At 39.6% G+C, this 576716-nt stretch overlaps 7 protein-coding genes and 1 non-coding gene across 13 annotated transcripts; 3 read left to right on the forward strand and 5 right to left on the reverse strand.

The window, feature by feature from the left end:
- Positions 1 to 43339: 43339 nt before the first annotated feature.
- Positions 43340 to 153010, forward strand: CEP85L (centrosomal protein 85 like). Its single transcript, XM_063310693.1, has 13 exons — positions 43340 to 43698; positions 68870 to 69031; positions 97451 to 98241; positions 125035 to 125156; positions 134804 to 134921; positions 135830 to 136009; positions 137981 to 138133; positions 139812 to 139966; positions 141834 to 141951; positions 142849 to 142899; positions 149569 to 149676; positions 151015 to 151228; positions 152190 to 153010. The coding sequence occupies exons 1-13, from the start codon at positions 43647 to 43649 to the stop codon at positions 152348 to 152350; spliced, it is 2385 nt and encodes a 794-aa protein (XP_063166763.1). The 5' UTR covers positions 43340 to 43646; the 3' UTR covers positions 152351 to 153010.
- On the reverse strand, positions 105847 to 112137 carry PLN (phospholamban). Its single transcript, XM_063310681.1, has 2 exons — positions 112027 to 112137; positions 105847 to 107200 (listed from the first exon to the last, which is right to left on the reverse strand). Exon 2 carries the CDS (start codon positions 107081 to 107083, stop codon positions 106925 to 106927), a length of 159 nt encoding a protein of 52 aa, XP_063166751.1. The 5' UTR covers positions 107084 to 107200; positions 112027 to 112137; the 3' UTR covers positions 105847 to 106924.
- A 28011-nt stretch (positions 153011 to 181021) lies between the features above and the next one.
- SLC35F1 (solute carrier family 35 member F1) lies at positions 181022 to 435949 on the reverse strand. Its single transcript, XM_063310704.1, has 8 exons — positions 435436 to 435949; positions 315996 to 316171; positions 233379 to 233506; positions 209409 to 209568; positions 208745 to 208901; positions 202099 to 202151; positions 198952 to 199106; positions 181022 to 183197 (listed from the first exon to the last, which is right to left on the reverse strand). The coding sequence occupies exons 1-8, from the start codon at positions 435594 to 435596 to the stop codon at positions 182973 to 182975; spliced, it is 1215 nt and encodes a 404-aa protein (XP_063166774.1). The 5' UTR covers positions 435597 to 435949; the 3' UTR covers positions 181022 to 182972.
- Positions 387141 to 387244, forward strand: LOC134488670 (U6 spliceosomal RNA). Its single transcript, XR_010066992.1, has one exon. It is a non-coding gene; the product is annotated as a U6 spliceosomal RNA (small nuclear RNA).
- Positions 435950 to 458812: 22863 nt separating the features above from the next.
- Positions 458813 to 476470, reverse strand: NUS1 (NUS1 dehydrodolichyl diphosphate synthase subunit). 3 transcript variants are annotated; one of them, XM_063310724.1, is made up of 6 exons: positions 475875 to 476142; positions 475193 to 475269; positions 465430 to 465552; positions 464828 to 464980; positions 462671 to 462770; positions 458813 to 461192 (listed from the first exon to the last, which is right to left on the reverse strand). In XM_063310724.1, exons 1-6 carry the CDS (start codon positions 476024 to 476026, stop codon positions 461102 to 461104), a joined length of 696 nt encoding a protein of 231 aa, XP_063166794.1. In that variant the 5' UTR covers positions 476027 to 476142; the 3' UTR covers positions 458813 to 461101. The 3 variants fall into 3 exon arrangements, with proteins under 3 accessions (XP_063166794.1, XP_063166786.1, XP_063166801.1); XM_063310716.1 differs by lacking the exon at positions 475193 to 475269 and having other exon boundaries at positions 475875 to 476466; XM_063310731.1 differs by lacking the exons at positions 462671 to 462770; positions 475193 to 475269 and having other exon boundaries at positions 475875 to 476470.
- Positions 476471 to 477237: 767 nt separating this feature from the next.
- On the reverse strand, positions 477238 to 482138 carry LOC134488435 (nephrocan-like). The gene is made up of 3 exons (XM_063290866.1): positions 481960 to 482138; positions 478780 to 479681; positions 477238 to 477728 (listed from the first exon to the last, which is right to left on the reverse strand). Exons 1-3 carry the CDS (start codon positions 482128 to 482130, stop codon positions 477281 to 477283), a joined length of 1521 nt encoding a protein of 506 aa, XP_063146936.1. The 5' UTR covers positions 482131 to 482138; the 3' UTR covers positions 477238 to 477280.
- A 19170-nt stretch (positions 482139 to 501308) lies between these two features.
- GOPC (golgi associated PDZ and coiled-coil motif containing) lies at positions 501309 to 540994 on the forward strand. 3 transcript variants are annotated; one of them, XR_010068460.1, is made up of 9 exons: positions 501312 to 501793; positions 508302 to 508466; positions 512913 to 513088; positions 515267 to 515432; positions 515754 to 515849; positions 516194 to 516358; positions 518939 to 519119; positions 519747 to 519958; positions 540511 to 540994. XR_010068460.1 is itself a non-coding variant. In XM_063310934.1 (8 exons), the coding sequence occupies exons 1-8, from the start codon at positions 501476 to 501478 to the stop codon at positions 540531 to 540533; spliced, it is 1290 nt and encodes a 429-aa protein (XP_063167004.1). In that variant the 5' UTR covers positions 501309 to 501475; the 3' UTR covers positions 540534 to 540994. The 3 variants fall into 3 exon arrangements, 2 of the variants coding, with proteins under 2 accessions (XP_063167004.1, XP_063166992.1); XM_063310934.1 differs by lacking the exon at positions 519747 to 519958 and having other exon boundaries at positions 501309 to 501793; XM_063310922.1 differs by lacking the exon at positions 540511 to 540994 and having other exon boundaries at positions 519747 to 522142.
- On the reverse strand, positions 533319 to 571849 carry DCBLD1 (discoidin, CUB and LCCL domain containing 1). 2 transcript variants are annotated; one of them, XM_063310911.1, is made up of 15 exons: positions 571580 to 571849; positions 558647 to 558859; positions 553172 to 553306; positions 552314 to 552365; positions 551020 to 551089; positions 549053 to 549186; positions 548261 to 548301; positions 547555 to 547770; positions 546551 to 546672; positions 543310 to 543457; positions 543110 to 543226; positions 542293 to 542383; positions 539296 to 539345; positions 538217 to 538336; positions 533319 to 534704 (listed from the first exon to the last, which is right to left on the reverse strand). In XM_063310911.1, the coding sequence occupies exons 1-15, from the start codon at positions 571653 to 571655 to the stop codon at positions 534205 to 534207; spliced, it is 2085 nt and encodes a 694-aa protein (XP_063166981.1). In that variant the 5' UTR covers positions 571656 to 571849; the 3' UTR covers positions 533319 to 534204. The 2 variants fall into 2 exon arrangements, with proteins under 2 accessions (XP_063166981.1, XP_063166973.1); XM_063310903.1 differs by having other exon boundaries at positions 551020 to 551092; positions 571580 to 571848.
- Positions 571850 to 576716: the final 4867 nt, after the last annotated feature.

Consider the following 576716-nt stretch of genomic DNA (forward strand, 5'->3'; position numbering starts at 1 on the left):
TCTGAGTTTACTTTGACAGTGAGGGGGGATTAATAGAGGGTGAGGTTGCCGATTCTGGTGATGGGACAAGCAGACAGTGAATCCTTAGATTCGTGTTTCTCAACCTTAGCAGCTTGGAGATGTGTGGACTTCAACTCCCAGAATTCTGGAAGCTGAAGTCCACACATCTTCAAGCTGCCAAGGTCGAGAAACGCTGCTTAGGTTATATGTTGCATCTTAAATATTCAGTGTGCTGAAAATACACCGGGGGGGGGGGGTGCCTTCCTGCTTTCCTCCTCCTTGCAACTGAATGACATGCCTGATTCAGTGGCATCTCTCATACAATTCAAACTTTATTAATGATGCCGAACACCAATTCTGAATTTTCTTTCACATCTGCCTCGTTCACATGCCTCGTTTCTCAGCTATTGATTTTCATTTTGCTATATAACGTAAATACATATCATAAAAGAGAAAACTGGACACAAGCCATTGAACAGTTTATTGACCTTCCTTCCTTTTGGATCAATAAGCTACAACTGGAGCAAAATTAAGTATCAAGGAACCTCATTATGAGCAATTAATGGCTCAGTGGCTTCTCCCCACTTACAGGTGTTGCTTTATGGTGGTGCTTCCACTAAGAATTCTGTCCACTTTGGCTGGAATGTAGGGCACCTCCTAAAAAGTGGGGCATGTCAATCATTCTCCATATAAAATGACACTACTTTTGTGCTTGAATTCGGGAGTATAGCATTGCCCTGATATTTCCCTGCATTTCTCTAGAGCTAACATGTTATTTTGCAGCAAGATAATAGCCTGCATTTGTGGAGAGTGACACGCTCCCAATGAATTGTGCAGTGTCATAGGTGTGTACCAAACTGCTTATTCTGGATCAACGTGCTTTATCTGAAAGTTATTATCCAGATGCAGTGCTTATGTCTGTGATTCTTTTTTTTTTAAGGTTGTTTATAAAAAAGCCATGGGATTAGAAAAGAAGAAAGGAGTAACAGATGAAGGAGATTGTTGCACAAAGCAGAGAAGCGTTGAAAGGATTGTCTTTTGGTTGGTTTTTGAGTCACAGTACTCCATCCTGGATACCTCAAGGTCTTCTGCCATATAACAACTCAAAAAAACTAAAACTTGTGAAGGATTGGGTTAAGTCATGGTAGGCAAATAATAACTAGGGCAACTACAGTAGGTATCTCAGACCTCACTAGTTCTTCAGCAATTATCTTACCAATGGAAGTTCTCATGGCCTCTGTGTCACATAGCCACAAATGGCCAACGTATATTGATAGCCTTTACGAGTCTTAAGAAGTGGTCCACTATATCTAAGGCAATCTTCTAGAAAGGTACTGAGATTAGAGGAACTCTAACCATAGGTGCCATATCTTGGGGTTCCTTTCTTTTACCCAGCTGTCATTTACAATATGACTGGCACTACTGGCTGGTCTCTTTAGCTTTTCCTGGCTAATTAAATCAGTCAAGGAGTTGATACAGAGATCTATCCCTGCCTAAATGACCAGCCAAAGGATTTTCATGAACTAATTGCAAGACTGGTTTCCTATATCTGTGGGGAGTAGACATACTATACAGTATAAGAACTTGTCTACGATTTCAAGTCCTGGAGAAGGCCTATCCATGTGCTTACTAAGAGTCAGCACTGACTTGATGGCATATAATCGATCAGTCAATAAGTTCTGTTCTCCCAATCCCTACATTCTTCTTTCACTGCTTCTCTGCTTTCTTTTAATGAGGGATCTTTTTGTTCCTTCCCTTTGTTTAAGCCGCAAGGAAGGGTTAGGGCCTCTCTCTCTCACACCCACACCCCCATTCATACTCTTTCTGCTCTCCTCCTAAATGGTGTCCCCTTCTCTGTCTGTCTCCTTTGTTTCCTGTATGAACCCGACCCTGCTTAGCTTTTCAAGATCAACCACGGTCAACTAGATGCTGCCACCTAGCTGGGTTTATATTCAGAAAGTTATTACAAGTTAAGCTAATGAGAGTAACATCCTTTTCCAAATAATGTCCTCGTAACAAACATCTTCATCTAATGAAATGTAGCTCTTTACAGATTCATTCCACAATCCATCCTGCAAGAATATTTTCCACAATTTTCTATTCAAATATGTATGTTTATCTACCGGTGCAGGCATGGGAAGGAACAAAAGTCTTCTAGTAGGTAGTTTTGCCATAGGTTCAGTTACTTCTTAATTTTAATCGCTGTTTGTCTTTTTAAAAAGTCAAATGCCACCCAATGAAGCCTCTAAGGCAAAATTATGTTCTTATAATTTAGTACTGATGAATTTGAAGAATCAGCCAAGCTTTTATATGGCAGTTTATCTGGCACTATGTGCAGTCTATGTCTGCTTTAAGTACAGTTGGCAGGAATTCAGAAGAATTTTCACCGTGCGTAGGATAGATTATAGGACAGAGCTCCATCTGTGCTAGCTGTGGGCCAGGTCCAACTCAGTCCCCCATAGATCATAATAGAAAATAACAATTTGGAAGGAATGGGACGCTGACATTTCCAGCATTTGTACATATTCCTGTTTTTTCCTGCCTCAGTAGTGAAGTCATCATGCTTCAGTTCCCAAAGCTAGCACCCTTGGCTGAGGTAAGTAAATCCAGCAATTCCAATGGGTTTAGGCCTGCTTAATTCTTCATAAGAAAGGGTTCTGCAATTGCACTCTATATACAGCATTACTTCAGCAGTCACCTAATGTACAAGGATGATCTGGGAATGATATTGGCAAAATAAGCATCCATTTTTTAAAAAGCTATGATGACCATCTGTTGTCCAAATGATCACTTATTTTTAATTCCCGGAAATACAAGGAGAAGGACTTATATTTTGCTGGTTTGCTATTGGAAAGTGTGCATACAGTATATGTTATACATAATAAAAATTTTATTGGTTCTTTACCTTAGGTATGCAAACTGGAAAACTGATAAGTATTCCATAATCTAGAATTAATTTGTGACATATTTCATATAAAAGTTGCATATAGTACAGAATCCTATTAAAACCATTGCTTTATCTTGCAAATCTCTCAATCATTTTCCAGAACTGTAGGTTGTAGATCTGTTGCTTATTGTTGCTTATTATTTAATTCAATCATTACATAGTTAGATTTGTGGCTGTCCTGAAAAGGCATTTAATACGGTTTTTCATCAAGTGTTTTACAGCACTTTAGATTTTATACTTTAGAATGCATTCTTATATGTTTACTCAAAGGCACGTTTGGGTGTGTCCAAGGGGAGATTGATCCTTGGAAGGATATTTAGGAGTGCAGCCTCAATAAATTTGTCCTGTGTAGGTTTGAGTGGGATATTATTCAGAATGTCAACGGCCCAAGCATCCACAATTCATCTGACACTTTTATGTGCATGTTTCTTCCTGCTTTGGGAGAGAAGACTACTTATTGGGGTTTCTAGTAACAAAGAAGTGTGAAATGGTATCACTCCATACTGAATCCAAAGTGACTGTGATACAGCTATTTCTGAGATGGAATTTTATCTTACCATTCACTTTCCTCCTTTCCTCCTAAAAGGCCACGTCTGACATTTAGCTAACTATTGTCTGTTTCCACACCTGTGAATGAATGAATATTATCAGCTAAGAAGAATGCTGCTTGGAAACATCTTGTCTATTAACATTGGGGAATTGCTAAGCAACTGGAATTACAACAGATGCCATACTTTAATCCAGAACAGGGCAATTTTCAGGCTTGCAAATCATTTTTGTTCGTTTAGTAGAATCCTGCATGTTGCCAGCTGCAACCAGATGGAAATGCTGGCAGCCTAGAAGGCAGAGCCTTAGGTGCTGTGCCCCAGACATTGTACACCTGCATACTACACTGGGATGATACAAAAAGATCAAATTGCTCCCAGATCAATCCATTGAGGTCAGTTTGCCTTCCATCAAACGTTGTTTTAAGCTTCTGAGTAAATCTCCAAATAAGAAACAAGACACATTTTGTCTTCTGCTGTTCAGATGGTGCTTCAGTTACAGCTTCCCATTTATCCTTTATCATGTGGTACACCATAATATATGTAAGGAACTTTTGATGTTTAGCTCTCAGGACATGAGGCTAGAGAAGATCCAAATGAAGATTTGATAGTATAAGACAGGGATTTTTAATTGATGAACCATCTTCATGGTAACGGTCTGGTCCATAATTTCACTTTGGTAGGTGTAGGTTTTGTAAACACAAAATCCCATGTTCAACTACTGCTGCCTCCTAGAGAAGGAGTTTCATAAAGGAGAGCTGAACTTAAGATCCTGGAGATCTTCTTTCTTCACAATATAATGTTATTGGCCTAAATATACCAATGGTTTAGTTTCTGTTCCCTTTCCCATCCCAGTATTAGCTTCCACCTGGCTAGAAAACACATACAAACACACACACACACACACACAGAAGGTTATAAATAATAAATGCAGGGGTTTTTCTCTTCCAATGCAGCTTTCAGATAAGAAAGAAAATAAACTGTTGTGCTTATCACCTGGTATACATATACTTTTCACACGTAGCTTACATCATTCTGAATAATCTCATTAACAGTACTGATTTTCACTGAACTATAGGCATACCTTTACATAAAGAGCCTCTATTTAATGTGTTAATTTACATTTTCTATGTAATGTGCAAATAAAGCAGAAATGGTGATGGGGTAATTCAGCAGGTTAGTGCTTATTTGCTCCTGCAAACTACAGTTAAAATGTGCATTCTTGCTTAAACTTTGCATTAAAAAAACCACAATTTCCTGTCATCTAAAGATGTTCCAGAGGAAGTTATTGAATACATGTTGCCTTTATTTGAAGGTTGAAGTTTTTCTTCTCACTTTATTCTGTTACATTCCTTTCAAAATGCTTTGTAGCATTCTTTAGAGCAAACCAACCTATGCATCCTATGAATGAATGAATGAATGAATAAATAAATAAATGGAAATGTGTTATACATATAATTTATATTTGTAAGATATCCCTTTTTCCAAATATATGATTAAGATTCTACAGTTGTATTTGGTTCAGGAAATTGCTTGCTTTAGTAGGTCTGAAAATGGGGAAGCAACTTTTCAAATATTGGCTTTAAAATGTTAAGATGCTGAGGAAACAAATGAGGAAACCTAGTCCTTTGCTACATAAGGAAAAAGGCTGGTAGTCTGCACATACATGATATTATGCATCAAACTATTTCAGATTGGTTAGAATCATGTTTCTTAATATAAAATCAGAAAACCCTACCAAGAGGGAGGCAACTGGGCTAGAGTCTCCTCTGTAATCTTCTACTTGCAGGAGCAATTGATATGTGGGAGGATTACACAATGGCAACCACACCTCCCATGTTTCTTTAAGGCAAAAGCATCAAATGCCATCAAATTGAGGACTGCATCAGGCTTTGTGAACCTGTCATGGGCTGCAGTCAAAAGGAGGTGGGCCAGGATATCATCTGGAGCAGCTTCAGGGGAAAACTGAAAGGATAAAAAAATGTCTTAAGCAAAGAGAAGTGCTTAATGATTCTGTTTGCCCTTAAACTCAGCCCCTGATTCAAAAACAATGAAAAAAAATAACCAAATGGCCCCACCCACAGTGGAGGACTCAGGGCTCCTGAAAGAGAGGCTGTGGCCAATGGGCTAGCATTTTTGCATCTTTATCTTATGAATATAGCCCACTCTACCATTTTGAGATTTTACAACCTAATTCTGCTGCAGACGTAGCCCTGGCATCAATAATTTCTTCAAAAGTTGAAGAACTATGTGTTAAAAATGGTGCCTAAGAATGATTTATGTCTTTCTCCACTGATGAGTGTAAAACTCTTCTAATGTTTGTATTTAAACCAGTCCATTTAATACAAAGAATATTATTTGTACCTTTTGTTTAATGGCAGTGGCTTCCTGGCTTTGAAACAGGAAATGGGGTGGAGAGGAAAAACGGCAGACGGCCTGCCTGACCTGTTCAGATAACCCATCCTCATACATTGAATTATGGTGCTCTTCAGGAGAGGCTCTGTCGATAGAAATCCACTTAGAGGCAGATCTCATAGCCTCTACAGTTCAATTTCACAAATGCACTTACACTGCAATTATTTTTCAGAACCAGAAGGAAGAGAAGCAAAAATGTACAATCTTTTTCCAGTCTGAGGAAATATTGTGGAAAAAACAAGGATCACTATGTAGTTGTTTCCATGGGCAACATGGAGAATGAGCCAAACAAGAGTGAGATATTAAAGCTGTTTATACTGGCTTTAGGAACCACGCAAGGTCCTAAGAAGAACTGACTGCTCCACGTTCTCTAATGTGTGTGCCTGCTTGATAGGTGCTAGAGTTGATACTATCTGTCTAGGTCAGTGTTTGGATAACAATATCGGGGATAGCTTTGACGGTGTGGTCAGTGAGCTAGAGCCAGACATCCTGAAGAGTGAGGTTGAGTGGGCCTTAAGAAGCATTGCTAATAACAAGGCAGCAGGAGACGACAGCATCCCAGCTGAACTGTTCAAAATCTTGCAAGATGATGCTGTCAAGGTAATGCATGCTATATGCCAGCAAATTTGGAAAACACAAGAATGGCCATCAGATTGGAAAAAATCAACTTATATCCCCATACCAAAAAAGGGGAACACTAAAGAATGTTCAAACTATCGAACAGTGGCACTCATTTCACATGCCAGTAAGGTAATGCTCAAGATCCTGCAAGGTAGACTTCAGCAGTTCATGGAGCGAGAATTGCCAGATGTACAAGCTGGGTTTAGAAAAGGCAGAGGAACTAGGGACCAAATTGCCAATATCCGCTGGATAATGGAAAAAGCCAGGGAGTTTCAGAAAAACATCTATTTCTGTTTTATTGACTATTCTAAAGCCTTTGACTGTGTGGACCATAACAAATTGTGGCAAGTTCTTAGTGGTATGGGGATACCAAGTCATCTTGTATGCCTCCTGAAGAATCTGTATAATGACCAAGTAGCAACAGTAAGAACAGACCACGGAACAATGGACTGGTTTAAGATTGGGAAAGGAGTATGGCAGGGCTGTATACTCTCACCCTACCTATTCAACTTATATGCAGAACACATCATGCGACAAGCTGGGCTTGAGGAATCCAAGGCTGGAGTTAAAATCTCTGGAAGAAACATTAAGAATCTCAGATATGCAGATGATACCACTTTGATGGCTGAAAGCGAAGAGGAACTGAGGAGCCTTATGATGAAGGTGAAAGAAGAAAGTGCAAAAGCTGGTTTGCAGCTAAATCTCAAAAAAACCAAGATTATGGCAACCAGCTTGATTGATAACTGGCAAATAGAGGGAGAAAATGTAGAAGCAGTGAAAGACTTTGTATTCCTAGGTGCAAAGATTACTGCAGATGCTGACTGCAGTCAGGAAATCAGAAGACGCTTAATCCTTGGGAGAAGAGCAATGACAAATCTCGATAAAATAGTCAAGAGCAGAGACATCACACTGACAACAAAGGCCCTCATAGTTAAAGCAATGGTGTTCCCTGTAGTAACATATGGCTGTGAGAGCTGGACCATAAGGAAGGCTGAGCGAAGGAAGATCGATGCTTTTGAACCGTGGTGTTGGAGGAAAATTCTGAGAGTGCCTTGGACTGCAAGAAGATCAAACCAGTCCATCCTCCAGGAAATAAAGCCAGACTGCTCACTTGAGGGAATGATATTAAAGGCCAAACTGAAATACTTTGGCCACATAATGAGAAGACAGGACACCCTGGAGAAGATGCTGATGCTAGGGAGAGTGGAAGGCAAAAGGAAGAGGGGCCGACCAAGGGCAAGATGGATGGATGATATTCTAGAGGTGACGGACTTGTCCCTGGGGGAGCTGGGGGTGTTGACGACCGACAGGAAGCTCTGTCGTGGGCTGGTCCATGAAGTCACGAAGAGTCGGAAGCGACTAAACGAATAAACAACAAAAAAGGTCAGTGTTTCTCAACCTTGGCAACTTGAAGACGTGTGGACTTCAACGCCCAGAATTCCCCAGCCAGCCATGGTTGGTCCACACATCTTTAAGTTGCCAAGGTTGAGAAACATTGCTCTAGGTAACTTAAGGCTACCAGATGTGGGCTGCATAAATAAGGATGACCACTGGATGGCAAGAAAGATAGTCATAAAACACTGCTGCCATCTAGTAGGCATCTGGATTTTTGCAGCCTAGATCTGCTATCCCTAGGTTACTCCAACACAAAGGTGAATAGCCACCACTTGTCCCAGTCAGCAAAACTTGCTTTGTTAAAAGATTGTGCTTTGATTATTGCTTAAGGCAGAGGGCCAAATGAGGCTGTCCTGAATGTATAGGGGGTGTTGTTGGGCGTGTATAGGGGGTGATGGGTAAAATGATTGATCAGCTCCTTGACTTTGCTGCCATCTCTCTTCAATATGCTACCAGCTGGTATGAAAAGCACCCACCAAGCATGGCACTGCAGCAGGAACAGGAGGAGTTTGGCTCAAGATAACGTCCATCATTTCTAGACTCTTTCCTATGGATTTCCTCCTACACACATTTCTGCATAACTCAAGCCAAATTTGATGGGGGAGGGGCGGGTAGAAAAAACTACAGATCAGAGTTTTGAAGGGAGCTGAATCACACCCAGCCCTTTTAAGCATTTTCTTTCTTTAGACAGGAAATAAATGCCAACTTCCAGATTTCAGTCTGCTCTGTTCAGGAGGCAGCAGGGATATTGGTCCTTTTACTTCACTACTCTGCTATCTCAGCCTGTTACACTCGTTCACTGACACTGTTAGCCTCTCTCAAGCTCTGGCAAGCAGTTTTCATTACACACTGTGGTGTCCAGCTCTTTAGGGAAACAGTCTCTGAATGGCAGCAGAAGAGGCTGGCTGAGAACGGGAGGGAAGGGAGCAGGACTGAAATAGCCAAAAAAAAAACACCAGTCCTCTGATTCCACCCACTCCTGGGCACCTTATTTCACCTCTGATGCAATGGGTCACAAAGTGCATCAAATTTCACACATCTTGAGGCTGTCATTGGATACCGTCAGCTTAAGGGGTAAAATACTACTTTTACACTGAAGGGTGTTGTGCTGGCAAGGCAAGCTAAGACACCTAGAATGTGATTTTGGAAGAAAAACTACTTTTTCTACTACTACTACTAATAATACTACTAATAGTATTAAAATACTACTACTAAAATACTAATAATAATAATAATAATAAATTGTCCAAACAGAAAAGACTAATAATGTCTGAAGTATAAAAATATTCAACTAGCAATTAGTTGCTAGGACCAGAATGCCCTATTTATATTTTTAAAAAATCTTTATTTGTTTTGCTTTTTAATTTTTTTTAAAATCCTTTAAGCATGTGTGTGTGTGTATTGTATATATGTGTGTGTGTATATGTATCTTTTATATCTTTTGCTTGCATGTTTTACTTAACCAATAAAAAAATAAGTTAAAAAAATACCCAAATATTTCAATAGATTTTTAGATTACTTCCTTTTCAACAAGAAATTATATTTTAGAAATGACTTCATTGCATATATGTGGTTGGAGATGCAGTGAAATTAATGCATTATTTAAATGTATTGTTCTATTTTGATAAGAAGCAATTCTATGTATTAACTCAGCTTTGAGATCTAATATTTTCAGGTGTTTATATTCTCTATCAAATGGGGGCTGACTTCAGACAAAGAAAATGGACTTACAATCAAAAGACTTACTTCTCAGCATCAGAAATGCAAACATATGGCTCCAACTATTCAGAGTTTTGCAGAACTGATTAATATAGATCAATCTTGGATGAGTATAATAAATCATGGCTTTAATTTATTGATATGTGTATGTCTCTAAAGATATGTCTTAAAGGTTTTTATTTCTTTTTTTTAGCACCCCCCCTTTCATAATTTTTGATATAAGCCTATTATCATTCATGGGCTGGGGACAAAATAAATGTATTATTAGGGGGGCAATGCAAAAAAAAAAAAAACAAGACATAAGCAGGACGTATTTTCACTGTGGTTAAGTGAAATGGAGAAAAACCCTATGATGTGGTTTGATCTTCATAAATGGCTTTTTTAAAAAAAATTGTATGGCATAACAGTTTAGTGTACAGGAATGCCATATGGGAAATTACCATGAAATTCCAACATTATAATTTTCTTTTCAAGAGAACAATCTTTCATAGTTTTTGAATGTGGTGCAGGGTAGAAACTCAAATTCTGGGAAGTCTATATGAGGGCTTAAATACTCCATAATATAATGGCAAACGTACCTCAGTTGGAAGTGCTTTCCATTCTGAAATTAAAAATACAGCCTCTGGTAATACACTGATGCAGTTCAGTAAGCTGTAAAGCAAAATATTCTTTGTCATTGAACTGGAAATGTAACCTTGATCACAAGTTTAAGAACATTAACTGTACTTCAGAAGTAGCTTTTTATAATGGACTGGTAGTTGAAAAAGAACATTTCCAATCATCAATGACTTTTAGAAATATGGGGTTGGATTGGAGGGTCTAAATGTAATCCTTCTCAGCCAAGTGAGCTTTCCTATCCTTTCTCTCCTGCGCAGCCTCCTGTGGCCCTTCTAGCTGGTCTTGATGTTCTGCTGAACCCCTAGAGGAGAGACACCTTTGGGGGGCTCAATGTACTTTCAGTGAAAGGTTTGGCCTTTCAGAGAGTAGCTGCCACTGAACATGGGTCATATAAACACACAATCCCCACATGTATGTATACATATACTGTATGACCTCCACACTTGTGTTCATACACATATGGACACCAAATCATAATCACACAATCTCTCCCCTTTGCTCAAACACATACACAAACACTTTCAGACATGTACACTTCCCGTTTCTATAAATACATGGACACACACACACACTCTCTTCTCTTTCTCTCACCCATAGATATTGATACACATTTATGTAGTTGCATATTAAGAAATCCCGTCCTCCAACATCCATAGAGAACCCTATTGTATTGCAACTAGTGCAGAGGAGAAGGTAACATATGTGTGAGGTTCATGTATCTGTGTATGCTTATGCCTACTGGCAGGTGTGCCTTTCAAGGCCTGGTCTGGCACTGGATATTTATTTTTATTTATTTATCATATTTTTATCACCCCCCCACATGGAGGACCCTGGGCGGTTCACAGTAAAAACAATTTAAAATTCAATAAAATTATAAATAATACTAGTAATCAATAAATGTAAAATATAATAAAATCCAAGTAAGGGCAGATCTAATTCAGCCCATAAGGGGTAAGACCGGTTCCGGCAGAACTAGGGAACTAACCAGCCCCAAGAATGGCTCTTCCTCTCCCCACTCCAAGCATGGTTACAAAACCAGGTCTTCAACTGTTTTCTGAAGTCTATGAGAGAGGAGGCTGACCTCACTTCTGGGGGAACGATGTTCCAAAGGGCAGGAGCTGCTGCAGAGAAGACCCGCCTCCTGGACCCCGCCAGATGGAACTCTTTTACAGACGGGGTCCATAGCATGCCCTCTCTGCACGATCGGGTGGGACGGGTAGATGTAACGGGGATGAGACGGTCCCTCAGGTACCCTGGTCCCATGCCATGTAGGGCTTTAAAGGTGATAACCAACACCTTGAATTGGACCCGGAAGCAAACTGGTACCCAGTGCAGCTAGCGGACCAAAGGAGTTAAATGTGCTGATCTCAACGCACCTAAAATCACCCGCACAGCCACATTTTAGATCAGCTGTAGCTTTTGGATACTCTTCAAGGGTAGCCCCATGTAGAGTGCATTACAGTAATCTATATGGGAGATGACCAGGGCATGAGTTCGAAGGGCCTCTCGCTCCAGGAAGGGGTGTAACCGGCGCACAACACAAAGTTGTGCAAAGGCCCTTCTGGTCACGGCTGCCACCTGCTCTTCAAGCAGGAGTCGTGAGTCCAGGAGGATCCCCAAGTTATGCACCGGGTCCGGATATGCCTTCAGTCCCAACTGGCTGGCTATCCTTGCTCTACCTGGTTGTCGTGGGATGGAAACTGGGAAGCAACATTGGCAAGGATTATTGGAAATAATTTTGCAACCTCATTTTGAGTTACGGAGTTATGAGTGAGAGGAGGGGCAAAAAAGACGAACCCGGGACCACCCTTCTGTTATTTCAACCAGTTTCTTTTGTCACATATAAATCTACAGACAATATACATAGCCCCCAAATTTCAATTTTCTATGGATTACACATTCATCAGCCTGATAATTATGATGTGCATTAGTGTTCAGGCTATATATTCAGACTGTATAATTTCAGAGACCTTTTACAAACAATAGTTTCCTTAAACATGGATCTGTAGTAATCACATGTGAGGCACAGGATGCAATTTAAAGTTCAAAAGTGATGTTCAAGTGCTTGTGTGTAGGACCTTCCTGAATTCTCCAGCAGCTGATGTCTCCTCCATAATTTAGGAAGCTGCTAATTGAGGAGAAAAAGAGTGGGGGGAGCCATTTTGCATCATAAGAAGTTTGGTTTTATAGTCAAATTACATGTATGCAGAAATTCATGTTTTGATTATCATACTGCTTGAGGAGAATAGCTTTAAAGCACCACACAGTAGAAGACAGGCTTCTCTGTGGACTTTCTGAGCAACAACTGGATTTGGGGTGGTAGGAAGCTGTTTGGAAAAAAGAAAATAAACAATTATTCCAGGGAAGCTGGAATTACGTTATACAATTTTTAAAAGATGGCTATATCATTCCCAAGGTACAGTTCATCCCACACTTAAGCATGCTGAAATCCCAGTGATGTTGAGTATAATTCAACACAGAATTTCACCTTCTTAAAAGAAAGCTTTTTGGAACAGGACAATTCTTTTGAGTTTAAAAGTGTCCGGTGGTGGTGATAGTGGGGAACTCATTACTTGTAATAGAGTTTTTAAAAAGGCAACCTTTAATATTACTAACTTACATTTCTCATACTTCCCTTAGAAAAAGCTCTAATTGAATGATGAAATTGTATTTTTGCTGCACTATGAAAATTAAGCTTATGAAATGTAAAAAAGCAGCATTATAAGTCATAAGCCCATTTATTCTATAGACTAGGCAGGACTGAATCATTGCATTATCAGCCACGTAAAGAAAAGAGTATTATCATTTTGATACAAGAACTTGTTATATTATAATCTAAGTCTCTTATCAACATTTCCTAAAACTTAACAATGTGATGACTCATTACTCAACTGGCAGGGCTCCTGCGGAGCGTTTGGTTGGAGAAGGAGGTCGTACAAAGAGTGCTTCCATATATGTCAGCCTGGTACAATGTACTGTATGACCCACTGAGCCAAATACAGCACACAACCAAATACTGTGGCTTACCCAGAAGTGTTTGTTTGGAGGCCCCAAATGGCAATAACAAGGGGTTGTTAAGGACCTGACAGGCCACAATAAATAATTGGTTGTCTGTATTTAGCTTGGTGGGTCAGGAGGGCTGGCTTGTCTTCATTCTTGATTCATGCTGCCTGCATTAGTAATGATCAACACTGATTCTACTGAGTTTCTTTGCTGAACATACAGAATAAGGTTATCTTTCTATGTCAGTCGTCCACAGTGCCAACATCTGCATGTGTAGCATTCATGCTACTCCAGGATCAGCTTTTTGCCCCTACATTCCTATGATACCTTTTGGCAGCTGAGCCAATTAATTTTTTGCTTAGCTGCAAGTGTACTTTGAAGCAGTTGTAAAGCTAGTTTGGTTTTTGAGATGCTGCATCTCAGAGAGCTTGGGGGCACACTGTTTCCATTACGGGAATGGGCATCTGGCATCTTTTCTGCCAGCTGTTTGTCTGTGGCTCTATCAACAGATATTTCAATGGGAAAGGTATTTTGATGGCTTTTCAACTTCCCCTCCACAGGGCCAGCTGGATTTTTTTTCCAGAGAGCTACACAAATAGATGCAATGTAAACTAAGGACATACGTTGGCGGTGGGAAAATCGTTTATTTCCCTTTTGCACGTAGTGCGGTGGGATGAAGTTTTATCTTCTTGCAAAACCTGTGTCAGCTCAGAGTGGCATAATGATTTTTACTCATTCTCAGTGTTTCTGAGTCAGCAGAGATGAAGATCATTGCAGAGCAACTTCAAACTGCTTTAGAAAGTTTGGGGAGGGAAACAGGAGCAATACAGAAGAAACTTCTGCAGAATAAAGAAGTGACAGCAGCCTCTTTTTTTTTTAAACTAACATCCTCCATTCCCTTCCTCATGCAGCAGTTGCCCTGTCCTCAGTGACTGGCCTGCTCTGGACCCCTGAACTCCACATACCCAGAGAAAGATCTGAGGGAATAGCACTGGAAATCAATGGCAGAGCCAGCAACCACCTGGCTATTAGCAATAGGGCTGGCAGGAACTGGCCTGCTGTTTCCATCACGTTTTAGTCATTCTAAACTTCTAAAGAATACCAAGATCCAGTTTACTTTGGGAGAATATGGAACTTTGCCACTAAGACAATGAATTCTGACACTATGTATACTCAACTGCATTTTCAAAACTGCATTTTTAAAACATTTGCCAGACAGTGAACCACAAGATACTGTATTCACAGCCCTAGGGACAGCATATTTATCATCATCATGGTTGCTATCATCATTCTTGCTAGAAAACTTTGTTAATTTGATTTGGTTATAAAAATAACATAGAGATTATATTCAGAAGAAATAAATGCAAAGTAGGAATAAAGGCTGTTACCTTTAACAAGGGATTTCAGCAAATGAAACTTTGTCTCACTTTTCTATGATGAGCTGTATGTGCTGAAAGTCACTTCTCATTATGATTATGAATATCCAAGTCAGGTATCCCTTTCTATCTAGCTGAAGTTCAGGATTTGGGAGCAAGGATTGTTGGGCAGGTATTTTAACATATTGTTTCTAATATTTTAAGAGGTTTTTCAGGACTATACTCTTGCAAAGTGGGCTTTGGGTACAGTGCTGGAATATTGATCTCATCACAACATAAGCAGCAAAAAGTCTGCATGCTTCATAGGGCATAATCAAATAAAAGGCATATCGGCCAAGCTAGGAAGCCTTGAAAATACTTTTGAAAATACCTTCCAACCCAGAAATTCAGCTATGAATGTCACTTTGGTTATAAGTGCAATTAAGGAGAAGGATCTTAACTACTCGTCTAAAGTCTCATGTAGAAAAAAGCTGAGATTATGCCTGAGGGAATGCCACCCAACTTCTTTAGATTTAGTCAATCTGTATATTAACAGATGGGTATACCATCGGAAGATGAGACCCCCAGGTCGGAAGATGGTCAAAATGCTACTGGGGAGGAACAGAGCAAAGTGGATGTGGTTATTGGTGAGATGTCAAGATTAAAGATAGACATTCTGGGTGTCAGTGAACTGAAATGGACTGGAATGGGCCACTTCACATCAAATGACCACCAGATCTACTACTGTGGACAAGAGGACCACAGAAGAAATGGAGTAGCCTTCATAATTAATAGTAAAGTGGCTAAAGCAGTGCTTGGATACAATCCAAAAAATGATAGAATGATCTCAATTCGAATTCAGGGCAAGCCATCTAACATCACAGTGATCCAAATATACGCCCCAACCACAGATGCTGAAGAAGCTGAAGTAGAGCAGTTCTATGAGGATCTGCAGCACCTACTGAACAACACACCTAAAAGAGATGTTATTTTCATCACGGGAGACTGGAATGCTAAGGTGGGCAGTCAAATGACACCTGGAATTACAGGTAAGCATGGCCTGGGAGAACAAAACGAAGCAGGACACAGGCTGATAGAATTTTGCCAAGACAACTCACTCTGCATAACAAACACTCTCTTCCAACAACCTAAGAGACGGCTTTATACATGGACTTCACCAGATGGACAACACCGAAATCAGATTGACTACATCCTTTGCAGCCAAAGGTGGCGGACATCTATACAGTCGGTAAAAACAAGACCTGGAGCTGACTGTAGTTCAGATCACGAACTTCTTCTTGCACAATTTAGGATCAGACTAAAGAGATTAGGGAAGACCCACAGATCAGCTAGATATGAGCTCACTAATATTCCTAAGGAATATGCAGTGGAGGTGAAGAATAGATTTAAGGGACTGGACTTAGTAGATAGGGTCCCGGAAGACCTCTGGACAGAAGTTCGCAACATTGTTCAGGAGGCGGCAACAAAATACATCCCAAAGAAAGAGAAAACCAAGAAGGCAAAATGGCTGTCTGCTGAGACACTAGAAGTAGCCCAAGAAAGAAGGAAAGCAAAAGGCAACAGTGAAAGGGGGAGATATGCCCAATTAAAGGCAAAATTCCAGAGGTTAGCCAGAAGAGATAAGGAATTATTTTTAAGCAAGCAATGCACAGAAGTGGAAGAAGACAATAGAATAGGAAGGACAAGAGACCTCTTCCAGAAAATTAGAAACATTGGAGGTAAATTCCAGGCCAAAATGGGTATGATCAAAAACAAAGATGGCAAGAACCTAACAGAAGAAGAAGAGATCAAGAAAAGGTGGCAAGAATATACGGAAGACCTGTATAGGAAGGATAACAATATCGGGGATAGCTTTGACGAGGTGGTCAGTGAGCTAGAGCCAGACATCCTGAAGAGTGAGGTTGAATGGGCCTAAAGAAGCATTGCTAATAACAAGGCAGCAGGAGATGACGGCACCCCAGCTGAACTGTTCAAAATCTTGCAAGATGATGCTGTCAAGGTAATGCATGCTATATGCCAGCAAATTTGGAAAACACAAGAATGGCCATCAGACTGGAAAAAATCAACTTATATCCCCATACCAAAAAAGGGAAACACTAAAGAATGTTCAAACTATCGAACAGTGGCACTCATTTCACATGCCAGTAAGGTAATGCTCAAGATCCTGCAAGGTAGACTTCAGCAATTCATGGAGCGAGAATTGCCAGATGTACAAGCTGGGTTTAGAAAAGGCAGAAGAACTACAGACCAAATTGCCAATATCCGCTGGATAATGGAAAAAGCCAGGGAGTTTCAGAAAAACATCTATTTCTGTTTTATTGATTATTCTAAAGCCTTTGACTGTGTGGACCATAACAAATTGTGGCAAGTTCTTAGCAGTACGGGGATACCAAGTCATCTTGTATGCCTCCTGAAGACTCTGTATAACGATCAAGTAGCAACAGTAAGAACAGACCACAGAACAACGGACTGGTTTAAGATTGGGAAAGGAGTACGGCAGGGCTGTATACTCTCACCCTACCTATTCAACTTGTACGCAGAACACATCATGCGACATGCTGGGCTTGAGGAATCCAAGGCTGGAGTTAAAATCGCTGGAGAAACATTAACAATCTCAGATATGCAGATGATGCCACTTTGATGGCTGAAAGCAAAGAGGAACTGAGGAGCCTTATGATGAAGGTGAAAGAAGAAAGTGCAAAAGCTGGTTTGCAGCTAAACCTCAAAAAAACCAAGATTATGGCAACCAGCTTGATTGATAACTGGCAAATAGAGGGAGAAAATGTAGAAGCAGTGAAAGACTTTGTATTTCTAGGTGCGAAGATTACTGCAGATGCTGACTGCAGTCAGGAAATCAGAAGACGCTTAATCCTTGGGAGAAGAGCAATGACAAATCTCGATAAAATAGTCAAGAGCAGAGACATCACACTGACAACTAAGGTCTGCATAGTTAAAGCAATGGTGTTCCCCGTAGTAACATATGGCTGCGAGAGCTGGACCATAAGGAAGGCTGAGAGAAGGAAGATTGATGCTTTTGAACTGTGGTGTTGGAGGAAAATTCTGAGAGTGCCTTGGACTGCAAGAAGATCAAACCAGTCCATCCTCCAGGAAATAAAGCCAGACCGCTCACTTGAGGGAATGATATTAAAGGCAAAACTGAAATACTTTGGCCACATAATGAGAAGACAGGACACCCTGGAGAAGATGCTGATGCTGGGGAGAGTGGAGGGCAAAAGGAAGAGGGGCCGACCAAGGGCAAGGTGGATGGATGATATTCTAGAGGTGACAGACTCATCCCTGGGGGAGCTGGGGGTGTTGACGACCGACAGGAAGCTCTGTCGTGGGCTGGTCCATGAAGTCATGAAGAGTCGGAAGCGACTAAATGAATAAACAACAACATATTAGCAGTTGACTGGCAAAAGTTTTATTTTTAACTGGAGTCTTCCATTCCCGTTGAAACTTAACTGCATTATATATAGACAATAATATGATACAAAAAAACTGTTATAAGCACCGTATCAGTACTACTAAAATATACAGATAGATTTCACTAATACTTCTCAGCATTTTGCCACCATCAGAATTATTCTACATCTACTAGCCTAGGGTTAGCCCCTGGTATTGCCCTCCATCACATATATATTGCAAAGTGCCTTGACATTATGATGTAAGTCAGCAGACATTTTAATGAATAAGCAAAATATTTTCTAGCTGCCTAAGGTTTATGCACCTTTCAACTGGAGGCTGGAATGGGGGAGAAGCTGGAGGTAATCCTGATACTCTGCAATTTGTCTGGAAGACTAGGAGGGGCCTCTCTTGGCTCTCTCCTGAGAGTGAGTGTGCTACAACTTTATTTTTATCTTCTCGTGCACCACATTACAAACATAAATACAAGGAGGTGGAAGGGGGAAAATTCCACCTTGAGCATCTCTTCCTATAAGCTCACTATAATTGGAAAGTTGTTTACTATCTTCTAGTCCTACTTATATTTCTTGGGTGTTGATTTTCAGTAGAAGCCAAGTGGAATAATACTGTCTTTTGAAAGCACACGTTACCGAACATACCGTGCGTGGATGCAATCCTGAACAGGGTACAATGTGAGCTCCTCTCCATGAAAAAAAAAAAGAGGGGGATGGAAGGGCAGAGACCCTTTCCCTGCCTTGTCTCATTTTCAAGTGATCACCCGATCCATCCTGGAATGTTAGTAAAATGATCCCCACAATATCTAGTCTCAGTGTGTGTTGCAGAAAAGACTTTGAACCTGGTGGAACATATTTTTCAAGGCTGCCTTGAAATGATGTGACCTATGTCCAGATTATTTAATAACCCTGAATCTCTCCCTTATAGTATTGCTATGCTTGGCTACCTTAACTCCTGGCACAGTTACACGAAATCATATAACAAATACAGTACAAAATCTATTATTAAAAAGCCAGGACTAATCCTTCCTGAAAAGCATTTTGAGAATATAAACAAAAAGTGCATAAAATGATAGGATAAGGATGTGCCTCTACCAACTGTTTGTGACACTCCTCTTAGCCAATATTTATGAATGCTTGGGGGCAGATACCAATGGTGTCCTGCCTTACCAGCTTCATTCCTAACAGTCGACACAAGAGGGAATAGCTCTCTCACATTGACAGCTGATTAAAGTGGCATCATTGTATAATATAATACACTTTCTTAAAGGAAGTATATTATAGATATAATGTATCTACTGTATAATATCTATAATATAGTTATAATATATCTATATCTAAATAAGGTAATATTCTTATCTAGCCATGCCATGAAAACATTGTGGAAGCTTCTGCAGAATTCAAGTCCAGGTTCCTGATAGTTCAACCAAGATTACAGGGGGGTGGAAAGAGACAACGGAAAAAAAAAATAGTAATAGAAACAGCCTCTGAATAAGCAACCCCATAAAGTTAGTGGAATATACAAGAGGTGAAAGGAGGATTGCGGCAGCTGAGTCTGCACTGACCTGTAAGAGAGTACATAGAGCATTGACCTGGCATGTTGTCCATCTGTAGCTTCTCTGTATGGGATCAGAATTCTGGCTTTTATACCAAGAAAGGTACAAATATCAGGGTCAAGGGCTTAATGCTATGATTCTCCTTCTGATTCCTTTTCACTCAGCTAATAGCCTCTTATTGGTCACTTAAGCAGAGCTCATGAGAGTGGGGGGGAGAGAGGACACATGTTTTTCCTCTCTTGTAATTCAAGTGCCTGTACAATGGATTTCTCTCTTTCATCTTTTACTCAGTACTCCATTTCATTCTCACACTGGGAGATGATTCTATACAGGTCTACTCAGAAATGAGATCTATTGAGTGGTAAGCATATATAGATATCTAGGCTGCCTAACTAAAACATATTTAAATGTTTATATATATTTAAATCAATGTGCAAATATCATGTAATATGGTTTATTTGATCTCCAATTCAATGATTGGAAAACCTGAGCTGTCAGACTAATTGAGAAATGTCTTGATTCACTTTGGGGCCCAAATCCAAGTTTTGTTAGAAATTGAAATATTTGTAACTCCCATTGATTACTATTAACTAATTTTCCATTGCCACATATTCTTCAATTTTAGCCTCCCTATCCTGTATTATTGGCAAGGTTTCTCTTTTTCAGTGTTGTGCCAGATTGATTCTTGCTGCTGTGCATCTATCTTAATAAATCATGATGCTTTTCATTTATATTCTCTTGGATCATACCTTATAGAAATACTTGAGGTTTTCATTCAAATTTTATTTTCAGAATTTTCTGAATGTCTTCATGTATTTCTTTCCAGTACCTTTGAGTCTTTTTGCATAAACACCACATATAATGAAATGTTCGTTCTTTGTTGCAGCATTTTCAACATGTATTGTTGTGCAGTATGATTTATCCATCCTGGCAATCACTGATGGACTTATGTACCATCTGTAGAACATCTGTAGAAGTGTGCCAGGTTTTAGATATTCTATGTAGGTACTTTTAAATTGAGATTTAAAAAAAAAGAAGAAAGTGCAATAGATGTGTGAAATCCAATGTACAGCTAAGCTTTCACCCAGATATGTTCACTCTGATAAAAGTCTTCAAGGTGCAAAAGGTGTTTTATATACAAGAGGACTAAGAATTCTTTAAGCATCCCTGACATTGTTACCTAGTGGATATTATTGATTTCTACATACATGTTTATTACAGCCCTAAGGCCAGATACAATCAAAATATATAATAGTAACAATCATATACTTCAGCAAAGGATTGTTAACTTGTCGTGGTGCTGGAGCTTGAGCACCTCAATGATGCCATGAGCTAAACCGTGAAGGGCCACCCAAGACGGGAAGGTCATGACAGAGAGGTCAGACTAAATGCGATCCCTGGGGAAGGTAATGGCAACCCACCCCAGTATTCTTGCCATGAAAACTAAATGGATCAATTCTGAGAGTGCCTTGGACTGCAAGAAGATCAAACCAGTCCATCCTCCAGGAAATCAAGCCAGACTGCTCACTTGAGGGAATGATATTAAAGGCAAAACTGAAATACTTTGGCCACATAATGAGAAGACAGGACACCCTGGAGAAGATGCTGATGCTAGGGAGAGTGGAAGGCAAAAGGAAGAGGGGCCGACCAAAGGCAAGATGGATGGATGATATTCTAGAGGTGACGGACTCGTCCCTGAGGAAGCTGGGGGTGTCGACGACCGACAGGAAGCTCTGGCGTGGGCTGGTCCATGAAGTCACGAAGAGTCGGAAGCGACTAAACGAATAAACAACAACAACAATCATATATATACACACAAACATATATAACAAAAAAAAACAATAAAACAATTAGTATGATACAATCTAAAATTAATTAAGAGTAAAAATACTAAAATAAATCAAAATAAAATACTGTGTTAAGAAATTCTAAACCTAAGTAATGGTGCGGCGTATTGTGCAGATGGTAGCACAAAACTGGGCAACCTGAGTGGATATTTTGGGTCCTTGTCCGAAAGAAGTAGCATTAAATAGAAATGACACTCCCTGCCTGGAAATTTCCTCAATACCAGATATATAAGGATCTGTCTAGAGTCCTTATTTATTTTGTTTTATTTTTATCCCACCTTTATTATTTTTTATAAATAACTCAAACCAGCGATCATACCCAACACTCCTTCCTCCTCCTATTTTCCCCACAACAACCCTGTGATGTGGGTTGGGCTGAGAGAGAGTGACTGGCCCAAGGTCACCCAACCGGCTTTCATGCTTGAGGTGGGACTAGAACACTCAGTCTCCTGGTTTCTAGCCCAGCACCTTAACCACTAGACCAAACTGGGAACAGTATAATAACATTTGGCTTAGGGTTTCTATTGAGCCATCACCACATGGACGTAACTGAAGGTGCATAGAAGTACCCTTAAAACGTCCAAAAAGGACTGCTGAGGGCAGTGCGTCCAGCCTGGCTAAGGTGAAAGCTTTATGAAATTTCAAAATTGTAATGGATGATAAATAAGAAGCTGGAACAAACCCTTTTGGAAGAAAATGACGAATATTGGGGTGTAGCACCTTACTTAAATTTATCTGGAGATCTATATCTCAGATTCGTTGTTGAAGGCGGTTCTAGCATTATCAAATCCTAATGAGCACAGACTTTCCATAGAGAAGCCCAGCAACTGAATTTTATCTAAGGATTTTTTTAACTATGATGATTTAAAATGATCTCTAAATACTAACAGGGCTAAACCTATAGGAAACAGAATTAACTTTAGCCAGAAGGTAAGAAGGAACCATGCTCTGGCATCCAATGAAACTATACATATTTCTACAATATGGCTCTAACAAATTTATTCTGAATGGTTTCAGTAATATTAAGCTTTGCGAGGGAACAAATCTGAGAAGCTGAGAGACTACCTTAGCTTGAAAGACCTTGAAAGCTGCAGGAATATAATGGGCCCCTTTTGAATGGTAGAATCTTAGCTGATGGGGTGCGCTGTGCGACATTTGCCTGGTAAAGAAAATGAGCGCTCCAGAGTAAGGAAGAATGGAACTGCACTCCAAGGTATTTACAGATGCGCACCTGTTCAATTGGAGTCCCATTTATTTGCCATTTTTGAATCTTATGATGATATCGGGCAAAAACTAAGACTTTAGTTTTCTGATAATTTATTGAAAGTTTTTGATCTGTGCAGAATAAAGCTAGTGCCCTAAGTGCTTTTAACTACTTGTGAAGTAGACATAATGATTATATCATCGGCGTACAGTAGTGCTGGAATTGCACCATCAGCCAAAATAGGTGGATGGTGGGCTGAAACAGCAAGCACTTGAATTATTGGATTTAGATACAAGTTGAAAAGTAATGGAGCTAATATGCAACCTTGTCTTACACCTCTATAAGTTGGGACTGCTTTAGATAAATGTCCCCAGGGGGTGCATGTAATTTTCAGGGAGGTGTTTGAATAAAACGACTAAATAAGAGCTAACAGCCTTTTGTCAATCATGGAATGTCTCAAACTATCCTGCAGTCTCTCCCTTGGTATTAGATCGAAAGCTGACTTAAAATCAACAAAGGTTGCAAAAAGAGAACCATATGTGGGGGGGGGGGTAGAATATTTTTCTCCCAAATGGTGAAGAACCAAACAATGATCTAGTGTTGAATTCTCTAATTTCTTAAGAACAGCATATTACTTTTCCAAAATATATGATTAAGATATTTAAGAGCTTAATAAATTTGTTGTTTATTCGTTTGTCGCTTCCGACTCTTCGTGACTTCATGGACCAGCCCACGCCAGAGCTTCCTGTCGGTCGTCAACACCCCCAGCTTCCTCAGGGACGAGTCCGTCACCTCTAGAATATCATCCATCCATCTTGCCCTTGGTTGGCCCCTCTTCCTTTTGCCCTCCACTCTCCCCAGCATCAGCATCTTCTCCAGGGTGTCCTGTCTTCTCATTATGTGGCCAAAGTATTTCAGTTTGGCCTTTAATATCATTCCCTCAAGTGAGCAGTCTGGCTTTATTTCCTGGAGGATGGACTGGTTGGATCTTCTGGCAGTCCAAGGCACTCTCAGAATTTTCCTCCAACACCACAGTTCCAAAGCATCGATCTTCCTTCTCTCAGCCTTCCTTATGGTCCAGCTCTCGCAGCCATATGTTACTACGGGGAACACCATTGCTTTAACTATGCGGACCTTTGTTGTCAGTGTGATGTCTCTGCTCTTGACTATTTTATCGAGATTTGTCATTGCTCTTCTCCCAAGGATTAAGCGCCTTCTGATTTCCTGACTGCAGTCAGCATCTGCAGTAATCTTCGCACCTAGAAATACAAAGTCTTTCACTGCTTCTACATTTTCTCCCTCTATTTGCCAGTTATCAATCAAGCTGGTTGCCATAATCTTGGTTTTTTTGAGGTTTAGCTGCAAGCCAGCTTTTGCACTTTCTTCTTTCACCTTCATCATAAGGCTCCTCAGTTCCTCTTCGCTTTCAGCCATTGAAGTGGTATCATCTGCATATCTGAGATTGTTAATGTTTCTTCCAGCGATTTTAACTCCAGCCTTGGATTCCTCAAGCCCAGCATGTCGCATGATGTGTTCTGCGTACAAGTTGAATAGGTAGGGTGAGAGTATACAGCCCTGCCGTACTTCTTTCCCAATCTTAAACCAGTCCGTTGTTCCGTGGTCTGTTCTTACTGTTGCTACTTGGTCGTTATACAGAGTCTTCAGGAGGCATACAAGATGACTTGGTATCCCCATACCACTAAGAACTTGCCACAATTTGTTATGGTCCACACAGTCAAAGGCTTTAGAATAGTCAATAAAACAGAAATAGATGATTTTCTGAAACTCCCTGGCTTTTTCCATTATCCAGCGGATAATAAATTAAGTGCATACATATATGTAACAACTCTTAGTACTTTATGCTATTACACTTCCTGCTGATGTGAAGTTCTAGGCTGCAGAGTTTAGAGCAATAGAGATTTATGGGGGGATATAAGTTTACTTCCAAGAATATATTTTAAGAACAGAAAATGATGTAGGAAGGTGATTTTGTAAAGCATTAGGCAGTATTAATTCTGCCTAATGCTTTACAGAGGAGAAGATGGCAGCTTTACCTACTATATTTGTTTGTCTCTTGCTTTCAAAACTTTTTTCTTTCTGTCTCACTTGCCCTTGGCTGGCAGTGTGTTCCAGCCTTCAGTCATCAAGAGTTCGGGGGGAAGTATACGTGTGCATGTGTGCATGCGTGTGTCTATATCTATATATCTTACATTTATAGGTTTCTGTAAGCACATAGTCCTTGTGATGTTTATGCTTTAAGCATATTCAACATATCAATGCTAGAACACCTGCCGTAGTCTAAGCCTATTACAGTATTTCACAAATAAATCCATTTTTTAAGAAAATCAGCACACAGTTCAATTTTTTAAATAAAATATTCATCAACATTAGAATATCTATAATATTTTTCCACTGAATAATTGAGAGAAGTGATTTGTACATGATTCTGGTTTGTAAAACTAATCTGGCATCATGATTTTTTTTTTTTTTAGGAAGCCACTGCTACTTTTCCAGGGATTTGATATACAGGTGGACTTTTGCAATGATTCATCCTTCCTCAGCAAAAATGGCAGATCAAGCAACTGGTGGGAAATGGAAGCCTGAAACTCAATTCTAGGTGTTGCATACAGAAAGTCTTATATTTAACTTTTGACATATTTGCCTTTAAGAAAGAATAAACATCCGATAGTAAAAACCAGCTTTTGCCTAAGGTCCCAGGGACACAGCCAGCCACAACTTAATTGTAGCACTGAAGAGGATGTTCAGTCATTTTGTCAAAGATCTGTTTCCTGATTAGCTTACAAAACAAATCAAATACTTAAGTCAACTGTTGATACCCAAAATGTGGTTTCTACCCATAACTGATTCTTCTTGTTCTATCAAGCTTTAGTTTTATAACTTGTATATAAGGGGGCATAGACGTTTCAAATCAGGATTTCAAAAAAACCCATGGTTGCTATATGCTTCAAGTATTCCTTCATATAAAACCTGAGCTTGGTTAAAGAAAGTGATACAAAACTGATAGGAAATGCTGGTATTAGTTTGTAGTAAATAGAACCTTTGGTGTTTCTGGGTTGCTGTACAAAGCAAAGGAAAGAGTCAGTGGAGAAAACCATGATGCTTGAATAAGAACTAAAAACAATTGAAAACAAGGCTGCTACAAGTCAAAATAGCTAGATCCCATCACTGAAAGCACTGAAGCCAATTTAGTGGCCCGCCAGAACCACTGAAATGGAGCAGAGCTTACAACACAGCTGAGAAGCTGCACAAAAAATTATCTTAGATAGCTTCAATGAGCATGTCAGGGAAACACAGGTTATTAATCTTGCACACTCAGCCCTCCCAAGCATAAAGAATCACACGCTTAGACAGATTAGGTTAAGATAAGTAAAAGAATTTCTTACTGAGTTTATTGTTGCTTCTGTTACATCCATCTTGGTGGAAAAGATGAAGTTCCTTTGTTCTTCTTTCCTTTCTAAATAGTTTTGCCCTAAACTCTCAGCCCTACAGCTGCCAAGAGCTGCATGGAAGAAAGGGGAATTCCAGGCCCACCACATTGTGCCCAGAATGGAGGAGAGCAGCACACATCCCTGTGCTTGCTTCTGGTGGAGAAGGAGGAAGAGAGAGAGAGGAAGTGAGAGTGGCAACAAACAGCTTCCTCAGAGTTGCATTGTGGGACAACTCAATTTACATGCTAATTCGCATACTGATGAGGCATGCTGGATTTGCCAGGACTTCCAACAAGCACAAGCAGGAGGCGCAAGGTCTTGGAGAAGCCATTACTGACAGATGGTCCTGCTAAAATGATATCTATCAGGTCATGGACAGTGGGAAAGGACTGAACACTCTCTACAAAGGACAAGTCAAATAACTATGGGAAATGGATGGGTGTGGAAAAATACCCAAACCTGAAGGAACAAATAATACCAAATTTTGACAAAGATAGTGAGCAGTAGCATTGGATTCTTAGATGTGAATTCTGATCTCCAATTTGAAATGTCTGTACTCCTTTACATATGATGGTACAAAACTCGAGCTTGATGGAACAAAATGATACAAAACTAATACAAAAATTAGGCATACATTTTGGGTGGAAACCATTTTTTTGGGGGTGCAAAAGTTAATACAGATTTTTAAAAAATGGAGAACAATGTTGCCTTGCTACTTTAACAGACCCTGGATTAAAAATCCCACTTTCCAATCTCTGTTTACATTTGAACCCTCTGCACAGACATGCAGCGTTTCACATATAAATATCTACCCCCTTCAAATACAGAAATAGACTTGGAGTCATTGGATAGCATTTGAGTAGGCCCAGATAACTGAAAACAGTCCTATCCATTTTTTCTATAGGAAGATCACCCTACGTACTTCCAGCTACTCCTGTATCTGAACCACTTCAGCCAAGGCCTGTGTGTAATACATTAATTACACAGATATAGAGGGCAGTTGTGTTCAGAGCTAAAATAGGTGAGAATAACAGCTATGTTCACTGCAGGTCTCCCTTTCTAAGTCTTCAACACATAATAGATGATGACCCTCTTTCGTTTCTAATAAATAAATGATATGCATATTGGCTGAGATTTGATGTTTCAGGCATTATGGTCTAGAGAGACTTCCTGCAGCTGAGCTGTAAATGTCTGGAAATGAGCTTATAATGCACTCAGTGGCAGTCAGATCATGGAGTAGAGTAAGTAAAGTAGGTGCTATTACAATAACAATACCCCAAAGAAAACCTCTAGTCTACTTCACAGCTGCTTTCTATTGTTCCGTATTTTACAACCTGAAAATAATTACATGGAAAGAAGATCAAACATATAATATCTATTGGATGAGGGCAAAAGCAGAGGCAAGGGGAAATGGGTCAATCAGAGTCCTTCTATTTTATACATTGTTCCTCCAGTTTCTGAGAAACACATGCTGCAGCCAATGATGAGTGTCAGCTGTCATCTTTCAGCAGATTTGAACCTGTTTATTATGTCCAAAATAAGTCTTTTTTTTCCTCTAAAGGAAAAAAAATTACAACCCCAAGGAAAAACTGCAGAGCTCTGACAAATCAAGAAGCATTGTTGAAAGCAAAAAACAGTTGAGTTTTCAATAAACTATAGTGAAAAATCCTGCAAGCTAGTTGTTAAAACATCTTTCCGATTCCCACTGTATATATGGGGCTTCAACAGCAAAAATTGATATAGTTTACTTATGTCTCTTGATTCAGGGCTTCAATCTGCAATATACTCTTAACAGAAAATGAGAACTGTACTATGTTTTGACTAGCCTCTTGTCCTGGAACAGGTATAGATTATGTTACATCCAATCATATTTAAAAATAGCTCTATTGAATAAAGGCACAAGTTAATCAAGATCAAATTAACTCTCATTAATTTCACTGAGTCTATTCTAATTAAGGCAAAGTCTAGATCCAATCTGTTTCTATTTATTCATGGAGACATGTATATCTTGCCTTTCTAGCTTGTAAGAATCACTCGAGGTAGGATTTTATTTTTTTTTACGTGTAAGCCACCTGGAGTTGGGTGGGATTTAAATTATGTAAATAAATTTAAATGCTGCAATATCATAAAAGCAAGAATGTATGATAATCAGCCAAGGTGACCAAGTTGGTTATTAATATGTAAACATAATCTGCCATACATGATACCAGAGCCATAAAGGAGGTCAATTGCTCTTACCAACCAAGGCATCACATTTATTTGTTTATTTATTAAATTTAGAAGCTGCCCAACTCAAGAATGACTCTAGGCAGCTTACATTTAAAATAGAAAAACAGTACAAATAAAGAAGCTAAACGTCTGGACAAACTGCACATTAAACATCCTACCCCGAGGCTTGGGGGAATAGCCAGGTCTTTAAAGACTTCCAGAACATTATCAGGATGGGAATTAAATGGATCTCTTTGGGGGGGGGGATATCATTCCATGGCAATATTTGGGGGCAACCATGGAGAAGACCCACTCTATTGTCTCACCAAACATCGTTCCTACTCTTGGAGGGCCAAAGAGGTCTAGTCCTTTTGAACCTGCATAATAGGCAGGACAAGTTTTTATGATCATTTTGTAAAATTACATTATGCTGTTTTATAGCATTTAAAATATATTGAAAGTTATATTTGTTATCTGTATATTCCCTCCATTGTTTTCTATTATTCTTTAATAAAGACAAATGAATAGAGGGAAAAAAAAGGCTGATTGGAAGGACATATTCCGAATTGTTTAGGTTTTAATGGCAATCACCAAACCAAATTGGTCTCGGAACAGGTAACTAAGGCATTTCCTACAGAATTTGGTTTAATATGATCCCACAGATGAATATTCAAAAATATTTTTTCAGCTATGTTCTAGATAAAGTTAAGTATCTGACGATTTGTTAAAGGGAGCCCCATGTGGAATACATGGTCATATGGTAATTCAATCTGGGTGTGACTAAACCATGTTACAAATTTAACACCCTCAGGAATGGAACAGAAGACTCATCAGCCTTAGCTAGTTAGTAGACATCTGGATGTGAAGGGCCTCTCTAGATTGCAATCTGATTCTTTAACGAAGCATTATTCCATCCAGAACAGGCTGAGTACATTTCTGGAGTAAGGGCTCTTCCACTCAACTGTTAATGTGCATTTCTATGAGTCATCAGAAAAATATCCTAGCATAATTTGTGCTGCCTCATGGCTGAGCTCTAATCTGCCTTAGTAGTGAGGCTTGCAAAAGTGTTCTGTCCTTACAACTTTCCTACAAGACAGTTTAAAGGTGGTGATTAGTGGGAGAGAGAGAGATAGTTTAAAGAGACAGTTTAAAGGTGGTGATTAATCCATGGCTTCATTTCCCCTCCAGCTGGCAAACAAAGTGTTACTATTCTCTCTTTTTCAAAGGTGGTAGGAAAGAACTGGGTGAACTTAGCATGAGTAACAGGTTGCCTGAATGGGCAGTGGAGACAGGTCTTCTGGAAGTAGACTTCTGTCCCAAAATAGTTAGGCTGGCAGGTCAATGGATAGAGAAACAGAATGGGTAAAGTGGGAGGGAACTTTCCCTCCTGATTCTCCTGATGCTTCCTTTGCCCACTAACCTGTTAGCCAGGCTATTTTTGACACAGATTTACATATCTTGTCATATGGGCTATAAGGGGAGAGAATTCTTGCCAATCCCAACTCCCAAATATCTCATATTTATTAGTGCTGCAAGGGAATAGCACTGATGGCAGCAAGTGGCCATGGCCACCAGCACATGAAAGTATCCTATGGAGTATGCAAGATGGGCTTTGGAGAAAGCAAAAATGACAGTAACTCCCCACCTTCCTATCACAATGTAGCCCTATCTGTCATCAGCTAAATGCTTTCACAAGACCATAGACAGTGTTGATCTAAGATAGCATACCCCTCATTCCAACTACAGAGAATAACTACATTAGACTGAGATTATCTTTCTGACCCGGGGAGTAGGCTAGATAGGTTGGGGGAGGGGGGAACCAGATCAGGAGATCAATGAATGGTCCCTGACAATGGGCATTTCAGAAAGCTCCTCTACTTTTCACAGCATCAGATCCCCAGCCAAACAGAATATCAAATCCAGCATGTGCTGTGCTGCATGTTTATGCCAGATATCAAATGGGATCCATGGTTATTGTAGCAGACACGATATCCTGACCCACTTCTGACTGGACAGCTTTAGTATGAACACTGAGATCCCCCAAGGAAAGAAGTCTAGGGTAGTCCATTGCCATGCCAGAGATCATCCCACCTAGATCAGAAAGAGAGCCTATTGTGCAGAGGGGTATACTGTAGAGTAAAAGCATTCTTGCACTGTTTCAGCTTCTCAAATGCAGTAGCAAACATTCAGAATTGGCACACTGTCATTCTGCTTACTGAGATGAAGTTTCTGTAAACTCTAGACACACACGCACACGCACCAGCCCTAGGCTGCTGTATCCCAGAGTAGCGGACAGAACTAGAAGTGACTGACTCCTCTCTTAGCCAGGTCTCTGCAATACATGCCAGGTCAGCACTTTCAGCATTACACCAGGGATAATAGATGTTTTATTGGCAATTGACCTGGCATTAAAAAGCAAGGACATTTAGGTTGCAGATATGTCCTATCAAAAAGTAAAAAAAAAAAAAGGACATCTTGTTGAGAACTTCTAATGAAAAAATCCAGTGGGATATATAGCCTACAAATCAAATCAAATTTTAAAAATGTTCCCAGAAGGTTGCCATAAAACAACACAAAGTTGCCTTGCAATTTTATTTCATGACCTATATGGTCCATTCTCATGTCATCCTTCAGTTCACTGTTGCAACTTTTGAAATATAAAGTCATTTGTACAAATTTAGAAGCGTATACTCTGTCTTAATGAACATTCTCCTCAGGTTAGACGTCAACACTGCATCATAAACTAGAGGATTTATCATTCCTATGCTGGTACATCATGTGCTCTTCTTCTTCCAAAGAAAACAAGGTATTCTTTTTTCTGGCAAGCAGAAAGTGCAATACTCAGAGCAGTCATGCGGTCCTGATATGTATTCGTGCTTAGAAGTAAGGTGTCACTGAGACCTTGTATCTAACTAAACCTACCTTAAATTGAATTGTAATTGAAACAGCTTGAATTGGTACAATCCAACAATTATCAGTCACAATTACAACAAGCAATGTCATAGGTTTTAGTTGTATCCCGTTGCATTTATTGCTGCATTATCAATAATGTATTTATTGTTTCTAAGATTGCAATACGTTTGGACTGCAGCTGCAGTTCTAGATAACAGTGCAGCAAATATACTGAAATCTTTACTGATAACTAAGAATCTCCATATCTATTTCTGTTTCATAAATTTCTTAAGAGTCACTTTGGTTCTGAATTTTAATGCTTACTGAATATTCTATAAATATTTTTTCTTATTTTGAGCATTTACTAGAAGTATCTTAGACTATGAGTGTCTTTCCAAACTATGACTATCACATACTGCAGTAAAGCAAAAATAAACCAACTGTGGCCCATCTATATTTATAGGAAAACAAATATGCAGTTGTTAGTATGCAAGATTCAGAATTTTTTTCTCTAGGCTATACTTTGTTATAAGGATGCATGTCACATTTTTGCAGCATTCAGGCTCAATTTTTATATAAAAGCAAAAGGATTCTGGCACTGTTAACAAATGTACTGTATAACAAAGGCTTTGTAGGTGTAGGTGTCTCGATGCTAGGAAAGAAACTATTGCTCTGGATAATTGAGAAAGCCAAAGAATACCCAAAAGAAGTTAGTATGTGCTTCAATCATTACAGAAAGGCCTTTGATTGTGTGATCATGTCACGCTGTGCAATGTGCTCAGAAAAATGGGAGCTGTAGAACATCTCATTGTCCTCATGTGAAATCTATTCACAGGTCTGAAGACCACAGTGCAAATAGAATATGGTGGAACAGCATGGCTCCTGGTTGGCAAAGGAGTGAGACAAAGCTGTATACTCTCCCTTATTTATTCAGTGTATATGCTGAGTATATACTGAGGGCAGGCAGATTGGAAGATGAGTATGGTCTTAAAATTGGAGGAAGAAACACCAATAACCTGTGCTATGCTGATGATACTACTCTAAAAGCCAAAAATGCAAAGGATCTTTAAAGTTTAGTAGCCAAGAAAACAAAACAAAATACTGCAAAAGACCAGTTACAAAGGCACTGCAAATAGTATTTCAGTAAAAGAAATGTCTGAAAGATATGAAAAATACAGCAATATGGGAACTACACAGATTGGAATACTCAGTTAATAGTATAACAATGTCAAGACTATTTTGGCAAAATACCAATCATCGAACATATCAACCCAGATTTATCACTGAAGCCACATACGACCAGGCTCAAATTATACTTTGGATAAATTATGTTAAGACCTAGTTCTCTAGAGAAGTCTATAATACTAGGAAAGATAAAAGGAAAGAGGAGGATGACCAGGTGGATGCACTCAATTATACCGGCAATGATGCACCATTAGAAGTCCTGAAGAACCAGGTTGGTAGCAGATTGTCACAGAGAAAATCTATCTGTGTGATTGTTAAGAGTCAACCCCAACTTGGTGGCACATAATCAATATTCAAACCTTAACATTTCCAGAATCAAGGTTTATAGATAGAATTTTCTTGAGCTTCGGAATTTCTGCCAGTTCATACTTATTAATTATATTTATTTATATTTTGTTCTGTAAAAAAAAATTAACAGCTGTAGCTTTATCTTTAGGAACAAATGACATATTGAGCATTCTTGTGCTCACTTTCTTATACTTTAAAAATTAGAAGTATTTATTGATTGTTTAAATTAGAAACCACAGCTCTCATCTATAGTTGTTTATTCATTTAGTCGCTTCCGACTCTTCGTGACTTCATGGACCAGCCCACGCCAGAGCTTCCTGTCGGTCATCAACACCCCCACCTTCCCAGGGACGAGTCTGTCACCTCTAGAATATCATCCATCCACCTTGCCCTTGGTCGGCCCCTCTTCCTTTTGCCCTCCACTCTCCCTAGCATCAGCATCTTCTCCAGGGTGTCCTGTCTTCTCATTGTGTGGCCAAAGTATTTCAGTTTGGCCTTTAATATCATTCCCTCAAGTGAGCAGTCTGGCTTTATTTCCTGGAGGATGGACTGGTTTGATCTTCTTGCAGTCCAAGGCACTCTCAGAATTTTCCTCCAACACCACTGTTCAAAAGCATCAATCTTCCTTCTCTCAGCCTTCCTTATGGTCCAGCTCTCGCAGCCATATGTTACTATGGGGAACACCATTGCTTTAACTATGCGGACCTTTGTTGTCAGTGTGATGTCTCTGCTCTTAACTACTTTATTGAGATTTGTCATTGCCCTTCTCCCAAGGATTAAGTGTCTTCTGATTTCCTGACTGCAGTCAGCATCTGCAGTAATCTTCGCACCTAGAAATACAAAGTCTTTCACTGCTTCTACATTTTCTCCCTCTATTTGCCAGTTATCAATCAAGCTGGTTGCCATAATCTTGGTTTTTTTGAGGTTTAGCTGCAAGCCAGCTTTTGCACTTTCTTCTTTCACCTTCATCATAAGGCTCCTCAGTTCCTCTTCGTTTTCAGCCATCAAAGTGGTATCATCTGCATATCTGAGATTCTTAATGTTTCTTCCAGCGATTTTAACTCCAGCCTTGGATCCCTCAAGCCCAGCATGTTGCATGATGTGTTCTGTGTACAAGTTGAATAGGTAGGGTGAGAGTATACAGCCCTGCCGTTCTCCTTTCCCAATCTTAAACCAGTCCGTTGTTCTGTGGTCTGTTCTTACTGTTGCTACTTGGTCGTTATACAGAGTCTTCAGGAGGCAGACAAGATGACTTGGTATCCCCATACCACTAAGAACTTGCCACAATTTGTTATGGTCCACACAGTCAAAGGCTTTAGAATAGTCAATAAAACAGAAATAGATGTTTTTCTGAAACTCCCTGGCTTTTTCCATTATCCAGTGGATATTGGCAATTTGGTCTCTAGTTCCTCTGCCTTTTCTAAACCCAGCTTGTACATCTGGCAATTCTTGCTCCATGAATTGCTGAAGTCTACCTTGCAGGATCTTGAGCATTACCTTACTGGCATGTGAAATGAGTGCCACTGTTCGATAGTTTGAACATTCTTTAGTGTTTCCCTTTTTTGGTATGGGGATATAAGTTGATTTTTTCCAATCTGATGGCCATTCTTGTGTTTTCCAAATTTCCTGGCATATAGCATGCATTACCTTGACAGCATCATCTTGCACGATTTTGAACAGTTTAGCTGGGATGCTGTCGTCTCCTGCTGCCTTGTTATTAGCAATGCTTCTTAAGGCCCACTCAACCTCACTCTTCAGGATGTCTGGCTCTAGCTCACTGACCACACCGTCAAAGCTATCCCCGATATTGTTATCCTTCCTATACAGGTCTTCCATATATTCTTGCCACCTTTTCTTGATCTCTTCTTCTTCTGTTAGGTCCTTGCCATCTTTGTTTTTGATCATACCCATTTTGGCCTGGAATTTACCTCTGATGTTTCTAATTTTCTGGAAGAGGTCTCTTGTCCTTCCTATTCTATTGTCTTCTTCCACTTCCACGCACTTATTACACTTAAGTAAAAGATAGTCATAATCTCATTTTTAAGTTTGTTGAATAAATCATAGTAGCCTGGTTGAAACTGCTGGGTTCACACATTACATTAAGCCAAAAACTGAAAAACCATATTATTATTATTGGAATGTATGACTCTGCCACTGTTTTGAACATCAGAGAAAGAACCTCTCTTAGAAATAATTAGAACTGGAGTCTGTGAGGCACTTTTGCACATCCTGCCTCTAGACTTCCATTTTGTAAGCATCTTGTTGGCCACTGACAGAGCAGAATCCTAGGCTAGATAAGCCTTTGGTCCAATCAACAAAGTCTGACACTCTTAAGATAGCTTCCTATATATCTAACACATGAAATTGAGCAAAAGCCAGATACAAAAGTCGTATTAGAAGTGTTTCATTCAAATGTAATATATCATATGGAGCATATAGAGTAGATATGGAAAAGCAAATGAGAAAGGCTAGATATGAACCATATAACTCCTCCTCCTAATGTTATTTCACAATTGGAAAGTTGCTGACCGAGCCAAAGACTTCACAGAATTCTCCTTCACGCTATCAAATGAGAAAATTTCACCTAGTAAATTATGAAGTCTATCCACTTCCACATCCCTGAAATAATCAGATCGTATCCGACAAGTTTATTTAAAATGAGGAAGGCAAGATTCCTGCTAAATCACTCTAGACCAATATTTAAACCTAGATATTTGCTAAAAATTATCTTCTGGTGCTGTACCTGATAGTGCCAATCCTCTTTTCCAACTATTGAGGCCTACCTGGCCCTGCTAGTTACCTTTTTCTATTCCTTGGCATCATGACCGTAAGAGGGTGGTGGGCACTGGAGGCAGGGCAAGCAACTCCCTTGTCAGACTTGGGAGGCATGGCATTTAGAGCTAACATTGGTCTCCAAGGAATCCTGCCTTTATTCCTATTTTTTTAAAAATACATTCTATACTCAATATTTGTATATGTTAAAGAGATCTATCTACAACAGTGTTTCTTAGCATGGTCTGAGGACCCTGGGATCCCCCAAGACCCTCTCAGGGGTCTGCAAAATCAAAATTATTTACCAGATATTGAAGATATTTGCAAAAATATAAAACAATGTCACTTTTCTCATTATTATTTTTTACTCGTTAAAAAACAGGTTCTTTCATGAAATATATTTTATTTCTGTTAATATCTAATGGGTTTAATGTTATTTTTACATGATTTAGTAAATGAATATTCTATGTATGCATCAATTTTAATTTTTAATATGGTAAATATTGATAAATATAACACATACAAACAAAAGCTCTTTTGGAGTCCTCCATAATTTTTTTAAAAGTGGGAAGTTTTCCTGAGAGCAAAAAGTTTAAGAAACACTGATCTACAACAAATGAGGTTTTCCCAGGTAAACTATCTAACTGTATGGGAGCTGGTACAGGGGTTAAAATGCAAAGTTACACATTGTAAATATTTTTTTAATCAGGATTTTCTTTTTTAGGGGGGAAGGGGTTACTCTAATACTGTATATGTGTCATGTTCGCCGTTTCAATGTCTTTGATACATCGTAACGTTTCGCATGTCATTAATTGGATGCGTGTTTCATCTCTCTGGGGAGGATGGGAACAGTTATCTTTTAGCTTTGCTTTGGAATGTATTTGTCTTATCTACTGCGCTCAAGGTTACTTTCCCAGGCTAGCAACTCTGACGATTGCTAGCACCTGTGCCGGGCGGGGCTGTTACGAGGGAGGCGGGATACGTTTGCACCAAGGGTTTAAGTTTGTATTTGGCGCGCTTTTGCTCATTCTCAGCTTTCTTTGTACTTGTCTTTAGTTCTCTAATAAATCAGATTTCATTTAGCAGCCTCTTGTGAGTCTGAGTATTTGGGGCTAGGGCAATCATTACATAAAGCTGAGAATCTAAGATCCTAACCCCGCTGGCCCCTGTCCAGGACAGACAAGTGTCTAACCCTGTGAGGGAGAGAGCCCGCGATGACCGAACCCGACATCATGATGATGGAAGAAGGGGAACCGGACTCGACCGTGAGGCAGTCCGGCCGACCGTCCCAAGGTGGGGAGCTATCAGCCATACGGGAAGAGGCGAGCTCCGAGTCGGAGAGTGAAGCCGGGGGGCTGAAAACGGCCCCGGAGACCACCGTGAATTCTCCGGGCGAGCTGCTCACCTGGGGTGAGACCCAAGGAGATGGCACCGTAGCGGGGGGCCCATCCTGGAGGCAGAGATACCCATTATCCCCCAACGTGGTGCAGGTGCAGCCAACGGAGGGCTCACCCACTCCGGATCGGATCCGAGTACTGGAGTCCAAAATGGATTCGTTAGAGGCTATACTGAAACAGCTGAGCTTGGATGTGACCTCGTTGCGAGAGGTCCGGGAAGAATCAAGCCAGAGGCAATCAACCCCTTCTTCCCAGGGGCGGTCCCCGGAACGGCGACGGGTGGTGCGGAGGCGCGAAGGGGACCAGTCGGTCCAGATGGAAATCGCAGCATCGCCAGGACGATCGCCCCGGGGCCCCGTGCCGCCCCGAGCCAGGGAAGCACCAGCCGCGGCAGCACCAGTGGTGGGGCGCAGTCCGGCGGGAGGCGGCATGCGAGACTTCCCTGTCAAGTTCGATGGGGACCCGACCAAACTCTCGTTCTTCCTGACGAATGCGAAAACTTACATGGAAGAATGGGGGGCGTTTTTCCAATCGGAGAAGGCAAGGATCATCACCATTGCCACCAAACTGAAGGGGAGGGCGGCAGACTGGTATGTCCAGATGTGCCAGTCGGAAGCGCCTGAACTGGAAAGTTTCGATGAGTTCCTCTGGGCGTTGAAACAACACTTCGAGGACCCCTTAGCAAAGGAGAGAGCAAAGCGAGCCCTGAAGGAACTCAAGCAGGGGTTCAGATCGGTCGCAGATTATGCTTTGGAGTTTAAAGCGCTAGCTGGGAAGGTGGATGACTGGTCCCAAGCAACCATTATCGAGCTCTTTAAGGATGGCTTGAATACAGAGGTGCTGCGCTGGTCCCTGGGGAGGGACGACCCATATACGCTGTACGAATGGATCCTGCTGGCGGGGAGGGCTGAACATGCCCAGGAGATCTTTGCCCAGCGGAAGACCGCCAAGTCGGGGCGGGAGGTGAAACCCGGCCGCCCAGTGAGCACCGGGGGGAAACCGGGACAACGACCCTGGGACGAGGAGCGGGAGAAGCGGTACGCCAAAGGCTTGTGCTTGAGATGTGGTAAGGAGGGGCATCGAGTAGCAGCATGCCCGAAGGCAAAGGGGGAGGAACGGCCCGGCAAATCGTCGGCGAAGTCCCCTGCACTGCCGAGGAAGCAGAAAGCCGCGGTGGCTGAAGCCGAGGGAGACGATGTGATGTTCTACGACGTTGAAGGGGAGACCGAAATCCTGCAGCCGGCGGGAAACGCCAGCCACCTGCTCTAAAGGGTGCCGCTGGGCAGGTGGTAGAGGAAGGGCGCGAGCCTCCATCGGTGAGTGGCAGTTACCGCATTCTCACGGTGAAATTGAAATTGGGCTCCCAATCCAAGACTGTAGAAGTATGGGCCATGATTGATTCGGGGTGTTCCCGGTGTCTTATGCACCCCGACGTAGTAGCGGCTTTGGAGCTACCCATTTTCCCTTTACAGCGACCCATCGCTTTTACTCAACTGGATGGGTCCATGGCAGGGGGCAAACCGGTCACCCATTTTACGGGGCACGTAGCCTTGCAACTGGGCAGCCACCAGGAAGGGTTGTCTTTTGTCGTGGCTCCTGTGGGGGGACCCTTGGTGGTGTTGGGGGTCCCCTGGTTGGTGCAGCAAAACCCCCACATAAACTGGGTTTACCGAACTATCACGTTTAGGGATGGGTTCTATCAAGCGGCCGAGGGGAAGGGTGCCCCAGAGGAGATGGTGGGGGTTGCGGCAGCTGCGACTCCGCCTTACCCGGCCCCTCCTCTGGAAGGCTTGCCGGCCGAGTACAGGATGTTTGCTGATGTATTCGGTGAAAAGGAAGCCGACCAGTTGCCCCCCCATCGAAAGACGGACTGTGCCATAGAACTGCTGCCCAACACCCAATTGCCCAAGCCAAAGATTTATTCCATGACACAGAAGGAACTGACTCTGTTGAGAGACTTTGTGGACAAAAATCTGGCGCGCGGATTCATTGAGCCGGCGAATTCACCGGTGGGGGCGCCGGTGCTTTTTCGCCCAAAAAAGGATGGGACATTGAGACTTTGTACCGATTTCCGCGGATTAAATGCCGTCTCAATTTCCAACAAATATCCCTTGCCATTGATCAAGGACATGTTGTCACATCTGGCCAAGGGAAAGATCTTCTCTAAGCTTGATTTAAGAGAAGCCTACTATCGTGTACGAATCAAGGAGGGGGATGAGTGGAAAACTGCATTCAATTGCCCGTTGGGAGCTTTCCAGTATAAGGTGTTACCATTCGGTTTGGCTGGGGCCCCTGGGGTATTTATGCAATTAATCAATGAGGTACTGCATGAACATCTGTTTAAAGGGGTATTGGTGTATTTGGATGATGTATTGATTTGTACTGAAACCATGAAAGAGCATGTGGCTCTGGTAAGGAAGGTATTGTGTAAACTCAGATCAGCTGAATTGTATGCCAAACTGTCTAAATGTGCCTTTCATCAGACCCGAATTGACTACTTGGGGTATAGAATTTCAGATAAAGGCATAGAAATGGACCCGGCCAAGGTGCAGGCTATCGTGGACTGGGAGAGTCCCCGCACTCGCAGGCAACTGCAAAGTTTCCTGGGGTTCAGCAACTACTACAGATTGTTCATAAGGGGGTTCGCCGAGATTGCCTTGCCACTAACTGAACTGCTTCGAACAAAAGGGGTGGGAGATACTCGGAGAGTCAAGAATCCCGGGGCGCTGTTGCGCTGGACGCCTGCTTGTCAAACGGCGTTTGAGCGGCTGAAAGCAGCTTTTGTCAAAGAGCCCATTTTACAGCATCCTGATCCCTCAAAGCCTTTTGTAGTACAGGCAGATGCCTCCGATTATTCCATTGGGGTATTGCTGATGCAACAAGACGGGACAGGATGCCTCAAGCCCTGTGCCTACTTATCCCGCAAATTCTCCGAAACTGAGAGACGTTGGCATGTCTGGGAAAAGGAGGCGTTTGCAGTAAAAGCCGCGTTGGAAGCTTGGCGGCATCTGTTAGAGGGGGCAAATCATCCCTTTGAAGTATGGACTGATCATAAAAACTTGGAGGCGCTTAGTGCCCCTCGAAAACTGAGCCCCAAACAGGTCCGTTGGGCTCAATTTTTCAATCGATTCAATTTTCAATTGAAATTTATTCCGGGGAAAAAGAACTTTTTGGCTGATGCGTTGTCAAGGCAACCTCAGGACGCTGGGGCAGCGCCAGAAGTGGTTAGCACCCTATGGACGGCGCCCCAATTGGGCATGCAGGCTGTGACGCGAAGCCAAACGCGCGCGCAGCAGCCTCCCACCACGGACGCTGCCCAACCAAGCACTTTGTCAATTCCCTCCCAGTTGCAACAAAAGTTTCTGAAAGAACTGAAAACGGATACTTGGTTGCTGGCAAATAAAGACAGTGTTACTTTTGACAGAGGCTTCGCTTGGAAATCTAACCGCCTCTATGTTCCTGAAAGCCTCAGAAAATATGTGTTACTACGTTCACACGATGACAAGCTCGCCGGTCACTTTGGGTTTGTAAAAACCTTGCACCTGGTTCGGAGGCAGTTTTGGTGGCCCACATTGCGTAAAGATGTCAAAGACTACATTGCCTCCTGCACTGTTTGTGCAATGTCTAAACGCAAGGTGGGTAAGCCCCAAGGGCTTCTACAGCCGGTGGCCGCCCCTTCTTCCCCTTGGGAAGAAATCTCCATGGACTTCATTGTAGATCTACCAGCCAGCCAGCGCAAAACGGTCATTTGGGTGGTCAAAGATTATTTCTCTAAACAAGCTCATTTCATCCCTTGCGTGTCCATTCCGTCAGCACGTCAATTGGCTCGCCTGTTTCTTGTACACGTGTACAGGCTACACGGATGTCCCTCCCGCTTAATTTCGGATAGGGGCACACAATTTACCTCGCAATTTTGGCGGGCGTTCCTCAAACTCTTAGGCACGAAGCAAGCCCTCTCCACGGCTTGGCATCCTCAGACGGACGGGGCCACTGAGGCTCTTAATTCTACTCTGGAGCAGTACCTTCGAGCTTTTGTGAATTATCAGCAGGACAATTGGGTGGACCTCCTACCGTTTGCTGAAGTGGCTTACAACAATGCAGTGCATCAAAGCACTGGCCAAACCCCATTTCGGGTAGCCCAGGGTAAAGACTTTGTACCTATCCCTGATCTACCGCTACCTCCTGCAGGATCAGCCACTCCAGATGATTGGACAACGCAACTGGCTGACTCCTGGCCAATGATTCAACAAGCATTAGCTGATGCACAAGCGGATTATAAACTGTATGCTGATCGAAAGCGGGCCCCCCAGCCTGCATTCCAAGTCGGGGACTCGGTGTACCTTTCCACTAAGTTTCTCAAGTCCTCACAACCTTCAAAGAAACTTGCGCCTAAATTTGTGGGTCCTTTCCCGATTACCGCTCAGATTAACCCTGTGACTTTTAAACTTGACTTGCCTCATAACCTCAAACGCTTACACCCTGTTTTTCATTGCAGTTTGCTCAAACCGACTATTCCTTCTGACCGCTGGCATCGCCAACCGCCACCTCCAACCCCCATCATGATTGACGGTCAACAACACTTTGAAGTTAAAGAAATTTTGGATTCTAGACGCCTTCGCAATACTTTACAATATTTAGTTCGTTGGAAACACTTCCCTCACCCAGAGTGGGTTGCTGCACCAGATGTGGCTTCCCCTATTCTGGTAGCACGTTTTCACTCTGCTTATCCCACTAAGCCGGGTCCCTAGGTGTATTTTTAGGGGGGCGGTATGTCATGTTCGCCGTTTCAATGTCTTTGATACATCGTAACGTTTCGCATGTCATTAATTGGATGCGTGTTTCATCTCTCTGGGGAGGATGGGAACAGTTATCTTTTAGCTTTGCTTTGGAATGTATTTGTCTTATCTACTGCGCTCAAGGTTACTTTCCCAGGCTAGCAACTCTGACGATTGCTAGCACCTGTGCCGGGCGGGGCTGTTACGAGGGAGGCGGGATACGTTTGCACCAAGGGTTTAAGTTTGTATTTGGCGCGCTTTTGCTCATTCTCAGCTTTCTTTGTACTTGTCTTTAGTTCTCTAATAAATCAGATTTCATTTAGCAGCCTCTTGTGAGTCTGAGTATTTGGGGCTAGGGCAATCATTACAATATGTCAAATACAAAAGTTTAAGAAGTTTGCCAACCTTTTTGAGGGAGGAAAATGTACCTATGACTCTGTATGCATTTTATGGGCAAATAGCAGACCACACTTGTATCTGGGCAGATTCCATTAAAATCTAGGACATATACACATCATTCTTTTTGAGACTGATATATATTTCGGTATTTGGTTAAACTTGGTCTCTTTGAGGTGTATAGCTGTGAGACAAAAATAAACACAAGAGGAAACGACCCATATTAGTTCTGCTTTTTTCATGTCATTCTGGCGGATGTTACCACATAAATCTTATGTGGAAACTTTTTTAAGTGGGAAGCCATTGGTGGCCCAGTTTTTATCATTTTCACTCGAATTTCAACAACATTGATTCTATCTGGAACCACATCCTTTGAGAGTATCAGGCAGATAGGGTACTTGGAGGAATCTAACTGAATGAAATACTGTAGTATATTATCCCCCCACCTTCTGGGGGGGGTTGTTCTAACATGATTAAACTTGCCTAACTAAATAACTGGGAATCGGTTTGGTCTAGTGGTTAAGGCAATGGGCTAGAAACCAGGCTGAGCTCTAGTTCCACCTTAGGTATGAAAGCAGGCTAGGTGACCTTGGGCCAGTCACTCTCTCTCAGCCCTAGGAAAGAGGCAATGGCAAACCACTTCTGAAATCTTGCCAAGAAAACTGCAGGGACTAGGTCCAGGCAGTCGCTGAGTATCAGACACCATTGAATGGCAACCCCGCCAACCCCTAAATAATTAGCATTTTACAAGGCTCCCTTAACACACAAAAAGCATCCACAGAGGCTCCTTGTCTCAGTAGCAGTCCATTATTTATAAATTGTTCATGTGGTGGAGAGTTATTACCAAAAGTCTCCCTAGCAATTGTTTGTTTTTAAGGAAGAGGCGCTAACGCGCATATTTCAGTGTTTTTCTCTCCCCAATGCTGGAATGGGACAAATGGCTTTGGGCCACTCTGCACGTGGTCAGAGGCGCTTTCGGTCTGTTTTCTTCTCCAAGTCAGGATTCCAAGCGGGCCCTAATACTTTGCAACAGCACCCCTCCTTTTCTTCCCTCGTTTCTCTAGTTACCCCCATGCCGCTCGCGGGCAGAGGCAGTGTGCAGAGCTTGCCACGCCGCCCCCTCTCTGCGCATCCCGCTCTCTGTCTCGGTCTCAGCTCCCTCTCCTTCCTCTTCAGAGGAGCAGCAGCATCTGCTGAGTTCCCGCCTCTGTCCCCGCCCGGCACGAAGCAGCAGGAGGCGGAGGAAGAGAAAAGCAGAGAAGCGTCGCTGCAGTGAGGGCAGCGGCAGCGAAATAAAGGGAGTCTTGTCCTTGCCGCTGCTGCAGCTGCTGCTGCTGCAGCCGCCCCGGAGCAAGCAACCATGGCCGCAGCTTGCCTCAGGCCGAAGGCGGGCTGCAAAGCGCGAAAGGCAGCTACGGCCGCAGGAGGAGCAAACGCCCAGCAGTGACCGACCTCCTTCTCCCTCGTCCAGGCCGCGTCCTCCGGCGTCGCGCGGGGGGCCGCTCCGCCTCGCCGTCGCCCCTCGGTTTCCCCTCGGCAGCGGAGGCGGTACCAGCACCATGTGGGGGAGGCTCCTTTCCGAGATCGGGCAAAACGGGGACTACCGAATAGGTATGGCGAGGGAAACGGGCCAATTTATGCGTGGCACGGCAGGGCAGGTCATGGCATCTCTGCGGGCGGCAGTTTGTCCCGCTCGGTGCCTGGCCGCCGTTGCGCGTGGTGGTGGGGCAAACGTGGGAGCGCAACCCTGAACTGGGTTTGGGAAGAGGACTCGCCTCACTGTCGGCCACTCCGGATACTGGGCTGCTCGCTCGCTCTCTCGCTCCCGCTGCCCCCGTTTTGACCATGTCCCTCCTTAGACTGCCTCGCTGGTTCCTTCCCGTGTTTTCCAGGACGTTGAAAGGGGTTCGTTAACGCACGCCGCCATCTGTCTTGGGAATTTGGAGAAGGAGCGGGGCGAAGTGAGAGTTGTTGCCGGGAGAGACGCGTAGGCACACGGTCGATGCAACGAATCTGCGCGGCCGTGCGGATTGCAGCCAGCCCGGGTGGGGAGGAAGGAAGGAAGGGAGGGACGGACGGAGGGGAGCCATTGACGCTGTAAAGCAGTACAAGTCGTTCGGGGCTATATTTAGAGTTTTCTCCACAATCCTCTTCAAATCTGGGACTGGGGAGCAGGGGTTGGTTTGAGAAATGACAGCCACCACCAAACACCAGCCTCCTCCTAAAATTCTCTGCTTTCTTTTCGGAAGCTCCGAAGCTGAGTTTGGGGCCAAGGGAGGGTTTGGCACATGGCTGACGTTAAAAGGAATAAATGAAGTATGCTTCACTCCTGGTGCTTAGCTTCCATACAGTACAGAGATGCGCGTCCCTGCTTCTAGGAAGTAGGACTAACTCGGGAGTGGGACTTTATTTTGAAGCCCCCTGTTCTTAAACAAGAATGCATCCCTGCTCTGGGACTTCAGAGTGATACCCCTCATGAGGTAATACAGTTGTAGCGTTTGGACAGATACTCGGTATGTTCTGCCCAGTTCACACATCAGTATCTCAGTTAACAAAATAGACAAGTAATCTGTCTCATTAAACCACCCAAGATAGCATTGTGCTGAATATTGCACTGATTATAAAAAAAAAGCTTTGTTTTCACTGTGAGGCCCTAAATTTATACTGATATGGAACAGTTAGTTTGCACTGCCTGGGAACAAGCTGTACTTTGCTGCATAGCTTTTAGAATGAATTACCATTCTTTGGTAATTCTTTTGGTATGAATTACTGTTCTGTTCTGTTCTGTACTTTTTAGGAATAGAATGTGTTGCTTGAAACTGTCAGCTGTTCTAGAGAACAGTTATTAAACCTCATACCGATTTAAATGTTTACTATCCCCATTTATTTTCTCATATCTTAATTGATAAGCAGAGTCCCTTACGCTGCAACAATTGAATTTGTTTTATTTAGGGATGTACTAATTTACATTTGGGTTACAAAAGAATCACAATCCTAAAAATGAAATGCAAAATTTGCATTTGTATGCAACAGTATATTTAAATAACCCTTTAGGCTGCTTTCCTTGTCAGTTCACCAGAGCAGCTGTTCTCCACTGGTAGTTCATGTGTCATAGCTGGGACTCAGAAGTAGTCTAGATGGAAACCATAGTAAATCGTTAGAAGTGTAATCAAATCTTTTACTGTAAACGTGTATTGGTAAATATTGGGAAAAGTGGGCTCTTGCCACTATAATGGTGGAACCCAATACCTTTGACAGAGCGATTGAGGCACTTAACATAAAAAAGGTTGAAAACTGCTGCACTAGGATATATTGTTGTACCTATTTTAGCCTTTGGGTCAAGGACATCGTGATTTTCTGTATCAAGAAACAGTTGGGTACAAATGCCATACTTCCCTATGTAATTCTGTGTATTACCTCATTCTAAAGTGAAAAACATATGCTTTTTAGGATTCATTATAATTTCTCTGCACTACGCAAGCCTCCCCAAGTCAACCTGACCCCATCTACTTGAAGAACTCTATTCATTTGACCTTTACCAGGCCCCATTGTTATTGGATGGACTCTGAAGATTCACCTATTCACCTTGGCCTTTAATTGAGTTAGGAATGTATTTTTGCATATAATATATCTGATTTCATTTTTATTTGATTTCTTATAATTGTTTGAATATATTTTTGTGAATTTAATGTTCTTCACAAATTTGAAAAGGTTTACTTAGGAACGTGGCTTACAAATTTTTCAAAAAAATAATATTCATAAGTAAATAAATAATTTGCCAGGTATAGTAGTTTTAAAATAATTGATTTCTTGTGGTTTATGTCACTTAATACTACGTTTATACTATAGGGAAAAATTACACATTAAAGGAAAGTCTGTTAGTGTTTTGCATTTTAGAAATGTTGGATCCAAATATATTGATTGAAAACAGGAAAACCAAAGCCACAGCATATAGCACAAAAACATAGGACTTTAGCATCTGTGATCAACTTGCTGTTCTTCAAATCTAGTCATGTCTGACAATTGGCAACATGTTGAGAGAATCAAGTGTATAGACTAGATAATAATACAGTACTATGTTATAAATATTTTAATGATGTTCACATTTTATGTAGTTTTAATGAGACATAGTTATAGGAAATTAAAGATTAGATCAAGTATAATAGTTATTATTCCTCTACAAAATAGGTTATTAAAAATGCATAGGTGTTATAAAAATGCACAGCTTCTCCCAGTATTATATTACTTCAACATTGCTTGTCTGTCAATTTTACTTAAAAATACTGAAATGAGAAATAAAATATTGATTGAAATTAATAATGATAGTGGAAAATTAACAGAAAGTAATGTTTTTACTGTAAAAGCTAGAAATGTGTGTGCTGTAGTATTCAGTTTTATATTTGCTAAAATCTATACTATCCATGTAGGCAATAATTCTGTTTGCTGAGATATTAAGAAGCCACTTGCTGAGTGTATCATTACTGACTATTTGGGGTTACTCTTTGATTGGTGCAAATTACTGTTTTGTTACAGTGCTTCAACCAATCAGATTAGTTTAACTATGATGGCATAATGATTCTTACCAGTGGGAATTCTTTACATTATTCTGTGATTCAGAAACATTTTTGAGAACCAAAGACTGTAAAAAGTACTTAAAGAAAAATGTTATGTATTATTATTAATTAAATTTAGTATGGCCACCCACTCCAAAGCCTGTTAAAATGTTGACCATACCTAAACAGAAATGTCATTCCTAATTGTTTTAATTATTCTGTTTGGAGATTGCTTAATTGGTAGTCTTGATTCAACAAATGATGATCTGCCTAAGCACAGATTCTACTTGCAGGCTGTTGATTGAAATAAAAGTATTTATGAAGTGCTGTCTTCTCCAGGAGAAGTATTTATAGAGAGCATTGATCCTCTGCTCATTGTGTTTGTTAAAGGTCTTTATAACTGACTTGCTCTGGTAATCTAGGCAGAGGTATATATTATCCAAATATTAAAAAGTCATGAGGTATGGTAGCATACTTTTCTGAATTTCTACTTTGGCTAAATTTTTCATTGGGATCCTATATTACTTTTGAAGAAAATTTCTGAACTCTTGTGGAAGAGATAGTCGTGAAGAGTGATTGATAATTTGCTCCTTCTGGGCCTGAATAGTCAATTTTTATTTCATTATATTTTACATCTCACTGTTCAGAGATGTCACTTGTGTGACCATCCTCCATGAAGAAATGTGAATTGGCTGTATGAAGCATTACACAATTCATTCCAGATTCAGATGATTTTTTTTTCACATGATAAAAAAAGTGTTGAACAAAATTCCCATGTCTCTTTTCAAGATGAAATTGCTTTTGTTGCTTTCCTAGCATTTGAAATTTTCAGAATATATTCCTTTTACCCAACTAAACATGCAGTGCTGATATGGTTACTGACTAGTGTGAGGTGCATGACTATCAGGTTACTTATGACATCAGTAGCCATGAATGACACAACCGCTCTCTGCTTGTGCTATTTTAAAAATCCTTAATTATTTCTTTTCTCTAGAAGCCAAAGACTCCTACTCTGTGCTATTTGAGTACAGAGAAGGAATATAACAGATAACATGTAGCTTGTAAATAACATGATTGTTTTTAATGAGGCTATTTTTGCATTTGATTTGCCATATACTAATTTAAACTTCTTGGTTAATATTACAGTCCCAATAGAGACTGAAATAGTTTTCAGGAAAGTATGCATACAATGAGGCTTGTTTCAGAATGGGCAGATTTCATATGGTGGAGAACTATGTTTATTGGCATATGTTTTATTCCACATAATGTGGCTTAACGGCATTTTCCAAAATATGAATAATACAATGTTTTTAATCTGAAGTAGTTTATTAAAAAGCCTTTAACTTGAATGAGGAGAAACATGATAACCCATGAAAAAGCTTGCTGCATAACTTAAGCATGGGAAAGAATAGAAAATAATGAACACATACGTTTGTGGGGGGAAATGTATGCATGTAATTAATTTATTTAAAATATTTCTAACCTGCCTTATTAGGAAAAGCACTTCCAGTAATATACTACCATTGATTTTTGATACATTATATGCCATCCAGTTGGTGTCGATTGTTAGTGAGCGCATAGATTTTCTCCACACAATCTATCCCTTACTTGGTCCTTCAGGTCTTCCAATGGTGCACTTAGCTCCACTTAACTGAGTCTATTCACCTTAATGCTGGTCATCCACCTCTTCTCTTTCCTTCCACCTTTCTGAGCACAAGGGCCTTCTCTAGAGAGCTGGGTCTTTGCATAAGGTGTCCGAAATATAATTTGAGCCTGGTCATTTGTGCCTGAAATGAGAAATACAGTACTGTACCGTAAACAGTGAAATTATTTTTGTCATCCTTCATAGTTTTCATAATTCAGATCTTCTGCAGAAATTATAAATTTGCTATCCATTCCTGTAGTGAAGGCAATGCACTTTTTACCATCCAAGTAATGAGGTATTTGAGTTAGTCATTGTTCATAGAAGGCAATATATATGATTGATTTTAAAAGGCTTCCTTTTGCGGGGGGGGGGGGGAAGAAGAAAGAAAACAGTTTGGTAATCTTCCTGTGAGCCGGTCTGCCATAATATATGGAAGAATTGGGATGAGGGACATGCCTTTTTTCCAACATGCAAAGTGCTATGGTTTTAAGTACAGCTGCTAGCCATCAATAGATATCCTTGGTACAAAATTTCCCAGAAATGTTATCATTTTTGTCAGTCACTGTTTCCTACTGAAATAATAAGCTTGAGTCTTTTAACTTAATAATATGTAGTAAGTGCTGGTTCTTGAACAATAACATTTTTAATACATCTTAACAACAGGTAGTTTGTAATGAAAGTGACAACCTCACTGACAATGTCATAATGTAAATTTCAATAGTATGGTGAGTTCACAATCTATTATGAGCTTTGTGGGGTTTCATGCATTGGATGACTATTTAAAACATAAAACTGCTGAATATGTACTTTATAGATGAAGATACCTGGATAGTAAAACTATAGCCCTCTTTCTTTTTGGGGGGTGGAATGGGTGGGGGGATGAGGATACCATGCAGATAAGAATGCAGTGGGGATGCTGGCTTGTAAGAATGCTGGTGTGTCCTTGCAAGAACAGAAATTAATGGTATGTTTTTGATGCTTGCTTTATAGTAGAACTGGTATTGTTAGAGCACGTAGTATTAGATTTAGATTACAGTGCAGCAGGGGAGTGCACAAAATATGTCTAGTTTTGAACCTGTTCTGCTAAACTGTTTCAGATTTGCCACAGTTTGGCAGAAACAAAACCTGGAACGTGGGTGCAAAATTGCATAATGTACAAGCAAAGAAGAAAGTAAACCTCAAAACAGATAGTCTAACACGGAACATAATCTTTCTAAGGACTGATCAAAAAGGAGGGAACAAGAAATCAGCTCATATTTAACAAATGTTAATGTTCAGTTGTGATTTCCATTACTTTTTTCATCTTCATTTACCTTCAGTAAGGAGAAGTTGAAGAGATATCCAAGGTCACTATTTTTCCAACATTTGGATATAAGAATTAAATAAAACAGAGATTATAAACAACAAAACAACAAATCTTGTAAAGTGTTGTAAAATAAAAACAGTATTGTTATGAATCAGTAATGAATGAAAGGTCCATTCATTATGCAGTGTTGAATAACAAAGACTGCAGTCTTCTCAGTTACATGTTGCAGTCATGATTTGGCCCTGGGAGCTAGTATTAGCTTCAAATCCTAACAGATTGGACATGATTTAAGTAGCTTATTTGTTAAACACAATCTATATCATTCAAAATGCTTCTCCTTTGTATCCTTTCTGTGAATGCTAGCAAGCCAGTTTAAGCTGATGAGAAATACCTTTTAATTGCTTGGGAATCCATTTATTTGTTTGTGTAGGGGAGCAGATGTCTTATAGCCATTGTTGAAGAAAAAACCATTTGTTACTGGTAGTCTATAATAGGAGGAGGGCTGCTTCTGCACTTGTGTCTAGTGTCAACTGTTCAGTCTTCCACATAACTTTAGAATCCTATCTTTGGTTTGTAACCTGAGGTTCAGGAGTCAAACATGTACGAGCTTACATTTTCATTCCAGTGGTGTCCTTTACTCCAAACGATGCTCATAAAAGCTTCAATAGCACTTTTGGCACTTTTATAAAAGGCTAATATTCTGTGTTCAACCAACTCCTAATTTTTTCTGGCAACCTTTTCTTCTTTAGTAGAGGAGCTTAAATTCCGTGATTTCCTTCCACATAATTGCATATAGGCTTTTAATACTTGTGTATTTTCACAAGCTGTCTTTCCAGTTTGTTGTCTCCTTTTATGGAGGATTGATTTGTAGATTTAAAAATGACTGTAATAACAGTGAAAACTGTATTTCAGATGGTACTGATTTGGTGTGAAGTAATGTACTAGAATTTATTGGTTCTTGGAAGTGGACTATCACTGACTTTGACATCAGTATAATTCCATGGATCAAATAGCACAGAATTAAAGGTAGCCCCAGAATGGTCGTATTGGCTGTATTAAGTCAGCAAAAACTTTTGGTCCCATTTTAGATTGGGACTGAAAGAAATTCAGAAAAAGACCTTAAACTGTTTTGCTTGTTCTAAGTGATTTTCATATCCTGACTGATTTATCCTCTTGGTTCTTTTAACAGTAATGAAAATAGTCTGCAAGTCCATATTTTTTAGACATTTGCAGTATATTTTTCCAATTCAAAAAAATAATACTTGTTTATGAGGGAAATTTATATATTAGGGGAAAGTATGCAGAGAAACGCTCCAGTGGAAAATGCTTTCCAAAAGTGTGGCTGCAACTGGAAAAAGCATATAAAGTGTACATTTGGAGAGAAAATTTTATAACAATGAATATATATTTTCATGTTAGATGACTTTGTAAATTGATTAGAAATGGCTGAAACTTAGAAAATAAGAAATTAAGTGAAACTGAAATGAAATGGACAGATTTGATTAACATATATATATATATTGCCATGTCTGTAAATATATACTGTCGTTTTGGAAGGATATTCACTTCTTGTTCAATTACTCTCAAACTAATTTTTTTGCTTAGTTTGAGGACTCAGTAATGATTGCTGTATAGTAAATTGTGTTGCCAGAACTGGTTTGACTTTTCCATTTAAAAGTCAAGCTAAGAAAAACACAAATGATTAGCTTTTGTGAATAATAGTTATGTTATTCATGTAACTCTTTGGTTGAATGTTGCAAAAAGTACTGAAATGAGAACATTTCTTTTTTAAAATTGTTGTGTTTTAAGCCAATAGAAAACATTATTCACGTTTGTAGCAAACAAGAGATTATCACATTTTAATGTTATTTTTGTTTCAGAACCCTGGAGTTTGGGGTTCAGTTCCCTGTTAAGTCTATGGCTGAGCATGGTGGCCCTAAGAGAATCACTATCTTGCAGCTTCAGGTTCCCAGTTGTAAAATGGGAGTAATAGTGACTGTTCTTCAGAAGGTATCAGAAGACTGTAGTAATGAAGGTATTTGAATTTGTTGTCTGTTTTAAGCTAAGATAGATTATATGTAGTGTAATAAAAATATGTTCCTTATAGGCAACAGTGATAACAGCACTCTTCCTCATTGTAGCATTCTTATAATGTATAGATCTGCAGTTTATTTCATACCAAGCAGTCATGGAGATTGGCTGGGCTGGGTAGGTATTATGGAGGTAAATTTTCTATATCTCCAAATAGTCTTCGTTAGTACCCTTTTTTGTTCTAAATTAAGGTTTTTCAAACCTAAGGTCACAAAACATCACACATTTTTTTCTTTTGTGGAACACACATGACTTCAAAAAGGAATTTTGAAGTGAAACTTAAAAATTATTTTATAAGTTATTTTATAAGTTATAAAACAAAGGATGTATGAGCTTGCATATAATGGCATGTTTCAGGTTTGAAGTGAAATTTGTTAAACAATATAACCTTTAGCCTACTTCAGTATTTCTTTTTGAATGATTATAGATCTTCATAGGATCTTGCAATTTCATCTGTCAAGTGACCTTCAATAAATAATAATATAGGATCAGTGTAATGTTCATTCTATTTCAGTACTGTGATTTGATTGTTTTGAGTCCAGAAAATCTACTTTCATGCAAATGGTGTTGCAAGAAAAAGTAGTAAGATCTTCAGGTTTTTGAAGGTGTTCATGAAACAATACCAGATTGTTTGGGGAATACTGATATTCTGTGGGACACAATTTAAGATTGCCAAGCATAAGTTGATTTACTTATAAAATTGATTTACATTTAATATATTAAACTGATTTAATATATTGATTTACATTTAATGTATTAAAATTTTAAAGTATAGATATGTAAATTTAAAACAGAGCTCTATGGATGATTTTGTCACAAAATATCAGTTAAGTAAGAATTAAATTATAAATTATAAGATGTAGTTAAAACAGATTCTACTCAACCCCCAAACAACCAGATGAAAGACTATCCTTCAGGAAAAGCATACACTTCAAAAGCAGAAACTCAAAATGAAAAGGCATTTTCAGATATCATATAAAACAACACAAAAGAAGTACCTCTTCTCTCATAGTGCTCTTTATCCCAAGCTTCATATTTTTGCTTACTTGATAGCAGTGAACATTTCAAAAGGAAATGAAGGGCTCCAGCCACCTGTCATTTTAACATCCCTAGGCCCCCGTATGGGATGAGATCCAGAAGCAGTCTGGGAAGCAAAAGAACATGCTTGAGTTCAGTCTTTGCTGTGTATTATGCCCCAAACAATTTTGTAGAAACAAGTTAAAATAAGGGAAAGGAACCTGACAGGAACTACAGGAGGTATCCATTGATATGTGCTTATAAAATCTATGATATGAACAGATGTGAGAAAGACTTTATGCTATAGTTGTTTCTTTAAGAAAAATTGTTTATTGTTTATTATTTAAGGCTAGTTTATTGGTAACCTAATTAGCAAAAAATGCCATTTCCTCATAAAATTTTGGAAGAGCCATCTTAACAGAATCAGTTCTAGTATTGTATTGTTATTAACTTGAAGTGAAATTAAACTCTTGGGGAAATTGTTAGATTAGAAAGGTATACTGGAATTGCACATGTTGCTCTGTCCCCAAGGCTATGGATTTGAAGTCAGTAGATGCATAAGTGAAAATTGGATGTGCATATCAGATTGGGCTGTGCAGGACTTTGGATTTGTTTGGGGATTAGTTTGTTAGGTATGCCTGGGAAGATGTTTGGCACAATTCTTATCAAATGGTTACAAGAGATGACAACATTTGGGAAGCGCAGTGTGATTTTATCCCATGCAGGGTATGCATAGATCAGATTTTTCTTCAGCAAATCACTGAGAAGTCGATGAAAGTTAGTAAGAAAGTATATTTGTTGATTTAGAGAAAGGGTATGATAAAATGAATAGACCTGAATTATGGAATGTTTTGGATGAGTATAGAGATGACAATTGGTTGTGAATTTGGTAAGTGTGGTATATGATGAAAATAAAGCATGGATGGGAATGGAATACTTAACCAATGGTTAGCATTGAGCCTGAAGTAAAACAAGGGTGTGTGATGTTTTCTTGTTTGTTTATATAGAGATAGATAGGTACATACATACATACATACATACATACATACATACATACTGGAAAAAATCTTCCAATAGATTTCAGTAACTGGGGGTATTCCAAGTTGACTTGTATAAACATGAGCAACAGATGCCACAATTATTCTAGTTCCAGGAGTAAAAGTCAGAAGCAAATGAGGCATTGTAGTTCTGCCCTATCCCCCTCCCCACTTTAAAGTGCTGTACATGTTTCCACCTATCCCAATGTTATTGATGATGGGTTGCAAAATAAAATAAATGAGAGCCCAAATCACACTGATAGCATTATAATATCCATGAAGATCTTAGTTCTTCAGTTTGATACTGATGAGCCAGAGATTTTTTTGCACACATTGAGGCACCTGTACATATAATCTTACGATACCTGGGCCTGGATTGGCTCCAACTCTGCACCTGGAAATAATTGTTGGTACTATCAATAAGAGGTGATTTATATGTGTTTTGCATAGATAAGGTGGTTTTATGAATGGATACATTCTTTGCACTTCCAGGGATCACAAGAAATCATGTTGCCTAATTTCTATCCAAATCTGTTTCAGTCTGGGGAATGTTATCTGACACAAGCTGGTCATACTTTGGTTGCTTAAAATTAGATGTATTAGAGACCAGATACCCAAGCAGCCCATTTGTGTTTTATAAGCCAGAAGACAAGAACAAGTGCTCTAATGCTTTACTATTAGCCACTGGGTAAGGGAATGTATTGCATTGGCATACACGGTTAGCAAAAAACAAATCCATAAACAAATGCATCTATTCAGTAAGGGGAACTGCTATAGAACGGTTTAGGAGTGGGAATTCCATGTATGAACATTTACATTGCAGCTACATGGTCCAGTCCTTCCACATACATGAGCCCCTGCATTTAATTGCAGTGCTGCAGAGAGTGCTGTATCAAATTCCTAAGCATGCCAGAAGAGGTATTTTTGTTTAACTGTTAAATTTGCTTTGTTAAAATGTATTTGCTTCATTGATTTGATGCCCGAGAACAAACGGATTTAGTATGATGAAGCCTCTGGATACCAGAGGCCCACTCAACAAAAGGGGAGATAGTTCTTTATTGAGTAAGATGAAGAAGAAAACATTGGCATAAGCCTTTAACTTTGTGGTGATATGGAATTTGCAATGTTTTAGTTAATAAAGGAGAGCCAGTCTGGTGTAGTGGTTAAGGCATTGGGCTAGAAACTGGGAGATTGTGAGTTCTAGTCCCACCTTAGGCACAAAGCCAGCTGGATGACCTTGGGCCAGTCACTCTCTCTCAGCCCTAGGAAGAAGGCAATGGCAAACCACTTCCGAAAAACCTTTCCAAGAAAACTGCAGGGACTTGTCCAGGCAGTCTCCAAGAATTGGACATGATTGAACTGGTTAAAAAAAAAGTTAATAAAGAATATATTGTTCAGCCATGAAACATGGCTGAAAAGGGGGTTTCCCTCCTGGGGAACAAAAAGGAAATTTATTGGTCCTGCCTTTTCACCAGAAGAAATCAACACTACAGTATGAGGTCCATGGTCTAATGACAAGAAGTATACAGATAGTCTTTAATGACAGAAATTGGGACCAGCAACTTTGTTGCTAAGTGATGCAGTCATAAAGTGCAACATCATGTGACTGTGCTGATATACAACAGCAGTTCTTACAGTTCCAGTTGCTGTCATTAAGCAAAACCTGCACAGTCATTAGGCGCGATGTCACATGATCACCATTTGAGACCTCCTGCCAGCTTCCCCACTGACTTTGCTTGTTGAGAGCTGGCAGTGAAGGTTGCAAATGGTGACCTCAGGATGCTGCGACCGTCCTAATTGCGAGCTTGTTCGACTACCAGTGGTTGATACTGGCCAAATAAATCTGGCAGGAATTCTAAATTAGCTAAAAGATTGCCCATGCTAATTTCTACCTTTATTTTTCTTCCCAAGCTCCATATTTCTGTGAATTAGAAGGCTCATATAATTTGATATTTTAGTAAATAATGGGGAGTGTGCAAAGTAGTCTTTAGTAAGTGGAAAACTGTATGTGTGCTATCATGATTGGCTAATATGATGATGAGAAAAAGGCTACTAGTTATATTCTAAGAATATAACTCAATTCTTTGAGGTCTCCTTGGCAACGGGATCCTCTTTCAATTCATACTACAAATTTGATTTCTGCTGGAAATGATGTATCTTAGATGTAGTAGTTGTTTAAATTTGAACTACATTTCCTACATTTCCATGAACGGAGTTCATGTCATCAGAAGGACGGACTTATTGTGAAGGGACACCTCAAATACCTCCCATCGCTGTTTTTATGTCTATACCAGCAAGATAATAGTCTTACTGTAATAGAGGGGTGTATAAATTCACCCTCTCTTGGTTTAACTTTTCTTTCATGATTAAACTAATGGGTTGCATGAAGATGATATAATAATTTACCTCTAATGTCAGTTTAATTCCCTATTTTCTAATGTATACATTACTGCACAGTGTAATAGCTGCTGGAAAATGGCTTCTTCCTGTTCCAGCTCCTTAATAATACATGAAAGGTTAGGTCATATGCATTTGTCCTGGTCTTGTTACTTTAGTGTGAATTTTGGCAATAATGTGGTGCAGAAATAATAATGAAAAAGAAGAGGCATTCTCTCTCTTTCTGTAAAAATATATAAACTACAAAAAATGTTCAAGGAAGGTAAGAGTAATAAATGTAAAACCATAACAGCCCACCAAAGCCAAGTTAAAAACTAGAGATGCGCAGCTATTTGGATCCAAGTTGGAAAAGGGCTTCAGAGGGGATGTGGTCGCTCTTGCTGCGCCTCTTGGAGTGTCGTAAAGAAACCACTTTTTCCTAGGCTTGAACAGTAGCTGGTGTCATCTCAGAAAAATATGTGAGTTAAAAAGGTATTAGGAGGTGGTGTCAGGTTGCAGTGACCTTATGTAGCCTGTCAGTGCCTTGTAACCCAAATGCATGTTTTCCTTGGACCTTGCAGCTAATGGCCAAGCCCAGGTAAACGTGCAGCTGATTTAAGGAGGTGCTGACGAGAGAAATGAGTGCATCTGTGTCCCCTGTGAAGCATCTTTTCCATTTTGGACATGAATAGCTGCACATCGCTCTCAAAATCTTTACTAAAACATAATTAAAACACAGTAATAAAACAAGCATCGCCCACCATTTCATACAGTTTATTATATATCAAAGAAACTTACCTTGCCATAGCTCTATTTCTTATTGAAGCAGTGCTGATGTAAAACGCTGTGGGTTGATAGCTAGGCCTCCATGCAGTTAGAGCTGTCTCAAGCCTCTGGATATTCAACAATTAAGCAACCTGCTTCCTTCTTTAGATTTCTAGGTGGAAACCTCTTGCTGTAACTGTAAGGTATGTCATGTTGGGTATATTAAATATGTGTCGTGATGGGTATATTATAAAGCTACCAGCAAACATATGATCGTTAAAAAAACATTTAAAATGATAGTCCATCTCTTATACAACTAACAACACTGAGTTTCAAAGTAGTTGTAGGTTTTGGTAGCATGCGTCTTATCACCTGGTTATGTGCTAAGAACTCTCCGTCTTTGCTTTATTGTATACAGAATCTTTTTGCATTCAGGCCTGACCTTTTGCTCTACATTCTGTTGGTTTTATACAGGATGCTTAGTGTTATTACACACTCTGTTTTTTAAAGTACAGGTAATCCTCATTTAATGACAGTAATTGAGCCCAGAATTTCCATTGCTAAGCAATGTGGTTGTAAAGTGAGATGGCATCGCTTAGCAACAGCAATCCTGGCAATTCTCCTTGCTGTCTTTAAGTGAATTTTACCAGTCGTTAGCCTGAGCACCCACCCCAATCCAAGCAATTCTGGGTTTGGTCCCTCCCAGCCCTGAACACTGCCTTCAACTCCCCCCACCCACCTATCTCCCCCTCATCTCTGCCTATTTGGAAACCCTGCACCCTGCCTTGTGGGTGGCAAGCAGACCCGGAACTGTGCGACTCTGGGGCTGCAGTCAGCTCTAGCCGACCTGCGCAAAGAGCCAGCCCAACTCAGCCCAGCCACGTGAAGAGCCAGCCCAGCCAAGCCCAGCCACCATAGCAAGCTCCGGCCTCCCCAGCCTGCATTCGTTCATCCAGCTGCCTCCTCTCCCAGTTCCCTGCACCGATCTTTTGACTTTTTCACCCAGCCACCGTGGGCAAAGCAGAAGCGCCTGGCTTCCTTTGCTGAGTCCTTTTTGGACCCAGCTTCTTCAGTGAATGTTTCCTCCATGTGGCTCCCTTTGAAGTACTGTCTTCCAAAGCTTACACTGTCTTCTCAGAGCCTTTGGAGAGCTTCATGCAATTCGGCTGGGCTGGCTCTTCGCACCACTGGGCTAGGGAGGCTGGAGCTGGCTGCAGCCCCAGAGCCGTGCTGTTCCAGGTCTGCTTGCCACCCTGCAAGGCAGGGCTTCCAAAAGGGTAGAGATGGGCGGGAGATAGGTGGGTGGGGGAGTTGCAGTTGCAAGTGCAGGCGGGCTGCCAAGCACCTGAATTTTGATCACGTGACTCTGGGGGTGCTGCAACAGTCATAATTTCAGGCACAGGTCGTATGTCCCATTTTTTCAGCGCCGTCGTAATTTCGAATGGTTACTGAATGAATGGTTGTTAAGTGAAGACTACCTGTATTAGATAGTTGCTGTAAGGCAGCGGTTCCCAACCTTTTTGGCACCAGAGACCGGTTTCGTGGAAGACAATTTTTTCACGGACAGGGAGGGGGACGGTTTTGGGATAATTCAAGAGCTTCCTCTTTTTCCTGACCTTTTATTCTTTTTTCTTCGCGCTGTTTGGAGATAGCAGCCAATGGGCTTGCTTTCTCTGAGACGAGGCGGAGCTCAGGCAGTGATGCGAGCAGTGCGGAGAGGCTGTAAATACTCAGGCTGCAAATCCGCTCACTCGCCCACTGCTCACCTCCTGCTGTGCGGCCCAGTTCCTAACAGGCCACGGATCGGTACCAGTCCGCAGCCCAGGGGTTGGGGACCCCTGCTGTAAGGCATAACAGTAAAAAAAAACATTCTATGCAGAATGCAGGTAGTCCTCAGGTTGCAATGGCAATCGGGATGAGAATTTCGGTCGCTAAGCAATGTGGTTGTAAAGCGCGACATCACATGACTGCATTGCTTAGCGATGGCAATCCCCATTGCCATTGTTAAGTGAGGACCTCATGTGACCGTGACATGGGAAGAGGCAGGAAGCCAGAAGTGCTTGCTTATGCTTACGCCTCTGAAACCACATCCCAGGCAAGCGGGTTGGTGAGAGTTGTGGATGGGTGCCACGGGTGGATGCTACAGACTACAGGCAGGTATTATGGGCAGGTGCTGCGGGTGGGCGCTACAGAGTGCCAGTGGGCAGGCAGACACTATGGATTATGAGATTCCCCTGCTCCTTAGGAGAAAAAGCAGTGGGAGTGACTTGCAACCTCCTTCTGGCTTCCCTCTTTGACTTTGCTTCTGGGAAGCTGGCGGGGAAGGTCGCAAATGGTGATCATGTGATCGCTGGATGCTGCAGCTGTCTTAATTGTGAGCTAGTTGCCAAGTGCCCGAATCTCAGTCTTTGAGGGGATGCTGTGACAGCTGCAACTTCTAGGATCAGTCGTACTTTTGCCCCGTCGTAACTTTGAGCAGTTGCTGAATGAGTGGTTGTGACCTGAGGACTATCCGTAGTTATAGTGTTGCTCTAGGGCTACAAATCTGGTCTGCAGAAATCCAGAGGATCACTAGATGGCAGCAGAAAACGTAAGAAAAACTTAATTCTTGTCATATATTTCTTGTCTTGATTTTTTACAGGCTAGACCTGGTAACCTGTTCTGGAAACAGCTTGGGAAAAAGCAAGTTTATTGTGACGATGAAATTAGAAGGCCTTTTGCTCCTGAATGAAAAATGGGCTATGGTTTTTGGACTCTCTGTCCAAGATTCTCTCTTAAGCTACATTGATTTATTATTTAATAATAATTAAAAGAATTTCCCACATGCAATAATCAAATGATTGATTGATTGATTGATAATCAAATAATAAAAAAACTGGGGTGAAGAGTGCAGTATTTAGGAAGCTGGAGAGGTGAGCCATCATAGCAAGAATGAACTAGTGAATTGCTTTTACGAGCCAAAGTAGAAATAAGAAACATCTGTAGCTCAGATTTCTGTTTCTATTACGTATTAATGGATTGAGAATAAGAAGAGACGAAACAACTACTAGTGCTACATAATTCTGCTCTGAAACTGCACACTATGTTAATAGCAGAAGTGATTATGCAAATGTGATTCTTAGGCAAATAACATTTAATTTATATAAATTGCTGAGTTTGTATAATTTGTTATGTTCTATTTATTGTGTTTGCAAAGGCATTTTTCCCCCTTGGCATTTGTAATGTTATATTGAATATGTTGAATATTGCAAGGAAAATTGCTTTTATCATAAACGTTTATGATAAAACGATAGATTACTTTCATTCTACTAAAGCAAGTAAATGGTTAACTGGATACTTCCTTATAAGGGAGGTTGAGCAGAAAGTTAAGAGAACTTGGGGAGAGGTGTATGAGGAGAGAAGCGGTTGAGAGAGTAAAAGGAGAGAAAAATACTGAAAGAAAAGAGACACTAGTGGCTCTGATGAAGAAGTAAACTGCCATTCTGTAAATAAGCATGGAGTTCTGTGGCCCGGCTCTAGAAAGAAGCAAATAATAGCAATTGCTTATACAGTGTAATTGTTAAATAGTTTTGTTTATAGTCACATGGTTCTCTCATACAGAATATAGTAAGATACGCACATCCTCTTGCTTAGAATTATGCTATCAGGAAAAGAGCTGCTAAGAGAAGGTAACATCACTATAAAAACTCTTTAATGTTTATCATTTTGGGGTGACGTCAGTGAGATCCTAAATTATGTTTATTCTCAAATAAACCTATCCTACTTCAGACAAAATTTCCATCCTTTTTCTGATTACTACAACCTTCCTACAGACTTATTAAATACATATTTTTGTATTCTACTGTTCCCAAAATGACAATATAGAGGATTAGAAACTTGAGATTTAGGGTAAACAGGATAAAGAGAATTTGGGGACTATACAAATTGGAAAAGATTCCAAAGTCCCTGCTTAAAATGATGGGGTGAACAACATATATAGACCTTGAGAGCTTAGTAGTTGGTATAGATCAGCCTTTCTCAACATTTTGACCCTAGAGGAACACTTGATATCCTTTTCAGGCCTCAGGGAACCCCTGCACATTTAGGCTCAAATACAGGCCAAAGTTACCGAATTACTATATTTGTTTTATGTGTAGGCCTCTGTATATGCATTTACAGTGTTCTTAAACTAAAAATAAAGAATGAAACTTACCTTTTTAATGTGAAGTTGCCTGAATTTGAAATAATTTTTTAAATAAATGGTGATCTCCCAGGGAACCCCTAGAGACCTCTTGCGGAACCTAGGGTGCCCCGGAACCCCGGTTGAGAAACCTTGGGCAAGATTGTTTTCTAAAAAATCATTCCATAGCACTCAAAACATGAGTGTTTCAGTATGCTACAGCAGATTGTTTATAGAGAGTCTTTCTAGTGCCTTTCTATTTATACATTAAATGTTCTAGGGCTGTAGTTAGTAAGTTGTACTTGCACACATAAATAATTGGACTACTAAGCACATGTACTGAGTGAAAAGATCAAAGAGAAGCTTGTGTCTGTTGCCTTCTCTTCTTTTTCTTCTGCATGTCAACTCAAAACTGCTTGGCTTGCAGAACACCATCTCTTCTTTGACCAGTGCTTTTTTTCATTTTGCTTCTGTTTTTTTTTTTTTTTTCACTGAAGAACATGAAGCTTGTGTGGAATGCAGTTTAAATTATTTTTGTATATTGTGTACAGTATACTGGGAATATTGCCTAGCAGTAAAGGTTATTACATTATATAAAAAAGTGAAGGGTATAAGTCAGGGTATATAAGGGTATATAAGCCTTATCACGAAGCCTGAAAAAAGAAGTCTCCTTTAATGAATGGCAAAAGTATTCTGCTCACATGTGGTCCAAAGCATTTTTTCCAAATCATTTCCAAAGCATGCACAAACCTATAAGGGGAAATTAGAGAAATGGATTTAGAAGTACAGTAAAATATACATTGGTACATTTGTTTAATATAAGTTGGATAGAAAATTACTTAAAAGTTCTCTGTTAATGGGGTTATTTTTTAAGTCATCGTTTCTACTATAATTATATGTAGCTGAAGCCTGGCTTCCTCTCTCTCCAGCATCTAATGATTATTTTTGTAGGAGAAATGGGAATTTATGGAATGTTTGCCTCAGTGAATATTAGGTAATATAGTAATATACTTTTTCTATTTTGTCTGTGCATGTCGGGGAAAATGTATGTGTTACCAGACAGGACCGGCATAAATTAAATTCCACACATAGGATAATGAATGTTGGATTTTTAGAAGATCCTAAATTAAATATATCAGAATTACAGTTTTAATGTAATTTTAAATTACATTTTAAATATATCAGAATTTTAATTTTCTTAGAGTTTTAGAAAACCTTATTTTAAACAAATGAATATGTGAATAAGGCTATCTTCTTAAAATTCAGCATGGGAAGAAGTTGAATTAGGAGAAATCTAACATTCATTATCCTATGTGTGTTCAAAATATTATATGGATTTTAAGTTATAGCATCCAGTGGGAATCTGGCCAATTCAAGCCATAGCACAGTTTGCTTTATTAGTTCCCAGTATTATTAATTTGTTTACTATATTTTAAAACTGCAGCTCTAAGATACAATATTCAAATTGCTGTTCAGTCATTCAGTTACTTCCTACTTTTCATGATCCAATGGGCATCTTTTCACCAGGATTCTCTGCCAGTAACTACTTCTTTGAGTTTTTATAAACTCATGTTTGTGTCATCAGGCGATAAACCTAGCTACCTTGTCTTTTGTCAGCCTCTTTTTAAATTGCCTTTGATTATTTCAAGCATCATGAACTTCTCCAGTGGCTCTCGCCTTCAAATTATGTGTCCAAAATATTTAAGCTTTAGTTTTACTGTCATAGCTTCCAGGAAGTAGTGTGGCTTTACTTCATATATTATTGAATGATTTGTTGTTTTGTGGTCCAAGGTATTCTTAACAATCTAACAAATTTATACAAATGAATAATTGTCTCCAACATCACAAATCAAAGACATCTATTTTTTCCTCATTTAGACAATCCAAGTTTCATGGTCATATGTTACAGTGAAAAAACCATAACAATATATATTTTTATTGTTCCTATGACATCTCTGTGCTTTAATATTTGTAAGTTACATTAATTTCTACACCCTCATCCTTCTTTTAAATATAATTTTTATTAAATAAACTTTTTACTAAGAAGATAAACAAGAAAAAAATATTACAAAGTAAGAAAGAAAAAGAAGTGTTAAAAACAATAAAAAGTGAGGAAAAAGGAACAAAATTACTTAAAGAAGCAACTTTCAATCTTCTTTACAGCAGACATACTTAATACCATTTCCCCCTGTTCAAAATTACATAAAGTAGTTCCCTTCTCCCCATATACAGCCCTTTTTAATTGGTAAATCCAGGAATCACCAGTTCATTTTTATCCATTTTCAGCAAAAAGTAAAGGGTTTCCAGTCTTTTATAAAAGTTGTACTTGCTCCCTCTCTAATCAAGCAAGTCAACTTAGGCATTATTGCAAGCTCTACCATCTTCATGGTCCATTCTTCCATTGTGGGTATTTCTGTATTCTTCTATCTTTGTGCATATAATAATCTCTATACCCTCATCCTTGTGAATTTTTGAACTTAGGAAAATAAAGTTTGTTACTGCTTCAAGAATTGGATTGGTATTGCCTGTTGACATACCAAATTTTGTTTTGCTTTGTTTTGTTTTGAGCAACAGACAGGCTTTGCACTCTCATCTTTCACCTTCAGCAAGGAATTTCTTAAGTCTTCCTCATTTCCAGCCATAAGAATAGTATCATCATTATATTTGAGGTGACTAATGTTTCTCTAAGTAATTTTAATTCCAATTTCTATTTCTTCCAGTCTACCATTTCTCATGATATATTCTGTGCTTTTTTTTTTTTTCGTCCTTTCAAATCCGTGTTGACTCCTGACAACTGCCTAGACAAGTCCCTGCAGTCTTCTTGGCAAGATTTTGGAAGTGGTTTGCCATTGCCTTCTTCCTAGGGCTGAGAGAGAATGACTGGCCCAAAGTCACCCAGCTGGCTTCATGCCCAAGACAGGACTAGAACTCAGGTCTCCCAGTTTCTAGCCTGGGGCCTTAACCACTTCATCAAACTGGTGCACTCTGAATAGAAGTTAAATGAGAGAACAGTATACAGTGTGATTGGATGCCCCCACCTCTTTTGATGCTGACTTGTACATCTGGCAGTTATTATTCCATGTATTGTTAAAGTCTGGATTGCAAATATTGAACATTTTCTTAACCGGCACGAGGGATAAGTGCAGTTGTTCAGTAATTTGAGCATTCTTTAGCATTGTCCTTTTTTGGTATTAAAATAAGAATTGTTCTTTTCCAGGCCCGTAATCACTGCTTTCCATACCTGCTAACAAATTATAAGTAGTGCTGTAACTATCACCCTGAAAAGTTTTAGAGTTTGGCTGGTGTTTTTAACAGAGCTCCTGTAGCTCTGTTGTCAGCTGTAAGTTCTAGAGCCCACTTAACTTTCCAGTGATCAAACCTTTTAAACTTTTTTTCCCATTAGATCTTTGCCTTCTTTGCCTTTGATCATCTCCGCCTTTACATAAAAGTTTGCCTTGAATTCTGTAAGTTTCCTAAATAAATCTCTTTTCCTTCCATTTGACTGTTACCTTCAGTTTCTTTGCATTGCTTATTGAGATGTAACTCCTTGTTTCATAATCTTCTCCAGAAGTGATTCTTCAGTGAATCATATTTAGATTCCTCTGCCTCTGTTGCCTTTCGTTTCCTGCTGCATCAGCAGACAGCCATTTCACCTTCTGCTGCTCTTTGCATTTTGGGATATTTTTGTTTGCTTCACCCTAATGATGTCATGAACTTTAATCCTGAGTTCCTCTGCTACTCTAGTTATCCAACCTGATCCATTAAATCTATTCTTCACCGTAACTACATAATCATATGGAGTACTGCTGAGATTGTACCTTGTTGGTCTGATGATTTTGTTTTGCTTAGTATAAATTGAAATTTTGCAAAAAGAAGTTTGTGAATTGAGCTTCAATCAGCATCAGGTCTTATTTTTGCTGATTATAAAGAATTTCATCATTGTTTGGAGAATATATAGTCAGTTTGATTTTGGTCCATCTGGTGATGTCCACATGCAGTTTTCATTTAGATTGTTGGAAGAAGGTATTTGCCATAAAGTTTGAATTTTCTTGGCAGAAGTCTTATTAGTTTGTTTCCTGCTTTCCAAGGCCAACTTTTCCATTATTCAACATACACAACTTTACTTTCAAGTTAAGCATTTCAGTCTCTTGTAATTTATATGTTCTTGGGGGTTTTTTGTGGAGGGGAGGGTATTTTGTCAACAAAGTGTTACAAATTGCATAAAATGTTCAATTTCTGTTTTCTCTGCTTCTATGACTGGAGAATAGACATCATAATATTGACTGACCTAACTTTGACACCCTCTTGTTAATAATGATGGCTACTCCATTTTTTAAATGATTTTCTTCTCTGCAGTAAAATATCTGAACTCCTCTGATATGAAACTCATTCCAATCTGTTTTAGTTTACTTATTCATGGAATAATCAGTGTTTAATCTTGACATTTCTGCTGTGATAACATAAAGTTTCCTTGGTTGATGGTTATGACTTTCCATGTATCAATGATATACATATATTTGTACTTTCCTTTTTTTCTCTGGGGCACATCAGGAACTAGACATCCTTTTGACTTTAATCCAGCCACATTGTTGGCACCAGTGCTCTTCGAACTTGTAGCTATTTGGATATCTTCCAATATGGGGGGCTCATCTTCCAATATCATGCTTACATTTCCCTAGTTGTGAATGTCCATTTGCTTTTCTTATCAGAAACCCAGAGTTGGCCTGCTTCTTCTTTTTGCAGTGAATCATATTTCGTCTGATTCCTTACCTATGATCTGCCTTTCATGGGTGACCCTTCTGGGAACATATACTCTCAGTTATGTAGCTCATAGTGCCACTGAGATCTGAAAGCCTGTTTACCAGTAGAAGGCAGAATTGCAGATAAAGTTTTACTAAAGTCAGTACTCCCTAAACTGTCTGCAAAAATAATATGGATGCCCCAAATTTGCCTCCTTCAGGACATCATTACTGAAAAAGCCCTTTCATTATGTGAGGGAAATTTGATAATGGTCCCTTGTGGAGATCTTAGTGTCCTAATAGGAAAATATGAGAAGGGACACTTCTTCAGGTTACATGACTGCAAGCTATTTAGGGTTTATAGAGTAATACTACTTCGAGTTAGACCTTGAAAAATGTCCTGGCCACCAGTGCATATAGCAAAGCACTGATATATGATTGTATCAGATGATACAGTCGGCTCTGCTTTGAACTAATTGAAGTTTCTGAATCATTTTCAAAGGAAGCCCCACATGCAATCTATTGTAATAATCCAGCTGGGAAATTACTGAAGCATGAAAAAGTGTTGCAAGGATACCTCTGGGCAGATATGGTTGTAGCAGATACAGTAACCTCAGCCCCTAAAGCACATTCCAAGGCAAAGTGGCCCCTTGGATCTCTAGTGAGGGTGATAGATCCAGGAGTACTGTAGGCTGTGTACTAATCATTTTAGGTGCAGTGCAGCTTCCCCTAAAATAGAGTCAATATCATTTAACTCAGAAGATCACACAGAGACACCACACAGTATATTTGCTTTTAAGTCTCAGTTTATTAGTCCTCAACCAGTTTATTCACCTTTTCAGGTACCTCTAAAATATAAACCACAAGTATTAAAGGTATCCGCAAGATCTGATGCTGTCATCAAAATGATGAAAGTAGCATTGTGTTACTGCATAAAAGCTCTCCTCCTTTCATAATGTGTGCTGTATCACAACACTTGTACAAAAAGGGTGGAGCTTATGGTATAATTCTGCTTTCATTATTTGCCATGCCCCCCAGCCCCCCATGTAGACACCTCTAACTAAAAATAAGATATATTGTTGAGATATTGTTTAGTATCATCTGCATATGTGGGACCCTTCAGTTCAAAAATACAGTAGTTTTGTGCAGATATTTAAAAAGCCGAAGGTAATAATATTAGTAATGCCGTAGCATAACAGCCAAGGGTGAGGAATAATCCGGCAGTACGACTTTCTGGAATCAACCATCCATATAGGAGCAGAATCACTAATACAGTCCTCCTACGTTATAACTTAAAAGGATGTCATTATCAAAAGCCATTGAGAGGTTGTACTTCCCCATCTCTTGGTAGAGGTTATTCAAGAGGATGACCAAGGCATTTTCTTTTTCAAAGCCAACCTCAAACTGGATTGAAATAGATCTAGAAAATAGTTTCATCTAAGCATGCCTGTCATTAGTGTGAAATGCTCTCCTGTTCATCTCTCCTTGTAATTTATATTCTGTCTACTTCATCTGTTCTAACTGGCAAAATGGAAGAAGGAACAGAAGGATTACATAGGGGTCCTGGCAGGAAATTGAGGTCATGCTTGTGCATTGTTTGCACAACAGCTTTATTCAGTATAGTCACTTTTACATCCATTGGTATGTGATTTGTAAAGTCCACTGTTTAAAGTTTGCATTTGTGGGAGAGGTGCTTTAAGGACCTGAGAATAAGAATGTTACATGTCAATGCACACTGTTGGTTTCTACAATTCTCTCTTTAGGTCTGAGTAGCATTGTCTTTTAACCATGAAGACTCGTAGCAGGACACAGAATTTCCTCTACTGTACTTGGCAAAGACAAGGCAAGTAGGGTAGTGAGTTTTGCAGCAGCATGATGGATATGTGTACAGATGGAAGACAGGACAATTTGGGGAAAAAGTTACAGTTCTCTCCTTTCTGTAGTGCCAGAAATAAAGATGAAAGGGAATGAAACAACTGGTGGTAGTATGAAGGATAGAAAGTAGAATATTAAAAGAGATTGTGGCTGAGTAGCCAGAACACAAAGTGTAAGTGCCTTGGGGTCTTACAACAGACAGCTCCTGGAATTACCTATCAAAAGGTGTTCCTCAGTTGTTTTTCTCCCTTCCTTAACTTTTTATTTGTGTGTGTGTGTGTGTGTGTGGTAAGAAAAGGGGGTAAGAAGCAGCAGTGGAAAAATAGGAAATAATTACAAATAAAAGGCAGCATTTTTCAAATCTTAGCAACTGTGTAATTGAATGAGGCAGAATGACTGTACAAAAGAAATATAGTTTCTGTTTGGCTTTGTTTAGCTATAAAGTTATGTTTGTATAACTGTGAACAGCATAATGCAGCTTTCCTCATTAGCTAATTGTTTCATAGTTATTCTTTTTCAAGTTTTTTTTTTAATCTGATATACTTTGGACTTACTGGAATGGTGAAATATGTCTTATTTGTAATAAATGGTGCCAGAGCTCGTAGAATCTGTATTTTTTTCCTAGCCACCATATTTTTCGTGCTGTATGCTGTCATGATAGATTGTTTATGTCTGTATGATTGTGAAATTCTTCCATTAAATATAATAGTTGATGAAATTTGCTTTAGGGTCAGAGATCTTCTGTGATTAATATAAATGGAAATCTTCTGCAGGGAAATGTATTGGGATTTGATACATGAATACCATATACATTAAAAATACTTATCCATCATTTCAGCAAATAAATTTCAGGCAGAATCAAACTTCTATAAAGCTGAGTCAAGTTTTATGTGTCCAAACTTAAGATTTCCTGCTTACCTCCCAGATGCTGTTAAAGAAAATTTAAATTTTGTATAATCTAAATCCCTAGCAAATTAAAGTTGAACAGAAGTAAGAAAAAACATAATAATTGGTTAATGCTGATGATCTTATTCCAAGCTACAAGAGATTTTTTATTTATATTAACTGAAGTTCACGTTTGTTTATATGAAGTACACCACAGAATTATTTCCTAGAGTTCTTGCTTCTAATTTTATACATGAGTAATTTCTACATAACTGAGTTTATATTTAACTCATGTTAAGCTAATTTTGTATTTAAACACTTTTTTTTTATGCAGGCCCAGAATGTTCTTCATCAGGATGGTTATCGGGTACTGATTCTCTGTGGCAAGCCACAGCAGGTCCACCCAGCCGTCAAAGTATCCATATCAGAAGACACAGCATAGCTTCTGACAGTGGGGACACAGGCATTGGAACTTCCTGTTCTGATAGTGTGGAAGGTCAGTAGATATGCTTAAACCAAAGGACATCTTATAGAAAATGAAGAAAAGTGTTGTTTGAATAATTGAAAAGCTGAGAAAGATACAGATAATTAAGGTGACCTGTTAAAGGAATAAGAAATGCAATATGATCTTAAGGATGATTTTCTCAGGAATTAAAACCATTGTTCCTTTTTTAATTTAAGTGTAACTGTAATACTGTATCCATGCTTTTTATTTTCCTTCTATTTTAAAAAAGTAAATATAAAAATCTTAATTTGAGAAAAAAATTATATAGTTACAGTAGAATGCACATAGTTTATCATTTTTTTACATGTTCTCCTAATCAAAGAAGCAGGAGGGATAAAATAAGTAGTTTTTTTTTTTCCTGGTGTTACCTTTAAAACAATCTAAGGAAATATATCAGTTTAATATTTATAAGTTTTCTACAAACATAATGTAGTATATCATGACTAACAATTTTAATGGTGTAAATTTATTTAAGTTTCTAAAGGAGTGCTGCTGAAAATACAGTTATTGGAGTAATTAAAAATCAAATTAACTAACAGAAATCATTGGTAAATAAAAGAGGAAACAAATGTCTTGTGAATGGTATAAAATGCATTTGATTTAATCAAAGCATATGAATTCTTGTTCCATATACAAAGGAATAGAAAGACTCTAATATATTTATAATATGCTACTTATTCTGTTTAATGAAGTTTCAGGAGAAAAATGGTGATACGTTTTATAAAACTCTTATTAACAAATTGAGAAAGGTAAACTGTATATGAATATTCAGTGAAGATGGGAAATCAGTCAGATGTAATGAATCAGTTTTAGTTTAGGGTTAAGAAACAAACTGTAAAACATGTTTAGGCTTCATTCCTGGAGGTTTTTAATAGAAAACCAATTGTGCAGTTGTAACATAGGTACTGAGTATTTCCTGGCATCTGGGCCTTGGTTTTACCAGTTATCGCATCATTAGGGAGTCACTTTTTAAATTAATTTGCAGTAAGCAAATTAATTATTTGCTGACTGCTGTGTTGAATAACTGATGAAGTGGTGTAATGAGAATGTGGCCATGCAGACTGCTCATGTATAGTTAATCTTGTTCCTCGGTTTTGGTATGGCCTTCTGGAAAACAGTGAAGACAGAATTGTTGCAAAACACCTTTGGTGGCTGATGCTTATCTTAATAGAGAGGTTTCATGAATTTTTAGTTACGGCTATTTTTGAGTTGTTGGAAGAATGCTTTTTTTCCCACTCTCCCCCACCTTTTATAAGGATGTTTTATTGTTTTGTAATGTTGTATCATATATTGTTTTAATGTATCATTTTGCTATATATTTTATTGCTTTTATTATAAACTGCCTTAAGATATTTTGGCATAGAAAACTATATATAAATGTTGCATGTAGCATGGGCATGATGGTAACCTAGTTTACACCTGCTCTAGTTTAATACTCTCCATGGTTTTAAGGAAGAATTGAGGGAGGTGAAGTGGGTTAAGAGATGCCTGGGGTACCACTGGAGGTCAATGAAGAACAAACTCGACTGAACACAGGTTAAAGCTGCTATTAAGGCCCATCTTGTGGCAGTAAGGGCAGGGAAGTGCTAATACTTCACCCTTACTGTATTCATGGAGAGCTGCCTGGAGGCCCTGTTTAGGGTGACCAGAGCCCTCTTGGGTAGAGGAGAGTCAGAGGTACGCCTAAAGGGCCACACAGAAGATTTTGCAGAGCATTTGGCAGACAAAATAGCTCAGATTCATTCCCAGTTAGACGCCACCCTTGGTCCAGGTCATGTGAAGGTGCCTGGGATGCAGTTTAGCCATGTTATATGGGAGGAGTTTGAATCTATTGGCCCTGAGGAAGTGGACAGTGTCCTCATGAGTGTGAGCTTGGCCATCTGCTTATTAGAATCATGCCCCTCCTGGGTGGCGAAGGCTTCCTGGGAGATGATGTGTGCTTGGGTTTTGGCAGTGGTAAATTCTTCTTTGAGAGAGGGGGTGGTTCTTTCTGCCCCATAAGAGCCATTGGTCCACCCCTTCCTCAAGAAGCCATTGCTAGACCCAGTCATACTGGACCTCTTTCAGCTGGGTTTCAGGCCTGGGTATGGGACTTTAAAAAGTATTGGTTGTGCTTTTAGATGATCTCTGGCAAGAGCAGGAAGGGGGTAGTGCATCCATCCTTACTCTACTTGTCCTCTCGGTGGCTTTTACATTCTGGACCAGTGGCAGGGGTTGGGAGTGGGTGGCACTGTATTGTACTGGTTCTTTTCCTTGCTTCACAGCCAGTTCCAGTTGATGTTGATCAGGAGCAAGAGGTCCTGCCCTTAGTCCCTGCATTGTGGGGTACCAGTGTTTGGTACTTTCTCCACTCCTGTTTAACATCTATGGGAAGCCACTGGGTGAGGTAATCTGTAGAGATGGAGTGAGGTGTCATTGGTATGCTGATGATACCCAGCTGTCTATCTCTGCCCCTGCTGAAGTAAGCGATGCTGTTGACCTTCTGTCTTGGGGCATGGAGGCTGTGGGGTTCAACCCTTTGAAGTAGTCCAGATAGGAAACCATTAGTTTACCTTTATTGTAAGGTTACAGTAACAGAATCTTGCAAGACTGAGAGCACTTCACTCCCTCCTCTGCCTTTACTTTCCAGAGAAGTAGGGAGGTTCCCTTCTGAGATGTTTTCTCCACCCCCATCCCTCTTTTGGACTCGAATTTCTCTTATCAGACCATTGTCTAGGCTGTGGCTCTTCCTCCTGTCTCCCAATACTGAAAAACATTAAGGCTGCTAGTATAGATGGTACAATTTGAAGACTAATTAAACCGTAGGTGTGATTTGCTTATGAAGTGGTTTGCAGAATATTTAATGTATATGTGAAGATTACATCTGTGTCTTATGATTACAAAAATGTCATTGTTGTACCCATGTACAGAGGGAAAGATAGCATGAGTAATGCAAAAACTGCAGGCTATTAGTTTCATCAGTGTGCCTTGGAAGGTATTTGGCTATATTCTTAACGATAGGATACAAGAGATGAGTAAAGTTTGGGAAGCACAGTGCAGATTTATACAGCAGGCAGTGTGCAGATCAAACTTTGTTCATTAATAAATCACCTAGAAATAGATGAATGTGAAAAAGTACAGTTGTTTATGTAGAGAAAATGTATGATAAAGCAAATAGGATTGAATTATTGAATGTTTTGCATGAATATGATATTGAAGGCTGGTTGCTGAATGCAATGAGAGGGATATATTATGGAAATAAAGCATGCATACGAATAAATGAACTGTTCAATTAATCTTCAGCACTGAGTAGGGAATATGACAAGGAAGTTTGATGTCCCGTCGGCTGTTTAATATATTAATATATGTTGGGTAGGGATATGAATGTGTGCTTTTGTATGCAGATAAAACTGTGTTGCTGGCTGGGAATCTGAAAGATTTCCAACAAACTTTAGACTGCATGTTGCAACAAGAAGTATGGAAATTAATTATATGAAATATAAGTAAATTTATATTATTATATTATGTCTTAGTACACAAAAAACCAGGGTAGCAGGGTTTGATAGGAAAAATACAAAGTTAAACACAAATTATGAAAACAAGTACAGGCAGTTCTCTTTAGCAACTGCTTCATTTAGTAACCGTTCACAGTTGCAACAGTGATGACAAAATAACTTTACAACCAATCCTCCCATTTATGACCTTCGCAGGTCTGTAAAGCAAAGGAAAGCTGAAGTAAGATCATAAGCACAGTCGTGGTTTCACTTAGCAGCTGCTTCACTTAATAACCAAGTTGCTGTCCCAGTTGTGGTTGCTAAACGAGGACTGCCTGTAGATGAATTTTGGCATCTTTATAGATTTATTAAGGATGGAAGAGTGAGAGAAATTTTAAGATATGCAAATGCTGGTAGGAAAGTAGTGATTAGTACTCAGTCTGTTGTGAAGAATGAATATTTGGCAAATGAAGCAAACATGGCTGTGTAAAAATAAGCTTCCACATAAGCTTTCCATTTTGATGTATGGAAAGAAGAGTTGATGCATAAAAGCAAGTTGTGTGTAGTGAAAATGTTGTACATAAGAAGTGTGTATAGTAAATAAGAGAAAAAATAATGAATGGGTGATGAATGAATATGGATTGAATACAAAAGTGAGTAACCAATGTAAAGAAGCACTTTGAGGTGGTTCAGTCAGACAGAGAGAATAAATACATAACACAAAATCAATATCAAAGAAAGTGCAAATGTGTTGAAGGGGAAGAGCAAAAAAGTAGTTTGGATGGAATGAATGAGAGCCTGAAAAAAAGAGAGGGGAGATTTTTTTTTTCCTATATTGTTTCTATTTAATTTATCTTGGGCTATGGTTAGGGTTAAGGTTAGCTGTCCAGAGTTATTTGAGATTGGGTAGGATTATAAATACTACAAATAAATGACAATACTGTAACATACTGATCATTAAAAATACTAAAACCATGGAAACCATAGTGTGTTGCAATTAATTATCACAATATATGCCTTTATAGTCCTTTTTATTTTTCACAATTTCTTGTAAGCATGTGTATAAATGATAGAGTAAGGACTGTGCTATCTTTAAGTATGCTTTTATAGGCTTTCATACAAAATAGTAAAAATAATAATGTAGATTAGAAAATAGAAGTCAGGGATAGAATAAGTTGTCTCCCAGAACCACAGTTCACTTTTTCAGTGCTATACACTCTCTAACCAAAGGATTGGTTATCAGCAGTAACGTTCCCCTATGGTTTTTATAGATTGCAGTTAGCCTCATCAGGCTTATATATCACCTTCTTATACCTCTATACCACCTTTTTCTTTACTGGGCATGATTTTATTAAACATTCATGAATAAAAAACACACGATTAGAAACCATTCTTCATGGTATTTATAAATCTCTGATAAGCCTGCAATTTGAAGATTTAAATGTCATCCCCTTCTAATGGATATTTACTCTTTTTTATTATTGGTTCCATTTATATCCTAGCTTTTTTCCAGGAGTTTAGGCTGACAACAATTAAAGCTGTAAATTCAATTTTAAAAAGACTACAAATAATTACCAAAAAATTCAGTAAGAATTCTTCTGAGCTGTTGAGATGACAATAAAAATTAAAATTTTTACACTTCTTTGGATTGGATTGCCTTCTTAAAGAGGAAGACATTAATAATCAGTCTAAGTTTTTTTTTTTTAATTTGTTCAGTTGTGTCTGATTCTCAGAGACTACCTGGATACGTCCCTGCAGTTTTCTTGGCAAGGTTTTTCAAAAGTGGTTTGCCCTTGCCTCCTTCCCAGTGACTGGCCCAGGGTCACCCAGCTGGCTTTGTGCCTAAGGCAGGACTAGAACTCACGGTCTCCTGGTTTCTAGCCTGATGCCTTCACCACTACACCAAAGTGGCTCTCAGTTTAAGATTATCATAGGTCTACTTCGGCGGGCAGGTAACGGCGTTCCGTTTAGTCATGCCGGCCACATGACCACGGAACTGTCTACGGACAAACGCCGGCACTTCGGCTTTGAAACGGAGATGAGCACCGCCCCCTAGAGTCGGACACGACTGGACTTAATGTCAAGGGAAACCTTTACCTTTACTAATTGGAGAATAGTGTATAAGATTAGTGCTTGATCGTCTGTCTCCTTAAAGGTTTTGTGGCAGTTCAGCATGAGAAAATGATAGCTATAACATGGGGGCTATATTAAATCTTACTTCCTAACATTTTGCATAGTTATAGTGTCTTTCAAATGGCGTGGGAAGAGTACAATATTGTTTCTCCTTCCTCCTGCTTGTAGCCTGATTTTAACAAGTTTTAATCTGTTTTATGGTTGTTGCCCATCTCAAAAGGTAACTTCAGGATGTTCTTTGTGTTTCTTGATTACATTTGCCAAACAGTAAATACCTATTTTAGTATCTTTTTTCCTATACAAACTGATTATTGCCAAGTCTTTTTTCCCCCTTTTTTTGTAGACCTGCATTTCTTCAGTGTTTCTAGAAAAAATGCTAAGTATCATAATAACTTTCAAAAGATAAGCAATTGATAGGCAAATATGAAAAATACCTCAGCTAAACCTGTTGCTTGAGATTTTTTTTTTCAAAAATATTCTTTTGTTTGAAAATAAAGTGAAGTGCAAAACAGTGTATTTATTTATGTTCTATCCCACCTTTATTATTTTTATAAATAACTCAAGGTGGTGAACATACCTAATACTCGTTACTCCTCCTGTTTTCCTCACAACAGCAACCCTGTGAGGTGAGTTGGGCTGAGAGAGAGGGACTGGCCCAAGGTCACCCAGCTGGCTTTGTGCCTAAGGCGGGACTAGAACTCACAGTCTCCTGGTTTCTAGCCTGTTGCCTTAACCACTAGACCAAACTGGCTCTTAAATATAATATGTTGAAAATACCTTAGGCCTTAAAATTCAGGGGCACAATGCGATGAAAGAGGCGAAAGAGGTAGCTGTAGAGTGGTTATGCATTGCTTTTCTTTGGAAGTGAATAACGGTTATTCTTGTGCTCAGTGGCTGCTTCATTTTATTTGTTTTCTTTTCCTCTTATATCTGAACTGCAGGCCTAAACTGCAGGTTATCGTTCATCGGAGGAAACAAGTGTTCAGCTGAACCCAGTTCAATTCGTTTAAAAGAAATAATTGTGGATGGAAGACAGAAGGTTAAAAAAAGCCTTATTACTTTTGAAAGAGAGGAAGAAGACATAATATTTATTCAGCTCCATTGATTTTTATGGGAAGAATATGAACTAATATTGTTATATGCCCCACTTCTTTGAATGGTATAACATTCCATGAGCAATGCTTCAGGGTTTAGTAAGGGGTTTTCTGGTTGAAAAATAGAGAATTATGGTACACTTTATTTATTTACTAGATGTATGTTCTGCCTTTTCTCTGACAGCTCAAGATGTTGTAGATGAGGATCTCTTTGAGTGTGTAAGGCAGCATATAAGGATTGGGGTTTGTGGACATGGTTTTGACTGCAGGGCAGGTTCTCCCCAAAGTTTTTGGATTGCAGAATGCCCCGTGGTTTTATTCTACCCCTATATTTTTCAATATTTATATGAAGCTGTTGGGTGAGATTATCAGGAGATGCAGGGCATAGTGCCATCTTTACTGGTTGACACACAGAGCTTCTCTTTCCCTTCTTTGATAGATGTGTAGGCCACCATAGTCAACTCCCGCTTGGACCAAATTGTAGTGTGGATGCAGCATATACATTAAAACTGAATCCAGACAAGCCTGAGATTCTGGTTCTTAGTGATAACTCTTTCTGGCTGGCAGGGTACTGCTCCACCTTTTTGAATGAGATTGTAGTTCTCTGAAAGAGTATTTTCATAGTTTGGGGTACCTCACAATCCTGCAACATCCCTGAGTGCTCAGGTGAGTGAGCAGTGGGTGATGAGTGCCAACTTACAGTTACGCTTGATTAATCAGCTTCACCCATTCCTGGATAAGGCTGACCTGGCTTCCATGATCCATGTGCTGGTTACCTCTCACATAGATTATTGTAATGCACTTTATATGGATATGCCTTTGAAGGAAACCTGGAAATTGTAACAGGTCCAGAATGCTGAGTCTAGGCTTCTGTCTGGTATCACTCCTGAGGAGTGTGTATCACCTATCCTGTTTCAATTGTACCAGCTTCATATTACTTTCCAAGCTAGATTGAGACTGCTTGCATTAACATATAAATCCTTTGGCATTAGGTCCCACCTCCTTATAGGAATACCTTCACGATTACATCACCAACCTGAAGATCCATTCATCCTCCATGGATCTCTTACAAGTGCTGCTTAGAAAGGGGGCCTAGCAACCTCTAGTGGCAGGACCTTCTTGCTTGCAGAACCGCTATTGTGATATTCCTTCACCCTAAGGAATGCAGACTTTACTCTCAGAGGCTGATTTTAAGAGAAGCCTGAAGATTTATTAGTATAGTAAGCATTCTCCTTTTAATCTTAGCACTTTTATGATTTTGTATGATAGTTGATTTGGATTTTATGTATTATTTATTTATTTTGTATGCTGCCCGATGCCCAATGATGTATGCTTTTATTTCTATTATTTATTGTTTTATTATTTGATTTGATACTGCTTTAACTGATGTTAACTGATGTTTAACTCTGTAGTGTCTGAATTTAGAAATTAAGCAGAAGATTGTGTGAGTGTAGCTTTGAAATAATTAACAACAATGTTCTGTAAGTGGGCATTTAAGAATTAATTGTAACATACCTATCTACTTGTTTTGTCCTTATCATTTTATATGCAAAGGTAGATGGTTTGTAGTTTCACCATGTTTCATACATGCAAAAAAATGTGGGTTTAGTCCTACCCATTTCAGCTAAGGACTCCCTGCAGAGTTTTTGAAGATAATTGGGTTGGATTCAGAATTGGGCGCAACAGAAGTTTTGGACGTTATGTCCCTTTGAATGCAGATAGGCTTTTCGCCTCATTCTCCCTCCCCCTTATAGATCCTTTGAATACAGAAATATGTCTGAAAAGTTGGGGGACTTGCAGAAGAAGTAGAGGAGGCAATGCTAGGAGCCTAAAAGCAACAGTAACAACAACAACAACAAAACCCTCACTTTTTCCCAGCCGGAAATCTGTGCTTGGATCCCAATTGCTTCTGTGAATAAAAGAAGGAGTCCTTCTTAGAGGTCTAGTCTTGTTCCAAACCATTGCCTCTCAGCCTCAGTTTCTCTGTCAAAATGTGGGAAATTGGCAAACTTTGATGGGGATTAGTTGAAAACAATAAGGACTATGGGTCACTTTGAAAACCAGGAAATACAATTGTGGAAAACATTATTTTCTCAAGATAGCTGTAGCTTCAGGGGTTCACAAAATGATTGTTCCAGGAATGTAGGTACAAACTCTCTACTCAAAACTAAGTTGGTATCTTTAAAGAATACACTGAATACAAATAATTAGCAATATTAGTAATATGCAGTTGGAGGCACTGTGTGCTCTAACTAAGGCAGTATATTTGAGTGATAATAAAGTGGTATTTAATGCTAGAAAGGCAGAGGAAAGATAAGAGAGGAAAAATAGATAAGAGAGGAAAAATGTAGACCATCTTTCAACATGGTGGAATTCCATGGAGAAAAGCAAAAAGCTTTCGCCCAGATTTTTTTTTCCTTCTAACGAATGCACTTAGTGGAGGGAGCAACTGTCTTGGCAGCATGTTGTATTGATTTCTAAGTTGGAGACTGAAAGGCTCTAAGATTCTGTAACAGAACACTGTAATTAGTTGGAAAGTGAACTGGCTGTAAATCAAAAATGGCTTTGTAGACCAACCTGCTCATTTTATATTGAACTGGAGTTAAATATGCCTCTTATTCTTCTATTGATTTTTTAACTATTGCTAAGGAACCAAGCATTAAAAGGAATTATGTGAATATCAACTTGTCGAATTTAAATATAAGACATATTTTTCCAATATATAAGAAGAGAAGGGTTATTATATGACTTTAGTAGTTGACTAATGAAATACTGTGATTTTGAGAAGCATATATATTAGAAGTGACATCTAACTATTTGTGCCTACTGGAAAGATTTCTCTTTTTAAATCTAAATTTAAAATACGGATATAAATATGTTTGTTCTCCATATTTTTAAAGCATAGACATTTATCCCCGGTCCTCCTCTTCTCATAAAAAAGGCTCTGGAATTCGAGTCAAATTCAGCTAGCATTAAATTTCTTGAGCCACGTTTGGTGCAAAGATTGTTGGTTCAGTTCTCTCACTGAAATCTATGTAGTTCAAAGTGCTTAATAAGTTGGGATTTCACTTTTGCACACATGACTGATAATGTAAAATTATAATAGCTGTTCTGTAAATTGCTTATTGTAAAAGAGGAGAAAAGAAAGATGCAATAAACAATATGGAAGTCTTTAAAATAAAGGGATCTAAAAATTTGAAGTCTTTTTAAATATAGCAAAACATTTGACTGTCACTCTCATTACATGTACTTTTAGAAGCTCAGTGCCGCATGAGAAGAGGCAACGGGATTACTTGAAAGCTGTAAATATATACATATACATAGTCCCTGAAAGCGTAGAGCAGGGTTTCTCAGCCAGGGTCTGTGGAACCCTGGGGTTCCCTGCGAGATCACGATTTAGTTAAAAGATTATTTCAGATTCAGGCAACTTCACATTAAAGAGGTAAGTTTCTTTCTTTATTTTTAGTTTAAGAACACTGTTGATCATATATACAGGCCTACACAGGAAACAAATATAATAATTTTGTAACTTCTGGCCTATATTTGAGCTTGAATGTGCAGGGGTTCCCCGAGGCCTGAAAAATATTTCAAAGGTTCCTCCAGGGTCAAAAGGTTGAGAAAGGCTGGAGTAGAGATTGGCCCTGAAGCTGTAGTAATCTACCTACACACGATAGATGATCATACCATGCTACACTAATGAAATTATAGAAAGCACAGCAATTGCTGATAACATTCATTGTTTAAAAAGCAATGTGGATGCAGATTGTTTGTTGAGAAACATATGGACAGAATAGTGCCTGCATATTTTGCTGTGTATTGTGTATTCTGTAAGAGAATTCTTTGAAAAATTAAAGTTGTGAGTCCAAGGATTATGGTTCATGGGGAAGGGATTTTCCCTTTCGGCTTTCTCCTAGGAGATATACATTACTATGAGCGGTCACAAAATTCTGCAACTCTCACTAGGCTTAATGTCTCAAATTGGTTCTCTTCCAGAGTTACTACCTATCAGACATAAGAAGGATGGAACAGGTGCTGGAGTTCCCCATTCTACTGCACTCCTGTATTTTTCACAGTCTGCTTTTAATTCTCCCTCTCAGTATTTCAGCAGTTAATGTGCAGTTCAGTTCTCCCCAAGCTTATGCTTAGAGATAAAGAACTGGGCTGCCCATATGGATGTTGACTAATATGATTTACAGCTGGAAAATTTTAGGAGTCTTAAGTGAAACAATGTGCACGTTCAGAAATTCTACCAAGTATCCGAAACCATTGTCAGAGGTAGGAAATAAGATGTGGAAGTTTTAATACCTGGATCTAGTTACCAGATGGAATGATAGAATGTTTGTTTATTGAATTTATTTGTTGCCATACAGTCTCCTGGCAGCTTACAAAAAAAAAAAAATCCTACATTCAAATTACAGCATAGATATGATATAAACAAACAAACAAAGTTCAAAACAAAAACATCTGAAATGATGATGCTAAAATGTACAGTACAACTAAGCAAACCAATCAATAACTTCAATATTTCTATATTCAACATTTCTACTGTAGCAGAAATAATTACTGTATCAACCTCACAGTAATAACACAGGGTGACCCCAAGTTCTAGAATCTCTTACACTCATAAAATACCTTTAATTTCAAATCATACTCAAGTATCTGACTGTTTAGCACATTGGGCAATTACATTCCTGCAGTAATGTTACTTCCCTCTAGATTATAAGATCTGTCCCAATAATTCCTTTATTTATGTTTGCAAACATAATGTTAGAACACTAAATATCAACTTGCATACTGAACAGATATTTTACTATACACAATTACAACATCTCCATCCAGTCTAACAGAATAAAATTAATGTCATAGTTCTTCAGAGCTGCTTTCCCCAGGTATAATAAAGGCTTCCAGTCCTTTGTATAACAGATTGGTGCTCGGTGTTCACACTGAAGATGTAGAACTACCTTGCTTAGAACTTCTGAATTTCTTAACAATTCATTAGGAAATCAATAGTGCTTTAGGACATTACAGAATTCCTTGGGTGTGAATAAATATACTTGGTAAGTTTAAAATAAGCTTAAAGTAAATAGGAATCCTACTGTCATACTGTGTGATCACTTTTAGGTGAATGGAAATGAATAGCAAAAATTGTTATTATTTGTTTTATTTCATTGCAAACTGAATCTTATACCTCAAAACTGGATGTATGAATTAATATTTTAAAAAATCTGATTGTGTTGGAGTAGTACATCACCTTTGTAGGAAAGCCCTAGATCAGATGGGTCTCTTGTTTCAAGGGTCAGATGAGGCAAGAACCAATATCTAAACAAGAGATGTAGTCCCATCTCATCTCATCTCATCCCATCAAACCCCACTCCCGTACCTCATTTTCTAGTATCAGTCAAGACTAGCATTCTGAAAACATTTTGGAACCTAGACTAGAGGAGGTCAGCAAAAAGCTTGTTCTTGCAAGGTACAGGTAAAGTCCTGTCTATTTTAAGTTCCATAAGCTTACCTATTACCTAATGAAGGAAAATAGGCATGTTTTTCTGCCAATTTCTACCTATTAAGCTGGGCACCTACCACACTGTAGACTGAAAGATTTCAACTAAATGCAAAGCAGTGTGTTTTTTATAAGATGTAGTTATTCTTTTAAAAGGTTTGATATTTTTGTTGTTGTGTTAGTGCTTCTAAATGGCTTGCTTAAGGCAATCACCCTTTATCAAGTAGGTAGAATATTCTGTCTCTTCCCCACAAATGACTCTATTATATTGTAAGTTACATACTTTACAGAGCTTAATCTTTTGAAAAAGAAACATGGTTTACCAGTTACCTTATATAACAAGTTCATTATGTAATTAAATGTTCTGGCAAATTATCTCTGATTGTCCCTAGATTATATCCACACCCTCTCACTGAACTATATATATAAAAATTGGGATGTTTAATGCTTTAACAACATCCATTTAGCAGTCTAGTATAGTTTAAATGGAAATTGGATTAATGTATTTATATAACAGGATTGGCAAAACCTACTATTGTTTGTTTTTTGTCCTCTGCATTAAAGTGTATAAATGGTTAGAACTTCAGTGATTGTATATTGTATATGTTTGTAAAGTTAAGATAAACATGATGGTTTCAGTATTTTATGAAGATGCTGGTGGTGTGTTCCTTTGCTGAACTCCTCACCAGCATGTAGTTGCAAATTATTTCCAGTATAAATTGTTACTCCTCATTTTCATTGGTCTAACTAGGAAACTAGGAGAAGCCCTAGACTAGATCTGGATATTTTCACATGGTATTACCCTTTGTTGTTTAAAGAGCACATGAAAATATTACTCTTATTTTGAGAAATGTTACTCAGTAACAGTCCAATGTCCTTCCAATACATGTCTTAAAAATCAAGTTATGAATCTGCAGTCTGTGAGTATGCGTTGCAGCTACTTGCCAAAATTAAGCATATTTTCTTCAGTTATCCTAAGGATTAAAAAAAATGTTATGAAGTATTCAACTAGCATACCTGTTTTGCTGTGCTCGGTTGTTCTACTACATCATCTGAAACATTTAGTGACAGAACATGTCTTACAGCTTATATGTGCATGACCTGATAAACTTTCCAAACTTCCACAAATCTAGTTTACTTTTCAATGGGAGCATGCGTTCAGACTTAGATAAAGTGCACACATGTATATATTTGTGTCTGTAACATTATAATGTAATGCCATATACAATGTTATTCCTTTTATTTGCATTTCTATCAGTAGTTTGCTTTAAAATCTTGCTGTTGGTTTTAGTTTATCAGGATATTTATTTTGTTGTTGTTGTGCAAAAGCGTTATATACTTGAATGATGATATGAAACAGTTTTTCCCCAGGATTCTGAAAAATCACCAGTCTTTTGTGGTGTGCAAGAATGTATATGCACGTACATGCCCTGGGTGTCATGTTTCAGCCTAGCAATTTTGCTGAGGCTGGATTTGCTGCTACAGTTAGATGACACAAAAAACATTAGAAGCTGCACTGTGCAAAATAGCTTCTTTTGGGGGGGTGGGGGAGGAGAATGACTTTAAATAATTAAAAACTCTAAATCATTCCAGTTTACTGAATTGGATATGGAGGAGACTTTAATGAATGGTCCACAAAGTTAATTACTGTAGTCAGATATGATAACGTTTAATACTTTAAATGTTCTTAGATTCTGAATTATTTTCATATTCATATATTTATGTTACTATGAATTAAAAATGGTTTTAGAGAGTGCCTGTTCTCAAAGAAGAAATAAATCATTGATGGAATCCAAAATACAATTATTAGGCAGTGAGCACCATTGGACTTCAAGATGTCATTTTTAGAATATTTTCTGTTTAGGAACATTTCACTAAGAACTTTGTTGTTGTTTATTCATTCAGTCGCTTCCGACTCTTCGTGACTTCATGGACCAGCCCACGCCAGAGCTTCCTGTCGGTCGTCAACACCCCCAGCTCCCCCAGGGACGAGTCCGTCACCTCTAGAATATCATCCATCCACCTTGCCCTTGGTCGGCCCCTCTTCCTTTTGCCCTCCACTCTTCCTAGCATCAGCATCTTCTCCAGGGTGTCCTGTCTTCTCATTGTGTGGCCAAAGTATTTCAGTTTTGCCTTGAATATCATTCCCTCAAGTGAGCAGTCTGGCTTTATTTCCTGGAGGATGGACTGGTCTGATCTTCTTGCAGTCCAAGGCACTCTCAGAATTTTCCTCCAACACCACAGTTCAAAAGCATCGATCTTCCTTCTCTCAGCCTTCCTTATGGTCCAGCTCTCGCAGCCATATGTTACTACGGGGAACACCATTGCTTTAACTATGCAGATCTTAGTTGTCAGTGTGATGTCTCTGCTCTTAACTATTTTATCGAGATTTGTCATTGCTCTTCTCCCAAGGATTAAGCGTCTTCTGATTTCCTGACTGCAGTCAGCATCTGCAGTAATCTTCGCACCTAGAAATACAAAGTCTTTCACTGCTTCTACATTTTCTCCCTCTATTTGCCAGTTATCGATCAAGCTGGTTGCCATAATCTTGGTTTTTTTGAGGTTTAGCTGCAAGCCAGCGTTTGCACTTTCTTCTTTCACCTTCATCATAAGGCTCCTCAGTTCCTCTTTGCTTTCAGCCATCAAAGTGGTATCATCTGCATATCTGAGATTGTTAATGTTTCTTCCAGAGATTTTAACTCCAGCCTTGGATTCCTCAAGCCCAGCATGTCGCATGATGTGTTCTGCATACAAGTTGAATAGGTAGGGTGAGAGTATACAGCCCTGCCATTCTCCTTTCCCAATCTTAAACCAGTCCGTTGTCTAAGAACTATTTTTCCCAATTTTTAAATAAGCATTAGAAGTGAAACTTGCTGATTTCTTTTTATTTTTCAGTAGCATAAAAGTTGCATGCTATAATAATACACTCAATAGATGGATGAGTATTATAATTTGATACTCATTATTTAATGGTTTGATAACAAATAGGAAAAAATGACAGTGGCATTCTTGGAATCAACATAGTCGCCTGCATTTTCCCTATTTCAATGAGTAATGATCCATTTTATAATAGATCATTCACTCTAGTTACTTCTTTTTATTTTTTCCAACCCAATGAAATGTTGGAAATAAATTATTTAAAGGGGCTCATAACTCTGCCTATTTGTCCATCCATCAGCAGGATCACTTGCTGTTGGGGGTGGGGGAGAAGGCAGCAAAAGAAAGTGTGTTCAAAAATGGGTTGGATTAGGGACAATGAAGGGAAAAAAATCCTTCAACATGCCCCTTTTCAAGAGGCAGCTGGGCAGTTGCTCAGAATGTTGCCAACTCCTTCATTCTTAGCCCCCCTCCCTCTTGGTCACATGATCCAGAGCAAAGCTGTTTTTAAGAATTTAAAAAAAAATTCCATGAGTCATGTTGTTTGTACTTTCCCTACCTTGCTTGGATGAAGTGTGATTCAATGATGATCAAAATATGCTTTTCATCTAGACTTTTATTCAATTTAAAATGAATCTCAGCACATGGTACTGTTAAATGTTAAGGATTTGGCCTAAGAGAAGCTGCTTAAAATTCACTGTCACAAATTGCAAGAAGGCTAAGCCAAAATGTGGTTTGCTTGGATGTTTTGCTTAGTGAGATGTGAATAAGAGGCAGTGAATAAAGCCTGATTTGTTTTAGGCCAATCAACCAGTTTGAATCCATGATTTGTTGTTAATTTACAGCTTGGAACTATGGTTATTCTTCTTTGTGAATGGAGACACGTAGTTTCATTCTGTTTTTTCTGTCTTATTTCTGATGCTTCAGATTATTTTACAGAGTGTCAAACAAGTTATGATCACACAGATCTTGAATATTGTCCTTGTCTGTAAAACTGATGGAGAAAGAATTACTTTTTTAGATTAGACGTACGGAACAGGCTTATTTCCATAAATGCAACTTGTAACAAAAATGTGACAGGGTTCTTGCTGCTCACTTCGTTTCTACTTTCAGCAAATGGTAGAGCATTTGCTTTGCCTACGAGCAGCAACTAACCCAGCACCTTCGCCACTGGCTAGTGACTTTCCAAGGTTTCAGCTAAAGAGTTTCCAGCAGCACCAGGAAATACTCAGTGGTCTGACTCAGAAGAATGTAAGTCTTAAATGTTGTATTAATCTTCTCATGACTCTTTAGTCATTTAAAATTTAAATTCATAATCACTAGTTGATTAGTGTACCCTGCTACAGTCTTTTCTTAATTGTAATCCCATATCTGTTTTTCCTTGGATTAAGTTCCATTTGTGGGATTTATTTTTGAGCAGGCAACTATAGGATTGTGTTGCTCAGGAAATTAACACTTTTTAACTACAAGTAGTGCCTGTAAATATATCTGAACTTATAAGTCTGGGGCAACAGTCTTCTATAATAATATATATAAATAGTGGGATACTAGTGTAGCATTTTGCTTCACAGATGATTTTTATCCACAGCACATGACTATACTCTCAATTATCACATATATTTTCAAATCAAGAAATCTATTATAACAATGTGGAAAATTTGAGAATTTTCAGAGGGGCTAGCAGAAAGAACATTTAAGCATTTTTTCTATGAAATTAATCACAAGAAAAAAATACATTCATGGTTTTGATCCATAGAGGCACCCCTCCTGAAAGTTGAGAGACCTTTTACATGGTAGTAATAATAGATATTTCTTCTCATTGAAGAGTCTTTACTTGATCTTTTGATAACCCCTCAAAAGCCCTTTCAGCCCCTAGACCACAGTCCATATCATTCATGACATTCCCTGACCTTCAGGAGAAGCTTTGTGGAGGTTACTCAGGTGGAGAAGGGTTCAGGCAAGTTATCTTTAGTGTATTTTCTTCCTGCTGAGCTCTCTTAAATCCAGGTCAGCTGGTATCCAACTTCTAACAATTAATGCATCAGCAGGTGACAGAATCTACCCAACATTGACTGATCTCAAATCATATAAGCAAGGGTAATCCTGCTTAGCATTTGGATGGGAGACCACCAATAAAGTTTAGGGCTGAAAAAATACCTTGCAAGTAGGATATAGCAAATCTCTTCTATAGTGTTACCAAATAACATAGCATGGATGTATCCATGGAGTTGATTTCAGCTTGAGAATTACTACCTTTAATTGTTAATACTGTAGTAAAAAAAAATGGATTTGGCCTGTCTATTTTCTTTTAATTCTAGGGTAGGCATTCCTTTTTGGCCTCAGGGCTTTTAAGCCTTGCACACTGAGGTGGATACTGATGTGATAATACTGCTGGGAGGGAGCTGAAATTTTCAGCATAGAGTTGGGCTTTTTTTAAAATTGGAATAAATTTGAAAGTTGAAATGGATGCCTTAAGTCTTAGAGAAACATAAGATACCCAGTTGGATTTTTTATCCCAACTTGGGGCACAGGGGGGAAACATGCCCTATAGTTTTTCAAGTGACTGGTTTTTGTTTTTGTTTTAAAAAGATTAAAACCTCTCAACTGCTCACTGCAAAAAAATATCCCAAACAAACCCACAAAACTACAGATCAAAAACCATGTCCCTGCCTAATTTGAAGGTCTATAGAAAACAAAATGGGGTACAGGAAAGGTTTGTCAATGTCCTGTCTAGAGTACGTGCTGAGAAATGGATACAGTATTCCAAGTGGGGCTTGACCAAAGCAGAATACAGTTCAGTAGGATAATTATTTCCTACCGTGTGGACTCTGCTTGTGGTAATTACATCTCAAAATAGCATTTGTCTTCTTAGCAGCTGCCTTACACAGTTGGCTCATGTTCAGTTTGCAATCTACTACAACACCCAGATCTTTATACAGTTTGTGTAATCTGCAAACGGTGTAATCATTCCCTTAGCCCCTTTATGCAGATCATTAAAAATGTTGAACTGCTGAGGGCCTAGGACGTAGCCGTGTGTCCTAGTGTGTGTACATACTGTGTCCATAGTGCTCTCTAGTTTGATGTGGAGTTAACTTATGAATACTGTGGGAGTAGTCCTACCGACAGTTTTGAATCCACCTAAGATTTGCACAATCTATTCTATCCCATATTTTATTTATTTGTTTGTTTGTTTGTTTATTAAATTTTGCCACTGCCATCTCCCCCCATAGGGCGGTTTACAACCAGGATAAAACATTAAAATACCATAAATAAGTATAAATACAAATACAATATTAAAAATAAATACAGTATAAAATCCAGATGACGATGCTAGTTGGAATATCACTCACATATGTCTCAGGTGCCATTTAGGGTGCCAACCATCTCCAGGGGTGATTACTCCCCCTCCCACCCCAAGCGAGGTGGCAGAACCAGGTTTTTAGTTGTTTTCAGAAGGCCACAAGAGGTGGAATCTGTCTTATCTCTGGGGGATGAAAACAGACAGAAAGCCGGGTACAAGGTCTCCCAGCAGCTCCCTCCCAACCGGAACGCGTGTCAGCACCATGGCATGTGAAACGTTACGATGTACATTAAACATTGCAACGGCGAACATGACAGAAGGATATTCCAAAGGGCGGGAGCCACTGCAGAGAAGGCATCCTGGACCCTGCCAGATGGAATTCTCTTACAGACAGGGTCCTTAACATGCCCTCTCTGCATGACTGGGTGGGATGGGTTGATGTGACGGGGATGAGACGGTCCCTCAGGTACCCTGGTCCCATGCCATGTAGGGCTTTAAAGGTAATAGCCAACACCTTGAATTGGACCCGGAAGCAAACTGGTACCCAGTGCAGCTCGCTATTGGCTGTTTTACCATTTGATTAATGAAGATATCATGAGAATCTTCACTGAATGTCCATAGCATTTCCCCAGTCTAGTAAGTTACTAACTCTATTTTTAAAAAGATACAAAATTAGCCTGGCATGACTTGTTCGTGACAAATCCATAGTGGTTCTTAATAATTATTACATTCCTAACCAGATATTCACAAATACGTTGTTTAATTATTTAAACAACAAGGACCTTGCCACTATAGACAACAGATTAGCAGGTCTGTAATTTCTAGAGCCCTTCTTCTTCCCTAAAATTAGAGATACTTGCTCTCTTCCAGTCTTCTAGGACATTCAGCTGTTATCCAGGAGTTTCCAAAGATTACGGTTAGTGGTTGTGTAACCACATCCTCTAAGTCTTTCAAAATTCTAGGGTATAATTCATTTGGTCCTGGAGATTTCAGTTCCTTTAAGTTAGCTAAGGGTAGCCAGAATAGAAACCATATTGCTGTACCACTTCAACAAACTTTGGCAATGACGTTATATATACTGTATGTATTATGTATGTATGTGTATGTGTGTACTGTACATACACACACTCAGGTATATATACACATACAGTGTGTGTGTGTTTGTGTGTGTGTGTATTACAGCTATCAAGGTAAGCTGTAATATCAGCATGTAGAAAAATATTATATTCAGTATCAATTGCCACCTCACCTTTAATATCTTGAGACTGTCTAACTGAAAAAGCCAATGGTTTGAGAACTAAATTGAAAATTAAAGGAGGCAAGGTATATCTTTGTTGGATGCCTCTATCCATCCATCCATCCTCTTGTGTCTTTTTTGATACATTGTAACCTTTAACTGGGCAAAACAGGGCATCGTTGGACAACAGTTTTTTAACCAAGTTACCTCAAATGAGTTAACTTACAGAATGCATCCAAAATCCGGGACCTATGACTCCTGTAGAATAGAAATTTGGCAAATTTTATAAAACATTTTATGACATAAAAATTACCATAAAACATTTTATGACATAATACAAAATGTCATAAAACATTTCCTGTGGTCAGCTCCTGATGTTTGACTGTGCTATACAGTTCATCACTGGCTATTTTCAAGGCAGATAGATCTCTCCCTGAATTTTCCAGTGAAGTCAGTACATTAGAAGCTCTGCCATTATTGAAGGCATTGAGGAATCTGGTATGGAAATATCTCTGAAATGATGACCCAACGGGTTACTGTCTAGTGTGATTTTAATGGTTGACTTATGTATTTAAGAATTTGAATTAAGAACTTTTAATATCACCTTCCTGGATTTTAGATTTTAGATTTATATTTTTATTGAAGAGGTACTGTTTTTATTGTATTTTAATCTGTATTTAGTTTTAGTTTTATTGTAAACCACCCAAAGTCCCTCTTTTGAGGGAGATGGGCAATGACAAAATTTGAAATATAACTAAATAACTAAATAAAATAATTTAAAGGGTTAAGAGACAAATCCATTGGTGATAACTCTAGCCACAGGATGAAGATACCAAGTTATATTCCAGTGAACAGAAAATAATGGAAACACATATTTTCTTAAAATAGATATTATAAATTCCATCTGAACAGTTTTAAATGCCTTTTGGAATCCAATGAAATTAGAACAGTTGATTCCAATTTATCTGCAGCTATGTCCATAATGTCAACCAGCAGGTGGAAACTGCAGTTGGAACAAATCAGGATATCAGATGTGATATCTAGGTTTGTTAATTAACCATGATTTCTACAAACAATTTCCTATACTGAGATGGTGTAAGAACTGCTGTTTTGTTACACATTCTTGCATTTATAAAAGAAGATGGAGGGAGAAAATGAACATGTGAGCCTAGCACTTACTGTAATTTGTATACGTAACCATATTTCTTACCAGAAAATTTTGCCTCTGAACTTCATATTGAAAAAAACTTTCCATTATACATCCTTGGGGTGGCTTCTTTAGAATAGTTATGGTTTTTAAAATTTTTATTTTATTTATACAAAGTAGGTAATACTGCTTTTCAACCACGACATCTCCAAATTTAATTTAGAGAGATTTTACAAAAATCAGTAGGATGACAGTTCCACCCACCAAAGTTACATTTGAAAAGACATGACATACAAGAAAAAAGGATTGAGGGGGGCATCAAGTGCCTCTTCCGTTTTTTTAAGAAGCATCTGGGAGAACCCCATCAGGTTTGATAAGTAATAGATTTCCACCAGCTGACTAGTATGGATGAACAAAATACCTGTTTGCCTCTAACTGGAGGCAGTGGAAATAATCCTGCTTGTCTTCCTTCTGTTTACTCTGAAGCTTATTGGAAGCTATTGTAGATGCATTGTTTTAATAGGCTTGCTTGGGTATGTGTAAGTAAGTGAAAATGTCCAACACTAATTTACACAGTAGCTTTTCTGAAATAATTTCTCTTTAATCTGTCAGGACTGGTTAGCTGTAATTTTCTTTCAATGAATTGGGAAATTCTGCAGTAATTCATGTCATTAATAACTTCGTAACTGTATTTTTTTCTGTAACAGTAGTACATTAGCAGAGCCAGAATAGCTGTTTTGAAGTAAAATATAGTACAGTATGAGAATAATACAGGGCAAATTCATTTTAAATTGTTTGGAGGAACATTGGCAAACGGATGAGCAGGTATCATTGAATATAATTGAAAATAAAATACTTGTTTAACTTTGACCTTCATTTCAGGTGATCAAGCATTTTTATTATATATGGGTTTTTTTTTGTTAAATTAGAAGCTGTAGTAAGTGGGAAAAAAATCAAGGATAAAACTGAATGAACCCGTGCTGCTTGCCAATCTGAATTCCACATTGCTCACAAGCCAGCCACAGGGCCCATAGTCTTGGATTAATTATGATTTATAACAAGAGAAAAGGTCAGGATGAGAATGTGTCAGGAAACTTAACAGTGAGATAGACTGTGTAGATTTGAACAGAGAGCATCTTATGTTGATTGAAAAAGGGCCACTCCAAGTCAGTTTTTCATTTAGTTTGGAAATCAAAGCTGGAAAAAAAACCTTGCTGTATTGGTCATGGTGATTATTATCAGTTCTCTTTCCTGTAAGCTACTTTGGTTTAAATAGTTCTTGTAGATAAATCACAGTATTGACATAATTACATTTTGCATTTAAAATAATTGTTATCAAAACCCAGTTGTGGGAGTTGTGGTTAGTATTTATTGTTGCTAAAAGTGTATCCCCTGTATCATCCATTGATACATACTGAGCTGTAAAAAATTTTATAGCTACATGTTCTTTTCTGAAGTTTTATAGGCTATGTGATTGTTGCATAGCAGGAAAAAAGAATATGTGTGCTTTTACATATAATAAACATTTGGTACTGCTTGTTATGAAATATGTTGATGGACTTCTATAATCTTTACATACCCCAAAATATGGTAGGTTCTACCCCAGTAAGTTTCTGATCAGTCCCAGGGTATACTTTTAGGCTATGGGAATATTTTTAAAAGAACTGGTATAGAAGAATATGTAAATCATATTGTTCCAATGATCTGCTAAGTAACATTTTGCACATTGGTGTATTACATTTCCTGCCTCAGTATATCAAATTTACTGTATACTTCCTGTCTTAAAAGGCAGAACATCCTGTTCTGCCTTTTAAGTCTTGATAATGCAATATTTAAACTACTTAGCTACCAAAAATCATTCTAATTTCTTTAAATGTTTTAGTGAGAAATCATGTTTTGAATACATAAGCTGTAGACAGTATACGACTTCTATATTATTATCATATTATTGCATACTATAAAATCCATAGCTACAAGTTCGGATTCTCTTTAAAAAAAGGGTTTCATCAAAGAAATTATGATTTCTACTGTATTGAAAGTGAAAATCATAATTTATTTGATCAGGTGAATGGTTTTTTAATATGGCAGTGAGCTTATACAAAAAAGAAGTGTTTCTAGGTAGCCTGTTCAGGTTCCTGTTTTCTGTTTAACTGTGGTTAATCTGCAGTCATATGCACTGTATTGACGTATATACAGTACAGATCCCTGCAGTGCTATAGGCAGAAATAAGAGATTAGAAGATCTAGCTTCAAATCTTGGATGAACTCTCTAGAAGGATAAATGAGGTATCTCAAATAATACAAACAGTAACGCTGTATTTCCAGGATTGTTCTTGCAAGATCTTTTAGTAAATATACAGCTGTAACAATAGTTGTGATTTTATTTGAGCTGTTCCTGTTACATTTTTCTTAAAGTCCATTTATTATTTATTTAATCCTCTTGGGTAAGTCTTGAATTGGTCTATAATTGAAACACAGTGATGATAGCTACTGATTTTAGAGTCGGGTGGAGAAATCAATTGACAATAGTCTTTTAATGGTTCTGTTTTAGTTTAATGGAAATAATGTCTTCCTAGTCCTGGAGTGCTGTAGCCTTCATTGTTGGGCGTCATGCTAGCATCTGGCTTGGGTCTGTTGAAAACAGAAAGGTGAACTTGATGGGGCTGTGGGGTGATCTGGTAAGGCAGCTTTTATGCAAATAGCCAGTTTAACCAATTGAGTAGGTTGGGAGCAAACTGCATCTGTCTTGTCATTGTACTTGCAGTACTATGGCAACCTCTGTTGTGTAAGTCTCTCTTTTTTAGCCAGGAACACAGCACAGCAGTTGCATCTTAATGCAATTGAACCTATTGTTGGCTAGTTCAGAGAAAAAGAAGACCTAGTTACATTTCCTCAATAGAGTTTTATAGTAGAACATTAAGATATTGAATGTGGCTGGTGGTTAGTAAAATACAGTACAGTACTATGGTTTTGAGTCCAGACAGTAATGACGTGAATGAGGAGGAGAGGATTGGCCTGAAGAACTTGTTTGTAAGCCCCCCCACCCCCCACTGCCTTTGTAGCCTCATCCAGAAGAAAAATCCATAACACTTTAAACATTCTAGTGACATTTCTTTCAGGTACTTAACCAATTGCTTAAAAAGAACATGGTATTTTATTATGTTAATTCTTTAGTAAGCAACTTAATGGTTATAAGGAAACTCAGCATTAATAGTCTTATTCCCTACTCCCAAAGTTTGTTACAAAGCCATTACTCTACAGTGAAATAAAATTCTGTAACTAAAGATTTATTTTAAATAGAAGTAAAACCACAGAGGTGTAAATAAGTCATGTGGTTGATAAACAGCTCCTTGAATAGAAAAACTTTCAGTATGTTTTTGTCAGTGTTGTTCAGTTATGGTGAAAACAGCCATTGTACACATTAATTATAGATTTAAAAAATGGTAACTGGACACCTGAACAGTGCAAATGACTTGACAAAATTTATATGTGTTCCAGTAGACATCGTATGACTACTGGTGTTTGCTATACAGTAGGAAACCATTATCTTTGTTTAATTAGATTAATTTCTGCTTTTCACTCTATTATTTGGTGGAACCAGCAATCAGTACCGACTTCAAAATGTGGCTGAATGCTGTGCAGAACCCACGAGAGCACAATCTGCCTTTTCACTGAGTCACAGTTGAAGAAGAAATGATTGAAGGCAGAAAAGGCAGGGAGGGGGGAGTGAGTTTGTATTCAGAGTGAACCTACAGTTCCTCTAACAAGATGCAGAGGAAACTGAATGCGGTTGCCGTATTTTCTGTAGTGCTGATGTTAAGCGTTGGTAAAATCCTTGAGCTTGATTCCTAGGGGCTTCGCAAGTCCACATAGTTTTCTTCATGATAGTATGGAAAGTTTGCCACTTGATGTTCTGAGATATTTTTTGTCTTCCTTATGTAGCCACAACTCTGGTATTCCCTGGTGGTCTCCCATCCAAGTACTAACCCTTCTAAGTCCAGACAAAGTCAGGCCAAGTACTACCATCTGCTGAGACTGAACAGGTTTATTGCCACTTAATCCTGTTACACAGTTACCTGAGTATAAGCCCCAGTGAATTTACAGCTGATTAAATGTTCATATATTGGACTTTTAATCTTCTGTTTTCTATAATACTTTTAATCTTCTATAATACTTTTAATCTACTTTTAATCTTCTGTTTTCTATAATACAACTGTGATGGGAATGATGGTTCCAATATATTATTCAAGTTTAAAATGCTCAGATTAGATGAGCAGGGAAGTATTAAATATTGCCTTTTCTTCCAGTGAGTGGTATTTTAAATTACAGGTAGTCCTCGCTTAAGGACCATTCGTTCAGCAACCATTCTGAGTTACCACAACATTGACTGAGTGTTAGCTATGGCTTGTCCTCAAAGTTATGGCTGTTGCAGTGCTCCTGCAGTCACGTGATAAAACTTAGGGTGCTTGGCAGCCCGCCCACATTTATGACCGGCAGGTGCACTTCAACTCCCCCCACTCGCCTATCTCCCTCCTCCCTCTGCACTTTTGGCTGCCCTGCACTCTGCTGCTGCCTACCCCGCCACTCTCCACTGCCCTCTGCTGACTTTGCTGTCTTCTTCCTCCTGCTGCTGACAAAGCACGCCCGGCCGAGGCAGCTGCTGGCCCTTTGCAAGGCCTCCCTGATCACAGTTTGCAATCTTCCCTGCTGGCTTCCCACAAGCAAAATCGATGAAACCAGCAGGAAGTCAGAAGTCTCAGTCACATGAGGTCCTTGCTTAATGACCTGCAGTGATTTACTTAACAACGATAACTGGGGACTGCCAGAGCTGCTGTTGCTAACTGGTGCGGTCATATGATGTTGTGCTTTACAACAACATCGCTTAGCGATGGAAATTCCTAATTACCGTTGTTAAGTGAGGGCTACCAGTACTCTGTAACTTCCCCTCAAAAAGAGTTGTTGGAAAGGATTACATCTTGCTAGGGTTAAGGCTGTTCTAAATCTGAGAACTGTTTTTTGACTTAAATATTTAGCAGGCTTGAAAGAAGGTGACCAACTACCCAAGAACGGGTCTTTTGTAGTGGCAGCCAGACCCGATTGGTCTTCCAAATTCTTCGTGCACTGTTTAAGGACTGCCGCATATGCTCATATCCCATTATCAGGATTGGGTTGGGTGAGAAAACAGTCACATTTCAGTTTCCTACCCTAAGAAGAAGCAGTGTCATCAATTAAAATCGGTGGTGTGAGGCCCATGGGGAAAAAAAGAAAGCATCTTTACCCAGTAGGAAAGGATGCATGTCCAAATATGAGTTTAAATTTTGGTTGTTGCCAGCCTCATGGTACAACACCGTGTTAGGAACCCATCATTTATATTCAGGATCTTCAGAAGTATTTAACACTGAGGTACTGTAACATTTAAATTTATTTATATACAATAGTTGAATTAGTTCAAGTATTTTATCATTAATGATGTCTTTGGCTACATTAGTTAATAGATATATCCATGAAGTGTCATATGTAATGTAATTCAAGCCTGATTTCTGCAGATCCCTACCTGTCACTTCTCCATGACTTCCAAGGATTTCTGTGGCTGATTCTTTACCTGGAGAGATTAATAGGATTAAATAGATTTTTGTACCTGTTACTTGAATTCTGCAAACAGTTAAAGTTCTGGAGAAATCAAAGTAGCATGAAAGAAAGTTTAAGTTGTTTCTCCACTTCAGGAAAACCACAGATGTGATAATAAGAATAGATAATAAGACTTTTAACAAGCCTCCCGTGTAACAGCAACGTGAGCAGCATGGGGGGAGGTTGAGCTATGTGACGTAGGAGATTCTAATGCCAGGATTAGCTGCTTATTTTTGCATCTCTGCAGGCTTTGATGCAAAGCAGCAGTTGCTGGGCATGGGAGAGCTGCCACTCAGATTCCAGTAACCTCTGCCTCACCTATGTTAATTTTAACTTGCTTATTTGTCTAGGAACATTGGCACATTGGGATTTTCTGTAAGCCTACTGATATTTCAGATTGAGAATGGAGCCAGAATGAGAGAATGAGACACTTGTAATGCTATTGCAATGTATTGTGTTTTTCCAAGTATAGTCTTTGATTTGGCCTCCTGTTTTATAGGAACACAACAGGACCTTTTCATACCTCCTTTCTTCTGCAGCCTCCTCTTCCCCAGAGAGGCCTCTTTCTGAGAGTTGGGAAACTCACGTCATGTTGTGGGGATTGTTGCAACAAAGGGGCATACTTGGAAGCATCCTTCCCTTTTTGGCTCCAAGTCATTGCCTGTCTATTTGAACATTTCTAATGATGATACTAGTGAAAGGATGCCTTTAATTTTTGCATATCATAAACAGAGGAAAAATAGCATTTACGTATCACCTCGTACTTACGTTCTACTCAGTCATGTGCAACTTCCTATTTGGCAGCTTAAAATTACTTTTGGAAGATAGCTTTAACTACAGAAAAACAATAGCATTCTTTTAAAGTTTTTTTACCTTCTCAGTATAGAATTCCATAAACAAACAAACAAACAAAAAGAAATAATTGATGCTGTTTCTAATTTCTGGCATCTTACCACACAGTTGACCTCCATAGTTTGGGTGTATAATTGTTTTTCTTTCCCACAAATCTCTGCCACAAATTCTGTTAAGCCTCAGTCTTGTACACATCTGTCAACTGTAAGATCTGCTAAAATTAAATGGATTTCTTATAATGAATTAAGTATGGGTTAAACTTTATAGATGTGTAGATTGTACTGAATAATTTTTCATCTTTCTGAGTTTGTAATTACTTTTAAAGAAAAGAAACAAAAGCATTCTCCAGAAATTGAAGAAGAAGAAGTAAAAGGGTTAGGTTCAGTAAAATAATAATAATAATAATAATAATAATAATAATAATAATAATAAAATAGCAGTTCTCATAGGCCATGTTCATACAAAATGAACAAAAGTTGTAATACAGAGAATCTAATGAACAACAATGCTAATACAGAGAATCTATTTGCTTCAGCTCAGCTTTTTCTGCAAGGAGGATCAGAGAACTGTACTATGTATTACTAATACTATAAAAAACTTAGCATTTTGTGTGTGTGTGTGTGTGTGTGTGTATTTGCTTAGCAAGTCAAATTCTTTGTTAGTTACAAATCCTGATTTCAAACTGTGGCTTGTTAGCAGAGAAAGAAGCTTTCTGTGGTAAGCTTTTGATTGGTATAACTCCCTGTAGGAGGAGCCCATTCAAAATTCATATACAACAGTGTATATCAGCATGATTGCTTGCTAGTAATAATCTAGAATTCATAACAGTTGTTGCCAAATGTCCATATGTACCTTTGTAGAAAGAAGTGTCTTAACATATGGATACACTTAAAAGCCATGGTGATGTCAGGATGATGTTCCATGATGCAAATGACTTGAATAAATTACCTGCATCATTTTGTTTCATATGCAAAAGAACACTTAAATGTTATTTGAGTCATTTGTGCCATGTTATGATACATGCAACATCTGTTGCCTCAACATCTGTGGATGCCCGTGGATACACTGAATGTATGTTTTAAATAATTTCAACTTATTTCTTTATGTGTTATTCCCAGTAATACTGGCTATTTTATAAGAACTCACATGATGAAAATCTTTCTTCCCAGATCATTCCACATCAAGTGGTACTTCCACGTTTAAGCCCAGCCGCTCGTTGGTCTCAATTCCCACTGCCCATGTAATGCCGTCTAACGCCAACACTTCGCTTTCAAAGCATAGGGATCCTCTCAAGTCTGACCCTTCAAAGTGGAGCACAAACCTTTTGAGATCCACTCAAAGCAGGCATCAGGGCATGCTGGACAGCATTCTTGATATGAAAGATTTGAGGCCTGTAAGGAAGTGGTCATCATTGTCTAAACTCAGCACGCCTGTCAGTTGTAACCAGGATGGGGTTGTTTATTCAGCAGAATGCAGGGCCAACTTGGATACAAATGGAAGAGACAAGACTGTTTCACCACAATTAAGAACAAGTGGGTCAAGTTGCTTGTACAATAGTATGGAACTATTAAAGGCTGAGGACAGAGAAAATGGGAAGAAAAAGAATTCTACCTTGAACTGCAAATACAAATTTGAAAGTTGCAGCAAAGAAGATTGGGGGGTTCCTGATTCCTCAAACAGGAAACATGCCTTAGACATGACCTATAGTGCCTTACCTGAAAGCAAGCCTGCTCCATTAAACTCTGACATTTTTCATCAAGAATATATAACTTTGGAACCACAGGCTGCAGTCCCATCCCAGGTTTCCATTAAATCTTCTGAGAGGACTCAGAGGTGGCTTACAGAACAATTTCATACAAATCCTCCAGAATCCAAGCCTTCTGAGGAGTCATACAGCCTATCCCCTTGGCAGTTACAGCAACTTGAAGAACTTAGAACAGGAAGTGAACATCCTTTGCAGGTAAGAATCAAACTTCAGTGTTTGCTGCCACCAAGTGGATAGCAAGAAAATAATCTCAGACCTGATTCTATTCAATGAATAAGCTTGTATCTACTGTTCTGTTTTATTGTAAAGGTTTTAACTGAAATGAATTGAGATAGCAATTGCTATAAAATGGTGCTAACAGATTTCGCTTGATTCATCTTTCTTTCTACAAATGTAAATACTGTTGGAAGGAACATTAAAAATGGATATGTAGCTTGGGTAGGCATCCATGGAGGGGCAGTGATGACATGTGCATGACTATATTATCACACAAATGCTGCAACTTACATACTTGACCAAAAGCAAGATTCTCCTAGCATTTCATTTAACAAGATTTATTGTAAGGAAATGGAATAAAGTTACAGAAGCCTCAGCAACTGGGCCGCTTTCACTTTAGAACCTACTTGTTAAGGCAGAGACTTCCTACGTTTTTTTTTTAATGCTAACAGCCTATTTGTGAAGCAGCGAGAAGTGTGTTCATTTCCCTGATAACTGATAACAGGTAGCCAGTCTGAATCTCTCTCAGACTCTGAACATACCATTACAGGTCACTTTATATCTGATGGCCACATATGGCCGTACAGAGGGAGGGGGCAAACACCCATGGGTTGTAGACACTCTTTAAAACAGCAGCGTATTTTCTTCAGATGCCTGTAAAATGATGGGCTTCTTCAAGGAATATCAGAGGGGCATGTGTAAGATCAGGAAACTTGTTTGAAACTTTTGTGTTTGTGTGTATGTGTGTGTCTTCAAGCCATTGTTGACTCTTGCCAACTGCCTGGACTAATCCCTGCAGTTTTCTTGGCAAGGTTTTTCGGAAGTGGATTGCCTTTGCCCGCTTCCTAGGGCTGAGAGAGAATGACTAGCCCAAGGTCATCCAGCCGGCTTTCATGCCTAAGGCGGGACTAGAACTCACAGTCTCCCAGTTTCTAGTCTGGTGCCTTAACCACTATACCAAACTAGCTCTCTTGAAGCATACCAAGTCCTATTTTTGTATTTGTTTGTTTGTTTATTGCTGCAATTTAAATGCTGCTCAGTTCCAAAAAGGTTCTGAGGGTTTTCACTGTTTTTGTAAAGTGTGAATCTGTTTCAGGTGACCAGCTGCAGAGAAACACATCCATCTTCTCCCATTCACCTATATATTTAGCTCAGCTTGAGAATTGCAAGCACTGGCTAGAGATCCGGACTTTTTGTGGCTAGAGATCACTTATTCAGCTAGTGCACCTCAGTCACCCTGTGGTTCCATATTGCACACTAATATAGCACGATGCTGGTAGTTAAGATAACATCCTTAATTTGGTGTAAAGCTCTGGGTAATTCAAAAGGAGTCAGTGTTCCTTTGCAGTTCAGGTTAGTTGAAAAACAAAATATCTGTGTAATGGACTGCTTCTTAACTTAGGTCCTTGATTCACTTCATTCCAGTCAGCCAAAGCTCTTCAGGGTGATTTTAGGGCTTACTGTGACAGATAATATGAACATCATGGTTAGTTTCAGTTGTGCACTGAACTTCTGTGGTTTCTGCAAGGGGAAATTAGAAGCTACGCTTCCTATTTTGCAGCAGAAGCTGTAAAGGGGAGAGAGAAAAGACACCAATCTAGAGGCTATGGCAGTGTTTCTTCCTACCAGTAAGAAAGGAGTACCTACATTTATGTAGCATATGCATGATCTAATAATTTATTAAGTAATTAGCATTTATCAACTTTATTCATTTAGCATATAGCACCTACATTATTTAATAATAATTACTACAACCCTATAAGGTAGGCTGTTTTCTTTCTCCATATGGTGGAGGGCTAAGGATGAAGGGAAGTAGTGTTGTGGCTAAAGTCATTTAGTGAGTTTATAGTAGAAGCAGAATTAGAAGTAAAGTCTTAGCTGCTTCTTAGTCATGTGACTGTAACAGTTGACCACAGAACAGATTTGTCAGATATGTCATAATTAGGGACAATATTTGTGTAACAGTTTCATTTAAAATTGCCAATGTGATACAGAACAGTAATAAATGATATGAGAGTAATGGTAATTGTAATAACATCCAGGTTTTATGTACACATAGTCCTTGGATTACGACCACTTGTTGAGCGATAGTTCAAAGTTATGACGGTGCTGGATGCAGGGGACTTATGACCAGTCCTCAAAGTTGCAGCTGTCACAGCATCCCTGCAGTCATGTCATTGCTGTTCGGGTGCTTGGCAACCAGCTCGCTATTATAATGGTTGCAGTGTCCCACGGTCACACAATCATCATTTGTGACCTTTCCTGCCAGCTTCCCACAAGCAAAGCCAATGGGGAAGCTGGCAGGAGGGCTCAGCTCACTCCGGCAAGTAGTATTGCTCCTACTGCTTTTTCTCCCAAGCAGCCTATGGGCAGCATGGAAATCTCATACTCTGTAGTACCTGCCTGCCTGTATTCTGTAGTGCCACCCACGGCACCTGCCCGCACTCCATAGCACCCGCCCATGGCACCCACCCACCTGCCTGCACTCTGTAGCCCATAGTTCTCACCTGCCCATCCGTAGTTCTTGCCCACTAGCCTGCTTGCCTGGGACGCAGTTTCAGCACCTCTTCCCATGTCAAAGTCACGTGAGGTCCTCACTTAAGGACCTGCAGTCCTTGCTTAACGATGGCAACAGGGACTGCCAGGGTTGGTGTCGCTAAGTGATGCAATCATGTGATGTTGCACTTTATGACCACATTGCTTAGTGACAGAAATTCTGGTCCCAATTGCTGCTTGGGATTATCCATACTGCTAGAAACTTTCAGACTAATTCCTATTCATTTACTCACTCCACATGCCTTTCATGCCAGATGAGAGGAATCAAAAAGAAAATTAGAACATATGTCTCTAAGATTTTTTATTTGTTGATTTTTGGTGTGATAATGCATATGCACAATTATAATTTCAAGCAGACTTCAGAAACTAAGATTGCACAATTTCTTTGTAAGCAGAATATTCCACTTTGCCATTTTCTTAGCTTTCTATCTACGTTTCACACAGAAATGAAGCACTTAGTGAACTTATACTCTAGATGTGTTATGTATGCTTTCATTGGATATATGAGGTGAATTTGAGAGACAACTCCCCCCCCTCATGTCTTGTGGGGCTTTCTGTTGTAACATAAAAGAGATAGGCAGGCTTGGAGGTAACTTAAATTAACTATGGGAAGGTTAATATGCTTTTAATGAAAAGGGTCTTCTATGGTTTGATAAAAATGTTATTACAATAATATTCTAATCTATAATGCTCTATTATAACACATTATAATAGAATATAAATGCCCTCTTTTAATATTAAGAATAGTTAGCAGTGTAATCTTATATATGGTTATTCATAAGTAAGTCCCATTGTGCTCATTTTATTCTCTTGCATGGGTCATCAAATACTGGGAAATTTACTTTGAATAAGTGTTTATTTGTCTTTATGTATTTTCTTCTATGTCTTTATGTATTTTTTTCAACTTCCTCTCAATGGCTATTTGCCCTCATCCCCAATATAAAAGTCACAGGTGATTCCATGTTCACATTCCATCATTTTCTTCCTGTTGATAATTTCATGTTTGTTTTTCCTTTTTTCTACTTTACATTTCAGATTGTGCTGTTGATCTGATCTGTTCCATTGTAAAAATAGCATTTTTCATTTCTCTAATACAGTGAAAGCTTCCCCGATCTGCAGGGTGTTAGGTTTGGGCTTTTCTGTCTTGTTCATTTTGTTGTTTATATTCATATAGCTTGAAGGTTCAAGTTACCATGATGGCACAAATGGAGACTTTAAAAAACCTCACATGAGCTTCACAAGGATGAACATAAGTACAAGAACCAAGAAAATAAGCAGAAAATTGAGTAACAGGTTGAGGCCTCTATTTGCAGCAAGATCCATCGTGGCAAACCTTGCGCTTGTTTTGCTTGCAGTAGAAATCTTGATTGCTGTTTCAGGCAGGTTCAGCTTCAGTCACAATGAGTTAGAGTTGACATATGTGTACTTGCAGTACTCCTGTGTGAGCATTTCTTGACTCCTTTATGAGCATTTATTGTCCAACACCTAAGAGAAAATGATTAGTGAGCAGCAGCTAATGTGAGTACCACAGTGATAACCCTTCCCCAAACTCACTTTGAAGAAAATACAGGCAGTGATTTAACAAGCAATAATTTACCATATTGGTATTATCTTTTCATGCCAAGTGAGAAAGAAAACTTATCAAACAGATGTCATAGTTTAATAAATTGTATTTAATATTGATTAGCTGCTTCAAGATACAGCAGTACTCTCAGCATTGTTAATTATCCTATCTTGTTCTAAATACTGTTAACATTGTTTATAAAAGAATTTAACATAGAAAGGTAGTTTATATTATTAAACCACTAATTAAATGACTGATTTCTTAGACATACTTGTTCAGTGCTGTGTGCTTGGATTTACTCTTCAAGGCACATTTTCCATTATAATCAGCTACCTGCATGTTCTTTTCCATACTTGCCTCACCCCTCTTTTCTGATTTGCAGGCCATTAAGGGGCTGTTACTACCTTCATCTTTAAAATGAATTTGACTAAAGACTCAGTGAGTTAAATCCAGTCTTCTCTCAAGCTCCAGGCTGAAGAGTGAGATGGACCATTAGGTACTCGGGGCATAAGATCTTAGAAGCTTTAGAAAGGGAGATATGGAAAAGGTTGGATTACTCTCTGCCAAAAGAAAGATCAGCTTCTTGTCTGGGAAATTGGATGAGTCATTTTGGCTACATTTAACTGCAGTGCAAAGGATACCTAAGATATTCCCCTTCAAAATGAGTCCAAGCTTCCCTTACAGCTCCAGAGTGAAAGTTTGAAGGTAGCTTCTGCTTCCCCCCACTCCTCACTGTAAAAAAATATGGAGCTGGAGGCAGTTGCTTCTGAACTCCTGCAAAGACACAACTGAAAATCAAGGATTAAGAATTCTGTTGCAGATTACAATTCTGTTTGGATTTATGAGAAGATTTCTAATTTCCATGACTTCCATGATAATGATCTCATTTTTCTGCTATGTTATGAAAGCTTTGCATATACTTGGAGTATAAAGACAAGATGCTTTATAGTATTGCTTTCTGTATAGCAGCTTTTCATTTTTAAAATTGTATGCTTTTTAAATGTTCCATTGATGGCCTTTGAACATCATTTGGAACAATTACATTAAGAGATTTGAAATTAGCCAAGAATGTACCATAGGCAAAATCATATATGGAAAAAGAATGGCATTTGGTCAACCATTACATATTTGTGAATGTGATGTGTTGCAGCTGAGCACTGTTTATGGAGACTTCAGTAGTAAGGAAAGGTTGCAGCGAGGCTATTAATTGCAGAAAGATAGAAAACTACTGAAACACCAATAATGGAGGAATGGATTATGAAGATGGTGGAGTATGCAAAAATGGCTAAATTAACTTGTTTGATTAAGAAGGGAACTACAACTACTTTTATAAAAGACTGGAAATCCTTTCTGGACCTTCTTTCTGGATAAAAATGAATTGCTGATTTCAGGATTTATTGATTAAAAAGGTTTGTTTATGGGACGAAGGGAACTATGGTATGCAATATGGGAGTGTGGAGATGGTAATTGCTATGTTTGTAACTGCTGCAAAAAGATCAGAAGTCGCTTCTTTCAATATCTTTTTTTTCTCTCTTTTTTGTTACTCTTTACTTTTTCTTTTACCCTTTTATAATCTGTTGCTTTTTTCCTATTTCTTCTATCTTTCTGTAGTTTTTTAAACTTTTGTAATATCTTCTTTTAATAAAATAATTAATAAAAAGTAGTAAGGAAGGATTGCTAGGTAATTATCTGGCTATACATCTTCAAATTTTTGCTACCCAGAAGCAAGTACAAAGTACTGAAACTAGATATATGGGGAGTGGAATTTTGAAATTCAGTCTTAAAATTGAAACAGTTGGGCATTGGGAATAAAATGAATTTGTTTTCTACATTAATAGTATCATGGAATTCAGGGCAAGATATAGGGAACGTGCAGCTTTTGTTAGAATGATGGAAGTGAAATTGCACCACAAACTCTGCCCACTATTCACATCAGTCTGACCTTTCCTTGCTGCCCATTCCAAATGCTGCCTCCAGTGGATTTCCTATTTAGGTACTTCCCAACTACCGGAAACCACCTGTGTCTTGAAACCAGTATTTGATATCCAATAGTTATATTGTTCATTATGTAGTTATTTGTTATTTTATATAAATGGAGCCCTGTTCAGCATGCAGAAGCCAAAATTGGACAGGTGAGAGAAGGTCCTGAAATAGGCAATAATGATCTGAAAACAGCTTGTCTCAGTAATCTAAAACGTAATCAAATATTAAGGAAAAAGTTAGATTCCTCCTTTTCTTTTCAGTTCCTTTCAAATAACCTTATAGTTCCAATTCAAACAGGGAAACAAATTTTCCACAGTAATGAGGACTACAGAACTTTCGCTATAATTCTGTAGAGTCAGTGAATTAAATCACTTATTAAACTTTATTTCCAGTGAGTGACAGAACTAACCTTGCTTTAGATTTAATTTTGGCATGCTTTAATATATGGTAAAATAACCTTTAGTGTTGCACAAAAATGACTAAAGTTTATTTTAATTTTAATATATTCAGCAGTCAAAATTAAAATAAATAAATCAGAATATATTGCTAAACAGTTAGCCTTCATTTTATTTTAGGAACAGTTTGAAACGGGTTGTTTCTCAGTAGGGAAAATAAATTCATACGTGACATAATTATGATGTGAAGAGTACATTCTCAATGTGTGGAATTACTCTAATAATGTAATAAATCATTAGACATTTTTGCTTCTTACCGCCTCAGTTATAGTGATATCACATACAGTACATATACAGTTAAAGTGACAGCCTGTACACTTCATAGAAGTGATAAGAAGGACCATTCTATGATAGAGGCTTCACACGACCAAGACCATAGGTAAAACCTGTACATATCAGACATGTAGAATATAATTTAAGAATTTCAGTTTTGTGCATTCAGCAGGACAAGTGATAGCTATAATTGGAATAAGAATGAGCACAGTAGACTGGTACACCTGTAGAATCATGAATGGCTTAATTGTTAAGGGAGTGAGCTTCTTATCACATGTTCCCTAGTCCCATTTCCTTCCACTCTTTAGCACAGTTTACTGCAACTGGTTTTAATCATTACCTTCGTCTTAGCTATAATCATCTTAAAACTAATTTGAAATCAGAATTTGAAAATAGTTTTAAAGCATTTATTAATAGTAGACCAATACTACTAAACTATAGTTTTAGCAATAGGTGAGATCCATACCTTGGATTATCTTTTATTTGTTTAAAGCCGGTAAGGAGATACGCAGGAGACCACAAAATTGAAACTTTGTTTAGAGTCCTTAGTTCACTCGGTTTGTTAAGAACTTTGTGTATCCACTGTGTGTGAATTCTTCTCTATCAAACTTTTCTTTTAAAATATTAATATTACGATTATTTGGCTTCTCTGTAGGTAGCAACAAATACATTTTTATTGAATTGTCCAGATGCCAGTTTTAGAGAAGAAATTAAAGGACATGACCAAAATGCACACAACATATCACAGTCAAGTATTATAAAGTATAAATATTTATTTTGATTAACTAGATTTCAGTGAAATGCAAGACATTTTTATCCATAGTTTCACTTAATGTTGTATTTGGGAAAAGTATTGAAATCAAATTTAATCCTTGGCTTTTTTTTAGCTGTGCAAAAATGCTATTTGTTATATGCAATCAGACAATAGGTAAGCTTCTAATGCAACCAATCAAAGCTGTTGTACAGATACTCTTTTTTACTGTGATGGATTCTTTGTGGAACAAAAACATGAAAGAACTCTGTATCTAGACCTCCTGCTAAATTATGTGAATGAAGAACAACTGCATAATGAAAGGATCACCTGGGGGACTCCACTAGTGCTACAGGAGAGAGTGTATTCAATATTTATAAATATATCAAATGTCTAAAGGTATATTTATACTTGGCTGCGGTCCTTATCAGAATTCTTGTTTTTGCTGCTTCTGACTATAAGTCTATTGAAATACTTGTATTTCAGTAGAACAAGGCAGTAAATATGCTTTATTATCTTTTTTCAAAGCTTGTATCATGAATATGTGGGAAAAAAGTTAATGAAAGCTTCAGTTAACAATCCAAGTAGCCCGAGGTACATGTATTTCCTAGAATATGTAACAATTTAATTGTGCTTTTAATAGTAGTGCATTCAGCCCATTCTTTATTCAGATGTGAAAGTAAACACAGCTGATTAGCAGTAATAAATAAATAAATAACTTCGAACCAAAAGTTCAAGGCTGCTAATTAAGATTTTATAGGTGGACATTTTACACATCATAACGCAAGTAATTATAGAACTAATCATCAGCATCCACAGAAGACTTCCTTTAAAAATAAAGCAGGCAAATTAGCTCATGCATAGCCTTGTGACAGTAGTTTTCAAATCACTGTTCAGTACAGGTGCTTTTAACGGTTACAATGAGTAAGAGTGGAGATGGTGAGAAATTATTTAGACAAGTGCTGCACTTTCTTGCATGGATTTCCTTCTGCTGGATGTTTCATGTTTGGTTCCTTTCTCCTTCTGGTGTCCATTTCCCATTGCATAATGTAGTGAAGATCAATCAAGAAAAGCTGGACTTCAGAGAAGCATCACAATGATGCATATAAGCAGCAGACATATTAAGATAAGACAGAAGTTTACAAAAAGGTCCTGAAGCCTTTGCCGTGTTTGTGGATGCACCTCAATAGTTGAGGCTCTCCTCAGAGCAGAGCGAGTTATGTACTGGACCTTCTCCATGACAACAGGAAAGCAGAAATTTAAGAAAGAGTGGATTTTTAAGAAGCAGAGACTTTCAGGGACAGTACAATGTGCTTAATATCTTCTGTTTGAGAAGTTTTAAAAATCTTTGTGGAGCTGGGAAAAGTAGGAAAGTGAAGTGTTAGAATTACAGCAAACAGTGGTTTAATCAGCAAGTGCAGATTATTTCAAGGTGACAGTATGCAACACATTTTACAGTGAAAACAAGTCTTAATAAAAAACAAAACATGTAGCAACTCTACACCATTATTCTAAACGTCACAATATGATACGGAAAAAAACAGATTGCAGTAGGTATATCTACGTGCCTTCATTGTGTAGTGTATATTCCTAATAAGATAAATTGGGTATCCATAACTGTATACAGAACCTGTGTACAATTTTAGTATTCCTGGCTAAAACTCCTAAGATGTTCTGGTGTGTAAAATAACCTGAGTAGGAAAGCAGTCTTGAGAGACAGTAGATGTTTGACACTTCAGTTGTGATTTGTGGCTCACTAAGCTGAGTTCAGTCCACCAACCATGTATGGTGACTCAGAGGGCTCATTAAGCCTTCTGTATTTGATGCCTGCAAAAACAGAAAGGTTGTTAAGCACCTGACAATCCAAAAAACATAGTTGGTGGGCTGTGTTCAGTTTGGATCATAATTTTTGCTGGAACGGTTTGTATAAATATGCTTCACAATCCCTGCTTGTCTATCCATTATTTTCGGCTCTGTTTGATTGGAGAGATGAAGGGCAATAGTCTATTAGCCATCAAAAATATTTGCCTGACACTATGTCCAGTTTCTTTTTTTGGCTTACGTTTGTCAGGGGTTGATACTGTAATAACAAAACTGTATTCTCAAGGGACTCGGTAAAAATGGTATCACTCTTCTAGCCAAATATGGGCACAGTTATACTAAAATGTTTATCCTGTTCCAAGCAGACTATCATGAATTAATTACTTACAATTAAGCACATTTGTTAAGCATAACTTAACACTTCACAGATATATCTCATAAATAGGCGATAGAAATATTTATTTTATTGATAGGCTGAGTAAAAGCATAAATAACATTCTGCTGAATTTCACATTGTAGTAACATTTATTTTATGGAATTTTCCATGCTGTTTGGAAGGATCAGCACTTGGTGATATAATTCTGTTTCTGACAGTTAGCAACTGCTGTTTCAATATTTTAAAAATTGGGAAAGAATAAAATAATTAACTGTTAATCCTTACAAATTAGCCCTTAATTTTCAGCAATATATGATAAAGTCAAATGACATTATCTTGATAATACTGTTACTTTGTTTATAAGTATTACTTAGACTCTGGAAGCATCTTAGAGTTGTTCTTTATTTTATATCTGATTCCTAATATCAGAACTGTTAAGGCCTTTGAAGGAAATGAGAATCCTTTGCAAATTTTTATAGCAGTTGGGACTGTGATTCAGTTTTTGTTCTGAAAAGGTTACTATTTGAAATTAGTAGGAGTAGTATTCAGAATATGGAGCTCTATTTTCTTGTGCCTAAAGAATGAATTCTTGTAATAATGTTGTAGTGGTGCTTTTTTGTGTTTTACCAGTATTTACATTTGAATATTTGTTTTTCCATCTTATTTGGAGTACCATGATAATTGAATCCCTCAAATCAATTTAATTGAAACTATAATTACACTAGTATTAGGGTGTCCCTGTGTAGAAAAGCTATATTGAAAGATGGCCAAGTACTTTATTTTATTTTAATAGATAAATCAATTAAACAAAAGGGAAATTCATTCACATTATACTTTGTTTTCTCATGTTCCATGTAATGCAGGTTCCAGTTGACAAAATTCAGTAGAAATGCTAGGTAGTAGCTTTCTATTTCGTTTATGTTGTTCTGTTTAAATATCCAATTGGCATAACTAGCATACAATCCTTTTAATTTTTTTAAATGATTTTTACTCTCTTAACAGTTAGCTATAGACTTACTCAGTTATATTAAGTAAAAGGCGCATTCTCTCTCTCTCTCTCTCTCTCATTATTCCTATGAAATAGGGATAATTATATTTTACAATGGTTTTTCCTAGTGTAAGGCTGCTTTAGGGCGAACATGTTAAAATGTCTGTTTTCATCCTGTTATCAGGGGCTGCTTTCAATGACGTTTCCATCCCTGCCTGTTTCTCCTCAGACGCAGTCATTTCCAATGCGGCACAGGAGTGGGACTGCATAGTTTTCCCAAGAATTTTATTCAGCAGTTGTTAAAAACACATAGTGGTTGGGGTGCGGGGGTGGGGTTAGACTTCCCAAAAGGAGGTTAGTCTACATGCTAAACATGGGGACAAAATACCCCATAATGATATTGGACTGCATGCGGATATTTACAGTGAGATAACACAACAGAAATTAACTTGTGGAAGAAAAACTAGAAATGTGAATCCATCCAGAAACATAGTATGAAGGATCTTAAAAAAAACAAAAAACTGTGTTCTGATTATAAGCTGATGCCTGATATCCATGTCAGTAGCAATACATTAAAAAATAGAATAAAATGATAATGAATAAGATTAGTTTCTTTGATTTATGTATTGCATAGTGAAAGGCCAGCTGGGTGTGTTTCTCCCATAATGGAATGCTCTGAAAGCTTACTTAACGCTGTTTTTGAGGACCCAGAGGATGGTCTTTTAATTCTCCTGGGATTTTTTGACTTCCTGATTTAAATGTATCCGTTTAATGTTATTGTTTCAGTGTTGTTTAGATTTTATGCTGCATTTTAAATTTATGTATTTTGTAATTTATGTTTTGAGCTGCCCGTAGAACTGATGTAGAGGTGGAGTAACCTTATTTGTTTGTTTGTTTGTTTGTTTATGGCAGGTTTAGATGGAAACTGTCTTGACTTTTGTTGTTGCTTTACAGTCAAAAACTCTTTTACAATGTGAGTTGTATTGTTGTGAGAATTGTTTTTCCATTAGAGGTCATGAGTCTCCTGCTGATTTTCCCTCTGAAAGGTCATGCAAGAGAAAACAGATTGTTGCTGATGGGGAGTCCAATAATTACATTTCTCAGCCCTATTTTGCCAAAAGCCCTTTGTTGGTTCCCCAGTTAAAACTATCAGTTCCTTCCTTCCACATTGCATAATTTAATTGGAACTTTGACAGGTGCAAATTATTAATTTCATACAAGTAGCCAGGTTTCCTTTATGATCTCAGTTACACCAGTTGGGAGTCTAAATTATTACGTGGTCAGTGATGGATCTGAAGGAAAATTTGTCTTCCTCTTTGAGCTTAATGGAAGGCAGAGATTAGATCAAGGAATAGTAAAGTAGAAGAAAATGAAAGCTGAATAAAATAGAAATGTCATGAATGTATTTTAGAAAATATTGCAGTGTACTGTTAATTAAGGGTAGAAAATAACAGTTTGACAAAATAAGGAGTAACTTGATAAGAGATAAATAATAGGAAGATGCCCAAAAAACTGAGGGAATGAAGACTGGACATAATAAGTGGGTCAAAAAGTTGAAAAGAAGCAGTAAGTGAAAAGAAATACTAATGCTGAATGTTAGAGAAAATGTTAGGTTACTGAAAAGTGCATAACTTGTATCATGAAACTCTGCCTCCATTGTAATCCAAGAATCACACTGATAAATGTTTTCTCAAAAGAAAAATGGAATGACCCCTGCTGATATATTATTCAGGTGTGTATGTGTGTGTGTGTTTTAAAGAGGAGGGTTAGGGCTAGGCATGTTAAGTTTTAAGATCTAAAAAATGTTGATTATACAAGATTTGTAAATTTCAGGAACCTATTTGGTTCCTGAAACTGAATTTGTATTTGATTCTCCATAAATCAGCTTCTAAAATTTGCCAACATTAAGGTTGCATTCTATGTAATCACACAAGAGTAAATCTCACAGAATAGAGTGGAATTTTATTCCAGGTGTAAGCATTCTTAGAATTGCACTGTTAATTAATAATATACCAAATGAATAGTAGTGCAAATAAGCTTTTTATATTAAATCCGGATATTTAAGAATGTTTCCTACTTAAATGTATTTTGGTTTTGCTATTTTAGGAGGCTTGACCTCTCTTTTTTTTTTTTTTTTGGCATTTCTGTTCATATTTATAATTCAGTCTCTGATGTTAATTCAGGATTTAATAGATGATAACGGGATAATTATTCAAAATGTAGTTATCTGGAATCTATTTGACTACTATCCTGCACAAGATTAGAGTCTAAATTCAAGATATCTAGAACAGGAATTAAGTAGTTTAGTCTAAAAGTGCAGGATCAGAACTGTTGGCTAGGATCCAAGAACTGGAAAAGAACTACTAGATCTGCTTGCCCAACAACTCTCTGGGCATCAGATCCCGCACTGTATCCCAAAAAATAATATTAAAATTGAAGGGATTTTCAAAGCCGGTTTGGCTGTACTCTCTGTGGACTTCTCTAATTTACTTTTTGGTCCAATATTTCTTTAACGTATATGGTTCATTTGCTTGGCAGCAGTAAAAATACGCATACACAAAATACACATTGTTGACACCAGAACTGAAATATGGATACTACAAATGATACTTTTAAAGAAAAACTGGTCATATATCTAACAAAAAATAAACTAGAGAGGAGAGGAATGCTAAATGCCTCTAGATCTTTCCTGCAGAAAAAGCTGAAATATTATTTGATGTCTTTACTTTGTTCCACTTCACCTCCCCATTTCCTTATTCTCTCTTTTTCTTTCTTTCTCTCACTCCCTCTCTCCCTCTTTCTCTTTAACACGCATACAAAATGCTTGATATCTCTGCTTCTTTCATAAAACAAAAATAAATGCAGAGGGTAGCTTATATCTGACTTCTGTATCAAATTATAATTTTCAATAAAGTTATAGACTTTTTTTGTTAATGGAAGCAGGATAATTAATTTGAACATCAAAAGTCCTATTATAATAAAAGTAGAGTCCCTTACCTTAATGACCGGTGATTACTGAATTATATGACGATGTGCTGTGGGAAACTAAAAGACGCTATCTGTCATTGGATTTATGGGAACAACTGAAGTTCACTGAAGGAAAAAAATAACAAAAGTTTCATAGGCTGGGCTCATGATGTCATTCAGGAATTTAACTCCAGTGATTGGTTATACAACAGATTGCAAGAACAGACATACTGGAGAGCTAGCCTTGTTTAGGGCAAGGATGTTTAGTATTTGTTCTCACAGGGAAAAAAAGAGTGAAAATGAAATTGCATGTCCATAATACAAGAAATCCAAAGAAACAAATGATAGCTCAGTTAATAATATTTAGACAGTGCCTGTTCATTCCCTTCCATTCAATTGAATGATGCAAGGTAATGCACACATACATACACTACTAGGTGTAAAAAACCCCATGAAATTGCATGTATGGTTTTATATATACTTAGGGATAACATACTTGAGCTGCAGAAAACTGGATGACCTTGAGATGACAACATAGAGGTACCCAAAACACCAACTTTTAGTGGTCATCCAGGTTTTTGCAACCCAAATGTGATAGCCCAACACAAGCTAATATTCAAGATCAGTTTTTCAGTTTACAGATCAGTGTACCACAGATAACTTGAAATGAAACTCCCAGCTGTTCTTAAAATGAAGCAGAGTGTTGAAGGAAAGTTTATAGTGTTCATTTTAAAATATTTTAGATATTCTAGTACTGCTTTACAATCAGGAGACCCTCAAGTCTACGGAAAGGGCATTTGCTGTTTTTTTGGTGGGGGAAGGGCATTGCAGTCTGGTATTGTGTGCTTAAATTAGCATTTGGATTTATAGTCCAGATAATTTTGACATTGAATGAACAGGCAGTCTTGTTACTATGTATACTTCTTACATAAAACAGCTCAAGAGATTCATATTATTGGGTGAATTTGCAACATTGGCAGCAAAATAAGATATATGGCTTTACTTGACAGGTGATTTTGGCCTGTCTTTTAGCTGAGATGAGCATTTCAGGGTGATATAAGTGGCAGTCTTTTAAGTAGCAGTAATTGTTCCAGGTCATTGTTGGAGGTACACAGGCTTTTAAGAGAATGGCATTTGCCCTTTCAAAAAGCATCTTAAGATAGATTAGGTATCCTTTTGTTTATCATACATGGCATTGATATTTCACTAATGCTAGCCAAGCTATTGGAAAAGGTGTCCTGTGTTTCATCTAGTATATTTGGTTTATACATACTATTTTAAAATATGAATGGCTAGTACTCTGTGCATAAATTTTATTAAAATTTTTATTTAAGTGAGAAAAGAATACTGTGAACTTAAATAAATATCACCCCAAATTAGTTTTGTGTGTGTTGTTTGTTTGAAGTTGAGAGCTTCCAGTAAATATTAATGGGGGCAGTGTATTAGGAAAGGAATAATATATTTAGAATACTATGATCCACAAAATATTAAGTGATAATACATTTGTTAGTCTTTAAGGTTCACAAGATTTCAGTTGTATTTTTTGCAAAATGCAACTAAACTTGGCATCTCCTTTGGAAATCAACAAATAAGCAGTTCTTCTGTGTATTTTTGAATATTTGACTATCTACACTAGATTAAGTCAGTCTTCCCAATACTGAAGATGCTGCTTAAGAATTTTGGAAGTTACACTCCCAACTCATCTGGAGGGCTTCAGCTTTGGGAAGGTTAGAGGGTAGCTGTATTGGGTATGTCAGATTCTGTTACAAATGAGTTGGATATATGCTGTTATGTTGCACATTTCACCTTCTTACCTCTTGGCATCAGTACACTGGAAATCTTGGGTTTGACTTAATGTAATTTACTATGCCTGTCCTTGTTGGTTAATTTTCTTCTGACCAATGAACCTTAAATTCTGTTAATTCCAGTAGGAAACACTTTCCTATACTGTAGATTCAGGTCTTTCTTTTCAGATCTTCTAACATCCCAATTGTCCTTTTGGCCCTTCTGATCTCTTAGGAATACCAGTTTTGGGTTTTTTCCCCAAGTGTTATGTTTGAAAAATGACAGTTCTGAAGGGTGTGGTACCCATGTCATGATTTGGACCTCATGGCCTTTGATTCAGTCACCCAACTCCAAAATCTGTTTTCTATCTCCTTTCCTGCCAATAGCAAGAAAGCAAATCACTCCCTTGGGATCTTGGAGTCCCTTTGTACTTTTGCTTAGAACCCCTAATATGCAAACTATGCATGCATGACATGTTGTTTCCCATTTTTACATGTCCAAAATCCCATTTGGATTTAAAGGATATCATGGTTTAATAGGCACAGTTTCAATTCTATTAATCCATTAGAGGATTTACTACTGTATACAACTGCTCAGCTCCTTTTCTCTCAAATCTCTTTTCTTATGTTTAGCTTCCTTATTCACAGGATGTCTTCCCACTCAACTTTATAGCACTTCTTCCCTTTATTTCACCAATTCTTAGTTTTTTATGGGACATTTTAATCCCACCTGTGTACAAGTTTTCTATTCCTGTTTACAGTACACCTTGTAAAACATGGGTGCTTTGTTCCTTATAGATCTGGAATATTTGTTAATAATCTGTAATACCAATTGCTTAGCCAGTCTCTTCAGGACTTGTGTCACAAAATCATGTATAATGTTATCTTTTCTGCAGACAGAAATCATTAAATCAAGTAAAGTAAATCTGACCCATTCCTTCTTGAATTTAATATTTGCAAATTTTAGGCAAGCTTGTGCTTGTGTGTGCAGAATATTTGTGGAGGAAGAAAAAAGACTTTGAAATGACCTTTGCAGTTAAACAGGTACAGAAAATTCCTGAGAAATGTTAGAAAATTATGAAAATCCTGAATGATTTGGACTATTAGCAAACTTAAAAACAGCACATTTGGTGTTTTGTTTTTTAATTTTCTTCAAGGGACAAAAATATGCAGCTGCTGCTTACATGACCTTAAATGGAAATAATCTGGGCTTTCTCCAGAGGGATTAAGAATCTACCATCAGAGCATATTTCTTCTTATTTTTTTTTAGATCTGATAGAAAATTATCTGGAATAACATTTAGGGAAGAAGACTTTTATATCTTCTAGTAGAATCATATTTCTTTTACAAACAACACCATTACCTATGTATTTGATACCTTTGTTGTCATTTTACATTCACTATATATTGAAGTACACTGTGTGCAGGTATATACATATTTCAGACATCTCACAATGTATGTTCAGAAGATTGAAATTTAAAAAAATGTCATGATCTTGGCAGTGCACACTGGCATTATTTACTGATTCAGAATGTTGCTTCTTGTACATGGTTGTACATCTAGGAACTGCTATACACAATAGAATAGCAAAAATGTTAAACTATATTTCTAGTATCACTACTTATAGAGACATATGTGTCTATAAAAAACGTACAGCTTTTCATGCAGATTTAATCGCTGGGATCTTGATTTTATAAGATTACGAATAGTTGTCTTGAACATCTTCTGAGACAATGGAAGTCAGTTTTGTATATTCAGATTTGCTGTGATGTTAGTCACATACAATACAGTAGGAAAGATGTTCTTGACATTAATGAATGCAGAAAGAGTAATCTGTGTATTCTCATAAACTAAAAATTGACCTAAAGATGAACTACTGGGAATAATCATTTTTCAAAAGACAGTGGTAATTTTAAAGCTTTACTTGCAACTGGACTTTTAGATACACAAGTGTTATTTAATTCTGTGCCATTTTCTTTGCCCTCTTGATGACACCCATGTGTTAAAATTGGTTTTTCTTTTTTTAAAAAGAATTTTTTTTTTTTAGAAAAAGGAAAGTATTCACTGGGAACACAACCAAAATGCTTGTTTGAATAATACCAAATAAGACCAAATTTAGAATGTTAACATAGAGCATGAGAATGCTATTAATTCTTCCTTGAATGTTCCTTCACTTCTGTACTCTTGACCAGGTTTGAAGAAATATGAATATTGTGTTTGAATGCCATATTTGAATGTGCACAATCTTTTATTTATTGGGTTACAATTTGGTACCTTCACCCAGTGGCTAAAGTTATTGCAAATAGAATTGTCTGTCAACCTATCAAATTATACTGTGGCACTTGAAAAGAATGACTCTTCCTTGGTATGCAGTTTCGTTCTTGAACTATTGGTTCTTCTTCCATTAGATAGTCTCAATATATTAAAGATGTCATGGCATTCAACACTGAATAACAATTATTCATACATGCTGATGATTGGATGGCTATCCTTGGTAATTATACAATGTCATCACAAAATCTTATTGAAGTCATAAAGCAATATGGTTTATCCTCTGGTTATAGTGACAGAAATTTAATTTGCTGCCTTTGGTATCTACTTTATCTATAGTTCATTGTAAGTGATTGGGATTTACAATTTTACAGACTCAGTAAAATACTGGATTTTATATCTTGAAATATATCATAGTATGCTGAATTAAATATATCCAAATGTATAGATGCAGTTTCAGTAGATATAACTCGATGGTGAAAATTCTCATTAAATCTTTGAGGCAAAATTAATGTTAACAAAATTAATATTACCATGAGATTAATGTATATTCTAAGAGGGATCCAATGTTGATTCCTATTAGACACTTAACAAAGGGTTAATGAGAAAGTTTTTTTGGCATGCTAAAGCCCCTCGAATGTGTTTTGCCAAATTGGAGACACCTTACAATGATGGCAGTTTCCACTTATCAAATTTTCTACCACATAATTGAGCTGTTATTTTAACATTTTATGGGGGTGATATTTTTTTTATGATTTTCCTCTTTGGGCCTATTTAGAGAATAAATGTGTAAACCACTGAAATCTTGGCAAGTTTTAGGGTCCACATGTAGTAAACAGTGATCTTTGAAAGCTGCCAAGCATATTTCATCATTAATATATAAGTAATTGCATTTTGATCCCAAATTACATGGGAAACTGACACAGTGGAAGAACCTAAATTTGAAAATGGTGGGAATGGTAATTTACTGGTTGCTTAGGCTAAATATGGAGTCAGCACTTTAAATCAGCTGATTTATAATGATTGGTCTAAAGACTTTGAGAGATTGCATGTGAATATGACTTACCTACAATATTCACTTGGCAATATATACAGTTGAACCATATATAGCTTAAGTAGTATGGACCAGATGTGCTAGCAGACTCTCAGGCGCCTACAGTTTTAGGATCCTTAAGAGATGCAGTGCTTAAATGGAAACTAATAGTTCAATTTTATGAGGAATTAAAAGAATAATGAAAGTTAGTATTTGATTATATATCTGAATTGTGAAATGAAGAATTGGAATATCTAATTTTGGAGATTCAGTGGGCCAGGGATTAAGAATACATCTCTTATGATTTAAAAATCAAATTAGTTTATCAGAAAATATTTCATGTTTATTTGGCCCATCAAAGGATGTTTAAAAATGGCTGAATGTTAGATTTTTTTTAATGCTGATGTAAGAAATTTGAAGGTCCTTTAACTTATAGGAACTTGTCTTATGCAGCTATAGCATTGTTTTGATTTCAAACCACTACATATGTCAGTACAATTTTGGGAAGACATATTATAGATAAGGCTCAATAATTTTATATTGTTATGTATTATTATTACAGTAACTGAATTTTTTCCTATTAATTTATTTTAGTCATGTTTTTGTTAGTTTTCTTTTTTGTTAGTTTTTGTTAATCTCTTTTAATCATAGAAATATATCTAGATTTCCTTTCTTCACTGTATAACCAGGATTAAATATTAAGAATAATATGGGGTACTTGGTCATCATATTGGGTAAACTAACTCCATTTTAATTTGTAATTGGCACATTACAAATATATTATTGTAAATTAAATTGTAAAATAAAATTAAAATTCTCTTTGTTTATAAGTTCCCAAATTATCTTTGGAGTTTTAAAATGTATGTGTCATTGAAAAGCATCATAAGAACATGGTATGAATTTTTTTTTGTCTTGCATGTCATGATTTAATGCATCATGATCTACTTCTCTCTTATTAAAGTTATTATACTTTATTTCTGGCTGCCAGCATCTCAGTGTGCAGATCATAGTTTAGATGCTTGACCATGCAGAACACCCATATGCAGAAAATATAAAGTAACTTGTAATTGTTCTCAGAATTAGAAAACATTAACATTAATTAGAGTAAATTCATCATGTATTTGATAATTACAAATGTAAATCCACCTTACTCAAGAATTTTACAGTTTTACCATTTTAGCAGTAACACTAGTACTTTGCCCTTTTGGTCAATTTAGAAGGCTTCTTGAAAGAAAGCTCAAGTAAAAGCAAGTAAGATTTTTACAATGTGAATTCTTCCTTTGTCTTGTGTAGCATTTTGCATCAGAAAATGTTACATATCTGGCAAAAAGATGTGCTAAGAGTCTTGTAACTTTGGAACTGTGTTGAGTGTTTTCCTGATAAACTGTTCCAGGAAACAGTGAGATTAGTTGTGTTCTTTGACATGTTTTGAGTGCTGGATGAACACAGAGGCAAAGACATATGAAGGAGAGATAAAAGGCTGTAATGCCAATTGAGGTACTGTTTAATAACAAAGAATTCTGTGGCTGGATTATTTCCATTTTAACAACAATTATTGACTAGAGGCCAGAGGCCATTTGTTGCTTTAGTTATGATTTTTCAGATGTGTTTTATACAGGAGGACATTCCAGCTTTGAACAACTTACTGGAATTTACTGTAATGTTTAAGAATAATCACTTTCAAATCTTAGCTGTTCATTCTAGGCATCATACATTCTGATTAATTAGCATGCACAGTCTAGAGTTTACTATTAGCTTTTCTGAACTTGTGTCCAGAGAAAATTTAAAATATGAGCCGTGGCAGCATTTTGGGTGCTGCATATGCCAAAGGAATACTGAGTAGGAGAGGGACCAATATCCTCACAGAGAGATGTTACTGTGCAGAGTGATAGCAAGGAACAGTGAAAAGATCCAATGTGGCTTGTGTAAGAGAGGATATAGGACTCAGCGTCTCTAAGGACCTTTCCTGGGCATCACCTGTAAAGCCCTTCATGACATACAGCCTGGTTATCTGTGTGACTGTCTGTCTGCAGTAGTTTCTGCCCGCCTGATATGGTCAGGCAGAGTGGGTGCACTCCAGGTCCCTTCAACCAAATGTTGTCATCTTGTGGAACCCAGGAAGCGTACTTCTCGGTTGCAGCCCTGCCCTCTGAAATAGCATTCCTGCAGAGATATGCGTGGTGCCCAGTCTCTTAGGGTTCTGGAAGGTCCTTTAAGACCTGGCTCTGTTTCCAGGGCTGGAGTCAGTCTTTTTGTTGGGGCCCTGATGTGTCTTTGACTGTTATGGGTGCTTTTTTGTTCAAGCTGCTATGTTTTGTTATGTTTTTAATAGTTCTAATTATGTATTTTGATATGTTGTAAGCCACCCAGAGTCTTTTGGAGTGGGTGACCATAATAAATTTAAATCATCATCATCGTCATTGTCATCATCATCATCCCTGAGCTGTAACATTGTGAAGTGCAGCTTATTCACTGGTTAATTGCAGTCCCAGGGAGATGAAAATAAGTCATGAACTCATTAAACATAACTGTGTGCTCATGGCACAGTTGGGTTGGTTTCAATGATTTTGGTGGATGACCTAAGTCTCTTCCCTTGAAACAGTGATTCAGTTAATGCATGGTATTGTGCACAGCTTAATCCTATTTATTGACAAGTGATTCTGTGCATTAATTTAATAATGCATAGGAGTACAGGAGTAAATTCATTTGTTCAGTTTATATCCTGCCTTTCCTCCCAGAGTTCAAGGAAGTATACTAGACTCTGGCCTCCATTTTCTTCGCTCTCAATAATCCCATGGGTATGTCTCAAAGTGAAAATACTCAGTGAAATCAATATTATATTATTCTCCTTTTATTATAAATGCACATTTTGGCAGTATAACAGCATATTTAGGAATGAATGTTAATTACCATCCTGTATTATTTGGTAGCTTACTTTTATTCACTTTATCTTTTGTTTACTACCTTTCTTCTCTCCTTTTGCTTTAAAACATACATTGTCTGCTTATTTATAGGAAAACATTCACACATTAAAGCCAAAAAGGTGGATTTTCATGAGTTTATATTCCTGTCTAGAAATAAAGCACATGGGAGAATAGCAGTGCAGTCGACTTCTTTTAGAAGATGCATGGATAGGATGTCCATACTTGCTCTTGAAGGTTCTTGGAGCTAAATATATACATATTTTCTTATATTCACAATTATCTTCCCATGTATTTTTATTCATGGGCACAAATTCCACTCATTATTTATCACTTAGAATTTCTATAAAGGTAATAGGTAGGGTTTCCTCAGATGGCCTTTATCAAGCTGCTGACTTTTGAAAGTCAAGTGTCCTATCAAGAACCCTTGTAGTGTCAAGTGGCAGAGGTCAATTTTCTGGAATGGAGCCAAATGGTTAACTCCTTTACCTTTTTCTCACTATACATTTTCATTTTTCTTAATGGACTAATTGCATTTTCAGCAAGTATAGATTCTGTCAGAAGTTGGCTGCTTTTCTAGATGATAGCTATCACAGTAAGATAGCTCCTTACCCTTGTGAATGGCTTATTTTTCTACCTGTTGTGGAGTTGACCTCTTCATAAGAATCTGTTTATTTAAGTTGGCTTTAGTATTCAGTTAAGTTTTCCTGGCTATTCAAGATTGATTGATTAATGCAGCAACTCCTTCAAACTCCTTCCAAAGTGGAAGCAGTCTTCACCTTTAGTTAACCCATCTACTGAAACTTTGCATGCAACCTTTGGAAAAACTAACCATTTAATTTTTTCTGTAGCTTGGAATGCTTCATTTAATAGTTAATTTAATAGAGCCAGTTTGGTATAGTGATTAAGGTGCTGGCCTGGAAATGAGGAGACTGTGTTCTAGGCCCCCCCTTAGTCATGAAAGCCGGCTGGGTGACTTTGAGCCATACATTCTCTGTTAGCCCAACTCACCTCACAGGGTTGTTGTTGTGGGGAAAATAGGCAGGAGTATTAGGTATGTTCACCACCTTGAGTTGACCAAAATATATAAAAAAGATGGGATTAATAATAATTTCAAGAGGCAGCTTTACTTGGAACAGCTTACATCCTGCAACGATACCTTTAATATTATTAAACAACATCTGTCTATCCTAGGTCCTTGGGAAGGACTCGGTAAGTGGACAAAAATGCCAAATCCAGTCTAAACCTCTGGCTGACTGTGCGACCAATCATAATAATAATATGCAATAGGTAGTAGCACCTAATTGACCTTGGCTGATTTTACAAAAGCTAAGCAGGGTCGGGTCTTTTTACACTTGAGTGGGAGATCACTAGGAAATCCCAGGACTATAGGCTAGAGTAGAAAGTTGAAAAAAATACCAGAAGAAGCCAGAGATAAAACACTCCCATATTGTTACCAAGAAAGCTACATGGACGTATCTATTAAATAATAAAGAGTCAAGCTTGACTCAAGAGTTTTAATAATAATAATAATAATAATAATAATAATAATAATAATAATAATAATAATTTGGCTTAGGACTAATGTTACCATACTTTCTACTTCAGGATTTTTAAAAAAATTAATAGAGCTCTTTAAGAGCTTCAAAGAAGGTGAAAGATTGTAATGATCTTTAGTGAATTTCACTGTAAAGAGAAGATAATATAAACACTTATTAAAACAAGTGTTTCTATACTTAGGAGAGACCTTCTGTTATCTCTGGAAAATTCCAGACACACTTGCTCTGAACGTCATCTGAAGTGCCACCTAGAAGTGTTGTCCATAACATTGGCCAGAATATAAGTGGAAACTTTCTGAAAATGTGTGACTAACTTTAGTGTAGGTTTTCACAGAATTACTTCCTTTGCTAATGATATGTATTATATTCATGTTCTGTCTTAAGATTTTGTAACTGGTTAATATGTATGTAGAATGAACTCTTCTTTGCAAACATTTCTCTCAGTGAAATGTGTTGACTTTAAAAGTGCTATACAAGGAAAAGAGATGAATTAGAACATTACAAATAAGGCAGAATAATGTATTTCTCATGTCAGATATTATTATAGTGGTTCTTAAAGGGAAGCATAACTTGTAAAAATTTGTTAACCAGAGAGGAAAAGCAGGTAAAATAGCTCATTTAAGCTCCATGAATTATTTTCAGTGTTCAGTCTGTCTCTAAAATTGCTAAACGAATCTGCACTAAATTTATTACTCAGAAGCTGAGGATAACATAGTTGACTGCTATGTGATTTGGCACTGAATTCAGAATATAAGGTTTCTGTATTCCTCTTAGGTTGTCATCTGTGTTGATCAGGTCTTCTGTGACATTATAGTAGGCATAGGTACTGTCTGGAATATTGTAAAGTACATATAACCAGAGCCCAGTTGTCTTTTTTGAAGGAAAAAGCTATAGATCACTTGCACATAAAAAGATATGTATGCTTTGTACTAAAAAATAATTTCCAAATACAAAATCTAACAGTTGAGACTTTAGGAGACTCTAAACACACAAAGTGCTTTAGTTTGAGCAGCGTACACATATTGCATGTTATAAATATTATATTTTTTGGTGTTTAAATTATTCCTTTATTCCATTAAAACGTAGAAGTCAAAACCAAGCTCACTTTTATGTAAACTTCACAAGTGTATAGAGCATACTATCAGGTATATATTTGAAGTAAAACATATGTGCTTCTTACAAAATAATTTATTGTTGTACTAGGCTTCAGAAGCAGTTCAGATATAGTTTTCAAACAGCTTATTTTTCATCTATTGGATTCCCCCAAGTTAATTACTGATTAATTAAATTGATTTATTGAGCCTTTCAGGATGCTATCTTTAGAAGTATCAGATAACCTGTCTCTTAGTTACACAATATTTTCTCTGCTTCAAAACTTGCTGTGAGAATTCAGTACCGTGTACCGTACAGAAAGTTCATTTGTTCTGAATAGATCAAGGAAGGTACATTTATGGCACTAGTAATATAGTGTTCTGTAAGCTGCTTAGATTCACCTGACTGAAGCAGCATTTCCTTTAATAAATAAATAAATAATTTACGGGTTGGATTTAAGTAGAAAAACCGCTAAGACCGACCACTTAGAAGGAAATGGCAATTAAACAAATAAATGAGCATATAATGATACATTAATAATAACACAGTGTCTTGGATTTCTCAATTCTAGTATCCATATATTTTAAGTAATATATAATATATATCCTGCATATGATTTATATGCTGCAAAAAGTCAAAAACCCATGGGGTACTTTAAGATAGGAACTATTATTATAGGAGTGCAAATGTTCTAGAAAACATTCTTCTTGTTGCAGAACAGTATTTCTCCCAGGCATACTTTTTTTTTTTGCCTGCCGTTTTCTTAGCAACATTTTTGGAAGTGGCTTGCCGCTGCCTTCTTCCTAGGGCTGAGAGAGAGAGTGGTCCAAAGTCACTCAGCTGGCCTCATGCTCAAGGCAGGAATAGACTCACTATCTCCCAGCTTCTAGCCCAGTGCTTTTAACCACTACACCAAACAGGCTCTCATACATGCCTAGGTAAAGGTAAAGGTTTCCCTTGACATTAAGTCCAGTCGTGTCCGACTCTAGGGGGCCGTGCTCATCTCTGTTTCAGAGCCGAAGAGCCTGCGTTTGTCCGTAGACACTTCCATGGTCATGTGGCTGGCATGACTAAATGGAATGCTATTACCTGCCTGCCGAAGCGGTACCTATTAATCTACTCACATTTGCATGTTTTCGAACTGCTAGGTTGGCAGGAGCTGGGACTAGCAACGGGAGCTCACCCCCTCATGCGGATTTGAACCGCCAACCTTCCAATCGGCAAGCTCAGCAGCTCAGCGGTTTAACCTACAGCGCCACCGCGTCCCTGTTCACCATACGTGCCTACTGAGCTGAAAATATCTGTTCTAAAATGCCATATTGATATTCAGAAGTTTCATAGAAGAAAATTGTAGGATAGGAATTGGCCATTCACATCATCTGGTACAGTCCCCTGCTCAGTAGAAAAAGACTTTTTCTAGTCAAGCTCAATTAGTGGTTACACGGGCACATCTAGGTTTTTTTTTTTTACAACAGTACAAAGCTGGTTTACCACTGCCTGCCTCTGGAAGTTTTTCAACTTCCCAGTCTAGCCTACCATCCTGGGATATATTGATCTGCCTTGCATGCACTAAACTCTCCAACTCTTTTTAGCTTTTTTTGAGATCTGGCTAGTTTGTGCAACCACTCATGAGCCCTTATGAAAGACATTGTAATACAAAAATTAAAGAATAATGTTTTCATTTATATAGTTTTACTACCTACAGCCTTCATTGAAATGTTGCACAATACAAACTGTCAGTGGCACAGCTTCTCAATGTGAGATATTCATGCCTCCAAAACATAAATGAATGAATTCCATAATTATGCAAAAGCAGAAAATAGAAAGCTGGGTGTTAACCCTTCAGTTAAGTTTCATTTCCATAAAAATGTAAAGCAAGAAAACACTAGAAAGAAACACTGTAGATTAAAACTTCTATAAACTGTGAAACAGTTTTCAGGTATATCCTGAAGAAAGAAGAAAAGATGGATTTTTTTATAGTTTCCAAAATATATTCATTAAGTATATTTCTCCTGGCTAAACACTTTGATAAATGTTATAAATGTATAGAGAGCCAGCTTGGTGTAGTAGTTAAGGCACCAGGCTAGAAACCGGGAGACCATGAGTTCTAGTCCCGCCTTAGGCACAAAGCCATCTAGGTGACCTTGGGCCAGTCACTCTCTCTCAGCCCTAGGAAGGAAGCAGTGGCAAACCACTTCTGAAAAACCTTGTCAAGAAAACTGCAGGGACTTTTCCAAGCAGACTCCAAGAATTGGACACGATTGAACGGTTAAAATGTATGTATGTATGTATGTATGTATAAACATGAGAGGATAGTAGATTTTCCTCATTTTATGATTTTTAATGTTATTTTTTCTTTATGCATATTTTTGTGCAGGTTCTGAGTGGATCATATCATCAGAGCTATCCAGCTACAAACTTTCAGGACTACAGTAATTGGGAGTCCCTGATGAAAATTAAAGAGGGGTTGTTAAGGCAAAAAGAAATTGTGATTGATCGGTAAGTAAATCTCCTGTAGCCTCAGTTTGCTTCAGATTTGCCTTGTAAAGCAGGCAATAATCTCAAAGAATGATTTCCAAAAAGAATGGAGATGTGCTCTGAAAAATATGAGAGGCAAGTAGAAGATGACAGAAGTTAAGTGAAAACATGCAAATAACAGATTAGAGCTTCTGTATCCTTAAGAAAGTATTAATATTACAATGATTGTGGAAAGAGTTAAAAATAAAGTAGCTAGTAACATAATATAATTGGATAAATTTTTGATGCAGAGTACAGTTCTGAATAAATATATCTGATCTTACCTTGCCCAGTAAAGTCAACTCTGACAGGGTCTTCACCAAAGCTTTTTCAATTTCTGCTGTGAGTGCCTTCATCAAAAAAGATACAGATGTAGAAATGATGCAGAAAATATTAATGCATGTTCACATAAGACAAGAATAAAATATTTGCAGATGTTTGGTTTAAAAATTGACAGTATTGGGAATGTGGCAAAACAAAAGTTCATAAAATAATGGTGTAGAGGTGGTGAATACAAGGAAGTACTATCCTCAAAACTCTTTATCTTGTCATCTTTGGGTAATGGCCATGAGAGCTGTTTTAGGTAATGGAAACACATTCAGAGTTTCTGGTGTGTAATTCTGTAGCTATATGTAGCAATATAGTGCTATTTGTATATTATCTTGTGCATGTGCTGTTACAGGATAATGCTGGTTAATTGATCTCTGGTGACCTTTGTCAAAGCATAACAAAGCTCTGTGTTCAACTATGTTATGTATGCAAAATGTAATATTAACGTTAAACAAAATGTGATTAAAAATTAAATAATACTGTGGAATTGCTCCATTTCAGCTTAAGCCACCCATGTGTTGCAAAGTGCTGTTCCTGAAGATTTATGTACAGCATTTGATGCAGTATGGTTGCTACATCCATATTACATCAGATATGGGGCCCTGTCTAGTGTTTTCTTGCTTTACATTTTTATGGGACCAGCAATCTTACTTTTGGTTTACATAGGGGTTCTTTGCTTTCCAGCTCTTGACACTTATATGGAGAAAAGTGCATACTAAAAACAAATGCATATGATTAAGTATGTTAAAAATATAACATCTATACCGAAATGGTCATGGTAAAGGTATAGTCTTATATAAGTTTTGGGCTCTGACTGACATTTCCTTGAAACAACTAGATAACCACTTGGTCCATGTGGAGATATAAATTCTCACAATAAATGGTCACATGGATTGTTTGAAAGACAAAAGGATTTCTCTAAAGGATGAGTAGAATCATTAAGAAAAGTTGAGTAATACTTATAGACAGTTTCATTCCAGGAACAATTTAATTGAAATTTTAGTTTATAGTGCATCAGGATTAGATGAATGTAATAAAGATGTGCAGACATTAAAATGTTCCTGCTCCCTTCTGCCTGATTACCATATGATTTAGTTTTGCTTCATTTTTTACCTTGCCTGGTTATTTTCATTATTTAGCAATTATTAAACACTACATTTTAACACTAGAGGGAGTAGTATCTGCTTATATGATTTTGCATAGTTATTACATTTGTGCCTTGACTTGGCTCTGTTGACTATTACCTACACTATGAAACTACTGCTTTATAATACTTTTAAATTGTTTTGACCTTGATAGGCCATGGCATACTACACATTTCTACTGAAGTGTTCAAGCTAATACTGGCACTGTTTATTAGCAAGGATTACCTAGAATGGTAGTGTGAATAAATGCCAAATGCTAAGCATATGACATAAGTCCCTGAAAATAATAGCATACTCATCAGCATTTGCTGTGTTCCCTACTAAACAGCTTAGTGGTGTTCAAAAGGCTTTTTAAGCAAAAGTAAACGGAAAGGTTAAGATTTGGAGGAATAGCAGTCATTCCACAAGATATTTGAAATCCTGAAGCAACTGATGAATCTTGATTGATCATCATTAATAGAAATATGGTTAACTCATTTTTTAATCCGTTCAATCGTATCCGATTCTCAGAGACTGTCTGGACAAGTCCCTACAGTTTTCTTGGCAAGAATTTTCAGAAATGGTTTGCCCTTGCCTCCTTCCTAGGATTGAGAGAGAGTGACTGGCTCACGGTCAACCAGTTGGCTTTGTGCCTCAGGCAGGACTAGAACTCAATGATCTTCTGGTTTCTAGCCTGTTGCCTTAACCACTACACCAAACTGGCTGTCAACTCATTATTAGTCTGTTGATTAATTACAGTTGGTTTTTTTTGTTCCTTGTACAGTTGTATTTGCTTTGATTTGTTCAGTGGCAGCATAAAGCCAGATTGATATGGGTGATAATTGGTCTGTCGCTTGATGCATAATTGAGTCATACCAAAGAATTAATACTTAAATTTAATACCATTGAATTGTACCTCAGGATTCGTCCTAGAAAGCCTAGTGTTCATGGGTATCCAGTTGCCTCATACTCTATTGAATTGCATGCTGTTTGGATACACTTTTAAATATTCAGAAACTTAAATATAATTTTGCATAGTTGAGCAGTTCTTGCTCTTTTATATCCTTGCCTTTTTTTTAAAATACTGCCTAAGATATACTAGGGATACATTCCGACATTGGTTATAGGGTCCCCCTTGTCCTTTCTAAAAGCCATCTAACAAGCAGCTAATATAATTCCTTAGGATACTACTAAGCTACGCCCTTTTGGAAGGAATGTTACTGCTAATCAGATTTAGTTCCAATTCCAAGTTCTAATGCCAAGTTCTAATGCTATAATGGAGAGGAAATGCTCTCTATTAGTGCTATATAGCTATTCATTTTATAAGCCTCTATCAGGCTTGTAGAAACAATGTTCCAACACTTTGCAAACTTATGCACACTTACTTAAAAGTATTCCTCCTTTAATAGAATAAAAATACTGCTGAAGAAATTTGGGGGATGAGATTATTATCTTCTTTTGAGTTCTGGGATATGCTTTTCACAGCAGAGAATTAAAACCATGCATCATTATTAGCCAACAGTGATAACTTAACAGTGGGACAACATCTGACAGCATAACAGATCCTCTCCCCTTCTTGAAGACCCCTGTGACATGTTAACTGTGCACCAGAGGACTGGCATGGATTGAAAGAGAGGAAGGGAAAGTTCCATTGCATAAGTGGAAGTCCACTCACACATAGTTGGATTTCATCCATTACTCTAAATCTGGTGTCACCAGAGATTGCTATCAATGAAATGTATATATGCTGTTCTTAATTTGAGGAGACAGAAGATTAATATCCAGAATAAATTAAAATGTTTTCTGTTCTTATCTTATGCTTGGTCAAATATGATAAGAATTTTGCTAAGGCGAGAGATCCAGTTTGGTATAGCAGTTAAGGCATCAGGACAGAAACCAGGAGACCGTGAGTTCTAGTCCTGCCTTAGGCAGAAAGCCAGCTGGGTGACCTTGGGCCAGTCACACTCTCTCAGCTCTAGGAACCTGGCAAGGGCAAACCACTTCTGAAATTGCCAAGAAAACTGCAGAGCAAACCGCTTGCAGTTGCCAAGAAAACTGTAGGGACTCGTTCAGGCAGTTGCCAGGAGTCAACAATTACTTGAAGGCACCCCCCCCCCCCAAAAGGAGGTGCAATTTAAATATGTCAATTACTTTTCTTGTTTAAATATTTAGCTGGTATTTGTTTACCTATGTTATACCATAGCACTAACAGTTTTGCATACTAAATTATATAAAATATATCTGAATACAATTAAAATTGGGTTTAGAATAACTGAGTTGGTTACTACACTTTGAAAGAAAAAGATAATGCAGGCCTGGAATCAAATAGAGTAGCTGAAAATATTATTCAACCTAAACTAATTGTTTAGTTGTCTGGCTGTACAGTATAGAGAGAAATTAGTTCTTATTGTATAATAAATTCTAACAACCTTGGCTTCTATCAAAATCAGAGTGCACCCCCCCCCCAAAAAAAAGGGGTGGTGGAATTGGAATGGTTTCTCTGTTAGTCTAAAATGTTACTTTCAGATTTAATGTAAATGTTAAAATATGCCCTACAGGTTATATATATATCTACCCAACAATATATGCCATACTGTTTTATCCTGTTGTATACACATTATTCTACATTTGAAAGCTGCACATAAAATAAGGAACCCTCCCCCCGCTCCATATTTCAAGTTTGTCCTTATTCAGATTACACCTGTTGAATGAGAAGTGGAATTCATGCAATTTCAATCAGCATTTCTGAGTAAATATTATGTATGTGAAGATTAAATCTATAACTGAATAGCTATTGCCAATTAGCACCTACTGCATGTATCTGCCCCCACCCTCCAAATAAATTATATGCAGTACATGTGAAAATGTATGTAGAGGAGAAAAGAAAGTAGGACCTTGGAACTGGATTTTGAAATAACTAATTTCAGTGTCTGTTAAAAACATTTAGAAGAAATTAGGTAAAAATTTAGTCAGCATAATTTCGTTATAAATAAGGGAGGAAAGGAGGGAGAACAAAGAGGACACCATGCTCCAATAAAACAGAGGAGGAGTTGTACAAAGAAAATAAGTGTCATCATGAGATATTTTCCAGGCTTCTCAAAGGAAGTTTTATACCTCTCCAGTAAGATAAAGTTTCATGTGTGGGGAAAAAAACTGGAAGTGATAAAAAAGAGCAACCTATAATGAAGCATAGAATGCAATATCAGCTGTACAGCCATCAGTATATTATACATGTGTGTGTACACACACACAGCCATTAATCTTCACGTAACACAATTCTCTCTACACAGTATTCCAAGTAGCCATAGGTACATTAGCTCACTTCTGTTTATGGAATGCTTGTTGCTGTAAACAGAGAACTTTGCATATCATCACTGCTACATCAGCCTAATTATGTAATGGGAAAAATAGCATGTTACTCTGATTTTTATTGTAAGGTTACTATAGATTGATATTATAAAATTAGTTTATTAATCTTTAAAAATTGATGTTTGTTTTTATTCAAAAAACAAGGGACATTTAGAGAAAAGATGTGAGAAGAATGAGCAGCTCATAATTCAGTCACGAAATATGCTCAGTATAAGAGATCAGTATGGACAAATTGACAGCTGTCTATACAGGCCTAATAAATTTCCTTCCAGTTGTGGCTGCCTTGATAATAAAACAGTGTGTTGATGTATGGCATATATATATATATATATATATATAAAATCAGGAAACATATATCTGTAACATACAAAAGTAGTTCTTTAATGGAGAAATTCTACTATTTGCATGATAAAACTGCCAAGAGTTGTACTGACTGGCAGGATACAAATGCAATCAATCAATCAATCAACAAACAAACAAACAGACCTTCATAATAATATCCATGAATTAAGAAACAATCCTCTCTCCTTTAGGAAGGTGGTAGAGAGATTATGAGATACATTGGTTGGAGAATACAGTGGATTATTGTCCATGGATGGAGTGCTCCAGGATGAGGGAAAGATCTTGGAATCGTATTTGATTGCAGACTGAGTATGTCAGTAATATTATGTGGCTGCCAATGCAGTTCTAGGGTTCATAAACTGAAGTATAGTTTCCAGATCACAGGAACATTGACTACCAAGAGGTACCATGTGACCGGTTTCATACATTGGGGACTTTTAAGACATAGATAGCTAGATATCGTTTTATTGGATTCAAACCCTCTACCCGGTATTGAACTTACAGACTTTCGCATACAGTGCATTAGCTTTAGGAGCTATCCAGTTCATGTAATTTACATGGAGGCCATGTAAAACCCTGTACATGGGGGCATGACATAAGGTAATACCTATACCTCTCTTCTCTGAGAGCTTAAGGGAAGGTGGATTGTATATACCATTTTGATAGGAAATCACAGGAAGTAATAGGTTCACTATTACTGTGCATTGCAGACCTCATCTCAAATATCACTGGCATCTCATATTAAGAAGGATTCAAATAACATGGAACATATTCAGAGAAGAGCATTTAGGATAACCAAGGGACTAAAAAAAAGAATTTAAAGGAACGGAATATTTAATCACGAGAAGAAAAGTCTGGGCATAATAGTATTCTTTAAATATCTGAAATATGCCACACTGAAGAACAAGACTATTGCTTCATAGTGTAGGACATGAAATAATAGGTTGGAGTTACAGGAAGATAGATTCTCATTGATTGTTAGAAAAGGCTTCCTAATACTCAGAACAATTTGGCAGTGGAACTAGTGGGCTGTTTGTTCACTAAATAGGTCCAACAGAAGCTGGATAGCCATCTGTCATGGATGCTTTATTTGAATTCTTGCCCCAAGATGGGAGTTGGTCTCAATGGCTTAAACGCCCTCTTCCAACTCTATGATTATATGATTCTGGATGCTTTGCGAGGAAAGATCCTCAGATTCTAGGACACCTCTCCCCAGACATTACCTCCAGGAAGTCCTGCAATCACTACCTCTGGAGCTATCTGTGTTAGTTTCTTCCAATTGGATTCAGTGAAAAGGATATAGATTGTTTAAAAAGGTATAAAAGAAGCTGACATGAAGTGATTTGGTGATTCTTTGGAAGTAACCAAGGCATTCTATACTTCTTTACTGGGCAAAAATGTACTGAATCTCTCTACTTCTCTTTGGTAGTTACAGAGATCTGTTATTGCTTCTGTTTCTATCCTCTAAAGAAAGAAGACAGGTAGGCTGCCCTAATATTTGGTGTGTAAGAATGCACAATTAATCAACATCCAATATTTACAGCAGTCTGTCATATGGGTTCAGCTTACTTTATCCTTGAAAACAAATAGTTGTGCTTTATCAACAGTAATTAATATTTTACTCTGTGAGAGGTACAGCTTACTTTGCAAAATGTGATCAAACGAGGAGGGGCTTTCAGAAAGGGGGAAATTAGAAGTAACCCTGGAAGGAATAAGGGAACCAAGCAATTAACCAACAGCTTAACGAAAGGGCATAACTGCTTTAAAAAAGAACCCACGATTGGCTTTGAGAGCAAACAATTTCATTTCGGTATGTGAATTCAGATCCCTCCATAGCAGAAACTTGAGAAGATTTAACAAGCTAGATTTAACAATCTAAAAGATGCTGGTATTATTTCCAGACTGGCACTGTTATTTTATTTCAGTTGTCACTAGATTTCTGGGATCATAGTGCAAAGTGTATGGTGCATTTTTTTTAAAGCAAAGCCTTATCAACATGCATTTACACAGTGGATTACTAGTAACAGCTGTTGAGGTACCAAAGGATTATAGCCGCCATACAACGTTATCAGCAATGAAATGTACAAGTCATGAGACTTTTATTGTCAGACAGCTCCAGAGACCTAGAGGATTATATGCAGAATTGAGGTTATTTCTGCAGTTTGTTTTGATATGCTTTTTGAATAGCCATCATCTTTTACAACATTTTCTTTTTAAAGCTCAAACCATGAAAATTAAAGTTGTCTTAGATAATTGCTTAAAAATGAAATAAAGCATTAACATTGTTCCATTTTTTTAGGCTTGAGTATAAATTCTAACTACATGGGAGAAAGGGCAATCAGCACTTGTTTACTTCCATATATAATTTAATTGAAGTCATTCCTAGTAAGACATTCATCTGCTTTTGCTGTGATCCCACAGCCAGCAGGAAATCATGCCACCCTAAATCTTGCTGCCACCACAGTGCCCCCTAAGTTGGAATAGGTCTGTGCTGCTCTGCTGTCCAAACAGCTTGAATAAACAACATTCTAAGGCTGTAACTGGTGTTTGTGCTTTCTTTGGCTGAAATTCCAGCTCTGCCCAGACCCCGGGCATACCGGTTGGAGGAGGCCTTTCAGTACATGAAAAGCTTCCTCCAGTTGGCATGCAGAACACTGGGTACTCCATGCAATGCATTTTTGCCTTATTGTACCATCAACTGATTGAACTTAAAAAAAATTGAAAAACTCAATCAGCAGGTGAACTCTTCAACCTAATGACCACTGGGTAGCAGTAGAATTTGTTTAAATCTCTTGGCTGCCTTCTAGTAGCTGTCTGGATTTCTGCAGTAGAGATGCATCCAGTAGATGAACGCTGATGAAAAGAAACAGTTTGAGAAAGGTGGCTCACTTGGGGTGGGGGATGTAATATGAGGAGAGGAAGCAAGGAGCCAAGACTTCCCTGAGGCAAGCAGCAACTGGGAAAGGAATTCCCAACCATACAGGATATAGAAGTACAAGACTGAGTGCTTTGAATTACCCTTTCAGTTATATGCATTAAGTCAAGCTCAGACTGGTCAATTTTAAGGCCAGTGGACCAACCCATTTGAAAAAGAAAAAAGACACTGGCTTCAGCATCCAGTCACCTTTGCAGCCAAAGGAAGACTGATGGACGAGTGAAGTCAAGGAGCATACTAAAGAGGTCCCACAGGAAACCAGCAGAACCAGTTGCAGCCATACTTCATGCTGTTTCCCTGATATATACCAAAAGACTCTACATTCTCTGCGCATAGTACCTTGAGGCAAGATGTATCATCTCAAGCCACCCTTAGTGTCTCAACTATGGAAGGACAATGTGATACAGTTAGAAGCATGCAAGCATGTGCTTGGAAAATAGGTGGTGGACCATCTTCATGCCAGGGCAGGGAGGCTATGTGGAATGCTACATAGGACATTTTGAAGAGACAGTAAAAGCTGGCTACTATATATCCTCTGTTTATTCAGTATCTGCTCCAGAAAGCATTTTGCAAGAGAAAAATTGTGCAACGTAAAAGATGAAATTAATCCTTTTATTGCTAAAGCAGATTTCATTTAGTACTTTCCAATAAGCAAAAACTGGGGGTAATAACTTTTAAGTAATGTTAATGTACTAGCTTACTACTAAATAATTTTAGTAGGGTCATATAACTTCCCTTCTTACTTTCATGATATTTTCATTAAAACTAGCATTTAAAAATGTTTCTCCTGACAATGTTAAATGTTTTGTATGCCTCATTGATAAAAACAATGATGCTGCAGGTTTTTATTTTTTATTTATTTTTGCTTTTGGTAAAATATAGTCAGCAGAAATAAATGAATGTAAAAGAAAAATAAATGAATTCCAAGCTACAGTATGAAATATCAAAAGGTTATTATCTTGGTATGAAAATCCATGGGAATTGGAATGCACTTATGAACCCAAATATATAAGTAAGGTAATAATATATTGTTATAGCACAACTAAAACATATAAAAGTTAAATTTTACACATCACTTGCATAATCAGATTCCTGGAGATGGGAAATGCATATATATTACTCATTATTCAATGTATGTTGGAGAAACGTTTTCTGTTTTAACTGAGATGATCTATAATTCCACATCTCCCATTTAGAACCCTGTTTGCATGAGGGACCTTTCCCCATTCAGTTCTATGAAGGAAGAATCCTTTTTATTTTTTTCAGTGCAGAAAGAGCTGTGAATCCACTCTAATGAATCAGAAGGTTTTCACAGGCATGAGAGTTTCATATGCTCAACAAAAATCAAAGGGACAGGAAAAAAAACACTGATCACACCATTAATGTTAATTCACACAGTCAGTACAAATTCCAAAATTATGTCTGAGATAATAAAATGCTAAGTCCCTCTCAAATGGATGAGGGGATGAAAACTGAAGTTGAAAATAAGACTCAAGTGTCTTGTCTTCTTCCTTTCTTATAATTCCCAGGCAAAACCAGCAAATTAACCTTCTATATCAGAAAATAAGAGAGAATGAACTGCGAGCTCAACAAGCAAGATTAGGGCACATTGTGAATTGTGAAGAATCATACATGAATAGTTTCCAGGTAAGACACGGTTCTTGATCTGTATTTGTTACTACTAGTCCAATGAAAATCCTAAATAATTCAATATCCTTAAGGACAAGTTTATGTTAGCATTATAATGAAACATGCCACTTTCCAGATTTTGAAGTATGAAAGGAATCTGATGCATAGTGTGAAGAAGCACTCTTGTATTTGAGTATCATTTGAAATCAGTTCAATGTATCTATTATGACTTCCTTACACTGATTTCAAAATTGGCACATATTGCATTTAAATGCTTCAAGTTTAAACATCTAAAAAAAAAAAGACAGTTTTGTTATACATATCAGTAAAAATTATTTATAGTTGTATCATTAGGGGTCTGAGTAGCAGTATTACTTCAGAATGTAGACTTTTGATCTTATAGTTGATTTTCCCTCATTCTTCTCAGATATGCTTTTATTTATATTTTGAGATAGATAGATAGATAGATAGATAGATAGATAGATAGATAGAGAGAGAGAGATAGATAGATAGATAGATAGATAGATAGATAGATAGATACTGTATATATACATATTTATGAAATTTTTGACATGGGAAAATTTTGTCATGAAATCTCTCATTTATAGTATAACTTGATACACATCCAATGGGGCTGTGGTGATGCCTTTCCTAAATGAATAAATATGTATCCCAAACAAGTTTCTCCACAAACCAGGTTATGCAGATGAATGTACAAGACCCAGTGTATAAAAATGCGATTAAACTTTTCCTGGCTATACCTTTCAGCCTTTAGAGTGGAGATTCAAATTTTAAGCTCAGTTATAATAATTCTGTGTTTTGAAAATTCTGTATATTGAAAAGCCCTCCTCCAGCTATGTGTAGTTAACAACAGCATCTTCAAGGAATCCTTTTTTCATCTTTTTCTTGTTCTTTTCTTAAACCAGCCTCAGTATGAGAAAACATCAATGCAGGCTCAATTTGCAGAGAGATCTTTGGCCCAGTGTGAGAGGGAGCAGGTAGAACGAAAGCTTGAATCAGTACAAAATAAGGAGCTACAACTCAGTGAGTTTTTGAAAGAAATAGTAAACAAATCCAATGAAGATAAAAAGAAAATGGAAGAGAAGGTGAGTCTCATATTGATTTTACTAAATCATGTGATCACTGTAATGCTAGCATACGTTGCTCAGTCGTAAATGCTGCATTGAAGGCTGCAGATTTATTCATTGGATCTTTTGATGACTCATTAGAATGATTTTCCCATTTCACATAACTGAGAGAAGATTGCTTTATAGTGCCCTACATCCAGATAAAGATAACTGAATATTAGTTTTATTGAAATCAGTTGAACAGCTGTGACAAGTCCCAATGATTTACATGAGGACTAAACTGAAATTACTAGTCTAGATCCAACTGATTATGTTGTAGGAGAGAGGTTATGCTTCATGTGATGCCCTGGTGTGCATAGTTAATTCAGTTTCACCATTCTTTTTTCCATCCTTTATTAAAGTTGCCCTCAGATTTTGTTTTGTTTCAGATTAAAGTCACCAGAGAAAGAAGTACACTTATATCAGCCCTGAAAAGAACCAATTCAGCAGGAACTACAATTTATGTATGCTTCAAAACTATGTGTCAAAATTCTGTACAGTTCAGTACAGTGTGAAAATGAAGCATATATTTGCTAAGTGATTCTTCTAATTATGAAAAGGGATTAAAAATATGCAAAGTAGTATTGTTCAACCCCATGAATTAAGTTGCGCAGCCTATTCCCTTTAGCATTAAACAGTTTTGTGTTTGTATTGATTTGTTTCAGGATGTGTGTGTGTGTGTGTGTGAGAGAGAGAATTTTTCAGTGCAGTTAAAAGATAAAAGTAAGAAAAGCTTTGTTGCATTTTTGATGCTGTTGTGAGCTATACAGTCACTTTGGTGAGATGGACAGCTATACAAATTGAATAAATAAATTTTATAAATGGCCTTTGAGAAAACCCATCAGATTATTCCACTGGCTTGCTGATCACTCCTGTTAGCAGGAAACTTGGGTATTCTGTTTTTGGTCTCTTTGCTTTTTTTAATGCCACCTAATATCTACTAGTTTTTATCATTGTCAAAACACACTAGTACAAGTGGTGTGTAATGGTTTATTTTTAATGTGATTAGTGAATTTAACAAACACAAACACTAAAACAAGCTAGTATCATGAGTGTTAACAGATACTAAACACAAATATCTTTTGTTTATGTGAAAAAAATATTTTGTAGTTACTCAAAATGAAATGAATGCATCATTCCAAAAACCATTAAGCACTTGAACTATTTTGTGCAGTTTCTTTTAGAGGTAGTCTTCAAATTACAACCATTCATTTAGCGACTGTTTGAAGTTACAGTGGTGCTGGGAAAAGTGGCTTAGGATCAGTCCTCACACTTACAACCATTGCAGCATTCCCCACAGTCATGTGATCAAAATTCGGGCACTTGGCAACTGGCATGTATTTACCACGGTTGCAGCGTCTTGGGAATCACATGATTGCCATTTGTGACCTTCCCAGCTGGCTTCCAACAAACGAAATCAATGGGGAACCGTGTGATTCGCTTAATGGCCGCCACAAAAAATGTCATAAAATTGGGTGTGGTCACATAATGCATTGCTGAATGACTGCACTGCTTAATGACAAATTTTCCAGTTCCTATTGTCATAAGTCAAGGACTACCTGTACATTTTAGACATGGTGTACCAGCAGGGAAAAAAATTATGCTACTTTGGAGAAGTTTTTTTTTTTTTCCCCTGTTAAAGCAAGTAATCTCAGCAAGCAGAATTTAATTCCTCTCCAAAGTGCTGGTGTTAATAAAGCAAAACATAGTTCAGGATAGACATGTGTTTAAATCCTATAGAAATGTTTAATTATGGAAATAGTAATCAAAAGCACTTAGTATTTGAAAAAATAAATATTATATTACCATCTGTTTATTTTTTCATTAACATTATTTTTATTAAAATATAATGCTGAAAGATGGTGATTGAGCTTGAAGAATGAATCAACCTATTCTCAGGAAGCTTTCTTACTTCACATTAGATAACATCTAATCTTACCTTTTTTCTAGCTCAAAACCCGAGACAGGTACATAAGTAGCCTAAAAAAGAAATGCCAGAAAGAATTGGAGCAAAATAAAGAGAAACAAAGGAGAATTGAAACACTTGAAAAATACCTGGCTGATTTGCCAACACTGGATGATGTTGAGAGTCAAAGTAAAGAGGTAATCAATGTGTTGCATTGCTTGGAAAGCAGCTTACCTAGAAGTTTTGCTGAATGCATATGATACATGTTAGTGTTTCATACCTACACGCAGTGTACTCTATACAGTTTCCACACTTTTAACAGAACATCCCTTTAACAATCAATTGTGTTCAGAGTTGTTGAAGACACAGAGACAGACATAGATCCAACAGTTTCCCTGTACTAGTGGAATAGACCCACTCTTGGAGCATCAATTCCTGCAGCCCCCCAGATCTGTTTTCCAGGTGTTATTTGAGAGATTTTACAGAAGGAAGAAAGAGAAGAGAAAATCCTGATGCACAAATAGAAATTGCTTGTGTAAAGTTTTCGTTTAGCCTGTATAATTTTAAATTCACAGTTAAATCAGTGTGTGTGTGCATGTGTGTTTAAGGAAGAAATAATTATGAAAAACATTGATAGTAATCTCCAATTTGATAATAATTCAATTGTTGCTATACATATATTATTTTTAACATCTTGGACCCATACCTAAGAAAATTAATAGTTGGGGGGGTATCATAATTGTAGAATCAATTTTTTAGAAAAGCCCAACGTATTCTATCAGTGTAATACAAAAGACATTATAAAAATAGTTAAAAATGAGACTTTCCCCTACCCTAAAAATGTAACGATCTTTTAAATTTGATACAGATATAATGCCTCAAAGATGATTATATCAGAGACAATAGCAAACTTGAACATTTGTATTTTTGCTGTTTAATAATAGTACAGAGTCCAGACAAATTTTTTGTTGGATCTTTTGGATCTGTAGATGCCTCACAAAAGAAGAAATAAAAAAGAATCATCTTGGATGATTAGAAACTTCAAAAAAATTCTGAACATAGAAAAGCTTGTTGAAAAATATATTATGCTTTGTATTTGATGTATTATTTTTTTTATAGAATAATAAGACTAGTCAGTTGAGACAGAACTGGATAAAAAGGGAGGCCTAAGTTCCTGAAAAAAATTATGCCAAAATGCATCAAACATGTTGCATTTACCAAATTAATTTTTAAAAGGGTTTTATATTCTTAGCACATTTGTACAACATTTTTATCATAGCAAATCTCCTACAAAGAAAGCTTAAATGTGAACGATCTCTCTATCGCTATCTCTATCTCTATTTTTTTTTTTTTTTACATAATCTGCCTTGAAAGGCAAGGAAACATTTTTCTAACTCAAGTGTAGACCTACACAATGCTAACTGAGTGCAATACTGGAAGTTGTGTGCATTATCCCTTGAAATCTTTCTAATTTGTAAATACGATGATTTCTGGAGAATGTGAAAAGTTACTGCATGGCCATGCTCCCTTTACTTTGATAGCCTCTGCAAACCATCTCCTTTTGTTTTGCATTTCTCTTTCGAATTGTCCCAAGATAACAGATGTTATTGTTGCAGGTCAATGGAATTTTTTTTCCCACCTTCCAAGTCCCTGCAGTTTTCTTGGCAACCTTTTTTGGGAAGTGGTTTGCCATTGGCTTCTTCCTAGGGCTGAGAGAGAGTGAATGGCCCAAAGTCACCCAGCTGGCTTCATCCCTAAGGCAGGACTAGAACTCATGATCTCCCAGTTTCTAGCCTGGTGCCCTTAAGCACTATACCACGCTGGCTCTCGTGGAAAGCATAGCTCTGCATAATAAAAGCTTCCTCTGTTTTATAGCTACAGGTTCTTGAGGAAAAGAATAAGCAACTGAAAGCTACCATGGTTAAGCTAGAAAAAGAATTGGAGGAATCCAAGACGCAATGTAAAGAAAAAGAATTGCAGCTTGTGTGCCAGAAGAAGAAAGAAAAAGAGTTGATAATTGCAGTGCAAAGGTATGGGTAATATAGTTGGTCACCGTCTGGCAGTGTTGCTGCGTACAAGGTATTTCCATCTAGCGGCATGCTGATCCAATTCTAGTGCAGTTGGTGGAAATAAACTTTGCTCTAGTGTGAACTGCTTTGCTATCTTATACAGAAGGCAGGGAAGCCACATATTGCAGAAGGAACTCAATGTGTATTCTTTACTGCAATGCATTATTGTGCTTTTAGGGAAGAAGGTGTAGAAAATGTCTGTTAAATGAATTATTTAATTGATTAGTTAAATGGATTATTCATGATTGTCTGATGGTTTAGAGAAGCTTTCTCCAACCTAGTGTCCTTTAAATGTTTTGTAATGCATCCTCCAGCAATGACAGGAGACGTGGCTATCTGATGCTAATTTTCCAGCTTTGTTTAACTGGCAGAACTTCAGCATTGCACACATAGTGGCTTAACAGTCATGAACAGATCCGTCCTGCAGGAGTTGGTAAATTTTCACCCATAAATGAAAGGCATCAAACCCAGGAAGGAGCACTGTTCCCAACCTTCTTCCATATGGAATAGGGGCTGCTTTTCTCTATGCAGAACATGATTGGAAGATTATTCCTTGTTTTGAATAAAGCAAAGCAGTCCTTTGTTTATGGATAAAGACTCAACTTCTCTGTGTGCAGAAAAAGTACTGTCTTTCTCTCTGGACAAGAAAGAGATTGTTCCCTTCCTCTGCACAGTGAAATGGGGTCATTTTCCATGCAGAGAAAAACTAAGAGTGGTAAGCTTCCTGGAAAAGATTGTAAAAGGGTGAAGAGTTTTTTCCACTGAGCAAGGCTTCAGGGGGCAGGTTTCTCCTCTACGGAGTTCCACCCACTTCCATTATCTAGTCTGCTGATGATGCTGGACGGATAGTCTGGCTCTTTGGCAGGATGAATTTATTTACTTCTGCCTAACATCTTCCAAATTAGCAGGAAATATTAGGAAATGCCTGCAAAATGCCAAGCAACCAGTCAAGAATTTCTTCTAACTTTCCTTCTGTACATAAACTCTGCAGTTAATAAAGTTTGCCTGGAAAGTTGTATGATTGTGCTGCTTTTTACTGAGTGTAGCTAACAAGATCCAAAGGATTAGCAATTTTAACTTGTGGCAACAAAACTAACATAATGTGTGGCATCTTTAAAGGCTAAAGGAGCTTTTGTGAACTGGCAGGTTGGTATCATTTAGGTGTAATTTGGAAACAGTTGCAGGTGGATTTTAAAATAAGGCAATTGGAATCCCTTGTTTCATAGCAGTGTTTTTTTGAAAAATGTTAAAGAAGTTAAAAGAAAAATTGATAATTCTTCAGTAAAGATAGTAACAAAAAGTCATCTTAGTATTTTATTTTGAATACCCTAAAGCATGTGCCACTTAAGTTCATGACCCTGTGTTCCTGAAAGATAGATGCAACAAACAGTTTGTTCAGATGATGAAAGGTTAGATATTTAGGGACAGTTAGCCAAATCTCTGAGTGCATTGTTTCCATCTTACATCTGGTACCTCTTATGTTTGTGAGAGTATAATCCACCATGCTGGCTTTGTGTTCTCCTGAAAGTCTATACATATTTGAAGCAGAGTCTTGTTTCTATATTTAAACCACAATTTTCATTGTCATAATATTTTTATCTTTGAAAGATGATGATAAGTAAAAGTAAGACTCTTACCTGCTCCGGAACATTTGTATGTCATGGAGTGTACATGGACAAGTCTTTTCTGGGACATAATGTTTAACCAATGTGGGAACCAAGCTATTTTTCAGTGTGAGTTATCCAAGTAATTTTTCTTGTCTTTGAATGGAAACATTTGCCCTGACTTGCCTGCTTGTTTGTTTTGCTTACCTAAATGCAAACTACAGCTTGCAACAGAAAGTAGAAAAATGCCTGGAAGATGGTGTCCGCCTTCCTATGTTGGACACAAAACAACTTCAGAATGAAAATGAATGCCTCAAAGAAAAAAATGAGAAGGCTAATAAGGTCAGTACATTAAAATGGTCATATAGTTGACTACCAAGTGGATTCAGCTTTGACCCATATTTCTCTCATATTAGTTTTTCCTCTGTGTTGCCATTAATAAGAAAAGAAGTGCCATCAAGTGCCTTTACCCAGGATAACTATACACCCAGACAGGAAAACAGGTTGAGAGTGGAGGCAAATCTATGCAAGCCTCCGATTGCTGACTCGCTGCTGTTAGCATCTGTGTGTTTATATAATATTGAATGGAACCTCTTTTATTCCAGCATTACTATCTAAAGATTTATAGATATATTTTCCTAAGAACTTAAGGGTACCCCACTAGGATCAAGCCAGGCCCCATCCTCAGCCAGCATTCCCTCTATTGATAACATTGCCCATGGGTTCCTACTCTTTGTTTTCTGGTTTTAACTGTTAGCAGTTCATAAAGGATAGATCCTTTTTTCCCAGGACCACTAAGTTTACTCAAAAGCCTTTGAAGAGGGATTTTGTCAAAGGCTTCTTGAAAGTCAAGAATATAGTGGCAACAAAGTAATCAACATGCCTATTGGTATTCAGAAGCTCCAGAAGGTTGGACACCTTTGTGGAGTCCATGCTGATTTTATTCAGCAAGGTTCTTTAGTTGTTTTTCTCTGATTATCATTTCTACCAATTTTCCAGGTACATATTAATCTGACTAGATCTCCCCCGGGTCCCTTTTTAAAGACTAGTATCACCTTCATTCCATCCTCTGGTAAATGCCCTTCAGAATAGTAACACCTCTAAGCTCCCCATCTGTCCCTCTGTGTTGCTGATTCCAAACCTGATGCTGAAATATCTTTTAGAAGTATATATCCTTCAAAAGGATAGAGGAGACCAGAAATACAAATAAGAATATTATTACCTTCTCTTCCTCAACAGGTCATAGACAATCAACAAAATCAGTTCACTGAGATGACTTTAGAGATACAGGTAAAGCAATGTGATTTTCACAGGTTTCATGTTTATGTTCTGCATCACAAGAAAGCATTCTCATCATAAAAGGAAGCTGCGAATGCACTCCATAAACCAGCATTACTTTAGTTAGTGATACTTGAATAATAATTTATAATACTGCAGTCATGTAGCTTTCTGCTTTATTCATAACCTGCTTTGAAGTATCTAGAACTGAAAGTCTGAAGATAAATCATACAAAGGAATAAATGCTATAACCCGGGAGTTGGTCTAAACATAGCCAGCTTGAATAGAAGAGGGAAAGCCTATCCTTACAGACCGGTTATTTCAGCAGGGCTGAATGTGTCAGTGAAGGGAGGCTGGAATTTCTTGACTAATGTGTGCAGGCATCTTTCTGCTGATTTATGGCTAGCTAACTTGCCTAGAATGGCCTGTGATCCTGGGGATAGAGTTTTTGCTGAAAGAGGTCAAGGAGGTAGTTGCCAGTCTCACCCTGTTCATTTTCAGTGGTAGAAACTCCCACATAAAGGTATAAGAAATACAATTATAACTGATGCCTTAACAATACATCTTTGCTGGTATTTCTGCATTAGCTTTCCCATCATTTTCTCATTACATTTTCATGCCTTTAACTTGCTCTGTACAAAAATGTATGTTAGTTTAAAAACAGAGCAAGAAAAGAAAAGCACAATTGTTGTTCAAAGAATTTACTTTAGCAGAGATCTTTGGGTATATTCACAAATCTCCTCAACAAGAAAAAGAACTCTGATCACAAAGTATTTTTGTCTGGCAAAAAGGGTTTGTGAGAACTAATCATTTTTGAATGTGAGAAACTGTTCAGTTGTTAGAGAATTGGACTACTTAGCTTATTAACAGTGGCCATATATTACATAAAATGAAAAATGGCCACAACGTATCTAGTATCAGTGAAATTTTTCTAACTGATCAGCTGTACATGCATAGAATTGTCATGCAGGAGCATCAGGAATTTATGAAGATGGTATTGAAACTCAAGACAGTTACGCAAATGCAACACACAAAGTATTGCTCTTCTGCCAATAAAGCCTGAGTGTTGGTTGACATGTTGATAATAGATAAAATATAGACTTCTAGACGTTTTAGGTGACTTATTTTGCTAAGATTTTATACAGTCTGTGTATGATTCTAGCTCAACATGTCATAATTTATTTACCAGGGAATTAGCTTAACATGAGCTAATAACTCTTCCCTCATCTAACTACTTCTTCCTATATACCAATTTTGTACTTCCATTGTAATTTCTTTAAATGTTAGTTCCATATTATGTTTTAACAGAATTGTGATTGGATTTCAGTTTGGTAAAAGGATCTAAGTTTATGATTAGATCCTTCTTTCAGGTTACTATACTAACATTAAACTGCAGTTAACTTTAAACACCAGTTAGCTTTAGGTTAACTGGAAACTGCAGTTGAAGAAACCACAACATGGTGCTGAAATTCACTCGCAGCAGAAACATATGAATCCAGTGTTTATTTTTGGTGTAAGGATAAGTATCCATGAAGAATAAGATCAGCTGAACATAAATGAGTCTAGAGCATTTTTCAGATTGGTTATTACTGAGATATGTGGACTTACTCACAGAATTCCCAGCCAGCGTGGTCATTACTGATCATTTTGGGGTTGATGTCCACAGGGCTTTGGCATCTAGAGACTGCCAAGGTTGAGGATGGGTGACTCAGAGTAAATAGAGCAAGTGGACGTTTGAAACAGAAGTAAAGCATGGTCCTGGAACACCAGTAGAAATAGGCAGGGGTATGCTAGTAACACTAGGAACTAGACTTCATATCCAGCTGCAGACATAGCAGGAGGGAAGGAAGGAAGGACCTCGTGAAAAGAACTAATTAAGAAAAAGAAACATTCTTCAAGGAAGTGACAATTTCTATAGGAGTAAATATGTTTCATTTTTCTTTCCCTCTTTCCTTTTTGAGAAGTGTTGAAAGCTGGACTGTTGAGATTCCCATAGTACAAACTCTGCCTTGTTGCAGGGTACTATGCAGGGATGGGAAGAAGTGTTGGCAGTACTTGACAATCCTTGTGCAATCCAGGCTATTTGTTGTTCAGCTATGAGGGAATGATAAGCAATTAATTCATACATAGTAAAGGGGAGAGGAACAGGGGTGGATGCCAAATTTGATGCTTTCAAGGCCAGAAAAGACCTTTGATATGAAATGAGCTGTAGGCCTGGCAGTTGGGCTTCTGTCCCAGAGTATCTCAGAGTGTGAGGCTTTATCAAGTCTTTAATAAAGGAAGACAAAACATTAAAGCATTCCTTTGGGCTAGTCATGATTACATAAAATGGGTACTGGTTATGATTTGTTAAAAAATAGTATGTCTGGAACAGATTTTGTTGAACAGCAGTTTTAGTTGTAGTGCAGTAGAATTCTATTTTAAATTCCTAGTCATTTTTCAACTAATTTTATCCCTTCCCAGAAGTACAGTCTAAACAGATGATCTTTACCCCAAGTCCAGCAGTCTTATTCTTCAGAGATGATCAGTAATGCACTAGACGTACAGGGAAGGGGGTGAGCTCTGTTCTTCTATCAGAAGAAAAACAGGCAAGGCTGTTGCAAAGTTGTATTAGGGCAACATGCCAAGAGTAGAGGAATTTAGTCCTCTTTTGTTCACAGTACAGATGGACTTTCTTATCTACAGTTCTGTGTACCTACAGTTGATAAATAAAATGGATAAACCTTCTTTCCCTATGGCCAGTTCCAGTTGCTGACAGGTGGGGAGAGGTCCAGCCCAAAGTTCCTTTATGTTCTCGCCTCTCCTGTTTTAACATCTACATGGAACTGCTAGCTGAGGTCGTCCATCAACATGGCATCAGGTATCATCAGTATGCTGATGACACTCAGTGTATATCTTGACCTCTGGTCAACCAAGTGATGCCATTAAGGTCATGTCTCAATGACTGGAGTGGTTTCAGGTCTGGATGGAAACGAACAGGCTTTTAAACTCAACCCTGACAAGACCGACTAGATATGGGTACTGATTCTTCCAGTGCTGGCAATTTTCCATATTTGGCTCTGAGTGGAGTTACACTTCCCTTTACAGAACTGGTGCGCAATTTGGGAATCCTCCTGAACTCAGCATTCCTGCTGAAAAAGCAGGTGGCAGCTGTTATCAGAACGTCCTTTAAACAGATCCATCTGTTGCACCAGTTGCACCCTTTCCAGGACCGGAAGTCCCTTCTCAAGGTCGCTCATGTGTTGATTATTGCAGTGCACTCCATATGGGACTGCCCTTACAGACCACTCAGAAGCTAAAGCTGGGTCAGAATACATCTGCATGAGCAGTTATGAGTATGCCTATGTAACAACTCTGTTACACGAGCTGAACTGGCTACTAGTGAGTTTCCACATGCAATTCAGGGTTCTGGTTATCACTTATAAAGGTCTTTGTGGCACAGGGCCTGTCTGTCTGAGAGAGAGTCTGGCTCTTGTAGTGTTTGTCCAACCCGTTCACACAGTTGGCATACTTTGGGTCCTATCAATTAAACTGTGTGATTTGATGGGGCTTAGGAAGCGTGCCTTCTCTGTTATGGTGCCTGGAATAGCATCCTACTAGAAGATTGGACTGCCCCTAACCTGCAAGTCTTTGAACAATCTCTGAAAACCTGATTTTTGTCCTGAAGCTCTGGGATAGGTCTGGCCATCTGATATGCAGTGTCTGTTTCAATTAGAGCATGTCTGCTCTCCATCTTGAATTTGTTTAGGATAAGATGGGATGAATAAAAGTCTGGAAAGACTTTTAAGATTGGGGTAGGCCAGGTTAAGAAAAAGACACTGCGGGGATTCCAGGTACAGGTAGTCCTTGATTTATGCCCACAATAGGGACCGGAAAATTCATTGTTTAGTGGTGCAGTCGTTAAGCGAGGCATCACTTGACTGCACCCAATTTTACATTTTTAGTAGCGGTCGTTAAGTGAATCACATGGTTCCCCATAGATTCTGCTTGTCGGAAGCCAGCTGGGAAGGTTGCAAATAGCGGTCACATGACCCCAGGATGCTGCAACCATCGTAAATACATGCTGGTTGCCAAGCACCCAAATTTTGATCACATGACCGTGGGGATGCTGCAACAGTCATAAGTGCAAGGACTGGTTGTAAGTCACTTTTCTCAGCACTGTCGTAACTTTGAACAGTCACTAAATAAATGGTCATAAGTCAAGGACTACCTGTATGATACTTTATTGTTGTAAGGTGTAAGAGAATCTTGAAAGTCTGTCCAAGTTTTGAAGCATTGTCTCTATTTTTAATCTATACACTGCCCGGAATCAGTGTTGAGTTGGGCAAACTTATAAATGTAAATAAATAAATAAAGTCGATTACTCAGTGCAGAATTTATCTGTGGTAAACAGTTTTGTATATCTGCGATTGTTGGTTGCATGGTTCTGATCCGTCTGCCCCACATTAATTCACCAGTGACCTGCAGGGTTCTGACCTTATATGGTCATCTTCCTGCATGCTACCTTCTCCATAGGAAAAATGAGAGCTCTGCTGAGAGAAGTAGCAAATGTTCACACAAAATATTGCTCTTTTTTTATAAGAATTTTATTAAGTTTCAAGCAAAGATAAAAGCTACAAAAGAACAAAGAACTACCAAGAAAAAAAAGAAAAAAGAAGTGTAGAAACACAAAAGATTTTTTTTTTCAAAATTACAAAAAGAGGTGACTTCCAACTTTTAACAGCAAGGATATACAAGTTTTCCATAATCAATCCCTTACTCTATACTAAACCAAAACCACATTATTTCTGTAAATCATTCCATTGGCACATTATAAAAATCGCTAAATACAGTTGCTCCCTCCCCTTATATTAAAAGATATATATATATATATATATATATATATATATATATATATATAATACACACACACACACACCTCCTAATCAACTTCCCCCCCCAAAGATAACATTTATTTAATTATTTCCTTCTTACTACTACTCTATACATTCCTGTCTACTATAATAAAGATCAAACTAAAAAAAATATAAATAGCCTGCCATTGTACTTGATAATACAACAATTTTAATAATCTTAATCATATTAAACCCAAAACCAGACATTTATTTTTTTATTATACCATAATAATCTTAATCCAGATCGTTAAAGATAAACGAAATCAGCCAAACCCTAAAAGCAATCCAGATAAATATTCTTAAACCCTTATCCCACTACAATATAAACCAGAGCATTTACATATCCCCACAATGCGCACAGAGCTTTTTTCTTAAAAAAATCAAACAGCCCAACTGGCCCCTTCAAAAACTCTGACTTCTCTTCAGGAGACCTCCCATACACAATAACCCCTTCTTTTCCATGGAGTTCCACCAGAAGATGAATTTCACTTTACAGCTTGCAACTCGCTCTCTCCCTTAACATTCTCCAACTTGACTGTCCAATCTTCATCCAGCATTTCAACAGAAGTCCCGATCTCACTCTTAGAAGAGACATTTCTATCGTTGTTAAATTCCTCAGTTTCATTCACGACATCCCCAACCAGATGACACGTTTTAGACATATTTTCCACAGTGTCCTGAATGCCTTGCATAAAAACTTGACAGGAATCAGAAAGAATCTGTTTAAAATCTCAGTGGAAGTCAGAGAAAGTCTGTTTAAAATCCTCCATGTCTGAATCTTTGCTTACAGTGTAGTCATTCTCCAACTGTTGACCAAGGAATATGTATCTCCTCCCTCCGGTCCTTGATAACCTGAAAATGATAGATCAAAACTTAGGTGATCTGGTAATCTTGAGATAGCTGCAGAGATACTGGTTCTTGTTTCTTCAAATTCTAAAGCAAGTACTGTTTTCCCCTGATCAGTACTTCAGATATCCTGGGTATAGCTCAGTCCATCATCTAGTAACAGCTGCTATTCTATCAGCAGCTGCTTAGAGATTAAAAGAAGTTTTATAATGGCCCTATGTGTGTTTTTAAACGATTCTGAAAATTCTACTCTTCAGAAAGACTTTAGCAAAGCATGTAGCCTTCAGTTCACTGAAATATCAGGACTATTGGATTCTTTTTTTCCACCTTTTTTGCATTGAAGGCTAGACAAAGAATTAAATCAAAATCACTGAAGTGCCAGTTGTCTAGTGCGGCCAGCTTCCCCATCATGTCAAGCATTTCATTGGACTGACTCATAATTACTTGGCAATAGCAAATTTAAATACTGTTTGAGTCTTTTTATTGCTTTCTCTGTGTTTTTTTTCCTGAATGTTTTTGATAGCTATAATGAAATTACATAAAATGTTAGATTTTGGTGGGCAAGGTAAAGGCATCAGCAGGCCCAAAGAAGTGCCGTGTTAGTTGGCAGATACTCTAAAATGTATCATGGTGAAGTTGCTGAGTTCTGCTTTTTCCTTCAAGAAGGAGAATCTAAGAAGGGAGATTGATCTCCTTGTTTGATGGTGAGGTTCACTGCTGAGCAAAGGCTGAACCTGAATGCTCCCCATTCCTGCAGTAGAGCTGTTATGGGGAAGAGAGAGACATAAGGGGATTTTTCATTTATATATTAGTACACAGGGGCTCTGAGTACTTTCACTATCAATCATAAATCAACAAGGAAAATACAGTGCTGAAAATTTTAGAATTACTGATTTATTTATATAACATAGGTAAAGGTAATTTTCCCATTTCCCCCCAGTCTATGCAAGAAAAGCTTTTGCAAGGAAAACTGACAATTCAGAAACAAAAAAATGAACTTGAAGAAAAGGAAAAGAGTATACAGCAGTTAAAGGAGGTACTTCTTGAAGTAAGTTTCTGAGATCATCCTTTGAATCAAATTTACCAGTCTGCCTTCTTTTTCATACATTGTGAGTGAATTGTGAAAGAATTTCCCAACTCGCAAGTGCCAGTGCTTTTTCAGAAACATAAGTACTAGACAGGAACCAGAGACACTGATGAACATCTTACTGTAACTGGAATGTCTCTGATGGACCAATAGCTAGTGGTGACAGATTGATTTGCTGTCTGAAACAAACAAAACCCTGCCTGGTTTCAGTCCTTACATTTTCAGTCAGAAGAGGTGACTGGACAGCATTATCACTAATTATCAGTTAGTCATTAACTTGACGGTATAGGAGCTTCTCTTGCTCATAATAAAATGCTGAATATTGGAACTTATATTGTGCAGCAGGACTTTTTTTTGTGTATAGACTAGGAACTAAAGAACTACACTGCTAAGCATGCATACTCAAAGAGGCTTTTGTTTTCAGGATCCTAAACTGTAGGCAATTCTTTTTTTAACCTCTCTTCTCCAATATGGATGCGAAAAGGGAGGCATGTTTTGCTTTGTGCAGAAAGAGAAGGATGTACAGGTAGTCCTCTTAATGACAGTAATTGGGACCAGCAACTCCATCACTAAGCAACATGGTCATAAAGCGTGATGTCATGTGACTGTGCTGACTTACAACAGCATTTGTGGCAGTTGCCGTTGTTAAGCAAATCCCATGCAGTTGTTAGGTGCTATGTCACATGATTGCCATTTGCAACCTCCTGCTGGCTTCCCTATTGACTTTGCTTGTTGGAAGCTGGCAGTGAAGGTGCAAATGGTGATTGTGTGACTGCAGGATGCTGCAACCATTGTAATTGTAAGCCAGTTGCCAAGCGCCTGGATTGCAATCACGTGACAGGGGATGCTGCAACGGCTGCGACTACAAGGACCAATCGTAAGTCTCCTCGTTCAATGCCATCATAACTTTGAACAGTCACTGAACAAGTGATCATTAAATAAGGACTACCTGTATTTTGTTTATCTGTATAAGATAACAAAAATATGTTGATACTGTGTTAGATCATCAGCCAAATATAGTTTGTTTTCTGACACTATGCCTCATATGTGACAATCTGGACATTTGTTCTATCAAAACATATTGTAACGTGAACATGTAATGTCCACCGCTCTGGCCTTCTGTTTCCTCACAGCTTTCATATCAGCATCTGGTTCGTGCCCTTGAATGCAGAGTTCCCTCAGAATAAAATATAAACAAATCAATTTTCAGATGCCTATTTTCAATTAGAATTTTTCTGTAAATAAAGCAAGTGAATAAAATAATTTTTCTTCTTTTATTTTCATCTTGTTTTAACGAAGAACCAAAGATTTATGGAAGAAAATGCAAGTTTGAGAGAACAGATTCATCAGATGGAGCAGTCCAGACAACCAGTGGCTGAAAAGTTACCTGTGGCAGATCAGTTATTCATGGAGATGTCTCACTGTCTGTTTGACTTGAAAGCACTTTGCAGTATTCTTACTCACAGAGCTCAGGGCAAGGAACCTAACCTGTCCTTGCTGCTCGGAATCCAATGTAAGTGATGCAGACGGGGATGTCTACTGTACCTTTTGGCACTGCGAAAGGAAAATCTAGGGATGTTAGTGAGAGAGGAATGGGTGGCTCCAGATTGATGTACATTTCCCAGTTAGGTAAAATACTAACAAATACATGTCTTAAGTCATCTGAAATTGGAAGACAAGGTATGTATGTGGAATGCTCATTTTCTATAATTGCAATTCAAAACTGTTCAGTTATGTTTGAGAATTAAATATAAAAATAGTGCTAATTTTGTGACATTGGGCTCCCTGCAGCTTTTTCACAGCATAAGTTGTATGATCTTTGTGGTCTCCAAGCAGTCATCCAGTAAGTTCCATCTGCATCTGTGGGAACCCTTTAGAACGTAGCACTTTTAGTGAAGTCACGCTGAAAATTGGTTCTTTGAAACAGGCAGCATGTAGTGCCACTGCTAGATTTTTGCCTCAGAGTATCATGCTCTCGTTTTAGCTATTTTAAAAAGCCTAAGGAGCAAGAAGTTCTAGTATTTTCATTTGAGTGAGTAGAACTCCCCAAATTTCCCCAAAGTAGACTTTATTAGGGTCCCATTTCTTTATGCCATTTCGGTCACATGTTCTGGTGACTGCCTGAACTGGGTTTTATTGTCAACTTTTCTTCAAGTTAACTTCTAATTCTGACAGAAAGGAAAACAACCCCCCCCCAAAAGAGTACTCTTTGATTGAAATGGCTTTCCTAAGAACTCAGCCTTCTATCTATATTGTTTTTAGTAGGTGGAAAACAATACAAAAACAAAAAGTTGACTCTCTTCTCTACAATATATTTTTCTTTAAAGCTATCGTAAGAAGACACGTTTTGTCAAGAAAGTGAAACATTCACATAATTTTTCTGTAAAACATCAACATAAATGCTAGCTCAGTTATAATTGGTTGCTTTGAACTGGTGACTTATTTAACTTCTAGCCCTGGTTCTTCTTCAACAGCAATGAACTTTTCGTCTGAGGATGAGAAGCACCACAGTGCAGAAACTCTCTCAAAGAAGCTCTCAGAGATTTGTCAGTTACGGAAAGATATTGATGAACTGAGGACTATAATTTCAGACTGCTATGCTCAGGATATGGGAGAAAATTGCATTACACAGTGATGACAGGCTTGGCCTCACAGTAACAACTAAGTTATTAAATGCTGCTCTGGTTTTAGTTCCTCGTGTTTCTGTTGAAAACAATACTGGAAAGCAAATTCTGTGCCAGATGAAAAGGTTTCATACATTTGTGCATAGTTCATTACATGCTGCAAGAAAAATCCAATTTCTTCAAAACTACTGAATGTAGGTCAAAGCTGTGAATAATGTGTTTCTTTTGAAAATGGTTTTTATTTCCTTTGTTATGCCTATAAAGAAAATACAATGTTTTTGGAGTAAAAATGGAATTCCAGAAGAGGGCACCATAATGGCGGTTCAGCAAGCTTTAGGGTAGAAGATCAGGACTGAGAATCTTCATGACAAATGTAGGTGGATTTGCTTGGCTATTTGCAGGTATTAGAACTGTGGATGAAGACACAGAAGAGGCATAGCAAAGTTTTTTTGGATGCAGGCAGCACCGATGGTTTGGGGCACACTAGGTAAAGATTATACGCTCCTTAAAGGTTGTCTTCCCAGTTTGGTAATGATTGTTTCATTCTGCAGTTCTTGTGTAATACAAAAGGCGAAAAAAGATGAAAAAAACATTCACATTTCAGAAAAGGAAGGGATTCAAACTTAGAATTTAGTCATCAACTATTAACCTCTCTTGCATTAATTAGCTTGAAAAAATTGGTTTTGATAAAAGATTTTTAAAAATCAAAAACAGTAAGTCGACATCTTCTTAATAAATAAATATTTACTCTTTGTTTCAAATTTGGCAGTTTCTTCTGAATGTGAATGTTTGAATTCCAGACAGAAAAATAAAAAGCCTTAACGAAACCTGATTTCTTCTGGCGATCTGAAACAGCAGATCTTGATGAATAATTATAATATATTTGCTCCGAAATTAGGTCACAATTGGCATAAAAACCTTATGTGAAAACAGTTCTTGACTATTCAGGCAAATAAGCTTAAATTCCTCTTACTGTGAGAAGAAGATTGGGATGAAATCAGCAGTGTTAAAATGCCTGAATTAAAGGTATGCCACTTGGTAATCCAGGTTTATGTATTTTTCTGTGTTAAGAGTTTATACACCATTTTTGTCAAGCCAAGCCTGATGCTACTTTTTTCTGACAATCTACTCTGAAAAAAATGAAACACCTTCTTTGAAAAAAGAAGAGGCTGAGTAAGATACATGATGCTCATAGGTAGTTATAGATGCCATAATGTTCATAACTTTAGTCTTGCCAAAAGTTGCTGCTTAAAGAGCAAGAACATACATTAAATGGATTACCATTTTCAATTTCTTACATTAGTATTTTTCCTTAAGCAATTTTTAAACATTGATTTTAGACTGATTTTTTCACATTTTGTGTGAGTTACATTTAAATTTTATTTGTATATGAGGCAGTTTTAAAAAAGTTGACCTTTTCAAAGCTATATTTATTTAAATAAGAGTTTATTCCTACTCTGTGCTGGCTACTATCTGTGGAAATTTATTTTGATATTGAACTTAACTATTGCTCAGTGGTTTAAATGCACATTTGTAAATATTACATAGAAGCAGCTAGTAAGGGTAAAGATCCTTAAACCTGCTGACTGAGGCCTGAATTTAAAATACTAAGGTTACAATCCCAAAAGAATTACTAAGAAATAAAATTGAGCTGTACTTAATCTTACAATGGTAACTTTAAATTCGTATCTATGCAGATGAAGGGGTGATCAAAAATAATTAGCTGATTCACTTTCTGAACAATGAACAACTGAGAGCAAAACTGACTTTCTTACTATTCTGTGCTGTTAAGAAGCACAAGTGTCATTTTATGATTCTAAATGTTTCCATTTCATATTCTACTTGACCTTGTATCTTGCAAATAATTTGGAACGGCAGCATTATTTTACTGTTAAGAAAGAATCTTCCACAGATTTAAGATAAAAGCAGTTTGTGGAAGTAGATTTTTGACATAATTGTCAAGAAATTTCATTTTTACATTGGTTGCACATAACCGATTTTAATTCACTAGTTAGCTGAATTGTTTCGCTTTCCTTTAACAACCCATCGGATTTGGCTACATTATAACATCATGGTGTTATATCTCCACTTTTACTCTGAATAGACAATCATTCAGTACTCAAGGAAGAGCTAATTTTTGAGAGATTATCCCAGATACCTGATACTTTTGATCCTTGCCCAGACATTTGTTTAACCTCTGTAGCTTAACAGTTTCAAATATATTCGTACCGTATACGTGTTTTATGAACTTTTTAAAATAATGCTTTTTTAAAAAAAATAGTTTTGACAAATTATTTTACAATCCTTATTTTTAAAAGTCAATATTTTTGTTCTAGAAATAAGAATTGTGTCATAAGAAATGCCTCCTAATATGCTGTAAAGCAATGTTTTTCATATTTGGCAACTTCAAGACGTGTGGACTTCAACTCCCAGCATGCTGACTGGGGAAATCTGGGAGTTGAAGTCCGCACATCTTAAAGCTGCCAAGTTTGAAAAACACTGCTGTAGAGGATACAATATATAAAATTAATACATCAACAAAAATAATGAGGTAATTTGTTTAACAAAGGTAATATAATTATTTCATTTTAATGTGCATGTATGTATTCTTGTGAATACATAGATACAACTTCACTGGGCAATTTATTAAAAATAAAGCCAATACTCTACAGCACTTTTGGAGACTTGCTTTAGTGCTCATCCCATCTTTCCACTCATATCCAGTGAAAATATGAAGGTGTAGCATGCCTTCCAGCTGCATTTCTATTGTCAACAACCCTCAGTGGCTGCCATTCATTGGTTGAATAGAGGAGACTCCGATGAGTACTCGCTGACAAGGATCCCCAGTGTTTTAGAGAAGGCCTGTGGCTGTACATCTGCGTGGCCTTGTTTACAGTACCAGCAAACACATAGTGTTGGGAATTATGACCAGTAGCTATGACCCTATTTTCCTTTCACACATTCATGGAACAACTACAAAAGGTGGTGGTTTCTGACATTTTGGCCTATAGAACAGAAAACTGGCCAGTAAGAAGAGTATGCAGTGAATCACAAATCTGTCTAAGCATTTGAGGGATACTGCTGAGGGAAAGCATTTGTTCCTGCTTTAAGCAAGGGGGGACCTAGACTCATCCTCAGATGCTAGATAACAGGGAGAAGGTATCTGCAGCTGCTCATATGTAGGCTATCTAAAATATAGAGATTTGGTTCTCCAATGAAGGCTCTATGCACTGGTAGTTAATTTTATGTATCTTAGTGAAGTGAAATCAGTCAAAGATGGTAGCCAAAGACTGAAAAGCAGAAGGACAAAATTAAATGAGCCATAAATGCACAGTATTATTTTATTAGTAATAGCAGTTTTGGTAGCTGAAGAACTTACCAGTTTACAATAGCTATTCAGTAGTTTGAGTTCTGCATAAGATGTGCATGAATTTTTTCAGTGAATATGTGTATGGCCCCATTCAACACATTTTATGAAAAGTGGTTAACAATAATAGCTTTTTAGAAAAAATGATTTACAATGGCATTACTTACTAAGTTGATTTAGTCATGACAACCTTTTCCCACAGATACAGGAGATAATCCCAAAGGGCTGAAAAAGTATTACTAAAAACAAAACATAGATATGTTTGTCAGCAAAGATGAAGGCAAAAAATTACGTATTTCATATTTTGAGGCTGCATTTCTATAGTTGTGTAGATGGCATTCCACAGTAACTACTATAATTCAAGAATGTATCTCAAAAAGGAACTGAGAAAGTTGCTTTCATACAGGTTTAATGCTGTTATTTATATGCCATTTATATGTACAGTGTTCAAATTTCGTACTGTAGTATAAATTTGATTTTTTTTATTTATTTATTTTTTCCAAGCAGGGCAGTGATCCTATTTGGACATTTACTTAGCTCTGACAGTAATCCCCAAATCAATAATACTTCCTCATTATATAAGGGTAGAGTTAGTGTTAAATACTCAAGTTTTTGAAATGTAGGTTATGAGCACAGTAGATAAGTTTTAGTAGGTTTGCTATAATCAGTCACCACGGATAGAGATATTTTTTAAAAAGTAATATAAATGAACCAAAATTATTTTTATCTCTTTGATTACTCTGTGAACTTGTTTTTTTAATTTATTCTCCTCCCACCCCCTTAGGAAAAATGGTGGAAGATTATTTCTTGCTAGATTCCAGAGTGAGAATGAAAGGATGAAACATAAATGCAAAGTAAGGTGTACATCAGTTTCAACCTGCCTAAAATTTAAACAGGGGCTAAGTTCAGCTAGTCCCAAAATTCGTTATTCAGTAATGCTTCTGTAAATCCATGTGTGTTTAAAAGTAACTCCAAGCATAAAAGAGATCTGACACCATATTCTGGATTTGTTTAGTGTTTCAAAAAAAAAATTGAAGGCAAAGTTACTACTTTGTAAAAAGACAATGGACATTCAAAATTAGTTGAATCAATCAATAAATCAATAGTCATTACAGTATTATTTCCATCTTTTTGTAACTCTGTGCCTTTTTGTTTATGGCTTAAACAGTAACCTTTTTAAAAGCTATGAAAGTATCAAGATTTGCACTTTGTTTCCTCTGATTTTGAGACTTTAGCTTGTAAATGTGTGAGAAATACTTTTGAAAATAGAAATATTTTTTAAAGGTTGTAGGTCAACTTTGAAAACTTAATCTGATCTGTATTTACCAGCTATACTCTATATGGTAGAGAATATGCAGGAAATTCAGTCAGAATGTCCTCCTTTTGTATATATTAGGTATATCATTGTTAATCAGTGGCAAAGGCAAGGGGAAAGGGGGCCCTCCTTCAAGGCACAGCACAATTAAACTGGATCAGTTTTCTAATGCTGGTAGTTTTTCAATGCTGGGTTCAGTTTTGAGCCACTCAGAATACCTCATGTGTACATAGAGTTGTCATGACTTAAATCAAAATGCATTCAGCATTGTTGCTGTTTTTTAATTTTTATTTTTAAAGAGTCGCTGGCTGGCTCGTGTCTTTAGACCTGACATTCTTGCCTATCCTCTTTTTGTAACTTTTTTTAAAGTAGCATTTACAGCTAGAGTTTTGAATGCCAAAGTTCTATTTATTAAATGATAAAAATTTCATTGTTGATTACTAGTATTTTTCCACTCAGTCTGTTTGTTTGATGTTTGAATTTGTATCTGCAGAACAAAAATAAATTTTGTTACAAAAGCTAGATATTTTCTTCATCGTTTGTAATTTTAAATATTATGGTGTCATTGGGGTAAATGTTGTACATGACCTTTGCTCTCTGAAAGCACAAAAGAATATTGTCAAAGAATGGACATGAAATCTAAAATCAAATGCAGTCAGGTGGTTTATTATTATTATTATTGCTGCTGCTGCTCACTTGAAGTTATCCATTGGTGGCAAGAAATACTGTGACCTCTGTGAATTGGACCATGGGATCAAAATAGATTCATGTTGCCTTTGCCTCATTAGAGAATGCTGTGGCTACTTTGCAGCAAAGTCTTCTGGAAAATACAATTTCCCAAATAAAACTAGCTAGGAAAGATATAAGGAAACTTCCCATGCACTCCCTCAGCATTGGAGCATATTATGGAGACAGCGCTTGTCTATAATTTTGGTGGAACCAGGATGGGGGTGCTGCATCCGTCCTAATGCTCCTTGATCTCTCAGCAGCTTTTGACACTGTTGACCGCAGTATCCTTTTGAACCAGCTACAGGGGTTAGGAGTGGGAGGCACTGGGCTCCAGTGGTTCACCTCCTTCCTCAGTGGTAGTTTCCAGTTGGTGTTGATAGGAGAGGAGAGATCGTGCCCAGAGCCCCTCATATGTGCCACTGGGTTAAACAGTCTCCCTACTCCTGTTTAACATCTACATGAAATCATTGGGTGAGGTCTTCTGTCAGTTCAGGGTTTAGTATCATCAGTACGTTGATACCCAACTGTACATCTCAACCCTGGGCTGCGTGTGTGAAACTCAATGTACTAATCCAAAGTCTGGAGGCTGTTTCAGTCTGGATGGGGAGGAACAAGCTTTGGCTCAATCCTGACAGAACTGATTGGCTATGGCTTCCCCCCACCCTCCCAGGTCAGGGACATTTTCATTGTTTTGAATGGGATTGCACTTCCCCATTTAAACTGGTGCATAACTTGGGGACCTTCCTGGGCTCGCAGCTACTTTTCTATGAGGGCCTTTACTCAGGTTCATCATGCATGCCAGTTGTGCTGTTCCTCAATCAGGAGGCCCTTCAGACGGTTACTCATGCCCTAGTCACCTTGTGACTAGACTATTTCAATGTGTTCTACATGGGGCTGCCCTTGAAGATCATCAGGAAGCTATGGCTGGTCCAAAATGCAGCAGCACGGGCAGTAACAGGCATTATGCTCATGTGTCATCGTTGCTACACTGCCCATTTCAAATGTATGACTCTGGACAACTCACAGCAATTAAAATTACACAAACAAAACAAATATAAAAACAATATAAAAAGCCCTACAACAACAGCTTTATACATATCTAGGTTTTACTGCTTCTGGAGGCCCAAAAAGATGCTTCTGCAGAAAAAACATAGCATCTCCATCCAATACTGATTTACTTTAGTAACTTATTTTAGTTACTTGGGACCAGATTATTAGAATGTCTCTCATAGAGGCTGAATTGCTAGTCTGTATGAAAAATAAATGAATCAAGTGTGTCATTGGCAAATATGGCAAGAATCTCCACAACGAAAGAGTAAAAGAGAAAACTGCCAGTTAAGTTAGATCTATTACTGAGTGCTGTGGATTCCTTCAACTCTTGACACTCCCAAACATATTTTTGTGTGCAATCCCTGTGTCTCATTGGCCAAGTTTAGATTAGATTAAATAGTTTAAACAGTTTAGTACAGAGTTGTGGCTATAGGGCTACAGTTTTCAATTCAGTGGATTAAATATGCCAGCTTCAATTCTTGATTGTAGCCTGTTTGCGTATTTTAAAAACATCTTAATTGCTTCTCTATTAAAATTGCTTAAAGAAGTTTATAGTTCTGAATGACTCATGGCAACAAAATCAAGAATTAGAACTAGTTTGGTCTAGTGGTTAAGGCTCCAGGCTAGAAACCAGGAGACTGTGAGTTCTAGTCCTGCTTGAAGCACAAAAGCCGGCTGGGTGACCTTGGGCCAGTCACTCTCTCTCAACCCAACTCACCTCACAGGGTTGTTGTGGGGAAAATAGGAGGAGGTATGTTCCCCGCCTTGAGTTATTTGTAAAAATAATAAAGGTGGGATAAAATAAATAAAATAAATCACAAGCTTGGAGAGGAAACCTATCCCCCTGAAAAATTTAAAACTCCATTTTTAAAAAACAGCCATTGAAAATTAAAATATCATCTCCTAGATTTTGAAGGAAGGATTCCAAATTTACAGCACCATGGTGAAAAGGTGTGTCCCTAATATCTTCCTATCAAGATAACGTCTCTCTTTAAAAGGAAAAGTGAAGTGGAAAGCTTTCATGAAATCTGTGTTGCTTTTTCCAAGACTTTTTACACCCTGCCACCTCTGCAATTCTTCTGAAAATATTTCTTGCTTTCACCTAATATTAACTGATTTTTTTTTCAGAATGAGAGAGTCATCTGAGAATAGAATAGATTAATCTCTACCTCTGCCAGTCATAACTTAAAAAGGATGGTTTTGGTTTTGAGTGCCATATTTAAATGTCCTTTGAGTGTCATATTTAAGAGTATAGCAAGAGGGAGTTAAGTTTAACTTTGACAGTAAGTTTGGTGCAGCACAAAAAAACCTTTTGACAGGGCATAAGGTTTTTTTGTGCTGCACCAAACTTACTGTCAAAGTAATGGGAAATGCTTAACTTCTAATGACCAAGCCAGACAGGACATTTAATACAGGTTTGCATTCTGCTTGCCAGCTTTTAAAAGATAGCTAGCAATCACTGATTAATAATGATAAAAGCTGCCACAGATGAGAGAGAATTTCAATCTTTTCCACCCTTGCTCTGGTTCTGATTAAAATAGCTTCTGCTTGCATTGATAAGTAAGGCTTCAATAGATTACCTCTTGATGCAAGTAACAGCTTCAGAAGAATTGGGGGTGGGGGGCAGGGTGTTGAAGTTATAACTATTATCAATCTTTCCAGCTGTAGGACTGATCAAGGTCCATGTTTTATATGAGAACATGAAAGGTAGACATGTTCAATTTCCTGTCTAGTTTGAACTGTGAAGCCACTGGTTCAAGGTTGCCAGAATTATGAATTCAACCTTGAGTGAACCATTGCTCAGCTTCAGCCAATAATATTGACTTGAGGAGTGCTGACATAATGTAGGTGAAGCACTTGGTATATTGTGCAAATGCAGAATAATGCTGAAAAGGTAGCATTCAGCACTGACCAAGAGCCAATATATCAGAAAGAGGAGAAATCTGATGCAGCGTTGCAGTTGGGCTTCTTCAAGTGGGGTTCTGCTTGCAAGCTTGTAATGGACCACTTGCACTTGTCAAATGACAAAAGTTGAATTGTGACTAAAGCTGTCCTTGATCAATTTGCTGATCCAAGCATACTAAAATCTTCAAACTAATGAAGATGCAGCTCGCTCCACTGTAAGCCCAGACTTACATATGAAGGCCAGAGAAAGTTGGAGGAGGCTAACCCCCCCCCCCCTGTTTCTGTTCAACAATAAGTTCATCCAGAAGATGTCACTAAAATATAAGCTTAATTAATACTACTGCAATGAAATTTGTTGTGAAGGAATTTTAGAGTGTGTCTGGGTATATAAAAGTGAGAAGAGAACATGAAATATGTTGCACTATTTATGTAAAAACCTATTTAGAGTTAGCCCGGCAGAATTGCAGTATATTATTAATTAAATTGTTTAGGTAGGGAAAGACTGCCTGCTCTCCATGGTTGGACATATTAAAAATTTAGGACAAAGGGAATTGACACTCTGAAAGATTGAGGATACAAAATCACATTCCCACTGAAATTGATAATGAGGTCCAAGTGATAGCTTTTAAGAGATTTAAAGACTAGCCTGAGAAGTATATGTTTGAAATAACTGCCAGAGTCCAAATCATTCCTTCTTCCTCAATGCACTGCTGTGCACACACAAGAAAAGTTCATTTCTGGATGTTCCCTCTCCTCGTCAAATTCCCAGTGCATAGACCAAGGTTTCTCAACCAGGGTTCCGTGGCATCCTAGGGTTCTGCAAGAGGTCACTAGGGTTCCCTGGGAGATCACAATTTATTTAAAAAATTATTTCGAATTCAGGCAACTTTGCATTAAAGAGGTACGTTTCATTATTTATTTTTAGTTTAAGAACACTGTAAATGCATGTATACGGGCCTACACATGAAACACAATAAATACAATAGTTCTGTAACTTCTGGCCTATACTTGAGCCTGAATGTGCAGGGGTTCCCCAAGGCCTGAAAAATATTTTAGGGTTGAGAAAGGCTGGCATAAACAGTTCCTCCACATGTCAGGATCTGACCAATGAGTTCCTCTACATGAAGCATGGGAGGCTGTTTGAATAACAGTCAGTAGAGATGTTTGAATGGTTGAAGTTGAATGGACAGAGGTATATGAACATTTCTGATCTCTACCTCACTTTAAAAATGTACCTTTCTCTGCTTCATTCCACAAAACATTCTGTCATTTAAAGTACGAGAAGTGCTAAATTTTATCATGTTACCACTCCAGTCCGAAATGCCTCCAGTCACAAATCTGCAAGTTTTATAGAAATGTGTCTGACAGAAGAAGTATTAATTCTCCACACCTGTTCTCTGCTGTTCACACCTCATTTATTGAGTATAACTTCATTTCTGAACCAAATTAACTCACTGTTACTGATATTCTTGTTTTATTGCACTACAGGCTGAAGATTACATTTTCTGCTTAAACTGAGAACACAGCTCCTCCTGGTTGCATATTCATTTCATCATTAGCACTTTTTAATAATTCTTAAATATTCTCTGAAAGAATAAAAATATCAGCAAATTCTTATAGAACGCTACATTTGTGTTCATATTATGTATATACAGTAGATTAAAACTGACACACTGTGATCTGTGAGCCCTCTCCCCTCCATGGTGACAGCGTTGTGGTAATATCACAGAAAAATCAATGATAGTCTAATTAATAACTATTGACCATCAGTGGAACAGCTGCTTTCATTTACTTTCACCAAATGTAAACAATCCATCTCCTATGAAAGTTCACACTGTGAAACATTCCTCAAAGCACCACCAACTCTTCACTAAATGGCTCGAGGCAGTATATGCATCTGTTTTCCTTATTCCTAAAATGTGCTATCATTGCAATAATACTAAATCCAATTCTCTGGAATGACAAAGAACAAGCCAAAGTTTTCTGTATGACAGTCCTTTGGATACATACTTGGAGTGTAGATTTTATTGCTCCTTAAACTTACATTCTCATGGCTATACGTGCTCAGTTCCCACACTTCTCGTAGGACTTCATTTTCAGTCCTCTGATCATTGTTGGTCCCTTCCTTTGATTTTTTTTCCAATTATCTGAATCTTTAAAGCCTGATGACTGGGAGCAGGCACCATAGCCACAATAGTCAAGCTCTGAACTGAGCAGTACAGGTACATAATATTCCAACTATTTCCCACGATGTGAGAACCTATAGCTGTGCTAAAATTGCATTATTAACCTTCTACAACCTTTCTGAATTTTATTTGTCTTGTTGAACTGTTACCTAATTGTATGTCCTCTCCAAACCTAATAAGCATTTTCCCAACCACCTTTTCCAAGTCTGGGTACTGCTGTAGAACCCTTAGATACATCATTGTTAATTAGTGTCTGATCAGCTTCATAGAGATTAAAAGAAGAGGGAAAAAAACCTTCAGATTTTAGCTTCAAATAGAAGTACAGGAGTTAAAAACACCTTCTGAGTAAGAGGCACAGCATGGTCCATCACTGTGGCTTATGTGATAGTTTTTCAGAAAAATTTATTTCCATTTCACATAATGATAAGGCAAATAGTAACATGCCCTTATATGATATCAATTCCATAATGCTGCTTAAACAACAGAACCCCAACTATGAATTCCATTGACCACCACCTGTGACCCCAACAGCCTCTCTGAACCTTTTGCTAACATGAGGAAAGATCTACAGGTATGAAAGTCTGTTACTTAAACTGTCTCTGCATAAAACAAATATTGATCGGAAGCACCTCTGCCATCAATGTGGCCCGGCACTGGGCTAGAGTTATATAAATGTTATATTTTTATTAAATGTTTTTAACTTTTTAACTTTTAATTAATACTTTCACCCTTTCTATTTCCTGCACTTCTGACACAAAACGAGACGAGATAAGCCACGATGCCATGTTTTTTGTTGAAGTCCACACATCTTCAAGCTGCCAAAGTTGAGAAACACTGGTATAGAGATTGATATTGTTGTAGGTCACCGGCCTTTTAGTTTAAAAGCTTCTTGTTTTATTTTATGAAGTTATAATTGTGGTTTGAGTCTATATATAAATGGCCCTTCGTTATAAGTGCATGATAGTATTACTAAATACCACTACTAACTCTGTCAGCTATTTTTTAAAACAGTCTTTTCAAGGATGGTGTACCCCAGTCCACTTCTTACTCAGAGATATGCTGAGCCCAAATCCAAATGCCCCCTTTATCTCAAATGAAAGAAGTGCTCATAAGGCCAAGGGTGTTCAGCTTTGCTTTCCATCCCACCGATGAGTCCCCATAAGCTGTTGCAGAGACCCAGCGCTGGGATGGGCATACACAATGTAGGAAGAGAGGCCTATTCCATCAAAGACTTCTTACTCTTACACATCCCTCTTGCCGGATCAGAGCAAACAAGCATAGTGAGTATCTGTAGGGAAAAAATGAAAGAGGAAAAAAATCTGAAAAAAACTGTCCTACAATCATTCAGCAGAAAGGAAGGGGAGAAAAATGACCTGGATAATCAAAAAAAGTAGAATCTTTGTACAATAAAACCAGCATAGTTTCTTCAACCCTGCATTGTCTTGTTAAAAATAAATGAGGACATAAAGCTTCATTAGACAATTCTTTGAATCACATTTATTAAAAGGGCACCACAGATAAGAGTCAGGGATGATTAATTAAAGCTATAGTGCATAAGACTGTAACATCAGTTCATCATACATCATTTGCATGGATTCTAGTTGGATTAGATGTATTTACCTTCTTTTCATTTTTCTATACTAGAGCAGGATCCTTCTCAAGTTCATCACTTTGCCAAACAGATTCTGCCAAATAAGAATGAACTGAAACCACCAACGTTCAAATTCTCACCTGCATAACTTGGCAAGCTGGTATTAGAAAAATCTGAACCATTTCTACAGCATATGCATTTTCAGGGCTTCCAAACAGGTGGTTTACAACATGTGAGAACATGTCTATGAAGCCCCTTTCTTTCAATCAGAAAAGCAGATGCATCTTTTTTTTTTTACAGGATCACGAGGCTGCTTCATAAGCTTCTCTGTGTGCCTGTGCATGTGCAGCCTTTGTTTCACTGAGCAAAATTCCATGACTGACCTGCTCTCTGTGCACAAGGCCCCTCACTGATTTACAGCCATGTAGAATCAGGCTCTAGATTACAGGGACAGCCTCTGTACCCGGAGATGTCTTCCTTCCTCAGCCAGTCTCTAGTCCAATGTTTTTCAACCTTGGCAACTTTAAGATGTGTGGATACTGGCTGGGGAATTCTGGGAGTTGAAGTCCATACATCTTAAAGTTGCCAAAGCTGAAAAACACTGCTGTAGTGTATGAACAGTAGGAAGCAAAGCAATGGTAACACTGCCATGGAGATCCCATTCCTTTTCTCTACTTAAGGCTTCTGCCCAAAAAAACCTTACATCTATCTTGGAAGGCATTACAGGTAGTCCTTGCTTACTGACTGCCTCATTTAGCAACTGTTTGAAGTTACAACAGTGTAAAAAAACAAAAACAGCTTCGTGACCAATCCTTGCATTTACAACAATCGCAGCATCCTATGGTCACATGATTGCCATTTTCATGCTTCCCAGCATGCTTGCAACAAGCAGAGTTAATGGAGAATGTGGAAGTAAAATTATAAGTTGCAGTCACGTGATGTTTCACTTAACAACCATGGTGATTCTATAAACAACTGAATGGGAAGTGATGTAAGTCTGTTGTGGTCATGTGACCATGGTGTTTCGTGATGGAGTTGCTGGTCCCAGTTGTGGTTGCTAAGCAAGGACTACCTGTACATTTATTCCTGTTATCATAAAGCTATCATTTGCCAGCTAGTTTCCAGAATATGACTCTCTCTTTCATAATAAAACAGAAATCCAGACAGGCCAGCTTTTAGTTAACATTTCAGTGATGCTGCTATATTTGAATAGCAATCATAGATAGATTTCTTCACTTGTACTTCTATCAGCTGCTGTAACAATATTATTATCTTTTACATCTTAGCCCAAACTCTATTTTCAAACAAAGATGGGTCCAGAAAACTCCTACATAACAAAATTAATTAGTTTTTAACCAGTTGTAATAAATCAAATTTAAAATTCAGCATCATGTTTAAGAGTTTTCAGGGCAATTATTTAACAATGTCATTTCAAGTGGCCCTTGTTATTCATTTGACCAAGAAAAAGGTCTGAGTAATATTTAAGTCTGTCTGAATTTCTGCTAAAAGTAGTAATCGCTATGGGACAACCCTTTATTCTATTCACAAGCTTCTTAAGAGATGAATGTTGTGGTTGAATAATCTCAGATTTAAAAAAAAACTACTTTGCATGGCATTTTACATTTTTATTGAAGGGCCTGTGCTAATAAGCTCAATTTTAAGAAAATGGAGCACAATGCACAGTCTTAGCCAGATATGTAATCCAGAGGGAACAAAGACCATTTCTGATGTAAATCGATTTCCTTAAACAATCAAATGTTCTTTTGTTGAAGTTCTATGAATGCAATCATAACTTCTCACAACAGATTGACAGAAATAAATGCTTTCTCAGTATGCACTTGTACAAAATATTTTCGCAAGAGGAAAAATATTTTTTAGAAAAGAAGACGGAATTATATAGCTTGCAAAAAAGATAAATCTTTTGGTCATGCTGAATTTACTTGATAAGTAAAATAAGTTCAATGAATTCCATCGAAGTGGTGTTACAATAGATACTAATGTTACCTGTATGACCCACTGTTAGGTGACTGCTCTTAAACGATAACATTCAGACAATGGATTACGGTGAGATCAGAAATCTATTTACTTCCCAGATTTTGATGCCAAAAATAGAATTGGGTTGGGATATTTTAGATATAATCTTAATGGGATCATTTATTGACCAAAGAAAATTGTCTACAATCTGTTCAATGAATAAAAGTCTTACAGTGATAGGAACTTATTAGTAAGACTAGTACTTGGTAGGGTAGCAATGAAGGCTTGGAAAAGATATTCAGATACCATGATGTGTCTATACATATAAAGTTCAGAATCATGTAGGCAATTATTTTTCCTTGTAACATTCTATGGAACCAAAAGTTGGATTTTGAAGAAGCAGGATAGCAGAATATTGATACTTTTGAACTTCAGAGTTGGAGAAGGCTTCTGAGAATGCCATGGATAGCCAATAAAACAAACAAATGGATCATATAAGAAATCAATTCAGCGTTCTCACTCAAGGTACAAATGACCAAGTTCAAATTATCCAGTTTGGACACATTAAGCAAAAGCCCAGCACCTTTGAGAGATCCATAGTGCTAGAAAAAGCAAGGGAAAGAGAAGAAAAAGATTATCAGCAGCAAGGTGGATGGACTTGATTACAGCATGTTGGCAGAGTGCTAGAAAGCATTTGGCCCAGGAGAGATCAGAAAAGTCACACACCAGGCATTTTTATAAAAATAAATTTATTTACAGAAAGCACAAAAACATATTCACAGGCTTCTGCATTCTCACAGGCTGAGAGCTGCTTACTCTCTACAAGTCTAAAGAGAAAGAACAAACTAAGTAACAATCAAACTGCCCTCGCTTCAGGCTATACAACTATTAACACCTGAAAAGAGGATAATTGAATTCAACCTCTTCACTTGGCCAAAATGTTTAGTTACCATAGTAACCTTAATCTGTAGCAGAAAACAATATACCAAACACAGCAATGGTGCACTACTGGAAGACATGAAGGGCCAGGTTGAGGGCAGATCATTCTGGAGAAAGTCTGTCTGTATAGTCATGAAGAGTTGACACTGACCTCATGGCACATAATCAAATCATGGTCAGGCTGGAAAAGACATAAAAATAAGATACTTCTATTTAGGGCCTTGTTGAAATATATGCAGATAAAAACTATATGCCAGTTTTCAAGCAGTCACTGAAAACTGCTATTATGTGATAGCAGTCCTTAAAGTCTAAACCATGGTGAGAGCTAGCCGTGTGGACACATCCTTCTGGTTAACTTTCAGAAGGGAGTTCCTGCTGAATGTCTGTTATTTGCAAAACAGGTGTTCATTTTTATGTTAGCACTTTGCTCCTACCAGCAATTTATAATCCTCCAACAGCAAAGAGTCTGTGAGTCAGTCCCCAGAAATAATAAATATTTGAGCAAATCAAAAGGCTTGATCTATGCATTTTTAACTATAATTTTACTATTTAAAAAGAGATAAAAGAATACCCAAGGTATGATATACTATGACATTCAACTGATTAACTAATGTTCTCAACATTTCAGAAAAAACATAAACAAAGAAAACAAGTGCAAAGTAGGGCAGTTTATAGACTGTTGAGATGTAAGCAAGGTTCTGTTCTGGATCTTATAGCTACAGTTGTAATTGAAATTATTCAACCCCCATTGCAAATCAGGTTGATTGTCAAAATGTACAGACTTTCAGCTGTTTGCAATGAACAAATCAAACAAAAGCAATCAAAATAGCTCAACACAACGAATGCTTCAAGTGGTGTCCCCAAAGTCAACTGAAAATGCAACTTATAATGACTTCTCCAGTCTCAAAATTATTCAACCCCTGAATAGCATCCATCACAACAGCACCTGATGCAACTAATCAAGGGGCTTCATTAGTTGCACCAGGTGTACTTGAGCTGGAACACATGAAATACCGGAACTGGCTAGGGGTTTGTTGAGTGTCACATTTGACTGCATGTTAGAAATACCGTATGGCTAAATATGGCAATGAGGGTTGAATAATTTTGATTACAACTGTATGGTATATTATAGTTAGATGGGACATTATTGGCTGATTAACCAACCTTCTCCAAACCAATGTTTTCCAGATGAATTGGAGCTAAAGCTCTAGATTCTATTTATTTATTTATTGTTATTGATAATTTTACATACAATAAAAGTCAAATCTAAACAAAAAGATAGAAAAGAAAGAAGAAAAGAAGAAAAAGGTGCAAGAAAAGAAGAAAAGAAACTAAAGCTATGAAACATAATGACTTCCGACCTTCTCTTCAACAGAGAATTATAATATTATAATCCTCCCTCCCTCTTAGATGTTATACAAATCCCTTCAACATTTCACTTAGTCCACATCTTTTTTCAATCCTCAAACCCATAAATCATCAATTCTTTTTTCTTCTTTCAGCAAAAAGTCCATATAAGGTTTCCAGTCTTCCAAAAAAGTTTTGTTTTTTCTCTGACCAAACAGGTCAGCTTTGCCATCTCAAAAAGTTCTGACATTTTCACAATCCATTCCATTTCTCCACTGTGGGAATTTCATTATTCTTCCACTGTTGAGCATACAATAGTCTTGCTGCAGTTACCATATACAAAATCAGTCTGCCATGAGTCTTTCTTATTTCATTGTCCATAAGCCCCAATTTAAAAAGTCGCTGTTTCTTCACAATATTTATCTTTAAAATCCTTTGCATCATCATGTGAATTTGTATCCAAAATTTCTTAGCTTTCTCATGTCCACCATGCATGGTAAAATGTGATACCAGTTACCCACATTATCTCCCAAGTGTCAATTTGAGTATTATATCCAAAATTAATAGCCCATTTTGGCATGCAGTATTTCACTTGTTCATCTTCCTAAAGCTCTAGATTCCTGGTCATCTAATAGTTTTTGATTCATTTGATTCATTACCACTGAATGTGGAAAACCATAATTGTGCTGCAGGGGCATTTTGCAAGATGATCATACTTATCACTGTGAGAACGGCCAATATCACTTTTGGCTTCCAGCTAATCATGAAGGGCAGCCCCTCATAAAGGCCACTGCTGTGATCTAATATTGAGAGAAAGCAAACACACAGTAGAGTTATCATGTCTGAATTGCAGTCAAAGGTCAAAGCTATTTCCTCAGAGTGAGTCCAGTATGGCAAGGTAGACTTTCACATTTTTAGAGAGAATTTGAACAATGGCATTCTCATAATTCTGGCAGTAGCTGGACCTGGTGCACATTTATATAGTAAAAATCCCATCTAATAGGAAATTCAAACTATGCACAGTGCACTTGGTACAATTACTATATTGTGAACAAAGTGAAAATGCTTCTAGATTGTAGAAGAAAAGCATCTTTCTTCCTTGAAAGCTTTTCTGTAGCCTACTTAACTGAATGCTGAACATTGGGGAAAGGGCAATTAATCAGAATTCCACTAGCCTTGACATCATTACGTTGTCACCCTATTTTTGCAAGTTCTTTTTCCTTCTCCCGGTTTTTTAATTAATATAGACAAACTTCAGCAGCCTCTGAGACATAAAACAGATATTGAATCCATCAGGTTATCCATGACCTATTTCAGCTCCTAAGAATCTATTTAATGCCAAAAGCTACATGAGTGAATTAAAACAAATATTCAGTGTGCAACTGTTTTGGACTATGCTATCATCTTCCCTTCCTTTAATAATTTCATTTAGAAAAGTAGCAATTTTAAGAGCCAACTAATTTGATTCCTAGTTAGTGTGGGGTTCTTTTAGCTGTGATGGGACATACAATAGGTTGGATGAAAACTTTACACAATTTTTTTATTATTGCATTTCATACCTTCCCCAGTACAAGTCATGTGTCCTGGCTGGAGAGAGTTAACTTCACTTTCCCAGTTACAATGAACTGGCCTAGTCAGTAACCAGCTCCTTGGCCTTTGGCTTACTCAGCCCTTTTCTGCCTCTTGAGTTCTCACAGGTCCAAGTAGCACATAGTCCTTGCTTCCCTCCAGAGTTACTTGTGCAGCCTCTGCTTGGTTGCTCCTTAAGTTACATCAAGCTGCAGGACAGAGTTGCTGCCAAGCTCCAGGCCAAGCTCAAAGCTAAGCTCTAAGCCAGGTGATTACTGAGTGTCAAGCTGAGTTCCCAAGTCAAGCTCCAGGAAGGATTTGAGCAGAGTTATGGTCACTTACCATGGCTTTTGGACCTGGCAGATGGATGTCAGCCCTGTTTATTACCTCCTGCTGCTAAAGGTGGCATCCAGGCTTCCCTTCTTCTCTTATCTTCCTCATTGCCCCTCCCCACTTGGTTAGCTTTGTCTTTTCTAAGCTGAGTGTATGGTTGGGGCAAGGTGGGCTAGCCTGGCTAGCTAGGGATATTGGCATGTCCTCGAAAAGGCCAGGAGGGGCTAAACCAGCCAGCTGTGGATGCTGAGTGGCAAATCAACTGGCTGGGAACACTAGTGTGGATACTGGTGAGGTGGGTCTGTGCCAGTCAATAATAACACTCATGCCCCTTTTGGGTGGGGGTGTCAGGATACATATTAGAATGAGTCAATTCATCAGACCTTTCAAGTTGGGTTAGTCATGAGGCACACTAAAAGAACAATGCATAAGCCAACTTGGTTGCCTCAGCTAGAGCTGAGATGTCACCATTTCTTGGATGAAACAATGTCTCTTTGCATGCCTGTTTACAAGCTAGAGTTCATACATGCTTCCTAAGATAAGAGACACATCTCTGAAGCTCTTAGTGATAAATGTGCTCATCTGGTTAAGAACTATATACATAGTGGTATGAGATTACATTTAAAAGCTAAAGGTTTAGGATTTAGGGACGGATATGTGGTATCCAAGTATTGATATTAATTCTTTGTGTTATCTCAATATTTTATTTTTGGGGTATATATTTCATCCTCATTAAATTCTGCCTGAAGAAGTAAAACTTTGTTTTTTCTTTCAAGTGAACTCTGTTTGCTGAACATTCTGTAGTGTGGGTAGTGAGTACCTCCATACTGAAGCCAGTAGTGACCCAGCTCATCAGATGCCATGGTAAGCTTCTCAAGCGAAGTAAGTTGCCTTGCTGTGAGGCAAAATCATGAATACCTGTGCCTTAAGGGAACACTATCAACCCCCTTTGAGGGTTGTATTCTTGACCCTTGTCCCCTGAACAGAGAAATAAGCTGAACTTGGATTCAGGGATTTGGGGGGCTGTTTCTCCGTGGCAGTAGCTGCACCAGGCGTGCAAATTCAGCACTGCTTCTTCCAAGTGCAAAGAGGCACTTTGAGTCATGGTCCTCTTTTCCTTGCAGTTTGTTGTCAAAATACTTGTTATTCTTACTCCACACTAGGTTGATTCTCAGCCTTGTAAACTTTCAGGTGCATTGTTCTACGAAGCAAACATGTATTACTGGATAATGACCATGACAGCTCAATCAGACATTTTCCAAGTGCGGTATTTTACTCCAGTCAAAAGTGTATGAAAAGTGGGAAAGCAACATAGCTGTTAGAATACCATGAACTTATTTCTGAAAAATAACATGTCATGTGGAGCTAGCTGCTCTGAAGGATAAGCTTTCTCCTTATGATATAATTATGAGCTGGATTATGTAGCTGATTAATGTATGTGCATTTAGGAGGGGATGTTCTGTCTTTGGAGATAAGATTACCCTTAATCTTATCCCAAGTGGTGTTTTATTTCACAATATACCATGCCTTGCCCCCTCCCCCACCACACCAAAAAAAAGGCTACTGAGGGGAACCATCAGCTTTCAGGGCACAATAGATATTCAGTACCTTAACTGCATCACTCATATTGGAGAAGTGGACTACTAAAAGGCCATCAGCCAAAAGAGAGCACCCATATGAGTGACCCACTGTGTTAGCTGGAGCATACTTTACTATTTTTATGATTTCTTCCATCTGAAACAGCAGCAGTGGTGGCAATTCCATGTGAGAGGGAAATAGTACCCATAGCATATATGGGAGAGATTGCCCCTGTGTGTGTCTGCATAGATTCATCTACATGTAACCCAGGGGGTTGCAGTAAAGTTGGGGAAAGGAGTGAAGCTGTGCAAACCATTAGGAGGCTGCTTCAGGATGCAAGGAAATAACTTGGAGGTTAGGAATCTCAGTGCTTGCAGAATGTAGGAAAGATGCCTTGGATGAAAAGGTAAACAAGGGGGAAAAGGATGAGATCAGGGCCTTCTTAGTGGGCAAAATGAAGCCTGAAAAGAAAACTGAACTGGGGACCTTCTGAAGGGAGAGGGAGTGTCTCCCAAAGAGATGAGAGGAAGAAATGAAATTAGAGCCTGGAAAAGGTACACAAGGTGTGGATTTGTGGGATGCAACAACAGATCTAGAGCAGGAACTGCCAAAGGAGTCTGCTCAACTTAGACAGCCTTAAATCAATCCTAGAAAAAATGGCTAGGAAGAAGAAACAAAGCAAACCAAGGAGATAAAAACAAGTCAAACTTTTAAAGGGAGATAGACAAATTACTCAAGAGTAAAGGAAGAAAGAGACAAAGCTTTAAACTGTAAGAAAGATTAGGCTGTTAAAGAAGAAAAAGAGAAGGAAGAGCTGAAGCTTTCTAGCTAAATAGGGAGTGACAGAAAGAGATACAGGAAGAACATGCAAGGCTTTTCTCCTTGCATGTTCAACCCTTGAAACCTGGGTTGAAAAGAGGTAGGCTGGATGGTAAGTTCCATGCTTACATGGCATCAACCCAATATGTCAGCAAGAGAGAGGACCAAGGCCAAAAAAACAAGGACCACTCAGATCTGGAAGTTGGGGGGATGGATTGGGTTTGGCAGAGCCGAAGAACCAAAAAGGAGTTGACTGCATCTGGAGGAGCAAGCCAGGATAAGGTCCAAGACAGCGCAAGTTGCCAGAAGAGATACTTTTTTTGCAAGGCAGCTGTAGCTGCATTCTTATCAAAGGAAGAGTCAGGTTCTGTAGTGTATGTACTAGAGTATGTTGCTTGGGTATGTACTATACAAGAGGAAATGTCCTGTTCCTATAAAGAACCTGTTGGTATGGGTGAAGCAGATGCTGAACAAGCCTCCTGACACTGAGATTCCAGCCCACTGAGTTCAAAAGTTACTGTTAATCTTGTGTCTGTGTAAATCCACTTGTAGACCTGGATGGTTATTGTTTTAATGCAAGAAGTAATGTAGAACTATTATTTGTTGTTGTGGGGAAAATAGGAGGAGGAAGGAGTAAATAATAAAGGCAGGATAAAAATAAAATAAATAAATTTTACTTTGGCTCCATGCAAACAATAAAATTGTTTGTCTATTCATAACAAGCAGTTGATCTTGGATCTTATTGAATCTAGGGACACAGGAATGTCCCTTAGAGCCCCTGCTGGTTAGAGAATTAGCAGCGCTGCGGGTTAAACCGCTGAGCTGCTGGGTTTGCCGATCAGAAGGTTGGCAGTTCGAATCCGCATGATGGGGTGAGCTCCCGTTGCTAGTCCCAGCTCCTGCCAACCTAGCAGTTCGAAAACATGCAAATGTGAGTAGATTAATAGGTACCACTTTGGCGGGCAGGTAACAGCATTCCGTTTCATCATGCCGGCCACATGACCATGGAAGTGTCTATGGACAAACGCCACCTCTTCGGCTTTGAAATGGAGATGAGCACCGCCCCCTAGAGTTGGACACGACTGGACTTAATGTCAAGGGAAACCTTTACCTTTACCTTGGCTGAAGAACTTTGAACAGGAGGTGGATGAAAACTGACAGGGACCTGAGTGGGAGTTTCCTGTGAGATAATTTCTCCAACTAAGCACTAGCTACTGTGGAAAAAACAGGGATAACCAAAATGAGCTATAGGCATGTCCATGAAACTGGTTATTGGAGGGAGTGAAATGCTATGGTCTCTTCAGCAATGTTATACCAAGAGTCTCAAATCCATTTGGCAGAGTTCAACAAAACACATTTATTTATAGAAATCTATGTGAAAGGAAAAAATAAATTTCAACTGTAATAAATTCACCCGGCAATGGACATGTATGAAATACAGTAGTGATAAAAATAGTTGTAACTATAAAATAGCTTGATTGAAAGTATGGTCCTTAGCTTTTGTTCTCTGGCAGTTGAAGTATACTCCAGCTAGTTGACTGGTACAAATAGGACCATACCAGCTTAGTGCTGGGAAAGGAATTTGTATCGGCATTACACTATCCAGTGGCCCAAATCTCCTTTTCAATTCAATGGAAACTTTTAATGATGTGGCTTAGTAAGGCATGAACACAGAGACTTGCAGATCATTGAATCATATACCCCAAGATTCAGATTGTTCATGTCAGACCCCCACAAATTAGAAATACTACTGAAATTAAGGGGACTTTTCATACTGTAGTTCAAAATGTTGTGTGTTCTCTTTTCAGTGATGGACAAATATCAACTTATTTATTTATTTATTTATGGTAGAACAATTCTGAGGCATTATATCACTTCCATATGCAAACTAATGTTGCTAGCTAGATTTGATGGTGTAAAGCTAACACAGCTGATTTAAGATTTTTTTCTACTTTTCCAGACTTTGGGAACACTCATTGCATCTTTACGAGGGAGATATTTTTGTAGGCTCTGCATAGATCTTGGGCAAAAACAACTGTTTCATATGCCATTGAAATATAGGAGGGATGGAACCAACCACACATTGTCTGGTTTGTGTGATTAATATGGGTTCCATTGCTTTGACTGGGTCTGCTCTAAGCATGACTAAATCTAGATCCAACTTCATGGGCATATTAAATATCCATCTATCTGCCTGTCCATCTATTGTGAAGCCTCTTTCAAGTCATACTTGATTCCTGGTGACTATATTTCTTTTTTCTCTTCCATGACAAAAAAAAAAAAGACTACCATCTCATTAATAAATTGGAACAGGTAAGAGAAAGGAGCATAATGCAAGTACAAGTGAATAAACTTCTACACATTGGTTGAACAAATGTAATTCAACTAACTGGATGTTGTCTTTTTTTGCTTCGTTCTCAAATAAATGTAATGAAATACAGTTGATTCGTCCTTTGTCTTCTCCCTAATAAAGACACTATACTACTGGAAAGCGTTCTTGTTCATTTTGGACTATCCGGTGCCTGGCATTGCCTTTTTCCACAATATCCCTGTACATTTCCCAAAGCATTCAGTGAAGCTTGGGGGGCCCTCCCCAGAGAAACTGGGGAGAGTTGAAATAGATGGAGGTGACTGTAAAAACAGAGTTATGTCTTTTCTTAAGACTTTCTATTAATATCCTCCCACCATTGGATACAACCTAATGTTTGTATCTCTTTTTCATGACACCTGCTTTTCAGTTTCAATTTCCATAATTTTATGGGGGATTGGAACAGAAAAATTGTGTCTCTGCAAAGGTCAGCCAAAAAGATAGACATATTTATTGATTTTTTTTTAATCCATTCAATCATGTCCAATTCTCAGAGATGGTCTGGACAAGTCAGTTTTCTTGGCAAGATTCCAGGAGTGGGTTTGCCATTGTCTGCTTCCTGAGAGGGCTGAGAAGGAGTGGCCCAAGGTCCCCCAGCTGGCTTTGTGCCTAAAGCAGGACTAGAACTCGCGGTCTCCTAGTTTCTAGCTTGGTGCCTTAATCACTACACCAAACTGGCTCTGGGTATTTCTATGTTTAGTCTGGCAATACATTCCAGTAACTCCCAGGTACAAAGGACAAGAGGATATTAATGATGTTACAAAGATATTTTTTAAGTGTAAGGAAGGTTCAGAAAGAATCAAATGACACAAAATAATCAGGTGTCCATAATGATCACGAATGTATGCTGCTTCTGGGTTAATATAATATGGAATCTTGGTCCCCTAAGAGTCTAACAAATGTGACAAATGTCTGGGCTATCTAAAAAAGTGTAAAGGAGAAAAACTATGACCTTGTACATTGTAAACATCTGTCCACAGAGACAAATGGACTTGGGATGGAGAATGTTCACTTGATTTTGATTCAGAACAAAAACAATCTTGGCTTATATAAAGGATTATCTTTTCTTTTATTTGAAAACATTATACAGGCATTACATTGCCACAGCCAGTCCATGTTGGAGCATGCAAATATCAAAACAGAAGATAATTTGTTCTCAGTGAATATTGTGGACATTCCTTGTTTTTGGTTCTTACTTCCATTTGTAAGTGTCAAAATTAGTGTGCTTTATTATGGCATTTAACAATTAAAATCCTACCCATGGGGTAAAATTTATATTTATACCTAGCTTGAGAATACTAATGTCATTTTAAAAAAGAGAAAATACAACACACTGGTTGAAATGTTAATGGCACAAGTTAGCAATATCTAAAACTATGTACGGAAGCATCTTCATCTGACACAGTGATGCAAAATGTCAATTGCTTGGTCTACCTTGGTTGCTGACTGTATTCTTGACTTCTAAAGTTGAAGATAAACCAAATTGTTGCTACAGTTTCCATTTAATTGCTGAACTGTATCAGCACTGACAGGACAGCTGAATACATTTTTCCCCTCTTGGAAAACCATCCATTTTCCTGTGAAGTCAATGGTTAAATTGATAGCGTAGCTACTTGCTGAACCCAAAGATCTTTGCTGATGCCCCCCACAGTTCTTAGAATGGCAAGAAATCAGCTGTTCAGACAAAGTAACTCTCTCAGATGGAGCTCACTTTTCATTATGAATCTATCAACTTATATTGGCATTTCATTTTAGGCAGTAGATATGTTCAACGACAATCATCAATTGCCTACCACTCTGCATCACACAAGGCTCAGAGTAAACATTATTAGGGTTCAATGGAGCAATAATGATTTAATATAAGGCAGCCTCCACTGTTAAACATTCCAGCCTTTCACCTCCCTTCTCTACCCCTCCTTGCCCCATGCAAAAGAATACTTTGAAATTTGGGGGTGGGGGGCAGGGGAATGGCGAAGCTGTCAATGGTGGCATTCCAGCCTTTGAAAGATTGCAACTTGCAATGCTCTGTTTCAGTAAGAACAATTCTCAGTGAACTGAGAGATGCCTCCCATCCAGGTTGCTTCTACTGAGACTAATCTACAAATTAGTATCATAAGAATGAGCTATTTTTTAAAAGAGAACCTACAGCAACATTTGGCTTACAAAATAAATACTATAAATAAAAGTCCTCAAAAGCTATGAAAGACGAATGCTTAAGCAAGAAAATAAAGACATAAGTTCTTCAAGAAGTCATGAAGATCGAGCATGGGACCACAGACTCAGAGAAAGGTATTTAATTGGTATAAAAGGTAGCAAAAAGGACTGGGAGATGGCAATGCCCATCAGCTGATTTCTGATTTTTAAAACCTGAGAAAACAGTTAAGGCCCCTGAACACACTTAAACCCTGTTCTTAGATACATCCAAGCATATTCAGAATTAAAGCCTACATTTATCAAGAGAGACTTGATACAAGGAGTTAAGCCAATATTTAAGCATCAATGAAGTATTATATCAGTGATATTTAAGCAGTGCCTGGAACTCGTGTAGACCCTCAGGAGTGATATTTGCTCTAAATATAGAAATGATCACCTGGCAGTAACATTCTGATTCTAACCCCGCCCCAAATGGTAGTTTTGCACAATTGTTTTGCAGTTGAGATTTCTAATTCTACTCCTTACCTCAGCACAGCAGTATATTTCACCCAATAGATGAAAGACTGTTGCAAAAACTAATACAGAATCTTTGTCACAGAATAATTTACAAAATAGTCTCAATAATTTGATTTTTTCCCCTTATATGCAAAATTAAGCAGAAAAAAAGGCCACTTTATAGCACTGGTTATGTAAAAGGCTATTGCTTCCACCCAGTTACCTCAGAATGACCCAGCCTGGCAACTCCCAGATATATTGGGACTGTACCTCCCAGAATCCCCAACTAAATTGTTCAAACCCTGGGGCTTCTAGTTGCATATCTGGAGAACAGCTGGTTGAGAAAGGCTGTCAAGAGAGTTCACTGCTGGATTCGTCTTTGTGCAGAAAACCAGTGGGAGCCGTGTGAATTATAAACTAGTGAATTGGGGTGAGCAAACTTACTTCTAGGTGTTTTGAACAGTTCCCATGATCTCTTGCCATTGGTCATGATAGCTATGGGGAGGTGGTGCTAGAGCATGTTAGGTTGCTGTCTGAGGGCATTAGATTGTGGATTGTGTAAAATGTTCGACATGCATATTGTTCTGCACATGGAACAGCTTAATTCAGGTGGTTAATGCCTGGACCATGTATTTCAAATGTTTTGGTTTGTGTACAGAACAGAATAGGGCAGTTTTATTCTGGATATGGACTGAAACATGGGTCCTCTGGGCAGAATTGATTGGGGAGCCTAAAAATGGGAAAAAGCCAAGGCAGAAGGATTTTTCTGGCACCGGCATATGCAAACATCAGAGGTAGCTGGAAAAGAAGGAAAAGGGAAAGCACTGGGAAGATTGAGATGAGGGCGGGACATTAGTTGTGGGCTGAAGGGAGATAGGAAAGAGAAGCAGGGTGCTGTGGTCTGGCCCATAGGCCACATGAAAGAGCATGGGAGAGAGAAGGCAACATGCACCAGTCTTGTGCTCTTTGCCCTGTGAAAAATCACTCTGAGATTCCTTTGGATTTTGTTTGGTCTGAAAGACAGAACAACCAAATGTTCCAGATTTTTTCTTTCTTTTGAACCAATGCTGATCCAAAATGGTTCAGCAGAACTTCTGGAGCACAATTATTTGAGTTTTCAGGTAGTACACACCTAGTTCTGTACTACCAAGATTATACACAATGGAACTCCAAAACGGAATAATGCATATTTCCCTCCCCATTTCTCTGTGAATGTGTGAGAGCATAGTCACATGATGGTGCCATAACATGCACCTCTCACAGGAATTATGACTAATATGAAGACCAATTTTTAAAATAATGGACTTCATTAATATACATTTCATACATGACAATGCAGTAGCTCACCTTAACTGCACTGCAAACTGTAAGTTTCTGTACTAGGAACATGAGAGAGAGGTTCCTTGGCAAACTAAGCTCATTCAGGAAACATCCAGTACCTCTATATAGCCTCATCTCTTTGCTCTCATCCTCCTGAGGTAGGTAAAATAGTATTTTTATAAAGCTGGGCATGTTTCAAATATTGTTAGGAAAAAGTGCTCCAGACCTCTTGCAAACACAATAGCTCTTTGCTATTTATTAAAACAAACATATGTTTTCTCAGGCTTCTGTGTTAGCCTAAAAAAAGATCCTGCTGCTTTAATGAATCAAATAATTAAATTAGTGCATCTATATTGTGATGCTTAAAACAGATGTATCTTTTTTTCAGGCTCCCTCAGAAACCTGAAGCCAGCCAGCCAAGTTTGCTCTAATGAAGAGCAGAGAGGAGCAGTATTCATACCATAGAGGATCCAAAGTACTTGTTCTGATTCATTTTTGAAATGTGCACAGCCCTAGTATTTTTGTGATCAACTGTGTAGAAACAGTAAGTTTTAAATGAAGTTATTTGATTCTTCCATTCTAATAACACATCTTGAAAAACTTTCCTATCACTGAAACAACAGCTATCTTGATTTTTTTTTCAAGAACTAGAGGCTCTAGAGAAATCAAGGATCTTTTTGGTTTTAGTTCAGCTTCAAGGCACACAAATCAAAGTAGTATATTCATTCTAATGTTAAAAGATGATTCCAGTATTGCCTATGACACTATGAACATCTAAATATTATGCCTCTTTTTCTTTGTAAGAACTGTAGCCATTATCAAGCCCAAGCCCCTAGTTATGAAAACTGAATCCCATTTAAGTGAGTCCAGTTCTGTGGTATGTGGAAAGTGGAGGTATCTTGAGAACTGTTGTGTCACCAACTTCTTTCAGATTACATTTCTGTAATCTGTAATCATTTCTTACATTTCTGAGTACATAATTATAAAAGAATGGATTTGCCCAATATTCTTGAGGGAAACAGCTGCTGCTGGGTTACTAAATTAATTTTGTAGACAGAAGAACCATCAGTTCTGTGCTTTTCCTAACCCAGTGATAAAGAGGAAATGAGGCTATATTTTAATTAACCAGTTTGATTGAGCATAATGCACGAGTCACTGAGCAGTGACAAACAAAGGAATTTGGTTATGAAAAGGAATGTGCAATCCCTACTAGGACACTAAGGATCTAAGCAGCCATTGCCTCTGGAACCATGAATGGATTACTTTCCTTCCCTCGACTACATCACCTAGTACAATTTATCATTTGAACCCTAGTGAATCCCACTGTCTGTACAGTAGTTGCCAACGCAACCAGAAGGGGGAACTGTGTGTGTGTGTGTATGTAAAAGAGAGAGACAGGTGCAGTCACAATGTCAATCTTGGTGGCAAGTATAATAGAGCTCCAATTCCGGAAATAATAAATTATTATTGTTTGAAAGCAGAAATGAACAATGGACAAAGATTCAGAAGGAATATCAATCATGTAAATCCCCCCCAAAAAAATATGGATTAAAGCATAAAGACTCTGAACATACTGAGTTAAGACACTGAAAGTGGAAAGTTAATTTCCTTGTCAGCAAATGGCAAACCTCAGCTGCCCGCAGTATTACAGTACTGTAAAAAATATTTAAAAGGTCACTGTTTGACTACTATAACTATTATGCACATATTTTTAAAAAAGGTTAAAAAGTTTCTTTTCAACCTATTCCTAGAATAGAGATGAGTATCGGTAGCTGTCCATCCATGGCTTCCCAGAACTTCTTCAGAGCTATCTTCCCCAACCTCGGCCCTTTGAGAGGCATTGGAGTGGAACCAGGAGGCCTCAGGGGGACCAGGTTAAGAAAGGCTTCAGAAAATAGGCAATCAGGTAGCTAAGGTAGCTGAATGAACACAATGGCACTAGGGTATAGATTCTGTGTACCTCAACTGGACAAAAGTTGATAGTGTCTATGTACATATGGCCCTACTTTGCTTTTCCCTTGTTGCATTAAGTGCTGATTACCAACAGTGATAGTTTTCTTGCTTCCTATATTTATAATCCCTTTCCACTAGCAGTTGGTGATCACATCCCCATTCATCCTGAAAACACTCAGAGGTGTTCAAGTTTTCACTCAAACACACTAATCAGGCCCTATTGAAAGCCTGCGTCTTTCTCTCCCACTTCTCCAAACCAAAAGAGGAGGTAAGGAGCAGCAGTGGCAGACATTTTTTCAGATGCACAAAATCATATCCTTTCTTGTTGGCTACCTGGAACTTGAATACAAATTTGGCATTAATGTTCCAGAAATTATTTGTCACTGAGGAAGAGTACTCATTCATGGCAGGAATTGGTATGCAGAGTGAATTTTTCTGGCAGGGATTTGGGGACTTGTAGTCAAATCCCAGATCCCCAGTTGGAATCTACCCATTGATTGGAGCATTTGACACTGTCCTGTAGTCCTTTTCCCCAGGTAAAGGTGGGTGTGGGGGGGTTGTTTTTTGTTTTGCCTTGGAAAGAGGGAAGCAAAAGGACTGGTGGGAGCTCTAGGGGCTGAAAAGAACTGAAGATAACCCATCCACAGTCAACTGTTTGAATTCTCATCTGGTATTCAATTCTCATCTCATCTCTTTCCCATCAGCATCACCTGCATTTGAGTTCTTTTTCAAGCCCATCTAGACAAAACTGCACAAAAATATTTCTCAGTATTTTCTGAATGAAAAATGCATGAGTGTAACAGTGGAAAATAATCTACCAGTGTCACTTTGCCTGCTTGGTCAGGAAAATATATATCTTAATGAAGAATTATCTTTCAGAGTTCATCCTATCTGTTAAATATGGTGTACCAAAACAGTCAATCTTTGGGCAAAAGACACTATGAACCAACATTTTAAAAACCATCTCCTAAATCCTTTATGTCTTAGCATCTTGTGACTTGAATGGCATTTCTGCTAAAAATCAGAGCAATTTTAAGTCATCTTAATTCTGTTCAGAGACTTTAATACTGTACTGTTGGTTCAGTATTCCATATGGAAAAGGTTAACAAAGTGACATTGGGAGATACTTGTCCACCAGTTTCCTTGTGATCTCCACCCTCACCCCCCAATCTACTGAGTCTTCTGCATTTCTACAGCAAATTGCAGAAAAGTCTCAGGGTATATTGTAGGGTGGATTTTCAGTTCAGATATGGCACTGGCCAAACCTGTTTGCCTCATCCTTTATAAACTGAGTGTGCCCTCTACTACATACATATTGGTTCCATTCCAATGGAAGTTTGGAGGTAGGCAACCTGTCCTTCAGGAAAGTTCCCCTACCATTTCAGAACTTCTCCTTAAGAAAACCTTAATGAGATTGTCAGATTGAAAAGCACTGCTCTAAGTAAAGGACTGTAAGTTACAGCTCCTAGTCAAGCATTCTTGGAAAGATTTTAATGGTGGTGGTGGTGGTTTTTAACAAGCCTCCCCTATTTGCTACCTTGCAGCTGACTGGAGTAACTGCATCCGGAAAATACCTTTCTCTATGAATGAGACAGAGATAATGGTGATACAAACTCCACCAACAGTGGCAAGGGCCTGAGTTTAGGCAACACGGATGTGAGATTCTTCTTCCGTTTCCTGGCCAAGGCTGGTGTATGTTACTGAAGGTTCTAGCTGCCCAGTGGCTGGCAAGTCTACAACAGGTCCTGAAGGATTTCGGAACTGCTTGTACACCCGTGGGTCTTGGGCAGTGTATGTGGATGTAGAGAAGTACAGCAACAGGCCAATGAGGATTGTGAAGAATGATAGTAGATAAAGTCCTGAAAACTAAATGGAAAGAAGAATAAAATTAGTCAGAAGCACAAATGCAAGAAATCTTTCCTCTATAAAGTTGTTCTGTACCAAATCAAATTAAATTAAAATTCAGTGCCAAAAATAAGTTACTTAAATCAACTGTGTGATTATTTTGTAACAATAAGAGAGCTGGAGTAAGTTAATTAGTTTTTACTGCTTTCAGCCAACAATTACCATTTTCTAAGAAACAAATGTTATGTTCTCAGATAAAACCTTCAGAATTTCAGTTGCAGAAATAAAAATCCATTGGCTAAAACACAAAAGAATCAGAAGAATCACATCATGTTTATGAAAAGATGGTTAGAGTTTCTTGATAAGGAAGTGTTTCAGGTAACTTGAGAGCCAATCATGAAGAGACAGAAAAAAATAAACTCAGCCCAGTTTGATTTTTGTGTATGGGTATGAATAGGTATAATAGAGGCTTTGTAAATTTCTATCAAGAGTGTCTACATAGTGGTGAAACTCTCCACAGTAACATTTACTGTAAACATCCCTAAACACAGTGTAAGGGGGGTTTTTTGAGCTGCAAATAGCAATCAACTATGTCTTTCAAAGTTGTATATTATTTTTTAATGTAGTGCTATAAAAGCTCTACATGCATACATGTAGTGTGTGTGTGTGTGTGTCTTGTCTCATCCATGTATGGTTTATTCCAGTAGCCCACTTTATCATCAGCTTGTCCTGGTGAGAACCTTGTTACTCTGGGCTATGTCTGAGCCAGCATGATTCTCTTAGTTCATGTCATGTTTGAGGTAGGCAGGTGACGCGTTATGGGGTCTTTGCCCAAGGTCTCCTACTGGTAAGTTAGGTACCAGACGGGATTTGAACTCCTGTCTCCCACATCAAAGGGCAGCGCTCTAACCACCACACTATCCAGCTGCTCCTATACACATCCACCCACTCACCCACACCCCTACAGACATACATATAGAGCTGCAAAGAAAATAATGTGTTGCTACCTCCAAGAACAACTAATTAAATATTATAAATGTCAAGATTAAAATGAAAATCAACAGCCTCAAGCTAACAAAGTGGTATTACGGTGTCCACATTGAAAGAAGAAATGAAACTGTTCCAAATTAAGGAGAAATGAGCCTCAGAGTCTCTGAATAATTAAGGCATGACTAAGTGAATAATTCTAAGTATGCAGTTTTCTTGAGAACATATAAATTGCCTTCAAAGGTTCATTTGAGTCAACTTGCCCTTAGAAATGGACAGTAGTCCACCACAAACCTAGTTTTCACTGTGAAAATCAAAATATTATATACTGATTAACTAACACATTTGAAAAAAATGGTAAACCTGCTCAGCAAAAGAAGACCTTTTGAGAAACAATGCAGACTTGGTTTTGGAGAAACTATCTGCCAATGATAGAAAATTACGATGTTCAGACTATTTCATGGAGTCATTGCATATTAACACAAATACAGCTACCTGGAGTTTATCTTTCATTGTTTGATACAGCCACAGGACTTTATGCAAAGCATCAAAACATGTAGACACACACACACGCATCCGCTAGGTTGACAGATGGTTAAATTATCTTAAAATGCACACATCTGCACGCACAAACATCCACTCACACACATCCACATATGCAACACAAGAACCAGCAGAAAGCTCTGCGGACATCTGCACCTGCTGAAGTTTTCAGCAGTTAGACTGTAACTATCTCACTTCAGAAGAGAAGAAACCCTACAGAGGAAAGTTCAAAGCGTGACAGAGAAAGGCTGTCTAGCGGGCAGGCCAGTTATTGTTTTCCTCTTGCAACATCTCACTTTCCCTTCTTGTGGCATCTCACCAGAGACAGCAAAGTAAGCCCAAACATGATACTGCCACCACGTTTCACACATGGGATAAGTTTCTTATGCTGGAACACACAGTTTGCCTTTTGCCGGACATAACAGTTTTCATTCAAGCCAGAAAGTTCTATTTTGGTCTCATCTGTCCACAGAACATTCTTCCAATAGCCTTCTGGCTTATTCACGTGGTCTTTCACAAGCTGTAGATGGGCAGCAATGTTCTTTTTGGAGAGTAGTGGCTTTCTCCTTGCAACCCTGCCATGCCCACCATTGTTGTTCAGTGTTCTCCTGATGGTGGTCTTACGAACCCTGACATTCACCAATGCAAGAGAGGCCTCTAGATCCTTAGGCATTACCCTGGGGTTCTTTGAGACCTCCTCGAGTATCACACACCTTGCTCTTGGTGTGATCTTAGTTAGTCAACCACTCCTGGGGAGGGTAACAACGGTGTTGAATTACCTCCATTTGTACACAATCTGCCTGACAGTGGACTGGTGGAATCCAAACTCTTTGAAAATAGTTCCGTAACCTTTTCCAGCCTGGTGAGGATCAACAACTGTTTTTCAGAGGTCCTCAGAAATCTCCTTTGTTCAAGCCAGGACACACTTCCACATACCTGTGTTGTGAAGATCAGACTTTGATAGTGAATACCCAGAATTCTGTTCTTGAAATAAGGCAGGACCTCCCACACTCACACCTGATTATCATCCCATTGATTGAAATACCTGACTCTAACATCCCCTTCAAACGAACTGCTAATCCTAGAGGTTCACGTACTTTTGCTGCACACAATATGTAGCTTTGGATTATTTTCCTCAGTAAATAAATGAACAAGTATCTAGCTCTAGGACTTGTGTGGAGATCACATCTTAGGTCACATTTATGCAGAAATACTGAAAATTCAAAAGGGTTCACAAACTTTTAAGCAGCACTGTAGTTTACTGCCAGCTTCTGTGTGAATTCTGACATTTTGGTCCTCAAAGAATTGATGTCCCTCTTGCTGTCAGGCTTCCAGAAACTCAGCACAGAAAATGCACCAATATTTTCCTTGAGGTTCAGATGGAAACAGTGCCTTTATAAAATGGTTTTGATGTAAGATCTGTAGCTCACCTTGGAAACCACAGAATTTAAATATAACAGATTGCCTTCCTAATGTTTATATATTTTACTTGGTTGGCAAGGGCTTGTGAGTTCATTTGACAGGTTTATTCAGTGGTGATACTTCTATGTAGATTCAAAGCCAAAGGGATGCAGATTTGTGATGTGACAAGTTTGGACTTGATTAAAAGGAAAACTATTTCCCCTGTAGATTGTCTTGAATATTTTGTATTGTTTTTAAATGTTGTAAGCTGCCCAGAGTCGCTATTGTGATATGGGCGGCCATATAAATCAAATATTTTTTTTTAAAAACGTACATAATGCTAATTCCCTGGATCTATATTTTGATCATGCTTTAGTTCTGCAATAAACAAGCTGCTATTTCCAGAACTTTGCACACTTCTGCATGATGAGATTTTCCTTAAGCACCCATAGTTCAACATCACAAAATCCTGTGTGTGTTCAATTTACTTATATGTAATGCACATCTGTACATGTAAATGAGCATACTTTACAACTTGGTGTAAATGAGCAATACACACAAAACTTATACATGCTCCAATTGTGTACATCAGCCCACGTGAATGGAGTTTTACTTTCTTGGATCTTTTAAAGAAATCAGTAGCAATTCAGGGGGTAAGTGTTAATGTAAAGAGACTTTCTTCTCTTTTTAGTTAGGATGTATTGTTAATTAATGTTAATGGCCTCCACATCCAAGAGGATCTGAGATTACATTTAAGCCATTACAGGTAGTCCTCATTTAACCACCACAACTGGGACCAGCGACTTGGTTGTTAAGCAAAGTGTTGCTAAGTGAAACCGCAACTGTACTTACGATCCTACTTCAGCTTTCCTTTGCTTTACAGACCTGCGAAGGTTGTAAATGCAAGGGTTGGTCACAAAGTTACTTTTTCATCACCATCATAACTATGAACAGTCACTAAATGAGGATTTCCTGTATCTTGTTCAAACTGGTGGGTCACTTCGGATTTGAAGGGGCAAAGATGCTCTGGAGAGTGTGTGAGCGAGCAAACATATAACACCTCTTGGTAACTCTTTGAATCAAACATATTTTTCTGGGGTCATGCTGTAGCTGGGGACAGCAGACATGCAACTCCAGGAAACGATGCAGCTGCTTTAAGGAGTTTCTGACAGGAGCTAAGTGGCCATCCCTGAAGTGTTTCTTCCCCTTCAGAACTGAGGCACTGCAAAGCTTTACAGACTTGGTTTCTGACTGAACAATAGTACAGTCAAGTTCCCTCCTGTGTGGGAGCTGATTTATAGCACTCATCCTGGCTTGCGAGCATTGATTTAAAAGAGAGTCTACCACCACGCTTGTGGGTAGTTAGTAGATAATTGGCCATGCAGGAATACGCTAAAGGGGGGAAAAGGAAGAGAATTAACATTGATTTTATAATTGTGTTCCCTGAGGCTAAAATATTGAATTATTGAATCCTATAGTCACCCACTACTGTCCCAGGCTTTAGACAGCCCTGACCTAAAGAAAGTCAATGCTAATAATTATGAGTCTTTTTTTGTTTGTTTGTGTTTATTGATACTGGGACTGGCGACTCAGAAACGTGTCAAAATAAAGCCTTTCTCCCTCCCCGCGTAGTGTTTTTCTAATATTCCCCTTGTATTCCCTGTATCCACATGCAGAGTTGGCAGGTGCCTGCGTTTGCCTTGGCTTGTGGGTGTTCAATTTTAATAAAGTGTCAGCTGCTGGTAGTAATGAGTGCTGCATTGCTATCTTTGAGGCTGGTGGGGCTCACCATCAGGAGTACAGTAAATGATTCAGCCTGGGCCTTCGGCTTATTCCTTCCCTGTTTTGTTTCACCACAGGCACGTATAGTTGAGCTATCCAGGGATTCTGCTCTTTCTCTCCCCCGTACACATGGGGCTCATTCCCCTTCAGAGGGGGTCAAACGGTTCACAGCTGCAGCTTATTAACTTCCACCTGAGTGTAAAAGTCCCCCAGGAGGAAAGCAGCATGGAGAGCTTTGTCCAAGAGCTTGCTTGCCTCTGCTGTTGCTTTCCATCCAATCTTTTAATTGTAGATGCTGCTCATACCAGCCAATGTCCGCTTTTTATTTTGTTCTTGAGCAGACACTGAAGACAGTAATGAATACTCACACACCCACAAGCTATATAATACGCATAAGGATACATCGTACCATACAAAGGGAAAGAAGCTATGTCTTTGTGGGTGCCTATTTCCATCTCTCTCATCATCTCTATTGTTCCCTCTGTTGTAATCCCTCAAATAAGCTCTGAGTAGCCGGGAGGTTCTAGAACAGGAAGGAAGATGGTGCCAGAGGTCTCAAAGATTGGGATGAATAAAGGGAATGCCAGATCTCGTGCGCTGTTTGCTGTATGGTGCGACCAATTCCACTCAGGGTATGTCTTGTTGGGAAAAGCAAACCGGCTTCATATTATGTCTTTTTCCTTTCTTGAAAAAACATCCTTTTTCTTCCCCAAATCAATAGAACTCAGAGCAGGTCATCTTTAGCATTTGGCACTGATAAGGCTAAAATTCATTTAATTTTAAAACCATTCTTTAGCCATAGAAACCATAAAGGTTTAGGCATGACATGAGGTTGGCTTGAACGTTTCTTTTTCATTTTAAAGGCTGGGTGATGTGGTTTAAAGTCCTAAATTGTATTAACAACAATTAATACCATTGCATATTCCAATATTTCTGGGTTTAAAAACGGGATGAAGAATCCATTACCTTTTACTAGGGCTGATGAGCTCAAGAGGCTATTTCACATTGCTAAATGGTCAGGTCATTAATTTTAGCTACTTGAGTATGTGAAAATGCCATGGGGTCACAGGAGAGAGAGGGGGAAAGAAAGAGAACGAACGTCTGTTGGACAGTGGCTGTAGGCAGGCAGCTAGTCAGGCAGAGAAATTTCAGATGGTTTCCACATCTCATTGGCCATTAAAATCACTAACAGTCCAAAGGAAGCCTTTCCTAATCTTGCGACCTCTATAGCCCAAGTTGGCTGTGCTGGCCAGGAAATAAGGCTGTGCAGCACTACAAAGGGAAAGGTGTTTTGGACTGTGTGGGGCCCACCTTAGCACCTGTTGGATGCAATGTGAGCCTCCCTGCAAACTCTGAAGCACCTATTTGCCCTCAAGATCAAAAGTGCAGCACAGCCTTTCAAGCTATTTATCAGCACCAGGTTAGGGAAAGCTGTTTTAGGCATCAGAAAGATATCAATTTTCCTAGGTTTTAATCTCAGCCATATTCACAATATATTGTCATATTTAAAAAGGAGACGGGTTCTTTTTGGTTTTGAATTTGCTATATTTTAGATTTATGGAGTGAGGGTTTTTTTTTTAGATTGGTTCAATTGTGTCCAAGTCTTGGAAACTGCCTAGACAAGTCCCTGCAATTTTCTTGGCAAGATTTTTGGAAGTGGTTTGCCATTGCCTTCTTTCTAGGGTTGTGAGGGTGTGACTGGCCCAGGGTCACCCAGTTGGCTTTGTGCCTAAAGCAGGACTAGAATTCACAGTCTCCCGGTTTCTAGCCTGATGCCTTAAACACTACACCACTCTGCCTCTGTCTGGAGTGAGTATGTGATTTAAAAGTAGTTTGATAACAAAGATAACAAGGAAGTAACTGTATTCATATTATACATTCATATCTCACTAAATAATGGCAAATAAATGGCTTGAATAATGTAATAAATATTATCTGCAATATCTCAACATGACAAGTCTCCCCCCACCCCCATTGAATTGCCATTAACTCTGTTAAGCCTTCTGCATGGTGTAAGGGCTTTTTTTCCAATTTGTTACAATGCTAATTTTTGTGGCTGTTATAAGAAGGCTAGTACCGTGGAAATCACTATGTCTCCATGATATGGCAAATAACAGGACAAGGTCTTTATACCACAATACTCATGTTTCTTTAATTGCTCTTAGTACTTATTTTCCAAACTGCAGAAACAACAGAATCTTGCTATTTACAGCTGTAGGAATCTGTCTCCAGATGCATGGTAATCTCCTGTTATATGAAAACAGAATCCTCAAGCAATTTTCCCTGTTACCAGTTTTGTGAACCATTGAATGCATTCTCATTTATTAATCCATATTATCTTATCCTGCCTTCTATTTTCCTTGCTTTCTCAGGGCCAGTAATTTTATTCATTGTGGCACTCTAAAACGTAACTCTATGAATCTGGGATGGATTCCCAAATGCCATACCACAGACAGCATGGGTGGGTATCAAATTCAGTTATCTGTTTGCTGCTTCTCATTTACAAAACTGACTCTTGATGATTCCTTCACTTCCAGCTGGGAAATACAATAATTTGGCCTCCCAGCCTGAGCTAAAGGAACATCTTCAGTTATCATTTCTGAAAACATTTTATTAATGAGTTAAATAAATTTCCACTATCTTGAATGCTAATAATTCTAAAAAGTGAGCAACAGCAATAATCAAAGAAGAAACAGGGATGTATCCAAGATGGTTCTGCCTTAGTAGAAAGGCTTCTGCTTGTGCAGATAAAAAAATGAATACATCCTCGAGTTGAGTGACTGCCTTCTGCTAGTTTTCTTGGTGGTGTTATGAACTGGTTTGGCATCATATTCTTCCAGGATGTTTTCTGGACTTCTTGGCAGGATGCTCAAAATTCACCAGTCTTCCCTATCCACAACTCCTCTCCAGACCGTCTCCCTCCTCTCTATTGTAGAGAGTTGACCTTCAGAAGCAGATTTTCCAATCAAGAGGAGAGTACAAGTGGATCGGGGGACTGATGAAAATGGAACATTCTGAGGTGCTTTTCAATTAATTAATAAGCTAAACCAGTGCTTCTGAACCTTGGCAATTTAAAAAGGTGTGGACTTCAGCTCCCAGAATTCCCCAGTCAGCATGGGGAATGAGCTAAACATTCCCAGATCTTTCAGTCATTCCTTACAAGGCTTTGTTTCCAGACCTTTCACCAACTTCACCAACTGGTAGTCCTCTTCTGAGAGGTAGTCCTCACCTGTCATTGTCTTTTTTGAACTTTGGTACCCAGAACTGGAAACAATATTCCAAAGGGAGTCTGTCCACAGAAGAGTTGAATGGATCAATTACTTCCCATGATCTGGACTCTGTGCTCCTCTTAATGAATGACTACTTTATTAAAGCAAAAGTCTTATTCAAGCTTGGGAAGATCACCATGAAAGAATTCTGTAAGATAAGAAAGCTCACCATACAGTATGTTATCTTGGATCATATGTGTTGAGTTCTATCATGTGGAGGGAATGTAATAGAGCCCTGCTAGATGCAGCTTAGCTTGGATCCTCCATACAAAGCCACAACAACATAGAATTGACCAAATGGGGGGACCAGAGTTTCTATAAGATTGAAGAGAGAAAAGCAAACACCTTGGAGATTTATTTTAAAATGTATTCATTTATCCTTCCCTCTGATGACAATTAGTCCTTTCTGTAAAAGGTAAGAGAGAAAAACTGATCTTTCAGACAGCAGCGACCAACAACTTGCTGCACTGTATACCTAAGGAGTTTTGTAATTCAGAGGTAGAGACCTGTTTTCTATACCAGATCCAGTTTAGTCCTTGACACTGACAGTTCAAAGAGTGAAATAGCAGGAGATGCAAAACACTTCTGAGATCTTGAAACGGGGCTGCCAATCACAGCAGACAGTACTGGGCTATATGGAGCAATAGTCTAACTCTGTATAAGACTAATTGCTTTGTTTCCTTTGCCTGGTATTTCTTATTTTTCTCTTCAATGATCTGTTTGCACAAAATCCAATGAAAGCATTTGTCTAAATGTACATGAGCACTGAACAAAGGCCTTGAAAATAAAACTCCTAAAAGTGCCTGAACTGCATTTTTTTCATTCTCTGGGGCATCTTTCTCATGTTTTTCTACATCAGAGAAAAAAATTGCAACTGCAGCTGTTTCATAAATTATCTATTGATTACCAAAAGTAAAGTCTATGTTACAGACAATGATAAATCTCTATGATTTATGCATGCAATGCTGCAGTGTCAAAAAGCAGAATCCACTGACATTGTTAATTCATGCTTATCTTTTCCTGTGAAGAAAAGAACAACACAATTTATCTGAAAAAACAGCTTGGAGGCAACATAGCAGACAATTATACCATTAGTATATACTACCTACATAAAATTCATATAATAATTTAAATAAAAACAAAAATATAAAGTTGTATCTATATCTAAAAATACATAGAGGGATGGGCAATCATTTTTGTGGCCTCCAAGGACCATGGAAAGAGTGGTCCTTAAGCAGTCATGTCACCATAGGAAGGGAGGACCAACATGTCCTCACTGTTTTGGAAGCTGAAATATGAATAAGCTGCACTAAGCTTAGTTTAACCTACTTCTATTAGCCTTTGAGAAAATGAGACAAGTTGCACCATCACCCAGCACAGTAATCTTGGGTGGTTGAAAAGGTCAAAAAGTATAGAGATGGTATAAAGAATGTAGGATTCCATTCTTGCTCTACCGTTATTCAGTTTTTCCTATGTACCTGAAGATCTTCATCAAAATCACCAGAAGATCTGAGTGAATGACATCTACTCATGCAAAAATAGCTGTCAGACCAGATTAGCCATATTAGTATAGGGAAAGATTCACAAGGATCAAGTTATTAATTCACTAAGGGAATTCAGGCATACACAGCTTCAGTCCATTAGGAGGGTAGATGGGGTCTGTTAAGAGAGAAACTAAGCAACATTCACCATCCATGTAATTTTTCTAGAAAATTAATATTTCTGAAATTTCTTAAGCATTAACAATTAGAAATGAAAAACGAAATGCTTGAGATGAATACTTCCTTTCTTGCATTCAATGGCAGCCTAATGATACAGTGCAGTTTTGACTAAATACGGCAATTATAAATTATTCTACAATTCACAGGTTCATGATTTATGAATAGTAAATTGAAATCCGCTGACATTTTACCCACCACCTTTTGGAGTTTTTAGATTACTACACTGTCTTCAAAATGATATTGTATGACAGCTTTAGCTGCTGTTTCACAAAGCAAAGCTATTTTAAAAAGGACTCTGCTGAAAAATCCATCAAATGTCCTTGTCTTGAAAATTATTTTCTTCAACACTTAATTGGATCCTTGGAAGTCTGATTGATTCTCTATTATTTTGACGATTAAAAGCATTCAAAACTTTGTTTGCATTTATACTTAAACATGTGTATATGCAGCACTGCTTCATAGACATGATGAATAGTGTGGCAAATATGATTCAAAACTATGCGGTAAATGTTATCTTGAAAATATTTTGAAGTTGTAAGGGCAAGAAAGATCTAGAAAATAAGTTAATGTGAATAGTCACATGCCTGATCCTCTCACGGATGAATTCCATGTAATTTTGGCAACAAATCCAAAGCTGCTTCAGATATTCTACTGTATATTATTGAATGGACTTGGCCTCTAGACAAACATTAATCGTAACATGCATAGGAAGAATAGGCGGTATCTGACTCTTGTACTGTTGTTGAATTTTGCATCACGGTCTGGTTTCTCATGGTGTCTAGAGCGAAAGCTCTTGCATGGGTTCTATCCTAGTTGAACACCAGTTAGTCAAAAGCATCAGCCCAGCCATTCCACAACTCTTTATTGTCTGAGCAAAGGTCAAAATGGCAGCTGCTTTCATTCCATGTATGAAAGATGATTATAGCAATCATTGAACCTCACTCCAGCAGTGGTGACCCAAGATTTCCACATGTAACACCTTTGTTGCGTGAGCTGCACTGGGTCCCAGTTTGCTTCCGGGTCCAATTCAAGGTGTTGGTCATCACTTTTAAAGCTCTACATGGCATGGGGCCAGGATATCTGAGGGACCGTCTCACCCCTATTGACCCGCCCCATCTGGTCATGCAGGGAGGGCATGTTACGGACCCCATCCATAAAAGAATTCCATCTAACGGGGTCTCGGAAGCGTCCCTTCTCTGCTGTAGCTCCCGCCCTTTGGAACATCCTTCCCCCAGAGGTCAGACAGGCCCCCTCACTCCTGGACTTTCGCAAAAGATTAAAGACCTGGTTTTGTCAGCGGGCTTGGAATGGGAGGGGGAATAATTACACCTGGGGATGGCTAGTATCGTAAAGTGATTCTGAGGGCCTATTACACTCAAGGACTGATTAAGGTCTTTTCGCCATGTAGATTTTATTGTATTTGTATTTTTACTGTATTTTGTATTGTAATGGTTTGAATTTTAATCCTGTTTTATTGTAAGCCGTCCAGAGTCCCCCTGTAGGGGAGAGATGGGCGGTGAATAAATTTATAAAATAAATAAATAAAATAAATAAATGTCGTGCTCTGCACCTGAAGTTGCCAAGCTATTAAGAAGTACAGGGCAGGCTGCATAGAGGAAAGCACTGGCCTTCAGCCTCTTATTACTGCTTTCCATCTTTTGCCTCAGGCAAATGCCACTGTTTGCCCAGTGCTTGTTATGTTTGTTAGAACAACCAACATAGAAAATAATAAGACAAACCCAGTAGGCAGATAGGTTTTACTGGTACCTTGCAGATTACATTGGGAGTAGAAAGCCACTCTCATGCACCCATAGCTGGTTGCTTTTATCTACTCATTACTTTTTACTCACAGGTAATACATTACAATGCCTAATAGCACTGTCTTCATATAACCATGTGAATGAAAGCCAAACTACACATATGATACTATTTCTCTACTATCTTGAACAGCATCTTGCAATTCCTACTGTTATGGTCTACTCTGAAACCTTTGAGTCAGAGGCTGAAGGGCCTGACCCAACAAGCTATCACCTAGGGAGCTGGCAGAGACTCAATCAGCCAAACAAATGAATGAGGCAGACCAGGGAGACAATGAGCAGGCAGTTTTAGATTCTGGCAGAGCACCAAGACCCAGGATGCGCCAGCAACTTTGAAGGACAGAGCAACTATGAGCTGCTTGGTTACAGAGGAAGCAAGGACAAGGTCCCTGATTGAGTTGTACTTACAGCTGGGGCTACTTAGGAACAGCTGCTACAACCTTGCTCACCTTTGGAAACAACCCTACAACATTGGGCCCATGTTCCTGTATCCTTGCTCTGCTCTTGGACTGTGTTCTTTATGACTTGGGGCAGCTTGTGGAACTGTAGCCTGACACAGACCATTCTTTTTCTCTGCCATTGCCTTGCCTCATCTTCCTGGAGCTGTATGCCATTGGCTGCCTACTTCTATCCCTGCATCTTGTCTCTTATATCTACAACTCCAGGCTGGACTTTGTGGACTTTTAGCTCTGGATCCTTGAAGTCTTGGTTTCAACCTACATTGGCACTGCCAGCACTATGCTCTGGCTGCCAGACAAGAAACCAGGCATTCTACCTGCCTTCTTAGTCATCTGAATTACAATTCCATCTTCTCTCCTCATTGAAAGAAAGGAAGAATGATCAAACTAGAGGGTTTGCAATTAAAATAACTGACTTTTGCCTGAACTAGAAGTTCTGCATAATAACACTAGAGAGACCATTTTAATTGGATAAGAAAGGCAGACATCATGAAAGCAGGTTGTGATAGTAGGTGTGGAATGAAGTATGAGATGTGAGAGACCGTGGGAGAAACAGAAGGAAGTACTTCTACCAGATCTGAGCTGCAAAGATCTGGGCAAGCACAAAATGAAAGCAAGGTATGAGTGTGCTCCCTATCTCTTTGTTGCCATCTAGTGGTCATCAAGATTTGGGGGTGGACCACTACAGGGAAGTTCATTAGTACCTCCTATATCAGTGTTTCTCAACCGTGGCAAATTGAAGATGTGTGGACTTCAACTCCCAGAGGAAGGCTGGCTGAGGAACTCTGGGAGTTGAAGTTCACACATCTTCAGTTTGCCATGGTTGAGAAACACTGTCCTATATGGTCCAGAAAAACAATGAAGGTGTAAGCTTAAGAAAGCATATTCTAACTCTTTCAGTTCTCAGGGACAGGAAAAGGCTCTGAACTATCTAGATTATCATTCTTCAGGGAAACCCTGAAAAGTGGCAAAGAATGACTCTTTAGGACTTCTGTACTAGGAGTGTAATACTTAACTACTTCCGATGAAGTATGAATTCTGCTTTGGTAAGAGTATTTCTGATGGTAGTGTGAACAAAAACCATGAATAAACTGCTAGATGATATTATCTGTTGTGGCTTTGCTATGTGAAAAAAGATTAATAGACTGTGCTTGGCCATTGTAAATGTGCTAGCAAGATCAATTACTAATTATTGAGAGTTATCGTTACATGCAATTTTATAAGACCAAATTCATTCTGAGTTTTTTTTTAAAGGGAATTTACTTTCTTAATGCATAACTCCTAAGTCATTATAGTTTAATAAAAATACGAATGCAATTCCCCACGTTATAAATAACCTACTCAATAATTCATGAGTCGTAATGCCATATTTCTCACTTCTTTGCATTCATCATCTCTGCACCACCATAGCCTATGGCACTAATAAGTGCAGGGCACATCATTAATCTTGAAAAGTTCAGCTCTAATGGTAAGTTAAAATGATTCAATCCCTCTGAACACTAAAATGCTTTTCCAGTTAGTTGCCAAAGCTCAATAAAGGTAGTTCCCTACATTTTCTTTGATTTACATGTTCTTTGCTATAGGTCAAATGAGAGAGACAGCAAAGCCCAGCAGCTCCTTGAAAGCATTATCACATTTTGGAAGGAATATTAAAATGCTGAGATTCTAATTAAGCATAAAGCCACTTGCTTCCCCCTGGAGAGAGGCTTTTGTCCATTGGTCAATGATTACAAAAGGAAAGGGATGATGCAGCTGAGGAGAAAAGCAGCTGGGCTGAAACCAGTGCAGGTGGAAAACATGCAGAGTAAATCATCCTCAGCATGATAATTAACACAAGCACTTTAATATTAATGCTTTATGCCTACAGTGATCAGGGATATTTTTACTCCTTGTATAAGAACAAAGTTAGGGATTAGACCACCACAGGAAACTGAAGGCATCTGCTAGTTACAAGTTGAAAATATCATGTTAAGTTACTCGCAATCCACAACATCTGGGTTATTCAATTCAAAATTGGAACTCTGTTTTGTCCAGCTGTGGAAATCTCAAAGTGCCCTTATACAACATAATGGCTTCTTTTCCTTGGCTATACATAAGAGTTAATCTGAACAAGCAGGATGTTTAAACATTGAATTTGAAAACCTGGCTTATGTTGATCATATTTTGATGTTATATTTGATCTTACGTTAATCAGAATCATCAGGATAATTTCCCATGTTTCCATGCTCTTTGCTTGCTCTCACACCGGTAGAGTTTATACATCATGATAAGCCACAATCCAACAATTCTTGAGTTTCCACAAACAACCATATTGGTGCACCTTGCTTGACCCTCTGGGTTGAGTGCTCCTTCCAGGATGAGTGATACACAAATCAGAGAATCTGCTTTCCTGGTATATTCATCATGACCTGAAAACCACCATTTTTATTTGTATCCTTTTAACAAACCAGTCAGAAGTCCTTATTTGTTCTTGCTTATGTCAAGAGTGTGTTCTTGTTTTTGTTACAGTGCAGTAATCTTGGTTTGTAAATCAAAATGAAGATGTGCAACCCTGCAGCAGCTTATTTAGTTAAATTATTTATTTTCTAGAGTTGGCAAGTTCTTTAGACATTTCTTTACGTATGCAAATTTTTTTTTTAAATTAGAAAATGAGAGAAACTTGTGAGATGTTAGAAACTCACATTTCAAACTGTATGGTATTTTAATATGCCTGGGACACCATTTAGAAGCCCTGTGAGTTATATGGAGTCCTGTGAACATTGCAGTATCAACCCTTAACTTATTTGTCTCCTACCTTTCAACACAGCATATGCAGTATCCTCTCCAATTTTTCCCTCGCGATAACAAAACCATGAATTAGAATGTGCTGAGAAATAGCAACCAGCCCCAAATAATCCTTTGAGCTTTTCTGCAATGCAGCCTTTTAATCAGTCTTTGCAATCCTAGTCTAAACTTCTAGCCATTATATAGCACTAATGTCTGCTGATACACACTGTAAGGCAAGATCCCTTGGAAAATCTAGCTTATAGTAGCATGCAAACATGGCTGGCTCTCCAATTTTATACATAATAAATCATATGTAATTCCAGAATTCTGAATTTCATAATTTTCAGTGGAAATGTTGTATGATTTTATTGATGCATTAAGAAGTTTCATTAAAGATACAGCTGTTTTAAAGAGGTAGTGCACTTACTTGCATTCTGCAGCACCTCTTTGAACCCATTCAGTTGTCATCTGCTAAATCTGGCAATGAAATGTTACTTGTGGCAGTATCCCACTCCTTATTCTAACCATGATTAGTTAAAATAATTTACATGACCAATTCTTCAAGGAAAAAGATACTTCAGCCATGAGGAAAACTGGCATTGAAATAAACATTAAAAAAAATGGAAAAAGGTATTACAATTGTGGGTGTATTTCTGTTTGGTCAAAATTGTTATTTTTGCCTTTAAAATGAAAGATTGGAAATATTTAGCCCAGGACTATTTTTGCCCCTAGATTCTCATTTAGGAGTCTTGGGATTATGTAAGACTTCTCAGAAGCTCCCTCTAGCAGTTGCACAGAGCTTGCACAGCTGTGGGTAACAACTCAACTCTGACAAGAGGGCAGGGAACACTGGCAAAAGAATCAACAGGTAGAAGAGGAATGCTGTATGGTGGCTGTCTCAGCACCATTCAGAACAAACAAGTTGGACTGAAAACCATGTGAACTTTGAAGATGCTATCACTGTTAATGCAATATCAAACTGTTAGTAAGACAGTGGCCGATTACTCAAACAGTCAGATCAGTCCACTTACCTTGTAGTAGAAGAGAAAGAATCCACAGAAAAGGCTGTACAAATCTGCTGTAAGAAGGGAGAGGTTGACTGCTGTAGCGCTCGTCTTCTTAATGACCACAGGCATGAAGCTATAGAGGCCAAACATGCAGGCACTAAAGCCAACATACAGTAATCCTGTAGGTAGGTAGGAAGGAAGAAAGATAAATGATAACCAGTCAGTACTGTCTTGCACACCCTTTCCTAAAGGCAACTTTTCTGCTGAGAGAAAGAAACCTTTGAAGATTTCTAACTACCTAAGGTGTGTGAGGTGGGAGGGAAGATGGCCTTATCTATTTGTGACCTGAGGCAGCAATGTCAGGCAAGACATAATCCAGGAAAAAATAAATTTTACCTTCACATATGTACTTGCAGGGATAGAATAAAAAAGGTGAGATGGTCTAGTGGCAATGCAGAAGACCTTTGTTTTTTAAGGAGTTTAAGAGACATCTTTTAATTTCTCCTTCATATTAAGAAGATTAGAGTTCATCCTGAGCTATGTTTAACCTGCTTGTTTTTCACTCTTGCTCGAAGAGAGTGGGGGGAATCTTCTCACAGTTGTGGGAAGACCTCAAGATTGTTTAGGGTAACACTGGCTTATCAGTATAGTTCCCAGACATTCCAGGCTTTTATTAGTTCACATGATAAGCAGATGCACTGTCTAGTCAAGGCTAGGTCCTGTAGTCTCGGTACCATGGAAACAGGGTCATGAGGTTTTAGTTCCAGACTTTGATAAAAAACCTTAAGATTGCCTCTTGAGGTTTGAGCTTGGGCACACACCTAGCGCTGGGTGCTGTGCAAGTTGGCGTGGGGTCTCTCTGCTGTCATTTACTGGGGCTCCTGATGGCTGAAGGGAGATTGGTTATCATCTGGCTTGGTATGCTTTCTTGTGTTTCTGTTTAATCTGCCTGCCACAGTTACACAATAAAGCTTGAAGTCTCCTTACTTACTGGTGTGATCATTGTCTCTGGATCTAAAAGAACCAATTGTCTGGGCACCTGATCACTGCCTGGACACTTGGCAAAACAGATGGTGGCCATGACTAAAGTCCTGGGGTGAGGTTTTAACTGCATGGCACAGTTCCCATCCCACTGACTTTTCTGACAACCACCACCCCATGCTCCAGCAGATGCTCCTGTGTATTTGGCTATGAAGAACTGCTGACTTGAAAACTTACAAGAATGTCATTCTTGGCCCTTGGTTTGATAGCTTTAACCTTCCAGTTTTTGCAATCACTGTCCGCAGTTCTAACACTCTGTCCTCATCCTCCCTAACTTGTATATTCTTGAAATCAGCAAATACGCAACTGTATTTGTACAATGTTGCAACAAGAATGATAACAGTAAAGTAATAATATATACTAGATTCACACAAATAGCAGTATTTCCAATTTTAGAAATAAATGCAAACAACAGAAATCCAGAAGCAATGCAATACAATTATATGCAAGAATTAGCAACAAAACAGAGATCTATGAGAGGCAACGTCTCCCAACTCCTCTAGACGGTATCTGTATAACTAGGCAAATTCCCAATGACTAGGCAAATTCCCCATTCCTTCACTCTGTGATTTATCTCACAATCTCATATCATTTTTCCTGAAGACTTCTCAAGAACAAATATATTATAAATTTACTAAGGCAATATAATTACTTTCAGTAACTTGGACACCTTTTTTCCTCAAGAACTACTTTCCTTTTAGTTTAGGCATTAAGCTACTGGTGGGACTGATGGATGCTATTCAAGCCCAGTCTGGAAAGCGTTAAAATGCAGTCATTCATTTTCCAGCAAGCAGTACATATTCAGCACTTACGGTACCCTGGGGAGTGGAGTGGGCGTGGGGAGATAAACTCCCGCTTCTCACAATACTCCATTACTTCTTAGCTTCAAAGAAAGCCATTGAGCTATTGCAAAGGTGAGACTGGATTGTTTGCGATGGAAAAAGGTGAGAGGCTAGCAAAGCTGAGTAGAGAAGGTTGTTTCTTATGGAATTCTGAGTCTAAGGCCAAGGGAGGACATCTTGGCAAACTAGATGCAAAGCCCTCACGGGCCAGAAATTGATCTGTTGCCTGTGCATCACCCGCTCTTTAGGGTATAAACAGCAAATGTGTAGCCTTCTTCCTCTTGCTGGTAGAAGCAAGAAAAATTTACCAAACATTGTCTGGATTCAGATATCATACTAAGTAATGACCTGCTTGCAGCTGAATCCTGTTCTCTGCAATGGGAAAATTATTTACTCCCTGCAATGCCCCCTCTCCACATTTTTTTCCAATTCTTGTACCGGGTGTAAAAGATTATCTTTAAAAAATCTCAAGGGGTGGTGGTGGGGAGAAACAGAAGTCACTTTATTTTGTATGAGGTAGCCCAGTAGGGAGTTGTTCTCTGTCTACTCTTCATTTTATTTTATATTTTCTTGTTTTAACTTAAAAGCACACCCTGGACTATTCTTTTAATCAAGAAAGAGAAAGAATGACCGGCAGACAGACCCCATCTAGCTAACTCTTGGAATGTAAGGCAAGCTCTCCCTTGCCCATCCCACTAATAAATGTGAAAAAAGCCACATTCCTTTCAATTTCTGTTTGCTTTGCTTCACATTTGCCCCTTCTTCATAAGCAAGGTGAATTAAATGGGAGTGGACCACTTAACCATTACTTGTTGAACAAAGCAATGAAGTTAAACTATAAACTATGGTTTATAATCAACCACAGCTGGCTTATATATTACACAAAGCTATTACTGCTTTCCACAGTAATGTGCAAATCCAAAAATATTTCATTGTTCTCTGATGGGAATACAAATTTAACTAGTTGCCCTTTGCCCAGCTCAAGGCAAAAACCTCTCAGTCATGTGATTTCCACATGACATTAAACCATAAACTATGGTTTATGCTGGGTTCATACAACATGCTAAGCAAGCGTGCTTGATGAATCCACCCAGTATTTGCCAACTTTTCAACTTATGCTTAATTCATTATAGGCTGCAAAAAAGTTAAGTTCCCAACATGTTGTTCTCAGGCCTATATGGAGCTCAACAAGGATGTTATTACCACTATCTTTTCAGCAATGCCTATAATCTCAAACATAATTTATTTTCTGAACAATAACCAATTGTAAAGCAACTTCCAGTCTTACCTATTTGCCAATCCCAGGGAACTTTTAACAATTCTTTGTGTTCCATTATGGCACTGGGGAGAAAATGAAGGAATTATTTGATAAGGGAAATTCAAATTATTTCCAATTATTTCCACAAAGTATACTGTTAAAGTACAGGAAATCTCATGCACATGTTAATTACTATCATATTTATCCAACCAACGCTCACTTTCTCTCTGTGCTTGAAATGTAAATAGAGTAATGAGAGCTACTAACACACAGTTCAGAGCTGTGTAAGGGCAGGAGTAGCCTTCCCAGTGAGTGAGGAGAGTAATGTAGAAGGAAACTTTTTTCCTCACCTGAACTTCCTAGACACTACAACAAAACAATGTATAGTTATAATAGTATATTAGCAATTGTAATAACAGTAGCAGCAAAGCCTCTGCAATATTACATTATTGCCCAAGTTAAGTGTCTGTTTCCATATTAAATCCTATCAGTTTTTCTGACTGTCTCAGTCTGGTTTCCCTAGAGGGGGAGAATGGAAAGAAACAGATACACACCGCATAGAATAAAGCATTACATTAATATTGTTACTGGCAACAAATAGATTATAATTTTGTCTTGACGTTGGGAAGAAAGTACCAAAAAAGAGATTAAAGTAAACGGACTGAAATCCTCTGTATTACTGAAAAAGTCAATCTCTCTCATATAGGTTATGCAGGGAAAGAAGAAGAGAATGCATGCACATAATTTGTTATGATATGTAGAAGTGTCTAGGCGCAGTGTCCAGATAGGGTTCAGTTTGATTCTAACCCCCTTGGAAATGGGGAGAATTAGAGCAGCAGCTAATTTAACAACACAATTCAGTAACGGCTTGTAGATTGTGACCACTATCTTCCTTCTCAATCCAACATCTGAAGCTATACTTGAACTTCCATCTTAAAAAAAAAACCTCCCAAGACTATGGGATGTTTACGCTAGGACAAATTCCAAAGCTGCTTCTACACATGGATTTAGAGGCACAGCAGGTCCAACAGCCATATGTGAAGAACCCCTTTTTAAAAATTAGCCTCACCACTAGAGGAACAAATGTTCTTTCCCTTTATGTAACCTCACAATTTAGGGCCCATGGGAGAAGGGGAGGGAAGGAAGAAGTCTCCGTCCTGAACAGAAGTTCTCTCATATAATATTGTACAACGCCCATAATGTTGGTGATTTTTTTCTTTTTACTGTCTAATTTGATACCCGTTTATAGTCATTTTAACTTCATGTCATCATATTTAACATCATGAAAAAACACATGGGCAGCTCACATTATTCCTTTTAGGTTGTGAAGACCAATATTTGCCTTACCACAGTCCAGGCCACACACAAGATCAAAGTATCATCAGACCCATGTGAATCCATAGTTTGTAGAAGTGGGGTAAGGGTGGAGAAATAAAATATAGAAATCCCAAACAGGAACTTTATGGAACAGGATCAGATCAACTGTCTGGAATAGAAAGATTCCTACACAGGCACCTCACAAACAGATTTCAACAATGGCAGATTTCAGTTATACTTTGTGTTGTTTTTGATCAGAAAGGCATGACTGGAATCTAGTAATTAATCAACATCATTCTTCTGTTGGTTGACTTAGGCTGAGATTCCTGGTCTTCACCCTGTAGTTTTTAACCAAACGTTTATTGGTTGTTTTGATATATATCCTACATGTTTGCCACTAGGCACTCAAGAAAGCTACAAAATAATTTAAATACAATTCATACTAAATAAAGTAGTGAAAATTAGTATGAATGTATCTTACTATAAAAGGCTTGGGCGAAGGAGTAAGTGGAGCTCAATCCAACACCTGAAGGAAAATGTGGTTTCAGTCCTGCTGACACGTTTTACCAATGCTTGTTTTCTTTTTCTAGGCTTTTATTTTGTGTTTTTTTTTTCCAAAAAACTTTTCTGTGGTTTTAGTATGTTTCTACCACTGTTTTTTAAACGGAATCATATTTTTTTGTTGTTGTTTATTCATTTAGTCGCTTCCAACTCTTCGTGACTTCATGGACCAGCCCACGCCAGAGCTTCCTGTCGGTCGTCAACACTCCCAGCTCCCCCAGGGATGAGTCCGTCACCTCTAGAATATCATCCATCCACCTTGCCCTTGGTCGGCCCCTCTTCCTTTTGCCCTCCACTCTCCCTAGCATCAGCATCTTCTCCAGGGTGTCCTGTCTTCTCATTATGTGGCCAAAGTATTTCAGTTTGGCCTTTCATATCATTCCCTCAAGTGAGCAGTCTGGCTTTATTTCCTGGAGGATGGACTGGTTTGATCTTCTTGCAGTCCAAGGCACTCTCAGAATTTTCCTCCAACACCACAGTTCCAAAGCATCGATCTTCCTTCTCTCAGCCTTCTTTATGGTCCAGCTCTCGCAGCCATATGTTACTACTGGGAACACCATTGCTTTAACTATGCGGACCTTTGTTGTCAGTGTGATGTCTCTGCTCTGAACTATTTTATCGAGATTTGTCATTGCTCTTCTCCCAAGGATTAAGCGCCTTCTGATTTCCTGACTGCAGTCAGCATCTGCAGTAATCTTTGCAGCTAGAAATACAAAGTCTTTCACTGCTTCTACATTTTCTCCCTCTATTTGCCAGTTATCAATCAAGCTGCCATAATCTTGGTTTTTTTGAGGTTTAGCTGCAAGCCAGCTTTTGCACTTTCTTCTTTCACCATCATAAGGCTCCTCAGTTCCTCTTCGCTTTCAGCCATCAAAATGGTATCATCAGCATATCTGAGATTGTTAATGTTTCTTCCAGTGATTTTAACTCCAGCCTTGGATTCCTTAAGCCCAGCATGTCACATGATGTGTTCTGCATACAAGTTGAATAGGTAGGGTGAGAGTATACAGCCCTGCCACACTCCTTTTCCAATCTTAAACCAGTCCGTTGTTCCATGGTCTGTTCTTACTGTTGCTACTTGGTCATTATACAGAGTCTTCAGGAGGCATACAAGATGACTTGGTATCCCCATACCGCTAAGAACTTGCCACAATTTGTTATGGTCTACACAGTCAAAGGCTTTAGAATAGTCAATAAAACAGAAATAGATGTTTTTCTGAAACTCCCTGGCTTTTTCCATTATCCAGCGGATATTGGCAATTTGGTCCCTAGTTCCTCTGCCTTTTCTAAACCCAGCTTGTACATCTGGCAATTCTCGCTCCATGAATTGCTGAAGTCTACCTTGCAGGATCTTGAGCATTACCTTACTGGCATGTGAAATGAGTGCCACTGTTTGAACATTCTTTAGTGTTTCCCTTTTTTGGTATGGGGATAGAAGTTGATTTTTTCCAGTCTGATGGCCATTCTTGTGTTTTCCAAATTTGCTGGCATATAGCATGCATTACCTTGACAGCATCATCTCGCAAGATTTTGAATAGTTCAGCTGGGATGCCGTCATCTCCTGCTGCCTTGTTATTAGCAATGCTTCTTAAGGCCCATTCAACCTCACTCTTCAGGATGTCTGGCTCTAGCTCACTGACCACACCGTCAAAGCTATCCCCAATATTGTTATCCTTCCTATACAGGTCTTCTGTATATTCTTGCCACCTTTTCTTGATCTCTTCTTCTTCTGTTAGGTCCTTGCCATCTTTGTTTTTGATCGTACCCATTTTGGCCTGGAATTTACCTCCGATGTTTCTAATTTTCTGGAAGAGGTCTCTTGTCCTTCCTATTCTATTGTCTTCTTCCACTTCCGCGCATTGCTTGCTTAAAAATAATTCCTTATCTCTTCTGGCTAACCTCTGGAATTTTGCATTTAATTGGGCATATCTCCCCCTTTCACTGTTGCCTTTTGCTTTCCTTCTTTCTTGGGCTACTTCTAGTGTCTCAGCAGACAGCCATTTTGCCTTCTTGGTTTTCTCTTTCTTTGGGATGTATTTTGTTGCCGCCTCCTGAACAATGTTGCGAACTTCTGTCCAGAGTTCTTCCGGGACCCTATCTACTAAGTCCAGTTCCTTAAATCGATTCTTCACCTCCACTGCATATTCCTTAGGAATATTAGCTCATATCTAGCTGATCTGTTGGTCTTCCCTAATCTCTTCAGTCTGATCCTAAATTGTGCAAGAAGAAGTTCGTGATCTGAACTACAGTCAGCTCCAGGTCTTGTTTTTACCGACTGTATAGATGTCTGCCACCTTTGGCTACAAAGGATGTAGTCAATCTGATTTCGGTGTTGTCCATCTGGTGAAGTCCATGTATAAAGCCGTCTCTTAGGTTGTTGGAAGAGAGTGTTTGTGATGCAGAGTGAGTTGTCTTGGCAAAATTCTATCAGCCTATGTCCTGCTTCGTTTTGTTCTCCCAGGCCATGCTTACCTGTAATTCCAGGTGTCATTTGACTGCCCACCTTAGCATTCCAGTCTCCCGTGATGAAAATAACGTCTCTTTTAGGCGCGTTGTCCAGTAGGTGCTGCAGATCCTCATAGAACTGCTCTACTTCAGCTTCTTCAGCATCTGTGGTTGGGGCGTATATTTGGATCACTGTGATGTTAGATGGCTTGCCCTGAATTCGAATTGAGATCATTCTATTGTTTTTTGGATTGTATCCAAGCACTGCTTTAGCCACTTGACTATTAATTATGAAGGCTACTCCATTTCTTCTGTGGTCTTCTTGTCCACAGTAGTAGATCTGGTGGTCATTTGATGTGAAGTGGCCCATTCCAGTCCATTTCAGTTCACTGACACCCAAAATGTCTATCTTTTATCTTGGCATCTCACCAATAACTACATCCACTTTGCCCTGGCTCATAGATCTTACATTCCAAGTTCCAGTGGTGTGTTGATCCTTAGAACATTGGATTCGCCATTCACCACCAGCACCATCGGCCGCTAGCCGTCATTTCGGCTTTGAGCTAGCTGTGTCATCACGTCTGAGGCTAGTTGAACTCATCCTCTGTTCCTCCCCAGTAGCATTTTGACCATCTTCCGACCTGGGGGTCTCATCTTCCGATGGTATACTGACATATCTCTGGTTGTACTGATCCATTTAGGTTTCACGGCAAGAATACTAGGGTGGGTTGCCATTACCTTCCCCAGGGATCGCGTTTAGTCTGACCTCTCTGTCATGACTTTCCCGTCTTGGGTGGCCCTTCACAGTTTAGCTCATGGCATCATTGAGGTGGTCAAGCTCCAGCACCATGACAAGGTAACGATCCTTTGCTGAAGGAATCATATTTATAGCCATTAAATATCCTGAATCTGTGCTATAGTTTTGGATCTACAACTAAATTTGTTTTAAAAACCCAGCATGTACACAGCATGTACATCTACTAAATCAGAGAGTAGGAGGGTGATTGAGCTGCTCCCTAAGTTTGTGTAAGGTGAAAGAACATTCAGTGATGTGCCAGGCGCTTCTAAACTATACAGCTCACCCTACCTTTCATTCATGTTCCTCATGTGTTTCATTTTATATTACGTATTATTTTAAAATTGTAAGCCACCTTTTTGGAGTTGCGTGGCCTTGAAATTTAATCAGTCAATCAATCATCCATGTTACTTTTCCCCCACATGCTTGAATCAGAGGTTCAGGATGAAAGCATTTACTTTCGAAGCTAGCTGTTTCCAAGAGTTGGTCCTTATTTTGCTTTTGACAATCATTGGCATGGTTTCCCTTTCTTCTGACAAGGAGAACATAGCCTGTGGATGCCCTTGTGGGCCTGCATGCACACAGTTGCTTACTAGACTCAAGGAGGTGTTGAAGACAATGGATCTGAGACATGGCAGAAATCCATTAAGTTGAAATATTAATACTGGTTAAGGTGAGATAGAGAGAAACCCAGATAATAGAGTCACTTCAGGCAAAAAGACTGTCCTGATTTAAAAGAGAAAAGAACTAGTGCTGCAAATATGCTGCACAGATTAAAAAACAAGATCCTCTTTGGAAGCCCCATAGATTTCTATTACTGAGAAGATCCCAAGTACTCTTTAAAAATCACTAAAATCATTGTAGCATATTAGATAATTATTTGGTTATCTTTTATTTTTAAGGACAAAACCAGCTGTTATGTGATTGCCTATATATTTTCTACTGGTACAGATGAGAAACAGGGACAAGACTGCACGGTGTGTGTTTGTGTGTTCGTGTAACAGGCTCCAGGGTCTAGCCTCTCCTTTTCCTCCCGAGGCTGTTTCTTTCCCTTTTATTTTTTAAAGACACCAGAAACATCATTGCACATATTGAGAGCTAGTGTGATATGGTGGTTAGAATGCTGAACTATGAATGAAGAGCGTTAGGTTTAAATCTCTACTTAGCCATAAAATTTATTAGGTGACCCCTTTTAGCTTAGTCTAGCTCTCAGGGCCCTGAAAAGATAAAAGGGAAGCACCTACTCTGAACCTTTTAGGGCAATAAAAATGAAGGAAATCTAATGTCTCTTTTGGCCATCTGTTTTTATGTGACCCATTCAGTAATTCCTTGACTGATATAACATTTAAAAACTTCTTTTCTATTAGCAAACAGGTATTTTATTTTGAATGATAGAATGAGAAAGCAAGATGGAGGGATTGGACCAGATGATCTGACCATTCAAGTTCAGTAATGTATAGGAAGACACACAGGAACGAATGGAATGTGAGAGAAGATGCCTATGGATCTTCCTCTTTTTGACATAATAGTATTGAGCAGATGCCTCTCTTTACTTACAGCTGAATTCCACTGAAGAAGGAACCAAAGAGTCCAATCATCCCTAGGAACTCCACCCTACTCAGATTCCGTACGATGTACTCCTCGCAGACATTGGAGATGCCATAGAGAGTGGCCCCACCTAGTACTAGAAGATCACCTATAAGTTTATTTTCCCCTAGGAGCAAAAGGATTATAAAAAGATATATCATAATTTGCTATTAGAAGCTCTACTTCATTAATTCAGAAATGCTCACTGATGAGTTTTATACCAAGGAGTTCTGGCTACCATGTCTGGTTCCTCCTCTCTGAAGGCAAAGGTATTAAATCTATGCATATGGAAGTTACCATACTCACAGATCCATGCCATATTGAGATATCATTCCATGCTTATTATGAAATGAACTCTGGCTCACAAAATATGGGGCAAAGATTCTACGGCCCTCCACAGGATGTTTGGAACTCCAGATACCCACAAGATTCCCACAGCAGTCTCAGCCAGCATGCACAGTAGTGAGAGGTGCTGGAAAAAGTAGTTCAGCAAGATCCCAAGAGCCACTTCTGAGACCCTAGGAAATCCATTATTTTCTCCAGCTACCTTGTTTCCATATGCAGAAATTTTCTGGGCACCGAGTAACAACAACAACAACAACAATAACGTTTTCTTCCAGTTTGCAAAACTCACCTGCTCCTTGCTGCCTTCCAACAAGAACATCTGCTCCTGCCATGCAGCCCATACCCAGAATACAGACCACAATACCGATGAAGTGCACTGCTTTATATCGTACCAGGAGGAAGAACCAAGAAAGTAAGATCACAACTGGAATCACAAAACAATCTAGGAGCTGTAGGGGAGAAAAAAAACAGTAAGAAAAGAAAGCTTCCTGAAAGGAGCTTTTGAATAGAGGATAGTCACACAAACCTGTAATACAGAAAGGGTCTGATTGAAATGGTTATTTCAGACATATCTGGGAAATGAGTTGGGAGCAAAACTAAAGACAGTTCCCTTGAAAACCCAGCACAAGAGGAATGCATGATTTTTCTTGGACCAAATAATGTTTTTAAAACTAGTTCTCCCAGGAAATTAAGCATCTATAGATGGGATGAATCCACTTTCTGGGGAGATGCTTTGTATTCAGAACGTCTCTTAGCTAGTATTATCACTATTAACAAGATCCAAACGGTTTCAGTCATTAAGCCATTGATAATTCCCATGATTAGTGTTTCTCCTCCTCCTCTGAAAATACAATGCACAGAAATTATCTGTGCAAATACAGCGTATTGCTACTATAAGCTTGAGCGTTTAAACAAGAACTGTATGTGTTGAGGTGTGTACATTTACAGACACAGATGTGTGCACACACACATACACTCATACAGTTAGAAGTATGAGAGTTAAAATGAAAACTGGAATTGAAGAGCTTAAGGGCACATTTGCCCGCTATAAGAAAACAGCATCACATAAATCATTGGATCTAAAGATTTCTGGGAGTTGTTTCATTTAATTGAGACCAGTTCACAATATATGCATTCAGGTGGAAGAAAAATGTCTGAATTTCCCCTTCCAACGTAAGATCATCAGAAAGTATTCCCAATAGATTCTAGGAGTCAAGCTGGTCTGCAAGATATTTGGGTGCCTAATGCCTGCCTCTGCTGAAAAAGATTGAAAAAGAGACAAAGCCAAGAGAAGGCAAAATAAAAAAAAATCCACCACAGTAGCTATGAATTAATGAAAATAAAGTTAGAAGGGAAAAAAAAAGGCCTCATTTGTTTTTTTTGTTTTGTTCCTATAAAAGGCCTGGGTTACTTACAAAGATACAGTGAAACAAAGATTCATAAAAACAATATAAAACATTACAAGTTGCCTCCTAAATTGTAAGAAGGAGGAAGCTTGTTTTCACTCCAAAGACAATACATTCCAAAGATTTTTTTAAAAGGATGAACAACATAATACATACTTTACACATGAATCCCTAAACTTTGAAAAAAATTAATTGCTACTGATCAGTGTTTGCCCTTCTGGAGACCAAGAAGACCAGAAGGGTTGATCAACCCTTCTGTCAAAGATCAACTTGCTGTACAATCCAGGGCATACCATGTGAAGTCCAAGAGACTGGTCCTTTTTTTTCTTCTTTTTAATTAACAGAACAGAGAAAGAGAAGGCAAGTTATATCAAGTACTTTCCACCATATGTCACAGTCTCTCCATCTCCTTAACTGCTAAATTTAATATCATTAAAATAAAAATGATACAAATAACTTACAGAGTGGTATCAAAATAAAAGACAACAGACAGACATGTAGGCAATATGCCACCCCCAAAACAAAACAAAAACAGGCAAAAGAAATATGCCAAAGCACGTACATGCTCACACATTTCTTCTCCAACCCTCTCACCCAGGCTTCATGTACAAACAAGCAATAAGCAATACCATTCCAGAAGTTCATACCAGACCCTCTTCAACCCCAAACAGGCAGCTTTCCCATCTTCAAACACCATAGGCAGAACACCCACATATTCAACAGCTAGCAAATTACCTCCCCCAAATTCCTGTCCAATACACAAAATACCATCCCAGAAATATCCCCATCCATCCATCCATCCATCCATCCATCCATCCATCCATCCATCCATCCATCATCTATCTCTATCTTACTCTCTCTATCTCTCTATCATCTATCATCTATCTTCCTCCTGACTTCCCCAGCCTCTCAGACTGGTGCAGGATTCTTTTTCCCTTTCCTTTTCTCTCTCCCCCCACCAACCCTCTTTGTGACAGTGCCTGTTAATTAATGAAAGGAAAGGGAAAAGATACGTGTTTTTGAACTAAGAGAAAAAAGAAGGATGAAATAGAGGTGAATGAATGAAGGTGGTCTCATCTTTTGGACTATAGTTCATGAATACCCAGAAGGAGGGGAATGTGTAGGTTTATTTATGAATGAAAGGGCTAAATATATCAGGGAGTATGAACTGGTGTCATCTAAGTTGTTGTACAGGCATCTGAAAATAGGATTCATCAGATGGTGAAAGTTGCCTGTTATGCTCCAGTTAATGGTGATAATAGAACTAGAGATGAGGTTTGGGGAACATTCTGAAAATTATTCTGTTAAGTGACATGATTGACTGGGTGAAAATGAAATGAGAGAGGACAGAAAAAGTGATTGGGCAATTCATAGACCCAAGAATGAATGAGAAAGGTATCGGCTTAGAAAAATATCTTTATTTCAATTATATGGTTGAATCAATGGTTAAGCCTAAGACTATTCATACAGTACATACATGTAGCAAAGCTATGAATATAAATCTAAAAGCATTATTGATTCAATTGTTTATGATGAAAGACTTGAGAGAAGCAGTGAAGGATACAAGGGTGGTGAGTGGTTCTGAATGTGGGATGTTCCAGATTTGATAACATTAGAGTGCTTCTTGGGAAAAATAGAAAGAGAAGAGAAAGCAGAATAACTGAAGGAAGAGAAAATACAAGACCTATATAAAAAGTGTTAGTAGGTATATTAATTTTCCAAAAGAATGAATGGAAAGTTGAGATGAGGAAATAGGTTCTGGAAGCTGGTTGGAACAGAGTGAAAGAAGCATGTTACAAAATATCACAAAACCGTATGGAGTTATGCCAGTGGAGAGACTGCAAAAGGATATTGGGTGGAAAGTGAAATGAAAGAGGCAGTGGGTAAGAAAAATGCATATAAGATAATGATTGCTACAAAAAGAAATGAGGAGAGAAATACTGGTGTATATTGTGTAATTTGTATATAGAGAAAAAGATAGTTACAAAGAATGTAGCCACCAGAGAACAAGGAAGGGTTAAGATTAAAAAGGGGCAGAGATAGGATGCAGATGTAACCAGAGAAATGTTAAAATATGGATGTGGTTTATTTATGGAGCTGCTTATGTGTGACTTGATTAACATGTGTGAAAACTGCATCGGTGCATGATGATTGGAAGAATGTTGTTATTGTTCCCCTTTTTTAATTTATTTATTAGCTTTATAACTTGACTTTAGTTCAGGAGCTCAAGGAGGTATAGAACACTCTCTCTTTATATTTTTCCCTACAACCACCCTGGAAGGTAGGTTGGGTTGAGAGAGAGAGTGATTGGTCCAAAGCCACCCAAGGCATGTCTATGGTAGAGCATGAACTTGAGCCTGGCTCTCCCTGCTCCACACACATACACAATCCAACACTGAGAAATGTGTGAACATTAAAAAGAAAAGTCATTCTATGTGTGTTGATTTGAAAAGAGCATATGATAAGTGAATAGGTTTGAATTATGGATGATTTTGTGTGAATATAGAGTTGGTTGCTGCTAAGAGTGGTCAATGATGGAAGGAAAGATTGTGTAAGTTTTGGGAATGCTGAGAGAATGGCTCAGTTTCAACACTGAGCAGAGAGTAAAACAAAGAAGGGTGATGTTTCCTTAGTTGCTTAGTGTATTTATGGATAACATACAGTAGAAAGAATGTGATGGCATTAACAGTGTGTTGGGGATGTGACTGTACATGCCATTTTTGTATGCAGGTGGTGCTCTGTTGTTGGTTGGGAAACTTAATGTTGTTTGGTGGATGCTAGATTATATGATGCAACGGATCATACAGATCTGACAATCAAGGCATCAAAGAGCAGGATAGTTGTGATGATGCTGTTGATGTAAATGTGAGGGCGAAGTAGACAACTGCGTTCGTTGCAGAGACTGGTTCCCATGTTAGCATCATTGTCCTGTTGTTTCTTGTTGCTTTTCAGAATGTTTCTGTTGGATGGTTGTCTGTATTCAAATATGGGTCTGCACCCAGTGCCTGAGAAAGGGCAGTGTCATTGTCCAGTAGCTGATTAAAAATTCATTTAAAAGGCTTGTGTTGTGAGCTACAGTATAGGTGACAACCAGTGATGTTTTGTTTTTGTAATCTGGTTTTTAAATAGTCCATCCTGGGAATAGACATGCCTCTACTGATAATGTTTATCCTGAAAGTGAATGATGGGTATGTACTGTATGCATCTCTGTTCACATCCTTTATGTTTTCTCTGCTTCACTGACAGGCTGATAGACCCAAACCTGAAGCATAGTAAGTCACAAGAGCAGTGGAGAAGGAAACTGGAACTAGAATCTCCAAATGATCCCCTTCTTTCCTTCTCCTTCTTCTCTTTCTGTTAGTCACTTGGAGATGTTACAGTAGCAGATCATGCATTAAACTGTTTGTTTGTTTGTTTTTCAAATTTTGTCATTGCCCATCTCTGCCAGTTTCCCTTCTTCTCTCCCATGGCATGTTACTTCTCCTGGTCTGGACCTCTTATGGAAGCAATCAACAACTAGAGATGCAAAGAATCTGGGATTTTATTGGGACATGATTTGCTGCAGGACAAACATTGGCTAAAGGTGCTAGACTAGAAGCTGGGAGACCATGAGTTCTAATACTGCCAGGCACGAAAGCCAATTAGTAGTCACTCTCTTTCAGCCCTAGGAAGAAGGTACTAGACAGCCATTTCTGAAAAATGTTACCAGGAAAACTGGACAGACCTCTTCCTATAGTCATCCAATGGACTCCAAGGGGCCATAACAACAACAGCAAATGAATATTTGAAAAATGGAATCAACCCAGCAAACTCAGAATAATTGTCAGGTATAATAGATCTGCATTGATTATCTCCATATAATACTTCTTTTATCTCTATAAAAACGTTATGATGCTTTTATTGGAAAAGATCTTTCCAATAAAATTGGAATTATCCATTCTTCCTTGGAAGAATGGATAATTAAATTGTTGGAATATGTCTCAATGTCTAGAATAACTTAATATTTTAAAAAATATTAAAACTGATGTAGAATTTAATTCTAATGGAAACCATTCTTGGACTGCAGTCTTATACATGGAATTACGCCACATCCAAAATTTGAGTTTTAGGGTTCATATCTTAATCTGATGTATAATTTGCAGTATCGATTTAATGTATTGTTTACTATTTACAGTCTTTTAAATTATTTGAACTGTGTTAGCCAAGCATTTTTAGATTGAAGCTCTAGAGGGACATGTGGGTTTTGATTAGAAAATGGATCTAAAATATCTTATAATATCATAAACTTCTAATGATGCATTGCAATATATTGGCTTTATGATATTTCAGAACTGTTGTTTATTCATCCATATTTCTCTACTTATACCTGCTTCTTCTATTTGTATCATTTATTTCTTATATTCTTTCAAAATATATAATGATTAAATGGAAAATAAAAGTAAAAATAAAATAAAAACATTATGGCTGCTTTCAATCTTATTAGCAGCATCCACATCCAGTTATTTAATAGAACCAAAGCGTTATTTAGTGGTCTGGCAGTTCTAGTTGCTATCCCTTGTGGGTCCTTTCCATGGATATTTTTCTGAATGCAGATTAACTGTTGCCCAAGTAGGACTATTTAGCTCCTCTGAATAATGTACCTACATAGTCTCATGGGGAAGCTTTCACTCCTCCCTAGGGCAATCCAGTGTTATTTGTATTTTTAGAAAAGAGGGTGGGGCCCTTGTCTGCTCTTGGAAACTCAACATGAGAACAACTGCAAGATTTATCCCTCCCATCTCAACATTTGGAGAAAGTGTGAGGTTCAATCTCACTTTTCATATTATCATAGTTACAAGGAAAACTGAAACATAAATATTTTATTGTTGTTAATATTATTATGCTCTATCTTTTTCTTGACATTTCTAGTTGAGCTTGGAAGAAAAACTGAAACATAAATATGTTGTTGTTGATGATATTATGCTCTATCTTTTTCTTGAAATTTCAAGTTTCTTTCTCTTCAAATCCCTAGTTGAGTTTATAAGTGAAACTATTATTCAGAACTCCATATTTCTCCCCACAAGAGGTCAGTGGTGTCAACTGCTTAAACTCTCAGGTAGTACCACTTTCTTGTCTGGAAGAATAATAGTATGTCGAGCTACCATCTCATCCTTATGCCTTATAAATTCAGCAATACGTATCTGCGCAGACTTTTTCTGTGTCTGTGGTTCCCTTTCCCTGTATAAAACAGGACAGGGAAAAGGAAGGCAGAGCAAGGGACAGGAAGCATGGGGAGACTAAGATGCACACAACACCAAGTAAAGGAATGAATGACAATGGGAACAAAGAGAATAGTGAAAACAACCTGAAGGAAACTTATTTTACAACAAGAGTTTAGATCAGTGTTTCTCAACCTTGGCCACTTTAAGACATGTGGACTTCAACTCCCAGAATTCCCTAGCCAGCCAGTCCACACATCTTAAAAGTTACCAAGGTTGAGAAACAGTGGTTTAATTTGTAATCTGAGATGAGTAAAATTTTAAATTCATGAGTTTGTGTGTGCTTTAATAAGAAAGGATAGAAATAATTTGAATTTTTAAAATGAATGTGTGAGAAAACTAAACTGGCATATTTATTTACCTAGGACATTGAATAATTAACTCTTGAGAATCTAGGTTTGAATCCCTATGTGTCTAACAAGTAATGTTGGCATCTGTTTTCTACTGACAAAATTCCCATCATTTACTACAGAAGAGGTCGATACAGCATGATTCTCTTGTGCATCTAGATAAGAAACATATTCAGATTGTATTTTTATGAGAAATTACCCAAAATTGCACTAAAAGGGAAAGAACTCAAGATTGTAAACATATGAAAGACAGATTGGTCAACCTCTGATCAGGGGTCCTGCCTACTCTACCAAAAACACCTAATTCACTATTGCATAGCAGGCTCATTGTTTTGATCTGGGAAATCAAAAGCAAGTATGGGAAATTTCAATTCCAGCTTGTCTTCTTCCTAAGCAGAAAGAAAAAGAGGCCACCTGAGCCTGTTCTGAAATCTAGTGCAGACAATGATGGAAACCAACCCTACCCCATGACTGTGCAAGCAGTCAACATTGAAGACAACACTGTCTATTCCTCAAAGCAACACAGGATAGAGGATAAACCCATCATAAGAAAAGAATTAAGTCTTGTGTGCCTAGAGCCTGTTTTCGGACTCAGTGGATGTTACTCAAGCTTGGGGAATGTCCACGCAATACCATACTTCTGTATTGACAGTGTTAGACACATAGGGATTCAAACCTAGATTTGGAGGGATGCTGCTTTCCATTCACAAATTAATTTATACACAGCACTGATGGGGATTAATGCTATGGTATCCTGAAATCATGGCACAAAGGGACAACCAATATTGACTCACATAGTTGTTAATGACATTCACAAGAATTGGGATCTGTTTTCAAGAATTTTAAAATAAAAAATAAAAATGGGTATATAATGTCAGGTCTGGTTGGCATTAGAATTAAAAAATGCTGGTTATAGCGTTTTATAACACAGCAGGGCAAAAATGAGCTGAGACATTTGTCAAGTATTGATTGGGAGAAAAGCCAAACATACAGGCTACCATTTTTTTCCCCAAGCAGCTTCATAAAGGGCATAAATATGTGAAGAAATTAACTTTCCTGGGACTGCTGAAAGGTTATTTCAGTGCATCAGTTGGAATGAAGAATCCACACATTCACTTTGAAAAAACTGTCATTTAAAACTCAGCCCACTGGCAATGGTAGAACATGCCCAGTAAATGCTGCTCAGTACAACGCATAAGAAAATCTAACTGAAAAAAAGCAATGCATAATGCATGACATTTTAAAAAGAAATCCAGTGACGAGGAATACAGAATACATAATGTAGAATGCAGACATCTACTTAATACCAAGAAACTGAAAAGCCAGAAAATGGTTCATATACACAGTAGGAAGAAAGATCTGAATATCTTGTGAGATATGTGTGGGAGAAAGAATTTTGTCCAAGTGAAAAGCAAGATTTCTAACCATACGTAAAGCACATCTCTTGAGTTACTCCCACTGAATGTTGTTTGAATCCACCCAACAGCAGTAGAAATAAATTTGGAAATAGCACACAGGCATGTGGAAAATAGCAAGCATATGCAAAAGCTTATTCCTGGAATATCAGAGAACTGACTAATTAAAATGTAGTGCAGCATCTAGTTTATACGTTCTTCCATCTCTCTTAGAAGCCACTAAAATGTCGATGTATACTTAAGCAGCTATTTTCTCTGAAGTATATGAGAACACACCAAATCTCCAACAGTCTACCGGATTGGAGGACAGATGTTCCCGGAGTTTTTAATTTCATAGCGCTTGCTTACCGGTTGGATTATGACATTTCTGTCTTAATCCTAAAAAGTAGATGAAGACAGATTATATATATAATTTGTAAGAACAACAAAAGGTCACTAAATAGTATGTATGGAAAAAGCTGGATATAACAATAGCTTCCTTTCCTGCTCATAAGGCAATTAATTGGTGCTATGGGCCTCTGTTGGTGGACAGGAGGGGCATGAAATGCTGGAAGTTTACCATGCCATTTCCTTTTTCTCCTGCACACCTGAGTTAGCTAGCTGGGGAATTCTGGGAGCTGAAGTCCACACATCTTAAAGTTGCCAAGGTTGAGAAACACTGACTTAGGCATTGCTATTTCTGTTTCTGAGAGATTCCAGCTGAGATTGTGAATGGACTGACGCTCATATCACCAAATGTTTCTCTCTCTAAAGAAAAGACCTTCTACACCATATGGAAGTGTAAAAGGAAAAGAGAAGACTAGATTCATTTTTCTGACATATACATTTATCTGTCGATCTTCGGGACAGACAACCAAACAGGTAAACAATTTATTTATTTATTTATTTATCACATTTTACCACCGTCCATCTCCCCCCAAAAGGAGGGACTCTAGGTAGTTTACAATAAACACAAAGTATAAAATTCAATACAATTATAAATAACATAAATATAAATTTAAATAGACAATAAACATAAAATGTGATAAAATCCAGATGGCTAGAGATTCTGTATCATTCCATGAGTATAAAGGGCCATTCTAGGGGGCTAGCCATCCCCAGGAATGGCTGTAACAGGTAAACGATTGCCTCTCTTCTGAAATGGTACAAACCAGATATGAATTACATTTCAGGGAAAATTAGGATTCATATATGCTACCTTTTGGACAGTAGATATTTGGAATTTAAGAGTATATCATGGAAACTGTGGGTCGCTTTGATGAGGGGGGGTGCTTGCCCAATTCTAAAATGACTGGTCACAAAATTAAAAGGGGAGGGGGGACAGGCAAAGAAGGAAGGAAGATATCTATGGATATATTGGAGGACCAATGTATCTGTTTTTTTCATATTTCTATACCCAAAATACGTTCCCATATTTGCTCTGCTATATCTTAGTATAAATCTTCTGCTTTAAAGGATTTCTAAAACATAATATTTTCTAAGGATTGGTTGGGAAATTATTCAGATACCTTCTGGAAAAAATTGGATCAGTGGCAGGACATGATTTTAGACAGCAAAACAAGGCATCTCACTGGGATAAGATGCTTTATACTTATTGTTGCCCATGTAACAAGAGATTAAGGTGGTAAAGTAGAATTAATATTTTAGAATTGTCATAATAGAGAGAAAACTATTTTGGTGTGACCTGGGAATTTACCCTAACTAATATCAAAAGTCAAATCTGCTTTTAATGATCCTATTGAGAGCAGTCATAGTGATTTTAACTGCTTTTATAAAACCAAAGTACTTTTTATTGTTAGCCAAGTTGAATGACCTGTGGGGAGAAAGATACTATATAAACTATATAAATAAATAAAGACAGCACTGTTTAAAAAGTTTCTCCCTTGGCTGTTAAATCAATTCGTCTTTCTGACTTTTGGTCCCTGACAGTAAATGAAATAAATAAAAGTCATCATTCAACCGAGTCATAAACAATCCTGACAAATCTTTTGAGTCTGCAAGTGTGGAAAGACATTTAAATAAAAAGAATAAAAAGTGAGTAACACTGAAGTCCAACAGTCCTTAGAAGTGTATCCCAAGGGCTATAGAAATACCCAGTTTTCCCTCTCAAAGAAAGAGCAATGTCCTCTGATCTCAGTGGAGAAAATGCAGTACAGGGGTCCCCTTGAACCACTTTCCCTTGTCAGCCTTCAAGGGTTATGATCTGCTTTGTGAACCCAGAGAATCCTAAGCTTTGACTAGAGAATGCAACAGGAGGAGTTATGGATCCAGTCCCTGATACTCTTCCCGTTGTGGATTTATCTATGATGCTGATATAGTTAATTATTTCATTCACATTGGTTCAATGGGACAAAGTTTCTTATAAAACAGATGAGGACAACATTTGGTGGCTGAGGGTAACACTTTTGTATGTGTGTGTGAAGGTGAGGGTATCAGGGAGGAGAAGATGATGCAATGCAGGTGGGAACATTTTACAAACATGTGAATAGAGCCAGGAATGCCTTTTTAAATGATATAAAGCTTACTTTAGGGCTTACCCTACCATTTTTATGTGTATCCCACATTCAGAACAACAGAAACAATGGTTCTTCCTTTTGACAGTTGTGGTCAGAATCAACAAAAGAAAGGTTTGTAGGCCTCAAGTTGCTGAACCCCTTTCCCTGGCAAAAAACGTAGAAAACAGGGTAGGAAAGGAAAAGTTGACCGTTTTCTTACCCTTAATGGGCAGAAATCTGGAGATACTCTAAGCCAAACTGTTTTGGAAAAACAGGATTTTAACTCTATCACTGGATGAGGGTTGAATTCACAGACATCAAAAGGTTTCAGGCAATCTCAGAAAGGCTCAACAAACCCAATGGGATTTAACACATTATAATTGACAATTGACAAGGTAGTTATTAGCTGTTTCTGATGTAATCTGCATCTGCATAACCAACCTATCTTCCCCTCCTTTTCTTCCCTTCCCTCACCGCAATTTAAATCTTACATCAGTCTACCAATTTGATGCATCTGATGCAGTGAGCTGAGCCTCACAAAAGTTTGTGTCTTTAAAAAAAAAAGTTAGCTGGAAATAGTGCTAACAGACCTCCTCCTGATTTTTTTCACAAATCATGGAAGTAGAATAATAATTTTATTTATTTATTTATTTAGTTATCAAATTTTTATCACCGCCCATCTCCCCCCATAAGGAGAGACTCTGGGTGGTTTACAACAAAACAAAATTTAAAATTCAATGTATAACTGCAATGAATATAAATATATAAATATAAATAGACAATAAAATATAATATGTATAAAATCCCAATGGCTAAGGTTGTATCTCAGTCTGTGAGTATAAAAGGCCCTTCTAGGGTGCTACCCAACCCCACGAATGACTATTCCCCTTCCTGCTCCATGGCTGATGACAAAACCAGGTTTTTAGTTCCTTATGAAAGTTCAGGAGCGAGGGGGCTTGTCTCACCTTTGGGGAAAGGATGTTCCAAAGGGTGGGAGCTACTGCAGAGAAGGCTCACTTCCAAGACCCCACCAGATGGAACTCTTTTACAGGTGGGGTCTGTAACATGCCCTCTCTGCATGACCGGGTGGGACGGGCTGATGTGATGGGGATGAGACGGTCCCTCAGGTAAACTGGCCCCATGCCATGTAGGGCTTTAAAGGTGATGACCAACACCTTGAATTGGACCCAGAAGCAAACTGGGAGCCAGTGCAGCTTGCATAGCAAAGGTGTTACATGTGCCGACCTTGGGGCACCTAAAATTGCCCGCACGGCTGCATTCTGGACTAGTTGTAGCTTCTGAATATTCTTCAAGGGTAGCCCCATGTAAAGCACATTACAGTAGTCTATATGAGAGATGACCAGGGCATGAGTGACCTTTCGAAGGGCCTCTCAGTCCAGGAAAGGACATAACTGGCACACAACCCAAAGTTGAGCAAAGGCCCTCCTGGCCACGACTGCCACCTGCTCTTTGAGCAGGAGTCGTGAGTCCAGGAGGACCCCCAGATTACGTACTGGGTCTGTCTGGGGCAGTGCGACCCCATCCAAGACCAAAGATGACAATTTCCTGGATACCAAGGAGCCATTAATCCACAGCTACTCCATCTTACCAGGGTTCAGCTGAAGCCTGTTGTTCCCCATCCAGGCCCCCACAGCCCACAGGCACCTGGAGAGGGTGGCCACGGCATCACTTACTTCACCTGGGATGGAGATATATAATTGAGTATCATCAGTGTACTGATGATACCTCATCCCGTGGTAATGGATGATCTCACCCAGCGGTTTCATGTAGATGTTAAAAAGGAGCGGAGAGAGTACTGAGCCCTGCGGCACACCACAAAGTAGGGGCTGCGGGCCAGATCTTTTGCTCCCTATCAACACAAATTGGGACCAGCCTTGGAGGAAGCAGGTAAACCAGCACAGAACTACACTGCCCACCCCCACGCCCTGAGCTGCCCCAAAAGGATACCATGGTTGATGGTATTGAAAGCCACTGAGAGGTCAAGAAGAACGAGGATGGATGCACTGCCTCCATCCTGCTCCCACCAGAGATCATCCATAAGTGCAACCATAACTGGGCCTGAAACCTGACTGAAAGGGATCCAGATAATCCGCTTCATCCAGGATCCTCTGGAGTAGCAATGCCACCATTTTCTCAACCACCCTCCCCAGAAAGGGGAGGTGGAAGACTGGACGAAAGTTGTCCAGGGTAGTAGGGTCCAGTGATGGTTTCTTGAGGAGGAGGCACACACTTAAAGGCCACCAGAAATGTCCCCTCTCTCAGAGATGTGTTTACCATTGTCTGGACCTAACCACATATCACCTCCCGGGCTGCCTTCACCAGCCAGGAGGGACATGGATCTAATTGACAGGTGGTGGCATTTACAGTCCGAGGATCCTGTCCACTTCCTTGGGCCCAACAGGATCAAACTGTTACCAGATAACTGGGTAAGTACATTCCCTGGGCATCTCCACCAACCCTGTCTCATGCTTGGAGTCCAATGTGGACTGGATCCGAGTGATTTTATCTTGCAGATGCCCAGAAAACTCCTCAGCACAGCCCTGTAGGTGGATTTCCAACCCCCCCTTTCCCCAAAAGGGATTGGGTGATCTTAAACAGGGTTGCTGGGTGGCATTCCATGGATGCAATAAGAATGGAAAAATATTGGCGTTTTGCCACTTTTACCGCCACAAGGTAGGCCTTAACAGCAGCTCTAGCTTGTGTTCAGTTGGATTTGGTCTTTGTCTTCCTCCAGTGGCGCTCCAGACGTCTCTTAATTCTCTTCAAAACCCTCAGCTCCTCCATAAACCATGGGGAGTGTTGGGTTTGATGGGTTAAGAGATGCCACACAGGCATGATCCTGTCCAATTATAATTCTTTAAAAAAATTAATTTTAAAATATTAAAATAATTCTTTAAAAATAGTTAATTTTTACATTAATTCTGTTAATATGCAAAATGAAAAAAAGAAAAATACAACTAAGAAAAAAGAAAAAATAATACAAAACATACTGTACATAATGTACAAAAAAGGGGAAAAAAAGATACACATTAATATACAAAAAAGAAAAAAATACATATACATAGTGTCATGTTCATCGTTCCAATGGTTTGCATACATCGTAACGTTTCGCATGTCATGTTTCTGATCCGTGTCTATCATCTGCGGGGTGGGGAATTTCAGCCCTGCCAGGGTGTTATCTCTGTCCTGCCCTGAAGGAATGTGTGTTTGGGTTATGACATGTATTCAAGGTTGCTTTCCCAGGCCGATGTGTGACGCGTGCCAACACCCGGGAGGGGGTGGTTGCAATGCTGGGGTGAGGGGCGGGATCGGGTTAGAGGCGAGGGTTTTTAGTTTGTATTTGGCGCGCTTTTGCTTATTCTCAGCTTTCTTCATATATGCATACTATCCTTTCAATAAATCAGTTTTATTCACTAACCCTGGTGAGACTGAGTCTGTTGGGATAAGGCAATCATTACACATAGAAACTTATGTAATACATAGGAAAATCTTGAAATGCCTTAAAGATATTAATATGAGAAACTGTTTAAGTACATATAATAATCTTAAAGTGATATTCATTTTTATAACATTTTTCTTTCTCCAGAACCTTAATTCAAAATTCTAACTATTTACTCATATCAACATTAATCTGAGATAAACTTTTCAAAATATTTACAACTAGAAACTAGGATATTTTATATGAGATAATTATTCAAAGAAATTTACAAAAAAATCAAAACCAGCTCTAAACTCAATATTTATAGATTTCAATAGCTGCATTCAGATTAATATTTTAAAAAATCCATGTTTAATTGAAATCCCCTCCAAAAAGTTCCATTACACCACATTGTTCAATATCATTTTTTTTCTGATTTTTTTTTTCTGAATCTACATCTTAAATTACTATTTTAATTTAATAATACCACAGGCTTGTTGCCCTTTTATAAAACCAGTTTGCACAGCATTTTGGCATCAACATATAATAAAGAAATAGTTTGCATGATCAGGAGAAACTCTACCAACTCTCAAAACAATTAGATCTGGAAAAGATATTTTTAAAAACATAGTTATAAATCTCCAACAAATTAGGAGCATATCAAGAAAATACATCTTACATCACTCAACAGACAGGTATAAGAACTGGACATTTTCCTGTTTTCATAGATTTAATAGTATATCCTGAAGAGATAATGGTACAGTTAGATAAAAGGTTTGGTCATGTATTATCTTCAGAAGAGATATATTATTTTAAAAATTATTAATTCCTTCCTAACTTTTGACTCATGAAGAATGTGTGTGTTTCACACAAACAGAAACACAGATTCAAAGTCCTAGGCATCCTTTATAGTAGACAGGATATTACTTCGTTGTTGCTGCTGTATTTGAGAAGACAATAATTTATCAGGTCTTTCCCCCCACTCACAGTATCTGATCGGAAGGTCGGCGGTTCGAAACCGCATGGCGGGGTGAGCTCCCGTTGCTCGTCCCAGCTCCTGCTCACCTAGCAGTTCGAAAACATGCAAATGTGAGTAGATCAATAGGTACCGCTTTGGCGGGAAGGTAACGGCGTTCCGTGTCGTCATGCTGGCCACATGACCCGGAAGTGTCTATGACAACGCTGGCTCTAAGGCTTAGAAACGAAGATGAGCACCGCCCCCTAGAGTCGGACATGACTGGACTTTACGTCAAGGGAAACCTTTACCTTTACTTTTAAGATCCAATTTAACAGACATAACCATTTTATATAATTGAATATTCACTCAAATGTTTCCGAATGTTCTGGACTTCCAGTGGGAACAATGGCAGCTTGAGCTGGTTTTTTCCACTGTCTGTGGACTGACCTGTCAGAGTGGCTTTTTTCTTGGGCTCAGGCAGGCTTCCTTGGAGCCCAGAAGTGTTGTCCAGATGGAGGAGAACCCCAGGAATCACCCCATGTGTTCTCCAGATGGCTGGTCGCAGCGTTTTGCAATCAACTGGTAAGTGACCAGCTGGGTGGTGGGGCAGTCATCTTCTTCCCAAGCCACTCTGAAGCCAAAATGGATCCTAAAGCTGCCCATCCCATTTCTATAGCACTAAGGGGTTTTTGTTTGAATTTTATCAAAGAGAGGCTTTCTACAACAAAGAAATGCGGAATCTCTTGGTGACTCTCATTATTTTTGAAAATTATTAACTTGGTAATTTGGCTTTTTATATATAATTTGTTAAATTGAGATTTAAAGAATTTTGGGGTTTTTTATTGCTTTTTTATTAAAGTGATTTTCGAGGAATATAAAACTTTCTCCTCTTCTTTGAATCTGCGGACTGGAGTTCTGATCTGTTTGCTTTCACTTTCTCATGGGAATGCTGTTTGTTTTTACTTTTCATTTTCCTGATTGGTCACACTGGAGATAAAAAGGCTGGAGAGAGTGTTCAGTTACAGTGTTAATGACTTTACCTTCCTGAGGCATCAGAGGGCGCCATAATCTATCTTACTGTTAAGAAATATGGAGGACATTAATTTGATATTTAAAGATCTCTACAATGCTGTTCTTCAAGTCTTAGAGCATTTCTCAGAATTTGTGGAGTCCAAATTTGTCACAAGAATCAAGAGAAACTGGTAAGGCTGAAGACTACCTTAAGAGTAAAGTGGTTTCTCCAGAGAAAAAGATGAGAATTGGTGACTTACGTTTAAATAGTCAAAGGAAAATTGAGTTGTGGAAAGCTGAAGATAAGAAGGCAGTGTTGCCACCACACCATGATCAAGAAAGGGAATTAAACTCCAGAGGCTGGAAGATTTTGGACAAATATTTGGGCTTTTTAAAGCAGGTTGTAGAATTTGAAATTGACAAGAAGAAAGCTCTGTACATAATAGGGAGACATGTAAATGCCTTGGTTTACTCTGAAGTGGGATAATTGTCTAAATGTGTTTATCAGGATGGTTTCTTCAAGGTTGGGATGAATAGTTATGCTGTTCTGAGAATTCCTACATTTTTGGTAAATGGCTAGGTTATTGCTTAAATGTGGTTATCAGGATGGTTTTTTAAGGGTTTAGATAAATGCTTATGCTGTTTGGATAATTCTTATATTTTTGGTTCATGTTAGTTTAGTTGGCAGACAGGAGCAAACTATAGCGAAGAAGGCCAGTGTTTGTTACTGTATGAGGTTCCAAATTATGATTGAAGGGTTTTATGTGTTTTTCTTTAACTGGGTGGGTAACTTTGTTTTAGAAGGGAATGTAACGATGAGAATTGAAATGCTTTATAGAGATAATGTTTACTGTAATACGAATTGGAGTAAGGGATTGATATTGATTGTTGTAGAAAGTCGGAAGTCACTTTGTAGTAGTTTGTTTTGTGTTTTTTCACACCTTTTTAGTTCTGTTTCTTTTTCTTTGTAGGCGTCTTCATTTCAGTCTTTTTAGTTTTTATGTATATTTTTAAAATGCTTTAATAAAGTTTTCCAAAAAAATGTTCCCTAACATTCTTTCTCACATGTTTTTGTTTAGGTATTTTTTATTATTTTTTCCCATGAATTATATGCAGTAATATAATCACAAATATGTACTTAAAAAGCATTCCAAACAACTATTAAGTTTGTAGTGTATTTATTGAACAAATGATTCTTTAAAATCTTGTTTCATCTGTTCTATAAAAACACCATCCTTTAATAGAATTATTTAAGTACAAAGTTGAAACAACAGAATGACTTTTCTTATAATAATTGATCAAGTTACTGGAGCACAATTGGATGTTACAGTAGGCCCTATCTACTCAACTAAGGCTCAAGATACTAATAAATTAAGCCGGCATGTAAAGTTGAAAAAAAAGTATTATTCTTGCTGTTAGGGATTTAAGAGTCATCATTTGGCCCTAAATTAAACTCCAACATATAATCCTGTAGCATTTTACATGCATGAGAATTAAATTTAGCTGGAACAGCACTACAATCTATCTAAAGAACTGAAACATGATTAAAATGTCCAGTCATAATTATCTGATCAGCAGTCCAACTAAAAAGAAGTTTTACTTATGTAAAACATCTGGATGGTCTTTCCCACAAGGTAGTCTCTGAAACTGTAATGACTTTGTCTGAAAAGGTAAAGCTCCATATGATTTTGGAGAGATGGTTCTTTGGGTATGTTAGAAATAAAAGGAAAGCCAAAGAGAGTGTAGGCCCATTGCAAGGAGAAAAGTGATAAAATGGTAAGGGCCAATGATGAGAGGGTAGAACTTCTTAACTCCTATTTTTCATCTGTCCCTCAGAAGGCAAAGGACATCCTAACTGGTCACAGTTAAGCCACTGGGGGAAGGAGAGAAATGCAGCTTAAGCAGACAAGGAGAGGGTAAGAGAGAACTTTGTTAATTTAAATGAATTCAAGTCTCCAGGGCCAGATGGATTAATGAAGGAATTAGAAACCAGGAATACTTTCTCTCCCCTTCCCCTCCCCCCTCAAAAGTTTAATCCTCTTTTGTTTTGCTGCCAAATTAGCATTATTGAGTAGCTTGCCCTTGTAAACTGTTCATGGAAGCAAATCTAGAAAAATGATCATCTTTGTATTCCATTCCAATGAGCCTGCTTGCTAAGATAAATACAAGATACGAACCAGTACTCTAGATCTTAAAAATCTCATAATTGAATTGAACTGAAAATGGTTTCTGAACAAAACTGAAATGGAATATATGATTAATGTCCAACTTCTATTCCAGTTGCAATGGGGAAAATTACATGTATACATTTCTTCATAAAGTCTGCTATACACTGTTCTTGCTCAGTTGTAAGCAAGTCATAATTTCTCCAAAATAGACCCTACAGACAGATTTCTTGCTTCATGAGAATAAATCCCTCAGGTTTTTAACTCTGCCACTTTCTGATCTAAAGAAAAACAAATCTGTGCTTCATCTCCAAAATTATCTATCTTACCTCATCTACTGCAGTTTTTATCTGTGTAAATTCAGTCCTTCTATAAGACTGCAAATCATGGGAAATAGTTTTTAGAGTACAAGCAACTGTACATAACTTTCTGTGTTATTTTCTTTGCTACTACTTGGTATGAGTCAAGAATAAATTTAGTTTTGCCTCTTTTTCAGTTCCCTCTCAGATGGGGGACTGATCCTTGTTTTCTCTGTCTTCTCAAATCTGAACCCATAATTTATCACCACAGAGCAGTAATTTAAACAAAGAAAAACAAACGGAGTTTTCCATTTACCAATTAAATAATAAAGCCATCAAAAGATGGGGAGATATCTCATTACTGGCAGAAGATTATGTTTGTAAATTCAGCATGTTTCCATGCCGACTAGATTATTCTTCTCATCTCTTTATTTTGTTTCAAAACCAAAATATCTTAAATTTTGTTTATATCACTACTTTTTTGAGAATATGGAGCTTTAAAACAGGGATGTAATATAGATGAAGGCACTCAGTAAATTTTCCATTGTAATTATCTGGAGACAGACATATAGATTTCTCATTGGCATGAAACTAGGAAAGTAATTCATGAGCTGAAGGGAAATGTAGGTTAGTGACCATATGTACACTCAACAGAGAATTATAATCAACTACCACTCCCTCTGAGTGGTATAAAGTGGTATAAGCATAAAGCTATAACTCCTGTGTTTGTGAAATTTGAAATTGACAAACATGTAAAGTGTAAAGTTTTTTTAAATTGTATTTAATCATTTCATTTTTTCCCCATTTTTAACATTTATTCTCTTCAAGTAGCTTGATGCTGTCCACTTAAGATTTGGGCTGGGCTGGGGGGAACAGAGAGATTAAAATATTTATATTCTGCCTTTTTTCTTAGAACTTCAAGGTAGGTTATATGAAAAATAATCGCATATTTCTGAAAACCCAAATGATTAAAACCATTGGGTTCAATATAAAACATTAAATGTCAAAATACTAAAATACTAAAACAGTAACGGAACATAACAAAGTATTTAAAAGAAAAACAATAACCCAGAGACAGATTTTTAAAAGCAAGTTAAAATCTCATACTAAATGCTTTTTTAAAGAGAAACATTTCTTCCAAATTTACTTCATCATTAGTGAAGTAGGAACCTCCTTAGTTCCAATTAACTCTGGGGTGATGGGACATATAAGTGTGCCTGTAGAGGTTATTTCAATAGCATTCTCTTGTTTGGGATAGCTACCTTCATGAGCTGAAGGGAAATGTAAGTTAGTGACATGTACATTTAGCTATATTCTAAGCCATTCTGGACTTTAACATTCACAGTCATGTTGAACTATACTCATAAATAGGAAGCAGAATAGCCATTTGAAGAACAGGCCCAGAATAGCATTATTCTATTGCAGCCTGGACCACAAGTAGTTTCAACATAGTCTTCAAAGGCTGTCCAATTTAAACAACATTGTCATAATCCAATGTGATATTAATAAGGTATTTGTTACATTGCTAGACTTTCATTGATCATTTCCAATGAATATAGATGGCACATCATTATCAGCTGGGCAAATAATTCTTAGCAAGCATCCAAGATTAATGCCAGGTTTTAGAAGTTATCTAAATTATGAACTTATGTCTTCAAGGTAAGTAATATACCACTGCACACAGCTTCAATTCCTACTTCAGCCTTACTGAGGATACTTCTTTCTTGACTGGATTAAATTTCAGTTTGTTATGACCCAACTAATTCAACACCCAGGCAATGATTTAGACAACCTCCCTTGAATTGAATGGAGAGATGTAGTTGAATATTATCTCATATTTGTTACACTAAAATCTCAGACCTCAAGTGATATTTAACACATAGATGTTAAACATCATGGAAAAGAAGAAATAGAATTCTGAAGAACACCGTCATCTAAAGACTAAATTAAGTCTCTCAGCACCACTTTCCAAAAAAAATTATTCCTAAAAAATTAAGTCCCCATCCCCTCAATTGCATCCCCATAACTTGGTTTAGAAGGGCACCATCGTTAAGAGCTATTAATCAGGTCCAACAGAATCAATAGAGAAAAGTTCTCCCTATCGAATTCTTGGATAAGTTCATTTATTGAGGCAGCCAAAGCCATCAAGGTCTCAAAACCAGGTCTAAAGCCAGACTGAAACATATCTAGATTATCCTTTCCTTTAAGGATAAAAGCAACCCAACCTACTTAGAGTGGAGAAGTCATCACACATACCAGTACCCAGTCCAAATTAAAATATTAGAGATGATTCAGAAATTCATCAGGATGAGAGAACTAAGAAAGGGTACTTTTTCCAATAATAATCTCACCACAGAATCTCACCTTCCCAAATGAAGCAATTACCTACTAGACAAAGGTAAATTGTACAGTATATGTAGTTGAGTTCTTTCTGCATGCTTGGGCTTGTACATGCTTGGGCTGTATAAACTGAAACACCACAATATTATTCTTTGCAGCATCTGATTTAAAATAATATATCCACAAAGCATCCTTAGAGTTTATTACATATCCTTTAGAAGGCTTAGAGCTGTTTCAAATGAAAAACAAAAAAGTGCATGGCATTCCATCACATTTATTTCAACAATTATTGGCTTCTGCAATCAGACTGGTTTGGATGACTGGGTCAAACAATAAGGAAATGCACAGCCACTAGAATGCTACAACATGTGTGAAAGATTAAAATGAGAAAAAGAGTGAAATGTTTCTTGAAAGGACTGCAAACTTAACATATTTGTACAGTATTCAAGTTTTGCATCATGAAGCAGATACTTTAAGTGATAAAGGATATATAAGGTAAATCTAATTATCCACTGAAATGGTTCATGTATCCCTTATTATTATAATATTGCCCATGACTTTTCAAGTAATCATTAGTTGTTAACAGTTAAAATATATAGCAAGTGCAATGCATTTATTCATTTCACAGATCTAGCTGCCTATTCATACACGCAGGGAAATTTTCTCTGTATGAAAGTGTACTCCAATGCATGATCTTACAGAAAATTAATGTGCTAGACATAGGACTGTTTCTGCAACCAAACAGCTATTGCCATCTCTACATAAAATTATGTTTTTACATGAAGGTCTATATTTCTACTTATAAGGATGAAACTTATATTTCTTAATACTTGTAAGGATGACAAGGAGAGCCTTGTGTGGCTCAGAGTGGTAGGTGGCAGTATTGCAACCAAAACTCTCCCCACGACCCAGGTTCAATCCCAGCGGAAGCTGGATTCTCGGGTAGCCGGCTCAGGTCGATTCAGCCTTCCATCCTTCCAAAGTTAGTAAAAGGACTCCCCAGCTTGCTGGGGAAGGTGATAACCGGGGAAGGCAATGGCAAACCACCCCGCTATAATCTGCCAAGAAAACATCATGAAAGCAGCGTCCCCCCAAAAGGTCAGACGTGACTCGGTGCTTGCACAGGGGACTTCACCTTTTTTTTTTTTCAAGGATGAAAAGATGGCATGAACGAAAATGGCCCAATTTGCAAATGTGGGATAACCATTTAGACCACTTCTTTAGAGAAACTACACCATTATTTTTTAAAAAATTGCACAAAAAGGCAACTTTCCAATTAAAGTGGAACTTTTCTCTACTGCTCATCACTGTATTCTGGGATGAGGTAAGCGATGGCATCACCTGCACAGTTTTGGGATATGAGAACATCAGACAGTCTCAGAGACTTCATTTGACCACCAGCAAAAGAAATCTCCATTCTCACATATATTTTGAACCTAGGAAAGGGAGCGGAACACTAGACCTGACCTCTAATAGAGGCATGGCAAGAAAGGTGCTCCAATTGCAATCATCTGCACACCTATCTGTGAGTAAGTCCCATTCAACACAGTGGGACATATTTCTGAATAAACTTCATAGAATTCCACCAAAGAGGAAAGGCAGAGTCCATGTGACCACAAATTTTGGCTTATCTACCAAAGCCAGCTAAAATTTGTGGACCTTTGGTAACATTATCACATGGAGTGCATAAGACTGGTTTGGTTGATTGAGTTGAACAAACAAACAAGAATACACAGGTACATACCTACAGCATGCTTAAACCTTTAGGTTTAAGATGAGAAAAATAATTATGAAACCATCAGAACTATGATTTAATACTCCTTGGCACCAAGACCCAATACTACAATGCAAAAGGAAGAAAATGGTTGAAGGGTGATGTGTATTGGGTAAAACTCATCACACAAAGGCTTCCTTTGATGTATGCCACCCAAGCAGTTCTGCCAGAAGGGACCTGTGAGTTTAGGCTCGTTAGAGAAAATTGATAATTTCATCATCTGAAGGCTTTATCACAGTGATGGAGTATCTTATTTTACAGTTTCTGGCTTGTAAGATACTTATCCATCTGTTTCCTTGCTGTATAACTTCTTACTAGTTGTCATGCGTATGAAGTCTTTGATTTCTGAAGAATAGTATCTACCACGAATTTAGCTTCCAGTACTGACTCTTAGTTCTACATGGAATTGGATATGGGGGATGAGATAGTAGCCTGCTTTTCACATTTCTTAACATGTTTTTAATCCTTGTATAGAAGGGTGAAGATGCTTAATCCTTGGGAGAAGAGCAATGACAAATCTCGATAAAATAGTCAAGAGCAGAGACATCACACTGACAACAAAGGTCCGCATAGTTAAAGCAATGATGTTCCCCATAGTGACATATGGCTGCAAGAGCTGGACCATAAGGAAGGCTCAGAGAAGGAAGATAGATGCTTTTGAACTGTGGTGTTGGAGGAAAATCCTGAGAGTGCCTTGGACTGCAAGAAGATCAAACCAGTCCATGCTCCAGGAAATAAAGCCAGACTGCTCACTTGAGGGAATGATATGAAAGGCCAAACTGAAATACTTTGGCCACATAATGAGAAGACAGGACACCCTGGAGAAGATGTTGATGCTAGGGAGAGTGGAGAGCAAAAGGAAGAGGGGCCGACCAAGGGCAAGGTGGATGGATGATATTCTAGAGGTGACGGACTCGTCCCTGGGGGAGGTGGGGGTGTTGACGACCGACAGGAAGCTCTGGCGTGGGCTGGTCCATGAAGTCACGAAGAATCGGAAGCGACTAAACGAATAAACAACAACAACATAGAAGGGTGAACAGGATTATTACTGCTTATCTCTTTAACTTATTTGAAGCTCCTAGCTTCATCTTTGCCAGCATAATGAGCAAAGGTGAGAATGGGCTTTATGTGCCCACAGCCCTATATCTGTAATTATCATATTTATGCGTAGCATGCCTTGCATAAATGTAAGACCCGTTCTCTCTTTTGAATCAACATATGGAGGAAATAGGATGGCAGTTTCAGGAAGGAAAGTATGGATCTATTACTGTGAAGTTCAATCCACCTTCCTTTGATATTCTAATTAAATGAGCGGAGAGGAAAGAAAATAAACTAGTAGAAAATCTTACCTGTACACTAGTAAAAGTGGTATACTGATAAGCTTTAACTACCAGGTAATTCGCTTCTATATCTATTATTCCAAGGATCATGTACTTCCACCATCTTCGTTTCAAGATTGCCAATAAATTTTCTTCACCTGCATTGGAACAGGGAGGAATGGGGAAGAGATTTTTTTTAAAAAAAATCAGAATTATATGAATAGCAATATCCTCCAAGAAAATGCTACAGAATTTCCTATGAAGTATCACCAATGATATGGGGATATGCTAGTTCTTTCATATACATGTAAATATAATAGGTTAAGCCTAAAACATCTCTTTTCTTATACAGTCTTCCAGCTGGAATAGTGATGAAATGGATGCATGTCCAAATGTGGTGGAAAATTAAGCTGTGAGGGAGGCAACAGATACTGTTCTTCCCTCTTCCACCTCTAATACTTTTTTTTTAAAGAAACTTTATTAAATTTCAAAGTATAACATATAAATAAAGAAACTGAAGAAAGAAATGAAAATAACAAACTTAAAAGTGCAGAAAAAGAGACATAGAAAAAAGAGTGACTTCCAATCATCTTCAGTCCAGATAAAAACATAAAACTACATTAACCTCTTACTCTATTTTTAACTAAGGTACATATTATTTCTATATTCTTATACATTTCTAATCATCAAGTCCTAAAATCAAAACATTTTTTTCAGTTTCAAACAAAAAAAGCAAAAACCATCCGAAAGTATTTTCCAAGTAGAAACAAAGTTTTGCAAATTATTTTCTTTAATCAATGTAGTCAGTTTCACCATCTCTGCCAATTCCATTAATTTCACCATCCAATCTTCCACAGTAGGAATTTGTAAGTCCTTCCACCTTTGTGCATACAGAAGTCTTGCTGCTGTTATCATATATAAAAACAAAATCCCAAATTTTCTTTCAAACTGTTTATCCATCAAGCCTAAAAGAAAAACTTTTGGCTTGAATTGTACATTCACCTTAAGAATCCTTTGAATTAAGGTACATATTTGATCCTAACAGTTTCTTACAAGTCCACCAAAGATGGTAAAAAGTACCTTTGCCTTGAGAACATTTCCAAGATGTATTTGACATTCCCTTATACATCTTCAACAGTTTATCAGGAGTTAAGTGCCAATGATGCATCATCTTATTAGAATTCTCCTTCAAGTTATAATTCAATGTGAATTTCAGGTCTTTGCTCCACATGTTTTCCCACTGATCTAGTATGATATTGTATCCAAAATTCTTTGCCCATTTAATCATACAAGCTTTAACACAATCATCTTCCATACTCGTTTTCAATAAAAGTTTGTACATCTTAGCAATAACATGCTCATCATTAGTACCCAGATCCAAACTGAGTTTTCTCGTTTACAAAATTATAAATCTTCCTGTCAATTGCACATACTGTAAGTAAACCAATGGCCCTCCTCCACCTCTAATTCTATGCCCTTCAAATGGACAATTGGATTGCCTTCTCCAGCCTCCATGTGCTTTGCCCTACTTCATAAATATAAATTATTTCTGGGTCCCGACTTGTATGAATTCACTTGCCTGCAAGCAACAATGGCCCTGTACAACAAAACCCTATTGGCATAATATTGAGAATTTGAGATTTTCCATGACAAATAATAAAAAGTGGCAAATCTGAGAAAGACAGAAAGAGAGAGATAAAAACAACAGGTTTGTTTTCTATTTCTCCATCCATTCACTATTGCTCTACACTTTGTGCTAGAATGAAGTAGTAGGATTAGTCAATGCACAGACATTCCATGCTTATCATAATTGGGGAGGAAATCAGTCCATCATATGCTTGATTTGATTTCCACTTATGGGTGTGGGAAGAGATGCTATATGAATACATTTTGAATATAAGTAGGCTTTGTGGATCTGGAGGTGGGAAAGAACAAGAAGCCATGCCTACGTGCACTGATTCATTTCCAATTATTATTTGCATAGAGGCAGATTTGAAAGTCAGCCAATCTTTGTTTTTAAGGTTGAGTTTCAGCCATTACTTCATTTTTCTTAGAATGCATTTTCAGGTATTGGCAACCACCACTATGACTAATGTCCTCAGTCTGTAATTGCCATTTTGAGTATATCTATCATTCTTATGGGTAAAATACCTGGTCTAATTTTAGATTTGTTTGCTTGCTTCCCTCTTTACCTCTCTGTTTTTTCCCCCACCTTGCCTGACAGATTCTGAAGAATTTGAAAATGTTTACACTTATTTGTTAAGGGTATTATCTAACCATGGATTTTGGATTCTTTTCTTTCTTATGTAGAAGATCTAAGATGCAACTGCATAATAACTTTACCCAGACATCAGAATAAAGGAAAAGAGATGATGATATCATAATGTTTCTATTGTTGACACATTTTAAGGGCCTGATGCTATGTTTCCTCATGTGAAATTTTTGGGGCTTGCTTAGAAAAAGGTTATGCGCACAGACTGAAGATAATCTTTGCATGTGTGCATAATTGGCAGCTCAGCTTTCTCAAGAATCCATTTCATGTAAAGCTGGAAATATTGGCCAGTGCCATTGAGAAAGCATCCTGTCAATCATCCGACCCTCTATTTCTACTTTCTAAGATTGACTGAACAAGGGCAACCGATTAAATTCACTGCTTCCCAGTGGTTAAATAGCCTTATGACATCCACTTAAAAATAATGAATTTGCATCCAACTTTTGGTATTAAGCTTCCTACTTGTTTTACTGATTTATTTATCTGGCAGGAATTCATCAGAGTTGCAATACATGCAATAAATTATTGCTACAAATGAAATTCTTAATCTGCATTGGCTTTCTTCTTAGGAAATGTGAATTAAATGCAATAATTAAGAATGATGCTTATTAGTTGTCATCTCTTCAGGTACACACCCTGAATTGTCCATATTTTTAAGGCAGCCTGTATTACAGATGGGTAACAAAGCTAATGATTGGTGATGATAAGGTTGTGGTGAATCCTGAATTATAGGTTTGGGGGACTCAGGTGTGTGTATCTTAAAAATGTGTAGTAAGTTTTAGGTCAGTGTAACTGTCTCTTAGAAGCCAGGACTTGCCCTTCACAATTTTCATTATATATTGCATTTTATTTTCAAGAATTATAAGCCACTCTAACCCTTATTTATATATTTAAAAAGAATATAAAAGGGAAAAAGAAAACAATAGAAAGAGAGGGGGAAACCCCCCCAAAAAACAAAAGGTTAAAAAAACAAACAATGTTTCTTATATATGTGTATGCATGTATACAATTTTACACAAGCATTGCCATAAATGTATAGGCCACCCCTGTAACAAAAACACCCTGATTTTTTGCCCTTTTACAGCTTGGTTTGTTGGAAGCAAATGTATGATTCAAGGGCCATTTGTTCACTTTTTTTTTCCATTAACTAATATATCTAAACATGCTTCCATTAGCAGTGTAAGGGTTCCATCCTGATTATATCCTGGCCTTCTAACTATATTGAGATTTAGAAATTTAAAAAAAATTGCCCTTATTAGGAAGAAGAAGAGAAATAACAGCAGCTACACCATGGATTATGCACTTCATCTAGACAGAACTCTGTGGATAATTTGAGAATTGATATTGGATAAGCCACTCCATTTTTCTACATCCCGATATACTTCCTTTAAGCTTTATATTCTAAATGAGAATGGCCATAAAAATGCTTTTTCTTTGCATAGTGATATATGTAGTAGATTCAAAATATACGATCAGGCATTTTATGTTGATTTGAGAATACAAAGGCTAATCCTAGGCTTGGCTGCCCAGCAATAAATCAATCTGTGTTAAGTAGAGCATATGTAGAGCTTCAAGAGGGAGCAGCCTTTTAAAAACAAAGTAATTTCAAAATATATCCTCAAGAGTTATTATGTTAAGTACCCAAATACATGGTTGCAATACATACACCTGTTGGAAGCGCATATCTAATGGCACTGATTGTTCAGCGCCTAGTGACCTACTGACAACAAAGGGACTGTGGGATGCAGATAAAGAGTTAAGGATTTATTTGGTGTCTCCTCTCTGATAACAATCTGAGGTCCTTTACTTCTGCCTTATTTCCCAGCTATGCACGCACAGAGAACATGCTCTCGGACTCTCCTCTGGTAGGATGCCTATCCCTATAATATGTTTTATGAGAATAATTCTCCTGTCTGTTATAAAACCTCTGCACCAATTACTGCTCAGGGCAAATTCCCAGTCTCAGGATTGTTCACCTACACACCCAGAATATTCTAATCTCCAACAAAAACATGCCTGAGATTTGACCCACAATATTTTAGATTCAATGCCCATCTTCTTTTTTTGCAGGAGGAGAGACGCTTAAGGGCAGATTAACATGCAGTTTAATTAATGTAATGAACATGTAATATTTACACATAGCTTTGAATCAAACCAGGTTGACCTGAAACTCTGTTTTCAGAGGACTGGATCGAAGCTTATACTCAGTGAAATTCCAAAGCACTGGGAAAAGGGATGGGATGATATTTTTCTCCAATTTCTCCTTCCGCACGGAGTCCCCATGATCTGCCAGAGAACTGATCCCTTGATTCCCCAGTACCTCAGATATATATTTATTTGGTCAATGACCAGCAAAATTTAAAAGAAAAAAAAGTACAATCAAGAAATACAATAATAAACTACAAACTAACAAAATATATCACATAATGATACAGCATTCACTCTGCCATTACTTTATTAATACATTTGTTACCTTATGGGGTGAGCCTAAAACATTAGAAATTATACGGTAAGAAATTATAAAATGAAAGTAAAAATATATATCTCCTGACAATTTATCAATTAACAAAGTTCAAATTTAAAAGTACTTTTTAAAATAGGGAGTTATTTCTTTGTCTGGATTTGTCTTACTTTCACTGCAGCAACACAGAATTTGGTAACTGTACACACAATGTAAGGTTTTAAATCCTGAAGTAGATAGTTCACGTAAAAATTATCTGGATACCCAGGGAGTTTTTCTATTGGGGGCAAAATGTAAATTGACCTGATATCCCTATAAAATTTACAGTGTAGCAGTAAAATGGTTTCTACTTCCTCTTTACCGCATGGGCGGATACGCTCAGCTATGGGGACTTCGTTGTATCTGCCTTGGAGTAGTGCAGATGGGAGAATATTGAATTTGGCTTTAAAGAATGCGATTCTCAACTTAGGAAATGTTAAATTTAGGAGTTATCTTGCTGGATTTCCCAGTACAGTGGCTACAGAGTTATGTGAGAACTGGAGAACAGCACCCTCCTCTTTGTTCTTTCAACAGATAATAAACTAAAGAAAACTTTTTGTTACAAAAGAGGGAATCTTGATCTAAGTGCATTGTGTAAAAATTGGGAGGAGGAAGAGGAGGAGGAAGGGTTCACATTCCTTGTAGTATTAATCTTTTAGTTATTTGTTTACTTTTAAAATTCAAAACAGTAAGATGAAGAAGGCAAATAAAAACATAAATATTCTGCACAGCCACAACACTGACATTTCCTAACTGAAAAGATAGATTAACAACTATGTTAAAAATGCAATTCAAGGAAGCAGAAATGGATTAATCCACTAATACATTATAGAGAAGTAGAGAATACTATTGGGATCTGTATTACTTTAAATGAAATTTGTCAATGGTCTGAATTCCATTATAGGTTGGGTCCAAAGCCAAAAATGGCTAGGTTATGGGTATTTTTGCTTAGCAAGTCATGAGGAGGAACATTTGCATCCAGACATTCTCTATCCGTAACTTGGGTAAGGTTTGCCTCCTTCGCTTTACTGGAGGGTAAGAAAGACAGATTTTTATCAGTAACCTGGAGTGGAACTACTGATGGAATGCAGAGTTTGGAAGACTGACTTGTGAAGCCTGAAGACCTTCATGTGGCCATGAGAATAGATGTTCTCATTACATGTTTTCATATTTGTCTTGCCACTTGGGATATCAGATTGATATTAGTTTTCACTAGTGTACCAGTTGTGGAGTCTCCCAGACCAGGAGGCTATGACAGTCATCCGTGACCTTACCTTTCTGCATTTAAATTACTGCAATTACATAGGGCAATTCAGAATTGTTCACTAGTTTAGAAGCAGCCGAAACACTCCGGAATAGCTTGCCCAGTAAGGACTGTTAAGATGCTATTTAAGTTGAGATGGCTGCACCTCAGAGAGGGTATGATTAGTTGAAGTTTGGTGTTCTGGTCTGACCTATTTTTATTGTTTTTGTAGTTTTATTTTTTGAATGTAAGCTGAAGTAGGTGGCATCCAGATGTATGCAAATAAATCTTGGCTACAATGGATGTAACTTTGGGAGTTTACATATGATAGGGATGCAAAGACAGGCTCTTCGTTTTAGAAATACCCTAGTTTTTTAAAAAAATAAAAATAAGGATAATTGTGAAGTGTTTATCATTCCAAAATGGTCTGAACCAGAAGTGTGATACTAAGTTATAAACAAGGGGATCTCCAGCCACAGACAGTGAAAAGGAGGATGAGATCTTGGTGGTGCTGAAAAAGAGACAACCTGTTTATCTTGGTTTCTCTTTCCTGCTGTTCCTCTGGAATTGAGTTAGTCAAGAGAGACAAGAGTGATTCATGCTATCAGGTAGCAGTGCTTGAGCCTGCCTGCTCTTGGTCTTTCCCAAGCACCCTCCCACTCAGCATTCCTTACACAGACTGAGATGCACCCTTTGCAGCAGCTGTCATGGTTCCTTCAACTCTGTAGATGCTAGCAGGCAGCTATGAGGACATTCTTCATTGGCACTCCCTCTGCATGGTTTTGCCATCCTCCATGTTCACATTCTAATTTTATCAAACTTTTTTTAAAAAAACAAGGAGCTCTGATAATACCTCCCCCACCCCTCAGTTTATCACCAGGTTTCTGCAAACACTTCTGACACACTTTTCGATTAAAATTTCCAACCATCTGCCAATTTTACAGCTGGTTTATATGGAGGCAATCCAATTAAAGAGCCAGGAAAAGTTTTTACTGCTGTGGTGCCACATCTGTTGTAGGTTCTCTTTTGAAGCAGAGGCATTGTTCTGACATTGTGGAAGTTAATTCTGCTTCCTTAAAAATTAAAAGCCAGCATAATGGAGTACAGGCTAAAATTATGACATTAGTACATAAAATAAGAAAATGCATTGGTTAAGGAAAATCTCAGAGTCTCAGGACACAGTAGGGGGAAATTTGTCTCTCAGTGAGGGAGTTGGAAGGAAAGCAGAGTATTCTAAAATTTCAAACTGCCTTTAGCCCTGTGGGGACAATAATACACATAAGCCAAAGAACTCAGCAGAAAATTTGGACTGCTGGAGTGAGAATTCTCCTATGTGGGGAGATGATCTGGGAGGTATAAAAGTTTTGCTACATAAGTACCTGGAAGGAGGTATGGGAAACTACAGGATGAACAATTGATGTTGAAGAAGTTTGCAACAATTATAATCAAGCAGCTCCAAACTATTGTGACATATAGTAGCAATTCTTGCAAAAAGGCTAGAAAATGTATACTAACACACACACAAAAATAATCCTCAACATTCACAATTTATTGATAAATTAGTATAAAGTTCAGCTTAGGATATGGGATTACAGTAAGTGAAAACATACTTTGGTCTTATGTACAAACGTTAACATTTTATAAAGATTGCTTATAATCTTAGCAGCTCAGCCAAGACTGTTCTTCACAAAAGATTTCAGCCTGATGTTCAGGTTGTATGTTCATCACTGTTGTCAGTCACATCTTCCCTTTCAGAAGACTTAGGATATAATTGTACCATGTTAAACATAGTGGAGGAAAGTTAAGTATTACCAACATCCTAGACAAGAACAGCTTTTTGTCTGTATTTCATTGACAACTCTTTGCATCGCTGCTGAATGCCTAAAGTCAACAGAAGGCACTGGCTACATTCACACAGAGTAATAAAGCCTATTGCATGTTGCATTGAATTAATCAGAAACTGAAAGCTTAGTGCAATCCAGGATGTTAGCTTCTCATTTTCTTTACAGCTCAGAAAAGAATACTGTAGGATAAAAACTAGGGAGTTACAATCCATACTGCCTAATTCAGATGACACACTAAACTTAATTTAACAGTTTCATTAGTGAGAGTAAATTGATTATTTGCATCAATATGTAGTTCATTCACAATAAACAAGGTTTCTCCAGAATCCAGATTTATGGTCTATGAAACTAGGCATCACTGTTGTTTTGGAGAGCAATTACAACAAAATCTTGGATTAATGAGATTAGAATTAAAAGCTTTTAAGTCCATTTTCACCCAGCTTCTAATGTTAATAGCCTTTAACCAACTTCCTTTCCCTCTTCCAATTTCCAGTATTGTTGGCAGCTTCAGGGAAAGTTCTTTAGAAACAGAAGCTGATGAAAACTATAATGTTAATGGGCCATGTCAATTCTTTGTAATATTAAGGCTATCCAGGGTAAAGTGCTATGGGCTTTTCCCCTCCATGTTTCTGTCAAGAGCCAGAAGTATTTCCTTTCATCATCAGCACTTGATGAAAAGACCAGAAAGATTTCTTGAAGAATCCTCCAACACTTTTGCTTTAACAGAATTGTTATTACTGGCTACATTTTCCAAACTTAGTTCATACCTTTCTGATGTTATCCAACATCAAACCATACCAAATAATTTAGAGTTAGAAATGAATCTACAATTGTGACATTTACCTGCTGCAACTGCATAGATAGAAGCAAAGCAACAGTGGGAATGGAAGAAATGGAATCAGTTATATATTCATCTGACATTTACATTTTTTGCTGCGGTAGCTCTGCCTTTCCCTTTTTCTTTCTTCACCTGCCCTTTTGAAATTAAGTACATTCATCTGATGTAGTGATGTGTAGAAAGCACAAAATGCACATTATGCCTTATTCAGACTCATCCTGTTCACAAAACAAAAGAAGTGAATGCTGCTACTGTAGATTCTACAGAACAATAGCAGCAGCAGCAACAGTAACAACAACAACACAACTTGCTATGGTAAGTGTGAAGGCTGTGAAATATGGGTTTAGCCATCCTTTTGGCAAACTAACCTCTTGCTCATTGTCAGGTATAAATACGCATCAATACAGGCCCTATTTCTGTCTTGATGCAAAACAGTTTTCTAAAACCATAATCAGAACGAAAGATTTTGTTTTGTTTGGGGCTTGGACCAAAAAAAAAAAACATTTGCTGATTGCTAAGATCCTTTTTTCTGGTTAGCCCAGGACTAAAGCTATTGTCCTTCTTTATGCAAACTGCGGTTTTGTTCTTCAAAATATTTGTTGTTCTCATTAGGTAAAAAAACGATAATGGAAAGCTTGGTCAGGCTTGCTTAAGACTTGGATGAGGACTTCCAGGGAATACTTTGGCTGTAGGCTAGAGTGGGAAGTCAACAGATATCTCAGAAGGCGGAAGTGGCAGACTATTTTTGTCTGGAATTGGGCTTATGAGTGCCCTCCCTGTGGAGGCATATCTGATGTCCACACCAAAGTCCTCTTGCAAAGATGTTTCTATTTTCATTGTCAACTTGATAGGGCCTACTTTACATTGAAAAGTGGATTTTCTATGTATTATAGAAGCTGGGAAATTCTGGGAGTTGAAGTCCACACATCTTAAAGTTGCCAAATTTGAGAAACACTGTTTTATAGCTTTCTGGTGTCATTTATTAACTCTACTGTACTGCTTTCATTTTTTTGTTTTTATTGTTCTTCCCTTTTTTAATGATCATTAATAAATGTTAATGGTTTTAATAAACTGGTGCTCTGCCTGGAGAACTTTAGCTATTAGATTGTTTAGAAGTTTAATATATAAATAAAACAGGAGGACAGCTTGCTGCAGAGGTGCCATTACTACTATTTCTGTTTTAAAATAGCTGTAATGTTGGAAACTTCGGCAAAGGATCGTTACCTTGTCGTGGTGCTGGAGCTTGAGCACCTCAATGATGCCATGAGCTAAACCGTGAAGGGCCACCCAAGACAGGAAGGTCATGACAGAGAGGTCAGACTAAATGCGATCCCTGGGGAAGGTAATGGCAACCCACCCCAGTATTCTTGCCGTGAAAACTAAATGGATCAGTACAACCGGAGATATGTCAGTATACCATCGGAAGATGAGACCCCCAGGTTGGAAGATGGTCAAAATGCTACTGGGGAGGAACAGAGGATGAGCTCAACTAGCCCCAGACGTGATGACGCAGCTAGCTCAAAGCCGAAAGGACGGCTAGCGGCCGACGGTGCTGGTGGTGAACGGCGAATCCAATGTTCTAAGGATCAACACACCATTGGAACCTGGAATGTAAGATCTATGAGCCAGGGCAAAGTGGATGTGGTTATTGGTGAGATGTCAAGATAAAAGATAGACATTTTGGGTGTCAGTGAACTGAAATGGTCTGGAATGGGCCACTTCACATCAAATGACCACCAGATCTACTACTGTGGACAAGAAGACCACAGAAGAAATGGAGTAGCCTTCATAATTAATAGTCAAGTGGCTAAAGCAGTGCTTGGATACAATCCAAAAAACAATAGAATGATCTCAATTCGAATTCAGGGCAAGCCATCTAACATCACAGTGATCCAAATATACGCCCCAACCACAGATGCTGAAGAAGCTGAAGTAGAGCAGTTCTATGAGGATCTGCAGCACCTACTGGACGACACGCCTAAAAGAGATGTTATTTTCATCACGGGAGACTGGAATGCTAAGGTGGGCAGTCAAATGACACCTGGAATTACAGGTAAGCATGGCCTGGGAGAACAAAACGAAGCAGGCACAGGCTGATAGAATTTTGCCAAGACAACTCAATGTGCATAACAAACACCCTCTTCCAGCAACCTAAGAGACGGCTTTATACATGGACTTCACCAGATGGACAACACCAAAATCAGATTGATTACATCCTTTGCAGCCAAAGGTGGCGGACATCTATACAGTCGGTAAAAACAAGACCTGGAGCTGACTGTAGTTCCGATCACGAACTTCTTCTTGCACAATTTAGGATCAGACTAAAGAGATTAGGGAAGACCCACAGATCAGCTAGATATGAGCTCACTAATATTCCTAAGGAATATGCAGTGGAGGTGAAGAATCGATTTAAGGGACTGGACTTAGTAGATAGGGTCCCGGAAGAACTATGGACAGAAGTCCGCAACATTGTTCAGGAGGCGGCAACAAAATACATCCCAAAGAAAGAGAAAACCAAGAAGGCAAAATGGCTCTCTGCTGAGACACCAGAAGTAGCCCAAGAAAGAAGGAAAGCAAAAGGCAACAGTGATAGGGGGAGATATGGCCAATTAAATGCAAAATTCCAGAGGTTAGCCAGAAGAGATAAGGAATTATTTTTAAGCAAGCAATGCATGGAAGTGGAATAAGACAATAGAATAGGAAGGACAAGAGACCTCTTCCAGAAAATTAGAAACATCAGAGGTAAATTCCAGGCCAAAATGGGTATGATCAAAAACAAAGATGGCAAGGACCTAACAGAAGAACAAGAGATCAAGAAAAGGTGGCAAGAATATACAGAAGACCTGTATAGGAAGGATAAGAATATCAGGGATAGCTTTGATGGTGTGGTCAGTGAGCTAGAGCCAGACATCCTGAAGAGTGAGGTTGAATGGGCCTTAAGAAGCATTGCTAATAACAAGGCAGCAGGAGACGACGGCATCCCAGCTGAACTATTCAAAATCTTGCGAGATGATGCGGTCAAGGTAATGCATGCTATATGCCAGCAAATTTGGAAAACACAAGAATGGCCATCAGATTGGAAAAAATCAACTTATATCCCCATACCAAAAAAGGGAAACACTAAAGAATGTTCAAACTATTGAACAGTGGCACTCATTTCACATGCCAGTAAGGTAATGCTCAAGATCCTGCAAGGTAGACTTCAGCAATTCATGGAGCGAGAATTGCCAGATGTACAAGCTGGCTTTAGAAAAGGCAGAGGAACTAGGGACCAAATTGCCAATATCCGCTGGATAATGGAAAAGGCCAGGGAGTTTCAGAAAAACATCTATTTCTGTTTTATTTATTCTAAAGCCTTTGACTGTGTGTACCATAACAAATTGTGGCAAGTTCTTAGTGGTATGGGGATATCAAGTCATCTTGTCTGCCTCCTGAAGAATCTGTATAACGACCAAGCAGCAACAGTAAGAACAGACCACGGAACAACGGACTGGTTTAAGATTGGGAAAGGAGTACAGCAGGGCTGTATCCTCTCACCCTACCTATTCAACTTGTACGCAGAACACATCATGCGACATGCTGTGCTTGAGGAATCCAAGGCTGGAGTTAAAATCACTGGAAGAAACATTAACAATCTCAGATATGCAGATGATGCCACTTTGATGGCTGAAAGCGAAGAGGAACTGAGGAGCCTTATGATGAAGGTGAAAGAAGAAAGTGCAAAAGCTGGCTTGCAGCTAAACCTCAAAAAAACCAAGATTATGGCAACCAGCTTGATTGATAACTGGCAAATAGAGGGAGAAAATGTAGAAGCAGTGAAAGACTTTGTATTTCTAGGTGCAAAGATTACTGCAGATGCTGACTGCAGTCAGGAAATCAGAAGACGCTTAATCCTTGGGAGAAGAACAATGACCAATCTCGATAAAATAGTTAAGAGCAGAGACATCACACTGACAACAAAAGTCCGCATAGTTAAAGCAATGGTGTTCCCCATAGTAACATATGGCTGCGAGAGCTGGGCCATAAGGAAGGCTGAGAGAAGGAAGATCGATGCTTTGGAACCGTGGTGTTGGAGGAAAATTCTGAGAGTGCCTTGGACTGCAAGAAGATCAAACCAGTCCATCCTCCAGGAAATAAAGCCAGACTGCTCACTTGAGGGAGTGATATTAAAGGCAAAACTGAAATACTTTGGCCACACAATGAGAAGACAGGACACCCTGGAGAAGATGCTGATGCTAGGGAGAGTGGAGGGCAAAAGGAAGAGGGGCCGACCAAGGGCAAGGTGGATGGACGATATTCTAGAGGTGACGGACTCGTCCCTGGGGGAGCTGGGGGTGTTGACGACCGACAGGAAGCTCTGGCGTGGGCTGGTCCATGAAGTCACGAAGAGTCGGAAGTGACTAAATGAATAAACAACAACAATGTTGGAAAAACAGCACAGTGGCATTTCTGCAACAAGGCACTTTTCACAATAGCTCTAACATGGCTGTAGGTTGCACAGTGGAATCTTATGCATGTGGGTGGGGTGGGGAGAGAAGCAATGGCAGACTTGAGTTCAGAGGTTGGGAGCCTGAAGGAGGCAGAAGGTTGGCCCACCCCACTTATATAAGCAGGAAAATCAACATAGACAGGTTTTGTATTAAGACTGTAAAATTGATCAGAAGGTGAGTAGAAGGATTAAACCGGTGTCATCATCAAATCCCAGAATAATTTGGATTATTCTCTCAAGAGCATTCTTTGCTTGCTGAGTCTGTTCAGCTATGGAGTCCATGGTGCTTTCTGAGCTTGGTTGTTCAGAGAGCACCAAGGACTCCACAGTTCAACCCTGAGCTACATATATTCTCTTCTACTGTTCAGCTATTTCTGCTCTGCTTGGATCTCTTCCTCTTTAGAATCCCCTTCCAAAGTTTTTCACTGAGATTGTCCCCTCTGTGCCTTTGGATATTAGTGTGTGGTTGGCTACAGACTTCAGCTCAACAAATGGGATCATTATTTGCTTTCAAGGAACATTTCAGGAAAACTGAGAGTCTGCTGGACTGAAGGAAAGGACTGAAAATCACCTCATTTACCACACTGTAATGAGGATGGTATTTTTCCTTCTTCCCCAATCATGTAAGAGGTACATGACTAAAATGCAGATTACAATATGGCCGAGCCAGAGAAGGCTAGAGGCCAAATGGCAACATTCCAGAGTTGCACAGAGGGTAACAAGCAGTTTAGTGTAATCCACTCAGAAGCACTAGCCATCCTATAAGGTCCAGGGGGTGTTGGCAATCTTCACCTTCCTCAGATCATCAGTATGATCAATGTACAATGAGCTTCAGCTCACGTTAAGCCTGCTTAAGAACATTCATTCAATTAAAGGAACTTAGCCATAAATTTATGAGTGATGAAATCCTCACTGTTACACAAGCACAGAAAACATAGCACGAATCCCTCTTTGGTCACTGTTATACAGTGCCTTTATAATCACCCAGTTGGTACAGACTATTTTCATCTGTTCAGCAAACCAAATTATCCACCCATTCGAACAATCAATCATGTGTTTTGAAATGCTCAGTATGTATTAATTCACATTCATGATTAAGATGCACAGCAGGCTTCTATGCTTGAACTCAAGGGATGCCTTTGCCTGCATATCTGCTTTTAGCATGATGAAAGCCCATAATTAATTCAGGGCTTACAACAGTTCTTAGCATGAGGGACAGGCCAAAAATACACTTTGCGTTAAGGAGAAGCAGATTTTTGCAAGCAGACTCATCAGTGATGAAACCAAATTGTAGTGATTGCCTATTCTGACATACTCAGCCTCACAAGCAGGTTCTTAATGAAAACTGATTTATTGAAAGAATAGTGTGCAAATACAAAGAAAGCTGAGAATGACCAAAAGCGCGCCAAATACAAACTAAAAACCCTTGCTTCAAACCCGATCCCGCCCCTCGCCCCACCATAGCAACCACCCCCTCCCAGGTGTTGGTAACCGTTGCACATTGGCCTGGGAACGTAACCTTGAACAGATGCAATAACCCAAACATACATTCCTCAGTAACAGTAAGGAGATTACAGCCCGGCACGGCTGAAATTCTCCTCCCAGCAAATGACAGACACAGATCAGGAAATTGACATGCGAAACGTTACGATGTACCCAGACCATTGGAACGATGAACATGACATACCGCCCCCCTTAAACAAACTAAACTAAGGAGCAGGCTTAGCAGGATAGGCAGTATGAAAACGGGCAATTAAAAGAGGGGAGTGAACATCGCAGGCAGCAACCCACTCAGGATGAGGGAAATGTTTCCAACGGACAAGGTATTGCAGGGTAGAACGGAGTCGTCGAGAATCAAGAATCTCCTTGACTTCAAAGTGTTGCTGACCATCAATCATAATGGGTGCAGGAGGTGAAGGCTGTGGGTGCCAGCAATCCGATTGGTGGAAAGGCTTGAGCAGGCTGCAATGAAAAACGGGGTGCAAATGTTTCAGATTATGAGGCAAATCTAACTTAAATGTAACAGGATTAATTTGGCCCACAATAGGGAAGGGACCGACGAACTTGGGTGCCAACTTTTTAGAGGGTTGAGGGGATTTGATAAACTTGGTGGAGAGATAGACTTTATCCCCGACTTTGAAAGTTGGCTGTGGTGCCCGCTTGGTATCTGCGTGGCGTTTGTAAGCAGCCTGGGCATCTGTCAGAGCCTGTTGGATTTTGGGCCAGGAGTCCCCCAACCGTGCTGCCCAATCCATAGGGGACAAGGGAGGAGACGTTGGTTGAGGCAGCTCAGGAATGGGAACAAAATCTCGGCCAAATACGGTACGGAAAGGGACTTGCCTGGTGCTTTGATGCACTGCGTTGTTGTAGGCGACTTCAGCAAAGGGCAGGAGATCTACCCAATTGTCTTGCTGATAATTAACAAAAGCACGCAAATATTGCTCCAGTGTGGAATTAAGTGCCTCTGTAGATCCGTCAGTCTCAGGATGCGATGCAGTGGACAATGCTTGTTTAGTGCCCACCAATTTCATAAAAGCCCGCCAAAACTGGGAAGTAAATTGTGTGCCTCTGTCAGTCACCAAACGGGCGGGGCTCCCGTGGAGTCTGTACACGTGTACAAGGAAGAGGCGGGCCAGTTGTTGAGCGGAGGGAATAGAAGTGCATGGAATGAAATGGGCTTGTTTTGAGAAATAGTCTTTTACAACCCAAATCACAGTCTTCCTCTGACTCGGAGGTAAATCCACAATAAAGTCCATAGAAATTTCCTCCCAGGGGTGAGAGGGACTGGCCATGGGTTGCAATAACCCTTGGGGCTTGCCAACCTTCCTTTTGGACCTGGCGCACACCGGGCAGGTAGCAATGTAGTTTTTGACATCACGCCTTAGCGTGGGCCACCAGAACTGGCGCCGAACCAAGTGGAGGGTTTTTACAAACCCAAAGTGACCAGCCACTTTATCATCATGGGAACGGAGCAAAATGTCCTTGCGCAAATCGTCAGGGACATAGAGACGGTCGTGCTTCCAAGCAAAGCCCCGGTCAAAAGCAACATTGTTCATATTCGCTTGCAACCAAGTGTCAGATTTCAATTTGGAGAGAAACTGTTGTTGCAAGTTAGAGGGAATTGGCAGACTTCCTGCATGGGGTGAAAGTGAAACGTCGGGCTGCTGTGCACGAGTCTGGCTGTGAGTTACAGCTGCCATACCCAATTAGGGTTCAGTCCACAATGTGCCCACCACGTCAGGAACAGAGCTTGAATCCTGGGGCAAGCGGAAAAGGGCATCAGCTAGAAAGTTTTTCTTTCCCGGAATAAACTTTAACTTGAAATCAAAACGGCTGAAGAATTGAGCCCATCTAATTTGCTTTGGGCTGAGCTTCCGAGGCGCGCTGAGTGCTTCAAGGTTCTTGTGATCAGTCCAAACCTCGAAAGGGTAGGTAGCCCCCTCCAGCAAGTGGCGCCAAGTGTCTAAAGCAGCTTTAACTGCAAAAGCCTCTTTTTCCCAAACGTGTCACCGCCTTTCTGTTTCAGAAAATTTACGGGATAGGTTAAGCACAGGGCTTTAGACACCCCGACTCATCTGCCTGCAGCAGGAGTGCTCCAATGGAAAAGTCAGAGGCATTCACTTGAACCACAAAAGGCTTGGTTGGATCGGGATGTTGCAGAATGGGTTCAGCAGTGAATAATTGTTTAAGTTTGTCAAAAGCCACCTGGCATGCAGGCGTCCATTTAAGCAACGCCCCGGGGTTCTTTACCCTTCGGGTATCACCTAACCCTTTTGTTTTGAGTAATTCAGTAAGAGGCAATGCTATCTTGGTGAACCCCTGGATAAACTGCCGATAATAGTTAGTGAACCCCAGGAAACTTTGGAGATGCCTACACGTACGTGGCCGCTCCCATTCCAGGATGGCTTGAACCTTAGCTGGATCCATCTCAATACCCTTGTCAGAAATTCTGTAACCCAGATAGTCAATTTGAGACTTATGAAATGCACATTTAGATAGTTTAGCATACAGTTCAGCCTTTCTCAGCTTGCTGAGCTCTTGCCTCACCAGTTTTTCATGTTCCTCCATTGTTTCAGTATAAATCAACACATCATCCAAATACACTAGGACCCCTTTGAACAAATGGTCATGCAAGACCTCATTGATCAGTTGCATAAAGACCCCAGGTGCTCCCGCCAACCCAAAAGGTAACACTTTATACTGGAAAGAGCCCAGAGGGCAATTGAAAGCAGTTTTCCATTCATCCCCCTCCCGTATGCGAATGTGGAAATATGCCTCCCTCAGATCTAACTTGGAGAATATTTTCCCCTTCGCCAGATGTGCTAACATGTCTTTGATTAACGGTAAGGGATATTTATTCAATATTGATACTGCATTTAATCCACGGAAATCTGTACATAGCCGCAAAGTTCCATCTTTCTTTGGTCTGAAGAGAACAGGAGCACCTACCGGGGAATTGGCTGGTTCAATAAAACCCCTAGCCAGATTTTTGTCGACAAACTCTCATAGCATTGCCAGTTTCTTCTGGGTCATGGCATAAATTTTTGGCTTGGGCAATTGTGCATTAGGGATAAACTCTATGGCACAGTCAGTTTTGTGGTGCGGCGGCAGCTGATCCGCCTCCTTTTCGCCAAACACATCTGCAAAGTCCTGGTATTGTTCCGGCAGCCCGTCTAGCGGACCGGTGAGGAAATGCGGAGTTGCTGCTGCCACCCTCCCCTCAGCGCCATTGTCCACGTCATCCTCCTCAGGGGCTTTGTAGAACCCATCTGCAAAAGTCACTGTCCTGTGCACCCAATTTATCTGTGGGTTCTGTTGGATGAACCAAGGCATCCCCAAAATGATGAACGGACCCCCCACAGGCGCTACCACAAAAGGCAGTTTCTCCCAGTGGCTGCCCATTTGCAATGCCACCATCCCTGTGGAGTGAGTCACCGGTTTCCCCCCCCCCCCCGCCATAGATTCATCCAATTGGGTAAAGATCATGGGCTGTTTCAAAGGGAACATGGGTAGCTCTAACTCAGCCACCATGTCAGGATGCATTAAACACCGCGAGCACCCCGAATCGACCATTGCCCACACTTCAACAGTTCGTGTACGGGATCCTAATTTCACCTTCACTGTCAGTGTAGGGAAGTTTCCACTCACTGAAGCGTGGTCGCGCCCTTCCTCTACCACCTGCCCAGCAGCGCCTCTTAGAGCAGGTGGCTGGCGTTTCCCGCCGGCTGGGACAGCTCGAGCTCCCCTTCATCCCCATAGAAAGGGACGTTTTCAGCCTCGGTTTCAGCCATCGCTGCCTTCATCTTCCTGGGCACGGAGGGGGATTTCCCTGACGACTTTGCCGGATGCTCCTCGGTCTTCCTCTGTGGGCATGCCGCGGCTCGGTGCCCCTCCTTCCCACATCGGAGGCATTGCCCTTTTGCAAACCAGCTCTCCTTCTCCTCCTGCCAGGCCGTACATCCCGCTCTGCCAGTGGTGCCCAGTGGCTTGGCCATCCTCATCATGGCCATTTGCTTGGGGCCCTTCCTGCTTTGTGCGAACTTAGCCTGGGCTTGCTCGACATTCCCTGCTAGTTGAATCCAGTCATATAGGGTGATCGGATCTGCCCTTCCTAACGCCCATCTCAGTAACTCGGGTCTCAGTCCGTCTTTGAACATTTCTATTAGAGTAGTTGGCGACCAATTGTCGACCTTTGCAGCTAGGGCTTGGAATTCTAGGGCATAATCGGCCACGGACTTTGATCCTTGGATCAGTTCCCTCAAAGCCACCTTAGCTTTCTCCTTTGCTAATGGGTCAGCAAAATGCATTTTTAGCGCCCACAGAAAGTCTCAGAAATCATCCAACCCCATGGCGTCCATCTCGGTTAATTGGACAAACCAATCAGCTGCCCTCCCCTCCAGTTTAGTAGCTACAGCGTTTATCTTTGCCCTTTCTGAAGGAAAAAGCCTCCCAAACTCTTCCATATAACTTTTTGCATTAGTCAGGAAGAATGACAGCTTCGTGGGATCCCCATCAAACTTGACAGTAAAATCCCTATACCTGGCCCCTTGTGGGCTGCTCTTCCTCTCCTTCTGCCCCTCTCTCCTCCTGGGCTCTGGAGACTTTTCTTCTCAAGGGGGGGGGGGAATTCGTAACCCCGACTTTGGGACTTCTCTTCCGATCTCTGCTTCGTCCCCTCCCTCTGTCCTCAGCCCGCCGCGGGGGCGATGGAGACGCCCGCCGGGGACTGCGTGGTGGTGATGCCCCCCAGTACCTCCTCCGGTCTTTCTTCCTCACACTCGGGGGGGGGAGAGGGAGAAACAGATGGGGACGACCGTCTGTAGTGATGTTCCCTTCTTCCTCTGTCCAGGCTGCCCCTCGCAAATGACATCCTCGCCATCATGTCTTCTAAAGACTTTACCCGGGCTTCCAATCTCTGTGATTTCTCAGTGGCCTCGGAGACGTCCGACCCACTCTTCTCCATTATGGTCACATTTGGGGACAGTGGATACCTTGGCTTCACAGGTGCCTGGAGCGTTCCAGACAGGGTTCCCTCTGCCTTCCTGACCACCTTGGACTTTACCGCTTTCGCAGTAGCTGAGCTGGAGTCCGAAGTCTCCGACATTTCCTCCGATTCCGGAGTGAGGGTCCTTTCCCTTCTTTGTCCCATGGAATCCGTTTCCCCCACGCTGGAATCCTCACTCTCTCCCGAGCGGGAAGTAGGTTGTCATCACTAACTTTGTTTCCTCACAGTAATACTGGAAGGATGTTAGCGGTAAGACTTTTAAGATTCTCAGCTTTATGTAGTGATTGCCTATTCTGACATACTCAGCCTCACAAGCAGGTTCTTAATGAAAACTGATTTATTGAAAGAATAGTGTGCAAATACAAAGAAAGCTGAGAATGACCAAAAGCATGCCAAATACAAACTAAAAACCCTTGCTTCAAACCCGATCCCGCCCCTCGCCCCACCATAGCAACCACCCCCTCCCAGGTGTTGGTAACCATTGCACATTGGCCTGGGAACGTAACCTTGAACAGATGCAATAACCCAAACATACATTCCTCAGTAACAGTTAGGAGATTACAGCCCGGCACGGCTGAAATTCTCCTCCCAGCAAATGACAGACACGGATCAGGAAATTGACATGCAAAACGTTACGATGTACCCAGACCATTGGAACGATGAACATGACACAAATGAAAACAAGGTAGAGGTAGACAACCGGCTGAGCCTAATCTCCTGCTTGCTTACAGTTGGAGCAACCAGAAAAAAAAGTGTGTGTGGGGGAGAAATCCAAACTTGGAAACATTGTAAAAAAGATAGAAATCCACATTGATTTATTCTGCCAATTTTACTAACAAATAGTACCTAATGGCCATGTTGTAATGTTAAATAGTTGACTGGCTGGCTGAGAGAGAGTTACCAAATAACCTCAGAGCTGAGAAATCACATGTAAAGTCAGGCTCAGTCCTGGATAAGAAAATCCAGTTTGCTAGGGGTGATAAATCTTCCTTGCAATGTGAGAACTGGTGGTACTAAAGAAGAATGTAAAATACTGTCCAGGAACCAGTTGATAACCTTCTACAGGAAAACAGGATACTGTTGAAGGAAAACAAAACAAAAAATCATTGGCAGATATTTGGTCCACGAAAGAAAAATGAGAAATGTCTTCTTTCTAGCATGCCACTTGCTGGCTTCATCATTGTGATGGACAAATCTATTAATGTATGGTCAATGCTATTCCTTTTTAAAAAGTCCTCTTAAAATTTAAATGTTAATTTTTTCTCAAAATACAAATTTAAACATCTTTTCTGATATAATTAATCTACTGAATATAGTACTATATTCTAAATATAGTACTAAAATTAGTGGATTTCTATAAAAATCTGTAACCAATCTTGAACCATCCTTTCTGTATGGTTCAGCAAAGTAATGCTGAAGCACCTAGACCTACTTGTAGTTTTTAACCTAAATATATACCCTAAAATACATACCCTGAGAAAGATTAGCTGATGTTACTCAACCCCTTCCTACAGCTGAAATATGTGCAGTGTTAGGACTTTGATTACTGTAGACTCCTTGGTGCTCTCCGAGCTTGTTTGCTTGCAGACATTTCATTACCCAACCAGGTAACCTCATCAGTGCCAGCGAGTGTGGGGTTTGCTCCCTGTTTATATACAGTAGCTTGACCTGCCAGTGTTGGAGGGGGTGTGGTCTTCTCCTTGGTAGTTCCTTGATTAGGGTATTGTTCTCTGCTTGTTTATCTAGTGTTAATTCCTACTTATCTGAGTGCTGGTGGCTGGAGAGGATGTGTTCTGGTCTTTTTTGTTTCCTTCTTAGCTTTTTTTTATTCTCTCTTTTGGTGTGTAAATGTGGTTTATCTCAATGTGTCTATTGATGGCTGATTTGTCTGAATGCCAATCTTCCAGGAATTCCCTAGCTTTTTTTGGATTTAGCTTGGTCTAAGATGCTCACAGTTTCCCAGTTGAAACTATAGTTGAGTCTGTCCATGTGTTGTGAGATTAAGGGGGTTTCATCGTGTCTTCTGACTGCTAGTTGGTGTTCATGCATGTGCTCCACTAATCTTCTACCTGTCCTACATAGTGGCTGTTACAGTCCTTACACTGTACATTGTAGATGACTCCTGTTTTTTCTTCTTGGGCTACTGGGTCTTTTGGTTTACTTAAGATGCCCAGATCATTGCAATGTTAGTTCTGCCACCTGTGATTTGGATCCTTAACCTTCCTGACTGGTGACAGTTTCCAGGGAGGTAACAGGAGGCTGGGTCAGGATGGAGATTAATGCATCCTTTATAAAGAGACTGATGCCATCTGTGTTGATGAGGCAGTGGTGTGCCCTTTCCTGAAGAAGCCACACTTGACCCAACAATAATGGACAACTATTGTCAAGTCCATAACATTCCCCTTTGGGGAAGATTGTTAAGAAAGTGGTTGGCCTATAATTGCAAACAGTGTAAGAGGAAACATATTACCTTGACTGTTTTCAGTCAAGTTTCAGTCCTGGGTACCAAGACCACATGACCTTTGATGAGGCCAGAATGGTTGAAGTGCCATTGACTGGGTCTTGCTGGACCTCTTAGCAGATTTTGATACCATCAATCATGATATCCTACTGGACTACCTGTTCCTGAAAAGGAAGTTCTAGCCAGTGGTTTTGGAGTGCGAGAGACAGCAAAGTCATGCCCTAGGGTCCTCTGTTATGGGTTGCCACAGGAATCAACATTCTCATCCTTCATATTTAATATCTATATGAAACCACTAGGAGAAATTTTCAGCATGGAGTCAGGATTATCAGTATGTGGATGATGCTCAATTATATACAGTATAGTTTATTGATGATGTATAACAACTAAATTATAAAATCAAAATAATAATCCAACAATAGCGAATGATACAAACATTATAGATGACAGTGATTAAAATTGAATAGAAAAAATCCAAATATTAATATAGATCTGGCTCAATTCTAACGTATTATTAAATCTAGACCATATAGAAACATATTTCTCCATTTCTAATTGTTTGCTATTTAAAGACGTTTCAAAACTCGATAAAGAATAAATAAATAAAAATCTGCCCTAGGAATGTGTGATATTCAAGAGACTAGAAAGTTCCTGTTCTGTAGTATAAATTCAAACTCACACCCCAACCCCTCACAACATAACTTTATCAGAAGGAAAGAAAATCTCTATTGCTCTGGCTGCTGCCATTCAAAACTCTCTCTGGGTTAACTTTGAAAATAGGTTTGGTTTAGACTTGGATTTTACTGTGATGAGAGTGATTGAAAGTGAATAATACAACTAGAGATATAAGAAATGCTCAGAGCTGTGCCTGATTGGTAAAGGCTTAGGCCTCCTACTGTGCAACAAATTACATTTTGAGCACCATCATATCAGTTTGTTTCAGTTTTCATCAGGAAATTGCAGAACTTCCCATTTCTAATCACTCCTATCTTCTTGATGGCATGAGAACAAAGGAAATTAATGGTTTTATCAAACATCAGCAAAGAAAGGAAAAGAAATCCCTATCATCTGTACAACTGGTTGTGTGTGTGTGTGTATGGCGGGGCGGGGGGCGGGGGGGACAGCTAACTAAACTGATTATCCTGCAGCCTTTTACTCTCCTTCATAGAAACATGGTAAAAAGCTGTGGCTGGCAGTGGCAGCTGTGGCTGGCATTATATGTGTAGAATGTATAATGTATAATGATGATATAAGACAGGTGCAGAATTCCTAAAAATTATTGAAAGCAGTAGATATGACCTTAGAGGATGCATGCATTAAAAAAAAGGTAACTATGGCCTATTTATCCTTGGACATGTTCTCCCCTGCCTCTCTGCATCCCATTGATCCAGCTAGACATATCTTGGTTTGCCCACATTCACTGAAGGCAGAGAATACTGGCAAAAAAAAAAAGGATTGGAAATGGCTGCTGTTAAATCAAACTGCATACATCTTAATTGATCTGGGTTGTTCCAATGCTTCTACTCATATGCAGAAATGGCCTTTTTCCCCCCAAAAGTATTTGGATTGAAGCAGTCTCATTCAAAAATTCAGTTCCTACATCCAAATGGAATCAAAGGGATTTTCTGGGTCAAATTAGCAGTTCAGATTCAATTTTTTGTCTGATTTCCACAGGGCTACCTTATGGTCTCTAACAGTATGATATTAAGCTATAGTTTTTCCTCCACCCCAATGGTTTCTCTGGAATTTCCACTGGTTTTCAGCCATGATGGTGAATGAATTCTGATTCTGAAACTGCAGAGACCTTGTGTGAAAAGCTGTTCTTAGACATACCAGCAACAGTGGCAAGGAATCACGACAAAGGACTAATTTGGAAACACCCTTGGTCAGTTCCAAAACCAGCAAAAATTCTACTGAATTCTCTTCCCCAGATAAAAATGTATCTCCAAATCTTTCTCATTATTCCAGCTTTTTTCCATAAACAGTAAGCCTCTGTTGCCTAGCAACTGGTGTCATTTTTTCAGGGACTATAAATAACTTTTCATGTGAATTCTTGTCTGAATCTCTTGTTTTTGTTATTAAAAGTTTTAACAACTATCTTCTTTTCTCATATGCACATTTCTTTGAAGATCCAAGAGAGGCTCATTATATGCCACTTTCTTAACTTTGATTTATTTCCTGCATTGCTGACACTTCAGAAAACCTACAGAAAAAATAAAGAGCAGCAAATCCAGTAGCAGTTTGCTGCTGTCATCATCACCATTGCCATTATCTCTTCTGAAGAATACTTAACAAATGCTGATAATTTTAGAGGCAAGTCAATCTTTAACCCAAAGAATAAGAATTGTCCGAATATGCTGTAACATATTTGTTATTATCATCATTAACTTGTCCTGATCTGGATATAGGGATTGATTGGGAGTGTGCTGGGTGCAAACTAAACAGGAAAGTACCCAGAGTAATTTTCCAATGAGGAGGGGTATGGAGCTGATTATTTTGTTGAGTTTTTGATTTTTGGGAGGATTTAAGGGTAGTAATGGGAGCAAGAAGCCGCTCAGAGACAATGCAACACATATTTCCACCTATTCAAAGCTTGATGGATGGCACATTAATTTTGTAGGGCAATACAGCACACACACAGTTTAAGTCCATATCACTCTCTTAAGAACCCAAGGCAAGGTTTTAACTGAGAACCACAATTAGGGCATTTATAAAAGGGGTCCTCCTTTAAGCACACTCAAAGACTAAGAGAAGGAGAGGACAAAGAGACACTTACTATGAATACAGCCAATTTGGGTCTAAATGTGGTGTGCAGAGTTTGTCCATCACAGCAATCTTACTATACACCTAAATGGAGATTCTTTTGCTACAGTTAGAACCATCCCCTCTTGGGGTTGTGGGTATTTTACTTTTTTTCCCCTTGAAGTGCAATATTGTTCCTAACTATTGATGCTGTCAAGGCAATGCATGCTATATGCCAGCAAATTTGGAAAACACAAGAATGGCCATCAGACTGGAAAAAATCAACTTATATCCCCATACCAAAAAAGGGAAACACTAAAGAATGTTCAAACTATCGAACAGTGGCACTCATTTCACATGCCAGTAAGGTAATGCTCAAGATCCTGCAAGGTAGACTTCAGCAGTTCATGGAGCGAGAATTGCCAGATGTACAAGCTGGGTTTAGAAAAGGCAGAGGAACTAGAGACCAAATTGCCAATATCCGCTGGATAATGGAAAAAGCCAGGGAGTTTCAGAAAAACATCTATTTCTGTTTTATTGACTATTCTAAAGCCTTTGACTGTGTGAACCATAACAAATTGTGGCAAGTTCTTAGCAGTATGGGGATACCAAGTCATCTTGTATGCCTCCTGAAGAATCTGTATAACGACCAAGTAGCAACAGTAAGAACAGACCACGGAACAACAGACTGGTTTAAGATTGGGAAAGGAGTACGGCAGGGCTGTATCCTCTCACCCTACCTATTCAACTTGTACGCAGAACACATCATGCGACAAGCTGGCCTTGAGGAATCCAAGGCTGGAGTTAAAATCTCTGCAAGAAACATTAACAATCTCAGATATGCAGATGATACCACTTTGATGGCTGAAAGCGAAGAGGAACTGAGGAGCCTTATGATGAAGGTGAAAGAAGAAAGTGCAAAAGCTGGTTTGCAGCTAAACCTCAAAAAAACCAAGATTATGGCAACCAGCTTGATTGATAACTGGCAAATAGAGGGAGAAAATGTAGAAGCAGTGAAAGACTTTGTATTCCTAGGTGCAAAGATTACTGCAGATGCTGACTGCAGTCAGGAAATCAGAAGACGCTTAATCCTTGGAAGAAGAGCAATGAAAAATCTCGATAAAATAGTTAAGAGCAGAGACATCACACTGACAACAAAGGTCCGCATAGTTAAAGCAATGGTGTTCCCCGTAGTAACATATGGCTGCGAGAGCTGGACCATGAGGAAGGCTGAGCGAAGGAAGATCGATGCTTTGGAACTGTGGTGTTGGAGGAAAATTCTGAGAGTGCCTTGGACTGCCAGAAGATCAAACCAGTCCATCCTCCAGGAAATAAAGCCAGACTGCTCACTTGAGGGAATGATATTAAAGGCAAAACTGAAATACTTTGGCCACATAATGAGAAGACAGGACACCCTGGAGAAGATGCTGATGCTAGGGAGAGTGGAAGGCAAAAGGAAGAGGGGCCGACCAAGAGCAAGGTGGATGGATGATATTCTAGAGGTGACGGAATCGTCCCTGAGGGAGCTGGGGGTGTTGACGACCGACAGGAAGCTCTGGCGTGGGCTGGTCCATGAAGTCACGAAGAGTCGGAAGCGACTAAACGAATAAACAACAACATTATGTTCCTGACCATCTCTGTCTGGGCTCAGAGATCAAGCAGGGCCAAGTCTATAAGCACTTAGCTGGCAGATCTCCAGCGAAGACCAAACCTTCTGAGAAGCAGTGACAAACCAATTCCATATTGCCACCAGAAAACTAAATGGATGTATTCATGAAGTCACTAATCAAGCTCAGTTTGAAGAAGGCTTTATCTTTTTATATTTTCCCATGGGAATGAATGACAGAAATTCCATTATAAAATCGAAGAGGCGCACCTGGGATAACATGGATCCCTAGTGGCCCCTAACAACTTGGGAAAGGTTGAGATTGCAACTGCATCCATCATAGAGCTTAACAGGAGTCATAGAGGACTACACAAGGCCATACTATTGGGTAGAGGTAAGGAATGAAATGCCAAATCGTTAGCTACTTAATTTGTTATTACTTCACTTTTACTGTTGTAAATAGGAAGAATTGCTTGCAGGATATTAGCCTCAGGTAGCAAAATAATTTAGCCGGCCTTGAGTCCTAGGCAACCCAGAAAGATGTTCTAAAGTACCAGATCCTAGCTCTCAGGATCTCTGACTATTGCCCAGGCAGTTTATAAAAGCTCCAGTCCTATCTGTCTGGAGGGTACCTATTTGCCCGCCCTAGACAGTGTGAGAGTATCCTAGGCAGTGACTTTGCAAAAGAGTGTGGGGTAGATGTCCAAGTGACACACTGAGATTCAACTCAAATATATAGCACCTCAGTTTAAAAATAAATAAATCAGCAGCTATATATGTGCTGCACAATAGCAAAGGTTGTCTATACAATCTACAAGCACAAAATGGAATACAGAAATGGAGATACATAACCCCCCCATATATTGTGTATGCATGTATTTGTGTGTGTGTATATATATATACTGTATATACACACACATACACATACACACATAGTAAAGGTAAAGGTTTCCCTTGACATAAAGTCCAGTCGAATCCGACTCTAGGGGGCGGTGCTCATCTCCGTTTCTAAGCCTTGGAGCCGGCGTTGTCATAGACACTTCCGGGTCATGTGGCCAGCATGACGACTCGGAACGCCGTTACCTTCCCGCCGAAGCGGTACCTATTGATCTACTCACATTTGCATGTTTTCGAACTGCTAGGTGAGCAGGAGCTGGGATTAACAACGGGAGCTCACCCCGCCACGCGGTTTCGAACCGCCGACCTTCCGATCGACAGCTCAGCGGTTTAACCCACAGTGCCACCGCGTCCCTCGCCATACACACATACACCATATCTATTTATATCTATATATAACTCCCTCATCCTGAGTGGGTTTCTGCTCACGATGTTCGCTCACCCGACCTGGTTGATCGTTTTCACTCTGCTTATCCGGACAAGCCGGCTCCTTAGCAATTTTTAGGGGGGCGATATGTCATGTTCACCGTTTCAATGTGTTGTTAACATCGTAACGTTTCACATGTCAAACCGTTCTTCCGTGTCTTACATGCTTGACCGTTTGCTGGTATTTTCCATTATTGCTGTACTCCTTATTTTGCTCCTTTGGAATGTATGTTTGGGTTTGCAACTCTGTTCAAGGTTGCTTTCCCAGGCAGATGTAACGGTTGCTAGCACCTGGGAGGGGGTGGTTGCTAACGAGTGCTCGGGGCGGGACTGGGGTGGAGGCAAGGCTATTAAGTTTGTATTTGGTGTGCTTTTGCTCATTCTCAGCTTTCTCTGTATTTGCATACTATTCCTTTAATAAATCTTTAAGCCCGGGCTTGTGAGACTGAGTATTTGGGATTAGGCAACCATTACAATATGTCTGATATTCTAGAGGTGACGGACTCGTCCCTGGGGGAGCTGGGGGTGTTGATGACCGATAGGAAGCTCTGGCGTGGGCTGGTCCATGAAGTCACGAAGAGTCGGAAGCAACTAAACGAATAAACAACAACACTATATATATATATATGTGTGTGTGTGTGTGTGTATGCATGTGCGTGTATTTCGGAGGGTTTTTTGTGTATCTGTCTCTATTTCTGTATTTCATTTTGTGCTTGTAGATTGTATAGACTACACACACACACAAATAAATAAAATGAAAATAAAATCCAAAGCAGAATAAGTATTAGATCTGAGGGAGGTGTGAACACATTATATTACAAGGAGGAAGCAATCAGACTTTTCTCACTGTGTCTGAAGCTTTTTTATGCTGGGTTTTTAAAGGTTTGTTTCACCCCCCACCCCACCCAAAGACCAGCTTCTGTACAATATCTAGCTTTTACCAGGCACCCTAGTCCTATTTCCCAAAGCCCACAGGCCCAGGACCCATTGTTCTCACAGACAGCAAACCTTCTGTTGCTTTCCTAGCATCTGCTCACTTCTGAAAGCTTTAAGCCTCCGGCTCTGGGGAAGGGCTGCTCACCCAAGTTTAGTGCTGTTTCTTGTCTGAATGACAGAGTGGGGGGAGGTGCCCTGCTGCTCCTGTCCTTTCATTTGGAAAATGGAGCACTTGTAAAGCTGCCAACCTGTCAGTAAGAAGAATGCCTGTCTTTTGCCCCTTACTTGGCCAAATCTGGACATGGAAACATCTTTACCATTGTGTTGTTCCTTAAAGAACATGTGGCTCCATTCAGGGCAAGTTGGGGTGGGGGGAACGGGAGCAACAATGATGGAAAAGCAAAAAGGAAGGAGTTGATGTGGCTTTGAAGAGAACTAAGCTTGACATGGAGGTTCCCACTCTACTTTTTCTCCCTGCGTATTCACAATTCATGCTTCTGGGTGACCAAAGGACAGAGAGCAGTACACTTAGTCACTCAAAGACACTCTTATGTGAATAGTTTCATTACTGGAACTTTTAATACACTGTAGAACTCAGAAAAAGTGGAAGGCACCTACTCTTTGAATAATGTACAATTGCATGAAAGATTGTAGATTGTAGGATGAGCTTGTAGATTCTGCCTTGGTCCAGCTGATGGTTGTTGAAAGTAGACAGAACAACCATCACACCCTGAGAGGTTAATAGAGTCCAAGTATTTCTTCTGGCTCATTGTAATCCTAATAAGTCAATCACCTTTTGGGGACTTATTAACAGCTTCACAGGAAAAAAAGGTAGTACTTAATCAACTGGAAGGGTGTCAAACTTCTGCACATGCCATATTCACTATTTTATTTTGAATCAATCACCTGCACATAAATAGTAAGCTCGTATTCTAATTTCCAGAATAATGCTTGTTTAACTTTGTTGCAGGAAGAGGTTGTGTCAGCTTCTGTACTTTAGTAAAGCATTCAGTTTGACAGAGATGTACAGTACATTTTTGCAAACAACTGTAAATAGATACTACACCAAATTCTTCTAAGTGCAGAGATTCTCAGGGACAGTGCAAGTCAATTTTAGTCCTCATGGAGTGCATACTGTAAAAGATAAGAAATTCCTTATAACATAGGAAACAGGATTGTTGCTTTTCAAACACAAAATTCAAAATCAACTAAGGGCAGATCTTATCAAGGTGGGGAAGTCAGTAGCAAAACTTTGGAGGATGGGAGAATTAACCCTGTTGATTGACATCCTACAAAGTGACATGGAAGAAGTGGTACATTGTGTACCCCAACTGCATCATTGTCCATGACTAAATCAAGCAAAGAGAATCTCAATAACTAAGCATACTAACAACATGCCTCTATTTCCTGTCACCAGGCACAGACTCAAAAACTGGCTAATTACTGGGAAGGTTAAGTGAGTCAGGTCAACCCTAAGAGAAATAGCTGGGACTAGCTCATATCTCCCTTTTTAGCCAGTCTGGTTTTTGTTATGCACATCAGGTTGATCTACTTTTCCGAATAAGGCTGAAAATAAATTCATCTTAGCATTCAGTGGCAACACCTTATCACATGGAAAGAATCCAGTAAGGTTACTAATACTTATCTGGCTTGAAAGATAAACTGGAATGTCAAAAATATCCTCATTTATTGCCATTTCACTTTCATTCTGCTGATGATTATATCACAATATCTATGCTGGCATAATGTCTACACTCTCCCCAAAGTGCTTTGTGCTGCTGATAATAATGATGATAAGTAGGAGTCGTAGTAATGGAAGTAGTCATTTTCGTTAATTCCTCAAATTTCCTTGGGATGTCCTGGCCTTGTGTCCAGAGTCATCTCACCGTGCTTTCAGAGTCTGTTCTTCTCCTTGCGGAATGACAGCTTGTCAGGAAAATAAATTAATCCTTGAAGGAAAGCTGACTGCCATGAGTATTTTTTTTCTTCTTCAAAATGCTGCTCCCTTTGATAATTTATTTCCTTAGTGAGGTTCCATGACAAGCAGCTACTTGTGCAGCAATTACATGTCTTGTTTATTGGCACAGAAAGCTTTTGGGGAAGGCTGTTTGCCAAGAAAGAGAGAACCGTACCACTACACTTTGGATGCAGTTGCAAATGACAAATCATCTTATTGTCCTGTAGAGCAATTGAATTATCCCAAATTAACATCCATTTACAGAGCAGCTAAACAAAACTTAATGAATAAAAATTAAATTAATGAGATGAATATGTATGTGAATATTAATATTCTCCTTCCTAGATCACTGGGCACCTTGGCCTCTGTTTGCTGTTGATGAAGGCCAAGTCTGTAGTAGTATTACCACATCCATCCATGGTCTGTTGGTGGATATGAATGTGGACTTGGCATGCATTATTAAAACTTGGTTGGATCAAGACTGGGATGTAGCTGACTGAGGTTTGCCATCATGGAATTCAGCTGCTGCAGCAGCTCTGATGCCAAGGGCGAGGAAGGGTGTGGCAGTGTGGGTTTTTTTTTTGTGATACTTTAACATGGGGTAGCACAACTTTAACACTCTCTCCTATTTTGTTTAACATTTACATGAGGTTGCTAGGAGAGGTCATTCATCAAATCAGTATGAGTTATCCTCAGTATGCAGATGATACTCAGTTATATATCACTATTTCAGGCCAGGGAAGAGATGCAGTAGAGATTTTTATTTGGTATCTTGAGGCTCTGAGGAATTGGACAGGAAAAAAAAGTTAGATTCAGTCCTTCCAAGGTAGGGGCTATTCATAGGTAAACTATCTGTCTCTTTCCCAGGCCCTGTATTAACTCAGAATGGGGTCATACTTCCTCTGAAGGAGAAGGTCCATCTTAAGGGTTCTCCTGGACTTATAGTTCCTGCTTGAGCAGTGGATGGAAGTCATGGCCAGGCCACCTTTTTCTCAGCTTCAGCTACCAGTGGCAATCCTTCTGGGGACTAGAAAGCCCCCACCATGAAGCTAGCCAACTTTAATACACACTATATAGGGCTGCATTTGAAGATTATCTGGAAACTGCTGTTAGTTCAGAATGTAGTGCTCAGGTGTTAATGGAACTAAGCCGCTTCAGCAGAGTAATACCTTCTGTATGATTCAGTTGCTGCACTAGCTGCCAGTATATTTCTGGCTTAAGTTCAAAGTGTTGGTTTTAACCTATAAAACCCTTCATGGTTCACCTCCCATGCACCTTCAGGACTCTCTTTTCTGACTAGAAGCTGCCCATTTATGACGTCTTCCCATGAGAGGTTTTTCGGGTCCCCACCACACAAGAATTCAAAGGGACAGACATCTGAAAGCATTCCTTGCTGGTGATGCCCCAACATCATGAAAGAGTTTCCCTCCTGAGGTTCATTTGCACCCCCTCCCCCAATTTCTTGGCCTTGCAGAAAGCTGTGAAAACAGTTCTCTTTTGAGACACATTTGGGCACTAGTGGTGGCCTCAGACTACCTTTTTGGTTTGTTTGTTTTTTTGCTGTTGAATTTATTTTCTTTTGGCAGGGTTTTTATGTTATATTATCTTTGTTTTATGAAGAATAGGGTGACGGGTCAAGTTTTTATGATAGCTATATATTTTGTTTGTTCTTACAAACTGTCTTGAGTGATCTGTTGTTTATTGTCTAAAAATGGACAGTAAACAAACAAGTAATTGAGACACACTTTTTATCAGTGACTCTTAGTACTAAACCAAAAGGGTTAATTATTCCATCTGAATTAACGAGATTTTAAGAATTTAACCTTTGAGTTTAATCTGATCCCTATTCTACCACATGAGACGTTGGTGAAACCGAAAGTAGCTTCGAACTTTCCTTCTCCTGCTTCTTTTTGTATGAAAGTAATTGTACTGAAGTAATAGCATGATTCATTCATGGAATCAGTTGCTCTCAGACAAATGATTCAAAGAGCTAAGTACTTCAACAAGCCTCTGCATTTAAGCAGGGGCATTTCTTCTTTATATGGACTGCTACATAAGAGGAGCATGCTCCAATCTGGGTCAGTAGGTAAGGGAATTATTAAGCAAGTGCAAAAGAGCTTTTGATTAAAGTGTGCAGGAAAAAAAAGATAAAGATGCTGTCACTGGTAGGTACATGGACACATCTGCTCAATTTTCTCAACAATAGTACAGAAGTGGGTTGCCAAGGTATGTTTACTTTTCCCAAGAAGTGTTTTTGCTATCCAATGTAGCTTACAGTCCTCAGATTCCAGGACTAATCCTATCTTTAAGGGGTGGGATGTAAAAAAGGAGGAAAAAAACATCCTCAACCCCACCCCGTCCAAACACCTCCATAAAGACTGGGCATACTCACTTGATTGCTGAAAAGGCTGATTGGAATGGTAAAAGAAAGAAAGAAAGAGAAGGGAAGAGGGAAAACAACAACAACCCAGAATCGGAAGCCACTTCTATAAAGATAACACATAACACATACTAAAAGAGCTGGAATACATCAGAGGTGTTATTTTCATGCAGTCTGCACTGGAATCATGTAGTCTTAATACAGCCACACTAGGGATAAATCCAGTGGAATAAATTGAGAAGATCCTTGTGTACAACTATTGGAAAGCAAGAGGACTGAAAATTTCAATTTATTCCACATTAGTTCACCAGGAAAGGGACCTCCTTGTCATGGTCACAGCACACTGTCTCATAGTGGGAGTCAAATGCTTTTACAGACACGGTTCCTCCACTCAGGAATCTGTTATTGCCTAAACTCTTATTAAAGACTGTTGTGTATCAACACCATATCTCCTTCCCTCATTACAGCTCAGGGTTTCTGTTCCTTATCCAATGCCAACAATCTTATTGAACCGTGCACACTGAAGACTATGGGAGAGTTATAAAAGTCTGAATATGTAGAGAAGGTGGAGGACCCTTCATTTTGTACAGGTGTCCTATAGTTTGTGGAACCACGATTCCATAATAGTTACCAAGCAGGCTTCCTGAATCTGATGCCCTTCAGAATTGATCAATGCAAATCTAGGCAACTGCTCACATCCCATGACTATGTCTCAATAACGCAAGAACAAATTAGCTTAAATGCACACAAGTGTCTTATAAATAACACTTTTGCTTTCTATGAAGCATCTATATTTGCTTGTATCCTCATAAATTGCCTCATTAACACTGGGAAAAACCATGCATGCTAGTACTGAGCTATCTACATTTAGTTCTGCTTAATTAATTTAGGTATTTTTCAAACAGTGATGGCACTAAGAAGCAGAGGATTGGAATAACTGAAAAAGAAGTAGAAAAATAGAAGAATCTGAACAACCAGTTGAAGTAAACAGCACTGAAGGAGTCTGACTGAGATGTTACATGATAGGTGTAAATTTTAATAAGCAAATAGCAGAATAGCTTACATGGCAAATTACAGCAAGGAAAGGCAAGAAAAAGCTGCAAGGTAGCATATGCTTTGATTGAGAGGGCCTGAGAGTGTTCCTATACTGCCAGAAAGCAAAATCTATTCCCTCACCAGAGTAACATTCTTCCTATTTTCTTAAGTGACAAGTTGTCTTGAAAAAATAGCATGCACAGTGGGATAGTGAACACTCTGTTACTTCAATTTCATTTTTCAAAGTGAACCAAATTAATGTTCCTAATTTCCTACAGACACATTGATCTAAAGCTGCAGGGATGCATAACGCTCTGTACAGCTTCTTTCTGAGGGTAAGAGTCAAGTGGAATATTCCAGGTCACAATAAAACATCACCACCCGACCACATGCATCTCCTTGAGATAGTTTTACTTGAGAAGGAGTGAAATAGCCAAGCAATCAAAAAATGCTGCTATTATTACTGGGTACTTTCAACCCTTTCTACACCAGTGATCATCCTAGAAAAGCTGAATGCCATCTGGAAAGCTTTGAGCTGCTGGCACATGCTTTTTGCACTCTAAAATACAAAGTCCCTGTGGGCTGTAAATGTTAGTCCCATGGGGATTATATAGCCGTGAAACAGATATTAAGGCTAGATTGATTGATTGATTGATTGATTGAATTTATGTGGTTGCCCAACTGGGACACTGAGTCTCTGAGTAGTGTACAGTAGATCAAAACCAAAACAAAATAAACAAGTTAAGTTAAAAATACAATATGTTAATAGGCAACCAAGAACTCAAACTCGTTCCCTTTCCAGAGGGGAAAACTCCAGTCCCCCCAGTTTCAAAGTCCAAGGAAAAAGACACATTTTTACTGCCTCTCTGAAGGCCAACAGCATCAGGACCATTAGTATCTGGATGGGGAGTGGGAAGAGATCGTTCCAGCTATCTGAGTTCTGTGGAGCTTTCTTGCCACATGCATATGTCCTAACAACCAGGAAACACACTGAGACAATGAACTGATCTCTAATATTTATTGCTAGTACTTAACAGGAATCCTAACAAACTGAAGAAGCGTGGGGAAAACCCAGACATATAACCCCCAAGGGTTAAGGCGGTCCCGATCTGTGTCTCTTTGAATGGCTGAACAATTCCTCAGTGCTACGCATGCGCTTGACAGTCTGGGTGGGAGCCCCCTGCTCGCCATCCTTACTCATGACATCACCCTCCCCTCCAGATTCACATTCCATTTCAGCCCCCTCCCCTCCAGAATCTTGATAAGATGTGCTGTCTGCTTCTAAAGTCCCATGGGAACTGGGCAAGGAAGGCAAGTCTTCAAAGGACAACTCCTCCAAGGACGAAGCAGTGCTGCCCTCCCAATCCGATAACGCCTCCGGGCCAGGTGGCTGCTGCTGGAAAACATCTAGAGAGTTAGCAGGGTCAGCCCCCCTCCCCCCTGGGAAATGCAAGCCCGAGGTTGAGGGCTGTGGTTCCCCCACCTCCTCTGTAACTGGAGTCGAGGCTTCAGGCGGGGGCGGGGGGAAATACACACTCACAAACTCCTCAGCTTGGGCTTCTTCGGCCTGCTCAGGCGAAAGAGGAATCTCGGGTAAAATGCGAGGCTTGGGTTTGTGAGGGAAAAGCTGATGGAATCGATGAACCAGTGCTGGAGCATGTACATCTCTGGCATTCTCCCACGTGCGCTCCTCCTCAGGATACCCTTTCCAGTGTATGAAATATTGGATGCCCCTTCCCCTCCTCCTAGAGTCCAGAATTTCCTCCACTTCGTACTCTTCCTCTCCCTCCACAATTACTGGAGGTGGGGGGGGGGGGTAGTTGCGATCGCAAGTTACTTGGGGGAGTGTCTTTGGAATAGCAAGCCTCTGTGAAACACTGGATGGACCTTCATGGATGGTGGGAGCTGTAAACGATAAGCTACTGGATTTATCTGCTGCACCACAGTGAAAGGGCCGACAAACTTAGGAGTCCAATTTCTTGGAGGGTCTGATAGAGATCAAAAACTTGGTAGAGAGCCACACTTTGTCTCCTACTGCAATCGCTGGCCCCTCCTGCCTGTGAGCATCTGCCGCTCTCTTATAAGCACTCTTTGCCCTGTTCAGCTGCTCCTTTAACAACTCCTGTGCGGCTTGTTGCTCTTTAAGAAAATCAGCTGTGGCTGGAACAGCTCCCTGCTGGGAGGAGGTGGGCAACACCTGAGGGTTAACCCCGTAGAGCGCTTGGAACAGAGACATCTGGGTAGATGACTGCACAGAGTTGTTATAAGTAAATTCTGCCATGGGCAGCAGGGCTGGCCAATTGTCTTGCCGATAAGTGGTGTAACACCTGAGATACTGCTGTAACCACTGGCTAATTTTTTCGGCTTGCCCATTACTGGCAGGATGATGCGCTGATGACAGGTGGATCTGGACCCCTAATGACTGGAAAAGGGCCCTCCAGAACCTGGAAGTGAACTGTGGGCCTCTGTCACTCACCAAGTGATTCACCATGCCTCTATACCTAAAAACGTGGTCTATGAACAACTGTGCTGTGGCTGGTGCCGATGGGAGGCCCTTGCAAGGAATAAAATGTGCCATCTTTGTGAAAAGGTCTACCACCACCAGTATGGAAGTCAGGCCCTGGACCGGGGGTAAATCAGTGATGAAATCCATGGAGATCGTATCCCAAGGCCTACTGGGGGTGGGTAGGGGTTGCAAGAGTCCTGTGGGCTTCCCTGGGAGAGGCTTGGCTTGTCTGCAGGTGTGACAAGAAGCAACGTACCCCTTAATGTCTGCAACCATCTTAGGCCACCAGTAGTCTCTCAGAGCTCTATGGAGAGTTTTGAAAACGCCTCCATGGCCTGCTGTTTGGTGGTCATGACACAGTCTCAGTACTTCTTCCCTCAATGAAGGGGGAATATACAATCGCCCACTATGCCAGAGGATTCCTGCCTCCACATTGAATGGGGAGGCAGTGTCTTGCGGGGCCCTCTGGAGGTCATCCATCCTGGCCCTGGCATACGGGTCCTGTTGCTGCTGAGCTCTGGCTCTTGAAAATAGGTCCTCTGCTGTGACGTACCTGACTCCATTACTGCACAGCTGGATTGCACGTCTCTCACGTAGCCTCAGAATGCTGTATATTCCCTTATAAGGGCATGACTTGTATTTCCCTATTCTCTTTGTACTCACTCCCCCGCCCTGATAGAACTGCTGAATAAAAGGAGGTGGGGGCGTGGCCCAGGAGGCAGTACCAGCAACCTCCTGAGATGTAGCGTCACTCGCCACAAAAGAATCCTGTGCCTACCGTTGTTTTTTCGACCTCACCCTTGCGAGGGAATCGTTGGCTCATTCCCCCCCAGGGAATCCCATAGACCGAAGGGCGAAGGGCTGGTCGCGTGACGCGACAACTGGGGGCTCGTCCGGGATCCCTTCGGTCTCACGGTGTGATCTCTGTCTAGAGGTGCACTGCCTTCACTCTCGTTACTACGCACCTGGCAAAGGCTCTGCAATCGTAAGTAATGGGCTCCCCACTCTCCAAAGTTTCGTCAGTTCATAGGGACGAACTTTATGATTTAGTGAAGAAGGCTAACTCTTGTCAAAAGGCTAACGGTACGACCATCTTTCCCATTTCAAAAAAATCGGTGACTCAACTCCTACTGTACATGGACAGACACTGCCCTGTCTATCCTTCAGAGGGGTCGCTCAAAGCATCCACTTGGGAAAGGATAGGAAAATATTTTCATGATACCCCACGAGCACCCGTGCCTATTCTGACTGCCTGGAAGGCTGTTATGGCGGCCATCAACACTCTTTACCCTCCCCCGTCTTCCCCGGAAACTTGCCCTTCTCCTCCCGGCCCAAAAACCCCACCCCCTCTTGCCGCCCATCTCGATGCTGCCTCACCACCACCCCCTCCATACCCAGCCGTTCCTCCTCCCCCTTCAGCTCCAACCCCCGACTCCCCTCAACACCACCCCCTAGGAGGCGCCATCACTGAACTCCTCTCCTCCCCCCTCTCATTGGAAATGGAGAGTCCCTCTGCCTTTCCCATGACCATCGGCCTAGGGGCGGCGGGAGGAAATTTGTATAACAATATTGAACTTAAGGTTTTGAAACAAATCAAAGATGCTGTAACCACCTACGGCTTGCACTCTCCTTTTACTAGGGGAGTTTTAGACTCTTTAGTTACTGCTAACACTGTTATGTTATTGTATGATTGGAAAATGCTTTTTTCTATGCTTATGACCCCGGCGCAATACGTTGTGTGGCAATCTGAATACGACAAAGGGGTGGAAGTAGAAATTAGAAGAGGTCTTCCCGCAGGGGTGACCGCAAATCAATTATTAGGAAAGGGACAATTCGCAACCTTAGTCCAGCAACAGAACTCCCCCCGTCGTTGTTTTGCTATTATTCACATGTGCGCCATGAATGCTCTCAAAAGAGTGGATGATTCCGACTCTCAATCCACCCAAACATTTTTGAAAATAATGCAAGAACCAAATGAACCATATGCTTCTTTCATAAGTCGCCTTCAGATTGCTTTAGACCGACAAATTGATAATGCCACGGCTAAACATGAGCTGCTAATGAAACTTGCTTTCTCTAACGCTAATCATGACTGCCAGACCATTCTGCAACCCGCAGTCAATCAACCGGGTGTAAAGCTTGCAGACTTCCTGCAACTCTGCAGAATCGTTGGTACCACCTCTCACAAAGTGAGCGCTCTCGCTGCCGCCATTACCACCTCGCTGCCTTCTACTAACCCCTCCCCTCAGCTCCATTCCCCGGAAGCCCTCGCAATCACTCGTCATGGAAATTGCTTCAATTGTGGGAAGCCGGGCCACTTTAAGAATCAATGCCGTGCACCAGGGGGAGGTGGGGCGCCCCCTTCCACTCAAAGGGGGCCGCCCCCCCCCTCCAAACCTAAAACTCCTTGTCCCAGGTGCCGCAAAGGCTATCATTGGGCCTCGCAATGTCGCAATAACTCCTCCCCTCACCAGCCTTCGGAAAACTAGATCGGGGGTTGTCAGCTAACCCCGCCCCAAAGGCTGAATTACCCATCACCAGCTTCCCTGTGGAGTTGGCAGAGGATCTTTTGTATGACGATCCGGGGGCTGTCCTTTCCCTTCCTCTTGTTGTCACGCTGCATAAACCCCTCCCTCCTCTTACCCCTGCTTTGCTTATTCCCAACTCCTCGCTTACGCTTGAGGGAATGGTTGCTGCTCCCTATTTGTATGATTCGTCAGATTTGACACAAATTGCTCTGGCAGGAGTGGGAGATAGGTGCTTTTCCTTAAATAAAGGAACAATTGTCGCCACGCTCATACTTCTCCCTTCTCCTGATATGCCATCATTGTTTGCCTTGCAGCAACCAGTCCAAACCTCTAAACCCACCCTCCTTGTCACACTAAATGGTCGCTCTTTCGAAGGCTTGATTGACACCGGCGCCGACGTCTCTGTCATTCGTTCCGCTGAATGGCCCTCCTCCTGGCCTATCGCCGAAGCCTCCTCGGTGCAAGGAGTAGGCGGAGCACAGGCCGCTAAGGTCAGCTCTCATTGGCTTTCTGCTGTGACTGCTCATTCTCATATTACAGCGTATCTAAAGCCTTATATCTTGCCTTTGCACTGTAACCTATGGGGCCGTGACTTGCTTTCACAGTTCCACGCTTTTATTCAACTTCCCTAATGGCTTTACAGGACCCTTTAGGGTCTCTCTCTCTCTCTCTCAAAACCTCTGTGCCGGTATGGGTTGATCAATGGCCACTCACCAAAGAGAAACTGGACGCCTTACATATCTTGGTCCAACAGCAGTTAATTGAAGGCCATATCGAAACCTCCACCAGCCCATACAATACTCCGGTATTTGTCATCAAAAAGAAGTCTGGCAAATGGCGCCTCCTACAGGATCTTAGGGCTATCAACACCATCCTTCAGCCCATGGGACCTTTGCAGTGTGGACTTCCCAACCCCAACTTGATTCCGGAAGGACACGACCTTATTGTAATAGACCTCAAGGATTGTTTTTTTTCCATACCTTTGGCACAAAAGGACAGAATTATTTTCGCATTTACGGTACCGGAACTTAACAATTCAAAGCCTACTGCTCGGTACCAGTGGAAGGTCCTCCCACAAGGCATGTTGAACTCACCCACAATGTGCCAATTTTTTGTCGATAAAGCATTGCAACCCTATAGATCCCAATTTCCGCATTTTCTTGTGTATCATTATATGGATGACATTTTAGTCGCTGCTGAGGGCCCGAAAGGGACAGTTCAAAAAACTTTTCCTATTCTTTTAGCCACCCTAGCAACGGCAGGGTTGCACGTTGCACCAGAAAAGGTCCAGTCTCGTTATCCAATGCAATATCTAGGCCACAAAGTTTTAGCCTCCACAGCTGCCCCACTTCTACCTATGCTCACGCTTCCCCAGCCGACCACCTTGGTCCAATTACAACAATGTCTGGGGGTCATTAACTGGGCCCGCGCATACCTTGCTTTAACTACACCCATGTTATCACCTTTATTCCAAGCGTTAGTGGGTTTGACAAACCCAGCTGACAAGGTATACCTTACAGAACAACAATTGCACGCCCTACAACAGGTCAATGCCGTCCTTACGACCCAATGGGTGGACCGTGCGCTCACTGACAAACTACCCTCTCTTGCCATTCTTTCGACACATCAATTATTAACTGCCATCATTGTCCAAACGTCTGATAACAAACATCTACATATTTTAGAATGGCTACACTTGCCACACACACCTAAGACATCCATCCTCACCAGAGCAGCACAAATGGCCTCTCTTGTTGAGAAAGGCCGGAAGAGGATTAGAGCCCTAATGGGACTGGATGTTTCCACCCTGTACATTCCCCTTAAGGTTACTCAATGGGAACCCCTCCTACAAAACTCCACTGCACTGCAGGATGCCTTGGAGGACTGGTGTGGCCAGGTGTCATGCCATCTTCCCCCTGATCCTCGATTGCAACTGCTGCGAACAGTACCCTTCACACTAACCTCGCCGTTCGTTCAGCAGCCACTCAAGGAAGCCCTCACTGTTTTTACAGACGGCTCCAAAACCATAGGGGCTTGTACATGGCAAAATAATTGCAAATGGCATAAACGCCTAACAGGCCCACAAGCATCTGCCCAACAGGCTGAGTTAGCCGCCTTTTTGCTAGCCTTGTCTCTTTTCCCAGAACAGCCTTTGAATGTTATATTAGATAGTATGTATGTCACTCAAATGGCTGTGGCCATGTTTGATGCATATATTTCCCCTGTTACCCCCCCCTCTCTCATGACGCTTTTTTTGCAGCTTCAAACTCTCCTGAAGGACAGAACATCCCCTTTGTTTGTAGCGCATATTAGAAGCCACCAACAGCTACCCGGTTTCCTGTCCGAAGGCAACCACATGGCAGATGAGGCTTGCAAAATTATGGCCTCTTCCCCTCTTCCTCCGCCGCTTTCAGCAGGGGACAGCCATGCTTATTTCCACCAAAATAAAAAAGCATTGGTGCGCCAATTTGGCATTACATATCAAGAAGCTACCGCCATTCTTCAACAATGTCCAACCTGCAGTTTGCAGGCAAAGTGCATCCCTGAGGGAGTTAATCCCAGGGGTATCCAAGCTTGTGACACATGGCAGATGGATGTCACTCATTATCCCTCTTTTGCACCTTGGAAGTATATCCATGTATCTGTGGATACTTATTCGGGATTCATCCTGGCAACTTTGCAAAGAGGAGAAGCCACGAAAAACGTAATCAATCATTGTATTCGCACTTTCGTCACATCGGGATGTCCCAAAACTTTGAAAACTGACAATGGCCCCGCTTACGTCAGCACTCCCTTTGCTGAGTTTTGCCGTAAGTGGTCCATTACTCACAGATTCGGTATACCATTCAACAGCCAAGGTCAGGCTATTGTGGAAAGGGCTAACCAGACCCTAAAGAATGCCCTTGATCGGCAAACGGGGAAAAAGGCCTTAGGCCCCCCAAGCCTCCCGATGTTACAAAATATCCTTAATCTCACCTTGTTTACCTTGAATTTCCTTAATCTTACCGGTACCCCCCCTGCTACGGCTGCATCTCGACACTTTTCTAAGCCAGTAGTTCCCTCTTCCCGTCCCCTTGTTTATTTTAGGCAACTGCCCAGCCCTGAGTGGAAAGGCCCTGCGCAACTCGTCACCTGGGGAAAAGGCTACGCTGCTGTGCAACTACCTGATCGAGTGCTCTGGGTTCCTGCTCGCTGCATCCGGCCATATCATGGGCAGCCTCCTGACAAGCACCTTCTTGACCCTCCTTCTCTGTTATCTCTCTTCCATCTCTGCTCCCCTCACAACGAACCCTAAAACAACCTCTCTCATTCGAACCCATCGTTTACGCTACCCTGCCACCATTGGCCGCAGCTCAGCATCCAACGCCATGGAATGTCTTCAACGCTCTCCCATCAAAAGAAAAGGCACCTTCTGGCGCTGGTTTCGCAACAACACTCTTCTCCAAGATGGCGATTCCTACTCCATCACTTATCACTTTCGCCAAACTACCCTTGCTATCACCAACGTACAGTTGACCGATCTAGGACAATATCACTGTGAAATAACAAAATTAATTAAGGGGTTCGCCACCTCATCTCGCCTTACGCTCACCTTATTTTTACTCTCCCTTCCTGAGCCCGCCCGTTGGCAGGGACGACGCCTACTGGCATTTGACGCCCAGGGATCGCATCGCCCTTACAATATCACCTGGACAATCCGCGATGCCTTGGGACAGATCCTGAATACCTCCTTTTGTTATAGCCCAATTGTATCTTGTTTCCCTAACCTGTATTTTGACTTTTCAGAAATGCTTTTAGGAGTGACAGCCTACAGGAGGGTGGACGGCACCCCGCCCAGCCACTCCATCGTTAAAAGGTATCCCCTGTATGTGTGCCCAGGACATGACACCCGCCCTGACCACGTGCACGACTGCGGAGGCATAGCAGATTACTTTTGCAAGTCTTGGTCCTGCGTTTCCACCGGCCACATCTCCTGGACCCCTCCGTATAAGACTGATTACATCACTCTCACTCGGTTGAGAGAGGACATTGGGTGCACCACGACCAATCAGGGTTGGAATAAATGTAATCCGGTTATTGTACAATTCACTGCTGCAGGAAAAGCTCAGGGGAATGCCTGGGACTCAGGTATAAAATGGGGAGGTCGTATATATGCCGGATGGCCCGGGTTTCATTATGGCAACATATTCTACATTCAACGACAGGTCACTCTCCCTCAGTCCCCACCTGTTGGGCCCAATGCCGACGACATTCACTCCACCTTTCTTAAACCCCTCACCAAACAAAAAAAACCCCTTGTCTCCCTTCTTAACTCCTCCTTTTCCCTTGTTCACACCGCTTCTAACACATCTCGATGTTGGCTTTGCTTGTCTTCCTCCCCACCATTCTATGAAGCAGTCGGTTCTCCTGACCCTATCCGAAACTCTACCTCAGCCGCCTCCTGCCGCTGGCAAAACACCACGTTGACTATCACCTCTATAATAGGGCAGGGCTGCTGCCTTGGCCGTGTTCCTGCTAACTATACTCAATATTGCCTTAATTCTTCTCATGATCACTGTGCCCTCTATCTTCCAAAAAATCGCTTGAACATCAACGGTCACACCGGCCATGGTGGCTACGGTGTACTCTACACTACCTCTGGTAATATCTCTGCCCGATTGACAGGGCAATACTTTATCCCTGGGAACAACTCTGTTTGGGCATGTTCTTCTGGCCTCACCGCATGTGTATATGGTGATACCTTGTTACGAACTAACGCCTTTTGTATTCAGGTGCTCCTACTCCCCAAGATTTCTATCTATTCCCCTGACGAACTTCTCTCCATTTTAGAGCCCCCTCATTATCCCCTCAAGGCTAAGCGCGAAGTAGTGACTGCTGTAACTTTATCAGTCCTACTGGGCTTAGGTGCGGCCGGAGCCGCCACCGGTGTGTCAGCCCTTGTTGTCAATGATCAGAACCTGCGTCACCTTAGCGTTATCATTGACACTGACCTTCGCGCCATCGAACAATCTATTGTGGCGCTACAAGATTCCCTTACCTCTCTATCCGAAGTGGTTTTGCAAAATCGTAGGGGTCTCGACCTTCTGTTCCTCAAACAAGGGGGTCTGTGTGTTGCTCTAAAGGAAGACTGCTGTTTTTATGCCGACAACTCAGGAGTAGTATTGGACTCTATGAAAGAGCTCAATTCCCGTTTAAAAACAAGGGAATTGGAGCGCCAACAATCCATGTCATGGTATCAAAATATGTTTAGCATTTCTCCATGGCTAACCACACTGTTGTCCGCCTTGTTGGGGCCCCTCCTGTTATTAATTCTCGCATGCACCATAGGCCCCTGTGTGCTGGGTCGTGTTCTCCGCTTCTTAAAGCAGAGACTTCATATATTGGACTCAGAGGTATCCGAGACAAAGCTTGCTGTTCAACACCTGGTCACTGCTGTAGGTATGGAGAAATCACCACTCTTGGGATGGTCCTCTGATAGTGAATCGGAAATGGACAAGGACCCCCAGTCACACTACCCCCCGAGAGAGGACGCTGGGATGGGTCTCCTTGGACTGAAGAGTCCCTGGCTCCCCGACTCAGACCCTCTGGGGGAGGACAAAATTAAATAAAAAAGGTGGAATTGTGACGTACCTGACTCCATTACTGCACAGCTGGATTGCACGTCTCTCACGTAGCCTCAGAATGCTGTATATTCCCTTATAAGGGCATGACTTGTATTTCCCTATTCTCTTTGTACTCACTCCCCCGCCCTGATAGAACTGCTGAATAAAAGGAGGTGGGGGCGTGGCCCAGGAGGCAGTACCAGCAACCTCCTGAGATGTAGCGTCACTCGCCACAAAAGAATCCTGTGCCTACCGTTGTTTTTTCGACCTCACCCTTGCGAGGGAATCGTTGGCTCATTCCCCCCCAGGGAATCCCATAGACCGAAGGGCGAAGGGCTGGTCGCGTGACGCGACACTCTGCTTGTCTGCCTGCTGCTAAAATCTCTGTTTGGCTCCCCCTCATTGGCTGATCAAAGTTGTGAGGTTGTAATATAGCAGCCTGTACTTCCTGGTGAGTGGGGGGTTTTGCCTGAAAGGATCGAGACAGGGCATCTACCAAGCAGTTTTGCACCCCGGGCACATAAGAAATAACAAAATTGAAACGGGAGAAAAACTGGCTCCATCTGATCTGGCGTGGGGTGAGGGATCTGGTGTTCTGTAGAAGCTGTAAATTCTTGTGATCGGTGCAAACTTTCACAGGAAAGGTCGCCCCTTCTAGCCAGTGCCTCCACTCTTGGAATGCTGCTTTAATTGCCAGCAACTCTCTGTTAAAAACATCATAGTTCCTCTCTGCTGGTGAGAGTAGGCGTGAAAAAAAGGCACAAGGAAGCAATGTATTCTCTGCCTTGTTTGTATATTGCAATAACACTGCCCCAATGGCAACATCTGAAGCATCTGAGTACATTATGAATGGCTTCGTGGGGTCAGGGTGCCTTAAGAGCGGTTGGGAAGCAAAAAGCTGCTTCAATTCCTGGAACGCTGCTTGCTCCCTCTCCCCCCATATGAATTTTGAGCCTTTCTTCAAGAGCTGTGTAAATGGTCTGGTACGGTCACTGTAATTTTTTATGAAACGGCGATAAAAATTGGAGAATCCTAACCATCTTTGTATATCTTTAACATTTCGGGGAGGTGGCCAAGAGAGAATTGCCTGGACCTTAGCAGGATCCATGGATATGCCTTCTGTGGATACTATATAGCCCAGGAAATGTACTTCAGTTAAATCAAAGGCACACTTCTCTAGCTTGGCGAACAGCCTGTTCTCTCTCAGTCTTTGCAAAACATTACGTACATGGGTTACGTGAGTTGTGGCATCCTCAGAGAAAATTAATATGTCATCTAGATAAACGACCATATACTTATCTAGTAAATCAGCAAAAACGTGATTCATAAATCTGGAAAATATGGCTCCTGCGTTAGACAAGCCAAAGGGCATAACAAGGTACTCAAATTTTCCAAACCTGGTGTCGAAGGCAGTCAGGTATTCATGCCCCTCTTTCACCCGGATCAGATTGTACGCACTCCTGAGATCCAACCTGGTAAAAATGCGTGCCTTCTGTAAGCGATCTAGCAGATCCGAGATTAAGGGCAGAGGATAGGATTCTCTTCTTGTTTGTTTATTTAAAAAACTGAAGTCGTGGACCACTCTCATGGGTGTCTGCTGGGTTGCAGGTGCCAACGGGTCAGGCTTCTTTGGTACGAAGAAGGTAGGAGCAGACGCTGGGGACGTAGATGGTCGGATGAAACCCTTTTGGAGATTGGAGTCCAAGTAATCCTTTAAGGTGGCTAATTCCTTGGGGGACATGGGATATTGTTTCCTTGCTGGAATCTTGGCTCCTGGTATCAACTCAATGGTGCAGTCACAGTCCCTATGGGGGGGTAGTGCTGTGGCCTCTTGTTCGCTGAAAACGTCTGCAAAATCTGCATACTTGGCTGGCAAGTGGACTCCCCCTGCTACTGTGACTGCGTTGGTTGCTGGAGAGCGTGGAGCGGCTTGAATCTTGTGGTGCTGGCATTCCTTAGCTGGGAAGGAGATTGCTCCTGTAGTCCAGTTCATCAACGGGTTGTGGATCCTCAGCCAAGGCGTGCCTAGGGTTACCGGCACATTTAGCGATGCAGTAACATAAAGCTGGATCCACTCAGTGTGGTCTCCCACTGTCAGTTGCACCAGTTCTGTGAGCCTTCTAATCGGCCCTGCTTTGAGTGGCTGGCCGTCAATGGTCTCCACTTCTATGGGGCATGGTAATTCTCTGGTCGGGATGTTGCAGTCTTGTATGGTCTGCGCATCAATAAAATTAGTTGAAGCTCCAGAATCCACGAGGGCCTCTAGCTTGACCTGGTGCTCTGGGTTGTCATGGATTATTACTGGTAAGTAGTAAAAGGCTTGCCTGGAATCTTCGGAATGAGCCCTCCTTAATTGATTTATGGTCTCCCTGCTGAGCTCTGTGGAGGGAGACCGCTGGAGTTTCCCTGGTTGGGAGTAGAGGCGGAGCTGGTCCCTGTTTCAGCTGCTTGCCTTGGGGCTCTTACTGGAGCTGTTTGGCCTCTCGCTGGGCAAGCTCTCACCATGTGCCCCTGGGCTCCGCAGTAGAAACACAGGGCTCTCTCTCTCCTTCTCTGCCTCTCAGTCTCGGAAATCAGTCTCCTGCTTGCCCCAATCTGCATTGGCTCCTCTTGTGCTGAGAGGATGCTACAGAGAGAGCTGGAAATCCTGAAAACGCTCTGAGGGTCTTGCTTCTCCCCGGCTGCATCTGCCTAAGCTCCTCTAGCCTGGCATCTATGACCACCGATAACTGATATAGGGCTTCTAACGTAGCTGGTGTTCCCTGGCGCACCAATTCATTCTTAATTTCCTCATCCAGCCCCTGTTTGAATTGGTCTTTTAATGCACTCTTATTCCAGTCCAGATCTCCTGCTAACAACTTGAAATCAGCAATGTAGAGTCCCACCCTCTTGTTACCTTGCTTGAGCCTCCGAATTTCCCGGCTGGCCGTGGCTTCTCTGATGGGGTTGTCAAAGTGTGCTCGGAACCCTGTCAAAAAGTTCTGGTAGTCGTTGAGAATCGGGTCGTTGTTCTCCACCATGGGAATAGCCCATTTGGCAGCTGGTCCCTTCAGCAGGCCTAGGATGAAAGTGACTCTGGTTCTGTCTGTGGGAAACTCTGCGGGTCTGCTATCGAAGAACATAGTACACTGTGTGAGAAAGATTCTCAGCTGTCCTGCTTCTCCTCCAAATTTCTCTGGTAGACTGCCCTGGGATCTCAACATTACTGGTGGAGCTGCTGCTGCTGCTGCTGCTGGTGCCGGTTGTGGGTTATTCGGAGCTGGTTGTTGTAACTGCTGTAGCATGGCAGCTTGTAATGTGTTGATCTGGAGATCTACTTGTTGCTGGTGTTGTTGTAGGGCTGCTGCTAATTGTTGGATGGCAAGCTGCATTTCTTGGTTTTCTGAAGACATTTCTAAACGTATCTCCTTAATTGCTTGTTCCTCCCTCTTTCGATGGGAGTAGGAGTTTGTTAGGATTGATGTCCTAACAACCAGGAAACACACTGAGACAATGAACTGGTCTCTAATATTTATTGCTAGTACTTAACAGGAATCCTAACAAACTGAAGAAGCATGGGGAAAACCCAGACATATAACCCCCAAGGGTTAAGGCGGTCCTGATCTGTGTCTCTTTGAATGGCTGAACAATTCCTCAGTGCTACGCATGCGCTTGACAGTCTGGATGGGAGCCCCCTGCTCGCCATCCTTACTCATGACAGCATACTTCTGAACTGCAAAACATTTGACATTTAATTGGCATCAGATTTATATTAGCAGAATTATTTCTTACATCTCCAGCCTTGAAAAGGACAGGAATAGAAGCCTCAACAAATTCAATACTGGGGCACGTTCAAGTATCATTGGAAACAAAGCAGCAACTCCTTGGCTTTATTAAAGGTAAAGGTAAAGGTTTCCCTTGACATTAAGTCCAGTCGTGTCCGACTCTAGGGGGCAGTGCTCATCTCCGTTTCAAAGCCGAAGAGCCAGTGTTTGTCCAAAGACACTTCCATGGTCATGTGGCCAGCATGACCACATGGAACGCCATTACCTGCCCGCCGAAGCGGTACCTATTAATCTACTCACATTTGCATGTTTTCAAACTGCTAGGTTTGGCAGGAACTGGGACTAGCAACGGGAGTTCACCCCGTCATGCGGATTCGAACCGCCGACCTTCCGACCTTCCGATCGGCAAGTTCAGCAGCTCAGCGGTTTAACCCGCAGTGCCACCGCATCCCGCGGGCTTTATTACAGGGGCAAAAACAGAATGCTGGTATATATCAAGGCAAAGATCCACTGTAAAAAACATTACCCTGACAGTGACAGCAACCAATTCATCATTAAAGTTGCTCACTGTGAGAGTCTTGAAAACAACTTTTCAATAATATCCAAATGACTTTTTCAATAATATCTTGATTGTTGAATCAACAGCTCATGTTCCCTCCCCCACCTTGAGTTAGTAGCTTTATAAGGTTGCTTAAAGTCTTTACAAACTATAAGCATCCACTTCTAAACAGAATTATCAGTAATCTTTCGATACTTAATATTGAAATATTAAAGAATAAATGCAAATATTTTAGGCATGTGCTATTTATAGCAGGAGTAGCAATATCATGTACTTTATGGCAAAACCTCATTCAAATGTATATGTAGCCTGTTCTAGCAGCAAAATCAATTGTAAAGGTACTAATACTTCAGTTAACAACAAAAAAAAACCCCTTGGTTGTTTTCAAAATAATAACCTTTTATGATAATAGATATAGTTCCTTGCCAGAAGTGGTACACTATCTAAAAATAACACATACTTACCCATAGAACAGGAGGAAAAAGAAACATGTATATGATGATAAGCTCAGGTTAAAGTGTCTTTTTTTAAAGTTAAGCTTTTGCAAATAAAATTTACCAGAGCTGGAGGAAAAATGCAAGCTAAAACAACTAATATATTTCTTAAAAGGAAGAAGAAAAAGGAAAGTGATAAATATGTACAAAAACATCATTCTAGGTATATGAAAGGTGATATGAAGAAAGGAATAGATCAAGGAATCAGTAGGCAGTCAATTTAATTAATTGTGGAGAAAGGTAAATTAGGAGAAATCAAAGTGAAACCAAATTACTGAGAGTCCATAGGGCATAGTCAAAAAGGTCAAGATAGAGGCTGTGATGGTACGATTGAAGTTCCACCTCTTTTTTTTATGTACAACGCAGCTTCAATAACACCATGCCATCTTGGTTAATTTCTTCTTTTACCTCCATGGAGGGGGAGATTTGCTCTGCAAACCATGTTTCCTCACTGTAAGTCAGTCGTGGTGGTTCAGCCCTGGACTTGCTTATCCAAAGACAAGCTGTACCAAATTCAGAAAAATCTTATTCACTGTGAAATTAAACGTTAATCATTTTGCATTTTTAAAAGATTTACTTATTTTTGTAAGTTCTGGTCTTAAAATATGGCCACTGGACTGTGGAGTTGTTAATTAAGAATTCAGAAATCTATTTAACAATTTTCAACAAATCACTCAGAAATATGCCTCTAAAGCAATCAAGCCTTTACTGGTTCCATCAGTCAGGAGTAATTTATGTGAGATGATTTATGTGAGTTCTCTATGTGTTAAGAATTGTTAAGAATGAGCGGGACGGTGCCCTTGATCTGCATTTGCTTTAAGTGAACCAACTTTATTTATTTATTTATTTATTTATATATATATATATATAAAAATAAGACTTGTATGGCCACCCATGTGAAAACACAACTCTGGGTGGTGTTTCCATTCAGGGATTAAAATGTGGATAGTTTTGAACAATTCAAATCTTGTGAAAAAGTTTTCTGCTGAAAGACCGTTTAAAAATGAGTCCATCAGAAAACGTTGCATAGAAAACTAGCTATGTATGTATGTATGTATGTATGTATGTATGTATGTATATTTATTTTTAAAGATTGCAGACTGAGGCATAAGTCAAGTGGGCTGTCTTTACAACTGAATGCACGCAAGACTAATGCAGCTGGGAAACAGACTAATTTACCCTTTCCAAGGCTCTGCTCATGGATCTCAGGTATCGGTCACTTAGTTTATAGATGCGAGAGAGGGAAGCTAATTTACGAGAGGGACTAAGACACAGTGTTCCCTCTTTGTTTCAGAGCGATGGTTCCAACAAAAACTGAGGTTGCTGTTCTACCTCTCCTGGGGTGGGTCATACCAGAGTTCTTCCTCCCACAGTTGCGCCCCTTCCTACTGCAAATAGGTGGAGGGCTTCTTTGGGAACACAGCATTGGGGAAAGGGCTAACAGAGCCTCACAGTCCTAATTTGGCCTCTTGAGGCTATTATTTAACAAAAAGAACAAGGAACCAGAAATGTATACTTTTTATTACCATTGCACAATTTAATGACTCTCATGTGAATGTAGCCTATTCTAGCAGCAAAATCAATTGTCAAGGTAATAATACTTCAGTTAACCAAAAACAAAAAAACAAAAATAACTTGGTTGTGCTCTGAAATGCACATTTTCCCAGGAATCAAAATTATTTTTATTTATTTATTTATTTTATTGGTCATATTTTTATCACTTCCCATCTCTCCCACATGGGGGACCCTGGGCGGTTCACATTTAAAATTCAATAAAATTATAAATAATACCAAAAATTAAAAAAATTAAAATGCAAAAATTAAAAAATACGTCATTCTTTCCCAGTTTGGATTTTTTTAATCGGAGCCCATCCCCATTTTTTAAGAGAGTCTTTGACGATTTCTTTATTTGTAATCAGGATCTAGTTTTGGACAATTTGACAGGTTTCTCTGTGACTCCTCTAACCTAAATGGAGGTTGAACCAGAAATATGTTTTACACGTTACCTGTTAGGCTCAGAATGGCTTGTGGGACCTTGTCTCAGGCTTACAGGTTTTCCCCACCATGTGGACTCAACCAATGCATTTGTCATGGCATCCACATGCAAAGTACATTCAGCATAAAAATAGGCTGCCATAATCACATTCAGATTTTGAGGGACCAATGGCATTTTACATGAGATGGAGGAACTACAGATGAGAATTCAATGCTTGTTGTTGTCTCATTCCATTTTCTTGGACTTACAGATGGACCACCATGCCCATGGTTCTGTTCGTAGGAATAAGATCATACAGAATTTACACGAACCCCTACAAAATACGCTGGTTAGTTATGTTACTATAAAGCTGTTCTTTTGTTCTATATATTAAGGTTTTTTTTTTAACCCTATAGGAAGTTAAGAAGATAACCTGCTTTTCAATCTGTTAGCAAAAATTTTAGCAAGACTGACTAAGTAATGCATACACAAAGGCACATGTGCATACTAGACACACAGCTTGGCAACCATCTTCTTGGCTACATTTGAAGTTTCATAGGTACTAAATAAATCTTTTAATCGCAAAGTCATATCCCATCTAATTTTTGCTTTATACTGTTTTGAAATCTATCACTGAGACTTGTAAGAAAAAGAAATAATTCATAGCTGTCTGCATTTTTCAACATAACAATGGAAGGGTAAGAAATATCACAATATACAACAATTTTACAGTGTGGAGGTTTAATTCAATAAATAAAGGTGTCTAAGACATGAATAAGAGAGCCAGTTTGGTCTAGTGGTTAAGGCACTGGGCTAGAAACTGAGAGACTGGGAGTTCTAGTCCCACCTTAGGCACGAAGCCAGCTGGGTGACATTGGGCCAGTCACTCTCTCTCAGCCCTAAGAAGGAGACAGTGGAAAACTACTTCCAAAAAATCTTGCCTAGAAAACTGCAGGGACTTGTCCAGGCAGTCACCAGGAGTCAACCCTGACTTGAAGGAAAGGAAAGGAAAGGAAAGGAAAGGAAAGGAAAGGAAAGGAAAGGAAAGGAAAGGAAAGGAAAGGAAAGGAAATACAGTCCTGAGTAAAAACAGGAGGCTGGATCTGATGATCCTGGAATGGAAAGAGACATAACAGAAACCAGATTGTTACATTTTCCCTGGTGTGAAAGGAGACAATATAAAGGGCATTGTTTATGTTAGGAGGTGCTAACATCAGTAGAAATAGGTGAGCTTGGAGACTTTGTAGGAATGTAGAATTTAGAGGCATTGGGTCAGAGCTTAATAAGGTCACTCCGTGATGTTATCAGTTGCTACATTCTGTCTGTAAAAGTCATGCTGTGATTTACAGTATCTCCTTTATCATTTCTATGTAACAAACTAAAAGTATACAGGTAGTCCTCACTTAACAATGGCAGTTGGGACCAGAATTTTCATCACTAAGTGATGCAGTCATAAAGTCACGTGACTGTGTCACTTAGCAACAGAAATTCCAGCACTTCTGGCTGCCATCGTTAAGTGAATCACCTGGTGTCGTTAAGCAAGGATGTCACATGGTCGCCATTTGCAACCTTCTGCCAGCTTCCCTGTTGACTTTCTTGTTAGAAGCCAGCAAAGAAGGTCACAAATGACAATCAAGTGACCACAGGACACTGCAACATTGTAATTGTGAGCCAGTTGCTGAGCACCTGGATCGTGATCACATGACCACAGAGACACTGCAATAGCTGTAAGTATGAGGACCCATTGTAACTACCACTTGTTCAGTGCCACTGTACGTTTGAATGGTCACTGGACAAGTGGTCATTAAACAAGCACCACCTGTATAACCGGTCAGTTTGCTTCGTTTGGGACTCTTTCATGTTCCTTGGTGTGATATCCAACAAAATCCAATTTCTTTCAATATCAGACATGGTTTGCTGGTTTTCTGTGCAGCATATGTATGTTTTGGGCAGAACTGTAATATGAACAGTTTCTTTAAAAATATATAATTGCAATGTGACCTTCATACTGTTGTTGTGGGGAAAATGCCCACTTAAATTAGAGACTTAAAAGTGATTGGAGATCGATGCAACAAAGTATACTTTATTGGCATGCACTAAATACAGTGATCATTCTCCTTGCTAAAGGAACACAGAAGAGCATTGAAAGTAAGATGAAGCTAAACTGAAGGTCCACAGTAAGAAGCTGATTCATAGCAAATTGCCCCATTTTGATGGGGAGGGATGCATGCAGGAGGATTTTACTTCCTCAGACAAGGTAGAGGATCTCTAGGAATAGAGTACAGGTACAGGTAGTCCTCACTTAACAACCACACTCCCAATTGTGGTTAAGTGAGGACTACCTATACTCTATTCCTGCAGGCGTTAAGCGAACCACATGATTGTTAAGGGAATCATGCAGTATCCCATTGATTTTGCTTGCCAGAAGCTGGCCACGAAGGTTGAAAATGGCGATCACGTGATCACGTGATGCTGAGACGTCATAAATGCGAACTGGTCGCCAAGCACCCAAATCATGATCATGTGACTTCAGGGACGCTGCAGCAGTTGTAAATGTGAGGACCCATTGCAAGTCATTTTTTTCAGCACCATTGTAAGTCTGAACCATCACTAAATGAATGGTCATTAAGTGAGGACTACCTGTATGTTTTTATCTAGAGGCATAGAATGTGGAATTGCTGTCTCAAAGAGTTGAGTCAAAGTTAAAAGCAGAAAGCACAGAAATGAGCAGAATTGAAGTCCCACCCGCATCAACTCGGGAACCAACACACTATTTTGTCTCCCTCTTTTTGGTAACTTGTAATCCATCATCACATCTCCAGCTGACATGTGCCTGCAGCCTGTCTGCTTAATTGACTGATTCAAGGAGCAGCCAGCTTTGAAAGGAAATCGTCCTGGGGAATATTATTATGCCCAGCTGGAATGAATAAATCAAATGAAGCACTGGACTGAGAAGCAGCAAATGCTATTGTAAGGAGACCTGTATTTGCTTATGTAACACAAAGAGGCAGAATGATTGGCACTAATTTGCCTTTCCAGAACTGGTTAAAAAAGGAGGTTGGTCAGAAATAGAAACAGCTAATAGAACAATCAGTTATTACCTCTAAGGAACTCAGAGTGGATCAGGGGAAGAAAAAAGCAATTCAAATGCCCAACATTGCTGGGAGTTGGGCAGCATATAAATTTCATCATCATCATCATCATCATCCTAGTTTTCACATTTACAGGTTGTTTCATGTTGTGTGTACCTCCAAGACATTTGTATATTATAGTTCAAGGGAGACTTTTTTGTTTTTTGCTACATTTGCAAGATATCAGGAGAGGAAATGTTTGTGGAATGAGAAGGAGATAAAGTGGTGGATACCAAGACTGAAATGAAAATAATAGGCCACGAACTGATTTTCAAAAATGTGTGGCACATCAATCACTTAGTAGGGACAAAGCTCAGTGGGGACAACTACCTGGCCAGGAAAATTGACCTGGCCAGCCAGCCAGCCAGCCAGTCCCTGCTTAAAAGGGCTTCATCCACTGACTTGGTGTCTGTTTCTCAATGATGGGAGGCAGGTGTCCTGTTAGGTTCATGCTGGCCATCGCTTGCCTTCTATCTCTCCACCTCCCTTCCCCCATGGCTGCTATATGGTTTGCATCACTAGGACACTGAGAGAAAAGTTTGCCTCATTTGTTTCAAGGTAAGCAGCCATATAGCACCGGAGAAATGTCACAACTTGCTCAAAGGACAGGTTGACCCATTCAGCCATTCCCTCTCCCAGAAATAAATTGTCTTACAACTTTTCAAAAAAGCTATCAGAGGAAAGCAAATGGCCCTAAATCAGAATCATGACAAATTAGAAAAATAATAGGCTTATCATCTTTCAAGGGCAAATGGAATAATCAAATCATAACTCTTCAAATAACAATATTACAAGTTAGCCCAATTGTTAGCAGTCACAAGCTTCTATGGGAAGGCAGTTGCACAGACTGATACAATAATTGCAGCAATTCCTACGATTGCAACAAAAGATAACAATAATTGCAGCTCTCTCTTTGATAAACCTCATGCCCTATTTCATGGCAAGCTAATAAAAATATGAGTTTCAGGATCTATCTCTCCTCCCCAGACACCACAGTTATCATTACCCAAAAAGGTTACATCAAAAAACCAAATACCATCATTTATGTTCTGATCCCTTCCCTGCCGCACTGTTCATCTGTAACATGCCCTCCCCCGGTCATCCCAGGTTCCTTTATTTCATTGGGCTTCCCAAAGGCCATAAAGATGTAGCTCTTTAGGAGAGTATTTGTGGGCAAGGGAAGCATAGCCTTCCCCCAGCTGGGGCTGCTGCATATATGTTACTATTTTTACGAGTTTTTCTTTTCTTTTTTAAAGGCTGACTATGGTTTTATTCCCATCTTTATTGGATGTCACTTGCTCAAAGCCCTTGGGAACTGAGTGGCATAGAAGCCACAGGAAATAAATACATTTTTACTTCCTATGGTGTTCTCTTAATGACAGGTAAGGGGTAGAGACACAAACAGTATGAATATGAACTTCATTTATTTATCAATAACTAAATAAAAAAACTGTAAATTACAGCCTGTCATTTCTGTGGTCATATGATTGTTATATAATCTACCGGTAATTTGTGTAAGTACTACTTATAGAAAACTGGTCAAATAACAGCTGTTATATATAGCAGTTATTCCAGCTGCAGATTAACACATCCAGATTTTCCTCTTTTTTTGTATGTATAAGAGGATGAAAGTGATCTTCTGTTTCTCTTTTTCCTTAAAGCCTGGGGATCCTTTATACGGATGCATCAGAGTTACTAATCATTTATGTGTATTAGAGAATGTGGGAGAGCCAGTACATTTCTGCAGCAATTGTCAAAAGAGCACAAATAAGGCACTATGCTGAAAACAAGATCCTGATTTTTGCTTCCCCTCATGTGCCCAGGAACTGAATTGGATTAAAAAATATTTTCCGATCAGAGATCATCCCTGGTGATCAATTTCAGACTGTTCATCTCTCTGTTGCCTATTGCTCAATCTGTGGACCAATCTTGTATCAACATCCATGGCTTGCTTGTCTCCATCATCATCTACAATGACCCAAGACTTTTAAGAGTAATAGTGCCTTAACATTTTCCAGCTAAGGAAAATACAAAAAATATTTTTTTTAAATAACCCAAGCTGCTTCATCACTATTTTCACAGGCACTTTCAGCTTTAAATAGAAGCTGCACAGAAAGTCATTAAGGACTATTCAGTTCCTTAAAGCAGAAACCTCATCAAACAGTGAAATTAAGTAATATTTTCCCCTGATTTGCTGAATACATTTGAATTTGGAATGCGGTATGTTACACTGATTGTGCACGTGTTTTAAATAATGCTAAATGAGCCTAGTGGTTATACATTTTTAAACTCGCACAGATTTTTAAAAATAAAAGTGAAAGTTCAACACTTGGGATTTTGAAAGAAACTTGATTCTGCCTGTCACATACTCTGATGGAAGACTGTATGCACCAAATGGAGGAGATATGGTTAATCTGTATTTACATGCTATGAAATGACATTATGGCAAATATGGTGAGTATAAACATTCTTTCAAGGGTCATCACATAGGCACAGATCAGTTAACTTATCTACTTAGACAGGCAAGTTACAGTCCTTCTGAGACAACTGTCCCTACCCTGTGGTAAAGCATTGTGACTACACAGTTGCATACTCCTACACCATAAAAAGCTTCTATAGTGACTCAGGAGATGGAAGAGAATACTGAGTTCACCCCAATCTCCTCCTTAAATGCTTCTGCTTGGGACCACTACCTCCCAGAATTGTGCAAGATATGGTTTTCCAGATGCCGTTGGAAATAATTGGCAATGATTGGCTAATGCTCATTATGCCTTAGGAAAACTGGATGAATGACTGGCCATTCTGGCTAAATCTTATGAGAATTTGAGCAACAATAGTAGCTAGATGAGCACTCTTATTTTACAGTTTGGAGTTACAATTGATCCCCTTCCCAAAGTTTTGGAAGGCTGCTAGGAGATTTTGTGTTTAAAGCCCAACTAAGCAGCAAAGAGATCTGAATAAGTCACCTTGAGCTATGGAATCTGGTGGCCAGGCTGTTTGACTTGAATGCTAGCACAAGGTGAGGAAAACCTGTCCAAGCTATTCTGTAAAGGGTTGATAAATAAAGGTGACATCTGGAGAAAGGGTTGGAATAAATTCTTTTTGATCTTCTTATTTAGCGTTCCTAATACTAATGACTATGTTAGTGGCTACTTTAAATTACATGGAAATCTGTAAAAAGTTAGGAAAACAACTGTTTCTCCTCCTTGTTGTTGTGTTGTACCCCAGTCTTTGGCCAAAGTAGCTTAAAGGTTAATAAAAAATAAGTCTTGATCCTCAGGTTTGCTTTCCTTTTCAAACACAAAAGGTGCAAGAAAAGTGAGGTGGCAATTCAAAAAATTATGACTAAATAACAACTAACAATATTGTGACACAGCTCTACATTGCTGACTCTTCTGGTTTTGAATGGAAACAAACATTACTGGTGACCTGAGCTGAAACCACCACACACACCCCTGGCTTTTTCTAAATCTCTGCCATTGCCCAAGCCTGGTAAATGGTTACTGGGTCAAACCTGGGAGAGAAGTGAAGCTGATGGAAAATATGGTAGGAGCTCTACTTTTTTGTTTCTCCCTCTTTTGCCTGGTAGAATGGTAAGAACGGGGATAACAACAGCAGTTCTGCTTATGTAGTAAGAGAGCAAAAAGAAACCTTCATACAACAAGGAAATCTGAGCCATTTTTCATAAAGCAACTGAACAATTTCCTTGAAGAAGTAACAGAGAATAAGTGTGAATGTTCCCCTATTTGACTATATTTTAAGCACTATAGATGTCCAGCTAGATGGCAGCACCTAGTCAACCTTGGCTGATTTCAAAAAATGATAGGTAGAATTAAACTTTGTGAATAGGGGATGGGAGATTATTTGGAAATATCAGGGCTTTAGGCTAAATTGGAAATTTGAAAAAAAGAAAGGAGAACCTACATTCTGAAAAAAGACATACAGTGTCATGCACTGCCTACCGCAGAGTAGAACACTGACGCTGATTCATGCGAGAGCAGGTTCAGGTTTATTTCTTTACGTAGTAACAGTTGCGGAAAAAAAAGCTGAGAGTGAGGAGAGCGCGCCGGTACGGGGTTTAAATACCCCGCGCCGGTCAGCGCCCCCTCACCCTGGGTTACGTCATCCCCCCTTTGTCCTGCATGCTGTCTTGCCGGTAGGTGAAGGGTTGCGAGGCCCCAGCGGGTGCCCCGGGATCGCCCATCATCGGTTTCCTCATTCAGCCGGTGATTGCTGTCAGCTGGGCGATCTCCGTTGCGCTTGTGCTAACAGCTTGGGTGTGCCTCGCGATCCGCCTATCCTTTGTCCTTTCCTCTCTCTCTTTTGTGTTTTGATTGCTGCATGCTCCAGCTAGGGTCTGTGATTTTTGTTGTGCGTGCTATGCTTATCTTGAGCCCCTTCCTCTGTTTCCTCGTTATTGTCATTTGTGCCGTTGTGCTGATGTCTTCAGCTCAACGGCACTCATGACATACTGCCCCCTGTCCGAATAGTGCCCCCCCCGGCCTTCCGGTTTTTTACCAGGCGAGCTGTCAAAATGGTTTTTTTTTTTTTTTTAAATTTACCGCCGGAGTGATTTCGCCCCTCCCTTTGTTCCGCCTTCTACCTCGTGTCCATCTAGGGTGTGTTCCCAGTGCGCATGCCCCGGCCACACCCTGGGCGTGCGCATGCTCCGGCCACACCCTCCTTGTTTGGCTCAGTTCGGCGAGGAGAGAGGCGTGGCTGGTCGGGTGCTTTTCAGCTCCAGGTAGGGCCCTTATCTTTTTTCCAAGTGCGTCGTCTTTGTTATGTGTGCATCCTGGGCGTTCCCCCCAGGCATGCACAGGTGACCAATGTCACTCCCCCGTGGGCCCGGGGCGGGGGAAGGGTGAGTCCCGGGGGGAGGGAGGTCTACCCAAGTCGCGGGCTTGGGGGGCCCTTTTCCCTGGGGGCGTGGTTGGCGGAGGGGGGGCCTGCGGGGAAAAGGGTGTTCAGGGGCCGGTTCGGCTTGTCACCCCTTTGGCTTGTCGGGGTACATCTGGTGGAATGCCCGGGTCAGGTCTGGCGCCTTGACGTGTTGCGCCGCCACCCATTCTGGGTGGGGGAAGTGTTTCCGCCTTACTAGATAGTGTAATATTCCCCGTTGACGGCGAGAGTCGAGTATGTCTCTTACGTCGAAATGTTGTTGGCCGTCGATCATCACTGGGGAGGGCGGTGGTGTGCTCGGGTGCCATCGAGAGGTGGTTGCAGGTTTCAGGAGGCTGGTGTGAAATATCGGGTGGAGTCTCCGTAGATTGTGTGGCAGGTCCAGGCGTATTGCCACTGGGTTCACTATTTGGGTTACCCGAAGCGGCCCGATATACTTAGGCCCCAGTTTTTTCGAGGGTTGCGGTGACTTCAGGAATTTGGTGGATAGGTAGACCATATCCCCTGCCTGGAACGTCGGTTGCTGGCGCCGGTGCTTGTCGGCCTGCTCTTTGTAGGCCGCCTGTGCTTCCTTCAGCGCTGCCGTGATTATTGGCCACGATTCTACAATCTTCCGTCCCCAGTCACTAGCATCCACTTGGGGTCCCGGGGGTTGTGGTAGCTCCGGTATGGGGACAAAGTCGCGCCCCGAGACTACTTCGAACGGGGTTTTCCCCGTGCTCGTGTGGACGGCGTTATTATATGCGACTTCCGCGAACGGGAGCAGTTCGACCCAGTCGTCTTGGTGGTAGTTTGTGTATGAGCGTATGAATTGTTCTAGGGTGGCATTGAGGACCTCTGTGGCTCCGTCCGTCTGGGGGTGCCAGGCAGTGGATAGGGCCTGTTGGGTCCCCGTCAGCTTTAGGAAGGCCCGCCAGAATTTAGAAGTGAATTGTGTGCCCCTGTCGGTCACCACACGTGCGGGACATCCGTGTAACCTGTACACGTGTATCAGGAAGAGTTTGGCTAGTTGTTGGGCGGACGGGACCGATGAGCAGGGGATGAAGTGGGCTTGTTTCGAAAAGTAGTCTTTCACCACCCAAATGGCCGTTTTCTTCTGGCTGGGTGGGAGATCTACTATGAAATCCATGGAGATTTCCTCCCATGGGCGGGAGGGCTCCGCCACCTTTTGTAAAAGTCCCGGGGGCTTACCTGGTGCCCGTTTGGCCCTGGCGCATGTCGGGCAGGAGGCTACATAGGCTTTCACGTCCCGTCTCAGCGCGGGCCACCAGAATTGGCGTCATGTGAGGTGCAGGGTCTTCAGGAACCCGAAGTGTCCCGCTTGCTTGGCGTCGTGGGATCTGCGCAAGATCGCCTGGCGTTGCGAGTCTGGGACATATATTCTGCCTTCCCCCCATGCCAGGTCCTGTGCCATCATCACCTTGTCGGGGTTTGCTAGGAGCCAAGGGTCGGTTTTGAGGGCGGCAGTGAGGTCTGCGCGTATCCCCCCTGGCAGTTGTGGTTGGCGCCGTCTGGTTACTGGTTGCCCCACCGTCGGTTGTGCCATGGGGTTGGGCTGCTTCCGAGCGCCGCTCCGGGTGGTCACCGCCATCCCCAGCTGGGAAGCGGATAGGACTGTCCCGATCATATCTGGGGCGGGCTCCTCGTCTTGGGGCAGTCGGGAGAGGGCGTCAGCTAGGAAGTTCTTTTTGCCCGGCATAAACTTCAGCTGAAAGTTGAAGCGGCTGAAGAATTGGGCCCATCTGACCTGTTTTGGGCTGAGGCGTCTGGGCGTTCGGAGGGCCTCGAGGTTCCGGTGGTCAGTCCAGACCTCGAATGGTTGGGTGGCTCCCTCCAGTAGGTGCCTCCAGGTTTCCAACGCTGATTTCACCGCGAAGGCTTCCTTCTCCCAGACGTGCCAGCGCCTTTCTGTCTCAGAGAATTTCTTCGACAGGTAGGCGCATGGTTTTAGGACTCCTGTGGGGTCTTTTTGGAGTAGGATGGCCCCCAGGGAGAAGTCTGAGGCGTCGGCTTGGACCACGAACGGCCGTTCTGGGTCCGGGTGCGCGAGGATTGGCTCCGTGGTGAACAGCGCTTTCAGCCTGTTGAATGCGGTTTGGCACGCGGGAGTCCAATTCAGTACTGTGCCCGGGTTCTTGGTGCGTCGTGTGTCCCCCACCCCTTTAGTCTTGAGGAGGTCTGTTAGGGGGAGGGCTATCTCCGCGAACCCCCGGGCGAATGACCTGTAAAAATTCGCGAAGCCGAGGAAGCTCTGGAGTTGGCGCCTGTTACGGGGGCGTTCCCAGTTCACCACCGCCTCGACTTTTGCGGGGTCCATCTCTATGCCTTCCCCGGAGATTCGGTACCCCAGGTAGTCTAGGCGTGCTTTATGGAATTCGCACTTTGAGGGTTTGGCATAGAGTTTCGCCCGTTTTAGCTTGTCGAGGACTTGTCTGACTAGGGTCACGTGTTCCTCGTGCATTTTGGAGTAGATAAGGACGTCGTCTATGTAGACCAGGACCCCTTTGAACAGGTTCTCATGCAGAACCTCATTGATGAGCTGCATGAATACCCCCGGGGCCCCTGCTAGTCCGAATGGCAGCACTTTGTACTGAAAGGCGCCTAGGGGGCAGTTGAACGCCGTTTTCCATTCATCCCCTTCCCTGATTCGGATTTGGTAGTACGCCTCGCACAGGTCCAGTTTGGAGAATACTCTGCCCGTGGACAGGTGGGCGAGCATGTCTTTTACGAGGGGTAAAGGGTATTTATTGGATAGGGAAGCTGCATTGAGGCCCCGGTAGTCGGTGCAGAGCCGTAGGGTGCCGTCCTTTTTCTCTCGAAATAGGACGGGTGCTCCGACCGGTGAGCATGCCGGCTCTATGAATCCCCTCTCTAGGTTTTTGTCGATGAACTCCCGGAGGGTTGCCATCTCCTTCGGGGTCATTGAGTAAATCTTCGGCCTAGGTAAGGGGACATCGGGCAGCAGGTCAATCCTGCAGTCCGTCTTGCGGTGGGGGGGTAGTTGATCAGCTTCCGCCTCTCCGAAGACCTCTGAGAAGTCAGCGTATTGCTCCGGTAGGTCTTCTGGTGTGGTTGTGTTGTCCTGGGTTGCCGCCTCTGCTCGTCCTACCGTGGGGTTGGTCCTGCCCGCTGGGACTGGCGCCCGGTACTCGCCGTCGTCGAATTGGAAGGTGCGGGTCGCCCAGTCGATGCGCGGGTTTGTTGCGAGCCATGGTATCCCCAAGACTACGATGGGCCGTCCTATGTGGGTTACCACGAACGATGTTCGTTCGGTGTGGGTACCCATTTGTAGGGTAACCGGCTCGGTCTGCATCGTGGCTGGTGTCCCTCCCGCTGTTGAGCCGTCCAGCTGGTGAAATGCCAGCGGCGTGGGGAGGGGGAGGCAGCGTAGGGCGAGTTTTGCAACTATGTCGGGGTGGATCAGGTTTTTCGAGCACCCCGAGTCCACTAGTGCCGCGGCCGTGGTGGCTCCGTTGCTCCCAGAGAGCTTGATTGCCGCCATTATTACGGCGTTTTTGCCGCTCTGTCGAAGTGGTCCGCGCCTCTGTCCCACCACCTGCCTCGCGGCGCGTTTTAGGGCAGGCGGGGAGCGTTTCCCGCCGGCTGGTCTGGGTCTACGGTGTCCTCTCCCCCCCAGTAAGCATCCCAGCCTTTGTCCGGTGTCGCTGTGGCTCTGGTCATTCGGCGGTGGGGGGGGTGCCGGCGGGTTGGTTGGTTTGAGGTTAGGTTTCGGTGCGGGTTTGGGAGCGCTCGCTGGGGTTCGGTTGGAGAAGCAATCTGCCGTTTTGTGCCCCATTTTCCCACACCTCCCGCAGGGCCCGCGAGTGAATTTCTTCCTTGGGTATGTGGGACCGGCCGTCCCCACGTGTGGCGCGGATACCTTTGGGTAGGTGTTGGTTTTGTCTTCCGTCGTTGCCATTAGGAAGGTGCGGTGCGCGTGTTCTGCTTTCCCCGCGAGGTGGATCCAGCCGTGCAGAGTCTCCGGATCATCCCGGTAGAGAGCCCATTGAAGTACTTCGCGGTTGAGCCCCCTTTTAAACATTTCTAGCAGGGTGGTCTCAGACCAGTCGTTGATCTTCCCTGCTAGAGCTTTAAATTCGAGGGCGTAGTCCGGGACAGTGCGTGCGCCCTGTTTGAGGCTTTGGAGTGCGCTTTTGGCCCTCTCTTTGGCTAGTGGGTCCTCAAAGTAGCGCCTCATCTCCGTAATGAAAGCATGGAAGTCAGAGAGGGCGGGGGAGTTGGACTCGTACATTTGGACGTACCAGTCCGCCGCCCGGTCTTGTAGTTTGATCGCCACGGCTGCAATCTTGTCCGCTTCGGAGTTAAAGGAGTGTCCGTGCCGCCCCATGAACTCCCTGGCGTTCGTAATGAAGAACGACAGTTTCGCGGGGTTCCCATCGAAGAAAATGGGGAAGTCCTTTGGGGCCCGGGCATTCTGGGAGTCCCCTCCTCTCGCTTCCCGACTCCTGGCTTCGTCCGCTTGGGCCGCTTGTTGATTTGCATTCGGCCCCTGGGGGAGCGACGGCCCGCTCGGGGTGTGGGCTTGCACGGGAACGTCGTTGGGCGGCGCCGGGGACATCAGCGATTGCAGCATGGTTCTGAGGTCCTGTAGCTGGGCCTCCATGGCCGCGAGTCTGGCTTGAGTTTCCCCGTCCGAAATCCGCGCCGCAGCTGGGGTCGGGTCTGTCGGGGTGTCCGCCGGGTTGAGCCGCTGGTGGGGTTCAGGCAGTCCCGTCCGCTGGTCCGCTTCCTCCATTTGGGGGTGCGTCGGCTGGGTTGCCTCTCCGTCCTCCACCGTGCTTGCTGCAGTTGGGCTGTCGTTCCACGCCCGTGGCTGGGGTGCGATGTGGGGTGGGGGGGTCTCCGCTGGTCTCGGGAGGTATGTTGCTCCCTCCCGTGGCCGGGTCGCCTCCGCCGCTGTCTCCCTCTGGGGTTGGAGCTGAGGCTCGGGGTGGGCCGGGCGGGTGTCTGTGGCTCCTGGGGTCCGCGGTGCCTCTGGCCTCGATCTGTCCTCCTCCGCTTCTTGCTGTGCGGTTCGCCCGCTTTGGCCGCGACGCGTCGGCCTCATTGCTCGTGGTCTTCTCGCCGTCTATTCCTCCCGCGGCTCGTTGTCCAGTGGGGCTCGGCGAGGCTGAGTTTGTGACTCTCAGCTTTATGTCATGCACTGCCTACCGCAGAGTAGAACACTGACGCTGATTCATGCGAGAGCAGGTTCAGGTTTATTTCTTTATGTAGTAACAGTTGCGGAAAAAAAAGCTGAGAGTGAGGAGAGCGCGCCGGTGCGGGGTTTAAATACCCCACGCCGGTCAGCGCCCCCTCACCCTGGGTTATGTCATCCCCCCTTTGTCCTGCATGCTGTCTTGCCGGTAGGTGAAGGGTTGCGAGGCCCCAGCGGGTGCCCCAGGATCGCCCATCATCGGTTTCCTCATTCAGCCGGTGATTGCTGTCAGCTGGGCGATCTCCGTTGCGCTTGTGCTAACAGCTTGGGTGTGCCTCGCGATCCGCCTATCCTTTGTCCTTTCCTCTCTCTCTTTTGTGTTTTGATTGCTGCATGCTCCAGCTAGGGTCTGTGATTTTTGTTGTGCGTGCTATGCTTATCTTGAGCCCCTTCCTCTGTTTCCTCGTTATTGTCATTTGTGCCATTGTGCTGATGTCTTCAGCTCAACGGCACTCATGACATACAGCATTATTGGGAAGGAAATTCCATGAATATACCCATGAAGTCATCAGGGCCTGAGCATGACTCAAAGGAATCTTATTCTTTGAAGCACTATCTAAAACAATGACAGCACTTGCAAGGACAACTGAAAAACCATCAGGCATAGGCTGAAATAGTGAACACCTCCCCACTGTTCTCAGAACTCTGAAGTGGAAGATGTAGTCATGATTTATAAATCGGAGAAAAGTTGCCTCTGTTGAGATTAATCATTTTCTACATAAAATTCAGAAGAAGCCTGGTAGTGCCTTTCCAAACTAACAAATGTTGTTAAAAGGCATAATTTGTTAACCCGAACAGCTATTATCAGATTTCTTCTGATTTTTAGCTACCATAGACTAACACAACTCTCCTCCTATTTCTACCTCTACTTGGCCATCAGCTGCATTGACAAAAATGTTGCAATTTGGAAAGGCTTATTCATTGTATAACCTGCTGGACTGCAACCACCGCTCAAAGCAACCAAATAAAGATAAAATGATCCTAAGGATTGCTCATCCTCTTGATCATTCTGCACAAAAAGATTGATGGGTGGCTCAATTTTCCATCCTAATGTGCAATGATATATATTTGAACCAAAGGATAGTAGAGAAATCCTGACCTTTTTTTGCATACTGTACATACATGCATGATGTATTTTTTGTATCATACAAGGTAGACTGATGAAAGCAGAAGAGGAACTGCATTTTGCCCTTTCGGTTAACAATAAAAATGTTTAATTTTCCTTAGCTGTTCAAGTAACAAAAACAAACTGGGGTTTCCCAACGTCTATAAAATAAGCCACAAGGTTATTCATATTTGGCATTTCCCAACAAAATGACCAGAAAGAGGACGATGAAAAAGAAACCTATGTGAATCTCTGATACACCAGAGTGGATAAAGCCAAAGCCAGGCAAGTCGGAACAAGACAGCCTCTATATCCCTCCATCCCAAGTCCCAAGAAAATCTCAAACCAAAAATACAAAAGAAAACATACAGCCCCACGAGCTTACTTCTGTCAGATTTAATATCTGAATTATAAAATCACCGTACTTTAGATGGTTCAGACAAGGAGTAAACTTTTCAGATAAGTCATAGGAAATAAGACGGAGGAGGAGGAGGAAGAGGAGGGAAGAGTGGAAAAGACTGTGCAAACCAAGAATCAGATAATGGTTGTGTGACTGTACAGATCAGTGGTGTTTTCAAAAGCCGTATCTGTTCCACATGCAGTCTCGAAGATTTTTAAATTTCAGCCTATAATCTTTTATTAAGAGTGACTACTCTTTTAAGAAAAAAGTAGCACCATACTTTGCAGGGTAACAGCCACTGAAAAGGCTATCTTACCTGGAAGAGCCAGGTATCACAAAAAGAAATATTAATGGTTAATACATTGTTAGGATAAATCATTATTTCTTCTATTTTACTAATCAGAGAGATGAGTTCCTATCTGATCTCAACAAGCCCAGAGTATCAGAAGATAACTGGGGCTTCCTACATGATTTAACTAATTTCATGTAGATATTCCTCCGGCTTCCTCTGTTTGGATTTTCTTAATAAAGCTGCAGAGAGTCCGTAATGCATGGAGAACATTAGACCGGGGCAGGCAGATGGGGTGCGACCCTGGGTGAATGAGAAGGGTCCACACATGCTTTCCCTCTCTTCTCACACCACGTTAATGATATGGAGTACAAAGCACCTATATGAGGCTAGACTGCAACTTGATACCAGTTAGATCTCTCTTCCATAATATCCAAAGTGTACTGCTCTTTAATATTTGAATGTTGACCCTCACCAAGCTCCATCATATATGCCTGATCACCAAAGCCTTTGGGAGGTAGGAATGACAATGAAAGGAAAGCACACAGGCCCTGCAACAAAATTTGTGGAATGCTTGTACTCAGGTCTCCAGGCACACTTCTATACTCCTGGTGAAAAATTGGGCAAATTTCATGTAGTTTCTCTCAAAAGAATACCTTCCTAGATTTATATATTATTTTTTAAATGACTGAGGACTGCATCACAACATTCAAGGAAAGATGCAGCTCAGCATCTTTGGTCATCTGGTCCAAGGGATCTGGTCAGGATGTTCTTCCAACACCCCCAGTTCAAGCTCTTCCTGACTCCTGAAGAGAAGAATAGCATTGAGAATTTGATTTAATGAATACACTGTAGAAGGTCAAAGTCCTTCTAGGTGCTGCTTAGTACTTCTGATTTTTTTAAAAAAAAATAATGACAAAGATAACATTGAGGATAAATTCTATTCCTTTGAATTTTTATATTCCTCAAGTGCAAAACTACATTCTGGCAAAAATGAGACTTACTGTCCTTGGTCAATAGAGTTATCATCAAGGAACCACATTTCAAAATCTGCCCTACAAATGTGTCATGCATTAGCCTCTATGCCTGCTATCAGCTAACAGCCTGAAATGATAAATGATTAAATATTTCATAAACTGCAATGAAAATTGATGTTGGATAAAACGGGAAGCTACTTAGGCTCAAACATTGCTGTGCTTTCACAAAATAACCATCAAAGGAAATGAAGAATCTGTTTACTAAGCAGAAACCATCTCATGAATTCTATACTAATGCCACTCCCAGGCGAGATTTCTCTCCTTTTTATGCATGCCACTTGCATTCATAAAAGAGTTGGTATCAATAGCATTATATCCAACATAATAAGAAATAATACAACTAGCACACATCAGGGGGTTATCCTTTGCATTGGTGTCACAATCCTTGTTTGCATCTGTACAGTACATTTCAAATTTAAATCATTCACTTGGAGCAGAAGCACACTTATGAATTTTCCATTGCCTGAGGCTGATTTGTACATTCACAGGCTCTGCTGTATGCAAGCATGCACACATAAGTCTCGAGTGGTATATTAATGGTAAAAATGAATCCATGCTACTTTTATGTTATTACTAGACAACTCGTGACCCATTGGGTCATTGTTTCAGAGGTATTTCCTTACCAGATTCCACCAAGCCTTCAACAGTGGCAGAGCTTCTAATGTACTGGAAAAGTTCTTAAAAATTCAGGAAGAGGTAGATCTGCATTGAAGTAGCCAATGTTGAACTGTATAGCACAGTCAAACATTAGGACTTGACCACAGGAAATGTTTTACAACATTTTGTATGTCATAATATGTTTTGTAAAATTTGCCAAATTTCTATTCCATGGAAGTCACAGGTCCCAGATTTTGTATGCATTCTATAAGTTAGCCCATTTGAGCTACCTTGGTTCAAAAATAGTTGCCCTACAATGCATCATTTCACCCAGTTAAAGGTTACAAAGTACAAACAGACACAAGTGCTTTAGTAGTATATAGATTTGTGAAGACAGGCTTAATTTGTTGATCTGGGAATGCTTAGCCTTAGGAAAGCATTAACTGTTCAGTAATGCATGCCTTCTGAGCTGAACAACAGAGATACAAGCCTGAGTCCAGGAACCTGATGACCTGCAGATGTATTATACTACAGTTCCTACAATCCTTTATCATTGGCCACATTGGCTGGGACTGACTAAATCTGAGGTCCGAGGTATTTGGAGAGCAGCAGGTTCATCATCCTGCAGCAAGCCTTTCCAGCCCAAGGTGCTTAGCTGAGAGACACTCTTTCCTGAAGTTCTGCTAAAACGATAGTCTTCAGAGGACACGATGCATTAGTTAATATGCTCTTTTCTGTTTCTCTTATTATACTTCGATAAATGTATGGTGGTACAACTTATATCTGAGTTTGGGAGCCATCTCCTCTATCCAGACAGCATTCTTAGAGCAATTTATATTCTGAAAATGAAAAAGCGGGTAGAAAAGTGAACAGGAGGAGGGAAATAATTTGGTGGTGGCTGACTGATGAGCCCTCAGTCATGATTGGTATAAGGTCATTGTCATGAGCACCGTTGAGCTGAAGGCATCAGCACAACGGCACACATGACAATACCTAGGAAGCAGAGGAAAGGATTTAAAGATAAGCAAAGCACGCACAACAACAGACACAGACCCCGAGGAGAAGGGAACGACCCCGGCCGGATGAACCAGCCATTAGAACACAAAGGAGGAAGGAAGAAAGACAAAGACAGGGCGGATCACGAGGCACACCTGAAGCTGTCAGCAGAATGCAACGGATATCGCCCAGCTGACAGCAATCACCGGCCGGAGAAAGAAAACGATCATGAGCGAAGCCCGGGGCACCAGCAGGGGCCCCGCGACCCCTCACCTACCGGCAAGGAAGCCTGCAGGACTTGGGGGGATGACCCAACCCAAAGTGGGGGGGGCGCTGACCGGCGCGGGCTATTTAAACCCCGCACCGGCGCGCTCCCTTCACTCTCAGCTTTTTCTAGCTATGCACTATGCTGAAATAAACCTGAACCTGCTCTTCCTTGAATCAGTGTCTGTGTTTTACTCAGTAGTAGGCAGCGCATGACAGTCATACACAGTAAAAGATGTTATTTCATCACAGTGACTTTATAGCACCATTGCAAATTGCGAAATGTATTGTTGTTTTTGCTAAATCTCATTCAGCAACTTCCCTTGTGATCTTATCGACTTAACCATCTATAAAACTAATACAGGGTTTTTCTTCTAGCTTTTTTCTTCCCAGCTTCTAATTCCTACCACTTAGGGAACATCTTTATAGCAGTTCCATAATCCTATGCCCCTTTCCTCAGCACAAGTCCCCCACAGTTCAATGATATTTATTCCCAAATAACCAAGAAGAAGAAAAAAGTGAAGTTTCCTTAGTTAACCCATGATGGCTATTCACCAGCTGTTCCTAATGCTGCTTGCTTTCATGCTGAGTAAGAGAACCATGGGAAAGACAAAGAATAAGTTTCACATAGAGAGTCTTAAGCACGCATCGAACAGAAACACAGTGTACTTGGCTGCAAAGAACTCCATTTTTCAGGCAACAACTGAGGGAAAGAGATGTGATCTTGCTTTTCAGAATGGTGGTGAAGAGAGGGAGGAGAAAAATTACTTCCATCTTTGCTCACAGAAAGCACAAGCACAAGTGATCTATTATAAATAATTCACATACACACCCACACACATATCTTACTATACTGCCAAGTCTTGCTATACTGAGAGGGGGTATTTCTGGTAGAAATGAGGAAAGGATGTGGGAGTGTACACCAAGTGTATATACTCCCCAGCAGCATCACCCAAGGGACGAAGATCATCCAAGCTGCTCCGCTAGAGCAAGCAGATAGCTGTATTGGGCAACAGTGACATAGGAAGATGCTGGACATGGATGACCATTTTAATGACAATGACCAAGGCATAACTTTATACTGCATGGGAGAAGACAGTAGTAAACCACTCCATATTTTACCAAGAAAACCACAAGGATAGACAAGATAAAGTTATTGACAACATGGTGCTGGATGATTGGCCCCTCAGGTTAGATGGCACTCAAGAGACTACTGAAGACTTGCTGAGGATCTTTTGGGCTATGGATGGTGCTTATGAGTGGCTAGATTAAGGCCTTAAGGAGGTCTAGTTGTTGATGTTGCCATGCAGGAAAGATTCAGAGAGAAATGAATCACAAAGATTCAAAGACAAAATCACAGTGGGAAAATAGAACATAAGAAGCATGAACATGGGAAAGCTCAACATAATGAAAGACAAAATGAATCAACTATGCATTGACATCTCAGGCATCACTAACTGAAATGGATTGGAACTGGACACTTTCGGTCAAAGATCATACTGTTTACTACTCAAAACATGAAAAATGAATTAAGAATAACACTGCTTTCATAGTCAGGAAAGATACAGTAAAGACAATATTTGAGTACGATGCAGTCAACGACCAAATAATATTATTTAGACTTTGCAGACGCAAAGATTGACATCAGCCTTGTGAGGTAGACCAGACAGGAAGCACAGCCAGATGAGCTAATTGCACTTTATTGTACGATTACATTAACAGAATCTTGCAAGTCTGAATGTACATTTCTTCCCCCTGCCCCCATCCCCTTTACAGTTCAAGAAACTAGGGAAGGTTCCTTCTGAGCTGCTTGCCTCAGCTACATCCCTGCTGCAGGCCAAGTTGCCTTTTATATGATTGTTCCCTTGGCTGCATCTCTTCTCCCTGTCTCCCAAGGTCATTCCCACATACCATCCTAAGGTCATTCCCACATACTATTACATCACTAGACAGAGCACACATATGTTATTAGTACAAGGAGTTGGAAGAGATCAGATATACAGGAAGTCCTCGACTTACGATGGCAGTTGGGAGTCCTGATTGCTGTTGTTATTGAATCCCATGGCTGTTAGGTGAGGCAGCCTCCTGCTGGCTTCCCACAACTAAGTCAGTGGGGAAGCCAGCAAGAAGTTGCAAGTCTCTGATGGCTTGTAAGCACGCCAGCAGGCAGGTAAGTGGCTGCTGCCAGGTCAGGGAGGGTGCACAGGGTGCAAGGGAGGTACAGCGGTGGTTGGGAGGGGGTGTGTGAGAGTGTGAGAGAGATGTGGTGAGGCTCAGGGAGGGTGCACGGGGGTGCAAGGGAGGTACAGCATGAGTACAGAGGGACTGGGGGAGGGTGTGCAGGTGGGGGAGACTTACCCCAGTGACTTGCAACCTCCCTGCCAGCTTCCCATTGACTTTCTGGGGAAGCTGGCAGGGAAGGTCACAAATGGCAATCACATGATCACAGGGCACTGCAACCGGTCGTAAGTGTGAGCCAATTGCGAAGCTCTCAGATCACAATCATGTGACCGTGGGGTTGCTGGGACAGCCAGAACTCTGAGGGCTGGTCATAACCACCATTTGTTCAGCACCATTGTAACTTCGAACGGTCGCTGAAGGAATGGTTGTAAGTCGAGGACTACCTGTATGTCATGTTCACCGTTTCAATGTGCTTGGTACATCGTAACGTTTCGCATGTCATTAGCCTGATGCGTGTTTCATCTTTGAAGGGAGGACGCTTCCTGCTGGGAGAATGCTTATCTCTTGGCTGCGGGCTTGGAATGTATTTGGGTTATCTCATGTGTTCAAGGTTGCTTTCCCAGGCTAGAAGGAATGACGGTTACCAGCACCTGGGATGGGTGGTGGTGACTCTGCTGGTAGGGAGGCGGGGTTATGTTTGCAGCCGAGGGTTTTTAGTTTGTATTTGGCACGCTTTCTGTCATTCTCAGCTTTCTCTGTATTTGTCTTAAGTTTCCTAATAAATCAGATTTCATTTAGCAACCTCTTGTGAGTCTGAGTATTTGGACTAGGCAACCATTACACTGTAACAGCACTAGGGCTGACTGTGGAACAGGTCACAAATTGCTCATGTGCAAGTTCCAAGTCAAGCTAAAGTAGAAGAGCAAAGCCAACCAGTTTCATAATATGATCTTGACCATACATCCATTATTTTCAAGGAGAACGCTGAGAATTGCTTTGAAGTTCTGAATCTCAGTGATAGGGAACTAGAACAACTGTGGAATGAACTCAGTGAAGTTGTTAGAATGAATGTGAAAAGAGACTGCCGAAGACCGTCTCTTTTAAGATAAAAGGAACAAGAGACATTATTGCTGATACACATTGGATAACTGAGAAAGCCAGAGAATACCAAAAATAAGTCAATATTCCATACTCGATGGAATAAATATAAACTCAGGTTTTGCCTAAAAACACCTTTATGGCTTTCAGCACAAGCATTATAGATGAGAAATGATAAGTAAACATAAATGATTAACCTACAGAGATGTACTAGAATTTTCTCAAGGGGATTGTAAAATGAAATCCAGAGAAGATCTGATAAGGATATTCTTGTCAATGGTTTTCTTATGTACAATTATCAGAAAGGTTTAAAGTAGATAAAAGATTGTATGGTTCTGAACAAGGTAAGACTGAGTCTGAAGTAGAATTATATACTAATGATGACCATGTTACTACTAAAATGTATACACTTTTGCTGAAATATGAGACAGAAGAAATAGTGTATGATAAAATGGGCTAAAATTTTTGGTTATAATGTACAAATGGATCAATGGGAGAATACATGGAAAGGATTGAAATTTACATTGTATTCTAGCCTTAAAAGAATGTTTATAAAATGTTGTACCGTTGGTATTTGTCACCAGAGAAACTGTTGAGAATGTATAAAGGTATGTTGAATCTTTGCTGGAAATGTGAACGAAGGGACGTTTTATCATGTTTGGTGGACATCTAAAAAAGCTTAAAAAATTGATACAAATACATATATTGACTCAGAAGATTTTAAAGGTTAAAGTACAACTGAATCCAGAGACTTTTCTTTTGGGACTAATGAACAGCAACTAGAAAAACAGTCATGGAACTTTGTTTTTATATATGACAACTGCAGGGAGACTATTATATGCTCAAAAGTGGAAAGGTTCAACACTATCCACAACAGAGAAATGGTTGGTGAAGATGATGGACGACCTAGCAACCCATCTGCTCTATTTGGAAGCAGTCTTCCCAAGCTCCAAATCCTTCTCTGACTCTGATCATTGCCTGAAGAAAGTGTTTGCAACCCAGCTGTCCAGATGCACTTTTAACTTTTCTTCTAGTGGCCTGGTTCTTCCTGAATACCACCATCTGTGCAGTACTGGCAGAGACTACCATAGCAGATCTGATAAGAGAGGAAAATTGAGACACTGGAGGTTTCCTTGGGCCTTGGCTCTCAACTCCCATGGAGAGACTACAGGCATCCAGCTAGAATGAAAAGTCCTGGTGGTCCTACTGGTGCTTTCCCCTTTGCTCCAACCAAAGGAAAGAATCATTCCTCTTCTGCCACAAATTATTATCTGTGGACAAAAGGAAGGATGGCTTCTCTCTCTCCATGTGACCTTTTGTAGGATACCACACATATATCAAATATCTTTACATTCAGTGTGTGGAAAACAAGGAAGATCACAAGGGAGAGAAGGGAAAGACTGTCTCCACTGACAAAAAAGGAAGTTTGATGGGATTCTTTTCACAGGGTATTCTATGGCCCTTCACCATGCAGAGAACAAGCTTGGCATTGTAAGCAGCAGCCCTCCAAATATCTTTCCCTCAGATTTGTTAACTATGCTGGTTGGAACAGACAGGAGTTGTAATCCAAAATATCTGGAGGACACCATTTTGCAGGAATAAAAATCAATTAACTACACATCAGATGTCACCAGCCTTGATTTTATAATATGATTTACTCTGTTCCAGTACAACTCAACAAATAATGTTTAAATGAGTTCAAACATCCCTCCCTCAGGATAAGAGAGGGTGAAATTGGTGTTTCTTCCATTAATCCTCTTATTTATGTTGCCAAAATCCAAGCTGGGGCTCTGCTGTTGAAGAACTACTTTAATCACACAGTGAGAATTTCCTTCAGCTGTGAAGCCAGTTGCCTTGGGAAATGTCAGTTGGCTGAATTTTTGTCAAGTAATAAGGGCATGGGTGCAACTGTTTCTGCCTGATATTTTAACTAACAGCCAATCCTGTTCATGTTTGTATAGGCATCAGTCCCAATGGGCCCTAGGAGCTTACTCTCTGTAAATATGTTTGGGAAAGCAGCCACCCAAGTCTCATTAATTCAGATGTTATGCTAGACTAGAGCATAACCACTTTTCCAAAGCCAAAGGCCACACTTAGTATTTAAGTGATGTGCCAGAAGCTACACTCCCAAGTCTACAAAAACTAAGTTCAATTTTATTTCATTTACATTTAATTAAGAGTAGCTAATTCCTCTCCAGTGATGCGTTTAGCAATTTTCCTCTCACAAAATTACAATCTAGTAATAACTTTGGAGGACTCCAAGGACTGTACCCAAAGCTTCTGAAGGTCCTTAGATTAGGCACCTCTAGGGTAGACCATGATTCTTATCAAAATATAGTGGCTTTTCTCTAATAGTTATCCTCACTTTTGGGGACACCCAATTCCCAATGAGTATTTAATTAAGTACAATTCACAATAAGATCACATCAGAGTTTTCCAGTCCCAACCCAGGATTGGATAAAATCCCAACCCAGAGTGATTGGATGAAATAAAGCTAAGGCAGAGTTGCTCATAAATTCACAAAGGAAATCAAATGAGATGAGAAACTTGCTACAGGGTGTTAACTACCACGACCAATATAAAGCAAAATGTAGCACCAGCCCTTTTGGGTCTTTGCTCTGTATAATCTTCATTTTTAGTAAATTGCTCACATCATTTGTGTTTTTAATTTGTAGCATGCTTGCACAATACAACAGCATTCTTGTTGAGCATTCCATTTCAACTGAAAAGGAATATTATTTATTTATACAATTTATACAGCTGCCAATCTCATTCTCATGATTTTGGGCAGCAAACAGTATATTAAAAATCAACACTGAATCGAAAATAACAATTAAAAACAACAAAACCATCCAAACAATACAATGGGCCAAGGCCCACAAAACGCTCTGTATCTCCTTCAACTATGCAGGTCAGGTTCACCTAATATCCTGGTCCCAGCACTTTTTAAGACTTTCCCAAAGGCTAACAAGGCCAGGGCTATTTGAATCTCAGGAGGAATGCTTTTTAAATAAAGAACCACAATTGAGGTTTAACTGTGTCATATTTTGGTTTTTTCTTCTCTTTTTTTAAATTCTTGGTAGAAAGGTAGAAGATACATTGATATAATATATAAATAAATCACTGCCCCAGCAGCCACAAAACATAGTTAATTGGATACTTAAAACTGATATATTACAAGTATTTCCATACCTCCCAGTTTAAATAACTCCTGGGAGGTGACAAAAAAAAATCCAAATACCTAATTCATCCGAATAATCATGACTGTCCAATCCAAGCCCTTACACATCAGTCAGAGTCCAAAAGCCCATTGAAAAAGAACTGTCATAGCTATCTTATACAAGACTGATATAGAGGATGCCAGGCATATCTCTGGATTCATGCTCCATAGGGGCCATGGCTCTGGCCCATGCTTCCTTGATTGCTTTTAAGGGTAGAACCCTCAGCATCCCTTCTCCAGGCAGGACCTAGCTGGAGGAGATGGTTCCGAGTCAAGCCACCTTGACTTGGACTCAGAGGACAATCAGTTTTCCAACCTGATGCTCTCCAAGTGTGCTAGGGCTAATAATCCTAAAATGAAATGAAGGATAAAATAAAATAAAATAAAAAGACAAACAAGGAAAGAAAGGAAACAAAAGAAAGATAAACAAGGGGAATGGGGTACAAAAAGAGACAATACACACAAAGCTCAACTTCTGCCCAGATAAATTCAAGATTGGCAGGCCATCAGAAGTGGCAGCTTGTTGGAAAACATAACTCCTTACCTTTCCTAGAGGTGAGCTCTATCTCTGATATTTGGGATGTAGTGATGATTTGTAGCCTTTTTTAGTTATTATTCAATCTGCGTCCCTCACAGTACGAGTCCTCTTAATAATCTTGGCCCTCCTCCCCAGAAATAACATTAGATTCCTTCAGGCAATTGTGTGCTGACGTAGCCCTTTGCAGAAGGAGAGTCCCTGTGTGTACAACTGTATATGTGCACTGCCTTCCATCCAAGCCGAAATCCTTCAAGCCTTTTTTCCTGCAGATACCACTCAAGGGACAGTTGGGTCAGGGGATTAGCCTGGACAGTCCCATGGCAAACACTCCCATTTTAATAGAAAGTGAAAATCTTGCAGGTTTTATTTTACTTTGCCATATTTCAATATTTGCAATTATTCCTGTTTTGTCAGACAATTAACTTGTACTGATTATACTGTGCTGTCTTACTCTCATTAGTCAATATAAATTTCTCTTTCCCTTGCTGCATGAAATAAGACATATGAAGGGGAAAATATTTCTTTTCTCTAGATTTCTTGAAGTTGGGGCTACAATAAAACCACAAACATGCATGTTCTTATTAGATGTAACTACATCTAACAGCACTCTATATCTTTTGAATCCATTAAACTGATCCAAGCATTTTCACTGTTTTGTTTTTGTTGTGGAGCTATTCAAAACCTGTAGAACTCCTTGCCTGCAATGACAGCAGCATTGTGCAAACTCAGAATTGATGGAGGTGATTGAAGTTACACAGTCCTTTGGTTACACAAAGCTCTAACATACCCACCAGCATTTAGCTTGCACAGATGCCAAGTTAACTCAGCTTTTAAATTTCACAAGACCGAAATTGAATTTGTTCATTATTAAATGATGCCCTAAAATGAAACAAAAGGTTTATCCTCATTTATCAATATGAATCATAAGCCAATCTACAGTACAAGCCTACAGCACAGAAATCTGTTTCAGCTCTCTCTAGATGTATATCATTTTGCTCACTAGTTTTCAGTGCTGAGAGGTTCTGCAGGGCTGCCTTAACTTTGTGAGGGTTTCCGTAAGCATAAAAACAGAAATAGTAAAATCCTCCATCCTTTTTTCAACGTCCTCCATGATGGAGTCATGAGCCATTGTTGCTTCTAGACATATGAGATTTACCCCAAAAGTCCTATGTTCACAGAAATGGGCATGGATTCTCATTAGCATCTTTCCAGGAGAATGTAAACCCATGGCCCTTTCATGCCAACTCAAAGATCCCCAAAAAGATGTAACAAGAAAAGTGCAAGCTTTTTCAACTTTCAGATCTCTTAATCAGGGAAGCAAGTGGAGGAAAGGAAGGGGAAAGGAGGAAAAATATTCTTATTCCTATACAAGAGGTATCTATCCTATGTTTTGATTCTACATATGGGTTGGGAAATGAGGAAAAAATATTGTGCTTAGATTACATAATGAAAAACAAAGTATTTTTTTTTTGGCCTCTTTTATTGTACAAGCTCAAATTCTTCACATATAATCATAATTAAAAATAGTAGCTCTGTAATAACTATTTTGCATTGGAAGGAAAAAGAAAGGCATCACAAGCAGATGCTTTTAAAAGTGCAAGAATGCTTTTAAATAGAGCTTTTTATGAGAACGTCACATGGGAATGGATGCTTAAAAAAAGACCTTGTGAAACAGAATCAGGATTTTCCCCAGGGCTGTGACTTTTATTAACCTTTGAAAGTTTGCTTCACATTCTGTGAAAAAGGTGTTAGCTAGACGTCAGGCATATCTTCTCACTCTAAAGGGAGATCATTTTGATTTTCCACAGCTAGTTTTTCAATGACTCCAAGCAAAAATTAGGAACCATATTGTGATGGGGAGGTGGTTTTCAATCTTCATGTGGAAATCTGCATATCTGACAAATGAGATTCTTCGGTGAAACAACCTAAAAATCAGACATGTTTCTGAACCTTTCATCCATGTTCTGGACATTAAATGCAGCTGTCTAAAAGTTTTTGGGGTCCAATTTTCAGGGTCCGAGGAGGCTTCTGTGCTGATCCAGAGCCAGCCTACAAGACATTGCTCAGAATTCTTCAGCACTGGGGCTCCCTGTTCTCAGATTTTGCACATCTTTAGCTATACTGAGGCCCAGTACTTTGGCATCATATGTGCACAGCCTTTTTATGCCAACAACCATACAGGGCTTTGGAATGATATCTTGGGGGCCACACTCTAAAAAAGTTAGTGGGACCACAAGAATGAAATGGGACAAAAATTGAACCTGAGATTATTTAAATTAAATTGAATTAAAATTAGAAAAAATGAACTAAGTACTATATTGTTAAAATAATTATCCTATAGTTTTACCCTATAGCCCCATAGAGTAGGGCTTGCAAACAGTATGAAAAGTGCTTCTGTCTATATTTAGCTTAGTGGTGCAGCTATAGTATCCCATGACTTGGAAAGAGGAATGCCAGAATGCCTATGTCCTTTGGTCCCAAGGCATGGGTGAATTGATCACCGATAAGCAATCAAAGGCAGAATGGAGCAGGAGAAAATGCCTCATACACACATACACACACACACACACACACACACACACACACACACGTGATTCAATTAAATGCACACAGTTAATTAATTAGTTGCACAGAATTGAAACCTCAAAGGTCTTCTGTACATAAATAGCTTTTTTGTTTTCTTCTGAAGAACATAGGAAGTACTTATTTCTTTTTTTATACAATTGTCCCTGGAAAGGAAACTGAAATGATGCTGTTTCCTTACCAAGGACATTGGTTGACCATTGCTTCTCACCTAGATATCTGACAGCAGACATACTAAAGCTAGATGTCACTCTGGGAATTCTTGAAACACCAGTAAGAAAAAGGAGAAAGAGTTGATTTCTCTGGAGTAGTCCAAGAAGAACAGAGTTCAGATTTTTATAAAAATAGGCAAAAGTTTTAAGGATCACTCAAAAGTTCACCAAAAAGGAAAGCACTTCTAGACAATAATGGAAGTGAAAACAGGGTGAAAATAATTAAAGATAATACAAAGCAAAACAAAATTCTGTATTTTCACTTAGCTCTAAGTGTGAGCCAAAAGGTGACTCTTGATTTGATAAATGTAGTAAATATTACGAAGTCATGCCACTTATATTGTGCATCAAGCAAGACAGCAAACAACATCACAGTAAAGACTGTGCTTCCATCACCTGTGAATTGTCTACATGGTAAATGGCATTCATTTGAATACGTATTGCTAGGTCATTGAAAGCTTGCTCCAGGCCTAATTTGGTTTGGAAATCTGCAGAACAGTGATTTTTCTAATAAAACATGTCTTGAGAATTATCTTTACACCCACACTTGTTAAGATATGGATCTTAGGTGAGCCAAAAAACCAGAGACAAGGACTTCTTTGTTGCCCCTTTCCTACATAAACAGCAATTGGAACCATCTCTTGATCCACTGCACTGGCTTTTCTACTTGCTCCTTTCAGGCCCTGGACCATCTAACATGGTGTGAATAGCAGCAGGGGTTGTCAGAATTTTCCCTTTGGTATTCAATCCTTCTTCTCTGTATTGCAGCTTGGGCAAGAAGAGGGGCGAATGCTCAAGGGAAGAGCAGAGGTAAAACTATTGCCTCAGCTCAGTTATAAGTTAATGAAGCCCTGTGCCCATGTTCGCACTTAGTCAACATGCAAAATCCTTATTGCTAACTCTATAGGCCCATCTCTGTGCCAAATCAGTGAGATCTAGGTAGTGCAAACTGTTTATATAGCTGCCCAGAGTCATTGGTCTGAGATGGGTGGCTATATAAATTGAATGAATGAATGAATGAATGAATGAATGAATGAATGAATAAAATATCTCAAGCGCGAAGGATCGTGTTTCATGTTAAGTCTGATAAGATCTTATAGCTACTTGTTCATGTTAATGTGAATTGCAAGTCATTTTTGTAACAATTGTAACAATCTATCCTATTGGTGTAATAGAGCTAGGCAAAAGGAACAGAATGGAAACTAACACTAATTTATCCACTGGAAATTAACCAAAGGAAGGAAGGAAGCGTTGACTGCTTGCAGACAACACAGAGACGGAAGCATCTGCAAATTCTTGGAAGAAAAACACAAATAATTCACAGAAGCCAAATGCTGAACTGCGGACTTATATATTGAAAGGAGTTCCAACAAACAGCAAGGTAATGTTTTGCTTATGCTCTCCAATCTTCTTTCCTTGTTTTGCAGTAACATCAGCTGCAGAATTGAGATAACCGGGAGTTGCCAAAATATAATGCTTTTTACCCTGGATTACATCAAGAAGACTGGGAAATTCCTAGTGTTTTAGGTTAACCAACCTAATATCACAATCCAACCTTGTGAATGTATGACATGTTTGTGTGGTTGACTGGATTTGCCATCAGTTATAGTTATATGCTCTTTTTTATTGTATATTTACTGTTTTGTTTTATCAAAACAGTGAGCCGCCCAGAATCAATTGGAGTTGGGTGGCACCTAAGTTGAATAAAATAAAATAAAATAATTCTCCATGTTTGGATTTCAAATCCCATCTGCCTCAACCAATATAAGCAATAGAAATGGGTATGAGAATTGATGTCTAACATATCTGAAGGCCACTATATTGCCTACATGTTTTAGAAGCAACAGGTTGTATCCAATCCTGGCTATTTTCCCAGGTATTTGGGCCAAGAGGTTAAGCAAGCTCTGTTGGTGATATGGTTTTTTGCTTTGGGGGGATTGTTATTTTAACCAGGGTGCCAAGGGTTATAGTATATTGTGGTGGTGGTGGTTGTAATCTTTGTACGTCACCCAGAATCACTACAGCTCTATACTTAATTTAAATAAATGCAATAGGTTCTTTTGCTCTAGGGTAATAGTGTGTCCTTTTTCCCCAGCCACATGGAATTCTGTGACATAACTCATAAATGATCAATTTAATATCATTAAGTTGAATGTGTGTGATGAAGTACAATTAAAAACATAATTCTCTGTGTATTTAATTATTTTTCCTTTCTGTCATGCTAAATGTACCATTTGGCAGCAAACTGGTAGCTATGAGAGACCAGACCCATGATTTTGCAGAGCCAAGCCACAGTTGGCCCTAGACTGAGGTTCTACACTCATGTGCAAGTGGACAGTTCTTCTGCTCTTACAAGAAACAAGCTTTTCAGAGATGCTTCATTCCTACTTTCTGCTCTCCATGCCTGAGAAGGTGCTTTTGAGGGTTATGCAACACTCAATAATAATATGAAATATGGCAAGCTATATGGATTGATATCAAGTGATGCTGTATTAATAGGGCAAAGCCACAGTGGTGCAATCCTAGCTCTTAGTGGATAGAGAAACATTTGGATTTCACTAGGAGACGGGAGACAGACAGACAGACAGACATAGCTAAGTGCATTGCATCAGTAAACAGCTTCATTAAGAATTTTCCAATTAAACACACATACACATATACTGGGTAGATTCATGACATTTGAAATAGCTACATTTGATTTACTCATCTTTGCCATTTTTGTAGTTAATGCCAATCACAACCCCTTGGTCTGCACTGAAACTGTCCGGATGGCTCCTCTATGTGAGTTGCAGTCTAACATCTGGAAAGCACTAAGTTGGGCTAGCCTAATTCAAGTATCTGAAGAAGAAAACTTGGCTTGCCTTGAGGTGTTCCACCATGAATAGAATCCCCTTCCAATTCCATTCTTCCTCACCTTCTGTTGCAGCTCCTATGCCATACAGGATTCTCCTCAGACCAACAGGAATTTTGGAAAGGAGAGGAAAATCCATATGCATAGAATTCTATTTACTCACATTAGAGTTGAAATGAAAATGTTGCCCTTGTTTAATAGGAAATCAAAGAAATCCATCTAATCATTTCAATATCTTTCTAGACTTAACCTCCTGAGCAATCACCTCTTTTTAATTTATTTTTAACCTATTCCTGCCTAAAAGAGCACATCATTTTATCGACTTTTTAAAATCAATTCTAGTTATACTATAGAATATTTTGTTCTGTGACAAGACCAAAGTCTTGTAAAGGAAAAAAGATGAGGCCATGTAAAATTTCAGTAATTGATATAATAACCAATCTACATGCAGCAAATGCCACTTACCTTGTCTAACAGCTAATGTTGTGGTGTAGACCAAAAATAGGAGAATGTAGTTCAGAAAGCTCTGAAACACAGGAGTGTTGGCATGAAAATCATCCGACAAATACTTGCTGGTTAGGCTAATACCACAGATTAGCAGGGATAAGACTTGCCCCAAAGCTACAGACAACAGGAGCTCCCTAAAAGAAATAAGACAGACAGAGAAACAATTTTGTTAGAACAGCCAAATATGCCCTTGGTAGAATGATTATCTCCTCCCCTTTGTTGTCTCCTAGAAGCAATGAGGAGGGAAAGGAAGAGAAATCCGGGCTTTACTAGCTATTACCCATAAAGCAGCATAAAGCCAGTATTAAACGTGCTTAAGGAAACAGAAAAATGAGTGCATGGTCACAAAACCCAATTTAATCAATGGACCTCATGATATCAGTGTTTTATAAGCTCCCCACAGTAGAATTTGGAAAGGGAGAATACTGAGCCCGCACAAAGCACCTCCACTAACTTGTCAAAGATGAACTGAAGATCCAGGCCCAATAGTGAAATAAGCTGGGACAGGTTTTGCTATGTGACAGTTCTCTGGGTGTGGCTTGGATCTCCTGTGATGGTTAATAATGATAAAGGTCGGGTGGAAGATTAAAGAGCAGTTTTCATCTGTGAGCTCTATGTTGTACATGAAGTAAATGAAAAAGGAATCCTTTTTTCCCAGGATCATGTCATCAGAAAAGGCAACACAGGATTTACTGTATATTGTTATCTTTTTTTAAAGAGTGCACATACAGAGGCATCTGCTGAATCCAGAAGTTTCACCCAGGTGACCAAGTGTGTGTCTACCTCTTATGCACTTGCATGCAATGTCATGACATATGAACAAAAGGCGCAGTTTCCATTGCAACATCGCAGTGAACACCACATAAAACATATACCCAATTATTCTGCCAATGGACTGAGATTTAATTTTCAAAAGTAAACAAACACCAAATACTCAATTTTGAGTCTATCCTAATGGATCAGCAATTTCAATCCCTAGCAAATCACCTCTAAGTAGTTTTGAAAGGCATGTTTCAAACTAAGGTTCAGTCTCTTAGAGTCTTCAAACAGAGATGGGAAAGATTCAAGTCCGAAATCCCAGGAAGTCACAGTCAGCCAGGGTTGCTAGAACTGAACTAGATAGGCCATGGCATGACTAATAACTTCCTACGTTCTCTCTTCTTCCTGCATTCTAGTGATAATTTTGAACATATTATAGAGAGAGTATGGCTACTGAGAGAAACATCTGAGAGAAAGCTAATGAAATTCTTCAGCCCAAATATAAATGTTTCACAAGAAATTACATACAAGCACATTTCATGTCTTCTGGATTTTACCCAGTTTTTCCTAATTCCTAATCTACCATAACTCAGCATAAGTGATGAATAAATACATTTTCTCTAACATGAAAATGTTCAATTTGTTCCCCTTAATCTCTTCTAATTTCTATCAAAAGACTAATCCAGAAGGTGAAGTATGCTATATTTATTTGGATGTCTTTCAAGGAAGGAAGGAAGGAAGGAAGGAAGGAAGGAAGGAAGGAAGGAAGGAAGGAAGGAAGGAAGGAAGGAAGGAAGGAAGGAAGGAAGGAATACTGTGTGTGTGTGTGTATGTGTTTATATGTGTGTGTATGTATATATATATATGTGTGTTTGTGTGTATATATATATATGTGTGTGTGTGTATATATAAATATATATATATAAATATAAAATGAGGAATTAGATTATGAGGAATTAGAAAACACTGGGTAAAATCCAGAAGACGTGAAATGTGCTCGAGTGTGATATCTTGTGAAACATTTATATTTGGGCTCAAGGATTTCACCAGCTTTCTCTCAGACGTTTCTCTCAGTAGCCATACTCTCTCTATAATACGTTCAAAATGTAATGTCTACAGGATCGCTCTATTTGCAAATACTTCAATACACTCAAAGACGTACAATAAAAGCTGTCATTTAACCAAGTTGGACTATTCCATGTTGGTGACACTGACCACACTGACTCTCCAAGCTACTAGGCAAAGATCTTTCCCAGTGCAATTCATCTAGAAGGAATAAGGTAAACTATTTTCCACTTTCTGATCTTACGTATTTTTAATTACAAGACTAATAATTTCTTATTTCAGTCCTTCAAGAATTCTCACATAGAAGCCATTGTGCTCAATGAATTGCTACTTACTAATTCTTATTTCTTCTAAAGTCTTAACAGTACTTTGACACTCTGAAGACAGATGGTTCTTCAGAAGCCTCGCACAAATGCAAAGGTTCAGTCATGTCATTTTGCTTCGACAGCGACGACAAATATAAAACAAACGAAATATACACTACAATATTATATCTAAGGTAAATCCTCTACATTTTCCTTCACCATGCACAAATAAATACTATGTTGCTTGATAATGTAATTGTTGTATGATTAAAATTCACAGAAGAGAGGTTTATATTTTGGGGAATATTTTCACTGGATTTGCACTGGATTTCCACAGTGGGAATGGGAATATTTCCCCTCCCAAATGCGTTGTGCTCCCATTTCCACTTTTATTTACTTGCCAGGGCATGGGGGAGAGAAAGTTGGACTAAAAAACCTATTTCTGAAATTCAACTATTTTGTCACTGTATTTCAGTGGTGCATTTTCAGAGACGTCATGTGACTTATAGGTTGCTTGCCCTTGGGCTACACTGACTCAACTCTGTTCCCATTGGGTCCAGAACCTCAAGTCTTCAGGACCATCTCCCCCAGTCAATTGCCATTACTAGGACTGCTGTCTGCAGATTATGGAAGTTGTCTTCCAACACATCAGAATGGTGCCAGGCTGCAAAAGCAGCTTTATAGAACTGGTCCTGACAGGTCAGCCCAGTAACAAACAGGAGCTTTGCTTTTCATAACTGAGATAGAGAATTTGGGTATACCTTCAAAGAACTTCAAGAGTTTTCACTCTCCAACCCCCAGAGTCAGTTTCAGTCCAGCCTGTGATCATCCTCATCACTGCCAATCTCAAAATACAACAAATGCCACATGAGGCAATCAATGCACCCTCCAGCTGAGCAACAGGAGGGCAGAAATAGCAGTAATCCAGTGTCCAGCTCTCCAACCATGGTTGATATTATGGAAAGCAACTGAGTTCAGGGAAGTTACCAATCATCCATGTACTCAATTTAAAATGGCATCACGGTAGGGCAAAGTTATTTCTGCAGAGAAGGGAGAGACTATAAGGCAAAGTAAAGCAAAATTTTTGACCAGCAGGAAAAGAATCTCTATACACATGTTTATCAACAGAGCTCTAATGCTTGTATGGGAAAACTACACTTGAGACAGAATTAATTTGGCTAAACTGCCATATGGGTGCAGAGCTAATCAGGAATGGGGTAAACACCATACATGGAGCTGCCCTTAGTTGCACATTACAGGTAGTCCTCATTTAGTGACCACAATTGGGACTGGCAACTCAGTCGTTAAATGAAGAGGTTGCTAAGTGAAACTGCAACTGTGCTTATGATCTTACTTCAGCTTTCCTTTGCTTTACAGACCTGCAAAGCTCAGAAATGTGAGGATTGGTCACAAAGTTAGTTTTTCATCACTGTTGTAACTGTGAATGATCACTGTACGAGGCAGTTGCTAAAAGAGGACTACCTATATTTAAAACCTAACCTTGAGGAAACATCTCTGGTGAAGACAACAGAAGATCTCTATCCCAAATCTAATTCCTCTATTTGCAAGTTGGGTTGCAATGCCTCTTAAACCACAATATGTACAGTGTATGCTGCTGTATAAACTAAAAATATTAGCTCTGTTAATAAGGAAGCTTATGAAATTTCTTTCATCCTTGGGAACTTTCCTAACCAAGCTGTTATTACGTGAGATTTTAGGTAGAATTATTGTGGATGCAAACTCTTTATGGACTTCTATGGCTCTGACTTTATTTGACCAAGATAAGGCTTCTAATTTATTTCTGTCCAATAACAATTGGCATCAACCACCATCAGTACAAAATAGTGTTTGACGCAATGAAAAATTAGCAAAGCTTCAACACATACAAGCATGATCAAACTCATCATATTAACCAAGTATTCCCACTGCATTTTCTCACTGTGGTTTTAACAACTGGTGAGATGGTTTAGATCTCCAATTCCTGATTGTGACATACAAAGTTTTCTAAACTGACATGTGCCCTGATGGCATGTTCTACATTAATTATACTGCTTAAAAACTGCCCACGTCCAGTAACCATGCCTTAAACCTAGGACATTTCAAAAGCCAGATGCATAATATAGATAAAGCAGGTGTGAATAGTGCTTCAAGATATGATGTACAAACAAATCCAACATTAAATCTGTAAATCACTTCAAATTAATTGCCAAAGAGAATGTACAGCTCTTTCTCATAACTGCGCCTTACATTCCTATTGTACTCAATTAATACTGAGGAAAACAAATTAAGCATCAGCAAAATTAAATTTAAAAAGGGCTAAAGATAAACTTGGAATTCACAGGAAATATGGTCCTTCAATTTTAGATAAAAAGTTAAGAAAACAATGGTTCCAGTTCATTGGTTTTCCCTTAGGCACTAAGATAAATCTTTTCCGTGCTCACTGGCTTTCAGTAGACTGAGACGGTTTTTGACAATCTGGTAAATTTATTACAGGCTTGTCACATGCTGAGGAAACAGTCTTAGTAAAAGGTAAACACACACACACAAGGGCACTGAACTCATTTTCCTTCTTTTAATAGAGTTTTAATTGCAGGTGCCTGAATGAGTTTATGTTTTGGGAAAATAAGAAGTTCAAAAAAAAAAAAAAAAGGATGGGAGAGGAAGACCAGTGAAGATATGAAGATATGAAGCCACCTACTTCGTATTTCAAAAGGCTCAGTGCAAAGTATTTCCTTAGCTGTGGAATAAATTTCCAATGCCAAATATTCAGGTGCCTTGAATTTATCAGAGCCAATTAGTATACAGCAAGATTGATCCTTTAAACCAGGAGTCCCCCATATGCCCCTTGTGGGTACATTATGCAAGCAGAGACTTTCCTTGGCAACCACCAGATGCTGACCTCATCTGACTTTTGATATTAAAGAAAAATTTAAAAATGGAAAGTTGATACACTAGCAAAATGAAGTGCCAGGGACCAACACCATTTTTAATTCCAAGAATGCCTCAAGGCTTAAAATAGGCCCATAAGCTTTCTTTAACAAGTAAAAATGATGAGTTCCTTCCACTGATAAGCTCAGTGCCTTGTCTGAAAACATGGAAAGTGTTGAAATGTTACAGTTAGGTCTTCCTTAGGACACTTTGAACTCCCACTCTTCATACTTAGGTATATCAATATTTCAATTTTAATGCATCTGCTTTTTTAAAAAAAATGTTTTACTTTGAAGTATACTCAAAATATTGATATCTTGATATATAGTCTTTATTGGTGTTGATTTTTCATATATCACTGCTATTTTTTTTTCTTTGTATATTGTGACATTTGTCCTACCTTTTTTGTCTCTCTTGTTCCACTCAAGTTTTTCTATGAAATACTATGTAGGCAACGTGGTATGGGGACTGACCATGTCCTCCATACAAGCCATTTTATGAACAGAGGAGACTCCAGTGCTGGCCAACAGATGACTGCACAGATCAACTGCTCTCAAAACCCAGTGTTCCCAGGCTAAAGAGGTTACCTATCCTTCTTATATGCATTAAAATAACAGGCAGCCAGAAGTAGGATCTGATTAAACCTCAGTCATAGGGCCAGGTAAGTCAATATAGATTTAGCAGCATATAAATTAAATAAAAAAGGTACAAGCTTCAGATATTTCCAGATAGATCTAGAAAACTGTTGAAGACTTTAAGACCCACCCCAGTTTAGTCAATACAGCTAAATGAATAAATGGACTGACTCGGTCTGAACAAGCTTAATATATTTCCTATTTCCCTCTATAATGTCAAAGTAGTAGGTAACGACTGTCAAACCAACCGTGCTGTTTTGTAGTTGAAAAGTGTTCGTTTTACAGAAATAACTTCTTTTGTTAAACATTTGGTGAGAAGCACAGGTCAAAAATAAACTCTGCATGTATTACTGTACTTAAATAGAAAATGGCTATGAAAAGAGACAGCTGCGTGCAAAGATTTAGGCATCCCTAGTCAAACAGTAAGTTTCAATGACTCCTAAGTGAACTGAAGCTGATACAACCTCTACGCGGTGCAGAGACAATTCCACAGGTGAACAAATACTCTAATCCAGTGTTTCTCAACCTTGGCAGGTTTAAGCTGTGTGGACTTCAATTCCCAGAATTCCCCAGCCAGCATGCTCCCAATTCTGGGAGTTGAAGTCCACATAGCTTAAACCTGCCAAGGTTGAGAAACACTGCTGTAACCCTTCTAAACTCTCTGATTGTGACTCTTGTTTTATGTGCTTTCAGCAACCGTGTACTCCTCTAAGCAGTAGTCTGAGCATTTGAAAATGAAGATAATTCACTCTAAGTGAGAGAGTCTATAAAGAATTGCTTCCAGCTAGCAAGTTCAACAAACATTGTTGAGAGATGGACTTTACATGGAACTGTTGAAGTCAATGCAAGTCCTGAAAAACTAAGAAAAATCTCTGCTAGAACAGCCTGGAAACTTAGCAGTTCTTCAAAACAGAACCTGCTGCAAATGATCTGCTTAAAGGTTTAGGGCAGTGTTTCTCAACCTTGGCAACTTTAAGATGTGTGGACTTCAACTCTCAGAATCCCTCAGCCAGCATGCTGGCTTATAAAACAATGATCTGCACTGGACGTTGTTAGGAGGAACCCTTTAAAGCTGTAGGGGGTTGTTTAGCAAAGTAGGTTACCAATGTGAGTAGCAGAACAAAGGCAAAGGCATCTTCTGGCTATATGAAATTAGAGGCTGAAAAAGTTCTAATTGCCTCCTAGTGAAAAAGTGTGTGTGTGTGATTTTATTCCTTCTAACTATGACATTCCTTCTGCCTTTTCAGTAAGTGGCAAACATGAAATGAAATAGCTTTTGGGTAATTGCTGAATTTTGCTATAAAGTTACAGTGATGTTGAAAAGACTTTGGCAATACCTGTGGTGGAATACTTGATGCTGCACTTTGAGAAATTGAGTTTGTTCATATGAGCATCTGAAGACTATAACTTGGTTTGAGTAACTTATGGGCAAGGCGACATTCTGATTTTTCCACACTAAGATTACAGCATTACCACATGAAAGCTTCAACAGAATATTATAGAATGAGGAGACTTTATCATACAAGGAGAATAAATGAGGTCTGAATGGCAAAACAAATCTACGAAGGAAGACCAAGAAGTTGTGGTTGGATGGAGTTGATAAGACCATGAAAAAGAGAAAGCTGAGAAGTCTAAGAACAAAATGCAATATGTGAAGTGATGTATTCGTGAAAGGGAAGCAAGGATGACTTGCAAGGGGAGCAAGATACGGTGAATGGTATTGGTATAAACTAGAGTTAGCTATATTTACTTTTATCGCATGTTTTTTTTTTGGCTTTTTACTCCTTACTTCTTTTCTGTGCTTACTCTGAAAGGGAATGGCACATGGGAAACATACCCTTTATTCCAAATGATAGTCTGTTGCACAAGAATAGCATTTTATCTTTTCATATGTCATCTCAATGCAACTATCCTATGTAGTAAAACCAACTGAACTCATAAACGTTTAGGTCTCAAAGCTTTTCTAATACATTCAGGGTGATTCAAAGGCAATGTGGGCCCTGAATCAACATATGCAGAGAATGATATGCTGGTCATCTGCTAGCACAACCAAGGCCACCGGCAGAAGAGATCCTTCACCTACTGTACAGCTCTCATGGACCTTATAAACTGCTCTAGCCTCCCTTTGAGAATCTGTCAAATGAGCACTCGGAATATTTTCTTTGTATAAAAAATGAAACTTATGTCACCATGAAATGTCCGTTTGAAAACTAAGCAGAAAACTAAGAAAATAGAATCAACATAGTTCTTTATTAAAATAAATCAAATAGGCCTTTGTTTTTTTTAAAGAAAATGTAGTAAGTAGTAACTTAAACAGTTTTAAAGTATAAGGTTTTGCTAGAACTGTTTTAATGACATTGGCCTTTTGTTACAACCTCAGCTTCTCTTCTGATGCACCTGTTCTTTTCCGGAATCCAAGATTTTCCCTTCCTAACACTAATCTATTTTGCCTAATATATTCATCTATATGGTCTAGTGGTTAAGGCACCAGGCTAGAAATCAGGAGACTGAGAGTTCTAGTCCCACCTTAGGCATGCAAGCTGGCTAGGTGACTTTGGGCCAATCACTCTCTCTCAGGGTTGTTATTTTAGGGAAAATAGGAGGAGGAAGGATTATTAGGTGTGTTTGCTGCCTTGAGTTATTTATAAAAACAATAAAGTCAGGATAAAATATCTAGGTATCTAGATAGATAGATATAATACTTGGAAGGCAAGCCAGAAGTTGTCCATCAATCTGAATGTAACACATAAGCCATTCTATGCCATTTACAAATATGGTTGCAAGGCTTAACTGATTAGATTGGTTGATTTACAGTGATGCTTATCTGATTACCTTCATTAGTCAGCCAACAGGTTTTTAAAAATTAAATGTATGTTCACAGGTGACAATTTTCCTGAGATTTCCCTACTTTTGCCATATTAAATGTTGCTTTTAAAAGTTAAACCTTACCATAATTATCTCCTGAGGTGACTCTCCCTTATAGGTTCCCAACCAAAATGTGGGCATTACTAGGTGTAGTTTCTGATTCATATGGAAAGCAGAATGAGTCCCCCATTAAGTAGTTGGTAATGTTGTTAAGCACATTTTCCATTGTGCCAGCAGCTAGCCTCCTCTTGCTGTAATCAATAGGGTTTGTGTCTTATAGCAGGAAGACATGGAGACACAGAGGGATGGAAACTGCCCAGAACATTGCCAACTAATTGGGAGGGAGCCAATTCAGTTAGTAAGCCACATCATCTTCCTTGGTTCAATTCTTGATGTTTTTGCTAAACAAGCTCACTTGCTGTAGGACATCTTTTCTTCTCATTCTCATTCATTCATTCTTCTCATTCATTCTTTCAAGAAAGTCAAGTGTATCTTCTCAACCTTGGACCTCACTGCTGACTCTGGGCCAGTCTCTATCTCTCAGCACATTCTCACTGGCTTGTGGTGGGATTAAAATGAGGGGATAGCCTCATGCATGAGTTCTAAGAAAATATTATTATACCATCACCATCATCATCTGATCAGCCTTCAAGCTACACTTGAGTACTGAATAATTCATGGTTCTGGCTTCATACAATAAACCAAATGATCTCGATTCATATAGCACACTAAGCCATGAAAAGCTCATTGTAATGGTTGCCTATTCTAAAACACCATCAGATTAATGAACAGGAATTCAAAGATATCTGATTTATTACAGAATAGTATGCAGGATCACAGAGAAAGCTGAGAATGATGAAAGCGCGCCAAACTCAAACTAAAAACCCTCGGTGCAAATGAAATCCCTCCCCCCTTAGAATCTTCCCAAGTCCACAATCCCAGGTGCTCCTAATGGCTTCTGATGGTCTGTGGGAAAAGGCCTTGAACAGATAACATACCCCAAACACATTCCATTGTACTGATTTCACATACAGAGCTTGGTACAAGGTCTCACAGCAGCTCCCTCCCAAACAGAAACGTGCGTCAGCGCCATGGCATGTGAAACGTTACGATGTATAAACTACATTGAATCAGTGAACATGACGCTCATCAAGATTAAAGTAGCTAAGCTTTGCATGTTATGCAAATATAGGACTTTTTTTTTAACAGATCTAGTTAAGAATGCACTGTGAACACAACCATTATCACCTTCCTCTTCCTATAAACCCCTCAAGAGTTTCCAAGGCATGTATGTGCACTTTCTGTTAATACTGTCCCCTGCCTCTTTGTCAATAGCTTTTTAGCAAGTCATCTTTTCTTCCAGTTTGTCACACTATAACATGCAATGTTAAGGCAGACATTTATTTGATTGATTTCTATAGCTGCCCATCTCAGCAAGTGACTCTGAGCAGCTTATGTTGAACCATTATATTCTATGGGGCTTATTTCCTAGGAGAAGCTGGTTCCTTCCAGGTATATTGAAATAAAATTTCCCCAAACTGTCAGTCAGAAGGTTAGGAATTGTAGTCTTGACACATCTGGAGAACACCAGATTTGGAGATAACAGCCATAATACTTGTACCTAGGATTGTAGGGTTCCAGTGCAAACCTCACCAGAAATAGTTGGGGGTGGGTGGCATAGTTTTACGCTGGTTCACCTCCTTCCTCCAGGGTCGATCCCAGTGAATGTTGATAGGCGAGGAGAGATTGGCCTCATGGCCCCTTCTTTGTGGGGTGCCACAGGGATCAGTACTCTCCCCTCTCCTTTTTAACATCTACATGAGACCGCTGGGCGAGATCATCCATCACCATGGGATGAGGTATAATCAGTATGCTGATGATACTCAATTGTATATCTCCATCCCGGGTGAAGTAAGTGATGCCGTGACTACCCTCTCCGAGTGTCTGGGGGCTGTGGGGGCCTGGATGGGGAACAACAGGTTTCAACTGAACCATGGTAAGACCGAGTGGCTGTGGATGAATGGTTCTTCTGTATCCGGGACACTGACATGTCTGGTTCTGGATGGGGTTGCACTGCCCCAGACAGACCCGGTGCATAACTTGGGGGTCCATAAACAGTTTCCAAATTAAAGTAAAATTAGTACTGGACTTACCTTTTAGATATAAATTTATGTTTGACAAACTTTATAATTCTTTAGCATTTACATTCTTATCAAAGTATAATTACATTCTATAATATTCTGCTGAAGCTTTCATGTGGTAATGCTGTAATCTTGGTGTGGAAAGATCAGAAGGACGCCTCGCCCATAAGTTACTCAAACCAAGTTATAGTCTTCAAATGCTCATATGAACAAACCCAATTTCTCAAACTGCAGCATCAAGGAGTTCACCACAGGTATTGCCAAAGTGTTTTCAACACCATTGTTCATTAATTAATTAATTTTTATTTTATTTTATTTTATTTTATTTTTATTTGTCAAATTTTTACCACTGCCCCTCTCCCTCCAAGGACTTTATTGTAACTTTATAGCAAAATTCAGCAATTACCCAAAAGCTACTTCATTTCATGTTTGCTACTTACTGAAAAGGCAGAAGGAATGTGATAGAAGAAATAAAATCACATATATATATTTTTTCACTAGGAGGCAATTAGAACCTTTTCAGCCTCTACTTTCACATAGCCAGAAGGTGCCTTTGCCTTTGTTCTACTACTTACATTGGTAACCTGCTTTGCTAAATAACCCCCTACAGCTTTAATTTGCACACTCTCAGAATAATTTCTCTAGGTACCTCTCCTGCATCCTCAACATTGGTAAAAAGTTATCCAGGTCCAAATAGGGCATGAAAAGATGCCCATTAACTAGAAAAACACCAGTGTATATATTTATTGGGATTTCATAGGATTTATTATAAAAATTGGCTGGCAGCAAAAGAGCCCCCCAGCTGGAACCTCGTAGCAAAGTTCCAACCTGTAAAAGGGAGACTTGTCTTTCTAATCCCAGCCACCAGCCTCTGGTGCTCCTCATAATCTGCTTGTACGTGCTCATAGCCCTCTAGACCATTACGAGATAAGAGGAATCAATAACCAACAGCTTCTGCTGAATTTTTCTTCTGTCCTCAGACACTTGGGGTCCAACTCAAGGGTTGGAATGGAAAAAGATGCTTTGCTTCCTGCAGAGCTCTAAAAAATGATGGCAAAAAAGGTGCTAGAAAACTCTTAAGGTTTTGTAGTGAACAAATTAGCCCTGCAATTCTAAGCAATGTGTTTCCCATTTCATGAAAATAAAATGGTTCTCATGTTTTAAAATAAAGAGCAGTAACAACATTGCCTAACCACAATAGATTATATTTTACCTGTATTGTGAGGGTGTTACTTAAGATAGCAAATTTGCAGTATTTTTTTTCTTGTATATAGGAACAGGGCAACTTTTTCTCAGATGTAAAGCCAATATATAATGTCATCTCTCAGCATTTTAAAAGCTGCTCCTTTATGTGTTATTTCTATTTCCTTAGGGTACTACCTGATGCACAAAAGAATAACTTTGAAAAGGAATTTTTTTCTTCTTCACAGAAACAGTAAATCAGTTTCACAGATGCATAAGCCTAATTCTAGTTCAGAACACAGATAGGGGGATAGTGTCCACCCCACTCTCTCTATATATATTTGAAGCACAGGGCATGGTGGTGTGCAGCTTTCTCCTTCCAAGATTTACAAGTATTAAGAACAAATATCTATCCTTATCTATGTGAAAATTGTTACAGATGGAAGACCGTGTGTGAAGTGCTATGAGACATTAATGCTTTCTACATATTATTAAAGCATACAACTTGTATTTCCACCTGAATGGAATGAATAATGCACAAAATAATTTGCATCTTGCAATTATTGTGCAAATCTCTCTCTTCAGAATTTTGCAGCAAAATAATACATTTGAGTAGTAGATATTCAACCAGATATTACAACCAACGTATTTTAAGTACATAATCAAATTAGACAATATGCATTTCTCCTCCTGGAACTGGAAATTAATTAATACATTTCCACAGACACTGAGAATTGTAGGCAAGTTTGCAACTCTACCACAACTGACACAAAAGGAAGGAAGAGGCTGTTTTTCCATTAACTTGGCATCAAGTTCAGCAATATCTAAAATTATCACAATTTTCTTTCTTCTATGGATGGGGGTGTTAAAACTCCTATCTTACTTCTTAAAACATTGTTTCTCAACCTTAGCCATTTTCAGGTGTGGACTTTAATTCCAGGTGTGTGGAATGCTTGGCAAATTCCATGTCAGCTGGGGAATTCTGGGAGTTGTAGACCACACATCAAGATGGTGCCCAGGGTGGGAAACACTGCCTTAATACCAACTTCCCAATGGGACAGATTATTTTCCCAATATTTTGGAGCATTTACAGGAATATCTGCAGAAGTTTAGGGCACCTATTTTGCTCTTACAAACTCCCTAGTTTGTAAGGGCAAATTAGTTCTGAAAATACTAATAGAGGGAACAATTTGTCCCCACTTGTTCTTCCATCTGTTAAAAAAAAATGTGGTATTTTTTTCTTTAGCAGTAGAGGGAGCTATAACCCTAAGAAAGAGGCTCTACTGTTCAAGGAAAGAAAAGGCAGGGAGTTTGCAAAAATAATAAAATAAAAATAAAAAGTGGGTCCATTCATATTTGGAGTAAGATCCTTGGCATGCCACCCAAATCCTTAGTCAGGTGGAACATATTGCATTCCTGTCTTAGAGTATCTGTATATACCATTGTATATACCATTCAGAGAGTTTCTGTATAACCCTTCCTGCAAACCACTAAGCACCAGCATCTAAGGCTAATGTACTGGATGTAGTTGCCTGAAGTATGAATGTCTGTGAGTTCAATTCCCAGTAGAAGGTTTAAACCCCAGAGAATAACATCTGGCTACCCAAGTCTGAGTAGTCCTAAGAAGGCTGAAACTGATCATGCGATGCTTCCTGGTAGTCAATGTAACCACTTTAGATTATGAATTTCTGTCCAGATTTAATTCTCCATGGAGGGCTGGCCCAAGACAATTTGTAACCAGTATATAAAATGGGGGCTCTCTTCTTCCATTTATATACAAAAGCCAACTCCTAAAAGCAGTAGGCTAGCTCAGGGGGCCGAGGAGAGATTGCATGGCATTCAACACTTTCTGGCTTTCTAACAGCACCTGATTTGCCCATTGGTAAGGCTGGCCTACTTTCCGTTTTGGATCACCAATTCCACAAGGGATGAATAAAGCTAACAAGTTTTCAGTCTGCTTGTGCTTTCACTGACTCTAGTAGAAAGCCATGGACATTTAGGGATCACATCAAGGGCACAGCTGTAGAGTGTGGCAAACAGTATTGTTACTATTACTACAGCACCCAATTAGTGTAATCACTTTGATTGCAGATTTGATAACAATAATGTACTGTCATCATTTCATGTCAAGATAAAACCAAAACCTTGAAAGTTCTTTTGATAAAAGTCTGTGCTGGATATATGGAACCATCACATCCCAGATACACCCAATTTCAAATTCCATGTATCCATTTCTTCCAGCTAGAATGACATACACCTTCCTTCCTCCCACCTCATTTCAGCCCTTGTTTGTATGAAGCTGTGCCAATCCCAGACTGTTTCACCTTGGCTTTAAATTTCCTGTGCAATAGTTATCATGATAATAAATTGGCAATTGCAGTTTATTGGCTGCATTTAGAAGCTGGGTGTGAACCTCTTCTTAAGAGTTAAGCAAGAGCTTGAAAGAAATCCAGAACATTGCTTTATTCATCCCCAGGGATTGTGCAAGCTCAGAGGGATTTTTGATTTATTTTTTGACTGAGTAGCTGACATAACATCTTTTGGGGGAAATTCCCAAGATATTAAAAAGCTGCATATATGCGAGATAAGGGCCTGTTGATTAAGAAAAAAAAATGTATGAGCTCACCAATTCACAGAGATACTTAAATAAATCTTGGAATACTAGCAGAGGGTAGCACAGCAAGCTACATAAATGAATGCATACTGTACAAAATTAAATAAAATTTAATTCTTTTTTAAATTAAAAAAAACAAAATGCTTGAAATTTAATTAAAAAGCCAATTCTCATGAGGTTTCAGTGTTCTCTCATGGAATCTAGTAAGATCTCAGGAATACTGAAATCTTACTGAAATCTTGTACAGTATGTTTAAAAACCTCACGCAACCCAATCAACTTCACAGGGTTTGTGTGGGGATAAAAGGAAGGGAGATGCCCTTGATACCCTAGAGAAAAGGCAAGATATAAACCTAAGAAATAAAACAAAATAAAATAAAATGTCTGCATGAGTAATATGTGGATGGCATCAACAACATCGTATCGGATCACAGACTGAAACCCACCACAGGAAACTTTAACTCTAACTTGACTACTCAGAGGGTAGAAGATGATGGGACAAAAGTTCTCACACTTTTCTTTCTACATGAGCAGAAGTATTTTCATTCATGATCAGAAAAGTCCATTCCATACCAGTTCATACATTCTTAGATGTATCAATCAGATATCCTTCAAATAGCCTCAGGCTAGAGACTCAAAGTCAATTATTTCTTCACCAATACTCAGTGTGTGGCCCATTCCTCAGTGTGGCTTGTTTTTATCTCAAAACAATGTGGGCATAAAATTTGCAAAGCACAAGCTTTTCTTTTAAAACAATAGAAGACACTTATATTAGTGCACTGTAACAATTATGCAGAATTATTTTGGGAGATGAAAATCAAAATCTTTATCATGCCATCCAGGGTACACCACTGTATCTAGAAATATGAAGCTTGGCATCTCGTTTCTTAATTATAGCACATCACTTGACATACTTGCCACAAAGGAAGCAAAATTAAAGGCTGGGAATAGATCAGCATACTCTTAGGAGTAAAAAATTCAATGCACATCACTTGACATCCACTTCACTTGAGCTAAACTAGTAATTTAAAGAGCAATTTTTTAAAAAGCTAAATAAGGGAAACCCATTTTAAACATCCCCCCTCTGCTGAATTGTCAAACTACAGAATAGTTAAGTGTGCTGTTTTAGCATTTTCTTGAATAACTATCCCTTATCAAGTAAACAGTAGGTAGACCTAAATTCCACTGAACTAACTTGTACAGTTAATACTAATTCTACCACCACCAATACCAAGGCTGCATCATATTCTCAATCAGATTAAATATTTTCCTAAATATGTTAGAAAATTCAAGTCTCTTCTCAGCAGACTACCTATAGTCCTTTCTCTGTCCAAGTGCATGTTCTTCATCTTTACATTCTTTTGAAACTGGGAAAGGAAGCAAGTTGGAGGGGAGGCTGTGAGAAAGAGGAGAATTCCAGGTTCCAACAGTATGACCACAATCCTGTTTATGTGCAAAAACATAATGGAGACATTGACTGGACTAAGACTGGCTTAACTGGATGGCAGAGTTAATATTTCAGGAATATTTTGGACAAAATCAACTGTAATCCATTAATGATATGCATTCCAAAGTTTCTGGTTTTTGTTTTTCACTTGAAAAGAACTATAGAAGGGTGAGGTATAAACTAACCTCAGAAAGTTAATATACATTTCAGGGTGCGTGGATTCAGTATGCATCTGTATATATAAATATTGGTGTGGTTTTCATAAAATAGAAAGAGAAAATTTGCAAGATTTTTTTAAAATCCCCACAAATCTGCTGCTTGATAAGCATATATTGAATTGTCTGTAGAAGTATACATTTCTGAAGGAAACATAAGGAGTGTATTCCTTTAAAATATCTATAGAACCCTATAATTCACTCCAATGGCAAATTTAGGTGACAGGTTCCAACTGAATCAGTCAAAGTGTGTGTCTGCGTGCCTGTGTGTATACACACACACCAGGGAACTGAGGACTACCTGCTCCCATATTCACCAACTGAAGTCTTCAGAGTATGATGGAATATTTTAAGGACTATAGAATTTGCTCTGTGGTCCCAAACATTCCTCATCTGCAGTCTTCCATTAACTTCTGGATGTTCACTGCAACATAATGAAATCAGAGGAAAATATTCCACACCTTTTCCAGAATAAATATAGAGGCACAGATATTAAATCAAAATCTTTCTACACATTAACGTCATCGCTGTGAAAGTGTCAGTTGAATGTTAAAGGAAAATCATTGCATGCAAACACGGAAGAGGGTGCAACTAGCTTTACATCTGCCTTTTGTCACATTGATTCTAAACTTGGTTGACACTACGGTATTCCAACCAACCATATTTCTTTTGCTTGTTATAATAACTGAAGTATGAATGTGATTTCAACTGACTGCCAATATTTCCTCCACTTCCTATGTATGTATTCATTATAAAGCATCCAAATGTAATATAATAAAGAAAAACTCAATTTAAAAATAAACAAAGAATAATCCCTGACAGTAGTTTTGAAATAGAATGGTAGATAAAATGCAATAAATAACTAAACCATTTTAGTCCCAATTTGTCAGATGTTGTTTATTAGTGACTTTTCCTTCTGTAATTACAGTGCTAATGTTTCTTCTGTGAAGTGTCTCGCCTGTTCTCACATATGCTTATTAGATTGCCTTAACACATTGTGCAATCTCCAGCCTTTCCAGTGACTTACACTTTGTCTTACTTGAAACTAAGACAGCCATTCCCAGTTAAAAAGGGGCCTGGTTGCATTGCAGGAAGACCAGGCCAATGAAACTTGACCCAATACTGAGTGCTCCAGTATAGACAACTCATTTTCGTTAGACAAAACACAACTTCAAGAGTTTTCATCATTTATCCAGAACTGTGTTAGAGTATGCAGTGACTTCGTTCACGTTTTGTTAATCCTTGTGGGTTATTTGTAAAACCACACACACACACACACACACAACTATAGCATAAATTATTACACTCCAGTACAAACCCAGCTGTATAATTCTATGCTTCTTCACACCAATTGAAAGATATGTAGTGCCAAATGCTATATAGAACATTTGTTCAGGAGCAAAAATATGAGAGCTTTGTCCTCATATGAAATCAAATTGCAGAGAGCAAGGAACCATAGATGCAACTTTTAGTGGTCAAGGGAAAAAAAATAAAGAGATAATAAATAAGGAAATAAAGAGATAAGATAATAAATAAGAAATAAAGAGAAAAGAACTTCTCAGAAAAGAGGCACAGCTTCACAGAAATGATAATGTTCCAACTCAGTTTACCTCTCAAAATGCAGGCATTCTGCATTATATCAAACATTTGCTCACCATACTGTTTCCAAGGGACAACTGGAGGACAGGTTATAATATTTTCCATGAGCTTCAGTCAAGAGACTTTATCATGCACAGTATGGATTTAATATACAGTATTTCAATAATTTGAAAAGTATGTTCTTATGGTTCTTATGTTCATCCATGGCATCCTAAGACAAATGTTGCTTGCAAGCCATAATGATGTCAAAATGATACATGCATCATGATGTTATTGAAGAAATGGCCCAGTTGGATAGTTGCATAATGATGTCTGATGCAAACATGTAAGTGCAAGTATGTAAGTTGCTTCATGACATCAGGAGGCATGTGTTGTCACTTGCTCCTCTTTGGACACCTGTGATCCTGAGTTTATATATTAATATTTGAACAAACCCTGAAAGGAAAGTATAGTGTTAGACCATAATACGATATGGCATGTTTTTGTCATAATATACAAATGCTAGCATACAGTATGCATGATTCCTCAACAGTATTCCCATTAAAATTAATTATGTGAGAATCCTATCTTGGCAAGCACACCATGAGCTTACCCAAGGCTACTTTTATCATGCTAACTTTGTGTCATACTTACATTACAGCAATTCAGAGCATATCTTTCATCTGTATCTCAGCCTCCCCCAGCACATGCCTTCAACTCTCTTTAACACACACTGTAATGTGGAAGACAAGATTTGATGGCTACAATACAGACAGAGTGACAAACATGCCATGCTTCATGCTGCTTGCTACTGTATGAATGACGGATCATCCCCCGTTGCCTCTGCACTCTTTCCAACCATGGAGCTAGTAGAGAACAATCAAGACCCATTAAATGAGAAGCATCAGCTTGCCTGTGGCTGGCCACATTACACATTTTCTAGCCTTTATCTTTATTTGTAGAACAAACCTCTTAAAACAGCAGGTACTTTATGACATTCACTTTAACATCTACCACATGGAAAAAATTACGTTATTTAAATGAAATTACGATCAGCTCGTAAAGATTCATGTTCCCTGCTTTATGATGATCACAGATAGGAATAAGATCCACTAAACCTGATTATTAGCACTACCTTAAGCTTGGAGATCTGCAGTTATGGTCCTCACCACAGAGTACTGTTTTCAAAGCTTTAGTAATTCTTTCTGTTCATATTGCATTACTTGAAGAAATGTTGTACATGATACCTGTGAGGTTCTCTGGTGAGGTATGCCTGAACACACCTAAAGGTTGCAGATCTCTGCTAGAAAACAGTTGATTCTGGCAAGTCATTAAACTGTGTTGAAGCAATTCATGGTCTTTTAAAAAGAGTATTAATTTAAAAAGGAGTATTTATCAATGCTTCATACCCTTCATATGAATCTGTTAAATAAATACTAAAGACTATTCATTTATTATTTGTCAAATCAATGTGAAATCTTATTTTTTCTTTTTGATTCAGCAAAAGAAACCTTGTTCCTAAATTCTAATCAACAACTTTTATTTTAAATCTCTGGTTGTTGAATCATTCCTCTTATCAATTCAAGTTTCCCCCCAAAAGTCTTTCTTCAGCCACCTAAGCTAGTTTTCTGTCAATTCAGCTGAATTTGATGACTCTCAAAAGTCAAGGGGAAAATGGTATAAAGACACAGAATCAAAATTCATCTTAAACTATTTCAACCTTCAGAAACAGACTGGTGCTAAGGGCTATTAAACCACTTAACTGATGTTGTCAGCACTCAGAATATTGCAGCAACAACAATAGAAGACACAAGAAGTGATGCATGGGAAAAAACAGTTCTGTGCTTGTTTTGTATTCCTTTCTAAGACAACTGACAAAGATTGATTTGCTTTTGTCTGCTAATTTAAATACATGCCGATAGAAGAGTAGCAGTAATAATATGCAATAGCAAAACTTTCCTAAAAGGCTGAAGAGCCCTTGGGCGATTACAGCCAACCCCAGGGCTAACTTTTGCCTGAAGTGAAGATCAAGATAATTTCTCCTCCTTATTGGAGCACAAAAGCGGAATGATCTGGTGGCTGAACTTTACTTCAGTGCTAGAGGTGAGATAGTAAGTGCCAGTGCCCTTGAGACAGTATCTGGTTAAGGTGCTCAGAAGAACCCATAGCACATACAATTCTGACAGGGACTCACAAACAGCAAAGAGACATTCAGGAAGTCCTAGGCTGAATCCATGAAAAGGCTTGAAAATGTAAGACTTGGAAATGATTTGATGGCCTTCTCCCACAATACCTTTAATCCAGACAGCCACTAACCTGGTCAAATCATATTCTGGATGCATCTAGCAGCATATAATTACACTAACTGATCTTCCTGTCTCTGACACACAAATATACACACACCCTACATCATTACTGGAATATAGCATCTCCACTCACTTTCTCCAGGCAGTAGTTAGAATCCCATGAGCACGATCCCTACCATCATTCTTTAGCCCCTTTTCCATTGGCCAGGCAGACAGCAGTAGGCAAGACTGAGCCATTGCCACCATTTAGAACTTAGGAGTGGGGTTCTGCCTGCCAAACTTGACACTGAGTTCTAAAATGAAACGGTTTGCCTTCTCAGCCATTCTTTCCTTCCAGCTCTTTTTCTTACAAGGCTTGGTATACCAAATGGGTCAAATTAACTGCAGTTAGATGTCCCTACTACATAACACTGCGAGTGGACTTAGTTTAACCCTATGCCTGACTAGTTCATTGGATTAAATTTAACCCCTAGAGATTAGTTATGTGGATCAACTGATCCTTTTTTTGTTGTGTCTACAGTATAGTATCGCCATCACTGACCCGGTTAAGTAGAAACAGAGGCTAATCTGAATCCCCAGGGAGCCACGCATAGTCAGTGTCAACAATCCTAAGCTAGACAGACATATGGTCTGATTCAATAGTGGACAGTTTCCTAGCTTTTGCCTAAGACTTTGATTAATAGTAGAGCCAGCTCAATTCAACTGAGTAATTTGAAGGCAGAGACATGAAAATACATTTAGACAGAATTTTAAAGAGCATATACTGAATTTGCTAATAAATTATTTATTATCCCAAATATATGTGGGTGATGCACTGTTATTGCAAACACAGTTACTGCCACTTCCATATAGCCAATCATGAACATCAGTATGCTCTGGGCTTGAATCTTTTTTCTCAAGCAAGATTTCTTCTGTGTATGCAGCAGCCCTTGGTGTTGTCCAGTTATAATGGGATTGCAACTCAGAATTTGAGGAGGTAGAGTTCCAACATAGCTGGAGCTGATGAGGTTGGGGAAAACAGCTGTACACTACGACTTAATACTGGAAATGCAAAGACTTCCTCTAGATATTGTACAAGTAGAGCTGGTGCACAAATAGTTATTAAAGCTATCACAATTTATTGGACAGATGAGTGCAACTTGCCTAATTGCAGCAAAGAATGACCAATGGGGTATTAACTTCTGTTGCTAAACAAATAATGGTCTGAAATTATCATTGTGGTGGCAGTAAGCTTTTACTGGTGAGGTAATCTAAAAGACAGTGTTCAAGGCTAGAGAATAATTGCCACATGAATGCAAGAAAGCAGGTTTCTATTGCAGTAGGAAAAGGCAGTCTCAGCTAGAGGCAAACAAACATATAATATTAAATGTGAGGGTAGAGTTCTGAATGCACCTTCCCTGCCATGAAAACCAATGGTTTGGAATGCATGAATGAGCGTTCAAACTGCTCACTTCCCGTTGTGTTTGATTTCTCCTTAAGTTGTATTCTGGTGGCACTGATTTGAGAGGCGACATCACACAGAATGATGAATTTTGAAACTGCTCATTTTACTCACAAGGGTAATGCTATTCAAGGGATCTCAAAGGAAACAAAGTGATACTGAAGCTTAAGAAAGCTTTCTTTTATTTTTCATTAGAGGGCCTCCCTTCAGCAAAGGATCGTTACCTTGTCGTGGTGCTGGAGCTTGAGCACCTCAATGATGCCATGAGCTAAACCGTGAAGGGCCACCCAAGACGGGAAGGTCATGACAGAGAGGTCAGACTAAATGCGATCCCTGGGGAAGGTAATGGCAACCCACCTCAGTATTCTTGCCGTGAAAACTAAATGGATCAGTACAACCAGAGATATGTCGGTATACCATCGGAAGATGAGACCCCCAGGTCGGAAGATGGTCAAAATGCTACTGGGGAGGAACAGAGGATGAGCTCAACTAGCCCCAGACGTGATGACGCAGCTAGCTCAAAGCCGAAAGGACGGCTAGCGGCCGACGGTGCTGGTGGTGAACGGCGAATCCGATGTTCTAAGGATCAACACACCATCGGAACCTGGAATGTAAGATCTATGAGCCAGGGCAAATTGGATGTGGTTATTGGTGAGATGTCAAGATTAAAGATAGACATTCTGGGCGTCAGTGAACTGAAATGGACTGGAATGGGCCACTTCACATCAAATGACCACCAGATCTACTACTGCGGACAAGAGGACCACAGAAGAAATGGAGTAGCCTTCATAATTAATAGTAAAGTGGCTAAAGCAGTGCTTGGATACAACCCAAAAAAATGATAGAATGATCTCAATTCGAATTCAGGGCAAGCCATCTAACATCACAGTGATCCAAATATACGCCCCAACCACAAATGCTGAAGAAGCTGAAGTAGAGCAGTTCTATGAGGATCTGCAGCACCTACTGGACAACACGCCTAAAAGAGATGTTATTTTCATCACAGGAGACTGGAATGCTAAGGTGGGCAGTCAAATGACACCTCGAATTACAGGTAAGTATGGCCTGGGAGAACAAAACGAAGCAGGACACAGACTGATAGAATTTTGCCAAGACAATTCACTCTGCATAACAAACACTCTCTTCCAACAACCTAAGAGACGGCTTTATACATGGACTTCACCAGATGGACAACACCGAAATCAGATTGATTACATCCTTTGCAGCCAAAGGTGGCGGACATCTGTACAGTCGGTAAAAACAAGGCCTGGAGCTGACTGTAGTTCAGATCACGAACTTCTTCTTGCACAATTTAGGATCAGACTAAAGAGATTAGGGAAGACCCACAGATCAGCTAGATATGAGCTCACTAATATTCCTAAGGAATATGCAGTGGAGGTGAAGAATAGATTTAAGGGACTGGACTTAGTAGATAGGGTCCCGGAAGAACTCTGGACAGAAGTTGGCAGCATTGTTCAGGAGGCGGCAACAAAATACATCCCAAAGAAAGAGAAAACCAAGAAGGCAAAATGGCTGTCTGCTGAGACACTAGAAGTAGCCCAAGAAAGAAGGAAAGCAAAAGGCAACAGTGATAGGGGGAGATATGCCCAATTAAATGCAAAATTCCAGAGGTTAGCCAGAAGAGATAAGGAATTATTTTTAAACAAGCAATGCGCGGAAGTGGAAGAAGACAATAGAATAGGAAGGACAAGAGACCTCTTCCAGAAAATTAGAAACATTGGAGGTAAATTCCAGGCCAAAATGGGTATGATCAAAAACAAAGATGGCAAGGACCTAACAGAAGAAGAAGAGATCAAGAAAAGGTGGCAAGAATATACAGAAAACCTGTATAGGAAGGATAACAATACCGGGGATAGCTTTGACAGTGTGGTCGGTGAGCTAGAGCCAGACATCCTGAAGAGTGAGGTTGAGTGGGCCTTAAGAAGCATTGCTAATAACAAGGCAACAGGAGACGACGGCATCCCAGCTGAACTGTTCAAAATCTTGCAAGATGATGCTGTCAAGGTAATGCATGCTATATGCCAGCAAATTTGGAAAACACAAGAATGGCCATCAGACTGGAAAAAATCAACTTATATCCCCATACCAAAAAAGGGAAACACTAAAGAATGTTCAAACTATCGAACAGTGGCACTCATTTCACATGCCAGTAAGGTAATGCTCAAGATCCTGCAAGGTAGACTTCAGCAGTTCATGGAGCGAGAATTGCCAGACGTACAAGCTGGGTTTAGAAAAGGCAGAGGAACTAGAGACCAAATTGCCAATATCCGCTGGATAATGGAAAAAGCCAGGGAGTTTCAGAAAAACATCTATTTCTGTTTTATTGACTATTCTAAAGCCTTTGACTGTGTGGACCATAACAAATTGTGGCAAGTTCTTAGTGGTATGGGGATACCAAGTCATCTTGTATGCCTCCTGAAGAATCTGTATAACGACCAAGTAGCAACAGTAAGAACAGACCACGGAACAACAGACTGGTTTAAGATTGGGAAAGGAGTACGGCAGGGCTGTATACTCTCACCCTACCTATTCAACTTGTATGCAGAACACATCATGCGACAAGCTGGCCTTGAGGAATCCAAGGCTGGAGTTAAAATCTCTGGAAGAAACATTAACAATCTCAGATATGCAGATGATACCACTTTGATGGCTGAAAGTGAAGAGGAACTGAGGAGCCTTATGATGAAGGTGAAAGAAGAAAGTGCAAAAGCTGGTTTGCAGCTAAACCTCAAAAAAACCAAGATTATGGCAACCAGCTTGATTGATAACTGGCAAATAGAGGGAGAAAATGTAGAAGCAGTGAAAGACTTTGTATTCCTAGGTGCAAAGATTACTGCATATGCTGACTGCAGTCAGGAAATCAGAAGACGCTTAATCCTTGGAAGAAGAGCAATGACAAATCTCGATAAAATAGTTAAGAGCAGAGACATCACACTGACAACAAAGGCCCGCATAGTTAAAGCAATGGTGTTCCCTGTAGTAACATATGGCTGCGAGAGCTGGACCATAAGGAAGGCTGAGCGAAGGAAGATCGATGCTTTTGAACTGTGGTGTTGGAGGAAAATTCTGAGAGTGCCTTGGACTGCAAGAAGATCCAACCAGTCCATCCTCCAGGAAATAAAGCCAGACTGCTCACTTGAGGGAATGATATTAAAGGCAAAACTGAAATACTTTGGCCACATCATGAGAAGACAGGACACCCTGGAGAAGATGCTGATGCTAGGGAGAGTGGAGGGCAAAAGGAAGAGGGGCCGACCAAGGGCAAGATGGATGGATGATATTCTAGAGGTGACGGACTTGTCCCTGGGGGAGCTGGGGGTGTTGACGACCGACAGGAAGCTCTGGCGTGGGCTGGTCCATGAAGTCACGAAGAGTCGGAAGCGACTAAACGAATAAACAACAAGAGGGCCTCCAGAGGAAAAGCAATCACCTTGAGAACAGGTGGGTCTGCAGTGAAGCAGGAAAGAAAATGTACATTCTGACACTCTGTCAAATGGCTGGTATTTACCTGCCAGGTCCCATCTGACATGAATTCAATATGAACAAATGAAATTAGCTAACTCCTCCTCCTTGTCCTGCAAACATGATCCATTCTCAGTCATCTAATGATGCTGTGAGGGAGAAAGAAAGCTTATTATACTGTAAAGCCTTGCAGATAGAGAAATAAAAGTTGTTATTCAGACATACAGTTAAACCAACTTTTCCAAAACTTATACATTCCAAAATTCCCAGGCAATAGAACTATTGCCCATCCTGTTTGAGTATCTTGAGAGTTATAGTCTCAGTTCTCTCTGAAAAATACCTGGTTGGGAGAAGGTTGTATTAAACCAGAGTTTTTTATGTCACAAGTCACAGCAAACCTCCCTCAAGTCTGTATGCATGCTCTCATGGCAAGATCTTGAAAAGAAGCAGAAAAGCCTTCACTGTAGCCTGTCACATCCTCCAAACTGAGGCCAGTGTCTATCATGATTTCTTTGAAAACAAAAAACCTTGAAACTATTATTAAAACATTATTATGGGTTATAAGAAATACTATAATCAAGCAGAAATAGAAACCAAACCTGCCATATGCTACCTTATGGTTAGACCAGAAAAAAATGGTGGGTGGGAAAAATTCAGTCTGGGGGTTCTGAGACTTATGATATTCAGTGTGTTGTTCAAACCAGGACTCAGAGACCAAAAATTAAAATCAGGGAAAATAAACATTATTTCCCTTGTCCCAGATGGAAGGGATGGGAAAGAAATGTGTAAATAGAAATGCAAGAAATATATAGTTCCCCCTTCTCAATATCTCTGTCAAAATAAAACACAACTTCTAAAATCAATACACATTTTAACTTTATGTGGCAATTATGAGTCCACATTCTGGGTTAAGACCGACTGTTGTGTTTAGTTTGCATGTTCTATATGACATTCAAATAATGGATTTTAATGACAACCTCTTCCCTTGATCCATCCAGACTGCATCTCTCCTGGTCTGGTCTACTGGATTGACAGAATCATGATCACACTCATAGTTCAAATACGGTAACTTGGAGGGGTTATTTTCATCCATTGAAATCCAGCTGTGATGGTTACTGTCGCTAGACATCCTGGCAATCCCAGCATCTCATAACAGCCTATCAGCCTAAGGTACATATGCCACCAATGACTCTATTTTGACCCAGATATTTTTGGAGTACTTATTTATGCTCTCAATAATCTATTCAGATTACTTACTACTATACATTGCTTGTAGAACTATCTTTGAAAATCATCTGGAAATTCAGTTAGTCCAAAATGAGAGTGATTTGCAACCAGGCAATGAAACTGTACTACATCCTGAAGTGGCTGTTATCTGTTCCCAGATTCTGGTTAATGTCCAGTGTTCAGGAACTATTCTGATGGTCTCAGATGAAGTGACTGTTTAACTTCATCCTTTGACTGTGCTTCTACCAAATATAGCAAGGTGAGCAGCAACCAAAAAGGAAGGTATTTTCAATAATGGCGCCCTATCTAAGGGAATGTGCTTCAGTGTGCTTTTGTGACCAAGTTAGAACCAAATGAGACCTTCCCAGGTGGTTCAGAAACTACTTTAGTACTTTCAAATTCTTGCTTTATTTTGTTCTTCACTGGGAGTTGTACTTCATTTCATCATCTGGCATATTGTATTATAATTGTAAATATTATATCTGCATGCAAGCCACAGTATGAGAGATCATGGAGAAAAAGGGCTATGATCAGTGCTGAGCCATATATTAAGGAGATACCTGTGTTAGAGACATGCATCTTTCATTGAGCGTGCTATTCAAGAATAATGAGATAGTCTTATCCATTTTATGTTTCAAGCTGATTTGGAAAGACTTTTTTACCTGAAAAGCAGCTTCAAAATATTATAAATAACTACTGATACTTCAGAAAAAATATCTGTATGAAACAACTTCAGTGGGAGAAGTTAGTCATGCCTAACCTAATCCATCCAACCTCTAGCATTCACAGCTCCACAGTCAGAGCACAACAAAGTCAAACTGGTTTTCTGATGAAACTGAAAATCTCTTTTTATCTCCTTGACAGGAATTCATGCACAATCAATCTTCTGTTATCTTCTGAATGAACAATTTTAGTGAACTCAAGTAAACATTAGAGCAGGTTGCTTTTCATTCATTGCAAAACAATGGGCTTAGATTATTATAACCCAATTAAAACAAAGAAAACTGTACAAAACATACAAAAACACCACAATAAAGTTCAGTTATAACTTGTAGCTAGGAACCAATTTATTCTAGTTTTCAACTGCTGGCATGTTGAATCATTGTACGCTTTAACAGAAAGCTAGTAAAAATGTATGGACAATGGCTTGGGGTAGCAATAAGTGACATATAGAAAATATGGCAAAATGTGGCCTTGATTAGGTTACCATTAAATGGATACAGAGCTGGCTGAACAGCCATATCTGATGAATATACATCAGTGGCTCCACACCAAGGTGGAGAGTAGTATCATACCACAGGGCTGCATTCTAGTTCATGTGCTGATCAACATATTTATAAATGATAAATATGGAGAAATAAACAAAGATGAGAAGAGGTCTGGAAAGAAAAAAAAAGAACAGTTAGAAGCAAGTATGTGTCGTGATCACCGTTGCGATGCTTGTGACATTGCAACAGCTCGCATGAGAATGCAGGGAAATGGGTACCGGGCGGATTAAGGGAAAAGGCAACTAGCTAACAAAAGAGAGCAACGGGTGCTGGCAACAAAGTATCAACTCTAGCCGGGGCACGGAAGAGAGAGATACAATGTTGCAAAGAAGGTAATTGACAAGATCAGACCACGAGGCGCGCCCGAGCTGTCAAAGAGATTACGGACCTGATCGCCCAGCAATGAACCATCACTGGCCAGGGAAGCAATCAAGGAAACGCCCGGAGCACAGGAGGGGCTCCACGACCCCTCACCTACCGGCAACGGAACCGACGGGGCTCGGGGCACACCCGGAGTAAGAAGGGGTGGAGCGCTGACCGGCGCGGGCTATTTAAATCCCGTTCCGGCGCGCTCCACTCACTCTCAGCTTTCTTAAAGGGCACGCATACTGTTAGTCAAATAAAACCAGAACCTAAGCCTACACTAGCGTCTGCGTTTTTACTGGGTAGCAGGCAGAGCCTGACAGTATGTTTAGTCTGAAGAAGAGAAAACTGTGGGGAGACATGATAGCTGTCTTCATCTATCTGAAGGGCTGTTGTGTAGAAGATAAGGCAGAATTATTCAGGGTTGTTCAAGAAGACAGGACAAGAAACAGTGGGGTTCAATTACAAGGAAACAGATTCAATTGGATACCAGAAAACAATTCCTAACAGTAAGAGCTGTTCAACAGTGAAACTGAATGCTATAAGAAGTGATGGACTCTTCTTCACTGGGGGTGTTTAAACAGAGGTGGGAGATAATACAGTAGTGGATTTCTGCGCTGGCAGTGGTCTGGACTAGATGGTTGCCAAGTTATTCTCCAGTTCCTATATTCTGTGATTCTATGTGATGTGGTGTGAGATATGAACTAGCAACGTCTAGGTTTAATCTACCCTGAGCCACAAAACTCACTGGATGACTTTGGGCCAGTTACTGCCTTTCAGACCAAATTACCTTCCAGCTTTGTTGGTTTGGGGAAAAATTGGAAGAGGGAGTGCTATACCTACCTTGCTCCTGGAAGAAAGGGAGGATCTAAAGATAAATAAATTGACAAATTCACTTTGGCTTACAACGTCGTATCTTTACTTTTAAACGACACAAAGGTATTTGATGCAGTATTTAGTTTTCAGACACCCCCTCTTTCTTTCTGTTCCTTCCACCCAGCCACCTTCCTATCCATCATATTTACAATCCTGACAGTCGCATATAAACGCTCAGAACGGTCCAGAAGTCAAAGCATGGTGCATCAGCACCCTGGATAGCTCCATATACCCCCACCCCCACCTAAAGAAGAAATCAGAAAGATATTTATTAGTTAGCATTTTTATTGAGACCAATTGTGGAAATTTCTTTAGATACTAGGAAAGCTCTATTGTATTGTCCAGTAATATAATTAAAATAGATCAATCATATGCAAGCCTTGTTAGATAGGGAATGGAGTTGAACATTTATCTATAATAAATAAAATATGCCCAGGGTTCAAAATTATTTTCTTACACTTTTCAAGGGAACGAAATGTTCAAACAGCAAATGCTGTTTGGCAAAATTAAGACACTGAATTATAAAAGCTCCTTTGTCTGGAGTCTCCTGCAGTCAAGCATATAAATAAACAGTAATAATAGATATACATGTGCCTTTAGCTGCTTGAAGTATTTGCATTTATTAAAAATGTTTTCATTAGGTTTCATATCCCCAATTTAGTGCAGCTGGAAACATGGGAAAAAGGCCTGAGGAAAAGCAAAAATGTTAACATTTTGTTGTTGTTCTTCTTCAGCTGTTGTGTCTGACTCTTTGTGACCCCATGGACCATTGCACGCCCTGTATTTATATAGTATTTCCTTTAAATGTTCCCAAGTGCTTCACCTTTGCATACTCAGTGATCTTTGCAAGCAGCAATATTGTTCCCCTGTTACAGGGTAGGGAACTGAGAAACTAAGAAACAGAGGTAGCAGCTCCATAAAGCTTGTCTTCTAACAACACTCTCCAGTCACTGCATAGAACGGGTGAATTTTCTACTGGGTAATGTTCAGTTTCTTCATGCAATCAGTATTAAGTGCTTGCTCCATAGCAATTGTTAATTTTTTGAAGCTAATTTATAGAAGCTCATTCTAGGACTGATTACAACTATTAACAGTTGATAAACAGCCCTTTAAAATCAAAATCAATTTAAAAATGTGCAAGTTCTAATTTTTCACCTATCAGGAGAATGAAACATCTCTTTTAACAAGCAAGAAAGGAACATTGATTAGATTTACTTCCCAGAGAATCTGTGGCCAAAGGGAACTTATGGAAGTACAATACACTCTGCAGGAACAGTTTTCTACTCTGATTATATGGCTCAAGTTGTTCTCTGCTCCAGCCTAACTGGAGCAGGGAAAGAAACCCTCTTAGAGATCTGGGACCTGTGAAAAAAAGTTGGGGAAATGATGAAGCTGGAGCAAACTGGTGGAGGTTTGCTGTAAGAAGTAAGGAAATTAATTGCTTGGTAGGAATCTGGGTGCCCTAAGTTGGTAATTAGCAGGATGTAGAAAAGAAGCCTTCAGTGTAAAATAAACCAGAGGAAATACGGTAGTTAGGTCATGGCATCAGATGAAGTGCTTCCTAGTAGACAAAGTGGAGTCCACAAGGAAAGCAGAACTGGGGACCTTCTGAAGGGAGGGAAAGGTGGGAGGATCACCCAAAGAGTTGAGTGTAAGAAACAAAATGTAGAGTTTAGACTAAGGTATCAAAGGACCAGTGTTCTGGCTAGTGGAAACTTGATGCAGACACATTTGATTCAGAGAGACTGAGAAAAAATGGCTAGGAAAAAGAAAAGGAAGAGATTAGCTTATTGGTAGCCTGAGAAGAACCCACCAACCCACCCAAAAAGGAAACAGAGATTTAAAGCAAGGCAAAATGATTACTTGAGGTTAAGGGAAAATTCAAAGGCAACTTCAGAAGATGGAAGGTAGGTAAAAGAGAAAACAGTCCAGTTAGGAGAATGGGTGACAGACAGTTTACTTATGAGTAAAAGGTAAAGAGAGAACACATAAGGCTTTTCCCCCTGCTGCTGTGCTTGCCTGTAGCTGGGGTTCAAGAAAAGTGGATCCATGGTCAAGTTCCACCTAGGAAGGGGATCACCCAGTGTGTTAGCTGGAGCAAGGACTGAGGCCAAGAGGGCAGTGAGCACTCAGTGTGTAATGGTTGGGGTAGCAGATCAGAACTGGCCAATTCCAAAGAGCTGACAAAGAGGTGTCTGGATTTGGAGAAGCCAGTGAGGAGACTGAATCTCTTGGACACTGGAACACTTCTTTTGAGCTGAGCAACTTTGCCAAGGGGAGGGCTAGAAGACCAGAGCTGGGCTGTGGTTGAAAAAGTGCTGCCCCTTCAAAGAAAGTGTTGGGATGGATGAGGAAGACATTGAACAAGCCTCTGGGCAATGAGGTGACAGCCCATTAAATTAAATAGTTACTCTTGTGTAAAGTTATTCTTGGATCAGTGCTGTAGATCTGTATAGTTATTGTTTTAATGCAAGCAGTAAAGTAGAATGATTCTTTAAATTTGGTTCCATGGAAGTAATAAAGTAAAGCTCTTAGTTCATAGCTAGAAGTTGATATTGGGTCTTATTGGATCTAGGGCAGGGGGAATGTCCCTTGGAGCCCCTTTAGTTGGAAAGTTAGCAGCAGGCTCAGTTGAAGGGTTTTGAACAAAAAATCACTAAGGAACTGACAAGAACCCTATGGTTGAGAGTTTCTTGAACTCAGGACTAGCCACTATGGAAAAAACAGTGCTACTCAAAGACCTACTCAAAGAAAGCCAGGCCTTTCACACATATTTGTGTTAGTGTGTGTGTGTGTACATGCACACACACACACCTTCAAGTCAATGTTGACTCCTGGTGACTGCTTGGACAAGTCCCTGAAGTTTTCTTGGCAACATTTTTAGAAGTGGTTTGCCATTGCCTGCTTCCTAGGGCTGAGAAAGAGTGACTGGCCCAAGATCATTTGGCTGGCTTTGTGCCTAAGGTGTCATGTTCACCGTTTCAATGTGCTTGGTACATCGTAACGTTTCGCATGTCATTAGCCAGATACGTGTTTGATCTCAGAAGGGAGGAAGATTCCTCTTTGGGAAGTTCTTATCTGTTGGCCGCTGGGTCGGAATGTATTTGGGTTATCTCATGTGTTCAAGGTTGCTTTCCCAGGATGTGCAGAAAACGGTTGCTGGCACCTGGGAGGGGGGTGGTTGCTATGGCTAGTAGGGGGGAGGGATTACGTTTGTAGCCGAGGGTTTTTAGTTTGTATTTGGCGTGCTTTTGGTCATTCTCAGCTTTCTCTGTATCTGCCTTAATTCCCTTAATAAATCAGATTTCATTTAACAACCTCTTGTGAGTCTGAGTATTTGGGATAGGCAACCATTACATAAGGTGGGACTAGAAACTCCAGGTTTCTAGCCTGGTGCCTTCACCACTACAGTACACCACACTGGCTCTCTTATCTGCTAACTAGAAGCAAGAGACATTCCCACCATCTCTCGTGAAACTCAAGACAAGTGATTTTATTTGTTGGGTTCCTGAAGTACACCATAAGGAGGTAGAAAATAATACTGAGACAAAGTCTACCATGTAATTTCATACAAAAAGTGCCCTTTTCCATTTTTATTCTCTTAAGTATTTATTTCAACTTCTCTGAATGTATTTTTGAGTTTACTTTATTGATTGAGGTAGCAGAGGGTGCTGCTTTTGCTACTGGTGTACATCCTTCATCTTTCTGAAGCCATCATGGCAGCCCACATTTCCCCACCTTAAATTGTGAAACCAGAGGAATTCACTGACAATGTCTTCCTGTGGGATTCAGCTGAAATTCAGGGAAGCAAGGAGGCTGCAGACTCTGGACATCTACGCAGATTCTTGGCCATCTGATAAACATCTCATCCAAAAAAATTCACCAAAAATGTCCTATCCTTTGAAAATCATCTTGAAAGCAAATCCTCTTTCATCAGACTGAAGGGGAATTGGTAGGGTAAAATCTCAAGAAGATATTCTGGTATTAAGAAATATCTGAGAGCTCTGGAAGTAAAAAGAAAATAAACTAGTTCATTGAGGGGGCAGATGGCTGAGCAGGATCTTACTTGCTGGTCTTTTAGTAGTAGCTGAAGGCCCTGTGGCATCATGGATTCCTAAGCCATGTTTTTGTTTTTTTCCTACAGGGCTTAGCAATGATACTAAGCACCTGGCGATGCAGAATAGATGAACCTAAGAGAATCTGGACAACTTTTGTGCCCAAGTGGGAGGTCTCAGGACAAACCGAAATAGGGTCCTTTGCTCTTTCTAAAAAGGTTTTAAGGTAAGACGCTTTTGCAGCCCTCCTGCTCTTTGATGAATCATTTATATTCGGTCTCATTTACTAAATGGTATACTGATCAGCTTATGCATTCAGTAGAATGACTGCGCGCCACTATCTGCTCCACCTTGGACTGCAGGGCAGGAGCTGCAACATGTCTGAATGCAAAAGAACTTCACCTACTGTGTGTTTTCTCTCTGGGTTTCCCTTGTTTTCTCTGGTCTTCACTATGCTGGGGCAGAATATATTTCTTCCCTTTGCTCCGTTAAGAAAAGAAGTGTGCAAACATACCATGCTCCTCCTACAGGCTAAAAAGATGTTCTATAGGAAAAGCAGTAGCCCTAAATCTGAACTATAGGCACAAATATAGCTCTAAACTATGGCTTAGGGTTAACCCCAACCCGAACCCTGAACAAGGCTTTGGATTCCTAGTCTTGCTGGCTGAGCTCCCTCCCTCAAAGATACCAGGATTTAATTTTGCTTCCATCTGTTAAAATAGGTTAAGTTTTTTTAAAAAAATAACTGGGGGGGGGAACACTCCTCAGACACTAAATATAAAACATTAAACAGCCTAATTAATCAGAACATTTGAATGTGTAGAACATATGAATTTCCCCCCTTTGTTTTCAACAATAGTCAAGCTCACATAAAGAAGCCTTAAAATAAAACTTCAATTAGAAGAAGCTTAATCAAACTGCACATTTCTACATCAACTATCAGCACACTGGCACCTATTTCAAAAAGACCAAGGGTAAAAATGGTTGCCTCAAAATGTTACAGAATCACGAAGGAAACAGTTTTGCTTTTTCTGCAAGGGAAAACAAGTGTCAGACATAACTCGCATTGTTTCCCAAAGCCTAAAAACTATCATTAAAAATGATTAAAAAAACAACACACCCAAGTTGAGTAATTGAGTCCCCTCAAATAATAAGCTGAAGGGCTGTTGGCATGCCTGGGCTATCATATGCTCCATTCCATTAAATCTAATTGCTATGCAATGGCAATTTCAGTTGATGCATGTGAAGAAAAGCAATTCTGTGTAAATTACACAAGCCTCCAGCCAGCATAGGATAGAAAGCTGATTTCCTTTCATCTCTCTCCTCCTAGGAGTGGCTTTGACCAAGTTCCACATTGTTTGCAAATGCACAGAACTTTAATAGTAGTGTTCGAAGGATGACTTCCTATCAGCGGCTAGCTTTTGAACCACTGGCTAGCATCCCAAGAAGCTCCACAGACAAGGGTTGATGAAAGGTGATTCCTGCATCCCATCCTCCACGAGTCCGTTAAGACCTCCAAAAAGCTCCCTCAATTTTTGAAACATCACTTTTCCCTCTCTTTCTAAGGCCATCACTCAGAGCCTTTCAGACTGTGTTCCAAGGGTAGAACCTGATGGGGTTCCATGAGATACCACAGGCAGAAAAAAGAAGTTCACTCAAACACAAGCACATCTCTATTGCTAGGGCTTTGCTCTAGATCAGGCGTGTCCAACCCACAGCCCGCGGGCTGCAATTGGCCCTGAACAGCTAGTAATGCAGCCCTGCCAAATCATAAATGTTTTTAACATTTTGCAATTTTTTTCATGACTCGATCGCGTGGTGCTCAAGCACCGACTGCGTAGGTAGAAACAACAGAATGCTGTGTAGGGGAGGGGGCAGTGCAGTGCTAACACCACCGCCACCCACTATACACATGAGTTTGTGGTGCCTTGGCGTTATATATAATATTTCAACCTACCTACACCTGTTCTGTGGTGACAGGCGTTTATTGTTATTATTAAGTAGACATGTACGTTTTCTTATTTGATTGTTAAACTTTGCTTTGTTTATTTGCCTACCTAACAATTTATGATGGGCTTGTTGTGTTATTTCTTCAAAAATATATTTATTCCTAAATAAATTTATTCCAGCATGGCTTCAATGTCGTTTCAACAGAAAACAGAACCCAAAAAAGGAAAGAAAAAAAAAGAAAAGTCACGAATGAAGGAAGAGTGTTCAATGAAAAATGGACAGATGAGTACTTTTTTGTCGAGACAAATACTAAGGCACTATGCTTAATTTGTAGGGAAAATGTGTCAGTTTTCAAAGACTTCAATTTGAAAAGGCATTATACGGAAAAACATGCTGCCAAATTCGAAGCGTATCAAGGAATTTGTGGTAAAGACAAATTAGTGGAACTGAAAAAAAGTCTGTCATCATAACAATTTTTTTAAAAAAGTCACAACTCAAAAGGACTCTATTATAAAAGCTAGTTATTTGGTAGCAAATCTGACTGCAAAAAAATCAACACCATTTACCGATGGTGAGTTTATTAAGCAATGTATGAAAAGTGTGGTAGATATAATTTGTCTGATAAAGAAAGCAATTTTTCTAAAATCTGTTTGTCTCACCAGACTATAGCCAGGCGAATTGAAGAAACAGGAAAATCTATCAAAAGAGGTTTGAAGAGTAAAGCTGCTAATTTCAAATTTTATGCTTTGGCAATGGATGAAAGTACTGATGCTACAGATATAGCTCAACTTGCCATTTTTATTAGAGGTATTGATAACGAATATAATGTCACTGAAGAAATGGCTTCTTTGGTGCCATTAAAAAAACAACTAAATCTCCTGATTTGTACGAAACAGTAAAAATGACATTAAAGCAATTTTCTTTAACCATTGTCAACATGTCTGGTATATCTCCTGATGGCGCCCCAGCAATGGTTGGTAAAAGTGAGGGAGTTACAAAAGTGATAGAAAACAATGCAGGTGCTGCTGGCAACTCACATTTGATGAAGTATCACTGCATTCTACATCAAGAAAATTTATGCACGGAAGCGCAGTAAATTTCATAAGGGCCAAGGGACTGAATCATTGCCAATTCCAGGACTTCCTTAAAAGTATGGATGCTGATTATGGGGACATCATTTACTTTTCTGAAGTACGGTGGCTAAGTCGGGGTAAAATGCTGAAAAGGTTTTATGATTTGCGAAATGAAATCAAGTCGTTTATGGAATCAAAAAGAAAATTTGTGCCAGAACTTGAAGATGAAAAATGGCTCACAGATTTAGCATTTTTGGTGGATGTGACTGCTCATTTAAAGGAGTTAAACATGCTTCTTCAAGGTGAAAAGCAACTTATCACTGCAATGTTTCAAACCATAACAGCATTTGAAATGAAACTTAAAGTATGGCAAGCTCAAGTTATGGAAAATAATTTTATACATTTTAATACGTTAGCTAAACACTGTCCTGTGAACAGCGAGAAATATGCAGCCCTGCTTTTCAGTTTGATACAGGAATTTGAGAACAGCTTTCAAGATTTCCAGAAAAATCATCAATATTTTGGTATATTTTTGACTCCATTTTCAGTTGACATAACTACATTACCTCCGAATTTTCAAATGGAATACATAGAGTTGCAATCAGACATTCAACTCAAAGAAAAATTTGATCATGTCTCTCTACTGGACTTTTATAAGACCTATCTTCCCAGAGAAAAATATCCCTCGCTTCACAATCACGCCTTATTCATGACATTACTTTTTGGCAGCACGTACATTTGTGAGCAACTATTTTCAAGAATGAAGCACACAAAGAGTAAAATTAGAATTAAAATTTCTGACAAGCACCTTGAGAACTCACTGAGAATTGCAACCGCTTTCATCGAACCAGACATTGATGCATTAGTTTCACAAAAACAAGGTCAAATATCCCACTAGTTTTATGTTGCCCTCTTTTTTAAAACTTTGTAATAAAAAATATAAAAAATAATGAAGTTTTATTACTTATTTACATTAACTATATTATATATTTTATATGTGGCCCAAGACAATTCCTCTTCACTCAGTGTGGCCCAGGGAAGCCAAAAGGTTGGACACCCATGCTCTAGATCTTCTTTTAAACTAAGAGAGATTCTACAGCCTGTTCAAAAACCCCTGCCATGGCCCACTCATGGTCTACTGTGTTTGCATTGGAAAAGGCTGGCTAGCTGAGAAGAAACATGGAAATTACCTTCAGCAAATTTCCTTTTGTTGATACTTCTCACAGTCCAAACCTTTGTTTTCTTTACTGACTTAGATCAAACTATGCATATTAGTACAGGTAGTCCTTGTTTAGCGCCCACAACTGGGACCACCAACACAGTTGTTAAGCAAAGAGGTTGCTAAGAGAAATTGCAACTGTGTTTACAATCTTACTTCAGCTTTCCTTTGCTTTACAGACCTGTGAAGGTTGTAAATGTGAGGATTGGTCATAAGTTACTTTTTCATCACCATTGTAACTATGAAGAGTTTCTAGCATGGGAGATAAACAACTGTAACCATTTACTGTTCAGCAAAATGGAACAAAATTTATAGTTCTGTTTTGTACATTTAGGGCATTCAGATTGGTTGATTTTTATAGCCAGAATACATCACAGTGTTATACCAGATTACAAGTAAAAGGATTTGCACCTGAGCAATAAGGGTTGGGCCAGATTAGATGGGCTTTTATAAGCAGAGCAAGTAATGGTATTATGCAGGAAAAAAGGTTGTTTGGTTTTCTACAGCTCCATATAATATATTGTGTACCAAGATCAGAATTATGAGAATGTGAAATACACAGTCACACACAATTACTGAAATATCTGTGCTTAAATGCAACAAAAATGAACTAGTGTTTCTCAACCATGGCACCTTTAAGATGTGTGGTCTTCAACTCTCAGAATTCCCCAGCCAGTATTAATATATCTAAAGATGTAGGGTATAAAAGGAGGCATGTGGCACAGTCAAATAAGAAAAAAGCAACTGTCCATAATAACAGTATAGCACAATAATGGAAACAAGAAGTTGACTGAAAAGAAGGAGAGATTAAATATGGAAAGAAAATTCAAGTAAATAAAAATAGGATCTCATAGGAAAGAAGAATAATTATATCAAGAGTTTAAAAAGCAAAAACACCTACAAGTCAGCCTCAGATGAGGCAAACAGTTCATTATGAAAACCTGGCTGAGCATAAGCAGAGCCACATGGGACAAATCATAAGAAAAGGAATCAATCACATCCACCAAGTGACCCTGCTTGCCTGGTCATTACATAGACTCTGATTTGAAGGGATATAGGTGTCATGTTCACTGTTTCAATGTGCACTGTACATCGTAACGTTTCACATGCCATGGCGCTGACGCGCATTTGTTTGGGAGGGAGCTGCTGTGAGACCTTGTACCAAGCTCTGTATCTGTGTTCATTTCAATGGAATGTGTTTGGGTTATGTTCTCTGTTCAAGGACTTTTCCCGCAGACCAACAGAAACCGTTAGGAGCACCTGGGATTGTGAGCTTGGGAAGATTCTACGGGGGGAGGGATCTCATTTGTACCGAGGGTTTTTAGTTTGAATTTGGCGTGCTTTCATCATTCTCAGCTTTCTCTGTGATCCTGCATACTATTCTTTAATAAATCAGATATCGTTGAATTCTTGCTTATGAGTCTGAGAGTGTTTTAGAATAGGCATTCATTACAATATGCCAGTCATTGAAATCCAGATTCTTCTATTGTTTTGCCTCTGGTCCTCACTTACTAGTTTTCCAAAAAAGTTGCTTTTATAAACAGCACTTGCCCGATTACCATTCTTTGGTCAGATTGGGACTAGAGCTTTCTGGAGGTCTAGATCCAGACTGCAGTTAATGAGCACATTCTACTTCCTTTGATGCCCTGAAAGATCTATCCCAAATGCCTTACTCAAGATTCAGAGTTTACTTTCTGAAACTTTAAGATTCCTTTTAAGTTCAAAGTCTATGTAATAGGCAAGCCAAAATCAGACAAAACTAATACAAATCAATAAAAGTGACCATGACAACAGCCAAGTACACAATATGCTCTGCATGCCAAATCATTAGGTTAGTGCTTGAACAAGAAAATGAGAGTTCTCTTTGTCAGAAGACCATCAATGTCTATCTTAAGGTGACAAATCACTCTTAAAGGAAAGATAGAATAGGATTCTACACCACCTGTGGTGGTGGTGGTGTCCTATCTTTCTTACTCCATTGTTTCTAAAGGATGTCATATCCATACTTTGTCTTCCTAGAACTGCCTTATCAATTTTATCAATATGAATATTGAATTTGTGCAAATGTACCTATTAATTTTTATGAGTTGAAATGAATGAGGATGGGCTAGGAGAGGACGCTTAACAGACTCTTATGTGTTTATGTTTATGGACTGAGTAGCAGCTAAATTATGGAAACTAGCAGACGCTATAACAAATTCACCATTTAAAAATATGAAACTACTTCAATAGTGAAAGAAGAAATATTGGACAATGGCTAGAAAAGTAGATGCTGCATGATTCATTTTACAGTATCTATATTACCAAATTACATGAAATTACAGAGATATCAGGAAATTAAGGGGAAGCAATGAGATATTATACTTTGCTTCATATACTCCAGTTTTCCCCTACCTTTGATCCCAGAAGTGTGTCATGGCAATGACTCCCAGAAACTCCACACAATGATGGAGATTATACTCCAGCACATCTGAGTGGTCCTTGCTTGGACAATCCTTGGATATAAGATAATGTAATGTAGAAATCATGCATTAAGTATTTGAAATTACCCTAGCTTCTATAGATCAACTAGGGATGGAATTTTTATTGTTCCATTTGCCTCCCACATGCTAATAGCTAAGTCGTCAATGGCCCCTAAATATCTGTTCTTTTGCTTGCCTGTTTAATGTAAAAATCAGTGCATCTAACCACAGCAGATGGTTTAATTACTAAACCATCTTCTTCATCCACTACTACTCCCTCATAACATAAGTCCTCCCAGATGTAACCTGTTACATCACTGAATGGCCTAAAACGTTCCCAGGTTACAGATAATAGGTGTGCTTACAATTCTCCCCAAAGTAGGATGCGAGGTCAAAATGTTAGAATAACAATCAGCTCAGTGTTCATTCTAACTTCTCAAAGGTTAAGTACCCTGCACTACAAAGGGTTCTTTTTCCAGACACAGGGACACCTAGATTCCTGTTTACCCCAACCTATTGTCCTGACTTAAGCCAAAAACATGCTGAGACAAGAAATTAGTCTCTAGTGTTTATTAACTGCTCTAGTAGACAGAAAATCCTACCAAACTGAAGGAGTGTGGGAAACCCAGACAAATAAACCCCAAAATTCAAGGCAGTTCTCTTCTGAGTTTCTTTGAAGTACAGTTCAAAGCCTCTAAACTATGCATGCATTTTCCCCCCTGGATAGGAGCCCCCTCCTGCTCACCATCCATACTCATGACACCCATATTCCTTATCAGCTGTAAAGCAACTCATTGTCAGGGGTCAAATTTATGCACATGCTCAGCTTCAATCTCTGTAAACCTACCTAAGAATTCTGTTGACCAGTCTCTGGGGCTCTTTGCTCTCAATAGCAGGAGACTGGTGACTCACTGCAACCTGTTAGTTTTAATAAAATGATTGTTGGATCCTCTCCAATTGTTGGCATGTCCTTAGGTGAATTTTTTTCCACCACATGACATGTAGAGTATTTAAAGTGATGTGCTCTAGGCATTCAGACATTTTCATTGCCCTGAAATTAAGTTAAAACGGATCACAATGTTAGCCAAGGTTGCTTCTATTTTAAGACTGCACTCTTGCACTCAGAAGAAAACAAACATTGCCAGAGGCTGGCAGGAAAACATCAAGTAAACATGACAAGAAAGGAAAGTTTTTGAAGCTTAGCTTTGATATTTCGGGGATTGATGATCAAGATGGCTATTGCATCAGTGTCAATACTAGCTCAGTATAGGTATAACAGGTATAACTGTGATCCAGCAAAGCAGACAGCCTAAGATCAGTGACAGAAAGAACAACTAAAGTATTAACCCCAGTGTGATTTTAAGTGTCACTGAAACTCTGTTGGCCCTACCATTGGCAGGTTATTTATTTATTTATCTATCCCGCCTTTATTATTTTAGTTAATATAACTCAAGGTGGCAAACATACAGTACTTAATACTCCTTCCTCCTCCTATTTTCCCCACAACAACAACCCTGTGAGGTGAGTTGGGCTGAGAGAGTGTGACTGGCCCAAGGTCACCCAGCTGGCTTTTATGCCTAAGGCAGGACTAGAACTCAGAGTCTCCTGGATTCTAGCCCGTTGCCTTAACCACTAGACCAAACTGGCTCTTCTATTCTATTATCATGCATACTAGCCATGGACATGAGTTTGCCTAATTGCTAACATCTGTTGGAGGTCTTTTTTCCACCCACTCCTGTCTCATCCATTTGGCTGAGGTGAAAGAGAGACACTTCTTTACAGCTGTGCCTTAGCCCTGGAGTTCCTTATTTCAACTGATACTTGAAGTCTGACCTAGTTTTTAGATGTTATGTGTTTCTTACTTTTCTAAAGATTTTATAACACTTTGGTTTTATAAACAAAACTTATAAACAACATTTATAAAACTTCTTAAAACTATGTAATTTTCTAAAATTAAAAATGTTGTTGTTCTTATATTTTATGTTCTATACCAGGGTTTTCCAAACTATGAGGTATACCTCCCTTGGGGAGGTGCAGACAGAGTCCAGGTGAGGTTTGAAGAACCTTTTAGATTTTTTAGATTTAGAATTTTTTTTTTATCCCATCTTTATTATTTTTATAAAAGCTCAAGGTGGCAAACATACCAAATACTCCTTCCTCCTCTGATTTTCCCCACAACAACCACCTGGTGAGGTGAAGTGGGCTGAGAGAGAGTGACTGGCCCAAAGTCACCCAGCTGGTTTTTCATGCCTAAGGCAGTTGTACGTTGTAACAATAAATCCACCTTTCCCAAAGTTTCATTGTATTATTTTCGTTGTTCATTTGTGTTCATTTTGGTGTTTGGATTTTTAGAGGAGGTGTGTACACTAAAGGGGGTGTGATGGCAAAAAGTTTAGGAACCCCTGCTCTATACCTTTCTGCTCACAGATCAAGACATAAAGCCAAGGAGTATAACAACAATGTATGAGTAGCACAAATTCCAGGGTGCCCAATTCATGTGTCAACCCAGAAGCTTCCCAAAGGAATGATTTCAGCCTCTTGTACATTCAGTACTTTGAACTCAATATGTCCTTATCAGCAAGATATAAAGGCTACTGTGACATGAAAGAATACACACAACAATAGCAAGGGCTCAGTATCAAGTGTTCAATAACCACTGAAACAACAGTGAAATGCAGATAACTTAGTGCATGGTCGATTTTATATGTATATGTATATACACACATGCACACACACACACAGACGCTGTACAACATTCATATTCCATGACTACTGATCTTGCTGACTAGGGTTTACAGATATTATAATCCAAAGTATATGGTGAGCACTAAGTTATCTATCTCTGCAGTAGGGCAAAGGAAAATAGAAATGCAATTTGGAATCCAGTTCCAGGAGATGGGGAAGGACACCTGCTTGTTGATTATCCTGCTGACAACCTGCCAGACTAGAATTCAGGGATTCTACTCCAGAGAACGGTATGCTTTAGCAGAACCATAGTGGCAAATAAAAGAACACTCACTTTGGGCTATCATGACATGTTCCTCAGATATACCACACTGTTCCTGGATGTTGTCTCCTAAGAGCTGAGAGCAGCAGCACACATGCAGAGCTAAGCACAACTAATAGGCAAAAGCCAGAAACAGGCCAGAAGATGCACACTAAAAAGTCTGCAGTTTTACCCTGCTCTGGCCACTCCATCTTATGTTCACCTAAGTTGAGTGACAGCTAAAAACATTTTGTAGAACATTTCAGCTGCTGGAGTGGTCCAGGGAGACACAGGCTTCAATTGCTTTCAACCTCACAGTTCACAAGAGGCGAATCATTCTTCCTCAGCACAACCTATTGTATTTACCAAGGACATTGTTGTGAGGATAAAATTAGGGGTGATACCAGGGTAAGCTACCTTGATATCTCAAAGAAAATACAGGATATACATCAAAAAAAAAAATAACAGGGATGGGAGGCATCTTCCACTACAGAAAATGGATGATAGCCCAGGTTAGGTACAGTATATTAAGTAGATCACAAATACTTGTTGTCTGGCTTCCTCTAATCCCTCCTCCCTAATGGCTTTTCATTGGCCAGGAAGTTGAACAACAAAGCACGGAAACTGCCCCAATGGTGCAGTATCCAAAATAGTTGGTCTCCCAAGAAGCATATTCTTGTCTAGCTACCTAATGAGCTTAGAGGTATCTCAGATGTGGCTCTTCTCTAATGATGATTATATACAGACTGTTTGATATTCACTACCCTTCTGTGCAGATAGTAGTTGAGATATTATCATCGAGAACGGATGGCAAAAAGAAATGTTCTCACAAAGTTTCAGTGAAACTTTAGATGGTGCATATTTTTGTCAAGGACAAGCCACCTAGTGGACAAAAGAATCACTACAGTCCTTTCAGGCAACTGCACTGAAAAACCCTTTCTTCCAAAGTATTAAATGATCATTGCCATTCATGATGCTCGGAAGTATCAGAGGCAACTAAGTCTAATGTTGAGTGCAACTTTGGAAAAAAATGTTAAAATTGAAAGAATAAAGGAAAAGAGTGCTGGAATAGTAAAATGAAGAAACTTTTAAAGAGTAATTTGGGAAAGGCCCATCATTCCTACCCATCTAAGATTCCTTTATATGGCATCTTCTTGGCATGTGCCTAGCAACTCTGTGCCAAGGACACTGAAGGTCGCCCCTTTCTTAGTTAGACTTCTGTTTCTGCACTGTGGTAGAACAATAGGCCCTCTGTATTGTGGCATCTGTGTTTCGAACGGATACATAGTTTGCAAAGGAATGAGGTCAGAAGAACTTCATCCATCATGAATTGCACTCTTTTTTGGAGGGAAAGAGCTGAGGGAATGAACAAGGAAAAGAACACTGTTCGAGGAGCAGAAGGTCAAAAATCATCCAGTGCAGGAACAGGTCATTCTCTCTGACAGCTTGTATCTTCCTTATGTTAGCTATGAGACAAGCAACCATTTCAGCACAACTCACAATTACAGGAACTAAACAGTAACACAGATGCTAAGATTATGAGCTGAATTTTCTCACACCTTTTTCTCCTGCAGACATGACGTTTTACTTGGTTTGGGGAAGTAATCAATGCAATAAACAAAAATATGTTAAATTGTTATAAATAGCACATACAATACACACAAAATGATATGATTTGTCTCTTTCAATAGACAGGAAAGGCACTGGAAATACATAACTTTTCAATCTTAGGAGATTCTTTAAAAAGAGAAGAATGAGAAGAAGAACCAGGCTGTGAGCTAGACTGAAAAGCTGAAAAACACCTCAGAAGAAGATAATAAAAAACTAAATCGATATTGTTGCCAAGAAAACTGCAGAGAGTCATCAGGAGCGTAATACAAAGGAGACTTTTCCTTTTTACCTAGTCTAGCCATAGGCCAAGTGTGGGGTCTTTCTCTAAAAATATTATTACTGCATTTCATATCATGACCTCTGTCCCTTCAGACATTCCTGTGTGAAAGACAATCTTTTTATAGTCTTTCCTACTATCAGCCAATTAAAAAAAAAAATTGCTTTGTAGGAGGCAGGTCGCCTGTCTCCTTCAAGGATAACCAGGATAATACTATTATACCATGTTGCAAACGTTTTCTTAAGCCAGTAATACTATTAAATGGAATACACAGGTGATGCAGCATACATATGTGACTGTGTTCACACATTACATAAATACATTATGTGATTCTCTTGCTTCTGGTTTTGCATGATGTGCAAACAAGGTTTATTTTAAAACAGAAGATCATTGTTTGAAGCTATAACTTCTTGTTAGCTGATTGGAAGAAAAATATGTACAGAAAAAAATGCCTAATTTCATCTATTCACAGTAGATTCCCACAATTACTGTCCCACAGGTTGTGTGAAACTCAAGTATGTGTGATGTATAAGGTGAACTATGAATCCTGTTAATATGCATTACCTTTCATTTGACCTACATAGGAATTAACATATTTCAGTTTTCATTACATTTTTCCAAGTAAGCCACCAAAAGTCTTTTTGATTATAGTAGCATAGAAATATGTTTAATAAATAAATCTCTTAGTTTCCATTAAAGACATACAAAACCCAGTCATTTGTTGAATGGCTGATTCAGATTCTGGTTTTGGATGATTTTAGACCTATTTTGTTACCTCAGCCTCTCTCCTATCTAACTATGTTGATGATTTCAACCAGTGTTTGGGGCTGGGTAGAAGTAAAAACTATTTGCATTATTTTGTCTAATAATTTTAAGCTGCTTCTACAGTTTGGCAAGCAAAGCACAATGTAGCCCTATATTTCCTTCTTTAAGTAATACAGATTAAGTAATTTGTTGCTTCTATAAAAACGTGTTTACTGAAGACCTCCATTTCCTTTGCATTCCTATAACTTTTATCACATTTCAAAGCCTATTTTACAATAAATTCAAATTACAAAATTTATGAAGACGAAAGAAACATTACTTTCTTATCGCAGGAATTCACACTGTAGCTTCTGCACCTACCTTCTGGCAGTCCAAAATTAGCTTCTCATCAGATATCCACAGCTGTCCTGTTCCTAGATGACCCAAAGGAACCTATGTTTTATAATGATGGGCTACCCATTATCCCAGAGTTTCAAGCAGTCCCTAAATATTATTTTCTTGGCTTTTGGCCAAGATCATGTATAGCCTCGTATGTATCCCCTACATTCCTGGAAATGATATCTGCTGTTGTAAAGTCTACCTATTAATAATTCTCTAATTAAAAAGTTTAATCTGATGTATTTTCCCCTCCTCTTATCATATACCCATCTGATCACATCACCAAAGAATTAGCAGTGAGTTTTCCCATTATTCTGAGGCAGGGACACACAAAAATGTAGCATAAGCCCTAATATAGGCTTGACTTAATTCAAAAGAGCATGCCCCATGTCAGAAAAAAAGGAAAACCCCTCTCCTGCATGCATGACTCAGCACTTCACATTTTGCATCACCTCACCCACCCTTTAAGTCTGGTTCCTGACCACCAAAATGTTCCCCATTCCTGAAATAATGGAACAAGTTAAAATGGAGCTGGGAAAGTAATAGTCAGGAAATAACTTGGTCTGAAAGCAAAAACAAAGATTGCAATTAAAGGATAAAAACAATGTATTCTGGGAAATCCTGAAAAGAAACACAAAGATTGGTTCCTCCTTAGCAGCTGTTGAAAGGTTCTTCTGCTCACAGTAGCAATGAGTCCATGGCAGCTTCTAGAATCAGGGAAAACCAGAAGCTGTGCAGTCTAACATTAGATTTTCAGTCAAAGAATACTCGTGTGTGAAAAGGCTGTCTGTTAAGCTTCCCTAAGCCTAGGATTTTAAACACAATGATATAGTAGCACATGGAAAACCACATGCTAGAGTGATGATCTGAGAGAACTCTACTCCATATGGAAGACACAAAAAGCTGCACATGGAGTTATTCACAAGACATTACAAAGCCATCAATGATAAACGTTTCCATTTAGCAGCAGCTTCTGCAGTGGGAAATGTAATGTTGCAGAACTACCTCTTCTGTCACTGGAAGGGGGCAGCTGAATTAAATACAACAGATGAACATGATCCAATGTGGAGTTTGTATCTTAAGGAACTGAAGCAATGATGTTGCACGTGAGTCTATGGGAGGCTCCCAGTGTCCTATTTTTAGGGCTTCTTCTTTATTCCTTACTCATCATCTTAGGAGAGGCAGCCTTACAAGTATCCTTTATATTGTTCGAGTATGGCTCCCATCATCCTCAACCAACTCATCTGAGAATTGTGGGCCATCACATCTAGAAGACATTGTACTAAAGGAGGCTGCAGTAAATTTATGTTCACAATAAATATCTTAACAACTCCACAATAATAATTGGGCAATAGCTCTTCCTGGGGGTAGCTGGTGATGTAGAGTTCTCCAGACGGAATGGAAATCTCCAACTTAGATGTTATATTTATATTTTTATTATTTTAGTATTGTAGCTGTTGATCTGGTGATTTTATGATGTGAGGTTTTAAGGTGAATTTTATTGTAAACTGCCCAGAGTCCCCCTTTTAGGGGGAGATGGGCGGTGATAGAAATGTGAATAATAAATAAATAAATTATTAGCATATGCATATTAAAATATTTCCAAACTTAACTTTCCTCCATAATATTCCTGGTAATTGTAGCTTTGTGAAACTACAAAGAATTCTTAGTGTCTAAACCAAATTCCTAGCATTCTTCAGTCACTTCACTTACTTAAAAAACCACTTAAATACTTCCTTTACATGTGTTTGTCATTGATTTCTACATACTGAAAGTGTATGCATAGTTTTTTCCACAAATAATGAATTGGTTTCTTTGGTAATAAATGCTCTTTGTTCCTGCACAAAAGGGAAAACTAAAGAATTATACAAAATAATTATATGTATTTACAGTTCAGCCAGGTCAACCTAAATAAATGTTAACCAAGTGAATTAACTGATGTGCTTGGATAGAGATGGCTGTGATCTTCCTGGTCAACTGTTTCAGTTACTTGAGATCCTATTTCTTAAAGGCCAAAAGGCAACAGCCTCTGCAGCAGTTAGTTGCAATATCTTAACAATGGTTGGGTATGACAGTTTTGCAAAATGGACTATCAACAAATATCCAGTGCAAGTGTGTGCAATATCTTAACAATGGTTGGGTATGACAGTTTTGCAAAATGGACTATCAACAAATATCCAGTGCAAGTGTGTATACAAGAAATTATCTAAAAAATATCTATTGTTATATTCTGATAGACTTTTCTTTCTTTTGGTGCCTTCAAGTCAGTGTTGACTACTGGTGACTGCCTGGACAAGTCCCTGCTGTTTTCTTGCCAAGATTTTGGAAGTGGTTTGCCATTGCCTCCTTCCTAGGGCTGAGAGAGAGTGACTGGCCCAACATTACCCAGCTGGCTTCATGCCTAAGGTGGGACTAGAACTCACGGTCTCCCAAGTTCTAGCCTGGTACCTTAACCACTACACGAAACTGATACACTAATCCCATTAAAACTCCTCTACTACAAAAATATCTGTAGGAAGAAGAAAATAATGAAATATTATATTATCTTCTATTTTACTGTTTGTTTTTAAAAAGGAATCAACATTCCATGGAGGATCTGAACCATCGCTTTGTATTTTTAAAATGTCCTTGCTTATATTTAATGTATTATGCAAAAGACAGAATTCATATATAGCTCCAGTAGCAACACTGGCAAACTTCCATCCCTTCTGCTATCTATTCGCTTACCAAATTAAGCCCATCAATCACCAAATCTTAGGAAGCTTAAGAATGCCACAAGAATGCTTTATAATTCTAGGGAATGCTAATGTACAAATGACATTTTCAGCAAATGAAGAGTGCTATAATTACTCTCCATTTTCACAGAGCCAGCCCTACCAATAGGCAGAATGGAACAGTCGCTTCAAGAAGCAGTAATGTCTGATATGGATAGAGCTGAATTCAAGTGTGATCAGTGTAGAAATATAAGATTTAATCTAGTTTTTGGAACTGAAAGGAAGAGGTATAATTTCATTTGCCTCAGGCACTCAGAGGTCTTGGGCTGGGTGAGTATCAATATAATGCAAGTAAAATTTTCACAAAAATGGGGCCTTCAGAACAATGGCTCCCATGCTGTATAACTACATCCTTTGGAAATGAGGAAGAGGCTAGCCATCTCGGTGTGGTGAGAGGTTTATCAGCTTCAGTGATCCAGACAACAGTGCCATTAGGAGCATGAACTCCTGGTAGGGTCATCTTTGCTGTTAAGGTCAAAAGGGGAGAGGTGAAGCTATAAGTAAAAATGATCAACGGTGAAGTGAGGGCTGGTGGGACTATGCAGCCATGAGGTTGCACCTAGGGGAAATAACCCCAGGATCAAACTAAGAAGTAGGAGATGAATATTGACATTAAATAGATGGGTTAAACCTAGTAAATTAAAGAGAGTAGGTGTGCCAGGAAGAGGAAAACCTACAGTCAGAAGAGTAGATCAATATAAGGAACAAATTCAGCAGACTCACAACTTCAGACTTCCAAGCAAGAAAAGATACAGAAAGATATCTCAATCAAAAGCATCAACAGAGGAAAATAACAAGGAAAGACATTTTCACGATCATTTCCTATGATTCAGAGAAATCATAGGAAAATTTAAAGCCAACTCAGCATATACTCAAGAGCAATCTCTGTTCTGAAACTCTTTACAGATGGGGTTGCAGAATGACAGGAACATTTGTAGAAAGAAAACACATTCAAGAATGCATTTCAGCTCCACTGGAAAGTGTAGTATAGTGGGTAATAGGCCAGCTGTCAAAGAGGAAGACATCATATTTGGATCAAATAACCATTGGACTATTTAAAGCTGCAGGAGAACCAGCAGTTACTGGGCTAACTGTTCAGTGTCAACACACATGGAACAAGACTGTGTGTCCTAAGACTGATCTGCAGATCCTGCTTTCCCAGCTCAAGGATGGACTCCTTGCCATTTTGGGAGGGCAAGACAGATGACTTTATCTTCAGTCCACTTGAGGTTGCTGGGAAGGTGACCTGAGTTTTCTTGCTTCACATCAAAAGTGGTCTTTCCCCCCCTTCTCTGATGGAAGCAGGCAGTCTGGTCTATTGCCACACTTCAGTCTGTCCTACACAAATGTTTCCACTCCAGCTGGCTAGTGTGTGTGAGTCTGGCAGACAGGCATGCACACACACAACCCACAATCCCTGATGTCAGCCTTTGATGGCCATTTCCTACTGGACTGCTGAGCTGCCAGACTGCCTGCCATGAAAAGCTAAACCTTTTCTTTGTTCATTTTTCACAGGTTTGATAGTGGAACAGGGAAATGCTGTCATTTCTTTCTTGTCTTCTTTTAATCTGGTGAAATTGACAGGAGCTCTGCCAACTCTCCCCTTCTATCCCAGCAACAGGAAGAACTGCAAAACTGTGGGGGCGGAGGGGTTCCTACCAATGCTGAAAAGCCATGCCCACCAAATGAACAACAATTGGTTCCTGCTTTCCTGGAATGAGTGAAAATAGAAATAAAGTAGGGGAACCCACCAGACAGGGGCCATATTAACTGTGTTCTGAACAGAACCCCTGGCCATCACTGTGCCCAAAGGGGAGGAAGGGGGTAAAATCCTGAAATGGATTTCTTAAGCCAGCTTCATTTCCAGACAGTTTACACACAGGAAACAAGTGTCAGACTCCACAATCAAAGGATTGCTGAATTGTCTGATCTTGCTCGTCTGCCATGATGAGTCAACATGTATCAAGAGCCGGATGGGAGGGGGGAATGGCAGAGAGTGTGAAACCTTGTTGTTTGGGCTGGAAGCGGGGAGTCCAGATCGTACTGCGAGAGACATCTATGCCTGGTATTGCTGACCGTTAGAACTTAGGTGGGAAAGAGATAGGAGGGGAAAGAGGATTGCTGGAAAGCTTTAATTAGCTAGTTTAGGTAGGAAGCTTTCAATCGCAGCTTTTCTCTTGATCTGTACACTAATCTCAATAAATCTGAATTCTGTATATTTCAACCGTACATGAGTCAGGTTATTATTGGGACCAACGGTGTCAGTTCTTACATCAAGTAGCTGAAGGCTACAGTACAGAAAAGCTCTTAAAGAATGGAAAAGATCAATGTGTAACTATACTGGAAAACGGAGATGCAAGGGAACATGCAAATTACTGAACCATCACACTAATTTCTCACACCAAGTTTTGCTTCAGATCTTAGGAGAAAAAAGCAATACATGGAAAGATAAATCCCAAATCAACAGACAGATTTCAGAAAAGGGAGAGGGGTTTGGAGAAAGCATGAAAAAAAAGGATTACCTTTGCTTTTTTAAACTCCACATGTGTAGATCATGCCAAAATGTAAAATATGGTAAAGCTAATGGGTGTTCCAGAAAAATCTGATTATTCCTATGAAGAATCTTTATAATGAATAAGATGCTACTGTAAGAACTGAATTGAGACAAATGGTATAGTTCAGAATAGGACAGAGACTGAGACAAGGATGTATTTTGTCTTGATTATCTATTTAACTCATATAGCAAGTATGTTATAAGAATGCAAGAATGGAAGGACTGGAAGAGATGATATCTGGAATCAAAATAACAGCTAACACTCTATAACACTAATAATTTAATGATGTAGATGACACTGCTTTGTAAGTGGAAAGTAAGGAAGGTTTAGAAGAGCTTGCTATGCAAGTAAGTGATAAATCTGGATACAGGTTAAATGTTAACCTGTAATGTTACACATAGAAATAAACCATATTTACACACCATTCAAAAGAGACAACAAAAAGCTAAGAAGGAAACAAAAAGACCAGAACACATCCTCTCCGGCAGCCAACACCCCAATAAGGAGGGATTAACACCAGGCAAACAATCAAGCAGAAAACCATACCCTAATCAAGGAATTGCCAAGGGGGAAACCACTCCCCCACCAGCACTGGCAGGGCAAGCTACTGCATATAAACAGGGAGCAACCCTCACACTCACTGGTACTGATGATGTTACCTAGTTCAGTAATGAAACGTCTGCAAGCAAACAACCAAGTCCAGAGAGCACCAAGGACTCCACAGTTCAACCCTGAGCTACAGATATTCTCTTCTATTAGAAGGTTAAACATTGACAAGATAAATGTAGTATCAACCAACAAACTTAGTGGACTCACAGTTGTTGGTGAAGAAGCAAAGTTGGTAGATCACTTTGTTTCCTTGGGTTAAGAATAAAGATGGACAGTGTGCTGAAGAAGTAAGGAGGAAATTAACGCTAGAGAGGAAGGCAGTGACAAGACTTAGACAAGATCACGAAGAATATTTCTATGACAGCAAATACGGTTGTGGCCAAAACAATGGTTTTCTCAGTAGTAATACAGTTGTAAAAGCTGGATATTGAGAAAGAGTAACGGAAAGAAGATAATGCCTTCACATGATGGATTTGGAGATAATTACTGACAGTATAATATATTGCAAGAAGAATTAATCAGTTCCTCTTGGACCAAAGTAAGCCTGACTTCTCCTTGGTCAACAAACTGAAACTCAACTACTCTGGACATGCATTTCAATGCAGGAGATTATTACAGTTGTTGGGTACATTATTAATAAATACTGCAGTATCTCATTACTATTCATTTAGTATATTTAAAACGTTACATTGTACACTTGTGTACAATTCTTTCAGTAAATACTACGGTACGTACAGTGCTATAGGACAGAGGCATGCAATCTCTTTTGTGCTGGTCTTTGAGTCGAATACCACAGATCAAACTCCAAAGTGTGGCAAAATGTATTTGAGCTAATTCAATCAATTACAATTCCTCCTGGTGTACTAACCATTTCCCCTTTTGTCACATTACTAAGTATAATTTGGCAACGGTTTGGGTGAAGCTCTTGGAGTTACATCCATAGGTTTATACCTATGCTATAAAGCCAAAGGAAGTCATTAAGATCATCCCTACTTTACAGCATGAAGGGGGAGGCATGAACCTGAGAGACAGTTGCTTGCCTAAGGCCATCAAGAGACTTTCCAGCAGAGGTAAAATAGAAAACAAAGACTATGTTACTGAGAATGTGTTTTCTTCCTCTCTCACCACACTAGAACTCAGGATTTCTAATGAACCTGGTCATTAGGAGGCTCAGGGTAGACAAGAAGAAATACTTCTTCAAAATTAATTTACAGAATCCACAACCATAAGGAGTGATGGTGATCATTGGTTTAGATGGGTTTATCTTGGGGCAATGAGCCACTGAATGCAAAATTCTGGGGAGACTGAACAAGAAAGCACTAAACATATATGGTTAAACAGAAATTTCCTCCTTAAAAGAGTTTCAAGTAAATACAAGTCATTTACAAGAGACAGGATGAGATGACCAACATTTTATTGCCAGGAACTGAAGCCATGGTATTTAACTAATACAAAAAGAACAAGCAAAATTGCATTAATAATCCCAGGATTCCACAAATAACTTTAGCATCCCCCTCCCAAAAAGCAAAGGAGTTAATGGCATGGGATATTTTGAAATGTCTTCAGTTTGTTCAAGAATGGAAACCACCTAGGAGGTTTATATATTTCATTTTTTTTTTAATATGAGGGAAGGGAACAATCGTAGTGATTTTTATAATGTGCTAATGGAATGATTTATAGAAATAATGTGATTTTGGTTTGATATAGAGCAAGGGTTTGATTATGGAAATTGCTGCATATTCTTGCTGTTGAAAGTTGGAAGTTAACTCCTCATGTAATCTTTAAAATTCATTTCTTCTTGTGCTTTTACACTTTTTAAGTTTTTTTTTCTTTTTCTTTTTGTAGTTTTTTGCTTTTTGTAGTTTTTATCTTTGCTTTAAACTTAATAAAATGAATGTAAACCACCTATCATAATTTCATAACAAATATAGACGCACTGACGTAATTGCCTTGTAAGGACAAAATTAGCATTGCACATGTAATGAAGAAAATGGTTCCATTGTTAAAAATGAGCTTTCAATTCCTATGAATCTGCCAACACTAGCATAATGTAATTATCTTTTGAGAATGAAATATATGCTACAAAGGGGAACAGAAAGATCCTAGATCAATGTATTTTACAGGATGCTCCTGGCTATTCCATTTTTTTCCTGAGATATTACAAATAGCCAAGTAAAATATGTAATAATTCAGTTCTAGCAAATAGGTATTGCATGTCTTCTTCAATAGACTGAAGATGTGCTGAAATGCTTGATCATGTACTGTACCTGCTGCAAGCATTTTTCCATTTTGTTTATACAAACTTTATTGTATCTGATAGAAAGGGATTTGTTTTGTCATCCTTTCCAACCATTTCAGCAAAAAGCTGCTCTAGATTCTCCCTTAGACTTCACACTGTTTCGGCTTCCAGGCAGGGCCGCAACTGGGGAGGGGGGCAAACAGGGCATGTGCCCCAAGCGCTGCGCTGGGGGGGCACCAAAATGAGCACTGGGGGGGGTGCCAAAATGGGCACGGAATCCATGTTTGCCCTGGGTGACGCAGACCCTAGTTGCAGGCCTGCTTCCAGGGGAGGTATGGCAAACCGAAGACGGCTCTGCAAAAGTGGAGCTGATGCCTACGGCAAAGACCAAAGAACCGGTGAGTAGACTTGGAACCTCTCTGGATAAGGAGAGGACAGGATATCACCCACATGTGCTCCAGATGGCTTCTTGCAGCAAGGGGACCACAGGGCAGTCATTTTCTGCACACCTGAGCACTGGGAGATGATGGGATTAGCCATCTTGCTCGCAAGCATGGTGGAGAATTTTAAAGGACACTATGTTTGCAAACCTCATTTTCTAATCACTTTCAGAAACTGCTCATTAACTACTTATAAGCTATTAGAGACCTTCAGAATGATAAGTATTAAAACGCCAGGTGAGTCTGCCTTCAATCCCTAACAAAATAAAATTTTAATAATAAGCTTAAGAATTTAAAGAATCTGAAATAAACAGCAAAAAGCTAAATAAGATTTTAGATCTTATTTAGATCTTAGATCTTAGAAAGCTATACACAGACTAAGGATCCAGATAAAATTGGATTAAGACTGTTAGAAATAAAAGGAAGGAATATCAAGTTGGTTTAACTGATCAAGGTTAAAATACATTATGTTGTTACATCGCGTAACCCTTTGCAGACTTTCTGCTGACACCAGGACTAAAAAGATGACGTTTTATGGATTTGTTTATAGATAAGAGATGGGATATGGGATAAAGAGATAAATGTTTGTAACCTTAGAGGGGGTGAAGAGTCACTATATTTGTTTATGCTTGTTGTGATGAAGGCTGGAAGTCACTTCTTTATTATTTCTTTTCTCTTTATTATATTCTTTTCTCTTCTCTTTTTCTTTCTTTTTCCTTGCACTTTTTCCTTCTATCTTTTCTCTTTTCATTTAATTTGTATTACATTTTACTATTATGATCATTTTTAAAAAAAAAAGACTTCATACTGTTTCAAAGAGAATAATCCTGTCTCTAATATCCGACTCAGGAAGCAGTGGCATTGTCATTCTTGTGAAAGTTAGTTCTCACATGGTCAAATATAAACAACCCAATAGTAGATCATGCCATTACCAGAACAAGGAATCTAAAAGATATTCACTTCCAGTCCTTTATGTAGAACAGAGTAAGAGGAACAAGAAATCTGAACAATGACTGTTGTTATATAGACCTCGCATTTGATACACAGCAGTTACTAGAATTCTTCCAAACTGGCTTCATAGTTTTATTACAATAAACTTACTTATCTGAGCTTTTGTGTTCTGGGAAATATATTCCACACCATTTTGCTTCACTAGCCAAGAAAAGCCTAAGAATAACACTTCCAGAATTGAAACTACACTAGTGGAATAACATCCAAACAGAATTCCACCACTACCGGTCCATAACATCTGCAGAAAACAAAGGCAGGATGGATGCCTAATCAGCAAATTCTCTTCCTAGAGTGGACACCAAATGGATTTCATGGGGGAAGGTAGATGCAGTATGGTTACACTGAATTCCTATATTCCTCCATTTCCATGTCATACACGTAACAGAGCAATTATATAGTTGGTCAAGAGGTTAAGGCTTCTTAGTCCTCATGTCAGGGTTCTGATCTTAACTGGACTTATCGAAGAGAATATTTGTAGTTTAGGGTTGAACTGTGGAGTCCTTGGTGCTCTCTGAGCCTTGTTGTTTTCTTGCAGAACTTTCATTGCCAGACTAGGCAACATCTTCAGTGCGAAAAGGGAGTGGGCCTTGCTTTCAGTTTATATACAGTGGCTTGCCCTGCTTGTGTTGGTAAGGGTGTTGTTTTCTCCTTGGTAGTTCCTTGATTAGGCTGTTGTTTGCTGCTTGGTTAATTGACTGAGTTAATAGTTCCTTGATTAGGGTACTGTGTACTGTTTGTTCATCTGGTATTAATCCTGGTGTTAATCTTTGCATATCTGGGTGTTGATTGCTGGCAAGGAGGTGTTCTGGTCTTTTGGCTTTTCTATTGTCTCTTTTGAATGGTATGTAAATGTTGTTTACCTCTATGTGCCTGTTGATGGCTGACTTGTCTGAGTGCCAAGCTTCCAGGAATTCCCTAGCATTTTTGGATTTGGCTTGGTCTAGGATGCTCACAATTTCTCAGTTCAAAGTATGATTGGGTCTGTCTATGTGTTGTGAGATTAAGGAGTTTTCATCATGTCTTCTGACTGCTAGTTGGTGTTCATGGACACGCTCTGCTAGTCTTCTGCCTGCCTGTCCCACATAGTGGCTCTTACAATCCTTACAGTGCATGTTGTAGATAACTCCTGTTTTTCCTTCTTGGGCTCCTGGGTCTTTTGGTTTGCTTAAGATGTTCTGATGCACTGAAGATGTTGCCTAGTCTGGCAATGAAACATCTGCAAGAAAACAACAAGGCTCAGAGAGCCCCAAGGACTCCACAGTTAACTGGACTTCTTGTGCCTTTAATCAAAAACAAAATATATTCATGCAAATAACAATACTGTTTCTAATACAGCTCATGTTTGTTAGTTTGTTTGTTTGTCATATTTCTCTACTGCCCATCTCGCATGCAACGACTCTGGCCGTATAGTCAGACCAGCTAAAAACAATGTAGAAAACAAGAGAATATTAAATGTGCGAGGCTGGTTCTCCACTAGGTATTTATTAGATTTCTTCATAACATATACTGTAGGTATAACAGTAACCACTTGCATTAAAAATTATGAATCGTTATCTATTAAATTTGGAGTTATGTGCATGTATCAATAATGCCTAGTGTGAATATAGACAGAGAATACCACTGTGTCATTTAAATAAATGCAATGGTCATTCAGTTATTATTATAACAATTATTCAGATTGTAGAAGTCAATTTGCCTGTTATCTTCCTTTATGCTTTATTTTAGATTCCTGAAGCTGAAAATATACCGTGAACATTTTTTTCCCCTCTTTGTGTTTCATAGAGTTGCATTTTCAGTTCTCTGCAGAGTCTTTTTACTTTGTAATGTGAAAGATTCTAACAATGATCCTCCTTTGGGAGTGGGGGAGCATACAAAATCCAGGTGTCCATGCTGTTTCTTTCTGATCTGCCAGAGGCTTTGATCTGTGGATTTTTTTAAAGGTATATAGGAATCCTGGCAAAGAATAATCAGTGAGCAATCTTCCTTCTCTCTCCCTCTCCCTCTCCCCAAGGCAAACCCTGTATATTTTACTCTCATTCACTTACAAGAGATATCATTATGATACTTCATAATAAAGGGTTTACTGAAAGGAGGATGAGCAGAACCCTCTCTTGACCAATCCCATTTGGATAGGTGTTTTTGTTACAAACAAATGAACAAACTTGAAACTGATTGAAAAGCAGACATTTTCCTTTTTTCCTTTATGTTTTTTTCCTATCTAAATGTCTCAAACTGAAGATCCATCAAATATTCCCACAGCCAACGTGTCCCAGTCTGTTTGAAGTGCAACACAAAACTCTTGTTATCTGAGTTGGCTAAGACTCATCTTAATTACTGTCCCATAAATGTGTGAAAAGGCATTGTGTTATTAGCCGATGATCATAGGAAAAAGAGGTGAAGAAGTAAGGAATGCATTTAAGCCATCTCAGAGTCATATCTAAATGAATGCAAAATGGCTCCAAATATGGCATAATATGGCCACCTTTAGGGACGCGGTGGCGCTGCGGGTTAAACCGCTGAGCTGTCGATCAGAAGGTCGGCGGTTCGAAACCGCGCGGCGGGGTGAGCTCCCGTTGCTCGTCCCAGCTCCTGCTCACCTAGCAGTTCGAAAACATGCAAATGTGAGTAGATCAATAGGTACCGCTTCGGCGGGAAGGTAACGGCGTTCCGTGAGTCATGCTGGCCACATGACCCGGAAGTGTCTATGACAACGCCGGCTCTAAGGCTTAGAAACGGAGATGAGCACCGCCCCCTAGAGTCGGACACGACTGGATTTTACGTCAAGGGAAACCTTTACCTTTACCTTTTATGGCCACCTTCGGTCCATCAGCTCCAGTAAACCCTTCAAATGCTTTCTTCTGCTTACCTCTACCAAATGAACATATAGAGCAACTTTTTATTGCCTTAGAGATACATTTATATATTTTGGGGAAACAACACCATACCTGTGAGGGATATGTTGACAGAATTTTCTATATTTCCCTGAGGATTGGATTACTTTATTAAATAAATTGCCCTAAGTAAGGGCAGAGCTACACACTTCAGCCCAGCTTACACGTGATTGTAAATCAAAGCTGCCCTAGGGCAGTGTTTCTCAGCCCTGGCAACTTTAAGATTTGTGGACTTCAACTCTCAGAATTTCCTAGCCAGCAAGGAATTGCTCTCAGTTCTGGAAGGTTGCCAAGGTTGAGAGACACTGCCCTAGGCTATGGATCTGGAAAGTTGCTCTCAAAGGGTGGTTTTTGGCATGAAGAGGAAAATTATGAAATATGCAGGGAGTAGTTTTATTAATGGTGCTACCTTAATTTAATTTTAATTCAGGTATCAAATTGAGAGAGCATGTGTGGTGTGGTGATTAAAGTGCTGGACTGGCACTACTAGACCCAGGTTCTATTCCACCCTCAGCCACAGAAGCCCACCAGGTGACTTGGGCCAGTCACTTTCTCTTGGCCCAAACTACCTCACCGGCTTATTGACATGACTATTGTAAAAGGAGGAAGCTATGAAAGGCAGGTTATAAATCTAACAAATACACAAATACACAAAAATAATTTTGGTGCTGGGCTCACTTAGTTGTTCTCTCCCTCCCCACTTTTGGGAATACAGCCTGCTGTGCATATACAGCTCTAAGCCCAAGCACTGTCTCTAACCCAAAAACCATTTTGTTAAACTACTATACATGCCCCCTTTTAATGAAGTACTCAGGAGCCTCTATCTATTTAAGTTGTAACAATTAAATTATGAAAGACACAGTATGTTTCCCATGAAAATACTGAAATGTTGTCCACTTACTGAACAAAAACCTTCATTATACTAAATGTTTTGCGATCATGATATATAGATAGGTTTTATATTTAATGGGATATTCCAGGCTATAACATTTTTATACGTTTTGATCAAACTATCCTTCTCTAAACTATCATCAGACCTGCCACATACGCAGGAGGTAAAACCTGCAGATTCATCAGATTCTCCTGAGACAAGAGTGCCTGATGATCTCATCAGTTCCTAGTAAAAATTAGCCTTTGTTCCTAGCAGGATACTGTGAGTTTACAAGAGATCATTTTCCCACAATCACCACTATTCATCTTAAATGCATTAGGGCCTACATTCAGGAAAAAAAAAAATCCTGTTCACTGAGCTGCAAAGTAGCAAGGAAATGTCTATCTCATTTTGCAGTTATGCTACTGCCATTTAAATGTCATTCTCGTGTGGATTGAAACCGCTTAGCTCCAAAAAGGCTGTGAACCATTTCCATGATTATCGCTGCACTAATGAATAAATTGTTTCCAAAAGAATGTGCCATGAACATCCCACGAAGATAAAGGCTGTGAAGGGAAAGAGTGTTAGATACGCCAAAATCTCTAACACAGACCATTAGCTGCTCTAATAACATTTTGAACAATGCAACCATATGTATTATATATCTATGAGTCTGGGTTTATTAGACACACTAGGAACAGCTTGTTCATGATAGTCCATAGTTATTTATCTTCCAGAAATTAAACTAGAAGACACATTAACATCCCCTGGGATATTGCAAATTAGAGTTCGTGGTTTTTTAGCACTTAAATTAGGGTGGGATCCTTCAGTCTCCAACCTGGAACATCCAAGAGACTTAAAAACTGCTCTAGCTGTTCCAGGAAGGTCTTATTTCCCCACCCCAGCTACCAGAAATGGGGTGCACAAATGCAGTCCACAACTTGTTGTTGTTTATTCGTTCAGTCGCTTCCGACTCTTCGTGACTTCATGGACCAGCCCACGCCAGAGCTTCCCGTTGGTCGTCAACACCCCCAGCTCCCCCAGGGACGAGTCCGTCACCTCTAGAATATAGTCCACAACTAGAGGGCAGCAAAGAGCAGAAACAGCTTTGCCCCCTCCCAAGCCATACTGAGCTCTCCCTTCTCATAACTCAGCTGTTCAGGGGAAAAGCGTCTGGAGGGAGCCTGAAAGCCACAGCAGGACAACTTGGCTGCATGCTAGAAATGCTTATTATGAAAACTCTATTGGGAATAAAAGAGAATAGGGTTATCTGAATTAGGCAACAAACTGATAGTCACGTTAGCCCTTCAAAACGAAAAATATCAAAGTAGTTCATTATCAGAATGTACCAAACTGCTTAAGCAAAGCTTATTGTAATGGTTGAGGCAGCCTGGGAACGGGGATGAGGTCCCGCCCAAACACAGTACAGAAAGGGACCTGCCCGGTGCTTTGATGCAGTGCGTTGTTGTAGGTGACCTCAGCAAACGGCAGGAGATCGACCCAATTGTCTTGTTGATAGTTTACAAAAGCACGTAAATATTGCCCCAGTGTTGAATTAAGCGCCTCTGTAGATCCGTCAGTCTCAGGATGCGACGCAGTGGACAGCGCTTGTTTTGTGCCCACCAGTTTCATAAAAGCCCGCCAAAACTGGGAAGTAAATTGTGTCCTGCGGTCAGTCACCAAGCGGGCGGGGCACCCGTGGAGCCTGTACACGTGTACTAGGAAGAGGCGGGCCAGCTGTTGGGCGGAGGGAATAGATGCGCATGGAATGAAATGGGCTTGTTTTGAGAAATAGTCTTTTACAACCCAAATCACCGTTTTCCTCTGACTCGGAGGTAAATCCACAATAAAGTCCATAGAAATTTCCTCCCAGGGACGGGAGGGACTGGCCACTGGTTGCAGTAAACCCTGAGGTTTTCCAACCTTCCGTTTGGACATTGCACACACTGGACAGGAGGCAACGTAGTCTTTGACATCGCGCCTTAGTGTGGGCCACCAGAACTGGCGCTGAACCAAGTGGAGGGTCTTTACAAAACCAAAATGACCAGCCACCTTATCATCATGGGAGCGGAGCAAAACGTCCTTGCGTAAACCGTCAGGGACATAGAGACGGTCTTGCTTCCAAGCAAAACCCCAGTCAAAAGTAACAGTGTCTTTATTCGCTTGCAACCAGGTGTCAGATTTCAGCTTGGAGAGAAACTGTTGTTGCAAGTTAGAGGGAATTGGCAACCCTCCTCCCCTTGGTGAAACTGAAGCAGCGGGCTGCTGCGTGCAAGTCTGGCTGCGAGTGACAGCTGCCATACTCAATTGGGGCTCTGTCCATAATGTACCCACCACGTCAGGAACAGAGCCAGAATCCTGGGGCAAGCGGGAAAGTGCATCAGTTAGAAAGTTCTTCTTTCCCGGAATAAACTTTAACTTGAAATCAAAGCGGCTGAAGAATTGCGCCCACCTAACTTGCTTTGGGCTGAGCTTTCGAGGCACACTGAGCGCTTCAAGATTCTTGTGATCAGTCCAAACCTCGAAAGGATATGTAGCCCCCTCTAGCAAGTGGCACCAAGTGTCCAAAGCAGCCTTAACCGCAAAAGCCTCTTTCTCCCAAACGTGCCACCTCCTTTCCGTCTCAGAAAATTTACGGGATAGGTAAGCACAGGGCTTCAGACAACCCGACTCATCAGCTTGCAGCAGGAGTGCCCCGACAGAGAAATCTGAGGCATCCACTTGAACCACAAAAGGTTTAGTAGGATCGGGATGCTGTAGAATGGGTTCAGCAGTAAAAAGCCATTTCAGTCTGTCAAAAGCCACTTGGCAATCGGGTGTCCATTTAAGCAACGCTCCGGGGTTTTTTACCTTTCGGGTGTCACCCAACCCTTTAGTTTTTAACAATTTGGTGAGAGGCAAAGCAATCTCCATGAACCCCTGGATAAATTGCCGATAATAGTTAGCGAACCCCAAGAAACTTTGAAGCTGCCGATGCGTGCGTGGGCGCTCCCATTCCAAAATGGCTTGGACCTTAGCAGGATCCATTTCAACACCCTTGTCAGAAATTCGATAACCCAGATAGTCAAGCTGAGTCTTATGAAACTCACACTTAGACAATTTAGCATAAAGCTCAGCTTTTCTTAGCTTGCTGAGTACCTGTTTCACTAACTGTTCATGTTCTTCCATTGTCTCAGTATAAATCAACACATCATCCAAATACACAAGGACCCCTTTAAATAAATGGTCATGCAAAACCTCATTGATTAACTGCATAAAGACCCCAGGCGCCCCTGCCAACCCAAATGGCAACACTTTATACTGGAAAGAGCCCAGAGGACAATTGAAAGCAGTTTTCCACTCATCCCCCTCCCATATGTGAATGCGGAAATACGCTTCCCTTAAATCTAACTTGGAGAATATCTTCCCTTTAACCAGATGTCCTAACATGTCTTTGATGATCGGTAAGGGATATTTATTTAATATTGATACTGCGTTTAATCCGCAGAAATCTGTACAGAGTCTTAAAGTTCCATCTTTCTTTGGTCGGAAGAGAACAGGGGTGCCCACGGGGAAATTGGCTGGCTCGATAAAACCCCTAGCTAAATTTTTATCCACAAACTCCCATAACGTTGCCAACTCTTTCTGGGTCATAGCATAAATTTTTGGCTTCGGCAATTGTGCATTAGGGATCAACTCTATGGCACAGTTAGTTTTGCGATGCGGCGGCAGCCGATCCGCCTCTTTCTCGCCGAACACATCTGCAAAGTCCTGGTATTGTTCCGGCAGCCCTTCCAGCGAACCGGTGAGGAAATGCGGAGTTGCTGCTGCTGCCCTCCCCACAGCACCGTGGTCCTCCTCATCCCCCGCAGGGGCTTTGTAGAACCCATCCGCAAAAGTCACAGTCCGGTGCACCCAATTTATCTGTGGATTCTGGTGGACAAACCATGGGATCCCCAAAATGACAAACGGACCCCCCACAGGCGCCACCACAAACGGCAGTCCCTCCCGATGGCTGCCCATCTGTAATGCCACCATCCCTGTGGAGTGAGTCACCGGTTTTCCCCCTGCTGTAGATCCATCCAATTGGGTGAAAACCATGGGCCATTCCAAAGGGAACGTGGGTAGCTCTAAAGCAGCCACCACGTCAGGGTGCATTAAAGAACGAGAGCACCTCGAATCAATCAATGCCCACACTTCAACGGTTCGTGTACGGGACCCCAATTTCACCTTCACTGTCAGCGTAGGGAAGTTTCCACTCACCGAAGCATGATCGTGCCCTTCCTCTTCCACCTGCCCAGCAGCGCCCTTTAAAGCAGGTGGCAGGCGTTTCCCGCCGCCTGAGCTGGATCATGCTCCCCCTCATCCCCAAAGAAAGGGACTTCCTCCAGCTCGGCCTCCGCCAACGCCGCCTTCATCTTTCGGGGTAGGGATGCGGACTTCCCAGACGACTTTCCTGGCCAGTCCTCCATCTTTCCCTTCGGACACGCTGCCGCCCGGTGGCCTTCCTTCCCACATCGTAGGCACAGCCCTTTCGCATAGCGTCGCTCCTTCTCCTCTTCCCAGGCTCACTGGCTGGTCTTCCCTGAGGGGCCCGGGGCCCGCGACCCTTTACTGGGCTTGCCATATTTCAGCGCCCTTCTGTGAGCAAAAGTCTCTTGGGCATGCTCAGCCTTGCCCACCAGTTGGATCCACTCATATAAGGTGTTTGGGTCATCACGCCCCAGTGACCACCACAACACCTCTGTTTCCAGTCCATCCTTGAAAAGCTCTATTAATGTGGACTGAGACCAATCCTCAACTTTCCCAGCCAGCACCTTAAACTCAAGCGCATAGTCTGCCACAGATCAGGACCCTTGGCTCAGCCCCTTCAATGCCCGTTTTGCCCTTTCTTTAGCTAATGGGTCCTCAAAATGTTGCTTTAGCGTGAACAAGAACTCCTCGAAATCTTCTAATTCTGGAGCCTCTGATTGGCACAACTGCACGTACCAATCCGCTGCCCGCCCCTTGAGCTTGGTAGCAATGGCGTTGATTTTGCCCCGTTCTGAACAGAAACTCTGTTCCCAATCTTCCATATAACTTCTGGCATTAGTTAGGAAGAAGGACAACTTGGTGGGGTCCCCATCGAACTTGACGGTAAAATCTTTGATCCCCGCACTGGGCGGCCCCCTTGCCAGAGCTGGGCGCTTCTCCTTCCTTACTGCCCCCAGGGACCTCCTCTCTGCCGGAGGGGATCTCGAGATCGTCACTACCGGAGCCCTCACCTCACCACGGTGCCATGCCCTGCTTCTCTCCCGTGGGGGTGTCGGGGGTGACGAGGGGGTGGAATGCCTGCGACGGGAGCCCTCCCGTCCTCTCTCTGGTGAACCCCATGCCATCGACATTCTCTTTAACCTGTATTCGACCGACTCCAATTTAGTCTCCATCAGCTTTATACGGTCAGGGGTTAGTGATCCCTCAGGTTCGACTTTTCTCACCACATTTGGAGACAGCGGGTACCTCTGCTTCCAGGACGCCTGAGCCGCCCCTGGCAGAGCCCCCAAGGCTTCATCCCAGGTGATATAGCCCCCGGCCGAGGTGCCGGTCATCTCTGGGGTTTTCTTGCGCTCCTCCTCACCCCTCAAGCTAGGACTGGATTCTTCGCGACGCTCCGGGGTCTCGCTGCGGGGTATCTTTTCTGCTCTTACCACGGTGGAGTCCGGTTCCCCCTCGCTCGACTCCTCGCTCTCCATCTCTTGTAATTTTGGCTCGCTCATCGCTAGCGCTTCCCCTCACAGTAAAGTCTGGACAGGGGCTAGCGGAAAATTTTTTGAGGATTCTCAGCTTTATGTAATGGTTGCCTATTCTAACATACTCAGGTCCACAAGTAGGTTCTGAATGAAAACTGATTTATTGAAAGAATAGTATGCAAATACAGAGAAAGCTGAGAATGAGTAAAAGCGCGCCAAATACAAACTAAAAACCCTCGCTCCAAACCCAATCACGCCCCTCACCCCGGCATAGCAACCACCCCCTCCCAGGTGTTGGTGAGCGTTAGACACTGGCCTGGGAAAGTAACCTTGAACACATGCAATAACCCAAACACACATTCCAGAGTAACAGTAAGGAGATTACAGCCCGGCACGGCTGAAATACTCCTTCCAGCAAATGACAGACATGGATCAGGAAACTGACATGCGAAACATTACGATGTACCCAGAACATTGAAACGATGAACATGACCCTTATCAAATAAACTGTATTTGGCTGGGCTCATGGAAGATATCTTTCCTTTGTGTGAACCCAAAATCCAATAATGTAACTTTCTCCAAACAATCCCAATGGGCTTAGGACTGGTTCTTTCTTCTCTCTCCCCACCCACCACCCCCTGCTTCTTCACCAGCCATGCTGTGCCTGCATTCCAGTTCCCACCCTGTCCTGCTTCTGTGCCTCCTGACTTGACTGCTGGAAGGTATTTGTGGCCCACCCTCATCCTTCTCCAGTTTTGTTAGCTCACTGGCCTCTCATCCTGGATCTCACTTAGTGGAGGACTGGTCTAGCCTCATTCCTGAACCTCAGCAACACCTCTTCCAATGGGGCTATGGCTGCAGAGGAGACAGCTGGCAGGGGTACAGGCCATGAGAGCTCTCTGTTCAGCCTGAACCTGCCGGACCTCTGCTTCTCCTTTAAAGGCATTAACCGCCTGTTCATGTGAACCAGACCAAGGCAGCAGATAACAGCCCTCCTTGAGGGAGGAAAAGATCCAGCTGCAAAACCTGAGGGCCAGAAAGAGGAATAGGCACTGTGTGTTTAGTCACACCTGAGTCCTTTCTATGTAACAGTTTCTATGCTGCTTTAGGTCCTTCATCTGGTCAAAGGACAGATAGTCCCAGCCAAGCCAATGAAGTCAGTCTTCCTTCAAATGCAGTTTGAACTCTTTTATTCCTTGGACACTTTCCATCAACACACAACAATCCGAAATGATCTCCTTTAGATGCCAAATGGGCAAACAAAGACTGACATTGGATTTGCAACGCAATAAAGGGTTCTTTTGTTTTAAAACAGCTCAAGATTTACACACTTTTTTTGAATTCTCAGAAATAGGACTTTTGAAACTGAAGGTTACTTTTAAACTTTAATACACACACATATCCATAGAAACCAAGCAAGCCCATTAAGGATTAGTGTTAAATGTGAATTGGTCACTATAGTTCATTTGATAAACTCCTGATTTAAAAAAAAAACATTTCTGGCTTAGTTACACATAAATGTAGCCATTTTCAGGAAAGATTAACGTTTGTTTCTCCCAGAAACTGCCATCAGCACCCCAAAGTATCCAATTGTTTCAGGGTCCCTAAAATTTAAAAGCTAACTTTACCAGCAAATTCTGCCACTGTAGCCTGGTTTCAGTTCTCATCAAGGCAAAAGTAGAGATAGAGAGATTTGGGATTACTAATAATTATGGCTGCCTCAATACTCCATCCTGAATCTGATCTGTTCTTCATGGCTTTTTAGTTCATCTGCTTCAGACCTGAATGCTGCATTCCTGACAACCCATCCAGTGTGTAGAAAGAAAATACAGTCCCCTCTGTTTCACATGTCCTCATTTTTAAAATGGATTAATCTGTTTTATTCTTAGGTCACTCATTCACTTCTGGAATGATGGGGTGCTAAACACACACACGCAAACAACTTTTAACTAAATGAACTAAATTAGTCAGCTGGTGACTCTAGAAAATATTTGTCAATCTTGTTGAAAAAGTTAAAAAGACATGGTGAATTCTTGCCACAAGCAGTACAAGGACACCTCTGTAATTTTCTTGGAAACACATGATTTGTTGTTGCCTTTTTCTAGGAAAGTATCTCTAACCTATGTACATTCCCTGGGGAAATCCCATCCAAGTACTAGTCAAGTCCAACCCTGTTTAGCTTTTTGCAAAATCAGCCAAACTTGATTAGGTGTTACCGACTACAACCTACAAGGAAGGTGTTCTGCTAACAGAGAAGCAGGAATCAAGAACTTGCCTTAAGTCATCCCCTTACTTACTGATTTAGCGTCTCAGAGGTCACTGAACCATTGCTCATCCAAGCCGTTGCTGTGGTGACCAATCACCAAGGAAGCAAGGGCTGATACTGTCACCGCTGGGCAATGCTGCAAAGGGCTAAAAGTCACCAGTGAGGAGATGGCTTTATTGTTCACAGAACAAAAACATAATCAAGCAGGGATGGGTAACTTGCAGCCCTCTGAACACTGCTGAGTAGCAACTCCCCAAATCCCTCACCACTGACTACTTGGGCCTGCTGAGAGTTGTGGTCCCATAACATCTCAAGGACCCAGGTTTCTCACAAACGGATTCTTTGGTATATTTATTTTATTTATTATTCAAATTTTGTTACTGCCCATCTCCCCCAAGAGGGACTCTGGGCAGTTTACAATAAAATTCAAACCACAACAATAAACATTAAAATCCGATAAAATAAACAATTTACCAATATAAAATACAATGTAGATAAATGTAAGATCCATGTGGCTCTAAGATGCCATTCCAGTGGGAGGGGCTTTAAGGCACAAGCCACACCCAAGAATGGCTATCCACCTTCCTGCCCCAAGCAAGACGGCAGAGCCAAGTCTTCAGGGCCTTCCTGAAGGTCAGGAGCGATGGGGCCTGCCTCACCTCCGGGGGCAAGATGTTCCAAAGGGCAGGGACCACTGCAGCCACTGCAGAGAAGGCCCGCTTCCTGGACCCCGCCAGATGAAACTCCCTTATAGACGGGGTCCGTAACATGCCCTCTCTGCATGATCGGGTGGGGTGGGCTGATGTTATATTGTTATATTGTTTCATGCAAAACAATCAGCATTTCTTTATTATCCTGGCTCCATTGTATTACCCTCGCTACAAACAAGATACCTTTTTCTCCTGCTTCTGTAAAGTTCCACTGTGGTACAACAGTGAGCTCTTGCAAGCTATAAGTAGCGTGTTTCTTTTTCACTTGATCTTTTAAAGCAACAGTTCTTAAAGTGTCATCTGGGGACCCCTGGGGTCCCCGAGACTCTGAAAGGGGGTCCGCATAGTCAAAAAAATAAATATTTTAAAATTTCTCAGTTTGAATTTCTAATACAGTAAATATCAATAGATATAATCCATTATAAACCAAAGCTCTTTGAGATCCTCAATCATTTTTAAGAATGCAAAGGGGTCCTGAGACCAAAATGTTTGAGAGCCGCTGTTTTAAAGCAAAGAGCAGCCAACAGAGGGCGGGAGGAGCACAAGCATCTCTTTAGCAAGCTTTGTCCTCTTCTGTTTTCGTGAGTGTACAAATATTCCTCCGGAAGCTAGCAGAAGGAACTTTAGAGGTCCAAACTCCTCTTGAAAAGAGTGGGAATATGTTTGGGGGGCAGGGGAGGTAGGAAAGGAACTGGATTTAAAAAGCAGCTTTTTATCCTTTTTCCCAGACAAAGATGATACACAAATTTGCAGTGAGAATGATGCTTTGGTAAGTTTCGAAAGGCCAGTTGACATGGTATGCCCTGGCAATGGCAGAGCAGAGACAGAGAAGGGCAGGTGCAGCCAGCCATTAGCCTCTGTGATTTATATTGCACATAAAGATTCTTGCTAACTTTATTTCTAAAGACAGCATGTACCATTGGGGAGGGGGCAGATTCAAGTAAAACAGAGAAAGGATTGATCAGAAGTATGGGAAGGGAAGCCACAGAAAGAAAAGCACATTACTCCTCTGTCTGCATGTTGAATATTTCAAATCACCTGATTGCCTTCAAAATTAAGAATGGGATACAGGAAAGGAAGCTTTACACATACACACACCCATTTTTTTTCCCTCTCCTCCTTCTAGGGCATAAATGGCAGGATTGTATGTAGACATGAAATATAAATGGCATACTATTGCGTGTAATTAAGTTTCGTGCAGTTATTTACGTAATATATTATAGATGCTTGGCTTCTATCAAATAGGATAAAAAGGGGATGTAATCCACTTTCCTCTCTCCAGATCTCACATGGACACAAACATACGTACAGGAACAACAGCTCTGGCTTCATTCCAGGTGTTGTCATAAATGGCATCTGATGTGATTCTTGTAATTACCTTTAGAAGAAAAGTTATATTTAACAAGGCTATTATTACTTCTTCCAGCTGCAGTTCCTGGCTCTGCTATAGACGTCTACAGACCAATGAATGCATTTTTTACTTTCACACAATACAGGGAAAGAATGATGAGCAGGGATTTCAAGGGGCAATCATATTATGTAGCCTCACATAGCAACCTTTTTGAAGGCTCAGAGAAACAGTTTATCTCTACATCAGCAAACTCACATCTACCCTATCCATCCACAACTTAATGTGAAACAAATAGGCTAATTAGCGAACAGCTTACATCATTAGATGTTCATTAGCAGATAGTTTTGCTCAATTCTGTCATTAAGAATAAGATCAAACCAACAAAGTAAGCATTCAGCTAATATAACATGCCAAACAACTGCTAAAGGGTTCAATCCTCTATCTACCCCTTTATATATTATTGCACTAGCTGCAATAATATATTTAGGCCTAAGCCCTCAAGCAATTATATGGGAGGAAGAGTCCCTCCCCCACCATAAATGTGTATTTTTTCCCCATTTCCTCAGATAGACCCACCTCACTGAAAAGTGACACTGCCATCAAATATCATCAAATTCTTAAGTTTGACACTTTAATCCAAAATGTATATTATTTTTTCCACATGTACTTCAAAACTGTTTCAAAATAGATTATTATTTTTTAATTTTTTTCTGCTTTGTGGATCAAAGTGTAGACTCTTCAATAGGACCTACTGCAATTTCAGAGCATGCTTCCATGATTCTTAGAAAATTAATGTTTTAGAAATCAGTTAATTCCAAATCGCACTTGAATATTTCTCTCAAGATATTCTCTTCTTGTAGAACACATCAAGAATGAAATTTGTTCCGGGACTTCCGGGGGAGGTATGGTGAACTGAAGACAGCTCTACGAAAAAGGAGCCAACAACTGTGGCAAGACCAAGGAACCGGTGAGTAGACTAGTTCCTTGGAACTTTCCGGGCAAGGAGAGGATGGGAGATCACCCACATGTGCTCTGGACAGCTGCTCCTCACAAGGAAGACACAGGACAGCAGTTTTCCATGGGTTTGACCACCAGGAGACAATGGAATTAGCCATCTTGCTCCCAACCACAGCAGAGACTTTTAAAGGACACTAAGTTTGCAAACCTCACTTCCTGTCAGCCTTCCCAAGTGGACCAGATAGGAAACAAAACCAGACGAGCTAATTCTACTTTATTGTAAAGCTATATTAACAGAAACTTGCAAGTTTGAAAGTACAAATCTCCCACCATCTCCTTTACAATCTGAGAAGTTAGGGAGGGTTGCTTCTGAGCCTCTTTCTCCACCCATTATGCTTTTTAGGCAGAAGAAAGATTTACAAGCCTGTAAAATGTTGCAAGTGTTATAACAATGAAAATACTGAAGGAGACTTTTGAAGAATAGAGTCAGAAATTAGTAGCCACAATATCAACAATGACAGTAATGATATCTGCTTCTATGGGTAGGCTGCCCAAAAGAAATGAGAGATGTAGAACAAATGTTAGCTGACAAGATAATGATGGTATTGCAAGTGGATTTACAACTGACAGGCCAAAAGAATGACTTAGAAAAGGATGTTTCACTGGAACTACAAAAGAAATTGGCTGAGGTTTTAATATTTATTAAATATTAAATACAAATTACAAACCAAGAGAGTGACCTGGATAATTTTTTCCTATTGGATTTACAAAAGAGGCTTATTAAAGCTTTGAATAACTCTGGATGATGGGACAAAGAAAAAATGAAGAGAAATCAAATCCTATGGCAATATTGGAACAAACTAAAGATTAACACTGTTAGAAGGGATACAAAATTGATTTATTTGCTCAAGGTTAAAACAAGATAAGTTGTTACTTCTGGCAAACCCTTTACAGACTTTCTGCTGACACCAGGACTGAAAAGATGATGGTTTATGGATTTGTACATAGATAAGGGATGGAATATGGGATGAATAGTAAATGTTTGTAACCTTAGAGGAGGTGAAAAGTCACTAATTTTTTTATACGTGTTGTGATGAAGGTTGGAAGTCACTTCTAGTATATATATTTCTTTCCTCTTTATTATATTCTTACTTTTTCTTTTTTTCAGTTTTTCCTTCTTTCTATTCTCTTTTCTTTCTTTAAGTTTATATTAGATTTTACAATTATAATAAAAAATCGTAATAAAAATTATTTTATTAAGCACATATACTAAAATTGGAACGATACAGAGAAGATTAGCATGGCCCCTGCGCAAGGAAAAATTATATGTATGTGTGTCTGTGTGTGTGTATGAGTGACAGAGAGAGAGAGAGAGAATGAAATGTGTAAAAAAAAAAAAAACTGGTGTTCAAGTAACACTTTAACTTAGGGATCTATTTTTGCTTTTCCGTCACCAAAAAAGAAATTCAGAGACTCTAATACATTGGAAAAGAAGGTTAAAGAGTCACTTTTATATCCTAAAAACCCTACAGACAAATTATAGCAAGTAATTATAGTAGCAAAGCTTAAACTGGGACTTTTACATTCAGTATGTTTAAATATTCCTTAAACTTATTAGCAAGAAATATTGGCAATCAGGAAAGAAAGCTGGAAAGTTATTTAAAAATAGCATAAATGACTATTATCAGGCCCTTATATTATTGGAGGTCTATAATTAATCATTTAATCTTTCTATATTTCCTTTATCAGGCTTATATTACAGTAATACTAAAACCTGAGAAAAATACTGCAGGATGTGCAAGTTATAGAACAATATCTTTGCTTAATACAGATGCTAAAATATTAGCAGCAACATTGGCTGGGAGGATTCTAGCAACGTCTAGAATTCACCCATCTCAACCTAGATTTATAAAAAATAGGCAAGCATCTGAGATGTCTGGTGATCGATATTATGGATATAGTTGCAGATAAACTGGAATGAACTGTTTTAATTTTGTTGGATGCTGAAAAGGCCTTTGATATTGTTCAGATTAAATTTATGAAGTGTGTTCTAAGAAGGTAAGTGTTTCCATCATCTTTTGTTTGCCAGATTAAAATCTGGTATCTCCACCAGTGGCTAAAATTATTATAAATGAATTTGTCGCTCAACCTATTAAATTACATTATGGCATTCACCAAGGATGCCCCTTGTCTCTGTTAACCTTTAATTTGATTCCTGAACCATTATGTATACTTAAAGAGGGATTCCAATATTAATTTTCACTAAATATTTTACACAGGTAAGTTAATGAGAAAAAATGTTATGGCAGATTAAGCTCCTAGAATATCTTTGGTTAAATTGTGGCTACCTTATGATGGTGGTAGCTTTAACCTATCAGACTTTCGGCCATATCATTGAACTTTTAACTGTTTTTTTAAGACTTATGATTATTTTCCCCTTCAAGCCCATTTGGAGAGTCCAAAGCATGTAATACCTTTGAAATGTTGGCCGATTTTTGGTCCAGATATACTAAACTTGGATCTTCATTTCCTACTTTGAAAGTTACTAAACATATTTGGATATGGTAAGCAGTAACTCTTTGATCCATAATCAGATAAGAAATTGATCTTGTGGTGTAACTCAAATTTGAAAACAGCAGGTAAGATGTTCTAATGGACTGTGGATTCAGACTTTAAATTAGTTGTTTCTAATGGTTGCTTTAAAGATTTTGAGAGTTTGCATTTTACGTGTATCCCAGATTTATTTTGCATCTCAAGAATTTGTAATCCTGATGGCTTTTATAGCAGTTTAAAAAAAACTAATTCCCTTGTATCTAAAATGATACATTTTCCTTTCTCTTTAGAGAAGCTGGAGCCTTCGTGAATCATTTGATTATTCCCAGTGGGTCCTGATTTCTTAAATGCTTTACAATTACGCTTTCAGGAATCTTACACTAATTAAATTTATTTAGCCACCTGCCCTGCTCTGCCTATCAGAGTTTTCTGACACCATGCATATTAAAATTCTGTTCAGTTCAAAATGGCAAGCAAAGCAAAAAGATTAGAAAGCAGGGCTTTATATTTAACCTTAGGTTCTGCTAATGTAAAAAAACCAGAAGTTGTAGCATCAAGATGTATAAGAAAACGTTTAAAGTAGATGTTATAAACTAGTTATAATTTAAGAGAAAGTAACAAATATTTTGAGTTGAAAGTTCACAACCTTCAATATGATAGTATACAGGAAAGTTGATAGGCTGATTACATTTATTTACCTCTTCTTTTAACCCGCTCTGGCATTTTAAGTGCAGCATTAAAGAAGAAATTACTGTGAAACGCCCCCTGATATTTTCATCACAGAATTAAAATCCTTGAAGGTAAATCAAAAAGAAATTAGAAGTGTAGGCTAATTATGGCTTAAACAAATTCACAGCAGATAGGTGAAATTAATTAGTAATCTTACACATTTTGAAGTTAATAAAAACAAAGTGTGTTCTAAATGTATGACTGAGTCTTTAAATTTATATTTAATAATATAACTTTATGTATTTATTTACAGGAGTTACTGTATATGGCTGCCTATCTCATACAATGATTCTAGGCAGCTCACAACAATCCATAAAACATAGTTAAAAACAAAGGCACCCTTCCCCCCCAGGCGCCAGACCAAACATCCTCACAGCTCAACCCCCATCCTAGCCCAATGCTTGGGGGAAGAGCCAGGTCCTCCCAGCCCTCCAGAAGGCTAAAAGGGTAGGGATCTGATCTCTGATCTCAGGTGGGAGGCTGTTTCAAAGGGCTGGGCCAGCCACCAAGAAGGCGCACCTCCGAGGTTCCATCAGATGGCAACATTTAAGGGAGGAGACCTGGAGCACGCCCACCCTATCTAACCTAGTAATATAATGTACCAGAGCATATTATATTACTCATAACATTATATGAGATCTTGAATGTTAACACTCTTCCCAATCGTTTATTAGTTTTGAACGTGTCATTGCCTCTTAGTTTTCCAGCCATGAACTTCTCATAAATCATTATTCTGGATGGCTGTTATATCTAGTGGAGAACTAAAACTGGTACATGTTTAGACAGGAGCAGACCATCTGAGTTTAGTGAGACTTATTCCTATATAAATCTCACTCCTGCTCAAACCCTAGCAGCAGCATTTTGAAACTTCCAGACCCAAGACAATCCATATGGAGTGTTTCAGTAAGTAAATCCTATATCACTAAGGAAAGATGTTCACCTCCCAAAAATGGGTGGCATTAATTCTGGCTCAGGCACCTTTAGATCCAGCCCCTACTTAAACTTTCAGGAAGAAAAGCAGGTCCAGAAGCAGCCTGCAGATTTTATGCCTAATTTTTCCAGTGGAACACAACCACACTGTTCTCCTTCGCAGCTCATCTCAATCTGATATGCGCCTGATTTGATTTAGCCCACAGAGTGCTGCACTGAACTTGGAATTCACTTCAGGACTTCCATGTGTCCCTGAACTGAATTACACAGAAGAGAGGAGAAAGGAGGAGAAGGTTGAAATTCAATATACTTTTTCCTGATGATTAATATGACATTTATAATGTTGTGCTTTGTGTATGACTTTATTAATCATTTAGTTAATTTCATTGCAACTGATTCATTTACTATGCTTCAATTGTTTGCCAAATGTATTTCACTGTTTTTACTGTTCTCTGCCTTTTTAATGTTATTTATGTTACTTGCCTGTTATTCCAACAGGCAAAAAAAAAAAGTTAAATTGAATTTTAAATTGACTTTCCTTTTTGTGTTATTTTGATTCAAAGCTTACCCTTCCAAGGTTTGCTGAAGCAATCCTGGGGGATAAAATAAATGGATAAATACCCCAGTTTTCATACTTTTATCTAGTTCCTTCTATTCTAACTTAAGTCTATTGACGTCTGCCTGTCCCAAAATCAAGGTCAAGGAGGTTGAAATGGATCAGGATAATCAGTTTTATTCAAAAACCCCTGGAATTACATCATCATCAAATTGAAGAATCATATCGAAAGGCAAATATGAGAAACCAGATTTAAATTATTTCAACATGCTTTAGGTTAAAGGGAAGTGTTTGTTGTTGTTTTTAAAAAAGAAGGACCATTCTATGCTCCCACATTTAAGGAGACCTTCACCAACTTATTCCTTATTTGGCCAGTCTGCCTTTAAGCAGCCTGAAAGGATAAGGAGTTGAGTGTCCACATCATTTACTTCACTTCTCCAAAGTTTGAGCTTCATCTTAAGGTTTCAGAAACAGAAAATGCTTCTGCCACGGGACAACCATTCACAAAAGCTGCACCCTGTCCTGATGCTAAACAAGACATCACGGGTGGAAAGTGACTTCATCTTGACAACTATCCTTATCAGCTGAAAAACATTCCATATTCCTTTTCAATATTGGTGTGTACCTTATGAATCATACTTCATATGAGTGGCCATGCAATATGGGATAGAGACATTTTTATATCCAATGGTACCCCCTGAAAATGCTTGACGTGAACTTCCTTTATCCCGTGAGTAAGTATTATTCCCCCAAAATTGTACTTACATTTTAAGATACTGTATTTGCTATTTCACATTTGCATTTATTCTTTTTTTGCCAGAATTCTAATAGGAAAGATAAACAAATATAAATAACTCTGTAACTAAACAGGGAAGGAAGGAAGGAAGGAAGGAAGGAAGGAAGGAAGGAAGGAAGGAAGGAAGGAAGGAAGGACCGTAACATGTAACAAAACACTTAACTCTATTCTATGTACTCAGTAGTGGAGAAAGAGAGAGAAAGAGTGTGTGTGTGTGTGAGAATAACAGCTGATGTTTAAAAGCCCTAAGGTTCCTGATTCCATACCCACATTTGGCAAACCATCAGATTGCATTAACAGTGCATTTATTTGAGGAAGACTATTTAAAAAGCACTCAATGTATTCATGTTAATACCGTCCCAGACACCAACAATGTGATGTAAAATACTACACTGCTTTTTATTAACCATCTGCCATCCTCTGAACTACCCAGCCCCAAATGCATTCCAGGTCACTATGGTGGAGAGTCTGCTTATATAGCATTGTCCTCAGTAAAACAGGTGGGGCTGGGGGCAATTCCATGACAGGAGATTTACACAGGGCTGAAAGACAATAGACAGCCCACAAACAATGAGTAGCAACTGACTGCTGTGTATGCTTAGCCAACTTTGAATAAAGTATTCTCTTACAAAAAAACAAAATGTTACAAAAGAAACATTTTTAATTCTAGAGACAAATGTATGGGGATGAAAATTGTCCCCCATTTCTCAGTTCTAAATATATTGGACATTTTTAAATGGAAAACATTCATAAAAAGATAAGGCAATGAGCGCACATGCAAGATAAACAGATGCAAACAGGCACTGAATACAAGCAGTTTGAAGGCATTATCTCTTTCTCTCCTTTTTGCATAAATATTCTACAAAAATGCTATTTAGGCAACATTTAAGTAACTACTAAAAGACCAGAGGAAGCTAAATAGCTTTAATTATTACTTACTGGAGCGCTCCCTCTTTCAAGCATACACACTCACACACTACTCAAAGCCCTATATTTTCCCTTCGCTTATTTTCCTGCTGTGACTAAAGTGCACTCCAAGTCTGGAATTCACTCCAGGATATTTGCACAACACTTAATACAGCAAGTAGAGCCTAGTAAGTAGTCAACAGGGTTTTAAATTATATGATGAGAATAGCTGAGAGACTGCTCTGGGGCTTCGCTATAACAGTCATATCAGCAGCCCGACCCCAGGCTAGCTATCAACCAGTCTCAACACGTAGGCTTCCATTCAGATGGATTTTAAAGCTCTTTCTTTCCAGGGCCAACCCCATCACTGCAAGAGTGAAATGCCTGCCTCAAGCAGCAATATTCTGGTGGATGGGGAATGTGACAAGATGTTGGAAGACAAGGCTATATGGGCCACTTAGCCTGCTCTGTAGCCTTTAGCTAGCTGGGTTGAAGAAAGATTCAAGTTTCACCTGCCACCTGCAGGATCTAAGAATTGAATCTCTCTGAATTTGGAGTGTTCTTATCAAATAAAAAGACTGCTTTGCCGGAGTGCAAATATACACATTTATCAAAAGGCACCTTAACCACTAGGCCAAGGTGACAGTTATTAGAACAACTGCACTGAAACTCTCAGCTGACTGTAAGAATTGCAGGACGCAGTTTCAAAGTATGCAAGTCCAAGTATGCAAAATTCTCTCTGGAAGCATTTTGGAATCCACTATAAATACTGGAACTGGCAGGTAAGTGAATATGTATGATTTGCCCCAGGGATCGACATTCATTTCCCAAGAACATTCTATATTATCTTGAGTTTCTGAACAGCATGTTCTCAACTTGCAAGTCAGCCCATTAGGTAGGACCAGACCAGGAAATCAACTCCACAGGAAGGCTAAAACTACTTTCATTGAGATTGGCTATAATAACAGAATCTTGCAAGTCTGATTCTGCTGTACCTCCTCCCCTTCTTAGACTTCAGTGCATTGGGGGGGGGGTCTGTCTGAGCCACTTATGAACACTGTCTCTCTGTGGTGGGCTTAAGATATGTTTTTCCCCTTGTCACTTTGGTAATGGAGCTTGCATATCTCCGTCAAAATCATCTTCCCTATTCACAACACCTGGCTACCCATGGACGTTGGCACATTCCTGAAAAAGCCAGGGTATGGTTCAACTAGCCAGCTGGGGACATTATTATGCCAGTCAAATAGCTGAGTGTGACCAAATGACTAGCTGGGACACTAGCTGGGTGCCTGTGAGTGTGCCAGTCAGTCTGGTCGGTCCATCTCACTCAGCAGGCTGGGGAAATTGAGCGCTTCCCCCTTGGGTTTCCAGGACTGCAAAACTTTGATGTCCCTTTTGGTGAGGGATGAGCTGAGACTAGCTTTGGGAAGTGAAGAGGGTTGGGTAAGTTTCTGCTGGTTGCAGCCACTTCTGTCAGCATTTTCAGCACTGTTGTTCCCAAGCCCAGAGGGCAGTTTTAATTTCATTCCTCTTTCTCTCAAAGTAATCCAACAATCTAAAATTCTGGACTCAGAGAAGATGGAATTCCCCAATACATTTAAGAAAAAGGGTTTATTTGGGTCTCAGCATAAACTATTTAGGTTTTCTTCTAGAAAAAAAAGGTACCACTTGTTTTCTTTAGGGCCCATCAATCTGAGGTTACAGAATTAGGGGGGAAATCTTTAAAAGAAGACAATTAGGTTGCAAGCATAAAAGCCTTCATTAAAAATTATGGTACAGTGCTATAGTTTTCACTGTTATAGTAACTGTTTTACTGACTGTAAAAGATGAGAAACTGAACTATGTTTAAAAAGATAAACAACAAAGCTGTTAAAATTTACTTAGCGTGATAATCAGAAAACTTGTAATGCAATACTGTTGCCCCCCACCCCCAGTTGAGAGGAAAAGATTTACTCATCTGTCTGAGGACTATGGTCGCATTCTGGATCTGCAGGAAATAGCCTTGAAAACCAATTATATTTTTTTCAACAGAGGCTTTCTTAGAAATTCATATTATGTTGTGAATGTATGCAACTTTCCAGGAAAGAATGAAATTAAAAACATGTCAATTTTCTTTGAGGCTAGGATCAAGAGGGACTTCACAGAATGCAGACAATTGGGCAGTCTTATGTCAAAAAGGCAGTTTTAAGTAGAGAGTAAAGGACAGTAAGACAGAAGGACAGTACAGTAGGACAGACAGGCAGAAGACTAGCAGAGCACATCCATGAACACCGACTAGCAGTCAGAAGACACAATGAAAACTCCTTAATCTCACAACACATGGACAGACTCAACCATAGTCTTAACTGGGAAACTGGGAGCATCCTGGACCAAGCTAAATCCAAAACTGCTAGGGAATTCTTGGAAGCTTGGCATTCAGACAAATCAGCCATCCATAGACACCTAGAGATAAACCACATTTACACCACATTAGAACCTCAACCATTCAAAAGAGATAATTAAAAAAAAAGCTAAGAACGAAACAAAAAGACCAGAACACATCCTCTCCAGCAACCAGCACCCCAATAAGCAGGGATTAACACCAGGCAAACAATCAAGCAGAAAACAATACCCCAATCAAGGGACTACCAAGGAGAAAATCATACCCCCACCAACACTGGCAGGGCAAGCTACTGTATATAAACAGGGAGCAAACCGCACACTCACTAGTCAGGGAGCACTGATGAGATTACCTAGTTGGGTAATGAAACATCTGCAAGCAAACATCCAAGCTCAGAGAGCACCAAGGACTCCACAGTTCAATCCTGAGCTGCAAATATTTTCTTATATTGTTAACACCTGTTTTTGGAGAAGACATATTCACACACACATACATACATATCTCTAAAAGCTTATTACTGAAAGTTCTGGCTTTCATATTGTTGAAACAACAGGCTAAACCTGCTTTCCTTTGGTCTTTTGCTTGGGATTATTCCTAGCAGTTTCTACTCATCCCAATTTGGGATCCCCTATTGACCAAGAGAACTATTGAACTCTGCCTCTGACATCTAGTTCTCCAAACACACCATGTGCCTTCCTTGCTTTGCTCATGAGCAGAATGTAATTTATCACTGTTTGCAGATTATGTTCATGTTCTGCCACATTTTGCCAGATTTTGTCCCATCTGCAACCCTAGTTCTGTCTTGAGGGAAGGGAAATATTTAAAGTAGAAAGGATAAAATAGTCATCAGAAAACAACCAGAATGTAACTGTGCTTAGATTTGAGGGCCAGCACCTATGTAAGAAGATATGCATAACCACCACTGTTATGGATAGCTGTAATATGCGCTACTGCTGTTTAAATTCCTTCTAAACAGCTTTTTAATACAATTACTAACAGAAAAAGAGGGTGTAAAAAGTAGATTTAAAATCATTTACTTCTGTGCTGGGAACTAGTGATTTACAGGGTCTTCATAGCATCAACCAGCTATCACTGAAGGGACAAAAAAGCTGTCCTCATTACTGTTACTGCGGCACAACACCATATGTTGCAAATGGGGAAGTGCACAGAAAAAGAGAAACCACACTGGGCTCCAGCCAGAAAAACCTGCATATAAGGAGAAGTCAGGCCAGACTGGTGCAACGGGGTGAGGAAAAAGAAGGTCTGTAGCTGGTCCACAGGCTGATGGCTTCCTACTCCTGATGTCTCTTATGCCCACGCATACATTTAAATTAAGAGAGAGAAAATCAGCAAAAAAAGCACAAGATGCCCAAAAGGCTTCCTGAAAAAGTAGCATCTGCAGTCACAGATGCTGCCATGGAAAAAGCCCCAACACTAACTAAGAAGATGGCAGGACACACAGAAGGGCTTATTAGGGAGCTTTTAGTGAATAAGGAGACTTACAGTAATTGGCATTATATAAAGTACAGTGTTGTTTTAAAACTAATAACAAGCCTTTGAATTAGGGGCAAATGGTCAGAAACCCTAGGCTGCTCCAGTAACTGGCATGGGCCATGACTGTTGCTGCCTTCCCCTCTTTTAAAAACTGTCCTCACCTTGTTATTTGAAGAGCTACTGACAAGTGGGCATGTCAACATTAGAATTTCCCACAATACATCAACAGAACAATGTTCCAGGCCCCCTAGAAAATAAAAATGATACTTCCAGGGAGGATAGCATTCACATTTCCACAGTCCCCTTGACTAATGGTATATAGGGAGCATTGTGGGGAATGAAATAGCTGCCAAAATTAGCCTTCCTCTGTGCAGGAGGGTGCCCAGGGGTTCCCATAAGCCTACAGGGTGCTCTAATTGTACCAATTATGCCCAGAAATGGTCCAGTAGCTCTGACCCCTCACCAGGCTTCTATAAATTCTATAAACTATAAAGTTCATCAGAGTTAAGAAATCTTTCGCTCCTCAAATATTCAGATCAAAGTTAAGTCTCCAAAAGCTCTGATTAGGCAACCGCTGACTCAAGATAGTCAAATATTGGCTGCAGCACATTGAAAGGAACTGGATTTTCTTGGGCACAAAGGAATAGCCATGCTTTCAGCCTCAGGTTTTATCAATGAAGTGACCAGATTCCAGGCTCTGTTCCCCTGTTGCCTAGGAAAGGGGTGCTTGCTGAGGATTTAATCACAGAGTGCATTGCATAAAGAAAGAAGCTGGAATACTTCCCAGCACAACACAACTGAGCAGCACATCAAAGAAAACAAAGTGATGGCACTGCCCCAAACTCATCCCTGTTTGTTTTCCTCCATTCAGATGGGAAGAAAGATCAGTGCAACTCTCCTCAGGCATTCTGTAGGGATGAGGTACTCCATCCAGGTATTGGCTGAAAATGAAGAACTGGAGGGAAGGATTGCTCTGACCCATGCTGGTGTCCATGCTGCTTGGAGTCCAACATCTTCATGCTTGTGAAGAAGAATGTGTAATAGCGTGGTGGCCCTTCCTTAAACCAAATACTTGGAAAATAGCATTGTGTAATCATGCAAACAATCCAAGGGTCTGCTTTTTAAATCCATTCTTCTAAGTTTTAATAACCAAGAAATCTTTTTGATAAGGAGTTTATTAAAATTGTACAATTTAGAGCTGAGAAAGAGCTATATAATCATCTCATACTTCCTTTTCACCAAGGTCAATACCAGGTCAGCACTTTTATCTTCCTTTGGAATGACTGCTTGCAGTTTGACTTTCTTTCAGCAACTTAGACTCAAGACTTGTCCACAATCTGTGCTACTAGTATTTCCAAGCAGCTGTGTAACAAAAAGAACTGAAATATCCCTTGAAAAATTAAGGCTGCAACCCTACACTTAACCATCTGGGAGGAAACCCCAAAAAAATTAAGGGCATTTATTCCATTCTAAATAATCAAGTATATGATTGCAGAGCAGGTCAGAAGCAAACAACCTGTGTCTCTCCCATTCCCATCAGTCCTGGCCAACATGGCCAGTAGTGAGGGGCAAAGGCGAGTTGCTGTCTATTACCTTTGAAATTAATTGGATCACACTATACCCCATCAGTGTGGCAATGTCCAGTATCAAACTGGTTTCCACTCAAAAGCTACACCAATATATAAGAAATGGGGAATAATAGGAGAGAGTATCTGTAGCTCAGTGTTGAATTATGGAGCTTTGTCGTTTGCTTGCAGATGTTTCATTACCCAACTAGGTAACATCATCGGTGCCTGGGAAATTGGAAAATTGAACTCTTACAACCTAGTAGCTATAGTTGTCAGATACAATACTATAACACAAACTACTAAACTACAACATCAGCAACATCTTCAGGAGACCAGAATAACATAAGAAATCTCTGCTGTAATAGGCCAAGGTCCATCTGGGTCAGCATTTATGTCTCACAGCGGCCAACCAGATGCCTCTGAGATGCCTGCAGGCAAGAGATGGACATTACCACTATCACACAGATGTCCCCCTGGCTGATAAAAGGAGATACAATGTCTTCAAGAAAGGTAGCCCTTGATAGATCTGTCGCCCATGAATTTATCAAATCCTCTTTTAAAGCCATCAGATTTAATGGCCATCACCATATTTTGCTCACTTGAGGGAATGATATTAAAGGCAAAACTGAAATACTTTGGCCACATCATGAGAAGACAGGACACCCTGGAGAAGATGCTGATGCTAGGGAGAGTGGAAGGCAAAAGGAAGAGGGGCCGACCAAGGGCAAGATGGATGGATGATATTCTAGAGGTGACGGACTCGTCCCTGGGGGAGCTGGGGGTGTTGACGACCGACAGGAAGCTCTGGCGTGGGCTGGTCCATGAAGTCACGAAGAGTCGGAAGCGACTAAACGAATAATCAACAACAATCAACAACCATATTTTGTGGTAATGAATTCCACATGTTAACTATGCACTGTGTGAAAAAGTATTTCCTTCTGTCTGTTTCAAGTCTCCTTTCAATCAATTTCATTGGATGGTCCCTGGTCCTAGCGTTCTGAAAGAGGGAGAAAAATATCTCCCTGTTTAATTTCTCCATGTCATTATAGATTTTATATACTTTGATCATATCCCCCTCAGTCATCTTTTTTCTAAGCTAAAGAGTCCCAAAATTCCCACAGAGAAGGTGTTCAACCCACACTAATCATTTTGGTTGCCCATTTGAACTACTATATCATTCTCCAAGTGTGGATACCAGAACCTTACACCATACTCTAAGAGTCTAGATGCAGATGTGCCATAGCTTTGTATAAAGTCATTACAATACTGGCATGTTGCTTTTCAGTCCCTTTCCTAATTCCCTAGCATCAAATTTGCCGTTTTCACAGCTACCACACAGTGTTGTGGCATCTTCAATGTATTATCCACTATGACCCCAAGATTTTTTTTTCCTGGTTAGTTACAGGCAGCTCATGCCTATCAATGTGTATGTGAAGTTGAAGTCACTTGACACTTATTTGAACTGAATTGCGTTAGCCATTTGGTTGACCCTTCATGCAGTTGAAAGAGATCCTCAGAGTGCTCCATAATCACTTTTGGTTTTTAGCACCCTGAATAGTTTAGTTGCATTTGCAAACTTGGCTGACTCATTGTCTGCCTCCAAGTCAAGATCATTTGAGGAAAAGTTTGAAAGCACTGATCGATTTTCGAGATTCTCAAGAAACTCTACTTCGTACTTAGTTCTATTCAGAAAAATGCCCATTAATTCCGTTCCTTTCCTTTTTTTTTTTTTACTACCTAGCAATCCAGTAAAGGACAGGTCCTCTTATCTCATGGCCACTAAGTTTATTCAAGAGCCCTTGATGAAGAACTTTGTCAAAAGCTTTTTGAAAATCCAAATAAGCAATGTTGATGGAATCATTTCATCCATGTGCCTGTTGAGACTCTCAAAAACCTCTAAAAGGCCGGTGAAGCAGAATTTCCCTTAGTGGAATCCATGTCTAGTACAGAGGAGCGATGGTGATAACTGCAGCTAATAACATCATCATCTGTGGCCAATGCTCATCTCTTGTTGTCCGAGACCAAGAACTACAGTTGCTCTTTTTCTGCCCTCTGCTGTCCTTCTAAGCGTGCCACTGACTTGCTTGCCCAAATCAATAGGAAGTGTCCACCTGACTGCCCAAGTAAAGGAGAGTGAGATAGAAACAGGAAGTATTAACTGGATTTTCTCACAGCTGCAAGAAATATGCCCATGTATTTTTATTTTCTGAGGGCAAGCAAGCAAAATGCTCCACTGGGTCCAATCCAGAAAAGAGTTCTGTCCAGGTTTCAAAAGAAGGGGTACAAGTAACATTTGAGTACCTTGCCACAGGAAAGGCCTACACTTTTGGTGTAGCTCCTATCCATTCATTGCACTGCTGAATGTCAGTATCCGAAAGGAACCACAGATAGCTATTTTGCTATGAAGTTTAATTCACTCACCTATTTAAAAGTGTAGGCTGATAGCTGTAATTTGTTTCTTAAGCTGTTTTCAATTATTCAGGCATGTAGAGCAGCATGAACCAAATTAGCCTTTGGTATTCTGAAAGCCAATATAAAGCTTATTTAATGTATTTCAGAGCTAACAGCGACCCTGCAACAACCTTACAATTTTGCATTCCACAATTCAAAATTCACCCTAAGTGACTCATTAGTTTTCATGAGTAAATTACATGTGATTAACATTCTGTGAATTCTGTTTATGGATGGACTGAACAAGTGGGTTGTGGCAATTTGATACTTCTTTCCTGGCTTCCCCAATATGGTATGCCCATGGCACCACGCCAGGCATCTACATCTGCAAGGCTCACCCTACATAGATCTGCATTTTTCAGAAAAATATGATTGCTGTAGTTGCATTCTTGAAGCATTTGTGTCACCATAGAACTGCCTGGCATATATGGTTAGCGCTTAGTGGAGAAGCATTTCTTACACTGCAGTGTTATATTAGGTAGAATGCTTCAGAATTATGCTTAGCCCCTAAAGCAAGAATTGGTGCCTCATGTCCTACAGATGTTTTGAAATACAACTCCTGTAGTTTCTTGCCATTGACTATGCCAATTGTGGCCATGAGAGGCCAAAATGTCTGGAAGGCTCAGTTGTCCACTTCAGTAGAATACTTGAGATTAGCCCAATCCATCTCATTTCCACTGGGAGGAATCATATGCATCGATCAAATAGGAAGAGTATAGTACATTTTTAAATATATACTGGAATTTGCATCCTTACAATAACAAGTAATACTCCATTTACAGAAAGATCTTTCCTGCTTTTTTCTCCTTTCTGCTCTAGCACCTTCTACTCCTACCCCCAAAAGGGGTCAGGGATTATCCAAACAGGGACATAGTGCAAGGTGCTGTAGCTGGAAAAGACAATTGGCAGAATTCAGGAACTGGCAGGAAAGAAACAGGGTCAGATTTTTATTCTTAGGGGCAAGTTGAGAAAATAGATTTCTTGGCTTGAGTTCAATAGAACACAACTGGAGGCCCCAGTTGAATGTTAGTGTGGCAGAAATGAATGGAAGTAATCATATTAACTGAATTAATTTAATTTAAATTAACTTTGAATATAGCATGTATCAGACAGCAAGTTTGGTGTACTGGTTAAGGTACCAGGCTAGAAACCGAGAGACCGTGAGTTCTAGTCCCGCCTTAGGCATGAAGCCAGCTGGGTGACCCTGGGCCAGTCACTCTCTTTCTCAGCCCTAGGAAGCAGGCAATGGCAAACCACTTCCAAAATCTTCCCAAGAAAACTTCAGGGACTGGTCCAGGCAGTCAATATTGACTTAAAGGCATCTTTCTTTCTTTCTTTCTTTCATTATATAATATATTGGAGATGGATGGATGGATGGATGGATGGATATATATATATATATATATATATATATATATAACCAAGACATCAATTAATATGAATATATATGTGTATATATATATGTGTGTGTGTGTATATATATATAAAATTAATTGATGTCTTGGTTATAGCTACTTTTTGGAATGGGGTCTCTAGTCATGTCACCCAAAGGCAAAAATGAGAAAAGCTGCACACTTCTGCTTTAAATCATTCTTGAGTCACGATATTTATATATGATTAGGATTGCCTTCTGCTTACTCCAGGGATATGTGCTAGATATATTGCAATGTGCATATATTGCAAGCTGACCTCAGCTGATCCTGGATGGGAAACCAGCAGGAACTCCCAAAGCTACAGGTTAGCTGGAAATCAGGAAACAAAATCCCAGAAGGAAACAATAGAAACAATATCCATATTGTTCCCAAGAAAGCTACATGGACCCAGAGCTGAGCTCAAGGGGGTCTTCACATGTAACTAAACTGGTAAGAACAGATACTACACTTGATTGTAGCTGAAAGATACAACCCTGCTCCCCATATAATAGTATTATCTCAGTTTGAGTCCAAGGCAGGTCAATTAATATGATGGTGATCTAAATGTATGCTCCAAGCACAGATAAAGCAGTAGTACAAGCTGAATGATTCTATGGTGATTGGCAAGACCTTGTTGACACAATGTCAAAAAAGATACCATACTAATTATAGGAAATTAGAATGCTAAGCCTCGAGATAAAAGAGCATCAGAAATAATGGGAAAAATTGGCCTTGGTATATATAATACAGTTGTCCCAAGAAAATTCAACAACCTTCTAACAATCTAAACAATGGCTCTGCATATGGACATTACCTGATGGACAACACCAAAATCAAACTGACCATATACTCAGCACGCAAAGGTGATGAAATGCTATCCAACCAACAAAAACAAGACCTGGTAGTAACTGCAGCTCAGATTACAAGTCCTTCATGCAAAATTATGATTAAAATTATGATTTTATTCGCTTTCTTTAGTTTAAAAGCGAATAAAATCATAGTAAGATATAATAAGATATTATCTCAACAATATTTCATATGATTACACAGTGAAGTTAAATAATAAATTCAGTGGATTAGATTTGATAAATAGAGTGCCTGGAACATTCTGGACTGAAATTCGTGACATCATTAAAGATGAAGCAAACAAAAATACCCTGAAATACAAAACAAAAAAGGCAAAATGGCTGTCTGTTGGTGCATTAAAAATAGCTGAAGACAGACAGAAAGCAATGAAAGATAGAGGGACTCTGACAGTTGGCAAAATTAGTATTATGTTCAACAGGCAATGCCAACTGAACACAAATGAGTGGAGAAGTAGTTGAAGTAATAACAGACTTCACCTTTCTAGGCTCAAAAGTTCACATAAAGTGATCTTTCCTTCTTGGGAGAAAGACTACAGTATGACAGATCTACAACATCACACAGCATTTGTATGTATTGTCAAGGCCATTATTTTTCCAGCTGAAACATACAGCTGTGAAAGCTAGACCATCAGAAAGGCTAAAAGAAGAAAAAGTGATGCCTTTGAATTGTGGTGCTGAAGAAAATGATTGAGAATACATTGGACTTCAAGAAGAACAAATAATTTTGTATTAGATGAAGTAAAACCAGACTGTTCCCTGGAAGTACTAAGGTAAAGTTTAATATTTGGGCCAATAATGCAAAAGCAAGAGTCACTGGAGAAACCTTGGAGAAACCTTAGAAAAATTGAAGGCAATTGAAAAAGAGGCTGATGAAAGACAAGGTGATTCAGTACAATTGCTGGTGACACAAGCAGGAGCTTACAAGATTCAAAGAAGCAGTTACTGACAGACAATTGTGGTGAAAAAATATCCATCAGATCATGACTGGCCAGAAGCAGCTGAAGAACTGAAGACCAGCATCAACCCAAGCATTTAAAACTACCAAAAGCTGTATACTGCAACTGTTTGGAGGCTGTTGATTTTGCATGTCTTAAGAAGTTCAGGCTTAAAGGTAGTTTTCTTTGTGAATAAACTTGTCTATCCTAATGTATTATACTCTGCAGGGCAGCTTCCCAGAGGATTTCGTCCTAGGATCTGCTTAGCTTTAACCATGTAACATGATGATGGGTTCACAAGAGCAAATTGTTTTTTAAGTCTCTTAATATTGGCTTAGAGCCTCGTGTGGCGCAGGGCGGTAGGCGGCAGCATTGCAACCGAAACTCTCCCCACGACCCGAGTTCGATCCCAGCGGGAGCTGGATTCTCTCTCGGGTAGCCGGCTCAGGTCGACTCAGACTTCCATCCTTCCAAGGTCAGTAAAAGGAGGACCCAGCTTGCTGGGGAAGGTGATGACTGGGGAAAGCGATGGCAAACCACCCCGCTCTAGTCTGCCAAGAAAACATCGTGAAAGTGGAGCCCCCCCAAAGGGTCAGACATGACTCGGTGCTTGCACAGGGGACCTTTCTCCTTTCACAATATTGGCTAGTTAGTAAATTTCAATTAAGAAGGAAATTTGATTCAATCCCTCCCCATTGAAATATAGAGCCGTACTATATATGACTCCCTCTCAGTCTGATTAGATTGAACAAAGGTCCAGAATAAAGCAAAATATCACATGCCACCAAGAACAAGACGTCTAAGGAATGCATATAAGTGCTACTTGTACTTCTAACCAGAACTATCTTAGGTGAACTTCATTGTTAAGAATACATCTGATTATTTTTCTGATTTATCTAATGAATGTCATCGCTTGCTGGGAAAAAAAAAGTATATAAAACCATTGCACAAAAACATGACTCTTTGGGGAAACTTTCCCTAAAGACCCATCAGATATGCCCATCCTATTTCAACTTTGCATCTAGGAGCCTTCCCCATCCAAGCCCACTTTGCCATTCTGTGGAATATAAGAAATACCAGCTTTCCTAAACAGGTGTATACACTCTTTCTTGAGAGTTGGAGCAGCCTCCATGTAGAGGTAGAAAGGGAGGGCAAGAATGCCCAAGGGCTGACAAAAGAGTTAAAAAAATAATTTAAAAAAAGTACTTCCAAAGAGCAGAAACGACCAAAGGGATGGCAGTCTTTTCACTTTACAGAAGGAAAATGGATAGCCAAGCATTACTTGACAAAACAGGGCATTTCAGTTTTGTTAAAGTTGGTTTTGAACAGCAACCCAGCCCCCTTCACCCTTCCCAGGAATCTGTGTGTGTGTGTGTGTGCGCGCGCGCACGCGCACACCTGCACATGTCCGGCCATTGGAATGCAGATCACAATTCCAAAGCCATTGTTCTGCCCCCCAAAGAGAGGGGAAAGACTCATTCACGAAAGCTGCAGCAGATGGCTGCGTGGCAGACAGGGAGCAGCGTGAAGTCGGGCCACCAGCTGGCAGCAACCACACGGGCAGCATTCAGTCACAGCTGCACTTTTACTGTTCCTTTCAATCTCCCCACATTCCTGAGAGAGCCACTTAGCAGGGGATCCCCCTCGCATTTAATGGACAAGTTTAGAGATGGACCGTTCGGTAAGTCATTCCACTAACACCACCTCGAGCTTTAATAAAAAGGAAGCAACTGGCGTGTCTGTGGGTGGGAATATTAATCCCAGAGGCAACAAAATTGCTTGATATTTCTCCCCATCAAGCTTGTCTAGACTGAATCTTTACACGAAGGAGCCTGTGCATCTCAAAGAGAAGACTGGAACAGGGTCCTGTGGGCTTTCTCTGAAGTGTCAGCAACATAGGTCAAGTTTACACACATGTGAGCACAGCACTATTAAGTCCCGTGGAGTCATTTACAAAGGCAGGGGGTCCATGGGGCCTCTGATTGAAATGGAACGGATCTAGAGGAACTGCAAAGGTATACAATAGTGTGTGACAGACTGATAAAACTCTCAATAAGTTGATCGTTCTGCTCTTCTATTTCAAGATGCAACCATCCGTCCCAGAACTCTTCTATCCACACTGTTTTAAGGAACAGAATAGCCATCTGTTGGTGCAGGTGTTGGCACCTCTTCTGAGTGGTGGATGTCACTGTGTGATTTCATGCAATGGTGTGGGTGCCAAAAGATAGGACAAAAATTCAGCTGGAATTTATTTATAATTTATCCATGTAATGTACATGGGCCACGCAACACTGGCCATGCAACTCTTAACAGCTAACAATCTATTTTAAAAAATACAAAAAAATATTTTAAAACACTGAAACAACACATTACCTTCTGAGTGACTCCTAATCCACACAAGAACTTCCCTGAAGATGGAGAAGTCATAAACAATTGCTGAAATTTCAGCAATCCTGAAATCTTGCAAGGTAGCATGTGAAGTTTTACAAGATCTGGCAATCTCTTTCAGCCTTATTTATTTGTTTGTTTGTTTGTTTTAAAGTCCTTCTGACGTGCCATGGGTGCAATTTAGGGAAGCTGTTGATGACCCTGCAATGTGTTTGTCTTCTTATTTTAGATCACATATGTTGATTGGTGGATGATGGTCATTGTATTCAAACACACCTGGACAGCAATAGCTTGGAGAAGGCTAATAAAAGTGCTGAAAAGATTAGGACAACTGCTAGAGATATGAAGATACAGATGAGCACAATATAATTTTAAAAGTACAAAAACAATCCAATTCAAAGCCACTAACATTTATTAAAGCAAGAAAGAATGTTATAATACTTAGTCTAATCAGTATACTTATTATGGTATAATCAGTATTAAGTACTGATAAATAATATTGATAATACTATCAATAATATTGATAGCAAATATTTAGTATCACCTAAGCTTTCCTGGATCATAGCCTACTTCATCAGGTGCTTGGAGTATAGCTCTGAGAGAGGAGTATTTGGGCAGCTTTTTTGGGTGGTGAGAAGGGAAAAGGAAAAGAGAAAAGAAGTGAGTGTATCATATAGATAGTGACCATTAACAAAACAGTTGTTAGGCAAGACAAAAACAGTCCTTTATCAGCTCATGAAGAAGTACCACTGTTCTGGATTCTAAAAGCTGGCCATCAGCTTTAGCTTTCTAACACAGAAAAGGCAAAACTGATCTAGACTTAACTTATTGTTCAAAAATTTATTTGTAATGATGAAATAAGCTAATTTGTTCTCTAGAGTTAATCTTTTTCTGTATTTTTTTTTCTCTTATATGTTTTTAGGGTTTTTTCTCCTTTCTTTCACTATTTTGTATATCTGGGAATATGGTATTTGTGCTATGTGTGCATGTCTGTGTGTGTTTTCTTTAAAGTATATTGACTTTTTATACAATTGTAATATAGTTATATGGCTATTTAGTTTATAGGTATTACTACAAACTAATAAGCAACACTTTTCAACCAAAGTTTAATAATTTTTTTTAAATTAAAAATGACAAAATCTTTATTTCATCATCTGGTCAGCATAAGTATGATTATCATTATGTAACTGTTAGAAATGTTAACTATCTGAATGGCTTCTAGCTCAGCTGTTTGATGTTAAAAGCTTATGCAGTAATAATGTGTTAGTGTCATAGATTCTTAACTGGTTTTGCTACATGGCTGTCCCTGTTATACATTAAAATAAATACAAACATATTTGTATTATTTCTCAACACCTTTCACATACTTCCTTCCTTCCACACTGTACTGTTCGCTTCCATCCAGTCACTCAAACCTTTCTCCTTAACTGTGTCCTTGCTATAGCGAGATCAGCAAATTCCTTGGATTGGTTCCCAATCTCATATTATTATAAAATATTATAAAATATTATTTTATTATAAAAACCCACAGCACAACTACCTACTCAAGTAAGAAATGAAGGAGGGCACATTTCAGGCTATCTTTTCCAAACTGTCTATTACAGTCACTTACAAGCATGACTTCAAGTATTCAATTCAAATTTCTTGAAATTTAATTATTAGATATCACTAAGAGCCAACAATTACTTGATGGCATATAATCAATATCACTTTTGTATCTTACATTTTTTTAATACTCTGACTTTCCAACAAGCAAAAATACGCATCAAGAGACAGACGTTGGAAATAATTGTTCACAGCTATACAGGAGGCTATGGACAGTGCTTTGTAATTTTTTTGAGTTTAGTAGCAAGAACGTATCCTATGTGTTCAGATTTGCAAGATTCTGTTACTGTAAACTTACAATAAAAGTAGTGTTAACATGCATGACTTTGGTTTCCTAGGCTGGTCTACCTCAAAGGGCTGACAGTACCTCATCTGGCATTCTCTCTACCCCTGATATGTGAGAGAAATAATGCCCTCACAACCTATGTTTCTGGCAAATTAAAAATCATAGTAACAAAATAATGAGAACAAAATTAAAATAATAATGTGGTACCATCTCTTGATCCTTGTCCTGTTCAGACTATGAGACTGCCAGACAGAAGTATTATCAAACTCTTTATTTAAAACAACTGTTTACAACAGTAAAAGTCTATGAATGAATAAGCAAGCAATCTCAGTCAGGACCACCCAGGCAAGGGCGGATGAACGGACAAGGCTGCAGGGTCAGACTTAGGCACAACAGCAAGGCAGAATTCAGCTAACTCTCTGAAGCTGTGAGACTTGGTGATGCTAGATTGCGTGGCAAGGCAGAAGCTGAAGGTGAGGTCCCATAGACTGGCACGCAGACAGGATCAGTCTGGAACATGGAGGCTAAGCAAGACTGGACTGGGACCCTTAGACAAGACTTGGCTCTGGAGGCTAGGCTGGACTGGAGAGTCAAGGCAACGCTGATCTCTGGAAACAAGGTTGGAACTTGACTGGAGAATCGAGGCAAGGCTGCGAGCTGGAAGCAAGGCTGGACTGGACTGGAGAGTACAAGCAAGGCTGATAGCTGGAAGCAAGACTGGACTGGGCTGGAGAATCCAAGCAAGGCTGAGGACTGGAAGCAAGGCTAGAAGCACACCTGGATCATACTGAAGCGCAGCGACAAGGTCCAGAGCTAAATGTGAAACTGTGCTCAGCAGGGATGGCAAGGAGAGACTCGACTGGAGCAGCTTGTGCAGAAGGCAGATCCGTGGAGGTAGAAGACGGCACTGATTCCACGCTGGCTACAGGCAAGGCTTCTGATGGTAGAAAGGACTCTTCTGCAAGTGCTGTGAGCTTGAAGGATCAGTTGTCTCCGGCAGCTTGCCCTTTGTGCATCTGCCTTTTAAGGTGATCCTTTCCACCCCTTTTCTCTCCTGCAGCCAATTGGGCTGCTTTCTGATTCGTGCGCTTCTCTGCTTTCCTGTCTAGAGCACTGATTGGAGAATTCAAATCCCCTTCCGGAGTTTGACCAATCCGCATCTGCAAATTATCCCGCTCTGCTGAGTCACTTCCTGGCTCTGCTTCTCTGAGGCCCTCCTGATGAGTTTAGCTTTCCCCTTCTGACTCCAGTTTCGTTTTCAGAGTCAGAAGTGGGCTGAAACCTCACAGTCCGGTAGCATTGAGTAATGTGGCTAATGGAGTGAGCCCTTCTCCATCCTTGGGAAATAAGCCAATCTCACAAGAAATAGATAAAATCAAACTTTATTTTAAGAAAAGAAAAAGGAAGGATTAAAAAACTTTTTTTAATTTTAAGTAGTCATACGCAAAACATGCAGTGGCAAAGGGGATAAAGATATAGAGCTACAGTAGATTCTCAGTTAACCGGCACCCATAGGGATTGGTAGATGCCAGATAAATGTAGTTTCTGGTTGCTTGAGAGCTACTATTAAACCCTAATACCCACTAGATGGCAGCAGAGAGATACAGATTGTTTTCCCCCTTTGCTTGAGAGTACTGGTCGTTGTTGTTTTTTTACAGGTTGCTTGAGAATGCCTGTTTGTTTTTTCCGGCTGCTTGAGCGTGCCCGTTTGATTTTTCTGCCGGTTGCTTAAGAGTGCCGGTTGCTTGAGTTCTGGTTAACTGAGAGTCTACTGTATTCAAATCACAAATCATGATTTAAAAGGGTTTCCCATAGAAAAATAAAAATATTTGGGAAACTGCAAAGTGATGCTGGTCTGCTTCTAATTTAGAGGCAACTCTGATGTAAGGAGATGCTAATTTACATAGTCACAAGAACTGAGCTTGTATAGAGCAAATAAGTATCAGAGACAAAACCATCAGACTTAAGCATACACAGTCAAAATAGATTTTGGGGGGAGATGGGCGGTGGCTAAATTGGATTAATAAATAAATTTAATATTTCTAGCTAAATGTTTTTACCTATATTTTTAGAAATAACATTTCCTGAAATAGGTTTCCCTCTATCTCAATTACACCTCAATTTTCTCTCCTGATCTCAATTATTTCTTTACTTTCTCTCCAGATCCCTGAGGATTCCTGTCAGTTAATTCTTAGGCTATTGAAGAGATGGGATGAACCCCATTTCTCATCTCAGCTTTGGTTCCCAGCTTCTGCCTTTGTTTTAAAAAGACAAAAGCATTTTCATTCTAGCAGAAAGGGAGAGGTTTGGATATAATCTTCCTGCCTACATGATCCCAAATTGTGCCTCAGCAGGCTTGAATAGGGATTGAAACTCCGATGCGCCTGGCTGTCAGGGAATATAGCTTGGGAGCTTGGCTGCCCATTCATGATAGTTATGTAATTTCCTTGCTCTGAGAAGGATTAGGTTGCAAGATGGATCACGTTACAACAATCCAGCAGCCTTTACTTCTACTACAGTAGGGATAGTGATTTATTCTAGTAACACTGTCACCCTTTTGGGCACTCTTCTTTTCATTAATAGTACTAATTAAGCACAATATACCAGCATATATTCTATTAGGGCTCCACACATTTTAGATTTTGTCTACATTACTTTTATATCATATGATTCTAAAGATGAGATGGCCTGCTATTGCTTTATATAGCTGCAGATTAGGTTGGTGAGCAGTGGTTAAGCGTCTCTACTGTCTTTCTCACAGGTAAGATGAGCAATAATGTCTAAACAAAGTTTGAACTGAAAGGGAACATGTATTGGATGGTTAGGTCAGTAAAGTAAAATAAAATAAAGTAAATAAAATTATAATAAAATAAAGTAAAATAAAACAGGAGGAGGAAGGAGTATTAGGTATGTTCACCACCTTGAATTATTTGTAAAAATAATAAAGGCGGGATAGAAAATAAATAAAATAAAAATAAAATAAAAAATAAAGGCAAGAGTGCCATCTGGACATTAGAAGTGCACTAGAAATAAACAGTGGAGGGTTTTTTCTTTTACTTACAACCAGCCATATTATTTTCTATAACTTTGTATATAAAAGTTGTGTCTTTCTCTATTTCAACTAATTTTGACCAAAATGGAAAGCAAACTTTGCACTTTTATTTTGTGTTGCTATGACATGAGTCTAGCACCAAGCATTATAATTTTTATGTTCCAAACTTAATGCATACCTGCAAGATTTGAAGCCATGCCAAAGTAATTCTACATAAATATAGTACAGATCAACTGGTGTACAGAGTATGAGAATTCTGTGGCAAGATGGCCGAGGAGCCACAGAGCCATATCTATCTTGGAAGTCTAACCCTACGCCTTTTCAAAGAGTCATTATCTTTTAGGTTCTGTGGACAGGTGTTTAATTGTCCAGAATATTTTCCAGTGAGGCTTCATGCCATAATACCAATTAAAAGCTGATGCCGAATGAACTATGGGAAACGCCACAGGGAGCCTTAATCTGAATTTCATGATCCCTTAATGTGCCCATGTGCTTAAAAAAAATCTACCCAGAAGTTGCGTTAATGAACTGCTAATGACTGGCTTATTCACAAGATTTCACAGATCCATGCAGAAGTGTTGCCGTGCCAACAGATGGAGCCAAGGTTCAAAAGAATTACACAATATAGTAGGATTCTTAAGGCAGGAAGGGGAAATATATAGAGAGAACATGCTTTTCTTGGGAAAGCAAAAGCAAAAGAGTTCCTGCCTCTTATAAAGAGATTCATGTGACTTCCTTGCAGAGAGGAAAAAGGAAGAACATGATTCAGGTGTCATATATACCTTATCACACAAAACAATTTTCGTACAACATTCACATTAAATTAACCAGAAATCCAATTATTGCAAGATACACATCCTGATATGATTCTGGCCACTGAGACCCAGAAAGGACACGACTGTATATACTCACGCTTATTGTTCCTTATTTCCCACCATCACCAGTTATTCTAGAAACATATGGGGAATCCAGTACACTTGGTTGCTTCATGTCTTTCTTCATTAAATATTAAAACAGCCTCCTTGCAAATAGGCAAGCAGGGAATCACTGCAACATTGTCATCTCACTCTTCCAGCATCTGCCATATCACTTTATGGCATGATCTTAAATGAGGTAAGCTCCCAGAAACAATGGTGAAGGACAGTGTGCCCCTCAATCAAAAGTTAAAAGGAACCGGTGGAGTGCAATAATAAATAAATATAATTAAATGAACACTTAGGAAGCAGACTGGATGGTTTGCTTCACACACTCTACTTCAGGTTTTTTTTTAAAATTAAACAATAAATAAAAGCAAAAATCATTTTGTAGATTTTAAATTGTGCAGTTGATAGAAGTGTTCTCCAAATATTCTACTGATGTCAGCCCAACCAGGTAGACCAGACCAAGAATCAATTCCACAGGAAGGCTAAGACTATTTTTATTGAGAGTGGCTATAGCAACAGAACCTTGGAAGTCTGCTTGTGCTATGGCTCTTCCCCTTCTTATACCCATGTGAATTAGAGAGGTGACTCTCTGAGCCACTTATGCATACTTCGGGCTTGTTTGGGATTTAAACAATCTTTTGTTTTGTTTTTTGTTGCTTTGATAACGGATCTACCTATGTTATCTTCCTTGTTGTCTATATCTAACTAGCTTAGACAAGTCTTGATAACCCTTCTCAACTTTTTGCAACCCAGCGACTCTCAATTGTGTGGAGACAGTGGGAATTGTATTCCAATATATCTGAAAGGTACCAGGTTGGGAAAGGCTGCTTTCCAGTTTCAAGATGTTTATTATACATCTACTGAGAGAGTAGAACTGGCAGGGCTTCTTCTTGTGTTAAAGAGAGTATATAAAAATACCTAGCTCAAGGGCAATCTAAGGGAGCTTTCAGTAAATGTAGTGGGAGAAACAGTCCGGCCAGAATGTCCTTTAGGAAAAGGAAAGTTGCTGAACTCTCACAATGGCTAGCATAAAAAGCTGTTAAGGCTCTCACACAATTAGATGTTAACTAAGATAAATTCATCTACATTTTCCTCATTCCCTTAAAACAACTTTCCTAATCTGATATCTCCACATGAAAGTTTGGGAAGTTTCAATCTCATTGCATGTGGAGGCTGCCTGGAAAAAGGAGGCTTTCCAGTGATGCTTTCCAAGTCATTGATGATCCTGCTGTAAAGATTTCACTATCCATGGACAACAGGAAGGTGCCACAAATCCATCTTACAGAATACGCTTAGTGTACAGAAGATTTAAAGCCATGATTTATGCTGCTAGCCAGAGAAGAATATCCAGACCTTTCATGAGACCTCCATGCATATCACCAAATTACTCTGTAAGTTCAACAAAACAATGCAAAATCTGGCACACTGGGAGCTTACAGATTTTTTTTTTTTAGTCTTTCCAGCATAATATAAAACATAACTAAGTTTCTTGAGAGGCACTGCCTCCTTTGACAAATTAACATTTTAACAAACAGTGGTAGAAGTGGTTTTAACAATACTTGCCTTCTGCACCCAGTTAAGATTGGTTTATAGGTTGCCATTAATTTGGGTGCTAGGGAAGCAATAATTAGGGTCTCATTACTGAACACAAATTAGTCCATTTATCAGCATTGGAGCAGCAGCTATTGGGTTGCTACTATGATGCCATTTTATGAATAACATCTTTAACTCTGAAAAGCCTCATGACTCTACTGGCATTTATTCACCAAGGTTATAACATGATGCTGACCTCCATGAGATCATTAGGTAGATCTGTAATAGGATCACAACTTCAATGAAGTATCTGGCAAATGAGCTTGGTGCAACAGGTATACTGCTAGTCAAGTTTAAGTGGATATAGACTGCCTTTTTAATACATGAGATGAAGAAGTATCGGAGCTACGTCACCATGGAATTTCAAAATCCATGCCTTAGATTTTACCATTCATTCTTGTAATAATCCATAGACTTACTATTTGTCCAAGGCAACCCAATAAGCTTTATTATTGTTTTCATGACCGACATGGACACATATTAATAATGAATATCCACACCCGCACCCACACCTACACCCATATATATATATATATATATATATATACACACACACACACACACACACACACACACGCACACATACATACATACACACACACATACATACATACATACATATATATATAGTGTGTGTGTATATATATATACACACACCCATATATACACTATATATATATACATTTATATAGTGTGTGTGTGTGTTTGTGTATAATTTATTTATTATTCAAATTTAGCCACCGCCCATCTCCCCCAAAGAGGGACTCATATAAATATGAAAACATATAAAATACAGCAGCCAGAATCAAAAGGTAAACTGCATGTCAGGGATTTTCTGACTTCACTGTAAACATGCAACAAGGTCTTCATTTACTTGGACAAGTGCTTGCTGATCACCCCTGGCACTCTGTGAATCCCAGTTCATATACAACCAGCAATGCATTAATTATGTATGTGTTACACCTTCAGATCTCTTCACTATTATAGAGTTATATCCACAAAATGTCATGCAAGTTATTACTAAAAATAATCCGGAGTGATACATTTAAACCAATAATCATTGAAGTGCATTTCTTCCTTCAAGTAGTGTGGCCATGCCTAACAAAGGGAAGCATGTTGCAAATAATATTATTTTGCCTTAATAAAAATTAGCTGGATATATGAGCTTCAGGTTAAAGATTAGCAATCTATGCAAGAACTTTCCACTAGATGAATTTCAGAGAGGAAGAGCAACCAAGAAAGGCTGGTCAGTAATACCTGGTGTATGAATGCCTCTATTTACAAATGACAATGGGTGCAGGTTTAGTTATTTCACAGAGCAAACTAGAGGTCAGTATACACCATTGTGTCATTCTCGACAGCCATAAAAATATTAAAAATTAAAATATAAACCAATTGACTCATTCAAAAGAGCTGATAAATTTCTAATTCACACAACTATAATTGATTCCAATAAAAAGTTCAGGTGGCAAAAATAATAGCTGAAATCTCAGGAGACCTCATGCATTCTCACCTGAAATCTGTTGAATTCTCGTGAAGGACAGAGATTTTGTCAGTTCTGGTGCCTGGCCTGTTTTTGCAGCTTTGGTGACAGAAGAGAACTGGTGAATAGCAGAGAAAAACACAGGAGATTCCCTCCCTCAACACTGCTCACTAAGCCACAAGCAGTACAAGGCAAGTCACCAGGCAGGGAAATGCCCAAGTCCTAAGCAGCTGAAGGGTCGATGGACAAACTACCAAAAACCTGCAGCTGAAACCAGTCTGGAGAAGAGGAGGGAGCAGGAGGGAGAGAATAGCTCACGTGCATGCTGGTCTCCACAGAGTAAAAACCCTCAATATTTACAGAGAGGGGAGACCAGTGCCCTAGTGCAGTAGGATGCTGAAGTAATGAAACAAGAGCAAAGAAAGAAGTCTTCTTTTAAAAAAGTAGGTTGGCTGTGGCAGAGTTCATGGAGACAGACTAGACACCTTCCTAGCACATCTGAGCAACATGAACCTTGGATGGCAGTTTAACCAGTGCCTTGAAGATAAGACCTGTTGCTCCTTTTTGTTTTCTTTTACTATTCTTTCAGGTTAGTTTTAGTCAGCAGGAAGCATGGAGAGAGCATTGCTGCTGGAGTACCCCCTTGTTCCAACCAAGCACAAGCAGTGGAGGTTGTAACCAGGGCTGCAACTAGGGTCTGTCACCCGGGGCAAACATGGATTCTGCGCCCATTTTGGCGCCCCCCCAGCACTCATTTTGGCGCCCCACCAGCACGACGCCCTGGGCACATGCCCCAGTTGCCCCCCCCCCCGCCCCAGTTGTGGCCCTGGTTGTAACCTCTATCCTGCAGTAAAGTCCAGGGCTGACACATGCTCTTCATCTCTCTCTGGGCAACAAAAACTTACTAACTTAAATCCCATTGATTCTATGGGGTTTACTGTAACTATGACTAAGTCTGTATCTTTGTGTTGTTTATTCGTTTAGTCGCTTCCGACTCTTCGTGACTTCATGGACCAGCCCACGCCAGAGCTTCCTGTCGGTCGTCAACACCCCCAGCTCACCCAGGGATGAGTCCGTCACCTCTAGAATATCATCCATCCATCTTGCCCTTGGTCGGCCCCTCTTCCTTTTGCCTTCCACTCTCCCTAGCATCAGCATCTTCTCCAGGGTGTCCTGTCTTCTCATTATGTGGCCAAAGTATTTCAGTTTTGCCTTTAATATCATTCCCTCAAGTGAGCAGTCTGGCTTTATTTCCTGGAGGATGGACTGGTTTGATCTTCTTGCAGTCCAAGGCACTCTCAGAATTTTCCTCCAACACCACAGTTCCAAAGCATCGATCTTCCTTCTCTCAGACTTCCTTATGGTCCAGCTCTCACAGCCATATGTTACTACTGGGAATACCATTGCTTTAACTATGCGGACCTTTGTTGTCAGTGTGAGGTCTCTGCTCTCAACTATTTTATCGAGATTTGTCATTGCTCTTCTCCCAAGGATTAAGCATCTTCTGATTTTCTGACTGCAGTCAGCATCTGCAGTAATCTTCGCACCTAGAAATACAAAGTCTTTCACTGCTTCTACATTTTCTCCCTCTATTTGCCAGTTATCAATCAAGCTGGTTGCCATAATCTTGGTTTTTTTTCAGGTTTAGCTGCAAGCTAGCTTTTGCACTTTCTTCTTTCACCTTCATCATAAGGCTCCTCAGTTCCTCTTCGCTTTCAGCCATCAAAGTGGTATCATCTGCATATCTGAGATTGTTAATGTTTCTTCCAGTGATTTTAACCCCAGCCTTGGATTCCTCAAGCCCAGCACGTTGCATGATGTGTTCTGCGTACAAGTTGAATAGGTAGGGTGAGAGGATACAGCCCTGCCGTACTCCTTTCCCAATCTTAAACCAGTCCGTTCTTCCATGGTCTGTTCTTACTGTTGCTACTTGGTCGTTATACAGAGTCTTCAGGAGGCATACAAGATGGCTTGGTATCCCCATACCACTAAGAACTTGCCACAATTTGTTATGGTCTACACAGTCAAAGGCTTTAGAATAGTCAATAAAACAGAAATAGATGTTTTTCTGAAACTCCCTGGCTTTTTCCATTATCCAGCGGATATTGGCAATTTCTTCAGCAGAGGATCGTTACCTTGTCATGGTGCTGGAGCTTGAGCACCTCAATGATGCCATGAACTAAACCGTGAAGGGCCACCCAAGATGGGAAGGTCATGACAGAGAGGTCAGACTAAATGCGATCCCTGGGGAAGGTAATGGCAACCCGCCCCAGTATTCTTGCCGTGAAAACTAAATGGATCAGTACAACCAGAGATATGTCGGTATACCATCGGAAGATGAGACCCCCAGGTTGGAAGATGGTCAAAATGCTACTGGGGAGGAACAGAGGATGAGCTCAACTAGCCCTAGACGTGATGACGCAGCTAGCTCAAAGCCGAAAGGACGGCTAGCGGCCGACGGTGCTGGTGGTGAACGGCGAATCTGATGTTCTAAGGATCAACACACCATTGGAACCTGGAATGTAAGATCTATGAGCCAGGGCAAATTGGATGTGGTTATTGGTGAGATGTCAAGATTAACGATAGACATTCTGGGTGTCAGTGAACTGAAATGGACTGGAATGGGCCACTTCACATCAAATGACCACCAGATCTACTACTGTGGACAAGAGGACCACAGAAGAAATGGAGTAGCCTTCATAATTAATAGTAAAGTGGCTAAAGCAGTGCTTGGATACAACCCAAAAAACGACAGAATGATCTCAATTCGAATTCAGGGCAAGCCATCTAACATCACAGTGATCCAAATATATGCCCCAACCACAAATGCTGAAGAAGCTGAAGTAGAGCAGTTCTATGAGGATCTGCAGCACCTACTGGATGACACACCTAAAAGAGATGTTATTTTCATCACGGGAGACTGGAATGCTAAGGTGGGCAGTCAAATGACACCTCGAATTACAGGTAAGTATGGCCTGGGAGAACAAAATGAAGCAGGACATAGGCTGATAGAATTTTGCCAAGACAATTCACTCTGCATCACAAACACTCTCTTCCAACAACCTAAGAGACGGCTTTATACATGGACTTCACCAGATGGACAACACCGAAATCAGATTGATTACATCCTTTGCAGCCAAAGGTGGCGGACATCTGTACAGTCGGTAAAAACAAGGCCTGGAGCTGACTGTAGTTCAGATCACGAACTTCTTCTTGCACAATTTAGGATCAGACTAAAGAGATTAGGGAAGACCCACAGATCAGCTAGATATGAGCTCACTAATATTCCTAAGGAATATGCAGTGGAGGTGAAGAATAGATTTAAGGGACTGGACTTAGTAGATAGGGTCCCGGAAGAACTCTGGACAGAAGTTGGCAGCATTGTTCAGGAGGCGGCAACAAAATACATCCCAAAGAACGAGAAAACCAAGAAGGCAAAGTGGCTGTCTGCTGAGACACCAGAAGTAGGCCAAGAAAGAAGGAAAGCAAAAGGCAACAGTGATAGGGGAAGATATGCCCAATTAAATGCAAAATTCCAGAGGTTAGCCAGAAGAGATAAGGAATTATTTTTAAACAAGCAATGCGCGGAAGTGGAAGAAGACAATAGAATAGGAAGGACAAGAGACCTCTTCCAGAAAATTAGAAACATTGGAGGTAAATTCCAGGCCAAAATGGGTATGATCAAAAACAAAGATGGCAAGGACCTAACAGAAGAAGGAGAGATCAAGAAAAGGTGGCAAGAATATACAGAAGACCTGTATAGGAAGGATAACAATATCGGGGATAGCTTTAACGGTGTGGTCAGTGAGCTAGAGCCAGACATCCTGAAGAGTTAGGTGGCATGGGCCTTAAGAAGCATTGCTAATAACAAGGCAGCAGGAGACAACGACATCCCAGCTGAACTGTTCAAAATCTTGCGAGATGATGCTGTCAAGGTAATGCATGCTATATGCCAGCAAATTTGGAAAACACAAGAATGGCCATCAGATTGGAAAAAAATCAACTTCTATCCCCATACCAAAAAAGGGAAACACTAAAGAATGTTCAAACTATCAAACAGTGGCACTCATTTCACATGCCAGTAAAGTAATGCACAAGATCCTGCAAGGTAGGCTTCAGCAATTCATGGAGCGAGAATTGCCAAGATGTACAAGCTGGGTTTAGAAGAGTTTCAGAAAAACATCTATTTCTGTTTTATTGACTATTCTAAAGCCTTTGACTGTGTGGACCATAACAAATTGTGGCAAGTTCTTAGTGGTATGGGGATACCAAGTCATCTTGTATGCCTCCTGAAGACTCTGTATAATGACCAAGTAGCAACAGTAAGAACAGACCATGGAACAACGGACTGGTTTAAGATTGGGAAAGGAGTACGGCAGGGCTGTATACTCTCACCCTACCTATTCAACTTGTACGCAGAACACATCATGCGACAAGCTGGCCTTGAGGAATCCAAGGCTGGAGTTAAAATCTCTGCAAGAAACATTAACAATCTCAGATATGCAGATGATACCACTTTGATGGCTGAAAGTGAAGAGGAACTGAGGAGCCTTATGATGAAGGTGAAAGAAGAAAGTGCAAAAGCTGGTTTGCAGCTAAACCTCAAAAAAACCAAGATTATGGCAACCAGCTTGATTGATAACTGGCAAATAGAGGGAGAAAATGTAGAAGCAGTGAAAGACTTTGTATTCCTAGGTGCAAAGATTACTGCAGATGCTGACTGCAGTCAGGAAATCAGAAGACGCTTAATCCTTGGGAGAAGAGCAATGACAAATCTCGATAAAATAGTTAAGAGCAGAGACATCACACTGACAACAAAGGCCCGCATAGTTAAAGCAATGGTGTTCCCCGTAGTAACATATGGCTGCGAGAGCTGGACCATAAGGAAGGCTGAGCGAAGGAAGATAGATGCTTTGGAACTGTGGTGTTGGAGGAAAATTCTGAGAGTGCCTTGGACTGCAAGAAGATCAAACCAGTCCATCCTCCAGGAAATAAAGCCAGACTGCTCACTTGAGGGAATGATATTAAAGGCAAAACTGAAATACTTTGGCCACATAATGAGAAGACAGGACACCCTGGAGAAGATGCTGATGCTAGGGAGAGTGGAAGGCAAAAGGAAGAGGGGCCGACCAAGGGCAAGATGGATGGATGATATTCTAGAGGTGACAGACTTGTCCCTGGGGGAGCTGGGGGTGTTGACGACTGACAGAAAGCTCTGGCGTGGGCTGGTCCATGAAGTCACGAAGAGTCGGAAGCAACTAAACGAATAAACAACAATTGGCAATTTGGTCCCTAGTTCCTCTGCCTTTTCTAAACCCAGCTTGTACATCTTGGCAATTCTCGCTCCATGAATTGCTGAAGCCTACCTTGCAGGATCTTGTGCATTACTTTACTGGCATGTGAAATGAGTGCCACTGTTTGATAGTTTGAACATTCTTTAGTGTTTCCCTTTTTTGGTATGGGGATAGAAGTTGATTTTTTTCCAATCTGATGGCCATTCTTGTGTTTTCCAAATTTGCTGGCATATAGCATGCATTACCTTGACAGCATCATCTCGCAAGATTTTGAACAGTTCAGCTGGGATGTCGTTGTCTCCTGCTGCCTTGTTATTAGCAATGCTTCTTAAGGCCCATGCCACCTAACTCTTCAGGATGTCTGGCTCTAGCTCACTGACCACACCGTTAAAGCTATCCCCGATATTGTTATCCTTCCTATACAGATCTTCTGTATATTCTTGCCACCTTTTCTTGATCTCTCCTTCTTCTGTTAGGTCCTTGCCATCTTTGTTTTTGATCATACCCATTTTGGCCTGGAATTTACCTCCAATGGTTCTAATTTTCTGGAAGAGGTCTCTTGTCCTTCCTATTCTATTGTCTTCTTCCACTTCCACGCATTGCTTGTTTAAAAATAATTCCTTATCTCTTCTGGCTAACCTCTGGAATTTTGCATTTAATTGGGCATATCTTCCCCTATCACTGTTGCCTTTTGCTTTCCTTCTTTCTTGGGCTACTTCTAGTGTCGCAGCAGACAGCCACTTTCCTTTTTGGTTTTCTCTTTCTTTGGGATGTATTTTGTTGCCGCCTCCTGAACAATGTTGCGAACTTCTGTCCAGAGTTCTTCCGGGACCCTATCTACTAAGTCCAGTCCCTTAAATCGATTCTTTACCTCCACTGCATATTCCTGAGGGATATTAGTGAGCTCATATCTAGCTGATCTGTGGGTCTTCCCTAATCTCTTGAGTCTGATCCTAAATTGTGCAAGAAGAAGTTCGTGATCAGAACTACAGTCAGCTCCAGGTCTTGTTTTTACCGACTGTACAGATGTCCGCCACCTTTGGCTGCAAAGGATGTAGTCCATCTGATTTCAGTGTTGTCCATCTGGTGAAGTCCATGTATAAAGCCGTCTCTTAGGTTGTTGGAAGAGAGTGTTTGTGATGCAGAGTGAGTTGTCTTGGCAAAATTCTATCAGCCTATGTCCTGCTTTGTTTTGTTCTCCCAGGCCATGCTTACCTGTAATTCCAGGTGTCATTTGACTGCCCACCTTAGCATTCCAGTCTCCTGTGATGAGAATAACATCTCTTTTAGGCGTGTTGTCCAGTAGGTGCTGCAGATCCTCATAGAACTGCTCTACTTCAGCTTCTTCAGCATCTGTGGTTGGGGCGTATATTTGGATCACTGTGATGTTAGATGGCTTGCTCTGAATTCAAATTGAGATCATTCTATCATTTCTTGGATTATATCCAAGCACTTCTTTAGCCACTTTACTATTAATTATGAAGGCTACTCCATTTCTTCTGTGGTCCTCTTGTCCACAGTAGTAGATCTGGTGGTCATTTGATGTGAAGTGGCCCATTCCAGTCCATTTCAGTTCACTGATGCCCAAAATGTCTATCTTTAATCTTAACATCTCACCAATAACCACATCCAATTTGCCCTGGCTCATAGATCTTACATTCCAGGTTCCAATGGTGTGTTGATCCTTAGAACATCGGATTCGCCGTTCACCACCAGCACCGTCGGCCGCTAGCCGTCCTTTCGGCTTTGAGCTGGCTGCGTCATCACATCTGGGGCTAGTTGAACTCATCCTCTGTTCCTCCCCAGTAGCATTTTGACCATCTTCCGACCTGGGGGGTCTCATCTTCCGATGGTATACCGACATATCTCTGGTTGTACTGATCCGTTTAGTTTTCAAAGGAAGAATACTGGGGTGGGTTGCCATTACCTTCTCCAGGGATCGCATTTAGTCTGACCTCCCTGTCATGACCTTCCCATCTTGGGTGGCCCTTCACGGTTTAGCTCATGGCATCATTGAGGTGCTCAAGCTCTAGCACCACGACAAGGTAACGATCCTTTGCTGAAGAAGTCGGTATCTACTCCCACACATTTAGATCAGTATGCTACCATGTTCTCTATTCCAGAAGAATAAATTAAAGGTGTTCTGATACTACCAGTTGTCTTCCCAACATTTAACAAATGGAAAATGCCATCTGATTATTAATTAATTAATTAATTTTCTATACCACCTTTATTATTTTTATAAATAATTCAAGGCAGGGAACACAAATACTCCTTCCTCCTCCTGTTTTCCCCACAACAACAACCCTGTGAGGTGAGTTGGGTTGAGAGAGAGTGACTGGCCCAAGGTCACCCAGCCGGCTTTCATGCCTAAGGCAGGACTAGAACTCACAGATTAGTGATTGCTGCATAAAAAACAGTGTTTAAATCATTTTAAGCAGATGTGTTCTGATCAAGATGTGTTCAGATCTGGCCATCCCAATTAATTAATTAATTAAATCAAGATAGATGTAACTCATTGTCATCATTTTTTAAAGATCATCATGGTCTATCAAGCATAATTTGAGCTACAGTTCAGCGCATTATAAGACTGCACATTTTCACCATAAAATTAAAAGAAATCTGCAATCTAATTAAACAAAGAGTGGGGGAAATGTGCAGAGGGCAAGGTAGCCCATCATACTGACAATGGTCTAAAAGTTCTATTCAATACAGTTGAATAAAAGGAAGGAAAGTGCTAAGCAAGGTGCGATCTCCTTTCCAGCACAAATTTTCAAGAGGATCTCAAACTTTGGAATTAAGGAATAGTTTGCCCATTTCAGTTATCGGTGTATTTAACAGACAGAGCATAGAATAATAGAACAGTAGAACAGAACAAAACAGAACAGAACAGAAAAATAAAAGCTCAATCCTCCCCACCGCCTCAAACTATGTCTTTAATCTTCTGTTTTGGATGGACTTGATACAGAACTGTAAACTCTGCGAGTTGCCAACTCCATGCCTACCTCCATCTTCCCTGTGTTAATTGGGTGCCCTCCAGCACATCTGAATCACAACATCCATAAACCTCAACCAGCATGGCAACAGTCAATGAGGATGGTGGGATTTCTAATCAGAAACCTCTGGAGAGCCCTGGGATGCTTTCTCCTTCGCCACCCCAGTGTTTTGGGAACCCAAGACAGCCATCAAAGTGTATCTTCCTGACATCTGCCCCACCCAGATGCCTGCCGATGAGTTCTATACACCAGACTATGTATCTGAACTGCCTTTCCTTCCTTGTTCTGCCCTGATGATATACCCTCATCAGCATTCGGGTGTTGATTTATAGGGTTATTTGCTGAGCTAAAGGCAAGGAACACCTCACTAAGAGCCTCAGTGTCTCTCCCCGGCCTGTGAGCAGCAGCAGCAGTGATAAGGACAGAGGCTTCAGCCATCTCAAAGAGACAGAATCACAAAGAGCTCCTCTGATCACTTCTGGCATCTGGTCTCCCCCTCATTAGCACATTAAAGCTGCTCTGTCCATTCTCCAGAGTTCTCTATGAAGTCATTTATGCGCCTGCTCTTTGGAAACTTCCCCAGTTCAAGAGGCACTAACTAACCCCTTTCCCAAAGCTGAAGTTACAATCTGTGTAGGGGGAAAAAATTCCTCTCCATCTAACAGGTACCCATTAAGCACAGCTCTTCTGAATATCACATCACAGCATACCTTCATGGGGTCTGTACTGACAAAGGACACCTTTCAAGAAAGCCCTCTCCTTCCCCAAATTCAAGTACATGAGCCATTAGGTATATTTAGAATGCAGTATTTTATCAGAGCTCTAGCACTATTATGGTGCTGGACTATGTATAAAAATCTCTTCTTTCCAAATATGCCCAGTCAGATGCTAACAAAGTGTAAAATAAGATACAGGCTAGAGGGAACTTCACTGCATTATACCCAGGGCCAGAGAATATTTAAGTGCTCCACATGACCTCTGATAGTCAGAAACATCTGCAGGGGAGGTCAAGGGGGGGAGATGATGAAAGCAGAGTCACTCCATCATGATGCAACTCTGCTCATTTTGCCTATGTGCTTGCGTTGCAATGGCACAATGCTGTTTTCACCATATTGACAAAAGGATCAGAACCTGAGGATGCCTTTGCTGATAATATCCTCCCACTTGAAAGTCCCATTAATACCATTTACAAATTATTCTTTTGCTTTTTGCCACTTTGGGAAGTCACCTCACTTCATCTTCAGCATGTATCGAAAAGAACCCCCCCCCCACTCCCATTTCAGTGATGTTCCACACTGAATTGTGACAAAAGCTGGGTGCAAACCCACAATGGCTCTCTGGAAGCCTGCTAGCAACCTTTGTGATTTAAATGTGCATGAAGTGCCTTGTGAGATTTTTTTTTTCTTCCTTTAGAAGCAATGGCACAGAAAGGCTTTAAAAAAATCCTATAACCACCTTGTACTAAATTAAGATAGAAACTAAAGTTATAATTGCATACAGTAAATGACTTGAAGGTATTGTCACATACGTTTCAAAACTCAAGGAATTTAGTCCTTTTTTGCTACCAAGTGGATCTGTGACAAATAAAATCTCTTCTGCTTTCAGCCCATCTCCATTTACCCACAGATCTGGTCTTCCATGCTGGGAGGGTAGAGTACATTTATTTTAAGATGAAAGAAATGAAGAAACATCTTTGATCAGGTTGAAACTCCAGCTAGTCCAAAAATGGATAACCTGGGACCTGTAGATATTACTAGACAACAACTTCTATCACTTGTCTTTTTGACTGGGACTTTTGGAATTATCAGACATCATCTGATGAATAATTGTTGCTTTCTTCAGCCCAAAATTCTGTTTCCTGAAGCATCCAATTAAATACCTTCAGGGAATGTAAAAAGGTATGTTCTCTCCTGATATTATCATAAAGCTACATTGAACAAGGAAAGATACAGTCCTGGCCAACAGCTATTCATAGGAGTTCTGATGTGGCTACAATCCCAGGAAAAAGCTGGAGAAGGAAATTGCTCTGTAGAAATAAACACTATATTTCCTTGACATTTACATCTTACTTCAAAATGTTTGCTTCAGAGGGGCAGTCCCATTTCAATGCAAAAGTGGGTGGCAGGGATTGCTCATCTTACAGCTTACATCACTTTCATTAATGCTGTCCTCTTCCCTTCTGCCATGTAAGAGACCAAGGCTATTTCCAGACTATGTTTTCCCCACCCATTGCATTCCCTTTGCTCCACACAGTCCCATTTTTACAAATTGCTGGTTTGCAGCTTCTTTTAGAATGCCATCATTTTACCAGCATTCCCTACATTATGAATTAATATCCTGACGCATTTCACCTGATGTGGACCAATGGGCAATGATAAAGCTGGTGCAGAAGCTGGTTCATTGCTCTCCCATCACAGCTCTCGAGGAATGAAGAGCCTTTGGCCCTTAAGATATTGCTGAACGATAACACTCATCATCTCAGACCACTGGCCATGCTGACTGGGGTCACCGGAGGTTCTGATTTAGTGACATCTGGAGAAGCACAGATTCCTCAGCTCTGCTCTGGTGAAACTGATATTCACTAGATGCATATACAACCAGAAGAATGTCTGAAGGAATAGGGAAAGGAATAGAAGAACCTTCTCAGACTGATCCCCTCTAGATGTCTGACTACAATTCTTGGCATTTTAAGGCAATGTACCCAGAGAAAGAAAATGTCTGTTTCGAACTGCAAGCATAGCCCCCTCCCCACCAAATGGATGACTCTAACAGGGTGTGAAAAAGAAACAGAGTTTAACTAAGGAGATAAACCTTTCCTTGAGCTACCCCACATCAGACAGATGGAAAGGAGGTACCACAGGCGTTCTCAAACTTTGTGGCGCCATGACCCCCTAAAAGAATAAGTGAACTTGTGTAACCCCTCCTGCCCATCAATGACATTGTCAGGCCGCACTCTGATAAGGCCCAGCTGTACATGTGCAAGCTAGGTCTGCGCAGACAAAGCTGGATCACTCTCTCTCAGCCCAGGACACTCCTACAATGGCCTTTGTACTCATTACTCCTGAGTGCCCCTGAAGATCAAAAGAGAGCCCCCATGCCCCAGCAGCTCAGCCAAGCCCACCCATGTTCAGGAAGAGCAGGAGTCAATGTCATCTCACCTTTCAGCAGTCATAATCATGGCCTAAAATTTGAGAACCTCTGGATTATCATACGAATCTTCCGCTCTACAAATGAACATTGCTCTTTTCACAAACTAGCATGTTAGTAAAAGGATAGTAACTGGAATTTCTCACTCATTTAAGTCAAGCATATGCTAATAGGAATGAAGGAGATTTTTCTATTGAGAGAGAACAGATCGACATGTTCAGGGGTGAATGGGGGAGTCATTCTTAGATATGTATAGTTTAGTATAAAAATAAGTAATAGGTAGAAATGGAATGTCTACACATGTACACAGAGGACTATATAGCAATTATTCAGCTAAAGTTCTATATATTGATTGAAAATCCTAACATAACCATAATTTAAAGACTGTGTGTCTTTTTACATGCAAACACAAAAAAGGGGCTCTGACATGTGTCAGATCTTTAGCTCTTTGGGCTACAAACAATTAGATTGGTTTTCTCTAAGCTCACTCACACTTATCTGGGAGTATGTCCCATCAAACAGAGAAGGACCTGCTTCCAAATAATCATGAAAGACAGAAAGCTGCAAAATTTAGGCTAATCCTAAAGCACTAATTTAAATGCAAAGGGGGCAGTCCATATTAGAGATTGGAAACTTTTTTGGTGGCCAAGGGCTGCACTTAACATTTTGGAGGTTCTGAAGAGCACATCATGCATTAGGATGGATTAGGGTTTAGAAGAGTTTGGGTAGTTTTCTTCTTTCTTAAAAAAAACTAGGATATATCTATTTTAGTGCTCTATTTTTTTCACATCCTACCACAGGGCCCATTTTCTCCTATTCTATATCCAGCTTCCTATGTATTTTGCACCTAACTCTAGTTAGAGCCCAAAATATGTTCATCCCTATACTTATATAAGGGGACGTGGTGGCACTGCGGGTTAAACCACTGAGCTGAGCTTGCCGATCAGAAGGTTGGCAGTTCGAATCTGCGTGGCGGGGTGAGCTCCCATTGCTAGTCCCAGCTCCTGCCAACCTAGCAGTTTGAAAACATGCAAATGTGAGTAGATTAATAGGTACCACTTCGGCAGGCAGGTAACAGCGTTCCGTGTAGTCATGCCAGCTACATGACCACGGAAGTGTCTATGGACAAACGCCGGCTCTTCGGCTTTGAAACGGAGATGAGCACCGCCCCCTAGAGTCGGACACGACTGGACTTAATGTCAAGGGAAACCATACTTACATATTGAGTTGCCAGCACCAGATATCTCTTGAAAAAGTTCTTGTTTTGCTGAGAATCCAAATCTCAGACCTATGTGTGCAATCACTTATACACCCCTGAACCTTATTAATCTTGCACGGAACAATCAAAGTACAAACATAGCTTTTGATGCTACCAAAGGCGAAGGGAGAGCAATGTGATATAAAAGAGGCTTCAAATTCATACTTTTTGCAGTGCCCTAATGGGAGGTGAAATTAAAGAGCTCTTTGTTCCCTCTTCACATGAAATCGCATCAGAAGATCATTCTTTTATTTTGCACAAGAAAGCTCAAGTGTTCAAGGTTAGGATCATTCATTCTCTAAGACTTGCAAAGGCAAACACATCTGATCTTCAAGTTTCTTTTAATCAACAGAAGAAATACCATACAGATGGCTGCTTGCCTTACTAACTGATTGAGTTTGCTGACTGGGATACCACAGTGTTCCCAAGGCTATACAAATCCTTTTCCATTTTTAAAAATAGTAAATAAATTGTAGTTGGATTTTTTTTGCAAAATAGTCCATATTTACATGTTTTTAAGTAATAGGTCAGGAAATCTGGATGTCATATTTCTGGCAGGCACCATAAATGTGCATGTTTGGCCATATTGGGATCCTAATATGACCTTTGATTTCAATGGAGAGTCACTCCAGGCCATCAAATCACTAGCAGTTGGCTTTGTACAATTTAGTCTAAATTAAAAGAAATCTTTCTCTACAATTTCAGTAAGGTCCATATAATTCTAGATGTATGTTAGATCTGATATAAAGATAATCAGTATTTGCAAGACTGCGGTGGCAACCAATTTGTGAAGAAGCCAGCAAATACCATGATAAACCATTTTGTGAGAGTGCCCTTGATTTACTCTCAAAATTCCAAATCTGTCCACAATGACTGTTTACCACTCCTTTAGGAACAGCACTTGGAAACCATTTAGTTCTCAATCTAATTTTAATTCTAATAATAATTGTAATTGCAATCATAGTGATTAAAACCTTTTCATTCCAATGGCTTCTCTGAACAACTTCAGTGGAAGAGAGTTAATGAGGCTCAGCTAACTTAAGATTTTTTTTTTAATTCGGACCTTCTGTTTTTAGCTTTTTGGTAAATTCTGGAGTTGAAGTTCTATACTCTGGAACACCTTACCCCCTGATTCGTGGAACCCTGACCATGCTAGCTTTTCCGAAGTCTTAGACTTGGATGTCCCCATAGGCATCAGGTCTGAAAGTGAGATGACACTGTCACTGCAAGTTTGTCTTTTTTATTACCAGAGTTGGGTTTGTTTTCAACTGCCGTTACTTTTCTTATTTTTCTTGCGATGTATGTTTTTCTCGTTTTAACCCGAAGTGTACTGCCCAGAGTCACAACTGTAGGATGGGCCGCGATATGAATTAACGTAGCAATAAATAAATAAGAAATAAATTCCTCATATAGACGTGAGGGTGGACACGGGTGTTTATATAAATATTTAGAATTGGGACAGAGTTCAGGGCATGGAAGAGAAGCCTTAAATTTAAAATAATCTTATTTTAATTATGATTTTAAATGGTAGTTTTAAAAAGAAGACACAGAGCTAAATTTAGATGCCAAGAAACAGTATCTGTGAGCTCACCTGTTTTCAAGTTTTAAGCCAAACTAGTATTCTGAGTTTTAAGCACTCAGGTTTTTAGGAATGAAACTGGATTTCTCTGGATGCCTTGTCACAATCTCATTAGTGCTCTAGCTGTATGGTTTTGCTTAGCAAAAGCTGAGGAGGAAGGTATCAACTAGATTCAGATAATCAGCTAGTACCGAACAACTTAACTTTAATTCAGCAGTGCTAAATGCTATTCTTTCTATTCCTGCTTCTGGAATCTTGTTAAATATTTGAAAGTTGATTGTTAAGAATTGAGAGGGTCGAGGAACATACTGACATCACAATCAAGAAACTGACAAATCTCAAATTTGGTATTAGGGAGAATGCATTTGTTGGGGTGTGTATTTTATAGAGTGCTGAAAGTTGGAGAACAAAACAAGATTTGAAAAGATGAATAATATCAATGGTGTTCACCTTAATGAGTCTTCAGCACCTCATTAAATACTTCCGGAGCGGATCTATGATCTAAGTTATTTGTACTGTATCATTTAAAAAAATCACTTTAGAATAAAGAATTCAAAACCATTTTTAATTTTCAAAAAAGCATGCTCACTAGAGAATTTGGGGCATTACCTATCTCAGATTTCTATTACCAGCTTCCACACTGTTACTTGTAGGAAAGCAGAGCAAACTAACTTTACACTTAAAAGATTCTAATCCAATTATCAGACTGCTAACCGACCCCTTCTAACGGTATTGCTAGGCTCAAACCTGCCTCAATCTAATGCCTTCCAGATGTGCAGGACTTCATCTCCCATAACTCAACACATCTGGAGTCCACTAGTTTGAGAAAAGTTTGAGAAAAGCTCTTTAGGCCTTAGTAACTAGGAGACGGCACACAGAAATATTACAACTGGAATCTGGTACAAGATGTTACAGTGTGGGGTTTCCCTGTTCGCTGTTCCAATTGGTCATGCTCTCCTCCATTTCAACCTACACAGACAGTATTCAATAGACAGAGAGCCCTCTCTAGCCTCACCATTTCTTTTCAGGGCTATCCCTTCGCAGGGGTTCTCCCCAATGTGGAAGTTGACAAGCCAGTATCTGTGATGTCATTAGATGGGTATCTACTAACTTCCATATTTTCAACTTTTTTTTTTTGCATTTATATTGTACACAATCTTTAAAGTTAGCAAATCTTGCGACACCTCTGTGTATGTGCTAGATTCCGTATCTTCACTGTATTAAAGATGTACTAATGGCAGATAGCACATGAAATCTTCAAATGGCCATGCAGATTCTGTCTAGTAAAAAGTCCTGATTGACATTTTTTCTAGTTAAAGTTGCTATCAATTAATTGTTAAGAAGAAAAGAAGGAATTTACTCCAGGCACAAGAAAGAATGCTAGGATAGAATATAAAGCAAGGCAAGAACGAATACGTTAATTCCATTCAAAGCCCTCTGGAACCAAAACCTTAGATAAAATTTCCAGTCAGATGTATATTCAATCAAGAATGTCTATGTTAGTTCAGGTAAGATTGTATTTGCTTCCAGCATTCTGTATCTGCAGCCAGTTGGGCAAACTATGTATTTTTTTTCTTTTTGACAGCTTTTTAATATCTTCCCAAAACTTCATTAAAATGAAAATAGTAGCACAAATGACAATACAGTATCAGTACAAATTTGGGGAATTGCTTGGTAAATTAAATTGTACTCCCTTATTTAGTCATTTTTAAACTAGGAATGAGGCCTACTTAAGGCTACACTGAGATGCCTGTTCTTTGAATGATTAGATTTGAAATATCATCAAGAAAAAGAGCCTCTGAGTTATTGTTTCATTATTGAGAAATGTTGGACTCACAGGCATTCCTCAATCTCAAGGTAGGCAACTTGGTGCCCATTGAATATTTTTAAATCAAATTTCCCATCATTCTCTCTCTAACCATAGTAGGCTGGCTGGGGTATAGAGCCATATGCCCAACAGCAGTCCAAGACATCTAAATGGCAGCAAGTTACCTACTCATACAATACCCCTATCCCCTTCTCCTCCACTCTTTTATTTATTTTATTGTTAGCCACGACATCTAAATAATGCAACTTATAATTATCTCTAGCAATACCTCATCAGAATTGAATGCCAATTTCAGAGCTTGAGTTCTGATTTTGCTCTGAAGATAAGCACTGGTTAATACTCACTTTATGACTGGTCATCCTGAAAAGGAAATGATTTCTACTATAATGGATCAGCCCATGTGAGGAAGAGAAAATAGCTTATAAGCTAACCATATGCCCAACAGCCAAAACTATGGTTTGACTGGATCAGAAGATCCCCAGTCACACAGAGTTAAGCAGCATGGCTTTAAGTCAGAATGAACGTGCTTCTATATGGAGTTCGGCTCAGCATTTCCCTGGCAGAAATTACACAAAAAATTATGTTCATAAAGATCTCTTATCTTTAGCAAACACAGACACACTCTAGCCTTGGAACACAATATGTACAAGATCACTTCTCTTTAGGTATGAAAACAGTATAGCTACCCTGTGGCTGGTTTGCATAGCACATTGAATTAAAAGGCAGGTAAACAAACATAATTCTCTGTACACATAACTCGCTATGCCCAACAGCATGATGACATGGTTCATTCAACAAGCTAAGGCAATGGCTTGGTCAAGGCAACATGCTGAACTACAACCCAACCCCCAACCCAAACCGATTTCAACTTTGCCTAAGAGGTTTTACAAACCCAGTCAGCATTTGTAGAGGTGAACACTGATGGTCCTCCAGATGTGGATGAATGGACTACAATTGCACCATCCCAGACAACTGGTCATACTGACTGTGATTGGCATCACCGAGTATGGCACTAAATATCAGTGCTCCAGAAACTGAATCCTACATTCAGCAACAGCAGATGGTTCACAGATTCAACATGGCTAAATAAGCCATTTCACAGCAGACAGAAGGCAGTCTTATACATGTAGCAGATCTGACTACTACAGAAGAGTATATATAGGTAGCCTCAGGTTATAAAACCTGGTGTTTTTCTCCCATCCTCTTAAGTCAAAAGACTTTGGGCCATTCTTGTTCCAGCCTTAAAGTCAGAAATATGTGTTTCATGTTCACATAACAATTCTGTCTGGCCTGACAATCAGTGACTCCCACCTCATCAGCTTCAGCCCTTACAGACTGGGACTTGTGAGAATACGAGTCCAACAATAGCTGGAGGGTCACAAGTTGTCCATTCTGTGCTACACCAACAGAAGGTGTCCACTTTTCCATCATGTGGGGACACAGGGCCCTTATGCCCACCCTTCATGGAACATCTGTACCTCCAGCCATGACTACTAAAAGCCAACTGCACTGTTTCCTCCCATTTTGATACGGAAATTACAAGAAAACCAAACTGTACAAACTAATGGTTAAGTAATGAATAAATCACTCAATACTGCTCACAGATGTTTTCATTCCATCCATATGTGATATGGCCCCCACCCACTCTGACACCCTCAGCCCAGCCCCCCAAAATGTTAGATGCAGCTCATGGCCATCAAAAAGGTGCCTACCTCAATCTAGCATCAAGAAATTCACATAAAAGTCTGTGTGTCACACCAGAGGAGATTTTGTTGTTGTTTATTCGTTTAGTCGCTTCCGACTCTTCGTGACTTCATGGACCAGCCCACGCCAGAGCTTCCTGTCGGTCGTCAACACCCCCAGCTTCCTCAGGGACGGGTCCGTCACCTCTAGAATATCATCCATCCACCTTGCCCTTGGTCGGCCCCTCTTCCTTTTGCCTTCCACTCTCCCTAGCATCAGCATCTTCTCCAGGGTATCCTGTCTTCTCATTATGTGGCCAAAGTATTTCAGTTTGGCCTTTAATATCATTCCCTCAAGTGAGCAGTCTGGCTTTATTTCCTGGAGGATGGACTGGTTTGATCTTCTTGCAGTCCAAGGCACTCTCAGAATTTTCCTCCAACACCACAGTTCCAAAGCATCGATCTTCCTTCTCTCAGCCTTCCTTATGGTCCAGCTCTCGCAACCATATGTTACTACAGGGAACATCATTGCTTTAACTATGCGGACCTTTGTTGTCAGTGTGATGTCTCTGCTCTTAACTATTTTATCGAGATTTGTCATCGCTCTCCTCCCAAGAATTAAACGTCTTCTGATTTCCTGACTGCAGTCAGCATCTGCAGTAATCTTTGCACCTAGAAATATAAAGTCTTTCACTGCCTCTATGTTTTCTCCCTCTATTTGCCAGTTATCAATCAAGCTGGTTGCCATAATCTTGGTAGAGGAGATTTGCTACCTCATTTAGGAGATTATCCAAGATAATCCATTCATTTTCTCCATCAGACATGGAACAAATAAACGGAGGACTTACTGTTTAAAAGAGATTACAATTTTAAAATCAATTGATCTTGAAACAGATTCTTTTGTAGGTTTATGCATCACCTTTCCCTTATCTTTCCCCCCCCCCCCCCATTTATTATAGGCTACCTGCCAAGGCAATCTTAGATTTGCCTTGCCAACTTGTTCTATCTCTTCGTATGTTATGAATTCAGATCATTCTGACAATGAGAACTTTCCCCTATCAAGAACAGGCAGACTTGAACTAATCCAGGCCCCATGAAACTGTCAGGGAGCAAAAAGCTTCATTTGTTTGGAATACTAAAAATAACCACAATGCATACCAATGCAAATAAGACTAATCAAATTGGATGCATTTCCAAATCCTTCCCTCTTCATATTCCTCTCTCAAGTAATCCAAACTAGTCATAAATTCCTTGGAGATTTTCCCACTGAGACTTGAAAAGGCACCACACAATCATTTCTCACTGCTGATGATTTTCATGGGAAACGAAGCAAATGAAGCTGCATTATTCCAGATCCACAAGGCATAAGCAACAGGAAAGATTCTTGATACTTTACAAAGGGCTGTTTAAAAGGATCTTTTTCTTTGAGATTTAACAAGATTCTTGACCAGCTCACAGATGCTATACTTTCCAACCAAATGTGGTCTTTTCTCACAGCCAGAGTCAAAAGGAGGACTCTTTGGTCATATATAGAGAAGCTTTGCCTTCATCCCTCAACTTTCCTCCCATTATGCAAGGAAAGGATTGTTCCACAGAGTTACAGATAGTCCTTGACTTACGACCATTTGTTTAACAACCATTCAAAGTTATGATTGCACTGGAAAAAGTGACTTGTGATTGGTCATCCACTTATGACCATTGCAGCATCCCTGCGGTCACATGATCAAACTTCGGGTGCTTTGCATGTATTTACAATGGTTGCAGCATCCTGGGGTCACATGATCTCCATTTGCAACCTTCCCAGGGGACTTCCAACAAGCAAGTCAATGGGGGAAGCCAGATTCGCTTAACAACTGTGTGATTCGCTTAATGGCCACGGCAAAAAGGTGTAAAATCAGGAGCATTCCCCTAATGACTGCATTGCTTAGTGACAGAAGTTCCCGTCCCAGCTGAGATTGTAAGTCGAGGACTACCTGTACCAGTTCCAACTGAGCATCCCGCCCTGCTCCAGGATATCTGGATCAGCAGGGCCCAGCCTTCCTCTGCACTTTGCCAGATGCACAAGAAGCAGGAACAACAGCCAGTCTTCCAAAGACATCTATCACAATGTAAAATTGTTTGGCTCTTCCATTCTGTGAGCTGAGTTCAAGGACTGGGAAGATGAAACACCAGAACACTGGTTTTGTTGCTATCCCATCTTTTTTTCTGCTGAGGATATATCTGTGGACTATGGTCAGTATTTTAGTGCTGCTTCCAAAAAACAGGCTTCCATTTTGCTCCTCTCCCAACTACCAGCTAGCCCCTTGGGATTTTCAGAAGACTCTCCTCACAAGCTACCCTCTATAATGACAGATGCTCTTTCATCAAAGTCACCCTGCTGAAGAAAATGGATGACTTTTTCTGACATGCCATCCCTGCCCAGAAAAACTCCAGGCAAAATCACCCAGGCTGAGACTTCTTCTTCAGAGGGAACTCCACTAGATGCACGGCGCCCAGTGTATGTTTGCTGCTAGGACTTACATTTGAGACTGGGCTGGGGTTTACAGCACTGCAATCTCTTTCCAGCCAGGCCACAGCGGACCCAGCTACTCTGAACATGTGCAGAGTACTCTTCTCTTACAATGCTCAATTCAGCCCCACCCCATCCAATGTGGAGAAGGGGTATGAAGCCGCAGGACGCTTGAATCAGCTTTTTAACAGATTATTAAAATATACGCATACATTCACACACCCCACACTAGGATTCTGGATCTGGCCCCTTCTGCCGCTCTCGCTCCCCCTTCCAAGTAAGGCGACCCTGCGGAGAGGGCCATACTGGCCGGGCTGCGTGCGGCGCCTTCCAAGCCAGCTCACCTGTTAAACACTTTACGGATCTTCTGGCGCACACTGGAGGAAGGCGGGGCGGAGATGCAGCTCCGGCTGCCGCCGCCGCCGCTGCCCTCGGGAGGCAGATTCTCAATGGTCGCCACGACATGGTTGGGCTGCTGTTGCTGCTGCTGTTCCGGGGAGATCATCGCGGTGGGGCTGGCGATCAGAAGAGAGCAGCAGGGCGCATCGTGCGCCGCCCGGCCGCCAAGGCGAGAATCCCGCGGAGGATCCAGAGAAAGCGCCCGCGGAGGCGGCTGCGGGGCCTCGCGCGCTTCTCCTCGGGGCTCCAGCTCCAGCCGCCGCACGCCTCAGGGCTGCTCGGCCATGGAGCGAAGGGCGGGTGGGGGATTTCCTTCAGCTGCAGCCGCCCTCTCCCTCCCCAGCAGTAGCAAGTGTCCGCAGACGAGGGGTGCGGCGAGCAACCGGAGTGATGGCAGCCACGGGAAGCCGCTGCCTCGCGGGGGCTGCCTGACTCTTCTTTTGTCTCTCCGCAGCTCCGCTCAGCCCAGCCCAGCCCAGCCCAGCCCAGCCCTGCCGGCGTCTCTCCCCTCTCCCTCTCGCTGAAGCGCGATCAGGTGCAGCGCTTGCTCGGAGCTGGCTGCACAGCCCGGACGAGGGAGCCGCCTCTGCGCGCGCGCGGAGCAGGGGAGCGAGTTAACGCAAGAGTGCGGCTGCAGACAGCGGAGCCGAGCCGAAAGCGCCGTACGCCCACCTCCCCAGCCCACTCCGTCCCCCGTCCCCGCCTTCCAGTTCAATTGCGCCCACTAGAGGGAGCCCGGCAGGATTGGACGCCCTCACCTTCCCATCCGCTATCTTTCCCCCTGCCCTCCTTTCCCTCTCTGAATTGTTTGCCGGGAGTTGTAGTTTCCTGCACCACTCAGGTGCTCAAAACCTCCACTCACCTTCAGAACCACTGGGCCCTGGACAGCGCCAAGCATCCAAGACGGCCGTTGCAAGCTGGGCATAATGGAAGGAAGGAAAGAAAGAAAGGCTGAAGAGTGGGCTTGTATGTGGGCAATAAAGTCCACTTGCTGGGATGCATCGTGTGTGATCTATAGGGGCGTTATCTGTGGCAATTTTATCATACACATCTGTTAGTTCCTAAAGAGGCTGCTTTTAAAAAATTCAAGCAGAGGAAATTCCAGGGAAAAAAAGATGTGGTAGAAAGAAGCGGTGTTAGAACTAAGGAGCATGTATTTGATCCATGTGTAGCTATTTGATCCATAGTGTAACCGAGAGGTAGGGAAGAGAAATCGAGGAAGTTGCTGGGTGTAGTTCAATGTTGTCTGCAAGGCTTGCTTGCAGTGGCTCTCTGGGTGATGGATAGGGATTGCACCTGGACCCCCTGCGTGGTATAATCTCCCTGTTTTATAACCTTTTCCCAATTTACTGGGGAAACATCTGGGGATGAAGTCCTTCTGGAAGCGCAGGATGTGTTGCGGAAAGAAAGGGAAGGGGGGCTTTCTACTTTGTGTGTTTCTGACCCAGGAACCACAGTTGGGTTGGATTTGTGGAGAACTAACTTCAACTCACAACGTAAGATGTCTGTGTGGATTTTACATGCACTGTGCTTGATAGGTGAATGAAAGTCTAGAAGAGCAAACTAAAGTCTTGCTTCCATAAACAGGCAGCTGACATCTGAGATGGAGCATCAACCATTCAGGTAGGAAGCTACCTACCACATTCGGAGGTGTATTTACTTTGGAAAAATTGCCAGAGACAGGAGTGTTGATTGGAATAAAGATTTTGATCAGGATTCCCAGGACAGAAGTGCAGTGCAAAGCATCCAAGCAAAGGAGATGCATGTGGGATGCCTGTGCCTCTTATTTGCCACTACCAACTTCCTCTGGAGGAAAGAGGCAAGAACCACCAGGTGCCAACCATTTACTCCCGTAATACGGTCTTTTCCCCATCCCAAATCTGTATTTGAACCAGGCTCTTTTGCACTACAGTAAGAACAGCACTTGCAGCGTGAGCTACCTGCATTATCTGCCTATTTATTTATTTGCCAATTAATGAACTTCTTAGATTCTGTGTTTCTGAACTGTTGATTTCAGCTTTATTTGAATCTGTTGGGATGTTTAATTTTTTAACCCCCCACCCCCAATTTTACATATCGTGAAGTTATTGTGAACCACTATTATTTAAAATGGCATATTAATGAAAAATAACAATATCAATGTTAATCTTGCTAAAATTGCAGTGATATTTTGCTCTAGTCAGCCTTGGCTGATCTGAGAAAAAATAAGTAGGATCAGATCTGGTTAATGCTGGGATGGGAGACCACCAGGAAGTCCCAAGCTAGGCTGAGAAATTGAAAACAAAAACTCTGAAAAAAGGCAAGGAGAAGACAATCCTGTGTTCCTGTCAAGAAAACTACAAGGACTTGTCCATATTGTCACCAGGAGCTGAGCTTCAGTTAAAGAAGAGTTTAATACAAAGTAAAGTCTTTCTCAACTCAAGCTCAGGCTAAGCCTTTTCTTTGAAATAATATATTTACGCTTTACTAAGTTGGCCATACTATTTAAATGTGCTGTTCTCTTTTGTTATCATTCGTTTTTACATATGACGGTGTATGTTTTAGTGAGCTCTTGTTTATTGTGAGCTGCTTTGGGCCATTGACTGGAAAAACAGAGCAACATATAATGAAAGGAAATTAAGCTAAGCTTTACTCTGCGATCTTGTTATTCTAAGAGAGAACTGGCCCAAGCAGCTCCTGGTCAATTACTGGGAAGTGGTTTTAATCTGAATCTACCCCGCCACAGTTTAACTTAGTTACACACTGCTTTATAATGCAGGATGTGTTGTTCCCCTTCACATTTTACATGAAAGCTACACAGAACTCCACTGCATATCTGTAGTGCATCAAATATACTGTAACTTTCCCCCCTTCAATGAAGTTGGATGTCTTGGAGATGCTCTTTGGAGTGGATTACCATGTTTGCTCTCTTATGGGGCCAAAGCTGTTTTCTCTAGTTCTGTATGTGAACAGACAACAACATGATTCTGTCTCTTGAAATAACACCCAGAGAGAAAACCAACACTATGCCACATCTGAAATTGGGGCATTATGACGTTGGTACTATTTCTCTACAACACATCTCACTGCGGTGGTTATAGTGTATTCACATCTCTTATGTTTCTTCATCACATAAACTGTTAGCCTGAAGTATTTGCTGAATTAACAGTGACTTTTTTCAGAGCTTCCGTGCTGAACGTAGCAGACTTTGTTTTTTGTTTTTGTTTCGTTATTTTGTTATTTTGTTTTGTCTTACTAAAATAATCAGGCAGTAATCATTTGTCTCAGTCCATTGGGGTTTAGAAATCACAGACAAATGGGATAATAAAACATGCCAGTTAGAAATGTAAGAAAATCAACACAGAGTTCTGCCTCTCGAGATTACTCCATTTCTAATCATTCTTAATTAAACACTGTCATTTATCCAGCCTATCCCAAGCAGAGGAATTAGAGTATAACTACTGTCTTGTTCTTATGTGCCATTCCAGCAGACATTAATGCAAATTGTAGTCCAAAACATCCACAGCTTCAGCTTGAGGAATATTGGTTGATGTAGACCCTTTATACTACGACTTCTATATAGGTCCACTCAGATGACAGTTCTATGCCACTGGGTCATAGAATTAGTTTTCCCCTTTCAAGACTGGAAACAAAGCTCTGGCCTTGATGGGGGAACTCAAGCATTGGTTTCCTCCTCTCACCAAGCCTGCCGCTGTTCCAAATATCAGAAACATTAATGCTGAATAGAGGGTTGAATAGAGGGCAAAGGGCATGAGACACAGATGGGTTAGTGTTAGCTAGCCCTACAAGGTAGTCCAGACAAGAAGCACAACCAGGAGTATTAACTCTATCTTCATTGTAAGGTTACGTTAACAGAATCTTGCAAGACTGAAAGTATTTCTCCCCTCCTCTCCCCTTACTCTCCAGAAAACTAGGGAGGGTCCCTTCTGAAATGCTTCTACCCCATCCCCCTTCTGTGAGCTGAGACATCTTTTACATGCCAGTTGTCCAGTTGGCTGTTCTCCCTCCTGTCTCCCAAGGTCATTCCCATATACCATTATAGTTAGGAACTGGGTTAGAAAGGCTGACAATCTAAAAAATACTGAACCTTCTCATCCTTCATACCATCAGATATTTAGAAATTGGAGAGCAGGTCTATATTATTACTTCCCAGTGCTTACAATGGGACATTTTTTAACTTACAAACCAAATACAATAATGGGAAAAGCAGCAAATACTGCCGTTCCACTAATTTTACCCTACCCAGTGGGGTGTTATTGCACATTTGCTGGGTGTTCATATTTCCTTGAACTAATAGATGTCCCAGACATAGCAACTTTTACTATGTTGCTCCTTATCGTTTTCCTATTATTTGCTTAAAAAAAACCTGTCCTGCAATTATTTTAGTGCCTTTTTTTAAAAAGTGCATTAATCTTAGCTGGAGTATTTTGGCCAACTTGTAGTAATTGCCTCCTTTTTTGTAGAAGAAAGAAGAAAAGTTATTTTGGATCACTCGTTTTGTTAAGAATCCACAGACTTTTTCAGCAGACATGATTAATACAAACAACTAGGAAGTGGAACAAAGTCCTGTCTAGGTTATTTCATCAGCCCTATTAGTAAACTTCAAGATAAAGCTGACAAATGTAGAATGGAATTAGTTTAATGTTTTAACTTGTTTGATGCTCAGTGTAACCAAGATGATCTGAGAAGTGATTTCTCATAAAATCCTATGCCATCAGGCTTCATTTTTGTGTCCTGAGAATATTCTAATGCCTGGGAAAGGACTTGTTAGATGAATGCACACACACAAGATGTGAGCTATGGTATATACTTTTATAAGCCAAATTACAAATTATGTTCCATCTGGAGAAATTTTCTCATATGTTTGTGTTAGTACAGACTGAACAACTAGCCCTGCAGTTCATTATTTTGTTCTATCATGCCCAATACTAACCAACCCACATCCACCTAACTATGCCCTGCTTCAGGATCCTTCCTTCCTCTTCCTCTTCCTCTTCCTCTTCCTCTTCCTCTTCCTCTGTCAAAACAAACTAAGTCAGTGAGCAGGATCTTCCCAGTTGGCTCTTTTGAATCTTGCCCAGTTTGGAGTTTCTTTTCTAAAAATGTTTTTGGTTTTCTCCTAATTTTGGGATTCCCCCAAGTTTGCCTCCTCTTCTCAGTGGGTGATGCCACTGTGCCTATATAACAACATATTCAGAGAATGAGTTTGAAGCCTTTGCCATTTTGTGCTGGAGAGATATTTAGAGTAGAGTTCCCGTAATCCTCTAACCATTGGCCTTGTTGATTTGGATCAATAAGACTTGAATCCCAAACATTGGACAGGTATTTAGTATTCACCTATCCATACTTTCCCCTCAGAGGGAAGGGTGCTCTGTGTGGAGTCCTTGGCGCTGTCTGAGCTTGGTTGTTTTCTTGCAGACATTTCCTTACCCAACTAGGTAACATCTTCAGTACTAGCAATGAAGATTTAACCTAGTCAGGTAACAAAACATCTGCAAGCAAACAACCAGGCTCAGAGAACACCAAGGACTCCACAGTCCTTGAGCTACCAATATTTTCTTCTGTTGATGCTCTGTGTTCCCAGCATTTAGGTGTTTTCAGAACTAAGATTTGAAAAGCTGCTTGAGGTACTAGTGAGAACTAGATTGAGACACTCAACATTTTGTCATACCATCTATTGATTTTACCAGTTCATCTTGCCTGCTGTCATTTATTAATTATATATACAGGTAACCCCACTATCATGCTGTGAACCTGTTCATAAGGATAGTTCTTCCAATATGCTGAGCTTGAAGGTTCCCTTCTGTGGCTCCCCAAAAGCTGTCCTGTGGGCAGAGTTTGATTCAAAGGCCTCCAGCTGATGCAGAAGAAACAGGAAGCTTCTGATGAGGAAAGAGTCTTGTTGAAACTCCCAGGATCACCCACAAACCATGGAGCCACTTCAACAGAAACAGTGGAGTTAAACGGCCTGGGTACAAAACCCCCATTTTGGAAATGATTACCAAACTAGGGGAGCCAGCTGTTGAAATCGCCCTTATATTTTGTCTTTTCTGCCAATGGAACTGCACATAAACTTTACTACCTAGCAGAGGGTTGGACTACATGATCCTTGTGGTCCCTTCCAATGCTGATCTCTGCATAAGAAATGCTTTATGCACATGAATAGATCAAACTCTTTAAAAAAGAAGATGGCCAATGAGCAATCCAAAGCACAGCCACAGTCCAATTACATTGTCAGCCAAATCCTAAGCATGTTTATCATAGAATTGTAAAATTTTGGAAGGGACTGTGGGGATCATCTAGTCCAACCCTCTGAAATGTACAGGAAAGCAAATTAAACAATCCATGAAAGATGGCTGTCCAGTCTCTTCTCCAGAGATGGAGAACCCACAATCTCTGTAAATGGACTATTCCACTCTTGCAGAAATCTGGCAGTGGAAAATAGTTCCTAAACATCTTCCCTACATTTAATAAGAGGTTATAACCCATGGAGACCAATGAGATGGTATAAAGATTACATTTAAAAGTATAACAATGAAGCCCAGATATGGTCTGAGTGCTTATTTTCAGGATAACTGCTTATTTTCAAGTAAATATCCATAAAATACATGACAACAAAAAGATACACATGTCTCTTTAGAAATACTGAGTTCAGTACAATTGCAGCTTTAAAATCACTGATTCCAATTTAAGCATCATTGCCCACTGAAATTAATGGACAGTTGACTGCCATCATGGCTTTTACACACACACACACACACACTCAATGTCCACTTTTCAATCCCATCTTGTATATCTTGAATAACAACATATCATTCTTGATTATAACCACCACCATCTTTGTTCTATATTGAGATGCTTCTGCTTTGGATTTGGTTCTATTTTCTCCCTCTTAACCTCTCAGTTTGCATCCCAACCACAGTGCCCATGATGTGAAGCAAAGCAACAGCCTCCAGCATAACCAGTATTTCCAACAACGCCTCTGGGCCTCACATAGATCATAGTGGCATTATTAGAAAATAACATGGTGCATGGCTACAGCCCTGGCCTTTTTTTGCTTCCAGAAATGTCAGTGGTTTTGATACCTATTGTGTCAATCACTTTGTTCAAATACCCAGAACATACTCTCAAAAATTCCCCAAAGTTGGGGACCCTTAGGAGAACGTCCCATAAGCTATAATCTGGGAGACTGTGTGGTTAAAGATGCCCCATATGAAAATCTACCTGCATTTAGAAGGAAGGAAGGAAGGAAGGAAGGAAGGAAGGAAGGAAGGAAGGAAGGAAGGAAGGAAGGAAGGAAGGAAGGAAGGAAGGAAGGAAGGAAGGAAGGGTTCTATCACAACTTTCTCCTAGATGGGTATTATGATTTGTATATCCTATCTTCAGTAAAATAATTCCTATGTGTTCATTGATGGTAAAATGACATATTATAATAATCTAATAAAAGGTAAGCAAAATATAGGTAAAAAGGGATAATCACAGAGCAGAATAATAATCACAACAATTTTGACAGCAGCAACAATAATTAAAATAGGCTTTATTGGTGATGAAGATTTTCACCTGGCATCAGAAACAGGGAGGCAGTTGAATCTTTGGCAGGAGCATATTTAGGAATAGATATATTATCAATAATAGATAATAGATGTACTAAGAATGCCTTCTCACATATCACCATGAGTCTGGCTCATCTGATGAAGTAGAACTTTCATTTGTGCTGAAAAACAAATGGACCAGCAACCATCAAGCTTTCAGGATATTCAGAGGTGTTCCTTGGGGCCAGTCAAGTTAGCATACCAGTTTTCTATAGGTTTTTAACCCATAGAGGATTGTCATTGCTTTTCTTAGGGCCTCTCTGCACTTAAACTATGAAACCCCAGCCCACAAGTTAGACAGGCTAAAGTCATCCTTAGTCACACCCATTTTAGAGTGTTTTCCCCCTTAGTCTGACCCTGTCTGAGGGTGACCTCATAGTACATAAAATCTGTTAGGTTTTGTCTCCCATTAGTCTGAAGGGAAGACAAAGCAATTGTAGCAACCTGAAACAGAGGCAGTAGATGTGGGATAGGGATCAAGCAATGGAGACTGCAACTTTCTTGTCAGCATTGATTCTGCTTACTCAAGGATGGGTGAACAATAGCACTTCAGTTCATCAATGGAGAAAGCCTTTGCTTGTATGGTTCATATCTGGTTCTAAAGAAGTCTGTTCCAAGAATAGCACAGATTATTCATGATTCTCCAACCAATACACAGCAGGAACAGAGATTTCTACTGCACATCATTTACTGGTTGTATTGATTCTCCACTTTCCAGTGCAGAAACCACTTTTCTTCCTTCCATGCTACTGTTGGAATAGTGCCTTGCTCTTCTTACTAATTATATGATGCAGCCTTCTGTGAGTTGGATAGACATTTTGACTTTTCTGAAGGATTAGAAGAACATAACAAGTTTTCTGCTATTCTTATTTGCTCTCAGCTAATGAAAGTTTTCTTTATAAAAATGGCTATGATTTTATATCTGACAGCATTAGCAATATCTGTCTGGACACTGCAGCTGTGCTGTTTTATATCAGAAAGAGATTTAGCCTAGGATTATAGTTTTAAATGCTGGAATTATTATCTGGATTTGTGCCTCAGAGGAAGTCAAGAGAATTTGTATTCATATAAAATCCCCAGTTAGGACGTATGCAAAGCTTTGGCTGATTTAATTGCAGCAGTCTGGGATAATATTATCCATTACCTTGGCACTGGCTCTCATACTGGTAATTTGGATCAATCTTTGAGGCTTAAATCTGTGAGTTGCTTCAGGGTGTGAGCTCCATCCCATCCCCAGAGAAGAGCAAGGTTGGTACCAAAAGCTGTTGTCAAAATTGACCAGGCTTAGGGAAGATTTATTAAGAAGGGAAACACCTTACATCCTCCTTCAAGGCTGCAGGCATCTTCTCCTCCCACACCAGGGCATTTGCCTCCTCTTTGATCCAGTCAATCATATTTCCATTGCCAGGGCGGGAGAGCAAGAGTCCAACCCTAGGTAGCAATGGACGTGCTAGAGAGTACTATCTCTACTTCCTCAGAGTTCACAGTTCAAAATTTATTTATTTTTCTTCCTACCATTTTTTCCCACATGCACAGGGTTCACTTTTTTCAGATCAACTGAATGTTGGTCCATTGGTTGCAACAGAAATTGTCCAACCGGACCGTTGTCCAACTGGCTTGTCACCTGAGCTTGGTTGGAGGCCGAGAGAGTGACTGACCCAAAATCACCCAGCTGGCTTTCATGCCTAAGGCAGGACTAGAACTCACAGTCTCCTGGTTTCTAGCCTGGAGCCTTAACCACTAGACCAAACTGGCTCTCTGACAGCTCAGAATTAATCCCAGATAATATTACCAGATGTCAGACCAGGGATCATTTCAGACTTTGCCCATGAAGAGTCTGGACTCTGGCAAATTTTGAGCAACTTTGACAGCAAAGTATTGTGCAAAATCAGCACAGTGGCCAGGTATAAGATCTATCTGCCTTTTTTTCCCCAGAAGGGAATTCATAACTTTACACAAGGCCGCTAGCCAACAACCCACTCATGGAGTAAAGGAGAAGTACAGGTGCTTGTACTTGGGCTAATACCTGTGTTAATACCCATGCTCAGTCAGATTTAAGTCTTTTTCTTCCTCCTCTGATGCTATAGATCTGATCTCTTCTGTCACTTCATTTCCCAGAGTTTCTCAGTAAACCAAAGGGCTAACTGGGATCAGTGAATAAAGAGACACTGCTCAGGAACAATCCCATTGAGATCCCAGTTACCTCCTGTTGCTAGTGGCTAACCCAGCAATCAACAGAGGTGCTTACCAGATTGAAGATAAATCCCCAAGCATAACTGGAATCCACAGATTTATAAAGAGCCTGGGGTGAACCATTTTAATTGGTTAATTCATCTCCAGGCATCCTGAGTAGCAGTTGATTTGATGTAGACCAGGAAATGATAAGACCACAGAAAAGGTCAGATCCAAATCATTCAGCAACTCTTCTCAAGTACAGTCTAGGTCAAGCATATGATTGCTGGTGTGTGTCAGGCCAGAAATCACTTAGGACAAGCCCATGATCACCATGGAGGCCGTGAAATCCCAGGCTTGAATTGGACTCAGAAGCCAAATGACAACCAGTGCAACTCATGATGCAATGATGAAACATGGACATAGGCTGCTGCATTCTAGATAAGTGGCAGGTTCTGAGTGGTCAAGAACAGATCCATGTACAGCAGATTAAACTAGTCCAGTCATGAGGTGACGAGGGCATGAATGACTGCCTCCTGATCTAGGAATGGGTTATAAGCTGCTCTAAATGGCTTGACACCCTCCTTTCACCCTGATCTACTTTAAGTCAGGTTTCCCATCTCTCATTTGGGGGCCTCCCAAAACCAGAAGTAAGTAAAAGTCCTCAGAAGCCTCCTTTTCCCATTTGTGGTGGTGTTCTTTCAACTAGAGAGTTGACATCACTGGAAGTCTCTCCATTAGGCTTACCTTCAACAGGCCCTCACATACCAGTCACCTGTGCCACAATTAATTAAGGCCACCACAATTGTGGTGCCTCCTAACCAGCCTCCGCTTGTCCCCTTCCAATCCTGCTGAAACTCAGCTAACAATTGGCTGCTCCCTCTTCTGAGTCCCTAGAGGCTAACCCTACTGAAAGAAGATGAGGAGGCTCTACTGTTTGCCTCCCCATCCTCTTCAGATCCTATTACTATTGCTGCTCCAGATGTCTTCTGACCCTGCTGGAATCACCTCACATTGGCTAATCAACCATCCCAATTCATCTATCAGATTGAAGTTTACTGTTGTTAAAGGTTGAAATATCTCCCATACCTTCCAGTCTTCCAACGAGCATCAATAACATTTGCTCCTCAGCTTTGACTTTAGATCATCCAAAAGTGCTGACAGTGACATTATTACAGCACTCTGTTGCGGTTGCTCTGCCCAGGGAACATATATCCACCAATTCTACTCCACCACATTGGCTTTGCTGAACCAACAGCTCCCTGCAACTTTCACAGTACATATAGCTTTCCTGAACAGCAAGCCCTTTATAACCCAGTTCCTTTCCTGATCCTTTACTTTATCCATTGACCTCTATCCAATGACTCCATTCCATTCACATTCTTTAACTCCACTTGCAAATCTCTCTTCTTAATCCTATATCCTCTCCAGTCCATTTCCAATATCTTAACTAGCTTACACATTCTAACAGCACATTTCATCTCTCACAACAACTAATCAACAACACTCTCCATCTTGAGAGGAATGAGTGTGTGTGTGTATATATATAATGGCTTTTCAGGGTCTTCTTTGGAGAACTTTATCATCAAATCCTATTTGGAGATGCTAAAGACTGAATCAGGGGGCTAGCAACATATAAAGTACGTGCTGTACTATCATCCCTCCTCTGCCAGTCATGATACCCAGGGAAGTATGTAAGAAGTTGGCTTAATGTTGGCTTAATGTTATTCTGAATGGTGGCATGGAAGTGTGGAGTGGATTCAAGGCCCATTCATGCTCAAGGATTTCTCCTCATAACTTAAGCAAATTCACCATAATTCCTAAAAGTGCCTATGTCATGTTTCTTTTGTCAAATATGACCCTTACAAATATAAAAACGGCTGATTATTCAAACATTATGCAGAATATTCATAGGAGGTTTACATTCCTAGTGCAATTCCACACCTCATATATTACATGTCTGGTCTTATTGTATTGTATTTAATGACAGAACACATAATTTATGAAACTTCCCTTAATTACAATATCTAGATGACATGGCATTCATAACTGGGGATGCTGACTCAGTACGTTGAACTGAAAATAACCTCCAGCAAACACAAGGATATTTACTTTGATTAAAGTTGTGTCCTCAGTTTGAATCTTATTTCTCACATGAATTCAAGGGCTGGCAGGGAAGGAATCCACCCTTTGAAGTGGGTGAGAGCAGCAGGGTCAACAAGAATAAAGCTGGCCTTCCCTGGGAAAACTGAAACCAGTAAGGTAAAAGTATACCAGGAAAAGTGTAGCCAGAAAAATCACAGGTGTTTTCTTTCTTTAAAAACTGCTTTATTCAGTTGGGTAGTTTGATGTTTATTCTCATTCTCTACCCCTGTATCTCCTGTACATCTGTTTATAGATTAATTATTGCTAGCGTTCAAATTCAGAGCTAAGTGTCCTATAGCATGGTGTTCCCCAAGTACTTTATTGCCTTTGTAATAATAAAAGCCTTGTTACTCCGGTGTTGGGTCAATACTAGCATCACGCATTCAAGAAATGCCTGGGCCTATTAAACCTGGCTAAAAGCGAAAACTGGAGCGAAGTATTTAAAAGCTTAGTCCTGTTCTGCCCCATGTGGATTCCAGGTGAAGGGTAGGAATCTCCCTCTGCAAGAACAGGTGAGGGCCACAGAACTACCTGCCCAGATTTGGAATTCTTCCACCCAGGGAATAGCCATGTTCTGGCAGTTTGCAACTCAGGTGGGGGGGGCAGATGGGGGAATCCTATAAAGGTATTAGGCAAGCTGATGGTCTGTCTTTGGGACAGGCCCTCCTGCCACACAGCTATTGCGGTTTTTTAAAGCTGGGTGAAGTCAGTTTTATTATCCCTACCCTCCAAAGCCTCCAGAGCACTTCCAAGTGGCGGGAGTCATTTTTCCAGCTCTATTGTGTTTGTACAGGTTAGGGTAGGTTGAAGAAACAAAATAGATGCTTTAAAGTAGTGTTTCTCAAACCTGGCAATGTTAAGACGTGTAGACTTCAATTCCCAGAACTCCCCAGCCAAGTTTGAGAAATGCTGCTTTAAACCTTGTATTTCTGGCTCCACATATGATCCTACCGCTGAGAATAGTCTACACTGATATATTTGGTGAAAAGCTTATTCTTTGGTCCCCACTAAGGTCTTCCTTGTTTGTATTTTCCTATGAACCTGCTCATATGTTCAGTTTCTTATTACACAAGACTTTAAAGCCTTTTCATCAAAAGAAAAGGCCTCATTCCTCACTACTGTGTTACTGTTGCAGCTCAGCAAAATCACATTTTCCAATCACAGTTAAGAGACACAGTTAGCAATTTGTGTCTCGTATCCAACAGGTCTAGAGAATATATTGTGAAATACTTTGGGGACTGTTGATAAAATGTCCCATTTAGGTACATTCCCTCCAGGAGCTCTGGGTAGTACAGGTAGTCCTCACTTAATGACTGTTCGGTTAACAATGGTTCAAAGATACAACAGTTACTTACAAGTTACTTACAACCAATCCTCGAAGTTATGATCTTCACACCACCCCCACAGTCACATCATCGCAATTTGGGCACTTGGGAACCGGCTCACATTTATGATTGTTTGTAGCATCCTGCAGTCATATGACTGCAATTTGCAACCTTCCCAGTGGGCTTCCAACACAAAAAATCAATTGGAAACAATTGATTCACTTCACAACCATCACAATTCACTTTATGACCACGGTGACTTGCTTTACGGCCGCCACAAAAATGGTCATAAAATTGGGTCCAGCCATGTGATGCCTCACTTAATGACTGCATTGCTTAGCAACCAAAATTCTGGTCCCTATTGTGGTCATTAAGCAAGGACTAGCTGTATACATAGCACTCCTTCCTCCAATCTTATCTTCACAGTGACCATCCTGTGAGGTAGGTTGGGCTGAGAGCTTGTGTCTGGCCCACAGTCAGCCAGTAAGTTTCTCTGAGTGAAAGTAGACTTGAATTTGAATAATGCTTCTCCAGCATCTTAGCCGCTAAACCCCACTGGCCTTTACCAGCATAAACAATAATAAGATAGAGCCATGCGCTCCCACAAAAATTAGAACAGTTTTGCTTTATTTCCATTTCAAAGTAAAGAACTAAATGTAAAAGTGCCCTTATAAGTATGAATATTAATGTTACTGTTGAATATTAATGTTACAGTTGTTTAATATATACAGAAATTATATAGAGTGTCTTCTGGTACCTTCAAACTATCCCATTTATTCTGGTGTACAGTTCTTTGGGCTAGAGCCACATCTAAGTTAGAAGACGTACATATATGGTTGTAAAGGGAGATTGTGACTGGTGATGAGCTAAGAGAGAAGAAAGGAAATGTAAAAAAGGATGGATTGTGATAATTGTGCAAAAGCTTAAATGTATTTCTAATAAGTCAAGATTTATACAGAGAATTGTTAAAGCAATAACAGAAAACAAACAAAAAGCCCTGGTAGAGTAATAATGTAAAGAGCAATATAAATTCAAGATAATTTAAATTTTTTTAGCTTTGGAAAGGTAATTAAGACATGCTGGTAAATGAAAACCTACTGTCCTGATTCAGGCTATAGGTGAACTGAATTTCTTTGTATATTATAGCTTGCAATGGAGTCTTCCTTCAAAGTTCCTTTCTCCAAGAAGGGCTACTTTAAGATCATCAGTAAAGTATCCTCCAAGGAGGAGATCTACTACTGTGGGGTGGAGAACTTTCAGCTAGCAGGCTTTATCCCTCAGAAGTTCCAGTACCCTAGTTGGAGCCCTTGTAAAAGTGGCTACCTCAGCTGCACTAGACTTCCCCCAAAGGGAGGGAGACAGAATACAACTGAGATTACTAAAACTACTTTTTCAGGTACTGCAGCAGGAGTGACCTGCAAGTGCACCAATATCTCAGCCATCCAGGCCTTCCCTTCAGATGGAAGATGCAGCACGGTATAGAGAGAAGAGGGAATGGCCTTGAAGGACAGGAGGAAGAGCCACTACCAAGCCATCAGTCAGATAAGTGGATCTTGAGCCCAGGCCAAGAAAATAATGTAAGAAAATGTCTCAGAAAAGCACTTTTGTAGTTTACTCAAGGATAAAGGGAGGGAGGGAGTACATTCTGACTTGCAAGATTGTTATTATAAAAGCAGCCCCGATCTATATGGCATTGGTTTCTTAGTTTGGCTGACACATGGCATGACTTTGGCTGTAGTCCTGGATTCCTGCACTAGGCAGATGGCTGGGCTTCCAGCCTTTACATGTCATGTTTCTATGATTCTTTGATTTTTAAGTGCTGCCTTTCAAGACATCACTGGTGCACCCCCAAGCATGGCTCTGTCTCTGCCATGCTGTTGTCTTTTTGAAGGGGGATGGTACAACTCAACAGAAAATATAAGCAGCCAGTGGAAGTTCCAAAGAGGAAAATGCAGGGCATCCAAGATCTGTCAGCCCTGTGAGGTAGTCCAGACAAGAAGCACAACCAGGAGTATTAGCTCTATCTTTATTGTAAGGTTACGTTAACAGAATCTGAAAGTATTCCTCCCCTCCTCTCCCTTTACTCTCTGGAAAACTAGGGAGGGTCCCTTCTGAAATGCTTCCCACATCCCTCCCCTTCTGTGGATTGAGATATCTTTTATATGCCGGTTGTCCAGTCTGCGGCGCTTCCTCCTGTCTCTCAAGGTCATTCCCACATACCATTAGAAGATCCTTCAAAGCCATCCCTGCAGATATTTTCACAGGAGCGTGCAAGGCCTGCCCTGCTTTGATTGGGCTGGGCTTTCCCTGTAGCTTCCTTCTGCAGAAAGAACAGAGATGTTATCAGGAGATGAACTTTCTTTTCCAAAGCTTCACCTTCGATGCCGTTTGGCCTGTTTGAGGAGGTGGGGACTGAACCATATGCGCTTCCCCACCCCTGTTCTTCTGGGTTCAGCTTCTATTACCTTTTGGTATAGAGGCTGTCCCAGTGGAAGGCAGACTGATGTTGCTATATAATAAGACTGCAAAACCAACTGCATATACTCTTCCAAGGAACAGTGTAGGTGCGTGGAGGGTCATTTGAAAAACATACCACTTCTAGTTACCTGACTTTGTAGAATTAAAATCTGGTCTTAAACTAACAGAAGGTTTTGGGGGGTTGCTTGTTTGTTTTGCAATCATTAAAATTCCCTGCTTTTTGTAACAAAATTTATAATTGGCAATTATAAATTGGCAATTCTATCTTCTCCCCAGAATCAGATTTCTCACAAGTTAAGCTATGAGAGAAATTGGATTAGCTTAATGTAAATATGATTGTGCCCACTTCAGGAAACAGAATTGCTAGGTGTACATCCCAAACAATAAATGCAAATAAGCATCTAAGAGTGCTATTAAGTCACTGCTTGATGATCCATTTATTGAGATATCTGGAATAAGTATCTCAATTATAGTATTCCAAGTAGGTATTGGACTGTTTATTGGGTGCCTCCCTGCTAGAATTGATAATGAATGATTGCAGCTACAATTCTACAGTTGCATGTAATGTGAATGTATGCTTTTAGAATTTGTTTTTTTTTTAAAAAAGAAATAGCTTTCCTTTATCCAGATATTTTATCACAGATAAATGGTAACTTTCCATTAAGACGGAATTTTAAAATCAATAATTCTAGCTGGGGACATTAAAGAAATAGTTTAAGACCAGATCCATGGTAGTTTTGCTTAAGCTTTATTATGTATCACTGAAACGGGGTGGGGGAGGGGGTGGATAGTTCTCTGCATTGCTGCAGTTGTTTTATTTCTTCCAAGAAAATTGCTTTGCTTTCAGCAGTAACATATAAGCCAACAACTATCCAGCAGATTAATGTCTTCCACAGGAAGCTTCAGGGATGCCATTTATTTCACCTTCCGAGTACGTCTCATTCATCTGTACCAGTAAAGGAGGTGTATTAAGAAGGAAGATAAAATAAAAGCGGATAAATTTACCTTAAGGAAAGATACACTCAACGTGCAGTTTCCTGGGTGAGAACCACAAAGCCAGCAATTCTCGTTCAGGGGCTACTGATAAAAGTTTTTGAAACCTTTGTGCGCCACCTGCTGACCAATTTGAGACAAATCTGTTCTCTGACTCTAATACAGGAGAAAGCTTGTTGCCAAATACTCATTTTTAAACAGCGGATTAACCGATACCTGAAACAGGGTAGGTATAAGCAAGTTTTGGCACCTCTGTTGGAAAGCGTAATTTATGGGTTGTGACTCTTAGGACAGCATTCCTTAGGAGATACTTAGCAGGAAAAGTTGGTTTAAAAGCTTTCAACATTTCATCTAATAATCTCTTGAGATCTTCCGCCCTCTCTTCCTACATTTCTAATCTGGGAATAATACACAGGCTGATTTGAAAATATTTTTATCATCAAAGACAGAGCAACAGGTGGCATGAAAAAGGCAGACATCAGAAAGATGCAGAAATATCAAGATACACCATTAAACTTGCACAGAATCGGTTTAAACATTTTGTATCAGATTAGAAGAAAGTACAGGCATAATCCACAAATGCCATGGATTGTCTAGTTCAGTGTTTCTCAACCTTGGCAACTTCAAGCTGTGTGGACTTCAACTCCCAGAATTCCTCAGCCAGCCATGCTGACTGGGGAATTCTGGGAGTTGAAGTCCACACAGCTTGAAGTTGCCAAGGTTGAGAAACACTGGGCTAGTTCCTGGTCCTTTGGTCTTAAGATACAGGTTCCCAAAAGATAAAGCATTGAAGGAGGGGTTAGAGATGGGCATTTCTCTAAGATAGCTGGGGGCAACCTGTGGCTTCCATGTGTTCCTGAACTACTCCTGTTAGCATTCCTAACCATTAGCAATCCTCTCAGATTGTTGGGAGTTTATAGAATCATAAAGTTGTCAGAGGATATGAGACCGCTACATTTGTGAATTCAAATTAGAGCACCTTTAGTAAAGGTCTCTTCATCCTCTGCCTGACAATTCCCCACACCCCCGTATAGTTAATCCAACTGTCAAAACACTCTTAGCATTAGGTTTTGTTTTGTTTTTTTGCCATTCATCTGGAATGTATCTCCCTGTAACTTCAATTCCATGTCTCTGAGATGAACAGAAAACAGGTTCTGTGTGATACCCTTGAAGAATTTTACCTCAGAGGTAAAAAGCTTAATTTCCTCAGCCTTTCCAGTTGTTGGTCCAGGGGTATCAGGAGGGTATGGTAAAAAAAAAAAAAGTCAAGATGGCAGCCACAATGGTGCAATTGAAGCTCCACCAATTTTTATGAGTGTCACATGTGCATAAAGACATCTGCTCTGGTCACACCCATCTCTTCTCCGAACCTATTGTGGTTTGTTTAAAGTTTTTGTAAGATCTGGTCCCTTTCTAGCAAGCATATCACACTACTGACTCATACTCATCTTACATTCAGCTACAATTCCAAGATTCAGCATTCTACACCTGTGCATTTTATTTCTTTTTCTGATGAAATTCAACATTCTTTTGCCAAACATATTTCCTCACTCTCTTGGAAGTGATATCTGTCTCATGCCAGCAGTCCATCCTTTAGATAACTGGGCTACATTATCTAAGATGATTCATCCAGGTAATTTAGACCAGTTGTAATTCATCAGTATCTGGAGAGCCCTTCCACCCTGCCATAAGAAATGTAACTCTTGTGCAACCTGATTGACTACAAGTTGTGGAAGGGCCAGAGTAGAGAACTACCACTGCCCTCAAGTATTTGCCACTAGAGGCAGTCAAATCATTTCAGCAAATAGAAGAGTAAACCTTGATTATTGGATTGACTTACCTTTTTAGCTATTATTTGATTCACTGAGTTATTGAAAATGATTACATCCAGGCCCCAGTAAGAGAGCATTTACATCCACGTGAATATCCCATAGTGGATTCCAAAGTTACCACAAGAGTTGTTCTGAAAGGAGATTTCTGTCATGAAGGACTGGTATGGAAGTCAGCAGCAAGATCCTTATCAACATCATTCTTGCTGTAAACCTTTCTTAAAGGCACAGAAGTAGCACCAAGGAAAAAAGATAGCAACCCTGTGTAGTGGCCCTAAAATAACTTTGCCACCCTAACGCCATTCCCCCACAGAAAAAATCAGATTGAAAATTTTCATACCTGTGGATATCTCACTTTAAATAACTCCAACCATATCAAAACTAAGCCCCATTGCAATTATTTTTTTCAAGTCATATCATACCATCGGCTTGCTATAAACAACAGGTAATGCGCTTGTTTCTTTGCAACGTGAGCATTCATCAGATAATTGGATAATTGAAGAGAAAATAATGAGTTAGTACACCTCTCCTATGTAATTAGCCTACTTATATATGTTCTTTCTGCATCAGATTTTCCTATGAAGAACACCTGGTCTAACCCACAAACTATTTGTCCTGATGAATAGTGAAATAAGAAGTATCTGCCATAACCTTTATGAAGTTTATAGAGATAGCTTACTTTTATTCAGTAGATCTGGATACAGGTAGGTTCATAGTAGAAAGCACTTAATAATCACTGGTTCTTTGTAGACACTTTCTGTGTGGAATAGGAAGTGTGCACGCAAGCGAGATGAAAGAGGACGAGAGCTGCATTTCTGCAGTACCTCCTGCCTGCAGGTCTGCCAGAACAGTAATGGAGGTTGTTAATCCCCAAGCCCAAGAAGAAGGAGGAAGTGGAAATCAGGTGACCCACGTGACATCCCCCCAGCACAATAGAGATGTGTTTGCTAGAGAGACCCCCTTAAGCTTATGAGACAATGCTGAGTTGACCCCTGATAATTCCAACAAGGAGGACATGATCAATGCATGGCATGAGAAAGCGAACAGGGAGAAGGCTTTGTTCCTCTGTCAATGCACCAACACCATAGTCATCCAATAAAGTTAATTTAAAGGAGATTTAGACAAGAGAGGAAAAAAAGTCCTTTGAACAGTATGAGTAATGAATGTATGGAATTCACTACCATCATTACTAACTTGGATGGCTTTAAAGGGGGATTGGATAAATTTGTGGGTGACATGTCTCTCAAGAGCCCATCTATTGTTTCAATAGATGTGAGAGTTGGGGCAGCATGGTTCCAAATACCCATTGCAGGGGAGCAAATGTGGGAGAGGAATAGGTCTGTGTTTCCTGCTTGCAGCATGCCAGAGACAGCAGATTGCCCAATGGGAGAAAGAAAAACTGGATTAAGAACAGCCTTGGCCTTACCCAGGAGCATTGTCTTATGTCCCAACTCTATAAGGTGAGAAAGCAAGTGCGATATTTTTGCAAGGCCAGTGGGCTGCATGCAGCCCCCACCATCCTTTTTCTGCACTCCTCAGATAACATTGCTGAAATTCAGCAGCTAAGTGTCCAGCACTGGGCAGTACAATCTGAGGGTTCTCACTTCTCACATTCAATATGATTCCCAAACATTCAGCCGTGTCCCTTATGTGACAAAACTGTATCACTGGATTGCCTCCTAAACACACCCTGAAATCTGGGCAATTGAGTTGCAGCTCTCAGAAGTTACACACACCTGAAGTGGCAGAAAAGGCAATCTGTACTAGAACTGGAAGAACAGAGGCAAGAGGTAGCCTTGCTCATTGCGAGGCATCCTATGGCTCTTTGGGTGGCCCTAAAAAACCTCATGGGAAATAGAAATCTGTGAGGAGAGCTAATCCTGCAATTGCTTTATACTTGGCCTGTATGTACAGTTTGTCACAAGAGGGTATTTTCCATCAGCCTCCTTTTAAGGACAGTGAATGCTGGATTAATGTTGATACCCCTGTAAAAACTCCACCCAAAAGTGCATGTAGGTGGAACTGTGTACTGGAAAGTCTTTATTCACCTTTTCTCTTAGTTATGAATGTACGTAACAGAAAGCATCAGGAAAGCTGTTTTTTCATTCTCTTAGTCTTAGCCTCTCTTAACTATCAGAAAGTAATTAATTATACTGATTGCTGTTGTCATGTAAAACTGGTCATCAAGCACAGGGAGCTGGGTCTCATAGTCAGTTATTGCATGGGGGATAGTTAGAAGGGAAAAAAAATATATGTCTAAGTCCCTTTAGATGAACAGAGGTATTGGACACAGCAGTTCTGATCTGTTGAAACTTCGTTCCATTTTATCAAGAAGGTATCACATTTTACTGAAGTCTGGGTATAGTACATCTGCAGCATTCACTTGGTCTACTAATCTACTCACCACACTATTAATTTCCAAAATCAGAATCATACCATTAGAAGAGACCACAGAGGTAATCTACTGCATCTGCCTGCTCAGTGGATGATCCACCAAGTATCTCTGACAAATTACCACCCATCCTGTTTGAACACCTCTAACAAATGAGAACATGCCACATCAAGTGGTAGCCTGTTCTACTAGCTGACAGCTTATAAAGTCAGGATATTCCTCCTGATGTCTAGCCCAAATCTGCTTTTTTGTACTTTAAACCAATTGGTTCAGATCGGTGGTGGGAAGATCACCCAACTCAGCCTTTATTCTCCTTAGATAAGAGGAACATAACCTAACATCCAGGATGAGTGTGAGGATGAGTCTATCTCCTTTTTGCTCTCCTGAGATTTTTTTAAAAAAAAAAATACATTTCCATTTTTCAGTCCAAATCTTTTATCATATATTAGATGAGGGGATATATGGGAAGAAAGCACAACTTCTTAGGTAAAATTCAAGCCCCGTGTTTTACTGGAAATTAAGCAATACATGGCAAATTCTTTTTCTTTTTCCTTTAATCTGATAGTTTATATTTAGAAACCCTAACAAAAAAAGCCAAACAATTACCACACATTAACTATCCCTAAGAACATCAGAATGGATGAATCGGTTGTCCAGTAACATCAGAAGCTCTTTCATACCTGTATATTCCTATGTCATAATATAAGAGAGGAGCCTGTGCCTATCAGATCTTTTTGGACTTTAGACCTCAGTAGCATGACCAGTGGTGACGCATATCAGATGTTGTAGTTCAGCAACACCTAGAGGTCTCAGGATATGCAGATATAAATGAAGTACCATTAGCTCTTCTGTGTTATAGGAGGAAACTATGGAATTGAGCATTTTTGTTCCCGTCTTGTAGAAAAAAAAGTGGGATTATACCATAAGAGCTATAATTCTATGCCATAATTATTAGATGCACTCATTCAACACAGGAGTGCCTTTCAGTGGCAGGTTACAGAAAGAGGTGGAATCTGCATATTGAGTATTGGTATATATTTAGGTGCTTCAATATTTACATTCTTAAAATTTGTATTTATATTTTAGATCTGAAATCTCGCTTAGGCTACCCAAACCTGGCTATAGATTATTTAATTTGTCGAGAATATTAAAGCAACTTTCATCAAGTCCTATTTTGTATGTTTTGGTCTGAACTCAAGACAAACCCTGGGGTTGGGGAAGGGAGACATACTTTTATATAATTGGCACGTTACAATAAAATTGGTAAAGTTAAGACATTTACACAGGCATTTAAGGAACAGTATTTTAGGAAATAGTTTTCATAAACATGGCTGTGAAGAATAGGACCCATGGCAACTTTTATTTAAGGATTAGCCAATGGGAACTGTAACTGTAATTGGATTTCAACCCAAAGTTAATTCTTTCCAGCATAGCTCCAGAAAAAGGGTAATTCAAACTAAAATATAGTTCAGGGAATCTAGTAACAGAGCATTGCAAGCATGGGAACAGCACATTTTGTCATTACTGTTGTATATCAAGTTGAAGTTTTAAAATGCCTTTCATATGATGGTTTGCCATAACTATCAGCTATTTTGCAAACAGTGATCCTATGAAGAAATAACAGTGATCCTAATTGAATAAAACCAGACTTCAGCTTAGATGTTTTAGACATTTGTGTTCCATTTAGTATTGTAGAAACACCTTTTCTTAGATTGGTTTGCCAGTTAAGTACTACTTCTCAGATTTGTCTGTTTAAGTATGTTTGCTAGGTAGCTCATCATAACTTCCAGACACTGGTTAAATATTTCCACTTCCTCTTTAACTGATTGGGAAAGAGAGAATATGTGTCTCATGCATTCCAAAACTACAGACATTTTTTCCAGAAGTGTCCTGTAGTGCAGACTAAAAGTGCAGACTAAAAGATCTGTAAAATTTAACCTTGGCATAAAAAATTACAGCAAAAATTACTATCATTCTGACCACAGGTCATGCTAGGAATAAGAGGAGCTGTCATTCAACATCAGGAGAATCAGTTGCCTCACTCTTCTGTACTGTGCAGGCTTAAGAGCTGACTAAAAATCCTAGGCTTTCTAACTAAAATTAAAACTGGCAATGGCAACCTGATTAACTGTATATTTTGCTCCTTCTCCATCACTTGTTTGACTACTTTCAAGCAGGGCTTACAAATCAGTCTCTCCAACCCACCCAAAGATGAATTTAGTTCTGATATAAAATATAAATATCCAGAAATACTGCTTTTTTTAAATGGGTGGTGACTTCAAAACAGCCTTCAAGAATTGTTTTCTAGAACACTTTCCATGTTATAATCTTAAGTAAGCATAAGCAATGGGGAGATTTTTATATGTAGAACAGATGCATATATTCATACAACAGCATTGCCTGTAGAAAGATATATTTATTTGTTTTACAGGTTCTTATTTTACCCTCAGTAATGAAATTCAGTAAGTCAATTTGTTCATAGTAAAAAGTTGCTTTACATATTATTTACAAGTTTCCAAACATATATAGAATGTCACTGCTGTTGACTGTATCTTCTTGCAAAACTTGAGATGGGAGAGTTTACTGCAATGACATACATTCAAAGAGTAAATTGTGGATATGCACAGTGTTTTTGGCACATCTAACTTCATATTTTTGTACTGAGCCTGGTACATATAGTAGTCTGTTGTCAAGGAATGTTCTAAGGGCAGACAAAATGCAGGTGGTTTTCAAACTATTCTTTGGCAATCTGAAGATTCATAAGCATGGAAAAGAACTAGCAAGTAGAAAAGTGGAACAGAATCATAACTTTGCTATTATAGTTCTCATAACTTGTACTAGAGTTATTTTGTTAAGCTCACAGCTCTGAAGTTTAGATGTCAGTTCTCTCTAGGTCCTTCAATTAATTTACATACACAATGCCATACCTCATATTTCCTGCAGAATATATTCCAAAACCTGTCTTCACTAAGATGCAATTTCCTGAAAGACTTCATGGAAATGAATGCATGAGCATTCCTGAAACATATTGCACATGTTTATGATCACCACAGTAGAAACTGGAGACCTTCAACTCAAGTAGAAGTTAGATTCTGACACTCCAGTCAATAAGTATACTGGCTTGATGCCCTTTTACATCATAAACTCACAGTAGTAAGCATTCTTCTTTCTCAAAAAATCCATGAAGTCAGTTAATCTATATTTTTGTTAGATATATCAAGGACAACTTTGATATTTAAAAAGGAGAAAAATACTATTATCATCTGCAATATTTTACTCCACTAGTTTGAGACATTTACAAAAAAAGCCATTCACAAATAGACTTAAGTTTCTGATCCCTTTTAAACCAAAACATTATAATAAAAGTGGTTTTGCTACTCTTAAAAAATATGCAGTTGAAAACAAAAACGGTTCATTATTTACTGCACAGTCTATTTAAAAACTTGCAATGAAGACTTAGGGATATAATATTAAGGTAGAGGTTTGGAGAAAAATATCACATCATATATCTTAAGCAGCACTGCAAAGTTGCTGCAGGAAGTTACCTGACAAATCAATCAATGAATTTTAGTTTCATACATTTGTTGTACTGTTGTATTTATACACCGTCACACAATAACTGCCATAATAATTTTTGCAGATAATCATGTAATAGTGTATTGATGATTTCAAAATTGGAAAAGATACAGTATCAGTGAATACTGAATTAACACTTTCACTGTTGCTACTCTATATGTAAGCAAACATAAACTGAGTGTATTCCTACCTCACACATCCTCATCCAAATTAGTTAACTTATATTTGAAATGAAGATAACGTGGTAGATACTCCTAATGTTGAAAATGGAATCAATACTTTTTTTAAAAAATACAAATACAAGCAATTGGTACAATTGTTCATGTTATATTTGGAAAAGTTCAGTTTATGGAACTCCATTACATGAGGATGCTCCATTCCCACATCCATTCTTCTGCACAATCCACCATGCTAAACCCCAGTTCCCCAAGACAAAAATAATGGTCCATAGTTATGGGACCCATGGTTCAATTGCTCATTCATAATGTTTATTGACCTATGATTTAAAAACATTCCCACATTCCAGAAACCACTTTTTTTTTGTTCCCGTTCTATTTAATCTTCAGCTTTAATACCAGTTATTCCCTCTGTCTGACCTCACCCTGTCACACATTTTTATAAGTGTTTGCAGATAATCAATTCAGTGTGTTCCTAGAATCTAGGGCTTAGGAAGTCAGATGCAGAAGTCTGACAAAGAAGAAGGCATAAGGTATGATTTCAGAAGTTTATGAGGGGACTTCAACTGAGTATGTGCTACCTCCATTGACTGCAGTGCTACTTTGACTGTTTTTTTTCTTCATAATTACATGTAAATATTCTTAGTAATAAGAATTTGATCATTGGGAAAAAAAATAAGCCTGACACCTTTAAACAACTTTTTTTTTTTACAACTTTTATGATATATCGTTATTAGAGAGCAGTAAACCATTGCTTTCCCATACCTCCATAGATTATGAGTACACACACATACAAATTCTAAAAAGGATAAGACACTTTATTGAATTTGATAAATTAAGAGACTATGTACTGGACTTGTATGCATCACAGGTATTTGTAAACAGAGACCTTGGGTCCTTTCCAAAGAAATCCTGATAGAATTCTGCAATAAGTCATTTTCCAACACGCTGATCACAGGATGCATAGCAACAAAGGGCAGAGAAGAATTCATCATAGCTGACATTTACATGTGAAGGCAGAGAACTGAGAAAACATAATGGGAAAGAAAACTAATTATCATTGGGAATGGATACAATGCGTAAGTTTGATACCACTTTCCTAAAAATATGTTTTCAACTATTAATCAGATCGATATATAACATATTACAGTACATGCTTTATAGTAAAATATGAACTTAGAGTACTCTAAATTTTCTGCCCACATGCTAGCAGATGCATATTGCTTGGCTGTAGAGGAATCTGTTTTTTAATGCATAAGACTCCACAAGATTTCCCCGATTTGTAGTACCTATCTGCAAAAGTACGCTCTATATAGTTAGAGGTGCTCCCTTACAGTGGGAATAGTCTTCTCCGTGGAATATAAAATAAGAATTCAGATTCAACATGAAGTTTTTTACTTCCCTCAAATAATGGAAAGATATTCACTAATAGGAAAAAAAAATACTGCAGGGATGGGATACTAAATATTTAAAAGTTAGGGATGCCAATCTGAAAGGACTTTATTTATTCAATGTTTTTTTTAATTAGAGGGTACCCTAATCCAGATTCAAAGGGGTAAAGTGATTTGGGGTATTTACAGACGCTCATGCAGCAATGTCTTAAAGAAACTACGCCTTTTCTGGGCTTGTGCAGCTGCTGCTGCAAGATGTCAAGCAAAGATGCATTGGATTTAAGTGAGTGCACATCTGAGCAGTCTCCAAATAATTTTCCCTTTAAATCTAGAAGGAGTTAATGGCTAGAGAAGGCAAACATAAAAAGATGGATTCTTAAAGATTCCTAAATTGTCTCTGTGTTGGTGACAGGCATGTCACAGAGAGCAAGTCATTCCACAGGACTAGTAGAACGTTAGCAAGATGATAGTATTTATGTTATACTGCCTATCAAGAATTTTTATTATCTTTTATGATCAAACACTGGAACAAGAATAGTACAAATTAAGTATTCAAGTATGTATTAGCAAACAAAATTATTAATTTTTACCTTTATGAACTGTCCATGCATTTATATCTTTTTTTCAGCAGTTGGCAATCTTTGAGGCTGGGAGTAGCATTTTTTCCTAATGCTTTCAGTGACTAAAGAGTGTCATTTGGGGGGCGGGGGGACTGATATATTATAAAGGTGGTTGAATCCTTTTTCCCCCTATGAGGGGAGTGTTAAAAACTACAAGAGGTACATTAAGCCTACTGGGAGCTTAACACATCTATTTCTGTTAGTCTAGTGAAGAAAATTAGTGAGCTATTGCAGTTTGGAGAGAATGACAACAAGAAGCATTAAAGCTGCAGTTTGATCACCCTTGCTTTACAAAAGGGAAGAAGCAGAAAAATTGTCAATATATTTTAATGCACATCATGAGGCATTTCTTATTTAGCCTTCAACATAATTGGAATGAGAACTGTGTTCTTTGTTTAATTCACTACCAATATCCACACATTTCTATCAGACTGAACATAAAGATCAAATCTACTGGCAATTCAAAATACTTAAGAATTATATGTTCTTACACAATCTCTGTCAACCTGATTTGCCAGGGAAGAAATCCCAAGACACTGTCCACGGGACCAAACTTTAATATTAGGTCAGGATCAGGAAAACCATTAGTACCTAGAGAAAGGGCACAATAATGTTGCAGAATCAAGATTACTCCGTTTATTTGAGGTTTAACACATCTTTACCATACCATTCTGCTTCATATGTACAGCTGAAATATACTGGTCAGCAGAATAAAAGTAGCCAAATAATAAATTCATGGATAAACACATTCTGGGGGCCAATTATCCCACTTGGATTTTTGAAAGAACATCAACTAGCTTGTAAGTAATTTAGTCAAACAAATAAATTCCGTATTCAGAAGTCTGTTTTAAATACCTGTATCTGCAGTTAAATGGACAATTTTGAGTAATAATGGAAGATAAAATGCCCAGAGACTCACAGATTTAATCAGCAGCATTATACAGGGTGTTCCTAAAAGTCTGGTCACATAGGCCAATCATAATATGTTTTTTTTTAAAGAGAAAATGTTACTGTACTTAGAAATGTTCAAAGATCATGCACCAAATGAGTAAGGGAGTATTTAAAAGAAAACGGCAACCAATTGAACATTTAATGTAATTTATAAAATAAACTGTCTATGGGGTCTGACTTTTAGTACCCCCTGTATATAAACCTGAAGACAAACGTGGAAAATTTTATGTGGATGCTTTTTCATGGTGCTTGGAGGCTGGGGAGTCTGGATGGGGAAGAACAGACTTCAGCTGAACCCTGGTAAGACAGAGTGGCTGTGGGTCTGGAGCTCTTCTGTATGGGTTTACCATCTTTGGTCCTAGATGGGATTGCACTGCCCCAGACGGACCCAGTGCATAATCTGGGAGTCCTCCTGGACTCACAACTCCTGCTCGAGGAGCAGGTGGCAGTCGTGGTTAGGAGAGCCTTTGCTCAACTTCATGTTGTGTACCAGGTGCACCCTCTCCTAGATCAGGAAGCCCTTCTCTCCATCTCTCATGCCCTGGTCATCTCCTGCATGAACTACTGCAATGTGCTCTACATTGGGCTACCCAGGAGACTACAGCTGGTGCAGAATGCTGCAGCACAGGTAATTATAGGCACCTCCAGGGCTGTGCATGTAACACCTCTGCTGTGTGAGCTGCATTGGGTGCCAGTTTGCTTCAGGTCCAATGGAAGGTATTGGTTATGACCTTTAAAGCCCTTCATGGCATGGGCCCAGGTTACCTGAGGAACTGTCTCATCCCAATTACATTGACCTGTCCCATGCAGGAAAGGCATGTTACAGACTCCGTAAGAATTTCAACTGGTGGAGTCTAGGAGGAGAACCCTTTCTGCCATTGCCCCCACCCTGTGAAATAACTTGCCCCCTGAGGTGAGGTTGGCCCCCACTCTTCTAGCCTTCTGGAAGAGTGTTATAACCTGGCTCTGCCAACTAGCATGGGGATCCAATAGTGGTATGCAGCCCTGGGGGTGGTTGGTGGCTTGAGGATACTCTCTCCACTTTCTATCTTTGTATATTTTTTGGTAAGGATTTTTATGGTCTTCTTTTTACTTGTAAGCCACTCAGAGTCACTTATATGAGAGCCAGTTTCGTTTAGTGGTTAAGGTGCTGGGCTAGAAACCAGAAGGCGGTGAGTTCTAGTCCTGCCTGAGGCCTGAAAGCCGGCTGGGTGACTCTGGGCCAGTCACTCTCTCTCAGCCCAACTCACCTCACAGGGTTGCTGTTGTGGGGAAAATAGGAGGAGGAAGGAGTATTAGGTACGTTCGCTGCCTTGAGTTATTTATAAAAATAATAAAGGTGGGATAAAAATAAAATAAAATAAAAATAAATAAATATAGTGAGATGGGCAGTGTATAAATTTGATTGATCAATCAATAATGAAATAAATACTCTTCCAAATGAAATGGATTTTCTTCCATGAGCCCATGTACCACTGCACGTATTTGGCAAGGTGTGCCTACATAGCAAGAACGTACAAAAACATATTGCAAAAAGAGATCTTTCACAAAGCAGCCCTGTAGAATGTGCAAACTGAATAGTGAGTATGAAATCCAAATATTGACACCATTAGTTTGATTATGTTTAAAAAATTATTGCTGTTAGATTAGCCATTTCCCACTCAAGAAAAGTAAATAAATTCTGCTTTAATACTTACTACTTAATAAATTCTCCAAGACATTCATATCCAGATCTGTGCATTTCTTTTGCTTTTGTGCTACTAAGTGGCAGAATTTCTGAGCTGCTCTTACTATATCTGTTTTTCCATCCTCTGAGGACAGCACATTCAGTGCAGATTGGCAATTTAAAACTGCAGTTGAAAATAAAATAAAACAATGGAAGTGGAAGAAAAAAAAACATTGCTTGAAATCAGTTTTTTTTCTAAGGTCAGCTTACAATTCTCCAGTTTAAAGAAACATTTCCACCATTACTTTGTAATTTCTCAAAGTTCCTGGTAGTGGCATTGTTTTCAATGATCCTACGAAAGCATGCTTTGTAGAAAATCCAGAACTCTGTGCTAAAATAATAACACTTCAATAGAAGTTTAGTATCAAAATTTTCTTAATTCATGCTTAATTATGCTTAATTATGTCTCATTCTACTCATCTGTGTACATCCAGATTTGTAAGAACTCTTGTGCTCATGGAGATTTCCCACAGAAGAAACTAAATAACCAATATTTGTGGATCAGTTTTGTGTACTCAATATATTTGTTTAAGTCCTCTGTAACAATACAAAGTTTTCAAAAAGCTATTTTACCTTGATCTGTTTTCTCCTGATTTGCAAACTTCACTGTATATTTGGAATAGTCAAGATTCAACAACTCCTGCTGCTGTTTTAAAATTTCATCCATCAGCCTTGAATTATTTCTTTTGAAAATACCTTGGAAAAAGAGGAGAAAGAACAGGTACTGGTAAGATTACTATCTTGTTGCAGAAGGTATATGCATATTTTGTAAGTCTCTAACAAAATGTTTTTAGGGCAACCAATATGTTTTTCTTCCCTTAAAATGCTGGTTTGGTAGATGCTGGAACATTGAGTGGCAGGTTCAGAACATTACACATGTCAATTCTATCAGATATCTTAAGGAAATTTGAATACATTTTTTTCCAGTTTGAAAATCTGGCTTTCAGGCTCTCAGTTCAAGCATCAAGCTAAATCCACTCATGCTTCCTATATATACCAGGCAAACAATTGTTTATAACTAACCTGAGTTCAGTAACTACAGACTTCTATTTCAGGTACCATGTCAAATAACAGTTAACCTTTCTTAATTGTAGATGCAGTTATTTCAACTGTTGAATCAGACTATAAATTACTTCTATCTATTTTAGAAAACAAAGTCGTGTCCATGTGTTTTCAACAAGAGTATGTAAGTTTGGTTCTTTTATCTTGAATGACAATTTTTTTAAAAAAGTATTTTTTAAGGAGTGATCAGACAGCTCTGTCTAATACTAGTATTATTCTGTCTTGAACAAAGAACAGGATAGCAACTTAAACCAAAACAAAATAAAAACATGAAAAAGGTAAAGTTCTGAAGTAGGAATTCTCTCTGCTATTTGCAACTTTATTTAATATGCAGACATAGTATTTTATATTACAGTAAACTGTATATCTCTAGCACCATAATTTCACTTTTATTATGTATAATATATTGTAGAATATATAACTACTTAATTGTAAAGTCTTGATTCAAAGGGGAGAAGGAGTGGCATTATATGTGAAGGACTAACGGAGTAAGATTCAGAAATTTGAAAATGAGGGTCCAGTTGGGAGTATCTGGGTATACAAGGAAGAGGAAATGACCAAGTTATTGTTGTAGGAGTGTGCTATAGACTGCCAAGCCAGGTGGAAGATCTGGTAGTGTTCTCTGAAATCAGATACATACATTTCAGGAGAAGATATACAATAACTATGAGAAACTTCAACTACTTGGACATCTGCTGGAAAAACGACTTGATTAAGACTGCAAGTTGGTCATTTCCAAACAGTTTAGAAGAGACCAAGGGGATTAATTCTAGATCTATTTTTACCAATAGGAAATAACTGGTTGAAGAGTAAAAGCAGTGGGAACTTTGAATGAAAGTTATCTTGGGGTTCAAGATAGTACAGAAAGAGAAATTGGAACATAATCATATATGTTTACTGGATTTAGGAGAGCCAGTTTCAGTAAGTTAAAGAAGCACTAGGCATGATCCCATGGTCAGAATTCTCAGAACAAAGGATTACTGGGGGTGGGAACATCTCAAAAATAGCATACTGGAAGCGTAATCATAAACCATTCCGGTGAGAGAGAGAAAAGGAGAGAGGGCAGCTATTTAGGATATACAGGGAGCTTTCAATTGAGCTATGAATTAAAAGACACATGCATAGGAAATAGAAGATAGCTATATACCTGCAGAAAGAAAGTTAGAAAAGCTAGAGCACCAACAAAATTTAGGAAGGTTAAAAACAACAAAAATAGCATTTTGACTAAGCTGGTAATAAAAGAAAAAGGAAAGGGTAGGCCAGCTGCTAGGAGAAGATGATAGGACAGTAACAGATGAGATAGGGCAGAACTTTAGCACCTATTTTGCTTTGGTCTTTTCCCAAAAGAGGAACTCTGTTCAAATGGATCTTAGCAGAACAATTAACAAAAGGAGGGAATGGCAACCCAATATAAATAAAGGGATAGCTAGGGAGCACTTGGCTATCCTGAATGAGCTTAAGGCTTGGAAACAGACCAATTTTATTCAAGAGCCTTGAATGGGGTTGTGGATTCAACTCAGAGTCCCTCTATGTAACCGTTGAGAAATCACAGAGGACAGGATTGGCAGAGTATTAGAGAAGAGCAAATATTGTTCCTATCTTCAAAAAGGGAAAAAAGAGGACCTGGGTAATTACAGACCAATCAGCTTGACACTGATACACAGCAAAATTCTGAAAAAAGATGTTTTGAGTATTTAAAAAAGAATGCAATATTTGTCAAGAGCCTGCATGGATTTATCAAGAATTAATCATGCCAATCCAAAATGATTCTTTTCTGATTAAGAGTAACTACTTCAGTTGACCAGAGGAATGCAATCAACACAGCATATCTTGACCTCAGCAAAGCATTCAGTGAAGCACGCAATGAAACTCTATAAAGAAAATGACAGGAAGTAGGCTGTACTACGTTACTATTTGATAGATACAGAGTTGCTTGAACAATCATAACCCAAAGTGTGTATCAGAGGCTTAGCATCATGCTGAAAAGAAGTCCCAGGTTGTATACCATATGGCATTGTGCTGTTCTACATATTTATAAATGACTTGAATGAGGTTAGAAAACATAATTAACATATTTGCACACAACCCAAAGGGGGGGAATAGCAAAACCTTAAGAAGGAAATATGGAATCCTAGGCTTCATAACAGAATAAAGATCAAGATCAAGAGAAGTTACTGTCCCTCTCTATTCTGTAATGCTCAGGCTATACCTAGAATATTGCATTAAGGTTGGAGCTTCATGTTTTAGGACGACATTGACAAAGGGAAGAATAAACAGAGAAGAATAACCCAGAATACAGTATAAGGGATCTGGGAGGAAAAGCCTATGAGGGATAATTGCAGGCACTGGGCAAATTTAGCTTGGAGAAGACTGTGAGGAGACATGATACAGGTAGTCTTCACTTACTGACCACTCATTCAGCGACCATTCGAACTTATAATAGTGCTGAAAAACGAGACAACTGGACCTTGCCTGGTTGTGGCCATCGCAGAGTCCCTGTGGTCACATAATTGCTATTTGTGACCTTCACAGCCAGCTTCTGACTTAGCAACAGAGTTGCCGGTCCCAACTGCAATCAGTAAGTGGGGACCACCTGTAGTTGTCTTCAAATATCTATACCATCATACAGGTAGTCCTCGCTTAACAATGGTAATTCGAACCAGCAACTCTGTTGCTAAGCAACACAGTTGTAAAGTGTGATATCATATGACTGCGCCAACTTACAACAGCAGTTGCAGCAGTCCCAGTTACCAACATTAGGTGAATCTTGCACAGTCGCAGCATCCCACAGTCACGTGATCACTATTTGAGACCTCCTGCTGGCTTCCCCATGGACTTTGCCAAGTGCCTGAATAGCAATCACGTGACCGCAGGGATGCTGCGATGGCCATACCTACAAGGACTCTTTATAAGTCCCCCTCGTTCAGCACCATTGTAACTTCAAACCGTCGCTGAATGAGTGGTCCTTCAACAATGACTACCTATATAGAAGATGGGGCAGACTTCTTCACTGTTGTTTCAATGAAGATCCAATGTGTTTAAATTACAGGGAATTAGATTTTGACTGAGAGCCAGTTTGGTCTAGTGGTTAACACAACAGGCTAGAAACCAGGAGGCTGTGAGTTCTAGTCCCGCCTTAGGCATGAAACCCGGCTGGGTCACCTTGGGCCAGTCACTCTCCCTCAGCCCTAGGAAGGAGGCAATGGCAAACCACTTATGAAATCTTGCCAAGAAAACTGCAGGGACTAGTCCAGGCAGTTGCCAAGGATCGGACACAACTGAATGGCAAAAAAAATATTTTTTTTTTACTAGACACGAGAAAGAATTTCCTAATGGTAAGAGCTGTTCAACAATTGAACAGACTGCTTCATGAGGTAGTGGACTCTCCTTTGCCAGAAGCATTTAAACTTAAGCTGGATGGCCATCCATCAGGGATGCAGGGGCAGGATATTTAGTAAATGATCTCCAAAGTTCCTTCAAAACCTTATATTCTAAGATGTTATGCACATTGTTAGAAAAGGGGATATGAAGTTATTATTAATGGAAGCTGAATATCCTGTTAGCCAATAAACAAAATGCATTGTGCTAAAATTAGAATGAAATGATAACCAATATTAAGATGCCAGGTGCTTGAATTTTGATGGCATGCTGCATCCCTGTAAAGTTAAAGGGGGTGGGGACTAGGAAACTTGCTTTCACTGTGGCTGCCCAAGCCATCTGGAACAGTTTGCCCCTATTGTAAAGATGCCCCCCTTTCTGTCATCATTCAGAAGAAAGGTGAAAGCAATTCTCCTTTACTAGTTTTTTGGATTATAATTTACAGGGAGGTTGCTGTTGCCATGTATTATAGGCTAAGCTTCTTTATTATCTTTTTATTCTTTTAAGATTAGTTCAAGATTTAATAATTTTATGATTTTATTTATATGAGCCACTCAGAGTCTGACTGCAGCAGTAAAAAAATCTTGTACATAAAAGGTAGTCATAATCGAGAAAGCTTAATTAAGTGCACCTACAAGCCTACACATATAATGTTTTTTAACTACAAGAGTATCAACAAACTAAAAGTTATTTTGACACTATACTTCAAAAGTAGGTGATATGGCACAATGGGGACTAAATTCTATATTCTAAATAGCCATCCTAAATTGCACAACTGATTGACCATTTGTAAGACAGACTCCCCTACTCCCCAAATGCTGTCCCTAAAAACAGCATTTGGATGTACGTCAGGAAAACTATTCAAAAACTGAATTCAGGTACATATAGTTATCTAGTTGTATAAAACATCTGAAACTGATTTGGAACTATTGTTTTCCATGAAATTTAGCTCTGCAGTCGAAAGAGAGTCTAAATACCAGACAGGCCTGAAATGTATCTATTGTGCAAGCAGCTGCTTCTTCACACAATTTTATATTCAACAATTTGGCACATCCAGAATAGGAACAAGTACACATTACTTTGAATTTTAATTGAATTCCAAATTATGAGAATTTTAAAAACATATACTTCAAAAAACTACAAAATTTGGGACATCACTCCCTTCTACCTATAAACAAATTCCTTCATTCCATATCAGAAACTCATCAGTTGCACAATATAGTAAAGTTAAAATCTCATTTGAGTTGAGCTCAGCTTCTGATGGTTTCTGGGATATGTCAGTAGCTTGCCACTGCTTTCTTTCAAGATGTTTTCTCAACTATCCAGTCTAGCCTATATCCCTCACATTCCTTGTCTCCCATCTGAGTACTAACTAGGCTCAAACCTGCTTAGCTTCCACAGGCAAAGTCAGCCAGATGCTGAGGCACACAGCATGAAAGAGTTGCTATTTGGTACACGTAAGCTCAAAATGCCTTAGTTACAGACAATATCATTCATAAAAAGGCTGGAATTTGGGAGAGTCCAGGCCACTGTTCTGGAACAAACATTCTAATGTATGCTTCTCACACCAAAGGAAAATGCATCAGTAATCAACAGCATGGGAAAAAAACCCTCTTAGCATTAGTTCCAAATCTGATACCTAACCTATACTTAGACAAATCATAAGCTAGCTTCTATTCTGAATTTCAGCTTCTGGCTTATCTGGGACAGGCAAATCAGAACTTCTAAATAAGAGGTAATATTAAGCTTCTTCCACCTAGCAAATTCTCAGGTTAATTTCATAACGTAATTTGTTACAGGTTATTTTGATTATCCTGAGCTGTCATCTGTCTTTCCACAGCCGCCCCCCAAGCAATAAACTAAGCTTTTGTTTTAAAGAGAAACAAAAAACAAGCACACATTCTTGGATACAGGTAAGAACCACTGTTATACCAATGGTACTGGTATGAACCAGTAACAGTAGCTGCAGAGTGGCATTGCACTATAAAATGTTATGAATCACACAGGCCTTCTAGCTGAGCTGGGCATGTACCTTTCAAGTTCTTTTTTCTCAAAACTAAAGTGGTATCCGCAAATAATGACAATTATATCTATATAGCATAGGAATGATGCAGCATTCCATTGAATGCCAACTGCTGTCACTGTACTACAGTATAAAGGTGTCCAAGTAGGACAAGAAAGCCAGTTTGGTGTAGGGGTTAAGGCACTAGGCTAGAAACTGGGAGATAGTGAGTTCTAGTCCCACCTTAGGCACAAACCAGATGGGTGACCAGTCGTTCTCTCTTAGCCCTAGGAAGGAGGTAGTGGCAAACCACTTCTGAAAATCTTGCCAAGAAAACTGCAGGGACTTGTCCAGGCAGTGTCCAGGAGTCAAAAACTGACTTGAAGGCACGTGCACACACACACACAAAGGAGGACAAGCAGATATACAATTTCAGTTCTGACAAGACTATGAGGTGAATAGTTACTTTTCAGAATTCTTGTTATAGCTAGCTAAAAACTACGCAGTTTTTAAACATTTGCCGGCTAGGTCCAAGTGAACAACTTGTCAATTTTATTTTAAAAAGCTGGCATAGCTTCATTTAAAATAAAAACATTACTTTCTGATTATTTACTTGATCCACTAAAATTTAAATTCCTATGACTTTAGTACTCAAATTAATTGTTCCTCCTTATTTCTTACAGCACCTTTTATAAGAGTTTTGTTTTCATTTCAAAACTTACTCTGTAAGATTCATATTCAGTGTTAATACAAAAATGTTTGGTGTTTTTTTTGCTACTACATCTTTGTTTTGGAATAAAGGAGAGTCTGCTTTCAACATTTTTAGTATAGAAAGTTTCAATAGACCTTCCTGTGTCTACAAACATTTGCACAGTTTAAGGGAGAAATGGGGAAAAAAATTCATCAATTGTAGGAAGAATCACCAACATTCTTCAGTCTTTGAGTAGCTTTGACATGAAACAAACTGAATTTATATTAGACTCTCAACTACCTAGTCTAACGCTTTGCATTCTTTGTCACTCATCTGTGTACTAAATAGGCTTATACAATCTTAGCTTCTAAGCCCAGACAAAATCTGCCAGGCAGTTTTAAGTTACTTTTAGTTATATATTATATAATATTTTAAAGAATATTTGTGTAAAGGATTACTTAGGCAACTGAGGATGTACCTAATGTATTGTTTAGCATTAAAGGACAGCTAGGCAACTTCCTGAAAAACCATATTGTTCCAACCTTCATGGTCTGCATCTCTATAAGAAATGGAACTAAAAATTGGGGTGGATAGGGGAGTATTTTTATTTTAATATGTATTACATCTTTTTTTTTTCACATTTAAACTCCCATTCAGGTTCCCTAGCATTCTCCTAAACCGTTTTTTAATTCTGCCACAAGGATAACAGGAGCCCACAAGCAGATCAATAATGTAGCCACAAAGCACAATTCTCAAGCAGCATTTCTATGTTCCCTAGATGTCATTCTATGATTAGTTTACAGATTTTCTTACATGTAGGCCAAGAGTAGTTACCTGTGCCTTAAAATCTCTTTTCAGTTCAACATCATGAAAGACTGTATACTAATCAAAAGGTTGAATAAAATCTGGCAGAATTTTGTTTCAGGCCAAAGTAACTTCTGATTAATTTAACATTATAAAAGACTGTATACTAAAGAGAGCTTTTAAGGTACAGGTTGGCAGTTAAATGTGAGTTCAATAAAATTAAGAATTGTTATATCTTTATAAAACAGAAAATGCAAATGTGTTTCTCAATTGTAATCTGTTTAGAAGGGTGATATGTTCCATTTTTAATTTGCATGTAATTATTTCTTGACAAATTGAGCAATCTTCTAATTCTTTAGAAGATTAATCAAAACCATTTCCTATTTGGACTTAATTAACATTGATGGCTCATATTAAAGAAAGTATATTACGCATTTAAGAGGTATAATCATGTAATTAAATTTTCACTACACTCAAGCTATTCTTCAAGGCTTCATTTTCTCACTTGTACTTTAATAATTTTTGGCTGTCTGAAGTTTTCCATTTCCACCTTGATTCTAATTGCCCATTTATATCTTAAAGGTGCTATACACATAGGAATTCTGAATATTAAAACATTGGCTTCTTCCCCTAAAAGTTAAGAGTTTGTTTTGAATTGGATAAAACTGTGTTTTCTATCTTCAACTCAGAGTTTCTCTACTAGTATTCTTTACTGTATATTATTTAAACTAAACAGGATTTTAGTTTCTTCTTCTGGTGTCAACTTCATCCTGTAGGCTGATCCTATTAAATTGTTGATAAAATGTGATCCCAATCTTTACAGGTAGTCCTCGTTTAGCAAATGTTTATAGTTATGACAGCGATGAAAAAGTAACTTTATGACCAATCCTCACATTTATGACCTTTGCAGGTCTGTAAAGCAAAGGAAAGCTGAAGTAAATTCTAAGTACAGTCATGGTTTCACTTAGTGACCACTTCACTTAATGACCAAGTTGCCAGTCCCAATTGTGGTCTCTAAATGAGGTCTACATGTAATGCATTCAAATATGAAAAATAAGATGTTGTTTCAGTTCACTATATGACATATCAGCATGTTGGCCTGAGCCACACAGTCACATGAATCTTAATAACAAATAAAGTGAACTTAAGTTCATGCAGGCCTGCATCACGTACTGCTGCTTTTGGCAAATGAAACTGATTTCTTAAAATGTAAAACAAAATACATGACATTTTCTTACCAGTTTTCATAAATAAAAAAGAACAAATGTAATATTTTAAATAACAGAACTTCAGACAAATCACTTTGGCTGAAATTACTTTGGCTAGCTGAAGCAATGCTTCCCCTTTCTCTGAAGCCAATGTATCAAACACACACAGTAAGTCTTATTACTATTGCTTAATAACATCTGTGAGCTGGAAATGATCCACAGTATTGTACAATGGGAATCAGAGGAGCTGTTGCAATGGCTGAAACAGTCCAATTGTCCTTGAAAAAAAGCAAAACACTTAAGGTACGACAGCAGGACTGGGTACCCACCCACTGCAGCCTTATTTCCAGTAAGCATTGGCTAAAAACTTTAAAATATACTTAATATTTTATTCCAGTTTTTGGCATTATGTCTGAATTAAATAGGTTGCTGTTTTGACACTTATTGGATGATAAAGGGGAAGGGTAAGCAAATATTCCTCAAACTGCAAAAATCAGAACATTATGGGTGACCTTGGGCCAGTCACTCTCTCTCAGCCCAACTCACCTCACAGGGTTATTGTTGTGGGGAAAATAGGAGGAGGAAGGAGTATTAGGTATGTTCACCGCCTTGAGTTATTTATAAAAATAATAAAGGCCGGATAGAAAATAAAATAAAATAAAATAAAAAATAGTTTGAGAATCCTGCATATCAATGAACATACTCCACATGAATTCACTTAGCATGTCCTTTACTATATTATAGCACAAAGCAGTTTTTCAAACATTTTCAGGCCGTGGAACCAGAACTCCTGCTTAAGAGGCAAAGCTCTAGTGACAGAAGACTGCTAGGCTCAAGTGAACTTTTTTTTTTGCCCTTAGTCTCTCATGGAACCTCATCAAGTTCTTGCATGTGTGAATGCCCAGTACAGGGGAGCATGACATAATGTAGCATCTATATCTCTCTGTTCTGAAAGTTTAATGGAAGGTGGACTGTAAATACCATTCTGATAGTGCTTTGCAGATTCCCAGGGTTCCACAAAACAGTTTGAAAAACCCTGGGATAGAGCACAACACTCAGATCCTAATGATACTCTGCTGCTGAAATAAATAGTTCAATCTGGATCCTTTGCGTCAATACTGTATCTAGATTAATCAGTTAAGTATATATTACCAGGCAATGAGCAAAAGAAAAAAAAACATGTAAACCTACCAGAGATGGAGAATCTGTGGCCATCCCAATATTCCTGAACTACAGCTCCTAGCATGGTGGCAAGAGAGGGAGTGGTGCTGGGAATGTATAGAGCAATATTTCTGCTAAACTGTATTTTAATGAATATTTACTGAAATTTAAAGACAGGATATATACCACTATTCACTAATATTTGCACAAATTCTCCCTTCAAACAGTTTGGTCAAAATGGTAGTAGACTAAAGTAAAAATATAGTAAAGGGATTATACTATTTGTATTCAGTAGTCACTAGTAAAAGATTTTTAAAAACTGCCCAGAGTCAGTCTGGAGTCAGGTGGCCCCAAAATCGAAATAATAATACAAAACAAAACAAAACAATGAACGTTCCTGAAAATAGCTCCTTTTATTGGTATATCTCTGACCTTCACTTTTTAACCTACAACTGTTTATATTTTCAGTACCAGCCAAACCCGCTGGTACTGAGCTCATGCTACGTAACAAGGAAAACATACACTGTAGGAAAGCTGCTCCCTGTTCTTAACAAGGCTTTTGTCGCCTTAGATGGCATTTAATAACTAAGATCGACGGATTAGGCAGAACAACTTTTTTCGGATTTTCAAGGTCGCCCTCGCTACTTACAGATGTAAAACGAGTTGCATCGGGAAAGGGGCGAGAGCAACTTGGCTGCGACAGGCGACTCACCTTCGTGGTCGTAGACGCTGACATAGGAGATGCCCACCGCCATGCACCACACCACTAAGCTGGCCACGTCGGCGTAGCTCTGCTCCTCCTCGGTCACCACCAGTCCCACGTGGCCCGGCAGCTTCTGCAGAGATTTTACATCCCTCCGCCATCGGCCCCCGCTACCCACCACCTTCCGCCCCGCCGCCGCCGGCTTGTGAAAGGCGAAAGGGCTCGCGGCTGCCGCCGGAGCTAACAGAGCCCGCGAGGCGGCGGTGGCAGCCGAAGCCGCGCGCCGCCGCCAACGGCTGAGCCACGAGCCGCGACCTCCGAACCAGCTGCGGCCCCAGGCGACCAGCGCGCGCTGGGCGCTGAGGAGGACGTGCAGCAAACGCCACAGCAGCTCGTACGCGACGCTCATTGGACTGGACGGAGGGAGACGCGAGAGGAGCAGAGAGGGGATCGGCAGTTGAGGGCGGATCAGCCGCAGCGCGAGGAACGCACCATCTCGCCTCCCTTTGTCTCACGGACACGGTTTTATCTACCCGGCAACTTTCGGTCGAGCCACCATCTCTATACCTGTCCTGACCTTTACCCTCTACCCTACGCAGCCGCTGCTCATTGGTCGAAGCGACAGAGTGGTGTCATTTCCGGGTTGATAGACCAAACGACGTGGCCCTCCCCAAAGGAAATTGACGCTCTCCGAGGAGGGAAGCCCTGGGATGCTTTCAGCGGCCACATGCGGATTTAATGTTTTACGGCGACATCTAGTGGCAGAAGTGTGTTAAAGTTCCTCTGGCTTGGTCACCACGTGCCCACCAATTAAACAACAAACCAAAATATGTGGCTGGTTGCTTTATTAGCTTCTTTGCTCAAACTGGATTGCAAACTTGGGAAAATCAATTGGACAAGAACTTGCTTTAATGGTGTATTTCTTACCAGGAGTGAACGTTAACTGTAGGAGTGAATATGCACTGGACTAAAACATTAAGAAAATTTGTGTACCGCAGACTTCTGTTTATTTGCATCTTTACCACATGTCATCTCACAAATGCATAGCAAGATGCTTCTTACAAAAGTATACTCTTCAAAGGTGCTCCATTGATGCATGCACACACTCTTATACTAATTATTTATACAAATTTTAATGAATATTGGTAATATTGGTAACCCATGAGTGCAGCAGTAATTTTGTGTTATCCTGAAGTTTTAGAAAAGAGATTGTAGTACAGTAGCCTGATTCTCAAGGATGTCAAGCATATAATCAAGCAGGTCCTAAATACAACTACACTACTTACTTTCAAGTACACTTGGGAACAGTTGACTTAGATTCCATACAATGAAACTGAAAAGTCTCTGATCTCCTTGAATAGGACTGAATTCACTTTAGAGGAAGGATATCTACAGAAGTGTATCTCAGGTTGCCTTTAATCTATTTCATAATCATAATCATCATCCATATTTACTCTGAGATGGGAGATATCATCACCATTTGCATGCTTGCTTATTTCTTTCCCCTCTTCCATGGAATAAAGATTCTTATGTACACACAAATGAAAGATTCTTCTTGAAGACATCCAGCTCACACCCTGGCTTTCTGATGGTGATGTACACTGACCCCCCTTGACCTCTATGCCTTTGGTGGTGAGCACACTTTTGGTTTGGAGGAGTTCACAAGTACAATTCCATGGGTTGCCTTCTAAATACAGGTATCTGAGACAAGGCAAATGTTTCAAGACCTTATAATCCAGAGTGGATATCTTATTGTTCCGTAGATTTAACACCTTTAGATGTCTTAAGTTTGTTAATTCCTGTTCTTTAATACTTCGTACATTATTTCCTTTTAGATCCAGTCTGGTTAGAGTATGTGGGAGTCTGAAGAAAAAAAAAATATTATCACTTCTATAATTCCTTTGAGCAAACCAACTATTTATCCACAACAACCTGTCATTACAACGAGAAATAAGTGACATATGCCACCCACTTAGCTTCCTAACCAAACCTTGGCTTTTGGACTGCAGACCAAACTAGGTTGTAATTGGGCCAGGGTACTTTCATTTCTAAAATTTTGTGGTGTGGTATGAATTAGTTTGCAGAAACTCAGCCTCTGTTTTAGAAGCCAAACTAATTTCTTCCACCCTGAAATTGAATGTATAGTATTTATATAACAATATACTAAATGGATACTTTATTTGCATAGATATTTCCTGATTCCACCATGAAATTCAAGCTATGTAACTAGTGATCAATGGAAGTATTAGTTTCCCAAGAAGCTTAAGTTCAAACATACGCCAGAGTCATCTGTTGAATATCATACCTGTGAGAGGCTTTTAATTTGCAATTATTTCCAGATGATGCTTTTATTGCATTCATTCTGTTTCATTCACGGCATAGTACATAGTTCAATCAATGTCATCTTCTAATTGCAAAGGAAAGGTGTGTCACTTTCTGGTATCTTTTCCTTTGCACATGTGGACATGTGTGTGCATGCATATATACACGAAAAATAGAATTAGGACAAATAGAATAGCACAATGTCATTGGAGGGGTAGTGCTAGCAGCAGACCATTCAGAGCAACTAGTCTTTCCAAACCTAGTCTCATACTTTAAACAGTACACCAAATTGGCTTGCAAAGTCCCCAACCATTTTATATAATTTTGCAGGGGCACACTTAATATTTTCTTAAACTTATAAATAAGATGATGACCATGATCCCTAACCAATAGCTAATGCTGTTTGGAGTTGGTGTCTATTATCATCTGGAAAACTGTAAGACCATCTCTACCTTATACTTTTCCTCTTGAATTCTATGTATGTGGCATGTGCACTGATTAAATTTGCTTTTCAGTCCTGGGAAATATATTTGTGGGTTTGTTTTTTAATTCCAGGATCCTGACAGATTGTGTGTCTTTACTAGTCACTTACTTTAGTGGAATTGAGTTAAGCTGATTTTGTTCAAGTGCTAAATTATTCAGCAGTGTACATTTTTGAAGTGCTCCATCTTCAAATGTGGTAACAATATTATTGTCAAGGAACAAATGGTTGAGGTTTCGTAGATCCTGAAATTCTTGTGCTTTAATACTCTCAATCAGATTATTTGTGAAATCAATTTTCTGTAGTGTAACTGGCAATTTGAGTGGTATTGTTTGGAGTTTGTTCTTTGACAGCTCCAGCCTCATCAAACTTGAAAGAAGCTGCACACCATCAACTGATGAAAGCTGGTTTTCAGACAGGCAGAGCTCTGACAAATTTGTCAATTGTTTCATATCTCCAAATTTTAGCACTTTCAGCTGGTTTCTTTCCAGCTTCAATGACAATAAAGTTTTTGGCAGATCAGAAGGAGCATCTGTCAGTAGATTACCATTTAAATTAAGAAACAGCAAATTATGAAGAGATGTGAACAAGCTTTTTGAAAAAGATTGCAGTTTATTATTCTCCATGCTAAGATACTTTAGGTTGGGAAGATGCAATGATCCAGAGAGAGATTCCATATTATTTCCATCCAAAGTCAAGCTCTGTAAACTTATAAGGGAGGAAAGCGTACTAAAAGAAAACACCAAAATCAAATTGCTTTGTATATCAAGTTCTCTCAGTTTTTTTAAACCTTCAAAATCAGATTCATGTAGAACACTTATTAAATTGTCACCAAGTTTCAAGGTTTCAAGGTTTTCTGGAAGGGAAGTAGGTATGTGAGTTAGTTTATTCTTCCAGAGTTCCAGGATCTTCAAGGCATCCAAATCTTTGAAAGTATTAATTTCCACTGATTCTGTCCCACTGAAGACAAGGACAAATTCCTCAAGGGCAGGCATTTTGCGAATGTCAGCAATCTAAAGACAAAAGCCATGTAGAACTAATTAAATCACCAATCATCTGCCTCCACAGAATGGGCATATATTATCAGAAAAATTATTCATTCAAATCCCATTCAAACGGAAAAGAGTTATGCAAGAGCATCAAAATACTGAGCATAATCTTGCCAAACTGGAGTGTTGTGTTACTGTAGTTCCATGGCAAGCTGGGGCCCTCTGGAGGCATATTATAGAATACATAAACACCTTTATAGCACTGCTAAGCATAACTGAAAATACATACAATTGAATTTTCTGAAATTTACTTTTGAGTAAACTGGCATAGAATCATGTTCATCAAATCAATGGCAATAGGCAACAATTCCATAAGCAGGCTTACGCAGAAGTATATCCCTCCAAGTTCAGTGGGACTTATTAAATTCAAATGGCCAAAATCCATGGTGGGGTAATAACTTTATTAGAACTAATCAAAATGCCTTCAAGCTTGATCCTCCAGAACTCATCAGGTAAGATGCTACAAAAAACAGGGGACAGGAGGAGAAGCAAAATAAAATAGGACAGTTCTTTCTCCTGTTTCTCCATCATCATCATCACCACCACCACTATATCTTTCACCAGAGGAACTCATGGCAACTTATATAGGGGTTTACCTTAATTTAGCTCTGCAATAACTCTGTAGATGAGATTGGCCTGAAATAGAGTGATTGACCCAACATTACACAATGAGCTTCCATGGGAGGATAAATTTGAATCTGAGTTTCCCCAATCCTGATCTAACAATTTAACTACTATATTATATTATAAAGCATTAGCATCATATTTACTTCACAGAGACCATGGAGAGAATGAGTCTGTTGATTAGAAACAGATATTTTAGACTGCAAGATATGCATCTTTAATTTGTATTGCTATCAGGTCAGAGAACCCACTTTTCTTTTTTGTCATGACATACAAATACTATTTTCCTTGTCTCTAAAAAATATAATTATATTTTACACTAATTAGCGAACAGAAATTTCTTTGTGTAAGACAATGTATAGGGCTAATACACAACAGCTATTTAAACTTCAACTGCAGTATATATCAAGCCATATCATAATCATGGGCATTCATGGAATTTTGGGAATTCTTCTATTATGATTCTTGTTATGGGTGGGCCAATTACCACCATGGCATATAATGCTGCCAAAGCAAGAATGAATTGGACAAAAGGGTGAACCCCCCCAAAGGGGACATAAATAACTAACAAATAACAGTGTTATATACATGTATATACACGGCTAGCTCTCTTTCCTGGTTTAAATCAGCTTTCTGTATAACACAGAACTGGCATATTTTCCAAAGACCACTAAACCAGCATTCGTAAGGCGCTCACACAAACCCTAATAACGTATTATGAAAAGTGCTGGTCGGGCATTATGCAGGCAGATGGCTTTGTGGAAGGCAGGTATGTAGGCTTTCTTGCAGCCCAAGGAAAATGACTATGTTGGGCAGTTCCTAGTGACTGGGGGAGAAAGCAAGCTAAATCAACAGCAACCTAAAGTCTCCATCATGAGCTTTGCAGATTTCAGCCCTGACTGTGTCATTAACCACATTGCCAAATACCATCCTAGTTTTTATCCATGGCAAAAAATGTACTAGGAGAAGAAAAATATTCCTTTAAAACTGAAACTGTTAAGAACAATTTGGACCTGCCCTAAGTATAGGCTGGGAATGAGAGAAGGCAATATTATGAGATGAAGGGGGGAAAAGGAGTTACTAGGGCACATCCAGGCCATAGTTACAGCAAGTAACAGCCCTATGTAGTATATACGACCTTTCAGCTGATAGAAGGGTTGAGCAGTAGTTTGCAAGATTCCTCTCTCTGGTTGTCCTCTCTCACTCCCCCCCCCCATCCTTTTTTCTTTTCTTTTTGCAACATTTGAAAGCTAGCACTGCTTTTGGGTTTTTAGACTGAGAAAACATAGCATGTACTTGCTTAGATATTTTAAACAAATCAATGTTACTGAGTCTTGTTCAGTCAGAAGTAAGCCTGTACTAAATCCCTAGTGCTTGCTATGCATGGATGCGAAGGCTCAAACCTAATGCTAATTGAAGCAGAAAAGAACAAGTTATTACAGTTTTATAGTTTCATAGAAGAGGAGGATTCTGCGGAGACCATTCTCCTCTCTTCCTATAAAATATTCCTCTCAAAATATTCTGTTCTATTTAACTGTTAAGCTTATAACAACTCTGTCTCTTTTTCACCTGGTCAATCTATTGGAAGTGCAGGTTTATTGTAAGGAAACCATCCTACCTGGAGATGTTTGATCTTGCTGTGGCTGATACGAATTTTCCTGGTAGTTGAAGGAAGCTCTTTAGGAACTTCTCCAACTCGGTAGCACTGCACACTCCTTGCCAAGTCACAGCTGCATTTTCGTGGGCATGTGGGGATTCCAGCCCTAGAAAGATGAAACAAGTAGAACATGAATCAGCTGCATTTTGCTAAAACACATCCACTTGAGCAGTGTCTGCCAGGTGTCATCAGCAAAATGAACTGCAGCTCTAGTTGCTCTTTTATACCATGTTGTTTATTCGTTTAGTCGCTTCCGACTCTTTGTGACTTCATGGACCAGCCCACGCCAGAGCTTCCTGTCGGTCGTCGACACCCCCAGCTCCCCCAGGGACAAGTCCGTCACCTCTAGAATATCATCCGTCCACCTTGCCCTTGGTCGGCCCCTCTTCCTTTTGCCCTCCACTCTCCCCAGCATCAGCATCTTCTCCAGGGTGTCCTGTCTTCTCATTATGTGGCCAAAGTATTTATACCATAACATCTGCGAAAAAGATACAACTGTTTGTTCTATTTTTGTGTTCGAGAAGATGGGGAGACAGAAAAGACAATTTCTTAATTTGACTAGGTTAGGAAATTAGCAAGCTTCACAAAGAGCAAGAGTTTAAACAACGATAAGGAACCTTTATTTTGGCTGGCCGGGAAATTGATCTGATTTATTGCCTGGCATCTAATCAGCAAACCGTTCTATTACTGCAGTTTCTTACTTTGGTTAAATGTGACACTGACTACAGAATGAGCTGGGAAGAAAGATAAAGAGCTATTTTATAGAGGGCTATAAAATATTTGGAAGTTTTATGACCCTGTGTTAAAAATCAAGAAAACCTTTCCAGTTACAGGATTTAGAAGAAAACAATTCTGTTTGTTATTTTTAAAGTGGTCTCTCATAATACTTGTTATTGACAAAAAAAGTTACTTTGAAGATTAAACATTTCCAAGTCTTGTGCAAAATGTTATTTAAAGGACATGCATACCTCCTTTGTTGTTTTCGGGACTTTACATTTGTACCCATTTCCTTGGAAGTGAACCTCTTAGAAACAAAATAATTTACTTTGAGGAGACATACACAGCATTGTCCTGTTAGGAAACCAGCAACCTGTTTCACATACTGTACCAAACTATAATTTCCTTAAATGTGGTTTACTGAATAAGCCACAATTTGCTGGGTTCACACATCATACTAAGGCAAAAGCAGACATACCACATAATTGCTTAGTATATTGTGTGAACAAGCTAAAAATATTAAAGGACTAATTTACTACTTTGCCTTGCCTCATCATTTGTTGATTCCTGATCAAACTCTTGTACTCATTACAGCTGCCTCTGAGAAAAATCCAGTATGTAAATATTTCCTCATAATCATGTATCCATATTTAGACCTACGAAATCTATGTACAACCCAAAAGTGGAAAAATACTCTCAGACACTGCATTCTCTCTTGTGTGGAGAAACTGAGGACTGAGCATTTAGGCAGCCCCACCCACTCTGAAACATCTACTTTGCATCCAGACCCAGGGACTAGATGTTACAACAGTTGTCTATTTTCCATTCCCTTGTTCTTTACCAGCAGCTCTTCCTCTAGTACAGGCTGTACCTTACAACTTACTTACAAACTAGAAAGAAGTCCACCTTGTGATGAACAGCCATAACCCAGGAGTTTCTAGCTGTTGGACTGGCTTTCAGGGTCCTTAAGAGTTTATATGTTCAGACTCTTGCTTCCAACATGGTTTTAATGAAGTCTCCTAGCCATGGAGAAAATTTCTTCTAAAATTAAACGGAGTGGGGTGTGGGGAACTGTGTTGGAAAGTTAATATATAAGGGTCTTTAATACATGGCAAGTTTGAAGTGGAGGGCAGCAAACCTGGTGTAAATGTTGAGCAGAGGTTTGTCCTTGGATTTTGGTATTTGAGTGGACCACACCTGTCAGTGATAAAAATCTTTACTACATGGGAATGTTTGTTGTGCCATTCCAATGTATGCTCTACATGGCAAGGAATTTGTTGTCTTATCAGGAGCAAATGCTGGTCCCCTCTACACATAAAGGCATTCCAAGCAATTCAAAGGAAGCTACTTCTTTTCACAGTCTGTCTAGGGGGACCCAGTTGTCCTTCCAGCTAGCAAAGAAGTCACAACCATTCTGGAATTAAAGCCATGGCTCCATTTGTTTAAGGATGTAGCAATTTTCAATATAAATTGCTTCTGGATCTGGGTGTACTGCATCAGGAAAAAAAAGTTACAAACCCAGAATAAAATATTCTATTTCAGTAGTTCTGCCAAATGATTTGAGATCAGTCACAGTTTAGCAGAACTAAAACCCAGAACACTTGATTATTTTGGGTTTGGAACAAAACAGAATCCTGAATGAATAGGTCATGGCTGGTACACATCAACCTTTTCCCTCCATAATTCCCAGTATGATATACCCTACCCAACTGACAGCCCTCTACCCACCCAGGAGCCTTCCTTCCCTCTCCTCAGCCACCAATTATGTCCTACTGCAACACAGCCCATCAGCCTTTCCATATTTCTTTTTTCTTTCCCTTGCCTCCCTTTGGCCACCTTAGTTGCCAAGTCCTTTGTTTTTTCTCTGCTCCACCCAAAACACTTCTGTTTAGAACAAAGCACCCCTCTTTGGGTCTGTGCATGGATCAAAACACCAGAAACCTGCAGGCATGGATCACCCAAAACTGTATCATCTTCCCTGCATGAACATTTTGCACATCTCTATTTTTAGGTACACATACAAGAGTATGAACTGAATTACTTTTGCTAGTAACATTACAGTATTATTTTTTTCTATCTCTGTAGCCCAAGTAACACAAATTTGCTACCAGGTAGTAATTTTTAGTGTGACAGTAGTATCCTCTTCTGTGGTTTAATAGTATTTATTTAATCAGTCAATGTATATGGCTGCTCAACTCACAATTGCACTGCTAGGAGCATGGCACAGCTAAGGCCAGCCCACATTTATTCCATATCAAACCATTGCAGATAGGCTTATTCCTCACCCTGGCCCAAAGCGCAAGGGGGGAGGGGTGGGTCTTCAAGGCCTTACAAAAGGTCAGCAGGATCAGGGCTATCTGAAGCTTGGGGAGGGGAAGGTAAGCTGTTCTATAGGGTAGGTGCCATGACAGAGAAGGGACACCTCAGAAGGGACCTAGAGCATGTGCACCCTGTTGGATCTCATGGGATGGGCAGGTTCATTTGGAGATATGTAGTCTTGCAAGTAAACATGATGTAAAACTACAGTAGCAGAGAGAAATAAGATGTGATACAGGTAGACCTCACTTAGCAACTGATTCAAAGTTATGATGGTGATGAAAAAGTAATTTTGTGACCAATGCCTGCATATATGACCTTTGCAGTGTCTCTTTCTCAGTTGTGTGTTTGCAATTACAGTCAGTACACACTGTCCTGTGCCTGACCCATTTTTCCCCCCTCCTTGCAGAGTGGAGAGATTGCTTAAACAAGCTGTTTCTTCCTGAGCTGCTTTTCTCTGCAGTACAGCAGTTTCCTAAAAAGTACTAACTGCAAGTTAACAAGCTCAGCTGTGACCTAAATTAGCCAGCTTGCAGCTGCTACCTATAACTGATAAGACTTTAATTAGTTTCAGACTACAGGCTTTTGTTTGCCTCTAGGCAAACAGCCCAATTCCTTTCAATGTGTATTCCCCATTGTGTGCTTGCTTATTGTCTAGTAATCCATTCCTCTTCAATGAATATAAATACAAACATCAATTCTCTTCTTGCTAATTATCCCAGCACTGGGGTGAGCATTTCAAAGGGCAAGGGAGTATGGAAAAAGGGCTATAAGATTTGCCCTTTTACCTGGCTTCCTTGTGAGTTGAGTTCTGGAAACCTTTCCCGCCATTTGGGCTCACCTGGCTGTTTGGGGTTGTATCCTCCTGATGCTGTAAAGCAAAGGAAAGCTGAAGTAAAATTGTAAGCACAGTCACGGTCACATGATTTTCCACTTAATGACTACAATGCCAGTCCTAGTTGTGGTTGCTAAATGAAGACTATCTGTAGTTAAATAATCGTTTAGACAAAGGTAAACAAAAATTCTTGCTCTGTTTCTAAGGAAGGCTTTTAAAAGTGTGAACTGTTTAAAAGCATAAGTGGAAAAGCAGGGATTGACAGAAGTATATTAGAGGTATGCAATGTTTGATACTCTGTCCAATTACATTTGCAATCATATGTAATTAATGCCTATTCTAAAACACTATCAGACTCATGAGCAGGAATTCAAAGATATCTGATTTATTAAAGAATAATATGCAGGATCACAAAGAAAGCTGAGAATGATAAAAGTGTGCCAAATGCAAACTAAAAACCCTCGGTGCAAATGAGATCCCTCCCCCTGTAGAATCTTCCCAAGTTCACAATCCCAGGTGCTCCTAACGGCTTCTGATGGTCTGCCGGAAAAGTCCTTGAACAGAGAACATAACCCAAACACATTCCATTGTAATGAACACAGATACAAGGTTTCACAGCAGCTCCCTCCCAAACAGAAACACGTGTCAGCGCCATGGCATGTGAAATGTTATGATGTACAGTGTACATTGAAACAGTGAACATGACATACTGCCCCCCAAAAGAAAGAAAACACTAAGCAGCAGGCTTCAAAGGGTAAGCCAAGTGGAAACGGCGAACTAAATCAGGAGCATTAGCGTGGTGAGCAGACACCCATTCAGGATGAGGAAAGTGTTTCCATCGGACCAGATACTGGAGGGAGCCGCAAAGCTTGCGAGAATCAACGACCTCCTTGACCTCAAAGTGCTGTTGGCCGTCAATCATGATCGGAGGAGGAGGTTGGGGATGCCAGCGGGAGGACTGGTGGACAGGCTTGAGCAAGCTGCAATGGAAAACAGGGTGCAAGCATTTCAAATTGTGAGGCAGGTCCAATTTAACAGTAACTGGATTGATAAGACCAACAATAGGGAAAGGACCAATGAACTTGGGAGCAAGCTTTTTAGAGGGTTGTGGTGACTTGATAAATTTGGTAGATAGATACACCTGATCCCCAATCTTGAAATCCTGTTGCAAGGAACGATGCTTATCGGCTTGAAACTTGTAAGCAGCCTGGGCATCAGCCAAAGCCTGTTGAATCACCAGCCAGGAATCAGCCAGCTTAACAGCCCAGTCAGAGGCAGAACATGATTGGGAAGGGGGTTGTGGCAGTTCAGGGATGGGAACAAAGTCATGACCAGAAACCACATGAAAAGGGCTTTGCCCGGTACTCTGATGGACAGCATTGTTGTAAGCCACTTCAGCAAAAGGCAGTAACTCCACCCAATCGTCCTGATGGTAGTTAATGTATGCTCTAAGAAATTGTTCAAGGGTGGAGTTTAAAATCTCAGTAGATCCATCAGTCTCAGGATGGGAAGAGGTGGACAGCGCTTGTTTGGTGCCAATCAATTTTAAAAATGATTACCAAAACTGGGAAGTAAACTGTGTCCCGCGGTCGCTGACCAAACGGGAGGGGCTACCATGGAGATGGTAGATGTGAACGAGAAATAGGCGTGCCAATTGCGGGGCTGACGGGATGAATGCACATGGAATGAAATGTGCCTGTTTGGAAAAAAATCTTTTACAACCCAAATGACAGTTTTCTTCTGACTGGGAGGAAGATCCACAATAAAATCCATAGAAATCTCGTCCCAGGGATGGGACGGCCTAGCCACAGGCTGTAGAAGCCCCTGTGGTTTCCCCCCCTTACGTTTTGATATTGCACAAACAGGACAGGAAGCCACATAGTCTTTTACATCGCGTCTCAAGGTGGGCCACCAGAATTGACGATGAACCAAATGCAATGTTTTAACAAAACCAAAATGCCCAGCAAGTTTATTGTCATGAGAATGCTGTAAAATGTCAGGTCTTAAAGTTTCGTGTACATAAAGGCGGTGTTGCACCCATGCCAGACCGTTTTCAAAAGAAACAGTGTCTTTATTAGCTAGCAACCAAGTGTCAGATTTCAGTGCCTGGAGAAAGTCTGTCTGTAACTGGCAAGGAACTTGCACTTTCCGCTTCCCAGACTGGGCTGGGGGCGGAGTTCCCTGCGCATGGGTCTGGCTCCAAGTGACAGCAACTAAGCCCAGTTGTGGTTTGGTGAGAACAGTCCCAACCACATCTGCCATGTGGTCAAGGTCCTGAGGTAAACATGACAAAGCATCGGCCAGAAAGTTTTTCTTTCCCGGAATAAATTTTAACTGGAAGTTAAAGCGACTGCAAAATTGAGCCCAGCAAATTTGTTTAGGACTGAGATGCCAGGGGGTGAGGAGGGCTTCCAAATTCCTGTGATCGGTCCAAACCTCGAAAGGGCATTTAGCGCCTTCCAGGAGGTGATGCCAGGCTTCCAAAGCAGCTTTTACAGCAAACACCTCCTTTTCCCAAACATGCCACTGGCGTTCAGTTTCAGAAAATTTTCTGGACAGATAAGCACAGGGTTTTAAGTGATTTTCAGAATCTCTCTGTAACAATATAGCCCCAACTGAGGAGTCAGAAGCATCGACTTGGACCACAAAGGGAAGTTCAGGATCGGGGTGCTGTAGAATAGGCTCAGCAGTGAAGAGGGTTTTCAACTTCTCAAATGCTGCCTGGCATTCAGGAGTCCAATTCAGCACTGCCCCAGGGTTTTTTACTTTGCGTGTCTCCCCCAAGCCCTTGGTACGGAGTAAATCAGTGAGGGGCAAAGCAATCTCAGCGAATCCCTGGATAAATTGGCGATAGTAATTACTGAACCCGAGGAAACTTTGCAATTGCCTCCGGGTGCGGGGATGTTCCCAACTTAAAATCGCCTGAATTTTTGCAGGGTCCATTTCAATGCCCTTGCCAGACACCCTATAGCCCAGATAGTCAAGTTGGGTTTTGTGAAACTCACAGTTGGAAAGTTTGGCATAGAGTTTGGCATCTCTAAGCTTGCTTAACACCTGTTTGAGGAGGCGTTCGTGTTCCTCCTCGGTTTCAGTGTAAATGAGAACATCATCTAAATAAATCAGGACCCCTTTAAACAAATGATCATGTAATACTTCATTAATCAATTGCATGAATACTCCAGGCGCCCCTGCCAACCCAAAAGGGAGGACTTTGTACTGAAATGAACCCAGTGGGCAATTAAAAGCGGTTTTCCACTCATCTCCAGCTCGTATGCGGATGCGGAAATAGGCTTCACGAAGATCGAGCTTGGAGAAAATCTTGCCTTTAGACAAGTGAGCTAACATGTCCTTCATGAGTGGAAGAGGGTACTTGTTGCAAATTGAGATGGAATTTAACCCCCGATAGTCCATACAGAGTTGAAGTGTGCCATCTTTCTTTTTCTGGAATACCACAGGGGCCCCAACTGGGGAATTTGCAGGTTCAATAAACCCCCTTGACAGATTTTTGTCAATAAAGTCCCATAATGCCTCAAGCTTCTTCTGAGTCATTGGATAAATTTTTGGCTTGAGCAATTGAGCGTTGGGAACCAACTCTATTGCACAGTCAGTTTTCCGATGGGGGGGTAGCTGATCTGCTTCCATTTCCCCAAAAATGTCTGCAAAGTCTTGGTATCGATTGGGCAAGCCTTCTAAATGTGCCAAGCGCGGTGTGGCGATTGCAGCCCTTCCAACCCCCGCACGTGAAGCTCTTTCTGCTGTAGGAGCTTGGTAAAACCCATCTTTAAAAGTCACAGTTCTGTGTTCCCAGTTTATATATGGGCTTCGATAGTGTCATGAGTACTGATGGTGAGCAGGAGGGGGCCTCTATCCAGGGGGGAAAACACATGAGTAGTACTGAGGAATTAATCAGCCATTCAAAGAGACACAGATCAGACCCGCCTTAACTTTGGGGGTTTATCTGTCTGGGTTTTCCCACGCTTCTTCAGTTTGTTAGGATTTTCTGTCTTATGTAGCAGTAATAAAGACTAGAGACCTACTCCTCGTCTCAGCGTGATTCCTGACTGTTAGGACATCAATCCTAACAAACTCCTACTCCCATTGAAAGAGAGAGGAAGAAAGAAAAATAAAGGAGAGACATTTGGGAAAATGTCTTCGGAAAACCAGGAAATTTGGCAAGCCATCCAACAATTGGCAGCAGCCCTGCAACAACACCAACAAGTAGATCTCCAGATCAACACATTACAAGCAGCTATGCTACAGCAGTTACAACAACCAGCTCCAATTAACCCACAACCGGTGCCAGTAGCAGCAGCAGCAGCTCCGCCAGTAGTCTTGAGATCCCAGGGCAGTCTACCAGAGAAGTTTGGAGGAGAAGCAGGACAGTTGAGAACCTTTCTCACACAGTGCACGATGTTTTTCGACAGCAGACCGGCAGAGTTTCCCACAGACAGAACCAGAGTCACCTTCATTCTAAGTCTGCTAAAGGGCCCAGCAGCCAAATGGGCTATTCCCATGGTGGAGAACAACGACCCAATTCTCAACGACTACCAGAATTTTTTGGCAGGGTTCCAAGCACACGTTGACAACCCAATCAGAGAGGTCACTGCCAGCCGGGAAATTCAGAAGCTCAAGCAAGGCAACAAGAGAGTGGGAATCTACATTGCTGATTTCAAGCTGTTAGCAGGAGATTTGGACTAGAATGACAGTGCCTTGAAAGACCAATTCAAACAGGGGCTGGATGAAGAAATTAAAAATGAATTAGTGCGCCAGGGAACACCAGCTACCCTAGAAGCTTTATATCAACTGTCTGTGGTCGTAGACGCCAGACTAGAAGAGGTCAGACAGATGCAGCTGGGGAGAGGCAGGGGCCTCAGAGTGCTTCCAGGATTTCTAGCTCTCTCCACAGCATCTCCTTACTCAGGACCAGAGGAGCCGATGCAGATCGGGGCAAGCAGAAAGCTTATTTCCAAGGCTGAGAGACAGAGGAGGAGAGAGAGCCCTCTGTTTCTACTGCGGAGTCCAGGGGCACATGGTGAGAGCCTGCCCAGCGAGAAGCCAAGCAAATTCTGTAAGAGCCCCAGGGCAAGCAGCTGAACCAACAGCTGCCTTCGCCTCTACTTCCAACCAGGGAAACTCCGTCGGTCTCCCTCCACAGAGCTCAGCAGGGAGACCATCAATCAATTAAGAAGGGCTCATTCCGAGGATTCCAAGCAATCCTTTTACTACTTACCAGTCATAATGCACATAAACCCAGAGCACCAGGTCAAGCTAGAGGCCCTCGTGGATTGTGGAGCTTCCACCAATTTTATTGATGTACAGACGGTACAAGACTTCAACATCTCGACCATAGAATTGCCACGTCCCATAGAAGTGGAGACCATTGACGGCCAGCCCCTCAAGGCAGGGCCGATTAGAAGTTTCAGAGAACCTTTGCAACTAACAACGGGAGACCACACTGAGTGGATCGAACTTTATGTTACGGCATCACTTATTGTGCCTATAGTCCTGGGCACACCTTGGCTGAAGATCCACAACCCATTGTTGAACTGGACTACGGGAGCAATCTCCTTCCCAGCTAAGGAATGCCAGCACCACAAGATTCAAGCTGCTCTCCCCTCTCCAGCAACCAACAAAGCCACAGAAGCAGGGGGGGTCCAGTTGCCAGCCAAGTGTGCAGATTTTGCAGATGTTTTCAGCGAACAAGAGGCCACAGCACTAACCCCCCATAGGGACTGTGATTGCACCATTGAGTTAATACCAGGAGCCAAGATTCCAGCAAGGAAACAATATCCCATGTCCCCCAAGGAACTAGCCACCTTAAAGGTTTACTTGGATTCTAATCTCCAAAAGGGTTTCATCTGACCATCTACTTCCCCAGCGTCTGCTCCTACCTTCTTCGTACCAAAGAAGCCTGACCAGTTGGCACCGGCAAACCAGGAGGCACCCATGAGAGTGGTCCACAATTTCAGTTCCCTCAATAAACTCACGATAAAAGAAAATTATCCCCTCCCGCTAATATCTGATCTGCTGGATCGCTTACAGAAAGCACACATTTTTACTAGGTTGGACCTCAGGAATGCGTACAATCTGATCCAGATGAAAGAGGGGCATGAATATCTGACTGCCTTTGATACCAGGTTTGGTAAATTTGAGTACCTTGTTTTACCCTTTGGCTTGTCTAATGTAGGAGCCATATTTTCCCAATTTATGAATCAAACTTGCTCTGATTTACTAGATAAGTATCTGGTCATTTATCTAGATGAGATATTAATATTCTCTGAGGATGCTACAACTCATGTAACCCATGTACGTAATGTCTTACAAAGACTGAGAGAGAACAAGCTGTTCGCCAAGCTAGAGAAATATGCCTTCGATTTAACTGAATTACACTTCCTGGGCTATAAAATATCAACAGAAGGCATATCCATGGATCCTTCTAAGGTCCAGGCAATTCTCTCTTGGCAACCCCTCCGAAATGTGAAAGATGTACAAAGGTCCCTAGGGTTCTGCAATTTTTACAGGAGGTTCATAAAAAATTTTAGTGACAGGGCTAAACCCCTCACACAGCTTTTGAAGAAAGGATCAAAATTCATTTGGGGGGAGAGGAAGCAAGCAGCCTTCCAAGAATTTAAGCAACTCTTTGCATCCCAGCCACTGTTAAAGCACCCTGATCCCACGAAGCAATTCATAACGCATTCAGACGCTTCCGATATTGCCATTGGGGAGGTGTTATTGCAATATACAAACAAAACCGAGAATACATTGCTTCCTTGTGCCTTTTTTTCACACATGCTCTCACCAGCAGAGAGAAACTATGATGTTTTTAACAAGGAGTTGCTAGCAATTAAAGCAGCATTCCAAGAGTGGAGGCACTGGCTAGAAGGTGCAGCCTTTCCTGTGAAAGTTTGCACCGATCACAAGAATTTACAGCTTCTACAAAACGCCACATCCCTCACCCCATGCCAAATCAGACGGAGCCAGTTTTTCTCCCGTTTCAATTTTGTTATTTCTTATGTTCCCGGGGTGCAGAACTGTTTGGCAGATGCCTTGTCTCGATCCATTCAGGCAACCCCTGCTACTCACCAGGAGGTACAGGCTACTATATTACAACCTCACAACTTTGATCTGTCTATGAGGGGGAACCAGACAGAGATTTTAGCAGCAGGCAGACAAGCAGAGGACCTATTTACAAGAGTCAGAGCTCAGCAGCAACAGGACCCGTATGCCAGGGCCAGGATGGATGACCTCCAGAGGGACCCGCAAGACACTGCCTCCCCATTCAATGTGGAGGCAGGAATCCTCTGGCATAGCAGGCAATTATACATTTTCCCCTCATTGCAGGAAGAAGTACTGAGACTTTGCCATGACCATCAAACAGCAGGCCACAGAGGTGTTTTCAAAACTCTCCATAGAGCTCTGAGAGACTACTGGTGGCCTAAGATGACTGCAGACATAAAGGGTTATGTTGCTTCTTGTCATACCTGTAGACAAGCCAAGCCTCTCCCAGGGAAGCCCACAGGACTCTTGCAACCCCTACCCAACCCCAGTCAGCCTTGGGATACAATCTCCATGGATTTCATCACTGATTTACCCCCGGTCCAGGGGCTGACTTCCATACTAGTGGTGGTGGACCTTTTCACTAAAATGGCACATTTTATTCCTTGCAAGGGCCTCCCATCTGCGCAAGCCACAGCGCAGTTGTTCATGGACCATGTTTTTAGGAATAGAGGCATGGTAAATCACTTGGTGAGTGACAGAGGCCCTCAGTTCACTTCCAGGTTCTGGAGGGCACTTTTCCAGTCATTAGGGGTCCAGATCCACCTATCATCATCGCATCATCTGGCTAGTAATGGGCAAGCTGAGAAAATTATCTCAGGTGTTACACCACTTATCAGCAAGACAATTGGCCAGCCCTGCTCCCCATGGCAGAATTTAGCTACAACAACTCTGTGCAATCCCCTACCAAGATGTCTCCTTTCCAAGCACTCTACGGGGTTAACCCTCGGGTGTTGCCCACCTCCTCCCAGCAGGGAGCTGTTCCAGCTGTGGCTGATTTTCTTAAAGAGCAACAAGCCGCACAGGAGTTGTTAAAGAAGCAGCTGAACAGGGCAAAGAGTGCTTACAAGAGAGCTGCAGATGCTCACAGACAAGAGGGGCCAGCAATTGTGGTAGGAGATAAAGTGTGGCTCTCTACCAAGTTTTTGATCTCTACCAGACCCTCCAAGAAGTTGGACTCTAAGTTTGTGGGCCCTTTCACTGTGGTACAGCAGATAAATCCAGTGGCTTATTGCTTAAAGCTGCCAGCATCCATGAAGATCCATCCAGTCTTTCACAGAGCCTTGCTCCCCCAAGTGCCTTATGATCACAACTGCCCCCCCACCTCGAGTAATTGTGGAGGGGGAGGAGGAATATGAAGTCGAGGAAATTCTGGACTCTAGGAGGAGGGGAAGGGGCATCCAATATTTCATACACTGGAAAGGGTACCCTGAGGAAGAGCGCACGTGGGAGAATGCCAGAGATGTGCATGCACCAACACTGGTTCATCGATTCCATCAGCTTTTCCCCCACAAACCCAAGCCTCGCACTCTACCAGAGATTCCTCACTTGGCTGAGCAAGCAGAGGAATCCCAAGCAGAGGAGTTTGTAAGTTTGCAGTTTCCACCCCCGCCTGAAGCCTTGACACCATTAACAGAGGAGGGGGGGGGGAACCGCAGCCCTCCACCTCGGGCTTGCATTTCCCAAGGGGGAGCGGGGAAGAATCTTCTAATTATCTAGCTATTTTCCAGCAGCAGCCACCTGGGCCAGAAGCGTTATCAGACCTGGAGAGCAGCACTGATTTGTCCTTGGAGTTTTCCTTTGAAGAATTTCCATTGTTGCCCAGTTCCCATGGGAGCTGAGAAGGAGACATGGACTCTTATCAAACCTCTGGAAGGGAGGGGACTGAAATGGAATGTGAATCTGGAGGGGAGGGTGATGTCATGAGTACTGATAGTGAGCAGGAGGGGGCCTCTATCCAGGGGGGAAAACGCATGCGTAGTACTGAGGAATTAATCAGCCATTCAAAGAGACACAGATCAGACCCACCTTAACTTTTGGGGTTTATTTGTCTGGGTTTTCCCACGCTTCTTCAGTTTGTTAGGATTTTCTGTCTTATGTAGCAGTAATAAACACTAGAGACCTACTCCTCGTCTCAGTGTGATTCCTGACTGTTAGGACAGATAGGTCAACAACAGGATCCCCAGAATTACCAAGGGATTGCCAACAAGTGCCACTATAAATTTCAAGGTCTCGCGGTGGCTGCCCATTTGCATTGCGACAGTTCCAGTGAAATGGGTTGCCGCCCCCCCCCCCCGGCCGTTGAACCATCCAACTGTGTGACAATCAAAGGCTGCTGGAGGGGGAAGCTAGGCAGGTTCGAAGCAGCAACCAGATCAGGGTGAATTAGACACCTGGAACACCCAGAGTCAACTAAAGCCCAGACCTCTGTAGTTTTTGTGCGGGAGCCCAATTTCACTTTTACTGCTAAAGTGGGACAGTCAGCACTCATCATAGCATCCTCGCACCCATCCCCCTCCACCTGCCCAAATACTCAGGTTCAGGGGAGTCAGGTTCACTTAATCGAACATACCAGTCATCCGCTCGACCCTTCAACTTGGTGGCAATGGCAGTTATCTTAGCCTCTTCGGAAGGGAAGTATACTCCAAACTGCCTCATGTAACTTTTAGCATTGGTTAGAAAGAAAGATAACTTGGTTGGATCCCCATCAAACTTGACAGAAAAGTCTCTCACCCCCACTCCTGTTGGAGTGGAATCGGTGGCTGCTTGAGTGGTTGGGCCCCAGGTTACAGTAGTTCTCCCTCTTTGGGGTGGGGACACTGGTGGTCGAGCTCTGCGGGGTGGAGATTCATCCCGGAGCCGTCTCCGGCCCCGCTCCACCGGCGGTCTGGGTGGGAGGATGGGGGATGGTTGTGTGAAGCTGGGATCTCCTTCGCGCCTCCCCTGCCCCCCCAGTGATAGAGACAGGTTTCTTAATATGTACTCCATTGATTCTATTTTGGCCTCCACCACTCTTAGCCTTTCAGGGGTTTGAGATTCCTCCCTCCCTCGTGTGTTAGGATGTATCTCTGTTGATACCGTGGTAGATTCTACGTCTGGGGTCAGTGGGAACTGATACTTCCAGGACGCCTGGGACGTCCCTGGCTGGGGTTCTCCCATTTCATCCCAGGTGATCAACTCTGCGGGCGATTCGCTGGGTGCCGGTTGCTCTGGTTCTCCCCCATCATCAGATTCCTCCACCTCAGGGCTGGAACTCGAATCCTGCCAGAAATCTGAAGGTTCTGGGGTGAGGCTCAGTTCTCCGCTCTTGACCGTCGACTCGGGCATCAAGCTAGCCGGCTCCTCAAGTCCCCCGGTCGTGAGCTTGGCCTCGGCCATCGTTAACTATTTTCCCTCACAAGAAACTAATCTTGGTAGGAGCTAACGGTACAACTTTGGTGATTCTCAGTTTTATGTAATGAACGCCTATTCTAAAACACTATCAGACTCATGAGCAGGAATTCAAAGATATCTGATTTATTAAAGAATAGTATGCAGGATCACAAAGAAAGCTGAGAATAATAAAAGCGTGCCAAATGCAAACTAAAAACCCTCGGTGCAAATGAGATCTCTCCCCCTGTAGAATCTTCCCAAGTTCACAATCCCAGGTGCTCCTAACGGCTTCTGATGTTCTGCAGGAAAAGTCCTTGAACAGAGAACATAACCCAAACACATTCCATTGTAATGAACACAGATAGAGAGCTTGGTACAAGGTTTCACAGCAGCTCCCTCTCAAACAGAAACGCGCGTCAGCGCCATGGCATGTGAAACGTTACGATGTACAGTGTACATTGAAACAGTGAACATGACATCATAATTGTTACATGGGAAATGGAATGAAAGAGCTGCATTTGCCACATAATGGAAACTCGGTATTTTTAGGACATAGAAAATTTGACTTATTCACATATGCTTATGTTTTTTTAACATAAGCATTTTGCATTCCCTGAATACTGTATATAAAAAAATACAGAGTTTGGCCTGCCTCAACAGTTTACCATTAGTTCACTCTCAATCCTCTGAAAGAAATACAATTCAAAAAGATTTGACTTCCTGAGACATTTAGGACCCTTACCTTATAATCCCTTGTATTGTAAAATTGTAGGTTTAATTAGTTTATTTTAAATGTGTTTCATTATATAATTTATTTAAGTATGATTTTAACTGCTTGGTCACCAGAGGCAACAGTAATTCCATCCAGCTACATGACTATGGGTATCTGTGGGGAGCGGGGGTTAAAATCTGTAAGATGGTGGGCGTGGTGTTGCAGTCTGTCCCATTTGTGTATGTGTGCAACATTGATGGGACTTGGACTGCAACACTGCACCTGCCATCTTGCATATTTTGACTTCATCCATGGATGCTTTTTATACATTACTAGATAGGATGGTGGATGAGACATAATTTATTTGGCCCATCTTTGTCAGGCCACCTGGTTTCTATACTGGTTACAGAACTGAATTTCCTTCTTTTTGACAATAACAAACATATGGTAAGAAAGTACAGTAATTTGATCTTCCTAGAATCTTAGAACTGGGAAGTCTTTTAAATCATCAACTCAGTGTTCAGTGCTGAAAACCAAATAAAATCATTCCCAATAAATTATTGTCTATAGTAATTGGTTCCACATTGTCTAATAAGCCTTTCCTACTGGGTAGGATGAAGTCAAGAAGGGATGATGGTCCTTTTGTGTCTTCATCACTTTCTGAAAGAGAAAGTGAACAGCAAAACAACTCAAGTCTTTCAGAGGAGCATACCTGGCAGTCTGTTTCCTTACAGATGTCAGGATCCTCTTTAACAGATTTCCAATTTTTTTTTGGAAAACATCAGAGCAGAGGGCAACCCTTACTGACCTTGAAAAGGTGAAGTAAGGCTGGACTTATTTAGTAATAGACAACCCTGTGACCCATTGGGTCATCATTTGAGATAAAGGTAGTGCAGTCTGATGTGACCAGAATGAACATTAAATTTTAGGCTGATCATATTTATTTTAGTCCAATGCTGTATGGTCCCATGATCATCTAAGAAGAGTATATATCATAAATAGAAAAATAATTAGCTTCAATAATAAGTCAACATTTACTTACCTAAACAGATAACAGAATGACCGGGGGGTGGGGGGGAACAGTGGGAGTGGGGACAACTTCCAACTTCCTGCCAGCTTCCCCATTGACTTTGCTTATGGGAAGCTGGCAGGAAGTATCGGAAATCATGATCACATGACCACAGGGATGCTGCAATAGCCATAACTTTGTGAATAAAACTGGTCTGAACATTGTGGAAATTTCAATTCCACAGGAATAATGGGTCCTAGATTTTTTACTCATTCTTTAAGTTAACAGATTTTAAGTACCTTGATTCAAAAATTGTTGCAGTATAAGGCACTGTTTGGGCTAACTTGAGAGGACAAACAGATAAACACAGTGAGAGTTTTAGGAGTATATAGATTTGGGTGCAAGAACATCAGGAAATCCCAAGGCAGTATATTAGAATGGGAAAATTATATTAAAAAAAAAAAATCCTGGAAGAAGGCAATGGTAAACTGCTATGTTTTTATGAAGAAAATGCTAAGGATGTGGCCATATTATCACCAGCAGTTAAACTCAGCTGGAGGGAATTTTTACTTTTACCTTTGTAAAACATCAATATCTTCTGTTAGTTTGGGGGATCAGTAGTAGACACTAATAACACTGCTATTTTATCTAGCTTCCACTTATTTTAGCTCAGCTTCTCAACAGCACTATTAACTTAATTCCTTTCTATTCCTTCTATTATTTTTTGAAAAAGTTGTTTCCTTAACTTGCTATATTTTTATCAGCAAAATCATTCTCTAGTATGTGGCTGCATTTCTGTATTACTTGTGAAAGGTGGTAAACTTTTTCCTCTGCAACTAGGACTGATATACCATAGGTATACTGGCAGAAAAGAGACATGCTGGTCCTTTGCCATGTGGTTGTATGGGTTTTGTTTTTAGTAGCAGCTTCTTAGAGCATAATCAGAAATTCACATTAAAAATGCCATCCACTCGTCCTTGAACCAGCATAAAATTTGCTGCCCTGATTGTTAGCCCTACTGTGCTACAGGAATGAGGCCAGTCTTTTGCAAGGCTGTGAAGACCTGGCTCTTCCCCCAGGCATTGCGGTCAGAATGTTAGCATGGGGACTCTGGCCTGGGTGTATGCAGTTAATGGTTTACTGAGCCTCAATACACAATTATGCAGGGGTTTTTAATAGCATTGTCTTACCTTGTTTGCCCTCTGAGTTTCTTGGATAGATGGGCAGCCATATAAATTGGATTAATAAATAAATTTGCCAATAGGAAAACCACGAATCACCCTCTCTAATGTGGTGCAAGGTTGGGCTAGGGTAGGTGGTTTAGGTAGATAGATGTTTACCTATCAAGTTACCCAAACGACCATATGCTCGCATGTATGAAGGTGCTCTGAACCTGGGAAACATTAGCACTCTTTTGAAAGAGTGCTAAATCCCTGTCCTAAAATAGCCTAATTAGAGGATAGCCACAGGATGAAGGATGAGGGAATAATTCATAAAAAACTTCATCCTCAACCAGTGCAACAAAAGAATAGTATTGACAGTAGTGAGTCCAGCTGTGTCCTTGTGTCTGGCAGTATCCCAAAATAATCAATGGAATACCACAGAGCAGAAATGAAATAGGCAAGATGGCACACCTGCCCTTCCAAAAAGTAATAAAACAATATAAAGTATGGTTCATATGAAAACCCTTGTTGGCAGAAGTAGCAAGAAACCTACCCAGAATGAGTAACAGAGAATCCAGTTTTCCTTGCATAAATTGACCTTCTGTGCAGTACATGACTAGGATTCTTTCAAAAAAGAACTAAACCTGTGTTTATATGGAGCCCAGGTAAGATCAGGCAACTGCTCTGGAAGGCACAAGTTAGGCATTATGCAGGCAGATGCCTCTGCAGAAACCCCCATCTAGTTTCTCCTGTAGCCCAAGCCAAAATGGCCACAGAGGGCGATTTCCAACAACCAGAGGGAATTGGTGTGTGTGCGTGCCTGCGGTACTCTAAAATGGCCACTAGGAGTTAGCAGTTCCCAACTCTGCCTCTTAGCCACAAAGTCAATGAAGCAACCTAGATCATGTCTACAGTATGGTCTAGTGGTTAAGACACCAGGCTAGAAACCAGGAGACAGAGTTCTAGTCCCGCCTTAGGCATGGAAGCTGGCTGGGTGACCTTGGGCAGGTCCCCCTCTCTCAGCCCAACTCACCCCACAGGGTGGTTGTTGTGGGGAAAACAGGAGGAGGAAGGAGTATTTAAGTGTGTTCCCTGCATTGAATTATTTATAAAAATAATGAAGGCGGGATAAAAATTCTAAACAAAAAAATTGCATTGGGAGAAAAGAGGGAAACAACTTCTCTGAAAGTAGCTAAAGATGACCTTCAGTTGCATCAGATGTGGGCTGGGAAAGAGAGGAAGGCAGAGTCATGAAGGTATAAAAAATAGTTACCTAGGCAAGTTTGTGCTGCAATTAGGGGATGAACTCTTGGACTTGACTTTAGCCTTGCCTTAAAACTAGAAACAATGTAATTTCCCCCTTTTTACTATTTTCAATACCAGCAGAAGTCTGAAAAGGTTCCTGAGAAAGCTACAAACTAACTCTTGAAGCTTTGGGGAAGGAAGTTTTCTACTTCTGTTGCTTAGTATCTGCTTTTTCTTTCTCTCACTAATACAAAAAGGCTGTATTCGTACAACGGACCGAAATACAAACTAGCCAGTCGCATATTTGCCTAGTGTGCTGTGCAGTTTCCTGCCTCCTTGAGACTCACCCCCTACCCACAAGTTTAGACAATTGAAGAAAGGAACTCTCGTTAAGTAAACATGCCTCGTGAACACAACCAAAATGTGCTTCACGCATTCTGGGAGAATATGAGAATACCGAAAGAACCTTAAAAGAAAGAAAGAAAGAAATATATGAAAAAAACGCACTCCATTTGCCCAGTACCCTTTGCGTGTCTTTTCCCCGCTCAGAACAGGTTGCAACGAGTCAGAAAGTAGGTGCCAGCTGAATTTCAGCTAGTGGTGGGCGTCCCCAAAAGCCTCCCGCTGACTTGTATTTGGAACAGATTTCTGACTCGCATCACAGCCGCAGACCACCCAGCCTCTTAGCTCGCGCGCTCAAGTTTGGGCGGAAGAGAACGTCGCCCCCGCTCGACGAGTTGGGGGATCGGCCCGCTCGCGCTGGCAAGCTAGACTGAGTTGTGGCAGGCCGAAGAAGCCGACTGCCGATCTTCTGCAACGGGTTTCTCCATCAGCCGGCCGAGTGACAGAAGCGCAGTCGTTTTCTTGGCGCATGCGCTTGGGGGACCAAGTCGCTTTTCTCAGGCGCCGCGGTTCTTTCTCCGCCTGCGTCTTCGGGGCAGGACGACACCGCCGCCGTGTCCCGTCAACGCTGAGGGCGGGTGCGTCCCGCGGTCCTGCGGAGATTGGGCGGTAGCGTGTCGGGGCAGGAGCGGAACGCTACCCGTGGAGCGATGTCCGGCGTGGGGGTGGATTCCTGCGGGGGGTCGGGCTCCGGGGCCTGCGGCGGGGCGGCGGCGGCCTCCTCCTCCTCCTGCTCTCCCGGTGGCAGCGGCGGCAGTGGCGGGCTGTCGATGTTCCGGTGGCTGGAGGTGCTAGAGAAGGAATTCGACAAGGCGTTCGTGGATGTGGACTTGCTGCTGGGCGAGATCGACCCAGACCAGGCGGACATCACTTATGAGGGGAGGCAGAAGATGACCAGCCTGAGCTCCTGCTTCGCGCAGCTCTGCCACAAGGCGCAAACGGTGTCCCAAATAAACCACAAGCTTGAGGTGCGTTTCCAAGGATTGAGGGGGAAAGCGAGTCCTGACCGGTTCCCTGAGATGGACGGGAAGGGTAGGAGGTAGAGTCTGATCTCCTTTAGAGGAGATAAAAGGAAGCCAATCTTGACCACACCCTTCACTTTCTCATCTTTGAAATGGGAATACATCACAGCTTATGTTTGTTAAGTAGGTGGGGACGGAACGGAATGTTCCACGTGTTAAGCACATTTAAACTCTGCTCTGATTCCCCCAGCATGGTAATCCATAATGTGGTTGGTGATGTGCTGTGTGAATCCCTGCTTTTGTCACAAAGCCAGGCCATGGTCTATGTGGTCAACACTTTAAACATAAAGTGTTGGCTTTGTGAAGTTCTTTTAGTGACTTAGGGTCAGTTGCTCTCTTTTTAGTCCACTTAAGCATGGAGTAATCTGAAGCATAAGAAAATACCTTGATTTTTTTTTTATCTCCTGGCCCAGTCTATGGAGCCTTTGTCATATACAAGTAGTCATGATATTTTGAGGCACTTGCTAAACTTAAGCCCAATCAGATATTTTAGGAAGTAATACTGTACATTACTGAGAGAAGAAAATACTGAAATCCTGCTGTGTATACTGTATGTAGATATCTTTGTAGATAGAGTTGTAAATGTGGTTCCTGTATTGTGAAATGGACACTATGGGAAGGTCTGCAACTAAGTGATACAGTGAGTGCTTTTGCATGTGAAGATCTCAGATTCTGTTACAAGCTGAGGTCATAGAGGATTGGAAAAAATTTCTCTACTTTAGGCTACTGGAGAGTATTGCTAATTTAAAATGCTATGCTACATGAACCTGCTACAAGTAGAACTCCATATATTTTTTAAACTAAATCCTGTCAAGTTTAATTGGCTGTAGCAGAAGTTGGGGAAAGGAAGATAGACATAAAACAGCCATTTGAGATCTCCAGGCCTAACAGAGCACAAACTTAAAAAATGTCTTTGTTATTGAAGTAAATATCAATGTAATTAAGCAAACTTGGAAGTTAAGCATCCATGGACACTTGGCAGCAGGAAAACTTAAGTGTCCTGCCAAACTCTCCCAAAGTCAGTAAATTATCTATCAATTGACTGATAGTCTATATAAATGTTGTTTTTGCTTAACAGGCAGCAGAAGTATGGGTCTAGCTAATGTACTACATCAATTATGAAAAGCAGTAAAGAAAAATGAGCTAACGTTCAGTTATTTTGTGGACAAATACTAAATGGATGGGAACACTATATAAATCTGTAGCAAGGTTTTTAATGCAACAATTACTTTTCTGAATATACCTGTCTCTTTTTCTTAAGTTCTTAAATTATATTGGAAACTCTGCTATAGGTATATGAAATGTTATACAAGTTGTGGATGAATGTAGGTCTAAATAATAATTCTCTGTTTCCAGTTACAACAGAGAAATACCTGCTGAAATAACAAACATAATCTTGAACTATTTTAAGTATGAGTGGGTAGGTTAGATATTTCTTAGTTCTATACTGACTTTGTGCCAAAGTGAAGAGTAACAGTCTTAAATAGATGTCTTTCTCAGTTATAAATAGACATGCATTTGTTTTATTTTGTACTTTTTTCCCAACAACATGCACTATGTACAATAGCAATCTTACTGCAGTAGTTCCATAGAGACTCTGTAAGGAAGTCTAATCATTTACAGTAATTGCAATATTTTGTGGAATATTATTTTATTTTATTTATTATTCAAATTTAATTACCACCCATCTCCCCCAAAAGAGGGACTCTGGGCGGTTTACAATAAAATTACAATATTATATTTTATCAGGGCTGAAAGCCAAGTGTTGAGGTGGTAAAATACTATTTATTCATTAGAATACTGTAATCTCATAACTGTATAATATCCAGTTACTAAATCCATATTATAAGTACAATTATTGACAAGACAGTAGTTACTGTCAAAAGGCAAAAAACAATAAGAATACAGCGATAATAAATAGCAGCAGGCATTGGTATCAACATGTTGGAGAAAAGGTATCAGCTTCAGTATGATAGTTGAAAAGTTCTAACGTACAGTTGCAGAATTTCTCAATGGTTCAGAAAATTTCACCTGGATAGAACTATGCCTAAAAGAAATGTTGGTAGATGTTTATAATTATTTCTTCTGATAAAGCACTTTGGTTTCACCAGATCACTTTTTCTAGGTATATCTAGAGGAGAGACAAGATCAGTTATGACAAGGAAGACTTAGATGATGGCAAACTAAAATTAAAGGTTTAATACTGGCTCAGAAGATAGTCTATTCCTTCCCATTTCTTGCACTTATTTGAGCATTCTCATTCTCATTCTGTTACTGCAATTTGTAAATTATAGTTTATTGCAGTGTTTCTTAAAGTGTGGTCTTAGGATCCCAGAGGTCCCCCAAAACCCTCTAAGGTGTCAGCAAAATCAAAATTATTTGCCAGCCTATGTTGAAAAATAATACAATATTAAAATCCCATTAACCAATTGTAAGAAGCAGCAGTGAATACATCAATTTTAATTTTAGTATGGTAAATATCAATAAATATAACCCAAACAAACAAGAGCTCCTTTGAGGTCCTTCTTAATTTTTAAAAGAGGGAAGGGCTCACAAGACGAAAAAAGTTTAAGAAACACTGGTCTATGGTTTAAAGTATTATGTGAACTCAAATATATGGTTCGACAACAATCTGTGATTAAGCAGAGTTGGCTTACCGTAATGAATCCAGCCATCATTTCAGAAAATGTTTTAAACATTTATCTCATTAGAAGCTTTGGTTCAAAAATGTTATGTTTCCAATTTCAAGAATACTAGGAAAAACGTCCATCTGATAGACATGGAAAGCTCTGACAGTTTAATTGTTCACAAAAAGGTGCATTTCCTGACCAACAGGCCAAATGATACTGGTAGAATTATTTTTCCCTATCATTTTTCTCATGCATTTTTCATTCAGAATCCACAGAGAAACTTTTTGCTAGTTTGCTAGCCTGGCTTTTAAAACCATTTTGACTGCACATACTAGAGTATTGACTGCATTATTGTATCATTGGAAAGGCCATAACATGGTAGTTTTTAGATTACTATCTTATGAAGATAAGGATTCAGATGAAACAGCTTGAAAGATAGCTTTTCTACTATTTTCAGCATTTTCATGCAGTTCATAAATAAGGCTATGGTTGATTGTACCTTTGTTTTTGTATATCAGCGCCCTCTATTCCCCCACACTGGGAAAGTATATGCTGTAAATGTCATGAGTAAGGATGGCGAGCAGGGGGCTCCCTTCCAGACTGTTAAGCGCATGCGTAGCACTGAGGAATTGGTGAGCCATTCCAAGAGGCACAGATTGGGACCGCCTTGACCTGCGGGGTTTATATGGCTGGGTTTTCCCACGGTTGTTCAGTTTGTTAGGATTACTGTTATGTATTAGCAATAAAACATTAGAGACCAGTTCCCTGTCTCAGAGTGTTTCCTGGGAGTCAGGACAGTAAGGTTCTTTTTAATATGTAGTTATTTGTCCATTAGGTAAATGTGTATAAATTGGCTTTCTTCAAGAGCCTTTTGTTTTGCTAGAAAAGTTAGTAGCCATGCTCCATAAAACTTGTGACCTTTTATACTGTATTTTCATTTAGAAGTCATAACTAAAATTTGTCAATCTTGGTTTTTTGGTAATGGTGTATTCTTTTTAAAAATGTCCTATATCTATTGCCCTCTAGTTTTATTGATGACTGACTATTGGATTATGGGTAAGATAAACATGCTCTCTGCTTTGTTCACCACAAGTCTATGAAAAGTGTTTCCCTAGCATTGTACTAAATTTAAGGAAATCCCCAGATGCTTTAATCTCTTCACATTCTGATAATAGGCATTTAACTCAGGCCCATTGTTTTCCATGTTTTAATATTTTAATTTTATACGTTTATAAAATATATATTAGTATTGTTCACTGCCTGGAGATATTTGACACGATAGGCAGTATATAAATATTTTAACTAAATAATATATAAGTTGTACCTCATAAAATATACTTTCAGTGTGACAGAAGCCTGTGAGTTAGGATAAAGAATTCAAAGCTAAATTATGTTTTAAATATTGTAATAATTAGATTATGGATGTTTGAATGTTAATGCTACTGGTCATCTCCAGAAATGTGATAAATCAATAACTTCAAATGTATCTCCCCATTGCTTTAATCAGAAGAAAGACATAGTAAAATAATTGATTATAACTAATTTATGTATGGATAAAAACCAGGGCACATATCTTTGTGTTCTAATCCAGGACTTATTGATTTAAGGAATCTTACATTGACTTTATATCTTAAGAGATTTCATCAGTGTATTTAGTACTGATGAGAACTAAATGTTTATAGTGAGTGCCAGCCTCTTAACTACTGTTTCATTTTTTAAAAAAATTAAGTTTTCCTGATTTTCTTTCATTGCCTAAGCACTTCCAGAAACACTACTCAGCAGCTTCCTGACAATCCATATGAATCTTTGTGTTGAAAGGCAGAATAAAATGAAATACAGTTTTAAAATGAATGATTACCTTTTCCTTGTATTTCTGCAATGAAGATATGCATGTCTATAGTGACTGGCAATCTTTTATTCAGAGGAAATAAGCCTGTTAAAGAATTGAAAGAAAAAAATGTCTCAGCATTTTAACATCCCAATAGCTAATTATAACTTTATGTAATACGTTTATCCAAAGTTGCAACTATAACACAATTGTTATACAATCATTCTGAGGCAGGTCTGTTTTACATTCTTACACTTTCAGAAGAGCAATCAACGTTTAAAAAGTGATAATAAATTATAGCATGTTGCCATTGTTTGGATTATGGTAGGTCTTAGTATCTTTGGGGTTGATAATTGTAAATACGTTGTTCAACATTCCCTATGAACCTGAAATTAGTTTTCCCATTTATCCATTTCAGTAGTTACTGAAAAGTCAAAGAGTTAAAGTTGGTACACATACCTGCAATCTTTAAAAAACAAAAAAAAATGCAGGGTAAATGAGTATGATATTAGAATCTGAAATGCCAATAAAAATAAATTGCATGAAAACATAAATCTGTATTAATTCTAATCATAGAAAGAATAATATCAGAAATGTATTTTAAAAACAGTAAATCAATATTATCTATTACTTCTTTTGAACCTGTTTGAAAGATGCTTAAGCTATGAACTAGATCATGCACTTCTTTTGAACCTAGTATCATTAGGTTCAAACACTGAAGTTTACTAGATGTACACAAAGATAGTACAAAGGGCTTAGTCAAGGACTTGGACAATGTACATTTTAAATAGAAAAGAACTAAATCAAATTCCAAATGTGTTGCTGAAGCAACCTGTGGGCTTGAGAGGTTATAGTAAAACTAACCGTTCACAACCTTAGAATTCTATGTTCTAACTGTTAGAATATTGCCAAACTGATTTGGAATTTAAACAGACATTCTTCTGCACTTGCAGTATAGTTCTGATTGATCACTCCAAACACTCATATGGTATGACTTAGTGTGTTTGCTTCTTATTCTAAAAATCTTTAGGGTATATTTGGTGTATACTCAGAAAATTAACCAGAAACAGTTGTCTCTTGACAATTGATAATCTATTGTCATAAAGGTTTGTGAAAGGTGAAAGGTCCCCTGTGCAAGCACCGAGTCATGTCTGACCCTTTTGGGGGACGTCACTTTTGCGACGTTTTCTTGGCAGGCTATAGTGGGGTGGTTTGCCATTGCCTTCCCCAGTCGTCACCTTCCCCACCAAGCTGGGTGCTCATTTTACCGACCTCGGAAGGATGGAAGGCCGAGTCGACCTGAGCCGGCTACCCGAGAATCCAGCTTCCGCTGGGATCGAACTCTAATCGTGGGGAGAGTTTCGGTTGCAATACTGCCACCTACCACTCTGCACCACACGAGGCTCTTGATAATCTATTGATAACCTATTGTCATAAAGGTTTAGTTGTTAAAATTTTGTAAATCAACGAATGAAATATATACAAGAAGGAAATCATCTTTTCCATTCTGAGTTTCGTAAATCATAGTCAGTATTTCTAAATCAAGAATGTTAGCACAGACTGTTTATGATGAACTGAACAGTGTGTAGCTATTATAATATAAAACAAGAAATCTAAGAAAAATGCACTAACTTGATCAATTAGTATATATTACGTGCTCATGCCTAGTAATTATACTGATGGTGCCTGAAGATTCATATGATAGCTGATCATGGAGATACTCTGTTTTAGAATAGAGTGAGCTTTCACAAATTAAAAAATACATCTAAAGTGTTATTGTGTTATTGCAAATCTGCCTTCTTGAGGAATCACTTTTACTCCTTAAGAAGTTGAATTACCATCTGATATTTGACTTTTGTATATTTGAAAAAAAATGTTTAGGATAGTGATGATTTAGAAAAACTTGCAGGAGAGGTATTGTTTTAAGGATCAGATTTCTTCTCAATGTTGTAGATATTTAATGATGTTGATTATTCAGTGGCATTGTGTGTTCCAGGCACAGCTAGTGGATCTGAAATCGGAATTGACAGAAACTCGGGCTGAAAAAGCAGTATTAGAAAAAGAAGTGCATGACCAACTACTGCAACTCCATGCCATTCAGCTTCAGCTTCATGCAAAAACTGGGCAGAATGTTGACTCGGGGGCAATAAAGGCAAAATTGGTAAGTGTTCTTAGTAAAGAGAACAAGTATTCTTACAGTAAAATAAATAAATAAAAATATTTTGTGTGGCTGTTACAGATTGTGGGTTTTACCTTTCCATTCTAAGAAGTTCAGGGTGAAACACACATACAGTTTGTCTGCTTTAAGTTATTAAGAGACAGTTTTTACATGCTTAGCTAGTTGCTTTAACAACATAGCTTTCCACAACACAAATTAAGCATGTAAAATGCGAAGCTTTAAAATAATGTGACACTGCCAGGATATTATAATAGCTAAGCAAAAGGCAACAATGTTTTCTAATTCCATTATTTTCTAGCTTGTGCAGTAACATAAGCAATCCATGGAATAGAGATCTGAACAGCAGAGGAATTTCTGGCATTCTTCCACTGCCACCTCTCTCTGCTACCTTCCCTTATACACCTTTCTGTTCCTTAACTATGGTGTCAGCAACAAAAGCTTTCCCCCCTCTTTGCCTCTAACCCCTTATCCTCAAATTCTGTGCAGCCCAGTTAACAAGCATAGCATAGTTCATTTTCCTAAAGGTTCTTGAAGAAGCACGGCAGTTGTTGAAAGAACCCTAATAAGAGAGAGGAAAAGAGTTCTGCCTTTCCTGTTTCTGCTCCTGTTTTTGTATGGGGGCGGGATGTGCCCATCTCTGATTATAACAGATAATATTTTTTTGTATTTATGCTGCAGTCCTAAATAATAGCATAAGAAATGTAAACCTAGAAAAAGACTACGTTCTATGTAAAGATTGTATAGGGTTGCTCTATTGTTGAAAATATGGTGTTGAGGATAATTCTTACAACTTTTATTTTGATGGATTGAGATTTTATTCTGGAAATAAGAGATGTAGATAGTAATTGTTTGGATAACTGTTTTGATACCGCCTCATTATAACTAATGAAGTAAGCAGGGTGTTGAGTTCCATTGTGCCAGTTTTTCACCAGACTTTATATATGGCTAGATTGCAAGCTTTGGGCTACTGTAGTTTGATCTAACGTAGTTTGATACTTCGGCCAATATTTCTAATTATGATACTTTTTTTCTCTCATCTTAAGTCTGCCTGTTCTTTGGAGGATATGGTAAGTTCATTTGCTGCCTTCATCTGTATTTAAATTCAAACCTGCACAGGAGTCTTATACATATTTTGGCCCTGACGTTTAATGGTAGTTAATCTCAAATACATTTTTTGCCTTTTCTGCAGCTTCCCAGCCAACTACTTGTTGGTTCAGTCGTTCTTTTAGATGGGATGCTTTTTTCCATCCAACCTGCATGATTATATTGCTGATGTTGATTGCTATGACTAACTTGAAAATTTTGAAGGGATTATTGAAGTTGAGTTGAAATTTGATAAGTTATTAAACATTCACAGTTAGGTCACCAGTTAGGAATCTAGTGTCCTTACAATAACAACATGATGCACTTAGGCTCAGAACAAAAGTTTCTGTGACATGGTATGGTAGCCAGTCATTCAAAAACATGTGCAAAACACAGTGAATCTTAAAAGAGTAATTGTCTGAAGTGTGTCTAATATCTGCAGTGTTATATGCTTCCCAATAACATATAGATGAAGTGTCATTTTTTTTCTATTTTGTTATTTGGTGGTATTCTAGGTAATTTTTCTCCATAAAAGCATTAGCTTCATGACTAAACCTAATTATACAACTGGATATATATATATATAAATTTCAAATTTTGTCACTGCCAACCTCACTCAAAGAGTGACTCTGGATGGTTTACAATAAAACTAAGATAAATACAAATTGAAATACAATAAAAACAGTATTTCTTAAATAAACTATACATATAAATATAAAATATAAACTCCAAGATGGAGATATTAAAAGTTCTTAATTAAATTCATGTGATTCACATATGTATGTATGTATATGTTGCTTGTTAGTTCAGACTCTTCAAAGCAAAATAGTTCATATAAAAGCTCCAGCTTGAGACATATTTTACTTTCTAGGAGACAGATATTTATACATACTTATAGATATTGGATATATTAAATGGTATTTTAATGTGATTAGGACATTTAAAATGCTTATATGTTTTCAAAAACATACTCTTTTTTAAGGTATGTTATTTTAACAGTCTGATTACTTATTAAGTCTTTGTTCCTCTTGTATACTGTGCTTTTAATGATTATTGCTTTGCATTGCTTTATTTTGGGACATGAAAATACATGATGATTGATTGATTGATGTATTATCAAGTCACTGTTGACTTTTACTGATCACACAAATAGACCTTTTCCAAGAAAATTTGCCCCCAGTTAGGCCCTTCAGGTCTTCTAACTATACACCATCACCTTTGTAACTTAGTCCATTTACCTAGCTGCTGGCTGTCCTCTTTTTCCTTCCATCTCTTCTACCATTATAAACTTCTCAGGAGAGCTAGGTCATCACATAATGTGTCCAAAATATGATAATTTGAGCCTGGTCATTTGTGCCTAAAGTGAGAACTCTGGATTGATTTGCTCTATGATGCATTTGTTTGTTTTCTTGACTACTCATGGTATTCTCAGTTCAAAAACATCAATATTCTTTCTACCCTGCTTCTTCAAAGTCCAATTTTCCATAGAGTGTCACAAAGAAAACCAATGCATGCATGATTCTCATCTTTGTAGATACAGGCATGGCATGGCATCTGAATACTGTATCTTTTCTAGGGCCTTCGTTGCTACCCTTCCAAGTCTTAGTCTGTGGTGTTATTTCTTGACTCTGGTTCCTTTATTGCTGATAGTTGATCCTAAAAGATAGAAGCTATCCACCACTTCAGTATCTTACTCCTTTGCCAACCTGGACCCAGCCTGTTTTGCCATGTTCTGTCTGGACTGTGGCTTCCTGTCCTATATATAGATTTCTCATGAGGACTACAAGATGTTCTGGGATTCCCATTTTTCTAAGGACATTCCAAGCTTGACATCGTCAATACAATCAATATTCACTGTAATCAGTGAAGCACATACTGACTTACTTGGCTTTTGCAATTGTCCAGTGTGTAGTTGTTTATTGTTCCTCAGCCTTTTCCAAAACCAACTTGAACATCTGACATTTCTCTTTCCATTGGAAGCTCTAATTTACATTGGATGATCCTGAGCATTATTTTGCTAGCATGTGAAATTAAGGATACTGTACAATAGTCTGTAGACTCTGTTAAGTCTTCTTTCTTTGGTATTGATATATAGACTGACCTCTTTCAATTCGTTGCCTGCTGCATCATTCCCCACACAATCCAACTATGTTTTCCCCCTTACTGTTTCCAACTATGGTTTTCCAGTCTCCACCTAGGCAGCACATCTTGCTTGCATGTTCTATCCATTTCAGATTGAACTTGACCATAACATTCATCAACTTCCTCTTCTTTTGCATCAGTGGTTGCAGCAGTGACTTGGATAATAATCATATTAAAGGGTTGTCTGCAAAATCTAATTGATATTATTCAGTCCTTGACTGCATTGTACCCAAGTACTCTCTTTCCCATATACATCCTGATTATGAAAGCAATGCTGTTCCTTCTTCGTTTTTCATGTCCTTTGTTTAAAGTTTAAGTAAACAATATGATCTGACAAAGTGTCAAATTCCAATCCATTTTAATTCACTGATGCCTAAGATATTGGTGTGTAGATCTTTCACTGTGTTGAGCTTCCCCATGTTCATGCTTCTTACGTTCCATGTTCCCAGTGTAATTCTGTCTTTGCAGCTTCGGATTTTCTTTTACTGCATGGCATGGAAAAGGTGTCTGGTATCATCTGGTGCTATATTATCAGTCACTTTATATTGCTTACATGTGGTTTTCTTGGTAAAATATAGGAGTGGTTACCATTGCTTTCTGTGCAGTATAAAATTATGCCTTTGCCATTGCCACTGAAGTGATCACCAACCTCCAGCATCTTCTTGTATCTCTGCCACCCAATGTAGGTGCCCACTTCCTTTAGTTGGGCAGCTGGAATGACCTTCATGCTTTGGGTGTCTGTGCTGGGAACGTAAACTTTTGTTGTACGCTCCTAATAACATTTGCTCATCCCTCTCAGGAACGATTCCCCCCACCCCTTCCATGGTGAGATAGCATAGCAGGATTTAAGGGGCACATGATTATAATTTATAGCTATTTATTTTTGTACAAATAGCTTTCCAGATTTTCTGCCAGATTGCTTTCTGTTGTAGAGAAATGTTGGCAGTTAGATGGAACACTCTGAGGGGGCTTGTATATTTTTGATTTTAGTTGAAGGACTATTTTGCTGTGTGACTGGTTTTGTCTTTTTTTTTTAGGACAGAGCTTTTGCTGTCAAAAGTGTAGCATCCAGTTGTGCATAGTTCAGTGTCATAGGTAATTTTCTGTAAAAAGATCCATTGATGTATGGCAGTGTTCATATCTACAGAATGAAGCTATTAAATTTGTGATGAAAATCATTAGGATTTTGTTTAATTTTTCCAGGAGAGAGAACTTGAAGCCAACAAGAAGGAAAAGGTAAAAGAAGCCCAACTTGAAGCTGAAGTGAAGTTGCTCCGGAAGGAAAACGAGGCTCTTCGTCGACACATAGCTGTGCTTCAGGCTGAAGTATATGGAGCTAGACTTGCAGCCAAATACTTAGATAAAGAACTAGCTGGAAGGTATGTTTGACAAAAACAAGAACAACAACTAGGAGATAAAGCACTTTTTTTTGTATGGGTCCTGGAACTGGAAACATTTCATCTTTGATTCTGAGTGGAGTTGCACTACCCCACTTAGATTCAATCTGCAATTTGGGGGTAGTTTTGGACTCACAGATCCTGCTCAAAAAAGAGGTGGCAGCTGTGGTCAGAGGCCTTTGCACAATTTTGCCTTGTGCACTAATTATGTCCATTCCTGGATTGGGGATTCCTGCTCATGGTCACTCACGCCTTAGTGACCTCCTGGTTGCATTATGCAACATGATCTACATGGGGCTGCCTTGAAGACCATTCAGAAGCTATAATTGATCTAGAATCCAGCAGCACAGATAGTTATGGGCGTTCTTTGTTATGCCCACATAATACCTCTAACTCTGTAAGCTGCACTGGTTTCTGAGTGCAATTCAAGGTTCTGGTTGCTACCTATAAAGCCCTGTATAACATAGGGCTGGGTTTATTTATTATTTATTTATCCAATTTATATGGATGCCTATCTATCCAAGAAACTCTGGGCAGCAAACAAACAAAAACAAAGGATGATATTAAAACAAAAACTGCATCAAGGCTCAGTAAAAACACAAACCATTAGACACATGCAGGACTGTCTTTTCTTAATGGTATCTACACATACTATAATAGGCATGCTCCATGTCCTTTCTTTGTACCAATGTCATTTATGGGACCCAAGATTATAGGACCTTCTCTGTGCCAGCCCCTGCCCTTTGGAACAACCTCCCACCCAACATACAGTTGGCCCTGACTCTGCAAGCCTTTAGAAAGGCAGTTAAGACCTGGCTCTTTCCTGGTATGTGCTTGAGCCAGGATGAGCAGAGTTCCCATTTGGTGGGATATTTTAGCCTCTGATCACTATGTGATTGTTTTAGTTGTTTTAGTTGTATGAGCTTGTTTTTCTCTTGTATTCTTAGTTTACTGGTTTCTGTATGCTGTCCAGAGTCATGTTTGAGTTGGGCAGCCATATAAATCCTTTAAAACAAACAAAAAAACAAATAACTCTTACCATACAGCATACAGGTAATCCTCGACTTAACAACCACAATTGGGAGACCGGAATTTCCATCATAAATTGTTGTGGTCATAAGTCGAGTCACCATGTGACTGGACCCAATTTTACGACCATTTTTACAGTGGTCATTAAGCAAATCCAGCTTCCCCAATGGCCATTTTTTGCCAGAAAATGGCAAAAAAAAAATCACCAAGTATGATAATGTGACCACAGGATGTTGCAACCAGTCATAAACGCAAACCGGTTGCCAAGGGCCTGAAATGTGATCGTGTGACTGCTGGGGGGTGGTGTGACATTTTGTGATGCTTGGAAGTGCTTTACAGGCCATGAAGCACCCATTTCGAGGCAGTCGTAACTTCGGTCCATCGTTAAACAAATGGTCGTAAGTTGAGGACTACCTGAGAATTGCATGAGGAATATGGAAGAATTTGCTATAAGAATTTCAGTTAGTATAATTATGGGCTTCTTTTAAAAGTATCTCTGCTGGAGAATATTAAGACCATTATTTGAAGCTGTTCCTAAGAGAGATGAGACATGTATGTACTATTCTGGCTGTAGAATAGTCTGGTAGCCTTTTCCATGCTTTCCAACCCAGCAAAATGGAAATCAGTTGTATAAAGGAGGTCAGGATCATCTATCTCTCTATCTGTTCAGGTGTCTTTCAGCACAAGTATATTGAACAGAGGTCCACATTTGATTTGGGGGAGAAAATAGCAAGAGAAAGAACAATTTTGAAAATGGGCTGAATCAGGGTGATGTCTGTGGAGAAAAACTTTCCAGAAAAAAAATCCCTTAGCGCATCCCTTTGGGAGAAGCAGTTGGACAACTGCGCTGAATGTTGCCAACTCCTTAATTCTAAGCCCTATTGGGAGAAGCAGTCAGACAACTGCTCTGAATGTTGCCAACTCCTTCATTCTAAGCCCTACGCTCTCCTCCCTGCTGCTCATGTGATTCAGACTAAAACTATTGTTAATGCTTTCTATGCTTTGCCTACCTACTTTGTGCAGCTATAATTGTAGTAATGTTAGTCACAAGATAATATCTGAATATGAAACTAAGAAGGGAAAAGGAAGAGTAGCTGAAGATATATATCACATTTTATTTTCATTATGTAGGGTTCAACAAATTCAGTTGTTAGGTAGAGATATGAAAGGACCTGCCCATGACAAACTTTGGAACCAGCTAGAAGCTGAAATCCATCTGCACCGGCACAAAACTGTGATCAGGGCATGTCGGGGTCGAAATGATCTAAAACGACCCATGCAAGCACCCCCAGGGCATGTAAGTTGATTTTAGGTTTTGTTTACATCTAGTTTGTCTTTTGGTGATTCGTATTGAATATATCCATATATTTGATGCAAAAAAATTGATAAGGCTTAGAACAATTGCTACATGTGCGAATCTTAATTAGGTATCTCACTTTCACATTCTTAAACGAAGACTTAATTAGAGCACTACTTACTAAATTCTTACAAATATTAATTCTGAACATTTCTAAATAAAGCCAGACTAAGCAAACAGATAGTGAATTGTTATTTGCTTTTTATAATGATCCTGAAAGCCTACATAAACTTTTTCATATTGTTTTAACTCCTAAATTAGAATCCAGATTCCTTGAAGAAGAGTCAAGGAGTTGGTCCAATCAGAAAAGTTCTCTTGGTTAAAGAAGACCACGAAGGACTAGGCATTTCAATTACCGTAATATTTAAATTTATTTTCTTATTTCTATTCCCAGAAATTACTTTTTTCAAATAGCTTTCATATCCTTTTGCATTTCTTTCATGTTGTAATAGCCCATGTTATTTATCTAATGTTCCATATTAATATTAATATTCTCATTAAAGTCACCACAAGATTTCTAATTTACTATAAAACTGTAAAGCTTTCCTAGTTGCAGTATGCATTAAATACTGAGTAGCAAATATATTAGTGTGTTTTGCTGAATAGAGAGCAATATAAATTCAACATTCTTTTGAAACTTAATATGAAGAATTCTGATTTATATGAAGAAATGTCTGACTTACTCATTATTGGTGTGATAGGGAGGAAAGGAGCATGGTGTTCCCATCTTAGTCTCTGAAATTCATCCGGGTCAGCCTGCTGATAGATGTGGAGGTCTGCATGTTGGAGATGCCATTCTGGCAGTTAATGGAGTTAATCTAAGAGATGCCAAACACAAAGAAGCTGTAACTATTCTTTCACAACAGGTAATTTTGTATATAATGTTCATATACAACTATATATCATATTTTCCCCCCTATTCTTTTGGAATAGGTACACCACAAGATTTGTTTTCAATTTCAGCATTTGAGTCATGTTTTACTATGTCTTCTAATTGTGGAAAATGAGCATTGTCTATTATTAGACACATCTATGAAGCCAGAATTTCCAGGAACTCTGAGTTACTCTCATTAAGCCAGCATGTTGATGTATTGTTCTCCAACTGCAAAATTCTGTTACTATAGCTGTTACAATAAAGGTAGTACTGATCTACATGGCATTGGTTTCTTAGTCTGGTCTATCCTGTAGAGCTGAGATCAATCTTTCAAGTCTGCTCCCCCTCCCTCCCTTTATTTTCATGTGAAGGGCTTGTTTGAGATGTTTTCTCAAGTTACTTTCTTGGCCCAGGCTCAAGCCCCTTTTATCTGACTGTTTCCTTGTCAGCTCTTCCTCCTATCCTTCAAGGCCATTCCCTCTTTTTGCTACAGATGGAATGAACTTAATAGTTTGTTTACCTGCTTCTTATGGGATAAGTCAAGTAAAAAGAGTCAGTTTGGTCTAATGGTTAAGGCAACAGGCTAGAAACCAGAAGTCTGTGAGTTCTAGTTCTGCCTTAGGCATGAAAGCCGGCTGGGTGACCTTGGGCCAGTCACTCTCTCTCAGCCCAACTCACCTCACAGCATTGTTGTAGGGAAAATAGGAGGAGGAAGGAGTATTAGGTATGTTCGCCACCTTGAGTTATTTATAAAAATAATAAAGGCGAGATAGAAAATAAATAAATAAATAAAATAAACAGGATTGAGGTCCATGTATTATTATGCTTGTTTGTTCATAATCCAAATTCTTTGAAATTCTGGTTTATCTTAACGCATGAACAGATTATTTTGAATTTCTTAAAATTGTGTTTATTACCATTTTATTACCATTTATTATCAATTACAGAGGATCCCACAGGAAGCAAATTATCTGGTTCCCTTTCAGTTGAGATATGGGTGCAGTTAATGATGGAAACAGCACTGATAGTTCTGGTGGATGACGTTAGCGGAGACATGAAAGTGGGGAGTTTACACTTCTTGGCCCTATTAGCTCTCCAAGCAGAATTTGATACCATCAACTATGGTATTCTCTCAGACTCTTTTAAGAGTTGGGAGTTAGAGGCACCTTTTTTCAATGGTTCCACTTCTACTTGAGTGGACAGTTCCTGTCAGTAGTGGGGAAGGAACAATCAAGCATGTGATTGCTCCAATGTGGCGTTCCTCAGGGCTTGCTCCACGCACCCATGTTGTTTAACATTTATATGAAACCAATGGGAAAGGTCATTCATCAGTTTGCAGTAAGGTAATATCAGTGTGCTGATGCAACTCAGGTATGCATTATAATTCCAGGCCTAGTCAGATGTATTTAAATAGGTCTTAAACAGATGCCTAGAGATTATATGAGATTGGATAGTCAGAAGCAAGCTCTCATTAAACCCTAGCAAGATGGAATTTCTTGTCTGTAAAAATCTGGGTCTGGTATTTACTCTTGGCTGGGTCATGCCTCCACAGAAGGAGTTGGTCCATGACTTAAGAGTCCTCCTAGACTTGCAGCTCTTGCTGGAAAAGCAGGTGAAAGCTTTGGTGGAGAAATATTTGCACATCTTTGTCTGGTGTGCCAGTTATGGCCCTGCTTGGACTAGGAGGTCTTGTCAATGGTAGCTCACTTAATTTTTACTATGCAGTTGGATCACCGCAGTATGCTGTATGTGGGGCTGCTGGTACAAAATGCAGTGCCAAAACTGCACTCAGAGGAAACCCACTACTGCAAATTAATTGAGTATGCTGCCACTGGAGACATATCTTGCCCCTTCACTTCTGGCATTCAAGAAAATATGAAAAACTTTCCAAACAGGCATTTGATTATATGTTTATAGTGTTGTAAAATTTTAATTGAGGCAGTAAGATTTAATTGAATCTTTCTTAGGTTTTTTATACAGTGCCCCAAAACTTCAGATTGGGCAATATAAAAATTACAGTAAATAAATAAATACATGTCACACATACTGCTCACATCCCAGGAAGGATTCCCACAGATCAGAATTAAAGCTGAGAAACAATCCATGTGTTTCTGGCTTTTAAATCAGAGTATCCAAAAAGGCTTCTTTTTGAAAGGTTGTTATTCTATTGATGATTCTATCAGTGAATATGCTATATGGGCATTTATTTCAAGACTTCTCATGTTGCAACCTATTCTTTCATGCTCTTTTTTTTCCTTTGCTATTGTATTACATACTTCTGTGGTTCTAAAGATCCATTGCTCAATGTTATAAAATAAAGAGGGGAAAATCAATGCATGAGCAGAAGAGTGACAGATGAGGTGCACCTTTAATTCTATGTCTTTTGGGTTTGTAGCTTGCTCATCATGGTGCACGTGAAGATCTAAAATCAAATTGTCTTCATTCTGTTGTAGGATCAGATATAAATTGATTTGCACTGTATTTTATACTAATTATTCAGGATTTCTTCCATTGCTTTTCATATCAGATTATCCATTTTTAGCAGCAAGATAATTTTTATTTTGTATTCTAGAGAGGGGAAATTGAATTTGAAGTTGTGTATGTTGCTCCTGAAGTAGACTCAGATGATGAAAATGTAGAATATGAGGATGAGAGTGGACATCGCTATCGTTTGTATCTTGATGAATTGGAAGAAGGTAGCAATTGTGCTTCCGGTAGAAAAGATGGAAGTGGAGATGTCAAACCATTGCAAGGTAAAGCCTCTTAAAGAAAGACTAGAGATGAAGGTCAACTAAATCAAAATGAAATTATTCTGGTTTTTCATATATCTGTTTTGGTAAATGTTAATTAAAATGAACCCTGCATATTACTAAATTTATTTGCCAATTACACTTAGGATTCTCTATCTTTAGAACGGGTTTTGCCACCTCGATACCCCAACATGGTTGATAAGTGGCAAATAGAATCGTTCAGTGACAGTAATAATTGTAATAATTTTGCCAGTAATCATTCTTCTAGTTCCCGTCCTTAGCTCTTTCTGTATACAGATAAATAGCCCCTTTCCTAGAACTCTTGAAATTATGGATTCTTAATGCAGCAGTGAAACAAGCTTTCTTTTTTCCAGGAAAAAAAAGTGATGGTCGTTTTAAATTCTAAATCTTAAAATTTACAATGCAGTTTCTCCGAGTGCCATAATGTCAACAGTGCCCTTGTGTGCTCCCAGTAGAATCTCAGAATTAAAGTATATGTGTACATCTCTTTCTCTCGGGATTTCCTCAATTTTAGATATTTGGTGTCTGGACCAGATATTGGCAACACTGATCATTGTCACAAAAAGTTGCTCCTTTCATTCTACAGTGTGTTATTTTTTTTTCTTACAGTATTTGATAAGAAAGCAAGTATTGATGGCCATGAAAATGGAGACCTGGGGAATACAATTGAAACTGAAGAGACTGTATCTAAACTAGCCCAGTCTTCTGAGAGCTTAGCCTAACCCCCCTGAATGGGACTAGTCTCTCCCTTAAGATGGGTTTCATGGGCTGTTCTATATGATAAATGCCACAGAAAGTTACAGTGAAGGACTGTTCATAAGGTAAAGAGACACTGTGTTACCATTGTCTGTAAAAAAAATCTGTTCTGGTTGCTTACCTCAGGGCTTCATTATGAGCAAGTCTAAATGTGCAGAATGTTCCACTTTTCTGAAAAGTTGCCCATGAATTATAGCACTGAAGTATTATTTCCCCCCAAGACTTCTCTTGAGCTCATTTTGTATTGTTCCTACAAACACACAAATAGAAAAATACAGAAGAAGTGGGATGCTTGGTTCTTCTCACATATACCAGAAACAACCAGCCAAACAAAATGGCATCCATTTGCTAATGAAATAGTCTTCAGCTAACTTAACTTAATAGTCTTTAGCTAACTAAAGCATGACTTTTCAGTGGGGTTTTCTCAGCTTAGTCAGCTAATGGTTTTAAAATGCACCTTGTAGGAAGGTGAGCAGCAAAAAACCAAACTTCATAATATACAAAAATAGATTTTGCTTTAAATATGCACATGTAAGATTTTAAATAACGATTAAGTATTTATTTTGAAGCCATCTTATACATTTCTCCTTTCAAATATTCTTGCCAGTCACTGCTGGATTTGAATGTTTTCCTAAAGCATCAAGCAGAATACTAATGCTATTTTTTAAAAACACAGAATGTGAAATGGATTTGACTTCAGTCTGTCCTTAAGAGTTGTAGGTGTGTCTATTTTGTCCAAGCTGGGTAAGGTTGGATTCATGTAGTTGTCCATCCTACTGCTCAATAACTTTGTGGTCACTGCACAGTGTCATATAAGAACTAGCTTATCTGAAGGAATCCAGTGTTCAATAGATTCATAATTCTGTATTTCTAAACTTGTAAAATGTAGCTCATTTAAATTAGCTCTGGGCTGTTCCAAGGGCCCAATTTCACCTTTGTCCTGTTCATATTGTAGATAACTACAAATTGATCATTCAGTTTCTATTCACAATAGGTCTGATTGTATTCTTAGTGATTATTGGGGAGGGGGGATTTTTTTTAATGGCATGAAGAAAGGCTGTTTAAACTTGTTACTAAAATTCTCTGCAAGAGCAGTAGGTTCGCGTGATTCTTTTTAGTGTGGTAAGAGAGGCAAATTATTGGGCACATAGTAAACAGCACTGCCTCATTATAAGTTATAGTTAACGGCTAGTCATCAGTTTATGTGGGGTAATTGACCATGTAATCATTACCCAAGCCTCTAGTCATATGAAAAATAAGTCGCTAGTAGGCCCCAATCATACATGACTTTCTGGAGGCAAGATTATAGCAGCAAACTTGCTGTCATATATTACAAGCTAACTGTCCATGTGAGTAGAGCTGTTGTAGGAGAAGTTCTCTACTTTGATAATGGGGGGTTAATAATTACTAATCAGATTTCTAATCAGTGGTCACCATGCCATCAGTGACTCATGTCATGCTATGTTAAGAGGTTTTCATGAACCATCTATGAAAAAGGGAGAGTCAAGTATATTCTGTATCTTGTCAGGTTCATGCAGGACTAGCAAAAAAATTGTTAGAGCCCTAATACTTCACAGAACTATATTTTTGGTATTACTTTTTTAAAAACCCAAATGTCCCAAAACCTGAAAGCTCGAGGCACTTTTAGAATATGTTGATCTTAATGGGATTGTCTTGGCTAAATTCTTGTACTGCTGTGTATGTGTGCGTGTGTGTTTGTTTAGGTACATGTGTGTATACATACCTACACACCCACATACCCACATATAAACATATACATATGTGTCTTATTAGAATGTACACTCTCTGTATGCAAATGGTTAAAAACCATGTAATTTTTTAAATTATAGGATAAAGCATGAAACGCCTGCTTTCCATTCACTTCCCTGCAGGCCATTGAAATGTAATATTTAAAGATGTATTTTGAGAGTGAAAATAATGTAACATGAAACTTTGTAAGTGTTTTTTCTATTGATTGTACATAAATGGAGAAAATATAAAAAGGCCTTTAATGTAATGTCAGTTAACCTTATGTTTAGTGTTGAAAATGTTGTGTTATAGAACACAGTTAAATATGTCTCTTCTAGGTGCACTACTTACATATTTATAGAGAACTTTAAAATGTAAATACTGTATGCAAATATTTTGCCATTTATAATGTTGCTCATAAAATAACTTTTGTGCATCATTCCAGTCACTTGCTCATGGAATTGTATTTAATTTGCAGTAAATTTTAATTGCTGCCCCAATGAATGTCTCAATATTAAAATTATCTTAACCGGAATGCTATTTCCAAGGCAAGCCAGGAGTTTCAATTAGGCAATGAGACGGAAAAGAATGTATGAATTGGCTATCTCATCTACTAAGTACTGTGTATGTGGTATTTTGGGATTTAATTTTTCATTTTGCAGCAGGAAATACAAGCAATGTATAAATTGGGTATGATGTGGCATTTGAACAGATGCATTCATTCTCTGAATTCATGCAGAGAAGTTGGAGAAGGACTTAAAGTGCAACTCTCCAATTTAAACACTGGTACATTCACAAACTCCTCAAAAGGTTGATAGAATGCTTATAGAAGGAGTTTCAGTAGGACTTGAAAAGAAATATAGCTCATGAACTTTAATGCTGCAGCTCATTTTTGTGTGCAGAACGCATGAGAAAAAAATTGTATCCCTCTCTTTTGAATTTAATAAGCGTTCTTTCTATTTGGTGTCAGTTCTTAGTATATCTCAAAACAGAGCTGTGTATCTTTCTTTTTCCTTTTCATAACAATTGCAGTAGTCCATTTCTGTTTTATTTCCCTTGCACACCGCCATTTATTAAAAGCAAGTCACTGAATTACATGACAGATAGCAGCAGGGAAAGAGAATCAGTTTGATAATCTTTGTAGTTTTTCTGGCTATACTTAGATAAATTTTTGAAATGTTTGCCCTGATGCTGTTATGAGTGGATAGGAATTCCACTGCTACTTAATAATCCCTGTGGGCTTGCTAGACTGGCAGGGTAACATGGATTCAGCAGATGTGGCTTCTCATATTTTTCCCTTCTTTGGCAATAAATGAAATATTCACCTTGTTCTTTCTAGGGAAATTACAAATTAGACTTAACATGAGTTTCTGGAAAAGTCAATATGAATTCTTTCAGTTTTATACATTTCTGATAAATGTTTGTATCTTTCACTTTAAGTGTATTATATTTGTTTCTAGCAGTTGTCTAAACAATTTTTGTGATTTCTTTTTTTTTTTTTAATAGGTGACAAGCATGTTGTTAATCCTGCAACACTAGAAAATTAGATTTGAGAAATCATTCACTAAATCTTGATTTAAAAATGAGGATGAACAGAATTTCCTTGAACGGAAATTCATTTTTTCCCTGGTATAGTCATATACCAATCCAGTGTGTCACAAATGTTTTGTGATATTATCCAACTCTTGTTATATAATATTTTACAGTACTTCTCCATTTTATGTTCATCTCAGATACACAATATTTTCATAATACGTTCAAATGCAAGCTAAGTCTGAGATTATTTTTAATAGTGTTTAAATGAAACAGCCTCATGTGGTGCAGAGTGATAGGTGGCAGTATTGCAACTGAAACTCTCCCCATGACCTGAGTTCGATCTCAGCAGAAGCTGGATTCCCGGGTAGCTGGCTCCGGTCGACTCAGCCTTCCATCCTTCCGAGGTCGGTAAAAGGAGGACCCAGCTTGCTGGGGAAGGTGACAGCTGGGGAAGGCAATGGCAAACCACCCCGCTCTAGTCTGCCAAGAAAATGTCGCGAAAGTGGTGTCCCCTCAAAGGGTCAGACATGACTCGGTGCTTGCACAGGGGACCTTTCACAAACAAAACATTACTGTGCTCTGAACAATTAATTTACAACATTTTACAGTTTCTTTTTGTTTACAACTGAAATAGAATAGTCTATCAGGACAGAAATTTCAGCTAAATAGAATGTCATTTATAATTGTATTTAATGCCATCCAAAGGCAATCATGTATATTGAGGTAGGCAGCAGATTCTTCCACATTTTAATAAGATATGTTCAAAAAGGGAAATGAAGCAATATGTCTGTGTTCTCTGATTTGTAATCTTAGAAAGTGAAGGGTCAGTGAATTTGTTTTTTGAGGGACCTTCTAAGGAGCACAGAAGGTCCCTCAAGCATCTGAATATGTGAGCAGCAAATTGTTGTGGATCCCTTCTGGTTATAGTAACTTGATGAGAGAGCCTGATTGGGCAATTATGTTGTTTGACCAGTAACTGTATTAAACAGTGGCTACTGGCAGTTGGCTTCCCTGTTTTGGCTAACATTTTTGCTGTTGTTATGGTTGGTAAAGTATGTTGTCCTGACAGCTACTGCTGTAGGATAGTTTATAATTTTAAAAAGAAGTAAGTGGAGGTGGTGATTGCGTTAGTGCAAAGCTAGTTTAAAAAATAGCTAATGGTATAAAAGTTAGTTGAATGTCTATAAAGGGAAGAGCAAATTAGTATAGATTTAATATTTTGGGTATCCAGTTTCCCCTTGCTCTTGTAAACTGAATTAGTATAAATTAATATAAAAGTATAGAAAGGAATGGTTGCTTTTGATATAACCTGCAGACTTGCTTTCATAAAATGAAAAAAAAAGTACTTCAGTGCTTGTGAAGTGGCATAACCATATCCACTCCATTTTTTTTTTTTTTTACTAAATGGCTGAAGTTATATTAGACTGCAGTAGCTTAGTTTTAGGCTCAGTATAATTTTTACATTCATTTCAGTAAGTTAACCTCAGTTAGGTAACAGCAAATTTGAATAAATGAATAAATAATGAAATGCTGGAGGATAGCCGTCTCAGTGATGATTTAGGAGTACATACAGCATTATGAGATTGTTTGCTTAAAAATATTGTATGAATATTTCAAAAAGCTGCTTATATAGCATTTTGGAACAAGAACATGAATACCTTCACTGGGAGAAAAGAAACTGGAGATTGTCCTTTTTATGATGCGATTTCCCAATTCCCATTAATGCAGAGCCTAAGTATAGAAGACTTTTGTCAGAAGAAGGTAGCAAATGGGGCAGATTTCCTCCACCGCAAATACTCCTGGTGAATATTTGCAAAATTTGGACAGGATTTCAAAGACTTTCCTTCCAAGAGTAGCCTATCACTGCCTTGCAGAAATACTCCCAAGAGCCAGAAAAGTTCTGGTGTGGCATCTAATGCAATACAAGGAATCATCATCCAAAGTGAAAATTAGTAAAATTCCCATTTACATTTGAAAGTACTTTTGGTGAAAACACACATATAAAATTTGACAGATCTTGGCCTGATTTTAAGGATTATATGGTTTGTTTATATAGGTGCTGGAAGATTGTACTTATTCTTTTGCTTAATTCTTAGACTATTTAGACATGTTTTCTTGCACGGGAGAGGCGTAATATTTGAAAAAATCCTTGAAGGATTGTTATAAAGGTATTTGTTATTTGTTGATTTGATTTGTATTCTGCTTTCCTGCCCATGGGGTATTCAAAATAGCCGATGGTAAAAGTAGTACTGTACATAATCCATGATTTTCTTTTATTTAAAATACACAGTAAAAATCTGTTGGGTTTCTTTCTGACTCTGCACTTGTTTATCCATTGTTGAAGTAATATTCACTGATGTCTGTATGGTCTGTTACCAATGTTCACTTATAACAAATGAGACATACTCTATAATTCAAAGGATTAAATTCATAGGGAAAAGGCCGAATGTTAATAGCATATTAATTGCAGTAAAAGTTGCTTAGGCATCAATAGCTTAAGTAGAAACCATCATTATAATATAACTTTTTATTTGTTTATGTGTTTATTTTATTGCTGCAATTTCTATGCCACCCCATTTCTGGAGAATTGCAGTGGCTTCCTGTATTATTATCAAATTAAAAACAAAAAATCAATTAATGCAATTATAACCAATCACTCCGAAGTACCACAATTTGGGGTAGCATAATTTTACTCATCCTTAGATCTCATTTTAAAGAGCCATATTTTTATGGGTCTCCAAAACTGTAGTAAGTAGGGGGCAGCCCAGATATCTGGGGTAAGCTGTTCCAGGGGAGAGGAGAGACTGAGTTTCATCAATGCAGTGACTCCTCCTTCCATTTGGCCAGAGATTCCTTTGGATGTATAATTGCCTACCTGATTTGGATCTGAATCATTAACAAAAATATGATACAACCCTGTTTTTCTTTGATCTCAGTTGCCTTTTGAAATGATTTATGCAGGAGGCCAGTGATTCAATGCATAGATGTAATGCTGATTTGAAAGGAGATGTTTTTATTGCTTGGTGTCATATATAAGAGGAAGAAGAAGAGAAGGCTTGGCTAAAACAAATACTGCAATTTTAGAACTAATGTTGGTCCCATTGGTTTTTTTGTTGGCATAAATAAACATTCTTCAGCTTAATTTAGTTTGTCCAGTTCAGCTGAAATAGTTATTAAACATTACATGTGATTTCAAATTCAGAGCAATTTTGTTTTGCCCAGGATTGAGTATAGTAAAATACTCCAAAATTAGTAGAGTATGATTCCAGATTATTAAACCTATTAGATAAATACTTTGGAAATTTAAGATAAACTCTGCATTACTATGCATACATTTCAGCATCTTTGCCAGTCACTAGGTAAGAGAAACAGAATAAAAATATACTACCACATAAATTTGTATATTTTATGTAGTTTTCAACTCAATATAATTTATGTCTGCAATAAGACTTAGTTGCACTGTTTGTTTATGTTGTTGGGCAAACATCAACATATCTGTGTTAGGTTTACCAAGCTGTCTATAAAAACAGATGGCTTCATTGAAAGATAAACAGCTTTGCTTGTTTCATAAGTCAGGAAAGCTGCCTTAAATAAGATCTGCTTGTTATATTTATAATGTATCCTTTCCTAGATCATTGCTTTCAACAGAAATCAAAGTGCATATGATTTGTTTTCTTAAAATTCGTATTTCTAGTAAGAATTGTGCAGTGTCTGTGTCTTATATCCACCAACATATAATCAATTACCTGATTCTATAGTACTATTTTTTACAGATACTAATTTGAATATCTTACAGTACTTAGAAGATTGGTCTCACCTTTAAAATGACTACTGATTTGAAGACTAAAATAACATACCTAACATTTTACTAATTTTTGTGGTAGCGATTCTTTCATTGTCACTTTATTATTCAGAAGCTGTGTTTTAGTAATTACGGTCACCTTTTGTGGTAGTATTGGCTATGTTTATTTTTGCAAAACATTTAAAAATAGTATGCTTGAGGCATTGCCCAGATTTGTTCTGAAGAAGTTGTTTTGTTGACAAGTTGTTAAACAAAAGCACTTGTTTTCACTCCTTGAGTGGACATTTACTCCCTAACATACCAAAACATTTTGGGCCTGTTTTGTGGAGAAGTCTCTCCTGTGTGTGTTTCAGTTTGTAGTTAAGAAGCTTTATTTAATTTTTGCAGATCTAATAGGTATAATAACTTGGGTTGTATTCAACATGTATATTTTAAGTATTCAGATGCAGGCTGAAAATATCACACGGATACTTGTGCAGATACTTGTGCAAATGTGTTTGATGAATTGTCACAGAAAATGACAATTGATAACATTTAAAAAACATATTTGGTAGGACTTAGCTGTGATCTAGAATCTGTCCAGCCCCAGAAAATACTGTTATTTTTGAAGACATGTGAAAAAAATGTATTGTTCTCTCTTACAATGGATGCATTAGATTAGATATTTCATAGATATTTTCTTCAGTAAAATGCCAATATAATAAATTTGCATACCCATCTGTGATCAGCTGAAAATTGGCTAGGTAGAAATCCAAATACCAAACATATGTTTGCATTATGTTCTAATGTAATTTTTTCTTCCTGCGGCAATGTTAATGCATCAAACTGCTTTTATGGATTCTTTTCAGAATACAGCTGTATTTTTTAAAAAAGTAGTATGAGAGCATAAATCACTACAGATCAGTTAGAAAAAAAGTCTGCAGTTCTTCCCTAGAATAATCCACTACAACCCATATTCTTCTTCTCAAACTTAGAGAAATGATGGCTGCATCACCAGCATTGAGAAGGACAGACAGCTATTTATTTGAGAGATGGAATTCTTCTTTAGTTAAAGTAGTGAAGATTTTGATAACATAGACATTTAAACGAAGTGTGTGTAGGGGGGCAGAATACAACCCTGTTTCACACCTTTCTGGATTGAGAACTCTGCAGAAAGTTAGCTGCTGCTATCGCATCTGACTTGTATTACTGTATTTTCATGCAGCAACCTAATTAGGAAAATAACTTCTGGTCTATAAAGTAATAAAACAGTCTTTCTCTAGGCAGGGAGTTAAAGGTTGACTTTAAATCAGTGAAGGCAACATACAAGGAGTTGGAATAGGTGTATGTGTATTTCTCTGCTACGTACTGTAGGATAGCACATTACTCCACAGTTGACTGGCCTTCCCTAAAGCCTACTCATTTGTTGTCTAGAAATTTCTCCCGTTCTAGCCCATCCAGAAGTTTTTAAAACAGAAAATGTGCATGTAATTTAGTGGGAATGTTTAGGAGGCTAATCAGATGGTAATTGGATAATTTCTTTCTTAAGAAATGGGACAGTAATAGAATTATTCCAGTCTTTTGGCATTGGGAATGTGTTATTAATATGTCTGAATAGAGAAGCCAGAGGGGCTTTCTTGCTTTCCTCAAATCTTCTGGTATTTTACCCATTCTTCAAATTTTGTCAAAGATGATAGAGTTTTGATCAGTGTGTTGGCACTCTACTATCCAAGATAGCTTTTTAATTTAGTTTTTGTTAGATAATTAATAAATGTTATGAAACAGTTATTACTTATCTGTACAGAGAGCCAGCATAGTATAGTGGTTAAGGTGTTGGACTAGGAGCAGGGAGATCCAGATGGGTCCACCCTCAGCCATGGAAGCTCACCGGGCACCTTTGGGCTAGTCACTCTTTCTCATCCCAGCCTGCCTCACAGGGATGCTGTTGGGACAAACAGAAGGAAGGACTATGTACACTGCTTTGATCTCCTGTACAAAATATGGTATGTTCATTATCATTGTCATTCACATCAAGCAGGTATTCCTGAGTTTCTATCAACCTTGAGCTGGACTTCTTCAGTCAGCTTTTCACAGCTGCAGTGGAATGCACATCCTATTTTCAGCTGCTCTTTTGGCTCAATAAGTGTGTTGCAGTAATTCTGATTCCTGAATTACTAAACTCATTTCCTGTTTATTAAGTAATCTGTTAGAGGAAGTTGAATGAATACAATATTCTTGCCTGCTACTAAATTACTGAATTACATTTAGTGTAAATGCTAAATATTTGACATTTGTCATTTAGCAGTGCCTATTTCATAGCTCTGATTTAATGTGTGGAAGCTGCTATTCTCAGTCAAGGGAATATTGGTTTTAATACACCTACTTTATAATTGTTTTGGACTGGATGCTACCTGAGCATTATAACAACTTGGGTTTTAATGTAGCAACAGCATTTTTAACAAGATACATCCTTTGAGGAGCTCACAACTTACCACATGCATATTTTTGTAGACATAAAGTCAGTTTAAAAGGTTTACTGTCAAACAGTTGTCTGCAGCTCAATGGGATAGCACATCTTCTGGATACAAAAGCTCCCAGGTTCAACCTCTGGCAGCTCTGGGTGAGCTGGAAAAAAATTCTGTTTGAGATTTTTGGGGAACCCTCTGCCTGTCTACACTGTTCTGTAGGTGATGCAAAGCTAGGGGGTTATTTTCACCTCAACTTAATGCAAAGTGGTGGTTTTCTTTTCTTCTTACTATCTGGCCTGCTTTTCTAATGCAGTGAATTACTAAGAACAGCAACAAAAACCCTTCAGTATGTATTACATTGAAATGACTGTAGTTTCTTAGATAAAATGTTTGAGACTAGTATCTTCATTTGATTGTGCATGGGCATGGCTCACTGCATCATCTGATGCCTGTGGTGGAGCAGTTGTTTTGACTGTATTGTTATCTCTGGGCAATAAATATGCTTTCGAGATTTCTTCTGAGCAACATTTTCTTTAGAGTTAAGAGTAAATCTAGATCTCTGAAAACACTTGAATTTCTAATCTAGGTTGTAAAAGTCAGAGAACTAAAGAACATGTGTGCAGTAATCATGTGATTTCAGGCTTCTTCCATGCTTTCCCCCATTAGGGGAAAGCTTAACATATAAGGGTGTATACAGATGTGAGGGGGAATAAGATACTGAAGGTTGGGTGTAGTGTATGTGAAGATTCTGTTAGCAAGCATGTTTATGTATACCCATGCAGCATTTTAGAAATTAATTTAGAAATTAATTCCCCTTAAAATATCTTGAACTGTAGAAGCGAGAGCATCTTCAGTGTGAGATTGTGAAAAACATCTGTCAGGATAGGATGGGGTAAAAATCAGCCTTTCCTAATCTGAAGCCTTGCCAATAATCCCTAACTAGCATAGCCAAAAGCCCTGTGAACTGGGAATTACAGGAGTCCAACAGATCTGGGAAGTGCCAAATTGGCAAAGGCTGGATTAGGCAGATAATTTGTGTAATTTAGGCTAAAAATAATCCTTATGTTCCTTTTGTACCTTTTTAAAACAATGTAGAATCATCACAGCTTAATTCTGGGTAACTTCTGAATTTTTCTTATCACATTCCTAATTCAAATGCTTTTATAATTCTCTTTCCACATGTAAATAATACGAGCATTCATGGACAGTGTCAAAAGTCCCTTTAGTCTGTAACTTTGGTGAGCACATTCCACTGCTTGGGAGCCACTCAGAAGACTTTTTCCAGATATCTGATAGATGAACTTTTGGCAGTGGGAGTATCTCCAAAAGGTTCATCCAATTCTACAGGTAGTCAGGCCCTAAGCTGTTTAAGGCTGAAACGGTGCCAGTATCTTGAACTGGCAATAGGCAATTGGTATCCAGTGCAGATCTTTCAGAAAGGCATTTTATGTTTCCTTTACCTTGTACCAGTCAACGGCCTGACTGCCACATGTTGCACTAATTGCAATATTGGCAGACTTTTCCAGGGCAGCCATATGTACAATGCCTTGCAATAGTCAGGATGGTTGTAGTCAAGACATATAACTGTTACTAAATCCAGCTGGCTCAGGAAGTATGACAATTGGTGCATTAGATCTAATTGTACAAACATGCTCCTTGCCATAGCAATCACTTGCAAATCCAGTGAAGGCTTGGGAACAAGGAGTGTTCCCCGACTGCAAACCTGCTGTTTCTGGGTGAGTACTGTACAGCCCTGTGCTGAGCAAGCTTCACCTCAGTCCCGAAGTGTAGCTATTTAGTGTAGTTGCTGAGGCTCAACTCATTCTCTGCTGTAGTTCTGATCTTTTTCCTAACCCCGGGGAGTAAGGTTTTATCTACAGCATGGTGCAAGTCCAAACATTTATTTTCCAGTGCTAATGTGCTTTGCCTCATTAAAAAAAAAAAAATCCAGAGCAAAGCCCAGAATTAAGCATGTAGCTAAAAGTTTAAAGCAAAGGGTTCTGAAGCGTAGGATTTGACCTCAAGAAATTAATATTTAATCAAATTAACTCTCACTGCTTATTTGTAACCTGTCAGAATTAGTTAGCTGCCCAATCACAATCAGAAGAGACTACGCTTGCCATGTTTTGATTTTTGATTTTACCAACATTTTACCAAAGCTGCTGTTGCTGTCTGACAGCTAAAAAGGAGGTACGTTTCATATTCTTCGCTATTAATCAGCAGTTTATGGGCTCTTATCGCCATAAATCTCAGAGAAGTGCATCAGCAGATAACAGCTTTATTTTTCAGTGGGAACTGGAATAAGCAGCACTCAGATTATCTATTTAGTCCTCAATAGTCATTTTCAAGGTCTTTTTCAGATGAACTGCATGAATAATAAAAAAATTGTTACACTGATGCAAGTATGATTTCACTACAGAAGTACTTTTCTTTCAATTTCAATTCAGCTTTGTACTGTAACTAGAAAAATGTTAACCTTTAATGCCATGTTTCCAGACAAGAAAGCAGACACAATTAAGTCATAGCTAATTTTGGAGATACCCCAGTCTTCATTTCGAAGTGGCACTCTATATTGCTAAGGTGGAATACTGGGCTTCTGACCTCAGTACACTTCTGATAAAGATACATCATTTAGAAGATAAATCTGACCATTTCAAAAAGGCAAATCCTGGCAACCTGTCGTATCTGCAGATTTACAAGAAGCTGTTCACCATTGCCAGCTACTAGTTACAAACCATGTTTTTTCTACCACAGTTAATATTATAACAGGCATGCTCCTGTTTGTGTATTCTGCTGAGCTCTGAACATGTCCCAACCGTACTGGATACACTATTCAGCGCTGTTGGGGCATTTGAACATTTATTTCAATTGTTCCATGTACTATAGAGTTTATAAAAACTTTAAATCTTGCTTTTGAATAGTTTTATTTCAATTTGCTTTCTATTCCGTAGTCCAGGATAAATATAATTGTCCATGGTAACCTTTCACTATTTGGAAACTAATGATGCACTTACATAGTATTGTCCAGCCTAATTGGGGTAGTTTTTCTACCATGGTCTTAGTTATTGAATCCCTACCCCTATTGTTTTAACTGAATATGAAATAGTATAGTTCTCTCAAATGTTGCAGAAATCTGCAAAGCAGAAAGATAAATCAGTATAGTTCTGTTGAGAGAATATTACTGCATCAGAGGAAAGTTCCAAAGTTTTTAGAGTGCTGCATAAATGATGGGCAAAAAAATGAACTACCTCTCTACATAAATTTCCATGAGAATATTCTCTACATCAGTTTTTAAAGTAGTTTAGCTGAACAAAGTTGTCTCATAGCAGATCAAATGTTATTTCCATCTACTCTGAATTATCCCTTTACTAGAATTATTCTGGGCTCTGAATTCATGGATTTGTGCCAGTTTAGCTTTGTCTGGAAATTTTCTCTTTTCCCATAAAACAATAGATACTATGTAGATTCGTTGACTGGATAATACTGTACAATCCAGTAGCATATCCCCCAACAACTATGGAAATTTCATTCCTCAAAAGTTTGAAGGAGAAACTAAATATATAGTATGTTCTCAAAAAAACGCTCATGGTTTATTCAATTTACAGTGTTCACCCAACACACTGAGGCATCAGCTAATCCCTATGGGCTGGATTCTCCTAAGATAAATTACCATGGTAGTCTCTCTCTCTCTCTCTCTCTCTCTCTCTCTCTCTCTCTCTCTCTCTCTCTCAGTCCTAGGAAGGAGAGAATAGCAAACCACTTCCAAAATCTTGCCAAAAAAACTGCAGGGACTGGTCCAGGCACTCACCAGGAGTCAAAAGCTGACTTGAAGTCACTCCCCCCCCAAAAAAGAATAAAGATAGATCATAAAGATGCAATCAACTCATTAACTTCAGCAGTTTGCATAACCTTGGTAGGCAGTTTATTTTTTCCATGTTTTCCAAAGATGAAATAAGCATATTTTGTTTACAACAGCATGAAAAACATTAGGTCCAAATATATATGCAACTCACGTTTAGATGCTAACAACACTATACATTCTGTGACATTTTGAGGGAGTGCAGAAATGTAACATACCGCTGAAGTTGTGCCTAATTCCATTCCCTGAGAATCTAAACTTTCATTTAAAAATAAGCTTTCTAATTCTTACCAGTTGTGAATATACTTGCTAATATGTAGGCAGTGCCTATGGAAATCTCAGAGGAGTGAATGATTAAGTTTTTTTTAGTCATGGGAGTTCTGTACCTTATCTTCCACATGACTATCCAGAATAAATTAAAAAGAAAGGACTGCTATCACTCAGTTTACATAAATTGTGAAACACTTTTTCTTAGTACAAAATTTGTGTTCTGTGGGAAGTGCAAAAATTTTAAATACATCTGTTTGTTTACTTAACTATCCATTCTAACTATGAAAGAACTTCCAAGAATGAGTACTAGCTGCACTATCTGAATTTAGAATACTGCCCCACCTAGAGATCAGTGCGCTGTGTTTTCATTAACAAAGAGACAACAAATTAAACGTACTGTTATTTTTCTTAAATTAAAAATATATGTACACATTGCACAATATTAAAATGGAGCACCAACAACTCTGCTGTAGAGAATCCACTGCTCACGGACTTCATTTTGAAGGCTTCTCATGGTGGAAGGAAGAAAAATTGGCATATCACTCGCTTGCACTTTGCAGAAATTTCAGTATCCTTGTACAAAAGCACATTTAGTTTCTCTTAGATCCTTTCCTGTGCCTGGATCATCAACTTTTCATGAGCTGTAGATTATAAAAGTGCTGTCACCGCAGTCTGATTTATTGGTTTGAGGTCGTATCTAGGTGTTGAATAACCCTCATTTGTCAGGGATTTGGCTTGCGGCTTTCGACAGCAAGTATTACAGTCCACCGTGGGCAAGATACTAATTTGAGGCTTATCATACTCTTTAACGTTTTGTGGTGTTTGATAATCTCCACTGTTTCCATCTGTCTTGCATAAGGCAGGAAAAGTCCCAGAAGGAAAAGAAGAAACAGTAGGAACGTTGTAGCAATTCTCTGAAGAAAAAGCATTTTCAATTCCTGTACTTCGCTCTATAATAGGAGTGGCGTATTCTGGTTCCTGATTGGTCAAAGGCAGTGCATAATCATGGTGATTTCTTCTTTGTGGGCAGTTGTAATGATTTCTGTTCTCTGAGAGACATTTCTTTTCATCCTCTGTATCCATTGGTTTAAAAGTAGATCCCTGTCGGGTAACTGTCCCAGTTCCTATCATGATAGGTTGTTGATAATCTAGACAGAAGACAGAATCACACCTTTGAAATTCCAGTTCAGGTTGAATATGGATGCCAGCCACAATATCATTTCACACCAATTCCTGAGTAGTTTGCTGTACAGGTGGTCCTCGGTTAATGACCACTCATTCAGCGACCATTCAAACTTGCGATGGTGCTGAATGAGGGGTAGTTACAACCGATCCTCCAACTTCTGGCTGTTGCAGTGCCCCTGCAGTCACATGATCGCGATCTGGACACTTGGCAACTGGCCCAGATTTCTGACTGTTGCAGCATCCTGCAGTCACATGATCGTGATTTATGACCTTCCCTGCCAGTTTCCCACAATCAAAGTCAATGGGGAAGCCAGCAGGAAGTTGGGGTCATGTGCGGCTCTTGCTTAACGAAAGTAACCGGGCACTGCACTTTACAATCACATTGCTTAGCGATGGAAATCCCAGTCCCAGTTACCGTCATTAAGCAAGGACCACCTGCATTGTATGAATTGTGATGGCTAAGAACCCTTGCTGAATCCATCCTTATGCCGCAGGGCAAATTCCTGCACACCCCATTAACAAAGTCAGCTAAAGGTCGTAGTTGGACATTTCATTAGGTGCTTCAGGGGTAATGCCTCAGATTACTTAAGCCATATGAACTGTATGCAACAGGAGAAATGGAAAAAAGCACATTATATTTTCAAATTTATCCAGAAAGGAATGACAGTTAAGCTCTGAAAAGGAATGTTGCAAATTAATAAATTAATACAGAGGAAGCTGAAATAGAAGTAAATATATCACAGGAATACTAACAATACAATGGGATATTAACTTTTTGAGGTGGCAGAATGTATTATTCTCCAGGTCTAGCAGGAGATGAATGCTGAAAAAGACTGAGCCAATTTTGGAGGGGCTTGTTTTGTACTTTGGGGATGGGAAGTTTATGACATCCTGTGGGACTCCATGCTTTCCTGTGAGTGAGTCACTTATCCCCCAAGCACCCAAACAAACTTTGTTTTAATTTAACTGATAAGAATAGGAGAGATAACTTAGAACTAAGAATAGGAGAGATAAAAAAATATGGAAAACCAAGTTATCACAGGAGAATGGAGGGGTAGTTGCTGAGCTTACAAAAAGGCAGACACTTAAAAAACCACAGAGTCTGCTGGGAAGAGACCTGGGGAGGTGTGATGATTGGTAACACAAGATGAATTTAGCGTTGGCTGTTGGAAGATGGTGTTACTGGTTTTAGTAAAGAGCAACGTTGGCTTGTGAACCTCAGAGGGACAGCAGGATTACATAGCTGAAGGGTTGCAGGTTTAAGGAGAGGTTTGGGCAAGACTCTCAGAAATGGAGCAGGGGACCATCCGAGGGACAAAGCTACCCAATGCCGAAGGCTCTGAGGGAGCCTGAGCGGGGGTGGGGAGAGGAGAGAAGAGACCATGTTCCACCAGCTAGGGACAAAAGCCAGTGTCAAACTGAAAGAGGCAGTGTTGACCAGTCTCTCTTAACTCTAAAGAGGAGTTCTTAGAGTTATAGATAGGTACATACAAATTCAGCTAACATTACCACTTGCAAACATTTTCAGTAGTGCAAAAGTATACTTAAAATATTTCAAGCCTCTGTGATTGTCTTTCCAGTAGACAGAGGGAGGAAGGAACAATGGAATGCAATTATCTAGTAGTAAATTACGCTTGCAAAGTTAGGCTGCAAGAACTGAAAACCAATGCTGTTTTGATATCTTAATTTAAAAAATGCATCAAGAGATGTTCTATACTGTGTCTTGCATTAAATCCTGTGAATTAGAACACCCCCATGACAGAATGCATTAAACCTAGCAAAGACTGAATATGCTTATTTTAGCCTTTTTGGGGGGTCAAAAGTAAATTTAAAAAATGTTTCCCAGAACCATCCTTTTTCCATCCTTTAGCAGCATAATCTTGAAAGGCTTTCAGTGGCTGCTGAAATGGGCTTGTAAGATTGTGGATTGTATCTCCCATAAAGCTATAAAATTAGTCTTGTGGGAAAGTGCTTCTTTCCAGAGTTGTTTAGAACATCTGAAGTTAAACATGCCCTCTTCTCTCACTGGAGAGAAATATCAAACAGGCATCTATCCCCTATATAGAAACTTGCCTTTGGATTATACATATATCCTGATAAGATAACAGATGAATGCACTCCAATAAGCATGGGAAGAAAAAGGGCTATCCATTTTTTACTTTCCCATCTGCTTGTTTGGACTAGTCAAAATCAAAGTTTAACTGTCTTGCATTAGATCTAGTGAATTACAAAACCCCCATGATAGGATGCATTAAACTTGGTATCTACAACATTTCAACAAATCCTCAATCATGAATAGAAGTTATTTAGTGTCAAAGGTTCCTCAGAAGAACCGAATAGATTCTGCATTATCTAGCCTCTTACCGAAGGAACCCATTTAGCCAACATTCTTGAGTGATTATGGCTTTCATAAATATTCATATTAGCAGTGATGGGGGGCAGTGGGGGAAAAGCAGCACATTCCAAAGACGTCAATAAGCACATTAGCAATGTTGTTTTTTAAACATAACACAGGTAGTCCTTGAATTATGACAGCAAGTGGGACCAGAATTTCCATCACTAAACGATGTGGTTGTAAAGTGTGACATCGTGACCACATTGCTTAGCAATGGCAGTCTCCATTGCCATCGTTAACTGAATCCCACCAATCATTAGCTGAGGACCCACCCTGATCCAAGCCATTCTTGCCTTGGTCCCTCCCAGCCCCGAGCCTTGATAAAATAAGGGACTGCCTCCTCTTCAACTCCTCCCACCAGGCTATCTCCCCTCCATCTCTGCCCTTTTGGGCTCCTTGTACTCTGCCAGCCTTGCCACCCTGCATTCACTGTCCCTGCCGGCCTTGCTGCTCCAGCTGACCTTCGCTTTTTTCTTCCTACCGCTGATGACGAGGCGTGCCTGGCCCTTCGTGAGGCAGCTGCTGCCCATGCCAGGCCTTCTTCCTGAGGGTGCACCCTCCCCTTGTTCAATTTGTCTGTGGCCTTGTCCAAATCACATGCAGCCTTCTTGTGAGGTTTTGGAAGGGCCAGCAGGCCAGTGAAGCACAGGGTGGGCAAAAGGGCAGAGGTGGGGGGCAGATGAGGGGGAGTTGAAGCACCCCTGCGGTCATAAACGCAGGTGCTGCCAAGTGCCTGAATTTTGATCATGTGACTATGGGGGCACCACAACTTTGAGGACCAGGCATAACTACTATTCACTCAGCACCATCTTAACTTCAAACAGTCGCTGAATGAATGGTCGTAACTTGAGGACTACCTGTATACTACTTTTTTAAAAATGCAAAATTTTGCCAAAGGGCTGGAAAGTTCCCCTTAATCACTTAGAAACCATCTAGGAACGTAAGCCTTTCTGAAGAGAGAAAGTCATTATATATCAATTACCTATGAACTATGCTTCCTTTCCCTAGTTAAGGACAGGGAGATCAAAACCTTTTGCACATTATAGTGTGAGAAATAGTGACTGTTTGCCAAAGAGTTACCTGCTATCTCACTTGTGACCAGTTCTAGCTTTTTGGGTGCCTCCTTTTCATTATTGTAAGTGATGGTGAATTCCACAGACTGATAACGGACAAAGGGCGGTTGGATTTGTTTCCAGAAACCTAGAACAGAAACCTTGAAATTCAGATCCTAGCTATGTTAAATCTCAAAAGGTGAATTAATCTAAAACACTGCATGCAGAGAATATATTTACTGTTAAGTTGTTGTGAGTTGGTGACATATAGATTTAGTAAGTAATTATAACATAAAACTGCCTTTAAAATGATGATTCAGAAAACAACGGGACAGAGTTAATTATAGTTTGTATCTGAATCTTCACTACTAGCATTAATACATTACAGATTATCTCTGTAAGCCTCAAAGTGTTGAATCCAGAGACACTTGAATGGAATTCTACTAGGACAATTAGTTTTCTTACCTCTTACAGTAATGGAGGTTTATACTTTCTTTTCTATATGGCAAACAGATAGTGTGTGGGAGCAATCTCTCGAAGGGAGACAGCAAAGGCTCCCCTATACACAGGATTTCTAGCTCTACAAAACAACCTGTGGAAAGCAGCACTTCATTTCTTGTACAGCCAAGAAAATATATTAAATCTCTTTAATGTGCCCTCACAATCCTGGTGCTACTGGAGTTTAGGGCTTGCTATGCTTCTCGTCACAGCCAGGCCCTGCTGGAAAAAAGCAGCAGTGTAATACACAAAAGTGCTCTTTAAAAACCTTTGCGGTTCTACAGCATCATATGTTATCCATGCAATTTATGAAGTGGCAGGGGAACAAATATGAGAATCAGACTGTCCACAGATTCTAGCACAGCCGTCAGGGAAGCTGAAAAACAGGATGAGCAGGATCAGTGCCAGCCGCTCTCTGAATTTCCAGCTCTGTTCACTCACTATATATAAAACATGACTGTACTGTGGCCCACAGAGGGAAGGAGAGAGAAAGGAAGGACAGGTCAAGTATATTCCTCCAAATACTTGAATCCAAAAGGTATTACTGATAAACAGGAAGCACTTTTCTTCCTTCTTGTCATATAACAAAAACAAAAGATTGCCACTAACTTGGTTTTCCAGTGTCAGATGAACCACATGTAAGACCTTTCTCTCCTTTTCTGTAATGAAGAACAAAATCAATGGCACACTTCCTGCTTCAGTTCAATTTTCATAGAGTCTGTGACTTTGTAAACTCCAATTTGCAGGCAACTCTGAATTTTCAGTCCTATGTCTTCCCAAGTTTTACTACCATGGATCCTATCAAGAGTCTACAAATCATGGGCAGATTTGTTACTTTCCTAGAAGCCATGTACATAGCTTTCCTACTATATTTTCACTAGGCTTCCAAACTCAGGTGCTGTCCTAACAGTGAGACACACACTGAGACGAGGAGTAGTTCTCTAGTGTTTATTACTGCTACATAAACAGAATCCTAACAAACTGAATAAGCGTGGGAAAAACCCAGACATATAAACCCGAAAGGCTAAGGCGGGCCTGATCTGTGTCTCTTTGAACGGCTGCTTAATTCCTCAGTACTACGCATGCGTTTTCCACCCTGGATGGGAGCCCCCTGCTCGCCATCCTTACTCATGACAGGTGCTATGGGTTTTTGACTTAAAATTATTTTTATTTATATTTAAGGCTTCATTAAACAAATACAAACAAATCAAAAAGCTAATAATTTCCCTTTTTATTTGTTATAGCATTTCCTTCATGAGTTCAAGGTGGCTTAAAAATGGAGATCTCCATTTTATTGCCACAACAACTCTGCAGGTAGGTGGGGCTGAGATAGAACAACTGGTTCAAAGACAGCCAGTAAGCCTCCATGACTAAGGGTAAATTTGTACCTGGGTCTCCCCTCTCCTAGTCCAGCACCTTTTGAGTGAAACTAGTATTATGATGAACCTATTTCCCAACCTGACACACACCATAAAAAGGTAATATTTTTTAGTTTGTTAGCAAGCCAGTCCAGTAATATGTTTAATGTCTTAAGGCTGCTCTGAAAAATATGTTGCCTCCAAAATCGTTATTTGTGCCATTGCTCAAACCTTGATTTATAGATAACAGGATCCATCTCATAAGTCCACTTGGACTGTGTATGGCTGAGGCAATCAAAAGCATCATGTGACATTTATGACCTTCTGTTCCAATGGATCATTTTGCGCTGTCAAAGCAGCAGAATGCTCTCGCTCACTCTTTATTTGAAGAGATCACTCAAGATAAGGAGTGGGAAGGTCTTATCGTCCGCATCTGCCTGTCCAATAACACTATTCCTTTCATCAGGTTCTAGGGTGAAGAGGAGTTAGACAGTTCATTCATCACTAAGACTCTAGCTGGCTTTGCAAGGAGGAAAGTGGAGTGTAAGATGATTTGACAGGATGTCAACTCACTCAGTGTGTCAATCAGGTTGTGTCCACGCCTGCCAATTTCTCCCTGCTCACCAGCAGCCTGAACATGTGCTTTCTCAAAAAGCAGCCTCCACGCAGCAATATGGAACTCACTTTTTGGCTTATTGTGACGTACAGTACAATTCAGAAAGAAAGTGTGGCTAAAAGCTACAGGACAGTGAAACCTTATTTTAATGGGCCATTTGCAGGAAGGGGGGATTGGATACTCCCCCCAAAAGTCCATTAAATAAGAAAGTACATCATCACAGTGATTTTTGTTATTGCATCATTACGCAAAGAGAAATGTAAGCTATTTAAGGAAATCTGGGACATGAACTGCTGCAGATGTTGAAAATCAAGGTAAAATTAATAGAAATTTATCTGTCTCGTCTAGACTACTTTGGATGTAGGGGATTTGTCCATTATTTCAGCAGGATGTCCAGATTGAAATTTGATCCACTGCATCTAAAATTGGCTAAACGGGGATACTTTAAATCAAGGTTTCACAGTAGTTGGGTTTGTATTCCATGATCAGCCAACAACCACCAAACTGCATCCTTGTGTAGCTCTCTGTGTGTTGTGTGTGAGAGAGAGAAAGAGGGAGAAAAAAACTGCCCGGAGAATATTTTTCAAAGACTACTTCTTTTTGCCTAAGTTCAGGAATCACAGCAATGCCTCATTACAAACCAAAGCTTAACATGATTTTTCCCTCTGCCTCATTGTTCCTTTTATGATTGAGTGCTAAAAAAAAACAAAAAATGATTCCCTCTTTCAAGGCTAAACCAAGGGCAGCTATCATATTCTAAGTTAATCCTTCATGCAAATAATTAACAGTTAATGAATTGGCAGGGCTCCCTGAAAGCATCTTGATACAACGCTTTGATCTTATTCTTCTGCTATGCTTGCCCATGAAATGCGGGAAAAACACTCTCTGAGCAGGCACACTTTGTCAAACAATAGTCAGCTCTTCCCAAACCCCTCCATTCCTGTTAGTTGCAATTTATCATTACCGTATATACTTATGGATAAACCAGGAATGTTAGGTTCCAAAATACACCCCAAAAGTTGAGCTTGGCTTATCCAAGATAGGCTTATCAGCAAATATATACAGTAAAACTTTTTAAAATTACCTATGTATCCTGTGTATCCTGGCCCATCTATGGATAAACCAACCTTGGAATTTTTAATCAAAATACCATGAAAAATGTGCCATCTGCAGATAAGTCAATTGTTGTGAAAATTAAAACATACAAAAATTTGGAGGGTCAGCTTATTCACGGGTGGCCCATTTTTCATGGTATTTTGGTTAAAAATTCAAGAGTCAGCTTATCCGCAGATGGGCTTATCCACCAGTATATACGGTACATGAATGGATGACAAGAGAATAAGCTTACTAGAGGAGGAGACAAAGAAATCTTGCATCTAGGAGGCTGGGAATTGTGGAAGCCTGATCAACTAATTAAAACTGTTGGGAATTAAATGAGATATCATGCATGCAATAGTTAAGAAACAAATATATAAAATAATTAAACAAAACCATCTATTCTTTTCCCATGGAATTGCCTTCAACTACCAATTACTCTTGAACCACTATAATGAATAAAGAGGCTGCACCTATCCAAGCTATGACAATGATAATGTGTCTCAGCTCTGAATGAGAAAAATTCAAGTCACATACTTTCGCACTGCAGTAGAGATGCAAATTCCTGATAGTAGGAACAGCAAAAGCACCACCAAGATTGGAATAATGATAGCCGTAAGTTTCAATCCTTAAAAAAAATCAAAACAACATGTATCAAGTTTTAAAATAGGTTGAAAACAAAGCTAGAAAACTGACATGAGAGCTGCACTACACACTAATGATCACATTGTATTAGTATATAAAGAGGTCAGGAAGGGCATTAAAGCACTCTTTATTCTACTGCGAAAGCAAAATTGACACAGTGCTAGTCTATCTTGACTTTAAAACGCTGTACGTATTATCAGAGTTGATGGAAAAATGGCTAGTGTAAGTACCAAATATCTCATCCTCCATAATTGGCTCTTACTGGAGTAAGCTCATTATTGAATCACTGCTTCTACTCAAGCCCATTATGATTAAATGATGCTGTCAAAATGGCAGAATTCCAATGGTGTGATTTTGGACCACTTGAAGGGCATGTTAAGGATGAAAATGGGAGCAGACTGCAGCCCACTCCCATTTTCATTCTTATTTTTGAAGAAAGCAAAAGAGAATGCAAGTCTGCCACTGTGCTATCAAACTTCAGAGATACCATCTCAGGAAGCAGAAGCCACAAGCGGAATGCTGGACAAATGTGTGGAGAGCAGATAGATATGGAAAATGTTTGTGTGGGGTGGCGGGGGGGATGGGGACTGCCTGCCTGCAGCCTTGGACTATGTGACTACTTTTTGAATTGTGGTTCTCTGATGGCCAAGGATGGATGGTAACTTTTCTCCTCCATTTCACATACACAGATGTACACTGATTGTCATACCTAAGTGCGTTTCAACTAAAGGTATAGATTCTGTGATTGAGTGGCCATCTTTTTTAGTTGAAACACCTGTGCTTTGACTTGGTCTCTGCCAGAGTGGATGAGTAAGAGAGCTGTTATCTGCAAAACAGATAAAACAATATGTTGACACATAAGTCCCTGTTTGTGGGACAGTCAGATCTGTAAGGATAAAAATGGCTTACTTTGGGCTGCACGACAACCAATAAGTTCCACCTTCAGGGCTATTCTTTTGTGCCAGGTCTGAGGAATAATTCTCACAAAGCGAGCTACTATAGGGGGAATAAAATTATTCCGAACTACATCTCCATGATTTGAGTTGGCTTTGAATATCTGCAGTATGAAAGAAAAAATAATTAAACACACACAAGACAGGATAATCTAGAGACAAGTTAGGAACAAGTGGGGATTTATAAAATACCATTTCTTCTTCCACAAATTAATATTTCAAGAAAATGTAAGGGGAGGATAAACTGAGCAATTCAAATCTCTTTTGTCAGTGTCTAAAATATACAATGACTATGATACTAGAAATTGGGTGTTTTTTTGACTGCCTGAACAGCAAATGTCTTTCAGGCCTGAATTTGAGCAGTATCTGGCACAGAGAAGACCTGCTTCATAGGACTGGAGAATCCAAACCTGGATGCCACAAACTGCTAAGTCAGCACAATAATGATGGATGCAAGATGGAAGAGTCAATTTCATTAAACAGTGAAAAGAGGAACATTACTTTCCATGCCACAGCAAGATCACTTGCAGGTCAACCACATCACTGCAGGATAACACCGCTTCTAAAATCCCAATGATGGTTACCAGTAGGCAGGGCTCAATTTATAGTGCTGGTCATCACCTGTAAAGCTCTATTCAGCATATCACTGGGATAAGAACATCTTGAAAGAGCCTACTAAGAGTTTCCCCCATCAAGAGGTTAGGAGATCATGGACCAGAGAGGAGATCTTTGGAACGCACTACCCCCAGAGGTCCGAGATGACCTGTCCATCATGGCATTTTGAAAAGCAGCCCAAACAGCCTTATTCACCAAGTGTTTAAAACTAGCTGATCCCAAGAGTTCTGTTTTTACTCTGTTATAATCTGCCACGTCTTCTGATTGGGACAGGCCATAAAAACCACAACCAAGCAAATAAAGCCATCCTGAAACGAATGCTTTCCAGCTATCCCCACTGTCTCCATGCAGCATAGCCACTGCTGGATATTGATGATGGAAGTCAAGAAGAAAAAGCCCTACTATTTTGGATCCAGGCCCATTTTAGTCCAGCATTTTGTTTCTCACCTTGTGGTCAACCTTGTGATCCTCAAAAATCCATCCACTTTTTTTTTTTTTTTGCAACTGGTATTTGGAGTCATGCTTCCCCCAACCCAAAGAGAACAATGAATCTATAGGCCTAATAGTCCTTGATAGACATATCCTTCATGAATGTGTCCAGTCCCCCTTTAAAGCCATCCAAATTAGTGGCCATCACCATGCCTTATGGTAATGAAGTCCACAAGATAACTATGTGCCATAGATATATGATGCAGGAAGATAATCCATATTCCTCCAATTCACCTTCTTTGGTAGTAAGAGTCAAAAAAAGATTCTCATATAAAAGAGCAAGCCAACATCCCGTTATTAATAAAGGCTGAATTTCACCAGTTCCAACTGTGTATTAACTGGATGGGTTCCAGGCCTTTTTTACATTATGAGCTTTAAAGATGAAAGAGGTCATGGAAGTCTAGATCTTCCCTTGAAAAGGAAACTGACTATTTTAGATCAGCCTTCCCCAACCTTGTTTCTTTTAGATGTACTGGGACTACAGCTATATTAGAAATCAGAAAGCTTCCAGGAAAAGGAAAAAAAAATAGAGTAATATGCATTTTGTAGCTCTTAAAACTAAATACACAGGTTTCAAAATATTTAGCAGTTCCCATCATCAAAACTGGTGGACTCACAAAAAGCCATTAACAAATAACGTTAGACATATATTTATAGCATATATACAATTCAATGTGCAAGCTAGTTTTGCATACACTTCCCAGAAAAGTTTCTGAATACTGTGGGCTAGGAGCAGGCAACACTTTGTCAGCAGTTATGCTTCCTATGGCTGAGAATTTTATCTATCTATCTATCTTATCTATCTTTATCTATCTATCTATCTATCTATCTATCTATCTATCTATCTATCTATCTATCTATCTATCAAATTTGTCACTGCCCATCTCCTCCAACCGGAGAGACTCTGGGTGGTTTACAATATAAAACAATAAATATATAATAAAATTCCAATAAAATCCCTCTAAAACAGTTTCTCAACTACCCCATCTAATAAAATCCAGATGGCTGTGATCCCCTTCAGTCATTATGTAGGAGGGCACTTCAAGGCACTAGCCAACCACAAGTATGGCGATTCTCCTCCCTGCCCCAAGCCCGTTGGCAGAACCAGGTCTTCAACTTCCTCCAGAAGGCTAGGAGCGATAGGCTAATCTCACCTCCGGGGGCAAGATGTTCCGAAAGGCGGGCGCCACTGCAGAGAAGGCCCGCCTCCTGGACCCCGCCAGATGGAATTCTCTTATCAACGGGGTCCGTGGCATGCCCTCTCTGCATGATCGGGTGGGACGGGCTGATGATGCGGGGAAGAGGCAGTCCCTCAGGTAACCCGGTCCCATGCCATGTAGGGCTTTAAAGGTGATAACCAACACCTTGAATTGGACCCGGAAGCAAACTGGTATCCAATGCAGCTTGCGTAGCAAAGGTGTTATGTGTGCCCTTCTAGGGGCACCAAAAATAGCCCGCACAGCCGCATTCTGGACCAGCTGAAGTTTCTGGATACTCTTCAAGGGTACCCCCATGTAGAGCTCATTGCAGTAGTCTATACTACTATACTATAGAATAGTTGAAATATCTGGAGGGCACCAGGTTGTAGGCCTCAATTATAATTATAAGCTTTGGTTAATAGGATATCTCCCTAAAAACCATATATTCTGGTTTATAGCCTGTAGGGTTTCGTTTAAAGAAGAGACAATATTTATTTGCCCAGTGTATTTTGTTGGCTTGTAAAGAAAGAAATTGCTTCAGATAGCATACTATGCTTTGTTACTTCATGACCTGTGCTGCTTACAGTTTTGTCTAGTCAACATAATCCTTGATTTTGTTGACTACCAATCCAGACTCTTTACTGGGAAAAAAAACTCCTTATATTTTCACTAGTTGTACCACTGTGAAGCAATACCACTATCTTCTGAATGCTAGGGAGCTACAAGCTACCTATGACGCAGGCAAACTTAAGGCTACTTGAAGCCCACTTCAATCAACAGGATTTTCACCTGAGTATAATACTACTGCTTAACTCATAAAAAAGACTGAAGTGCAGGAGAGAAAAACTCAATAACCCTTTTCTCCTTCCATTCCCTATTCCATCCCAGCATTACCTTTTCTTCATTGCTTAAGATTCCTTTGTAAGTCCTCCATTTTGAGTTATTTTTACAGTTCACAATAAATGTCTTAACGTAATAATTAAAATGAAGCACAGTAGACCCAGTAGTTCTAATTCCTTGTAATGAAAGAAAACAGGGATAGTTTTTATTAGTTAATAAAAATGAAATGAAACCTTCATATAATATTAATATATTGAGACCAAACTTAAAAGCATCACTATGTTAGCTTTATATTTTATCATTATTTCCACCACTGATCATGTTCAAAACATATTTATTTACATGCACACCTCCTATCAATAATGGTAGATACAACTGCATGTCCATTTAAGAAGCCTGGTTTGCTACAAATAGTAATAAAAACCAGAAAATATGTACATTCTGGATTGCAATTTTACATACAAGTGCAGTTCAACCCCACATTAGTAGGGCATAAAGGATTGCATTGGCTAGCAGCTAGGGACAATTCTCACAACATAAGACCATCGTATTTTTATTCATCTGTACCAGACTGGTTTATATAGGTCTTAAAAAATATGAGGATTCAGGATGCAAAATGTTACGGAGAGAAGCAAGTTTCTAAACATAGTGGACATGCTGCAGAAAACTCAACCAAAACAAGACCATGTGAACAGTACACAGACATTACAGCTGGGCTCTTCTTGCGAGACATAGCCATCTAGGTTTATTTAGCCTAGTGAGAAAGGTTGAGCCCAAAGCAGCAACATACAGTTCGTTCTACAGAGAGCTAGAATTCTTTAGCTCTAGCTTACTATGCCATCTGCACATGGCCACTGAATTACAGCATGCAAGTAATTTTGTTCCATGAATAACTGACCCAGAGGCATCTGTAGGATGCAACACTTTCATCCAAATGAAAAAGCAGTGCTTCTGCCCTAATGATGCAAGCACTGTACTTTTCGTACCTGCACGCAACATCATGATACACATCCCAAAGAGGTATGCTGCTGTACTGAGCAGGAGACCTCTGAACTGACCTGTAATTCTTGTTTTCTCTCTCAAGTCAATTTCCAGCCACTGCCGATGGTTACTCTGGTTTGCTGCCCAAGAGGGTCCTGGAACTTTGAGCCAAGCCTTCTCAGGAGACCACTTAACTAACTCTCCAACTTCACTGATTTCATCCCAGGATGATGATGCAGTCATCTGAACATTCAAAGCATCTCCTCCTCCTAAATTCAGTGCTTTGTCACAACCTTTAAGATTATAAAGAGTGTGTATTTTTATTTTCACCATACACACTATATCAGAGAAATACTTGCTTTCCCCAGCAAGCCATCTATCTTAGGCTTTTTTAATGCTCTAATCAAATGTACAACCCAACAACTGAATGAGAAGCACCTGTATATTATTTAGCAGAAGAACTGGATAAAGTTTCCAATCGAAGCTTTTGATTTTCAGAGATGATGATTCTTCTGATAATAGGTAGTCTAATTCGTAAGTTACATCATCAAGAACACCACGATGAAGAATATTTGGTGTTCAAGGTAAGTGTGTTGAACCCAAACACACCGTTAAGAGTTCAACTGTATAAAGTTATACACACTCAGTAGCAAGCTAAGTAGATTTAGTTCTGAGAAATATCTGAATAATATTTATAATGGTAACAGTACTAAGCTTTGAAGTATAATTAAACTAGTTATGCTTTAATGAATGAAAAAAACACAAAATAATAATACTCCTTACCATTTGAGTTAAAAATAAATCGCTTATTTGATAGGGATCCACTGTCAAGAAAAAAAGATACAGATACTATCATTTTAACAATCTATTGTCACATGTGTGTGTGTGTGTGTGTGTGTGTGTGTATGCTATCTATCTACCTATCTATCTAAGCTATTTGGTTTACTTCTGTATGAATTGTTAGCACTTCTATTTCAGGGCATGAACTCTTTCCATGACCTACAGTAAGGGTGACAGATCTGATACCTATTACTATTTAACTGTAGTGTTGAGGTTGTACAAGGGACACCCAGTGATAAATGCATTTTAGTTGTGGTTCAGGGACCAAGGTTTAATATCATGGCTGTTCAAATCCTGGCAACCAAGGACTGAATTTTGACAAATATACAGTATCTTCATTTAATAGGCTGATAATTGAACAAATCTAGTGTCCAGAGTCAACTGGTTTTCTCTTTGAATGATTCAGCAAGCAAACTGGGAAGTCTGCATTAATTACAACAGAACAAAATTTAAGTTTAGACTTTATGGTTTAGTTGCTCATGCTAAGGGAAGTGCAGACCAATTGTGTGGAAAAAAAAAAGGCAACAGCTCTCTATGGGAGGACTGGTTGTATCTCTCCTTATGCTAAGGTACAGCATATGCAAATATGATTTTAGTTGCAGATCAAATTATGGTTATTTAGGCTTCCTAGTTTAATCATGACTTACTTTGAAAGAGAAGGAAAGGTGCTGTACTCTAGTATATCCTGGCTTAAAAAGACATATGACAATCCAGACAGTAAAAAAAAATACTTACTCTTGGGAAAGGATGCCATTGGCCAAGATACCCTGATACCGATTTTTTCCTTTCAACTGAACTATATTGATCTGGCCCCCCTGTTCATCTGCAATTACTCCAGCGTGTATGGCAGATTTGCACAATAAGGACGTCTGGTGTAACAAAATCAAATTAAACAAACAAAGACTATATTTTAGTACTTAAATAACTCTCATCCATCTAGCCAATAAAAGACGTCACTCTTTCAAAAATCAAGTCTAATAGAAAATTAGACATGATTTTTCTTTTCCTTCCTTGAGGTAAAGGAAGCAATTTATAGCAATTCTCTATAAATTATCTATTTAAATGGAGAAGAGACAACTTTATTGATTGATTGATTTGATTTGATTCGATTTCTATAGCTGCCCATCTCAACAAGTGACTCAGAAGGCTTTCACATTACTTGTGAAAGCCTTCTGAAAAGATTGCACCAATTTTGCTTGTTAGGTAAATATGTTCTGAGGTTAATATTTTACAGTGCAGCAATCCTTCCTTGCTCAGAAATCATTAACAGCGTCGTTTCCTCAATATGCAGGTGGAGAAAAATAATGCCACATGCTTTGGTCATTTGGTTGAAGATACTCTAATTATAATGAAAAGGGTGAGGAAGAGGACAATGAACTAGTTCCTAAAACAGTCTATTATGCCTGATTTGTAAACTGGATCAAAATAAATGGCATCTGAAGTCCCATGCCAATTAGCATTGATCTAAATAAAACTACACACCCACATAAGCACACATACAAGAGAACACTATGAGTGATAAAGGAACAACCAGTAATTATACTGACCAGATCAAAACATACATAATTCTCTCCATACCTCCAAACTGTGCAAAGCCTAAAAGGTGCTTGGCTTCAACTGAGCTTTTAATGAACTGCCACATCAGTGCAGCTTTTGAGGTGAAGGAACTCCTCTTTGCTATGCCCTACAGTGCACCTGCAATATTATAGCGCGGTGACTGTCTTGCTGGCTGACAGTCTTCTGTTCATATGTCCAAGAAGACATTTTCACTGAAGCAAAACAACATCTGAACTGGTCTGCCTCAAAGCCTCAAATGGAGGCAGTGGGGCAGAACCCCCGTTTTTAGATTTGCAGTGCTGCTTTGCTCCACTGACCAAAACTGAGACAGCTCTGCAAAATGACCTGGAGGAAGTCATGGAAAGAATGCTTATCAGACTTGCAGATTATACCTTTGATGGCAAAATCAAAATTCAAATTGACCTCAACAGACCTGAACATTAACTTAAATCCAGCGGAGTGATGTTTAAGTGTAATTACTTCTGCATCTGGATAGGAAAAATCAAATGCCCTGATGCAGGACTTGGGAGACCTGGCTTATTGGCTGGGCAATAAGGATTCTAAAAGGATCTAGGGTTTCTACTAGACCACCAGCTGAACAAGAGGAAGCAGTGTCATGCAGAGCTATAAAGGCTTGGTGACCACCTGCTGGAGATACTTAGTGGATTCCTGCACTGAGCATAAACTATTTTATGATTCACACAGCCCTACTTAGTGGTTAACATCAGTTTCTCAGATTTTCATTCATAATAGGATTCCTACAAAATATAGTAACGTACCAAACTTGCAAAACAGTTTACGAATAATAACAGAAGGACTTTTTAGTTTAATAGGAAAACAGCTGTATCAGTCAGGGCATGCATGCTACCAATCATCTAGTCTGAACTATATATTAATTAAACAAAAAAAGCATGCTTTATGTGCCTCTCATTTTAAAGCCTGACTTCTATAAGATTATCTGCACCTGTTCATATCACTATTTCCAGATCTTCAGTAAAACAGAATATGCTCCATGATGCATAATAATTTATTCTACTGGCCTTTGACTTAGGTGAAATGTTTTGTTGATTAGCCAAAAACATTTAGAAAATGGTGCTGCCACTTTTCTTTTTCTTCTCAATCTGCTCTTACATGGGGATACTTACGTCTCTGTAGCCTTCTATGATATTCCCAGAAATATCTCCTACTATATCCCTGCAACCAGGTGGACAGTATCTGCTGCCAGGGAAAAAAGAGGGCTCATTATTTGAAGTAGAGATTAGTAATGAAATGCAGCACACACACACACACTCATAAATACAGGTATAAACACAAATAATGCTAAGATCAAGACCCTCCCCCTCAAAATTCCAGCTGATTCACACACACTATGGTAGTTTCTCAACCTTGGCCGCTTTAAGATGTGTGGACTTCAACTCCCGGAATTCCCCAGGCAGCATCTTAAAGCGGCCAAGGTTGAGAAACCTTACTCTATGGAATAGCGTAAACATCCACAACAGCAGCAACTGGAATGTATTTTCTTTGTGTCTTGCTGTCATACTTGAGCTGGATGCCATGTACCAAGGCCTATTTTATAGTCCACTACATATTGCCACAGTTCTCTCCTACCTGCCCTCCCAGCTTTTAAAACTTGGCTGGTTAGACCTTGATAGCATTTGCAGCTGCTCTGAGAACTACAGTATGTTAAACTGTTTCTGTAGCTTTACAGATGTGAACAGCCCTCTAAGATGCTGCTGCTGCTTCATCATGGAGTCCACTAGCAGCAGCTATCAGAGCTGCTACCATTTGTGGGGCTTGCAGCAATGAATTTGAGAAAGGCAAGGCAAAGAGGACAGTAACCAGCTAGATAGCTCTTGAGAGCCTCATTTGTGGCCCACACTTCTCTTTCATTTCTACTAGCAATTCTGGTGGGTGTGTGAATGAAGCATGCATGCTCTGAATGGTAGTGTGGTCACATGCATATCCCTTGACTCATTAGCCAGCACCAGCTAAAAAAGATGCCCATCCTCACAGGTTTCTGAAGCAATTTCTTGTTTATGTGCCTTTATTTTTAAAACTGGTGCACGAGATACTTCTTTCTGTAGTTAGGAGCCAGACATCCTCAATACCAAAAGCACAGTCCTGACTTATTTTGGCATTACAAGTCACTATACTATATATTAGGCAGTGCAGCGTTCTGCTGCAGCATTCCTTCATTATTTTTGGAATGTAAAGTCTCCCAAAAGAACACTTTACTGCCTCACTCAGACAAACATCAAGTAGATAATCACACAGGCAGGTTCGGATGCCTCCAAGTATCTGCTGAAAAACACATTCCTGTGGTTGGCAATAGGGTTCCAGGCATATGGTCATGCCTGTTATCTGGTTACAGCAATAAATATGTTAGGTGCAAGATGCAACTTGAAAGCCAGAGAGTCTACGCCTTAAGCCTATACTTACCTATACTCCAGTTCTGCATAGTGGCTTGCTTTCTCCAGACATGTGATTAGATCTGTTAAAAGAAAAAGTGACTTCTCAAGCTGGAAGATACAGTGTGCTTGTGAACTTACATACATACAGACTTCATTAGTCAATTAAAACTAAAATGCCTTTTAAAGAATTAATAGCCACAGAGGTCCTACAATGTTTGTTTTTCCCTTCATGACCTTTTTTATCTTCCCTATCCTAATCCTAGATTTCTTCACTTGGATCCACTTTTTTCCCAAAAATAATTACAATGAAACTTCAATTTAACAAACCATTTGGGGGAAGAGTCATCTATTAAACCCTAATGTCAGAATTTACATAATTTACGTGTGAAACTAGTAAGAATTTTCTGATCCACATTATGACGAAGTCAGTCAGAATTGTATGCTCTGTCATAAGTCTAGAGGGAAAAAAGGCAGATTTTTATGTACAAATTGGAAAGAGTATAGTTCAAGTTCTTTCATGCTGGCACACAGATTTTTCCAATATCAATTTCTGACTGCAACCATTTAGTACTGGAATAGTAAGATGAAAGGCAGTTTTCTCTCTGTTTGCTTCTCCCTTCTGTCCAGAATGCTTGGCATCCCAGCAAGAGGAAGGCACTCTCGCTTAACCTGGCCACCTTCCCACTTCCATAACAAAGACGACAAGCTGGCAGCCAAATAAGAGGCTGAGATTGGAGGAGGATTCTTTCGGTCACTGGCATTCAGCTCGTCCTTGCTTCTCCAAAACTAAGGAATGGGAACTGAGGCTGGTTGGTTTGCTAGTCACTGTTTCCTTCACAGCTAACCTCAATCCCTGCCTACACTGGTTTGAGATATCCCGCTTTACCTGGATGGTCACTGCTGGTGAAGGACAGGAGAAAGCCCCTGCCGGACACGTGGGACCTGCTCTCAAAGTGAATGGTTACTTCACGAGAATCTAAGATGATCTCTTTTGGGATGGGCACATTGCCACAATAAGGTCCTAAAAACAGAACAAGTAAAATTGGAAAACTTGAAGATACAATGGAGACACACCAAAGAATAGAAGTATATTCTTTATCCATTCGACTTAGTTTACTATGTGAATATTTGGTTGCTAATCTTTGAAGTTAGTTGAATAGCTAAATTCTTGCCACTTTGCATTCAATAAAAATGAAACACTGATATTACCATTTCAGTTTATTTTAGCTTCAAGTACACAACTAGAGTTCAGTAGCTTTGAAAGTATAGCTTTCTTAAAAGAGCAGTAAATAACACCATCCAACAACCAGAGCTGGTTGACTATGGTCTCTCAGCAGGACAGCATCATCAGATTCAACCAAAACACAGTTTTAGCAGTTTTACATAATGGAGGAGAGAGAAAAAAACCAAAGCTGTATTTCTTATAATACAGTATATAAAACAAATACAGTGTATTTATCACGTACAGTGCATTTTTTTTAGTTCTTGGTTAGTTTTGTTTTTATGATTTTATGGTTTGTAGTTTTACAACTCCAGTGAGCTGTCCAAAGGCGTGTTTTAAGATAGCCAGACAAATCTTTTAAATAAATAAATAAATAAACAAACAGCGCTATTAACTATTTACAAACTATATATTAATATTTAATTATTTCTTTTAAAAACTAGAACAGTAATCTTTCTTGTTATTTTCTTCCTGTATTTTCTTTATTTAATTTTTATCCCACCTTTATTATTTTTATAAATAACTCAAGGCGGCGAACATATCTAATACTCCTTCCTCCTCCTATTTTCCCCACAACAGCAACCCTGTGAGGTGAGTTGGGCTGAGAGAGAGTGACTGGCCCAAGGTGCCCCAGCTGGCTTTCGTGGGGACTGGAACTCACAGATTCCTGGTTTCTAGCCTGTTGCTTTAACCACTAGACCAAACTGGAAATCGTTTATTAAAAGTTTACTAACAATCTTACTTTTTTACATGGAAGGTTAAATACACTAAGCACTTTTAGATCCAAACTATAGATCATTCTAATTGAACCAATTTCATTAATTAAAACATTTTAAGCTGTTACTTATTATATCTATATAATAATATTTTATATAATATAAAATATAAAATATTTTATATATTTATATCTTTGGAAAATTTGGAAATGCTTTTGCTGGCTTAGTTCACCATTTTATTTAACTATATATTTTAATAATTAATGCAGTATTACTTTCCTTAAAAAACTATAAAATGTTTGTTACAAAGCAAGGTGAAAACAACTGGAAATACTCAACTGAAAATCGTTAACCATTTGGAGATATAAATAAGAATAAATTGTAAAAAATTAAATGAAAAAAATTAAGGGAAAAAAGATAGGATGTTTATTGATAGCAGAAAATAATGGAGGAGGAGGAATAGCAATCTATAATATTGTAAAAGATAATTAAGGTTATGTGAGGGATGTAGAACAGTATTATTCTAGATCCAAAAAAGGATTTAATTTTTTTCTCTTCTGTCGTATTAAATATTATATAATGTATAAACATTAAAGAAAATTACAATGTCCCCAAAAGCAGGTAATTTAGGATTCTTTTAAGTTTCACCTACAGAGAATTCTGTAGGAGTAAAGATTGTGAATCAAATTGATAGACTAGGAGATAATACTAACAACAAAATGTTTCCAAAACATAGATATGACCTCATTTTTGCATGGAAGTTGACCAGACCTATCAGCTGAACAACCCATTCAAAGTTGTATAAAGTACTTGGAAGAGAAAGTTATCTTTACTGTAAGATCTGATATCTTAACAACAAAGAAAGTATTCAAAGATTAAAGGTTTAGAATCCACAATGGCCCACTCTGAGTGTAAAACCCTTGGAAAATGATTGAAACAACCAAGTTCAGAGAGTTGCAAACTCAAAACAGGATGTTTCAAAGTCAAAATGGTTTGAATTACATTTTGCACACACCTAGGAATTACTGTCTCCTGTCTCCTGTTAAATTACTAAGACCTTGAACATTACTTAAAGCTAAAGAGCTATTACAATATGTAATTATGCTTTATTGAGAGTTATTTTTAATAAAATATAGATTGGAGGAAGTCTGTTAGTAGAATGCCTGAATTACAATCCACCAAAAATTGTAGCACGCACTTTTAAAAGTTCTTACTTGCTTTAAGAGTTAAGAGGTACGTGGTAAAGCATGAGCACAGCATGTTTCACTGTAGCCCAAGGTGTTTTATATTATTACAAACCATTTCTACCAGCCTTTCAGTATTAATAGTTCTAGGTGGCATTACTACAATAAAAATAACCATCACAGTCTAAAAGTGTAACAACTGAGGGTGGGAAGGACTGCCATTGATTCATCAAGAGAAGCAAAACAAATCAATACTGGTCATAAGACTCTGGAGCATTAAACAGTAGAGCCAAGGAAGCTTCCAGATGCAGCCTTGATTCTTCATGAAAACTGTAACATCATATTGGAGATAGTGAAATATCCCAGCTTGACTGTCCTTCACAATTCTATTTATCTAGGGTTAGATTTATCATTTCTCAATCAATGTATGTATATACATACATATGTACGTACAAGAGTTTGGTAGATGGTCAGCTACATAAATTTGTTTAATGAATAAAAATAAATTCCCAACATGAGCTGGAAGTCAACACTTTTAATGTTCTAAAAAAAATGGAATGGAAAGAAATTGCTGTTTTATGTTTTGAAGAGAAATAAACATTTTCCCCCTTCCTTTTTCAGACTAAATTTGCCTCAAGATATTTCCCACAGGTACACTTCTAGTTTCCCGATGACCTGTCTTGCCCTGAAGTATAATTAGAACTGTTGACTCATTCTAAGGTTGACTGGTCTGAAGCTATGACTCTTTGAAAGTAACATACCAAGCTGTATTCCAGATACTTTAAAAGAAATTCTGCACAAAAAAACTAGACATACCTGCACTAGTGAAATAAGTCAACCAAAAGTCTCAGATTTAGAACCACTTTTCACGATTCCATAAAAAAGAAATACACGGTAAAGAAACAATTTTCAATAATTTAGTGTGAAGCCTATAAATAATACAGGTCTAATTCCAGGAAAGCTGAAAAGTGTTACTGTCTCTAGCTCAGAGAATCCAAACTCCAGCCAAAGGACCTTTTGAAGAGTGACAACTAAAATGCAGCATTAAAGCACACGTGTTACTTGCATAAGTCCCAGAATTAAACTTATCTTTCCATTTAAATGAATCTCATATAGCAAGCCTTGAAGAAAGCTTTTGTTCACGATCTTGGAGAACCACGGCCAGAGGAAACAGTACTGTATTAAATGGCCCAGCAGATGATTTTCATGCTCCTAAGAAGTTATACAGTTCAGCAACAACTTAATTTATTTGAATGTTTCTATGCATTGCAATAATGATATAATTGCCCTAATTCTTTTTTTGTACTGACTATTACAGTGCCTAAGTAAGTATCATATTATCCACGTTCCTCATTTTAAGTGCCTAATGGTCTGCAACATTAGCGTCAGATATCAGCAAGAAAATAGGCTTTCCATATTTGTTAGGGGAGAAACATTTATTTTGTAATGTTACAAAGACTGTAGATTTTTTTAAACTATCCTAGCAGAAGAGCAACTACGTATGCCTCTTTTAATAAGGTGAAAACCAATGGTGTTAAAATATATTATTATTTAGATCTGAGCAGCACACAGAATCCAAGACTTTGCATAAAAACAGCTATCTGAACAGAACTCCTTGACAAATTCTATAGTGCACCCCCCATCATCTCAGTCAGGCAGAAATGATATAAATATAATCTGAAAATTCTAATCTTCTGCAATCTTTTCAATATTCTACATTATGTAAATCAAGTAAGCATGCATTTTGCCTATTTAATTCTCCACAATCGTATACTCTCGCAACCCTTCTTTAGCCATCAAGCACTAATTCAAAATAAAAACACCGGTTTCAGAAGGTAGTCTCAGTCCTAGCTTTTACACTTCGTAACATTTAATAACACAAATCTGACCATGTTTACTCAAAAATAATACCACTTTCTACGGTAACTGCTCTCTAGTAAGTGTGTTTAGGACTGACTATTCACAAGTTCTCATAACTGACAGATTGGAATAAAACTGAAAGCTCTTGTATTGTTTTGTCATACTTGTTGAGGTTTTCCTACTAACAGATTAAGACTGCTATATGTGCCTAATCATTTTGGCCAGGTGAAGGGGTTGTATTAGATTGTCTCCTCTCACGTGCTTCATGCAAATTAGCCTGGGGGAGGAATCCTGCCCGGACTTGTTCTTACTTCCTCTTTTTCTCTCTGCTGGAAATGTAGCTCAGCAAGGCTTGCTCCAAAGGGAGCTAAGTCCTTTAAATGTTTTGTTTTTGTTTTTGCTTTCTGTAAATAAATTATTTTTATAGAAATGCTTGGTGTGTGACTTTTTTGACCTCTCCTGGGCTAAAGGCTTTCCCAGCATCTGCCAACAATACTAATCACTGTGTGGTAGTTCATGTAAAGAAAAACAAGAGAACTTGGGAAAGGACTATGCTTTAAGGCCATGGTAAAATGAGGACTATTTAACCATGTCAGAGTAATGGCCTACTACCAAGTTGCCCTGATCATAACACTTTACTGATCACTTTCAGACTAGTCTAGTCACCAGTTCCATTTTACTGGATGACACATCATTTCTACAAGTATATACACGGTGCACATCTGCTCTAGCTGGACTTCGAAAACGTGTCTTCCACTTTCATTACAGGGTTAGGCTTAGGGGGGCTGGTTGGGTCACTGTGATGACTTGGGCACTATTTTTTGTATCCATGTACACACCTTTTCCTCTAAACACTTTAATCATCATTTCTTGCATCACCTAAATAGTCTCTAAGTTGAAAGCTATTGCTTTTAGATGCCATGTAAGTCTAAAACAAAAGGAATATTCAGTTGTGTGTTTCAGCTGCTTTAAAAAAAGGAAGAAGTGACTCACTAGGCACTGGTGAGGACTCTCGTCTCACCCTGCTTACTGGGTCTTTGGCTCATCCTCATCCCTGTAGCTGATAAACCACCAGACTATCACGGTGTCCTTGCACTTCTGTAGCTCCCCTCTCGATGAGTGGTGCTTAAAAAAAAACTGCTGAACAAACACAGGGCAGATAAGGATAAGAATAGATTAAGGTAGGGTGCTGATTTTATACTCTTATTGGTCGGTTTGTGAGAGCTTTGGACAGCTCTTCTGAAGAACTTGGCAGCTGCTGTGAGGATGAGTACGGGTCTTTGTGAAAATGATTCTGAGGATTTGGGGAGTGACAACAGTACTGTGGAAATGCCTTAAGTCTTCTAAGAAATCAGTTGTATCATCACCTCTTTACATACCGTGCACTGTTGTAGAACTGTAGATGACAAGATAGTTAGAGTCACATTTCTGGGATTCTATATCCAAGTCTCCAATTTTTAAGATCAGCTGCTTTCCATGCGGTACCTGAATTTTCTTTTCACAGACAGTGTTATTGGGATAAGTGCCAGGATAGTTTTTGGATGCCAGAGTTCCACTGCCTTGGTAGATGACTACAGACCCACATCCATCACCTATTCGAAGAAAGAAGAAATGAAAAACAAAATGAATGATTTAAGAAGCCTACATCAATAGGTATATACCTCCTCCACTTCACATTCAAACTCTGTTAAAATATCACTGCCCACTTACTACTCTCATAGATTTGAATATCTATTTTTAAAGCAGATTCTCAATTACAGTATCTCTTATGAACAGATGGGAGTTTTTACTAAATTTAGTAATCTTGATGATATGCGATGGACATCATAACTAACCGGCAACAACTATTATTACAAAATAATAAGTATAAAACATTTATTATTGTAAACCGCCCAGAGTCCCTCTTTCGGGGGAGATGGGCGGTAATTAAATTTGAATAATAAATAATTCCCTATTCCATATTTCTCTGTAAAAATACAAAGAAAATATTGAAAACCATATGAAATATATTACAAACAGAACATGCATAAAAGAAATTGTAAAATTTAAAATACAGTGGCAGAATTGGACTTAGGGATCTACTTTTATATCACCTGAAATACCATTTGTTTCTTGCTAACTATGGTCTGAGAAACAAATTTCACCACTAATAAATAACATCTGGATCTGAATCTGATAAAAGTAAGTGACATAAAATGTACCTGATTCACCTAGGTAGTTATTTAAAATATTATTAGCAGATGATGAGAATCCTTATAAAAGAAGAGTAAGTATATGCTGCATAATTGCAGAAAGTAAAGTTACATTTAGTGTTTACTATTTTAACTAGTTATTACCAACCTATAATGTTTTGAATTGGGCAGACTATTAAGTAAGTATAGTTAGACTACTAACAATGCATGGAACTGTCCTGTGAGGAAGTCATTGAAAAGTTAAGAATCCAAGGAAGAAATTTTAATAAATTTCTTGTTGGCATGGCTTCAGGCTGTTCTGCTAAAACTGTTCTGTTTATCACTATTCCAAATACACTATTTTATATCTTTTTTGGCTTTAGATACCCCACAGAAGCATTGAGGGATGGTGAAAAGCCACATCCCCCTAGTTGTATATCCAGAGAGTTATCAATCTGAAATGACATTGATCAGATAAGGTTAGGGGAGTTTAATTCTTTGGAAAGAGATTGGAGAGATACCTTTGCCTAGTGTTGTCAATAAAAGCAGAGGATATTGAATACTTTCCCACAGAGAAGTTACATACAAATCTTACCAAATGGGTTATCTAAGAATTTTACACTTAGGCACTTTATGAAATACTGCAATAATTTGGTGGATTTACAGAAAATCATGATCTGGCTCTGGAACTATGCAGTACTTATATTTTGATTTTAGCCTAGAAAAAATGTTTTAAAAGAAATTATCCTAACAGCAGCAGATAACCTAAGTAGGGAGCCACACTTGCACAACCTATATTTATCTAAAGGATTTTTTAAAATTAACAGATGGTCCTTTTTGTATTCCAAAATGGGATGATAGCAACTACACGGTCCTTTGACATGTTTGCATAGTTCTTCTGAAAAAGCAATTCTATAAAGAAGCCAAAAAAAGTAAAAAAAATATTGGGTACAGGGTAGTTATTTTACTGAACTCCCCCTTCCCTTTACACATACAATTGCTAAATCAAACTTGCAGCAAATACCCTTGCATTTCTAGGAATTACACTTTTCTTGAAACTACAGGAGCCAAGATAATTTATCCATGAATATTTGAAGTAAATTCCATTGCAGGAGAGTTCTGCAGATTCTTTTTTCCTTATCAAACCATTCCCAACAATCCAAAACGGAAGGCTATGTACCATAAAAGGGCGAAACACAGGATGTTCCGCAGGAAGGCACAATGTTTGCCTGTCTTATATACAGAGGTTTTCTATATTTGTTTTTAAGCAGGAAGAAGTAATAAGAACCTGTCAATGACTCATGCATTCCTCATCTTAATACCAGTCCAAATGTATATAATCCACTAAAGAAATTGTTTGTTGCTCAGTTTTTATTAAGTTCAATTATATACGTTTACCAGAAAATGTCAGCATCTCTCTTTGCTATGTGTGGGAAATTTTATCTGGGAGTAATACTGAAGGATGTCAGTATATCTTTTTATTAAACTGGATCCCACTAACCCAGGTAAAATGAGTTTATGTATGACACCACAGATAGAACAGCGGTGCCCTCTAGTTGCTGGTATTTTAACTTCTAGCATTCTTCATCAGCGACTATGCTGGCTGGGGCTGATGGAAATTGTAGTTCAGCTGTATCTTCAGAACTTTAAGTATTTTCATCCCTGATCTAAACATAAATCCTTAAGGAAAACACATCACAAGTAGAACTTAATCTGTGCCATTCAAAAGTGTGATTATTTCATTTGGAAAAAAAAGTGGCTTAATATATCCCATCTTGCAAGATGATGCTGTCAAGGTAATGCATGCTATATGCCAGCAAATTTGGAAAACACAAGAATGGCCATCAGATTGGAAAAAATCAACTTATATCCCCATACCAAAAAAGGGAAACACTAAAGAATGTTCAAACTATCGAACAGTGGCACTCATTTCACATGCCAGTAAGGTAATGCTCAAGATCCTGCAAGGTAGACTTCAGCAGTTCATGGAGCAAGAATTGCCAGATGTACAAGCTGGGTTTAGAAAAGGCAGAGGAACTAGGGACCAAATTGCCAATATCCGCTGGATAATGGAAAAAGCCAGGGAGTTTCAGAAAAACATCTATTTCTGTTTTATTGACTATTCTAAAGCCTTTGACTGTGTGGACCATAACAAATTGTGGCAAGTTCTTAGCGGTATGGGGATACCAAGTCATCTCGTATGCCTCCTGAAGAATCTGTATAACGACCAAGTAGCAACAGTAAGAACAGACCATGGAATAACGGACTGGTTTATGATTGGGAAAGGAGTACGGCAGGGCTATATACTCTCACCATACCTATTCAACTTGTACGCAGAATACATCATGCGACATGCTGGGCTTGAGGAATCCAAGGCTGGAGTTAAAATCGCTGGAAGAAACATTAACAATCTCAGATATGCAGATGATACCACTTTGATGGCTGAAAGCGAAGAGGAACTGAGGAGCCTTATGACGAAGGTGAAAGAAGAAAGTGCAAAAGCTGGCTTGCAGCTAAACCTGAAAAAAACCAAGATTATGGCAACCAGCTTGATTGATAACTGGCAAATAGAGGGAGAAAATGTAGAAGCAGTGAAAGACTTTGTATTTCTAGGTGCAAAGATTACTGCAGATGCTGACTGCAGTCAGGAAATCAGAAGACGCTTAATCCTTGGGAGAAGAGCAATGACAAATCTCGATAAAATAGTTAAGAGCAGAGACATCACACTGACAACAAAGGTCCGCATAGTTAAAGCAATGGTGTTCCCCTTAGTAACATATGGCTGCGAGAGCTGGGCCATAAGGAAGGCTGAGAGAAGGAAGATCAATGCTTTTGAACTGTGGTGTTGGAGGAAAATTCTGAGAGTGCCTTGGACTGCAAGAAGATCAAACCAGTCCATCCTCCAGGAAATAAAGCCAGACTGCTCACTTGAGGGAATGATATTAAAGGCAAAACTGAAATACTTTGGCCACATAATGAGAAGACAGGACACCCTGGAGAAGATGCTGATGCTAGGAAGAGTGGAGGGCAAAAGGAAGAGGGGCCGACCAAGGGCAAGATGGATAGATGATATTCTAGAGGTGACGGACTCGTCCCTGGGGGAGCTGGGGGTGTTGACAACCGACAGGAAGCTCTGGCGTGAGCTGGTCCATGAAGTCACGAAGAGTCGGAAGTGACTGAATGAATAAACAACAATATATCCCAGCACGTCTTATTAAGAGCAGAAGTGACTCAAGAATATCAGGTGTTAGCTACAAAGGGAATTTGTATCTGGAATTCCTTCACCTCACAGGTTTCTACTTAAGTATTTAATTCCAAATCACACACATTGACCAATATGGATCTGAAGGTTAAAGAAATTTTATTTGGGACAACTCACACAGGTCTTTCTGGTTTGACAATCCTAGAATGACTAAACATTTACTTAAGTTTGTTAAGAAAGTAAGATAGTACAGAAAAAAAATAAGAAGCTTGTATTGGCCCAGGATGAGTACATTTCAATACTCAAAGGCTTTCAGACAACCACCACCAGGAAAATAAATCTGATGAACTATTATAATGCATCAAGAATTCAAAGGAATTCTAAGGAAAATAGTTTGTTTTTATTTTACTGCTTTTTAATTGACCTCTTAAAACCTTTAAGACAGATGTGGAAGGCTGTCAAAAATATGCATGTTCTTCCTTCTCCTCTTTCTCTGGAACTGCTGTATATTCTTTTATATCTACAAATGATACAAAATATCATTTCCCCCCATATTTTCCATTTTAATGAAGAATCTTTCTTCAGAATTTTTCTACTGCTTCAAAATTTTCAGAGTTTTCACATCTCTAGTAAGGAGCCTGATCTTGCATCCAAGCACTCTTCCAATTCTTTCAAAGACTGATCTCCTCAATTAAACAGGAAAGTCAAAATGTAACTGGATTCCAGCAAGCATGAACCCTTCTTATAGAAAGTCAAGTCTCTTAGCTTGCCTATCCTTCACAGCTCTATCAATGGTTTAATTTATGACAGATTTACAACATCTTTCCATCAATGCTGGTGGTCTTCATAAACACTTCAGAGGCATTCTTGTGATATAAGATTTTACATATATAGAACTTAAATACAAATATATTTCATATTCATATATTTTATATTTAGTATTAATATATTAGAAACATTTGCACTTGTGTTATGGCTCTGAAACCGTGTTGTATTTCCTTGAAGAGTTTTGTTGACTCTCTTACTCTTCCTTTCTAACAGACCTTGATAACTATGCCCATAGAAAGATAAGGGGTACATTCCAAAGATAGCTTCTCCAGAGGAAAGTTATTGTTTAATAATGGTCAAGGGGCCCTAGCAAGGATGGAAGGAAGTCCCTTATATGGAATCAAGTTAAGATAGAGTGAAGGAAGGAAATTCCTAATATGGAATGAGGTTAAGGTGGAGTATGCATAACTGAGTTAGGAGTAGAATTCTAGAGGAGGAGTCGAATGGAATGTATATAATTTGCTATAAGAAGGGGGTCCTGCGTGATCGCCCACCTAACAGCTTACTGTCATTGCTTTTGCTCTTGGGTGAAAAATAAAGAACTTAATTTCATGCAACTGCTTGTTTCTTTGGTCCTGGCTCAGAAACTAACCTGGTAAGGAAATAAAAAAATTATAACACTTGGAAAATAAAATGGTGGTGACTACAGTCTGATGGTTCTGTTTAATTATGTGTGCACCAACCTGGAAAAGAGACAAAGTTAAATTGAGGTGCTAGAAAGCATCATGAGAGGCTGAGAGAATGGTGGGAAACAACCTCACCCATCAGCTGTCTATCCACACTCGCAGTAGCCATTCAGTGAAAGGGCCCACAGCACACTCTCAGAATTCCAAATAAGGTTGAAAGCTATGATCAAAAATGTTGCTACTCTGGTCAGAGGTGACAGCGGGAGAGAGCTTGCAGGTATTGCCACCAGTGATATATCTAGATTTCTGATCCATACGTTGCTGGTCTACATTCAAGAAACACCAAGATTCCTCTGGCAAACAAGAAATAATATCCCTAGGTTTCAAATGCAGTGTTGATGAGGCTGTAAAAGAGCTTTCTGTCCAAGAATCTTGAAGGCATCCTTATTCAGCAACATTATTACTTATTATTCATCAGTCAAGAGACTTCCATGTTTTTTGGAATTTCATCCAAGAGCAATATAAATGCCATTGAAACATAACGCTTACAGTGTGCAAATATTTTGACAAGGTAAAGGATTTGTAAAGGGGCCCCCATAGATTCAGTCCTTAAAATACACAAAGCAGCTGCAGCTGATTAAAAGACAGGCAGAGCTCCTTTGAGGCCTTCTGGATAGACACATACATGTCCAGAAGACCTGTGCTGGGCCCTGGTGGAAGTTTCTTCTAGCCATGCACACCCATATCCAGATGATCTTGGGACAGCCTCAAAGCAGTCAAGCCTTCAAGCAGCTGCTACTGATTCCTGGCTTTGAGAAGAGATCCAGAAAGGAACACATGATTTGTATACAACAAAGTAATTCATGTACCAAATCCCATTCATTCATCTGAAAGAGCTTGAGCATCATTTAAATTGGACAGTGATCCACTAAAGTTTATATTATAATAAACTGATCAGTCTTTAAGAAGCCACAAGACTTTTGGATGCTTTGATTTGTACATGTGTGACATCCATTTGTCAATGTCAAAAAACAAGTCTCTTCAAGGAATTAAATGGCATGTGTGTGTTGTTCCTCAACTAATGGAACAAGAGAAAGGAGGAATTTCAGCATTTCACAAAAAGTGGTGCACTTTACTGCAGCTTGAACGGATCTCCAGTTTTTCAGCTGAGAGGCATGGTGTTCCCTCCAGTTTGGCTTCCAAGGTATCTCAGCAAAAAGGGGTTAAAATTCTCAAGCAAATATTGGTGGAGCCTTCAATTCAAGCTGTTAATAGGCCTCAAGGAATGGCATTGTTTCTTGCTTAACTCTGACATGCCTCTTCTCTTTTGTTCCTTAGATTGGAGCCTCTCTTCCTTTTATTTTTCACAGGCACAGCAATGCTGAGTAGCAATAATAGCTCCTTGCCTGAATTTTATCTGATTCTCCTTGACACTGCCCAAAGTAAGTAGAACCTCTGATTTCCAGCAAGCACTTTTTGCTTGTTTCCAAACAAATGATCAAACTACTGTTCTTACAGTTAGTGCTCACTATGTTTCACAGGCAAGTGATGGGAATCAAGCAGGCCTTCAGAAGGCCTTCACACAAACGTTCTTGTATATATCCTATATACAGCTACCATAGGATTAAGTCTATTCAAACCTATTTCGTTTAACTTTAGGCAAACCATTTATTCCACTCTGTTCCACATAGGTGTCATAGCATCTTAGGTAAAGGTAAAGGTTTCCCTTGACGTAAAGTCCAGTCGTGTCCGACTCTAGGGGGCGGTGCTCATCTCCGTTTCTAAGCCTTGGAGCCGGTGTTGTCCCTAAGGACCCGTCCGTGGTCATGTGGCCGGCATGACTCACGGAACGCCGTTACCTTCCCGCCGAAGCGGTACCAATTAATCTACTCACATTTGCATGTTTTCGAACTGCTTGGTGTGCAGGAGCTGGGACGAGCAACGGGAGCTCACCCCACCACGCGGTTTCGAACCGCCGACCTTCCGATCGGCAGCTCAGCGGTTTAACCCGCAGCGCCACCGCATCCCTCATAGCATCTTAGGTGAAGTGATATTAAACCACAATTCTCTATTTTGGATATAAAACAGAGAATTGTGTTTTCCAGATTAACATGCAGAAGAAAAGAGGAAGGATGGGCATATAGACCTACTTTCTTCTTCTAACTTACTAAACTATGGCTCAGCTGACCAGGACTGTACATCCCAAACAATGTGATATCCTGAGGTAACAACCTCTATTTGATCCAAGGCTGCATTCCTGCAGGAGTGGTGTCTTGATGGTCACATCACATGCTAATATGACTGGGTGAAACAGTGGGTAAAGATCGGTATTCTCTGCTTTTCTGGTGTTCTCTTTTTTCTTAGGCAGATGAACACTGGGGCTTTGAAATAAGCCTGAGGTTGTTGACTCCATACAACACAATTAAAAAAAAAGACCTTTTCTGACCCATATGCCAAATTTTGTCTTGGTATCTTGTGCAACAACCACCATTTGTAAACTATGGTTTATAGTTTAGCATATTGGACAAATCCAGCCAAGTGAAACATATTTAATAAGTGATGGTTAAACAGATTATGGTTTAGTGCAATATGTGAACCCAATCATCACTTTATTTCAGTTACAAGCTTTAATATCATCTCTTTTCAGGTATATGCCCAGTAAAGCACTGATACAAGAATTTTTTTCTCGAATTTTATTTTTGTGATGATAACCAAGACAGTATGACACAGTACACCATTTTTACCTTCTTTCTAAAAATATCCAGCCATAGAAAGACAAAAGAACTCAAAGCAGCTTTCTTTCATTTCAAACAGCTGATATATTTGAATTTCAGGAAGGATCTCTTAGAGTTAAAATGTTAATTCTCACCCTGGTTGGGTTCCTACACTGGTTTGCCTTCTACTCCTCATAAGAATAGTAAAAAAAACTGAGAAGGAATAATTTAATTACAGATAATTATTAAATAAACTTAATTGAGAAACTAGTGTTATATTATTCAACCATTGTGCATTAAATCCTTACTAACAAAGCTTAGAAACAAATCATACTGCATAACAGTAAGACCTGTACAACTGTGGAACAGCTGTAGGTCTACCATCTTTTGAGGTTTTTAAGAAGAGGCTGGACACCACCTCTCATAGATGGCTTAACTGATTTTTCTACACACTGAGGAGAATTGGATAGATGATCCTCATGGTCTCTTCCAATTCTACAATTGTATGATTTTATGTTGCTCTGTTTTACTGGATCATGGTTAACTCTCTTTGAATACTGTTGTACATAATATCTATAATTATGTACCAACAATAACAGAGAATCTTTGCTCATCTGCCTACCCTCCATTTCACCCCAAATCAAACTACACATCAGATAAATGCAGTTTATTTGCAGTTGTTTATTGTCATACAAGGTATAACGTCACATTATCTGACTCATTCTTACAACAATCTCATATGATGGGCAATTATTATGCATTGTAATGCTGATGTTGAAGAAACTGACATACAAGCATTGATCAGCCTAAGGTCACCTAGTAAATTCATGGCAAATCTGAGATTGAAGCAACTCTCAGCACTCATTCTTGGTAGCACAAATATGTTTCCTCCTTTTAAACATATGTTTCCAGCTTTTTAAAAGGTATAATAAACAAAAGACTTTTTTCATTAATGCTTACTTTCACCCAAAGCAAGAGATAGGTCTAAGATATAGCTGACTTCAAGGGTTTTAAGAAATTGTACATGTGTCTATTACTTCTTTGCTGCACTAGATGCAATCTGATACTTGCAATACTTAGTGACTAACGCAGTTTGCAAAATTCTGTGTTTAAGTTGCAGGCTTCTTTATCACAACTGCTAGCCTATTTTCTTAAACACATTTAATTTTCTCTCCCATCTCATATTCTGTATACTACCTCCTTGAGAACTTGGAAACTTTCCCCCTTTTTTGTAGCATACTAATAGGTTCTAATGAAAATATTGACCAAACTATTGATTTTGTATTTTCTCCCTTTTTTTCCCAAAATGGTTCTTTTACAAGTTATAATCTTGTAACTAGACACATGGATAAACTTGTCATGGATTAACATGGTCAAATAGTATAAAGCACTCAAATCAACTAATATAGTATAACTCAAGGTTCTATTTGCAAGGCCATGTTTTCTAGCTGTATTAGACAAAACAAAGGTTTTGGGTTATTAGGAAGGACTGGAGAACCAAAGGAAGAAATCTCTCGCCTTTTAAACTGCTGTAGGAAATAATATTTGGCAATCCTTTGAGAGATCTGTTGTATATACTTTTCTTTAATTAACTGGATACTTTGATTCTTCTTAATTAACAGAATATTCAGACAGTCTCCCTCTAGACTTGTGGGAGTTCACAACTTCATAGGAAATAAGAGCTGTCCTGTATTTTCAAAACTCAGAACACGACATTTCCACAGTATCATTTAAGTGAGCCACTTGCATGTCGTAGCCTGCATCCACCCATCATCTATCTCCGAGTTACAACTGATTGTTCTGATAAAGGAAATTCCCACAATGTACAAATAGCAAAGTTCACCTGAAGTACTTAAAGATAACTACTGAAGGATTATTCCTTTAAAAGAAAAACAAATTAAAGATGCATCCACTACACAGTGGGATTTCTTTCTGAGACTATGCTATAGAAAAACTAGTTTAAGTTGAAAATCAAGCAGCTAATGATAACGAATAAGAAAAATATGACCACCTATTCCTTGATGAACTGCTAGTCTTAAATCATGTTCCTTAAAACATTGCCCAGGTCCCCAATCACTCTGAGATTTAATTTTGCAGAGAAAACTTGAAATGTAAGGTATAGGAATCCTCTCAGCAGCTTTCAATACCATCAACCATGGTATCTTTTTGGAGCGGCTCAGGGAGCTGGGGGTGGGTGGCATGGTTTTGCACTGGTTCACCTCCTTCCTCCAGGGCCAATCCCAATTGGTGGTGATAGGGAGCAAGAGGTCTGACCCTCAGCCCCTCCTTTGTGGGGTGCCACAGGGTTCGGTTCTCTCTCCACTCCTCTTCAACATCTACATGAAACGGCTGGGTGAGATCATCGGTCACCATGGGATGAGGTATCATCAATATGCTGATGATACCCAATTGTATATCTCCATCCTGAGTAAGGTAAGTGATGCTGTGACTGCCCTCTCTCGGTGCCTGGGGGCTGTAGGGGCCTGGATGGGGAACAACAGGCTTCAGCTGAACCCTGGTAAGACGGAGTGGCTGTGGGTTAATGGCTCTTCCATATCCGGGACTTTGTCATCTTTGGTTCTGGATGGGATCGCACTGCCCCAGACAGACCCGGTGCATAATCTGGGCGTCCTCCTGGACTCACGGCTACTGCTCAAAGAGCAGGTGGCAGCTGTAGCCAGGAGGGCCTTTGTGCAACTTTGTGTTGTGCACCAGTTACAGCCCTTCCTGGATGGGGAAGCCCTTTGAACGGTCACTCATGCCCTTGTTATTTCCCATATAGATTATTGCAATGCGCCCTACATGGGGCTACCCTAGAAGAGTATCTGGAAGCTACAGCTGGTCCAGAATGCGGCTGCATGGGCGATTTTTGGTGCCCCTAGAGGGGCACGTGTAACATCTTTGCTCCGCGAGCTGCATTGGGTACCAGTTTGCTTCCAATTCAAGGTGTTGGTCATCACCTTTAAAGCCCTACATGGCATGGAGCCAGGCTACCTGAGGGACCACCTCTTCCCCATTACGTCAACCCGTCCCACCCGATCATGCAGAGAGGGCATGTTGCGGACCCCGCCGGTAAGAGAATTCCGTCTGGCGGGGTCCAGGAGGTGGGACTTCTCTGCAGTAGCTCCCGCCCTCTGGAACATCTTGTCCTTGGAGGTGAGGTTAGCCCCATTGCTCCTGGCCTTCCGGAGGAATTTGAAGACCTGGCTCTGCCACCTGGCTTGGGACGAGGAGGGGAGTCATCATGTTTGGGAATGGCTAATACCCTAGAGTGCTCATTGCATACAAGGACTGAGTTATCATCTGCCATCTGGATTCTGTTTTTATCTATAATTATTGTTTACCTGTAAATGTACTGTATTTTTAGATACTGTATGTTTAAATATTGTAATTTTATTGTATATTAACTGTTTTATTGATTATTGTTGTAAACCGCCCAGAGTCCCTCTGGTGGGAGGAGATGGGTGATGACAAATTTGATAAATAAATAAATAAAATAGGAATCAAAGCCACAAATATTTCACATGCCACAGGCTATGCTATTTAAAGATCAAGTGTGATTTCTGGGACTTGCAGATATATATTTTTTTTATGATACGAGATCCAGCTTCTACAAGATCAATGCCTTTTGGTAACATGTGCTTGAATTAACCAACGTCAACATTACCAGTGAAATATTTTATTTCAGCACAGTATTTGTCAAGCCTTATGTACACAAGTTGGAGTGAGACCTCCCACAATTGTATCCCAGCATGGCCCACAGGCATTCATAGATTACCTGGGTGCTAACTCCATTCATTCCACTCACAGCTTTCTCCACATAGCTCAGGAAGGTTGGAAGAGAGACCGTAGCTGTGCTAGTCTCTTTCTGCAATCTGGTGGAAACTCTATACATTCCATGAACGTGCAGGTTTCCAAAAACTGAAAACTGAATGCAGTTACGTCCAGTCTGAACTTTCTGCTCCATGTGGAAAGGATAGGAATTTAGGAGACAGGACAACCCCACAGCCCTCAATATGGCTACCTCACTTCTGAGTTCTACACATGCCCATCTCTAACACACCAAGGTATCCTGCAAACAAGTTGACATTAAAGAAGGAGTCATCTGTACATGCACAGAAGAACAACCCCCTTTATTACACTGAGGAAACCAAGAGCTTTTAAAAAGCCCTTCCCCCAGAATGCCTACGGTCAAAGAGCTGGATCAGGAACCTTACAGGCCAAGTTACCTATCTGCAAAATAGACAAAACTCAGTTTCTTCTTTTTTTATAAAGGCTGAAGTGAAAGATGGGCAAAAAGAAACAAATGCGCCTGGGAACTACAGGATGGAAAGTTGTAGACTGTATTATAACAACACAAATCCTAACTTGTAGATTATTTCAATCAACAGTTACAAGTAAGGCCTTTGGTTGCGCCTTAATTCAAGGTTTTTAAGAGAAGTCTGTTCACTGAAAAACAACAACCGAAAAGCGGTTTTATCCTGCCATTCCATTCCAACCTTTCTGAAGATGCGCTGAGATAAAAGCAAGCTGAAGATTTCAAACAGCTCTAGGAACCTTTAATACTCTTACGATCTCCTGGACAAAAGAGCTTCCCCCGAAAGAGAAGAAAATCTGGCACGTAAAGTGCCCGTTCGCTCTCACGTAAGAATATGCCTCCGTGCGCGCGTCCATCCACTTCCGTCTCTCACGCACCCCAACCCCACTCCTCGCTCCACTAAACTTTCCGGCGCGAACATACAGAGCAGCCGGCGGGGCGACCCCGACTCACCGAGCGTCTCCGCCGAGCTCCTGAACAACAAAGCGGGCAGCAACAGGAGGGCGCCCAACCCCCGACGGCAGCCCATAGCCCCTGGAACTGCACCCGGAGGCCAGTCTCGCTCACTCGGCCGCCTTCGCTTCTCCCAGCGCTTCTCAAAACTCGTTCCTGCGCCGCGCCTGGCCGGAGAAGGACTTGTGCGCCGCAGCCGCTCGTTTTCCTTCTATGGACGCGACATCGCCAAAGACACGCGTCGAACGACCACTCCGGATTAGCAGCGGTTCCCTCCGGCGGGCAAAGGAAACGGGGAAGGAGAAAGCAAGAAGCACCGCTCCTCTCATTGGACCTTGGAAACGGGCGGAGCCTCGGGCCAAGCCCGCCCGCCAGCCCCAGTTCTTGTGGGAGAAGCGTCTGTAGGCTTTTCGTTCGCTGCCCGCCCGTTCGCCCTCCGGTCTTTGTAGTCGCTCTACAGGTGACGTTATAAGGCATTTGGACACAAATTTGCTTTTTCGGAAGGAAAACCAGGCTCTTGAGGGGAGAGAAACATTAGACTTTCAATAGTAACCTCTTCTTTGGAGGTTGGAGAAAAACACGGGAGAGGCCCCTGGAATCTCCCTGGCTCCTTATCCCCAGTGAAGAATGCTACGATTATTCCTGGCTCCTCTCTCACCAAGCCTAGAGCACAGTGTGTTTAGAAAGATGTAGGCAGGATGAAGCAAGGCATCTACCCTACATCTCGTATCAATTGCAGTGCTATTACAAGCATGCACTAAATGCCTTTCCTTGAGTTTTGAGTACTTACTGAACATAACATGTAACACTGAATTGTCTGCAAGTGATTATTTATTTATTTATCATATTTTTATTACCGCCCAGCTCCCCCATTCGGGGGACCCTTCCTGGCTTCATGTAAATTACACCCCTTTCTTCTCTTAATTTTTCCTCCTTTATGGCCAAAAAAAAAAAAAATACCCGCAAAGAAGATTCTTGGTACTTATTATAAGCAACAGACAAGTCTTGGTATTCATAGTTTTAGAAAGATGTAGGGTAGATGCCTTGTTTCATGCACAAAGTATGATGGCCATCAGCTAATTTTCTTTAGGAGCCACTTGGAGAATGGAATGGGTAATAAGGTGGAACCCCATACCTCAGTCTTAAGAGCATAAGCAGCATTCAGTAGAAATCATTCTCCACTCTTCCAGGGGAGGTATGGCGAACTGAAGACGGCTCTGAGAAAGTGGAGCCAACGACTGTGGCGAAGACCAAGGAACTGGTGGGTAGACCAGTTCCTTGGAACCTCTCCGGATAAGGAGAGGACCAGAGATCTCCCACATGTGCTTCAATGGCTGCTTCCCGCATGAAGACCCCAGACAGTGGTTTTCAGCAGGTTTGAGCACCGGGAGATGACGGGATGAGCCATCTTGCTCACAGCCTGGGCACAGCCTTTTAACAGACACTAAGTTCACAAACCTCACTTTCTAATCACTTTCAGAAATTGCTCATTAACTACTTCTAAGCTATTAGAGATCTTCAGGGTGACAAGTGTGAAAACGCCGGGTGAGTCTGCCTTCAATCCTGAATGAAAGTTTTAATCATAAGCTTAAGAATTTGAAGAATCTGAACTAAACAGCAAAAAGCTAAATAAGATTTTGATGTTAGAAAGTTATAAAAGGACCAAGGGTCCAGATAAAATTGGAATATTGAAATTTTTACAGTAAGACTTTAGAAATAATTATAAAGAACAAACAGCTTCTTGTGGGGAATAGATCCTGTTTTAGTTTTTACAAGATACAACAAAGATAAGCAATTTCATGATTTCAAAAACTGGACACTTAGAGGGGAGTAAAGTTTTTAGGTAGAGGAAGGATTTACAAACCTATAAAATGTTGCAAAACGTTCCAACAATGAAAATACGCAATGGAAATGAACTTCCGGTGGGAACGTGGAGGACTGAACAGCTGTGCCTGTGAGCTCTGCAGGCAGAACTGGCATCATGGCAGTTTTTTCAGGCTCAGACAGGTTGCTCCTGAAGCCCATGAGCATTTTTCTGGACCAAGGAAAACACTGGGAATTGACCCATTTGTCCTCCGGATGGCAAATTGTAGCCAGGAGATCATAAACAGTGTTCACAATTGGCAGGTAAGTTTGCCAGGAGGCTGGGATGTCACCATTTCAAAGCTGTGCTGCATCCTTAAAGGGACATTAAGTCCAGCCACCCCATTTTTAAAGCACCCTGTTTGATTTCTTTAAGAAAATAGCTCTGTGTTTATTATGGGGATATGTAAATGTTTTGGTCTATTTTGAAGTGAGTTAAGGGGCTAAAATATTTATCTGGATGGTCTTTTGGCTTTGGATGATTTTACTTATCGTTAATAATTGGGATTAAGATTATTAAGGATTTTTTAAATTAATATTATTTCATGTTTCTTGTATTATTATAAAGGCAGATAACTTACAAGCTTTTTTATTTTTAATCTTTACTACAGCAGACAAGAATGTATAGAATAATAGTAGAAAGGGAATAATTAAGTAATTGTTATTTGGGGGGGAGTTGATTAGGTGATTTATAATTTTTCTTTTAATATAAGGGGAGGGAGCAATGCTATTTAGTGATTTTTATAATGTGCTAAGGGGTTGACTTATAAAAATAATGTGATTTTGGTTTAACATAGAGTAAGGGATTGATTATGGAAAATTGCTATACATCCTTGATGTTTAAAGTTGGAAGTCACTTCTTTCTGTAATCTATTTAAAAAAAAGTTCTCTTGTGTTTTCACACTTTTTTAATTCTTTTTTTGTAGTTTTTGTTTTTCTGTATGTTTTTTGTAGTTTTTGTTTTTCTGAAATTTAATAAAATTCTTTTAAAAAAAGAATCGAAGAGAAATCAAATCCTAAGACAATATTTGAATGAATTAAAGATTATGACTGTTAGAAGTAAAAGGAAGGAATATAAAATTGATTTATTTGATCAAGGTGAAAACAAGGTATGTTGTTACTTCTAGCAACTGTTTACAGACATTCAGCTGACACCAGGACTGCAAAGATTATGTTTTATGGATTTGTTTATAGATAAGAGATGGGATATAGGATGAATAGTAAATGTTTGTAAACTTAGAAGGGGTGAAAAGTCACTAAATTTGTTTATACATTGTGGTAAAAGTCTGAAATCACTTCTTTATATATTTCTTTTTATTATATTCTTATTTTTCTCTTCTCTCTTTTTTTGTGCTTTTTACTCCTCTCTATTCTCTTTTCTTTCTTAGTTTATATTAGATTTTACTATTATAATCATGTATGTGTATGTATGTGTGTGTATATACAATGTGTCTGTGTGTGTGTGTATACATATACATATATATATATGAAATAATAATTCACTGTTGCCTCTAGGGTAGCAAACATGTAATTTTATCACTAGTGATGGGCAAAAAGGAGAAAAAGTCAACTAAGGATCAAAAAAATCCAGGATGTTTACACTTCCGTTTTTCATTTCCAAATCTAATCCATAGCATGATACAGTGCCATCTACTGGAAAGCAAAATAAATCTTAAATTCAGTTGCTAGCCGTGAAGAAAATCTCTTGGCTCTGGAGCATTTGCCAGATTTTGTGTATATACATACTTAGGGAATTTGGGTCAGCATCTCTATTATCTCTTATGGCCAATCATGAGTTATTTGCCCCAAGGTGAGGACAGGCCTCCTACCATTTTGGAAGGGCAGGAATGCATGATGTCAACCTCGGCCTGCCCTGCAACCTCCAGCTGACTTTTCTGGCTCCACTTCAAGAGTAATATTTTTTTCTCTCTGCTGGTGCAAGGAAGACAGTCCAATCCACTTGATGCTCATCATTCTGCCTTGCATTCTGCCTTTGTTTCAACTAAATGTGTGTTCTCTAGGGGCACACCCAAATATCCCCTTCTAGACCAAGTGAGAAGAAATACCGTTAAACTCTTGTCTTTTTTCCTCAATGGTCCTCAAAAGGCATGCCCTCAGAAAGGAATGCAATTGACACTTGCTTTCCCACATGGCTGGAATGGGGAAAGAAGCAAATCCACTAGTCGGGGGGGCTGTGTTATCTGTAGTCTGGACAGAGCAGACTACAGATTCCTTGCAGAAAGGAATTTCCTAAGACAGTCTCATTTCCATGTGGTTTACTCATGAAAGGCAAGCAGCTTAGTGTGTGTATCTGGTGTATATTAAGCCATGCATCAGGTCTGTTGAGGTCAGCCTTAGTGCATTGTCTCAGGCACTGTTACACGAGAAATTCCAGGCCAACTTTGAGTGGATTCACACCTTAGTCTCACCCAGAATTTAATTAATTTGGTTTTGACATTAGCATGTTACATAAACCTAGCCATTGTGGTTTACAAACCATGGGTTATAGTAGAGAGAATATTGCCAGCACTTCTGCACCTTTCGTCTCTCCAGTCCTTCCCTTAGAAGTTTAAAGGTGAGCTGTGATTGTTCTCAGTTCGGCAGATCTCAGATTTTGAAAATATGCAGACAATCCCATGGGGAATGTGCCTACTTGGAAACAAATGCTGATGTGCTATCCTTTCATTTTTGTAGCTTGTAAGAACGTTTTAAATACAGAAGGAAAAATGATGTTGCAGCTCATATTGACCTTATAGCAACTGGTTAGATTTTCTTTTGCTAATGATTGGACCAGTGTTTCTTGATCTTGGCAACTTTAAGATGTGTGGACTTCAACTTCCAGAATTGTTCAGCCAGCAAAGCTGGCTGGGGAATTCTGGGAGTTGAAGTCCACACTTCTTAAAATTGCCATGGTTGAGAAACACTGGACTAGAGAATTGCACATATCATGTGGACTAAAAAGATGGAGTGAGGAGTTGTTTGTAATTTATTTTATTTCCCTTTTGTGTGGGGTGAGGATGAGATTTTTGATGCTCCACGATCAGCTAGTTCAGGGGATGGGATGCTGATTGGATGATGTTTCTTCACTTATCAGCTAGAAGTGAGCACCAATCAGCTCACAGTGCTCTCTGCACATTCTCAGCATCTGGAGGTCACAGAAACAAAGTTATGTTTTGTAAGCCTCCAAGAGTCCACTGGAGTGGGTGACTATATAAAACCTAACAAATAAGAATAAGAATAAATAACAGTTTCAAACTTCTTTGGGAGGGATTAA

Source organism: Candoia aspera, chromosome 1 (assembly GCF_035149785.1).
Source record: "Candoia aspera isolate rCanAsp1 chromosome 1, rCanAsp1.hap2, whole genome shotgun sequence".
Classification (NCBI taxonomy): Eukaryota; Metazoa; Chordata; class Lepidosauria; order Squamata; family Boidae; genus Candoia; species Candoia aspera.

What these genes read in the sequence shown, in the direction of transcription:
- DCBLD1 (XM_063310903.1), bottom strand. Translation starts at nt 571,655, where the DNA reads ATGGGCTGCCGTCGGGGGTTGGGCGCCCTCCTGTTGCTGCCCGCTTTG. An exon ending in TCATAGAAGGCTACAGAGAC is followed by an intron (nt 549,187 to 551,019) that starts GTAAGTATCCCC and finishes TTGTTACACCAG; the next exon opens with ACGTCCTTATTGTGCAAATC. An exon ending in GGTCACAAGTGAGATAGCAG is followed by an intron (nt 534,705 to 538,216) that starts GTAACTCTTTGG and finishes TCTTCTGTCTAG; the next exon opens with ATTATCAACAACCTATCATG.
- GOPC (XM_063310922.1), top strand. Translation starts at nt 501,476, where the DNA reads ATGTCCGGCGTGGGGGTGGATTCCTGCGGGGGGTCGGGCTCCGGGGCC. An exon ending in GATAAAGAACTAGCTGGAAG is followed by an intron (nt 513,089 to 515,266) that starts GTATGTTTGACA and finishes TTCATTATGTAG; the next exon opens with GGTTCAACAAATTCAGTTGT. An exon ending in TAACTATTCTTTCACAACAG is followed by an intron (nt 516,359 to 518,938) that starts GTAATTTTGTAT and finishes TTTGTATTCTAG; the next exon opens with AGAGGGGAAATTGAATTTGA.
- PLN (XM_063310681.1), bottom strand. Translation starts at nt 107,083, where the DNA reads ATGGAGAAGGTCCAGTACATAACTCGCTCTGCTCTGAGGAGAGCCTCA.
- NUS1 (XM_063310716.1), bottom strand. Translation starts at nt 476,274, where the DNA reads ATGAGCGTCGCGTACGAGCTGCTGTGGCGTTTGCTGCACGTCCTCCTC. An exon ending in CAGCGTCTACGACCACGAAG is followed by an intron (nt 465,553 to 475,874) that starts GTGAGTCGCCTG and finishes TCTTTTTCCAAG; the next exon opens with GTATTTTCAAAAGAAATAAT. An exon ending in CTTGGAGAATTTATTAAGTA is followed by an intron (nt 462,771 to 464,827) that starts GTAAGTATTAAA and finishes CCCTTTCTCTAG; the next exon opens with GTACTAATGGTTTTCCTGAT.
- SLC35F1 (XM_063310704.1), bottom strand. Translation starts at nt 435,596, where the DNA reads ATGATCTCCCCGGAACAGCAGCAGCAACAGCAGCCCAACCATGTCGTG. An exon ending in CCACTTTTACTAGTGTACAG is followed by an intron (nt 209,569 to 233,378) that starts GTAAGATTTTCT and finishes TCTCCCCTACAG; the next exon opens with CTCCTAGATTGTTTTGTGAT. An exon ending in TCTTTCTCTTCTACTACAAG is followed by an intron (nt 183,198 to 198,951) that starts GTAAGTGGACTG and finishes CTTTCCATTTAG; the next exon opens with TTTTCAGGACTTTATCTACT.
- LOC134488435 (XM_063290866.1), bottom strand. Translation starts at nt 482,130, where the DNA reads ATGTTCTACTTGTTTCATCTTTCTAGGGCTGGAATCCCCACATGCCCA. An exon ending in GCAAGATCAAACATCTCCAG is followed by an intron (nt 479,682 to 481,959) that starts GTAGGATGGTTT and finishes TTTTGTCTTTAG; the next exon opens with ATTGCTGACATTCGCAAAAT. An exon ending in CTTAACTCAATTCCACTAAA is followed by an intron (nt 477,729 to 478,779) that starts GTAAGTGACTAG and finishes TTTTTTCTTCAG; the next exon opens with ACTCCCACATACTCTAACCA.
- CEP85L (XM_063310693.1), top strand. Translation starts at nt 43,647, where the DNA reads ATGTGGGGGAGGCTCCTTTCCGAGATCGGGCAAAACGGGGACTACCGA. An exon ending in AAAGAAATTGTGATTGATCG is followed by an intron (nt 125,157 to 134,803) that starts GTAAGTAAATCT and finishes TATAATTCCCAG; the next exon opens with GCAAAACCAGCAAATTAACC. An exon ending in CTTGCTGCTCGGAATCCAAT is followed by an intron (nt 151,229 to 152,189) that starts GTAAGTGATGCA and finishes CTTCTTCAACAG; the next exon opens with CAATGAACTTTTCGTCTGAG.